Consider the following 406,830-nt stretch of genomic DNA (forward strand, 5'->3'; position numbering starts at 1 on the left):
GAAAAAGAGAGAGAAAATAGAGAGAAAGAGAGCGGGCCAGCGAACGAGAGCGCGAACGAGAGCGCGACCGAGCGCAAACGAGCGAGAGCGCGACCGAGCGCAAACGATGCGAGCGCGACCGAGCGCAAACGAGCGAGCGCGACCGAGCGCAACGAGCGAGCGCAACCGAGCGAGCACGAACGAGCGCAAACGAGCGCAAACGAGCGCAAACGAGCGAGAGAGAAAGAGAAAATAAGAAAGAGAAAGAGAGAGAGGAGAGAGGAGAAGAGGGAGAGAGAGGAGAGAGGAGAAGGAGGGAGAGAGAGGAGAGAGGAGAAGGAGGGGAGAGAGAGGAGAGAGGAGAAGGAGGGAGAGAGAGGAGAGAGGAGAAGGAGGGAGAGAGAGGAGAGAGGAGAAGGAGGGAGAGAGAGGAGAGAGGAGAAGGAGGGAGAGAGAGGAGAGAGGAGAAGGAGGGAGAGAGAGGAGAGAGGAGAAGGAGAGAGAGAGAGGAGAGAGGAGAAGGAGGGGGAGAGAGGAGAAGGAGAGAGAGAGGAGAGAGGAGAAGGAGAGAGAGAGGAGAGAGGAGAAGGAGAGAGGAGAAGGAGAGAGGAGAAGGAGAGAGAGAGAGAGGAGAAGGAGAGAGAGAGAGAGAGGAGAAGGAGAGAGAGAGAGAGAGGAGAAGGAGAGAGAGAGAGGAGAAGGAGAGAGAGAGAGAGGAGAAGGGAGAGAGAGAGAGGAGAAGGAGAGAGAGAGAGGAGAAGGAGAGAGAGAGAGGAGAAGGAGAGAGAGAGAGGAGAAGGAGAGAGAGAGGAGAGAAGGAGAGAAGAAGAGAAGAGGAGAAGAGAAGAAGAGAAGAGGAGAGAGAAAGGAGAAGAAGAAGAGGGAGGGAGAGAGGAGAAGAAGAGGAGGGGAGGAGAGAGAGGGGAAGAAGAGGAGAAGAAGAGGAGGGAGAGGGAGAAGAGGAGGGAGAGGAGAGAAAGGTGGCAGTCGGGGGAGAGAGAGAGAGAGAAAAAGAGAGAAAAAAAAAAGAGAAATAAAAAGAGAAAAAAAAGAGAAAAAAAAGAAAGAGAAAGGAATAAAGAGAAAGAGGAGGAAGAGGAAGAAGGAGGAAGAGGGGGGAAGAGGGAGAGGGAGGAGGGAGAGGGAGGAGGGAGGAGAAGAAGAGGAGGGAGAGAGAGCGGCGGCGGTCGGGGGAGAGAGAGAGCGGCGGCGGCGGTCAGGGGGAGAGAGAGAGAGCGGCGGTCGGGGGGAGAGAGAGAGAGCGGCAGCGGTCGGGGGGAGAGAGAGAGAGAGAGAGCGGCGGCGGTCGGGGGGAGAGAGAGCAGCGGCGGCAGTCGGGGGGAGAGAGAGAGACAGCGGCGGCGGCAGTCGGGGGGAGAGAGAGAGAGAGCGGCGGCGGTCGGGGGGAGGGAGAGAGAGCGGCGGCAGTCGGGGGGGAGAGAGAGAGAGCGGCGGCAGTCGGGGGGAGAGAGAGAGAGCGGCGGCAGTCGGGGGGAGAGAGAGAGAGAGAGCGGCGGCGGCGGTCGGGGGAGAGAGAGAGAGAGAGAGCGGCGGCGGCCGGGGGGAGAGAGAGAGAGAGCGGCGGCGGTCGGGGGGAGAGAGAGAGAGAGCGGCGGCGGTCGGGGGGAGAGAGAGAGAGAGCGGCGGCGGTCGGGGGGAGAGAGAGAGAGAGAGCGGCGGCGGTCGGGGGGAGAGAGAGAGAGCGGCGGCAGTCGGGGGGAGATAGAGTGCGGCGGCGGTCGGGGGGAGAGAGAGAGAGAGAGCGGCGGCGGTCGGGGGGAGAGAGAAAGAGAGCGGCGGCGGCGGTCGGGGGGGAGAGAGAGAGAGCGGCGGAAGTCCACAGGGATGGGAGATGGAGGTGGCGGAGGTCCACTGGGATGGGAGATGGAGGAGGTCCACGGGATGGAAATGGAGGTACAGGACGTCTGAAGAGATGGGAAATGGATGTGCCGGAGTTTGACGAGATGAAGATGGATATGCCCGAGTTCCAGAGGATGCAGGTCCAGGAGCGGGAGGTGGAAATCCAGGAGAAGGAGATGAAGGTCCAGGGGTGGGTGTCCAGGTCCCGGGGGGGGGGGGGTCACGTTATCCTTGGGGCGCCATATTACTGGACAATATTGCAGGGTTTTTAGGTCGAAAAAAATAATTGTATGGTGAACTTTTTCAAAACAGCCACAAGATGGCAGGAATGGACCGTATGACCGGGAAATATATTTTAACGCCTACGAATAAACTGGTTTCAGGGTTATGGTTATAGTCAATTAAAAGTGCCAGAATACACTAAACAGAAAAACATTAATCAATTAGAAGAAACTTACACGAGACGACATCTTGAGACGACTTACGTTGGTGTCCAAATGTGGCATTAAGGGTCTGCAGAAGTGGATGTGGCATTTATTAAGGGTCTGCAGAAGAAACTGTAAAGTAGTACAGGGTAAAAATGTGTTATCCCAAACTAAGGGCTCACCTTCTTGCGCTCCTGGATGTTATTGACGTTGTCCGAGATGCTGGCAGAAGCCGATCTGATCCTTCCGGCCGTGGCGATGAGCGAGGCCCCAAAAGGTGAAGGGGGCCAGGGCCAGGCCGGCGATGGCCGTGATCCCGGCAACTTTGGCCTTCTGGTGGAAGGTGGCCAGGTGGCCGGCCAGGGCGTGGAGCTTCACCACGTGCTGCCAGAGGACCTCGGCGCGCCCGGTGAGTACCTTGTTGAAGACAGGCAGGCCTCGCTTCACCTTGTTGGCCAAAGTGGCAAAGGACCTGTGGGGAGGGGGGAGATGTCAGTTCCAACTTCCCTGGAAAACAGACAGATAGACGGCCTCCTGGCACGCCTAGATTTTTCGTCTGACGACAACTCGGCCCACTCTGGATGACAAAATGGGGAAAAAAAGTGCCATCTATCACATATAAACCGAAAGCCTTTTAATGACCGACTGTCTGGTAAACGTCCCAGACAAGACCAGCAGGCCCTTTCGATTAAAAATTGACTGAACATATGCCAATTACCGACTCTAATCTTGCCTTGGCTGGCTCCAAAATGGAAAAAAAATAACATCTTGTACATTTAAGTTTCAATTACTCACGTTTCCCTGTATTCCACCACTCCATCAAACTGTCCGTATCCTGTGAAGAAGAAAGGAAGGAAGGCCAAAAGTGAGACAAGACGGAAGGAGGCGGCGACTGAGAGGGCGGCGCTAGAGAGCGCGAGACAGAGGGCGCTAGAGAGCGCGAGACAGAGGGCGCTAGAGGGCGCGAGACAGAGGGCGCTAGAGAGCGCTAGAGGGCGCTAGAGAGCGCGAGAGGGCGCTAGAGAGCGCGAGAGAGCGCGAGAGGGCGCTAGAGAGCGCGAGAGGGCGCTAGAGAGCGCTAGAGGGCGCTAGAGGGCGCTAGAGGGAGACAGAGGGCGCTAGAGGGAGACAGAGGGCGCTAGAGGGCGCGAGACAGAGGGCGCTAGAGAGCGCGAGACAGAGGGCGCTAGAGAGCGCGAGACAGAGGGCGCTAGAGAGCGCGAGACAGAGGGCGCTAGAGAGCGCGAGACAGAGGGCGCTAGAGGGCGCGAGACAGAGGGCGCTAGAGGGCGCGAGACAGAGGGCGCTAGAGGGCGCGAGACAGAGGGCGCTAGAGGGCGCGAGACAGAGGGCTAGAGAGCGCTAGAGAGCGCGATGAGGGCGCTAGAGGGCGCTAGAGAGCGCGAGACAGAGGGCGCTAGAGAGCGCGAGACAGAGGGCGCTAGAGAGCGCGAGACAGAGGGCGCTAGAGAGCGCGAGACAGAGGGCGCTAGAGAGCGCGAGACAGAGGGCGCTAGAGAGCGCGAGACAGAGGGCGCGAGACAGAGGGCGCTAGAGGGCGCGAGACAGAGGGCGCTAGACAGAGGGCGAACGAGCGCTAGACAGAGGGCGCTAGACAGAGGGCGCTAGACAGAGGGCGCTAGACAGAGGCGAACGAGCGCGAGACAGAGGGCAAACGAGCGCGAGACAGAGGGCAAACGAGCGCGAGACAGAGGGCAAACGAGCGCGAGACAGAGGGCAAACGGAGCGCGAGACAGAGGGCAACGAGCGCGAGACAGAGGGCGAACGAGCGCGGGACAGAGGGCGAACGAGCGCGGGACAGAGGGCGAACGAGCGCGGGACAGAGGGCGAACGAGCGCGGGACAGAGGGGCGAACGAGCGCGTGAAGAGGGCGAACGAGCGCGAGAAGAGGGCGAACGAGCGCGAGAAGAGGGCGAACGAGCGCGAGAAGAGGGCGAACGAGCGAGCGCAAGAGGGCGAACGAGCGAGCGCAAGAGGGCGAACGAGCGAGCGCAAGAGGGCGAACGAGCGAGCGCAAGAGGGCGAACGAGCGAGCGCAAGAGGGCGAACGAGCGAGCGCAAGAGGGCGAACGAGCGAGCGCAAGAGGGCGAACGAGCGAGCGCAAGAGGGCGAACGAGCGAGCGCAAGAGGGCGAACGAGCGAGCGCAAGAGGGCGAACGAGCGCGAGAAGAGGGCGAACGAGCGCGAGAAGAGGGCGAACGAGCGCGAGAAGAGGGCGAACGAGCGCGAGAAGAGGGCGAACGAGCGCGAGAAGAGGGCGAACGAGCGCGAGAAGAGGGCGAACGAGCGCGAGAAGAGGGCGAACGAGCGCGAGAAGAGGGCGAACGAGCGCGAGAAGAGGGCGAACGAGCGCGAGAAGAGGGCGAACGAGCGCGAGAAGAGGGCGAACGAGCGCGAGAAGAGGGCGAACGAGCGCGAGAAGAGGGCGAACGAGCGCGAGAAGAGGGCGAACGAGCGAGAGAAGAGGGCGAACGAGCGAGCGCAAGAGGGCGAACGAGCGAGCGCAAGAGGGCGAACGAGCGAGCGCAAGAGGGCGAACGAGCGCGAGAAGAGGGCGAACGAGCGAGCGCAAGAGGGCGAACGAGCGAGCGCAAGAGGGCGAACCAGCGAGCGCAAGAGGGCGAACGAGCGAGCGCAAGAGGGCGAACGAGCGAGCGCAAACGAGCGCGAGAAGAGGGCGAACAAGCGCGAGAAGAGGGCGAACGGGCGAGCGCAAGAGGGCGAACGAGCGAGCGCAAACGAGCGCGAGAAGAGGGCGAACAAGCGCGAGAAGAGGGCGAACAAGCGCGAGAAGAGGGCGAACGGGCGAGCGCAAGAGGGCGGACGAGCGAGCGCAAGAGGGCGAACGAGCGAGCGCAAACGAGCGCGAGAAGAGGGCGAACGAGTGCGAGAAGAGGGCGAACGAGCGCGAGAAGAGGGCGAACGAGCGCGAGAACAGGGCGAACGAGCGCGAACAAACGAGTGCGAGAGAGAAAAAGAGAGAAAAAACAGAGAGAGAGAGCGAGAGAGCGCGAGCGAGCGAAGAGAAATAAACAGAGAGAGAGCGAGAGAGCGCGAGCGAGAGAGCGCGACCGAGAGAGCGCGAGCGAGAGAGCGCGAGCGAGAGAGCGCGAGCGATAGAGCGCAGAGAAAGGAAGAGAAAGGAAGAGAAAGGAAGAGAAAGGAAGAGAAAGGAAGAGAAAGGAAGAGAAAGGAAGAGAAAGGAAGAGAAGGGAAGAGAAAGGAGGAAGAAGAGGAGGAAGAAGAGGAGGAAGAAGAGGAAGAAGAGGAAGAGGAAGAAGAGGAAGAAGAGGAAGAGGAGGAAGAAGAGGAGGAAGAAGAGGAGGAAGAAGAGGAGGAAGAAGAAGAGGAAGAAGAGGAGGAAGAAGAGGAAGAGAAGGAAGAGGAGGAGGAAGAGGAGGAGGAAGAAGAGGAAGAAGAGGAGGAAGAGGAGGAGGAAGAGGAAGAAGAGGAGGGAGAGGGAGGGGAAGAGGAGGGAGAGGGAGGGGAAGAGGAGGGAGAGGGGGGTGTAGAGGGAAGAGGTGGAGGTCGGGGGGAGGAGAAAGGGGGCGGTCGGGGGGAGGAGAAAGGGGGCGGTCGGGGGGAGGAGAAGGGAGGCGGTCGGGGGGAGGAGAAGATATTGACGTTGTCCGAGATGCTGGCGGAAGCCGATCTGATCCCTCCGGCCGTGGCGATGAGCGATGCCCCAAAGGTGAAGGGCGCCAGGGCCAGGCCGGCGATGGCCGTCACGCCGGCTACTTTGGCCTTCTGGTGGAAGGTGGCCAGCTGGCCGGCCAGGGCGTGGAACTTCACCACGTGCTGCCAGAGGACTTCGGCGCCCCCGGTGAATACCTTGTTGAAGACAGGCAGGCCTCGGTTCACCTTGTTGGCCAAAGTGGCAAAGGACCTGTGGGGAGGGGGGAGATGTCGGTTCCAACTTACCTGGAAAACAGACGGATAGACGGCCTCCTGACACGCCTACCGGGAATCGTCCTGCTCTTTAGATTCTTCGTTTGACGACAACTCGTCCCACTCTGGATGACAAAATGGGGAAAAAGTGCCATCTATCACATATAAACCAAAAGCCTTTTGATGACCGACTGTGTGTGTGTGTGTGTGTGTGTGTGGGGGGGGGGGGGTCACCTCTTTTTGCAGCCCCATATCATTGGACAATATTGCAGGGTTTTTGGGTCGGAAAAAAAAATAATTGCAGGGTGCACTTTTTCCAAACGGACACAAGATGGCAGCAAGAGATCATATTACTGGGAAGTAATTTTCAAATCAAAGAGGATGGCTGAGTTTTTGGTCGGGAAAATAATTGTATGGTGAACTTTTTCAAAACAGCCACAAGATGGCAGGAAGAGACCATATTAATGGGAAATATTTTTTAAATCAAAGCGTATGGGAGGCATCTCTATTACGAGGAATATATATTACTTATCGTTGGCAAGTGGTCGTGCGTTATCCCATTGTGAGGACATTTGTGTGCATCATTTTCAGAATATTTTGAAGGGAATATGAAAGCAAACAGCCCATCGATGGTGAAAATCAGGTTGGAAGCGGGATAACGGCCAACCCGGTCGGCCGGGGAAAAGGAAGATACAAAAATGCAGAACAAAATTAGAATTATGTTTAGTGTAAGGTTAGGTGAAACTTATTTTCCAAGTTTATTTAAAAAATGTTTTGAAACGAGCGTGTCAATGTGGGTTGGGGTCCATCTCTCTCCCCCTTCAAAAATCTGGACTACTATAAAACATTTTAATAACATATAACCACTAGTTTTGTGTTACTTTGTCAATAGATGGATTAGAATACAACATTTTTCCAATCCAATATCCTGTTGTTGTTTTTTCCCAGAGGGTGGGAAAGAATTAACGTCCAGCCCTCTTCGAAATCTGTACAATTTTACTACTACTATGAAGACCCGAATAATAGTAGGCACTGGAATAATAGTCGGGAGTGGAAAATTCCAAATGAATTCATAATAGTAGGCACCGGAATACTATTACTACCACTACTAATATTCATTATTTTTGGAATTTTCCACTGCCTACTATTATTCGGGGTCTTCATAGTAAACACATTTTGGTAATATTGAACTACTATTGTTGTGTTACTTTGAAAATATATGTCGGATTAGAAGAAATAAAACGTTTTTTCCAATCCAATATCCTGTCTTTTGTTTTTCAGAGGGTGGGAATAAATTACCCCCTCATTTCTCTGTCCGTACATCTCTCTCTCTTCCCCCTTCGAAATCTGTATAATTTTAGCACTACTATTAAACACATTTTAGTAATATTAACCCACTAGACCAGTGTTACTTTGTTAATAGATGGCAGATTAGAGGAACGAACAAATGAACTTTTTTTAATAGTCGCCATTTTGAACAAAAGCCTCACGTCCGGAATGCTAACATTTAAATCGGCAAATTCGACGTCTATCACACCTACCAAAAATAGTTACAGGTTAAAATGCTACTAAAGCCGAAAGAACGTCCCACTAAACGCAATAAAGAGAGAGAAATCAATTGCAAGGAGATAATTACCATACTTCAAAGCCAAACGCCGACTAGACATGGACGCCATGTAGGCAATACAGTAACTACTACTACGCGCATGACTAGGGCAACATTGCAACTGCGGCGCATGTACAACAGAGATACAAATAGCCAACTTTAGAGTTATTATGATAAAATGTACTCACGTTCTTTTACGGACGAACAAAGTCCAAATTCTTCCGACAAACATTTGGAGCTCGCTAACATCGTGCTGCTTGCGAGGTCACATGGCGAAAAAGGAAATGACGTCATTGCGTCCCTTCAAAATGGAGACTTCCGTTTCACAAAATAAAATACTTTTATGCAGTTATTTAATTTCTCGCGAGATTTTATACAGGTTAACAGTTGTATAAACAAGTATAATATTATATTAATTTATAAGGATTTTTTTTAAGCTTGCGTGTCTTTTAATGAACCCGATTTAGTACTTAGGCCTTGAGATTTCTCCCATATATATCTATATATCTAATCTATATCTATATCTATATCTATATCTATATCTATATCTATATCTATATCTATATCTATATCTATATCTATATATATATATATATATATATATATATATATATATATATATATATATATATATATATATATATATATATATACATAGATCTATAGATCTATAGATCTATATATATATAGATATAGATGATAATATATATATATATATATATATATATATATATATATATATATATATATATATATATATATATATATATATATATATATATATATATATATATATATATATATATATATATATAGATATATATATATATATATATATATATATATATATATATATATATATATATATATATATATATATATATATATATATATATATATATATATATATATATATATATATATATATATATCTATATATCTATATATCTATATATCTATATCTATATATCTATATATCTATATATCTATATATCTATATATCTATATATCTATATATCTATATATCTATATATCTATATATATATATCTATATATATATATATATATATATATATATATATATATATATATATATATATCTATATATATATATATATATATATCTATATATATATATATATATATATATATATATATATATATATATATATATATATATATATATATATATATATATATATATATATATATATATATATATTTATTTATTTATTTATTTATTTATTAACAATCACTTTAGAATACATTTAGCACTTGATTTAAAATGTCCAAACCTTCCTTCCGGAACTGGAATGATTAAATGACTTGCCATTTTTTCGCCACCCCATCAGCCAACCATATTATATTTTGATTCTCTGGCTATTATTCAATCTTCTTTTTTTTAAACAAGGGGGAATAGCTGATGTTAATGTTATTATTAAGTTTTTACCTTAGTTGAAATGGTGTGGTTTTGCAAAGTATGAAAAAGTACAGCACAATGAAAGTAAGTTTATTAGTATTTGTCTCAGACCTCCCTCACCAAAGGTCACATGTTTCAAATTAGAAGGCCCAATCATCGGCCCGTCCCATTTTCCAGAACTTGTTACCCCTGTGGCCTTCTCAGAAATCCTCCTTTGGCAAAGTCCAGCTCTCTGACACCAACTTCTCCAAACTAACGGGACAGTGACGATGGTGTGAGCAACGGATGAGCGTGGCGACTAGATTAGCTCCACCTTGGCTTTTTCTGATGACATAAAGAAGATTTGATAAAAAACACAGGTAACGGGTTCTGGACATGGTGTTGCGGCGCACACGCACCTGAGTTGATGAAAGGCGCGAGTGTGACTTTGGCCTTGGCCGTCCAGTTAGTGGCGCTGGACGCAAAGGAGCCCGATGACGAGGACGGCGCGGTCTGCTCCGAGTTGGCCTTCTTGCTGCTGTCGTTGCTAGCCGTTATGCCCCAGTCTGCCGCACAGTTAGTTCCCGTGAGGTTGGCGCTCCACGGCTCGCCCACATCAAAGTTACTGCTCTACATCCTCCAAGTCTTAAATATATTATAACAGTTCATTTCAATGTTATTCAAATTTAATAATACAGCACGATAAAAAGCAGTTTTGTGTCAATTCAACAAAAGCCGATGCCTTTGAGACAAAACTATTTTCGGTTCACATTAGAGAGATAAAAACACAATGACTTAGTAAATCTCGGGATACAGCGGGAACATAATCTAAAAAAATATATTTTGTTTCCATTTCAAATGAAAAACATGATTAAAAGAAATTTTCCATTACTAAGAAAAAAAAAGCTCAAATAAACATTGCTTTAGATCTATAAAAACGGACTATTTAGGGCTTTTGATCCAGTTCTTTTAATCGAATTTAAGATATATATAAATATATAAATATTAGATCTAAAATGGTCCAGCCCACAGGAAATGGAGTTGACGTTAATGCGGCTCGTGAACCAACCCGTGTTTGACACCCCTGCCCGATCCCAAGGGTGTCCAAATGTTTCAGAAAAAGGTCCAGATTTTGTAAGATGGAAATGTGTGATTCAGAGCAGCATTCTTTGAAACATTAACATTACATACAAACCAAGTATTCTATTATAAATATTTATTGCAGGCAGAACGGGAATAAGGAATAAACAGGTTAGGGAAATGAATGAATAGATTAATTGCAAATGGCAGACTGGATTTAAAATGATTTTTTTTAACAAAATCCCATACCACAATAAGTTTTTTGATAAAAAAAAAAAAAGATTCAACTAAGGAATAAACAAATACCTTGCCAACGCTAATGTGAAAGGTGATACTAGAATCTCGACTGCAGTATGTAGTCCAGGTCTGGCTCAAGAACAGTCGTTTTGAACGTCAAAGAGTCCTGTTCCTCCTTGTCCCTGTTTAACATTCACCACGAGCGAGCGAGCGGGAATCCTCAATGGGACAAGTTGCCAGATGGGACCATACACACAATGTGTCTCCTTGATTTCACCATTTTTAGAGTCAGAGTTTAGAGTGTCTAAACTGACTTTCCTGGAACAGGGTGACTATTAATTTTCTCCCGTCTCCCGTAATCCCCAAGCTTCAACCATGCGTATTGGCGAGGGATTCTTGCTTCTGCTTCTAGAGACGGTTGTAACTTGCAATCCTGTTCAATGGGACTCCAGTCTCCACACACACTTCTCATATTCACGCTATGGGGGTTCACCTTAGGTCAGACACTCTTGGTCCTCGCAGTTTTATAGACATATTCTGTCGGTTTACCTCACCAGAGACTAGTATTTGTTAGGTTTTATTTTTCTTCCGCTGTTTCCTTGGACGCGACACACACACACACTCACACACACACACACACATTCATACCCCAACATGAATGTTTGCTCACCAGAACAAGAATGTCTCCGCCGTCTGGTCAGTTGCTAACCCTTGGCTCCCCAGCCGCAGAAAAGATTTGGTTTCCGTGGCCACGGTCCGTCCAGAGGTCGACTCCGCGTCGGGCGATCGTCAGGTTGTGACTGTTACTCAAAGGAGCATTTAATGTCAAGTTAATTCAACATTTTATGATAGCGTCAGAAAGCATGTTCTGTTGCGGGGAAGAAGCAGCGCTGTCTTCTCCAAATTCCTTCCAAATCTTTTGAATGCTCCGCTCCCCCATTTATTCAGAAAGAATAGGTGTGTCCATTACAGAGAATTAATGTGTGTGTGTGTGTGTGTGTGTGTGTGTGTGTGTGCGTGCGTGCGTGCGTGCGTGCGTGCGTGCGTGCAAAGCCTCCATCTGAAGAACACAATTCTCCCGTCGCAGTCCGGCAAGCACGACTACTCTTCTATCTGACCGGGGGAGATCTCACCATCCCATAACAATGATGGAATGGTCTGGAGCGTGGCCTCTTCTCCCGGCACTATGGTCCACTGCTCACAACTGCTCCCACGTGCATGACAGTGGAGGCACGGCTGAGCCGTTCGTTGGTGCTCTCTGGAGGGGCGGGATCTCAGAAGAGACAAAACTGGGATTGACATCCAGACGCCATTCGGGGAGGGGCGGGGTTTTTTCTTCCAATCCGGGCGCGCGTGTGCCTGCGTCCGTCGTGCACCCGCGCGTCCTCCGCAACTCGCTTCGGTTGCCGCGCGGAAGGGAAGGGGAGGAGAGGCTGCCAAGTTGTTCCGACGGAGTGGCGACGACGTTTGGCGGAGGGATGCTACGAGTCCGCGCACATTGACACTTGTTTCCCCCCCCCCCCCCCCCCCCCCCCCGCGCGCGCGCACTGCAGTATCCCGAGGGGCAAGCTGGATGGGATTTCTGTTCAACCGGCTCCTCTCTTTTACCCGGTCTAGCCGAGGGCCCAGGAGCCTGGCCGGGTCGAGACGGGGGAAGGGAGACCAATCGTCCGTCCATCATCGACGCCTTTGGCCGTTTGATTGACGGGACGACGCGCTCCCAGCTCTCCCTTTGTACCGCCGACTGATTACCCAGGACCGAGACCCCGAGGAGGAGGAAGAAGAGGAGGAGTACGAGGAGGATTGGGGAAAATTAACCCGCAGCGCACGCACGTAATTCTCTGAATTCTCTCGACGGCCTCCTCAAGCTGCTCATCGATGACGGTAAGAATTACTTGATGGCATATGACTGATGGATGGAGGATGCGCGTGCGCGAGAAAGCTGCTTTTGATCCTCTGGCTGCAGTAATGGGATTACACTTTGCCGTCCCCCCACGGCGCGTACACGTTGGCAATGATACTAGTCCATGCAGTGAGAGCGTACGCCCTCCTCCCATCATGCAGGAATGTGCACTGATACTTGATCGGCCGCGCGCGCCTGTTTCTGCCTCATCTATTATACATCAGGCGAGCATGAGAAGGGATGGAGGGATGGATGGAGGCAGGGAGGGAGGGAGGGAGGGAGGGAGGGAGGAAGGAAGGCGAAATGGCGTGCTCACGTCTGCCTAGGGTTTGGCGCTATGAGGGTGGGCACAGGGAATATCATCTGCTCACTCCCAGAGTGTTTTGCAGAGGAAAACAGGTGAGATCCGTTGGCAAATGTAGAGAGAAAAGCCTCCTTTCTTCATCAGTCCTTCCTTCAGACTTCCCTGCCTCCGTAAGGACAATTACTTGCCTCAGTCCCTCCCTCCCTCCCTCGACTCTTTCCTCCCTCCCTCCCTCCCTCCCTCCCTCCCTCCCTCCCTCCTGGGTGTCTGTCCCCACCCTCACCGCAGGGAGCTATCACTCTCACCGGATGTTGACTTGTTTCTTCTTCGTTTTGCTGTTTTGGTTACCAGTTAGCAAGGAAAGATGCCGCAAATAAGCAGAAAAAAGGACATTTGGCTGACGTTTTATTTTTTCGGAGAGATGCGTCAATCCAAGTTGGCCCCAAGTGGTGAACGACCACCCAAAGGCAAATTCCTGTGAAGGTGGCCACGCCCACCCAGAACACACGAAGGCCGCGGTACGATGGGGGCATCGACCCCGCTCGTGTGAGCCGGCGGCACCGTGTGAGCCAGGCTTAGCAAACGAACAAACCTTTTATGTTTTGTTTTTTTCGCAAGAACCCTCCATCTCCCGCTGGAGCGGTCGCACAGGGTGGTGGAAGCTCGCAGATTGCAGATGGGATATTGGGATCGGCGGGTCTGGTGTTTCTCCATCACCGATAGCCCCCACGCCACATTTCTTCCTCTGTGGCCAAAGCTTTTCATGGCATGGCTCACTCGGGCGGGCGCTCCTCCATTTGGCGAAGCTTTGGGCCGTTGCTTCGTCGACTTCCGATTCCAATGGTGCCTTCAAAACCTCCCTCATCTCCGTGTGCTAACTCGCCATTTGGCATTGGCGACTTTAGGGATGTGCTTAAGGTCGGAGCTCTCTCTTCCGTTGACCATTACAAATGGGTTTACTTAAATTCCGCGTCTGTCTTTGAAGTTCCTCATTTGAGACTTCACGGGGCAGGTCTGCCGCAAGGTTGCAGTGTTTGCTCAGACAAAGGAGGGAGCGTTGCCGTTCCTAATGATTTGCCCTCGTGGTGTAGCTAAATCCTGAGAGGCGCTCGAGCACGCCCACGCTATCACGTGCACACTTGGAATATTGAGGTCAGTTTTCTATTAAAGGAGCAGATGACTAATCCACGTTTTAGTGGGAGAATAAAATAATCCTCCTTTTGTCTCTTCATGTCCTTCTAATGTGCCATGTGTGCATGCGCAAACGGGCGTCTGCCCGTCACGCAGCACGTGGCACAGTTGGCAAATCTCCTGGATGTGGAGTTGGGCAGAAATTGCCAAATTCAAATGTCAAACAAAAGCTGCATCATGTGGAAAATTGGCCCTAATGATCAGAAAGGGCACGTTCTCCGGGCTTTGGGGTGATCATTGCCCTCGCCCACCAATTCTCTACTTAACCTTTGTCAATCCTACTTTTAGGCGTTGAACAGGTCACACGCTACCACTAAACCTTGGATGGCCTGGAGATAAAACCTCTGCTGCGTGGGTCGCCGTGGTGAACCTGAAATGCAGAGATCGTTCGGCGGGTTCCTCTCGTGTCTGCTCCATTTGAACTTGGCAGCCAAACGCAGGTGAAAATGGGTTCAATGAAGAAGCATTTGGGTGAGCATCCGGGCCCCAGGCGCCCGCCCGCCCGCCTTTATCTTGCGCAGTGTCGCCCGGGTGTTAAGACTGAAAAAGAAACATGACCGCGATGCTAATTGGAATCGACACTGTTGTCACAACGATTAACCACTTGAGTCTAAAACAAGTCTCCGGAGCTTGGCGTTGACATACGCGCAGACCCGTCAACCTCCGCCCGCTCCTCCGGCAGATAGCGGCCACAGAAAGGGCGCCCCGGCGGAAGGTGTGCTGTTTTTTTTTTTTTTTTTTTTTTATGCCTTCACTTGGCCTCGTAACCAGCGTCAAACCGCAATGAAGTGCCCTTTTCGGCACCCATTTACGTGCGTTACACCGGGTCCAGATGTCGTCCCTCGCTAACATGTGCGTCGGCTCCGCTCGAGCGCGAGCCCATAACACCTGCGAGGATCTCACGAGGCGCCGACGTACGTGCGCTCGCAGCTGCCGTCCGGAAACGTGCAGTCGCACGCGACACATAGTGGATGGAAAGTCGGGTGCGTGCGTCTATGTCATTCTCCATTAGAAACGGCCACGAACAAACCAAAGGCGGAAATGAAATGGGGGAGGGGGGGTGGCTTTGGGTTTGTTGGTCTGAGGGGTAGCGGGGTTGATGCCCGTAGAGAGTTTTAGAGCACCAGCCCTCCTCCCCCTGGCCACATCCTGCCAACATCAAAGCTGCCATTTCACGCACACAGCAAGACTGGGTGCCAATCAGGTTACCATGGCAGCCCTTTATGCAAATTCCTTCCTTTGCGTCAACGTTTGAAGCAGTCCATGGATTCCACTTTGGTGGCGTTATCTGGACATGTCTCATGTGCTCTCATCCGCCGCGTTGGACTCCGCGCGTGTTCATACGTGGATGCTTTCCCGTCCCAATGTTGTGAGCTGAGAAAAAAGCCAGCACTTCAATTGTGATGTAATTGTTTTTTTTTCCACCTCGGTGAAAAGAAATGGTCCAGATTGATCTTTACGACATGTCTTGGCTCCGTCTTCTTTGTATAGATCTTTTCCATTTCTGAGATTAAAACGATATCTTTGAATGTAATATTCACTGGCATCATTTTCTTCCAGTTTTTTTTGCACCTAACTCAGGAAGAAATCAGGTCAGGGTATTTTTTTTCGCTCTCACAGAGAAGAGCTGAGGCAGAGGCACTGCGGTCCCAGTGCCGGCTCACTCTCTCCTCAGCCATCTGCCGCCCCGCCTCCCGTGGCGCAACGAGTTCCCAGACGAGCCGCCCGTGTAATGGCGCGAGAAAGGGCGGGCGCCGACACGCGCCCGTTTAACCAGTAGAGCGCCAGAGGTTTGGGGCGCTTCAACTTTGCATGACGTAAAGATCGGCGCCAACGCGACAAAACACGGGTGCTTCCGATGGCGCGTGACACGCTTCAAACCCCACTCCCGGAGTCAGCCTTCCATGGGAAGAAAAGAGTGGAAAACCACCATATCATAGACGGACATTCAGAAGCCGTTGACACCTAACACTCGACAGAAAAGGAACCTTTGAGGGTTCCCACCGAAACGTTCTCCGTCGGAAAGGGGGCCGCAATATCGGCTGGAAAAGTGGGCCTCGGGCGGGCTGGGCATTTGGGGAGGGCACTGGGGGCAATCCAAGCGCTTTTGGAAGATAGGGTGCCGGATCTCGGCTCCCGCGTCAAGTGGGAGGGCAGCGAGGCGCTATGGCGTCACTCGGCTCCGGGATTGGCCAGCCAAGGATTTTCAAAGTTGACATTGAAAGGAAAACAATCAGATGCGGGCCGCTCTATGAAATAGAAGGAGTTGGCACGCAGTGGCTTTGTTCGGCCCAAACTCTCTCGGGGCATTCACGATCGCAGGGTAGAGTTGAGCGTCACGACTACGGGGGGAATGGGAGACAGCCACGACGTGAAGGCGTTTCAACGGGCTGCTGGCCATGGGAACGCACGCCGGGTTATTTTGTACCCCGCTTGGGTTTCCACACAGGCCATCTTTCATCTCCATTTGCTTTTGTGAGCCGTGAAAGCGTGCGTGTACTCAGCGCGCCGGGTCCACACGTGTGTACGCCGCGTCTATAAATAATCTTTGTCTCCGGGAAGAGCAGATGACTTTGCTACTGGAACTTCTCTGTTGGCCTTTCTGCCTGGCGCAGGTACACGTGCGGGCGTGCCTACGCGGGGAACGTTGCTGTATCATCTCTTTGGTTTTTGCCACCGAGCTCTCGTGTCGCCGCGCCGTCACAGATACGTCCCCGCCAGAGTGACGGGGACGTTTGGCATCCACGCACGTACACCCGGGCTTGTCCGTCCGTCCGCCACTCACCCGAGACTAAATGATTGACGCTTTTGTTCTTTGTCTGTTCTTCTTTTACATGCAGCTTCTTCATTTCATCTCATGAGTATTGGACACGTCCCGCGGGCCAATGGGGAACGGCCGGCCCAGCCGATCGGGAGGCGGTGCGGTCCTTAGCTCCGCCTCGGCGTCAGAAGCCACTCCAACGGCCTCTTCAGGTACTAAAAAAAATCCAATTTGATTTTACACTAAAGTAAAGTTCGGGGAACGGGCAAATACAGGAAAGCGGTGGCGTTCGGTAGCTCCGACAAGGTTCGGAACCTCAAAATCTGCGGCGGTTTGTGTGACGTCGGCTTGAATTGCGTTATTTGTTGACTTGATCTGACTTGGTATGGCGTCGTTTGTAGACCATGTGCCTTTCTTTGTGCTTCCCCGCGTGCAGGGGCGTGAGAATGGGGGTCCCGCAGTGGGCGTCGCTGCTCCTAGCGGCGGCAGCGGCGTGCTCGCTGCTCTCGGCCACCGGGTCGCCCATGTTGTGTCCCAAACGCTGCACGTGTCAGAACCTGTTGCCGTCCTACACGGTCCTGTGCGCCAAGACGGGCCTGCTCTTCGTGCCGCCCAACATCGACAGGCAGACGGCCGAGCTACGCCTCATGGACAACTTCATCACCACGCTGAGGCAGCGAGACTTTGCCAACATGTCTAGTCTGGTGAGGGTCGCCTCGCGTCGGTGCGCTCGTCGCCGTCCGTATTTGGCTCGTCCACCTCGCCGTTTTTGCCACTGCCAGTGGCGGGGAGACGGCTGTTAACGGATTGGTGCGGGGATCGGGCAGTGAACGTATTGTTGTCGCGGCGGCAGATCCACCTGACACTGAGCCGGAACACCATCAGTCAGATCCGGCCGTTGGCCTTCGCCGACCTACAGGACCTGCACGCGCTCCACCTGGACGCCAACCGTCTGACCACGTTGGACGACAGCCACTTTCAGGGCCTGGTCAACCTACGCCACCTCATCCTGGCCAACAACCAGCTGCACCGGATTTCCCAGGGAGCTTTTCAGGTGAGCCCTGGCCAGAAACGGAGCAGCCCAAAAAGTCTTGGGCCACCGTGACAAACTCGGAGCGTGCAATCATGATCATCCCACGGCTCTATCGGTTGAAATGATAGGCATTTAGCAATGATCTCGGGCTAGCAAAGCAAGTTTTGGCCGCGGGCCGTCTCCGGGCAGGACTTCCTGGAGACCCTGGAGGACCTGGACCTGAGCTACAACAACCTGGCCGAGGTCCCGTGGGAGACGGTCTCCCTGCTGGTGAGCGTCAACACGCTCAGCCTGGACCACAATCTGATCGAGAGCGTCCCCGAGGGAATCTTCTCCAATCTGCACAAGCTGGCCAGGTGACGGTCGCCGCGCCGTGCCGTGTCGTGTCTCGTCCTGCCCCGCCCCGCCCCGCCCCGCCACCTCCGGTCAGCTCAATTTTCCGTCTGTTGGCTTTGCTCAGGCTGGACATGACGTCCAACAAACTGAAGAAGATCCCGCCCGACCCACTCTTCCTGCGTATCCCGGTGTACGCCAAAATGAAGGGCTCGCCGCTGAGCGCCTTGGTTCTGAGCTTCGGTGGCAACCCGCTGCACTGCAACTGCGAGCTGGTGTGGTTGCGTCGGCTCACGCGCGAGGATGACCTGGAGACCTGCGCCTCCCCGAGGGACCTCGCCGGGAAGTACTTCTGGACCATCCGAGAGGTGGCTCTGCCGTTGACCGCACACCCGTGCAGTTTGTTTCAAAGACGCCCCTTTTGTCCTTTGTGGAAATTGCCGTCCACGGCCCACAAGGGCACACTATTCCGCCGTGGGGCGCGGGGGTGAGCACACTATTCCACTGCGGATCGCAGTTGGTGCTGGTTTTCATTCCGGGCCGTAAAGAGGACACCTTTTTCGCCAATCTGGTGTCCTACAAGTGCAATCAGTGGATTGCAGTCAGGTGCTCCTTGTTTTCTGCAGGAATCCCATGGGGCAAAGTGTCTGTGCTGCATCCCTTGGAAGCAAAACCTGCACCCGCAGCGGGCCTCGAGGACCGCTTTGCCCATTCCTGGCTTAGGGGCTAACCCCTGAAGTTTGCCGTTAGAGGCGATGCCGTTTGCACTTTTGCTTTTGAGGAAGTGGGAAGAAGCCAGGAGGGTCACAGACCTCCTTCCGGTCTCCTTCCGGTCTCCTTCCGGTCTCCTTCCGGTCTCCTTCCGGTCTCCTTTCAGCGCCCTTAAGCAACCCAGTCAATCCCCCGGGAATGTCATCTCATCTTGCACGAAATCTCTCTGCTCCAACAGGAGGAGTTTGTGTGCGAGCCGCCCATGATCACCCGTCACACCTCCAAGATGTTCGTGACGGAGGGCCAGGAGGTGAGCCTGCGCTGTAAATCGGTGGGGGATCCTGAACCGTCCACCCACTGGGTCGGCCCCGACGGGAAGCTGATGGGCAACACCTCGCGCACCGCCTGCTACGAAAACGGCTCACTGGATATCCGAAAAGCCTCCGTGAAGGTCCGTCCCAAAAGCCCGCCCGCCGGCCGGCTCCTCCTGGGCCAGACCCTCAAAAGCCCATCCCTACCCCCTTCCTCCCTCCCTCCTTACTGCACCCCCCACAGGATTCGGGCAAATTCACCTGCATCGCCTCCAACGCGGCCGGCGAGGCCACGGCGTCGGTGGAGCTGGCAGTCAACCCCGCCCCGCGTCCGGAACCCGGACGGGAGCGGGCCGAGCCGGGACCCTCGGACGTGCCCACCTCCATTCAGTCCAATGCCGGGGGGGGTCAGCGGCGGGTCAGCGTATCCCAACTGACGGCCAGCGGCGCGCTGGTCACGTGGCCCGCGCAGAACCACGTCCCCGGCGTGCGCGCCTACCAGATCCAGTACAACAGCTCCGCCGACGACTTCCTCATATACAGGTGATCCCGTGGGGTCCGGACACGTCAATGGGTGGGGCGCCAGGCCGGGCGGGGGCGGCCAGTCGGTATGAGGTGGAGGGCCGGCAAATAAGTGCCGAGCGGATGCTTATTCGTCGTCGGCTTGGCCGTAGAATAAGGCCGCGTGGAAAGCCCCACCCTATCGGTTTGGCGGCGGACAGCCCAGGGTTTTGCGGCGAAGCGGCCGGCTGAGATGGCTCTGCCTTCTGCCGGCAGGATGATCCCGGCCGTTCGCAAGTACTTCCTCCTGGGCGACCTGGCCTCGTCGCGCGACTACGACCTGTGCGTCCTGGCGGTCTACGACGACGGGCTCACCGCCTTGACGGGAACCAAGATGCTGGGATGCGTGGCCTTCACCACCGAACCGGAATACGGAAGATGCCACTCCATCCGAGACCAGGTACGGCGGGAGGGGCGGCGTGGCCGTCCCCTTTGCTCCTTTGGCCACTTGTGCCTTGCGTCCTTTCGTCCCCCGTCGTGCGTTTGCAGGGTTGCGGTTAAAAGGACATCCGTATGCCGGCTTGCACTTCTGGGGTTAGTAGGCAATTTGGAGTGTTGGGCCAGCCTAGCCTGCACGCGTGTTTACAAGCGGATAGGAAAGCGGAGTACCCGTACAAAAAAAAAACGGGTAGCAAGGTAGGGCTGCCAAAAACCTGAGGGGCGCCGTGCTGGATTTCCGTGTAGACCGCCTCCAGCCAGAGTGCTTTCCGGGGGACTCGCGGGCTCCACTCCAGTTTGTTTGGATGGCGAGTGTGGTCGACGTCCTGAAAATGTCAGCCAGTCCTGTAATTGTCCCGCGGGTGATGTCATGATACTGACGGCTGTGGTTGGTTCCAGTTTTTGGGCGGGACCATGATCCTGATTCTGGGCGGCATCATCGTGGCGTCCGTTTTGGTCTTCATCTTCATCCTGCTGATGAAATATAAGCTGCACAGCAACCAGCACGGCAAAGACAACCAGCACCACCACCACGAGGACGACGCCGCCGCCGCCGCCGCCGCCGCCCGACACGCCCACGTCTGCTCACAGACCAACGGGGGCGGAACCAATAACCCGCCACCCGCGGGACAAGGTGACGAGGCGCGGCTACAGCCCGACCGGGCCGTCTGATTTCCATTCGTACGGAAGCCATTTTGAGCCGTGGTCAACGATGAGGAGGCCCCATGGGGCGCCCCGAAATCAAACTCCCCTCTCGTCGTCCGGCAGGCGCTGGCAAAAGTCGGCGGACGTCGTCTACGGCGGACGGTGCGTCCGCCGGCGCCCGCGGAACCGGCGTGAATCTGGACGGCGCCCGCCACGGCCAGGGTGCCGGCTCCGGCTCGCAGTAACAAAGAGAAGCAAGGGTGGAGGCGAGGCCACGATCCGTGCCCACTAGCTCCCCGAAGCAGACATTCTTTTCCTTTTCATTTGAGGCTGGCCCCCGGCCGAAGCAGAGAAAGGCCATGGCCACTGCGCCGGTCAGTTTTACGCACCGTCCGCAACACTCTGAGTGGTTGGGTTTGAACTCCTATTGTATATTTGGCGCTTTCTGTCAGATCCTTCCTATCTTCTGTGGGATTGTTTTTTTGGGGTCAATCTTGTCGGCATCGTTTTCGGGGTCAATCTTGTCGGCATCGTTTTCGGGGTCAATCTTGTCGGCATCGTTTTCGGGCTCAATCTTGTCGGCAATGTTTTCAGGTGAAATACCGTATTTTCTGGCATACGAGGCGGATTTGTAACTCCGAAAACGATGACCGAGTCAAGGGGACGGCTTGTATATGCACAAAGTAGACTTGACATGCCCGAAAGTGCCAGGCGACAAAGACCATTCCCCATAACGCAATACACAGCGGCCCATGCGGTCATTCATTTCAAAATGGAGAAGAGATAAACCGATAAAGAAATAAAGCGTATCTTGTATAAAACTTCACTTACTCGTGACTGCCATCGCCGGCTCAGAGCGCCGCCGCCATCTTACCTTATTAGCGGATACTGGGATCAACTTCTCTCTTGTACTGCTCACGTAAGTTCCTTTTCCAATTGGTCCACGTGCGGGCAACAGCCTTTCGTCGTGTGCGATCCAGCAGAGCATCCTTTCCATTGGTACAGCGTGTCGTGGTTGATCTTCAACCTACACAGGGGACACCAGATGGAAATTAGCCCTGCGCTACAATCTTACATATTGACATACAACACGACATGTTCATTAACATGAATATAAATATGTTTATGACTATGTGTTTTCCCTTATTAAATACATTTTAAAAAATCCAACTCAAAGTGTATCCATCACGTGTGAGGATTTTCCCTTCAAAGTAGCAATACATTTGGACTCTCAATTGAAACCATGAATACGGGGCTGAAAATGAGGAGTCGGTCGGGCATCTTACGCCTGAGAAATCTCAAAATTCAACCATTTTGAGGCTAAGGTTTACCCGCAGAGGCGGTCAATATGTTGGAACATAGGCTATTTGTCCCTTTTTCTCTCTCATCTTGACGTGCATTTTTTTCCAGTTCAAGTTGGAACGAGGGATGCCTTTGAAATGACACGAGACACTAGATTCATATGTATTCATCCGGTTTTGGGGAAATTCAGTTTGTAGCAGTAGCAAGCACAGACACAGGAGAATACAATGTAGACCTAGAATAAAAGTAGAACCACACACCGGAAGCCCACTTTGACTTTGGATTCCACACTATTTATTCTGTTGCATGATTTTGGTCCAGTCTTGGCTGAATATTCAGCACACATTTCACCGATTTGGAACACTCAGGAAAACACTCGACTGGCGGTACGGATGGAGTCAACGTTTTCACCAGCGGGCGACACTGCCCCCTGCGGCCGAGCCGAGTCCAAGACACGCACCGATCCGTGCCCTCAACTCGCCGGAGCAATTTGAACTATTGGAACACTTCTATTGACCTTGAGCTTGGCCCCGGGTCCCGAGCGGGCCCCGGCGGCGTGCCGCGGGCCGAGGAGTCGGCGCAAGCCGTTCCTGATCTCTGCGGTGCGGACCCCGTAGATGACGGGGTTGGCGGCGGCCGGGACCAGGATGTAGAGGAGCCCCATGGCGCTGTTGGCGTCGGTGGAGATGGCCAGGCCCAGATTGTGCGACAGGAAGCTGACGCTGCCCACCAGGTAGAAGACCATCATCACCATGAGATGAGTCCCGCAGGTGTGAAAGGCCTTGCGCCGCTCGTCTCCGGGGGCCGACGCCCGCACCGCTGCGCCCAGGATCTGAGCGCAAGGATGGGTAGCGTGTATGGCGCCTTTTTGCCGCCGCACGACGCGCACATTCGCCCGTCGAAAGCCGCCTCATAACGTGCACTTCCGCCCGATGCGCTACGGCCAGCGACAAACGCGACGCCCACAAGCCAATTGGAATTATAGCCATGGCCGAGCCAAAAGCGGCATTTCCCCTCTGCCGGTTGGAAACGGGCGCAAATATGGCGACCGGGGCCAAGGCAACTTGGGGCTTTTTGAAGGGTGCGGCGTAGCGTAGCCTGGCGCTGCAGCGTAGCGTGGCCTGGTGGCGCCGCCTGGCGCCGCCTGGCGCCGCCCGCATGTCGGGCGCTTCCAAAGACCGTGCGGGAGGAGGAAAGAATAAAAGCCTTACCTTCAAGTAGGTGAAGACGATGAGTGGGATGTCCACGCCCACAAAGCAGGCGATGACGGCCACGCCGGCGGCGGCGCTGGGCCGCGTGTCCCCGCAGGCCAGGCTGACCAGCGCCATGTGGTCGCAGTAGCAGTGAAGGATGACGCGGGAGGCGCAGAAAGGCAGCGAGCCGGCCAGGCCCACCAGCGTGCCCATGACGCAGCCGCTCCGGGCCGCCGTGAAGAGGGCCAGCGCCAGCAGCGTCCGGCGGCTCGCCAGACGTTCGTAGCGCAGCGGGCGACAGACGGCGGCGTAGCGGTCCAGCGCCATGGCCAGCAGCAGGGTGGACTCCACCGAGGACAGGAAGTGGGTGGCGAACATCTGCGCCAGGCAGCCGGCCAGCGACACGCCGTTGCTCTCGGCCAGCAGGCCCGCCAGCGCGCCGGGGATGACGGCGGCCGTGGACAGGATGTCCACCAGGCACAGGGCGCAGATCAGCAGGTACCTGGGAAGGGGCCACAGGCTGCCTTGACCGCCGGCCGTTGGGAAAACGCCTGCGTCGGCGTGCGCCTCTTCCGCCGCCGTGGCAGAGTGGATCGACATATTTGTCTCCGACCGTCACAAACGCGCGCCCGCTCAAACTCACATGGGACTGTGGAGACGTTCCACGCTGACGATGACGTACGCCAGGAGCGCGTTGGCCAGCAGCGCCGACGCCCAGGCCGCGGCCAGAGGGGGCGCTAGAATCCATCGCCGCCCGGCCAGCGCGGGGAACCCCCGGAACACAAAGTCCGTGTGCGACCAGTTGCCGTGACACATGGTCGGACAATTTGGCAGGAATCGGGGTCGCGTCCCTTCGTTCCGTTTTCCGCGGGGGAGGTCCCGCCGAAGAAATGGCGCCTCAAATGAAGCCCTGAAGAAAAACAAAAGCGTGAAATGGACAAAGACTCGGCGGATGCGTCTCTGGATTTCGGCTGCTACTCGGACGGGGGAGCCCAAATGCGCAGCGTGGCGGCGGGCCGTTTTGACGACTCGCACCGCCAGCGGCTGAATTCAGGGTATTTGGTGAGCCTTGTCCAAAACCCGGGACGGCTCGATTGGGAATGGCAACGCACCGGGGGTGGCCAACTCCGGTCCTGGAGAGCCGATATCCGCTCTCTGGTCACTTTTCCATATGTCGCCTCCACCGACACAGCTGAATGGAATCAAGAGTTGATCAGTGGATGCAGGTGTGCTAGAGGGGGGAAGGGAGGGAGGGAGGGAGGGAGGAAGAGAGAGAGAGGGAGATAATGGAAAAGAGAGCGGAAGGCGGCTCTGGAGAAGCCCACTTGGCCACCCCCGGAATGGATGCAAGCGGTTTTCTCGGTAGAATTGGGAAAAAGCCGAAGCAACTTGATGCCGGCGCTTGAAAAACGCATGGGCTTTTTGGTAGGGAACGACGCTCGCTAGTCTATCCCGCCCTAACTCGTCCACGCGTACCCGTCGTGGCCCCGCGTGGGGTCTTATAGGCCGCGCCAAACGTCCCGCGAGGTGGGGCGGGCATCCGACGCGGCCAAATTAAACTCGGGGGGGTCTCGGCTATCTCGGAACGGAAATTTTCCTAACGAGAGACTTTGGCGCCGCGCGCTCGTTAGCTCAAGATAATTAGCCCGACGTGCCACCTTCCGCCGAGAAGTCTTGGACGACTCGTTAGCGATCCGATTCTATCGGGGTGGCGCTAATTGCTTGGCTAACGAGCCAACGACGGCAACCGGTCCGACCCGAGCACCTGTGGCCACACGTACAGTTGTGGTCAAAAGTTGACATACCCTTGTGAACGACATAATGTCACGAGTTTCCAATTCTTTCTACAATTCATAGTTTTCTCTGATTGAGTGATTGGAAAAGATAATTCTTTGTCACATGATTCATGAAGTTTGCTTCTTTTATGACCCGATTATGGGTGAACCGAAAAAGGGATCCGATTTTGATCCCTTTTTGGCTTCACCCGTAACGTCGGACGGCTCGCCATCTTTGCCTCCCGCTTTTCACATTTGACCCTGGCCATACGTACGCTTTTCTTCCGCAGGCGCCGTCTTCTTCCTTGGCTCTCGTCGCCGCCCCGTGAGGGTCCCCTGCCGGGCCGAGGGGCTCTGGTGCAGAAGCGGCCTCCGGCCATTGTTTCGGGCCTTGGGGTCCAAGTGCGCCTTCCGCTGTGACAGTTAGCTCATCCAATTGTTTTCTGAAAAAGCCCAAAGAGACACGCAGTGTACCATTGCAAGTTTAAAGGCGGGAAAGAGTTGGCGGGACTCTCTGGCAAACTTGGCTTCGCCTAACCCAGGGCTCTCCAATTGGATGGGATCCTCCAGGGCCCGACCGTCCAGTCTGTTTTCCAAATCTGGCTCCTTTAGCACGGCTGAATGATCATCTCATCTGCAAACTGTCCAGGCGGGAGCTTGATCAAGATCCCCACGATTTGATCGAGTTGTGTCGGCAGAGGGAGACTGGATAGGGACCGAAGCCCCCACCCCACCCCGGGACCGGAGTTGGAGACCCTCGGCCTAACCTAACCTGCGCACGGATGCGTGGTCCCATTTCTCTGACCCGGCTGAGGGGCGGTGGCAAAACCCCACCGTGAAAGAGGTGACCAGGCCGCCGATGGGCTCTCCGAGCGACCACAAACGCTCGTCTGGCCGCTAACGAGCGAGCGGACAATGTTTGTCCCGCCGGCCTTCCCCTGAGAAGAACGAGGCCAAACAACAGGAGCGGCCCGGGGGAGCCACGGTCTTGTTGGCCTCTTGGCAGTCGGCCGTAGGGGATGCAGAAAGAGCCACGGCGCCGACGGGGCGCCGACGGGGCGCCGACGGGGCGCCGGCGGGACACCGGCCCTCGCCGCTGCTGTGGCAACCGCTTTGTTTAAGAAAGCAGGTCCCGTTGGGCGCGGATGCAAAAATGAATACAGCCACCTTAGGAGCGCTCTAACCCAATCCCATCTGCCCGCCTCACTCTTCCGGCACGCCCGAATCCAATCGTCAATCGATCGCCACGCGGCCCACAATTCCCATCCTGACCATTGGATTCGGCGCGTCGGCGGAGGGAGACGTGGAGAAAAAAAAAAGACTGGATGGATGGAAGCGGCGGTCGAACCTTAGCCGACGCCGTCCGCTGGCCAAGAGGAACCCATTTGTCTTTGCGCCGGGAACGCGACAAAATGCAGCGGGGTATGGAAACGCCCCTTTTATTGAGTAGGACTTCATTTGTTTTTCTTGTGGACGGCCAGCGAGTCGTGAAGCTCCGACACGCACTTGTCGAAGCGCTCGGCGGCCAGCGTCCCGTTGCGGTCGAAGAAGGCGGCCACCGACGAGGTGGCCTGGCTCTCGCGCCACGTCTTCAGCGCGCCGTCTCCGAAGGCCACTCGCAGCGTGTACTGGTCGTCGAACCTGCCGGGGTAGGGGAGGGACGCCGTTGGCCGTGCCCCGGGGAGGGACGCCGTCGGCCATGGCGGGCGGCGAGGGAGGCCGACGGACGCACGCTTACCGCTTCAGCGAGGACGAAAGCTGCCACACGTGATCGGGATCCATGCCGGCCGGGTCCTTCTGCAGCGCCACCAGGAAGATGTTCTTCTCCATGTACGAGGTGTACAGCGTCAGGAAGCCCATCATGACAAAGTACGTGGCGCCCGCCGTCAAGGAAGGCTAACCGTTGGCGGAAAGGTCGGGCGGCGTGGGCCCGCCCGACGGCCCGCTCAAAAAAGCGGCTCGCCGGACGGGCCGAGGTGGCCAAAGTCCCCAAATAAAGAGAGCCCGAAGCCGCCGCCTGCCCGCCCGACCGACCTTCGGGGCAAGGCCCGGCGACGGGCGCATTTTCCGGGCCCGCGGGGTACAAGGATATGAGATGACGCAGCAGGCCAGCACGGGCCTGGACTCGGGGAAAGGGTGCAGGTAGTCCCACACCAGCGCCACCATGGCAAAGACGCACGACACGGTGCAGATGAGCAGACGGCCATCCATCAGAGCAAAGTTCTCCACGTAGCCGTACTTCTCCAGCAGCACCTGCGGCCAAAGCGCCCGGGTCAGCGCCCGGGTCAGCGCCCGGGTCAGCGCCGTCGGCCCACTGCCGGTGGATTCCTACCTGCTTGGCAGCATCGTCCAGGGAGTTCTTGACAGCCGCCCCGTCCCATTTGTCGATCTTCACCGGCTTCTCGTCGATTCGCCACTGAAACGCAGTTGTGATACTATTTAAATAGGGTCGGATGGGGGGGGGGGGGGTTCTCAAACGTAAACAGGGAAAAACAAAACTAGGTTTTCTGCATGTGACGAGAACTTTTAAATGAAAGGAGCCGTAAATTACTGATTGAGACTAAGTTAGCAAGGCGTTAGCAAGGAGTTAGCTCAGCTTGCCGACTGGCCAGCTTGCCGACTGGCCGGCTTGGCGACTGGCTGGCTGGCGGTCGCTTGGCCGTTTGAACGACACAACTTTGCAAGGAAAGAGCAGAAAGGTCGGCGACACATCCTACTTTTTCCAAGAGGCCACTCTTTCCGCTGCGTGAGGTCGCCATTTTGGGCTGCTGATACTGCTACTATTGCTGCTGCAGCTACTGCTGCTGCTGCTGCTACTGCTACTTCTTCTTCTTCGCCTCCACTGGCAGGGCCTCAGACCAAACGGTGAAACGCACCACCTCCCCCTGGCGGCGGCGAGCGCGAACCCGGCGCTTTCGTCGGCGAGTTTAGCAAGGACGACGCTACGAGAACTGTATTTTTTGTAGCTTCCTGTGGGACACACTGTGACAGGAGGTTCGAGTACCATAAAAGAGGAAAATGACTGAAATCTTGTCATACGACTACTTTTTTTCTTCCAATTTTGGTGTTGGCTTATCATTCTTTGTGAGCCTGAGACAGTCATTAAACAAAACATTTTGTTTTATTGCCATATTGTTGACGGTGATAGCGGACTGCACTCCTATTTACGCGCTTTTTTCCGCTATTGCTCTCCCGGTGCATGAGACTCCACTGAGCCATTGATACATTTTGTTGAGCTGGAACACATGGAAAAAGTTCAACGGCCGCATTTAATGATTGCGGCCACGGACGGGCAAAATGACACGGCCCCGGCCGGCGTCGTCGTCATGGTTTCAACGTTTGTCCGAAATGGAACCATCTGACAAAATGGCCCACGTCCTCTTTGGAGTAAAAGTCCATTAAAGCTGCCCAGTGTGGGGGGGAAGAAGCCCTTGGTCACAGTGAGCCCACGCACCACCTGGGCTAACGCCACCGTAGAGAAGTCGGGGCTCCGTGGCGCCATCCTTTGGAAAAGTGGTCCCGGGCGCCCGGCCTAGCGCCGCCGGTCGATGCGGCGCGAGCGTCGGAGGTCCGGCCGTCGGCAGGAGCGCAGGAAGTACTTGACGGTGGCGGCGGGGGGGCCCTCGTTGCGCTCAAGCGGTCTCTGCGCGGGATCCCGTCTCTGCGCCACCGGCCCGGGCGGACTCTTCCCCGCCGGGCCACGCAGACGTGAGCCGGACCGGCCGGCGTACGGGGAGAAGGAGTGTCCCCGTCCCAGCAGGGCCCCCAGGCCGGGCCCCGGCTGGGTTCGCGAAGAGGCGGCAAAAGTCAAGTCGCCGGCGTAGCGGGCGGCCGGCACGCGCATCTTGGGGCGAGGGGAGTCGGGCAGCTCAAAGATCAGCTTCCTCTTGTTGGAGGGCGGCACGGCGGGGGAGGTGGCGGAGGCGGCCGCCGCCTCCCCCGCCTTGCCGGGCGGGGAGACCTCCCTTGGATCCTTGACGGGGCTGGTCAGCGTCCCCTTGGAGGCCACCTCCAGGCTCCGTCGGTCCAGCTGGATCTGGCGCCAGCGGCGCAGCGCGGCGGGGCCGGCCTCGTAGCTGGTGGGCCGGTGAAGACGCCAGCTCAGGTTGCGGGGCGTGGACTTGACCAGCGCCGGCTCCAGCAGCCGCCCGTCCGCCATCCGCTTGGGCGGCGTGCGGGGCGAGCACACGATGGGCTTGAAATGGTTAAGCTCCTCCGAGATGCTGTCGTTGCTCTCCGGGCTGACCGAGCGCTCGGCGCAGGCGGCGGCGCCGCCGCCGCCGCCGCCGCCGCCACCGCCGGGAGCCGAGGACGAGCGGCTGTTCTCCGAGGACAGGAGGATCCCGGCCGCCGAGGCCGAGCGGCTGTTCTCCGAAGACAGGAGGATCCCGGCCGCCGAGCCCGCCTGCGGGGAGCGCCGCGAGCCCGTCACCCCGGAGGTGGCTAGTGGGAGGCCCAGTGGAGGCCCACGTAAGGCGTCCGGCAGGGCCTGGGCCTTCTTGCGTCCTCTGTGATCGCCGGCCTCCGTGCAGCTGCGACTCCTCCGCCCGGCGCTGGAAGACAAAAAGACCGCCACGGCAGAGCGGACGTTAGCGGACGTTAGCGGAGGTTAGCGCACGGCCAACCCGCCGCGACGGCCTACCTGCCGACGGTGGCCGACGTCCGGCTCCTCCTCACAAAGGCGGAAAACCTCCCGAGGCGCGGCCACGCCGGCTCCTCGTTCTCCGAGTCGGACGGGACGCCCTGGAGCAGGGAAAAGCCGCGCGTGGGTGGCCGGGCTCCCGCGTCCGCCTGGAAAAGAACCCGCTCAAGTGTTTTAACGGCATCTTCCAAGTAGATAAAAGCCCAACGTCCCTTTTGGAAAGGACAGTCTGCGCTCTTGAAGCCAAACTATTCCACAAGAGCCTCCGTTCCCCGGCGAGTTTAACAGAGGAGGTTTCTTTCGAAACAAGCGCTACTCGACTGCGATGGAGCGAAAATGCTTTAAAGAGAGCGGATGAGAACCAACGGCCCGAAAACCCGCAGCCGCCGGCGCCACAGTCCGTTGAGCAACAACCGAGTGTTCCAAGTTGAGTTAGATTTATTGAATTAAAAAAGGGACAATAGCAGTCGGACTGAAAAAGCAAACGCCAGTAGGAACTTACCAATTCTTCCACACTCTTCTCCTGTTTGCGGGCGCTTCTTCTCCGCATGTCGTCCCGCTCCTGCTTTGGCCAAAGGGGAAAGAGTTTTGGCTTTTCCCATTGGTCGTTAGGTGAAAGGGATAAGCAAAAGCAAAAGGCCAGGCTCCCCTTTTCTCCGGGGCTCACCTTGTGCTTGACGTTGGGAGCCGCGGACAGCGACTCCTCGCCGCACTCGGGGAAGACACTTGGGCACGCCAACAATTCTGATCCGGGCAAAGCAGACACACACGAAGAGCCTTTTTTTTTATTTATTTATTTTTGCTCACACTTTTGTATCAATTTCTTTTCAGAGGAGGGAACTCTTGTGGTCCAGGGGTCAAATGCCATCCTGGGTTAGAGTGAGCCAATATTTGGAGTGCTGCCAGGGCTAAGCAGACCAGCACTTATTTGGCCATGGGAAACTATAACCGTCGTAAAATGAACGAGTCCATTGAAGTATCTCTGATTGGAAAGGTAAAAGTGCCTAAAAGAGCAAATGAGTCACTAAGGCCACCACGGGGCGTTTGAATGGTGAGTTCCCTACTCCTCCTCCTCAGCAGAACGTCGAGACACTTTTGCTGCCGACAAGTGGCAAGATGGCGGAGAAGCCCGAAAGCGGGAGGGTGCAGAGTCCTGTCATACGACACTCACCTGACCCACGGGCACCGTCGGGGTCGGGGTCCATCGCCGCAACCACCACCACCGCCGCCGCCGCCGTTGAAGTCGCCGTTGTCGTCGTAGTCGTTGTAGCCGCCGCCTGGGATTGGGATTCGCCGACCGCGTCCCGCTCGGCCTCTCGGTTGCGGGAAGTGGAGACGAACGACTCGCGGGCGTCGTGTTGTAAGGTCGCCGCGCTCCCGAGAGCTAGCGCGGAGCGGGAGACTTTGGCCGCCGACGCCTTTTCGGAGATTCGGCGAGTCTTGGCCGCGGCCGCCATCTTCCCTCCTGACTGCTAGCTCATGTTGAAAACAAGCCAGCCCCGCCTCGTCCCGCCCCGCAACAACAAAAACAGAACGAGACTTTCAAAATAAAAGCCCGTGGCCGTCATGTATCATTGACGTTCGCATTGGATAGCTCGCCGCAGCAGGGTTAGGGTTAAAATCTGCTTCCGGGCAACACTACGTTGAGGAAGCACGTCCAAGTTTCGAAAAAATGGAGAGTTTTTCATGACATTTCCAAGCATTTCTTCCCTTCCGTGTCCTTGGCAGCAGCAGTGCGCTTTTCGTCGGCTTTTTCCGTCGAGACGAGAAGAGAGAAGACGGCGGCGACCGTAGACCAACCCTAAGTCGATCTCCGACGGACGGTGCCGACGAGAGCGTATCAGTCACGGACGCGGCCATCTTGCGTGGGTAACCTTCTCTGGCGGGACGTAAGGCGAGTGCTTTCCTACTTGACGTTGCTCTGCGCTTGTCCGACGTGACTATTTTTGGCCGTGCTCTCAGCAGACATGCGTGCGGTGACGGTGGAGGTGGTGCGCCTCGGCCTGCTGCCCTACGGCCAGGCGCTGCGGATCCAGCGGACGTACGCCGAGCGCTGTCGGTCAGGGGACGGGGCCGGGGGCGGGGGCGGCGCCGGCTCCGCCTCCCATACGCTGCTGCTGTGCCAGCACCCACCCGTCTACACCACGGGCCTCCGGCAGAAGGGGCAGCCGCCATCGGGGCTGGAGCGCCTGCGGGACCTGGGGGCGGAGGTCCACGCCGCGGACCGAGGAGGCTTGATCACCTTCCACGGGCCCGGGCAGTTAGTGTGCTACCCCGTCCTGCACCTGGCTTCCTTCAAGAAGGTACGCAAAGCTCAAGGCGGCGGGACCACGGCGGGACGGGCCGCCAACCGGCCCTTACCGCAGACTTCGAGCTTTCTCGTTGTCGCGCAGAGCATCCGCTGGTACGTGTCGCAGCTGGAGCGGACCGTGGTGGCGGCGTGCGCCGGCTTGGGCGTGGAGGCTTCTGCCTCCACTCACACGGGCGTTTGGGTGGGAGACAACAAGATTTGCGCCATCGGTAGGATCATGTGGGCCTGCCAATAGGCCGACCAGCGCCGGAACAGTACTTTCCCCTTTTCCGAATCTCCAGACTCTGGAACCGGCCTTTCCCCTCTGTTTTCAGGGCTCCGTTGCTCCGGCTACGTGACGTGGCACGGTCTGGCGCTGAACTGCAACACGGAGCTGGCGTGGTTCGACCACATCGTGCCTTGCGGCCTGGAAGGCAAGGGCGTGACCTCGCTCAGCGCCGAGCTGCGGCGGGACGTGGGCGTGGACGAGGCCACCTCGCACCTGCTGGACGCCTTTGCCCGCCACTTTGACTGCCGGCTGACCGGCGATAACTGACGCCAGCTCTTGGAAGACGGAAACGGACGACGCCCGTTCCCGTCGATGGCGGACGTGCCCGCAAGGCGCTTCCTCTCCCGTCTGCTGTGGTCGCCGAACGGACTCGGGCGAGTCACGTTTGTCTGCCCTCGTCGTCCAGAGACTCGTCGAGTCTGTCAATAAAGTAGAAGTTAGGGCTCATTGGGTTGAGTGACAGAGAGACAGAAGGTGGGCACGTGTCTGGCCAAAGGGGTAACATCTCAGACGGCCTACAAAACCGGGGCCTTGCATAGAACTAAACTCTCAAAGGGTCATGTTGCGGGCAGAGGCGGCGTCCGGGGCTATTGCGTTTGAATTGTGTGTGTGCCCGCAAGGCAAATATTTGGCTCTGCTGAGGGATATTTCTGATATTTGAAATAAAAAGCAATTCGTGGAAGGTACGTTGACATCTTTTTCCTGACCTCCCTCAACGTGTAGTTAGTTAGTGGTCCGAGAGCCGTTTAGTCCCAAACGGCATGAAGCGCTTCGTCCAGCAGAGGTCAGCAACGCAACATCCCCGACGTGTTGCCCCCACCCCCGTCCCACTTCCCCACCGCCCCCCTTCGCGCCCCCACCCCTCTCTACTCGGCGGTGGCCCGGGTAGTCGGATGCGGCCGGCCCCCTCCGAGGAAAAGAAAGGATGGCGGAAGGACCGGCGGACTGTTTGGAGTCTTCAGACAGCGAACCGGAGCAGGAACCGGGCACGCCGCAAAAACTCATCCGAAAAGTCTCCACCTCGGGTCAGATTCGCAGCAAGGTGAGCGATCCGCGAGACGTGCGAACCGACCGGCTCGCTTCTCACGCTACTTGAACGACTCGCAACTCGACGGGTCGTGTGTGTAGGCGCGAGCGAGTGAGCGAGCGAGCGCGCGCGCGCGCACGCACGCACGCACGCACACGCGCGCGTGCGCCTCGTTCGACGTCAGGCGAGGAGCAAATATAACACGTCGTGTTGGCGTTCCGATCCGAGTGCACTCCCTCTTTTCCTCACGTAGCCAACAAGGCTTGCTGGAAATGGCGGATGGTCCGTGGGACGCGAGCGACGACGTGCAAAGTGAACGCGATCGCTCGATGGGATCGCAACTGCGGCTGTTCTGACTTCCGACGTGCGCGACGAGAACTTGTCAGATGTTAGCATACGGGACAGTCAGAGAGCCTTCCTTCCCAACTCGTTTGAATGAGTTGGGAGCAGTCCAATCAAAAGCCACGAGTCAATGTCATTTCCGGACCCCGCGAGAAGCCAAATGTTGAGTCGGGGGCGGCGGGCGACGGACGTTCCGTCGACCGACTCAACTTTTCCTATGCCCTTTGCCGTCTTGCGTCGGTAGTCTGCTGGCTGCCCTGCCTAGCTTAGCTTAGCTTAGCCTAGCATAGCCTAGCCTGGCCTAGGTTAGCCTCAGCTAGCTGACGACTCTAATCGCTCAAGCCAACATTGCTTTAAGTTGGACTCAGCTCACACTACTTACAATGGGGTCAATGACCGACATTGGCTGGTTACAGCTCCAGATGAGCCAGCTTTGGGTCATACAACTTGATAGCCAGCACATCCTCCCTCCCAAGTAAAAGCACACTGCCAACCACCACACAGCACACAGATGAAAGTGTGGGAATAAACTAGATTTAGGCCCAAGCTGCATTCAGACAGACATTTGACGCCTGCCGTGTCCAAGCGAGGGCTAGCTAGCGGGCTGACCGCTGCCCACTTTTTAATGGGGCCTCAGCAAAATAATATCTGTTGCTGACTATGACCCACACAAATAAGCTTCAATGCATTCACCTGCATTCTGTCACAATTTATCGTTTTCACCATTTAGTTTAACCTGAATAAACTTTTAGATATATATAATAATAATAATAATAATAATAATTATATTGTGATAAATGAGCCTATATTGTCATTGACTTTTTTTCCGCCAAACCTACTTTAGTAGCGTATCGGTGTACACAATCTTTTTCAATTTATTCGGAGTGTTAATTGTGTAAGATCGGGCAATGGTACCAGGGGAGAAGACGTAGTGGAGTCGTCTTTCGTAGCGTGGAGGTCCATTGCCAAGTGAAGGTAGAAGATGTGTGGTGGTGCTCTTTGCTCTGTGGTCCTTGAACCTGTGGTCAAGTTCAATGAACAGAAAGAAAACAAATTACAATTCAGCAACATGATCAAGCTGTTAAATAGCTTGCCGGTGACTGATGAGCCACACCTGCCATAGCCTAGCCCCTCCCACTAGGGGCCGGCCGGACCTGTGATTTGCTGACAGGAGCAAGCACCCACCTGTCTGCTCCTGGGCCTGCATGCCTGAAAGCCCCCGCCGGCCGGGTCACTCGCTTGCATTTGCTCCTTTTGCTCCTTTTGCTCCTTTTGCTCCTTTTGCTCCTTTTGCTCCTTTTGCTCCTTTTGCTCCTTTTGCTCCTTTTGCTTGTTTTTGTTCAGACGGTGTTGAAGGAAGGAGACCTGATGAAGCAGACCAGTTCTTTCCAGCGATGGAAGAGGAGATACTTCAAACTCAGGGGCCGCACGCTGTACTACGCACAGACCGCCAAGGTGAGCGCCGGCCGGCGCCCCACGGGACCCCGGCGCCCTCTCATTTGCGCCCCTTTCCCCAGTCCGTCATCTTCGACGAAGTGGACTTGACGGACGCCAGCGTGGCCGAGTCCAGCACCAAGAACGTCAACAACAGCTTCACGGTGAGACTGGCCCCAAAACGGGGCCGGGCCGAGAGCGCCGTCGGGGCGCCGTCAGGGCGCCGTCAGAGCGGGAAAAGGTCCTCCGGGGAGAAGGCCCGTCCAAAGCCCGGCCCTGACGTTAGCTTTGTGAGCGCGTAGGTGATCACCCCGTGCCGGCGTCTCATCTTGTGCGCCGACAACCGCAAGGAGATGGAGGAGTGGATCTTGGCCCTGCGCAGCGTTCAGAACCGTCAGAACTACGAGGTGACAAAGTCCCATACAATAGGGGACGGCCAAACCAGTTGATAATGGGAAGGGAGCATGGCGGGGGCCAAAAGTCTTCTCCGTCCATGGCTTTCTCGTGCGTTGCAGGCCACGCAGTACAGCGTGGAGCACTTCAGCGGGATGCACAACTGGTACGCGTGCTCGCACGCGCGCCCCACTTACTGCAACGTGTGCCGGGAGGCTTTGTCGGGGGTCACCTCGCACGGACTCTCCTGCGAAGGTCTGGCGCCCGTGTCCGTCCGTCCGTCCGTCCTCTCGACCTCCGTGTGGCTCAGTCCTCCGGCCCGCGTCTGTGTCTAGTGTGTAAATTCAAGGCTCACAAGCGCTGCGCCGTTCGAGCCACCAACAACTGCAAATGGACCACGCTGGCCTCCATCGGCAAGGACATCATCGAGGATGAGGACGGGGTGAATGTCGCCACCGGGCGCCGCCAACGTCCGCCTCCCCGCCCGCTCCCCCGCTCACCCTCTTGACGTCCGTTCTTCAGGTGTGGATGCCTCACCAATGGCTGGAGGGGAACCTGCCCGTGTCGGCCAAGTGCTCCGCCTGCGACAAGACGTGCGGCAGCGTCTTGCGGCTGCAGGACTGCCGCTGTCTGTGGTGTAAAGCCATGGTGAGGAAAGAGCAGAGGGAGGGGGGGAGGGAGGGAGGGGAGGGAGGGAGGGAGCGAGGAAGGGAGGGCTTGGGACTGAGGCAAAGGCTCTTCTGCTAACCCCGCCTACCGCCCTTCAGGTTCACTGGGCTTGTCGGGAGCAGCTGTCCGCCAAGTGCCCGCTGGGCCAGTGCAAAGTGTCGGTAATCCCGCCCACGGCGCTCAACAGCATCGACTCTGACGGTGAGGAGGAGGGTTAGGTCTCGCCGCCGCTGCCGCCGCCGCCGCCGGGACATTCCTCGGGCTGAATCTGCGTCCGTCAGGCTTCTGGAAGGCGTCGTGTCCTCCGTCCTGCACCAGTCCCCTGCTGGTCTTTGTCAACTCCAAGAGCGGCGACAATCAGGGCGTCAAGTTTCTGCGGCGCTTCAAGCAGCTGCTCAACCCCGCCCAGGTTTTCGACCTGATGAACGGAGGACCCCACCTGGGGTGAGACTCTGAAATGGCCCCGCGTTTGGGGCCCCGCGTTTGGGGCCCGGCTCCCTAAACCCCGGCTCTCTCCGGCCAGGCTCCGTCTCTTTCAAAAGTTCGACACCTTCCGCATTCTGGTGTGCGGGGGGGACGGCAGCGTGGGATGGGTCCTGTCCGAGATCGACGCGCTGACGCTTCACAAACAGGTGGGCCATACCCGCCCGCCCGCTTTGTCCGTGCGGCGACCGCGCGGCAGCCCGACGGACTGGCCGGCTTTTGCCTTCAGTGTCAGCTGGGGGTCCTGCCCCTGGGGACCGGCAACGACCTGGCCCGCGTCCTGGGCTGGGGCTCGGCCTGCGACGACGACGCTCAGCTGCCTCAGATTCTGGAGAAACTGGAGCGGGCCAGCACCAAGATGTTGGACAGGTCAGCCCGCCGAGGGAGGGGCGCTTTTTGCGCCCGGCCGGCGTGCGAGCGTGCGTGCGTGCGTGTGAGCCAGCCGCGTCCGCAGGTGGAGCATCATGGTGTACGAGAGCAAGTGTCCGCGGCGGCGCTGGGCTTCCGACTGCGCCGAAGACTTGGAGGTGAGCCAGCGCTCTTTTCTCTTCTCGGGCTTCTCCCAGCGTCCCCCTGCATGTCCCCCCCTCCCCCCTTTCGGCAGGTGCGTCAGATCCTCACCTACGAAGATTCGGTGGCCGTTCACCTAACGGAGATCCTCACGTCGGACCAGCACTCGGTGGTCATCTCCTCCGCCAAGTAGGGCCGCGTCTCCGTCTTTTCCGTCTTTTCCGTCTTTTCCGGCCGTGCGCTCTGAACCAGAGCCGTCGTCCCGCCGCAGGGTCCTGTGCGAGACGGTCAAGGACTTTGTGGCGCGGGTGGGCAGGGCCTACGAGAAGAACGCCGAGCCTACCCAACAATCGGACGTGATGGCCAAAAAGGTAGGCCGCGTGGGGGGCGGGGAGTCTCGTCGGCCGTCCCTGACCCGCCGCCTGCACGGGCGCAGTGCGGCCTCCTGAAGGAGAAGTTGGACATGCTCCTGCGGACCCTGACCGAGGAGTCGGAGGCGTCGTCCCCCCTGCCGGCCGAGGAGGACGGGGGCCCCCTGGCCTTCGTGCTGCCCCTGTTGTGCACGGCCCCCGACCCGCCCGTCTTCAAACCTCGCGAGCAGCTCATGCTTCGAGCCAACAGCCTGAAAAAGGTCATCCGGCAGATCATCGAGCACGCCGAGAAAGGTGGGCGTCCGAGCCGGGGGCCGGTCCTGGCTTCGCCGCCGCCGCCGTCGCCTCTGTTGCCTCCGCCTCCGCCGACATTCTCCTTCTGCTCCCGGCAGCCGTGGACGAACAGAACGCTCAGACGGCGGCCGTCTTTTCTGTGGGGCCGGCGGACGAGGACAAGACGGCGGACGGCAGACGCAGCGCCACTCTCGGTGAGTGGCGGACGGCCCTTTTCTGCCGCCGCACAAGGCCGGAAGCGGCGCACGGCCTATCAACCGATGGCATTGGCTGAGTGGCGGGCGGGCGGCCTCCAATGAGTGCGCTTTGTTTGCAGGCAACGAGACAGGCGTTAGCAAAAGCGCTGGCGGCGGCGGCTTACCTCTAAGCAACTCTGCGCCGCTGGTGGGAAGCGTGGCCCCCTCGGCGAGCGGAAACGCCCCGTATCCGTCCACGGGTCCGAGTGGCGCCACGTCGCCGGCCGTCGCCCGACCGCTCCCGGAGTCCCAGACTTTTGCGGGACGCGAGCCGCAGATCAGGTGAGCGCCACGGCCGCCGGCGAGGGGAGGGCCCGGGGCCGGCGGCCACCCAGCGCCGTCTCCGTCTGCTCGCAGCACGCGCTACACGGAGAAGTGCGTGATGAACAACTACTTTGGCATCGGTCTGGACGCCAAGATTTCTTTGGACTTCAACAACAAGCGGGACGAGCACCCGGAGAAGTGCCGGTACGTGGCCGGTAGGCCGCCCGCCCGCCCGCCCGCCCGCCGCTCTCCCGCCCGCCGCTCTCCCGCCCGCCGACTTGTCGCCGAGCACCGGCTGCCGTGCACCGCGCAGGAGTCGCACCAAGAACATGATGTGGTACGGCGTTCTGGGAACCAAAGAGTTGCTGCACAGGACCTACAAGAACCTGGAGCAGCGAGTTCTGCTGGAGGTGAGAAGCCCCAGTCACTCACCCACTCACTCACTCACCCACTCACCCACTCACCCACCCCCCGGGTTTTCGGCACCTGACCTTCCTTCCGTACGCGGCGCAGTGCGACGGGCGACCCATCCCGCTCCCCAGCCTGCAGGGCATCGCCGTCTTGAACATCCCCAGTTACGCCGGAGGAACCAACTTTTGGGGCGGGACCAAAGAAGACGACGTGAGAAGCCGTCCGTCCCCGCCGGCGACCTTTGGCGACCTCCGGCTCCATCTGCCGTCTCTCTCTCTGTCTCTCGCCATCCGGCTGGCTTTCTTTCCTTCCGGCAGACTTTCGCCGCCCCGTCTTTCGACGACAAAATTCTGGAAGTGGTGGCCGTGTTCGGCAGCATGCAGATGGCCGTGTCGCGGGTCATCAACCTGCAACACCACCGCATCGCCCAGGTAGCCGCGGTGGGGGGAGCGGGCAGGCCGGGGGCGTCGCCGTCTGACCCCACCCTCCTGGCGCCGACCGGCAGTGCCGCACGGTGAAGATCGCCATCCTGGGGGACGAGGGCGTGCCGGTCCAGGTGGACGGCGAGGCCTGGATTCAACCTCCGGGCTACATCAAGATTCTCCACAAGAACCGCAGCCAGACGCTGACCAGGGACCGCGTGAGTGGTCTTTGCTCTGGTCCGGCCCCGCCGCTCGGTGTCCCAGCCTCTTTTCGCCTGCCGGGCAGGCCTTCGAGAGCACGCTCAAGTCGTGGGAGGACAAACAAAAGTGCGAATTCTCTCCGGCCTGGGCGGCCCAGACCCTAAGCCATCACCAGATGGTCTCCGAGGAAGAGGCGGCGCCGGTGCGGGACTTTGCGCGGGCCGCCGGGCTCCTGATCGGCAGGTGAGCCGCCGGCCGGCGAGCTCTGGATCCGAGCCGCTAACCCTCTGGGCTCCCACGTGGGTGGGCGCCTTTCTAGCATTTGCCAGCTGGCCCGCAGTCACCGCGGCGTGGAACAAGAGTTGGCTCACGCCGTCAATGCCAGCTCCAAGTCCCTGGAGCCGCTCTACGCGGCGGGGGTAGGAAACTGCCGCCCGCCGCCGCCGCCGCCACGGCCGTATCCAGACAACGCGGATGACGGGCTTTTGGCCACTCGGGCGTTGAGCTGCGGCACGGTGGCCCTGGCGGCTAAGGACGTCAAAGCCTTGCTGAGCGAGACGGAGCTCCTCCTGGCGGGGAAAATGGCCACGGTGAGGGGGGGGGGGCGGCCCGGGTCCCGCTTTCCACAGGCTGACTGGGCGGCGTCTATTTGTCAGGTCTTGGACGCGGGACAACAGGAGCAGCTCAATTGCGCGCTGAGCGCCGTCCGCCAGCGCCTGAGCGCCCTGGCCGACGCTCCCCGCTGGAACGCCGCCTTCAAGCCGGCCGAGCAGCAGGTGGGCAAAATGGGATGGGTCCGACGGCTTGTCAGTCCGCCTACCTGACGCCAAAGTGGCTCACTCGCACGCAGGAAGCCAAAGCCGGACGCAGTGGGGGTGGGGGCGGCGGCGGTGGTGGCGGTGGCAAATTTCGCCTGGTCCCCAAGTTTAAAAAGGACAAAAACAACAAAGTGAAAGAGAGTCGTGGCTGGCTGGCTCTGCCCGGTAAGCTTCCCTCGTCTTTTGGTTCCCGGACACACTGGACACTGTGCGCTCTCTCAGTCCAACAGTGGGGCACGGACGAGGTGGGGGCCTGGCTGGACTTCCTGTGCCTGTCCGAGTACAAAGACGTCTTTGGCCGACACGACGTGAGAGGCAGCGAACTGCTGCACCTGGAGAGGCGGGACCTCAAGGTGAGGGGCCCTTGTGACGGAGCCAAGTGATCACTAAGCCTTCCTTTCTTCCTTCCTTTCTTCATTCCTTCTTTCCTTCATTCCTTCCTTTGCGACCTCAGGACCTCGGCGTCAACAAAGTGGGCCACGTCAAGCGGATCCTTCAGGGCATCCGCGAGCTCAGCCGAAACAGCAGCGCCAGCGAGGCCTGAGCCTGGCCTGAACCTGGCTTTAACGGGTCAACGGGCTTTAACCTCAACGGCCATTTTGTATCCCCGGGGAGCGGGAAAACCCCGAGCCACCTTCTTCGGTACGGCGGTGGCGCTCCCCCCCCCCCCCCCCCCGCTCCCCCCAAAAAAAGTACCCGGGAAACGCTTTGTGTGATTAAAATCTCTTTGTTACCTTTCCATATTGCCCGCGTCAAAGTGAGCAAAAGACATTTGGTCCAAAGGCGCCCCCTGTTTTGTCCCGCCGCCGCGCGCGCAAACGGCACCTCCTCCGCCTTGGGTCCGGGTGCGCCACGTGGTCCCGGGGGGAGCCCACAGAGTTTTGGAAAAGGGGAAAGGGTGCGTGGGCGCGTGGGCGGGCCCACGCGTCAGGATCTGAAGACGTGGACGGCCCTGATGACAAACTGCCGGCAGATGGGGCACTCGTTCATGCGTTTGCCGCACTTGGTGCAGGTGACCATGTGACCGCACTCCAGCAGCACGCAGTCCACGGCGGCGTCCATGCAGATGCGACACAGGTTGTCGGTCCCGCCTCCTCCTCCGTCGTCGCCCCCGCGTTCCTCTGGAGGGAGACGGACGGACGGACGGAGAGCTTGAAGCCGGAGCGGGTCTGTGGACCAGTGGCCCGTCCGGCTAGAGAAAAAATAGAGAGCCACCTTGGACGGCGCGGCGGTCGCGGTAGAGGCGCAGGGCCCTCTCGGTCAGCTCCTTCTTTTCGCAGCAACCTTTGTAGTTGACAAAGTTGCGGGCCAGAATTTCCTTCAGCTGCCGCACGCTCAGCTCCTCCACGCCGTCCTCGCCGCTCAAGTCGGACAGCGACGCCCTGCGGCCCACGGCGTCCTGGTCCTGAAAAAAAAAACAAAAAAAAACATGGAGACGTTTCTCGGAGGGAGCGGGACATTGGAATGGCGTACGAGAGACAAGTGGAGGCGGGCGCTTCCGTAACGCCCTACCCGATCTGGCTCGGCCACGTCTGGCTCGGGGGGGCTTTGGGGAGCGTCGCCTCCGGAGGTCCGATCGGGGAAGTCCGCGTCTGGTCCAAATGTCCGGTCGGGGAGGTCCGCGTCGGGGACGACGGCCGCCCACTGGGTCGGCTCGGGCCGGCGCTCGGGCGATTCGGACGGAGACGTTTGCTGGCTCAGGATCAGTTCTACCAGCTCCTCCTGCCGAGTGGCGGCGGGAAGTCACCAAAGGCAAAAGGACAGCGTGAGTCCAAAAAAAAAAAAAGAGTCCATTCAAGGACACACGGCCCATTCTGGTCCGGGTCTGACCTTTTCGCGGCATAGGTGCGTGGCCACGCGGTGCAGGTGCAGGTAGTCGCGCAGCTCCTTGACTTTCAGCTTCATCAGCTCGGCCCGTTGCAGCAGGTTGCCGTGGAAGCGGCGACAGGTGTGACACAGGCGGGGCCGGGGCTCCCGGCGGGCCGAGCAGCCGTTGCAGTAGTTCTCCTTGCAGTCGGCGCACACGCGCTTGACCCCGCCCGGCCAACGGAGGAACGTTAGCGCCATCCAACCGCCGTGAGCCCCTAGCCGTCACCCCCTCCCTTACCTCGGCGGCGGGCGCCTCCAAGTGTCGCCCGCAAGCTCTGCAGGCCGTCCGTCGCTCGGGGGGCGCAGTCGGGCGTTGGCCAAAGGCCGAGTTGGCGTAGGAACGAGGCCGGGTGGGATCCGAGCCCTCCGCCGGCTGCAGGCACAGCCAGTGGCAGCACGACGCCCACATTTCCCAAGGTGCGGGTGATTCCGGGCACCGCGCCGCCGCGGCTCCTGACAAACGAAGGGAAGAAGACAAACATTATTCGAGTGGTCTTCCGGGTCCGCGTCGGGGCAAACATAACACGGGCCCGCTCCGACAAACCCGTCCGACCGGTCGCGAGAGCCGCGGCGAATCCACCGCCGACGCGTTTTTCTCGTTGGGCCCGACCAGTGACAAATGGGCGGCGATGGCGCGCTCGCTCGGATGAGCCCGAGGGTCATTTTGGAGCGGGTGGAGGGCCAGTACGTAGGGCCACAGCCATCGCCAATGTTATTGGACTTGTTCACCTTCCCCGCAGACGGAGGGCGCAAAAGTGGAGATGGCGCAAAGAAACCGATATCGTCGTCATTGTCGTCGTCGTCGTCACTCGCCCTTCTCCGTCGCTAACGCCACCTTCGTCGGCCGAGTGGAACGCGAGGCAAGACGGCCAACTTGGCGACCAACTTGGCCGCCTCGTCTCGGCGACTTTTCAACTTGCTCTCGCCTCGTCTCATCTCGTCCTCCCAACTTTGCACTTACGCCCGACAGACTTTGCCGTCGAAGCTCTCGAGCCCAGACACACGGCAGTCAACGTGTCGACGGCAACGACATGGGACGGCCGCGACTCTCAAGCTTTTCTCTCTTCCGCGACTTTGATCCCAAACGGAGGACTTTGACCCGCCGCCGAAGCTAAGCTAACGAAGCTAGCGCCCGCCGTGACGTCGCCGCCTTTGAGTAGCAGAGTGAGCGGAAAGTTTCAAAGACGCCTCCGGCGGGCGACGAACAGAACGCGAGTCTCGAAGACGCCAAAAGAAGAGGCAAAGCCGGTGCTTCTCGCTCACCTGTTGCTTCTCCCTCGGCCGCCTGCCCGGCTTGCCTGGAAGGCGGGTTCGACTGTTGGCCAGCCGGCCAGACGGGCGAGAGGGGAGGCGTGGCGTAGGGAGAGAGATGGCCGCCCCGCCCCAGTCATGTCGTCATCGTCATCAGGTAGTCGGCAGACGTCACGGGGCTGGCTGGGCTGGCAGGTGATCCGGCGGCGGCAGTTGGACGCGAGACGTAGTCAACGCCCCCAAAACAACAGCAAAATGGATCACTTTCAATCGGATTCATAGATGGATCTCTCTCGGTGGGGGTGTTGAGGAATGATTTGAACAAATGGAAAAACACACCCCCGGTAATTAAACAAATAAAAAATAAAATAAAAAATAAAAGATTGTCAAATGAAGAAACCAAAATCCAGAACGTTACGCACGAGCCGGCGGGCAAAAATCAAAAGGGGATTGGAGGCCAATCGCAATGTTGGAGGATTCCGTTTATTGCCATCTTTGTCACCGAGAAGGGGGAAAAAAATACATTTAAAAGAGCCGTTTTATTTATTTTGTACAGTAAGAAAGTGTCTGCCACATCCTGAACACACGAGACAAAAAAAAAAAAAAACCTGAACAATGAGAGAGCCCGCCCAGCCGGTCCACAAGAGTACGTTGAGGCGAAAGGGTCCGGTCCGCTCCGCTTGCGGGCGGACGGACCGCCCCGACGCGCCCCGCCGGGCTGTGGACCAGGAGCGGAAAGCGAAAGAGTGAGTGGCTGGGGCAAAGGGAGGGAGTCAAAAGCAGATGCTGGCTTTGGGCGACAATTTGGACTTTCTTCTGGTGGTCCACACTGACACAACCAAAGCTTTTCTTTTTCCGCTCTCCCGGCGTGCGTCCGCTCGCTCGCCCGACGCAAACGCCTCACTGCTGCAATGGAAGGAAGACAAGGGCACGTCAACAACTGGGGCCAATGACTTTGTGCTCGCTTTAGCCAATGGCCAACGTTAAACCAGTCGGCGGCCAAATTGTGGCTCCGGGGTAACTGCCCCGCCCACTGCCCGCGCCTCAAGCTAATGACCCGCTTAAGCGCATCCGGCGGTCCGGCCCCAAAAACGCCCCGGGGTACATCCAACTCCCGCCCGAGCCGCCTCAGTCTCGGACTTTTCCCCCGACAAATCACCTCCTCTCGTGGCTTGGCGCCGCCAAAGATGGCGGAGTTGGGGTTGGCCACCTGGTTGAGGGGGTCCGACACGGTGCGGGGCTTCAGCTGAAGACGCGGCCGCTGAGCGCGCTCCTCTGAAAGACAAACGGCCACAAAGAGTTCCGGCCGGCCGGCCCGCCGTCAGGCCGCGCTCACGTACCGTCGGAGGGTTCCCTGAAGTCGGCGGCGGGTCCCCCGCGAGGCGGTCCGTCTCTGAAGCGGCCCATCCCGCCGCCGCCACCGCCGGGGCCTCCTCGGCGCTCGCCCCCGCGGCCGCCTCGACTCCGGCCTCCCGAGTAGTCGTCGTCCCTGAAGCCTGAGAAGGAGAGGCGGTTGAGCCGGACGCCGGAAACTCGGCTTTCGGGACAGACGGGCTCTCGGAGCGAGTGGGAGACGGTGGCGACGACGCGTTTCGACGAGAGGGTGTGTGTGTGGGACGGGGGGATGCTAATGGACGCGCGTCAGGGTTTGCGGGAGCTCCGAGGGCGCAGGGGCTCGCACCTCCGTCGCCAAAGTCGTCGCGTCCTCCTCGGGGACCGCCTCCTCGGGGCGCACCTCGAGCGTCGTCTTTGGGGAAGCCGAAGCCGCTGCCCCCGCCTCGCGTCTGTTTGCGTCCCTCGGCGATGTCCACCCGAAGCGTCCTGCCCTCTCCGTCTACCATCTGCGGGGTCAAAAAGACAGTCAAGTGGGGTCGTGTCATGATGGGAGGCGGGGGGGGTTCTGGAAAGTTAGGTCACGACAAGATGGGAGGGAGAAAGAGCGAGCAACTGACGATGCCATCGTAGCCCAAAGCCTCCTGCAGCGATTCCAGATCCTCAAACTCCACGTAACAGAAACCTGAGGCGGGGACAACGGCGGGGTCAGCAAAGGACGGACGGAGGCTCAAACCCACCGCTCGTCCACCCCACCCGCCCGTCACCTTTGAACTTGTCGGTCTCTTTGTCGCGCACCAGTCGGACGCTGCGCACTCGGAGGCCTTTGAAGAGTCGGTCCAGGTCGCCCTGGACAGTCGCGGGTGGCAGGTTGCCCACGTAGGCGGTGTAGGGCGGCTCCGTGGGAAGCTCCTTGCCGCGCCGCCCGCCGGGGGCTCCGCCGCGGGGCCTGAGCGGAGGACAAAGGCACCTTAATGACAAGTACCTTTTGGAAAACTCGTCCGTACGAGACCAAGATAGTTGTCGACGTGCCTTCTCTTTGGCTCCAATGCCAAAAGAGTTGATTTTGAGAGCAACGCCAGTTCCTTCCTCTGGCGTAAATACCGACGACACCCCTAACACTAACGGCAGATTGACTGGACGAACATTGAAGAGGACACTTTGGCATGATTTGGAAGATAAAATCGCGGAGGGACAAATCCCAGCCACTTCAACGAGGAGGAGAGTCACTCCGAGTGAAGAACTGGCTGACGGGGCCCCCCTCATTCGACAATTCGTAAATCAAGAAAGCAGGACAAGACCGTCGCTCGCCTCGATTGCCAGGCATGCGTCGCGATGCCGCATCCAGCCATTTCCATCAAGTGGCCAAGACGACAACAAAAATATCATTAAAAAAAAAACCCTCGACGCAGTTCGGACGAAGCTAACAGGGCGAAGGTGCAATAATGTGAGCGCGCATACGAGTAAATTGCCGGGGCGTGGGAGCGAGCCTCCGTGGCAAGTCTGGACGGCCCGTGGGGCGGCCCGTGGGGCGGCCCGTGCAACGCCAAAGCCCCCGCCATGCGTGCGGTACCAATGCGGAACCTTCGCGGACGCTGGACGCTCGCCGCATGGCTACATGGTGCAGCGTCAGTCAGGCGGCGAGCCCGTTAGCATGCTAACACCTTAGCCAGGATAGCCAGCGAGCTAGCTAGCTAGACGAGTACAGACAGCCTGAGCAGCCAGAAGCCAGCAGCAGCGACCTCCCTCGAGCCGGCGCGGCGTCCACGGTCGTCGTAGGGCCAGCAGCCGCCGAAAGGGAACGCTCGAACGCCACCACTCACCCTTTGTTGCCGAAGCTGCTGTAGGCCCGTTCCCGATCGTCGTAGTCGTGGTTCGCCATTGCTGCTGCTGCGTGTGGGAGGGGGGCGGAGGGCTGGCTGGCTGGTTGGCTGGCTGGCTGGCTGGCTGGCTCGCTCGCTCACTCGCTCGCTCGCTCGGGGCGGGGCTGCCGACGGGTCCTTAGCGTCACGGCGGACACTTGCCTTTAGGTGCCCGCGGCGCGCCTGATCGCAAAACTTCCCGGCTGTCGTCGGCCCTTCTAGTTTGGGAAAATACCATAGACTAGTGTTTGAGGACACTCAAGCCACTAAAGTCGAACTTCAATTGGGACAAGGCCCCTCCGCTCTGCTCATCTCGATGATTTATTTCTCTTTTTGTTTCTTGCTGGCATTCATGGTGAAAGTTGTAAATCACATTATACTTGTATGATGACAATAAAATCATTCAATTCAACCTTTGGTTGGTCGTTCGTTGCCAAAGAGAAGGATTTTCATCATGTGAACGTTTTTTTTCTTGTTGTCTTTTTGAACCATCGAGCAAAAGGGTTGCCGGTGTCTTTCCTGTTAAACCGGTCGAATGAACCTGGCCTTCCTGCCAATGTTTACAATGCGAGGTTCTTCCAGGTCCGGTCGTCACGTGCCGCCGGTAGCATAACATAAGCGTAAATCTTCCCGAAGGCTCGGCCCTTTCTGCCCGGCCGACCAATCGGGAAACGGCAGAGGATGCGACTCGACCCGGGTGGGAGGGGGCGGACGGCGGGGGCGGATGGCGGGGGCGGTCCGACATTTGACAGCCGCCGCCTCCGACCCGAACCGTCACAACGGCGTGGCGCGAGTGAGGGGAAACTTGGGAATCGGCCCCAGCGGCGCTCCCGAAGAACGCCGCCGGAGCTCTCTCGCGGGTAACTATCGGCGCCGTTCCTCTTCGTTGGCGGCCTTACATCTCCGGTGGCCCGCAGAGGTCCAGCCCTCCCCGGCCATGCTCGTGTCTAGGCAAAAAGAACCTTAACCCCGAGCGAAGGTTAAAAGGCTCCAACTGGTTTTGACTTCTAAATCAAGTCGGTGGCCGCGTTGGCGTCGCCAGACGTCCGATTGCCAGACGTCCGATTGCCAGACGTCCGATTGCCAGACGTCCGATTGCCAGACTTTCTTAGACCAAAAACCTTTTTCCCCTGGCCTGGCGTGGCCAGGACGGGCTTGACTACGGCTTGGCTACTCTGAGTAAGTTGAACGTGCGCTTTCAGGGAGGTGAAGATGCCAGGCGACCAGGAATTGAATACCCTGATCAACGTGGAAAGCAAGCAGGACGCCGGCGGCTACGGGAGCCTCGCCGCGGTAATTCTTAACGTCGGCCGGCCGGCCCGGCTTTTGGCGGAAATCGTCCGCTGGACAGGCTAAAAAGGCGAGGACAAAAAAAAAAAAACCACTTAATTTTGCTCCGTTTGTTTGTGTCCCAGGACGGCGCCGTGCTCCCACGGGACAAAAACACCTTCGCCGACGGATCGACTCGCGTCGGTGAGTCCCGAGAGACGTTAGCGTCAATATTGACTTAACAAACAGGCGCGACTGGATCCGTGTTTGACGAGACGACGACTTGCCGTGAGAGAGCCAGCTAGCGGGCCAAAGGTCCCAAATGTTCCGCCGCCGAGCGCGCTCCACTTGCTGCCACGCCGCCAGAGCCCGGGGGCGCTCCGATTTGCCAGGCTCGCCTTTAATTCCAGTCCGGATGGAAGGAGCGGCGGGCGCCGGGCGCCGAATGCCGAGCGCTCACCCACGCCGCTCACCGGGCGCCTTGACTTTCTGTCCAGATTTCGTCCTGGCGTGGGAGGAGCCTCACAACCCCGACGCGGAGCAGAGCAAGACGCTCAACTCGGGTCACGTCAAATGGAGAGAGAGCTTCCTGGACAGACTGCGACGCTCGGGTCTCCTGATGGAGCAGGTGAAGCGGGCACAGAGCGGGCACAGAGCGGCCACAGAGCAGTTGCCGTGGCGCCCTGGAGCCGGTTGGCCGGCCAGCCAGCCAGTCACTCACCCCCGTGAGCTTCTTTTGCGGCCAGAGGGACTTGGTCCAGCCCAAGACCAGGATCCGATTCGTCCTCCTCAGCGCCCCCTGGAGCGTCCTCTGCTACTACGCCGAGGAAATCAGCCTGCGCGTCCCCCTGCAGGTGAGGCCCGGATTCGCTCGCCGCCCGCCGGCCATGTTCTCACGGAGCTCCCGGCGCAGGTGGTCAACACTTCCTACGTGGTCAACTGGTCGGACGACTTGCTTCGGAAGCTGTCGCTGCCCAACCCGTTCAAGAAGGACGTCCCCAATCCGCCGCCCGATTTCTACACCTGCCAGTTCAGGAACAACAAACTGGAAAGGTTCGGAGTCACGGCCGGCGCCAGAGTAGTGGCTCTGCGAGCCGGCCGTCCGGGGGTTGAAGGTTCCATTCCCCGCCCTGGTCACCTTGTCTAAGGAAGGCTCAGCCCTTACCCTTGAGCAAGTGTGGCAGCGCTCGGAGCTTTGAAGCCTGCCGTACGGCTCAAAGTCCGTTTGCTTCTTTTAGGTTTCTGGGTAGCAGAGACCGAGAAAGGTTCTTCAAGACCACCCAACGGCACCAAGTGGTGAGCTGTTGCGCTTCAATTTGTTGCCGTTGTTTTTTTCTGGCTGTTTTGTCCGTGAGCATTTTTCCAGACGCTCAGCCCGGTCGGGCCGGGCGGCCCCCCGCTCTCTCCGTCCCGCCAGCTCTACGAGATCTTGGCCCGGACTCCTTACGGCTCGGTGCGCAAAGGCCAGGTGGGAATCGACCGTCTGCTGAACGAGCGGGTCTTTGCCTCGGCGTACCCGCTGCACGAGGTCCGTTTCCGCCGGGAGGGGCCAAAGGTCGCTAGGCGGCTCGTCCGCCAGCTCCGTCGCCCTGTGAGAGTGGAGTTGTTGTTGTTGTTATTGTTTTTCTGCCGTTTTTTTGCCCTCTCCCCTCCACAGGGTGGATTCAAGCTACCCAAAAGCCAGCAGCCGGCACAGTCCCTGGGCCTCAGGCAGATCCTGTACGGCCACTGGGCCCAGTGGGCCTGTTGGGCTCGGTACCAACCCCTGGACCACATCAGGGAATACTTTGGAGAGAAGATAGCCCTTTACTTTGCCTGGTTGGGTAATTTGGGGGGGGGGGGTCACGTGATTTGCGGGATCGTCCGGACGATGCGCCGACTCAGCGCTCTTCCGTTCCGTGGGCCCTCAGGCTTCTACACGGGCTGGTTGGTGCCGGCCTCCCTCGTCGGGACGTTGGTCTTCTTGAGCGGTTTTTGGCTGATGATCACGGACGTCCCAGCGTGCGTGGTGCTGGTCTTGGTGCTGGTGCTGGTCTTGGTGCTGGTCTTGGTGCTGGTCTTGGTGTCGGTGGTGGCGGTGGCAGCGCTCCGGCCACAATATCCGCTCATCGTGCGTACCCCCGTAGGAAAGAGTTGTGCGAGAGCGGCGACGCCTTTGTCATGTGTCCAATCTGCAACATCTGCTCCTACTGGAACTACTCCAGCATCTGCGTCACCTTCAAGGTCTCGTCTCCCGTCTCCCGTCTCGTCCCTTCCGAGCGGGTCAGGCGGGTCAGCTTTTTGTGGGCCCACCTGTCGCTCCTCTGTTGGCAGGCGGGACTTCTTTTTGACAACGCCGGCACAGTCTTCCTCAGCATCTTCATGTCCTTGTGGGCCGTGACCTTTCTGGAATACTGGAAGAGAACGTGTTCGTCTCTCTCCCACCGCTGGGATTGCACCGATTTCCAGGACATAGAGGTACCCGCGCTGGTTGTGGGAGGGGGGGGTGTCGTATGGCGCGGATGGCCGACCCGTGGACGGACCCGTGAACGGACCCGTGAACAGACCCGGGGCACGTCCCGCGTGGCCCAATGCCTGGCCGTTGTTTGGCAGGAGAGGCCGCGACCCGAGTTCACGGCCATGGCGCCCATGACGGTGAGGAACCCGCTGACGGGCGCCGAGGAGCCCTATTTCCCCAAGAAAACGCGATTGAACCGAGTGCTGACCGGATGCATGATCATCGTCACCATGGTGAGGGCGGCTCCCCCCGATCCCCGGGGGTCTGGCTGAACTTGGCCCCCCCCTTTGCAGGTGGTGGTGGTGCTCATGTTCCTCATCGCCATCATCCTGTATCGCTCCATCTTGAGCATCATCATCTCCAAGTCCAACCTCAGCTTCTTCATTTTCTCCGTGAGCGCACGGAACCGCCGGCGGGGGAGGGTGGGGCGTGGGCCACCTAGGGTCAACCCGGGGCCCACCCCGACCCCCTCCCGAGCCCCTCCCGGACCGACCGGACGTCCGCTTTCAGGCCGCCCGGATCGCCAGTCTGACGGGATCCGTCCTCAACCTGCTGGTCATCCTCATCCTGTCCCGCGTTTACATCTCCCTGGCCCACATCCTCACCAGATGGGGTCAGTGGACAGGGGTGGTGAGACAGGGGTGGCGAGACAGGGGTGGCGAGACAGGCTCTAAACTGTGTCCGTCTGCCCCCGAGCCGCTTTGACCGCGACACCCCCTGACCCCGCCCGTCCGTGTCTTTGTGTGCCTTTGCCAGAGATGCATCGCACGCAGACCAAATACGAAGACATGTTCATCCTGAAGGTCTTTGTCTTCCAGTTTGTCAACTTTTACTCGTCTCCGGTCTACATCGCCTTCTTCAAAGGCAGGTGAGCCAGGAGGGGGGGGGGGGGGGGGGACGTCCTTCCCGTTCAGAACGCCGCCGACAAAGTACTTTTGCCGACGGCCTTTCCAGATTCGTGGGCTACCCGGGCAAGTACGTCACGCTGTTCGGAGTACGAAACGAAGACGTGAGCTAGCGCCGGCTAAAACCGTGGCTCCCCGGCTAAAACCGCGCCTCACGCGGCGTGTGTGCTTTCCCGCGCCGTGCTTTCTTTGCGAGCGCAGTGCGGCGCCGGCGGCTGCCTCATCGAGTTGGCGCAGGAGCTTCTGGTCATCATGGTGGGGAAGCAGCTCATCAACAACATCCAGGAGTTTGTCTGCCCGTAAGCTAGCGGCGGCGGGGGCCGGGACTGGCATCCCGCACGCCCAAGACCTTGCGCTCCGTTTGGCAGGAAGTTGCGCTCGTGGTGGCAGAGGAGGAAGAGGAGCGGCAAGGTCAAAGAGGCCCAGGAGCCGGGCGCAGCGCAGATCCTTTGCCCCTGGGAGGTGGACTACCAGCTCCTGGTCTGCGAGGGGCTCTTCAGCGAATACCTAGAGATGGGTGGGGGGCGGGTCGCTCGCCATCTAGCGTGAGGTGACGCCGGCGACCAGCTGAACTGGCCTCTCCTCCATTTCAGTCATCCAGTTTGGTTTCATCACCATCTTTGTGGCGGCGTGTCCTCTGGCGCCGCTCTTTGCGCTCATCAACAACTGGGTGGAAATCCGCCTGGACGCGCAAAAGTTTGTCACCGAGTACCGCCGGCCGGTGGTGGAGCGGGCGCAGGACATTGGCATCTGGTTGGACATCCTGCAGTTCATGGCGTACACCGCCGTCCTGGGCAACGTGAGGACGGAGCGGCGAGGCGTCCGTACGGCCGCCCGTCGGCGGCCCGTCGGCGGCCCGTCGGCGGCCCGTCGGCGGCCCGTCGGCGGCCCGCTTCAGGCCGTGCTTTTGGCCCCGCAGGCCTTCCTGATCGCCTTCACCTCGTCCTTCCTGCCGCGCCTCTACTACCGCTACACCCGGAACGCCGACCTGGGCGGCTTCATCAACTTCACCCTGGCCACGGCGCCCTGGAATCACAGTGCGGAACGCCGCTCCACCTGCCGGTACGGTGAAAGCCGCCGCCGCCGCCGCCGGCAGCCGGTTCCCTCGATCCGATCCGGGCCGGTGACTTTGCGCTTTGGACGGGAAGCCATTGTTTTGGGGGGGGGGGAAATGCACAAATGTTTCTCTGGAGGCCGGGCGGGCCGCTTCCTTCCTGACGTTTGTGGCCGGTGTTCAGGTACCGCGGACTCAGGGACCAAAACGGAGATTATCTGCCCGAGTATTTCCACCTGCTGGCTATACGACTCAGCTTCGTCATCATCTTTGAGGTGAGCCGGCGGGATGCCGGGAGGGGCGGGGCTGCGCCAATCCGAATCAAGTCACGAAAGCTTGGTGGCAAATTCCAATCAATCTGCCGTCTCTCTCTCTCTCTCTCTCTCTTGCCAGCACGTGGTCTTCTTCATCGGGCGGCTGATCGACATGATGGTCCCCGACATCCCCGAGGAGGTGGAGCTCAAGATGAAGAGGGAGCACTACATGGCCAAGGAAGCTCTGGCCGAGAACCAGGTAGGGCGGCGGGAGGTAGTGGGACGGGGGCGGGGGCGGCGGCGGCGCTCAAGCGCCCTTTGGTCACACCCCCACGCAGGCACTGGGGAGAGCCGTGATTCCCGTGGAGAGCGGCGACGGCTCGAGCGAACCTCGACGGCGCAACACTAGATGCCCGGCATCGGACGTCGCCGCCGCCGGGACCGCCGCCGGGACCGCCGCCACCGCCACAATCTCGGAGGACGTGCCGTCAGAGAGCTGTTGAGGACGTCCGCCAGGACGTGGAGGAGCGCCAGAATCCTTCCAATCTTTCTTGCGGGCCAGGCCTCCCTTTTGTGATGGGCCGCTTTTGACAGGCCGTCCATCATCCCAGGCCAGACGGCTTGCTTACGGCTTGCTTCCGGCTTGCTTACGGCTTGCTTCCGGCCTGGACGCCCGTCCTGTGAACCTTGGCCAAAATCAGTGGCCAGGAACTTCTCCCTCCCTCCCTCCCAAAAGGTGGGGAGCCATTAAGAAGACGCGCCTGGCTTTGGCTGGACTATTTTCTTCATGTCATCATCATCATCACCATCATCATCACAGCAACAGCATCAAAGGGTTACATAAATTGAGGTGAAAAGTACAATCTCCAGGGGTGATTCTTTTTTTTTTCGAGCGTCCGGAAGGGTCGCCGTGAGTTAGGCCTAACACAGCTGGCATCTTCTACCAGACCTCGCAGCGCCTCCCGCTGTTCATGGGGCTTCCGGCGGGGCAGCCAAAGTGGCGGCTGAACTCGGCCGAGTTGCTGAGCGTGCCCACCACGCGGTAGCGGGGCGGGCTGTGCGAGTCGGTCACCAGGCCCTCGTGGGCGCTCTCCGGGGTTTGCACCGAACACCACACCTGAAAGGGGGGGGGGGGGGGGGTGCGCCGGGGGCGTTAAACCACGGCGGAGTCAAAGAGAGAGAGAGGCTTATTGTGATCCTTCACCTGAGCAAAACCCACAAAGAAGAGCTGCTGGTTGGTCAGGTTGACGGCGGGAAGTCGCTTCTCCTCTCCGTTCTTGCGGATCCACATCTGATACGCCTGAAAGACAATGTTGAAAAATACACGCTTGCGTCTGGCCAAAAGTCTCCGTGCCGTTGCGCCGATACCACTTTTAAGCTCCCGATAAGCCCTCCATTTCTTTGCCATCCCAGACACCATTTAACCCAGTCTGCCCCCCCCCCCCATTATTGGAAACATACTAGGAGGAAGTAGCAGTGTGGCATTATATCGAAAATACGCCGTATTTGTCCCTCTCCCCAAAAAAGATGCCCGAATCCATGGTACATGTGCAAATGACAAGAAAATGCAAGGTGACAAAGACTAAACCAAATTCAAGAGTCAAAAATCAAGCCTATCTTGAGGGGGGACGACTGACTTACCTGTCTGTATCTGCCATTGCCAGCTCAGGGAGCCGCCATTTTGCCTAGAAATCAGAAACTAGGATGCACTTCCTGGTTGTGCCGCTTAGGTCACTTCCTTTTTGGAGGTGTCCAAGTGCAGGCAGGCAGGCAGGCCACAGCCTTGGGCAATGTGCAAGCCGGCAGACGGGCCTTTGAATCGAACAAGTGTCTGAAAGATGGCACCTGCCGTGACTTTTCGGACCACTTTCCATTCAAAGTAACATATTTGTACTCCCTATTCAAAGCATGAGTATGGAGGTGAAAATGAAGGGCGTCTTACACCAAACAATTTGTCCAATTCAACCATTGAAGGCCATTTGAAGGGTTCATGGGTGGGAAAACAGGCTAAACTATTCCGTTTTGCCCCCCCCCCCCCAGCTAAAGCACAGTAAAACCTGGCGGCCCACCCCTCGCGACTTTCTCTTAGCTTTCCCCCGGATGAGGAGGCGGGTATCGGCGCAAGGCTAATTGTGCGGCGGCGGCGGCGGCGTGAGCCAACGACAATGGGACTGACGTTGTAGGCGGCCTTGAGGCCCCCGTTGTCGGCGATGTTCTCCCCGAGCGTCTGCTTGCCGTTGACGCGCTCCGAGTTGACGGCGTAGCCGTCGTACTGCTCCACCATGCACTCGGTCCTCCGACGGAAGGCGTCCACCGACGATTTGCGCCACCAGGGCTTCAGGTTGCCCTCCTTGTCGTACTCGCGCCCTGCGGACCACCGGCCGTCGGCGGGCGGGCGGGCGGGTCGGAGGGGGGAGGGCTCGGGGGCTCACCTTGGTCGTCGAAGGCGTGCGTCAGCTCGTGACCCATCACCACCCCGATGCCCCCGAAGTTCAGCGCCCTGGAGCACGCGGACGTTGAGAGAAGGCTCCTGGCCCAATGGCGGACCCACGGAGGACGCTTCGACTTATTGGAGCCAATTGACGCTCAAATGACGGCCCCGTGAACCCCCCCCCCCGGCACTCGCCCAATGAGTAGGCGAAACGTCCTCCACCCCCCGCGGCGGGGAACTGACTTGGGGTGGTCCCGGGCGTAGAACGGCGCTTGGAGAATTCCGGCCGGGAAAACGATGCCGTTCTTGGTGGGCATGTAGTAGGCGTTGACGGTGGGCGGGGTCATGCTCCACCTGTGAAAGTTGCATCTTAATTGTGGACTCCGCTACGTGCAAAGAGCGCGGGCGGACGCCGTCGGGGTTCTGACTGGTCCTTGTTGGGCGTTTTCCGCAGCTGGTCGGCCATGACTCGAGAAGAGAAGTTGTAGAAGTTCAACATGTTCTGGAAGAAACTTTCTTCGGAGACCTCGTACTGAAAGCAAAGCGGGACGGGTCACCACCGCCGGAAGGAAGCGCTCGGCGGCGAGTCGCTCCTTGGCGAGTCGCTCCTTGGCCGGCTCACCCCGTCGTAGACGTCGTCCAGTTCTTTGGGGTCCAGGATGAAATCGGGGAAGCCGATCATGTCGTAAATGGAATCGGCCTGACCGGGCCGGCCGTCAGTCACCACCGGTCATTGGGTGGGTGGGTAGGTGGAGCCGGAAAGACGGCGGCGGCGGCGGCGGCGACTGACCTTTTCTTTGGCCGCCCGCCTGGTGTCGTCGTCCATCCAGTCGAGTCGCTCCAGAGCTCGCTTGAACGCCGCCCGGATCTCGCCGATCATCTCCTCCGCCTGAGAAATAGCCCGAGCGATGGAAGCGTGGCGGGCTCCTTCCCGGACCCCTCCTTCCCGGACCCCCTCCTTCCCGGACCCCCTCCTTTCCCGGGCGCACTCACCACGTCTTTGCTGTGTTTGTCGAAAGTGGCCTTGACGAAGAGCGCCCCCAGCGCAAAGCCCAGCGTGTCGTCCGTGTTGCCGATGCAGGTCTGCCAGCGTGGCGTGCACGACTGGCGCACGTTACAAAGGAGCCACGCCCACCGGCAGGAGCGCAAGTGAGACGCCTTGCGTTGGTCACGGTCCGGGCGGTGGGGCGCGCGTACCTTCTTGGTGCCGTAGAGACTTTCCAAGAGTTTGTCTTGCGCGTTCTCAAAGCGTTGATCCAGGCTGGCCACGTTCTTCAAGACTAGCTTCCATATCATGTAGTTGTTCAACAAGCTACAAACATACGCAGGGCAGAGAAGGAAGGCAGGGAAGGCCTTCTTACAACTTGTAGCTCCCAAAACCAGGGGCGTGGGGGGGGGGGGGGTTCTTCCCCAGATTCCCACCTGCTTTCCGTCCCGTTGATGAGTTGGGAGACCTGTTGCAGGTATTCCTTGGCGTAGAGCACCACGGCCTCGCTGTCGTTCAGCTCCAACGGCGACAGGCACGACGACAGCAAGTCCAGCCAATCCACGGCCGGCGCCAGCGTCTGGGAACAAAGCCGGGGTGGGCCCGGGGGAACCCACGGGGGCGCCCACGGGGGCGCCCACGGCGGCGCCCACGGCGCCACCCACGGCGCCTCGGGCTCCGCCTTTTGCGAGGACGGGCAGACGGGCTCCCTCCCATTTTCACCTGAAGCTCGGCCACGGTGACCTTGTGGTAGATCTTCTCCTCGTCCCGCCGTTGGTCCAGCGGCACGGTGATGTTGGCCAGTTGCGTCTCGAAATCCATCAGCTGCTGCATCTGGACCCGCGTGGAGGCCGGCGAGCCCCCCAAGAGGCCGCCCAGCTCCACCATGTAGTCCAGGTAGGCCAGCAGAACCTGCGGCCGCCGGCCTACGGGTCAACGCGCCGCCGACCGACCTCGGCCCGGGAGGCGCTCACCTTCTCGTTGGCCGTCTTGTTGAGGTAATAGTCCCGGGAAGGCAGGAAGAGCCCCGATTGGTCCACCTGTGGCCCGGGGAGCCAAAAGCCCAAGTCAGGCAGCCCCCGACGGTGAGGGCTCCGACCGCCGCTGGGACGGACCTGGATGACGTTGCTGTTGGAGTTCTTGGGGTCGGTGCCCACGCCCACGCTGAAGAAAGGCTGCGCTCGGTACGGCCCCGACACCGCCTTCAAAACTTCCATAAAGTTGTCTTTGTCCCAGGGCCCCGTCAGGTTCCAGCCCCCGACCTGCAGGCGGATCTTGACTTGAGAGAGCAGATGGAGGGAGGAAGGGATGGAGGGAGGGAGGGAGGGAGGGATGGAGGGAGGGAGGGAGGTAGGAAGGGATGGAGGGATGGAGGGAGGGATGGAAGGAGGGAGGCAGACTGGGACACAAGGACGCACCTTGGCAATGAGGTCAACCAGGGGCTGGGCTCCCAGCTCTTGGATCTTCTGCGTGTTGAGGCAGGACAGGTAGTATGACTGGGTCTTCTTCTCCGCCTCGCTGCTTCCGTTGAAGGTGGCGTTCTCTGAAAGGAGGAGCCACATTTTCCCCCTCCGGAGGAGACCCCAGTCGACCACTTTTCCAGGATTTTGGCCCGCCCGCCCCCATTTTCCACCGCCCGGGAGCCACTCACTCACTCACTCACTCACTCACTCACCCAGCAGGTGCTTGAGGAGCGCTTGGTTCTCCTCCCAGATGCTGTTGAAGGTGGACCAGCGCGAGCGACCGTCCGGCAGCGGGTTCTTGCGCGTCCAGCCCCCGCAGGCAAACTGGTAGAAGTCGCGGCAGGGGTCGGCGGCGCGGTCCATGGCCTCGGCCGTCCGGCTGGCCACCTTGACGCAGGCCTCGGACAGGCACAGCTGCTCGCCGCCCCCGCCCGCTGCCCGGCACAGTCTCCTTTCAGCCACTTGGGTCTGGGGCGGAGCCGCGCTCGACGGTCGGTCGGACGCTGACCCGGACGGAAGGCGATGGCCAGGGTCAGCAGGCAGGCCGTCAGGGCCAGCAGCGTCAGGAAGAGCAGGCCGGCCAGCAGAAGCTCCGTCCCGCTCCTCGGACCCGCTCGCTCCCTCTTCCCGAAGCCCACCTGTGGGGGTGGGGGGGGGGGGCTGTTTAGCACCCGTGACACGCCCGTGACACGCCCGTGACACGCCCGTGGCCGCGAGACTCACCTCCATCCCGTCGGGGGAGGCGGATGCCTCGGCGGCGGCGTCCGACGTGTCGTCCTCTTCCAGGGTGGCTCGCTTGTAGCTCGACATCTGCGCAATTCAAGCACGGATGGGTGACGGGCGAGCGTCCCGACACAGGAAGTGGGAGCGCGCGGGAAGCGGAAAGCTCTCTCGCGATCCCGAGCCATCGGAACGGCATACGAGGTGGCCGCGACGCACACCCGAGTTGACGGCCGCGAGCTGCGGCCCGCGTGATCTGGCCCCTCCCACGAACTCCCCCAAGAAAACATTGACCAGACAGAGAGAGAGAAGATGCCTCCGTTAACATGCTAGCTAAAGGTCGACTGCCGGGGGAAGTGACGTCACGGCTCTACACCCCAGTGGGGCGCCGGTTGCCAGGGTGACGGCCCGCTGACGTCACTCCGAGTGCTCGTTGGGCTGTGACGTCACGCGACGGGCAAAACCCCGCGTCGCTTGCGCGCGTGTGTGTGTGTGTGTGTGTGTGTGTGTGTGTGTGTGTGTTTGTGCGTGCTCCGTGCGTGCTCCCGCCTACTCACGGTGTTGCGGAGGTCCTGCAGCGCGACGCTCATCCTGGATTCCCCAAAAGGGAGCGCTACCGTCGGCTGCAGCGCCGCTCCATCTCTAGGAGGGGGTCTGTCCTCGCCTAGGTCCTCCTATCTTGTCCCTGTCCGGGTGCTACTTGTCAGCGGCGGCACTGCAACGCACCGCACGAGCCGAGTCGATCCGAACTGATCCGAGTCGATCCGAACCGAGCCGACCCGAACCGAACCGAGCCGAACCGAACCGAGCCGAGCCGAACCGAAACGAGCCGAACCGAAACGAGCCGAGCCTGCCTCCTCTTCCTCTGGCAAACAAACGCACCCCGGCGAACGGACGGGCTGGCTGGCTGACGTCATCGCTCGATTCGCCCCACAAGCCCCGCCCACTTCTCTCTCTCTCTCTTTCTCTCTCTGATGAAGACGAACCTTTTTCAATACGAAATAGATAGGTCTCTTCGTTCAAGCAAGCCATCCTGCACTGAGCGAGCTGACCGGCAAAGTTGAAGGAGCGGGGGGAGGGGGGGGGGGGGGGGTAGTGCTGTAACGAGGAGCAGCAGCTGACGCCAATCCACTGATTGCACTCGCATGACACTTCGCATTGTGGAAAGCTTACCTGTCTGTCTACACGTTGAAAGGCTTTTCCACGTGCAGCAACGCACTCCTAACAGAACAAGCACATTTAAATGTTTAATGTAACTTTATACAAAACTGAATTGTAATTTTTTTGACTTTTTTTTTTACCTTTTGGCTGTATGTAGAGGTATCCCCGTACTACCGAATAGTATCTAGCAGTATAGAAGTATCGGTGTAATTTAGTTTGGCTCCAAGTTGTCGAGTAGTCGTTTTGTTAAGGTTTCCAAAGGAACTGGTCGCCCCCACCCCTGAGCCCTCCCCTCTTCTCCGCTCCCCTCCCATCCTGTAGGCCCAGAGAGGAAGCGGTTCCCCGCCCATCAATTAGGCCCACATGACAGACTAGCGGCCCAAGGGTGTCAAAGTCGGGTTGCTTGGCGGGCCGCATGCACATCGACACAATGGATTGAAAATATTGCAACGATTGGTTTTAAAAAGGGGACAAACCGGGAAATGGAGTGTACATACTCATTTGAATTAAAGGGGACAAACCGGGAAATGGAGTGTACATACCCATTTGAATTAGATCCTAAAACAGAGAGTCGGCACTCACCGTTGTCTTTTCCGGGCCGCAGAAAATGAGGCGGCGGCGGGCCAGATTTGGCCCCCGGGCCGCCACTTTGATTCCCGTGGACTAACTGCCCCCGCACGCAGCCAACGGGTGAATATCTGGAAATACGGCAGACTTGGGAAAACAAACGCCAGAGGGAGCTAGTCGCTCGCGCCTCCCCATGAAATAAAAGGCCTCGAAAAGGTGGTAAAAGTCAGCGGAGGACACGTCGGAACACGTGTGCGTTAACGTCGGTAAACGCCGTCCGAGGGGTCGAAGGACGTCGGAAGCGCCGGCCCGCCGGGGGACCATTTCCGGGCGCCGTGGCTGGCTAAATGGGCCACACAAAGAAGGGCGCGCGGCTCAGAGGTCAGACGGCGGGTCAAGGGGCGAGTGGCAAAGATCAATGACAAGCACTATCAATGGGATGCAGCCTTCCAGATGAGCTTAGAGCCCCGCCCCCATTTGACAAATTCAAGAAACAATACAACCAAAGCCGTGCTCCGTGTGTGTGCGTGTCTTCTATTCTTTTGTACCGTAGGCCGGATAAAACGGGTCGTCACGTATGTGTGGCGTCCAGCGTGGAGCGTTTAGGAAGGACCCAAATGCAGGGAAGCAATCAAGGACGTGGAAGTGGAGTGCTCCAACACAAAACTGAATAAGTAAGGGCGTTTCTACAGAAAACTCTTGAAATCAACTAAGAAAAGGAGGAAGCCGGCAGAGCAACGTAGAACTTGACGTGTCAAGCAGACTGTCCCACGCACAAACACTGGCCAAAGCCAGGCTCGGCTTTAATTAGACAGACGGGAGTTGATTGCTAAATACACACACCTGATCGCAGGAGGGAAGGGAAACCAGGAGGGACACAATAAGGTCAATTACAATCCGCGGCCTCGGGTGGAACGGGAGACATTTTTGGAAGCCCACCGTTTGCGCCCGGGTAATGGCCACCTCCACGTGTACGTGTGTTAGAGCGCCATTGGTAAGAGCAGACAGAGCCCCCACTGAGTCTTGGCAAAGGTTTTATTGAAAGCGTGAAGGCAGAGCGGCACGAGAAGCCCGAAGAAGGAAGGGCGGCTCGGGCCACAGCGGCTCAGCAGGAGGTGAAGGTTTTCCAGAAGAAGTTTTTGCAACCCGCTTTCCTGTCGCGAGCCCCCGCTCGGGACCGCCGCTGCCGGGCTTCCTCCACCCCGTCCGACTCCGGCTCCCCCTCCTCCTCCGTCGCCTCCGCCGCCGTCATCGTCGCCTCCGCCGCCACCTCCTCCCGCCAACGCAGAAGGTCGTCCAGCAGGACCTCCGGCAGGACCTCCGGCAGGGACGGGCCCGGGAGATCCTACGGGGAGAGGCGGTCCGCCAGGGGTCATCCACGACCGAGCCCAAAACCCCGGAGGCGGGCCCCCCGACACGGCACGGAGACGCGTACCTGGCGGTGCGAGGGCGGCGTTCGGACGCCTCCCGTCCCGGCGGGCCATCGGCGGAGGGCGGCCGGGGAGACGCAGGAGGCCAGCAGGAGCGCCGTCAGGCAGCGCCAAGCCATCTTCATCGTCGTCATCCTCTTCTTCTTCAGCGTGCGCCGGCGTCAGTGCTTGTGAACGCCGGGCGGGGCGCCTCTCTTATAGGGCCCCGCTGACGTGGGCGTGATGCGCGGCCCCCCGCCGAGCCTTTAGTTCAATGAGCCGTCTTCTCCACGCGCCGTGTTTGGCTTCCCCTTGATTTGGCCGGACCGGAGATTGGACGGCCGGCTTTCCGCGCGCTTCGCGTGGCGTCCGCTCCGCCTGGCGTCCGCTCCGCGTGAAGCGGGAGAGGCCCGGCGACGTGCCTTTCCGCCTCAAATGGACGGCGCGTCCACCCAGAGGGACGCTCGGCGGGAGGACGGATGAGCGGATGCTCGGCGTTTGTCAGAGGGCGGCCAGCCGGGAGAGCGTGGCCCGGGCTCCCCCGTTGACATTTCCCAGAATGCCGCTTAGTTCGGGCCGCCGGACACATTGACCTCCGGCCAGGCGTTTGACGGCTCGCCGCGTGGTGCCGTTGGCGCCCGGCGTCAAAGGGCCATGGGGGGGATGCCACAAAAGCCCTAAAAAACAAGAAAAAACAAAAGGTGTTCTTTGTAAGGCAAAAAAGCAAAAAAAGGTATTTTCTGTGCCAAAGTGATTCCAGAATGGGCCTCCTGGCGGTGGCTTTTCCTTCCAAAGGCCACACCTACTTTTTCACCAATCTCTTTTCTTTCAATCAGTTGATTGCAGTCAGCTGCTCTTTCTGTCAACACACCTTTTTCCTTCCAAATGAAAAAAGACCTTGTCTTGTATGGCATTTTTTTTAAAAGACCATTTCCTTTAAAAATGAGCCCGTGTAGAAAAAGGGCGAGTTAAGGCTACAATTGGCTCGACTAACGTCTTAACCGGCGGCCACGCGTAGACTTACTTTTGCGCCCGAGTCAACATTTGCCCTGTTTGGCGTCCATTAAAGCCTCATTAGGGAAAGTCACGCACACACATCAGCTAATGGGTCAACATTTGAGCTGCCACGGGAGGGAGAGGGAAAAAAAAACAAAAGCCAAAAAACAACCATTTTCCAGCTGTCTAATTGCAGAAGACACGCAGGCGGACACGGGCCAAGTGGAATGTTTCTCTTTAATGACAAGCGTGAGCACACAAAGAGCAGAGGAAGCGCGCGCCCCTCTTAACAGGAAGTGAAGCCTTTCCAGTAGAAGTTCTTGCATCCGGCCTTGCGCTCACGCGGGGGCAGGTTGTTGGGGGTCTCCGCCGAGCGCTCCAGATCCGCCCCGGCCCAGGCGGGACGCCCGTCCGACGCCAACGCGCCGGCCAGGAAATCCTCCAGCGCCCGTTCGCGCCACTCCTGAAAGTCAGGGTGTGGCCAGTGCCCGTATTGGAGAGAAGGGCTCCGAGGTTCTCACCTGCGATGGCGGCCCGCCCAGCGACGAGGGCTCCGGCCGCGCCTCCGGCCGGGGATCCGGCTGGGCCGCCCGCCGTGGGTCGGCCGCGGCGCGGGAGGAAAAGGCCGGGCCGCATAGCAGCGACGCCAGGGCCAAGGCCAGCAGGGACGAGCGCATGGCCGCTGCTCCGAAAAGGGAGAAGGACGTTCGCACGGTTAGCCTCGGGGAAAAACGTCTCGGCCCGGTCCGGACGTGGACCGGCCGTAAACTAACGAGTCCACGAAGACCGGCCGAATGATAAGATCGATCTGGAAATGGCAAATGACCAACCCTTTCCCCATCCAAAAATAAAGAGGCGGCCGACGCGGAAGTTTGGAAGGGGACGGAGCGCAAAAGGCAAAATGAACCAAAGCTAAGACAGAGAAAAAGAGGCAAGGCGCGTACCAGACGATGGCGAGGGAGGGGCTTTCCGTTGGAGTTTGCGACGACGGCGAGGCTTCCTTTGGCGTTTGCGGACGGCTGAGGTGACGCTCTTCCGATGGCGATTGCGGTCGGCGACGTCGACGGCGGCCTTTTGTAGGCCGCGCCGCGCCCCCTCCCCTGGACGGACGCACGGAGACGGCGGAATGCGGGCCGCCAAAATCCATTAGCCCCCCGAGGGAAAACAAACAGCGGTGGATTAGCAAACTTCATTAGCAATTTTCCATTAAGACGCCGGCACGTCGGCACGCCAGATCGCCCACGCCGCATTTGGCCGGCCCCCAAGCCCTTTGCCGCCGAGTGCACTTAGTGAGTTGGAGCGGGTTCAAGTGGCGCCCCAATAATCCACTGCCAGAGCCCAGAGTGCCCTTTGCCAGACGGTGGCCTCTAAAAAGGTGGAAGAGCAAAAAAAAAAAAATGGCAGCTCACCTGCATTTCTCCCGTCCCGACTGGATCCGACTGGATCCCGGGTCTGATCCGTTTGGAGCGCCACTCGATCCCGGAAGCGTCAGGTGGACGTGTTCTCCACCGGTTGTCTTTTTTTGTTCGTCGATAGCAGGGGTGGCCAAAGTATTCTGCCGTGGATGCAACTTTTCCTGGATGGCTTTCCAGCAGGCTGAGTGCAATCAGCCCATTGGCGTCAGGTGCTTCTCGTTGGGCCACAAGCGTGGGATCGGTCGAGCCGTCAGCGTGGCTCGGCTCGGAAGCCACAGCCACAGCGGCCGGCCGGGACCGGCTAGCCCATTTCAACCTTTCACCTTTAGCCTCTTTTTACTTTCTTTTACAATTTATCCCAACAACACACACACACACACACACACACTGGGAGGAAGCGCTACGTCGGGGGGCAAAAAGCACGCCCGCGCGTCAATTAGCATTTAACGAGCCACGTCTTTACGACAGCGCGCTCGGTGTTTTGAAGGGGGGGGAAACAAAGCACTCGGTGACTCATTTCATCTCGTCCCCCGCTCGCCGGCTAATGAAGGAGCGCCTGGGTCGCCACGGCGACAAAGGCACGCGGCGCCGTCGCCAAGGAGCCGCCCGAGGCCGGGCGTGACCGCCGGCCGACGGCACGCCGCTGCGACGGTGGCCTTTCCGTCACGTCCGGAGAAGGGCGGTCCGGGCCCGGACTCCCGCGGCGCCGCCACCGTTGGGTCCGGCGTGGCCCGGGCGCCCAAAGGAAAGGAAGACACTTGTGCTGGCGCTAATCTTGTATTGGTCGAGTGCTACGGTACAACAATTCCAAGCTCCATTTGTACACGCCGTCAAATGTTTACTACACAAAGAGAGGAGACGCTGCGTCCTAGCGGCTAAACGCAGAGGCGCAGCTTACGTGGCTATGGCTCCACCTAGTGTCGAGAGTGACAAGTGGAAGAGAGAGAAGGCCGCGCCCAAGCTTCTGCCACGGGTCGCTCCATGGTCCTCGTTCGTCATCCAAAGCGGCCGTCGGCTGACATTTTTTTTTTTTTTAGCGGCGTGGGCCGCCGAGGACTTTTTTCCGTACGGGGTGACGTCGTGGAGCTTTACCCCGGCGCGGGTGGTACGGCATCCAAACAACGGCGGTGGCGGCGGCGGTTGTCGTCCTCACGCCGCCGGTTTGCGTCCGCTCCGAGCGGCGCCTCCCCGGGGAACCGCGTGGGGTCGGCGTTCACAGTCGTTTGGCGCAAACTCTGCAACGGCCGATCAAGTCGTCCGGGGGGTCGCCGCCGCTTTCGGTCCGGGGCCTGGGTTTGCTGAAAAGGGGGAGGCGGGCTTTGAGAGGAGCGCCGTCGGGGCCCCCGGATCCCCGGGACCGCCCGTCGGCCGGCACCCCGGATCCCCGGGACCGCCCGTCGGCCGGCACCCGGGCCCTACCTGAACATTTGAAGCGGGTCCAGCGCCGCCAGCCAGTACGAGTACGAGTCGGTGTAAAAGTTGCACGTCCCTCTGCCGTGACACTCGATGAAGGGAATCTTGCGGAAGTTCTCCAGGCAGGATCCCGGCGACGACAGGGGCTGACCCGAACCCTCCGCCCCCACTCCGGTTTCCTGAAGGCCCCGTTAAGTGGCCATTTCAAGCGCCCGGCCCCAAAGTGGGCCACGGGAGGGTCCACCTTCGACCCTGCGCCAGCTCACCATCACGAAGGAGAATCCGGACCACAGGGGATCCCATCCCGAGGGGCACTCGGGAATCCAGCGCGTCTGACTGTGAACCGTCATCACGTTGGCCGGGGACTCGCACACCTTGCACCTGAGGGAAGGGGACACGGCGGCTCACGGGTGGGCTTGTGACGTTGCGTGACCGGGGCCGGCGTCACCCTACCGACTGATGTAATCCTTCAGGCGCGGTCCCGAAATGAAGGGCGTGTCGCCGTGGCCCCGCTGGTCGGTGGATAGCCAATAGGAGTAGTCGTTGCGGGCGGCGTAACGGCAGGTGTTGTGCGTGTTACAGAAGAGGAAGGGCATGGTGCTGAAGCGAGGGAGGCAGCTGCCCAGGGCTCCTGGAGACAAAAGGAGGGAGGAGAGACCCCGTGTTCCGTGGCCCACAGCGCGGCGGGGCGCCCGCGCCGGGGGCGGCACGACGCCTACCCAAATCCTGCCCGTGAGCCCGGTTGTTGCCGTTGATGAAGAGCAGGGAGAAGCCGCCGTAGACCTCCACCGACCCCCGGGGGCACTCGGGCACCGCCACGCTCTGGCTGTGTCGGGTGAAGAGAAAGCCGTCCTTCTCGCCGGCCTTGGAGCAGGAGCCGGCCGGACCCGGCGCCCCCTTGGCGCCCCTGGCGCCCCGTAGCCCCGTGAGACCTACGGGGCGCGAAAATGTGCCAAGTGAGAGGTTTCCGGTCAGAAGGCGTCCTCGCCCTTTCTCACCTTTGACTCCCGGGTCCCCCCTGTCCCCGGCGTCCCCTTTGGGTCCCGGCAAGCCGGGCAGGGGCGTCGGGCCGGGGCCCCCGCGTTCTCCTTTGGGACCTGGCCGGCACACACACGAAGGAAGGGACGGGTTGCCGACACGGCTCCCTTTTTCGTGGACCCGCACGGCCAAAGGACCCTAACCTGGAGCGCCGCCGGTCCCCGGCGTTCCGGCGGGCCCCGCTTGTCCCGGCACGCCCCGATTTCCGGGTGAGCCCGGGTCTCCCGGTAAAAGCGCCACCTCCCCGGACACGTCTTTCCCCCTGGGACCTGGAAGGGTGGCATTTGGCCTCTGAGTCAGTGTCGTCACCCCGGGCAGAAGTCAATCTTACCCCGCCTCCCCGTCGGTCCCGCCAGTCCGGGAAAGCCGGCGATCCCCGCCGGACCGTCGTCGCCCTTTGTGCCTGGAAAGAAGGAAAAAGGGGGGGAAAAGGGTGGGGCGAAATTGGAGGCGGCAAAGGAAAAACTAATCAAGAGGATGGTCGCTCTCTGACCGACAGGTCCGGGGGCCCCGATGTATCCCATGGGGCCTTTGAGAGGCGGCGCTCCGGGCGCTCCCGCTACGCCCTGGGACGACACATTTGCTCGGTTGGCTGGTTCCCAGCAAGAAGACCACGGCCTTTTCTACCAGGTGACGCCACTACTGACCGGACTGCCCGGCGGGCCCGGGTCGCCGCGGCAACCGGGGCTGCCGGCGTTACCCGAAGCTCCTTTGGATCCTTTCTCTCCTTTGGGACCGGGCGTCGGAGGCCCGGGGGGCCCCGGACAACCGGGTTGACCTGCGGGCAGAGGTCATTTGAAAGAGTGGGCCGGACGCGTCCGAAAGGGCCGGGGCTTCACCCCGGGGCTTCACCTCTGGGACCCCCTTCTCCCGGCAGTCCCTTTGCGCCGTTGTCTCCCCGGGCGCAGGCTCCCCGGTCGCCACGGAGACCGGCGGGTCCGGGGGCGCCGGGCGGACCGGGACAGCCGGCATTTCCCGGAGGGCCGGGAGGCCCCGGATGAGCGCAAGTCCCGGGAGGTCCTTTTTCTCCCACGCAGCCTGAGGACAAACATTTGATTCTTCTTCTTCTTCTTCTTGTTTGTGAGGCATCTCAAACTCACCCGCTGAGCCTTTTTCCCCCTCGGCACCCCTGGCTCCGATCCCGACTTCTGCGGAGAGAAGAGAGCCCGGGTCAGGTGGGAGCGTGAGCCAATGCGACCAGTGGACATGGAAAGCGCCGCTTCCACCAAGGGCAATCTTTGCAAAAACGCTCCCCCGGGTCGGTGCCCTCACCTCCCATGGCCCCTTTCTCTCCGGGGGGTCCGGGTATGCCGTCCTGACCCTGGTTTCCCCTGGGGCCCGACGGGCCCGGGTCTCCGGGGCTCCCCTTGTTACCTGTTGAAGAGAGCCATCGGTGGCGTTGTGGTTTTCTTTTTTGGGGTAAAAAGGCGCCGGATGATGGCACCTGTGAGACCGCCGGCTCCCGGAGGTCCCCTGAGCCCGGGAGGTCCGTGGCAAGCTTTCTCGCCGGGAGAACCGGGGGGCCCTGACGCAGAGAGCAAACGTTGGCCCCCGGTCACCAAAGGGCGATCGGAAGAACGAATCCAGAGAGAGAGAGAGAGAGAGACCTCTGCAACCGGGGGGTCCGGCATTTCCTTTAGGGCCACGGAGACCGGCGGCGCCCGGAGGACCGAAATCTCCCGGGTCGCCCGGAAAGCCCTCGGCACCGGCGGGCCCCGCACAAGCTGGCTCCCCCTGGAGAGAGAGCGTGGCAACATACGGGACAAGAAGTAGGCTTTTGCTTCTTCCCCCATTTGTGGATTGGATGGAAAAAAATCACTGACCTTTTCTCCCAAATCTCCTTTGAGTCCAGCTCCGGGTAGACTGGCCTGTCCCTTTGCGCCTTTCGCTCCGTCCACCCCATCCTTTCCATTGGATCCGGCTTCTCCGCGGGCTCCCGCCGAACCTTTTTGGCCTCTGGAACCTGGAGAGGAGGGCCAGCGTGTCTCGGCAAAGAGCCAGCGTGCCGTGCACAAAATGGAGGAGCGGGGCGTGGCGTGGAGACTGACCGGGTTTTCCCATGTCCCCCGTTTCGCCGGGGGCCCCGCAGGGACCGGGAGGACCCGGCTCTCCGTCACTACCCGCTTCTCCGGGGGGTCCTGAGGAAGGAAGGAAGAAAGACAAATGTTTTTGGGGTGATCTTTCATATTGAAAGTAAGCGCTTTTTGGACACGCCAGTTAGTGTTGGCCACCTCAGCAAAGCCAGAAAAAAAAAAAAAACACCTTGTACTCCAGCTCTTCCCGGTCGGCCATCGGTGGCGTCCGGACCCGGACCTCCCGGGGCACCTGAACTGCCTTTGGCGCCCGTCCGACCCACCAGTCCTGCGGATGTGAAGGGAGCAGTGGAAAATCCGTCACCCGTGCGGAATGGCGGAATGTCCCGACCAAAGGGAGACTTATACCGGGTTCCCCGGGATCTCCCGGGTCTCCCAACATCTCCACGGTGGCTCGCGTCCCCTTGGGTCCCGTCTCTCCCCGTTCTCCCGGAGGTCCGGGCGCTCCCCGTGTCCCGGCGCCACCGGCGACGCCTTCCCGGCCTGTGAGAGCCAGTCGCTGGCCGTCAGCGGACGGGAGACGGACCGAGCCGTTGGCGGTGGCGGCGGCGGCGTTACCGTCGGGCCCGGGGCTCCCGGGCTCTCCCGGGTTGCCGAGGCCGCCCGCAATCCCGCCGGGTCCCGGTGGTCCGGCGTCGCCCCCGATTCCTGACACGGATAGGTCACGGGTGCGATTGAAATGTCGGGGAAATGTCCTTCGAGTCAGTCCCCGTGCTTCCGATTGGATGGCCGAGAAGGGGCGAGCGGCTCCTCACCTGGATTTCCCGGCGTACCGTCGGCGCCGGCCCGTCCCTTCGGACCAGGGCTCCCCCGTAGACCGGGAGGGCCGTCAAAAGCCGGGACCCCCTCGGGTCCCCGCGGCCCGAGGGCTCCCGTTCCGGGCGGGCCGGGATCTCCTTTCTCGCCCTTTGGACCCCGCTCACCTGTAAAAGGGACAAGCGTCAGCCTCCGGGGATGTCCGAGAGATTTGGGCAAAAGGCGGCTTTTGGACCCGTGAAGCCAAGGACTCCGGTGGGCCCCGGCCCTCCGGGGGGTCCGGGCTCTCCCAGGAAGCAGGGTCCGACGGGGCCGGGTGGTCCGGGAATCCCATCCGGACCCTTGGAACCTGAAAGAGATGCGGGTCAAGAGGCAGGAGAATTTGGGCAAAGGGAAGGCGCCCCGGCTTGAATGTGTACCTCTCAGACCCGGTGCTCCATCTTGTCCTTTGTCTCCTGGAATTCCCAGGTTTCCCGGCTCGCCCGGCGAACCGGGCGAGCCCACGGGGCCGTCTTCTCCCCGTGGCCCCGATTGGCCCTGCCGGCCCGGAAGACCAAAGCCGGCGTCCCCCTGTTTCCACAGGATGGGTGGAGTCAGTGCGGGATTGTTCCGGCGTGTGGCGCCGCCCGGCAGGTCACCTTGAGGCCGGGTCTCCCGGGAGGTCCCGACGGTCCGGAACGCCCCTTGCTCCCATAAGTGGGCACGCCGGGTGCTCCCGGTAGACCTTTGAATCCTGAGACGCAGAGCAGAAGGTGGCATTTATTTTTTTTGCCGAGAAAGGGGAATGGGCACCTTGCGAAGGTTCACCTTTGAGTCCCGGAAAGCCCGGGGGACCGGGTACGCTCAATCCGTCTTGTCCCCTTTCTCCCTTGGGCCCGGCCAATCCTACGTTTCCGGGAGGGCCCGTCACCCCTGAGTTCAACGGAAGAAAAGACGGGGGGTTTAGGGGTCCATTTTTTCTCCTTTTTCCCTAAATTTTTCCTCCTTTTTTCCTCCTTTTTTCTTGCATTTTTCCTGCATTTTTCCTGCGTTTTCCTCCATTTTTCCTCCTTTTTTCCTGCGTTTTCCTCCATTTTTCCTCCATCTCTCCTCCATTTTCCCTCCTTTTTTCCTGCGTTTTTCCTCCATTTTTCCTCCATCTTTCCTCCATTTCCCTCCATCTTTCCACCATTTTTCCACCATTTTCCACCATTTTTCCTCCATCTCTCCTCCATCTCTCCTCCATTTTCCCTCCATTTTCCCTCCATTTTCCCTCGGCACCAAAATCCAACTCCGGCGGCCTCACCTTCCACTCCGGGATTCCCAGAAGAACCCTTGTCTCCTTTCTGTCCGGGATCTCCCGGAACGGTCCCGATATCACCGGGGGTACCTCTTTCGCCTGAGAAGGAGGGAGGGAGTGGCCTTTTAGGTTGCGCCCCGACTTTGCCAAGGCAAGGCCCACGAGCCTCACCCGGTTTACCGGGCCGTCCCGGCCGCCCCACGAGTCCCACGTCTCCCGGCGGTCCCGGCGGTCCGGGAGCCCCGAAGGCCGTGGGGCCCGGCGGTCCCTTTTGTCCGCTCGGTCCCCCGACGCCGGCGACTCCGTTGGGACCCCGTTGTCCCTTGGGTCCTTCGGGTCCCTGCGGATAAACAGAGCTAGGGTGTGTTGCAGCTACGCCATTGGTGATTTTGTGGCCCTTGGTAAGCCTTACCCATTTGGAGTGTGACTTTTTTTTTTTTTTTTAAAAGCGTAATTTTGTCAGAGAAACCTAAGGCGACACTCACGGGGTTTCCCTCGGGTCCAGGGGCGCCGGTGGGTCCGGGGATTCCGGAAAGTCCTTCTGGACCCCGGAGACCCGGAGGCCCCGGCGTTCCCCGATCCCCGGCTCCGCCCTTCTCCCCGACCCTGGTCATGAGGCCGGGCTCCCCCGTTTGGCCGGGACGCCCCGGCGGTCCCGGGACGCCGAAGAGCCCCTGCGGAGTCAAAGGACATTATTTTGGCCCCCCTCCCTCCCGAAGGAACGAACGAAGGAACGAGCGGGCGACTCGTCGGAAAGGAGCTGGCGGACCTGCGGACCGGGGTATCCGGCAATTCCTATGGGTCCCCTTTGGCCTTTGGACCCCGGAGGGCCGGATGCACCTGGAGAGCAAAGGGCAAAAAGTCAAGGTCTTCCCAGTCGGTGTTGATTTGGCTCTCTAGCGCTACGTTGCCCGGCGACTGCAAGTCCTCCCTCAGCCAACGTAGCACCGGCCCGCAACCCCAAGAGGACGGGCTTTTTCACCTGTGGGCCCATCCGCGCCCACTTGTCCCGGTGGACCCGGGGGTCCGGGGGGGCCGGCCACTACGGGACAGGCCAAACACACGTCCCCCTTCTCTCCTGGCGACCAAACAATGGGCGACCGTTACGGACGGCGCGGGACGGAAGGAGTTGCCCCACGCCGTCCGTCCTTGGCTCCCCACCCACCTTCCGGGCCTTCCCGTCCGGCGCTCCCCGGCGCTCCGGCGAGGCCTTTCCGACCCCTCTCGCCCGGCGCTCCCGCTCGGTCTGGCCGGAAGTCTGAAGGGGCGGGCGAGGCGAGGCGTTTACAATCTTAACTTGGAAAGGATACCGTGACCTCGCCTCGGTTAGATTTGTTTTTGGTAGACGGGCTTTTGGGTTTTAAAGCAGGCCAATAGCTCCCCCTAGTGAAAAGGGGAGCCGGCCACCCGGCCGCCCCTCCTCGGTTGAAAGTGAGTAAGTCCCGACCTGGAATTCCAGCTTCTCCCGCTTGTCCCCGCGCTCCGGGAAGGCCCGGGACCCCGTCGGGTCCCGGGGGCCCGAAGCGGACGGGCCCGGGCTCCCCTCGCTCTCCTTTGGGTCCGGCAAAGCCCGGCGGTCCGGGGGGGCCGGGCGCGCCGACGGACCCTTCACCTGGAGAGAAAACAAATGGCGTGCCGGGTCTGCTAGCACTAGCGCTAGTGGCAGTGACGGCGGCTTAGTACCCGGCTCGCCCCACAGTCCGGGAAATCCCACGAGTCCTGTTTCGGGAAAGAAGCAAAAGATGGAATGTGTGTGACTGGCGTGAGACGGTCGGGCTCGACGGTACCTGGCTCTCCGGAGACTCCCGGAAGGCCGGGCTCCCCCGGAGCCCCCGTCGGGCCCTTGATGGAGGCGTGCTTGAAGAATATCTGGGCCAGAAAAGCTTAGTCAGAGAGAGAGCTTTGTCCCGGCTCTTTTCACAAATGCAGGAGTGCACCCGACGGCCATCTATCTCACCTGGCCGGGAAGACCTGGAGGTCCCCGCTCGCCTTTCTCGCCCTCAACACAAAAGCGCAAATGTCCTCCACCGCGCCGAATGATACGCGGGGCGGCGTTTTACCTGTCCTCCGTCGATCCCCGGGGGTCCCAAGAAGCCGGGGGGCCCCGCTTGGCCCTGGAAAGGGAGATCATCTGGCAGGTTATTTTGGCCACCCGGCGGGCGTTTTTTCCGTGGTCTACTCACCGGTTGACCCAGTTCCCCGACGAGGCCGTCCTTTCCCGCCTTTCCCTGAAAAGAAGTCGGGCGGCGGGCGAGCGGTTTAGCGCCGGGGCGCCAAACACGGGCGGGGCGCAAGGTTGCTTACCGGTGAGCCCGGCTCCCCCGGTCGTCCGGCCTCTCCTTTGACTCCCGACCTTCCCGCCGGACCCTGCGGAGATGTCCAGAGGTGTGGGGCCGGCCAGGGACGGGGGACAGAGGGCGGGAGGCACCCGGCGAGCCACTCACCTCAGCTCCCGGGCAACCCTTGGTTCCCACGTCGCCCGGTTCGCCCTGAACGTCGACGGCGGGACAGACGCGCGCTTGCATGAATGCGTTGTGACACAGAGCGGACGGAAGGAAGGAGAGCGGACCTTGAGTTCTTGGGGGCCTTCGGCGTACAGTTTGATGCCTTTCTGTCCCGGGATTCCGGCGGGGCCCCTTTCTCCCTGGACGGACGGACGACATAGAAGCTTGACTCTGGGCAGAGGGGAGAAAAGCGCGAGCGGGCTCACCTTAAAGCCTTGCGGACCGGGACTGACCGGACTGGGACCCTCTTGACCCTGAGGAGCGAGAGCACGCGGGATGAGGACGCCATCGTAGTCCGGGCCGCCTCGGCCAACCCACCTTTTCTCCCGGCGAACCCGGCCGACCCGGACGTCCCTGGGGGGAGGGGGGGGGGGGACGAGAAAAATAAGTCAGTGTCGGTCGGCTGGCGACGGTCTGGGGAAGGGGACGGGGGCGCACCGAAAGTCCGGGCGCTCCCGACGGGCCCTCCGCGCCCGGCGGACCCGGCTGGCCGGCGGCGCCCTGCCCAAGAAAAAGCAGAGGTCGGTGGACGCCAGTGGACGCCAGTGGACGCCAGTGGACGCTAGTGGGCGCCTGCGACCACAGCGTGCGTCCTCCTGCCACACTGCGCTGGCTCAAAAGGTGGGACGACGCTTGAATGGCTTCGCCGGAGACAGGGCAAATGAGTAGCACCGCCCCCTCCTCGCTGCAAAGTGTGCCGGATGGCTGGCGACCGACCACAGAGACAGAAGAGTGGAGCTTTTCACTCACCCGGTCTCCGTCCGTCCCCGGCGATCCCGGAGCGCCCTTGACGGCCGCCGAAGCGGGGAAGAACGCCGGGTCTCCCTGAAAGACGGCCGGTCGGGAATTCCCACGAGAGCGGTCAAAAGCGTGCTCTGCGCCGAGGGACGGACGGATCTCAAACCTTTTCTCCGCGCGTTCCCGGCCGACCCCGCGGGCCCGGCGATCCCGGAATTCTGGAGGAGGCCGGAAAGCCGTCTTGACCCTGGGAGGAGGGAGCGTGACCACGCCGTCCATACCGGAGATGGCGGCGGCGTGGCTACGCGGCGGCGTGGCTACGTGGCGGCGTTTACCTGCGTCCCGTTGCAGCCGGGGAGTCCCCACCCGCCCGCCGCTCCGTCTTCGCCCGGAAGTCCCTGACGGGAGGCGCAGAGCGTGCCGTGAGCGTGAGCGTGGCGTGAGCCGTCTCCAACCCGGGCGATCCCGCCACCGACAAACTTACCGGAAGGCCCGGAGGGCCGGGAAATCCGGCGGGGCCCGGAAGACCCTGAAGGCGTCACAACAAGGTCAGCGCTTGGGGATTTCTGACTGACGGTCAGGGGCGTCCAAACCTTTTTTGCCAATTCATTTGACATTTTTGGGAATTCATTTTATGTTTTTTTTTTTTTTTTTTGAAAAAAGTCGTGAAAATGGCAAGCCGCTTGGGACACCCCCGATGTGAGCCTTTTCCTCTGTCTGGCCGCTTACCCGAGAACCTTTGACTCCCGAGCGTCCCGCCGACCCCATCCGACCCTGCGGAGAGCACGTGCTCGCTATTGGTCGCCGCCGCCGCCGCCGCCGGGAGCGCGAGGCCCGGACGCCGAGAGCGACAAAGACTGACCTGAGCCCCCCGGGGTCCCGCGCCGCCCTCGTCGCCGGGGTAACCCACCAGTCCGGGAAGGCCGTAGAAGCCCGGGTAGCCGCTCTCCCCCTGAGCACACGGGAGGATGGGGGCCGTGAGGGAGCCGGCGGACGCCCGTCCGCCCGCCTGGACTCCCCTTTTTTTCAACTTTCTTGTTTTTGACAATATTAGCTTTTGGACTCCATTGAAGGTCAGAGAAGGAATCACGTCATGGCTCGGGAAGGAATTCAATTGTTTGAGTGTGGTTTGGCCTTTTTTTTGTTTGTTTTCTCGGGTGTCCTTTCAGAACATTTGGCCCACTTGCGCTGTGTTGCGACGAGCCGGCAGGCGGAAGGTGCCCGGGACCCAAATGCGGGGAAGCCGGACGCCCGTGGACCGGTGGAACGCTCTCGCCGAAGTTGGCGCTTTCAAAACTAACGAGGATTTTTTGAAATGAAAAAGACGGGTGAAGGAACCCGGCACTTGGCCTGGAAGAGGTGGCCCCCGGCCTGGAAAAGGTGGCCCCCGGCCTGGGAAAGGTGGCCCCCGGCCTGGGAAAGGTGGCACTCGGCAGACAAGCAAAGCAGAACATTCTGACGCACACAAACACACACAGTTGAAATTAAACAGACAGGGGCTGATTAGCAATCAGCGGCAGCTGGTCACGAGAGGGAGGGAGGGAGGGAGTGAGTGAGGGATAGGGAGGGAGGGAGGGATAGGGAGGGAGGGAGGGAGGGATAGGGAGGGAGGGAGGGAGGGAGGGATAGGGAGGGAGGTTGAGCTGGGAGACAGCACTTGCTGAAAGCAAACACAGCCACAAAGACACACTCACCTTCTGTCCTTTGACGCCATGACTGTGACACGGCCACTTTGCGCTGGACTCGCATGCCTGCACACAAAACAAAACAAAAAAAGAGAGATGTCAAGCCATCCATTCCTGTTTTTATTTGATTTATTTTTTTGATTCTGTGACTTTAGGTTAGACGACAGAGGTCAAATGCACCAAGGACAGACTTTGACTTTTTGTCCAATCCGAAAAACCCAACATGTCCAAAATGCCCCCCGACCCCCATCCCCCAGCCTCGACACCCCCTCCCCGTCTTTCTAATCTACGGGAGACATTTCTAACCCAAACAAAATCTAATCCGGGCCCGACGAGGGTCTTATCTGGCCGCCGGCGGGGGGGGGCGGCGGCGACGGCGCTCTTATCTGTAGAGCGGCGTCACGTCGCCCCGGGCGCGTTGGCGCACGTTGGCGGCCAGAGTCCGCCTTTGATGCTCAATCTGTCTCCAACGCCGCACCCAAACAAAGAGCGGGCCTTTGCCGGCGTTCAATCCCGCCAGTCATTGGCCGGCGAGCGGCGCGCCCGCCCGGTGCCGGCCTTTTTCCACCTCATTCGTCTTCCATTAAGACGCCCTCTTGCCGTGCCGTAATGGTCAAAAGTATGGCCTACGGCGCCCAGGCCGAGAGTCCAGAGAAAAATTGGACTCCGGAAAATAGCTTTGCGGGCATTTTGAGTCAAAAGCGGAGGTTAGAAAGGCCATGGCTTTTACGTTTCAATCAAAAGTGCTCTATGAGACCAAAAGGTCCAAGCGCCAAAGTGGCCTTTGGACCCATTGGAGCGTTCGGAGGGACCCGACCGGCGCGTCAGCTCACCCACCGCGTCGGCGCCTCCGAGCAGCAGCAGCATCAGCAGCGCCAGCATGAGGACCAAGCCGCACGTCATCCTCGCACCGCCGCCGTTCGCCTCCTCAGTCCGGCCGGACACGGAGCGCGGCGGCCAGGGCGGCCCGCCGCTCTCGCCCGAGGGGGGCGGGCCCGGGCGGGCCCGGGCGGGCCCATGTGGGGGACCGCCGCCGGGGGCCCCAAACTTTCAAATTAAAAGCAGAGTGCCAAAGTGCCATTGAAACTATTCAAGCATTGAGTGGGGAAAATGATCAAGTGGCATGGTGACTGGATTTTTCACCGTAATCTCTGCGGATGAAAGCGGTCACGCTGGCACGATATGAGCATTTCAATGTCCTGTCGTCAGAGGGGGACATTTTTCACACCACGTTACACTTTCTTGGACTAATACCAGCCATATTTAAGGAAGAGGAACCCCTTGGATGTGACAATTGGGATTCTCTCCAACTCCAAAGAGCCACTCTTATTTTGAAAGGCGGCCACGGCGCGCCCCGGAAGCGCCGGTCCGCGCGACTGCGGGCCGTGCCGCCGCCGCCGCGCCGCGTCGCCCCTCTCTCTTGGGCCACGTGAGGAGTGACAGACGGGACAGACGCCGCCTCCCTCCCTCTCGTGCTAGCAGCAGCCAGCGCCGCGGTCGCCAGACGCAACAGTCGGCCAGCGCACCTGCCCAGGTAAGGCCGCGCACCCGCCCGTCAATCTGCTTGGACGTGTCGGACCGGGCACCGGAACTGTGGAACCACCGGAGGTCACTTGTCACGGCCGTGGCGGGGGAGAGCCACGAGCGGTTCCGGGGCCGCAGACGGCCACGAGAGAGGGCGCCGTCCGTCTCTTGCACTCCTGCCTTTTGCTCAAAGCGCGCGTCACGCCAACCGGCCGTTTCCACGTCCGTCTCGCGGCCCCTTTTTTTGGGTCCGGCCGGCGCAGCCGCCGCGTGGGGGATCCCGTCCGGAAGGGGCGTGGCTTCTGACCCCTAGACGAGCGGGCTCCGCTCCACCCGCGGAATCGACATGAGACTGAGGTACGAAGGCTCCCGTCGAAGCCACCCGCTCGGGCGTCTCCCACGTCTGGCGTCTACCTCTTGTCTCTGTCTCCTTGACTTTGTGACCCCCCCCACCCCCTACCCCCATCCCGCCGTGACTCCTCACATGACTCCTTTGTCCACCTGTGTCCTCAGGGGCCTCTTGATGCTTCTAGCCAGCACGGCCGTTCTTGGGGTAAGTGAGCTAACCTTTTGACTGTGAGAGCGACCGATCGATCCCCTAAAGTGGACGGGAAGTCATTTGAATTTGAAAGGAAGTGATCTGAATGGGCAAAAAGCAACGGGAGGCGACCCGACCGATCGGGAATGATCGGCAGGTGACCTCAAAATGGACAAAACGTGAGCTTCAAGTGGCCCAAAGCCAACGGGGAGCGAGCAACCAAAAACAGCAAGCTAGTGAGCGCCCCCCAAAAATATGCCCGTTTTTTTCTTAAAGACGCTCCCCGTCTTTGGCGCCGCTCAGCGTGCCATTCCTTTTGAGCCACGTACGGCTTCTCGCCGGGTGCATTTTGATAAGATGGCAGAGATAAGATCTGTCGCAGAGGGTCTGTGGTGGCGGCGGCGGCGGCATTGGCGTTGGCATTCCTGCCCGGCGATAGAAACGCTCCACTGCTAACCGGGGTTGACACAAGGCGGCAGGAATGCGGCCGGCAAAACAAACAGCCGGCGGGCGACACGCCATGAGATGGCGGGAAGCCGAGCGTTATGACTGGGCTCTCTGGCTCCAAGTCGCCGGGTGGCCCCCGCCCGTTCAATCCGCCCACCAGATGTCGCCAAAGAAGGCCGTGACTAAGGTGTCTCCCTTCTGAACCCCCACTGTCTGCAGGGCGACGACGCGGACGTGTGCGGCGGGCGAGACTGCGCCACCTGTCGATGCTTTCCGGACAAAGGAGGGAGGGTGAGACACGCCGTCCTCATTCCGTCGGGGCCGGGGGGGGGCGGGGTTTGGTCGCGTCTTGCCCGGAGGAAGTCGGCAAGAGCCAGAAAAGCCACTGACCGTTAGCCGCAAAAGGCCAACGTTGAGCCCGGGGCCCGGGGGGCCGGGGTCGAGGCGGAGGTCGGGAGAGCCCGGACCCCGGCTTTCTCACGGTCGGCCCCGTGGGCCACGTGGGCGTGGCCCCATTGTCCAATTGTTGCAATAAGGGAAGGCGTGTTGGTACAGCCGGGGGCCGAGGACGGGGGGACGGGAGGGGGGGGTCCACTGGCCGCCAAAGCCTCTGTCTCGCCGATTTCACCCCTCAATACTGCCGCACAAAAGTGGAGAAAGCAAAAACTAACAGAGATCAGACCTGTCACATGTCATCAAACTCGCCCGCTAGTCGGGAAAGCGGGAGGCGGGAAGGGGGTGCATGAGGTGGGGGTGTGTGTGTGGGGGGGGGGGGGGTTGACTTTTTCCACTCTAACTAGCTTGGGTCAATGTGGTCAATGTCAAGGCAATTTGCTTTAGGGGGATTCAAAACTAACCTGGCCCGGCACAAATGGCAGAAGCCCCACGGGGAGGGGGTCAGTGGAACTTTTCACCACGCTTGCTTTCCCCAGGGCTACCCGGGAATCCTCGGGCAGCAGGGTCCCCAGGGACCCCCGGGCTTCCCGGGCCCCGGGGGACTCCCGGGAGAGAAAGGCCAGCGAGGAGACCAAGGCCCAGACGGACATCCGGGAGCCAAGGGAGACACGGTGAATAAGCCAATAGGACGCCGCTTGCCGAGAGCGGCCGGAGGGGGGATTCACGCCACGGCTTTGCTTCTCTTTCCTCGGCTTTCAGGGAGTGGTCGGCGTTCCCGGATTTCCCGGTCTGGAAGGGCTTCCGGTAAGAGGCGCGCGGATCCGGGGGGCCTCCTTTGGCTGGACGCTCAAATCTGACTTTTACCACTTCAGGGCCATCCGGGCGCAGGCGGCGAACCCGGTCCGCCGGGCCCCGACGGATGTAACGGGACCCGAGGGAAGCCGGGGAACCCCGGCACGCCCGGGCAGCCGGGCGTCGGCGGAGAAGCGGTGAGCGACCGGACCTTCCGGCTCCGACGCCGAGGTGGGCCCGGCCTGACGGAGCCACTCGTGTCTGGGCTTAGGGTTTCCGGGGAGCCAAGGGATTTCCGGGAGAGCCCACCTTCTTCTTCCTGGACTATCCAGGAGTCCCCGTGAGTAGCCGCCGGGTCACGCCGGGGTTTGACATCCGAGATGGGCGCTCGGCGACGTTGACATTGTGGTCTCGTAGGGCCGGGCCGGCCCCGGGGGACTTCCCGGTCTGACGGTGAGCCCTGCCTTCGTCCCCCTGACCTTGACCCCCTCCCGCCTGACGCCCCACTTGTCCGTACGCAGGGTGGACCGGGGCCCAGGGGCTCCGGCGGAGTTGCGGGTCCCGCCGGTCCCGACGGAGTCAATGTGAGCCGGTGCATCAGACTGGGGCTAAGCCCGATGAGACTGTGACCCACTCTGTGCCTGTTTGCAGGGTCTTTCCGGCCCGCCGGGTCCCAGAGGTCTACCCGTAAGTCGCCGCCACGGAGAGCCAAGAGACCCGAGCGCATTTCCAATACCTTACTAAAACTAGCATACTAGTATATTTGAGGTCCTTGTCGTCGGCACCGGCCAGATCCGTCCGTCCTTCTTTTTGGCTTTCAGGGTGAACGAGGCCGATCGGTGCGGGGCCCCAAAGGAGACGAGGTGGCGCTCTGGACTTTGCGCCGGCCGCTGCCTTTGGCCACCCGCGGAGGGCCCTTCATTTTTGCGCATTTTTGCAGGGAGAGCAAGGCCTGCGGGGCCCCCCGGGACCCTTCGAGCTGGTGGACCCCCCAGAGGACTTGTACGTCAAAGGAGAGCAGGTGAGTGCGCCCGGCGGCGGCCGCCGCCTCCGACGGGGCCCGGGCCCTCCTCGTTAGCCACGCTGTCTCTTGTCCCCCGTCAGGGCGCCGACGGGCCGAAAGGGGCGTGCGGAGCGCCGGGTCTGCCGGTGAGTAACGCCGTGGCAAAATTTTCCCCGACTGAGCTCGATTCCAAATGGGCCGACTTTCAGGGTCTGGATGCACTTCCTGGCACGGAGGGGGAGAAAGGGATGGTGGGCCCTCCGGGACTTAGGGTGAGTTGTCCTTGGATGTCCTTGGATGTCCTTGGATGTCCTTGGATGTCCTTGGACGTCCTTGGATGTCCTTGGATGTCCTTGGATGTCCTTGGACGTCCTTGGATGGCCTTGGACGTCCTTGGATGTCCTTGGATGTCCTTGGATGTCCTTGGATGTCCTTGGATGTCCTTGGATGTCCTTGGATGTCCTTGGATGTCCTTGGATGTCCTTGGATGTCCTTGGACGTCCTTGGATGTCCTTGGATGTCCTTGGACGTCCTTGGACGTCCTTGGACGTCCAAGGATGTCCTTGGACATCCTTGGACGTCCTTGGATGTCCCAGGAAGACCGTGCCGTGGCGCGACACACCGGTGGTGACTCTGACTGTGCGCTCCCCAGGGACTCCCGGGACGTCCCGGGCCATCGGGTCACAAAGGAGCCAAGGTCAGCCGCCTTGCGTGGTGCCCCTCGCGTTCGGGGGGATTCCAAAACCATGGTCCGACTTTCGCCGAGTGCCGGTCTGTCTGTTTCAGGGCCACGTGGGCGTTTCCGGTCTCCCGGGTCTGATCGGACAAGAGGGGCCAAAGGTCAGCTCTCAATTCCCGCGTGATCCGCCGGGAAACGGGCCCGGCGCTTGACAGCGCCGGTATCCTTTGGGCTTTTCCAGGGCGTGACGGGAGAGCCCGGTCTCAAAGGTCTCCCTCGGGAAATTGTCCTCGGCCATCCGGGTAGGCGTGGCATTTGCGGCCATCCGTCCGCCCGCCCAGCGCAAAGCTTTTTTGACCACGTCTGCTTTGGCGCTCCAGGCCACGTGGGCCGTCCGGGCCCCCCCGGGGCCGCGGGCCCGCCGGGAGACCGCGGCGCCGCGGGAGCGCCGGGGCCCCGCGGATTCCCCGGCAGATCTGTGCCAGGTGCGTCATTCCGTCCTTGGGGAGCCTGGCCGCCGACTGAGCCCCGTCCGTCCTCCCCCCGCTGATTTTAGGAGCCCCCGGTGGAGTGGGAGCCGCGGGGAGCCCGGGAAGCAGAGGAGACAAAGGAGATCCGGGGCGGCTTTTCGACGACCTAGCCCCGCCCGGGGAAAGCGGAAGGCCGGGAAGCCCAGGAGCCACGGGACAAAAAGGACAACCGGGAAGCCCCGGTAAGACGGCATTTCTTTTAAGGAAGGGAACATTCTTTTTTTTTTGCACCGTGTTTTGTATCAAGGTTATAACTGCCTCGCCGGCGTGGCGGGAGAACCCGGAGAGGCCGGACAACGGGGACTTTCGGGGCCCCCCGGAATTCCCGGCTTTAAAGGTCAGCGGGCTCAGCTTTTCCCATCCCACGTCGACGGCCGTGACAAAAAAGGACGCCTATTCCGCCAGGTCGCCCGGGAGAATGCTCCTGCGGCCCCGCCGCGGTGGCGAGGGGGCCCCCGGGCTCGGCGGGGGACCCCGGACGGCCGGGCTACCCGGGCTCCCCCGGAGCTCGAGGACCCAGAGGGGAAAGGGGCTTGGCGGGAGACGCCGGAGCGCCGGGACCACCGGTAAGGGCCGGCAAAGGTCCGGAAGTGGAAGGGCCGGCGGCAGATGCCACAAAGGATTCTCTGGAGTCCTTCCGACCAAATTAACTTGGCTCGCAGGGTCTGGGCGGCTTCCCCGGTTTCAAAGGCTTCAAGGGTCACAAAGGAGACTTTGTTGTGGTGGAAATGAAAGGCAAGTCGAGCCACCGCCGGCCGGGTCGGGCTCCATTTTTGGCCACTTGCGACCGAGAAATTAAGCGCAAACGCCCATTTTCGAGCAAAAGTCTTGAAATGCCTGCTAGCCTTTGTTGGTCTCGTCCACCCTTTTCAGGCCACAAGGGCGAAAGAGGCCAGCCGGGTGTTGCGGGGACACAAGGTTTGGCTGGGACAAGAGGACAGGACGGACTCCCGGGACTTCCCGGAAACCCCGGCCTTCAGGTCCTCGCCAAACACCGCACGGAAGGAAACAACAAAAAAAAAAAACATTTCCATGCCTACTTACCTTTTCTCTTCTTGCTTCCAGGGAGACGCTTACTCCGGTGCTCCGGGGGACCGAGGCCTCCCGGGTCCCGCCGGCCCGGCGGGACTGACCGGGCCCACCGGCCCCCGGGGATCCGGTGTCGTGGGTGCAATTGGAAAGCGGGGGGAGGCGGGCGCCCCCGGCCCTCCGGGATTCCCCGGCTTCCCCGGCCCCAAAGGTGTTCGGGGTAAAGATCCGTCTGGTCATTGGGAAAAAATGGCAAGCTCGCCAACGTTAGACTGACCACTTACCCGCCGCCGCCGCCGCCGCCGTCCGTAGGCCAAACACTTCCTTGCGCGGCCAGAAACCCGGGAGCCCCGGGACAGAAGGGGGAGGCCGGAGACACAGGTTGACGCAGAAAGGCCGCGGCTGGATATGGACGTGTCCTCCGGCCGCTCATTCCATTTGCCCGTCCCCCGTTTTAGGTCCGGCGGGACATCCCGGCGCTCCCGGTTTCCACGGTTTTACGGGACCCGACGGAGGCAAAGGAGAAAAGGGCCGGTCTGGACTTCCGGGTGGGCCCGGGCCGGCAGGTACCCACGGTCCCGGCCGCCGGACTTTTGATCGGTCGCGGTGACCCACCTGACATCCTGGTCCTCGTCCTTGTGCTCCGCCAGGACCAGCGGGTTATGTTGGCCATCCGGGAGGTGAAGGAGCGGAAGGATTCAGTTTTGCCGGAGAAGCAGGTACCGCCGTCCTGCCCGAGGAGACATTGTTAAGAAATGCACAATGACAGAAGGCCGCCGATGCCCGAGACAGACCACAAACTCTCATGAGCGCCCCCCGGCTCTCTGTTTGCCTCCCTGCCGCAGGATCTCCGGGAGCGCCCGGCGTTCCTGGACTGAGAGGGCCTGGGGGAGAGTCTTCCCTGGGGACCCGGGGGCCCCTTGGCTTTCCGGGGCCGGCGGGCTCTCGGGGAGCCAAAGGGGTGCCGGGCGCCGCCGGCCGGCAAGGTCTCCCAGGTGAGCGCCCCATCCAAAATGGCCCGGCCGTGATTCGGCCATTGGCGGCGCACCCCGTGCGTGCACAGAGCCGTCGAGAGAAAGCCGGGCCGAGGGCGTGGCCTCCCGCGAGTACGCGGAGCGTCTGTCGTCTTCTTCTCACACCGCCTCTTTTGTCTCAGGGGTCCCGGGTCTCGCGGGGATCCCGGGACCAAAAGGCCACAGAGGCCAGGACGGCGCACCGGGCCCCGTGGGGCCGTCCGGCCCCCTCCATAATCGGTGCCAGAGAGGTGAAGCCGGTCCCTCGGGCCCTCCCGGTCCGCGAGGGACCGTCGGCTCCTCGGGTAAATCGCTTTTTGTCTTTCTTTCAGCGGGCTGAAGTCGGGTTCGTTTAGTGGACTTGCGACTCATTTCCGCTCAAACTTCTTCCGCAGGGTGCGCGGGGGAGAAGGGGGATCCCGGCCAAGCGGGATGGCCGGGTTACGGCCCCCGCGGCCCCGTGGGCAAAGCGGGCTCGCCCGGAATTCCCGGTCGTCCGGGGCTCCCGGGCTCCGCAGGTCCCGGCGGAGACCCCGGATTGGCAGGGAGGGGTGGCCAAAGAGGTTGGCGAGCCCCTTTAAGGCCCTTTAAGGCCCTTGCTCACCCCAGTTGATGCACGTAACATCGTGGTCTCTCTCCATCAGGTCCGACGGGACCTCTGGGTCGGAAGGGTGTCCAAGGGGTCCCTGGTTGGATGGGCTTCCCGGGTTACCCCGGAAGGAAAGGGGAGAGCGGACTCGACGGTCAAGATGGCGGCCCGGGATGTGAGGGTCCTAAAGGAGAAACGGGTAGCGACATCACTCCCACGCAATCCTCGTGGCTCGGCCAGCTTCACCGTGGCGTACAAACACCATCCCGTCTCCCGCTCCTGTCCGTCCCCCCCAGGTTGCAAAGGGTATCCGGGAGCTCCCGGAGACACGCTGGGGGTCCCCGTTAAAGGCGCCGGAGGACGAGTGGGTGCCCCCGGGGTCAACGGTTTCCCCGGCGCAAGAGGTGGGAGCCAAGTCGGGCACTTGGGGGGGCGGGGAGGACGGCGCTGCTTTTGTGGGCGGCCCGCCGGACGGACCATTCCTTTCTTTCCTTCTCACCAGGAAGTAAAGGAAGACCGGGGTTTGCGGGCAAGCCCGGCTACCCGGGTGCGGACGTGCCTCCGGGCGTCCGGGGCGCAGCGGGTCCGCCCGGCTCTCCGGGCCACGGCGGACTTCCCGGAGGACCCGGACGTCCCGGACCTTCCGGTTTCCTGGGCTTCCCCGGGGAGGCGGGAGAGCCGGTAAGTGCGCTCCGTTTTCCGTGAAGCGGCTCCTTCCGGGGCGTGGGTGCTCGCGGGCCTTTTGTCCGAACTCCAATCCATAGTTCCGGCCGATGGAGTCGTCCCCCGTCAAAAAAATCTTGATGCGCAGCCTGCATTATTTCTGCTGCAGCAAATCCAGCCACCTAATAAGCGCTGGACTTGAAGGGCTGCCAAAGGGGTCCCCAAAGAGCGCTTTTCATTCCAACTGAACATTATGGCCAGTGTAATCACTGGATTCAAGTCAGGTGCTACTTCATTTAGAAGACACCTCATTGGTTCATCTGTGGCCAACGGAGGGGTTTGGAACAAAGAGCGGGACCCACTGCGGCCCCCCTGCGGGCCACTGCGGCCCACTGCGGCCCTCTGCGGCCCTCTGCGGAATGGCCTCGACGGCCCCGCGCCAGAGAGAAGGGATGGGTGCAAATGTCCGGCCTTTGCCGCCGGCTCTGTGCCCCTTAGCCATAAGCCCACACTATTTGGATCATCGGCCAAGTCTGAGGAAGGAGGACTAAAAAACGGACGTGTCTAGAAAAGTCTGATCTTGTCGTCCAGGGTGACCCGGGACGGCCCGGCAGCTCGGGCGAACGCGGTCGGCAAGGACGTCCCGGCTCCAAAGGTACCGTGGGTCCGGCCGGCGCCTCGGCACGTCATCACGATTTTGCTGGCGCGGAGCAGGTGATCGGGGAGAGTCTACGTGGCGATCCGGATTAGCTGGGGACAAGGGACCTCCGGGAGCCCCCGGGCCTCTGGGTGAGGCTCTATCGCCAGAGCAGGCGTGGCCAAGTCCGGTCCCGGAGAGCCTCCGGGATCCGCTCTGTCTGACATTACTCCCCCCTCCCCTCCTCTAGCACAGCTGAATCAAATGATCATGTCATTAGCAAGCTGTCCACATGCTTGATTGCCATTCCCACGATTTGATTCAGGTGTGTGTGTGTTGGTGGAGGGAGACGTGGGGGATTTTTTTTATTTATTTATTTTTTTTTTTAAAAGACTGGATGACGGGGGCCCTCCAGGTCCGGACTTGGCCAGCCCTGTCCAACAGCATCAGCGTCTCAATCTACTCCAATTTTGAAATGCGCTTTTGCTCGTCAGGTCCTCCCGGACCTCCGGGACATCCCGGACCGGCGGGCTTCGCGGGAGAGTCGGGACAGAGAGGCTCTAAGGGAGATCCGGGCCAACCCGGACAGCCGGGACCGCCAGGTACGGGCGCCCAACCCCCAAAACCCCAAAAGTCTGGGTTGACTTTCTAAAATGACCCGAGGAACTCAGATGTCCGAGCTAACATCTGGTATCGTAGGTGTGGATGGGCCCCCGGGCGGCGGGGGTCGCCCGGGGGTTCCGGGTCTTCCCGGCGATGCGGGTGCCGACGGTCCGCCCGGACCGCCGGGCATGTTGGGACTGCGAGGTGAGAGGTCAAATGAACCGAGCCTCTTTTGGCCGGAAGGATTTGAAAGCGTGACCTCTCCATCGTCCCGCCGGAGCTCATGGCCAACTCTTTCGAACAGGTCCTCCCGGACCACTGGGACTTCACGGCCTCGACGGACTCAAAGGGGTCAAAGGAGACACGGGCACCAGGGGTAAGAATGTCCGTCGTCTGGGTACAAACCACCGACGGACAACAAACGCATCATCTGTCGTCTGGCCAGGTCTCAACGTTCCGGGTTCTCGGGGTTCGCGAGGCCTTCCCGGAGACAAAGGCTCTCCCGGTCCTCCGGGTCTCGCCGGTTCTTCGCCGCCCGGACCTCCGGGGCCCGGGGGCCCCTCGGGAGCCGCAGGTCTGCGGTCGCCCTCTTTTCATTTCCGCGCCCGTCTCCGCGACGAGACAAAAGAGCGAGATCGCTCTCGTCTCGGTGTAACCCTCCAGGGCCACGGGGAGCGCTCGGTCCTTCGGGAGAACCCGGACCGGACTGCCAAAGTCCTCCGCCGGGGATTTTGGGAGATCCCGGTGAGCCCGGGCCGGATGGGGAGACAGGTAGGGCGAGGCCCGTCCGGGCCGTTCCCGGCTCGGGCCAATGCCTTTTTTTCTTTCTCCGAGGTCTCCCCGGCGACCGGGGTGAGTCGGGTCCCGTCCTTCCCGTACCCGGCGACGACGGGGACGACGGAGACGACGGTTGCGCCGGCCTCAAGGGAGAAAGGGGACTCGCCGGCCCGCCGGGACAAATGGGCGCCGCTGGAACTCCGGGGTGCAGAGGTGAGCCTATAGCATTGCTAGTCCCGGCCGGACTCCGGCCTCCGCGCTCTTCACATCCCGACAATCTCGGCGAGCAGGCCAGCGGGGCTCTCTGGGACTGATGGGGGTACCCGGAAATCCGGGACCCAGAGGTTTCCCGGGACGGGACGGACCTCTCGGCCCAAAGGGGCCCGCCGGTCCGCCGGGTCCCAAGGGAGAGTCGGGCAGGGTATTTCCTTGCCACGCCTATCCTTCCTCCCCGCCGGGCCCGCCGGGAGCCCCCGGGCCTCCGGGTCTTCCGGGTAGTGCCGGTTTTCCAGGAGACGACGGTCTCCTGGGACTCAAAGGTAAGACGCCAGCCGGTGACACGCCGCACGGCAAAAAGCCAGGCGGCGTGACGCCCAGAACAACGCCGCAGGTACCAAGGGAGAGGCCGGGTGTCCGGGACCACCGGGCCCCGGCGGGCCGCCGGGTGCCGACGGCGAGCCGGGTCGGAGCGGTCCGGAGGGGGAGAGCGGCCAGGCGGGAGACAGAGGTGACGTTTGCCGCCGTCCCTTTTGGAGAGGGCGGTGACGAGCCCGCTGGCCGCCGCCCACAGGTGACCCCGGCGGGATCGGGGATCGCGGACCCCCCGGACCGTCCGGGCCGGTCGACGCGGGCTTCCTGACGGTCATCCACAGCCAGTCCAAAGACGTCCCGTCGTGTCCGCCGGGGATGGGACTGCTGTGGCTGGGATACAGTCTCTTGTACCTGGAAGGCCAGGAGAAGGCCCACACCCAGGACTTGGGTAAAAAAAGAAAAAGGGCCGCTTACCTGGCAAATGACGGCGCCGTCAGGGCCGCTTACCTGGCAAATGACGGCGCCGTCATTCGCCGTTCCTCCTCCTTTCGCTGGATTTCAGGGCAGGCGGGCTCTTGCGTGCGCATCTTCTCCACCATGCCGTTCGCCTCCTGCAACGCGGGAATGTGCTCGTACGCCGGGCGCAACGACAAATCCTACTGGCTGGCGGCGGCCGCCGGCGTGCCCGCCCTGCCGGTGGGCGGGGAGGCCATCCGCGAGCACATCAGCCGCTGCGCCGTCTGCCAGGCGCCCTCGGCCCCCGTGGCGCTGCACAGCCAATCGGCCGTCCGCCCCGAGTGTCCCCCCGACTGGGCCAGCCTGTGGACCGGCTACTCTTTCCTGATGGTGGGTCCTACGAAGGAAGGAAGGAAGGAAGGGTTTTTTTTTGTCATTTGCCGACCAAGGTACTCGGCTCACCCGTCTCTGACGCGTCTCCGTCTGGTCGGCAGCACACGGGCTCGGGCGACGAGGGCGGAGGGCAGTCGCTGACGTCGCCGGGGAGCTGCCTGGCGTATTTCCGGCCCCAGCCCTTCGTGGAGTGCCAGGGCCCCCGGGGCACGTGCCACTACTTTGCCAACATCTACAGCTTCTGGCTCAGCTCTCCGGCCGCCGCCGAGGCCGGCCGGCGCGGGGCCGCCGCCGTGGGCCGCTGCAACGTCTGCGTCAAAGCGCCGCCCCCGGCGTGACCCGCCCCCGCCGGTCGTCCGGACTCCAGCCCCGTGCCTTTGGGCCTCTTATCCGCTGGACAAAAAGGGCAGAGGGGGAGCCCTTTTCCCCCTTGGGAAGGATCCCCTTTGACGTCAGAGGCGGCGTTACGCCATTGGCCCATCATTTCTGACCTATGATCTTTTAAATTCTCAGATTCAGCCATGAATAAAATACAAAGACTTTTGGAATGATTCTTTTGTGGCTTTTGCCCGTTTTGCCCGTTTTGCCCGTTTAGCCATTGGCCGTCCGTGGTCGACTTTGCTCCACCGCCATTCGTCCCTCCCTGAATAGAAGGAATTGGACATCTCGTCTGGTCCAATGAGTTCACACTAACTAAGAGAATTTGGCTCACCTTAGCTAACGCTAGTTTTCCCATTTGAAAATGCTACCGCCCGGTGGCATTTTTCACTCGGGAAGTCGCAGGAACACCAGCGTCAACAAATAAGGCGGAAGGCTGAAATGCAGAAAACTTTTTTTTTTATTATTTTGGAGAGAAAAGACAACGGCGGGCCATTTTGCCAGCGCCAGCCAGACTAGACCCGCCCGCCCGTTCCGCTACGAATGGCCGTCCCGGCGGTCACCGGTAGGCGGGATAAAGGGCGCAGGCGCCATCCGGTGGCCGCCCCGCCCCGCCTCTGGGGCCGGCATGAGGGAACGTGTGGCGTCCCCTCGGAAAGTCGGCCGGCGCGGCCGGCCGCCGGTATTCGGCCCCCGCCGCCTCCAGAGGGAAGCGGGCCCGGGGCGGGGGCCCGTAGTCGGGGTGGGCGTGGGGCGCCTCTGCCGGCTTGCACGGGTAGCTCGGGGTCCGGCCGAGTAGGGCGCACTCCGCCGGGCGCGGGTCCTTGCAGGGAGGGGCCCCCTCGTCCTCCGCCCCCCCGGCCCAGGCGCGCCGCCGCTGGACGCGGGCCGCCGGCAATACGACGGGGGGCGCAGCGCTCCGCCCCCCGCCGGTGGCGGCGGCGGCGCGCGAGCTGGCGTCGATGAGCAGGTTTCGGCTGATGGGGCCGGGGTTGGCGATCTGGCCCTCGCACACCGAGGTGGCGCCCGCTCCCGCCCGGGCCCGGCACAGTCGGTTTATCTGGTGGACGATGGCGCTCAGGTCGTCGGCCCGCCGCCGCCGGGGCGCGGCCATGGACAGCGGGATGGTGGAGGTAGAAACCGTCACGTTGGGGGGCGCCTCAGAGTCTGGGACCTCGCGGGGGGGCCCGTACGCCGTCGTTGCCGTCGCCGCCGCCGAGGAGGAGGAAAGCGGCCGGGGGATGCGGTGCGGCTCGCCGGGGAGTGGCGTCTCCTCCGCTTTGACGCCGTGAGCAAAGCCCGGCGGGGGTCCTTGATATTGTCGTGGCGGGTCGCGGGCCAGCCGGTGGTAGGCCGCGTACGGATCCATGGCGGGAGAGCGACGCCCTCTCCGGAGGGGCCGAGGGGGGGGCGGACCAATTGGGAAGGAAAGTCAATCAGGGCCTTCACATCTCACCGATGCGGCCGGCAAGGACGGGCCCGGAACCAGGGCGACATTTCAGGACGGGGGCGGTCCGCTCCTGGCCTGGCACAAAATGGATGGTCATTTCCAACAAAATGTATGTAAGAATTGAATGGTGTAACAAAACAGCCAAGTTGTGTGTGAGGGGGACACAGAGCGTGTGAGGTGAGCTCACGTGTCAGGCCAAACAGTCTTTGGAGTCACTTGGCCCCGCCCGGCACACGCGCATTTTCATAATAATGATGAGGCAAAACTTAGCATGTAGCACGGAGCTACTTGGGGTTAAGTTGACTTCTTTCTGATTCTTCCCTCGATCCCCCTCTTTCTCTGCCCACTGCCACTTTTGCTCGACTTTTCAATTGGAACTTTTGGAATCGCTGTCCTATTTCCTCTTGACTGCGCAACGGGAGAAATAGGAGGGGGAAAAAGACCTGGTCCTCGGCCCTGGCGCTAGTATAATGCTAGCCACCTGCTCGGGAAGGTGGCAGCGTTCGTGCAAATAGTCGACAACTTACGATTTTGGTCTTGGAGAAGATGGGAACGTTCAGGACATGGTCGTTTGGTGGAGGAGCCACGACCACCACGACGCCGACGAGGCGATTTTGGACGTTTTCGCTGCTGGCTGCTAAAGACTAGCTGCGCGGCCGGCCAAGTTGCGGCTTGGACTGCGCACGCGCCCTGACAGGACCGCTCCGACAGCAAAGATAGCGAGACGCCCGCGGAGAGTGCCTGAGCAAAAATCAACACGGCCTGGCGTTTTATTGTTTTGCACCTAAATAAAACCTGGGGTATAAAAAAGAACAAAAACAAATGATCACTAATCCTTACGATAAACCTTTACAAGAAAGTAGCAGAAAGTAGTAGTGTTTGATGAGCGAGCGAGCGCCTCGAACAAATTGAAGCATTGGACATATGAAGGAAAACATAGCCTTGGATTTGGATAACTTTATTCATCCCGCATTTGGGAAATTTCATTGTGGCAGTAGCAAAAGGGTGTTAGACAGAACAACAAAGCAAAAGCACAAAGTACAAAGTACATGGGAACATCCCTTCAGACTCGGCATTTATTTATCAGGGCTGGGCAAACTAAAAAAATTGAAAAAAAGACAAGAGTGCTTTGCTTTCAACCTGGAAAGAGCAAAGCGTTCAACAATACTAAATGTCCGGCGAGTGTAATCAGTGGATTGGCGTCAGCTGCTTCTTGCAGCCCAACCCCCGCTCCTTCATCCCGGTTCATTTGAATTGGTTTGCCATCGGGTCGGCCGCTTCCGTGGACCTCGCCGTCTCTCCGGGCGGTCCAAGGAACTTTGAGTCTCAGACCATGCCGCTCCAGGTGAGCGAGGAGTACATCACGCCGCCGCCGCCGCCGTCGTCGCGCGGCGAGCACAGGAGGACCGTCTTCTTGACGTTGGAGCCCAGTCGGGAGATGGCCAGCAGGTCCGAGAGCGCCACGTCCTGGTCGGCGCGCAGGCAAACGGCGATGAAGTGCGCGTGGAAACGCAACGGGTCGCCTGCAAACCACCGGCGGCGACGTCGTCGTCGTTCATCTTTCCGTGGTCACACGTGTATTTTTCGCCGAACGTACCGGGATAGACCAGGAAATCGCCGCCAAACTTCCCAGCCGAGGTCAAGTAGAAGCCCCGCCTCCTCAGGTCGGCAAACACCCGGAAGCGGGCGTCATCGCCGGGGGGCACGGGCGCGTCGGGCCCACGCGGGTCGGGCCCCGCCCTGGCCGTGCTCAGCTGGACCGCCAGCGCCGAACGCGGGAAGTCAAAGTGGCGCTCCACGGCCTCCAGTCGGCGACGGAGCTCCGCCTCCGAATCTGCGAGAGAATGAGGCGGCGGAGTGGAGATAAGGCGCGGGCGTAAAAGGTCGCCACGGGCGGGGCTCACCTCCGTTGCCCTCGGCGGAGAACGAGCCGAGCACGGCCCGCTTCCTCTCTTGCAGCGCCAGAACTCGCTGGCACTCGTAGCTCCGTTGCATGGAGTCCCGAAACAGCGCCACCTGCGCGTCCCTCGCCTCCTCCTAAACGCACGTCAATCTTTACAACTCGGTAAATCTCCGTTGAGCAAGCGACTCCGTATGATCCCTTTTATTCCCGATTAAAATAGTTATCGGGCGAGTACGGACACGGGGGGCAGAGGTCAATGGCGGGAGGGTGCTCCGGGAGGTCCCCAGGAGTCGCTCCTCCTCAGGCAGCAGCAAGAGGGGGCGGCCCAGACGCAGGTTCTGCCGGGGAGTCCGCGGCAGCGACCCCAGGAGCGCCCCCACCAGGCCGAGGGAGCGCGCCGCCTCCACGTCCTGCGTGCGCCACACGAGTGGGGCGGAGTCGCAGCGACTGACGCTCACCTGCCGGGCGGGGGACTCCGCCCCTTGGCCAGACATCCCGCCTACGGAAAGACGAGTGGACAATAAGAATGAAGCGCGGCCGTGCGTTCCGTTCACCAGCTGGACATTGTCACTTCCGGTAGATTGACGTTCATCGCCGAATGATGGCGTGACGGGAAGATGAATGTAGTCTAGTTACATTTTCTATGGGCGCCACCGTGAATAAATAGGGTCACCACAAATAAAAAATACCCTTTCTTCCTAATAGATAGCTTTGGCTTTATGAATTTCAGCGTGGATTTTCACGTTTTCCATGAAAATAAAAGCAGAACAAGTCGCAAAGAAGTAAAAATCGCGATAATCGAGGGAAGACGGGAAAAAAAGCCTCGTGTGCCTGCATTGCCCGAATTGTTCACGTTTTAATGAGGGGGGTTGGGAAAAAAAATAGGTTTTCATCATTTTTAAAAGCTTTTCGCTATTCAATTTACAATGGGGCGTTTTTGTCAAGGCAATCGGGAACATTAAGAGGCAGATTGAAAGAGAGCCTTCTGAACAACATTAGTCAAACGTAGGGAATAAGACTCACTCACTTGTCGTCGTCTTCAAATCATAACACACGTGTGCGCTGCCTCACTTTGACTCACCCCAAAATGGCCAATTTCCTTGTTTCGGAATTCAAGACGACACGTTTGCACGTTCGCTCAAAAAGAGAGAGGCTTAAAAGACGGCTCAAACTGGATTTATCCTCAAGTGTAGTTTCGTGAGCATGACTGCAGTTAGCCGTCGCTGCCTTAAAACGTCACTGCGAGCCGCAGCCGAGTGCTCCAATCAGAGACGTGCCGGCGCGAGCGCACCGTCCTATGCGGCAGGGCCGGCGGCCATGTTGGATGGGGCTACCCGGAGATTTGTGTGAAATCAAATGACGGAGTTCTTTCATGGGCTTGATTTTTTTCCTTTTATTAACCGCTTCCCTCCAAAACATTTTCGTCCAGGTCGCCCGCAGTCAATTAGACGTCTTTTCAATATGCTTTACAAGAATACTTTCTGTGGGCCGGCGCCGCGTAATGCACGTTGGACGATGGAGCCGGTCCCGCTTTCCGCTTTATTGTGGCGGCGCATTTGACGGAGATTTACAGAGGTCAGCCTCGGCTCAAATCCCAGCAAACTTTGTCTTTAGGACCCGGCCTTTCGGAGGTCAAAGGGCGTGCAGCTCCAAGTGTTTGAGTTCTTCCAGCAGCTGCGCCTCCTTCTGCATTTTGTCCAGCTGCAAAGGCAAACGGGAAAAAAAAAATCAAGGCACGTTCCGGGGTCTTTCCCCACGGGCGTGGGCGGCGCACCGCCCCACCTGGTTCTTCTGCAGAACTTTCCCCGCCGCTCGTTGCTCCTTCAGCTCCTCGATGGCCTTCAACTTCTGCGGGGGCCGGAAGTCACGTCACAAACCTTCGACGGTGGGCCGCGCCTCGGTCACCTCAAACGACCTTCTTGACGTTCTTCATCTTCCTGTCCGCGTCGTCCGTGTCGCCGGCACTCTCCGACGGACGGGCTTCGGGGGCGGGGTGCGGGGGAGGCTCCGCCTCGGGCTGGCGCTCCTGCCGGAGACGCCGCGCCGTCAAAAGGGCAGGCGAGCCGACTCGTCGTCATGCGGATGCCGACGTCTTTGCGTGCGGCCATCCCACGAGCTCGTGCCTGCGTCCTCACCTGTTTGGCGGCTTTTCGGGCCTCGCGTTTCTTCTGATTCTTCAGCGCCGCCTTGGACGGAGTCTTGTCGGGCCCCCGCGCGTTCTGAGGCGCCTCCTCCTCGTGCTGCCGCAAACGTCCGACGGGAAGGTGAAAATCCGGCGAGCGAGCCGGCGATCGGAGCGCCCGCCGAGCCGTCCACCGGCGAGAATACGAGATGGCGCTAGGGGGCGCTGCGGTTTTGCCCAAAGCGGGCAAATGCATGGGATTTTCTAAAAAGGACTTTTGGGGAGGGCTTCGCTCACCAGCTTGGAAGTGGGCGCCGCCGGCAGGTGCCTGAGGGCGGGGGGCCTGTAGGCCAGGGCGGGGGCGGGGGCCGGCTCGCCGCCGGGCCGCGCGCCCACCACGGCCCGCTCCGGGAAGATCCCTTCGGGGAAGGGCTGCCAGCGGACCTCCCACAGCTCGGCGCCCTGGGGCGTCGGGCGCTCGTGCGCCACGCCGCCCGCGTAGTGGCGCACCTGGAAGCCGTTGCCCACGCGCAGGCGCGGCGAGCACGTGGCCGTCAGAAAGTGCTCGCCGTCCGGGCACCAGGAAAAGTGGGTGGCGTTCTCCGCTTGCGCTTTAGACACCTGGCGAGCGGGCAGGGTTTAACGCCCTATTATGTAGGAGAGAGGGTGGGCGTAGGGCGGCCCACCTGTTTGTACTTCTTGGCGTCCCAAACTTCAATGTGTCCGCGGAGATTCCCGAAGCCCGCCAGGACCATGACGTTCCCCCTGGGACTGGAGCGAGCGGTCAAGACCGGAGGCGGCGGCGGAGGCGGCGGCGGAGGCAACTCTTCGGCGGAGAAGGCAACTCTGACGCCGGCCGGCCACGGTGCCTCCCTCACCTATAGTAGACAGAGTTGCGCGGTCCCGTCCCAAAGTCGAAGACGGCGTCGCACTTGAGGTCGAAGACGGTGGCCTTGGCCGGCATGAAGCCGTAGACCACGCAGAATTGGGTGGAGTTGGGACTCCACGCCACGTCGTAGATAGGGCCGTTCTTGGCTGGACGGGCCCACCGTGACAAACGGGGCTTTTAAATGCCCTTCAATGGGAGTCATTTGCCGGCGCTTTTCCTCACCCAGCTGCACGTGCGCCGTCTCTCCGTTCACGTGGAGGAAGTGGAGCGTCTGCTCGCCGTAGTAGGACGCGCCGCTCTTGTCCACCTCCATGCTGGCCGTCACCAGCACGCCCGAGGCTGGGGGGGGGGGAGGGGGTGGAGAGTTGGCCGGCGGGAGAGAAAGAGAAGGCCCGACACGGGGCGGGAGGTCTACCTTTCTTGTTCCACAGCATGCCCACGTGGTCGGCCTTGTAGAAGCTCTTGGTGGCTAGCGCGCTATCCAGGCGCGGGTACTGGTAGAGGCGAACGAAGGATGGCGCCCCTTTGCTGCCCGGGACGTACACGCACACCTGCCGTGAGGGGAAGACGGGTAGGAATGGCGCTTTTTTTGTTCTTGTTGTGGACCAGGGGCGCCGTACCTTGCCTGGATAACTTCCCGGCGAGAGCTCAAAGTCGGAGACCTTGTCCATGTGAAGCTTGTTGGCGATGACGCCTGCGATGACACAAAGCAGCGTGGACGTTGACTAATCTCCCTGGCCGGGCGCAAAGGTCGGGAGGGCACGCGTGCACGCGCCGTCGGGGATCCCACCAAAGTTGTTGTCCTCGAAAAAGTGCAGCTCGTTGCTGACCATCCTGACGGCCATTTTCTCATCCGCCGACCAGCCGGGACACCTGCGTCACCCATCCGTTCAGGCTCCGGCCACCGCCGCCACCGCCGCCACCGCCGCCACCGCCTCCGCCACCGCCTCCACCGCCGCCCATCGTCACTCACCAGGCCTCCACTTTCTTTTGGTAAAAAGCTTTGAGGGGTCCGGCGCTAGGCAGCTCCCACAGTCCGAGGTTGGCCTCTCCTCGCTCGGCGTCGGCGCTCTCTGAACGCGCCCATCAAATCAGCGTCCCGTCGGGGTGGGGGGGTCGGGCCCGATCGGAGGCGCTCACTTGTGTACGGCTGCCAGGTGACCAGGACGTTGTTCAGGGGGGAGAATTCCAGCCGGGCGGTCTTGGGGAGTTCCAAGGCGGCCACCGGCGAGCCGTCCGCCGTCCGTGTCACTCGCACGCTGCGGGGAGGGGGGGGGGGGGTGTCAATGTTTTTTTTCATTTCCAGCTGAGACGGCAAGGGAACGGAACGGGCATCCCGGCGAGAGCACGCGACCAACACTGACCATTTGCCGTTGCACCAGGCCAGGAGCGAGCCATCGCGGCTGAACGTCAGGGAGCGGCAGGTGCCCGGGTCCCTGGGGGTAAAGGGGGGGAGATTGGGGTTTAACACACACTTACTGAAAAAAACAATAAACAAAACTTTTCCCTTTGACACCCAACGACCAAAAACTCAAGAAAAAGCGGACGTCACCTGGGAAATGCGGCATGCTCCCGGTAGGCGGGGGGACCCTCCAACAGCCACGTTCCATCCGACCCTCTGACTGAAAGCAACACAAGCGCATGCGTGTTGATACAAATGGAAGGCAAGTGGAAAAATGCCAGAAAATCCACATGCCCGATGGATTTCCACTCCTTTGCTATCTGTAGTATTCAAAGCCGTCGGCTTTGAAACATGGAATAGGCTTTATTGGTGTCACCCTACCAAAAGAGTCAACTTGGAAAAAAAGACGTGCTTTTTGAAGTCACGACGACGGCAACTTTGTGATGACCAGCCATAACAAAAACAATGATACATCACTCAATATTTCATTGAAAACATTTAATTGACGTCGTGCGGAAAATACTATCGAGGATTTTTATGGCCTTAGGTGGAGTCAGGTGAACATTTTGGGAAGGTGTCCACTTGCCGGGACACAAAACACCACATGCCCGATTGGTTTGCGGGCTTCCTCGGCGGCCGCACATTCCGTCGACAATTGACGTGTCAAGCACGTGTCAACTTTAAATGGGACTCGTGCAAGGGGAGCGACAAAGACCTCAAATGACGGACGCCGTTCGCACGTGAGAAACGAGCCGGGTGGGAAAAGAACAGACGACATACCTGCTACGAGCGGGACAGGCGGCGCCATGTTTCAACCACCGGAAGCAGAACGAGTCCAAACCGGAAAAGCGTACGGGGGTGGAGTCTTGCACACTGCCACGTCAGCGTGGAGTTCGACTTGAAGTGGACGCCTGTCATTTTCTGGACGCTGGGATAAATCTTCCCAAATCGAACCTTTTGTTCGAGTCGATTTACCCAAGCGTTCTTTGTTTTTTTTTCCGACCTGTTCCGTGATTTGTTTTGCTCGAAGGAGGACCGCTGCCAGGAAGTCCTTTTCTGTGAGAAAAAATAAAAGTATCACTCCTCTGTTGCGAGGTGCACAAATGAAGCATTTGGTTAGCGTGTGGTCAAACACACTGTCTCCCATGATATTTCAACGTATCCAATCAAATATGTCACTTTTCTTTCGAACAGGGATGAGAAAAATTAATAAAGGGTTTTATTTTGAAAGCTAAGGTGGGACGTAACCGTTGGAGGCCGCTAGCTTGAAGAGGAGAAGTGGGCGCGCCTTCCTCTATTTGAGGACGTCGACAAATCCCAATCGCTCCTGAAGCCAACTTTCCGTCGCGCCGTCGTCAGGCAACGAGGGACCGAGTCGAGACGGAAGGAGAGTCGTTTGGTCAGCTAGGAGCAGCGGCAGCAGCAAACGGAACGAAGAAGGGGAAAAAAAGCCAGCGAGATGGTCGCCAAGCAGAGAATCAGGATGGCCAACGAGAAGCACAGCAAGAACATCACGCAGAGGGGAAACGTGGCCAAGTCCACGGTGAGTCGTCCGTCAAAAGTCCGTCATCGTGGCACCTTCCACTCTTGGAGTACACTCATAAAAATGGAGTCCATTTGTTTTTCAAACTGTACAATTGTTCTTATTGTTGTTGGTGTTGTTGTTGCTGCTGCTACTGTTGCTGTTTTCTGGCTTTATAACCAACTAGTACAATGTTAACCCTTTGAGGGACAGCTACATTATAAACTTGGGACTATTTATACGAGGGAGCCGGGTTTCTCCTTAAAAAAAGACATTTTCAGACCTAAATGATGAGCAATTACTATGGTGTTAATGAGTAACCCCTATTTGCATAGCAGTGTTATTAAATGAATACAATGTTGATTGGTGAAATCAAAATGAAGATAAATAGAATTAAACACTGGTTACAGCCTTAAGCGGAGGAATTCTTATGATTTGTGTTTTTTTTCTTTTACGATAGTATGTGACTTAAAGTATGCCATTGATGACGACACGTGTCCAATCGAGTTAAACTGGCTAGAGCAGCTGTGAGCGCTGACGTTTGGTTATCATTATTATTATTATTTTGAGTGGCTCATTCTCACCAAGGGTGCTGGAGCCAGTCCCAGCTAAACTGCAGGCGGGCACTTTAGATTTGTCACTAATGGGCACCGCTTGCGTGTTTTTTGTTTTGTTTTTTTTTGCCTGTGCCTTTCCAGAGGAACCTGACTGACGACAAGGGCGTCGGACCGTGGCTGCTGGCCCTTTTCCTCTTTGTGGTCTGCGGATCAGGTACGTACCAAATTAGAAAGACAATCGGACCAATCGGGGCCCCTCCCGGTCAAAATGAAGCGGATGAAGGCGGTCTCGGGCTATCCCCGACCTCCATCCAGATCTGACTCGTAGTGGGAATAACACGGGGCCGACCACGTGCGCCCATTGGCAGGTGGGTGGCCACTTGCCAATCGGCGAGGGGACCTTGGCCCCATGTAAAAGGAAAAAAAAATGTCAACGTGCCCCGTGTCGCCACAAGCAAACAAAGCTTGATGCCACAATTTCCCTTGAGCAAATATAATAACGGGTAGAAGCACCCAATGGAGAAAATGAGTCGGCAAGTATAGAAAATGATTTGAAAATGTACGCACGTGTTTGTTTGTTTGTTTGTTTGGCAGCCATCTTCCAGATCATCCAGAGCATCAGAATGGGCATGTAACGGGCACCTCACGGCCCAGCCCCCCCCCCCCCCCCCCTCGCAACCACATTCCCCACTTTGACCCCACGCCACGGTGCGCCGCGCCCACGTTCCCGACTGGATTCGGCGAGCCGCTTTGCCCGACGTGTCCTTGTCGCTCTTGTCGGCCCCGGCCCCGCCCCCTCCCCCGTCCTACGGGGGTCAAAGTGCGTCCCGTGACCAAAACCACAGAGACTATGAATAAAGTTTGTTATGAGGGCCCAATACGTCCCAACGTGTCCCAATTTGTACTAGTTTGTCTGGGCCATAAAAGTTTGGCTGGGGGGGGGCTGCTTATGACCAATGACGCGAGTGGAATGACTTTGTTCTTCTGTCATGAGCGCCGTCGACTATTTGGAAAACCGCCCGACAACCGTCAAGTCCAGTGGGCAAATATGGCCGAGTGCGCCGCCTGGTGTTTGCTGGTAGGCGGGCCCCCTTCCCACTTTTCCGAGCCGGACGGACAAAAAGCCGCCACGGCAACCCACCCATCCACGGGCGCCCCCAACTCTTTTTCTGCGCGCTCGTCCATCATTTCTAATGAAAGTTTGCCGCAAAAGATTCCCACGGCGCCCGGTTTCCGGAGCGACCCGATGGCGGCGGCCGGCGTCCGTGGTGGCTGGGAAAAGTAGACTGGCGCTGACGGCGGCGACAATGGCGGAGCAAACTTTACCCATCCGACGTCTCCCGGTGACAGACAAAGGGGGGGGGGGGTGAGTCCTTTTCCCAACGATTTCATGAAACGGGTTGTCCCATCCAGATGGCGAGCTGGCGGCATGGCGTTCCCGGGAAAGTCGTCACCTGTGGCGCTCCATGGCAGGGAAAACAAGTTCTTCAAGACCTGTGGAAAACTCTTTTGGCCCTTTTCCGTGAGAAAGTAAATACATCATCTATTTTACATCATTTATTTTCAAAATAAGACCTAAAAAGGTCCTTCTTTGGGTGGAAGCTCTCCCGGCTAAGCCCGAGCGCTAGCTTTTTCACCTCTAGATTCTGCTCTGCTCTTCTGAGCCCATTGGCAATTTCACCCACGACGGCCGCAAAATACCGGCTGGCGGCGCTCACGCGGCGGCGGCGGCGTCGTCGTCGTCGCTCAGCCGGACGCTCCAGGACTCGGCGGCGTGGGGGCTCTGGCGCCGGGGGTCGCGGCAGGTGTAAACGCCCTGGTTGTATTCGTTGGCCACGATTCGGAGGTGGCGACCTCTCAAGGCGATGTGGCCCGGGACTGACGCGCCGATACGCTCGCCGTCTTTGTACCAGCTGTGTGTGGCGGGACAAAAAAGAACAAGTCAGCCCGTACGTCGGCGGACGACGTGTCTTCGTACATTTCCCGGGGATGGAGTGCTTTAAGGGTCATTGACCTGGCACGGGGCGTGGACGACAGGTTCCGGCCGCCGCAGCGAAAGGCCACCACTTTCCCCCGAGGGACCACCTTCACCTTCACGTTGGGGGGCGGCGCCGGCGTCACGTCGGCATCCGGCGGCTCTGAAAGGGAAGCGTGTGGGCCAAAGTGGCAGAGGCGGGGAGGGACGGCGGCCAAACGCGTAGCCTCGAGCGGGGCGGGGGCTCACCGTCGCACGAGCGGCAGCGGCGCGGGCACTTCTTCTTCATGAGGCGCCGGCGACGGCGGCACCAGCCCGAGGCGGCCCAGGCGCCGCAGGCGCGCTCCTTGTCTTCGCAGCCTGAGGTTCCAAGGAGATTTTTTTGGCTAAACCCCATCTCACAAAGCGGCTAAAAAGTAAGACTGGACGCGGGCTAGAGCCGGCCAGCGACTCACCGTAGAGCGCCCGGATGGCGCGGACGTCGTCCGGCCCCACGTCCCTCTGGCCCGTGAAGGTGGCGTTGGGGTGCATGAGGGCGCGCGGGTCGGCCGAGTGCCACAGGCCCAGGGCGTGGCCGATCTCGTGCGCCGCCACCTGCACCAGGTCGTTCAGCCACGCGCCTAAAAAAAGAAAAAAGGGAAAAAAAGACACAGCTCAGGTGACAAATAGCGAGCGAGCGGAAGAAAGGGACTGGGAATGAGAGCGGGAAGGACGTCGTCGTACCTCGTCTCCAGCTGAATCGGGACCTCCCGACGATCCAAAACTCATTCTTGTCCAAGTGGATCTCACCGCGCGGCGGGAGGAAGGCGTGGCCCAACTCGCCGTTGGCGCCGTCGAAACACGGGTGCAGAGGCGACCGCCAGCAGTCCGAGTGGTTGGACCCGTAGAAACCTACGCGCAGAGGGCGCAAATCCACGTGGAACACGGACGGGAATCTCTCCGGACGGGGCCGGCCGCTTACCCACGCTGATGTCGGCGGGGCGCCGGCGGACTTCGGTGAAGCTGAGCGGGGAGACGTCGCTCCATTTGGAGAAGGCCGAGCGCAGGGCCTTCCTGGTGGCGTCGGCGCTCAGCGTGGGGGGAAACGACTCCAACCTGCCCGCCCAGGCCACCGGGTCGGTCGGGGACCGACGGGGACGGACGGCGCCGGCCGACGCCGCGGCCTGCCTTACCTGTAGGTGATGTTTCGATGCGCCCACTTGTATCCCAGCGGGTTGACGGTGTAGCGTTTGCTCAGGTGGCGGTTCCAAGCGCCCCCGAACTGCAGGCCGTGGCCAAAAGAATCAAAAAGACAATGGTCAACGAGGCCAAAGACCAAAGTTGCCAGCCACCTTCCACCTGACTGCAATCCACCGATTGCAGTCAGGTGCCTCTTGTTTTCTGCAGAAATCGCTGTGGAGCAGATGCATGGCTTGCCACGAAAGCCCTCTCTTTTTAGAGAGAGACGGCGCTAGACGTCCCAGTTTCAAAAGAAAAGGTGGACCCACCTGCGACGTCACGGCGACGAGAAGTAGCGGAATGGCCAACGGGAAGGCCAACGGGGGCTCCATGTCGTCACTGCCTCCAAAAGTCCAGTCTCCCACTGAAGAAAAGTGGCCGTGGCGGCGAGCGCCGTGTGTCAGAGGAGGCGGGGTCCGTGGGCGGGGCCAGTGGGCGGGGCCAGGTAGGCCGTGGGGACGTGAGCAAAGCGATTGCGCAAGAGCGCTCCAAACAATGTCGTCATTCACCTGTCATTCACTCACCCCCCCTTGGCCTTGCTTGGGGGAGGGGGGCCGAGGAAGGAATCTGCGGGCCCCCCGCCCCACCCCACCTATTCAAGTAATCAAGTTTTCAGGCCACGTCGAAAAGAGCAAAAGTCGAGCCAAAGCAAACGACGTGTCTTGTTTTTTTCGAGGCTCGCCGCTGGTGGAAGAGTCGAGCGCCTTTGAGACTTTTCTCACCGGCCGCCGCGGTGGGCGGCTCTTTTCATCGCGCACCGACAGGTGGCGATCGTCTGCCTCCTCGGTGAGGTGATGGGTTGGACAGTCACAACGCCTTTTTTTCTCGCTCATTCAAAAGACATTGAGGGTGTGCCCCGCCCACCTCTGGCCCGGAGACGGCTGGGATTGGCTCCAGCACCCCACACCACCCTAAGGAGGATAAAGTGGTTGACAGAATCAGATGAAAAGAAAGACGTTTATAGTAGTCCTGTTTGGAAATCCTCATTGTATTTTCTATTTCAACATGACTTTTGGTTGTTTTCTATTTCAACATGAATCCAGACACCATTCTAAATCCAAATTGCTGACACTTTTAGGAAGGGAAAATAACGTTTTCTCCAACAAAAGTTCACTTGAACAAAATTCAACAACTTTGGGAACTAAAAAGAGGATCTGTAGCAGTTGATTTCACACTTTGGGACTCCCATAGGAGGGAGACGGGGAGATAGGGGAGGAGAGCCTCTCTGGCCGGGGAAACAAAGGATGGGACTCCAAATTTCGGGTGGCAGTCGAGGCCCAGGCACGCTCCGGAACTCAGCCGTTGCTCCCCCCCGCCTCACGCCCGTCGGCTGCCGCCACCGCCGCCACGTCGAGGCCTACTAGAGAGCGGACCGGACGGTGAGGGCGGACGCCCCCGGCTGAAAGGTGGACGCCTCACCTCCCGACACGTAGTATCGCTTTGGCGAGAATCCCTTGTGCGCGCGGGAGTCCAGGGCGTGGCGGATGAAGCCGCGCTCCAGCAGGCGGGCGGCGTAGCGGCGGGCCTCCGCCCGCTTGCCGGCGCCCGCCACGTTGCGTCGGAGCCAGCGCACCGCCTCGCCACCCGTGAAGGCGTCGGGGATGACCACCTTCAGCCAGGTCCGCCGCCGGAGGGCCAGGCCCGAATGGCCTCGCAGCATGGCCGCCGCCACCGTGGCCATGTCGCCGTCCACGCCGGGGCGCTCGTCCTCACCTGCGCGACCGCGTAACCCCCGAAGGCGTTTCAGCCATTTTTGGGACAAAAAAGGGCCCGGCTTTCAAAACTTACCGTAAGGAGGGAGGAGCTTCCCCGCCACGCCGGCCGTGTGCCACACCCAGGAGGCGGGGTCGATGGGCCGCACCGGTTCGCCTGCGGGCGAGAGGGAGAGAGACGGGGGCGCTCGACTCGGCGGCCGGCCCTTACCCACCCTCGGGCAAGGCGAAGACGCTCAGGGGCGTCCGGCGCCGAGACTCGGCCGGCGACGACCAATCGTCGCTGCCGTCTGACGGGTCAGATAGCCACCCGTACGTCAACGGACCGGCGTCGCCGAGACCAGCGGCGTTACTCACCCGAAGACGCGCTGGCGGACGTGGCCTCGCCGGGGATCGGACCTTTGCCTCCGCTCATCTCCAGAAAGGTCCCAAAAGGGCGGGGAGACGCCGTCCGAGCCCGGCTACGATGGCAGAGTCACCGAAAGCCCGGCGTCCTCCGCGAGGGGGATGTCTCGGACCGCCCTCGTCGGCCGTTGGCGAGGTCACGTGACGTGGGGGTCGGCCAACGTAAACAACTTTACTGGAGCGGAAGATCCGGCCGGCCGGTTGCCCGGGGCCACGGCGGAGAGAGAGCCCGCCTTCCTTTCGGGGCCGGCCACTCGCGTGTCGGGTCGGCCGGCCGGCCGGGAAGGCGGAAAAGTGCCTCCGGGGCCTCCGCGGAAGAGGCGCGAGGGGGCCGCACGCCGACGACGCTTTCTGTACTTTAATCATTTATATGTGTAGTAGACGTATTGGTAAAGATGAATGCTTTCCGTCCGGGGCCCGTGGGGGGAAAAAAAAGCCAAGATTGTGCAGAGGCGTGCGGCCATCTCTTTATTGTTTATTTACAAACAAGGACAAACTGCCGGGGGCGTGTCTCACACTCGAGAAGGGTACAGCATCTGCGCACAGAAAATAGAAAGCAGGGTCAGGAACACAACATTCAACTGGATAGCAAAGCAATTATGGAGGCAAACAATCCAGTCTTTTAGGGCCACGGGCAAAGATTGACAAGGCATTTTCTTCAAACTAACAGTGTAGCTTTTTGCCACTTTGGACGGGCCCGCACGGCTCCTCGACGGTGAAAGAAAACGCTAAGACGCGTACCACTCGGATGCGATGTCCGATGGCTTTGGGGGGCAGGTTGCTGGTGAACTTGGCCCGGACCATGCCGCTGTTGCCGTGGGCGCGCGTCACTTTGCCCCAGATCACGCGCGTCTTGTTGGGCTTGCCGCCCGGCGTCACCGTGTTCCTGGAGGAAAAGCAAGCAAACGATGAGGAGCCGCCGGCCAGCGTGCTTCCCGTCAGCAAGACGCCACCGCACGCACTTCTTGGCCTTGTAGACGTAAGCGCATCGCTTGCCCAGGTAGAAGTCCACCTCGCCGCGGCTGTAGCACCCTTCCAGCTTGAGCAGGGCCGTGTGCTCGCGCTGGTTGCGCAGGCCACGCTTGTAGCCCGTAAAGATGGCCTTGCTCCACAGTCTAATCATTAAAAAAAAAAATACAATAGTATCAACAACTCTTTTACAGACAGTTTAACTCCAGCTAGAGCGGGCAGGAGCTTTCCCTCCGTCATCAAGTTCACTCTTTGTATTTGGCAAATCAAGAGTAATCACAACAGTGAGATGTGATGGTAATTGTGGCATCCAAGGGAAAGCTCCTGGGCGCAAATGGAACCGCTGGGCAATTCATTCACTCCAAAATATGTAAAGTAAAACGTTTACTTCAGAAACAATCAAGCAAGAACTCACCTTCCAGGCATCTTCACTTTTCAAGACAGCTTTCCTGCACACAGAGCCGAGAAAAGGAAACGGTCAGTGAGACGTCAGTTCATTGATTTCATTGTGAATCGTAAAATAGAACACCTAACCCTAACCCGTTCATACACCACTCGCATAGTTTTCAAGTTGACGCTTACTAAACAAACTGGACGAATGGATGAGCGTGCCGCCGTACTGTGTATGTGCGGTGACAGCTCCGAGCTCCTCGCCAGCTACAAAAGTGCCCTATTGGAATGACTTGGTGGTATTTACTGATGAATAAACTCAGCTAAATTGCGGGGCGCGCCCGGGCTGGGAAGGCGAGAGTCACAGCCGACTACTTGCTTTTGAATCGGTGACGCCGACGGACGAGGGGAGTTAGCCCGAGCTAGCCCAAGCTAGCATTAGCGACCGGAATCCGACATCTATCTCAGCCATCAAAAGGTTCTCAAAGACGCGAGTACGCACAGGATGGGGAAATGTCGCCGCGACTCAACTCAAACGGATATTGTCCGAAAAGAGCCGACATTTTGGAAGACTTTTCAACATTTACGATGTCGCTTTAGCCATCTTACCTGAACTACTGTTGCGAATATGGCAAAAAGACCTGGCGAAAAGCATGCTGGGAACATGTTGGAAAGGCAGGCGGCCGCGGCCCGCCTGATCAAATTACGCATAGTGTGATGTCGTGTTTCAAATGTATCGATTCAACCATGAACAGTTCAGAACACTGGTTTAAAGCAATTATAACTACTTTTTCTATATGGACTATGATTTTATTTTTGTCAGGGGAAATTAATATTGTTCCCGATTTGAATTCGAATCATCACACAACTGATCGACCTACATTTTTGAATCACTAAAGAATTCAACGTAAATCCTAAACATGTACACAAACTGCATTCATATTTAGGTGTAGTGTTTGAAAAGGCACTTTTAAAAAGCTGGCTATAGTGGATTATAAATCGGACTGCTGTATTTTTGATATTTGATTGTATATGGAGCCCTTGTTCAGTTCAAATACAATAATCCTAAACTCTCAACAATTAATATTAACCGTTCTACCTATGGAGGGAGATGATTTGTTTTGACTCATCAATTGGTAGAGACGCCCAGACCAAAATCCAAGACAAGAATCATCTTTCAGTCATTTATATATATATATATTACATATTATTTATTTGAGACAGACAGCTTGGTTTTCATGTTTTTGTTTTTACAGCAAATGTCAAAGAAGTGAAAACGTGTCAAACACTTTTAGACAAACTTGGAAGGCAAAAGGAAAAAAAAAAAGAGGAATTTTCGTCCAGGTCCGACCGACCCTCGCTACGGGAACCAAAACACTCAAGCGAGGAGAACGCTCTCTCGATCTATATATACACACACACTACTACACATTTTGTATTTACACAATACTTTTGTACACGAGTAGGCAGCGACCATCCGGCCATGCAACGGGAGGCAACGGGTCACATCATGTAAAAGGGAACCGAAGCCTTTTCCAAAAAATCCTAGATGGTATTTGCCGGCGTAAACTGTGGCGGCGCCATTGACAAAAACAATACACATGTGGCCCTTGAAGAGACTTACAAAAAGCCTTTAGTTCCTCTTCCAAAGTCAACAAGATGAAATGAAAGCCAAAAAAAAAAAAGTGCAACAACAAGACACAAAAATGTGACGTAAAACAACATCATTAAAAAAAAAGATAACAAATCCGCATCTTTAGCTTAGCACCCGCCGCTAGTGCTCTTTCCGCCCAATCACAAAAGTCCAAATACTTTTTTTTCCTCCTGTAAATTTCATGGCGCATGGATAGGTATCGTCGGCAAAACACCGGCGTGGGGGCCGAGGCTTAGAATCCACGCCGACCGCTCCCGACGGACGGGGGGCGGGGTCACCGTCGGCCCGGACGCCAAATCGAGGTCGACGCGGGTACCGAGCCCTTCACGGGGCGCCGCTGGCGACGGCGTGTCGGGGCGGGGCCAAGTCCAGCAGCGCGCCGACGGTGGCGGCCACCTGCGAGAGCCCTTGCTCCTCCAGGATGTGGAGCGGCAGGCACAAGTCGCTCTGGACACACACGCAAAAGGGAGGACGGCCACGACAAACAAAACAAAAACAAAAAACATAAACAACGCAACGATGGGTCAACACAAGGGAAATGAAGCCACGCAAAAAGGACAAACGGGGGTGAAGAGGATTGACCACGTGGAGGCTCGCTCACGTTTCCAAGGCATGGGCCGAGGCGTCCAAAGAAGGGACTAGATCATTTTCCCTCAATTAACTCTGACTTTATTCATTTGACTGAGCGTGGCCTGCCTCCCACGTGGTCATTTTTAGGAGAGCGAGAGCTTTCCCAGCAAACGAGCGCGTGAGGGGAAAAGGTCGGAAAACGCAAGCAGAAGATGAAAGAAAGACAAGAGAAAGGCGTTAGCGGCAAAGAGTCGGTCGGAGGAGAGCCGCGGGGCCGCCCGCGCTTTACCTGAGCCACGCCCATCCTCCGACACGCCTCCAGGAAGTTCTCCACGTTCCTCCGACATTTAGCCATGGTCAGTTTGGGCTGAGGATAGATGGGACCGACGTTGGAGCTAACGGGAGCTAACGGGAGCTAACGGGAGCCGGATGCCACTCACCACGGCGGGGGAAGGCACGTGTATGCTGGGTACCGATCGTGGCCGCACGTGATTGGCCAGGTGACACAAGACCACGCCGTCCGTCAGCGCCGCCCCGAGGTCGGCCGGCAGCGACACCTTCAGGCGGCTCTCGATGTTCTGCCGCCACAAAGCCGCCGGGCGCTCGGGCAAACGGTTGACGGCCGACCGCGCCGCCCCGCCCCGCCCCCAAAAACATCTGGGCCGCTCACCTTCCTGAGCCGCTCCACCAGCACGCCGTCGTGTCCCGAGGCGGACGACGTGGCTTCCGCCCCTTGCTGTTGCTGCTGCTGAGGCAAAGTTTGCCCGTCCCCTGAACGACAACATTTACAGTTAGCTTTAAGGTGGCATAAAGGTGGATAACCTCATTCGCGACTCGACTTCTGTTTTTAAGAAAGCATCACGGGCCGGTCATACGCTGCTCGCCTCACCCCTTTTCTTCTCTTCTCGTTGGCCCAGGCGGTACAGGAAGCTCTCCGGACGCAGGCCGCCGCCACCGCGGGAGGGAACGCCGCCGTCTATGGGATGGCCGCGGGCGGGGTCAGCGGCGAGGTCGCCGCGAGCGAGCCGCACACTCGTCTTACCGCTGGGCGACGGTCCGCCTCGTTCTTCTCCCTGACGTGACCCGGCGAGTTCACGTTAGCCACGGCCGGGAGCCGCGGCGCTTCCGGCTCGGTCGGGGCGGAGGCGGCCTTACCACCAAGAGGGCCGAGTCGTCGGTGTGGGTGGAGCGTCGAGAGGGATACGTGGTCTAGGCGCGCAAGAGGAAGAGAGCAGACCGCAACGTGAGAGGGGCGGAAGCCGGACGGACGGACGGACGGAAGCGGGACGGCGAGTCTACCTCGCTGTCCGGGCTCTGGAGGAAAACAAGAGAGAGAGAGAGATAAGCCACACCCAGCCATAAGATGCCCGTCTTTCATAGCATGACAGTGGTTCAGAATTCATTCCGGCCAAGTACCTTGAGGTCCCTCTGTGGGGGGCGGGGCTTGTGCCTCTCCTCGTCGTACCTGAGGGCAGCCATCTGCGCCTCTCGCCTCATCCGCTCCACGCCGCCGCCTCTCTAAGTCACACGTGCCCGGCGTCAGGCGGACGCCGGCTCGCCCGGGCGCGTCGGCCCACGTCCTTACCTGAAGCTGGCTGCCGTGGGGGGCCGCGGCGGCGTCCGCCGCCACGCTCCTGACAGAAAAGGGAAACAATTCCCCCGCCGGCTCCAGCCCAGTCCGGCACGTGTGGCGTGCACTTACCTGCCGGCTCTGGGTTGTCTGCAGTCGTCGGTTCTAGGTGAATTGCTTTTGCCTGGAGAACCCTGAGTTGGGGGAGAAAAAAAAACAAGCGTGAACTTTTGGGTGCAAGAAAATGGCCGAAAGGTGCATCATTTGAAATGGATATCCTTTCCAAGTCCGACTGTTTTCCCACCGCGGCTGAATGTGGGTGAACAGCAAAGACAAAGTATGAAAAGGTAGGCGTACCGTGTTACCGATGCGTCTTTCGATGTAGGCCATGAACTGCGAGCTGAGGCTGGCTCGCTCGCCCCCTCCCGCCACGGGGCTCCTCCCCTCCGCCGCCGCCGCCGCCACCGCCGCCGTGGTGGTGGTGGAGGCGCTCCCCCCCGCGCCCTCCTCGTCCTCGCCGTCGATGAAGTCCATCTGCTCCGGCTGGTCTGCGCGCGCCGTCAAAAAGAGGGTCACGGAGCGCCGCCGCCCGAGGCGCGCTGGGGGTGGTGGGGTGGCCGCGCTCACGTGTCCCGTTGGCCAACGGCGGCGCTCCCGTCCCGCCGCGCCTCCACTGGATGTCGGTGGCTCGAGCGGCAACGTCCGACAACTCCTTTCAAAGCGGACGAGGTGCAAAAAGAGAGCAGAAACGGAGTGAGAAATCTAGCCGGCCGTACCGCCGAGTTCTTCCCTTCTCTAATGCTAAGCCCGGGAAGTCGCGTTGGGCCCCGGGGGGTGACCGGGAAAGGGCGTCTCACCTCGTTCACCGACCAGCGTTTGTCCCCGCTGTCCACGCTGTTGAAGCCGGAATCCAGCGCTCCGTAGGGCCGCCCGGGGTACAGCTCGTCGGCGCTGCTGCTAGTGCGCAAACACAGAGTCAAGTGGCCTAATGGTCTTTGGCCCAATGAGCCCGTCCGTCGCCGGAGGATTTCAGACCAGGATGCAAAGTTCAGAGGTGGCCTGTCCAATTCCGGGAGGTCGGAAGTGGTCTTGCTGGCCTCCGTGTTGAGGTACTTGAAGATGTGAACTTTGCCCTTGATGCAAATCTGCGGCACACAAAGACGTGGTGGACCGGACGGCGCTTTCCGTCTCATCGGCGACGACGCCACCAGGCGTCTATTGACCGCACCCGCCGCTCCGACGGGCTCAAGCCGGCCCGCCGGCCGGACGGGATTCTGAATACCTGAGCGGGCGGCGTGTGTAGAGGGTTGTTGTCCAGGACCATGGTGTGCAGCTGCGACAGGCGCGTGTAGCACAGCGGGATGGACGTCACCTTGTTGCACGAAAAGTCCAGACGCACCAGGGGCAACTCGGCCAGCTCTGATTCAAAGTAGGCGAGCGGAAGAACAAAAGTCATGGTCGGAATTTTCCCATGGCTTTCAAAGTGCTCCCTCCCTCCCGCCAATTGGGGAAAAAGTCAATCGCACAGCGTTTCCCATCGGACATTGACGGCCCGATTGTGGGTCACCATCACGTTCATTTTTGGGACATTAACGGAGCACTCCGTCTTGATGTGGGAGCACTCGCAGAAAGAATTAGAAATGAGCAGTGCTCATGTGCGCGCACCTGGAGGGAGGCTGACCAGGTGGTTCCTCCTGATGTTCAGGTCTCTCAGCGCCTCCAGCCGGCCCACTTGAGAAGGCAGCGACCTGATCTCGTTGCAGCTGACGTCCTACGGCGGGCGGCGGCGGGGGAAAGAAGCAAGCGGCGCTCACTTTAGGGAGTCCGCGTCGCGCCAGATCGCCCGACACCCACCAGCTCCGTCAGGTGTCGCAGCTGTCCCACTTCCTGCGGCAGCGCCACCAGCTTGTTGTTGCCCGCGATGAGAACCTTCAGGGGGAGACTGCACAGCACCACCGGCAGCGCCGAAAGCTGGTTGCGACTGCCGTGCCAGACAAACGGACGTAAAGGCCGGGTGCGCCGCTTGAAATAACACTCGGTGTGACACCAAGAGAAGGACGGGGTGGAAAAGAGTCCGGCTCAAAGCGTGTGGGTGCGTGCGTGGCCCTTACCTGAGGTTCAGGTAGGTGAGGGCCTGCAGGTTGATCATGTGATCGGGCAAAGAGCGCAAACAATTCTGGTAGACGTTCAAACTCTCCAGAGAGACCAGGAGGCACACCTCGGGCGGAAGATCCGACAGGCGGTTCCGAGACAAATCTGACGCCGCCGGGACACAACATTGGCATTCTAGTCAATTAGCGACCTTCGTCTCCATCCATCCATCCATCGCGTGACGTTCCGATCGACCGGAAGATGGAAATCTTGTGACTACGCCTGAGAGTATATTGTTGTTGTTGTGGTTTTTTTCAGCGGGGAATGAGCCCCACAAGTCGCAAAATACCAACAGTGAGCAACTCACAAATGCCCTAAAACCATCAGGAAACTCTCCAAAATGTAGAGGAAGTAAGCCCGAAATGCCCCAACAAGTGACACCAGATCAACGGGAAGTGACCTGGGAGTACCCCCACGTTAACAAACCATCCAAAATATCCTCATTACCTGCCATTGCATTGGCAAACATGAAAAGAAAATCACCTCAAACAGACCCCCCCCCCCCCCCCCCGCCCCCCCATAAAAGGAAGCGACGCCAAAGCTAGAGGAAGTGTGGTTATTTTTGAAGAAATTAACTTTTTCTAATAGCTTTTATGATGTGTTTGGGGACCGTGCAACAAGGGATAGCCAGGTTGGCAATAGTTGAGAATGCCCTACGAGTTTGTAGCACGCGAGTAAGAAGTCGCTGAAATGAGCATGACGATGCGAAGGCTAACACGTTAGCACAAGCAAAAGTTGACCAAATGCGCGTACGGCTCATAAAGTTGTTTTAAGCTCGGTTTCGCGAACAAGGCAGCGGTAAATGGCCGCTTTGTGACTTGGGGAATGGGAGTACAAAAAAAAAAGCTGTCCGGCCGGCCGGCCGCACTTATTTGCGGCGGCCAAAGCAACAAGTTGTTGTCAGTCGTTAGGCTCCTCCGCGGCGCGGCGGCAGATTGGGAAAGCAAGACGGGCGCAAGCGAGGCGACGAGCGCGACGTTCCGAGAGGGGGGAAAACTCACCGGCCCGGGTAGTGTCGGTCAGGTCGTGGTTGGCGGCGCCGCGGGGGAATTCCTTGAGTTTCCTGCCGCTGAGGTTGAGGCAGCCGGTGGCCGAGGCTTCGTCCAAAGCCCGCTCCAGCGAGCGGTTCCACGGCACCGGGCCCGCCGCCGCCGAGGCCAGTCCGTTGTTACCGGCGACGAGGACGCTTCCCACGCCGGAACCGCCGCCGCCGGGGCCGCCGGGGCCGCCAGCAACGCCGCTTCCCGCCGCCAAGCCTAGTCCGGTGTTGTCCGCAGAGCCCAACAACACCGACGCCGCCATTACACTCCCCTGTTTGCTTGCTCGCTCGCTCGCCGCGCTAATGCTATTGCTAACTCTCCCACCCAAAACTTTGGTGTTGCGTGTTTGCGCATGCGCACAATAGCACACGATGCCGACGCTGCTCAAAGTATTGCAAGTGCAGTGGTGTGCCGTCAGGGCCTTTTCTCTGCTGGCCTAAGAAATATCTCAATCCCTGATTTATGTTCGATTTGATATTTTGTCCACCGATACAATACCGATGATCCATAATTCCAAATTGTCTGTTAGCTTCCCCCTGGTTGCACTGCTTCCAGATGTGTGATTTCATAATGAAGCATTGAACCAATCACATTTCTGCCATTAATGCCCAAAAATACACGTATTTGAGAAAGACCTTTTAATGCCTTTTAATACTTTTTAATCGAGCGGCTCCCGAGCCGTCACCACCAGGTGAAAGTCAGCGTGTGGAAAAAGCCGTAGCTTCGAGCCAGGAAGTTCTTCTCCACGCGAGGTTGGATGCGGACCACGTAGCCCCGACTGCAAATGTCCCTCTGAACGCAGTCCAGCAAGTCGGCGGCGCCGGGCTCGACGTTCCACGGTCCGAACCTCACCACCGACTCCTTGTTGGCCCGCAGGCCGCCGGCGGCGGCGTCATAGTTGGCCAGGTCCTCGTCGGTCCTCAGGACGCAGATCACCACCGTAGAGTGGCGGGAAGCCACCGCCTCGGCGCGACCCATGCGGATGAGAACCTGGAACCCAGACGCCAAACCTGGCTGAGACCACGCAACTGTACAAAGCCGTGTGTTCTTGCTAAGTCCAAGCAGAATACGGACCTCGATGTTCTCCTTGTAGTGGGGAACCCTGGCCAGGAACTGCTGCCTGCCCACCAGCTCGCCAAACATCTCGGGACTTTCCTCCAAACGCTTGACCAGCGCCTGGACGTTGTAGAAGGCGGCTTCCTTGTGAACCTAAGACCGCACGTTGACGTGTAATAAGTGGTCGGATTGGGGAGGAGGGGCGTATTTTTTTTCCTTTTTTTGGAGGGCATATTTTCTTTCATTTCATTTTTTTTGTTTTATCCCTAGAGGTACCTGCCGGACGTCGCCGACGGGCAGGCGTCCGGACCTGAGGAACTCCAGGATGGCCCCAAAGTGCCGCCCGTCGCGGTCCAGGAAGTAACGCCCTTGCCCATCCCTGGGAAGCGCGGGGGGTCCGGCGAACCACTCGGCCAGCTTGGACTCCGGGTACTTGGTCAGCGTCCCCACGCTGGTGCAGAATATTTGGCCCCCCACGTTCAAGTCGAGCACGCCCGGGTGCTGCAGGTGGGGGAAACGGTCAAAACGTCAGGTTTTTGTGCGGATTGTTGCATTCATACATTCCACATTTCACCTTTTGTGGCGTGTCAATGAAAACCTGGGGCCCTCTACTACCGCCTAAGACTGCCCTCTAGTGGCCAAATGGTTATTTTTAGGCACCCCCAAAATCCCTGCGCATTTTCACGCACGCAAGCTTTCTACTGACTTGCACCACACCAAATGATCATTCCGTAACTCAAGTTTATCCTCAGGGAACAAGCAAAATGGGGTCACGAGAATCAATGGACATCGGCCCATACTACATACATTGACAGCAAGTTTCAAGACGCACGGTTCGCATTGAGGTGCAACGACAACGATAGAATCACATCGTTAGCGTGTCAAACGCAAGAATGGGATAAAGTTTGACAGGGGGAATCGCCAAGGAATTAAATGACAAGAGTTCCAATCGGTAGTCTTACTGGAGACGCGCTTTCCCAATGATCCTCCCCAACTTTGAGGTCGACTTGGCTCATGTTTCCTCGTCGTCGCGGTTGATGAGGCAGGTGAGTCGAAGAGAAGAGGCGGGGCCAAACCCGGACGTGCCTAGATGGCGCTTTTAAGGGAGGCTGGGCGTCTCAGAGCGGCCATCTTGCGTAGGATGTAATGTCACGTGACTTTATATCGGCCACTTAAACGCGGGGAAGCAGGATTGCCGAGCAATATGACTTACGCGGGTGATGTCGACGAAAGCTGATGAGTTGGGGAGCAGGCAGTCCCCCCCCCCCAAATACGGCCAACCAGTGACAACACCCATTCTCATACCCCGAGTGCACAGAAGAGATCTATTCTTGCAAGTTCATTTATTTTTTTAAATATCCAAGTGCAGTCAAAATTGTGAGCACGGATTGGGAAATGTATCCAAAGACCAGCGGATAAAATTCAGTTTCCGTTCGCGAGCAACGTCGGTGGAAAAACAAGGCGGTCGGGTCGCTTTGGTAGCTTTTATTTTTTTTGTGGAAAAGGGGGTGTGGGTCTAGACGGTGGGCACGGGGGTGGTGCCCTGGGGCGCATCGGGCTTGGCGCCCTTCTGCTCCGAGACGGGCGTGGTGGGCAGGGGCTCGTCTTTGGGCTCCACGATGCTGACGTGGTCGGGCAGGGGCTTCTTGGGACCGATCTTGCCGCTGGGGTCCCAGGGGAGCATGATCTTCACCTTGATGCCCAGGACACCCTGGCGCAGCAGGACGTGGCGCACGGCCGTGTCCACGTAGTAGTTGACCGGGTCGCCGCTGTGGATCATCAGGCCGTCCACGAACTTCATGGACTTGGCCCTCTGGCCCCTCAGCTTGCCCGACACCACCACCTCGCAGCCCTTGGCGCCGCTCTCCATGATGAAGCGCAGAACGCCGTAGCACGCCCTGGGGAAAGAAAAGACAACCGTTTCAAGAGCCAGCCGACGCCCCAGCTGCTCATCGGATCACTTTATTGGTCCCGTATCGGGGAAACGTGGTTGACGTCTCCCTCCCTTTCCGCCGGCGCTCCCTCTCAGACAAATGCCTCAATGTCTTCAGAGCAAAGAAGCGGGCGCCGCCGGCAGAAACGCAAAACGCGATCCGCCGCCGGCGCCGTTTCCCATCCGACTCGTCATCGTATCTTCATGGAGGGTCGCCGACGAAAAGCCTTCGTCCACCGGCCCGTTTTGCGGTCAGACGACCGAGCGACGACTCGCCGACTTGAATTTTAAAAAGAGGGCGGGGGTATTTCTCACCTTCGCACGGCCAAGCCTCCCAGCAGCTTGTAGCGCAGAGATTCGGCTTGAGCGATGGCGCACAGGCCGCGGGTCGCCACCTTCTCGGCGTACAGCTGATTGGAAGGAGAAGAAAAGACGTCAAGGCGCTCCATCGGGCAAACGTTCCGGCGACGGGGTGCCGCGCCCCGCCACTCACCTCCACGGTGTCCACGGGGAAGCCGAACCTCTTCTGGACCACGGCTGTCAGCTCGCGGATGCGGCGGCCTTTCTCGCCCAAAACGTTTTGCGTCCTGCGGAGCACGACGTCACTCGCATGGCGGAAAAGCACTTTTTGCCCGCCGAGAAATTAAAAGCGGGTGGTTATGCCCCGGGAATTTTGGGGGAGTAGCGAGGCTTTTCAAGGCGGCTATTCGCGACGGCATTATTCGATTCCCTCTCAGACAAATGCCTCAGCTCGTCAGCGGGTGAAGAAGTCCGCGGTGCCGGGCAGAGGCCGAAAGGATAGGCAGAACGCCAACCCAGACGGCCGCCCGACAGCAGACGCCGGTCCCGGTCCGACTCGTCATCGAATCATCACAGAGGGGCGATCGTGATAACGATCGATATCGTAGGCTGACTTTGTCCGCCGTTTGGATCATCTGAACTTGCATGCCCTCAAAACGACACTAGAATGAACTAGGATTGAACTGAAATTCGCCAAATGAGCGACGGTCTCTGTTAGTTGGAATATTGCACCACCTAGTGGCTGTTTCAAAAGCAAGTGGCACATGAAAAATGAACTTTTCAAACGTACATTGGCGCCCAAAATATGATTTTTTCAACGGGTTGTTTGGCTGAAGTTATACCTTCCGAACTTTTCGCTCACCTGGTGGCGAGGATGATGATCTCGGTCCTGCTCGGGGTGACACGCACCTCCACGCCCGAGTAGCCATCCTCGGCCAGTTCACGAGTCAGAAACTCGTTCAGCTCGGCCTTGAAAATTCCGTCAGAGACGAACTGGGGACACAAGTTGGCAAGTTTGGCATCGAGTTGGAGTGGATTGTTAATGACAGGCCTCCAATCAGGTGGCTCTTTCATGTGTATCACCAGTGAACGTCCAAAGTCTTTAGCACGGCACGAGTGCAATGAGTCTACCCATAGCATTTGGAACTAGTCACGAATGACTATGTCGCTAGCATTATTTGAACGTAAACTGAAGCGGCCAAATAGTATCGCTAACGTACACCACAACTCTTGTGCTCACATTACAAATAGCTGCCTTCGAGTGGCTTCTTTTGTCTGTCTTCCGGGCCAAGTAAAGTACAACAAAATGAGACGGTCGTCCTTCGGCTAAGTCGCCACTAGCACCGACGACGCCATGTTAGCTAGCGAGCCGCGCTACGCCGGCTGTTAACATCCCGTGCCATCCAGCTTTAGCGGACAGGGTCGAGACCAAGACACCCCACGGGGGACAAGGGGACGCTCGCCACTATCATCTCGTGTGCTTATTTACCAAAAAAAATAATGTTCCCAATAAGAATAACGAAAAATGACACTCGCCTTCCTCTTCTTGGAGATCTGCACAGCCATGTTTTCGCAGGCCGTAGACAGGAAAGGACGACAGAGCGATGCGGAAGTTTATTTGTACAAGTTATGGCCTTTTCCGGTGACGTCAATCAATGACTTTTTCTCCCTTCTTTTGTATTCCACTGCGGAATGATTGTTATATCGAGAATGTGCCGACAATATGCAACGCATTAGGAAATGCACTATAAAAAAAATAACGATATATTAGTTTAAGGGAATAACGGCGAACATGAAAATACAGCTAAGAGAACAAAGTCAATCATAATAAAGTAAACAAACCGCTCACTTTTGCTCCTTTTTTCAGTTTGCCCAGCCCTGTTAAATAAATGCCCAGTCTTTTGGGATATGACCTTTTCCTTCATATGTCCGATGCTTCAATTTCTTGCTCTCATTTTTTTTATAAATAGGTCCAAAAAAGTCTTGAACTGGCTCTGACAGTTTACAGCAGGCTGGGGCGGTTTTGCGAAGCCTTTCGGTCTTGCATGCAATCGCAGCTTTTCCTTTTCAAAGTTCACTCAACGGGGGTTGATTTCGGTGTGGAAGGAGGGTGGGGGTGGGTAGCTTTTGGTTCCAGTCATCCAGCACTCACCGAACGACCGGCAAAGTTGAAGGAGCGGGGGTTGTGCTGTAACGAGGAGCACCTGATGCCAATCCACTGATTGCACTCGCAGGACACTTAGTATTGCGCAAAGATTTCCTCTTTAGAAATTGAAACCATAGCACTAACTTTTGCTCTTTTTTTAAGGTTTCCCCAGCCCTGTTAAATAAATGACTAACGTAATTTCACAACTGTAAGGCTCACTTACAAGTATTAAATCTTCTCCCAAATAGACAGGGCACTTTATAATCCAGTGTGCTTTATATATGGACCAAAACTAAAATTGTTATCACAATAAAAGAAAATGAATCAGTCGATAAGTTACACCAAGGTTGTCAGACTCGGGTTGCTTCGGGGGTCAACTTGATTTCACATATTTGTTTGTTTTTATAAATGGATTAAAAGAACTGTATTAAAATCCCTGAATATTCATTTTTATGGATCTAAAACAATGTTTATTTTAGCATTTTTAAATATATGATCTTTGAATCAAAAGCACAGAAACTGCTCTGCCACCACATCACCCACAATGCAATGCATTTGAACTTTTTGACAGAAATGGATGCCCAATTCATCTGGACTAGAAGTCCCGGGGCTGAATGGCCAGCCACCTAAGACCAGTTATTTATTTGAGTAAAAAGTAAAAACCCAAATCAATAGAAAGTGACCTGTGAGTGGCCTAAAATGGCATGAAAAAAACGGCCTGAAATGGGTTCAAATTGACACAAAATACCATTTAAAGGCTGATTTTTGACCGTCCAATCCTCACATGCAACGGATTGGACGCCAAATGGCGTCAATGTGAAGCGACCACTCGCGCGACGCGACAAAGATGAGTGAGACAGCCCTGCTTTGGATGTTTTGTCGCCACCCTGTGGCTTGTGTATTGAATGGCAAAGGCGGGCACATTTCCCCCTTTGCTTTCCCCGAGTCCCAGCAGGGGCGCTTCTTTTACACTTGAATCCAATATGCCGAGTTCCAGCAGAGGGCACTCCCTAGCGGCCTAGCCCCAAGCCCCGGCCTCCCAGCCTCCCTCCCGGCCTCCCGGCCTCCCTCCCTCCCTCCCTCTCTCCCTCCCTCTCTCTCTCCCTCCCTCCCTCCCTCTATCTTCCTCACTTGACTCAGATGGTCGAATCCCAGACGACTCGGGCGGGCGCCGCCGGATAGGGCGGCGGGCGTTTGGCCCTCCCCCAGGGCGTGGCGGATTGCCCGTCTTCGGCCCGCCGCCGACTTTGAATCTCGCGGCACAAGACCCGTTTCTTCTCCATGGTCTCCATCATGGTGACGTCGCCACACATCTACCCAGAGAAAAAAAATAACAATCATTTGGCAAAGTGGCACCGTCAATCGGATTTTTCGTCTCGGGGCCAAAGGGTCAGGCTCCGACCGAGGCGGGGCGGGGCCGGGGTTACCTGGCCCGAGGCGGGTCGCTCTGGCGGGGCGGCCGACGCCCCCGGCGTGGACGCCGAGCGCCCCAATTGCCGCAAACATTTGCTTTCTGCTCACAGACAAAAAGAAAAGCGCAAAGCGCATGCACCACGCTCAGTGACCGGGCCAGACGGAGGAGACCGGGGGGCGGGCGGGCGGGCGGGCGCCGGAACCAGCCCACCGCTCAAATGTTCTCTTACCTGGAGTGTCGCGGGGCCGGTTCCTGCATTCTTTGTCCGGGGACGCGGCCCCCGCCAGACGGCCGGCCACCGAGGCCTCGTAAGGGGGCGGCCTCTTGCCGCCGCAGGGCGTGGGCGAGCGGGCCACGGGCGAGGGGCATGCCGAGCGGCTGCGCGGGTACGCCGAGGCCGAGCGGGCGGCCGGACGCAGGGGCGGCGCCGACGAGCGGCCCGAGGGGGGCGCCGAGGAGCGGCCCGAGGGGGGCGCCGAGGAGCGGCCCGAGGGGGGCGCCGAGGAGCGGCCCGAGGGCGGCGCCGAGGAGCGGCCCGAGGGCGGGCGCTCCTCCCGCTCGCCCGCCTTCTTCCCCGCCATGCTCAGCTGAGCCACGTCCACCGGCGTCAACGGGGACTCGTCCGAATTGGGCGAGCGCTGGGGCGGCGCCGGCGGGAAGACCAGCAGCGGCGGGCGGGGCGTCAGCAGGTTGGGGAAGGGCTGCGGGACGCGCCGCTCGGGGAACTGCATCTCCTCGTACACCGACTCGTTCTGCTCCTCCGGGGGGGGGGCCTTGGCCGCCATTTCGATGTAGACCGACTCGGGGTCGTCGTCCGAGCCGTCCTCCGAGTCCGGACGCTCCGCCTCGTCCCCCGCCGCCCACGTCCCGCGTGACCGGCTCAGTTGCGTGTTGGGGTCGCGCTTGGGCTTGGGCGGGGGCGTCCTCTTCCACTCGTCGCCGGACGTCCCTGTGGGGAAGAAAAAAAAAAGAGAGAAAAAAATAGTACCGGGACCAGCACCGTTGACTATACCGGGGACCAGAGATCCGCCGCTAGACCCGGACGGGATGGGAAAGGAGCGGCTAGCCCGGGCCTAGGCGGCTCCCGTTTGCAGTCTGGAGCGGAGCGCGACGGACGTCTACCTTGCTGGGGCTCCTGACTTTGAGCGGGAAGCGCCTCGGAGCTGCCGCTGAGTTTGGTGGCGGGATCCCGCCGGGGTTTGGGCGGCGGACGCTTGTGCTCCTCGTCGCCCACCGAGCTGAGGGAGCGAGAGCGGACGCCCATGGCCCGGCCGGGAAGGCCGCCGGGAAGGCCGCCGGGAAGGCCGCCGGGAAGGCCGCCGGGAAGGCCGCCGGGAAAAGATTTGACGCACGCCGTCCCCTCCTCCCGTTGTTCCTCCTCCGTCTCCTCCGTCTCCTCCGTCTCCCCCGTCGTCTCCTCCGTTTGGGTCCTGGAGCCACAAAGAGCCAAAGTCCGCGGCGGGCCGGGCGGGGGGTGGAGCGGCCGCCGATCGGGCGGGACCCACCCGGGGACGTCCCGGCCTCGACGGCTGTTGCGCGCTTTGTCTTGTCGGGCGTTGGCGCGTCGGCGGAGGCGGTCGCTCTCCCTGGAAATGTCCCAGGCGTTCTGGATGACCAGCCGGTCGTACGCCCGCAGGCCGCCGTCCTCCACGTACTGGAAGAAGCGGCGCAAGGCGGAGGCCTCGGCCCGGCACGTCATCCCGCCGCCGTCGTGGTCGGCTTCTCAGTACTCTTGCGGAGAAATGAAAAAGGACAATGCTCAATGCAACGGACGTTAGCGCTCCGTGGCATCTGCTGACATGGACTTTGTGACACTTTCAGGGGATTTGGGAGGGTGGTTATGGATGGGCAGGTGACTGGCGTTTGGGCCTGTCTTTTTCAGGTATTTCCACGTGGCCCTTCTATCACTTCCTTTGCGGGTGAGCCGTGTTGACGCGTGCCTTAGCTTTTGTCCACCATCGGCCTTTCTTGGAGACGCCGGCGATGGGGGCGGGGAGCCGAGCGAACGTGGCCGACGACCAAGGCGTCCTCCGCCTTCTCTCCTTCCTTCCTTCCGCTCCTCGGCCCGTTAGCTCGTCCGTCGGCGGGAACCAAAAATGGAAGGGAAGTCATCGGGCGGTAGCCTAGCAACAGCGGCATCTCTCGGTGGAGGGAGCGTGACGTCACGCCGCGTTTCTGGAAGCCCGCTCGTCATCTGGCCTTAAAAATCTTTGTGCTGACAAAGCACGACGTATAGTCAAAGAGAGGTTAAGAGAAGAAATGCTTACCGATAGACAGAGTCATTGCCACGTCTCCCCTGGGGTCCGTCCGATCCGCTCCCGTCCTTGGCCACGCGTTCTCTTGCTGCGGTCGGTCGGCCTTGCGTGCTATCTTCCTTCCTTTCTTTCCTCTTTTCCTTCCGGTCTCGCTGGCACGCTGGCACGCTCGAGCGAGCCACAGGCAGACGGGCAGGCAGACGGGCAGGCGGGCAAGCAAGCAAGCAAGCAAACAAGCAAGCGAGAGGCAGGGCGGACGTTAATTGGCTGAGGCGCGCTCCCGACACCGGCCAGTCGCCCGCCCGCCCCGGGGAGGAAGAAGACTGAAACCACGGCAACCTGACGGCATGGTCCGTCATTTGACTCCTCCCTCCCCGCTTCCACGAGGGAGGGTGGGAGGGAGGGAGGGGCAAATGGAAGCCAGCTGGATGCGGTTTGATGGATGGCTTGCTTTTCTGCCACCTTTTATCCATTGCTCCTCCTCCTCCAACGAGTCCATCACTATTAGTGTCTCTTTTTGTCCGTAGGCATAAATACATTAGTCTATTCAAAAAGGCTACGATAAGTGACCAGGAAATGTCCTTCAATCAACAGGAAGAGAGCCGAAAATATCAGCACGTCTACCAAAAATGACCAAAATGTACAAGAAGCGACCAAAAAGAAAAAAAGGAAAGTACCTGGAAATGGATAGCAAACCATCCCAAGTGCACGGGAAGTCAATGAATTGGACATCTGGCAAAAAGAATTAAGGGCTGCTCGGGGGTGGGTGGCCTCTACTTTATTGGAAGGGACACACACGTACACACGCGTGGGGTTATAGGCACGTCAGGGGATACGGCAATATTAGCGAGGAGCGTCCACTCTTCGCCAATTTGGATACAAATGTCGGAGGAAAAAAATAGCACGCCACTTAAAGTAAGGGCCCGGCGCCGATAGTAGATTCGGGACTCGGTCCCTCCCGAGGCCACCCCAACGTGGGCCCGCCTTCCCACCTTCCCGCCCATCTGACGGACGGACGGACGAGGAGCCCTGCGCCAGAAGGGAACGCAATGGCGCACGCGGCGACAGACGTCCAAAGTCAAACGGGTGACGCCCTTTCCGTCCATTCCGCCCTATCTGTCGTGGAGCGCCGTGGCCCCCGCCGCCGTCGCCTCTTCGTCCTCCTCGTCTTTGGCGCCGATCAGACGCTGGCGGGCAAAGTCTTCGAAGATGATGTCGTCCTCGTCGCCCTCGCTACGGGGCGGGGAAATGACAAAAATGACAAAAATTCAACCCGGGGCTAACCGGGTGCTCTTTCGGGGTTATTTTAAAGTCAGAGTGACCACGGAGACCTTTTGGAAAGGGTCGACGATAGCGACTTGAGTTGTTTGACACGTCAAAAAGACACTTACTTGGCGTCAAAGTGGATCAGGTTGGTGTCGTGGCCGTCTTGGCCGGAGGCTGCCGGACGCCACAAGAAATGACTCACATCTAGTGGCGGCTAACGGGAGCCAACGACGCCCTCTCACCTTGCGGTCCGGGTATAGCTTCTTCCCGAGGTTTGGGGTGCATGAGCGTGAAGGGAAGCTCCAGAGACACGTCGCTGGCAAAAACAAGTCAACTCGCGTTATCTTTTCATTGATTTGGGGGAAAAATCAAAAGATATTTTCCACCATGCGATGATTTGATATATAGAGAAAAGTTGCTTTTGCCATCAGAAGAGAAGCAATTGCTAAATGTCTACATTTCACTATGATATGACCTAGAAAAACGCAAGTATGGGCGGATGGGATTGACTTGGGATTTGGACAAGAGGAAAGATGCTATCTTACCTGGGGGCCAGGTCTCCCAGGAGTCTGCGGGACACACACACACAAAAAAACCCACCCATCCATTAACGTTGACAGATGAAAGGAAAAGGGGGTGGGGCTAAAGACAGGCGGATTGGAACTGACCCGCCGCGAGACACCAGCAGCTTGACTTTGACTTTGTAGGACACCACGATGCCCAGCATCTCCTTGTCGGCGCCCTCGCGCAACCTAAAAAATAAAACGAAAACAAAAAAACATCAATTCATTGGTCGGTCAGCTTCATCTTCATCAGAAAGAGCTGTCGTCCATTTTAACGAGGGAAGGAAATTGTGCCGTCAAGCACTCACTGCGTGCTGGAAGCCAAGTTGGTGTCTTCGTGCTTCAACTTGCCGTCCAGCGCCAGGCCTCGCTTCTCCCGGTTGTTGGACAGGAAGGGCGTCAAGGTGAACACCTTGCAGAAGGTGGAGCTGGAAGCCACCACGTCGCTGAGGACCAAAGATGGGGGAAAAAAGGGGTGGGCCAAAGGGACTGACTTTAACACCCCACGGGGAACACGGGAGATTTCAAAATGGATTTGGATCCATGGTATATTTCAAGTGCCGCCTCACTCGGACTCCTGGCTGGCCACCGGACACTTGTACTGCGCCGTGTTGAATAGGCAGATGTCGGCGTACTGTCGCACTGCGCGCATGGTGGACGGGACGGGGTAAGGCGGGGCGGAGCCAAGTCGGAGGTCAGTGGGCGGGGCCACCAGCGGGCGGGGACCGAGAGCACGCTCCTACCGGACACCTTCATCTTCTTCACCGTCTTGTTGGTGTTGTTGGTGACGTGGACGTTGACGCTGATGGCTTCGCCGTGGTAATAAAGCTGGAAAGAAAGAAAAAGGGGAAAAAAAGGGGCAAAAAGAAGAAGAAGAAGACAATAAGAGGAGCAAGAACAACGCAGACTTTGCTTGCTTCCTCTCGTCACCTGCTTGTCCAGCGAGGCCTCCAAGTGGAGAGCCTTGTCGGACATGAGGAAGTGGCGGGTGGTCTCGCCGCTGGGCTGGGGACCGCCTTTCTCCGGGGCCAGCTGAACCTTCCGGATCACCAGACGCACCGAGTTCCTGCAAAGAGCCCCCGTCGGGGCCCGGGAGCCATATCGATCGGGGAAAGCTCCCGGACCGACCGCCGGCTAATGCGCGCGGCCTCGGCTAATGCGAGCCGTCGTTCCTACGGCTCATTTCTTCCGGCCGCTAATGCTCCCGGCGGGGAGCTTTCACCTCTTGTGGATCTTTTCGTCGGCGCTGTCGCCGCAAAACGCCTTGACCTCAAAGTCCACGCCGCAGGCCTGAAGGGGAGGGGGGGTGAGGGGGGGCTTAACGTAAAAAAGAAAGTGTCCTGGCCCCGACCCACATGGGTCCGGCCGGCCGACCTTTCCCGTGTCCTCGGGGCCCGGCTGCAGCGTGACGGAACACGGCAGGTTGAGCGGGATCTGAAAAGGAGCAGAAAGGCTCGTTCCGTTTTGCTCGGTCCGGTCCGGTTCGGTCCTCCGGGCTTCCGGCCACGTACCTGGAAGGTGAAGGGGTAGGCGCGCTCCCCCAGTTTCTTGATGAGCCGCTCCTGCAGACGGGTCAGGGGCGGCGGCGGCGGAGGAGAAGGAGCCGGCTCCGTCGGGGGGAAGACCTGCGCGTTGGCCACAAACAGATCTTTGCGGAAGGTCAGGCCCAGCACGTCCAGATCTTCCCGGCCGTAGCGGAAGGCGCAGGTCAGCGTCACAAACACTGCCACCCACCGAGCCACAAAGTCAGAGAGAGATGGGCCGAGGCACCAGAGAGCACAGAGACCAGAGAGAAAGGCCAGTGGCCAAAAGGCACCAGAGAGCGGGGAGAGAATCCCCCCGCCCCGTCCACCCACCTTTTCTCTCCTTCAGGTAGTCCGGCTGGATCAGGATGACGCCGTCTGCCGGGGAAGACAAAAAGAAAAGAAGCGGGAGGAAAAGGAGACCTTCTGGCTGCCCCGCGTGGCGTCCGGGGCGGGGGCGGCATCCCCGCTCTCACCCACGGGCTCCACGGCGTCCACGTGGTCCACAAAGTCCCGCTTGCCCAGGTAGACCGTCAGCTGCGACCACGGACAGCAGACGGGGAGACCGGAGCCATGGGACCCAAAAGAGAGTCGACGGACGGCGACGGCGGCGGGGGAAAACAAATACTCACCTTCCCGTTGGGGCTGGCTTTTTTGAAAACTCTGAAAAGCAAAGCCACGGGATTAGCATCCGGGGAAACGGGGGGGGGGGGGGCCTTACACAACACACACACGCACGCACGCACACACACACACACAATTTACCCCCCCCCCCCCCCCCCCCACCCAGCCCTTTTCCATTTCCTGTCCGTCGGCTGTGGCCAACGTCCGTCTGGCGCGCGCCTCGGGACTTTGACTTTGTCGTCTTTTTGGGCGGTCGCCACGGTAACCGACCCCGGCCGAGCGGAAAGGGGTTTTTCGGCGAAGGGGGCGGGGGAGTGTCGAGATAATACATATACCTGGTTTCTCTGTCCGCCATCGCTGGCTGTTTGGCTGGATGTCTCGTTCGCTGGCTCGCTCGTTCGGTCAGGATGAAGAGGAGGAGGAGGAGGAGGAGGAGGGGGAGGAGGGGACCCCGTCACCGTGGAAACTGACGGCAGGAAGTCTTCTCTCGGCCCACGTGATGGGAGGAACGTCCGCCCAGGCGTCACGGGGAGAATTTCAAAAACGTCACCCCGTCCGCACGGTACGAGGCGTGGGAAAGCCACGCCTCGTACCGTGCCGACGGGGTGACGGAATGCCTCCATTTTGACAAAGACACACATGTTGACACTTGTTATTTTGGGCCATTCAATGCCATTTCTCTTTGGACACGTAGCGGATGGTGTTGGAAATGGGGTCATTGTCTGGCCTGGGAAGACCAACTTGTGGAGAAGCACTATACAATTTCGTCATACGCTGCTGAGGGTATGATGACTACTAGGCTTTTTTTTTTTAATATCCAAAGGGACGCCACAGCCGAGTTGTATTATTTACCACTTTTATTTGAAAAACCATTGTCATACCAAACATGAAAACAGACCCTCCCTTTTAGAACTTTGCACACGCCATCTTAAAAGTTTTTAAAAGCTTCCAAAAAAGTAAATACAAAAAAAAAAGACAGGGTTACCGCAGAGTTTGCTAAAAAAAAAAAAGCGTGCAAACGTGCGTCCGTCAGATGTCGCTCCAGAGGACGGCCCGCCCCCTTTTGTCCACGCTGGCCGCGTATTCTCCGGAGGTGGACCAGCAGACGGCGCTGATGGAGGCGCTGACAAAAAAAAAAAAAGAATAATAATAAAGCAGACTAAATTAGAAATCCCAAGACATAAGGGGTGTGCGACCCACGTGAGCGCGGCTCGGCCACGTTACCTGTGCTCGTGGCCCAGGCGAGCCTCCAGCGCGCCGGCCGAGACGTTCCAGACGTAGACGGCGCCGTCCGCCGATCCCGCCGCCACGTAGCGAGCGTCGGGGCTGTGGAGACGCACGCGGCGGCCACGGCGCTGGATGGCAGAAAGTGGCAAGGGACCCGGTGCGGCGCCCCGACCTCACCTGACGGCCACTTTGGCGCTGTCGCTGGTGCACTTGAAGCCCTCGGCCCTGAGAAAAGAAGACGGGAGGGCGGGGCAAACGCTCAGCCGGCGCCGCGTCAACGTCCCAGCGAGAGAGGGGCGGGCGGGCGGGCGTTTTTGGCCGACCTGAAGGCGGCGCTGTGCTCGCTCCATCGCCGGAGGTCCAGCAGCCGCAGGACGTCGTCGCGGCAACAGCTGAGAAGGTGCCGTCCGTCGGCGCTCAGGTCCAGAGACGTGACTTTGCCCCCGGCGGACACGCGGTGGACGCAGCCGGACAGCCTGGAAGGCAAATCCTTGGTCTACGGCACCCCCGTGCCGCCGAGGTGGGCGCCGTCCTACCTGCTGTCCCAGAAGCGGATGTAGTGGTCAAAATGTCCGCTGATGGCCACGTTCTCCAGGCAAACCGCGTCGCTGCAGCAAGACGCCACTTGTGCCAGGTGGACACCTGAGGAATGGGGGGGGGGGGGGGGGCTTAGTTCGGAGGTCCACGGCCATTTCCCGCGACGGCCCAGCGCCACCTACACGCGGCTCTTTGGGGGTCCCACATTCGGAGGCTCCCGTCGGCGCTGGCCGTCAGGACCTGGTGGCGACTGAAACGGGCCGCCGTCACCTTCCGGCCGTGGCCCGTCAGGGTCAGCTGAGCCGCGGGGAGACCGGAGGCCGTCAATTTGGTCCGTGGGGAAAGGAAGGAACGGTCCAAGCGTTACCTTGGCCACGGGGCGGTCCAAACGCCACAGCAACGCCGACTTGTCGTACGAGCCGGCCAGAATCCAGTGACCCTGAGGTCAGAGGTCAGACCACCGGGCTTCCCGCAAAAGCCCGCCCGCCCGCCGGCCGGCCGGCCGGCGTCGGTCGCTCACCGCCGGGTCGAACTGGACGCAGGTCAGGCCCTCCGTGCTCCCGTCCAGCGTGCTCCGGTGCCTGAGGGCGCCTGAGCAAAGTCATGGGCCCACGGAATGAGGCCAATGGTGTGACGTGGCCACGTGGCAGTCCGGAGTCTCGGAGAGTACCTGCTCGGACCTCCCAAATTTTCACCACCCGGTCCGTCCCGCCGCTGGCCAGCAGGGCGGAGCTGGAGCAGAAAGCCGCCGTGTTGACGCCCTGCTCGTGAGCCTCCTGTCCAAAACGGGAGGGTGCGGTCGTCAGCGCCTCTTGTGGTTAGCGGCGGCGGCGTTGCCCGGTCTGACCAGGACGTGAAGGGCCCGGCCGGGAAGTCGGGCGGCCGTGGGGATCCTTAGAGGACGCGCCGTCTCCTCCTCCCCCTCCTCCTCCTCGTCGGCCCAAGCGCGCGAGGACGGGCCCCGCCTCCTCCTGTCGCCATAATCAAATCCCGAGAGAGTTGGCTTGGCTGGCGCCAGTAGAAGAGGATCGAAATGGATGGAAAAGAGAAAAGAAAAAGGACTTGCCACTCACTCAAAGAATTCTCGAAAGGAAGCCAAAATGTTGGGAGAACTTTCCGGAGCCGAAACGGACCTGAGAAACAAGCGCGCATTTATTCACTCAGTCCCCAAATGGGCTTCCTCCCGAAGCCCCCACCATCCCATCCACGTCGCCGTGGACTCGTCGTCTGCCGACGGCGCCGGACATCCCAGCGGGGAGGGGCTTATACCTGGAGAGGCGCCCCGGACTCTTTTCGCGTGTTCTTTTCTTCAAATCGGAGCAGGTCCGCCGGGGGAAGCTGACGGAGCTGCAACAGCCACAAACCGGGAGGACATGGCGGTGGTTGGGTGGTTAAAAATGGACGTTTTGGGTGGGCGTCATTTGGCCCCCCACGTTTTGAACCACCCACGGGGACATATTTCTGACAATAAGACTTGAACCTTGGAAATTAAAGATCAAATGCCACAAAGAGGTTGTATTTTTTTTTTTGGCAACTGACCTCTCTACGTTGACCTGGGACGTAGTGGCGGTGTGCAGGTCCTTCAGCAGGTGGACGTCTTGAACCCTGAAGGCACAAAAAGAAGAAAATTGCACGCGGATGGTAGAAGCCCTGAAAAGTCGGCGTGACGTGCGCCCGTCGGCAGGACCTGGCACGCCTGTCGTTTCGCCGGTTGAGGCGCGCGGCGGCGTGGCGCTTGAGCGAGACCAGGTCGTCCAGCAGGTGGCCGCCCCGGACCTCCTCCTGGCGCAGGAGGCGCTCGGCCAGCCGCCGGCGCTCCATCAGGGCGTCGTAGAGGCCCTTGAGGCGCCCGTTCTCCGAGGCCTGCCGCTCGGCCCCCAGCCGCAGTTGGCGGCGGGCGTCGCGCGCCTCCGCCCGCCGTCGCTCCTCGCGCGCCAGCCGCTGCCGCTGCGTCTCCAGGGCCTTCTCGCGGCTTTCCAAGTGCCGCTGCTTCTCCACCGCCTGGTAGGCCAGCTGCGACCACATACGGAAAAAATACAATCCCATACAAAGTTTTTCTTTTCCCAAATCAAAACAAGATGCAATATTTCTAGTTCAATTCCAACCACATTTTCACCTCTGCGGCGTTCCTCTGGAGCCGCACGCCGTACAAGGGGGGCGGTGCCGGAGAGTCGGAGCGCCGTCCCGCGTTGGCCAGGATGGCGTCGGCCACGCGGCTTCGCTCCAGCAGCCGCGAGTCTGAAGCACCACGCGCAAACACTCAAATGATGTCTTTTTTTTTTTGTTAAAAAGCCGTCGGGGCGCGGAAATAATCGGCAGCAACCTGTTCCGCCGGATCCGCCGGAATGCGCTAGATTGGAATCGGAAAACATGGAGGGAGCGCAGATAGCGTGGCCGCCAGAATAACGTGTACAATTTGCTAGCCAGACGCCCGGCATAAAACACTGGAGAACATTTTCCGGAAAAGAAAAGTAGGAATTCACTGGCGTTAACACCGTCCATGGAAAACAACCTGAACCTAAACCAGCTAGTAGTTAAGACTTGGGTTAGAATGACACCGCATTGACTTTGGCGAGAGCATTGCCCCTACCAACATGGACGCCCTGGGGCCATTTTGCCAGGGTCCCATTAAAGCCCTCCGCTGGCTTTTGCCTTCAATTCTGAGAGTTAATCACGACTAGACGACCCCACTGTCAACGGAATTGCTGTGTAACTGCCGCCAACTCATCATTTTTTCTCTTTTCCTGTGGCCGAGCCACTTTTACTGTCGTTATCGGCCCGACACTATAGCTACTTTTTCCTGTTTTTGGTTTGGTTTTTCTACAAACAAGACAACCCCCCACCCCGCGTCCTGGTAAATTTGACTCCGTTTTATTTAGCTAGAACAGGAATTTCTTACAGGCGTGGACGAGTTCTCGAAAGTTGTGGTGTTGTTCTCGGTCTCGGCGCTGCAGCTGACAGACGACGTGAGCCTTCCACACATTCTTGGTTTCGGACTCCTTCATAACTGCCGCCGTCCGGGCAAGGGGAGGTCGTGAGGTCGGGCGGTCGGGCAGCCGGCTTCCCTTGACCCGCGCCGGACGAGCCCACTTCTCCACTTCTCCACTTCTCTGAGGGGGGGAGGGCCGTGCGTGTGGTTGGCTTTCAATTTGTTTTGGGTCCCCCCCCCCCCTCTTTTTTTGCGACTTTCGGCCAATCAACGCACACTTCTGCTTTTCAAGGCGGAAAACACACTCGAATGGGAACGTCAACGAGTGCCCTCTTCACGTGTAATCGGAATTATGGGAAATACCACTTGTATTAGAGTTATTAACATGGACAGCCCAGTTTCTCGAGATGAAACTAACCCTTTGACCAAATAGAGGCCAACAGACAAGGGGGTTGTTTGTGAGAAAGTTAGTTTTGAAGAAGGAAGTTCGTGTCTGCAGTTTGTTGTTATGGCAACAACAGAACACGTTGCTCTTGCTCTCGAGGTAAGTCCCATCTTTCCCAGAGCACATGAAGGCAACACAAATCTCTCCACCATATTAGATGTGTCAAATGAACGATGGGCAAGTGACGTCGGCACGCGTCGTTATGCCGTCATGGCATTCCAGCGCGAGTCGCGGAGGAGCCCAGAGGAGATTCCTGAACGGACGGAGGAACATGAGGTCAGTCCGACTCCACTTTATTGATTTATTATTGGTGATGAATAGAATGGTGGAGATGTAGTTAGTGATGGATGAATTGATGATTGCTGAGTGTTTGCTTATTTCTTCATTAACGGTGAGACACTTTGGTCCTGATTCAATTTTTGTTTTTGTTATCTTTTTTTTCCATTTTTTTTTTACGTTTACTCCCATCTTGAATGTGTTTAGGTCGGCTCGTCTGCTGCTGCTGCTGCTGCGTTTGCTGCCGTCGCTGGGCCCGGCGCCCGTGGCGACGGAGACGGCCACCGAGACGACCCGACTGACGGGGGTCTTCGGAAGTTTCGTCTCTCCCCGCTTCCCGGCGCCGTACCCCGACGAGACGCGAAGGCGCTGGGAGCTGGCCGTTCCCGTGGGTTTCCGGGTCGGCCTCTACTTCAGCCATTTCCACCTGGAGTCCTGCGACGGCTGCCAGTGCGACCACGTCAAGGTGAGAGAGCCCTGGCCACCACCCGAGGGCTCCCGCGTGCCATCCCCGAGATGCACACGGCCCCACTTTGACCGCAGGTGGAGGCCGGGGACGGCTCCAAGGACGGCTCCGGGGGCGTGGCCCTCCTGGGCCTGTTCTGCGGGGGCGGCGGGCGAGAAGCGGAGTCGGAGAGCGCGCCGGGCGCCGAGGCCCTGCTGTCTCCCGCCGACACGCTCAGCGTCACCTTCTCCTCCGACTTCTCCAACCCGGAAGACTTTGGCGGTTTCGTGGCGCACTACCACGCCGTGGGTGGGTGACGGGCGTTCTCATGGGACGATGGCGCCGACCGGGGATTGACGCCGGTGGTCCCCAGACGTGGACGAGTGCGCGGACGGGGACGAGGAGGAGGACGCCGCCTGCGACCACCTGTGCCACAACTACGTCGGCGGCTTCTACTGCTCCTGTCGCCGCGGTTACCTTCTGCACGCCGACAACCGCACGTGCAAAGGTCAGTGGACGTGGGAAACGGCGCGCTCAGCTCCTCCAAATAATGCCACTTAAAGCCGTCCGTCCGTCCGTCCGTCCGTCCGTCCGTGGAATTTCTAAACACCGAGGCCACCTCTCTGACCCGAGATTGGACAAATATGCGGCTGAACTCTGCTTGACCGATAGCCGCTAAACATTTCCAGCCGAGTGCGGCGGGCGGACCTTCAGCCAGCGGGAGGGCTGGCTGAGCAGCCCCCACTTCCCTCGGCCGTACCCCAAGAGCTCCCATTGCTCCTACTTGATCCGGGTGGCGGAGGGGCTCAGGCTCCGCCTCCGCTTCGATCCCGCCTTCGACGTGGAGGACCACCCGGAGGCCGCCTGTCCCTACGACTACGTCAAGGTGGGGCCAAAGGAAGATTGCTCCTCCGGAGGCGGGCGCAGGCTCGGGAGGCCCCCCATTTCCCAGCCGGCGCCATTTTGCCTTCCAGATTGAGACGGCCAGCGGAGAGCTGGGTCCCTTTTGCGGGCGTGGCTCGCCCGGCCTCGTCTCCGTCGACGCCAACGCCGTGGTGGTGGTGTTTCACAGCGACCACTGGGGAAACGGAAACACGGGATGGAGGCTGACCTACACCTCGGAAGGTCACCCGCCGGCCGCACCCGACCTGAGGTCTGGCGAGCGGCGCGTGGGGACACCCGGTCCGCTTTCTTTTCCAGAGGCCTCCCACGCAGCGGCGGTGGACTGCGGCGCCCCGAGCGCCGTGGACGGCGCCCGGGCCACCTTCGCCGGCCGCGACAACTCCACCCGATTGGGAGCGGTGGTCCGCTACGTCTGCGACGACGCCCGCCGACAGACGGGCCCCGAAGACGGTAAGCGCCCACGCGCGCGGCGTCCGGCGGGACCTGACGTGCCCGCCCCGGTCAGGCGAGTACCGCTGCGGTCCCGACGGGCTGTGGGTCCACTTGACGGCGGGGACGAGGCTTCCTTCCTGCGAGCCCGGTAAGCGTGGAGCCGGCCGGGGGCCCGTCGGTCTTTGGGGTTAACGCGCGGCGCCCTCCCTCTCCGCCAGCGTGCGGGCGGCCGTCCCAACCCCTGGCCGCTCGCGGCAAACGCGTGGTGGGCGGGCGGGCGGCCCAGGCCGGCAACTTTCCCTGGCAGGTCCTGCTCAGCGTGGAGGACTCGGGCCGCGTTCCCCCGGAGCGCCGCTTCGGCTCGGGGGCTCTGCTCTCGGACGCCTGGGTCCTGAGCGCCGCTCACGTCCTGAGCGCCCGCCGGCGGGGCGCCGTGGCCGTCCCCGTGGATCCCCGCCACGTCAAGGTGAGGGCTTGAAAAGGGCAAATTGGAGCAAAACATCAGGAACGGCGGCCACTTTTGGCTAGCGTCCTGTGCTAGCAAAACAACTCATTGGGACTGGCTTGTTTGGAGGCCTTTTAGTAGGTGAGGTCAAGCAAGACCTCTCATTTCTGTGACCTTTGGCTAAAGCCGCCGCCGCCGACGATCGGGTAGCATTTTAAGGCTTGGTCCGTCAGGTGCTGGCGGGCGCGCTGGACCGACGGACGGAGGGGGGCCTTAGCGCCGCCCGGGTGCTGCTCCATCCCAACTTTCGGCCCGCCGACTTTGACAACGACATCGCCTTGGTGCGGCTGGCCGTCAAGGTGGAGTTGGGTGCGGCGGTGCGCCCCATCTGCCTCCCGTCTCCGCAGGTAGGGCAAACGACGGCGGTGCCACGGCGCCCTTGTCTGCCGGCGCCCTTGTCTGACGGCGCCCTTGTCCGGCAGGGCGACGACCCGGCGGCCCCGCCCGACACCCTGGGCGCGGTGGCCGGCTGGGGCGCGGCGGGCCCCGAGGGCGCCCCCGACCTGCTGCGCTTCGCCCGGCTGCCGGTGGTGGCGCAGGACGAGTGCCGCGGCAGCTACGCGGCCGGCGGCTACAACGTGACGGACAACATGTTTTGCGCCGGCTTCCGGCAAGGCGGGAGCGACACTTGCCCCGGCGACAGCGGCGGCGCCTTTGCCGTGGCCGATCCCGCCACGGGCCGCTGGGCGGCGCTGGGGCTGGTCTCCTGGGCGGGGCCCGAGGAGTGCGGCGCCCGCCGCGTCTACGGCGTATACACGCGCGTGGACAGATACTTGGACTGGATACGCCGCTGTCAAAAGGCGGATTGATGGCTGGGTCAAGAAAAGATCTCATTTCCCATCATCGGCACACAATTTGACTCCTTTTTTTTCTATCCATTGATATATATCTTTTTCTAATCTGGAACGAGATTTTCGTCCTATAGTTTGAAATAAACACCCGGTTTTATGGGATTATATCCAATCAAAAGCCTCTATTGTCATCATACACAGCTGTGCATAATGAACTCGGCCTTTACTTGAATGAAAAAAATATATATATATGTATACTATGTTGTTTTTTTGCGATAAAAAGCCTTACTATACTATGTCGTTTTTTGAAGTAAAAAGCCTTACTATACTAGAACGTCTTTTTGCGATAAAAAGCCTTACTATACTATGTCGTTTTTGAAGTAAAAAGCCTTACTATACTATGTCGTATTTTGAAGTAAAAAGCCTTACTATACTATGTCGTCTTTTTGAATAAAAAAGCCTTACTATACTATGTCGTTTTTTGAATCTAAGAGCCTTACTATACTATGTCGTCTTTTTTAATAAAAAAGCCTTACTATACTATGTCGTTTTTTGAATCTAAAAGCCTTACTATACTATGTCGTTTTTTTGCGATAAAAAGCCTTACTATACTATGTCGTTTTTTGAAGTAAAAAGCCTTACTATACTATGTCGTTTTTTTGCGAAAAAAAAGCCTTACTATACTATGTCGTTTTTTCAAAGAAAAAAGCCTTACTATACTATGTCGTTTTTTGAAGTAAAAAGCCTTACTATACTATGTCGTTTTTCAAAGAAAAAAGCCTTACTATACTATGTCGTTTTTTTTGAAGAAAAATCCTTACTATACTATGTCATTTTTTTGAATAAAAAAGCCTTACTATACTATGTCGTCTTTTGAATCTAAAAGCCTTACTTTACTATGTCGCGTTTTGAAGAAAGAGAGCATTTTTTTCAGAAGGAAATATTCTCTTCATTTGAAATGAAAAGAAATGCCCATTTTTTTGCTTCATAGTTTAATGTTACGAAAAATGAAGAGATTTGGGGGGAAATGTACAATGACGGGGAAAAAGTGGTTGGCCGGCACCCATTCCAAGCACCCGCGTGCGTCCCCTTACCATGACAGCTCTTACGGCCGGCCGTTGTCGGCGGAAAGGCCACTTTTGACTCTTGGCCAGGGTCCCGTCCGTACTTGGGTGGGCGGCCGCCAACGCCGCCAACCCTGGCTCACTCGACGGGGCAGAGGACGAGGGGCGAGGACGACCGCCGCTGTCGTCGTTGTCTTCGACCGGCGGCGGGGAGACGGTCGTCCGCGGGAGAGGGCGGGCTCGGGGCACGCCCACTCTCCCGGTCCACGCCGCGGCTGGCTCCTTTCCTGCCGACGGACACATTGGAAGCGTGGAAGCCGGCCCAGATTGGAGCGCCAAAGGCTCTCTCTCTCCCCCTCTAACCTGAGACGGTGTCCGTAACGTGCCAGGAAGCGTCTGCAGACGGCCAGCGGCGGCGGCTGGGGGAGCAAATGTTGGCACGCCCCTTCTGCAAAAGGGAAATGACGGACCCATATAAAGTGCCATCTAGCCGAGAGGGCGGCGTCTGAGGAGGAAGCCGCCCACTCACCCGCGGACGGGACGGTCCCGGCGGCATCCTCGCCGACGTCGTCCGGGAGGAAGAAGGCGGCGCCCGCCGTCCATCGATTGGCCTCCGCCGCCCTCCGTGACGTTTCATCCGACTGGATCATTTGGCAAAACCAAAGAAGAATTGCCCAAATGTTCAAACGTGGATGAGAATAGAAAAGAAGCCATTTTTCCTTCTGCCCCGCCCACGCCCCCCCAGGCTCACCTGGGACTGCCGCTCTGCCTCCCGATCTGACTCCCCCCCTTCCCCAAGAACACGGTCCAGACGGCGCGGGAGGAAGTCTTCGTCCTCGTCATCCTGGCTCTCGGCGGGACTGGGCAACGCCACCAGGGGACTGTTTTCCAACCAGCGATTGGGCAACGGAGTCATTTCCGTCGGGACGAAGGTGGAGACGGCGGGCTGGCCATTCTGAGAGCGCCAAAGAAAATGGGCCCAATTTAGCCGGAGAGGGCTTTCTCTCCCCGTTTGGACGACAGACGGCGACCCCTACCAGTTTGCGGAACCAGGCCGGCATCTTGCCGTTGGTGCGCACGGAGGGCGCTTCCTCCCAGGGCCGAGCGCCGGGGTCCCGCCCGGCCCGAGAGACGGGCCCCGACGGCGTCCGCTGAGCCGGCTTCAACACAAAGGTTTCCCGCCTACGACAAGGAAAAAGAAAAGAGTCAGACGGAGCCGCCGCACTCCCCACGGTTAAGGGTGTAATCGAGTGGGCGCTCGCCTGATGAGGGCGCTCTTCTCGCCGGGCCGCTCCTCGTCGACGTCGTCGGAGGGTTCCAGTCGCCACACCGCCACGCATCTGGGGACACGGCGTCCGGCGTTAGGGACGGCCGGCCCGCCGGGGTGTTCGCCCTCGGGCTGTCGGGCACTCACCCGTCTCCCGAGGCGCTGGCCAGGAAGCGGGCGTCCACGCTAAAGCTCAAGCAGCTCACCGGCTCTGACGGCCACGGGAGGAAGGAGAGAAAAAAGAAAGGTATACGGGCGTGGCCACCGAGGGAAGCCAACCTCGGACCCCGGCCGTTTCCCGGGCAAAACATCACCCGAGTGTCCCGTCAGGGTGGCCAGGCGCTCTCCGGAGCGCAAGTCCAAAATGTAGACCTTCTTGTCGGAGCAGCCCACGGCCAGCAGCCAACCGGAGGGATCCACGGCCACCTGCGGCGTGCGGAAAAGGAAGGGGCGCGCCCGCCCACCCGTTGCTCGCAACACAGAGGGCACAAAGGGCCACGAGGGGCGGGGCCCACCTTGAGCGGCGCTCCTTCCAGGCCCCGCAAACATTTGCTCAGCTTCCCCGTCATGGCATGGTACAACCTGAATACAAATGAGGTAAGACGTGAGAAAGGCCCCCAAAGAAGGACGAAACAACAACGCCGTGGTGCCATCACGCTGGCTCCTCGCAAAAGGTCACCCAGACGGGGTCGCAGACCGGCCTCTTCCTCACCGGACCGTTCGGTCCTGACAGGCGATGGCCACGCGCGTCCCGGGCGCCACCAGGTCCATGTGGTGCAGCGCCGTCTTCTCCACCAGGTGGTGCGTCCGCTCCAAAGACAGGGCCCGCCCATTCTGAGGACACCCAGAAAGAGGCGTGGACGGCGCCCGGGAGGAAAAGCGCGCCGGGCGGTGCGCCGTGGGCTCACGGCCGTTTACCCGTCGACACGTGTAGAAGTAGATGCTTTTGTCGGCCCCGCAGCTCACCAGGCGGAGGCGCGTGCCGCCCCCTGCCAAGGCAGGCCTACCATCAATTTACGCTTCCTCGGCGCCACGGGCCGGCGCCACGTCACCCACCCACAAACTTGACGCCCAGCACGGCCGCCGAGTGGTCACTCAGGGTCTGCTCCGGCCGGTAGTCGTCGGCGTCGGCGCGGAAGACGCGGACCAGGCGGTCCCTGCCGGCGCTGGCCAGCAGACGGCCTCCTGAACCGGCACCCCGCCCGGCCAAATCCTGATCAACGGTGGCTCTGGCGGCCGAGCGGGAAAGGCCCAAGGCCCTTACCCGTCCACGCCGGCGAGAAATCCACAGCCAAAATCTCAGAGTCGTGAGCCTCCATTTTGACCGGCCGCTCCGGGGATTCCCAGTCGTAGATCCTGCGCGGCAGGGGGGGGAACCAAAGCCGCGGTTCAGGTGGTCCGAAAAGTGGCGACGGGGGCCGCCTCACCGCAGCGTTCCGCGACGGTCTCCGGTGGCCAGCCGGCGTCCGTCGGGACTCAAGGCCAGGACCCGGAGCTCCGTCCGGCAGCCGTCCTCCCCGGAGAAAGTCCTCAGGAGGTCCTGAAGGCCAAAAGAGCAAGAAGCGTTGACAATAAGGACGGAGGGAGACGGCGGGGAGACGGCAGCGAGCCTCACCTCGCCGCAGAGTTCGGGCCGCCACTGCCTGACGGTGCCGTCCGACGAGCACGTGAGGAAGGAGGACGACGGCGACGGACACACCTGCCGGGACGGGCGTTAACCCTCTCTGCCGCCAGCACCAGGTCCCATTGGCCTGGGACAACATCCTCCAGCCCGCAAGCGGCACGAGCGGCGCCACCCATCGTTCCGACCGATGGTCCCGACGAGTACCTGAAGGCTCCAGACGGAGGCGCCGTGGTAGACGGCCGAGTGGACGGCGACGGCCACCCGGGGACGGCTCACGTCCCAAACGTAAAGGCTGCGGTCCGAGAACACGCAGGTCAGGTGGCGGAGGGCGGGGTCAAAGCTCAGCGCCACCGCGTCGGGATACGGGCCGCGCCTCTCGCCGTCGGGAGGCCTGGGGGAAAAAAAAAAGAGTAAGATATCCACTTGCAAAACAAGTCCCCGGGCAAACATTTAGGCCACATACCCGCCGGGCGAGGCTCCGAGGCGGGGCGGGCGGGGCAAGGTGGCCACGTAGCGCAGGTCCACGGGCTCAAAGACGCGCACCACACCGTCGGAGCAGCCGCAGAAGACGTAGTCGGCGCCGGCGGCCACGCTGCACGCGCACGCGGCCTGTCGCCGCCCAGACCCAGCACAGAGCGTTTTGAAAGGACAAAGGTCCCAACCCTTCAAAGCGGGACCAACACAAATCCACAGGGCAAAGGGCAAAATGGCCGCCCGGGCCGCCTGACCTCCAGCGACACCCAGGCTTCCAGGCGGCGCTCGGCGTCAAAGCGACACAGCAGGCCCGACTCGGTGACGGCGTAGGTGAAGGGCGCGGACGGGCCGCGGCCGCAGGCCACTCCCACCAAGACGGCTTCCTGCCGCTCGCCCAGCAGGGCCGGGCGACCCATCAGGGGCACCGTGCCGTTGACCTGCTCAGAGACGGACGGACGTAAGGACGGATGGACGGATGGACGGATGCGGCCAGGAAAGCAGAATGGGGGACGTACCTGCCGCTCCCTGGAGGCGTCCAGGTACCAGAATTTGACGTGGCGCTTCCCGGCGGTGACAAAGTAGCCGCCGTCCTCGGAGAAGGAGACGGCAGACACGCCGCTGGACACCTTGTTGGACGCCAGGACGGAGCCCTTCTGCTCGCAACCGCAGTGGGCTCATTGGCTTAGAACGTCGACGGCGGGCTAGCGAGCGAGCGAGCGAGCGAGTCTACTTTTGCCGGAAGAGAGAGCCTTTGCCACTGACCTTCCAGTCCCAGACGCACACCGTCATGTCGTACGCCGAGCCCACCGAGACCACGTAGGCGCCGTCGGGGGAGAAGGCCACGCAGGAAACGGCGCACTTGTGCTTCTGGACGCTGGCCGTTTCCACGCCGCCGTCCGACGGCCACACGCGCACGCGTGGCAGGTGACCGCTCTGAAGCGCAGAACCAGCCGGTGTCGGCGAGAGGCTCTGACGCCATATTCGGCGGGTGGGCGGGCGGGCGACGGCGGTTTTCGGCTACCTCTCCCGTGACCAGATGTTTTCCGTCGCCGGAGAAGGCCAGAGCGCTGAAAGCTTTGCTGGGAGAAAAAAGGAAATAGTTGTGAGCGGGGGGCCAAAACAAAACGGACCACTTGAGCGGACGCACCGGGACGCGTTGACCACGTGACGCTGCGTCTTGAGCTGCGGATGGAGCAGGACCACCACGCACCTGGGGCACGAACGCACGCAGACGAGGAAGTGGGGCCGGCCGGGTGGGAAGCCAAGCCAAGGTTATGCTACTCTCGGGAGGGAGGTCCACTTACCCCGCAAGGTAGGCCACTAGGCCAGAGTTGGGGTCCGACGCCAAGGCGCTGCTGCTGCTCGTGCTCACGCCCAAAACCTTTTCCAGTGCCACCTGAAATGGACAGCAACGCTAACCTAACCCGGTGTACCACGTCTTTGACACAATCTAAGCCTTGTCATGAAGCTAATGGCAATGGATAGCTCGCCGGCTGCCAGATTCGTCTTCAGCCAACCCGTCCAAAAAAAAAAAACGGACTCAAATGTCACGAGAAACATCAACGTGTAACGACACTACTTGATTGCTCCATTGCCCCGTCGTCGCCGCGCCTGAATAATGTCGAATGTCAGTAAAGGCGACGGGCGGAAATGTTTCCCGTAGCTTTCTTTCAACGGACAGCCAGCTAGGCGTATTAGCGCGAAAGCTAATGCTAGGCTAGGCAACAAACAAGCGCCGCACTCACCCGACGTTTGGACGTTTTGCGTGAGCCCTGCCGGCTTTTCGCTGCCGCCGCCGCCGCCACCGCAAAGTCACTCTTGACGACGCGGAAAGAACCGGCGGCGTCCTCCCTCTTCACCATGTTGCCGTTTTGGGCTTTGTCGACGGCGGGCCACTTTTCAAGCATGTCTGGCGTAAACACTTTTGAAATTTCGCGGCCCTCGCAGAGCATTTCTATCCACCAATCATCGACGAGCCTATCAACCCTATCACAACAGATGCAGAGGAACACCCATTTCATACTGCCAATCAAATAGTAGTCGCTGTCCTCCAATCAACAGAAAGTAGGTGGGCCCAAAGCGTCCGTGCATTTTCCCACGCAATCAATCAAGTTTTTCCCAAAGACGGCTGTATCTTTTTATTGGAATCAGCTGCTTTGTCAGAAAAGGAGTAAAAGTTGCTCCCAATGCTTTTCAAAAGTTAAAGCAAAAAAGTCAAAGCTCTCAAATATTTGACTTTAAAATAAAACGGCTACTCTACTGGCTGTTCTCACTCACTTAGTGGCAAGCAACTACATTGAGGTGGCGACAGAGCCATCGGGTTGCTATGGCCACCATTTTAGGGTCGATCCCGGCCCCTAGTCCTAGTCCCGGTCCCTCGTCCTAGTCCCGGTCCCCCTCCTCCTCATCGTCGTCTTGGTCTTCTCCGATGACGCCGCGGAGATAAGAGCGTTTGAAATCCTGGAAAGTGATGTCGTCACACTCGCTCCCCTTGGCTGAAGACACAAACAAACGCGCAACATGTCATGGCAGCAACGGGCCCGATGAGGTGGGCGACGACGCGGCGGGAAGATGAGCCGATTAAAACGGTCGCTGGAGCTCCGGCTTCTAGGCCGCCCGCCCGGCTTTGGAGGCCGGGAGATTTACAAAAAAGCCCGCTCAGCGTTTCCAAAGACTTGACACCTACGTTACGTACCTAATTCCATTAAAGCGGCGCCTCGCTCACCCGCTGGCCCTCCAGGGTGCATCAGTTTGAAGGGGAGCTCCACGCGCACTTCGCTGCGGGCACAGCACAACAAACTGGCGTTAGACTCTGCCCATCCACCGACAGAGTCCATTCAAAGGCCCGGGGCCCGTCCGGGTGGCTTCCTGCCCATTTTCGGGCCTATCCGCGTCACTTCAAATCCAAACGCGGCTAGTTTACCTGGATCCCAGAGGCCTGGGCGGGGGAGAAAAACAAAAACAAAGTCAGGAGCGGTGGGTGGACGACGGGGCGTCTTTTTCCGTGAGCTCACCCGGCGGCCGTCATCTTCAAGAGCATCCTGTAAGACACCAGCATGCCCTGAAGCTCCTTCAGCACCTCCGGCTTGACCCTGAAGGCGGAACAATGAAAAGGTCAATGTCAGAGGCCATGCAGAGTCCATGCAGAGCCCCCCCCCCCCCCCCCCCCCTCCAACGTACACGCTGGAGGAGGCCAGGTTGGTGTCTTGGTGCTTGAGGTGGCCGTCCAGGGCCAGGCCCCGTCGCTCCTTGTTGGGCTCCAGGCGCGGGTACAGGGCGTACGACTTGATCCAGCTGGAGCCCGGCGCCGCGCCGTCGCTGCTTGTCAATTGCGTTGGAAAAAGGAAAAATGACAAAGTCACTCAAAGAAGAGCGCCTACAGTAAAGGTGCAATCTGGAAATGTTAAGACAACACTAATCATTGTTTTCTTTTTTTTTGTTTTTTTTGCATACTGACTAAGATGCAAAGCAATCACCATCAAGTGGGATTCCCTCACCCGCTTTCCTCTCGGGCCACCGTCTTGACGTATTTGTCGTCCGAGTAGAGGATGACGTTGGTGACCTGCTCCACTGACCGCCATAAAGATAGGTGGAGAGGGACTGAGCGACAAGCGGGGAGGGCGGGGAGGCGGGGGACCGGGGAAGTGTGGAATGGGGGACACCCGGGGAGGCGGGGGACCGGGGAAGTGTGGAATGGGGGACACCCGGGGAGGCGGGGGACCGGGGAAGTGTGGAATGGGGGACACCCGGGGAGGCGGGGGACCGGGGAAGTGTGGAATGGGGGACACCCGGGGAGGCGGGGGACCGGGGAAGTGTGGAATGGGGGACACCCGGGGAGGCGGGGGACCGGGGAAGTGTGGAATGGGGGACACCCGGGGAGGCGTGAGGAGGCCGCCTGCCCGCCGACGCTACCTGACAGGCTGATGTCCTTCACGGTCCGGTTGGAGGAGTTGGTCATGGCCACGTCGGCGCAGACCGGCTCGCCGTGGTAGAAGGTCTGAAGAAGAGCACAGGCCAAAGCTGAAAGCCGGACCCCGCATCAAATGGAAGGTGGACTATCGTCCGTCAGTCCTTCCATCCGTCCATCCGTCCGTCCTCTCCGACCACGGACCTCTTTGGCCAGACGCAGTTTGACGGCCAGCGGTCGGTCCGACAGGAGGAAGTGGAAGGTGGTCTCGGCCGTCGGCGACGCCTCCACGTCTCGGGCGGGAGCGCGCTGGATCTTGCGAATGGCCAGCTCCACGCAACTCCTGCGCCGGCCAACCACAAGAGCAAAGCAAATGATGGCCCGCCCGCGCTTTCCTATTTGGGACCACGTTCTTCTCCAATTGGTTTAGACCGGCCGGCCGGCGGGCGCCGTCACTGGCTTAAAGCTACCTTTTTTCTTCCAGTTTCCTTGCTTTTTGTCGCTCACCGTTTGTCAGCGGCGGCGTGCTGTGGCACGGCGTCCGCGCAGAAGGCCTTGACCTGGAACTCCACGGCGCATTTCTGCTGGCAAACAAAGGTGGTCGGTCGGCGCGGGGTCCGCCGGGACGGGGTCCGCCGGGACGGGGTCCGCCGCCCTCCCCACAGGCTCCACCTTTCCCACGTCCGACGGCGCCGGCTGCATCGTGACCGAGTTGGGCAGGTTGTCCGGGAGCTGCGGAGAGAAATGGCGCGCTGGAGGCGGGGGCCCAAACGCCACGCGGGTCACATTCCACCAAACCGGGAGGCACCTCCAGGAAGAAGGGGAAGGCGTGGGGCCCCAGTTTGGCCAGCAGCTTCTCCCGGATGGGGCCGCCCACGCGCGGCGGCGACCCGTCCACCGGCGGCGGATACACTTGGCGGCTCAGCGCAAAGAGGTCCCGCTGGAGGGCCACGCCCATCACGTCGTCGTCGCGCCGCCCGTAGCGAAAGGTGCACGACAGCGTGACGTAGACTGAAAGGAGAGCGCGGGGAACGGGAGGGACGGCTGGCGTTTATCGGTCCGAGCCGTGGACGTGGCTCGCCGCGACACGCGTCCCTCGGCTAGACCGGACGGCGCACTTTTACCGGGAGGGAAACATTTGCTTTGTCTGAAAGTGTGAAAGTGTTGCGTGCGCACTGGAAGTTATGGCCTGAGACCAGCTGCCGACATTTGCTTCAATGGGACTGGACCGCTTGGCTCAACTGTCAACGATATGGGTCTAGCGACAGCAGGTGACCTTCAACTGACCTCTTTTGTCTCGCAGCTGCAAAGGGTCCACCACAATCACCCCGTCTGAGTGGGAGGGAGGGAGGGAGGGAGGAGGCAAGGGCATGTGAGTGGGCACCAAAAGCCAAAAAGCCGCGTGGCCCACTCACCGACGGGATCCACGTGGTCGCCGTGGTCCACAAAGTCCCTGTTGGCCATGTAGATGGCCACCTGGGCGGGGGCAAAAAGAGTGCGGCGGGCGGATGGGCAAAACAGAGAGGGCGGCAGTCCTTCAAAATGGAGCTTACCGACTTGTCCCGAGAGACTTTCTTGAAAACCACCAGTTTGGGACTCATTCTGAGGAGGATGGATGGTCGTCCGTCTTCTTCCAATGTCCAAAAGCGCGGAAGGGCCCGTCCGGGCCGTCTGGCTTTATAGCGCACGGCGGGGATAAGCCGCTTACGGCCGCGCCTCACCTTCTCGCTCGCTGACGCGGTGAAAGGACACCGGGAAGGACGCAAGGACAGAAGTGGGACGTCTTTATTGAACATTGAGCCAACGTGACGGCCAAAGGATTCATCTTATGTACACGTGGTTTAAAAAAAAAAGGGAGGGGAGGAGGGGGGGGGGGGGGACAACAAGAAGAAGAAGAAAAGAACATAAAAGCAGATGACGGCGTCAGACGTCGGACCAGAGGACGGCCTTGCCGCCCTTCTCCACGCTGCCGACGTACGCGCCCGAGGGCGACCAAGACACGGCGTTGATGGGGGAGCTGCACAGATCAAAAAACAAAACAAGCCACCGTGGCATTTGACCTCAGCGGCTTTCATCCCCCAGGAGCATTTTCAGAGGCGGGGCCCTCAACTGACTTGTGATTGCCCTCCAGCGTTCTGTCCAAATTCCCCGTCAGAACATTCCAAACGTACAAAGTTCCGTCGGCCGAGCCGCCCGCCACGTAACTTCCGTCGGGGCTAAAAAAAAAAGAAAGAAAAGAATTCCGAGTTAAGCCGGCCTGCGCCAAAGCCAGGGCCGGACATCATTTCGGCCGTCAGAGAGCCGATTGACGCGCCGCCGGTCTTTTTGCCACTGGCCGGCTCTTGGAAATGCCACTTTTTCCCCCACCTGAAGGCCACTCGGGTCCAGTCGGCGCCGCACTTGAAGCCGCGAGCGCTGGAGGACGACCAGAGACATACGGACGGTGCGGGTCAGTCGTTTGGCCGACGGCTGGCTGTGGCGGCGGCGGCCCACCTGAGGGTCTGTCTGACGGCGTTGGCGCGGAGGTCCACGATCTTGAGCAGGTCGTCCCTGGAGCAGGCCAGGAGCTCGGTGCGTTCGTGGTTGAGGTCCAGACAGGTCACCCGACCCAGAAGCTCCAGCTCCAGCACCCCGCTCTCCGCCCTGCCGGTGAGAACGCCGTTTACAATGGCTCCGGCTTTTTTCCGGGAGGCGACTTTTGCTTGCGGCTACGACTAAACACCGACCTGATGTCCCAGAATCGGATCTTCTTGTCAAAATGGCCGCTCATGACGCACTGCTCGGTGCAGGCGATGTCGTTGCAGCTGGAGCCCGTGAAGACCGTTTTCATGCCTGAAAAGGGGTGGTGTCGTGTCGGGGGGGTCAGGTGGGGGGGCCGGGTGGCGCCGGGCCACCCGGCAACCTACAGACTTTGCTGCGGAGGTCCCACAGTTTCAGGGTGCGGTCGTAGCTCCCCGACACGATGCGGGCGTTGTCCAGGAGGAAGCGGGCCGCCAGGACCTTGCCGCTGTGGCCCGTCAGCGTGTGCTGCCAAGAAAGATCCCGCCCCCAAATAAAAAGCTTTGCCATTGGCTGGCCACCAGTCACGCACCCACCCTCAGCCTGTAGTCCTCCAAAGTCCAGATCCGACTGGCAAAGTCGTTGGAGGCGGCCAACAGGTAGGAACCCTGCAACCACAGCGCCAAAACCTTTGTCTTTGGGAGCGGCGGCGGCAACCGCCACCGCCGCCACCACTCACGGCGCCGTCAAAGTCGATGCTGGTGATTCCGGCGTTGCTGCCCGTCAGCGCTCCTTTGGCCTCGCAGCGACCTGTCGGCGAGCACAAGACGGCGTCAGCGCCGTCCATTTTCACGGCGGGCGCCAGTGGGTGGGGAAAAAAAGCCAAGGTCTCAGATTGAAAACTGGATATCACGGGCCCCGCCCCTCCCGGCCCCACGCTCGGGGGATCTCCGGCCGGCTGTCGGAAGCCGCCGTCCGGGGAGACCCGCTGGCGGGCTCCCCGCGGGACGTGGCTTCCCGTGGGATTTTTGCGGCACGCCGGGCCCGTCGCGCGCGCCGGGAGCGCTTGCCGGAGCGCCCGGCGGGCCGGCCGCGGCGAGCGGGCGGGCGGGAGGCGGTCGGCGGGGCCTCAGACCTTTTACTTCTCATCACGGACCCGGAGGGCAAGGGCTCAGGGGCGGACGCCGGCCGGGACGGGACCTACCCGAGACCAGCTCCCACAGCTTGACCCGGCGGTCGGTTCCCCCCGTGGCCAGGAGACGTGAGCTCGGCCCAAAGCGCACCGCGTTGACCTCGCCGTCGTGCGCCTCCTGGACGGACAAAGGAGACCAGGGGCTGAAGAGGAGCCAAGAGAAGTTGAGCTCTCCTCTCCCGTCCTGTACCGCGGGTGCCCAACCCCCACCCAAATCTCGTTTAACGAGAGCCAGGTGAAAGCAATTGCACACAGAGGAAAAGGGACCGAGAATATATCCAGCGCAAAGTCAACGCATTTTGGTGGACTTTTGATTTTCCGCAACCGGGGAACCGCCACAGAAAAATGCCCCCCGCCCCCGTGCGGCGTACTCACGAACACGTGCAGCGCCGCCGACGGGACCCGGACGTCGGCGGGGGCTCCCGAAGGCGCCTCGTGGTTTTCCGGAGACGTTCCCGGAGAGTGGGCGCCTCGCCGCCTGCCGGAGGGGGGGGGTGTTAGGGTTATCTCCCTTTGGCTTGGCCAACGGCGGCAGACGGCACCACACGCACCCAAAGATGTTGGAGATGGAGTCCAGCAGACCGCCGGGTGGCGCCTGGGAGATTTTCTTACTGCGAAGCAAAGCCCCGGAGCATTACAAGCGAGTGGGCGGGGCTCCGGGTCACCGTTCCCGCCCGGCGCGGGCCTCGCGCCCACCTGGGTGTCCTGCCGGGCGGCGCGTTCCGCGGCATCTCCCCGCCGGCCTCCTCGGCCAGAACTTGGATGTCGTCGTCCCTGAGGGAGGAGAAGAATGAGAGGTGAGCGGGCGAGCGGGCGCCCGTCCCATCGGCGGAGAGAATTTGCTCACGGGTCGACGACGGGAAGCGGCTCTTTGGCGGCGTCGGCCAGCTCCTTCTGCAGCTTGGCCTGTCGACGTCTGGAAGGGGGGCGGATGGCGGTTGGGGTCGGTGAACCCCCGCGGTGAACCTCCGCGGTGAACCCCCGCCGACCCATCCCGTCCGTCGGTCCGTCCATCTACCTGCTGTCCTTCTCGTTCTCCGCGTTGAGGCGGTTGGCTTCCTGGGCCTTCTCGGCCATCCAGCGCGAGACCAGCTCCTGGTTGTCCTCCGTGGTCTTGCGCAGTTTTTCCTCCAGGGCGCCGAAGGTGATCTGCAGGGCGTCGTACTCGTCCTTCAGCGTCTGATTGGCCCGTTCCAGGTCCTGGGGGCCAGGTGTCCGGATGAGGAAAAGGACCACGGCGGGGGAGAAGGTGTGCCCACCTGCAGACGGCTGCGGAGGTCTCGGCACTCCCCCCCCAGGTCGGCAGTCTGCCGCTGGTACTCGAGCATCCTGGAAGAGGCCGGGCAGATGAGTTGCTGGCTGGCCCGCCGGGCGTCGTCGCCCACCCTTCCCCGTGACTGACTTGGCCTCATTGTTCTGGATCTCCTTATCCTTCTCTTGGATCAGGTGGTTGAGGTCGATCACCGTCTGGGCCAGCTGCGCGTACACACACACACACACACACAAACAAGCTTTGGTCAACGGCACGAGATTTAAGCCCCATTTAAGCCATTGACAACGACGGGCGTCCCTTCCAAAAGTAGAAAGTGGTCTGAAATAGCGGCCCATTTGGCCCATGAGGTAAGGCCCTCCACTTTGCACGGAGTCTAACCCGAAAGGCCAAGCCGGGCGACAACAGACGGCCGGCCCATCGGTCAGGCCCCGCCCCCCGCGTACCTCTCCTCGTCTCTTGTGCAGCTCGGTGAGCTCCTCCTGGTGGCGAATCCTCATGTCGGCCATCTCCTGCTGAGGCACCGTGGCGGGCCCGCCGTCCGTCCCCGCCCTGCCGTTGAAAAGCCGCTCGGTGGAGAACACGGAGGCACGGAGGTGGCGCCCCCCCCCCCTCTGGCTGGCGGACTCACGTGGCTTCGTGGCCCCGAGCACCGTCATGGTAGCGTTCGGACAAGACGGCTCGCAGGTCCGACTTCTCCAGCAGACGATTGTCTGAAAGGGGGCAGATTGGTTTGGGCCGAGTGTCCGGCCGGCTTCGGGCCCGTCGGCCGCCGCGCACTCACACTGGTGGATGAGTTCCTCGAAGCCGTGGCGCTGCAGACGATCCCGGAGCCTGAGTTGCTCGCAGACGTGCCTCTTCCACGTGCGGGCGCCTCGTCCGTGCGCCATGACGGCCCGGGATGGACGATCCCGTCGGAAATCCTCCCCCCCGTGTCACTGAAGTCTGAAGCAGACTGTTGCACCGTACGCAGATTCAGTTTCCAAACAACAGTTGTCCTCCCAAATATGGCTGGCAAAGACAACAACAACAACAACAACAACAAGAAAAAACGATTTCGAAATGAAGGTTTTCTTCCCTCACAAAAATAGATATCTCACAGGTCTCAGGAGAAGAAGGTTATCGGGCAAGAGTCATGAAAATTGAACTTCATCTCGATACTGATAGAGTAATGATAAGCGCACAGGACGCGTATCGCCATAAAAGGGATGGCAACAATGTATTTACCTTTGTTCCCAATGGAGGATAGATAGGCTTGTAGCTTCCTTCCCATTGTCAGTCACGTGGTGTGTGCTGAGGGCGCCACAACATTGAGGCGTTCGCGTGAACCATTTGACTTTTAAACAACGATCGTATGTCTCTTTTGCGAGCGTTCCGGTGCATACCAAAGAAACACGACGATGCGGAGAAATGTCAAGAAGCGTAGGGAGAGAGAGCTTTGGAGCCAGGAAAGGCTCGCGCGGAGAATCGTGACTCAACATGTTAGCAATGCTAAAGTAGCCGCGAAGACCGAGGCTTAACTGATGTTACGAGCAGGTCACGGACGCCATTTGGTTCTTACCTGCTTGTTAAAGGGACTTGTCACGCTCGTTTCTGTGTCCCGTTAACGTCGTTTCTCGTGTCGACTCAGCCGACATCACTTTTCTCCCTGGTCTCCATTTTGACTGTGGAGCGCGCTACTTCTGGGCCGTCGCGTGCCAATGACGTCACCGCATGGACCCGTTAAGTTGTTTACACGCGAGCCGTGCCTGCCATTGACGACGCTAGACGGGAAAATGTTTTTTTCCCCCAGAATGTGGCGAACGTTGTTTCATCGGGAAACAAGAGGACGTAAAAATGCGGCCGGCCCTATTTCGTTTGTTGAGCTCCCGGCCACCGGGTGGCGCGTGTGTGTTTCTTAACCAAGCGGAAGCGGAAATAAAGTCGATTTGAAGCTGGGATATCGCGCTGCCGTTGTTGTCAGTTTTCTTTTGTCAGGTCGTCCGTGTCCCGTTTGAACGCCTGCCTGCCTGCCTGCCCGCCCGCCTGCCCGACCGACCGGCCGGATGGCGGCCGCGGGCTCGACGCCAAATGTTGGCGATGTGGAAGAAGACGCCTCGCAGCTGCTCTTCCCAAAAGGTGCCCAAGTTACACACGTCGCCAGGAAATGTCTCCATTAGTCTAGCCGCGACCTATTCGCGGAAAGCAAACCGTTTCCAAGTCGATACATAAAGGAGTCCAATGAATAGCGGTACCGTGGCAAGTGTCACCCGTTGCAATAGTTTTGACGTCTACCCCCGTTGTCAGAATTTGAGAATTCGGAGACGCTGCTGAACTCTGAAGTGCGAATGCTGCTGGAGCACCGCAAGCAGCAGAACGAGAGCGCCGAAGACGAGCAGGAGCTCTCCGAGGTCTTCATGAAGACCCTCAACTACACCGTGCGCTTCAGCCGCTTCAAGAACCGGGAGACCATCACGGCCGTCCGCAGGTCAGACGCCGTTTTTCAGGGACCATGTGGGATTGGATGGGCCGTCGGCCAATGGCAATGACGACATCCACGTTCCATTTCGCCGTCCGATCCAATTGAAGTGGGAGGCGTGGCGGGGCAAGGACAAACCTTCCTCCTCCGCCGCCACCACCACCCTCGCGCTTCAAATCCGGATGAAGCGACGCCTTGACTTTGAGTTTACTTTGTGATGCCGAGAGGCGCTCACTGATTGTCCGTCTGCGTCCAGTCTCCTCCTACAGAAAAAGCTGCACAAGTTTGAGCTGGCCAGCCTGGCCAACCTGTGTCCCGAAGCGGCCGAGGAAGCCAAGGCCCTCATCCCCAGGTCGGTCGCCGGCCGGCGTCGAGGCCAATGCCTCCCCGATGCCGCCCCCCCCACACTCACCGACTCTTTTCCGTTTCAAGTTTGGAGGGCCGCTTCGAAGACGAGGAGTTGCAGCAGATTCTGGACGACATCCAGACCAAGAGAAGTTTCCAGTATTGACACAAGAGACTTTCCCACTCATTTCCTGTCCAATGCTGACCGTTTTGCTAGTAAACTTTCATTGAAAAAAAAAAAAAACAATGAGGTTTTATTTTTTGGGGGTTTCAGTTGGGTGTATAACTGAGCATTGGAAGAAAAAAAAGTGTTTTGTGTTAAAAATCAAAGCATCCATTGTAACTAAGCCTTTAACCCAGTCAGGAGGAAACCAATGGACGGTGCACATCACGTGCATGCTTTATTTTGTTAGTAAATAGAACATCTGCACGCTAAAAATGAACGGGGGGGGAGGGGGGGGAACAATAAAAATGGGCCTTTTCACAGGTAGCCCTCTTTCTTGAACTGCTCGTGGAGGGCTTCGCGGTACTGGTCGAAGCCGCCGTCCATGCGCCAAACTCGCCCGCCCTCGCACACCCACAGCTCTTTGCACACCATCCGGATGAGGCGCTCGTCGTGGGACACCAGGATCACGCCGCCCTGATGCACAGCGAGTTCCATCGGCCGGGTTACAATTGAAAATGCTCAAGGTGGTGCCCACCCATCAAGACCGACGATGGCTAAGCCACCAGGAGGGGGAGGGGGCCCATCGGAAGCCCCGACCCTAAGCCGTCTGGCGTCCCCCGGACGTCAGACGCTCGACGGGAGCCACTGACTTTGAACTTGTTGAGGGCGTGGGCCAGGGCCTCGATGGTCTCCATGTCCAGGTGGTTGGTGGGCTCGTCCAGGATGTAGAAGTTGGGACTGAAAGAAAGGGGGTTGGGGGGGGGGGGGGGTCAGGGCAAGGCGGGGCAAGTGGCTACTTCGGCCATACCTGGCCATGGTCATCTGGGCAAAGGCCACGCGGCTCTTCTGGCCCCCCGACAGGCTGGCCACGGGCCTGGTGGCCAGCTCCCCCGTGATGCCGTAACCCCCCAGCTGGTGGCGGTATTCCTCCTCCGTCCGACCTGCCGCGGGGGGGGGAGTGGCCAGAGAGCGGTCAGTACGGCCCGGCCCCCCCATCGCAAGAAGCCTCATTGGCAGCTGGACCTACCGGGGAACTTGTTGAGGAGCAGCTCCACCGAGCAGACGTTGAGGTCCAACTGGTCCACGTGGTGCTGGCTGAAATAGCCGATCTTCAGGTTTCTGCAATATCAACAACGGTCCCTTTGGTCATCCGTTTGGGGGGTGGGTCCAAATTTTCAACCTTTTCACCTGGGATCACCCTCTCACCTGTGCGCTTGGCGGATTCCGCCGACGGGCGTCAGCTCGCCCATGAGCAACTTGAGGACCGTGCTCTTGCCGGCGCCGTTCTGACCCACCTGCGTGTTGGCCCAGATGGATTAGATCGACGGAGGGAGGGAGGGAGGGACGGACGGACCGGCGTACCATGCAGACGCGAGACTCCAGGTCGGCCGACAGGTTGAGTCCAGAGAAGAGGCGGTGCTCGGGCGTGTAGTAGAACTCTACCTCGTCCAACTGCAGGATGGGGGGAGACAGCTTCTCAAAGTTGTCCGGGAACCTGAAATCAAAAGGGTTCCCACGCCGTCCGTCATTGAGCACACTTGAAAATTGCCTCATCGCCATCCATCACAAGGATCCGGACGGGAAGGTCGGCCCCGCCTGATCCGTGGTCAAATGGCGGCGGCGGCTCTACCTTAAAGCCACCTCGGCTTCCTTGTCGATGGGCTTGAGTTCGGGCCTGGAAAAGCGGAAAGCGAGGCGTCACGCGCTTTGGGTCGACGGCAACCCGTCCAGCGCTCGCCGCCACTTACAGTTTTTCCAGCACTTTCAGTTTGCTCTGCACTTGGGCCGCTCGGTTGGCGTTGTAGCGAAAGCGGTCGATGAACACCTGAAACGGACGGACGCATTGGCTTTGGCGTATTTGCTTTGGCGTATTGGCCTCGTCCGCCGCCACCGCCGCCACCGCCGCCACCGTCTCCCGAGTCACACCTGGATATGTTGTCTGTACTGCAGCTGCGCCTCGTACTCCCGCTGTTGGTTCTTGAGTCGATCATCTTTGGTCTTGACAAAGTTCTCGTAGTCGCCCCGGTAAGTGTCCAACCTGTGCGAGTGCAGGTGCACAATGTCCGTCACCACCGCGTTCAGGAAGTTGCGGTCGTGCGACACCACCAAGATGGTGGATTGCCACGTCTGGGGGAAGGAAAAGAAGAAAAAAAAAAACGCGTCAATTCCGGCCCACCCTCGCCGGCCTCCGGAGGCGACGGTGGATAAAACCTGCAGGTAGTTCTCCAGCCACAGGATGGCGCTGACGTCCAACATGTTCGTAGGCTCTGCAAACAAGTGGCTGCGTAAAAGGCCGATCGATGGGTTGCGGTCGACGGCGGCGGCGGCCAAGCAGTTAAGCGCACAAAAAGTAGGCCTCTTTTCTCTCTGGCTGTCGGTGCAACACCAGCACGCGCATACACACTTGTCCAAAGGCAACTACTAGATGTCGTGACTAGTTTGATGCAAAACTTTTGGGGTTTTTTGTTTTTAAGTGGGGTCTTTCCGTTCCACGACGCCAAAAAGGCTGCGGTTCAGAGCCGAGGTCACGTGACTCACCGTCCAGGAGCAGCAGGTCGGGCCTGAGGACGAGGGAGGGCACAACGGTCACGTGAGGCCGACGGCCAAAGCGCGTCAAAGAAGCGGGCCTTTGGGCGGGCACTCACCGGGCGAAGAGCGCTCGTGCCAACGCTAACCTCATTCTCCAGCCGCCGGAAAACTCTCTACGCGAGCACACGACATTAAGGATGGATCTGGATGTGTTGGCTATCAATATATTGTGGGCCGCTTCAACTCACTTGGTGGGCTGCTGCTGCATTTTGGGGGAAAATCCCAGACCGGCCAGGATAATGGAAGCTCTGACGGGACAACAAAACGCACGTCAATCCCACTGGGTGGGCGAGGCTCGAGGCGAGGCTCGGGGGCGAGGCTCGGGGGCGAGGCTCAGGGGCGAGGCTCAGGGGCGAGGCTCGGGCTCCGCGCCGCTTACCGCGCGGGGGCTTTGTCGGCCTCCATCTCTTCCAGTCGGCCATAAATTTCCGACAGGCGCACGACGCTCTCCCCGCCGTCCGCTCTGAAATGGAGTGGCCCGAGAAGATCAACGGCGATTTGACACGTGCACGGCCACCCGTCCAATGGGTGAAAGGCAACGGCGGTCCGATCCGTCCGGCCACCCGTCGGCACTCACGTCCCGTTGGCCACGCGGGCGTTGAGGCGGGCTTCTTCTCGGAGCAGGCCCTCCCGCAGCGTGTCGCTCTCCAGGACGCTCTGGAGCGCCAGCGTGTCGTCGCCCGCCACTTCCTGCTCCACGTGGAGGATGGAGATGTGCGGCGGGACGCGAAGGCTGCGGCCGGCCAACATCTTCAGCAGCGTGGTCTTGCCCAAGCCGTTGCGCCCGATCAGACCGTAGCGTCGCCCGGCCGCCAGGGACAGCTCGGCGCCCTGGAGGAGACACCTGAGGCGCGCACGCCCCGCGCCCCCCCCCACCCCCGATAGTTAAATAAGCGAGTCCCTTTAACGGCGCCGACGAGGAATAAAAATGGCCCGGGCCTCACCTCTCCCCGAAAGACACGTCAAAGTTCTCGATGCGGATGTCGTAGCTGCGGTTTTGCTCGGCGCGCCCTTCTTTTTTACTGCTGGCCTGACTGGCCGACGCCTCCTCCAGGACACTGCGGGCAAAGGCGCCGCCGCCGCCGCCGCTTAGCGTGGCGGCGGCCAAATGGCACGAGACGGAGGATCGAAGACGTACAGCGGGCCGGGCGTCTTCTGCGCGTCCTTCTCGTTGCGCCGCTCGTTCTTGGCCTTCAGCTTGGCTTCGGCCTTCTCCAGTTTCTTGGCGTCCACCATCTGAAAGAGGCGTAAGCTGCAGTTCATCTCCTCCAATTGAACCGCCATTGTCATTGGCCAGGTAGCTACCGTGTTCTGGGCGCGCTTCATCATCCAGATGCCCTGGACGTCGTCATTGGCCGAAGCTAGAGAGAAGATTTGGAGGCGTCAGCTTGGCCCCGCCCTCAAACCAAAGAGTGCCGGCGCCGCTCACCGGGCTCCACGGACATCTGGGAAAGCTGCACGGGCGTGTCCAGCAGCAGCTGACGCTGGGACGACGGACAGCGGCTCCTGAAGGCAAGGGCAGAGGCGGGCCATTTAGAGTGGCTGCGCCCAGATGGAAAGCGGCGCCCGAGCGCAACCTGGCAGTCTCACAGTCTCAGCGTGTTGAACATGCGCAGACAGATGTGTCGGACGTCGTCCTCGTTTTTGCTGTCGGCCGACACCTCCTGCAAGACGCCGCCCACGGCCTCGAACACCTCCTCGCCATCCTCAAACTCGGCCCCGCAGCCGTCCAACACGCCTGAGCGGAAAAAGGCGGCTTCGATGAGTCAAGAAAATAGGAATAAACGCAGAAATAAGTGTGGCCGGGCCTAGGTTTGGAGATGGGAATTTGTGCCGACCGAGCCGAACTCCTCGGTGGACATTGTTTGATGGCTAATCTACTGAAACGGGGAGTTTGGCACGGCACTATCTCTGTGGTCGTTGTTTTCCCTTTCCAATTTGCCCCTGTGAAGTAGCAAAATACACAATGTCCAGCGAATAAATGACTGAGCTATTGCTAACACACGAGTCCAATCACGCTGCTATGCTGTCACATAAATGTCAAGTGAAAGCCTCTTTTAACACAAGTTAAATGACATCTTGTGGTTTGACAAAATCATTTTTTTAAAAAACGCCATTTCACTTTCTGCGTTTGAAATTCCGCTTGTCTTGGTTTTTTTCTCTGGAAAAAAAGAAGAAGAAGCAGAAGAAGAACCGGCTGGCTGGTCGGCCGGTCGCCCGGGTGGGTGGAGCCGAGTAGCCGGCAAGGGAGCACCAAACTCGGCCGTGGCCGTCAGCCATGCCGGCTAGCTTGTAGGCTAACAGGCAGACTCGGTTCAGACAGCCAACCCGATAGACAGCCGACCGGCCGACCGGCTCGACACGCTGTTCTGGCCCGGAGAAAAGCAGCGACGACATCCCTGACTTGAAGCGACCGGGCACCCGGAGTACCACGACCGCAATTTGGGGCTCTCACCTGTAATATAGTCGTACAATTCCGAGTCGATGTCAGGAAACTCGCTCCTCAGGATCTCCACGTACGTTGCCGCCATGATAGTCAGACGCCGCGACCGTACCCGGACCGCCCAGCGCACTGTGCGCATGCGTTATAGCGGCGCGTGGACTTGTGGGAAAAGTAGTCTTTCCAAGTCCAAAAAATGTCTCAAGGTTCCATTGGACGCCTAGCACTGTCGAAGGCATAAAATGGCTGAAATACGATGAAAGAAAATCAACTTTAGATACAACCGTGTGTAGTCAAGGCTTTCTTATTATCACAATGTAACGTGTGGCATGGTTAGTTCATCGGACTGGGATGTGGGCAGATCCCAGTGTTGTTTGACTGATCACTACATATAGTATAGTATAGTAGTGGGTTCGAATCCACTCACAGGTCTAAAAAAAAAGAGGGAATTGAGTAGAATAGGGAGGGAAAGGAGGTTGAGTTTTGAGGATGAGTGTGGCTTGATATTTTAAGATGATTCTATACACTCTCTTTATTTGAGAGCTGTGAGGGGATTTCAAAACCACTCCTGATTTGAACTTCAAGTTCCGACCTGATGTCTTTGCCACTAGACCACGGTGACATCTGAAAAGTAGAAATTGGAAGTTCTGTTTTCTCCTTTCAAAGAGTGGATTTGAAGCCACTCCCCATGTGAACTTCACCATCAAAGCTCATCTTCTCCTTGTTTGTCAGCGTGCCAAATCAACCGGGAGTTGAATTTGGGCAGGCGGCTTTATTTAAAAAAAACAAACAAACCAAAAATAATAATAATAATAATAATAACACAATGACCATGTATAGATAGTAACGTCTCTGTGGTCCATCCCCTTAAAAGTGCCGGTTAGCGTCTGGCGGGTTTGGGCACGATGAAGACTTTGACGGGCTCACTGAAGGGGATGGTTCCCTCGGCGCCGCCCTCCGGTGACGGGAGGCCGTCGGGGCCGTCGGGCACGTCGGAGCCGTCGCTCCACGCCGTCTTGGAGTCGCCGGCGAAGGAGGAGGAGCCGTAAGCCAGCAGGAGGCGCACTTCTACCTGACAGGGCTCTGCGTACGAGAGAGACGGACGTCTAAGTTACTAATTGAGCCGGAAATGTGCCCAAATCCTGGCAGAGATACTCCCAAAGCGTACAGGAAATGGCATTTTCAATTGACAGACAAAATAGGCCGAGGGTAGGGGGGGAAAAAAAAAAGTTGTCAATCATCTCACCCGTCCAGGCGCCGTGCGACAAGTAGATCTGGGTGATGAGTCGGTGGCGCTGCGGTCCCGGTTGCCGGAAGTCACCGGGCTTGGGCTGGATCACGTGACTCTGGCCGTCGGGGTAAACCACCTGCAAAAAAAGCACCCCCGTTTCTTTTGGGAGATCGGGAAGACCGGGAAAACCGGGAAGACCGGGAAGGCCGGGAAGACCGGGAAGGCCGGGAAGGCCGGGAAGGCCGGGCGGCTCCACCTCACCTCCACTTTGACGCTATTGTGGGGGTCGCGGACGTGCTCCAGCGTGGCGTCCACGTCCAGCGCCAGCACCAGGCCCGAAGTGAACTTGAGCGGGTTGTCCGACTCTCCCGTGGGTTCGATGATGTTGGCCATGGCTCGGTGGAGCTGAAGCGCGCAGAGATATGGCGTCCGGACATAAACAAAATGGGATTTGGGGGAAATTTGAAAGGCTGGCCGGCAGACTGGACCGGCCGACACTTTTTGTCTGCTCGACATGACTTACCTGAGGCGGGAGCGCCAGCTGCGGCAGAGCGCTCTGCCTCAGGGCCGTCTGGAGGATCCGGACCAGCTCGGGGGGTTTGCGGGCCGCCGGTCGGCGAGCCGCCTCCGCCAGCCGCTCTGCAAAAGCGTCCCGCAGGTGAGGGAGCTCGGCCGCAAACATTCTGCCCGAGGAGTTGGGAGGAGGAGGAGGAGTGAGGAGCAGGGTGGACGGCAGTGGAAGAAAGAAAAAAGGTTACCTGTGGAAAGAGTCCAGCTCCTGCAGGAACTTTTCACAAGCGCCGAGGAGATGATCCTCCCTGCATGAAACACACACGTGAGCACATGTGAGCCGTCCATCTTTTGATTCCCCCCCTCCCTCCCTCCCTCCCGCCACTGACCCGCCAGTGGCGCGAGCGGCGAGGACCAGGTTGAGCGCCCGCGCCTGCAGGCGTACGTGATGGATGACAGCCAGCTGTCTGCTCTGGAGCCCGCTGTACATGAACTCCAATTTGTAGCTCTCCTCTAGAACCTGCCGCCGACACAAGCACACGCGCACGCAGAGACGGATGGATGGCGGGCGCTCGGCCAGAGTCCAGAGACGGACGGGGTCCGAGCCACCCACCTGCCCGGCGGCCGCCGCCGCCGTCACGTTCTGCCTGGGGCAGAGGGGCACCGCCGTCTTCCACAGCTTCTCCTGCAGCGCCTGAGAGACGAGAGAGAAGAGAAATGGTCACCCATTGGAAAAAAAAAGATGAAATCCGGATTCGTTTTTTTTTTTTTTCTTTTTCGTTGGGCACCTTGATGAGGAGAAGCTGGCAGCGCAGGTAGGTGGCGCAGAAGTCGGCGGCTCCGGCCAGCTCCGTCTGCAGCCGGCCCAGTCTCTCCAAGTCCCTGAGGCGTCGGCACGGGAGGCCCGGTTGGTTCTTTTGGCCGGCGGGCGGGGAAGGTGCGCCGGTTTCCACGTACCGGATGGTGAAGACCAAAAGTTCCCGGGCCCCGGGGGCCTCCAGATTCTGGACGGCGACCACCCGCTCTAGACTTTGCCGCAGGAAGAGGCGAGCCGACTCCACGCCCTGACAGTCGGCCCGCTCCAGACCGTGGAGCTGCTTCCTCCCCGGCAACTGAAAGAGGCACCTCACGTCAGCCAAACGACTAGAAAGAAAAGGAAAGGCCACGGGCGCGTGTCGTCGCCGCCGCCCCCGCCGGTTGTACCGACCCGGAGAGGCGGCACCAGGTGCGAGAGGCTGTCCCTGAGGTAGGCGTAGTGTCGGAAGGTGTGGTCCGAGAAGAGCGCCGGCATGGTGGGACACCACTGGGCCGCGTTGAACACCAGCACCAGGACGGCGATGTCTGACGCCCGGCGAGCGCGGTCAGGGAGAAGTGGCTTTGAAAAAAAAATCCCATCCCAAAAAAATCGGCAACGTGGGAGGAGGATACAGGCCGGGTCGTCCATGTCGGGTTCCGGCGTGTCAAAGTAAGGGTGCGTGCTGAGGAGCTCCGGGACCAGAGGCAACACCAGCATGGGGTGGCGCCCGCCCAAAAACTTCAGGCACCTTGGGCAAAGAGAAGAGCATTTTGAAAAAAGGAAAGGAAATGCTCCCGGGATCCACTCCGTCTGGACCGGCTCTCACTTCCAGACAGAGTTGCGATCGGCCGGATACTTGTTGAGATTCTTCAGCAGCTCCAGCAGGGCCAGCTGGACGCACTCCTTGGTGGACACGTTGGCGTAGCACAGCAGTTCGTGCAAAGCTTCTCGGATGTCGCGAGACGAGTCCTGAGCGAACCCCGTCCAGTGTCAGGCGAGCAAAGGCCAGATTACGAGACGGAGACGGCGCCGTCCCACCTCCAACACGGCCAGCACCGTGTCCAGCTGGTCTTCGCGCAGCGTAATGTGAGTGGAGATCTGTCGCAGCACGTGGATGGACTGCAGGCGCACCTCCTCGATCTCGTCGTTGAACATGTCCACCAGGAAGTCCAGGCACTTGTCGGCAAAGGCCGGCGACGAGCCGGCCAGCCGGCACACCGCCTCCACCGCCGCGATGCGGACCTCTGGGGTAACAGAAAAAAAAAAAAAAAACGTATACATCTATATTCCGATGTTTGTATTTTTGGCCGAGGCGGGACCTACCGAACATCTCGTCCTCCAGGCCGTGGACGAAGGCTCCGCAGGCCCCCGAGGCGATCAGGTTGACCGTGTTGGTGTCCACCTTCTCCTTGGGGGCGTCGTCGGCCCACTTCCTGCCGCTGGAGAACTCGCCCGAGGCAAAGAGTTCCTTGGCGCGCTCGTGGGCCGTGCGCTTCCTCTGAAAACAAAGGGCCGAAAGCCGCGTGGCACTTTTTTCCCCCCGTTTTTGGCCAGCTACAAATCGTTCCCGTTGGACTCAAAGGACGCCACGCCGAGCGTTTTGGAGCCATCTGCCCCCCGACCGCACGCGGCACGAGGCCGTTGGGACCACCGCGATACCGTCGGCGGAGGAGTCGCAACGTTGGGCTCACCCGCAGATCCGACATCAGCTTCTTGTCCAGAGTCTGCTCCAGGAAGTGAGGACTGACGTGGGACATGGAGCCCTGAATACAAGTTTCACAGCATAATCATTGATATGAAGTTTTGGGTTTTTTTTTTTTTTTCCAAAGAAATGCGCTCTCAGCCTACCAGCGTTTTGGCGGCTTGCACGCGAACCATCCACGAGCCGTCGCCGACCATGTGGCTGATCTTCCCGAAGGCGTCGTCCGCCAGGCGGATCTCCTCGTTGGACGACGGGATGGGCACGATGCTGGGAACGCGCCCTTTGAGTGCTCGGTAAAGACGGAGGCGGAGCCACAAAAAATAAAAAGAAAAAAACAACCCGGCACCCACCTCTCTGGGTAGAGGACGCTGAGCACCCAAACCATCTGAACGGCGGCCGAGCGAACTTGCTCGTAGTCGTCGGCCAGCAGCCGGCAGGCCTGCGCTTGGGCGGGCGGGCATCTGGGTCAGCTCAGCCGCGGGGTGGCGGGGCGGCGGGGCCACGGGCCGTCTCACCTGCTCGTAAATGCCCTGCTGGATCTTCAGGCCCCTCTCGTGAAGCTGCAGCTGGAGGAAGCAAGTTAGTCCGAGAAGGAAAAAAAGTCGCCTCCGTGCTCGCTGGCTGGCTCACCATGGCTTTGAGGGCGGCGGCCCGCACTCTGGGGTCGCGGTCGGCAAAATAGTCGCTGATGACGCTCGGCACGTCTCCTGAAAATAAAGGAGACCGTGGCTTTCCTACTCGGAGCCGCGGCGCGCCCACTCACCGGCCACCTCGCCCGCTTTAACCCCGTCGGCAGTGGCGGCGACGCCCCCTAGGCGTCCCAGCAGCTGCAGGCACTTGTTCCTGACGCCAAAGGAGGCGTCCGACAGGTGGCGGCGGCCCACGTCGGCCAGCCGCCGGGCCACGGCCGCGGCGGGGATCCGCGCCCCCACCGTCAGCAGCGTGTCCAGCAGCTGCGCCAAAACCTGATGAGACTCTGACAAATGGATGCAAGGTGACAAAAGGATGGACGTAAGCCAAGTGACAACATTGGGAGAGGAAAAAAAAGTCATGAAAAGCAAAGCGTGAGGAGGAAGGACTCACTCTCGTTGTGGACGACGGCCAGCAGGTCCTCCACGATGCAGTCGGGAGCGAAGCCCTCGGTGGTGGCCAGCACGCCCATCAGCGAGGCCATCTTCAGCCGCACCGACTTGTCCTTTTCCTGCGCCGGGCCACCGCCACACATTGGGGTGAAATGAGGTGAGCCAGCCGCCGACAACTCACGGAAGGAAGGGAGGGCGAAAAAGAACAAAAGGCCACCTTATAGTAATGCTCCAGGAGGATCCGCACCACGCCTTCCACGCTCTCGGCCTCCACGGGCTTGCGGGCAAACTGCAGCAGCAGGTGCAAGGCGTCGGTGCCGTTGGCCGCCTTGCACAGATCCACGTGCAGCGCCGCCGACTTGCTGGGCTTGCACAGGCGAAGCTTCTTGGACGGGGCATCCTCGGCGGGGACCTGCCCGGCGAACGGGCGGCGGACGTCACGCCGTGATTCTCGGGACTGGGGCCAAAGTGGCCCCAAATGAGCCAGACAGAAACGCCCCGAGCCGAGATGGACTGACTCCTCGTCTTTGACACTTGACGACGCGAGACGTCCGATTCATTTGAACTGGATGGGGCGCTAGCTAAAGAGGCTACATTTGTACCATTGAATTGCAGCCCCTTTAAAACGAGATATGGAGTGTCGATACAAGAAATGTCCGTTGACCGCTATAAAGTAGTTCCACCACAGCTGTGTACTTACATATACTACAGCCAAAAGGAAGGGTACTGCGGCGGCGGAGGCGACTGACCCAAAGGCCTTTGTAAACAAAACGGAGCGAAAGCCCATACGGCTGAACTTTCGATTAACAATGCCAAATGTCCACGGCTGAACTTTCGATTAACAATGCCAAATGTCCCGTTGGAGTTGTTAGCTTAGCCGGTTAGTCATATGTAACACCAAGGCGAAATACCTTCTCCACTTGTGTATTTACTGTCCAAAGCGCCGGTGTTAGCAACAAGACTTAGCCGACGGCGGCTAACTTAGCGAGCGGCTCGGTATAAGGCTTCCCTCTCAAATGTCGCAAAGTCACAAAATAAGTGGTTTGTCTCAAAGTTCGTCCTACCTGAACCACCCTGGAGAATTCCTCGTACACTCGCTTTTTCAGGTGCGCCGCCATGTCGTCGCCAAACAATCGTTGGCTTGCCTTAGCTTCTTATTCGACTTGAGCCGAATTTAGCTTGGCTAGCATAGAGCAAGCCCGAGTTTGTCCCTGTGACATTTCCGTAGACAAGAAAGGCGTGACGCACTCGACGGAAATACACAGAAAGAAGAAGAAAAAAACAACCTTCAAAATAAACCAACAAGAAAGGCGTAACGCAATCGACGGAAATACACAGAAAGAAGAAAAAAACAACCTTCAAAATAAACGAACTAGAAAAGTGTCGGTTGGGGGGGGGTTGACGCAAGCGCACTGGCCACTGCTCGGAAGAAACTTGCACCTGACAGGTAGCTTCTTCGGTCGGCTTCACTCGGAAAATATTCCACGTCGGGTAAACTCATCTATTGTTGTCTCTCTCCCACTCCATCGGGCAGGTGAGCGTTGACTATCGAGTGCGCTAGCTTACGGCTAGCAATGAGCTGGCTAGGTAGCAGTTAGCTAGTAAAGACCGTGTCATCGAAATGATCTTTTTACAGTGTATTTCATAATGACGACGATAGAACTACGCACGTCCATACGACCCATTTTGGTTCCTTGACTGCGGTTATTTGTTAGTTTATTGTCGAGATATGTTTAGACGTCTTGTGGTGGTAATTTTTCAATCCCTCTGTACTGTGCCTTTAAAAAAACAAAAAACAACAACAACATATTTTCTCTTACCTTCTTTCACAGGCAGCAAAGCCAATCCGAGAGCCATGGCGAGCTCCTGGCCGGGGGAGGTCGACGACTACAAGGCCAGATCGTCCGGCCGGCGGAGCCTGGCGGGCTCCAGGCCCAGGTTCTCCTACACCGAAGTGAAAATGCTGCTGGAAGAAGTCAAGAGGAACCGCTACATCTTGCTGCGTGAGTCCACCCCGACCGGACTTCCTTCCCTCCGGCCCTGCCCCGACGCCGTCCTTTTGACCTTCAGGAAAGTTTAACCACGGCGTGTCGGCGGAGGCCAAGAAGCAGAAGTGGGCGGAGATTACCGATCAGATCAACGGTCTGGGACAGAACCACCGAGAGGTACGGAGGTCGACTGGTGGGGGCCGCTCTAACAGAAGAGCCCTTTCTGCCACACTTTCCAGGATGGTATCCCCCCCCCCCCCCCCCTTCTGGCACCTCACTTGGGCTTTTTTTTTGCGCCTCAGGTGCGGCAAATCATGAAGAAGTGGGCGGACCTCAAGTGCGACGGCAAGCGGCGCATGGCCCTCCTCCTGTGCGCCCCCGCCGGCTCGGCGGGCCGCAGGAAGAGGAAGTCGCTGGACTCGGTGGAGAAGATGGTCCACGGGATCCTGCTCATGAGTCCCACGGCAGGTGAGCCCAGCCACGTTCCAAAGGTTCTCGCAGACACGTTGTGGCTCCGGACGCTTTGGACCAAAGTCGCTTTCTCTCGAGAGGAAAAAGTGTTTGAAAAAGCCCCCAAATGTGGCATCCACCGCGAGCCACGGAAGGAAGGAAGGAAGGAAATGGAAGCTAGATGAACCTCGATCTGAAAAGCGCCTTGGTTTTGGCAGACGCGCCGGGCGAGGCGGACCAGTGGGAGCCGGAAGCCACCCCATTGGCAAAGCCAAATCGAGAGCCGGGCGCCCCGGAGAGCAAAAGCACGGCCGGCTACTCTTACCGGGACGCCCGCGACGGCTCGCTGCTGGGAGGACTCAACCTGGACTTTTCTCCTCTTTCCTCGCCGGACAAGGAAATGAGCGGTGAGCCAGGTTTGGGGGGGGTGGGCGACGGCGGGAAGTCAACCGGCCGCTCTTTTCCTTCCACTTTGGCCTTTTTCGCAGGAGACCCCTTCCACTCTTCGGAGGAGGACGCAGGTAAAAAAAGAAAAGCCAGAATCGCTCGACGTCTCTTAACCGCAAAGCGCTCGCCGTGTTTCAGGGCCCCCGTCGGAGCGTGACGACAAGTCGGTGGCGGCGCGCCCCGAGGGCGGCGAGTACGAAGAAGAAGACGACGACGAGGAGGAGGACTCTTCCTCCTCCCTCTCCCGCGGGCCGTCGCCACTGCCGTCGTCGGGCGGCCTGGCCCAGCTGGCGCGCCGCAGCGTGCGGCAGCAGCGCGCCGGGCGCCACCTGCTGGCATCCGTCTCGCGCTCGCTGGGCACGCTGGGGCGCTCGCTGCGGGCGCTGGCCGACGGCCAGCGGGACTTTGTGCGCCAGTCGCTGACGCTGCAGCGAGAGACGCTGGGCGTGCTGAAAGGCTTCTCGGCCGCCGCCCTGACGGCGCTGAGGGACGGGGCCGAGCGCCGCCGGACGCTCGCCAGGGACTCGGACGCCCCGCCCGCCGACCCGCTTTAAAAAGGAACCACCGGGGAGCGGCGACGGCCTCCAAACGGGTGGGAACTGCTTTTACCATTGACGGAAGACATCGGGAATCCAGTGACAAAAGGCGAGCGGGCCGCCCCTGCGACCGCTGCATTTTATTGCGCGTCAGCACGGCGGCGGCGACGGACGTGGCCGTCGTCGTCGTCGTCTTGGTGCAAGGGACCGGCCTCACGAGTACATGGTCAGTTGGAGCCACTGGGGGAGGGAGAAAGAAAAAAGTCAGAATCATTGAAGCGGGCCGAGAGACGTGGTCGGTCCCGGAGCCGACTCACCTCTTGGATGTCCAGGCTGATGGAGCCGCTGTTGCCTTTGTCCAGCGTCTTGAAGGCATCTAATCGCAGAGACAGAGAGAGAGAAAAGGTCAAGTCCATTGGACGTGTGGTCGATACAATGGAAGGACCCAAATATCTCTCAGTCCAGTCCCTCCTGCGCAAGCATACTTTGAACTTGAGGGCACCATGAGCGAGCGGCGGCACCAAGCCATCATGTACATGTCATGCGAATACTCCAATAAAAGCCTTTACCCTCAAAATGTCTTCTTGTATAACTTTAAATGAGTGGGGAAAAGAATGGGCCGCTAAATGGCAAAAAAGATAGTGGCTTTAAAAGCCGCATCTTGTCCGAGGGTCAGAGTTGAAGAGAAAGTCTATCGTTTCATCAAAAGTCTTTCTCTAATGCTCTTTCAATCTTAATGGGATGAAATGGACTCACTGCACATGGCGTCCAGCCGCACCAGGCAGCCCACAAAGTTGTCAAAGTCCATGTCGCCGTGCTCGTCGCTGTAGCGCCGGATGATCATCTTGTACAGTTCGTCCTTGAGGGGGAAACCTGCCGGGAAGGAAGGAAGGAAGGAAGGATAAAGAGCAGCTGGAAGGAGCACCCCGGGTGGGCGGGGCCTACCCGCGTCCTGGAAGGCGGGCCCCAACTCTCGGGCGCAGATGACGCCCGAGCCGTCCTTGTCGTGGGCCTCGTAGACTTTCTGCCACTTCTTGATGTTCTTCCACATGTGCTTGAACTCGTGGAAGCCCAGCTTGCCCGTGCTGTCGCTCTGACGGCCCACCCGGTTAAAGAAAGAGAAGAAAATCCCTCTGAAAATAGGTCCGTCCAGGACCCGACTTGGCCATTGGCCCTTGTCCCCGTGCGCCAGACAGAGGATACGTCCATGACGGCCACCATGCTTCGGCACGACTCGATGCTGAAGCCGTCCGTCTTCAAATCTTCATCTGAAGGCAAAAGGCCGGCCGGGTTAGTTGGGGGGGGGGGGGGGGGGGTGAGATTTGGTTCGTGGTCGCCGGGGGCGTTTGGCCACACTCACGCTTGGCCAGCACTTGGTTGAGGGTGTTCATCAACTCTTTGGGGCTCAATTCCATGTCCTGAACACAGGCAGAAATGGACATTTTTTTCCACACATACATTTTGCAGTCCGACAAACAAAATGCCGTGGGCTTGGCGCCGTGGGCTTGGCGCCGCCGGGCCACATTCTTGCGCGACGGGAAAAAGCGGAAGAACGAGTCGGCAGGCACGGGCGTGGCCCAAACCCGACCCGCCGGCAAAAAAAAATCAAATCAAATGGGCCCAGGCTCCAAATGTGCTCGTTTTAACGAGAACCAGCCGCGGGTGGCTTTTGGCAAGGCAAGGTACAAGCGTGGCACGAGGGAGGCACTCACATCTCCGGCCAGCTTCTTGAAAGCCCTGCGGAAGGCCTTCTCCTCATCGTTCTCGTGAGCTTCCTCGAAGGCCAGAGGTCGGCGGGGCGGAGGCTGAAAGCGCACGCACACACACACACACACACACACACACACACACACACGGCATATCCGTTGAGCCGCTGGCCGTACTCTGCCATGCCGAGAGAGCCGGAAAAAAAAGACTCACCGGAGCCGACGGGATGAAGATGGCCGGGTCGATGTTGCTGGGGGGCGGGGGGACGGGGACAAACGTGAGCCTCCGTGGGTGGGCCTGGAGCAACGCGGCGTCAACTCACCTGACCACGTTCAAGATGCCGCCGATAAAGTGTTTGGCGAAATTCATCTCCTAAAAAGAAGGGGAAAAAAGAAGCATGGTTACGTTAGACAGACTTTTTGGTCCCAAAACTATTTTTCAACCATGGCTTTTTGTTCAGATATCCCAGTCCGAATGGATTGGAAATGTGCGGATGACATAGTCACCCGTCCAAAGGCCTCCTCTCAAATGACTCGGAATCGTCGGGAAGAAAAAGGGGCCTCAAAACATGAAAAGTGAGCGAACGTCTGGCTAGCAACGCTCGCTTCAACTTTGACGGCGCCGTCAAAGTTGAAGCGATGTTTTGGAGAGCAGCCTGGGCCAGAGGGCCAGAGGGCCAGGGGGCCAGGAGACACTTGGACCAATACGACGGTCACGGTCAAGGGTCAAGGGGGCATTCCGAAAGGCAAACAAGACCACGGGGACCCGTCGCCGACGGCGTGACGTGACGACGCCCAACTTTGTGCGATCGACGACGAAGAGAAGGAAAAGAAAAGGGTCGGCGCCCGTGCAATCATAAATAAATAAAAAAGTTCTTACTGAGCAAGTCCGTCCGTCCGTCCGTCCGTAGAAGACGAGAAGAAAACCTTCTGTGCGTAAGTCCAAACGACGCGGCGAAGCGGTTCCGGAAGACACAAAGTTGTGTTTGAGTGTCCACGCCCAAAAGCACCGAAGCGCATCGCGCCACGCCGCGCCCGTGGTTGCCAGGCTCAGGTGGGCGGGGGTTGCCAGATTGGCCAAAGAGCGTCAGTCAACCAGAAAGGGGGGAGCGTGCACAGGGGCGGCCACATTCACATCGTCATTTGGGTTCAAGAGTTTCCTTTGGATTTTGGATGGAAGCAAATTCACAACTCTGGCATCAATTGGATCAAAAATCAGAATTTTATTATTAACATGGCGCAGTTTGCATATGAAACAGCTAAATTAAAGCCAGTAGTAGAAAACATTTGTGTGTGTTTTTTTTAATGATGCGACGCTCGTAATCACCTTTCTTGGCCGCTAGAAGGCGCTAGAAACGCAACATCTCTTTTCCTTTTCGCATCAAAGTCAAGAAGACTTCAACACATCCGAATTGCAGGCCTTCCCTGCCGTCGACGGCCCTGGACGTCCAAAAAGTCCACCGGTCCGTCCGTGGACACAGACGCTCATTGTTCAAATGTACATAATGACAAGCCAGGCCTCGCTTTCTCACCAGCCCCCCCGGAGGGTGTGACCAGGCGGTCCGACCAACCTCCACCTGGAAGGGGGCGACGTCGCGCCCTCCGGCAGCGTGAAAGGGGGTCCCCGGGGGGGGAACGCCGGACGGAATCTCTCCGAGGGGAAGGGGGATCCTCCGGGTGCGGCGGCGGCGGCAACGGGCGCCGGGAAGCGCCGAGGAGAGAGCTTCGCCGTCGCGCTCGGGGACGCCAGTGGGGGCTGTGGAGGCGGGGAGCCCAGTCGGGGGAATGGCGGCGGAGGCGGGGAGCCCAGTCGGGGGAATGGCGGCGGCGGCGGCGGGTGGGGCTCGGTCGGCGCACCGCTCGTAGATTGGAGGGCTGCGTGGAGGGAAAAACCAAAAACAAAAGAAAAGGAGATGAATTGGAAGGAAGGTTGGGGAACTGCTATCATCTATTCAATCCCCCAAAAATATGTGAAGCACATAGAGGAAGGAAATGGGCTACCTGAAGCGTTGCCCACCAACTCCGGCGGGACGGCCAAAGCCGCCAACGGCGAAAAAGGAAGCGGACCTGTCGGCACCTGCTGCACAAAACACAAAGAAGCGCTTTAAAGGACCACAAAAAAAAAAAGGACGGCGAGCACAAACGCAATGACATTTGGAAAAAAACAACAACTTTTCTTTTAAAAAAAAAAAAGGGAAAGAGGCCGAGGCCTCCATTTTGTGAATCCTCAAATTGGGTCCTCTTGGGTCCGCACTAGCCGCCATCCATGGAATGCTTTGGCCAGAGGAAGAACTTTTTTTTTTTTAAACGCGCCAACCCAGACCAGAGTTCACGGCGTGAAGGAACGACTCCATCGACGTTGGTGGGTGTCCAATCCGTGGGAAATGGGAGCTTTCCATTTGGTGACAAGGGATAGGGGCTTTGAAAGGGGAAGAAGTCACGCCCCCGGCGCTCCAAATGGACGACGACCAGCGTTTGTTGGCCCCTCCCGGACAGAGCAAAGGAACGGGACGCTCGCCTATTGCCGTCGGGGATTTCCTTTACGCTGGCTTTCTTCTTGGCGGGTCAAGGGATTGGACATCCACGGCGTTGGGCAAATGAAGGGTCCTGCTTTTCAAAGTCCGCCAGCCTTGTTTGTTTTGGGAAAACAATGAAAGAAACATCCAACACATGTTTAAATCGCTTTTTAAAGTCCCTTTCAGGACCTCTGAATGGAAATGTGGCAGGAAACAAGGCCAATGGGCCCGCCCCCGCCGTCCAAAGCCTCCGGACGTGTATCGCCGTCAACGGCAGACAAATGAAGCCGATACGGCCGCCGGGACGTCGATCCGACTTCTCGCGTCTGTTGCCGCCTGAGGGGAATATATTATGGGAGACCAGCCCAAGCTCCCCCACCCCCCCAACAAGCGCTGGAGAAAAGACGGCCGTCTGTCCGTGCGTGCGTACGTCCATCCCGCTGTCCCTTTCCGCAGGAGCTAGTCTCTTTGAAAATGGGACAGCACGGCGGATACGTGGGCGGGTAGCGAGCGGATCCCAAAGTTCCAAACGGCAAGCGGGCATTCTTCCTTTGTGCTGCCGTGTACGAGTATACTCTGACCTCTGAAACTTTCACTGTCAATTTCAATTGGGAACATTGATTTGGTACCACCGCCCTGCCTGTCCGATCCAAGGAATTAAACATCCATTTCATGGAAAAGACCACCTTTATCACGTCATTATTATTATTTCCTTTAACTAACATTCAATTCAAAATCCCTTTTCCATTGTTATCTATTCTATTTCTTTAAATGTAAAAAAAGGGAGTATTTTTTTTTGGTCAATTTTCTTGATTTCATACTTTCAAAAATAAGTGACAAAAGAATATTGTCCAATTTCTGGGTGCCAATAATAACTTTAGGTGGAAAACACCACTTGGACTTTTAGGGCCGGGCCAAGTCAAGCGGTGGGCCCACGTCCGGGCCCCCAGCCACCCGTTTGACACCAACGGTCAAATCTTGCATTTGTGGAAATGCCACCCCTCCCCCCTTCCGTATAGAAATGACACTTGTGCCGTTTTCTAGGGGGTGCTTGCTTAGGTGAGCCAGCCCTTGGAGTCAGTGTTCCTAGAGGAGGCCAATCAAGCAATCAATCAAGCAAGCAAGAGTGGCCGCTCGCTGCCTTCTCCAAATTGACGCACGGCACTGACACTCGGAGCGCAATAGGAAGGCTCACGTTAGCGCGCGGGCAGGGCAAGACGGAGGGGGTTCCGGCTCTTACCGGCCTGCTGTGGTCCCGTCGCAGCCACCGTGGTCCCGTTAATCCCGCTTCCGGTTCCTGGTCTTTGATGGCGCGCCACCACGCTTTGACTTTGTTGCTTCCAGGCAGCGGGGCACGCAACAACCCCAAACCCCCCAAACGGCCTTTTTTTTTTTTTTTTTTTTTTTTACATTGACATGGGAGGCTAACCCGGTTACAGTTGGTCGCAGATCTGTGCGACTTGGCTTTTAGTTAGCGTGCTAAACGCCGCTTTACGGCCCCCCCGACAGACAAAGACGGGTTGGACGAGTCGGCCGCACTCGTCAAAGCGTTGGCTCAGGAAAAAGACCTTTTAGAAAAAGCCAACGGCGGTGGGCTCCCCGCTCGAGCCGACAAAACACGCCGACGTGGCTACGTTGACTAAGCTGCCAAACGTTTTGGCTGCGACTCCCTTTGCCCCAATGGAAAATCGGCGGTCACCGTCGCACTCGCTCAGGTGGGCGTGAGAGTACAGCCAACTGGGATACTTGTGTGGAAGAGCCGTCGCTACATTTCATCACAGAGAGGACATGGCCACAATCTCAAGTCACGTGGGCCGGCACTTTTTGCCACCGAGATGGAAAATAGGGTCCGGATTTACGCAATCTTACCGCTGGCTTTGCTTTGCGGGGGGCTCCTTTCGCTCAACTGGGACTTTCCACGCGGTCCCGCCGTAGAGGTGTCCTCCGGCGGGTCGCCGACGGGGCCGTCCTGCGGGACCTCCGATACGGGTTGGGTTTTTTTTGGGGGGCCACCTCCGCTATTTCCGCGTTGCCGCCCAAAAGACGGGAGGAAGGCGGCGAGATCCTTAGTAGAAGGTCAATTATCAAATGTGTGGGGCTTTGGCGCCACTCTGGGCTTCTCCGTGTTTTGGAGTGTGGGGATCCGTGCGCGTTTTACCTGTCGGAGTCCGGGACAAAAGATGGCCGGCTCGAGTGCCTACAATCGAAATGACATTTTGATTGTCCAAAAGGTGGCGAGCGAGCGAGCATGCCCTTTTGCCGCAGGTTATCCTCAAAAGCTTTCCACGGTAACTGAGCGACGACCCACGCCATTGGCAGGGTTTCCCAAAGTTAAAAAAAAAACCTCAATAGACGGTTTGCTTTGTTAACAACTCACTAAAGTTCGCTCTAAAAAAATGGACAAGTGTCCACGGCTTCCGACGCAAAGACGATTGATTCTTGGCCATATCGCCACCCCACGGACTCCTTTTTTTTGGTTTCAGTAGTCATCGAGACGTTTGACGGCATCCGACATTTGTCAAATTCCTCTCATGAAAGAATGATTGACATGAGCGCCAGAGCTCGCGAGAGAAACGACATTTTATTTCCCCCAACACGTCACGAGCTTGGGCAGCGAGAGAAAAGACGGCCGCAAAAGACATTGACGTTACCTGAATGGGAGTCTGGCCGCTCCCCGTCGTTTCCGAGAGGCCGTTTTCGATCGTGGCGGTGATTTCCGGCAGTGCAGACGTCACCTCCTCGTTCTCCTCCTCCTCTGGGTGCAGTCTGTTGAGCTCCAGACTTTTTTTCCACTCTGCGCCACGGCAAAGCAGGCACGTGAGAATGGAAAATAAAATGGAAAAACCAATCCAACTTGACTTTCTACCTTCTTTGAGCGTGTCGGGGTCCAGCATTCCGCCTTCCCGGTAGCTTTCCAGTTCGTCGGCTTTGACCTGGTCCCAGGGGATGTAAGTGACGCCTTGGTCCACGTCCCAAAACTTCTTGTGGGTGCGCTTCAAGCCTTTGTTAAAAGCCCACGCCACCTGGCAGAAATGGCACCCAAAAAAATGAAACTTTTCCACGGTCCAATTGACCGTCGAGCGTCCGAGAAAGAGGCTAACTGGCAAGTCGCCTAAGCCGAGCGTACCTTGACGGGCTTGCCGTTGACTTTAAAGGAGCCGCGACTGAGCTTGTTGAGGGCCGTGTAGGCGTCCAATCTGTGGACCATGGCGGCGTAGGCGCAACCCCTCGGAGGGATCATCTGAATGAGGCAACATCAAGCTTTTTAGCCACGGCTTGGGTCGGGGAGCCCGTTCCCTTTTCTTGTGGGGAAAAAAATGGAAGCGCTTACGTTGACGGACTGGATCTGACCAAACTCCTCCAGGAGGGACACCACGTCTGACTCTTGGGTTTTCTTGTCCAGCTGACCCAGCCACAGCGTAGTGGTGCACACTAAAAACAAAAAAGAAACACCACCACCAGCACCACGTAGCGGTATGGTGTCAAATGAGCTGCTAATACCCCCCCTTTTGGGCCATGCCGTCCGTCACAGTCATATAAAATGAGGCCCGCCCACCGCAAAGCATCTTGCTCTTGAAGGTGGGCAGGCCCTTTTGCCGCCGCTCCCTGTCTCGCTGGCGCTCTTCCACGGTGCGCAGGGGCGGGGAGCGGCGGCGCCTGTCGGCCGAGCGCGATCCGGAGCCCCAGGCCCTTCGGGAGCGCGACGGCGCCGGCGGGGATCTTCTCCGGGGAGATCTGGGTTGAGAAAGGTGGGCAAAAAAAAAAAGCTCTCATTAGCTACAAACAAAGCACTGGCGAGGAAGCAATGGGCTCTTCTCACCTAGAGCGAGATCTGGTTCTCCCGCCGTAGACTCTGGGTCTCCGCGAGGACGTATCCTCCGCCGGCTGGGCCTATCGGAGGGCAAAAATCAACGGAGCCCCATTTTGCCAAACATTGCCCCCGGTTTTCCGGCAGGCTTACACGTCGTGACGCAGACTCCCCTCTGTAATGGTACGGGCCGGGAAAGGAGGGACGCTCGCCAAAGTCGGCCACGCGCTGGGGAACAATGGGAACATTTTTAGGATTTATTTTTTATTGATTTAGTCCAAAGTCCTCAATGCACAAATTGAGATTGGACAAACGCATTGTTCAAGTACACAGGGAAAAAAACAAGACTAATTACAGCCCAAAAAAAGGGGGGGGGGGGGCAATACCTCGAAGGCGCCCGTGTCGTGTCCGTGTGCCGCTGCCAGTGGAGGAAGAGCGAGCGTGTCGTGCATCTGTCCGATGGCCACGCCGCTGGAAGCACAACAATTTCATTGGCCTCAGCCATTTTCTCCTTTGAATCGCTCGCCTGGGTGTCAGAATAGGCTCACTCACAAAGAGCCCGCCGCCGCCGCCGCCGGGTTGGGCGCGGTCACTTCCCCGCCGGGTTCGTCGCCGTAATCATAGTGGCCCGCTAGTCTCTGGGGAAATCCGGCGGGCGCCTGCCGAGAAACGCGTCATTGCCACAATTGCTTCCCCAAAAAGGAAGACCGGCGTACCTCCGCCGGGGCGCTCCAGTCTTCATTGGCGGCGGGGAGGGGGGGCACGTTCCCCGGGGCGGCGTCCAGCCCGTCGGTGGCGCCCGCCGCCCGAATCTTCTCCGCTTGCTGCCAATTTTCAAGCATTCTTTGGATCTACGGGGAAGAATACCAAACGGGCATCCACTTTGAATGCACGAATTTCTACTCTCGCCACTAAAACGGCACTACCAGACTCACCTCGTGACCGTGCGGGGACTGGAAGAGCTGGGCCACGGCGGCCAAAGCGTCCGAATCGGACATCTGAGACAGAGGTGGGGCCGCGGGTGGCTCCGCCAAAAACGGAGCTTGCGGCTCCGCCGAATACGGAGCTTGCGGCTCTGTGGGAACTGTTTGCGAGGGGGGCAAAATGGGGTACGATGTTAGCATCCGGGCGCCGTCGCGAGCCCATCGGTGGCGGTTTTAAGCTAGTGCAAGCGTTATTCAATTTTGGGCCGCCACCGTCAGCAATAGAATGCGTTTTGGAGAGTTTGACATTTGTTGACAATAAAGGAAACAATTCGATAAAAGATGACAATGAAAACCACCGTGTTTCCGCGTCGTTGTTTTTTTTCTCCACTCACCCGAGGGTTGTCGAGTCTGCAGGGCTTCATTTGCCATGTCCATCAGAGGCTGAATGATGTCCATGTCAAACACGGCATTCTTCTGCCACAGGTTCAACACCCGGACAATTTTGATCTGAACGAGAGAAGACGAGAGATTGAGTCCAGCGTTCGGTGCATTCCGGGCCAGGCGACGGGCCGCTACCTTGTCGTCTTCCGGGCAGAGTAAAAGGTTGCGAAAGGTCTCGGAAAAGTTTTTCAAGAAGCGCGGCCCGAACACATCCTTTTCTACTCCGAACTGGTGACGCGACTGACGCACGATGGAGTCCACCACGTACAAGCCCGGCACTTTCAGCTCCGGTTTACACTGGCGAAAAGAACATTCCGAAAATAAATAAATAAACCTGGTCCACGCGACAACTGCCTCATTTTTAGGAGCGCCGGCCGGGGGCCAAATGAACGCATCGTGACAGGACACGTACCCGCTTGATAAACTTTTCGACGATCTGGACGACGTGTTTGTAGAGCTGTTGGAGATGACACAAAAACAAAAATGGCCGACATCCGTCTCCATGACCGCTATCGTTTTCGATCGTACCTTGATGGCTTTGATGGCAAACTTGGTGACGGCCATCATCTTGGCTCGAGATATCGGAGGCTGCATGTCGATCATGGAGAAGAGCTGATGAAGGAAAGCAAAGCTCAGAGGGAAATCCCGAGCAAAGCTCACATCGCGGCGATAGCGCTTCTCCATTGACACGCAAATACGCACGCGCTAACTTGATTCGCTTAAATGGCAACTAGATGCTTACGACATTAAAGGTGTAAAGTCCAGGTGTTCATGCTAAACGAGACAACTCCCGTTTAAATGCATTCTTGCTTATATTATCGTTTACCTTAAGAGCGCCACTACAAACTAAAACTGCGGCACATTAGAAAAAGTAACATTCAAGTGTTCGACGGAATTTCGTAAAGTCGTTTAAAACGAGCCCAAAATGCCATTAGCGCAGTAAAAAAAAAGGTACGTATAAAAAGGGCGGCTACGTTCAAAGAAAACTGTCAAAAGAATGATAACTTCAAGCGCGGCCTGTGTTGATTGAGAAGCTAGCAACCTCGTTTAGCATCGCAGGCTAAAGACCGTATTCGACGGGCTGACAAACACAAGAGTGTTAGTCGTTTTATATCATATTGTATCGTCAATTTTAAGCAACGCTGCACATTGGAACATCTACATTTAACTTGAAACCAACCCCCTTTGATATTTTTACGACGTTACATATGCAGTTGAAGCATTGGCCTTCGCCAGCTGCCCTTGCGGACACAAACAAACTTTACCTCCGTATTGAAGGCGCTGACCGCTTCCATTCTTCTTTATTATGGGGACACAAACCGACCGATAATTTACTCACTCGTAAGCAAAAGTAAAACGAGTGTGTTTCCCCCTCGAAAATGACATCATTTAGCTCCGTTTGCCCGCGTGATAAGCGCTAACAAGTGATCGACGTCACGGCGAGTCATCCGACCTCTTTCTTCATAGTACATTAGTAGTTGGCAACAAGGCACTCAAGGCGACACGCGCCCCCGTCAGGCGGGAGGTTGCATTGCGACGGGTTGAGAACCGGCTTAAATTGACGGTGATAGATGTACCAGAGGTTTTTTTGTCCGGTCGAATCTTGCTTTCTCACCCTTACCTTGATCGCTGCCACCCCTCCCAGAAAAATGAATTGGCCGTCAATGGCAACCCAGTTCAAAACTAGATATGCGAGCCACCAATTTGTCTTTAAAGGAGCAGATTTTCAATGAAATACAAAATCGGTGTTGGGAAGAAAAGAGAGAGGCGACCAGGTCCCGCCTACTTGGAGTCGAGGACAACTTTGCGTAAGGAAAACATGACTGGTCGGCTCCGTCCAAACATTGGCAAGGACGGCTCCAAAATTAGACGGCCATGGAGAACTCCAGCGTCGCTGGCTGGGAATACTATTATGGCTACGTGGACCCCGTGGTGGTGGATGCCAGCAAACTGAAATATCACAAATGTAAGTCCCGTGGCTTGACTTTTCATTCTCCCCTTTATAGACGGCCCCTTTCAGATTCCGTGGTGATCATCTTTTGGATCACTCTGGCGGCCTTCGTGGGGATGCTCTTCTTCATCCTCAATCTCATGTCGAGCGGCGGTGGCGGCGGTGCCGGCGGTGGCCGCTCGTCTTGGTGAGTGACATTATTGCAATTTAGGGGGAGATGAGATGTCCTCTACACTATTGCACATTTATGGATTTTTAGGTGACTTATTTTGATTGGAGTGAGTTAAACGCAGGTGACCCATTCGTTTCATTGATTGCAGGAGACGCAGCCAAAGGAGAAGTCAGAGGAGGCACACTTCGTCCACTTTAATATGAGCGTTGCTCCGTCGTCATGACACAAATAAAAATCAAGTTCCTCCGCTGTAAAAATGCTACTCTTCACACGTGGGGCTCACGCCTCGGCGGAGGCGGCGGCCAGAATGTCCCGACACACGGCTCGGAGGGCCGACGGGCCACCGTTGCGCTCGCTGGCCGCCACCCTGGCCACGTGCGACAGGAAGAGTTGGGGCGGGGAGGCGGCGCTCCACGCTTCGTGGATGTACATGGACAGCAGTGAAAGAGCCGCGTCTAAAATAAACACAAGTGGGGTGGGGGTTAAAAGGAGGCCGGGAGGCGCAGTACCTCCTTGATTGTACTCACCGCACGTGGACGCGTCTCCCGACCGGCAAGCGGAGAGGAGCGCCTCGGGGAGAGGCCCTCCCCTCTCCAGCGAGCGCGTCATGACGCGGGTGAAGCGACGAAAGGTCACCCCCCGGGGCGGGCGGCAGGCCAGGCCGTAGAGCCGCAGCAAGTCCGCCCCGGTTCGGGGCCGCTCCCGGCGGAGCGCGTCCGTCAACTCTCCGCGCTCCTCCAACCAACGCAGGAAAGTCCCGACGCGGTCCCGGCGGTACGCCGCGCCCAGCAGCCACTCCAGGGAGAGCTCGGCGAGGAGGCGGCCCGTGTCCGCCGCCAACGGGGCGGGAGCGCCGACCGCGTCCAACTCTGGGCGCCAGTGCGCAAAAATGTCCAGGAGGAGGGGCGGGCCCTCAGTCAGGAGGAGGCCACGACGACCCTCCTCCTCCTCCTCCTTCTCCTTCTCCTCCTCATCGTCCTCCTCCTCCTCCTTGACTCGCGCAAGTTTTCCCCCGGGCGCGCCGGCTCGGCCCCGCGCTCGCTCCTTGGCCCGGCCTCCTGGATTCCGGCCGAGAGAGAGACCGATGAAAGAGCGAAGCGGATAGTCCGTGGAGCGCCTCGGACTCACCGGACAATTCCTCCGCTCCGTGCTTTTCAGCCACGGCTCGTATCCGGGCCGGGAGGCCCGCCCGGCCGGAGGCGGAGCTCCAGCAGCTCAGCAGGGCCAGGACGTGGGCGGACGACAACGGGACGACCGCCGCCGTCGTCTGGCCGGCGCCCCGTCGCGCGTCGGCTCGGTGCTGGAGTACGGAGGCCAGGAGGCGGAGAAACTCCAGCGGGCGGGAGGCCTCGGCACCGGACCTGAAGGACGGAAGATGGTGGGTCGCCCGCCGCCCCAAATAAAGGAGCCCAATCTTAATTACCCCAAGCGGCGGATGACGCTCAGAGCCGCGCAGAAGAATTCGTTGAGCAGCGTGAGCGGGAGACATTTGCGCGATTCGGGAGGGCCGCCTGCCAGCTTGGCCTTCTTCCCCAGGTTTGTGAACCACAGCGCTTGGAGAAGATCCACCAGGAGGCCCAGCAAGTGTGGCCCGAGGTCCCTGACAGAAAAAAAAAAAGGACAACAATGCCAGTACTGAAGCCTATTTGGATTGATGCCAACGGCCGGGAAAGCCTTTGCTCACCTTTTTTCAAGCGTGTGCATCATCCAAGTGAGAAGGCCGCAGCTCTTGCAAAGGTCGTACGCCGCTTTGGTCACGCTGGCCGCTCGACGGAGCACCCTGATGATTTGCTCCTGCCAGAGGAAAAAAACAGCCTCGTTGCTCGATGTTTTGCATGGCGCTTGTGCCACCTTTTTTTATTGTGTGCGTGTGGATACCTGGGTGTGGAGGTCGCACAAGGGCCCACTGGCAAACGCCAGGAGGATGTGGAAAACGCCCTGCTGCTGACAGACTTGGTAGGAGTCGCCGTCGCTGACTCCTCTCTCCAGCACGTTCAGGATCCACTCTCGTTCCGACTTGTGCTGCGGGGACCCCCCGCCCCCAAAAAACGGGCAGACGTTAAGGCTGGCGGGCTCGCCGGGGTCCGACGCGGGCGGGCGCTCGGCTTTTGCACCTTGAGGTCAAAGCTGTAGAAGAGCTTGAAGAACTCGGGAACCCTCTTCATGTCCAAATTCTGATGGGACAGCAGGAAGTGGTTGATAACGGCGTACATGTGGTCCCCTGTGGGGGAGAAGGCGCAAAATTCAAGCCAGGTCGCTCCATTTAACGGGGGAGCGCCGTAGAAGGCATTTTTTTGTTTCTGTCCACGTTCAAAGGCCGACCCACCGGGTTTGAGCATTTCCAGAGACACTTTGCCGATGTACGTGGTCAGCAGGAAAGGGAGACGCTGATTGGGCCGCCGGACTCCCTTCCTCACCGCCTCCAGGAGGTACAGCAGCTGCCACGGGAGCGCAAAACGCCTCCACACTTTATGTGGGACGACGGGGAGGTCCGGCCGTCCGCCGCTCTGCCGTGGTTTGGACCTACCTGCTTCCTCTCTTTGAAACGGGCCGCCTCCAGGTGGCGGCAGAAGCAGGCCAGCACGTGGTAGGCCGCCGCCCTGGCCGAGGCGTCGTAGCTGCTCAGGGCCGCCACGCTCAGGGCCAACGCCTGCGACGACACGAACTTGGAGCAGTTCACCGTCGACTCTGCCGGCCGGGGGGGGGGGGACATTGCCGTCAGTGGAGAAAAGGGGCGGAGTGGGGGAGACCCAGACGCCGCCAAAAAGGCCTCACCCGGTCGGAGGACGGCGGCAAACAGAGAAAGGAGGAAGGCCGGGTCGTAAAGTTGGCCCGGGTCCCCCAGGGCCTCGTCGGAGAACAGCGACGCTCCGGCGGCCTGTTTGGGAAACCACACGGGGCGGGGGAAAAAAAAAAAAAAAAAAGCTAATTTGCGGCGTCATATGGCTCATCTTTCACATCCGCTACGTTTTACGTATAAATGTCAAAATGTAGGTATTGTATTTCTAAGAAGAAGAAGAAGAAGAAAAGGCCACCTTGGGGATAATCTTGCGATGCTGAGGATAGCGCGCCACGGTCCGAAGCATCTTGTCGCCGTTCAACAGGGCCAGCAGGTCGTCGGGGCTGCTCTGCTTCCAGAGGGAAGAACCCAAGCTCTTCCTGGTCTTGTGCTGATCCACGGCCGCCGGGCCCCACGCCAGGGACCTGCCGTTCCAAGAGAAAAAAAAAACCATCCGGCATCCCGGAAATCCTCCGTTTGGCCGCTCGGTCTCCGTCGACTCACTGGAAACGGAGAAGGCTGACTTTGTTGTTCTCGTATTCCCGGAGGAGCAGGAGCAGGCTCTGATCTGGGAGGGAGGGAGGAGACCACTGGGTCAGCTGCCAGAGGCAAGGAGATCTCTGGCACTTTTCGCCACTCTTCGCCACTCACCCGCGTGGCTCAGCGTGGCGCCGTAAGCTCCCAAGAGGACCAGGAAATGGTTGGCGTGGCACACGGTCGGGCATTTCCGCACCAGTCGGAGCAGCAGACGCACCAGGGCTTCTGGGAAAGGAAACAACAAAGACGTCAAAGATGCTTCTCCATCCTTTTCCCCTCCGTTGGCGCACCTTTGGCCAGCTGGTGCTGTTCCTCCAGCATGGTGGGCAAGAAGGAGGAGTGGGCCAGGGTCATGGCGTGGATGCCGCTCAGGGGGATCAGGCCGGCGGGGGCGGGGGCTCCCGCCGGGTACGTGGCGTCCAAAAGGCCGCCCAGCGTGTCCAGGAAACACTCGTCTCGGTAGCGGTACCTGCGCCGAGGGGAAAGCGTCCGCAACGGGGGTTGGCGCCGGCCGGACCTTTTGCCAAAAAAAGGCCGGCGCGAGCCTCGCTCACCTGAGTCCGTTTTTGACGAAAGAGTTCCAGTCGGCGGCGTCGACGTCGTCCCCGGACGTCTGCGCGGGGGAAAAAAAGGGGGGGGCACGCCTTGAAAGAGGAGCCCGGGGCAAACGGCGCCGACGGCGGGCTCCACCCACCACCAGTCTCTGCAGCCTCTCCAGGACGGCGCGGCTGGCGGCGGCGTCGTCGGGGTGACGGGCCATAGGGCGCTTGAGGGCGGAGGCCGTCAGCCTCCTCCGCCACGCCGCTTCCTCTGGCGGACGGCCGGCGAGCTTCTCCGCCACCACGTCGGCCACTTGCCACCTGAGAAAGAGCCACGTCGTCGTCATCGTCCAATCTCCGGAGCAGCAAAACGCCAAGGCACACCAGAATTTGTTTTTTTTTTTTCAAGGGCACCCGTGAAAAGAGCCCGCCTTCTGAAGGACGTCCGGCAGGCGCTCCGTCAAGTCGGCCATTTCTCGGTCGCCGGCGGAATGGCGCAGCAGAAGAGCCAGCGTTTCCAGCGCCGTCTGGTCTTCCGCCGCCCGGTCTTCCGCCGCCCGGTCTTCCGCCGCCCGGTCTTCCGCGTCCGCGTCACCCAGGCAAGAGGCCATCAGCCGGCCCATGAAATTCTCCTTCAGGACCTCCGCCACCTCCTCTCGCACTGCAAACGTTGGCGGCAAGAGTCACGGGCGTCCGTCCCGTCCGACCACAAAGGGCCGGCCGGGCCTCACCGTCTCGGGGCACGGCGGGATGGTCTTCCCCGGCCGCCAGCAGGTACGCCCGGACCAGCGGGAGGTAGACGTGGGCGTCCCGGCCCATCCGTTGCCCGTTCCCGGGGACCAGGCACCAGGTCTGGAAGCGCAGGCGTTGGGCGGGGCAGGCGCTCACCAGCGGCCCGGCCACGGCCAGGGAGCCCCGCGGGGGTTGGCGCAGGCAGCCCTCCAGCACCTGGCCGTCCAGCAGACGGGCGCACCACGGCTCGGCGTCCAGCGTCCGGAGGAGGAGGGCCTCGGGCGCCGGGTCGGAGCAGGACAGCAGCAGGGCGCCCAGGCCGTCCAGGACGGCCTTGGACGGGACCGTTCCGCCGTCGTCGTCGCCCGTGCCTGTCGCCGGAGGGAAGTCAGGTTTGCTCAGCCAGCCACGTGTGGATCCGTTTAAAAAGGCGTCACGGCGACGGGCTTACCGCCGCCGCCATCGTCGTGGTCATCCCGCCGGCGGGACAGAATCTCCATGGCGGCCTGGCCGTAGACGGTGAGCTGGCCCGAGGCGCCCACGAGCCTCTCCCGCGGCAACGCGGTCAACGCCGACGCCGCGTCTCGGCCCGGGGAGCGCAGGCACAGGAGGGCGCGCAGGGCCGCGCTGCGTCGGACGGGGACCGGCGTCTCCGACAGCTCGGCGTCGAAGGCTCTCGCCGCCGCCCGGGCGTAAGGGGCCAAAAGCCCGGCGCGACCCGCCCGACGCAGGGCCGGGGCGCAGGTCTCCAAAAGCTCGGTGATGTCGTCGTCGAGCCGGGCGCTCGGGGAGTGCGGCGGCTCCGAAGCCAGGTACCGCTGCTCCAGGCACGGGTGCTTGAAAATCCAGTCCAGCGCCGACAGCAGCGTCTGAGAGGAGCAGCGGAAATGGTTTCGGACCTCAACGTCTCACGGGAAACCTCATTTCCGGCTCACCTCTTCTCTGTCGGCGGCCCGCGCGGCGCACGATCGGTTGGCGTCCAGGAAGAGGTCGGATCCGTCGGATCCGTCGGGGCCATTCTCCTTTTGGGGATCGGGGGGCGCCGGCGAGTCTCTGAGCTTGACCACCAAATCTCGCAGGATCCCCATCAGGGACTTCAAGACGTCCGAGGCCGTGTTTTGGGAAGAAAACTGGGTGGAAGAAAATAGCATGAGCGACGTGGGGGGGGACAAAATCACCCACGAAATGCAGCCACAGTGCTACAAAACCAACATCGTGTGCTAATGAGGTCAGAAATGCGCTGGTGGTGGCCATAACTCAGAGAAAAAGTGGGGGATTATTATTATTATTAGCAGAAGAGATGATGACATTTCATGAGCCGCGTTTGTCAGTTTGCCACGCCGGGAAAAAGTCCACTCACCGTGGCAAAATTGTCCAGCGTCCATTGGACGTAGAGCAATAGCTGCTTGACGCAGAGCAGGAGTTCGGCCGCCGACGAGGAGGCCGCCGCCGCCTCCACTTTGGCCGCAAAGTCGTCCCGCCAGACGCCCGTCAGCCCGTCCCGGTGGGCGGCTTTCAACAGGGCGCCCAAGGACGTCTTTGCCGCTTTCTCCGCCGGGCGTCCACACCGTGGGAACTGTCCAGGGATAGGACGGCGCCGTCAACTTTGGGAAGCGGGCGCGGCGGCGAAAAGAGCCACCGACCAGCGGCTCCCCACTCCCGGGCGGCAGCCACGTCCAGTAGTAGCGGTGAAGGCGCGCCACCGACGGGTGGACGGCAGCGGGCGACGGCGAGGAGGACGCCAGCTCTCTGTCCGACTGCAGCAGGGCGAGGCAGAGCGGCAGCGGGTCGCGCTGGCCGTGCAGGACGTCGCACAGGACGCCCGACACGTACTCTGACGGCGCTCCTGGACGATAGCGTGACGATTGGGGCTTTTGTGGAATGAAGTCCGGGACAGACTTAAGGTTGGAGTTGAAAATCAAATCTGACCTTTGTCTGCAAGAAGATTGTTGCGGGCCTCCAGAGCGGCCGGCACGGCCACGCTGAAAGGGAACATCTGGAGCAGGAGCTCCTGGCTAAGCGGCGGCTCCGACTCATCGCCGCCGTCTTGGCCGCCGTCTTGGCTGCCCCCCGCCACGACCTCCGGCCCGTCCAAAGCATCTGACGGACAGCGCAAAAAAGGAGGTTTTTTTTTTTTTTTAGCTTCACCGGGCGCCGGCGACGTAGGAACTCATTTTACCGTCCAGATGGGAGACGACGGCCGGGACGGCCCGCGGGACGGCCCGTGGGTAGGCCCGTGAGTAGGCAGCCTCCTGCACCCAGCCGGCCACTCGATCCATGTAGACGTGCGACTGGCACGCGGCTTTGGTCAGGACCTGCCCATCATCAAGTGAAATTGGTCAGGCGGAGGAGGCGGCGTGGACGACGACGCGTACGCTGGGCTGACTTGTTCCAAAAAGTGGATGACTGTCTCTCGCTGGTCGGCGTCCACGCGGTCCAAATGGTCCAACCAGATTTGGAGTTCTGCCCAAGTGTAGTCAAAGGCGCCTCTGTCCTTTAACACCTGAAAGGGGGGGGGGGGTGCATTTTAGAGCTGGGCTAAGCCCTGCAAATTTTCGAGAGGGCCCTAATTTTCCAGATAAGCAAAAGAGTTCCTGACTTTGATCACCAGCATCCCGGTGGAAGCCTTCAGTCGCTCGTCGCGGCTCCCGGCAAACATCTTGAGGAGCAGGTAGAGGACCGACTTTTCTTTGGCCCTCGGAGCTTCCTGCGGAAAGACGCGCATGGGTTCCGACCGGGACGGCAGACGGCCAAGGCGGGCGGACGGACGGACGGATCGGGGCGGCAAACGGTTCCTTCCCACCTGAAGACGAACGCAGGAGAACTTGCTGGCGGGAAGTTCCAAGGCCAATTGTAACATCTGATGGTGAACGACCAAAGACACGTCCCCGCCGGCCTCCGACACCACCCCTTGGGAAAGCGGACCGTCTCTACGGGAAACATTTCAAAGTAAAAAGCTTTGCGTACCTTTGAGGAGTTTGCCAAAGTCAAATTTGCACTGAGACACCAAGTGCGGCACCACTTGTTGGTAGAAGCGAATGACCCGGAGGATGGCCACTTTCAGCAGGACCGCCTCGGGGCTCTCGCCGCCTTTCCGGAAACGGAGCAACAAAAAGCCGATTGAGAAAACCTCCGAAAGGGACCACCCGTCGTCGCCAAAGGCCCGCTTTTTGCACCAGCCACCGTTACCTAATAGAGTGGATTGGCCCTCTTGACGTTGGGCGTTCTTTGCGCCCTTCTCTCCTTCCATTTTCTCCTTTTTGCTGAGCAACTGCCACAAGGACACGATGAGGGTCATATCCGGCAAGATCTAGCGACAAAAAGGCCATTTCAATTTCAAAAAAAGAAAGAATGACAGAGAGAGAGAGAGCGAGCAAGATGAGGTCGGCTAGCATTTGGCAAACCTTGCTCAGCATCTCTCTGTACTGCTGCAGCAGGTCGGCCAGCTGCTCCGGCGCGTACGCGTCCGAGCGCCACTTGGACAGGAAGCTGACGTTGTTCAGGGCTTTCTTCAGGATCAAGCTCAAGGCGCCGAAGGTCGTCAGCTGCACGCTCGTGTTGGCAAACTGCGGCGCCGTTGTCAGTCAAAAGGAGCCCGGCACGCTTAGGCCATTGCTTACCTTGAGGCCCTGCGTGAAGAAGGCCTTGTTGCAGACGGGCGGCAGCGAGATGACGGCCATGGCGGCCAGCAGGCGGGGCGCGGGAAGCGCCTCCTTCTTTTGGAAGAGGACGTCCATCTCCGGCTGAGCTTCGTAGATCTGAAAGAGGGGGAAAAAAAGCCACGCCGCCATCATTTTGCAGTCATTTTTTGCAGTCACGAATTACATTTCCACACTTGTAAACCGGCTTCTTCTTTTTTTTTGTACCTTCTTGAGCAGGTGGACGTTGTCCCGCCAAGCGTTCTTCAGGCGGGGCGAGTAGGAGCAGCTGCTCTCCTTGAAGTAGCGCGCCAGCAGGTCGGGGCTGGCTCGGAGGGTGCCCACCAGCAGCGCGCCCACCAGCGAGTCTTCCGCCACTTGCCTCAGGCGCACCAGGAATTGGAGGAGCACGATGTTGCCCGCCCTTAAAAGGCAAAGAGCCCGTTGGTTGGTTGTACACCCACCGCCGCCATCGCCGTCATGGCCGCCCCACCTGCCGGCCGTGCCCAAGCTGGCGTCGTGGAAGCTGATGCCGTGCTTGCGGGAGCAGCACACGTCCATCAGGAAGGCGTGCGCCATCTCCCGCACCGCCGTCAGACTCCAGTCTTTCTCCGCCACCTTCCCGACAAGGGACGCACACGACTCCCGAGTCAAGGCGGGACGGGGCTTTTTCCTCTTTGGGCGGCGCGCTCGCAACTCACGCTGTGGTGGTGGTCGTCGCCCCGCGCCACGTCGGCGATGCCCCTCCACTTGTAGAGCGAGGCGATGTTGGCCAACACCGCGGCGGTAAAAAAACGCACTTTCTGCGTTTTGCTGATGGCCTTGTTGAACAACACCTGCCACCAACGGAGAGAATTTTTGCTATTTCGGGCGCTCTCCTTTCATTTCGGGGCGGGCTCGCCCTGGCCACGGGCCCTCGAAACCGCAAGGAGAAGGCGGACGTACCCTGGACTTGAGCGTAGACAAGATGAGATTGACCAGCGACATCCTGTCCTCCTTCAGCCCCGTGGCCAGAATCTCGGGCAGAAGTTCTGCGGCGACACACGAGACGACAGACGTGCTCCGCCCATTCCACTTCTCCCAACTTACCTTTTATTTCCAGGACGTGGCCGACGGTGTTGTTGTCCCCGGACACCAAAAAGGACAGCGCGAACTGGATGAAGGCCACGCGGACATCGTCTTTCCCCTGGCCAGAGCGAGGACGACAAGAAGGTGAGCGGACGGCGACAAAAGGTCACGCGGACTCTTTCGTACACTTCCTACGTGAATGGATTTTTAGGGCTGCAAATGAAGGGCGCCCTCCAGTGGCCCAAGCGTGCACTCACCGTCCTATCTCTGGCCCTCGCCAGCCTAGAAACGGATTTATTGACGTGAACGTGAGCCAGCACCTCCCGGGCGGCTTCGGGGCCTTGCGACGTGGAGGCGGACAGCAGGTTCAGGCACTGGCGGACCAGCCTATTGGACGACAATCGGTGTTTGGCGCCGGGCCGTGGGGGGCGGGGCCCAGCGGGCTTCAATCGCAATTGACGGCGTTACAAAGACACCTTTATGGTCACCATACCTACCTGTAATTTTCCGAATGAAAGCAGCTTTGGAGCAGCTTCGTGTGGCCGGAGAGGATCTTTTTGACGATGGTGTTGCCCACCGCGCTGAAGTGGGATAGGTCGCTGGCGGTCCTCAAGAGAATGGCCTCCAGACTGGCAAAAATCAGCACCACCTGCACAGACAAATTCAAATACTCGGCTATTTGGGGGAGGGGTGGGGGAGCGCCCTCTATACTTGTGGGCTGCCATTGGCGGCCTAACCCGAATGATCCATTTTGAGGGGGGCGGGACCAAGGCTCAACATTTTAGTTGATGATACCCTGCTCTTTTGGTGGCAATTTGAGGCAGAGAAAGAAGAGCATTCATTTGAAAAATACAACTACATAAATTTAAAAAAAAACGTCAATATTTTTTGGAGTAGAATTCAAAATAAATAGGAACCTCGTTCAAAATAAATGAGTTAAAAAAATACAATTCTCCCTGTTATTTTGGACATTCTAGTTATGTTTTGACCTTACTTTTGACTCAACTGAATTTCCCCAATTGAAAGTTTTCCAAGTCAGTGTATATTGTACGACCACTACACATTAGAGTAGAAGATGAAGAAGGAACCTACCTCTTGGTCCGTTTGCTTTTCTCCTGTGAGCAAGTGGAAGATTTCGGCACATTCCATGGAGATTTTAACGTAACCTTCCACCACGTCGTACAGCTCTGGGGACGGAAGCTTCTTGGCTAACGCCACGAAAGTCCCAAGCGCTGTCACAAATAGATAGAAGAAAAAGAAAAACATGACTTTGTCTGCCCTCGTCAACTGTTGTTTGGAGCTTACCTTTGAAGGCAGAAGTGGGCTCCCTGAGCAGGCTTTTCAAATGTGTCCCGTTCATTTCGCTGGTCATTTTGGCCTTCTTGGCCTCCACGCCGGGCTTCGACGCCTCCTCGTTAACGCGCCTTTTAACCATTTTTCAAAGTGAAAAGGCAGCTAAATAACCGAATACAAGACGTGTAGTATTAAAATGGCATTTCGCGCGTGTTTTCCCCTCCACGTTGTGATGTAAACAGCAGTAGTGTGTCCGACTGAATGGTGGTCGGCTAGGAAACATACGCTCGTCGCACAAAAGTTCCGCTTCCACCGACCCTTTTTCAACTGGTTCCACATTGATGCTCTAACCTTGACGTTTTTTTTAAATTCCATTTATATATGCACGGCTAGTTTTGTCGTTTGTTCAACTCTCGTTGGTCTAACGGATTGGACGTCTTTCGACGTGAATAGCACGGGAAAAGTCGCCTCAAGTTCATCCAATTGTTTATGTGTGCCCCATCAATGTCAGCTTCGGCTCTCTTCCGATTGGCCGCCTCGCCGAGGGACGCCCCTCCTCCCCATCCCGTGGCTCCTCCCCCCGCACCCTTTGCCGGCGGTCGTGCGTGGAATCTTCACGCGCGGGGCACGGCAAGACCGATTTTTGGGGTGTCCTTGCGGACGCCGATGGACGTCGATGGACGTCAGGTACGTGCACGTACGTCGCGGCTGTGCACGACGGAAGTGCGGCACGGAGAAATAACAAATCACCTGCGCGCGGCTGTAGTTGAAGGATGAAAATGCGTCGTTTAAGTCATTGAAGACAAAAAAAAACAATCTGGGGTGCATGTTTTTTTTTGCATGGTGGAGATATGCCGTGACGTCAATGCTAAATAATGGCATAAAGGAGCTCGCTTGTTTTGCTGGCATGAAATTGGCTTTTTTTTTTTTTGCAGAGTCATTGAAGGTCTATCCGTCCGTGTCCGGGGTGCCGATCACGATATAATCGAGAGTGCCTCCCCAATGGGAGCTTGGTTTGGCTAACAAATGTCCAAATGTGTTAGCTCGTTGAAAAACATGGAAGTCGTGGATGTTTCTTGTGGACCTGACATCACGTGACCCCGAGCGACCCTGTCCAAAAATGGCAGCCTTTTAAGTCCCATTAGAATTCAGTTCAACTCGATCTTAGAGGAATGTTTTAGTGCATCACATTGGCTGCCAATGACATTTGGACTGCTCGTTGGGAATTTGCAGCTCCTGTTCATTAGAGGGGGGGGGGGACTTCTTTTGAGGGTTCCATTTCACAACACTTTTTTTTTGTAACGCAATAAGGCTCTATTCTATTCACCTTCTGTTGAGTTTGGCTCTCAACGCCTTCATTTTGGGGCCTTGCCAATCACTTGATGCCTTTTCATGTTATTACACATTTGTTGTAATCGGGTGAATTTCACTTGTTGGTTAAGATGGTCCCATTTTGGCAAAAGTAAATGCTTGTTTTTCTTTGCTGCTAATAGTTGGCTGTACTACAATAGCGGCACGCAAAATGGCCGCTGTAGGAATCCATGGAGTGGGCCCATGTAGGCATTGTGTATTTGTGCACGGCGGTGGCCAGCCATTATGTCCCTTGAGCATCACCACGCACTCAGGAATGTTAGACGGCGTTTGACCCCTCCGACGTCTCGCGAGCCGCTCGCTCGTCACTTTGCAAAAAGACAAAGTTGATTTTCTTTCGGTTCATGAGTATTTTGGGGGATTGGGACACTTTTTCCATTTTTTTTGGACTGTGCAGAGAGATGACCAAATCCAAGTCAGTTGAGCGAATGGCCACGCAAGACGTGCCTTTCATATTTTCTCCAGCTTGGCCCATACGTCGTGCCTCACTCCCAAAAATGGGGGGCTCACCCCTTTCTTGGGGAGGGGGGGGGGGGGTTGTTTACAGTGTCAATACGATGGCGTGAGCTGGGCAATTAGACGGCAGACCAAGGAGGGAGAGAGGGGGGGAGGGAGGGAGGCCGACGGGGCGATGCGCATTCCTTCCCAGGCGGAGGGGGGCGGGGGGACTCTTTCCATAAGCCCCTCCCAGCCTCCCTTCCCCGCATGCAAACTGCTCAAAGTCAAGGCGAAATCTCCTGGGGTGCGTTGGGGTGTTGCTTTAAAAAAAAAAGAAAAAAAAGAAATGCCAGCATTGTGTTGCTCCTAAGCCCCTCCCCCTCCCGCCGTGCTCGTCTGGTGTCCTCATAGTCATGGAAATGTCTTGAGCGCCTTGCGCTTTCTTTCAGTGGCTTCCACGGTGCCGGGCGTCCAATCGGGTGGCGGCTCCTGCCGTCAATCAAAAAGCACTTTTTCACCAGTTCAACATTTAAAGGGATGAACACGTTCCCTGCCATCTTCCCACGTCAACCCAATTGGACGTCTAGCGCCGTCCGTGGCGTACCATGAGTAAACGGCAATGAGTAAGCCTCACCCCAGGACACGTTGGCCACGGATGGGACGGCAGCGGAGGCTGGCGGATTGGCCATCTGGCGGCGGGGGTATTATTGACCGAAATGGGAGATTTGCGGGGAGAAATGGCGGAAAGAGAGGCGTGGCCTTTGCCAACTGTTGCACGCTCCCTCAAGACTATTTGGAGTAAAGAGATGGAGATAGATGAGGTGGCCATTTTTGGCTCATCCTTTGTCCTCGGCTCAATGTCGGACCCAATAAGCCACTTCAAAAGAACATTCGTCCGTCCGTCCTCGGACATCCGGCGTTCGACGCTACGGTCGGCGAGAGGTGATGAGCGAGCAAAATAAAGGGAGAGGGAGGGTGTCACAAAAAGGGGAAAGAGAGAGAAGAAAAATACGGGGTCAGCAGTAGTTTACAAAAGCCCCCCCCCCTCTACACTAGGCGGCCCCCAGCTCAGGAAGCCGCTGTCAAAGCCATGGCCCGTGGGCCACGTCCGACCGGCTGCACTATTTCCAGTGGCCGACCAAACTCCATCACAAAACAAAAGACATTGACATCATTTTGTAGGGCACAAAATAGTCATGGTTTCGCTGCCTTTTTATTCCCAGCCAATCGGAGGCGGCGCGACATACCTGTCTTCGGTGATGATGGATTTTTGGGGGCGCACTTGGATTCCACAGATGAGCCACGTGACGGAGACGTGGTCCGCCAGGTAATCCAAAGCGCCTTCCTTCCGTCTGACAAAAGAGTTCAAATAAGTTACTTCTGACTTCATTTAACCTCGCCTGTACCAAGATGGCCGCCCGCAGGCCACCCGAGCCGGCGTCGGGCTGGCAATGCAATGCAATGCGTTCCGAGGACAGAATACGGCCGCTTGTCTTTCAGCGGCTGAACCATGGGAAACGCCGAGAGCCGGCACGGCGCCGTCCCGGCCGGCTACCTGTCGCGGAAGCGCGTCTCTCGCTCTCTGCGCCTCCCCGAGCGCGGAGCGCGGCGGCGCGCCTCGTCGGGGAAAGCCGAGCGCGGGAACTCGGAGGCCAGCACGCGTTCCAGCAGCACTCCCAGCATCCCGCGCTCCAGCAGCACCCCCAGCGTCCCGCGCTCGCTGGCCCCCAACTCCCCGCGGCCCCTCCGCCGCGCCCACCCTCCGGGCTCGGCTTCCGGCCCGCGGGGGGAGGAGCCGGCCGGCGCCGACTCCTTGGACGAGGAGCCGGGGAGCCACGGCGAGGGGGAGGGCGCCGCCTACGGCGCCTTCACGCTGCCCTGCCGACGCTCGCGCTGCCTCTCGGAGGGCCGGCGCCGACCCGTGGGCCTGCGGGGCAGGAGGGCGCGCACCATCCAGGTCAGCTCCTCCTCTTTTTACCATTGGAAGCAAAATGGGAAGCGCTCCTTCATTTTCGGGAAGAATCGCGCTGGGGCGGGCGCTTTCTTTTCTCCAACTTTGGAGAAAATGCGGCCCAAGATGAGTTTCCTCTGGCGTACGAGCGCCATCACATTAACAGTCCGTCCGAGGAAAGCTCGCCGGGCAGGCCGGTTGGCGCTCGTCCCAGCCTTTTGTCATGCTAAGATGGTGCGCTCCGCCGGGCCGGACCCCCCCGCGGAGCCCCGCTTGGGCGCCACGGGATTGGTTGACATCCGTGGTCGCCACGGTTCCCCGCGGGGGCCGCCGTGCACGCCTGGCCCGAGACGTCCCGTCCGTCGCGCCGGGCTAAAAGTACTCTTTTTGCACCGAGAGTACGTCACCGGTGGGCTGTGATCGCAGGACATTGCCGGCGGCGGCGAGGACGCGGACGGGGCGACGGAAGAGGAGGAGGCCGAGCCTCGGCGTCACGGGGTCACGTCCACCTCCTCCTCGTCGGCGGGCGAGGACGACGGCGCCTGCCGCCGCGGCGTCTACGAGAACTTCCTCCGGGAGGAGGCGGCCGTGGACGGGGAGATCCGCCGGGACCACCACCACGACTACGAGAACCTCCGGCGAGAGCTGGAGATGATCTCCCGCCGGACGGAGAAGCGCAGCTGGGATACGCCGCCTCCCACCGCCGCCCCCGCCTCGCGGGGCACGGTGCGCAAGGCGGGCCGCCTGGCCGTCAAGAACTTCTTGGTCCGCAAGAAGAACAAGAAGGTGGAGTCGGCCGCCAGACGCAAGTGGAAGAGCTACTGGGTGTCCCTCAAAGGCGAGACTTCCTAATGGTGGAGCGCCAAGGTGAACGGGGGCCATTTTTAAAGGAATGTGTCTCTTTCCTCCCACCTCAGGTTGCACTCTCTACTTGTACGAGACGGACGGCGGCTCGGGCATGGACGCGGGCAGCGTGCCCAAGCGCGCCGTCTGGGCCGAGAACGCCATGGCGCAGGCCCTTCCCGAGCATCCCAAGAAAGACTTTGTCTTCTGCCTCAGCAACTCGCTGGGAGACGCCTTCCTCTTCCAGGTCGGGACCACGGCGTGGCGTCCCAACAGAGGCGTGGGCGCCCACGTGTATTTCCCACGGCTTTTCCCACGGCTTTCCCACGGCTTTTCCCATCCGTCTCCACGCAGACGTGCAGCCAGACGGAGTTGGAGAACTGGATCACGGCCCTCCACTCGGCATGCGCCGCCGCCACGGCGGCCCGCCATCACTGGCGCGAGGACACGCCGCGCCTGCTGCGCGCCGAGATCAAGAAGCTGGAGCGCAGGATCGACGTGGACCAGAAGATGAAGAAGATGGGCGAGATGCAGCTGGCCGCCGTCGCCGACGGCAAGAAGAGGAAGACCATTCTGGATCAGGTAGGTCGGGGCGGTGCCGGCGCCCGAGGAGGGGGCGGGGCCTCCCCTCTGAGCCGCCCGGCCTCCGCCCTTTGAGCAGATCTTCCTGTGGGAGCAGAACCTGGAGCGCTTCCACGTGGAGCTGTTCCGCTTGCGCTGTTACCTGGCCAGCCTGCAGGGCGGCGAGCTTCCCAACCCCAAGCGCCTGCTGGCCTTCGCCTCGCGCCCCACCAAGCTGGCCATGGGACGCCTGGGGATCTTCTCCGTCTCGTCCTTCCACGCGCTGGTGAGGTGGGCGTGGGGGGGCCCCCCCGACCGGAGCACCGGGCTGAACCCTCGTCATTGTGGCCAGGTGGCGGCTCGCGTGGAGAGTGGCGGCGGCGGCGGCGGCGGCGGCAGGCGGCGGGCGCACGTGGCATCGGCGGCGGCGTGGCGTTCCTACAGCAAGCGCAAGAGCCGCTTCTCGTCGCTTTGGGGTCTGGACGGGGCGTCCAAAAAGAAGGGCGGAGTCCACGGGGGCGGGGCTCGCCCCAGCATCCAGCAGGTCTTCTTCTTGGTTTGGGCCATTACAAGGTCCCCGGACCGGGATGCTAATGTGGCATTTTGCAGGTTTTCGCCGACGGGGGGGACGAGCTCGCCGGAAAGAGCAGCGAGGGGATCCCCGCCCGGGGCCAGCCAGTAAGGAGAGATAGTGGTGGCGTGGACATAGGCCCCGCCCCTTCAGGCTTCTCCCTCCCCCGGCAGCCCGAGGATGGCGACGGGAGAAGGAGCGGTGAGAGGTGGGCGCCCGAGCGGCCCGGCCCGGCCCCCTCCTGGGTCTGTTTGCCCGACGACCGGCCCGTGCTGACCGGCGTCCGACCCGGAGAGTCGGCGCTGTGCCTGCTGGAGAGTGTGTGCAAGGTGGGAATCCCCGATGAATCCCCGATGAATCCCCGATGAATCCCCGATGAATCCCCGATGAATCCCCGATGAATCCTCCTCAATTGATGTTGGAAGGATGGGGGAAAAAAAATGCTTTTTTTTTTTTTTTGGGTGGTGGTAGGCTCACGAGCTGGATCCCACCAAACACTACCTCCGACTGAAATTTCTGATCGACGACAGAGTGCAGTTCTACATTCCCAAACCGGAAGAGGACGTCTGCGACCTGGTAGGCGCTCCGGGCTTTCCGGCCCTAGATTCTTGACTCGTTTATCCGTGGGTGAGAAGGAAAAAAAAAAGAGTCCCTTTCTCTCCGTTGGTGTCCTGGCACGGCAGCTTTACAAAGAAGTGGAGCTGTGCCCCAAAATAAGCCAAGTGCTCCAGTTTGAGCGGGACCAATCCTGCGTGATCGGCTACGGTGAGTGAGAAAGCTCCACGCCGCACGTGCCGCCGACGTGGGCGCTATCTTTTGTCTTGAGGGCTCTCGGTGATCCGCCTCCAGGTTTCTCCATCTCGGTGGTGGAGGAGGACGGAGTGCAGCAGCTTTACGTCACCGAGGTGCGGGCGGGCGGACTGGCCTTCGCCAAAGGTCTGTCTGTCCGCCCCAAGCCAAAAAAGGGGGCCGCGTGCGGCGGGTGGGCCGGAAAATAAGCCCGGGCGTCCCCGGCGGGGCAGGTGTGAACGCCGGCGACGAGATCCTGGAGCTGAACGGGAAGGAGGCCCGCGGCCTGGATTTCCCCCAGCTGAAGGCGGCCTTCTCGCGGCCCTCGCTGACGTTGAGGGTGAGCGCGCTGCCCCCGCTGGAGCGCCGCCAGCTGTGCTTCCTGCCGCCGCGGCGCGCCCAGGACCACCTCTGCACGGACATCTTCTCCCAGAGCCAGGGTCGGTCACGCCGGTCGGTCACGCCGGTCGGTCACGCCGGTCGGCAGACGCGCCATCCGGAGATTTCAAGTGGGCGCCTTCCGTCCATTTCAGAGGAGATCCTGGACGACGGCGTGGGCCTCCTGCTGGAAAGTTCAGACGACGGCTCGGACGACGACTCCGACGTCTCGGAACCGTCGGACCGTTGCGGACAGGTTAGAAAAATGCCGTGGGCGCCTTGACTATTTTTTTTCCCGGTTCTGGTTCTTGCTTCCAAATTGAGGGAAAGTCATCCGTGAGCGGAATGGACACAAAGTAAAAAGAGGTACTGAAGGAGGAGAGGCATCCAATGCCCACGTTTGAGAGCCGTCCATTTGGAGCGGGCCGGATTGGACGTCCGGATCCGGAGATAGCACTTTCCGCGCATCTCTCTCTCCCAAAGTGGCTATTGGCCCAGGCCTTCCTTCCCGCCCCCGTTGGGAGGCCCCTCCCACTCCTCATCCTCCTCCTCTCCCTTCTGACTCGCCGCCTGCGTCTTCCTCGCGCGGAGCCGAGCGAAGCGGATCGCCTTGGATTGGATTGGCTTGGGTCCGATTGGCTTGGGTCCAGGTCCATCCAGGTCCGTTCAGGTCCGTCCAGGTCCGTCCAGGTCCGTCCAGGTCCGGTCCCGCCATGTCCTCCCTGAAGTGGAGCGGGCCCAGGAAGCGCTCGTGCGACTCGCTCTTTGACATGCTTCATCTGGTGAGCGCGCTTCTCGTCTTTCTCGCCGTTTCTGCGGCCGTCGCCGAGGCGACCGGAGAGCGCCGCCGCCGCCTCCGTCCACTTCATCCTCGAATTGCTCCCCCCCTCCCCCCAAATCTGTTTTTTTTTTCTGGAAGTGTAAGAGAAAAGGCTAAACGCCAACTTTTCGATTTAAAAGTGCAAAAGTGAAAAGAAGAGCACATCCGCCCGGCATATCCAAAGTCGTCCGGGAGCCCCGACTCTAAGCCCGTGGGCGATGCCCGCCCCACGGTTTTTCGTGGCGAATTGAAACGACTTGACGTCCAGTCAACGTCTGACCCATTTGAAGCGGAAAAGATGGCCGCGGGCGAACAGGCGACGGCTGAATAATAGATGGCGCCGTCCACGTCGATGGAATCATCTCCATTGAGAAATGAGTCAAAGCGTTTGACCCCACCAAGACGGCCGTCGAATCCATTTCACGCGGGAGGTCGGGGACGGATGCACTTCCAGTGGATTGGACGTGCTGTGCCGTCCACGGCAGTTAGTGACGACTTCCTCTGTGAATTGTTTTGCCTTGACTTTGCCCCTGCCAAGATGGCTGCATTTTGTTGGTTTGTTTTTTTCTCCTGCTCTGGTGTTTTGCTCCTACGGACGGCGCCGCGATGGCCTCCTCTATTTCAGCTGACATCCAAATCATCGGTGTGAGAGGGGGGTCGCTATAGAAACGGGCCGGCAATACCCCCCAGACCCCCCTCCCCATGTCATTTGGGGACCCGGCGTGACGCCGCCGCCGACAGCTGACTTTCCCAAAGCCGTTCCGTCCAAAGCGGAACGCGTCCTCCTTATTCCGTGCCGGCGACGCTAGTTTTGGGGCTTTCGATCCGGTCGCTAACGTGTTACCAGTTCGCCAAGGGATTTATTGTTGCTTTATGGCCGTGAGCAGTTTGTTATTTTGTTTCTTTTTCAGAATACGGAACAAGTGGCGTCTTTCTGCCGCAGCCTCCACGACGCCAAGCCGGCGGAGCGCGCCTCTTCGTTGTCGTCGTCGTCTTCGCCTTCCAGCCCCGACTGGGCCTTCCCCCCCGCGCTGCGCCAGCTGTCGGACGCCGACAAGCTGCGCAAGGTCATCGGCGAGCTGGTGGAGACGGAGCGCATCTACGTCAAAGTCAGTAGCCTTTCCTAAAAGTTGTACTTTTTTTTTTGTTTTATTGCTGGTCTCACGCACAATGAATGTCTTTGTTTTCCAGGACCTGAACTGCCTGATTGGACGTTATTTAAGTCCGCTGCAGAAAGAGAGCTTTCTCACGCAGGACGAGGTCAGCAACGCGCTCACCTGCCCACTCGCTCGCTCGATCGCTCGCTCGATCGCTCGTTCCTTCGTTCGTTTGTTCGTTTGTTCGTTCACCCACTCACTCACTCACTCCCGCGCACGGCCTTGAAGCCAGTCCAAGCGGCTGGCTTATGTAACGGTGGTGGTGGCGGCGGTGGCGGCGGTGGGCTTTTGCGCCAGGACGAGAGGGCCCCGCCATCCGGAAAGCACGAGAGGACGGCGTGTTTCCACACTCGCCGCGCGTGCTACTCGGACGGACACTGCGCCATCTGTCGCGCTCGCTCTTGAGCGGAAAAACTCTCCAAGTAACAATTGGCGTTTAAAGGCGGCGTAAGTGACTGGCGGCCATCTTGCGTCAGAGGGGGATTGGCTTCAACAGTTTGTCTCATAGCAACGTGTCCACGAGTCAAGTCATGGAAGTATAGAATAGGGACGTCTGGCGACTTTGACGAGTTCCAAAAAAAAAAAACAACGACAAAAAATCCAATGAATTGAAGTATTTCCATCAAGCTGTCTTTCTGGTGCGGTTCCAGCTGGACGTTCTCTTTGGGAACCTTCCCGAGATGGTGGACTTCCAGGTGGAGTTCCTCAAGACTCTGGAGGACGGCACCCGGCTGGTTCCCGACCTGGAAAAGCTGGAGAGAGTGGACCAGTTTAAAGTAAGTCCAAATCCACTGTAAATGAAGCACGTGGCCTGACGTGTGCGTTGGCCGCCTTCTCAGAAGATCCTCTTCTCCCTGGGCGGCTCCTTCCTCTACTACGCCGACCGCTTCAAGATCTACAGCGCCTTCTGCGCCGGCCACACCAAAGTCCCCAAGGTCCTGGTCAAAGGTGAGCCCCACCCACGTTTGGTGGTAAAGCGCGGCGTGGACGTAGCCAGCGTCAGGTGGTCAACGGTCGTCCTTTTTCCGGCGGGGGGGGGGGGGGGGGGGGCGCAGCCAAAAGCGACCCCGACTTCAAGGCCTTCCTGGACCAGCGCAACCCCAAGCGTCAGCATTCGTCCACGCTGGAGTCCTACCTCATCAAGCCCATCCAGAGGGTGCTCAAGTACCCGCTGCTGCTCAGGGAGCTCTACTCGCTCACTGACCCGGACAGCGAGGAGCACTACCACCTGGACGGTGAGAACTGGCGGCAGAGTCTTTGGCTTTGGGAGAGAGGGACCCAGATTCCAGTCTCCGTCTTTGTTTCCAGTCGCCACCAAGGCCATGAACAAAGTGGCCAGCCACATTAACGAGATGCAGAAAATCCACGAAGAGTTTGGCGCCGTCTTCGACCAGCTCATGGCCGAGCAGGGCGGGGACAAAAAGGAGGTAGGTACGCACCGTCGTCGTCGTCGTCCGCTTTCTCAATCCACCTTCCTTCCTTCCTTTCAACGCCCCCATTTCCAGGTGGGCGACTTGTCCATGGGCGACCTGCTTCTCCACGTCAGCGTTTCCTGGATCAACCCGCCCGCTTCCTTGGGAAAATGGAAAAAGGAGCCCCAAGTGGCCGCTTTCGGTACCTCAGTCTGCTTCCGTCCTTTGCTTAGTGACATCTGCGGGCGGGCGGGCGCTTCCTTTCTCTCTCTCTCTGTCTCTCTCTCTTTTGTAGTCTTCAAAACGGCTCTGGTGCTGGTCTGCAAGGACGGCTGCAAACAGAAAAAGAAAATGGTGAGTGACGAGAACGCACATTGAAAATGATGAGGGGATCATCTATTCTTTGCCATTTATGTACTATTGATCTATTTTGACTTTGAGGGCGGCTCCCACCGGACGTCGGCGTCTTCCGAGGACAACGCCCCCTTCCGCTATCGTCACATGATTCCCACCGACTCCCTGCAAGTCGGGCCGCTGCCCGACGCGGGTCGGTTACCGCCGACGTGGCGCCCACCCGACCGGCTACCAAAAGACGGACGTTTTTTTTCCCCCTCAGACGGCGAAGGCGCCTCGGCCTGCGAGATCGTCCACGCCAAGTCGGAATCGGAAGGCCGTCCGGAGATTGCCTTTCAGCTGTGTTGTAGGTGGGGAGCAATTGAGAAGTGGCTTTTATTTAGTGGGGCGGCAAATAATGACAAAGGGCCGCCCCATTCGGGCCTCGGCCCCGGAATCCATGTTTGATCGATTGGTTTGCTCAGTTGCCCGGAAAGCAGGAAAGACTTTGTGAAGACGCTCCAGAGCGCCGTCCGCGAGAAGCAGCGGCGGCGGCTGCTCAAGACGGAGAGTCTGCCGCTCAGCCAGCGCTACGTGCCCTTCGGCGGCAAGCGGCTGTGCGCCCTCAAGGGGGCTCGCCCCATCATCAACCGGGCGGGTGAGCCCACCAGCCCAAAAACAAAACAAAAAAACAAAAACAATACAGAGTAACAAAAGCCACCCACGGCCCCAAACGCCATTTTCCTCCTCCCGTTTCAGCCTCGGCGCCGAGCCGGACCCTGGGTCGGAGGAAGCTGGTCCGCAACCGCCTCACCATCGACACCGACGTGGTCCTGGACGGCGAGCCCGACCCGCCGTCTCCCCCGGAAGGGGAGGCCGGCGACCCGCCACCGGACACGGACCGCTGGCTGGAGGAGCAGTTTGACCTGCGGGGCTACGAGGACCCCCAGGAGACGGATATCCAGCCGGGGGCCTCGCTGGCCGCCCTTTCCCTGGACGGCGGGGAGGACGTGGGCGGCGGGGAGGACGTGGGCGGCGTGTGGGTGCGGCGAGAAGGGGCGGGAGCGTCCTCGCCCGACTAAAGCGTGGGCGCCGATCCCACTCCTGTCTTTCTTCGGTTGCTCCGGTGTCCTCCCACATCCCAAAAAGATGCATGCTAGGCTAACTGTATGCTAACTTGCCCCTATCTACGAGTGGAAGATATTTTGTTTGCCAGCTCTGGTTACCAGAGTCGACTAACGGTTTTTTTTCTTTGTATTTTTAACATTTTTAATCTAATCCTGTTTGACTTGAATGTTCCGGTCCTTTTTTTTTTGTTTACGGTGAAACTTTATTAATTCATATTTGAAGTCTTTCAGTCATTTCTCTTTGTTTTTTTTTTCTTAACTCCTTGATTACAATTATGGACCGAGTACTCAAATTGAAAAAAATAGAAACAATGATCCTTCTTATTCAATTTGTATATTGTAAAAAAAATAGTTTTTCTGTCATTTAGTTTTTTTTAATCTACCCCAGAGGTTCCAATGGCAGTATTTAATTTTTTTAAATATATAATCCGTCTCTATTTTTAGATTTTTTTTTTTAATTTAGGGTTCTTCCATTTTTGTTGTATTTTTCAATTTATATCCAATTTTAAAAAGATGTAATTTATTACAATGGGAGCATAAGTGGAACATAAAATGAATGAATGTAATGCGAGTGACTATACATAGTATTTTTGATACAGACATTCAGGCACCAAGGAGTTAAAAAAAAAAGAAATGCTTCTTGACTGGATTACGTAATCAATGTTTTTTCTTGTTATTTATTGATTTTGTAAAAGGTATTCGTCAGCCAACGAGAGTCCAAATTTGCTGCTTTTTGCTCCAAATGTGAACCACTGACGATTCTGATTGGGAGTCATTGTGCTCCCCATTTTTATGCCTGTACATAGAAAATGGCTTGATATGATAATAAAGTGTTTTTCTAAGGCTCCACAGACCGTTGGGAAGGCCTCGATTGTCCAGGTGGGAAACAAACACGGAAGATGCAACTATTTGGGCAAACAATTTCGGGAAGGAAAAAAAACAAACAACAACAACAGGGAACGTTAGCCAGGGGCTCCACTGGACGTTTTACACCCCTCTAGTGGTCTTTTATGGCATCGCGCTCAACGAGTATAACTAAATCTGAAGAAAAAAAAAGAAGTACGTACTACTTGCTACGACTTGATGGACTTTTAAAAAACGAAATACTACTTACTATTGATCAGGTCAAATCCGGTCCTGGTTAGCCTCCGTCATCCAGTCTGTTTTCCAAAGTATTTCCTTTGTCTAGCACAGCTGAATGAAATGATCCACTCATCAGCGAGCTGTCCACCAGCTTCATTGCGTTCAGGTGCGCTAGACGAGGGGAAATAGGAAAGACACAAAACACTTACGATACATGCTCATTTTTTAAAGCCAAACAGCTATCATATACATGGTATTTTAAAAAAAAAAAAAAAATATATATATATATATATATATATATATATATATATATATATATAAAAATACATGTACGTATATATAAATATATATATTTTTTCTAGGGGGAGCTGAATCTATCTCCTATCCTAAGGGTGGGCAAACAATTCCACTGCGGATACCAGGGTGCTTTCATTCACGCGTCAACTCATTGGCTGTCACGGAACCGCCAGTCAGGTTTTGAGGCACGGACGAGTGGTTAGCACATCGGCCTCACAGTTCCGGGATCCCCGGGTTCGATCCCAGGTTGGGAGAATGAGCAAACGGAAGCTCCGACATGACGTGACCTACGACCGATTGTCGACGACGGGGCCGCCTTTCACGCGTCGCTGTAAATTCCCGAAAACCGGACGGGCGACATTGCCGCCGTTCCCGCCCGGCGCGCCGCCGTTCCCGCCCGGCGCGCCGCCGAGCCGACGGAACGCGCGGGGGAGGCCACGGCGGGCCGGCGGGCCGTCATTGGTGCGGCGACATCCAACCATGAAGGCCAAGTTGGAGATGACGGCGGCGGCGGTGGGATTCCTTGGCCTGGTGGGCCTGGTGACGTCCGCCGCCGCGCCCATGTGGCGCGTGTCGGCCTTCATCGGCGCCAACCTGATCGTGATGGAGGTGCTGTGGGAGGGCCTGTGGATGAACTGCTACAACCAGGCCGAGGTGAGGATGCAGTGCAAGCTCTACGACTCCATGCTGATCCTGCCGCGCGAGCTCAAGGCGGCCCGCGGCCTGATGGTGGTGGCCGCCGTGGTGGCCGCGCTGGCCCTGCTCCTGGCCGCCCTCTCCACCCGCGCCGCCACCTGCTGCCGGGCACCGGTGGGTACGAGGGAAGGGCTGAGCTGGGTTCCAACCCGGGACCTCGGGACTCATTTTTGAATTGAATTATATTTTTTTTTTTCGGGACGCAGGAGCACGCCAGAGCCAAGAACGCCACGTTGGCCTCGGCCGCCGCCTTGTACCTGCTGTCCTGCCTGCTGGCGCTGGTGCCCGTCTGCTGGGTGGCGCACGGCGTCATCCGGGAATTCTACAGTCCCCTGGTGGTGGAGTCGCGGAAGCGGGAGCTGGGGGCCTCCATCTTCGTGGGCTGGGCCGCCTGCGGCCTCCTGCTGGTCGCCGCCGTGCTGCTGCTGGTCAGCTGCCGTAGGCGGACCCACCCGGAGCCGCGGGGGTCTTACTTGAAGGATGGCGACGGGCTCGGCGGCGGCGGCGGCGGCTTTAGCGACAAGGACGGCGACGGGTCGGACGACAAAGACGGCTACGGGTCGGGTGGCGGGTTCAGCCGGACGTCCTCCAGTTTTTACAAGTATCACGAATACGTCTGAGCCGGACGGCCAGAAGGGAGGCGCCCAGATTCCCTGCGGGAGAGCCGCGCTCTATCCGGCCCGACGTAGCGCCCGGCCGGCTGTATTCTTTGGGTGGCTTGCCAATGCAAACTTTGAAATGTATCCAAACGTCAGCGGGCCGCCATTGGAGGCTTAAAGTTATCCGTGGATGGTTTTGACCACCACTGTGGATTGCACTCATGTAAATACACGCTGTAAATTTGTCTTGTTTTGCTATCATATTGTATTTTTGGGCCTCCTTTCACTGTCAAAAAGAATCCAAATGTGCTTTGGGAGCCACTTGTCAATCAATGGACTTGCTGTTTGTAGCACGCGCGCTCCTTGCATTTATAATAAAAGTCCACATGACAACATCCACGGCTATATTTTGTAGGCCTAAAAAATGGACACATTTATTTCTTGCACGATGACTGTGAATTAAAGCTTGTTTTGCCAATGTTTTGGACACTCCCACTTTCACAGATTCCTTGGGCGGTTTCGCCGAGAATCAAAGCACTTCTAAAAGTAGACGAGGAGGCGTGGCCCGCCAGCCATTGATTGGACGTCCACGTCGGCTTTCGACTTTGGCCAAACCGGACGGACCCGTTTGTCATTCTTGCGTCTGTATCTTGCGCTCTACCCGTGGCGCTCCTCAAACGCAAGCGGGGAGTCTGTGCGAGATGGCCTCCTACACGGCCTACAGCGGCTACGGCAGGCCGCCGCAGTCCTACGGCGCCTCCTACTACGGCGACAAGCAGCCCAACACGGCCGGCTACACGGGAGGTTACACGGGGGGCTACACGGGGGGATACACGGCGGCGCCCTACTCCGACGACTACAAGGCGGAGGTGAGCATATCGAATGGAGAATAACGGAGTTATTTCCCGTTTCGGCCCACCTTCAAAAACAACTGAAAAAGAAATGAATCCGAGAAAAGGCAGGTTTTTGACCGACGGGGCTTTTCGGGAAGCTCGACGGGACGCCAAAAAGTCGTCGACGGCACTCCACGTCCGATTGGCTGAACCGGGAAGTGAGATACAGATAAGAAATTGAAATTAGACTTTGTGTTGATGTTGACTTATTTTCAGTTGGAATCTGACCATCTGGGCGTCCTCATTTGGCCTAACGTGCTACTACTAGAAAAGTAACAATTCATAGAGATGACGTCATGCTGAGGGGGAAAAAAAACAGACGTCACTGATTTCAAAATAAATGAGAATGTGGACGCAGTGACTGAGAAACCCATACTTTTGGATGAGAGGGAATTTTTCAAATGACTAACTTGACGATGTAATATTATTTTGAATCGGTGCCACTTTTAGTCCAATTTTGTCTTCCCGGAGTGGAATCTGCGTAGTATTCCTCATCACGGTACGCCACGACTGGCGTCTTTGGCCGGCGTAAGAGCGCAAAAGACGGCGCAGTCCGTCTCTGGCCGGCCTCAACCTTCTCCCCCCTTCCAGGACTCGGTGTACGAGGAGAAGAAGAAGATAGAGATGCGCAAACGCAAGTACGCCTACTGCTGCGAGGTGGTGGCCCTGATCATCGGCTTCGTGGGGCTGATCGGCGTGGCGGCCGTGACCGGCCTGCCCATGTGGCGGGTGACGGCCTTCATCGAGGAGAACATCATCGTCATGGAGACCCGCTGGGAGGGCCTGTGGATGAACTGCTACCGGCAGGCCAACATCCGCATGCAGTGCAAGGTGTACGACTCGCTGCTCTTCCTGCCGCCCGACCTGCAGGCGGCCCGGGGGCTGATGTGCGCCTCGGTGGCCGTCACCGTCTTCGCCCTGATCACGGCGGCCGTGGGCATGAAGTGCACCAAGGCGGTGGACCACCGCGCCCGCACCAAGCACATCGTGCTGGTGGCCGGCGGCGCCCTCTTCCTGCTGGCCTGCGTCACCACGCTGATCCCGGTGTCGTGGACGGGCCACCGGATCATCCAGGAGTTCTACAACCCGCTGCTGATCGACGCCCAGCGCCGGGAGCTGGGCGAGGCGCTCTACATCGGCTGGGTCACCTCGGCGCTGCTCTTTGCCGCCGGCTGCATCCTGCTGTGCCGCCACGCCCCCAAGACGCGGACGCCGGAGGAGAGGATGATCTACAACCCCGGCTCCTACGCCTACCGGCCCGGCTCGGCGTACGGCGTGCCGCCGCCGCCGCCGCCGCCGCCGCAGTCCGCCGGCTACGGTTACCAGCCCGCCTACTCCATGCCGCCACCGGGGTCGGTGGCCTACACGCCGGTCCAGTACTAGGGCGGAGGTGGCCGGGGCCTACGGAGAAGGGACCGGCCCGCGGCACGGGCCAGAAGCAAAAGCCCATGGGGCGTGCCGTGCCTTTCAAGTACGGATGAACGACTTGTGAATCCCACTTGAAATGGATTAGACGTCTGGTGGTGTCAATTGACGGCCTGTTGTGTATTGCCTCCGTAGGTTGAGGGTTTGACCAACCAATTGTACATATTAAGTTGTGCTTGTTATATATTGTCCAATACGGAGCTCAATAAACGTTACCCCAAAAGAAAGGCCTCTGCTGACTTTGTTTTCCGAGATTCGGCCCACCAGGTGTCTCTTATCTCGTTTGTTGTCGTCCTCCTCCACGGCAAGGCGGTTGGACCGGTCCGACCGGAACATCGGCTGCCACGAGTCCGCCCACGGGGGTAAACTGCTGTCGAGTGAGCTCACCGTTTCCTACTTGGCAATTTGTAAACAACAAGTTCACCAATCAAATCAAATCAACTCCGCAAAAGACACTACAGTGCGTCAAAGGGAGAATTGGGCACTATTCTGCTATTGCCGCCATGTTCCTCGGCAAAACGATTCACAAATTTGTCACAAGTAGAACTCTAGTACTTTTTCTAAAAAAAAAAAAAAAGACGTACTAACTTCCGTAAACAAGGAGCTCGCCTGACGTCATCACGTGCTGCGTTTACTTGCAGTCGGAAATTAGAGATGAGCCCTCGTCATTGTCCCCCTTTTTTTGTGCTTTTTTTCATCGCTGCCAGTCTGTCTTTGTTTATCAGATTACATGCACATTCATTTATTGGTCGTGGGGGTGCTGGAGTCAATCCCAGCCAAGTAATTGCATGCCAGCCAATCACAGGGCATCATGAGACCAGTAACCCATCACTCTTAGGACAATTTAGTGTACAATGAGCGTAGCGTGCATGGTTTTTCGGAGGTGGGAGGAAAGCGGAGTACCCGGACGGGCGTGGGTTAGGAACCCGCCGTGGATGGCGTGTGCGCCCAAACCCACGTTGCCAATCTAACCATAAACCTAACCCCGAGACTCTCGAAAGCGGGACGGGACCTCGACGGGACGTCGGCTCCCGGTAACCCGGCACCTTTGTTTCAACAGACTTCCCGGTCCGACCGGGTGGAAAGGTGAGAAGCGCGAGCAAACAGAGACACGGCTGGCCCGAGGGTGGGGAGTCGGGTTGCCTGGCGACAGGTCTCCAAATCCCCAAACTCCTCCCCGTCGACAGGGAGAACGGAGGCGGTGGCGGCGGCGGCCTTCCCGAAAAGGGTACTCCATTGTCAGATCGTCAGGATGTCCGAGCCGTCGCTGGAGCTGCCGGCCTTTTTCCTGAGCCTGTTGGGGCTGATGGGGGCGGCGGCCAGCACCGGCATGCCCATGTGGCGGGTGACGGCCTTTGTGGGCGAGAACATCATCGTCTTCGAGACCCGCTACGAGGGCCTGTGGATGAACTGCTTCAAGCAGGCCGAGATCCGCATGCAGTGCAAGGTGTACGACTCGCTGCTGGCCCTGCCGCCCGACCTGCAGGCGGCCCGGGGGCTGACCTGCGCCTCCCTGGCGCTGGCCGGCCTGGGCCTGCTGGCCAGCCTGGCGGGCCTGCGCTGCACGTCCTGCGTGGGCGGCGGCGGTGGCGGCGGCGGCGGGGGGGACGAGGCCCGTTTCAAGAGGCTGACGCTGGTGGGCTCCGGGGTGGCCATCCTCCTGGCCTGCCTGTGCCTCCTGGTGCCCGTGTCCTGGACGGCCCACGTCATCATCAGCGACTTCTACAACCCGCTGCTGATCGACGCCCAGCGGCGGGAGCTGGGCGAGGCGCTCTACATCGGCTGGGTGTCGTCCGCCTTGCTCTTTGTCGGCGGGTGCCTCTTCACCTGCTGCAACCTGGCCCGGGACGAGGACAAGGCCGGGAGAGGCGGGGGCAACGACGGCTACGTCTACTCCCGCAACTCGGAGTACCTGACGTACCCGCCGTCGGCGGTTCTTCCGCCGCAAGCCTTCCAACCTCAGCGGCTGGTGACGCTCCCCCAAATGGCTCCCGAGCCGCTCCTGTCCAGGCAGCCTTCGGCCAGCTACAGCTACCACTCCGGATATCCGTCCGGACACGCGTCTGGACACGCGTCCGGACATCCGTCCGAATATCCGTCCAGGTACCCGTCCAGGTACCCGTCCGTGCGCAGCGGGGTGGCGTACCTCTGAACGGCGTTTCCTTCGGCTGCTCCCATCTGGAGTCGGGGCGCCGACGAAGGGGTGTTTTCCGCTTCCGTCCATTTCCGGCAAAGCGTCTTGAATTGTGGCTTGTCTCGACTTTGTATCTCCTCGGCTCATTTCAATGGTCTGTATACATTTTTAGGAAAATAAATATACATTTATACTCCAGAGTGTATTCAATGTAGAATTTTGTGCGTGAGTGACTTTTGGTAAAGATGTGGTTAGTTGAGCTGCTGCTGCTTGCTAAAGGTGTGTCAATGTGTGTGTGTGTGTGTGTGTGTGTGTGTTTTAAGTGAGCGCCTATGGTGACGTGACAGCCATTTGCAAGTTGTCAGTAAGTACAGATGACATTGCAAGATGACACAATCTGGCAATTGGATCTGTTCACCTTGCTCTCACAACGTTATATGGGTACACGCTTGGGTCATAGGAGAGTAAAGGCCATTAGAAAAAAAGCTATAGAGCAATGATTGTCTTTTGGACAGTTCAAACATCTTGGAATGCGCCGCCGCCAAACTCTCGTGACCTCCAAAAGGAGCCAAGCTCCAACTTCACTGGAATGTGGTAGAAGTACCAGTATTTAGTGGGCCAAAACCCTAAACACAAAACAAGCCCACCCTCATCTTCATCCGCCAGAGCCAACCAGGCGCCGGCAAGCGTTTGTCCCACAACAAGCTCTGCCCGAGCTAAAAGCGGAGCCGGCGGGCGGCGGTGAGGCAGCCAACATCCGCATGCAGTGCAAGGTATACGACATGCATTACCAATATTTACCGCCAGGGACCCCCAGAGTACAAAATAGAAGTAGACTGGTATACATCGAACTTTTTTTTTCCCCAAGTAAATCCTCTCCTAAATGAAAATGAATACAACCTATTAACCATTTAACAAATAATATCATATGAATAATATTTAGAACAGATCGTAAGAATATGACAGAAACATGGTGACTTACAATTGGAATGAACTTTGAAGGACTTTTTGATTTTTAATTTAATTTCCCATATTTAGTTGTGTTTTCTAATGATTTATGTATATATTTTTTTACGTAAATCTGGGCATCGGCGTCTTGGGAATCGGTTTTCCAAAGAAAACAAATCAAGTTGGGAAGACCAAATAGGATAGTGTGTTGATTTGGAACCCCCAATTTCGAACCAGTTTGAGAAGGAAGAGGAGGATGAAGAAGAGGATGAGGAGGAGCCGCGGCCAAGATTAGAATTTTGGCCGCACGGGCCAAGATTTAATCAGGGTTCCTCGGTGTTCCCGAGCAAAGACGTTGTCGAGGTCGACCGCGAGCAGATTTCAAATTAATCTCCACCGCGTATCCGTGTTTGCGGATCAGCCGACTCGCCCGTGTCCTCAATCGGGCGTCCGACTAAGGCCCCCGGGCTGTCGGCTCGCCGGAAACACCCCCCTTTCGCAGTAAAGGCCCGACGGCGGCCCGACGGCGGCCCTCTGGAGCGCTGGGCTCGGGGCTTCCTGTTTAGCGGTGGTAGGGTTAGGCCACAACTTTCCTAATCCGGCCTGGTGCCTTTTATTTTGAAGTTGTGCAGCGGAGGGTCCGTTTGCCGTCCCCCATCCTCCCAAAGCTCTCTAACCCTCCCTCTCTCCATCCCTCCAACTCCAAAGCCTCCAACATCCTCCAACATCTTCCCTCGCTCCCTCCCGAACTCCAACATCCTCTCTTCACATTTCCAATTGGAGCGCACGCCGGGAAAAGCGCGACCAAAGACGCCGAAAAGATGCTGGGAGCGCAGTGAAGATGGAGAGCCCATTCTAGAGGGGATTTTCGAGGCCCATTTTGGAGTCGGGCATCCGGCCCTCCTCCCCTCCCCTCCCTCACCCCCTTGACCCGCCATGAGCCAGACGGCGGGCCACGCGGCTCAAGGGCCAGCCAGCCGGGGGCCGGGAGCGGGCCTTCCCGTCAGCGTTACCGTCAGCGTTACCGTCAGCGTGAACTTGAGCGGAGGCCAGAAAAAGTGATCTCCATGCTGGAGAAGACAGGACGAGAGGACCATGGCCAAGGAGAAAGGGAACGGCCTGCTCTTGTCTCTGCTCTACTTGACGGCAGAGTTCTGGCTCACTTGGCAGCAGGTCCTCCGGATCGGTGAGTCCGCCCCGCGACCACTTTTTTTTGTTTCAAACGCAAACTTTTGAGGAGTGAGCGAGTGCCTCCAACCAAATCAAGCATTGGACATATGAAAGAAGACGTAGTGTCCCATAAGACTAGGCATTTATTTAACCGGGTTGGGCAAAAATAAAAAAAAAAGGAGCAAAAGTGAGTGATTTGTGTTCGAATTTCTAAAGAGAAAAACTTTCCCCAATACTAAGTGTCCTGCGAGTGCAATCAGTGGATTGGCATCAGCTGCTCCTCGTTACAGGCCACTGAGCTCTCTTTGTCGGGCCCATTTTTTTTGGGGGGGGGGACCCCGGTGGCTAAGGAACCCGGCGGCTAACCGGCTAGCCGGCTCGCTCGCTACGTGATAGCAAACGGGCGTCAGTGTTTGTTTTGGGGAATTTGTTAGCGGGGAAATGGGTTTGAATTGCAACAGATCCGTCCAATGTGGCCCGCCTGACCTGCCCTTCCCCGACTTTGCGCGCGGAGGAGATTAGCGTGGCTCGTTTGAGGATTTCTCCTCATTACGGGAAGCCGCGTGGAACAGAAGGAAGCGAGGAAGGTTCGGCAGATGTTAATTGGAAGCGGCCATATGGGCCAGATTAGCGGCGGATGACACAGATGAGGTCACCCAGACGGCCGACGGCCGCCCGTCCACGATTGAGGGCGATTAAGCGGGCCGCCCGGGTGACCCCCGCAACGCCGCCCTGCTGGCCGAGGCGGGAAGTGAAGGAGGCAGCGCTAAACTCATTGAGGTTTTTTTTGCCGCCGGTTTTGCAGGCGGCATTTTCGAGACCCTGGAGAGCGAGCCCATCAGCGTGGAGGAGCTGGCCTTCAAGTTTGCCGTGGGCAACATCAACCGGAACCGCACGCTGATGCCCAACACCACCTTGACCTACGACATCCAGCGAGTCAACCTCTTTGACAGCTTCGAGGCGTCCAGAAGAGGTACGGAGGAGCGCCCGTCCAGCGGGTTGGCGTCCTCCCTTTGCCTCCCCCTGATGGCGCCTTTTCTCCGAGGGCAGCCTGCGACCAGCTGGCGCTGGGCGTGGGCGCCGTGTTCGGCCCGTCGCACAGTTCGTCGGTGAGCGCCGTCCAGTCCATCTGCAACGCCCTGGAGGTGCCGCACATCCAGACGCGCTGGAAGCACCCGTCGGTGGACAACCGGGACAGCTTCTACATCAACCTCCACCCCGAATACGCCTCCATAAGTCGGGCCGTGCTGGACATTGTGCAGTACTACAAGTGGAAGACGGTCACCGTGGTCTACGAGGATGCCACGGGTAAACAAAAAACACATTGAAAGTGCAACAATTTGTTGAAATGGCATTTTTGTTATTGTTTTTTGTCAAAGGACTGATTCGCTTGCAAGAGCTGATCAAAGCGCCGTCCCGCTACAGCATCAAAATCAAGATCCGCCAGCTGCCGGTGGGAAGTCGCGACGCCAGGCCGCTGCTCAAAGAGATGAAGAAGGGGAAGGAGTTTTACGTCATTTTCGACTGCTCCTACCAGACCTCCGCCCACGTCCTCAAGCAGGTAGCGTAGCATTGGCCGAGACTGCCTCCGCCGGACTCCCAAAATCAATCTCCGCGCCGACTCTGGGCAGATCCTGTCCATGGGGATGATGACGGAATACTACCACTTTTTCTTTACCACTTTGGTAAGCGGGAGGGCCCGCGCTCACGCCTCCTTACTTTCTTCCGTCCCGGCTGATTTCTACGTGTGGGCCGGCAGGACTTGTTCGCGCTGGACCTGGAGCCCTACCGCTACAGCGGCGTCAACATGACGGGTTTCCGCCTGCTCAACGTGGACGAGCCCAGAGTGGCGGCGGTGGTGGAGAAGTGGGCCGCCGAACGCTCGCAATCCCCCTCCAAGGCCGAGACGGGAACCATGGAGGGCGTCATGACGGTAGGTCAAAGAAAGCGGGTGGAACCGGGTGGAACCGGGCCATCCGGGCCATCCGGGTGAGCAGGGCGAGCGCCTCTCCGCAGACGGAAGCCTCCCTGATGTACGACGCGGTGTACATGGTGGCGGCGGCCTCGCAGCGCGCCGCCCAGATGGCCGTCAGCTCGCTGCAGTGCCACCGACACAAGCCGTGGCGCTTCGGGGCGCGCTTCATCAACATGCTCAAAGACGTGAGTCACGACGCCGGCTAGCCCCACGACGCCGGCTAGCCCCACGACGCCGGCTAGCCCCACGACGCCCGGCTAGCCCCACGACGCCCGGCTAGCCCGACTCGGAGGTTAACGGGCCAGGGCTTCCTCCCGCAGGCGCAGTGGAACGGCTTGACGGGACAAATCGTCATCAACAAGACGGACGGCCTGCGCAAAGATTTTGACCTGGACGTGATCAGCCTGAAGGAGGACACCTTGGAGAAGGTGCTCCGGGACTTTTTGGACCTTCTCCTCCTTTGAGGAGGGGGGAGGACGGCCTTTTACAAAAGCTTCTTTCTTTCTTTCTTCCCGCCAGATCATCGCCGGCAACAACCGGCTGAATAAAGTCTGGAAAAAGGTGTGCGTGGGACGGGTCGGGCTCCGAGGAGTTCCCACCGCTGACCGCCGGGCTGCCTCTTCTCAGATCGGCGTGTGGAACTCCCAGACGGGCCTGAATTTAAGCGAGAGCAACAAGGACATGGGCACCAACGTGACCGATTCCATGGCCAACAGGACCCTGATCGTCACCACCATCCTGGTGAGTGACGCGACCGCCGCCAGGGGCACGACATTTGCGGCTTTTACCTTTCACCCCCCAGGAGAACCCCTACGTGATGTACAAAAAGTCGGACAAGCCGCTGTACGGCAACGACCGCTTCGAGGGCTACTGCCTGGACCTCCTGAAGGAGCTGTCCAACATCCTGGGCTTCTCCTACGAGGTCAAGCTGGTGTCGGACGGCAAGTACGGCGCCCAGAACGACAAGGGCGAGTGGAACGGCATGGTTCGCGAGCTCATTGACCACGTGAGTAGCAAAGGCTCAGAGACCACCGCCGGCACCACCGCCCGCACCCCAGCGTGACGCGAGCTCCGGGACAGGTGGCCGACCTGGCGGTGGCGCCCCTCACCATCACCTACGTGAGGGAGAAGGTGATTGACTTCTCCAAGCCCTTCATGACGCTGGGCATCAGCATCCTCTACCACAAGCCCAACGGCACCAACCCGGGGGTCTTCTCCTTCCTCAACCCGCTGTCCCCCGACATCTGGATGTACGTTCTCCTGGCCTGCCTGGGGGTCAGCTGCGTGCTCTTTGTCATCGCCAGGTATCCTTGTCCACGTGCTCCATTTCCTCTGTCTTTCGTTGTCGAGTGGCTCTTTCCTTCCACGCAGGTTCACGCCGTACGAGTGGTACAACCCTCACCCCTGCAACCCCGACTCGGACGTGGTGGAGAACAACTTTACGCTGATCAACAGCGTGTGGTTTGGCGTGGGGGCGCTCATGCAGCAAGGTAGGTCACGCCAGGCCGACGGCATCCGACGCAGGGCGGCATCTGACGGACGGCCGCGTGGGACTGGGGTGGGGGGCAGGTTCCGAGCTGATGCCCAAGGCGCTCTCCACGAGGATCGTGGGCGGGATCTGGTGGTTCTTCACGCTGATCATCATCTCGTCGTACACGGCCAACTTGGCCGCCTTCCTGACGGTGGAGAGGATGGACTCGCCCATCGACTCGGCCGACGACTTGGCCAAGCAGACCAAGATCGAGTACGGCGCCGTGAGGGACGGCTCCACCATGACCTTTTTCAAGGTGAGCCCGGTGGTGGTGGTGGGGCGGAGTGCCCCACCGAGTCGACTCATCCCATCCCCTCCCTCCCTCCCTCCCTCCCTCCGTCCCACAGAAATCCAAGATCTCCACCTACGAGAAGATGTGGGCCTTCATGAGCAGCCGCAAGAACACGGCCTTGGTGAAGAACAACCGCGAGGGCATCCAGAGGGTCCTGACCACCGACTACGCCCTCCTCATGGAGTCCACCAGCATCGAGTACATCAGCCAGCGCAACTGCAACCTCACGCAGATCGGGGGGCTGATCGACTCCAAGGGCTACGGCGTGGGGACCCCCATAGGTAAGGCCGGGTACTCCAAGGGCTACGGCGTGGGGACCCCCATAGGTAAGGCCGGGGACTCCAAATATACAATGACGTGGGCTCCACCCCGGCTTGTGCCGCAGGTTCCCCTTACCGGGACAAGGTGACCATCGCCATCTTGCAGCTTCAGGAGGAAGGCAAGCTCCACATGATGAAAGAAAAATGGTGGCGGGGCAACGGCTGCCCCGAAGAGGACAGCAAGGAGGCCAGCGCCCTGGGCGTGGAGAACATCGGCGGCATCTTCATCGTGCTGGCCGCCGGCCTGGTCCTCTCCGTCTTCGTGGCCATCGGAGAGTTTGTCTACAAATCCCGCAAGAACTTGGACATCGAGGAGGTGAGCGTGGGCCAGTGCGAGTGGCACAACAAGTACTGAGAAACGTGGAAGGAAGGCCACGCTTTGTCCTTTCCACTGGAAATAGGACAGACGGCTAGCGTGCTAGCGTGCTAGCTCTCCAGGCTAATGATGCTTTACCATCAGGGCCTTTGCAAACTTTCATTTGGGTGTCCATTTGCCAGTCAGGACAACATCCTTTTGCTTTTCTTTGGACGGCATATCAGACGGGCCATGCCAAGGCTTGCAAACATTGTGGAATTACCCGTCGGTATCGTTGTCGCGTTTGTTGTGTTCATGAAGTTCGGGTCTTCTTTTTAACTATGTCACAAAGGAAGCTAAAAGCTCTTGTTCTCATATCCTTGTATCCCTTTGTGTCCGTCCATTGAACCCCCCTCCCCTCACCGTCATTTTATAGCATGCTTCTTCTTGTTGGACTTTTCAGGGCCGAGCCACATTGCTATTTGGCACATGTCAACGGCGGCTAAACTCGGGTTTAAGGGACTCATTGATCAGACAACCAGATTTTTATAATAAACTGTCATCATAATTGGAGGCCATCTTTATGGCGTGCGCATTTGAGCCGCGGCCGCCTGACTTTGGCGGGAAGTGCCCTCAGATTAGCTGGCGCCGTCCGGTGTTTTTGGCCCAAGGGCCGTTCGGTCGGCCCTCCTCGCTCGACCTAATCCCGTCAATAGAATAGCAGCCCCCGAAATGAAGTTGGCGGCGCCTGGCGGGGATCGGCTTACGGCCACGATTACGCTCGCGTGGCTCAAAGGTCGGGGACCTGGGGCAGGGGGCGGGGCCTTCCGTGATAATCAACCGGGTCACCCCCTACCATACGCTAAGACTTTTTTTTTCCATCTTTCCCCCCTTTTTTGTTCATGGACAGATATGAATTAAAATTTAAACCCGTTCATTAAAATGTTTACCAACTTTTTCTTCACTAAAAATTGTACTACTAAATAGCGATATACATATTGTTTTTTTTTCTAATTTTGAAAATAAATACATTTCAATAAAAGTGTTTCCCATTATTATTATGATGATTTTTGTTTTGTATGACGTCCTCCCTATCAAAATCCACGCCATGGGGTAATAGGCTCAAGTTCTCTGGAAAATGGGAAAATCAACCAAAAGCGGGCCAAACAAGTACTACGGCCATTATATTCTTTATGCCAAGGACAATTTGAGCCAGTGGGACATTGGTTGGTTGGTGGGTTCGGCAGCTGCGAGGTGGAGGGCCTCCCGCCCTCCCGTTCGCCCTCCCGTTCGCCCTCCCGTTCGTTGGCCCGCTAATCCGCGGCGGCCTCATTCACGGCAGATTAAAAACCTGCTCCCGTTTATGATTAAGACCGCAGGGTTAGAAGATTAAAGAGCGGGCGAACAAAATGAAAGCACTTTAAGCCCAATCTCGGAATTCATCAGCATCTCTCCTGCGCCCCTGCGAGCCCCCGCCCCCTCCCCACAGGCACGCAAAAGCCCCTCCCCCGGACGGATAGCTAACCCGCCATTCATTGATAAAAGCTCCTCACTTTTCCTCATGACATCTTCCAATTACGCCAGCGATTATTGCTCCGATAAAGATGGCGGCCGGGATTAGCAAACAGGCGGATTAGGAACAAATTAAAACATCTGCACTTTTGTCTCCGGCACCCCCGTTGTTGACTTTACAGACATTCCAAGTGACAACTATACTTTGGTGGGAATGATTATGGGGATTTTAAGAAAACATTTCAATGCATTCAGTATATAGTTGTTAAATGGAAATTAAAAATGAAATTGACATGCAACTCGGGCAATAACGGATCAGAAATTGGATTTTTACTGCCACCTAACGGTCTTAAGGTTCTACTACAGATTTTATTTTTTTGTGGGGAATGAGCATATATTTAAGAGTAGTATTCTGTAGAAAAATGATCTTTATTAAAAAAGGGAAGCATTTGAAGAGCAACCGTAATTTTGCATTTGCATTGAATAGCATCTCATATCGCAATCGTTTATTTAGTACTAGCTAGCATGAGTTTGTGTTAGCGTTTGTAGTATTCTCATTTCAATCCAGTTAGTGACTTGCATATTTGTTAAGAAACACATAATAGAACACTGTATAGTCCACGGTTTGGGAATGAGAAGGACGTCCACCCACCCTCTTTTCAGTCCGGCTCCACGTGGACGGCGTCCCGGCGGGCCTCGGGCGACGGCGGCGGCGGCGACGGGGAGAAACGGTCCGGGCCACTTTGCCTCTGGCCATCCCAGGCCAGCCGGCGCAGTCCGCCGATGCTCCGTCGCGTTTCCGCCAGGTCGTGCTGCAGTTGCGTGCGCTCCTCCAGAAGCTTCTCCCTTTGGCTTTTCTGATGCCGGTGGAAGAAGAAAAAAAACTCATCAGTGGCCGTCCACTCACAACTTTTCACGTCACAGCCGTTCAGTCCCGCCAAGCACGCAGACACTTGGCCAAGATGGCCGCCCCGAAGGGGCCCAACTACCGCCCTCACATTTAAAATGGGGTCAACTCTGTAGCGAACTTACCAAGGTGGCGATCTCGCGGTCCAGGTGGTGGATGCCGTCCATCTTCCTCTTCCGGCAGCGCTGAGCCGCCGCCCGGTTTTTGCTGCGCCGCCGGACGTCGTGGACCAGATCCAGCTGCTCGGGGGTCATGGGGTCGCGTTTGACCAGCTGCTGGAAGGCGCTGCGGCTCAGCGTGGAAATGTGCTCCACCGGGAAGGGCAGCGCCACCTGGCCGGAGACATTTGCACGTTGCCACGTGGGGGTGGGGGGGGGCGAAAAAAGGGCAGGTGGCGAAAAAAACCCACCTCGGCCGCTCTCTGACGGGTGGCTTCGGAATCGCCGTCCGTGTCGCCGTCCGCGTCGCCGTCCGTGTCGCCCGAGTTGAGCGAAGACGTGCTCTTCTCCGACGGGGACGGCGCCCGGCCGCCAGACTGGGGCTCCTCGCCCACGTGGCCGTCCACGTCCAGCTCCCTGAGGAAGGGACAGTCGGCCGGATTGGAGCTCAGGTCCAGATGGCGCAGCCAAGCAAAGTCCGAGGGGCCGTTCTCCGGGTCCGGCGGGGCGGCGCTCCCGGCCGGAGAAGACTCCGACCAGAATCCCCGGGCCAGGTGCTCGGCCACCTCGCGCTCCTCCCGACTCCTCCTCCGGCGGAGGAGGAATCCCTGGGATCCGTCGGCGCCGGGCCCCGGCACAGACGGCTCCCGGACGTCCGGACGCGGGCCGGGGACCCGCTCGCCGTCCGACGGAGACCACGCCGGGCGCGCCGAGGAAGAGGCGGGGAGCCCGCCGTCGCCGGCCGGATGCGCCCCACTCGGGGGGAACGCGGGCGACGGCTGCGGCCCGGGGGACCGGGCCCGGGGGTCCCGCCCGCGGGACGCGGGCTCGGCCTCCCCCGCGGACAACTTGGGGAGGAGGAAATGGAAACACGCCGACTCCAGGTCGGCAAATCCCAAGAGTTTAGCGCAGCTTTGAATGTGGTGGATGTTTTCTTTGGTGAAGAGCAACTTGGACGTGTAGGCGAACTGCAGCAAAGGTTCGAAGCCCCGCGCCGTCACCTGGGGACCACGCCACACAAATTCTTTCTTGCCGGGACGGAACGGACGGAACCCACCTCCTGCGGCAAGGCCAAGACGGCGTCACGTTTGGAGGCGGCGCTGGCGGCGCTGGCGGCGCTGGCGGCGCTGGCGGCGGCGCGGAAGTACTCGCTGCAGGACGCCAAGACGGCGGCGTGGGCCCGGAAGCTGCGGCCCTCCGCCACCACGGTCAGGTCGCAGAGGAAGTCCCGTCGCCGCTGCTCGTCCAGACACCGCAGGACGTGGGCGCTGTGCACCGCCGACTGGAAGGTGAAGCCGGAGACGCGGCGTCCTTCCGGCGCCATGCTTCAGCTTCACTCTGGGCCTGCGGGGCGGCCATGAGTCAACTCCGTCATATGTGATGGTAAACACCAGATAGATTATTGACATTTGTAAAAGAGGCCGTTGACAAATAATATAGTTCTTAATGTCCTTGCGTTTGATGGCAATGTTGCCCCTGACAACATGGCCGCCCCGAGGCCATTTTCCACTGACTTTTCATGCTTTTGCCATGAATTGACATCTTCCCACGACATACATACATCGCTGTCAGGGGGGTAAACAATGTGTTGTCAATAACTCAAAAGAGTTTGAGAACAGTAATTGAGTCATTTAAGTGATGTTAGTGGTCCCATCCAACTTGAAACACAACTGGGCTTTTGTTTCGGTCAATTCCGAACGTCACAAGTCTTTACAAGTGAATTAACCGTTCGATTTTGTGACGGTCACGAGTCCAAATATCAAGCTAGTCGATGTTTTCTTCGCACTTGTAAGCTAGTCGAAACAAGTTGAAAACGCTGACTCATGATTGGCCAACTTGACGGAATACACGGGGGGGGGGCGAGGGGGGTCAAAATGCCTGACGGAAAGCTTAGTTAGTTGCACTTTTCTCTGCAAATAATTGATATCAAACTTCTGAATGTTTTCAAGAAGGTTGGACAGAGTAAAAAAACGACATAGGCAGTTTTGAGGCGAGGTCGGCGTCTTCAAATAACGCGAGCAACATCTTAAAGTTGTCATCACTAAACTACGTTGAAAGAAGTGTAGTCGGCTCGGAATAATTGGTTTCAAAAAATAAAAGTAGAATTGGCACTGACCTGGCGTGTCAGCTTGTTATCGGTAGCATTTGTGTGCTTTCAGTCGAGACGAAAGTGCTCATCCGGAATCACAGTCAGCAAAAACACAAGCAGCAGCAGCAGCCGCCGCCGAGAGGCCACTTGCGCATGCGCGGAAAACAAACACCACTTTGTGATAGTAGTATAATACATTGACAGCAATAGGTTTCCGCTATTAACAGCCGTAGTGAGTAGTAATCGTGCATAGCCACACGAGGGCACCGTTTCCCCAGATCGAACTTGATTTTTTGATTCAGAGTGGTCCTGCTGTAACTGGAATGCTCAAACTAGTCTTTTTGACCTGCCATTTCTTTTGAATAACTATTCTTGAAGTGTTATACATCTTCTATGATTTTTGTTCTTATTTCGAATCCTGAATTTGAGCAGATTTGGACAAAAGCAGGTCAGACAAATGTATTTTTATGTCCATTTTGATCTTTATTTTCCCCATAGCAATCTACAAAAACGGCAGGCGTCGTCCTCAAGTGGAGCATCCGGATGGGCACAACGGCGACACAGAGCGTATGGCCCGATACGAGGCCCGCTACTTTATTTCATTCAACCTTTATCCAAAATAGACACACATTTGTATAAAATTGCAGTTCCGCCGTGGACTGGAGGGACCCGTTGGCGCACGTTCCCAACGGCGAGAAAGCAGCGGCTGTAAAAATGTCAGCGGTAAAGTCCTCCTTTATGGAAAGGCGGCCCGACGTGGGCCAAAAGTTGGGCGCGCTTAGCCGATCCTCTCGTAGAACAGGAGGTAGGCTTGGCTGCTCTGCACTCGGCTCTCGGTCACCGGCTGCACGCTGGTGTCGCTGATGTGGAACCAGGAGCCCCGCGGCGCCTCTCCTGGACGGAAGACGGGTTTGACACGACGCTCGGCTCGACTCGACCCGTCGGCCGTCTCCTTACCGTCCGGCCCTTTGGATTTGGAGCACTGGGGTCGCACTTTGACGAAAGCCGTGTAGTGACCCGAGCGCATGGTCCCGCTGTGCTCCACGATGCCGTACAGGCCGTAGAGAATCCGCCGCTCGCCTTCCGCCACGTTCTGCGAGGACGGGAAGCGACATCCGTCTGGCTTTTGGCACTCGTCGGTCATGTTTCAACGAGGCCCTCCATCCGGTGGTACGCACCTTACTCTTGAGTGCGCAAAAGGGGGCCAGGTCCAGAAGCAGGGGGAAGGGCACGTGCCGGTTGACCTTGGAGATCCCGTAACCGTTCTGGAAGAGACAAAAAAAAAAAAAAAGGGATTGGACGGCGAGCTCCTGGACAGACGGTGGCCTTTTTTTCAGTCCAAAGGGATTCAAACTAGGATTGTATTGTATTTTTTGTTGTTTTTGACCTGCTGAAACCTCTTGAGGTGTAGCGTGAGCACCGGCGGAGGCGACGAGATCAGCATTTGCTTGGACGCCTCCGTGTAGACGTTCTTTTTGGCTCCTAGAGGAGAAAGATCCAAAGAGAAAGGCCATTTCCGACGGGGACTATTTTTTCCGTTCCCGTTTGGTGGGCTCACCCGCCGCCGTTGACGGCGCCGCGGCCTTGTTCCTGCCGGCCAGGCGTCGCGTGCAGTTGACGCAGAGCAGGCTGTTGTTGTCGCTGAGGAGCTCCTCCTCGGTGAAGTGGAAGAGGCACGACTCTACCGAGCACTCCTGCTTGTCCGGGGACGGGCGGCGGGCCAGCGTCTGGAAGGCCAGCTCGGGGTCCTGGTTGACCACCCGGTACTCCTTTCCCCGCTCCTCCGGCTCCTCCCGCTCCTTTGGCTCCTCCCTCCGCTCCGGCTCCTCCTCCCCCTCGCTCTCCTCCGTGTCCGAGTAGTCTGCCGCCGCCGCCGCCTCGTCGTTCAAGCTGATTTTTCCCAGGCGCTCGGCCAGAGAGAACTCAAAGTCGTCGTCGTCGTCGTCCACAAGGTTGGAGGCCGAGTCCAGGGGCGAATCGGCGCCGCTCTCCGAGGCGCCGCGGCCGACGGGGGGCGGCGGCGACGGCGACGACAGGCTCCCCAGGCTCGCTCGGCTTTCCAGCTTGTGCTGCCGTTTTTGATGCTGCCGAAAGAGAGAGGGGAAAAAAAAAAAAAAGACTTTTTGGGTTTGGGACCCTGGCAAATGTTCTGGCGTTAAACAGCGGCAGGGAAAACTTTGGACACCCCCGACCATTCTGTTATTGTCAACTTCCAATGGGAAATGTTTTGATGTTACTTTCTGCTTCGGGCATAGCAAGACCGCACAATGGATGGAAAATGTAAGAAGAAAAAAAAAAAAGCCATTTTAGGGTGACATGGTCGGTGGAGGAGGCGCCCAATGGTTGTCATACCGCTGTACGTTCTAACCCTGCGTGTCAAATGGATGTTTTGCAAGCGAGTCATTATTTACAGATTGCTCCAAAAAGGCCTGCTGATCATGAAAATGAAAGGGCGTATCATTTTCCTGAGCAAGAAATACACAAAGGGAGTTAGTACGGTGAAAAGCGGGGCGTTAGTTGACGGAGGGCCAACGCTGGCGGCGCGCCGGCTTACTTACCTTGGCCTGTTTCTTGGCCTGCTTCTTGGCTTTTTTCTGCTGGTACTTGCTGCCGGCGGCAGCGTCCTCGCTTTCGCCTTCTCGCCCGTCCTCGCTGGCTTTGCTCGGGGGCTTCTTTCTGTACGCCTGTATGGGCGGGGGAGACATTTTCTGAGTTGAGAAACTGAAGAAAAGTAACGTGTCGAGTAACCGCAACCCCCCGATCTTCAACCCTAATCACCTGGACCGGCAAAGGCGGGCTCACCTGATCGGAGACCGGGAGGGAAAGATCCAGGAACATCTCGGTGACCACGGATACCTGTCGGAGCAAATGGGCTCAGCGTTTGTTGAATTGGGTCGAGTCCACGCCAGGCCACGCCGGGCCACGCCAGGCCACAAATCTCCATTCACTCACGGTTTTACAGCGCTGACACATGATGGTGCTGGTGATCTCCCCGCCGAAGACCCGGTCCACAAAATTCTTGGGCAGGCCGTTTTTTTCATACTCTGCGCTCCAAAAGGAGGGGGGGGGGGGGTACAATTTGTGAATACAAGAGTAGACGGTACATTTTCAAGGAGGACGTCCCTCCCGATGACGATTGCCAGCTGCCGTTGACGGACATTTCTGGCCATCGACGACAGCTGGAGAATAAACCATTGAAATTTTCTTTTTCAACGTTGGGACGCACCTTTGACGACGGACTTGAGCTGCTCTTCGTCTTTGTGTTTTCCCGATCGCTTCAGGGCCTCCGCGATGGCGCTGCTCACCCTCTGGGACACAAATGGGCTCCAGTTGGCTTGGCTAGGAGGGAGGGAGGGAGGGAAGAAGGGAGGGAAGGAAGGAGGGAGGCACCTACTTTGCTTTCCTCCGCCCTCATGCCGTCCAACAGGTAGCGCAGCAGCTCCTGGCTGTCTTGCTGCTGATATCCTTTAAACCTGGCGGCCCTGCACCACAAAAAGACAAAAAGAGGACGGCAGAGAGAAAGCGTCAAAGTGGCGTCCCGCCGCCGCCGCCACCGATCTCGCATCTGTACTCACTTGGTACAAACTTGCGTAAAGAGCTCCTGCGGCCTCACCACCTCCTTCTTGGACTCTTGGATTTCGTTGAGGAGCTGATTCATGGCCACCGTCAGCGAGCCGGGGCGATCCAGTTCCGCCACGATGCTTTTCTGCCGGAGCGCCAATTTGAGAAAAGGGGAAAGGTCGGGCCGCCGCCGCCGCCGGCGCCGCGGGTGGCTGACGTACCAGTTTGGAGGAGGAGGCGGGTTTGACGCTGAGGCTGCTCTGCTCTTGGATCACTTTGCCCAGCGTCTGTCTCAGCAGTTGCGTCTGCGAAAGGTTCTGCCGGGCGGGAGAGAGAGAGGGAGGGAGAAAGGCTAACGCCTCCGTTCGGCCCTTAGAACGTCTGCTGGTCCAACCTCTCACCTGGATGACGGCGTTGAAGAAACACGTGTTGCCCAGGTTGCAGAGCCCCCGGATGGGAACGCCCGGGTCGTCCTCGGCCTTGGAGGCGGACTCTTTCCTGGCGGCGGCGGCGGGCCTCCTCTCGCGGCTGCGGCTCCTGGGGCTCTCCTCGTCTTGGTCGTCCTTGGTCTTGAAGGAGACGCTCTTGGGCCGCGCCTCCGCCGCGCCGTCTTCCCGGAGAAGACAGCCAAAGTCAGGAAAACTCGGAAGGTGGGGCTTTGCTCCGACGTTCTTACTTTTGGGACCACCGCCACCGGCATCCGGCTGCCTGCTCTTTTTTATGCCGCTGACCAGCTGGGCCAGCTGACTGGTGGCGGAGTAGCGCACCTCGTCGTCGCACTCGTAGCACCTGGCGGAGTAGGATGGGTGTCAAAATGGCGATCCCGATTCCAGCGCCAAACGGAGCCGGCCCATTGCCGAAATGCACTCACCAAACACTCCAGCTGTCCAAACTGATCACCAGGCAATGCAAATCGGACCGCGGCGTTTCGTAGTGCTTGATGGCGTGCTGGTTCTTGGAGCTTCGGCCGCATCCCTTTCAAAAAAAAAAAAATATATATATATATATAAATGTCATCATACGCTGAAAAGGCCTATTTTTTGGGGTGGAAAAGAAGAAACGTTTACTCTGTGGCCACATTTCATGCACATCCAGACTTCGGCCACCGAATCCTTCTCGTCCTCAGAGTCGGGAGATGGTTTTCCGCTTATGTTCCCCTTAATTTCTTCATTTTTACAGTCCTGGCAACGCGTCCAATCCAACATGCCCGAGATCTTCTTGAGAAGAGTCTGGTCCGTGCCTTTCCTAATGTGCCTGCAAGCTGGACCTTTGACGAGTTCAAATACATTATATACATTATTATTATCATTTATTTAAACAGCTTTTTTTAAGTAGTTGACCAATTAGTGACTTTGTTGAAAATGTGTGCATGCTTACCGGTCATTTCAAATTCATCATCCTCTCTGGAACTCCTCACCTTCGCTTTTTTCTTCCCCATGTTCCCCTATTCTCTGCTATTACAGACGGAAATCACACATGACGTGTTTCTGTTGTAATATTGCTTAAAAACAAGCCAATTACGTCAAGTTCAAAGTCGAATACGAGCACGAAATATCAAAACGTGACCGAAGTGCCCGCTTGAGAAGACATACTTGCCACGGACCACGTCACGCGTTCTCTTTCGTTTGGTGTACTTTTTCTTCCCGCTCGACGACAACATGAATCCAGACATGTTAGCCAATGTTACACCGAATTAGCCCCGGGGAGCACATCCGCACGCATGAAAATGATATATAGCGGATAAACATGCCACTTGAAACGGATAGGGAACCGGAGGTCAAATATAACCGGGTCAACTCTTCACATTCACTTCCGGACAGTTGCATGTTAGCCGTTAGCATGCGAAACTAAGACACACATATCTCGTACATATACTCGCTAAAGCGGTTGTTTGCAATTATTACTGCGGAGACGTAGTGTTATTCACTGTCCGTATAACATAGTACCTAGTAGGAACTTTTTTTGTCTGGCGTTTGTGCGTCGCCTAAAAGGTTCCCCGGGATAGCGTGTCCGTCCGTCGCTAGCATGTTTGGCTAGTGCTTGTCCATTTTAAATTGATAGGACGGTGGTGGCGCTGGGGCAGTCTAATGCTCTTGAGCGAATTTTATCCACGACCCAATTTATCACAAACATTAATAGCGACTTTGAATTGGTGAATTGCGTCGGCTAAATAATTCCGGGGAGGAACACGCTACCCGTTTCAACGTGGACGCGTCGGAGGAAACTCTCTATAAAGTCCATTAAAAATGAGAAGGCAACCATGACAGCGTTTCTCCAATGGAGGCTTCTTTGAGCATGTCCGTGTTCCGAGAACGCGCAGAAGCTCAGCTTGCAGAGCTGGACCTTCTGGCCAGCATGTTCCCCACGGAACTGGAGATAGTGGACCAGCTGGCCCTGGCCGAGTTGCGGAATCAGGTCGAAGTCGAGGCCGAAGGCCAGACCTCCTCCTCCTCCTCCTCCTCATCGGCCGAACAACTTCCTTCCTCCAGACCTCACTTCGTCATCAACTTGAGACTGGACGATGACAGGAGAGCCGCTGAAGGGGTAGAAACACCCTTTAAACGACCATTTTACCTGTCATGAATGAATAAATGAGTCATAATAACTACATCTTGTTGCCAGATTGATTTCATTCTCTCCTGCACGTATCCTCCTGACTATCCCGGCGTGCTTCCGGAGTTAACTGTAAGGTAAGAATTGAATGCCAGGCCTCCCATTTTCAAGGGATGAGACGCCCGGTGCCGTCAGTGACAGCCAAACGCCAATAAGTTGATAGTCTTCGACGGTTCACGGCCAGAGGAAGAACATTTTTTTCACCGCCATTGACGGGAGTTGTCGTCCGATCCCTTGGAAGTGCCAGCCTCGGGCAGATGATTATAAATGGAGCGTGGCAGTAAAAGAAGCAACTCTCGGTATCCATCAGGTGCGGCCAGCTGACGCGAGCCCAGAGGCCACGCCTCCACTCGGACCTCCGCGCCCACCTGGCCCGGGCCTGCCCGGGAGAGCCATGCGTGCTGCCGGCGGTGGAGTGGCTCCGAGACAACTTGGGCGATCTGGTCCGGGCCTCGTCGGCGGCGGCGGTGGCGGCGGTGGCGGCGGCGCCCCCCGGAGACAATGACCATGACGGCGAGGAGGCCTTTGCGCGCCTCTGGATCTACAGCCACCACATTTACAACGCCAGCAAGCGGAAGAACATCTTGGAGTGGGCCCAAGAGCTGCGACTGTCCGGCTTCAGCATGCCGGGGAAGCCCGGCGTGGTTTGCGTGGAAGGCGCCCGAGACGACTGCGAGGACTTCTGGGCAAGGTCATACGTAGATTCCATCAATGAACGATGAGTGTCTGAATGTTTGCTGATTTATGAACCTCCCTCTCCCTTTTCCTTAGAGTGAAATGTCTCACCTGGAAGCGGATCACCGTTCGCCACCGAGAAGACGTTTCCCTCCGCCGCGGCTCGGACGCCGACTCCTTTCGCAAATTCGACGCTTTCCGAGAAGCGCTTTTCGACGGGGGCCGAGGAAAGCGTGGCGACTTGGGCTCGCTTTACCGCTTCTTGCAAGAGAAAGACTGCCACCACGTCTTCCAGGCCTATTTCGGCTTGGAGGGACAGCGGTAAGGCCAAAACCCGCCGGGCAGCGGGCAAAATGGACCCAACACCCCTCAAAGCCATTGAAAAATGATCATGGGTGTCTCTTGGCCGTGAATGATTAAAATGTTAATTTTATATATTCGTGCGGTATTTTTCTGATACTTTCTGTATATTTCTAAAAGGTCAATTCAGGCATCAGAGAGAGGGTTAAACGTATCTCAGACGACGGTTCGTCGTCCAACACCGTTTTAGTCACGTTTAGAGGAAGTTCTTGTTTTGACCACCAGACGGCAGTATGGACAAGCTCATCGTTGGGAATAGTACTATATATAGCGCACGGCTAACGAAAACTTCCTCTTTTGTGGGTCAGACTAAGGTGAAAACACCACGCTTTTCACAAGAATGGGCGTCATCCACTTGTACTAGGAATTGGTGTTATTGACCCGAGAGGCGTGCGTGTGTGTGTGTGTGCGTGCACGCCTCCACTTGTTTTGCAGATCGTTAACAACTGGGATCAATAACAACATCTTGGTGGTTGAATGATCAACTCATGCTTTCTTGTTATCGTGAGCCAAGCTCTCTTCGGGGGCGCATTTGTTTTCTCCAACATTCTTCGATATTTATACTTCATTAGGTGGAGATCATTTCAAAAAAGAGGGGGAAAAAATCCGTCTGCCGGCGTCGTTTGCCTTTCAAGACGGATTGCTTTCCATCAAACAGATGCGGCGCTCCGCCACAGCTGTGCTTTGATTGGACGAGCCTGCCGCTCTTGCCGCCGTTCCCACTTTAATGAAGTCTCTGGCGGATTGCGCTCCAAACAGATGGCGCCGTATTTATTGCCACAGGTAGCGAGCGGGCGGCGGCGGGCCTCCGATGACAGCCTTTCCCTTCTCGCGTGCCCAGCGCCGCGGGGGTGCTTGTTTTTAATTACACCCTCCAAATACAAGGCGGGATGAATCAAAGGGGCGACGCCACGACGCGTCGGCTCCCCCGACAGATTATTCATTGAGAAGGAGTTGATTTTTAGGGCGCATACGGGTCACTTCCCCATGACTTTGGGGCCTCTCCTTTTAAATAGGCCCATCCAAAAAGGATTTAAAGCAGCGATTGAGCTAATGGGCGCCGTCCGCCCGTGGCGTCGACCTTGAGCTAACGTTTGCCTTTCCGGCTGTGAGGGAGATCATTTTAGGGCTGGCTTCCTCTTGACTTTGGGACATTTCCCGCTGTTATTAGGCCAAGACCATTTCAAGCAGGCGGGGGACACCCATTGGGCTAATGGCGGCCATCCGCCGGCGCCGCTGCCGACCTTCAGCTAACGCTGAGAAGGAGTTCATTTTAGGGCACTGGCGGGTCACTTCCTGTTGACTTTGTGGTTTCAAGCAGAAGGCCCGCCTCTCGTGACAGAAGCGCCGTCGGTGGTGCAGAAAGAGGAAGCATTAAGCGTCAAATGCATGCTGACGATGGACTTTTTTTCCCCCCCTGAAGCGCATGTGGAGCGAGAAGAAGGTTTACGCCACCCGATGCATATCCAATTAGCTCCTAAACCTTAGCCGTTATCTTCATTTTGGGGCTTCAATAACGAAAGCGCCCCGGCTGGTTTATTCGACCGGGGGCGGCGGCGTAGATAACGTTACTCAGCCGGAAAGCCAAACATTAGCTCAAGGTCAAACGCCGCCGGCTCATGGCCGCCATGGGCCCCGCCCATCCGTCCGTGCGTCCTTCCGAAGAAAAAAACTGTCCCCAGCCGTCCGCCAAAAGACGCAAAGCAAGTTGACTTGAAATCCATATTTTAATCCAGACTTTGTCTTTTTTTTTTTTTGCCCGTCTATTTGATTTACAGCGGCATCGTTAAGAAAAGGAGGAATATTGGATCATAGTCAGCGGAGAAGCAAACATCTCACACTGAAAGCCCCTTCAAACGCAAATGACTTGGAGCAAATTTCAAAGTTGGGGGGCTCTTTTTTTTCTGTCTTTTCTTCAATTTTTTTACAAAATGAGTTCTGGATAGCATGAAGAAGAAGAAGAAGTTTTTGTGGTTGTCCATGTGACGTTTGATTGGCCAAAGCGTTTGCAGCAAACTCAAAGGCCATAACGGTGAACCTTTTGTCCATTTTCACGTGAAACCAAATTCAACAAAAAAGCGCGGCAGACAACGACATGGGTCAGAACGGCTAGGATATCTGGATTATACCGCCGTTAGATTATAATACATGTCATCTATGCTCATAAATAGCTCTTTCGGGCCAAAAAGGAACCCAAAGACTTTTTGGGGGTGAAAGAGTCACTTGCGTAGTCTTTTGGGGAGAATAAAAGGTGACTTTCCTCTGGCCAATTTGTGCTTTACAAAGAAATTGCCGCGGAATGGCCCTTGTGCTTTTACATTTTGCCTTTTCGGGGGGGGTGGGATGGCGCCAAGAAAAAAAATAAAGACCTAAAAAAAACTCCAAGTGGACTTGCGGAAAAACAAAGATGGACGCCCCTCCAACTTGAAGGCCCACGCCAGTCAATCCAGAAAAAAGAAGAAGCCTGGAAATGACAGTGGTGTTGTCCCAAAGTAGAAAAGCCAAAGTCAAATAAAGTATTCCTTCTTCTCCTCGGCGTGCATGTGGTCGCCCTCCGCGTTGATGATGGCCGTGTCGGCGTCCGGGGCGTCCTCGGACCCCTTGGCCTCGTGCGTCAGGTACGCGCCTAAACAAAGGAAAAGAAAAGAGCGCTAGGTGCCCGTAACCCGGCTGTCATTTAAAACCCAATAGAAAGAGGTACGTATAGGGCCATTGTCATTGGCCAACTCACCTTTATGTCTGGCCAGGTAGCGTCCCAGAAGGATGATCAAACACAAGGTGACAAAGACCACCACGGCCACCACGCCGCCGATCACAGCCTGGTCCGGCCCCCGCCGCCCCACGGCGTTGGGGTCTGAGAGCACCTCAAAACAAACAAAGCAGAGTCATGCGGGGCCCTGACAAAATACGTCAGGGCTCGTGGGAATATCACACGGGTCAAACGGCGGGCGGACGCCGTCTGGCCACGGTGGCTTGACGCCATCCCACAGACGTCGCTAACAGCAGTCGTGGGCGTCTTTTCCGGTGAGCGCGCCGGTCCGCAAATAAGGCCATTTTCCGGCTTAGTTAGCTCGGGAGTAAAATCAAAATGACTTATCTCTTCGCTCTCTCTCTCTCTCTCTCTCTCTCTCTCTTTTTGGCGCAAACCGGAGCTACAATTGCGACTATAGGCCATTGACTCGTAACCCCATTTCTGTCTCCGCCTCGTTGCCGTTGGCTCTTTATTTGGCCGTCGTCACTCATTTAACCACCCGGTTCATTTGCATCTCCTCCCATTGACAAAAGACGCGGGAATTTGGGCCGACCGTAGACGAAGAGCGGGTAGTCGGCCACGCCGGCGCCCAGGTGGTTGCTGGCCTCGCAGCGGTAGGTGCCGTTGTCCGTCTTGTTGAGCGCGGTGAAGGTCAGCTCGCGGCCCTCCACGATCAGCCGTTCGGCGTCGGGGAGCTCGCCGCCGTCCTTGCTCCACGCCACCGGCTCGGGTCTGCCAAAAAAAGGCATTGAGCGTCGTGGGCCCGCCGCCCTCCCGCCACCCGTCGCCCAACTCACACGGGGTTCCCCCTGGAGACGCACTCCAGTTTGAAGTAGTGGCCCTCCTGCGGAACGCCGGCCAAAGGGACGATCTGGACGTCGGGCGCATCTGCGAAAGGGCGCCCGTCAGTGGGCCGTGGGTGGCACCGGGCCCCGCCCCCTTTTTTTGTGACTCACAGTGGACCTCCAGGACCTCGGTGGTGGCGTAGGGCTCGGCCAGCGACACGTGTTCGGCCAGGCAGGTGTATGCGGCGCCGTCGTCGGCGCGGTCCACCCGCAGGCGCAGGCTGCTGCTGGCCGTCCACGATTTCCCCGAGGGGCTGACCTCGGTGGTGCCTTCAAAGAGGACTTTGTCACTTTTTTAAAACAAATGGCATTATGTGTGTGTGCGTGTGTGCGCGTGTCCAAGCCCACCCACCTTGGACCTCCAGGCCGTTGCGGAACCAGCGTATGCGGGCGGCCGGTTTGCCCCCCGCCGAGGCGCAGGCCAGGGCCACCGCCTGGCCCTCCAGGGCGGGCGAGGCCGGGCCGGTGATGACGGGGCGGCGAGGCACCCCCAGGACGGCCAGGAAGGCCTTGGTGGTCCTGACGGGCATGGTGAAGAGCGAGCAGGTGTACTGGCCCTCGTCGGACAGGCCCACGTCGTTGATGCGGATGCTCAGCTCCTGCCGCGACGCTCGCAGCAGTTCGATGCGGTTGTCCCGCAGGGCTGCACCCCACCCCCCAAACAAAAACAAAACACACCATTCTTTTTAGAAAGGAGCTTATTTCTGCTTCTTTGATCATTTCGACGGGACGGGTTGAGACGGGGCTATTTGACACGTGGCCTAACTTTTTGACAAAAGGGTTGTGTGTACTGGGGGTGGGAGGGTGTCACATTTTCATTCCAACTTGTAAAAAGCAAAAGTTTCCACAATACTGTGTGTCCTGCGAGTGCAATCAGTGGATTGGCGTCAGCTGCTTCTTGCGGCCCAACCCCCGGCCGGGGCCGCTTCGAGTTTGTCAGTCAGCTCGCTCTCTGCGGGATGGGCTCCAACAGAAAGCTGCCTACCCCCACCCTTCACCCACAACCCCCGTTGATTCAATTTTGTCACCTATATATGTGCCCGTACCTGGCAAAAACCAGTGCAAAACTTCTTTTTTTTTAAACCTATTTCAAACATTGGCCATCAAAGTGCAAACTTTTGACCATTGAAGAACAAGCAAGCGCCTTGGAGAAAATGAAGCTTTGGAAAGGAAAAGGTCATATCCCCTAAGACAAGGCATTTAATTAACAGGGCTGGGCAAACTAAAATAAAGGGCCAGTGTGAGTGCTTTGGTTCCAACTTGTAAAAAGGAAAGCATTCCACATTGGTTTCAACCTGGGCACAGCTAATCTTTCCACAATACTAGTGTTGGACGAGTGCAATCAGTGGATTGACGTCAGCTGCTGGTGGTTTGAGCAGGCGGCCCAACCCCAGTTGAACTTCAACTGTCTTTCTTAGAGCGGTTTGGATCAAAACTCTGCACCAGCAAGGGCTTTGAGGACCGCCCACTTTGCCCACTTTGCCTAGCCCTGTTCTTGGACTTATTCGTCACTTCCTGCCCCACTTGTAGTTTCCAGCCGACTTCCTGTACACTTCCAGGGGGCATTCCCCCTTTCCCCCCGCGCTATCTTACCTTTCTTGTCGCCGAAAAAGAGCGTCTGCTGTGCCGGGTTGGACCACTGGAGGGAAGTGTTGTCGTTGAACTCCACCCGGCAGGTCATGTTGGCGGCCGAGCCCTCCAACGCCGTCACGTTCTGAGTTATGGGGAACTGAGCGTGGGCACCTGTTGGGAGAACCAGAGCGCACAAGAAGGCGCGGTCAGGACCCGGAACGGGCGGCCGGAAGGACGTCGCGGTCGGAGCAACGCCACGGAGGGAGTGCTAATGACGCCCGCGGGCCACGTCCGGACCGAGCCGCTACGCCGGCCTCATTAGTGGGGAGAGCTCCTCCCCCCGGCACCTTCCTCGACCCCGATTCGGGCTGGCCATCCGGGTATGGACGTGAGCTGCAAACTTAATGTTTCCATTCTTTTTCCTTCCCAAAGGACGACACGCCGTTTGTTTGTCGAGGCCTCGGCGCGAGAAAGCGGAAGGATAAAAAGGCGCCGAGGTCACCGCCGCGAATAGATTTGACCAGGGACCATCCGTGCCCCCGCCCCCGAGGGATGTGGTTGGTATCGGCGCCCCGGGCCAAATGGTGTCAAGAATGCGCGGCGGCGGAACCAAAGGCTGTCTGGCCTCCCGTGACAGCCCACACGCAAATAAGCTGGAAGGAAAATGCCGCCTTGGCTAGGGATGTGCTCGGCCTTGCCGTGCCTTGGCGTATTTTGACGTGCCGCTGGATTTTGGGGATCCCTCTGATACCTGGCAAACGTATCAGCCCCAAAATGACTCCCGAGTGCCCGGACCTGATGGAAGGGGAGCGCGTATGTTAACGCCCGCCTCTGGAGGAAGCGCGGCACGTGCGCTTTACGGTTAGCTTTGGCTTGTGCCACATAAATCACCCAGGAAGAGGGAAGGAAGGAAGGAAGGAAATGGAGGCTATAACTCACCTCTGGGTTTGCTTTTTGTCCCTTCCACTGAGAGCGTGAAGAGCGGAGGGGTTATAGGGAGGGGGGGGGGGGTTGGGGGGGGGGTGTTGGGCAAGCAAAGCCCCCCCCAAAAAAAGAACAGCAGGTTAGATAGCAACCACACTCTGATCATCGCCGGTCGGGTGCAAAGATACATTTCTACAGTACGCGGACAATCGGAAAAAAAAGGAGTGAATGAAAGGAAAACCAAATAGACAGACCCCCCCAGTCAGCCCAAAATCAACGGGAAGTGACCGGCTCCAATGCTTCGAATCATCAGTAGCACTTTTGTTGCCGACAGGAAGTGAGCGGCTCATTCCGACGTCTCTCGGCCCGACAAAAGTTGCCGACGTCTCGGAAAAAACAAGCAAATGAGCGCACTTAACGCCAGAGGCGGGCGGGGTCCCCCAAGAGCCGCCGTCCGTGTCGGCTCAGCAGATGAAAGCAGAGCGGCCTCCTCCGCAAACGCCGCAAACGGCGCGTCAGCTTTTCTGAGGCCCCGCCGCTAATACAGGTGCGCCGTTTCCACGGAGACGCTCGAGGAGGGGGGGGGGGGCATCGTTGGGTATTGTGGATCCATCCCAAAGAAATCCACCGAAAACAAATAATACGAAAGGCTGTTCTGGTCCCGCCTGTTTTCATTTGCTCCGTTTCCACTGAAGGACGTTTCCCGGGGGTGTGCGCTCTATGAACAACGTACAAAAGGGTCAAATAGAAAAGAAAGTACAATTTCCCGTATCTGGAGGCACAAAGTGACCTCAATTGGGCCTTTGTGGAGGTGGCGTCCTCACCTGGGGCTCTAACCTAGTCTTTTTCTGTCACAGAAAGACACACAATGGCGGCGCGCGCGGGCCGTCATTCCGTGTCAAAAACAGAAAAGACGCCACATTAGGAGTGGCGCAAGATGACGGACGCCTATAAAAGCGGAAGATTTGCAAAATCCATTTCACGCTTTCATTCATTGCTCCGTCAAATTGACGCCGGCCCAGCGTCCCCATTCAAATTGACGGGACTTCCGGCTTTCGCTAAATCAACAGAGAGTGACCCGCAAATGCCCGGAAACAAACGGGAAATGAGCCGGAGATGAGCCCAAAGTGAAGAGAAAAGGATCTCAAGATATGCCAATTGAAGCCAGAAAATGAAAGAATGGAATGACACATTGAACACAAAGCCAAAATTTCCCCCCGTCGTCCATTTTGTGCCTTTGGAAGCCTTGTCGTGGCGCTGCGCCTCATCATATTGATTCCGACTTTGTTTACATGTGAGGCTAACGCGATATCTCCTCAGCGCAGACATGAAAATGACACGAAAATGATCTCCCCGAATCCCCCGGCCCACTCGTAAACTAATCTGCCGAGGTCATGAAAAATTGGCCCCGGAAGTCCAGGTCCAAACTCACTCGGAACTGACAACGTTCTATGGCGACCCAAAGAATACCGATGAAACGCATTTCCCCCCGAGTAGACGTCCCATCCGTCTGAAGCGGGAGGTCGGCGGCCCAACCACTTTGGAGGCATTTACGTGTGCTTTGTTTGGAGTCACTGCATGGCTAGCGCTTGGAACGGAGTCGTCACTTTCACTAACCTAAAACCAAGTCGGACAAAAGTGGGCCAACATTTCCCGGGAAGTCAATTGGCTCACCTCCTTCATTCACTGACACGTGCATGGACGTGCATGTGCGCGTGGAGGGGCGGCGGCTACCACTGCGTGCGTGCGTGCGTGCATATGTCTGCGTGTGGGACACCGACGAGAAGGTACGTCATTTACGTGGGGTGGCTTTGTGGGGACACTTTTTGTAAACGTTCACACTGCATGATGCGACAACTTGCTCCAATGAAACAACACACACAGCAGGTAGAAGAAGACTGGCTGGATGGATGGAGGTGACTGCAGCAGCAGCAAGGAAGCAGGCAGTCACAACAAAACAAGGCGCAAACTTGCCGCTGCGGTGTTTCACGCGCGTCCGTCCGACCATCGCGAGGGGGGCCCGCCCGGGGGGGACCGTCCGTGGCTGAGGCCACGCCCCGGCGCCGTCGCAGCGTCCGTCACTCACCTCCAAAGATGCCCAAGCCGGAGAGGAGGAAGAGGAGGTGCCGCCGGAGCATCATGGTCGCCGCCACTCGAGTCTTGTCGTCAAGGGGTGGGGGAGAGCCCCGAGGGGTGGGCCTGGGGGGGAAGGGGGGCCGGCTCACTTATCCGGACGCTTGGCTCGCATGAGAGGAGGCGGAGGAAGTCGCGCGGAAAAGCAGAAGGGAGACGCCGGTCCTCTACGTGCCGCAGGACGACGCCGACTGGCGCTCGGCGGCGTGCGCCGTCCCGCAGACCCCGCTCGACGCCGCTCCGCGCACATGCCCATTGGAGGGCGGCGGGAGAGATAGCCCCGCCTACTCGGCTGCAAAATAGGCGATAGGATGACGCGCTCCCAGACGTTTGATGGGGGGGGGCGGGGCGATTTGAAATGTCCCAAAGTCAGCTGGGATAGGCTCCGGCACCCCCCGCGACCCTCGGGAGGATAAGTGGTGAGCAAAATGATTGAATTTAATCAAATAGCCGCTTCCCAATCTCAATGTAATTTACGGCTATAGATAAATGCGTCAGACGACTTTGAGTTAATATCTTTTTTTTTTTTCGAATCCGATAGCAGCATTTTAATGGCGTTCCTTCTGATTGGAATATTGGCGCAAACGCTAAATGTTTATCCTCTTATTTTTTATAAGACTTTTGAGACTGGCGTTGTTTTATTTCTGGCCTTGTCGGCGCCAACTCTTTCAGCAAAGTGAGATTTGCACCAATTGGCCGCTTGTTTGTTTGCGTGGCTTTTTTCACCCACCGACAAACGGACAAACGGACAAACGAACGGACCAATGGACGGACATCCGGCATCTCCACTTTAAGCGCCCCGGTCGGGCCTGGGCTTTTTAGAGCGCCTAATGAGGCCGACTCTGGGCTAAAAGACGGCGGCCGTAAATGAGCGGCGGGAATAAAAAGGAAGGCGAGCCGCGGTCGGCGGCGGCGCCACCACTTTACCCGCCACTTCCATTAGCCGCCTTTTTCGTTTAGCATCACAAGCGCATGGAATGAAGCGTTTTTTTTTTTGTTTTTCGCGAAATTTTGCGCGAAATTGCGCCGGCGAGTTGACGGCGCAGCAGCCATTCATTATTCACGCGCCGATTAAAATTTGATCAAGGAAAGATGATGAGTAAGGTGCGCGCAATTAAGGGCCCGGCCAGCATCAAAGCCAACTAACATGCATGTAAATAAGTCATGGCGTGTAAAGGAAAAGCTTTCCGGCGTTTTGCCGCGACCAATCGAAGCGGCCCGCAAACTAATGTTTGCGTCTGCAATTTTATGCAATTCATTGCGTTCACTTAACGTTTTTCCAACAGATTTACTTTGAGGCTTTCTAATAGATTATTTTTGAAAACTCCATCTTTATAAATCATTTGTTTTTGTCATTTTTTTTCTCTTCCCATTATGAGGTGAAAGGTTCAATCCCTTTCTGATTTCCAACGAGAGCTTCTACAAATTGAGTGTGAGCCATCGCTCGTTAGTCTCGATGCGTCTCGCCATGGGCCGGCGACACGCAGCCGTCGTTAAGAGCGCGAGTGGCGGCGGCGGCGGCGGCGACGCACGCCAGCGCGGCTTTTCATCATGGGTGTAAGCGGCGCCTAATGTCTCTCATCTTAGACGGCGACCGGTCGCTGGGCGCCCGTCGCCGACTCATCCACCCTTGAAATTGAAGAGTAGAAGTGAACTTATCACCTCTCATTAGCATCATCCGCCGGCGTTAACCTTTCCACTTAGGTGGCCCAAACGGCGGTAACGGCGGAAACGGCGACTTCTCTTTCGCATGAATTATGAGCGCTAATATTTCAGCGCGCCGATCCCATTTAATCCCCCGGGGACGGACGGCGCCCGGACGGTGTCTCGGCGCCGACCTTGACGTACGTCTCCATTTGGAGTCGGTGGCGCGCGACCTTCAAATCAAGGCCCCCAAAAGTTGGACGCCATTTTGGGTCAAAACGTAAAAGTCCAGCCAAATGTTTTCCACTTGAAAAAGATACTGCATACCGTTGGCCAGTTTAGGAAGGAAATGCAATGACGTTGGAAGGTGTTTTGTTACACCACAAAAGCCCCGAAGAAAGGTCATGAAAGTGGAGGTGTGCAAAAGCAAATGGACTTTGAGCGTCCCCTGGCAAAGGTGTTGTTATCTGGCAGCGCGCGTGACAACTATTGACGTAACCTTCGGGGGCAGACGTCCCTCCCGTCTGCCTTTTTCTACTCCAAACAGATGGTTCTGGGCAAAGACGCACTGGTCGCCGCTCCCAATCTCGCATTTGGACGACAAGGACGAACGGCGCGTTTCCTTCATTTGGGGAAGAGATTCGCCGGACGCGGCCGCAAGGTTAATGGCGCCTTCTGCCGCTAAAACCACATCCCCATAAGTCATCGGGCGCCGTTGCTGGTGGAAGATGAGCTTTTGCTTGTGAGGGTGGCGGGGGTGCTGGAGCCCATCCCGGCCTACTGACAACCCCAAACAGGTTGCCAGCCAATGGCGGGTAGAATTTGGGGCATCAAATTGGTTTAGGGTTAGCAAGCACTCTGGCCTATTTTGTCTTTTTTTCATTTATTTTCCAGTTTTAATAAAAATGAGGAAAAGATGAAATATTTAAATATGTTAATTATCGGATGCTTGGTAAGTTTCTCAATCTGCTTCCAAAATGTAGCTGTTACCGGACAAAAATAAATCCATATCTGTCATAGGTTGAGATTTAGGCAAAGTGGATTGAGCATACGAGGAAGCTCGGCAGGCGTGACAGTCGCATTCGGCTATGTTCGATTCAAGTCGGCTTTTTCCGGCGGTAAACACGAGCCGAGCACCTCTTGTGATAGGACGACGACAATAACACACTTTTGGCGCACTTCCAGTTGTCGCCTGCGCCACCAAAAGTTAGCCACTACGCGCAAAGCTGCTCTTTGTTCCCACACGGTGACAGAAGGAAGGAGCGGGGCTCGGTGTTCGATTGCTTCGCTCTCACGACGGACACCATGGCGGAACACGGGGATAATGTTACCATTCCTGAGTTCCACACCCTCCTCCAAATGGACCCGTACCTCAAACCCTACACGAAGGACTTGAACCGGAGGTAAATATTCGCCGAATGGTGCTTATAAGGGGAAAAAAGAAGGATGAATACGTACGTGCCGACTATAACGCGCTAAGGTCAATGCCTTGCTCAACCATGTATACCTTTGGACCCCTTAAGCACACAAACACAAGCTAAAAAGCAAAGTTTGTAGTGCGTTCAAGTTCCCCAGTGCTTGCGTGTGACCTTTTATTGACACTGTGACACCTATTCGCTATTTTCGAGCTCAAACGGCGACATTTTCTAAATGTATCACTTATTGTGTGTCTAGCAAAGAGAACGCGAGAGATAAAAAAAACGCAAATTCGCGCTATTTTGACTGTTTGGAGGTCTGAGCATGCGTAGACATGTTAACCCAGACAGGTGTCGTCATCGACTGTTAAAAGAAGTCGCTGTGACGTCATCTAACAGCGCCCTGCTGTTTGTCCTTCACGTTCGTAGTCAAACCTAAGAGTTATGTGACAGATAGTATGCTTTTCAATGTATATGATTGCTTATATTGAATGATTTATACCCCCTTTTGAGTTAGTTTAGGAGAGTTGTTAAATGAAAAGTTGTTTAAATAATATGGTCGGAGGGATTTATCCAAGTGGTGCGTATAGATGACATTTGACATCTACACATGATTTGCGAAATGTATTTGAACCTTTTATCTTAAAAAAAAAAAAACTTTTTTTGCACCATACCAAAAATATGTCTCAATAGCCGTTCCGACGACATTATCCAATGTGAAGCGATTCTTGACTGCGTTTAAAGCAAGCGGCCTTTGGGTGAAGCAAGGTGTTGTTTTTATGAGCTGTTGTCGATGTGACCTTAGTCGCTCGGACGTTCTCTCTTCTTGTTATGCAACATGAGTACAGGGCCAGTCCAGCTGTTTTGGAACCTGTCCACTTGATGTAGTGTACTGCAGAGGCAAGTCGTGAGTGTGCGCATTCCATAACCCGTACGCAACCTTGACCTGCTGAGTCTTTAATGCAGGGGTGTCAAAGCGGCGGCCCGGGAATTGGATCCGGATCTCTTTTCTGCGGCCCGGGAAAGTAAATCGCTTGCATTGACTTTTTTTTCGCGCTGAAATGAAATTAAATACAAAAATATATATAATAATAATAATAATAATAATAATAATAATAATAATAATAATATAACAAAAATAGACTAATATAGTAAAAGTCAAAAAGTCATTCTTTCGTGTGACTTTCCAGTTTTGCGGTTGGACTGGAAATCACTGGCTTTCTTTGAACGATTTTTTGTTATTGCCCTAGCAGCCACTGAAGAAAGGCGGCTCTGTCGGCCCATGGTCGGGTCGCCCAAGGGCGTCGCAGGCGGCCGCTGCAAAGCTTGGCACGGACGCTACGGGGAGGGAAGCAAGTGCACTTAACTCAGCTGGCTCAGAGAGGCTTTCTGTACGGGGAGAGGGGGGGGGGGCTGATATGGACACCAGCTGGCCGCAAGAAACTAAGTGAGATAAATTACAAAGTAGTCAGCGTATCCTTGCAGAAAAGGTGAAAAGACACAAGTTCTGGACAGACCTAGGCTTACAGTGGCATTGCACCCATCGTAGGGCCGTAAAATCATGTCAGCGGACTCGAAAACGCCGCCTTGAGCGACAAAATATGTATTTGAGGCATTGACGGAACATTGCAATTGGATGACGTGTGGCGTTTTTGCAGGTATGAGCTGTTCCAGAAGCGGCTCTTGGAGCTGGAGGAGGCGGAGGGCGGTTTGGAGCGCTTCACCCGCAGCTACCGGGACTTTGGCGTGCAGCGCCGGCCCGACAACGCACTCTTCTTCAAGGAATGGGTCCCGGCGGCGGAGGCCCTCTTCCTCACTGGCGATTTCAGTAAGTGCCAGTTCCCGCTCAAAATGGATGGGATCTTTAAACGCCCGGGCCGTCTTTCCGCTTCCTTCCTGCGGGCGGGATGGGCAAATGTGGAAAATATCGAGCCGGCCAGACGTGGGCGGGGAGCGTCTTCTTTGGGCTAAGGCGGGAGTGCATCTTTAATATTTTACAAGCCTCCGTCTTATTTCATCACTCCTAATTGACGAGCGTCTGCAAAAGTCCTTTTCGCGCACCCACTTTGAAAGTCAGTCTTTAAGTTGACGTTCAGAAATGCGCCTAGGGCGCCGTGGCTTCCTGGCGTTTCTTTTGGGGTCATTGACGGCTCACTTTCGGTCGGCTCACCCAAAATCAAAGTCTCTGTTGGATTTATTGACGGTAGCGTGTGCGGCATTTCAAATGGTACATATTGCGCTACGTTGGAATACAACAGTCTGTATTGACAGTGGAATTGAAAGTGCACAGATGGAAAAACAATGATTCCTGTTTGTGTGTTTGCTGGTTAGATGGCTGGGATAAATTCTCCCACCCGTACAGCAAGAAGGATTTTGGCAAGTGGGAGCTTCTTGTCCCGCCCAAGCGTGACGGCTCCCCCGCCGTGGAGCACGGCAGTAAGCTCAAGGTAGGTTCAGGCGCGGCTCAGGTGGCGCCGCTCAGGTGGCGCGCAGGAGTCGGCGGAATTAGAGCGAGTCGGCGGGGAAGGCGCTGCTCTCCAATGGATTCTTTTCTCTGTGTGTGTGACTGTTTTTGCCTACTAAAACATCTCAACGTCATACATTCAAAGTTCCAAGGTTACCAGGGTTCAAAAAGAAATAAAGATGGCTCACGTGGTCATATATTTTGGATGATATCACCCTGAAAGATTGAATGTTTTTTAAATGGTATCTACCAGGTGGTGGTTCACACCAAGACCGGCGAGCGACTGTACCGCATCTCGCCGTGGGCAAAATACGTGAGCCAGGAGGAGAAGGCGGTGGTTTACGACTGGGTTCACTGGGACCCCCCGCGTCCTTACGTGGTAAGCCGACCGACGGTCCCTTGCGAGCCTATATCTTCTCTTTTATCGACCCATGGAGGTGGTCCTTCGATCCTAATTGACTTGAATGTTGCTGGGCAGCACGTGCACCCACGGCCCACGAAAGCCACGCAGCTGAGGATCTACGAGGCCCACGTGGGCATCGCCTCGCCCGAGCCCAAGGTGGCGTCGTACGACAACTTTACCTACAACGTGCTGCCTCGCATTAAAGACTTGGGTCAGTGAGAGAAAAGAACATTTACAGCTCCAAAATGGAAGATCCAATCACTCTGCTGTGAAATGGATGGGCAATGTGTGCGCCCCCCCCGGCAGGTTACAACTGTATTCAAATGATGGCCGTCATGGAGCACGCCTACTACGCCAGCTTCGGCTACCAAGTCACCAGCTTCTTTGCCGCTTCCAGGTACGGAAATTTGCATCCAAACGGCGGTAGTACGTAAGTTCTACCTCTAGCTACAAAATGTCAGGTTACAAAAGGAGCGCCCCGAAATACCTTCTTTTGTGGCCTCCTTTACTTCCCATTGGATCCTCCCACCACAACAACAAATGTCTCTTGACCGCCGTCTGTCGGCACGGGGGGGGGGGTCTTTATTTAAAATGATTGGGGCGGATGATGTGACCTGTGGTTTCCCAGGGAGGGGCACCCTCTCCTGGGGACCCCCCCTCCCCACCCCATGGCTTTGGGGCGTCCCATCAAGGTGAGCGTGCCTGACCCTCGCTGCTAATCTCTCTGTAAACACATTTCCAGTTAATCCAGAGAGCGGGACTCTCTGATAAAGCACCGCTCGTCGGAGTCTTTATCTTCTGTAAGAGACCCCTCCGCCCGCCGTCCTCCTTCCCCCGCCTCGCCATCGCGGCTTAAGCCCCACCCCACCCTCCGAGTGGAAGCGATGGTGTCATTTCACCCATGATTGATCTGGCGCTGTCATTTAAAAGCTCAGCGCTGGAATAGCGGCGAGCGGCAAACGGCGGCAGACGGCGGCAAAGGGATCCGTAGCCTCGAGGACGGCTGGACGGACTCTCAATGAGGATTAGGGATGTCCCCGTAGCAGATTTTTCAATCCAGTCCCATTTGGTGGATTTGTCCATACCGAGCAAATGTAATAAACTGGGTAAAATAGTACATTTATTCTACTGCTTTTAGGGCGCAGGTGCAGAAAATGAATGGATTTGAATGCCTTTATTGTCATCATACAAGTTCAATGACATTGAAAGAAATAGTCCTAAAAAGGTTGAGAAAAAAATCTTCCATTTTCAATCCATCAACACTCTTCCTGTGCATTTCCCTCCTCAGTCGCTACGGCACCCCCGAGGAGCTGAAGCGCCTGATCGACACGGCGCACTCGATGGGCGTGTCCGTGCTGCTGGACGTGGTGCACAGCCACGCCTCCAAGAACACGGAAGACGGCCTGAACAAGTTTGACGGCACCGACTCGTGCTTCTTCCACGCGCCCCCCCGGGGGGAACACGCCCTGTGGGACAGCCGCCTCTTCGACTACTCCAGGTGAGACCCCTTAAGGGTCGGGGCTTCGGCCGCGCCTCCAGGCAGTTTGGGATTTTTGCGGGTTACATTTTGAATGATGGGATGGATGTTGGAGGGAGGGAGGGAGGGAGGGAGGTTTCGCCCTAGCAATATGACTCCATTAGCGCTTGTTGATTCTATTAACGCCGGCCTAAGCGCGTTTGCCGGCGCATTAACGCCGCAGACGGAGCCAGCACTTCATTCGCCCGCTTATCTGTTTGCCGCCCGCCCGGTCATCGGGTTTCCTGTGATGAATGCTAACCACCTGGTCTATTTACGACGGCGGGGCAGGTGCGAGCCTCCACCCGGCCTGCCGTCACCTATATCACTTTGAGCGTGTCATGTCAGGGTTATGCCAGAATAGCCTCCAATTTTTTTATGTCCAATGGTCCTTGTCCCCTTCCGACACGCAGCTGGGAAGTCCTCCGTTTCCTGCTGTCCAACTTGCGCTGGTGGATGGAGGAGTACAAGTTTGACGGATTCCGCTTCGACGGCGTCACCTCCATGCTGTACCACCACCACGGGATCGGTAAGACGCCGCCGGCGGCCTCCCGCGACGTGAGCCCCGCCCGCCAACCGTCAACGCCGTCACGCCCTCCGCCCCCTCAGCCGCGGCTTTCTCGGGCGACTACAGCGAGTACTTTGGCCTCCAGGTGGACGAAGACTCGCTGGTCTACCTGATGCTGGCCAATCACGTCCTGCACACGCTCTACCCCGACTGCGTCACCGTGGCCGAGGTAAGGCCGCCCGCCGGCCGGCTTCCCGGCTTCCCCTTCTTGGTTTTGGGCTCACGCTAGACGTCCAATGACCTTTCTTCGCTGCCGCTTCCCGATGGCAGGACGTGTCGGGCATGCCCGCCCTCTGCAGGGCGGTGGAAGAAGGCGGGCTGGGTTTCGATTACCGTCTGGCCATGGCCATTCCCGATAAGTGGATTCAGGTAAGCCCATTTGCTCTTCTTTCAAATCATTGGCCTTTGACTTGGGACGCCGTCATGGACAGCGGGCGGAGCTTTTGTTCCTTCCTTTCTTTTTCTCTTGGCTTATTAATGCGACGGCGGGCAGTTCTTTTTCTCATGTTTAATCCGGGCCGAACGAAGGAGAAGCTCATTATTTATCCCCTCAAAGAAAAGAGTGGCGGCAGAAGCGACACGCCATTGTCGACGCCGGGAGGGGAAAAGAAAAAAAAAAAAAAACGTTTGACCCGCTCATTGACAGCGACCTTGCCGTTGGGCGGATAATTGGCGGCGAGGTTCCCCCGTGTGCGTACGGCGCCTTCTCTCCTCCTTTTTCCATTTTCCAGCCGCCGGGAACGGCCGGGCGCTTTTACGCCAAGGTCGCCGTCGGCGGGCGGATCTTTCCGCACGTGCGGGGAGAATTTCAATAGACTCGCTGGGTGGCGCCCATTCAGTTGGGAGGATTTTCATGTGGCTTTTTACGACCTTTCCTCTTCATTTGGGGGGCCTTTGGGCGTCACCCCCTGTTGGTTTTGACCCAGAAATCAGCAGGAAGGAAGTGAGTCCAAATGAACAGGAGTCACCAGTGGGGTGGGGGCGGGGGGTATTTTCAAATGAAAAGGGGGAAAATATTTGGACCAATTTCAAAAGGGAAACAAGGAAAATCCATTTTTCAGTTGCGTCCCAGCCCCACCATGGCTTTTAAAGCTTGAAAACAATGTCTTTTTTTTTTATTGTCTCTCCGCAGTGGGCCATTAAGTACTTGAGCGGCGGTACTTTGGGCTGCAGAGGCGAGCTGGAGGGTCCTTCAGCCGCCGCCACCACCACTGACAAACTCGTAGAGAGCGTCCGTGCGCAAATGCAATATTTCGAATTTGCCATTGATGGCACGAGCTTTCCAAACCATTTGAAAGTGGCCAAATGAGCCATTTTGTAGCATTTCCCAAGTCAGGGTGACTTTGTCATTGGGAAATGTTGCCGGCCAAGGTGCCTTCCATCTGCGCATGAAAGCCCCGGATGGCAAACGGGACGGAAAGTAGCCGGCGGCCTTTTGGGAGCCAGCCATTCCCACGGCAAAGCACTAACGAGAGGAGGCGGAGACGGACGCCGTCCGACCACTTAAGCCTTGGCCTTCCCTCCGGCCACACGGGCGATCTAATTGGAGCACTAGCGGCGCGGAACCAATGGTATTCTGTGGACGACCTCGGAGTGGGCCCCATTTCTCTTTCTGCCCCTTTATTTTAATTGAATGGAAACACACATCCTTTTTTTTCCCTTCGGTCGTTGACGGCGGAAGCGCTCTCAATTAGACGGCGGCGCTCTTCCAAAATGGCCTGTTTATGCCCCCATCTGCTTTTGACCTCTGCGTGCGTGCCGGAGGGTGGGCGTATATCGACGCCGGCCGAACCCTCCCGGGACGGTCCGATCGGGTCCGTGCGGGAAGCCCCATCGTTAATAATAGGCCCCCCCATTTGTGTGATTCATGTTGGACAAATAACCATCGTTTAGGCTGGATCTTTTCGGTGACGCTAGCCAAAAGTGGCATTATTGATCACAAAGACGTCCGATCAAACGGGCCCCCGATCCCTTTTTGATGGGACGTCGATGAAAGGAATCAACCGGTTTTGACCTGATTTCAGATCCTGAAAGAGTTGAAGGACGAGGAGTGGGACGTGGGCAACATCGTCCACACGCTGACCAACCGCCGCTACGGGGAAAAGAGCATCGCCTACGCCGAGAGTCACGACCAGGTGGGTGGGGAAACCCGAGGGCGCCGCCCGCCGCCGTGCAAAGGGACATAGGTGGACGGCGTCCCCGGACCGGTCTCGGCAGGCGCTGGTGGGCGATAAGACGTTGGCCTTCTGGCTGATGGACCGAGAGATGTACACCAACATGAGCACGGCGGATCCCGTCACCCCCGTCATCGATCGCGGCGTGCAATTGCACAAGATGATCCGCCTCCTCACGCACGCCTTGGGTGGCGAAGCTTACCTCAACTTCATGGGTGAGTCATCATCTGTTTTTTTGCCGGCGCAAACCCTAACCCTAACCCAAAAACATGCACGCACGCTAGGCTAACTGTAGGCTAACTGGTCCCTAGCTACGAGGGTTTGGTCGTCACTTCCTTCGTTAACTTGGACCAAAGGTATCGGACGCTGTCGCCCTCGCCGCTCGTCCCACTGGAAAGAAATGAGACGCCCCACGCCTTCCGTGGCCGCTAACGCCGATTATTCCGTCGACGTCTCGGGCTTCCCGCGGCCAATCGTTTCCGTGGCCCTGTGGAACGGCGCGCGCTTGTTTTTCATCCGGCGGCCAGCGTGGGTTCATTCATCTCCGGCCGGCGGGCGCCGTCGGACTATTTTGCCAAGATCCCGTGGGGGGGGGACGACGACTTTGATGTCTTGACGGTGTTTTTCTTTGACTGTGGCGGGAGGCAAACTTGAATCAATGACAAATCCCAGCGTCATATCTCCAAATAGGCTTTTTGGCCGCTCCAATGCCGTCAGGAAGCGGCTGGCAGATTAGCGCCGCGCTATTTGATGGCTATTTGATGGCTATTTTACGGCGCGCTTCCAATCCGTAGGTGGGCCCCGGCGCCCCGCCGCTAAAGACATGAAAGATTAATTAAAGATGTCGCGCGTTGACCTTGTTCTCCCCGCACGCCCGCGGGGTCCAGCCGGTGCCGGGCTCGGCGTTTTAGCGCCCCGCGCCGGCAGGATGCATCTTTTCCTACAAAATGTCGTCGATATTAATTTGTCATTTTCCCCCCGACTGCTTTAAAGATATTTCTGCCGTTGCTAAGCGTCCCCCGCCCGTCCGCTGGAGCATGGAGATCTCCATGGGTAAAGAGCCCCGCCCTCTGACCCCGTGACCTCTGCCGCACGGATTCCAAATCAACTCGATTCCGTTTTGCGAAAAAATCAAACGTTAATTGACTTGACATTAAAAGAAAAAAGATGTTTTTAACCTTTTTATCCCGAAGCCTTTGCAAGGTACGGCAAATCGGGAGTGATGATGGCAGGCGGCTAACGACTTTGACCTTTTGAGGCATTTTTTTTCCCTGGCCATAATCAAGCGTCGGCGACGTAACGCCGGCATCCCGCTTTTCAAAGGCGTTCCTGGTTCCGTTAAAAGAGCGTTTGGCTCCAAGGGATTTTACAGGCGCCGCTAGCACTTAGCGTAGCCATGGTGGCTAGCGCTAGCCGTCCAATGGGTTTCAAGTGGGAAGGCAGGATGTCAGCAAACGGTTGTCTTTTTGTGGTGGCGGTATTCTGAACATGTCCCTGGCTAGTGCAACTTTTCCTTGTTGATTTTCCGTGGGTAATTCCAAGGGGCCTTGATCGATTTCTTTTCTTTTTCTCTGGAACGGCCCCCCCCGTCCCTCTTCCGGACCCAAAATGCCTCGCGCAGTAAACACATTGATCGCGGCGATGGCAGCGCTAATTACCGAGGGAGGGAGGGTGGAGCGTCGGCGTCTGACGCGCGTCCGCCTTTGAGCGCTAACGAGACAGCCACCCGACGACACCAAGCCTCGTCATGACGTCACGGCGCCCTAATTGTTCTTGTGCGTGCTAGCGTGATCGATCAACTTTCAAGTACAAATTCAAGCCATGATTTCAATTTGTAAATGGGTTATATTGTTATATATTATATTGATATTGTTGCCCGTGAGCGCAGGGAACGAGTTTGGTCACCCGGAGTGGCTGGATTTCCCCCGGGAGGGCAACGGGCAGAGCTACCACTACGCCCGGCGGCAGTTCCACCTGGCGGACGCCGCGGACCTGCGCTACCGTCAGCTTCACGCCTTCGACCGCGACATGAACCGAGCGGAGGACAAGTACGGCTGGCTGGCGGCGCCGCCGGTAAGGAAGCGTAACGCGTAGGGAGGGCGCCACGGATGGCTGGCTGGCTGGCTGGCTGGCTTACTGACTGACAGCGCGCTTGCCCCGCCCCTAACCCACCCGCAGGCCTTCATAAGCGCCAAACACCAGGACGACAAAGTCATCGTCTTTGACCGGGCCAACGTGGTCTTTGTCTTCAACTTCCACCCCAACAAAAGCTTCAGGGACTACAAGGTCGCCGTGGAGGCCCCCGGAAAGTATCCTTTGCCAAAATTCAGCCCCAAGATGGCCGTGTTGAAGCCATTTGGGCCCTCCGAGCGTGATATTTTCTGTGTGCGTTTGAAGAATCCGTCAAAGTGGAACGCATTCCAGAGTGGAGCGCACTCCAAGCCTGGCAAAAAAAAAAAAGAAAAGTCCTTTCGGATGACATTCAAGCCGCCAATTGCTTTTAGACGGGCTGATAAGTGCGTGGCGGCGGTGGCATCTTCATGCCGTCATCTCTCTCCAATCGTCCTTCACGTGAAAGACGGACAAATTCCGACTGGATGTTTTTTTCCCTTCCTTAACGCCCGCCCGCCCGCCAGGTACAAAATCCAGCTGGATTCCGACGAGGCGCAGTACGGAGGCCACGGACGGCTGGACCACCACACCGACTTCTTCACAGAGGCGGAGCCTTTCAACGGGCGCTCCCATTCCATGCGGGTATGTACGGCCACGTGGGGGCGGGGTTTGTAAAAGAAATGTTAAAAAATTAGGTTTTCTTCTTTCCCCGCAGGTGTACATCCCATGCAGGAGCGCCATTATGCTGGCCAACGAGGAGATCAATTACTGTTATTAGACCACGCCCCCCCCCCCCCCCCCTCCATTCAGACGTCTGGTATCGTCAATGACGGCCAAAGAGGTCATGTGGAAAATAGGGCACATCCTTACCAGATGACCAAGGAAATCCTTGCCTTATGTGGAAGTAGCACCTTGTCAGTATTATTCATTTAATACCAATTAATTTGCACACAATAAATATTTTGAGGAGAAAATCTTGTGAGCTCCATTTTTGCAGAGCGGACGGAATAAGATGGAAAAAGTTCACCAGGCTAGGTAAGTGTGCTGTATTAGAAATGCTCCCGCTGAAGATAAAAAGGCCTTTTGCTTTACGCAGGATCACTAAAAATTGGCTGGCGCGGGGGTGTTTGCTGGAGGGAGGGAGGGAGGGAGGGAGGGAGGGAGGGAGGGAGGGAGGGAGGGAAGGAGGGAGGGAGGGAAGGAAGGAGGCAGCACCTTTTGCCATTATTATGCAGCGTGGCAGCTTTCGTGTGTTTCTCACAACAAAGTGCTGCCTTACTGTTATCGTGATACTTTTGTTCATTGCTGTCACTGTTTTGCACTCCCTTATGTACAAGAATGGAGCCCAGAGTGCTCCGACATGTACACAAAGTAAGTGATTTTCCCCAAAACCGAGAAAAAAATGCCTAAAATGATTGTACCATTTCCCCCAAATTAACAGGGTTTTTAAATGTGAACTGACTTTGTTACAGAATCCAAACTTTACAGGAAGTGATGCCCCAAACTCGGTGAAACCCCACGGAAGATCTCAAAGAAAGATGAACTGACCCTTGAATGCCTGAGACTTTCGTTTGTGTAAGTACAAATCACATTTCTAACGATGGGTAAATGTAGTATATTTTGGTCTTGAAAAGGTTATCAAAATGTATTACTTCAGCACCCTCTAACCAGCAGAGTCCAATCAGTGATCAAACTGGGCGTCTTACTGCAAAAGCTTTATTCAAAACAAAACTATAAAAAAGAAAAATGAGCGGTACTGCCCTCTTTTGGTAAAATGTCGAAAGTGCAGGCCCATAGCAAACGGCATTACAATGTGTAATAGAGGTTATATTGAAGAAGGTGCGTGTGAAGAATAAAAACATACGAATTGATGCCGGTCTCCCCATTTTCGCTAATTTAGAATTATCACCTAAAAAAGGCCAAAATGTGAAGACATATATCTATTAATTTCACTGACCTACGCCGCAGCTTGGAAATGTCGAATTGGGCTTTTATTGATACGTTACGAACGGATTTGACAAATGACGAAAGTGCAGGAACGAAACACGAGACGGTTTTGCCTGAACGTCAGCATGAGGGCTAACGGTACGCTAGCCGCTTTGAAACGATTTAAATCAACCAAAACGCCACCGGAACGTCCCCGAGACTGTTGCTGTCAGTAGCCCATAATGCAAGTTCACTAACAAATTAGTTGCTGTCACATGAACGACACGTTGTATGTTTTTTTGTAGGTTTCGTCGAATGTCTACTGGATTGGTGATTAAAGTAACTTTCGCAGGTGGGCTCTGCTTCTTAAAGAGGGCGCCAACAAAACTTTCTTCTCCTTCTCACTGTCAAAATAAGACCAAAATCTTCTTGGTTTGTCTAATGTCAAAAGTAAGGTAAGTAGTTTCAAGTAAGACAAAAGTCCAACAATAGCAATTTTGTGTATTAGGTTGTAATAACAAAACATGACGCTAGCTGGCTAGCTAGCTAGGCACTAGTTATCGTAAGGATGAATACAAATGAGCCCGACTTTGTACAAACTTGTTGAAAACTCCTAATTACTGAAATGTTGAGTCAGTATATGATATTCTATTTCAAAAGTATCGATCCTAATGTATTCGGTTTGCGGCCTGTCCGGGGGTGAAGTATATATTTTTTTTTTTGTATGTATACATATGATAAATGTAAATTGAGGTCTTGACTCGTTGGCTGCCATTGACTGCGCTAGCCATGTCCAATTCCATTGGAAGGTCTATCGCGGTCAGTGGTCGCCACCATATACAAATCAAGTCGTGTGACCCTTTGTTTTTTTTTAAGGAAGTAGGCTGACTCGACTCTTGTCTTTGGACAGGCGAGAAGGCAGCAGCAGCAGCTAGCCGGCAGGCGCAATGATCCGGGCGTCCCTGAGGCGCCTGTGCCGCGTCAAGGAGGTGGACCCCAACGACGAGGACACGCGGCTGTCGCGCTGCCTCAACACCTGCGACCTGGTGGTGCTGGGCGTGGGCAGCACGCTGGGCGCCGGCGTCTACGTGGTGGCCGGCAGCGTGGCCAAGGCCGACTCGGGCCCGGCCATCGTGCTGTCCTTCCTCATCGCCGCCGTGGCCTCCATCCTGGCCGGCCTGTGCTACGCCGAGTTCGGCGCCCGGGCGCCCAAGACCGGCTCCGCCTACCTGTACACCTACGTGACGGCCGGAGAGTTGCTGGCCTTTGTCACGGGCTGGAGTCTCCTCATCTCCTATTCCATCGGTAATTTTGTCTTCTTTAGCTTACAAAAAGCAACGACGACCCTATTTCGACTTGACCGTATTTTCCGGACCATAAGTCGCATCCTTTTATACCGTTGGCCGGGCTTGCGATGTGCTCAAGTGCAACTTTTATATGATTTGTTGATTTTCCTTTTTTGTAGGCTATCCAATCCATTTGAAATGTAGCATCATTTTGGAGAAGTATGGACTCGTTAGGAAAGTGTTTTTGCTTTGGCCCCAAATTTTTGCGCGCAGGTACGTCAAGCGTGGCCAAAACGTGGAGCACCACCTTCGACATGCTCATCGGAGGCCCAATCCGGAAGTGGAGCGTGGACAACGTCCCCATGAACTCCCACTCGCTGGCAGAATACCCGGACTTTTTTTCCGTCGCGCTCGTGGTCATCTTAACGGGTGGGTCCGTTTCGGCGGGATCGTCGCCGGCCGTCTGCCATTGAGCGCGCCGGCCGGCCGGCCGGCCGGCCGATCCGTTGTTGGAGCTGTCGTTCATGGACTGATATTTGCAGGCCTGCTTTGCCTGGGAGTCAAGGAGTCGGCGCTGGTGGGCAAAGTGTTCACCAGCATCAACATGGCCGTTCTGATTTTCGTCATGGTGGGCGGGGTGCTGAAGGGCGACCGCAAAAACTGGAGCGTCAACCCCGACGAGGTCCTCGCCGCCGCCAAGTGAGCCAAAACGTACACGTGATGACGTCTTTGCCATGTTGTCATCCCGTTGAAATACGTGGGGTAGCAGAGAAAAATCCCCCTCATCCGATGAGTCTTTTCTTTTAGTTCCACGGCTCAATTGTATCTCAAGAAAGGTCTGGGTGCGGGGGGCTTCATGCCTTTCGGCTGGACGGGGGTCTTCTCGGGGGCCGCCACCTGCTTCTACGCCTTCATTGGCTTCGAATGTATTGCCACTTCAGGTCAGTTTGAATCCATTGTCATCAGATTTTCACACACTTGGTCAGATGACTAAAAAAAAGGCACCCATTTTCAGGGAGTTTGCCTTATTGCCATTGTGGCTGTCTTTGATAATAGTAAGTTTGATTAGGTGATAATAGTAAGTTTGATTAGGATGATTATTTTTTTTTGGCAACAGGCGAGGAGGTGAAGAACCCGCAGAAGGCCATCCCGGTGAGCATCGTGAGCTCGCTGCTCATCTGCCTGCTCATGTACCTGGGCGTGTCGGGCTCCCTGACCGCCCTCATGCCCTACTACCTGCTGGACGAGCGCAGCCCGCTGCCCGTGGCCTTTGACCACGTGGGCTGGCCCGTGGCCACCGACGCCGTGGCCGCCGGTTCCCTCTGCGCCCTCTCCACCAGGTCCCGGTGTCGTCCGGATGGTTGCCACGTGGCCGCCTTTTCTTTGGCGATGCCTTTTTTTTTGTTTTTGTTTTTGTTAATGTCCTGTCCCGTCGTGTCCCCCACAGCTTGCTGGGGGCCATGTTCCCCATGCCCAGAGTGGTGTGGGCCATGGCGGAAGACGGCCTGCTCTTCGGTTTCTTGAGAAACGTCAACGAGCGCACCAAGACGCCGCTGGTGGCCACCGTCTTGTCGGGCTTCATCGCAGGTGAGGCCAAGCGAGGCGAGAGCGGACAGAACCGAGCGACATTTTAAGGATGGCTTGCTCCGCCCCCTCCCCCCGCCCCGCCTGCAGCCACCATGGCCCTGCTCTTCAACCTGAAAGTTCTGGTGGATCTCATGTCCATCGGCGCTCTGCTGGCCTACACGGTGGTGGCCGCCTGCGTGGTGGTGCTCAGGTAGTCCCTTTTGCAAATGCACCATTAATATCCGCCTCCCGGTAAAACGCCGTCCGCCCCAGGTACAAGCCGGACAGGATCGCCAGCTACGAGGTGAGCGGCGGTGGGGCGGAGGAGGCCGACACCGAGGGGGACGTCGGCGTGCGCAAAAAGAACAGTTTGAGCGCCACCGTGCGCTGGCTGCTTCTCCGACCCGACAAGGAGCCCACTCCTCGCTCCGGCTTCGCCGTGGTGATCTGCACCGCCATCCTCGGTGAGTGGCGGCTCCGCCGTCCCCACCGCAAGCGCCACGGCGGCGTGCTTGATGGCGAATGTGGCCGGCAGTGGCGTTGGCGCTCCTCTTTAGCGTGGTGGCCGTGACCGTCAAGCACGCGGCGTGGACTCCCGCCTTTTTGTCGGGCGTGGCGGCGGTCAGCGTGGTGGTCACGGCGGTGGTGTGGAGGCAACCGCAGAACAAGACCAAGCTCAGCTTCAAGGTAAGGGCGGCCACGTTGTTGTAGTCCACGCGCTGAGCTTTAAACCACTCCCCTAAACCCCCCGCAGGTCCCTCTGGTGCCCTTCATGCCTCTGGTGAGCATGATGATCAACACCTACCTGATGATCCAGCTCCTGACAGGACCGTACCTGCATTACGCCACCTGCATGTGTATCGGTGCGTATGACATATTCATATTTTTCAATTCAACCTAGAGTCTCAGAGAGTGTGTATATTGTGTTATTCCTTACCTTTTTGGACAATCATATCAGTATAATAATGCAATGGATAATAGTGATATTGGGACAAATTGTTGTGTGTGTCCTACGTGATTGCTGTTGAGCCCATTCGCTCGTTAGGCACCTTGCGGCCGATTGGTGGTACTACAACGCCACATGCGATGGCCTCCTCAATGGAACGCTCAAATCGCCCAAAATGGTCAAATGTCAATTAGTAGAACGGTTTCATCACATTTTGGCAGATGAATGGTGATAATCCCTGTGATAATCCCTATTTTTCCGTCATTTTGTCATTTGTTTTTGGCAGGTCTGCTGATCTACCTGAGCTACGGCTTCCGTCACAGCGTGCAAGGGAAGCTGGACAAGCTTAACGGGTGCCAACTGGACGGGCGGGGAGACCAAATCTGAGTCCCACTCAAAAAGAAGCAAACCCGCAGGCGGACGCAGGCGTCTTATCCTTTTGAACTCGAGTTTGTCACTCGTCGGCGTCCGTTCCTTTTGAAGCGGCACCAGAAATTTCCTCCGTGCCAGCGCAAATGGATTGGACGCCTGCCGCCTTCGATAATAGCGGCCACTTTGGGGGGAGGTTTGCGCATCAGTTGTACCGTTTGAAGTAAGGACCTCATTTCATTTTGTATTTCTTATTTCGTGTTTGTCTCATTTGTCCATTTTGTACTTTTTCTATCTATACTTTTTTTTTATTTGTCATTTTAATCAACTTTCTCAATTACAGTACTTTAAAAAAGTTCCATGAAATTTCAAATCAATAAAAGTGAAGTACGCTCTAGTGACGGGCCCCAACTTTGAGATCCGATTTTCCAAATTCTACATCCCAAGGCCAGGGACTTTTCTGAAATACCGCCTGTGAACACCAGAGGACGCACGTGAACAAGTGGGCGTTGCTCATCAGCCCTCCTCTTCCTCCTCTTCCTCCCGACGCTTGAAATGCTTTTTTTTCTTTTCGCGGGATGCTTTGGCCAGCCAGCGAGCGCATCTTCATCACGATTGGGAGCGATTATGCCGATGGTCTTCCACTTGCTGGGTGAGAACATCCTTTTTATTCATATTTCCATATCTGCTCTAATGATGCAAGGGAGGAATGTTGCAGGTGAGGCGGATGAGCGTCCTACTACATTTTACGGCATGGTGGTATAAAATGGGTGCTTTAATAGGCTGAAAAGTGGCTCGAGTTTACTTTGTTGGTTTTGGGCCACTCAAAGCTTTGTATTTGCAAAGATTTTTCTTCATCTGCCGAGTGACGAGAAGGCGGAGCAATTAGGAGATACCAAGAAGGGATGCCTCCATTTGCATCCTCAATATTTCACGAGGCTTACGTCGAGCGTGCCAACCATTCACTCCATCGATGTCGTTATTTTTTGTTTGATGCAGAATCCACGACGACTTGAAGCCTTTCGGGCGGCCCGAGCGTCTCTTTTGAGGGGAGCACCAGATAGACGCTCCATTTCAGCAGGTAGGCTTTCCGACACTTACGGAGGGGGAGGGGCGGCGGAGGCGGCGGATCATTAATTTCCCGCGCCCCCCGGGTGTCGTGAAGGCGTCGCGTTGGGACCGTTATCTTTTCCAAAATGACACTGAATGCAAACACGGCTCAAAATGGTTTTCGGCCACGGACATTGAACACGACCTCGGGCTCTCTTGGTTTTCGTTCCTCACGGTGGGAAAAAGAAGGGGACTTTTAACAAAATCACCAAAAAATCCACCTGTTGTCTTTGTCTGCCCCCCGCAGGTCCGGAGGGCGCACGGCGCATATTTTGAATGTAAACATCTGCCCCGTGGCATTCGTTGACCTGACGGCGTCCCGATGGAAAGGAACGAGGAGGCGGCCATGCGCGATCCGGCTCCGCCCTCGCGCAACGACAACGCGCCCTCCGACGGGAACGCCAACGACGTCCCGGCGAGCGGCGCTCCGTCGCGGCCGCTCGTCCGGGGGACGGACTCGCCGTGCGACGACCCCGAGCTGGCCGAGTTCGAGATGCTGGAGTGCCAGGAGCTGGAGGCCTACGTGGCCGAGGACTTTGTGGGGCTGAGGGAGCGCGCCGGGGACGCCGAGGATCCGCCTCCGACCGCCCGAAACTCCGGGCCGTCCCAGCCGGATCTCAACTCCAATGCCGCCGGGGACGGGCCGTCGGCCACGCGGGAGCGAAACCGGATCAACGAGCGCAAGAGCCGAGCGGCGAGGGACGGCGTCCCGAACGGCGTCCCGAACGGCGCCCCGAACGGCGTCCCGAACGGGGTCCCGGTATCCCGAGGCGGGAGCCCCGGAAAAGCCAAATCCATCCAAGTGAAGAAACGAGGCTCCTTTGATCAGTCCCCGAGAAAAAAGAACAACTCTGTGGAGAGGAGCTTGAAGCAGCTCTCCTCGGAGTACACGGCCAAAAAGCAGCTCTCCTTTGACGCCTCTCGAGCTTCCAGTGTGGAACGCCGGAAGCCCTGGGTGAACTCTGGCCGACCTCCCGTCTCTCCGGCCAAGGTCCCGGGCCTCCGGGCGGCCGTGGGCAAGCCGGGCCCGGCCTGCAGCGGGATCCCCAAACCCGTGGCTCCCCTGCAAAAAGAGGGCGACGTGGGAAGATGTTCTCCTCCTCCCCCTCTCCCGAAGAACAAAAACATCCATCCGAAAATCATCACCTCCGTCCGCAAGAACCCTCAACGGGGTGACGTGCATCCACCCGGACACGATGAAGGAAGTCGGGAGGTAGGACCGACCGTCTTTTAAAATGCAAATAAATCCACCTAGAGTTGTGCTTTTGAAGCGGGTTCCGATGAATTCTTTTTCATTCTTTTGGTTGGCAGCGGCCGTCCAGGGGAAGCAGGCCTCAGCTGGGCCTGGGCGCCGTCACCAGACAACCCGCCGCCGGAGTCCGACTTGAAGCGGCCCCCGCTCGCAAGTCGTCGCCGGGAGCTCCCGGGGTGCCGGGGCAAGCTTCGGGTGAGAAAATCTGGCGTCGCTTGTGGGTTTGAGGTCATTTAGGCGCAGTTAGGGCTCCCTTCCCGTTGACCTGGGGTCACTTACTGATGATTTTGGCTGACTTCCTCACTCATTCATTCTCTGTTTCAGGGCCACCCGGTCCAGGGAGTTCTCCCGGGAAGCCGCCGGCCAAGTGGGGCCAGAGCGGTCTGCGGCCCCCGGGCTTCTCCGCCAAAAGCGCGGCCTTCGTGAGGAGCTTGTCGTCCATGTCCGGCGAGAGTTACGCTTGCCGCGGCCCTCAGTGTGAGTCCCTCCGTCCATCTGTCCATCCGTCCATGTCCGAATTGGCGGAGGTAGTGCGGATTTTTTAAACGTCGGCGCTAAATGTTTTGTCACCCGGTGACCATAGTGATGCGTAGCAGAAACGGCAGTTATGTCGCCCCCTGTGGGTCAATTGCAGATTGCTTGCGGTTTATGTCTTGGTTAATAATTGAACATTTTTTCGAGCTCATGAATCCTTGCAAATGGAATGAATAATGAATGTCTTTGTTCTGTCGCCAGTGTAAAAAAAAAAAGAGGATGATGTCAAATTGGTAATCTGGTGGATGACTTTTTGATTTCTCTCCCGTGGCAGCTTTGCGAAGAGAGAGCGCCAAGGAGTCCCAAACCGCCTCGGCCCTCAAGTCGTCCCCCCTGAAAAGTGCAGTGGTTTCGCCCAAGCCTCAATCCCCCGGTGAGTGCCTCATCATTTCATGACGCTGTTCTCTTCCCGCGCAGTTGCCATGGCTACCGACTCCGGTAGCAACCATCCTGACTCCGGGGCGTTTTTGTTTTTTTCCTAGCCGCCGCCGCCGCCGTTGCCGTTGCCGGGCGCTCCCAGGAAGCGGACCGGGCCCTGATCAAGCTGTTGAGGGAGCGCTGCGAGCAGCAGGCCCGCCGGCTAAGAGGCCTGCAGGCGCAGCTGGCCCGGGCCTGGCTCTGTTCCGACGTCTTCTCCGTCGCCACGCAGCACTTTTGCCGCCAGGTAAGCCAGGCGGACGGTCGCTCGGACGCGTGTACGTTTTTGTGGGGTGGCCGGGGTGAACAGCGAGAAAAAAGATGGGAAGTAGCTTGCTTGAAGTGTCTGAGGAGTGACACGCTTGGATAGGATAGCTTTAGAAAGGAGGCGCTGAAAACCGGCCCCCGCAAAACAGCCAGTGTCTCCAGTGTGGTAGGAGGTGAGAGGGTTAAAAGAAAAAAAACTAGGCCCGGCCCGGGCCCACCCCGCCCAGCCCCGCCCAGCCTTTGTTCCAGATGCTCGCAATAGATGAGGTGAGGCTTTCCCCCCTCCTGCGCTCCCTCCCACCACTTTCCTCCTCTCCTCCTCTCGCGCATCACCTCCCTCCCACATCCTAGCCGGCCAACGGATGCTGCAGTCGGCACGGGGCGTCGGCGCTCTTGTCCCGGAGGCGCGCTGAACGTCAAAGGGTGGGCCTTTTTCTTCTCTTTAGCGAATTCGAACCGGTTTGACAGTCCGCTTCGCCACCCCGCCAGAGCGTCATCGCGTAGATGCTCCCGTCGCGCCGGTAAGGGAGGAAACGCCGGCTGGTGATTTCTGCCGCGGTGGTGTGGGGGCTTCGCTGAAAAGTCAGCTCACAAGTAGGAGATGATAAACCAGGCCAGGCATGTATCTGGATACCAGGCAAAAGTATGGATAGTCAGACGTCCGCTTTGGAAAAAATACATTTTTGCCCTTGGGGATTTAGAAGCTAGCCTTCAGCAAGTCAGCTGAAATTTGAGGAGGAAAGGCTAGTGTGTACCCTTGGCCAGCTCAAAATTGACGATTGACTAGTCATAAAAGCCTCTTCTTCATTCATTGCCTTGTTTTAATGGAGGAATCCTATCTTTTCCCACCCTTGTGTTGCAGAGCGAAAGCGCGGCCGCGAGGGAGGAGGAACTGGCCAGCGAGCTCGCCCGGATCAGGGATGAAGTGGGTAAGTGGATCAAAAAGGGACCACGTCGTCACCGGCCCTCAAAATGACCGTCGACGGACAATCCATTTGAGGTGGGCGGCACGGGAACAAATGCCTTACCTCAAATGGATTGGCCATGGCGTAGGCCAGGCGTCCGCCGCGAGCACTTGACCACGTGAGCGCCTGTTAGCTTTCAGCGTGTCCCACTGGGAGCAGCTGCAGCGGGAGAAGGAGGCGGCGGAGCGCCGTTTCCGGGCGGAACTCGGGGCTCTGCGGGCCCAACAGCGCCTCCAGCTGGGGGCGCTGGAGGAGCGGCTGAGGGCCCGCCACGCCGCCGAGGCCCGCGACCTCCGGGCCCTCCAGCGGGAGCGACTCCACGACCTCAGGGTGCAGCAGCGTCAACAGGTGGACATTTGGGGACGTTTTTAATTTCAAAACGTAAGAGTATTCCCGGTCAATCAAAGAATGCTCCTCCCTCTCGCCACCGCCAGATGGACGAGATGAAGGAGAAGCAGGAGGCGTCGCTGGGCCAGATGGAGGCGACCCATCACGACACGCTGGCCACGTTGCGGGAGGAGCACGCCCGCACCGTCAAAAGTAGGTGGCTTTGCTCCGCCCCTCGGCGGCGGGGCCCGCCTCCGACGCTAACCCGCGTCGATTGTCAGATTTGACGATGGCTCACCAGCAGCAGAGGAAGTCTCTGGAGGAGGAGTTTGAGAAGATCCGCCTTTCCTTGCAGGTGAGGAGATGTGGGGGGCGGTGGGGGGGGTCGCCATGTTTTGCTCCCTCCCTCTTGGAACGGGTGACCTGACGCTGACGGATGTCCGTCCATTTCCCGCTCCAGGATCAGGTGGACACGCTGACCTTCCAGAACCGAAGCCTTCGAGACCGAGCGGAACGTTTCGAGCAGGCTCTGCGCAAGAGCACGGACGAGCAGATAGTGGTGAGTGGTTGGTGAGCCCCCTACCAGCCCACCGACCAGCCGTCGACCAGCCCACCGACCGACGCTACGCCCTCTGCAGGACGCGCTGGCGCCGTACAAACACATCGAGGAGGACCTGAAGAGCCTGAAGGAGGTCCTGGAGATGAAGAACCAGCAGATCCACCTGCAGGATCTCAAGATCACCGAGTTGGAGCAAATAGTAGGATTTGAATTTTCCGTCCCGTATACCAGTGGGCGGCTCTACGTGCTACGGGAAGAATTTCAAGTTGCGCCCGCCGCCTTCTCGTGTCTTTGAGCAGGCCCAAAAGAACGTTCAACTGGAGGAGCGAGTGCAGCTCTTGCAGCAGCAGAACGAGGACCTCAATGAGCGCATCCACAAGAACTTGGCCGTGTCCAGGTGACCGTCACACTTTTGGGGGAATTTTTATGTCTTCCGGCGTGTAATTCCATGTTAATTTGTTGCAGGCAACTCTCGGAGGAAAACGCCAACCTTCACGTGCACGTGGAGAAGGAGAGCACGGAGAAGAAACGTCTGAGTCGCACCAACGAGGAGCTCCTCTGGCGCCTGCAGACGGGCGAGCTCAGCCCCCGCATGTCGCCCGGCGGCTCGCCGAGCGGCTCGCCCGTCCACCAGGCGTCCGACTCTCCCGCCCGCCGCCCGCACTCCTGCCACCAGTGAGCCGGCCGGCGCCCTGGCTTCTGGGGGCGGAGGTTCTCTCCTCGCCGTCAAGATTTTGCCCACCAGCCACCACCACCACCACCACCTCTCGCCAGGACCAAAAAGCAAACCGGTTACCTCCTCTTTTTTAAAAACTGGACAGACATTTTGGACCTCGGGCCGGCAATGGCCGCCAGTGACTGATCCGTCTTTGTTGGAGAAATAAGCCAGTGGTGACTTCCTTTTTATTGTCAAGAAAAACACGGAACCCCCGGGTCACTTCCCATCCAGGAAGCCCCGCAGCAAGTCGATGGGCAGCGGGAAGACCACGGTGGAGTTGTTCTCGCCGGCGATGGCGGCCAGCGTCTGCAGGTAGCGCAGCTGCATGGCCGAGGGCGCCTCGCCCATGACCAGGGCCGCCTCCTTCAGGGCCCGCGACGCCTTCATCTCGCCCTCCGCCGCGATCATCTGCCGGACGGAGTCGGTCGGCGCCGGCGCTTCCCCCTTTTGGCGGCACTCACCTTGGCGCGGGCCTCCCGTCCCGCCTCGGCCTCGGCCGCCATGGCCCGCTGCATCTGCTGAGGCAGCTTGATGTCCTTGATCTCCACGCGCTCCACCTTGATGCCCCAGGCGTCCGTGGCCTCGTCCAACGTTTGCTAACGGGGGGGAAGAACGAAGTCTGACCCCCGGCCCCAAAAGAAGGTCTCGTCTGACCCCCGGCCCCCCCCCACCTGCATGTCCAACGAGATGCCCTCTCGGTCGGCCAGCAGGTCGGCCAGGTTCTTGGTCCCCAGCGCGTTCCTCAGCGTGGTCTGGGCCAGCAGGCGCGTGGACGAGTGCGCGTCGCTCACGTTGGCCACCGAGGAGATGGGGCAGCGGATGCGGAAGTACACCACGCCGTCCACGCACGCCGTCACCGAGTCCTTGGTCAGGACCTGCGCGTGGACGCCGGCCGGATGTGCTGTCAACGGCGAGGCCGCGGCCGTCTCATACCTCTTGTGGCGGGATGTCAAAGGACACCGTCCTCAGGTCCACTTTGACAAAGTCGTCCGTGCAAGGGATGACGAAGAAAAGTCCTGGAGAGGAGAAAGACAGAGACGTTGAAGAGACGTTGAAGAGACGGTGAAAAAAAAGCCATGTTCCCGGTTCCATCCGTCTCACCCGGTCCTTTGGCCTTCCTGTCGATGATCCGACCCAGCCTGAAGATGACGGCGCGCTCGTATTCCTGAACTATCTGTATGGAGGGGCGGAGCAAATACATTTTATTGTCCTACAGATCCACTCTCTCTCTCATGCTTCTACAGTCAAACTTAGTCGCATTTTGGGAATTGTGTTTGCATCACGCCGCTTACACGGCTAACGTTGGAATGTATGCTAGGGATAAAGTGGTTGCGGAAGCCTGATTGGTCGCAAATCCATTTCCGATAGATATGAGGATAGACGGGGGAAGGCGGCGCCGGAGTCGGCCATGACCAAGGATGCAGTGCGCCGTGAGTATTTCCTAAGTTCTGGTGGGCTATTGGCTACTGGTCCGCGCGTCCGTCGTACCTTGACGCACATGAAGATGGTCAGCGGGAAGGTGACGCCGATGAAGAGCAGGGAAATGACCACCAAGATCCATCCGAAGCAGCCCAGTTTGCCCGAGCTCTTGTCTACCTCAGCCAGAATAATAAGATGACTCGGCGTAATCACGGCCAATAGCGGGAGGACCAAAGGTCACCTTGCGCCTCGTCCGCCGAGGTGATCTCCAGCTTTCCTTGCGTCGCCATGTCGTCCGTGCCGCGCTAATCGCTGGTCTGTGGGGCCTTACCTGAGGGGGCGGGGCCCCATAGGACACCGGGGACGCTTTAGCTGCTTAGTCACCGGGTCAGTCATGAATAATCCACGCCGCGGCTGGCTGACGTAAACCGACACTGGCCTGCCTCTCCCTTCGTCACCTTATAAAATGCCCGTAGATAGTAAGGCAGGTTTTCCATTTCAAAACTAAGTAGACAACCTAAGTCAAAAAAGACAACGAATCCACTTTCACCGTCGTCACGGTTTATTTGGCCATTTTCATTTGACAATCTTAAAAGATGTCGAAAATATTTCACAGCACAAAAGAGTCGGGGTGACTTTGGCGAGGTAGCTCCGTCGCGTACGGAGGAATAACAAGTTGAAGCCAGCAAAGAGCCATGGATGGGCTCCACTTCAGGCCCCCGCTTCAGGCCTCCGCCTCAGGCCCCCGCTTCAGGCCCCCGCCGCCTCCATCATCCACTTGCGCGTGAACTCGTAAGCCCAGAAGAGGGCGCCGTTGGCGGGAAAGGTGCGGATCATGGTGGTGCTCAGGCCCGAGTAAAGCGCCCCCACGCCTGCGAGAAGCCCAGCCTGAGAATCCCGCGGCGGCTCACGAGCGGCCCGGGCGGTCCGCCTACCCTCGTTGCGTAGCACGCCCAGGAAGGTCTTGACGAAGCCCTCCTGCCTCCCCACCAAGGAGTGCACCTGGATCCTGGACTTGACGCAGTCGATGGGGTAGATGGCCAGCCACAGGCAAGCGCCGGCTACACCGCCGCTCAGCATCAGCGCCGGCGTTCCTGCCAATGGCGGAGGTTGGCTCCGGAAACAGACTTTTGGGACTTATGGGCACTCTGGCCGGACGACCTACCGATGCCTTCCTTGTCCGTCCCCATGTGACGGGCGAAGGCGGAGCGGCTGAGTTCGTAAGCTCCGAAGAAGCAGAAGTAACCCGGGAACTCCCGGACCAGGGAGGACGTCAGCCCTTGGTAGAAACCCAGCGGCCCGTCTCTCTCCAGCACCGACTTGACCACCGTCCACACCCTTCCTTCCCGCCCGACCGAGACGGGCGTTTGTGAGCGGGAGGACGGGCGCGGCCTGCCTGTCGACGGCTGTCGACGACCGACCACGCACCCACCTCTGCTGTCCCCGCGCCATCTTGCCCGACGCCTCCATCTCCAGCATGGCCTGCAGGCGGCACTTGACCAGCTCGGTGGGGCACAGCACCAGAGACGAGAAGAAGGAGGCCAGAGATCCGGCCGTGGCTTTCTGCACGTCGCTGCTCCGTCGGAGATTAAAACGGAATGGGCATTGCGGTGGTATCCGACCGACGTCCCCCAAGTCCCCCTACCTGAGTTCTCGGCCGGCGTCCACGTGGGCCAGCCGGCGGATGGCATCCTGGCAGAATCCGTAGCCCAGAAAGAGCACAGAGTTCTCGCCGATGTTGGCCAGCAGCGCCGGGGCGGTGCCCTTGTACAGGCCGCGCAGGCCCACCCGCTTCCAGGTGAAGGCCAGGCAGTGGGCGGGGCCCCGGTACATGCCGGGGAAGGTCTGCATCTTCACCTTGACCGTGTCCAGCGGCTGCCCGCTCAGCACGCACGCCGTGCCGCCTGTGGAGAAAAAAAACCTTGAAATTGTGGATGAGATTTGAGATACAGGTTGGATTTGGGTGTAAAATGATGACCATAAAACTCACCAAAAAAGCCATTTTGAGATTGAGGTGGCACATTTAAAATTAAGCTTCAAATTGCTTTCAGTGTAAGATTTAGATTCAACTTGAAGTGTGAGATTCAAATCATCAATCATTTACTTAGAAGTTGCCAACTATTGCTGTCACTGACGTCTTATGTTGCATGGAAGTATTTTTTAACTCAAAATATTGCAAAATGGACACCAAATTCCCATGTTATTTGCCCAGGAACTTACCTGCTGCTCCCGCCGTGAAGTCAATGATGGCTTGCACCATGGGATGGAGGGCCATGTTTGCCTTCACGTGGACCGCCGAGCTGGGCTAAGGCGAGCGACGAGAGATCTTATCGCTCCTTATCTCTCCAGCGTCAGCTACCTGGGAGAAAAGAACATTTCCACTGGGCCACTCCTTAGCTAGTAAAAGTAAGTGCTCCTTCAAAATCAACTGCCAAAGCCTTTTTTTCCGCCAAGACGTGTGCGGGCATGCCCGAGGAGACAGGCGCCTTTCGGGGCACATCCGACAGACGGGTCAGCCAAAACGCTATTTGGGACGACACGGGACGTCTTGGTGCGTCATTTTGTGCCAATAAACCAGTGTTTTTCGAATGAAATGTGTATAATAACAGTTTTTCCATTTGAAGAATCCACACGAGAGATGGTGGCTTTGGTTGTCATAGTGGTGAAAAGCCACCAGAGAGCAGCAGACTGCTTCACGGTGACTCCATTTTTTTCTCTCTCTTTCACGTTTCATAAATCATCTGACTCGTTTTCCCTTGTCCAATCGGTATAAATTGATCCACGCTTAACACAGTTGGAACTGGGCAGTTGCAAGGTTTACCACTAGGGGGTAGGAGCGTGCTTTATGTTCCTTGGGTCAACCTGAAAGTCTTGCTCGAACGCCCCCTGCTTTATTTTGATAGAGGCCGGGAAAGTTTGCAGTGGCCCCAGTTGAAAGGTTTATTTTGATTTGAGTTTGCACCGGACTTTTTCCTTCCCTCTTTGAAATGGATCACCGGGAGAGCAATGGCTTGTTGTCGTTTTTGCCTTTTTCTTTTTTGTTTTGTTTTTGCGAGCAACCTTTGGGTGCCCTCTTGTGTTGACTGGGCCAAAAGAATGAAAAGAGGTCGCCCCTCCTCCCCCGACGAGGTAGCTGGCGCTGATTGGCGCGCGTCAGGTGTTCATCAGCGATGGGCGTGTCCTTTGGCGTCGACGCCACTTCCAGTAAAAGTGCTCACACGCTGGACGGACGCTCACATTCAACAGGCGGCAGCGCTTGTCCCCTTCCCCCCGGTCGAACCCCGTCCCAAAAGCTCATTTGAATCGTTCGGGGATGTGAAAAGCTCATGTAAGTCGACGTGCACTTTTTTTTCTTTCTTTTACTTTCTCCTTGGACTGGAGACGTCCCGGCTCGGCGATGGCGGAACAACAACAACAACAACAAGAAGAAGCACACTCGGTGGACGTGGACCCGGACTTCGAGCCGCTGGCCCGACCCCGCTCGTGCACCTGGCCTCTTCCCCGACCGGAGTTGTCGGTCCACCCGGGCGACTCGGACGCGTCGGTCAAGCGGGAGCCCGCCGGTCGCGACTTTCTCAGCAACCTGGGCCTTCTGGAGGAGAACGAGGACTTTGAGTTCCAGTGTCAAGAGGCGTGCGTCCATCAGCCGCATCCTCAGCATCCTCCTCCTCCTCCTCCTCATCATCATCATCAACAACATCATCATCATCATCCTCATCATCTCACCGGTCCACCAATCCAGCAGCAGCAACAAGTGGCTCTGATCTCTACGCCGGGCGCCGGCTCGTCCTCACCCGGGGCCGTCGCCTCCGCCGTCGCCTCCGCCGTCTCCTCCAGCGGCGTCGCGGCTCAGAGGAAGGGCAGCTCGTCACGGAGGAACGCCTGGGGGAACATGTCGTACGCCGACCTGATCACCAAAGCCATCGAGAGCTCTCCGGAGAACAGACTGACGCTGTCGCAGATCTACGACTGGATGGTGAAGAGCGTGCCTTACTTTAAGGACAAGGGGGACAGCAACAGTTCGGCTGGATGGAAGGTAGGACCCTCGACTTTTTGCTTTGGAGGGACGCGACGGGCCAACTTTGGACGCCGCTCCATGGGTCGCGGGATTGAGCCGGGGCCCTTTGAAAAACTTCTCCACAACTTTGCCGTGAACTTTAGTCTGGCGACCGTATTTAGCGACGACTGCATTGGATGAGAAGAAAGGTGGCGCAGATGGGGCCTTCACGCACTGGAAAGTCGGTCATTGAGGAAATCTGGGGGACTGACTGGGTGGCTTTCTTTTTGAAAAAGTCAAGTCCGGCTAACGGCCACGCCGACACGTGATTCCGGGCTAATTGCCGCAAAGTCAATAAAGCCCGGATGAAAAGGAAGCCGTCCGTCACGGGATGGCAAGGCCGGTAGGGGGGGGGGGGGGGGGGGGGGGGGGGTCGGGGAGGCCCGGCCGGGGTGGCCTTTGGCCGCGTCCCCCGTGTACGCGGCGCACTCCCGACCCGGCCGGCCGGCATTCCTGGCCGGGCCGGGGGTAAACAAGCCCCCCCCCCCCCTCCTCTTCCCTCCCACGCCTCCAAACAAAGTGCGGAGAAACACGGCGTTCCGAGCGGGTTCGGCGACCGAGCGGCCCCCGGTCGTCGGCACGCCCCCCCGCCGACTGGGCCGGGACGAAAGCGAGCGATTGGGTCACGTGACCCCGCTGTCAATTGTGACTCGGCGGGCCGAGCGGGGCCAACCACGCACGCCACGTGGTTTGGCTTCCCGCCTTATTGTGAACGGGGGCAGCTAGCTTTGGGACGGCGCTTGTGTTTGACGGCGGTTGAGGCTGAAAAGCAGCCAATTGGTTGCTCGCTTTGGGCAAAAGAGTCTTGAATGTGGCTTCCTTTTACGTGCGCAATCCACTCTGGAGGCGGGGTTTATGCTCTTCCACTTTCCTATGTTGGCAAATGGAGCATTTCCCCATAAAAGCATGGCCTTTATTGGGGGAAAAAAGGACATGAAGACAAAGAGAGCAACGGTGGCTAAGACGGTTTCTGGCGCCTGTTTGGTTGTTGTTGTTTTATTTGTCAAGAAAAGGAGTGTGCGTGCGTGCGTGCGTGCGTTGTGGCTCAGCAAAGTCCAATGGAGTAAAATTCCCTGTGAAGTCATAGTCTGACTTTAAACTCTTGATTAGATTAGCCAAATATGCCGTCTAGAGAAAAACACGTAGGAAAGGAAAGCAGAAGTAATGGTGGTGGTGGTGGTGGTGGAGGGGGACAGACAGGAAAGCTCCATGTGTTGGAATGTCGGGCCGGGTGTCTGCCCGCCGTGGCGTGGCGTGGCGTCTGTGCGTTTGCCAGCAGTAGGGCTTTAATTACCAGGGCCAAGTAATGTGCTAGCTAGCTAACTGACTGTCTGGATTCCTCCCATGGTCCCTCCCGTGGTCCCTCCCGTGGTCCCTCCCGCCGTCCCCTCCCGCCGTCCCCTCCCGCCGTCCCCTCCCGCCGTCCCCTCCCGCCGTCCCCTCCCCGCCACAACGCTAACACAGTGGCTCACAGTTCCGCTGACTAACCAGTGGCACCAGACTTTGGCCCGCGGCTCCCCGATTCCAGTAAAGCTCCTCTTATGCAACTCGGAGCTAACAAGTGGCAAACAGTCTGCTTGGCTGGGCTTTTCCCGGGTTGGGGGGGGGGGGGGGGTGTCATCGGCTGGCTACCCCGCAGGAAGAAAAAAAATCCCAAATACTTGCTGGACCTGACACAGACAAAAAAAAGTGACCCTCACAACTAATCGATGACTAAAGGCGGTGTGTGTGTCATTTGTCAACTTAAGTCATATAAAGGGATCAAATGTGGCTTCCACTTCTGTCCGTGTGTGCGTGTGTGCGTGCCCACGTATTCCCCATCGGTGGGTTCAGATGGGCACACACACACACACACACACACACTGGCGACTTCACTTGAGTAACGCGAGTCCGTTTTGGGCAGACTTATTAGTCGAAACTTTTCAATCCCCCGCCTTTCAGCGCCGTCCGTATCGGCCACGGCCAGCTCTTCCTGCGGCGGGAAGTGGAAGATAAGCCAGGTGTCCGCCCCCCCCCGGTATAACAGGTCACTTCCTGTTCACTTGGGAGCAATTTAAGACAGGCTCATTGGCAAAAATAACAAATATGAATGGTGAAAAACTGAAAGACTATGTTCACTTTTCACTCATTATTTTGTAATGTCCTGAAGTATTATTTGGAGTATCCACATAGTCTAGTAAGGCTTTTTTTCCACACAAAAAACCACATGTTGGTGACAACGGCGCTAAACTCGTGTCAACGCCGCATAAAAGTGGGCGGGAAATGGGTGCCGTGGTAAAGGCACAAAGGAAATGGCATGCGTCCAAGGGTGGAATCTTTTTTCTCTCTCTCTCTCTCTCTCTCTCTCTCTCTCTCTCTCTTTCTCTCTTTCGGTCTTTGGATTCTCACGTGCCGTACACGAGGGCCGAGAAAGTAAAAGAAAAGGCGTCCGTTGTTAAAATAGCGCCACGCGTGGCCTCGGGATGGAGCGAGCGCACAAGCGGCCCACTGTTCCAACGCTTCCCCAAAGACGTAGCAAAAGTCACTCTTTAAAAATAGAATGTCCAAAAAAAAAATGTTAAAAAGAAAGAAAGGATGAAGTCACAAGCTGCAAGCTAATTTTTGCTCCCTTGGAAGAAAAAAAAACGAAAAAGACAGAAAGAAGGAAAGGCTGTCATTTGTCTGTCTGGACTTGCTGGGAGACAATATGCGTGCTGCATTCATGCGGACTTCAAAATTGGACCAATTGGAAAAAATGGAAACAATGGAAAAAATGCCCAAGACTTATGGCCACTACCTGTTCATATTGGCTGACTTTTGCTACTTTGTGGATCTTATCCTCTTAGTTTAAGGGTACTTATAGATTTTGGGCTAATACATTTGTTCATTGACGTCCAGTGTCGTCCATTGTAAACAATGGCAAGTCTATCCTGGTCAACGCCGGCCATTTTGGCTCTAGCGCCAACCAGTCACTTAGTCAATGTCAGTCGCTCGCTCGCTCGCTCCGGGCATTTTCCAAATGCCAGGAAGTGATCACGTGACGGCGCGCAGGCACAGGAAGCGGAGTCAACTTCCTGCCTGACGGGAAGGGGCGGCTTGCCAACGTGGCCGCCGAGGTTTCCGTGGCGACCGGCAAAAAGAAAAATTCTTTTAGTCAAATGCGTCTTCTACGTGGACTGAAAATAATAGAGGCACTGTTAACCCGACGAGCTCCACCTAGTGTTGAAGTAGAGAAGCGCTACAGAATGTCAGCTTCTTTGGCGGCTCGGATTCCACCATATTTTCATCTTTTGCCAGTCAGAGAGCGGTGGACGGACACCCCCGAGCTGGAGGAAAGAGCGTGCCTTGAAAAGTAGTGGGTGGGGTGGGGGGGGGTGTCCTTGGCGGCACGGCACGTTGCTGCCAAACCTTGGCTTTTGGAAAGGAATGCCGATTGTGTCTCTACTCTTTCCCAACAGATAGATAGCAAGACGTAGCAACGTAGGAACGTACGCACGCGCACGCACGCACGCACGCACGCACGCGATTACCATTGAACTTTGCACACCGTGATTAGCCGGAATGTCCAGATTCCTCAAACTGGGTCGGATGTTGACCAGTCACAAGACTCTGGCGCTGTGGCTTTTGACAATTCAGCAGCCGGAAGAAACAAAGAAAGGGTCACTTTTACGGTAGATGCGGGTCACTTCTTGTTGATTTTGACCGACTTTCGGGCCTCATTACCAGTTTCTCTTATTACTCAGTTTCTATGACGTCGGTTGCATTTTAAAACCCCCCAAAAAATGTTGTTGCCGAACGGATCCCTTTTGAAGGCTGAGAATGAGTCAAAGTGGCGACAAAGTCTACTGGGGGTTTTGCAGCTTTTGTGGTTTTTGGTGCAGCGTGGGGATTTTCCCGCTCGCCCGCCAACCAGCTGACATTTGAAAGGAGGGAAAGCGACTGGCCTCTGAGCGCCGACCGACCATTTTGCTTTTTCAAAGGCAAAATGATTGTATCTTTGTTGTTGTTGTTATCGTTGTTTTAATGGAGTGGAAAATGTTAGTGGGGTGACAAGAGGGTGGCGTTTGTTTCCCTTGTGGCGCGCTTTGCTGGCCAGACCTTTGGCCAATATTGCTCATTTGTTTGCAGTGCTTTACTTCCGCCCCACTTACCGCCGGCACAAAAATACTTGTCGCCCAGCAACCGTACTGCACAACACCATTAAGAAAAAGAGTGAAAAGCCAAAGGAATAAAGGCGCCCCCCCCCCCCCCCCCCCCCCTCCGCCCCCTCCCGCTTCAGACAGATCGGACGTCCGTTTTTAGTAAAAACCGGGCCAGATTGGCTACTTTTCATTCTTTGCTGTTTGTGGAGTGTACTGCGGACGACATAGTATAGTAAGGCTTTTTTATTCAAAAAACGACATAGTATAGTAAGGCTTTTTTATTCAAAAAACGACATAGTATAGTAAGGCTTTTTTATTCAAAAAACGACATAGTATAGTAAGGCTTTTTTATTCAAAAAACGACATAGTATAGTAAGGCTTTTTACTTCAAAAAACGACATAGTATAGTAAGGCTTTTTTATTCAAAAAACGACATAGTATAGTAAGGCTTTTTTATTCAAAAAACGACATAGTATAGTAAGGCTTTTTTATTCAAAAAACGACATAGTATAGTAAGGCTTTTTTATTCAAAAAACGACATAGTATAGTAAGGCTTTTTACTTCAAAAAACGACATAGTATAGTAAGGCTTTTTTATTCAAAAAACGACATAGTATAGTAAGGCTTTTTTATTCAAAAAACGACATAGTATAGTAAGGCTTTTTTATTCAAAAAACGACATAGTATAGTAAGGCTTTTTACTTCAAAAAACGACATAGTATAGTAAGGCTTTTTTATTCAAAAAACGACATAGTATAGTAAGGCTTTTTTATTCAAAAAACGACATAGTATAGTAAGGCTTTTTTATTCAAAAAACGACATAGTATAGTAAGGCTTTTTTATTCAAAAAACGACATAGTATAGTAAGGCTTTTTTATTCAAAAAACGACATAGTATAGTAAGGCTTTTTACTTCAAAAAACGACATAGTATAGTAAGGCTTTTTTATTCAAAAAACGACATAGTATAGTAAGGCTTTTTTATTCAAAAAACGACATAGTATAGTAAGGCTTTTTTATTCAAAAAACGACATAGTATAGTAAGGCTTTTTACTTCAAAAAACGACATAGTATAGTAAGGCTTTTTTATTCAAAAAACGACATAGTATAGTAAGGCTTTTTTATTCAAAAAACGACATAGTATAGTAAGGCTTTTTTATTCAAAAAACGACATAGTATAGTAAGGCTTTTTTATTCAAAAAACGACATAGTATAGTAAGGCTTTTTACTTCGAAAAACGACATAGTATAGTAAGGCTTTTTTATTCAAAAAACGACATAGTATAGTAAGGCTTTTTTATTCAAAAAACGACATAGTATAGTAAGGCTTTTTTATTCAAAAAACGACATAGTATAGTAAGGCTTTTTTATTCAAAAAACGACATAGTATAGTAAGGCTTTTTTATTCAAAAAACGACATAGTATAGTAAGGCTTTTTACTTCAAAAAACGACATAGTATAGTAAGGCTTTTTTATTCAAAAAACGACATAGTATAGTAAGGCTTTTTTATTCAAAAAACGACATAGTATAGTAAGGCTTTTTTATTCAAAAAACGACATAGTATAGTAAGGCTTTTTTATTCAAAAAACGACATAGTATAGTAAGGCTTTTTTATTCAAAAAACGACATAGTATAGTAAGGCTTTTTACTTCAAAAAACGACATAGTATAGTAAGGCTTTTTTATTCAAAAAACGACATAGTATAGTAAGGCTTTTTTATTCAAAAAACGACATAGTATAGTAAGGCTTTTTTATTCAAAAAACGACATAGTATAGTAAGGCTTTTTACTTCAAAAAACGACATAGTATAGTAAGGCTTTTTTATTCAAAAAACGACATAGTATAGTAAGGCTTTTTTATTCAAAAAACGACATAGTATAGTAAGGCTTTTTTATTCAAAAAACGACATAGTATAGTAAGGCTTTTTTATTCAAAAAACGACATAGTATAGTAAGGCTTTTTACTTCGAAAAACGACATAGTATAGTAAGGCTTTTTTATTCAAAAAACGACATAGTATAGTAAGGCTTTTTTATTCAAAAAACGACATAGTATAGTAAGGCTTTTTTATTCAAAAAACGACATAGTATAGTAAGGCTTTTTTATTCAAAAAACGACATAGTATAGTAAGGCTTTTTTATTCAAAAAACGACATAGTATAGTAAGGCTTTTTACTTCAAAAAACGACATAGTATAGTAAGGCTTTTTTATTCAAAAAACGACATAGTATAGTAAGGCTTTTTTATTCAAAAAACGACATAGTATAGTAAGGCTTTTTTATTCAAAAAACGACATAGTATAGTAAGGCTTTTTACTTCAAAAAACGACATAGTATAGTAAGGCTTTTTTATTCAAAAAATGACTGATTGATTTTTCTTGGAATCATTCAGAACTCCATCCGCCACAACCTGTCGCTGCACAGCCGCTTTGTGCGCGTCCAGAACGAGGGCACGGGCAAGAGCTCGTGGTGGATGCTCAACCCCGAGGGCGGCAAGAGCGGCAAGTCGCCCCGTCGCCGGGCCGCCTCCATGGACAACAACAACGGCAAGTTCGCCAAGAGCCGAGGACGCGCTGCCAAGAAAAAGGTATGTGTTAACGCTTGATTTGAAATGTCTCGCCAGCTAGCCCGCCGCCGTACCTTTCCTTTCCGTAGCTGTGGCTCGATTTGTCTCTCTCTGCTCCCCCAGCTGTCGCTGCAAGGCGGCCCCGAGGGTGGCAACGGTGGCAATGGCGTCGGCGCCGCCGCCGCCGACAGCCCGGCGGGCTCCTACGCCAAGTGGCCCGGCAGCCCCGGCCACGAGGAGCCCGACGCCTGGAACGCCTTCCGTCCCCGCGCCAGTTCCAACGCCAGCACGCTCAGCGGGCGCCTGTCGCCCTTCGTGGCCGAGGACGAGCTGGGCGAGGCCCAGGCCGAGGCGCACCTGGGCTACCCCAAGATGGCCGGCGCCCTGCCCAGCCTCTCGGAGATGGCCGGCTCCCTGGGACGCGGCTCCGAGTGCGCCGTGGAGAACCTCCTGGACAGCTTCAACCTGCTGTCGCCCGCCAGCTCCCAGGCGGGCGGGGGCGGGGCCAACCCCGCTTCCTCGCCCTCCCCCATGATGTCGGCCGGCCCCGGCGGGTACCCCTCGTACGGCTCCCCCGCCGTGGCCACGGCGTCGCAGCCTCAGCCCGAGTACCGCGAGTGCGCGTACGGGCAGTTGGGGATTGACGGCATGTCGCCCGTGCGGGGCCTGGCGGAGGCCGAGGCCCCCTTTGCGTACGGCCGGGGCCCGCCCGGCCTCCTCAAGGAGCTGCTCACGTCCGACGCCGAACGGCACGGGGACCTCCCGCCCTCGGCGGGTACGGCCGCCACCGGGTCCCGGCCTTACGCCGCCGCCCGGCGCGTGTCCGAACTGGCGGCGGGGGGTGACCCGCGGCCCCGGCCCTCGCCACTCAACGGCCGCCTGCTGGCGTCTCTGGGCGGAGGGATGGCGGCGCGTCCGCCCTGCGCCAAGAACCCGGCGCAGCTGCCCTACGGCCACCTGTGCCCGCCGGGCGTCTTCTGCCCGCTCAACACCAACGGCTACGGGCGGGCGAGCACGGCGGGCATGGCGGTGGCGCCGCCCCCCCACCTGGAGAAACTGCCCAGCGACCTGGACGACATGTCCATCGAGAAGTTTGAGTTTGACATGGACACGGTCCTCCACGAGACGCTGATGGACGGCGACGCGCTGGACTTCAACTTTGAGCCCGTGGCCAGCCATCCGGGCTTCACCCGCGGGGTGAAGACCACCACGCACAGCTGGGTGTCCGGCTAGGGAGTGGCCGGGCCGATGGTGAAACGTTTCCGCGCCCCCGACATTGCGGACGGTGGCTGACCTTTGGAATGTTTGGTCCCCGCAGATGACCCCGGCGCCAAAATTGCCTCCGTCCGTGGTCACGTCGGGTCGCCGGCGGTGGGACGAATGGTGGGCAGAGGTCCGGTCGGAGGCCACCGGACCGCGGCGGAGCTAAAAGCCCATCCGTGGCCATCCGTTCGAGCGGTGGTGGCCTTCCATTCCGCCTTTCCAGTACCACAGACTGCCGCAACAAATGCATAGACACCACGATCATCGGCATTTATATCTTTTTTTTTTTGAATGGCGTTCGACCTACCTTTGCCGAGAGGCGTACGAATGTAGACGTTTTTGTCCGTCGTCCCATCGGGTCTGGTTGTGGTAGTGTTGCTCCGACATGGAGGAGAGTTGGAACCGGCGGTGTTCTTTACCGCACTACCAAATAGATTGGACGTCTATTCCCGTTAATGGCTGAACTGAGTGCCGACCAAATTCAAAGTAAAAAGTGCATTAGACAGCAGTCAAAATTGGGCTAAAATGATATGTACTACTTAAAACATCAAATTTCATGTCCTAGTTGGCCTTATGGCATACTACTGTGAAAACACCTCATGTTAAGCAGGATTGGTCCTGGTCACTACTCACGTGGGAGACCCACCAACCCATTGCCAGCCAATAAATACCAGCTGCTGTAACTTATGTTGCCAGGGAGCTTACAATAGTTTCAGTTTAAAAAAAAAATGGTCATGCATTTTGGGCCCGAAAAAAAATCACCACAAAAGGTAGCCGAGCCGGGATGCGAACCCACGCAGGCGCAGAGGTCCATGCGTCCAGGGGCGACGCTCTAAGCAGTTAGGCCACGACCCTCCAATAGAAGGAGTGTGAATGATGGATCCCACTGCTTCTCACAGGCTAAGCGAGCAATTGAGCTAATTGGCAACATAAGTGTAAGTTACAGCAGCTGGTAGTTATTGGCTGGCAATGGGTTGGTGGGACTCCCATGGGAATAGTGACCAGGACCAATCCTGCTTAAAATGAGACATTTTCAGGGTAGTATGCCATAAGGCCAACTAGGACATGTGATTTGATGTTTTAAGTAGTACCTATCATTTTAGCAAAAGCAAACTTTTACCTGTAGTATGCCTTTTCTTTTGAAGCAAACAGCATTTCTTAACCTGAAAAGGTAGAAAAAGTAAACATGACACACAAAAACTTGAAGTGCAAATTTGAGAATGCTTTCTCCCCCCCCCAAAAAATGACATAGTATAGTAAGGCTTTTTTTTTTTTTTTTGCCCTTGATCGGACGCTTGTTAGTGCCTGTACAGAACTTCAGATTGTATAATAACGCGACATGGTATATGTTTACTAAACTGTAGTACAGATTACATTTATATATATATATATATATATTTCCTGATCTAAATTATTGTGTTTAATAGAGAGAGAGCAGCACAGAACCTTTCAATGGAACCACAGCGGCCTATTCCTGCGTCCTTGAACTTTGTTTTTGTGGTTTTAAGTGAAGATATAGCCGGCCGGGGACGGGGGGAAAAAAAAATCAAGCTAAATTCAGGATTGCTGCATGATTTAAAACAGATTTTTTTTCTATAGCGGAGCCGCAAATGGAGCGCCGTTTGTCGCCTTTCTGAGACGCTCCGGGCTTCACAATCATTTGGGATTGAGCCGTGTACATCATGTATATATAGAAAAATATATTTGTGGAGCTGTCTGGGGTCGCAAATCAACTGGAAATGAACGCACACAAAAATGATATCTGGATATTTTCAAGTGATTCAATCTATGCATTGTTTTCATCTGGCTATTGCTTTTTTTGCTTTTCTTGTTCGGAGCCCTTTTGTCGCCTTTCAATCAAATTGCTCGACTAAATTTGTGTGGCTCGCTTCATGTTTTGAGCTCAGATAAAATGGACGGAGAAAAAGAAGAAGAAAAAAAACCTCAGAAATTGGACGTCTATCGCCGTCAATGGCAGCCCATTTCTTTTGAGCTTTGTCATCTGTTCGGGTGATCTCCCCAAAAAAGTTCATTGTTAATCGTAGGGTACTTACAGGTCACTTCCTGTTGACTTTGGGTCACTTCCTATACACCGCCCATGGATTGGAGTAAAGCGTCAGGTGACTTGATTGGAGCCAAGCTTTGGGCTCGAGGGTCACTTCCGTCCGGTGGCTTTCGGGGAGATTTGCGGCTTGACTTCCTGTCAGATTGGGAAAGGGTCGGTCGGGGTTAGAGTCCAGCAACGCTATGCTTTTGTAAAGTGACCACGTTATCTTGTTATTTCTTGTACTTAGCTGCTACTTAGCTAAGCTAATATTGACATTTCACCAGGCCGTTTTGTCAGCGGACGCATTGAGAAGAAAATAAAAAAACAATGCACTTTTCCACACCTTTTGTAAGAAAACGGCAAAAGACGAACGAGAGTGCGCAAATATTTGAAAATCTGTTACATTGAACTTATCCGTGGTGTATCAAACAGAGACTTGTGTGCCGTCATTGGCCATCCATATTATTCTATGTATTTTCATCATCAATAAATGTACTTGTGTGTACTGGGTCTCCGTCTGGCCTTTTTTGTAATCTACCGTTCATTTATGTTTGACATTTTCTTTGGATTTTTGGGGGACCTTTTTCTGGTAGCCTGACAGTGGCAACGCACCCCCCATCCCCTTTAACAAGCAGCCAGTTGCCATTCCCACTGCAAGCAGAATTATTCCACAGCGGGCCCCCCTTTTAAATGTCATGAATGAAAATGGTTCTATTTTCCCTAAATAATAAAAAATACATTGACTGTGACGAGAAATAAACTTTTTTTTTTTAATACTCCTACCTATTTTTATTTATTTTTTGATGTGAAATGGACTCAGTGGACGAGCGGCCAAATCAGGTGAATCATACACAATAGTCATTTTGTGTTTATTAAGATGACACGCACACAGAAGATGCGAGGTGTCTCGCGGGGGGGTGCCGTAAAGACAAATAAGCCCCCCAGAGACAAGGCAGTCCGCCGCCTCACGTGTATTGCTATTATCTTATCTTGAGCTCTTATTAGGTCTTATTTTGGAATGATTATTGTCAATGATGGTCTTCTTTTGTCAGTTTTTGAATTGAATGCATTTACGGTTCAATGTCAATTTGGGATTTTTTTTTTTTTTTTGGTTGCCGTTTCTTTTTTTGTCTGGGCACTCAAATGCCTATTCATGTTTGGCTGGCGTGGCAACCGGTGGCAACCGGTGGCCAGTGTGGCCGGCAAAGGCTCCAAAGTCTGGCCGTGCGTCACTCGTGCACTTATTCAAAAGCTCCGTTTCGTTCCGTGTCGTAACGCCACTGTTTACTCTCCACGGCCTTATTCTTTTTGTTTTTTTTCTCTCGAAAGGGAACATCTGGGTTACTCCAGCGAGTGAGCGAGCGAGAGAGAAAGAGAGAGGGAGACATTTAAAAAAAAAAGGACACCTCCTCCTACGACGACAACAACAACAAAAAACACGAGTCGACGCCATCAGCCGTCAAAAACACGCCTCCGCTTTATTTCTTGGGGGTTTCCCAGCCGCCACGGCGTGATGGGTGGAAAGATGGCACTCCTTCCCCATCCCAATTTTTTTTTTCTCCAATGAAGTGCCACAGGTTTTCATCCAAATTTTTGGGACGAACTGATTTGAATTTTTGGTTGTTGCTAGTGCTAATTTTCACGTGGCAGAATTGTCCAGCGGCGTCATCCTTCCGGACGCCGCCGCCGCCAGCCGATAAAAATGGGCGCAAAAAACCCACACGTGAATGGAATTCATTAAAAAGGCCCGTCTTCTCTTTTTTTCTTTTTCTTTCGCTCGTCTAGACCGGCCGACGCGAGTCAAGAGGGGGCGGGGTTATAATACGCGCCACTAAAAGCGGGGATGAGGGAAAAAAAGTCACTTGTTTTAAGAAAAATCCTGACATCAAATGTTCACTGCTTTAGCCACGTTGGAGCGTCCAATGGTCCCTTTCAAAGCAATTTAGAGAGGTTGGACGTCGATGGCTACGTCGACCCTTTTTCACCCCCCCAAAATGGCGTGTACTTTGGTGTGGTGCGGCAGGCCATTGAATAAGGAGGCGCCGCCGGCCGGCTCCTTCTCTGGCTCTCTCTATCGAGCCAACCGAGAGGGGGCTAATTCGGGGACGGGCCGGGGAACGGCGCCGGCCAATTAGGGAGCCGTCTTAATTGGCGGCGGCCGGTGGGCGGGCACGCGCCCGCGTCCCACTGGTTAAGGCGGCCTAGCGCCTTCCGAGAAAGCCGCCCGCCCGACGCTCGCTCCAAGCCATTACGGCCTTCTTCTCTCGTTAAGCGTACCTGACGGGGACACTAGTCTCTCTCTTTAAAAAAAATAACTAAATAATACTGGCAGCTTTGGTGTCTTTTTTGGACGGCAGATACAAGCGTGTCCTTTTGACATTCTCTTTTGGCTGTTATCGTTGAACAACTGTTGGAAGATCATTTGAGCTTTTCCAGGAATAGCTTGTTTTGATGTCCATTTATTTGAGAGCTATTCCCATTTTTGCCACAAAAACAATTCTGTATTGGATTTGGAGTGGCTTTCTGGACATTTTGGGGCATTCTGGGCTCACGTCCTATGGATTTGGGGGCATTTGGAGGTTTTAGCTAATCCACTGCCACTTCTCCCAGTATGAAGAAACAGGACGGCTGCCGTTGTCAATGGCTGGCCTTGTTCCAAATCATTGGAAAATAGGACTGGGCGGTCATTTGGGGGAAAAAAAAAGCCGGTGGTGAGACAACCCCTTTGCAACTGGGGAGCCATTTTCGAACACAAAGTGAGCCAGAGAAGGAAAAAAGAAAAGCCAGTGGACTACGGGGAGAAGCAAAGTTACGCAATCCGAGGCGCGACGCTTAAGCGGGTTAGCGCGTGACATCTGTCAAGTAATTGGGCCACATTAAGCCTGCCTCATTATCTCATCATCATCATCGTCGTGGCGGCGGCCGGAGTCCGGCGGGACGCGCGGACCCGCCTCCGGGGAGAGAACGCCTGGTCGTCTCCGTGGCGACAGAGAGGTTGTTGTTGTTCTCTTTTAACGACGGTGTTCTACGGGGTTCGATTTCTATACCCCCCACCCCGCCCCACGGACAAAACAAAAAAACACGGGGAAATTGAAAAAACACATTGTCAAAGACGGCGACCACCCGGCTGACACTCCCCAATCACCCCTCGAACCGTCAATCGTCGGCGAAATGCTACGCCACGCTACGGGGGAGAGCGGGCCAGATGTTTTGTTTTCTGTCGCAGCTGGCGGATTGGCGTCCGATTCCGGGAGAGACCCCGGGCCGCCGATTGTTTGGCCAGCTGACGCCCGTGACTCCAATTAGAATGTTCCCTCAACGCATCCTTAACCCCTTCCCTCCCAGGAATTCATATAACTGAGTCACATTGGTGGCGTCTATCGGGTCGGACCATTTGAGCAATCCATGAATCTTTGGGATAATTACTTACACTCATCGGATAACAAACATATCTTTAGCTGCTAAATCAAAGCTATTAGTAGCCCTTAAACCATTTTAGTGGATGGGCGGACCTGGAAAATATGTTTATGCACACCAATAAGATTTCATTTGACCATTGACGGAAGAATGCTAAAGTTTATCTTTAGACAAAAACGGATACAGCCTTATTTTCCTTTTTCTATAATACGACCATCCACAAATATATTTTCATCTGAATATAGCACAACAACCAAACATTTTCTTCAAGAATTCCCATTTCATGACCCTGTGACCTTAACTATCGGCGCATTTAGCATTGACAATGTGGCTAAAGTAAATAGGACCACTATACATCAAGTGTAACTGCTTTCGTGACCAATGACGACTACGGCTAGCCTCGTGCTAGGCGCCGAACAACACGTAGTTTAGCAATAGCATTGCTAGCATTGAGATTGAAAGTTGCCTCGCTTACCTTGCGCTGCTTCAACAAGTGTCGACTAGATGACCACAGACTTTTTTCGTCGACGTAAACACACATGACTTTTTCCTGAAAAGTAAAGTCCTCGTTAGGCATCGATATAAATGAGGTTATAGCTGTTTTATAGGATATATTATGCATTGTATTTCGTACCGGAAGCTTGTGTGCGGCCATGATACACTAATGATGTCACGTTCACGGTGCTCCGATATCAATATGACTTCAAACACGGAACTTTCAAAACAATCAATTTTGCGTGTTTTTCATTTTGTTCTAGTTTTGACTTTTCGAAAGATTTGGCAGCAGCCTTTCCCCCCACAATTGAGCAGTTTGGTGATTTCCCCCTTAGTTTTTACAGGGAAGGATGCCATTCCTCCCACTCGAAACGGATTTGTCCGTCGACGACAGCCACGGCGTAAACGCGTCTCAGGTGTTACACTTATTGTGGTCGGCGCCGTGGAAGTCCCGGACGGGAAAACAGGCCCGAGCCAAATGCGCCGGACGTGTCCGGACAGGACGGCGCACTTTCCCAAAGGAGGAACGTTCCGGGGTGGGGGCCGTCGTCGGTTGTCTGCCGAGGGACTCCCAAAGCTCGTCGAGTGGAGGAGGCGCTTCCATTCCAGCCAGAGTTTCATTTAGGAAATAACAATCATCCTTCATTCATTTACTCAATCTCATTTTGCCTTTTCAACCATAACACCAAAATGCATTGTGGGAAGACAGAAGTATCGTAGTAAAATAAGCAGAGAGCATTTGATCGAAAAATACTACCATTAGGAAGGGGAAATGCCTAAATGAGGAAAAAGTCATCTAAAGAATACCGAATAAATAGCAAAAAGAACGTGGAAATAATGATTATAAAAAATGTATATCATAGCTAAAATTAAATAGGAATATATAACTAAGAACTGAATTAAAAAAAATAGTAGTAACAATAGGAGTTTGTACATGATGTTAATTTAACAAATAGAACATTGAGTCAAAAAAAAAAGATTCAAGAACAAATGCAAATACATTCTATTTGGGAGAAATCCGAAATGAAAGAGAGAGACGAATCTTTGGCGTCCAATCGGTCGACTCCGAGGGCGATTGGAGAAAAACAGAACGAAACCAAGCCAAAACGGCGACAGCTCGGTTTCGCTGACTCACGTTTGGCGGTCGCCCACAAACGGAAAGTTGTGCTGGCGTTTCCACGGTGACGGGCATTTTAGGGACGCGCCACAACTGAGTCGTGTCGGAGACAAACGGTGGAGTGGTCGCCGCAAACAAAGTCGACTTTTCTGGACTTGATCTCTTTCTGATGGAGATTAGAGAGACACGTCTTCATAAAATGACACTAGAAATCATGAATGGCATTGATTACTCAAGGCCAAAGCAGTCTCAGTGGAGTGTTGACCTGGAAAAGACGGACGGGGCCCATCCCAGGAACTCGTGCCGGCACCCCACCGGCCGGCCGGGCCTGGGTTTGTTGGGACAGCTGTTCTAGCCCACGAACCAACTGGGCTCCTTTTGGACCCATCCACATCGATTTGACTCATTCACTAATTGGATTTTGCAAAAAGCGCAAAAGCCAGGGCACGCCGATCGAGAGTTCACGTTCCCGCTGCTGTTGTTTTTTATGTTTTTTTTTAGCCGCGAAGAGGTTGCGCAGCGTCTGCCGACGGAGACAAAAGAAAGGGAGCGGTTGCCGGTAAACCTGGGATTAAAACGGTAATTATTGCCAGAAGGCTGTTCTTGACCTCCGCGTGCTAGCGAGAGCGTACGCACGCACGCCGGCCGGCGCCTTAGCTAGCGCGCAGGCGTGCTCTTCACGTGTTCAATGAGGTGAAGGGCTAGCGGGGCAAAGGCGATAAGAGCGCTTGGTTACTCAGTAACTGACACACACGCACACACTTGCAATAACAGAGTCCTGACACACACACACACACACACAATTACAGCGGTCCCCTCCCTCCCTCCCTCATTCACATGTAGTACAAACACACAGATACAGCTAAGAAAACAAAACAACACACAATTGTGACTCCCAACGACACCCACTAAAGTACACACCTGTAAACAAGCTCTATTCAAAGAAGCAGCTGCACAATGACAAAAACACACGCTACCGTGCAATGAACGGGGAACGACACACATCACAATAGCAACTCACGCACATTTTCAATGACAATTTTTATGTGTTTTCTTTGAGGCTTTTGTACATCGGTCAAAGGTCAATTCAAGCTTTAAGAGGCTTAAATGTGTCCCAAAACTAGTAGTTGATATACTTTATCTAATGGCGTCTCCCATTGTATGTTAGCCTGAAGCTAAATGTTAGCTCGTGCTTGAGTGCACATTGTGAGTCATTTTGTCGACGCAATAATTGTTGATGAGGCTGCTGGTTTTATTTGTTTTCAGGGAGGGCGGCGGCGGCGGCGATGGCGGCAGGGGTGGGGGCGTGTCGCAATGGACGGCACGCGGGATGACTCACGCGCTCGTTAGCCGTCACGTTCTGGTTCCCCACTGAGGTCCAAACGACGTCACCCTACGAGCGTTTGTCCAAAAGGCGGCAAGTGGCGGCTCGCCAAACAACAACAATTCGCCGTGGGAGGCGGGGCTGGGGCCAAGTTTGGGTGGGAGGAGCCAAAGCAACGTCGCTGGCCTTTTAAGAGTACGTTGGCCAAGATCTCACTTGATGTCTCAGTACATAGAAAAATGTAGGTAGGATTCAAATTTGACAAAAGTAGGCTTTCCCATTTTTGTATTTGTCATGATTTGTTCTGTTTATTTTATTGGCCATCATCCTTTTTCTATATAAAAAATACCTTCATTTTCCCTTCCTTTATGTCATTCAACTGCCAGCTTTTCCCAATATGGGAAGTTTGGGGAAACGAACATAGAGGAAAAGGTCTTACTTCCTGGAGGATAAACGCGGCTTCTTCACTCACATCCCGTCCCGTAGAAGGAGAAGGTCACGACAAAAGGGCCCGGACTTGGTCGGGGGACCTGGGGAGAAGGCGCTCGGGGTCCCGGTAGCCGCCGCCGGGGCCGCTCAGCGCCGCGCGCACCTCGCCGTAGGCCCGGCACACCAGCTCCGTGGACTGGGAGAAGATCTCTTGCCTGTCGGAGGAGAAACAATGGCAGAGTCAGGGTAGCCAGGGTAGGCTGGGCAAGGCGCTCAAGGTCAAGGCAAAACAATAATCAGGCAAACAAAGAATGTAACAGCTACCCCAAGGGTCCATTTTCACATTTGTCCATCTATTGGCCAAGAAAGGGCAAACATAACAGTGAGATTGGCTAATGATGGTCCCATGGGGTCCACCCGCCGGCCCCCAGTTGCTAGCTAGCTCAAATGGAAACCATGACGTACGTTAACGTGGACCAAATATGCGGGGGAAGATCAACTTGTCCCCAGTTGATTCCAACGAATGATAGAATATTTCCCCGGAGAGGAGAGCCGTCCTTTTGCGCCCCTCCGACGGCCCTCCGGCTAAAAGCCCGTCATGGGCGTTATTTGCGCGTCCGCCGGCCGGGCCGCCAGCGACCCTTGGCCGCGGAGAACATTTCGGGGAAACGTGGCCATTGCCGCCGCCGCCGCTGCCGGTGAGAAATGGACCAGAAGCTAATGAATGGCGTCCTGGCCATTAAACCCCCGGGTGTCCATTAATAGAGAACATTAACCCGTGGAACAAAATGCTCCCGCCGCCCCCGCCGCTTCCCGGTAAACGTGACTCACGGATGCGGCTAAAAGCGCACGTCCGCCGAGAGGCGGGGGCGGAGGCGGGGGCCGCGTGCCGGGGAGGGGGCCCTTTACTTACTTGATGGCGGCGCTCAGCAGGAAGTTGAGTTGAGGCATGGACAGGCTGTCGGGCGACGACAGGTAGCGGTCGAACTGGGCCTGTCGGGGAGCAGACATCGCAAAGATTTAGCTTGACAAGCCCCGTGCTTCCAGTTTGTTTGAGGGTTCTGTTGTGGTCTTTGAGTGACTTTGAGGCATTTGGACATCCCATGGCGTTTGTAGCTTTGGCTGGAATTGCGCACGAGATGTGAAAGGCACTCACCATGGCCGTCTTGACGGAAGAGTCGTCCATGCCGGGCAGGAGGGACAAAGAACCCTGAACAAATGGAAATAGGTAGTAACATGTCATTTCTCAACTTCTGCCAAATCGGAGCATTCTCACCAGTCGTTTATTTCAAAAAATATCAAATCAGATTTTGCTTTGTGCTATTGTATTCCTCTCATACTACGTATCGAGTAGTAGTGCCAGGGGGAACCGGACACCTTTTTTAAAATATATATTTGGGTGTATTTTAGTGGTTTGGATGAAATTTAGAAGTAACGATTGACCCGTCCCCACAGAGAGAAAATGACAGAGCGGAAACGTGTCGCAGACGCTCAAAGCCGGAGGGCGCGGCACGCCGTTTTGGGGTCGGGCCACCCGGGGAGACCGTGACGGCGGCGGCGCATCCATCCATCCCTCCCTCCCTCCCGCCTTGACCCGCGCCCACGTCTGGCGGAGCCTTCCACGCCCGGAGGGAAAGCAAAGTATACAAGACGAATGTGGGCCGAGCCGATGGTCGCCGGGGCGACCGCGGCGTCCACAACAACACTGGCTCACGTTGGCAACGCCCAATTCTCCACCGTCGCCCCCTTTTCTAGGTTTTGCCGACTATAAATGGCCTCCCAGAATACACCATATAAAGACAGATAGAAGTGGCACTGGAGTAGAAGGACATTTGTCAGTAGTGTTAACGTAGTCAAATGGAGAATGACCTGATCGATTGGTTTTTGATAAGTATAGCCTTAAAGAAAAAATGAAAGTCCCAGTCAAACTATGCTGCGGTTCCCCGGCGATTGGCAGATCAAAAGAAAAAGAGAAACCTGCTGGGCGCCGTGCTGCTGAACGCAGTTGTAGATGTAGCCCAGGCCGGCCCGGGTCAGCACGTACGACGCCTGCTCGTTGATCAGCGTGTCCAGGTGAGCCTCGATCTGCGGAGACGGAGCAGAAGCCGGGCCATTTTTCACCGCCGTTCAGATTTTCGTCTTTCTTTTTTGCAGGTCATTTTTTTTTTGTGGAGGGGAAACTAACTCCCACCTGGAACTCCAGCATCTCCAACCTCTTGTCGGTGAACTCAAACAGCGCCAGCGTGGTCTTCATCACGTACAGCGAGTTGACCATGTAGGCGGCCATGTCGGCCGTGCCCAGGTTGCTGGCCGACACCGTGCACAGTTGGAGGAGGGGGTCCAGGACGCAAGACAGTACCTGAGAAGAGCCTGACGTCAGGTGGGACAGGGGGGGGGGGGGGGGTGTACAGCCGGGGCAGACCGGGCCAGAGCGCACCTGGGCAAAGTCGGCCCGTCGGGCGTCCGCCGCCACCGACGAGTCGTGAGAGGCCAGGATCTCCCGGAGGAGGGACAGGGTCTGGCTCAGGGAGGCGGTGGGGCCCAAATCGGGGGGAGGCAGCTCCACCTGAGTTGACAAAACAAAAGAATAAGAAGGCCTGACTTGCATGGACTTGTCAAGTTGCTCAAGTCCGTCCTTTGTCTTTCTCTACCTTGCCCATGAGTCTGCTGGCGTGCAGGCTGAGGCTGTTGAAGAACATCTTCTTGCTCAGCACGTGCATCTCCTCCATGGTCATCAGCAGCGAGGCCACGCCGGTTCCCACGATGGAACTACGCCAGGAGGCTCGCCATAAGAATCAATCCAAGGAAAAAAAAAAACGGAGATACCCACCTTATGGTGCAGTGGTAGAACTGGAGCAGGTTGGACAGCTTGTAAAGCAGTACGGCGCCCGGCTCCGACACCATCACCTGTTCGATGCGGACCTGCAAGGTGGACAGTGACGTTGGCGCCCGCCCGCTCGCCCGCCATTGCCATCGGAGGCCCACTCACTTTTAGAGGGCGGCACACGCCTTCCGTAATGTGTCCCAGGACTTCTCGTGTGTCGTCCTCCACGCCTGGGGGTGGAAAAAGAGGCCATTTAAAAAAAAAAAAAAGATGTAATCCCGCAAATAATTAAAAGCATTGGAGGCATGTCGAGCCTACCTGGGACCGACACTTGCTTGAGCAGCGCCTCCAGGTGCTCCTTCTCGGAGGCGGTGGCTTGGTGGAGCCAGGCCAGCATGTCTCCCACGTACCTACAAACGGAAGAACAATCCGTCAAAATCATCCAAATGACATTGAAGGACACTTAGGAATAGTGGCCTTTCAAAATGTCACCCGGAAACGCTGCCAGTGTCTTTTGCCGTTTCCTATTATAGACTATTTCTTTGGATGCGGCGGTGTTGAAAGAGCCAACGGCCCAACCGGCGGGAGCTCTTTCCAAGCCACCGGGAAGAAAACGAGCGGCAATCATGTTTCAAAATGCGCAGCGTATTGCCCGTTACGTAAGTATGGCCAAGACGACAACACGGCGGGAGCGCAATGGCTTAGCGTGCGTGCGCGTGTGTGTGCGTCGTGTGCTTTGGAGGCGGCGGGAAACAAGACGTTGTTCCCGGAAGGGCCGATGCCTCCGACCGACTAACTAAAGGCCAGCGCTCGCTCATTCGGAGAAAATCACCCGGCGGGCCGCCGGGGTCCCGCCGGATAAACGCCGCCGCCCCGAGTCACTTGCCCACCAACCAACCTTGGAGAAAAGTGAAAAAAAAACCAGACGGACAGCTGCTCTTTTTGGGAAAAGCAACAAAATCACGATTCATGCATTCATTTCAACAACAAAAAAATATTTTTTTTTCTTTGTTTGGACGTCATCCCCTTCATTTTTATCAATAGAATTACCTCATGGGGTCGTGCGAGTGCATCTCGATGGGCCTGGGGGTCCCGCCCGGTCCCCCGCGCGTCAGGGCGTCGATGAAGCCACGCACCACGGCGTTCCGGCGCGACGTCCCGAACTCGTCCAGGGTGTACCTGCTCGGAAAAGGGAGACCAATAAACAAATCTTCTCCCAGTTCAAACAGATTGGCCGTGTCCGTAATTAGGGTTCCTTGATTGATTGCAATGGCATTCAACTTCAAATCGTTATTGTCCGGAACGTGATCCATCATTATTGGCAATTTGAATTATTATCATTAAAATAGGACATTTTTCCAAGGAATGATTTTATCCTATCACTATATCTTAGGACCGCATATTTTATCTTAACGCTATAACGTAGGATCGCACAGTTCCGTCGGTAATGTCGTTTTCCCACAACCTTTTTATTTTTGGTTGTCGTCACATTTGGACGATATCACCTTCTTATTCTTTCTTGTTGACTTAATGTGTGGTATATTTACGTGTGGGAAGCGGCTGTGTTTTCCCACACGGGAGGTCGCCGGTGAAAGTAACGGGGCGCCGTTTCCACCAGACTTTTGTCAGACTAAACAGCAGATAGCGCTATCGGGGACAGGCCTACCCTGACCTGACTTGGAGAGAAAAGCGGGCCAGCTCTGCTTCCACTAAGCCAGCGGGAATGTTGCCCGTCAAACAAAACACGCGCACACACACACACACGCGAGCGTGAGAAATGTTGCTCCGGCCGTGAATGACACACCGAGTAGACTTCCGAGGCACGAGATGGCCTAATGGCCATGGGAGGACATTTTGTGCATTTCTCTGTATTCATTCAAGAACAAATGGAATATAGTTTGCGTTTTGACTTGGATTTCCTAGCGTTATTATTAGAGTCAAAGCCGCCGTGCCCTTCAGAAACGTAGCAAAAAGAAAAAAAATATGAAATGTGATAGCCCATGTTTTCTCCACCTTTGAGTGGCACGAATTAAAACCGAAGTTGAGTGAATTCCGTCCAAAAAAAAATTATAAATGAATACATTTCGAGGCTGGCGCGACACTTCCCCCTGGCGTTCATTTTGGAGAATTGCAAGAGAACTTCGTTGCTTTCCTTACTTGTAAAGGATAGGGCGCTCTTGGAGGGCTTCCATGGCTTGGGTCAACGTGGGGGTGACGTCACACGTCTCCTGGGTAAGACTTCGGCATTCGTCTGAGGATTTTAGAGGGGAAACAATTTGCACCATCACCATTTGCCATACGGCCGCCGGGTATTGGAAGAAATTCATCACTTTGAAGCGGGAGGCTTACTTACTCTGAGCCCAGCGGTAGAGTTGCTCGTAAGCCGCCTCCTGCAACACGGCCATCTGCTCCATGATCTCCAGCCTGCGTGAACAATATGTGTGAAGCGCCATCCCGCCGCCAACGTCAACAGACTTGTGGCCAGCTCTCCCGGGGCGGCCATGTTGCTTCGGGGCCTTTTCAACGGCAGCCAATCAAATCAATCAAGGGTGTCGTCTACTACCCGGCAGTTTGCTGTTTGGTCCGCAGCAGTACTTTGACGTCTTCGTGAATTTGCTTCACTCGATGAAGTGCTTTGAAAAAGTCCTGTGTGGAAAAAAAAAAAATATATATATATAAAAGACATACAGATAACGACGGCAGCGAGACGTGAAATGGAGCGCGGGTACCTCCGTCACGGCTCCGTCTCCGGCGCCCCGGAGCGTGCTCGTCTCCTCCTTGGTCAACTGAAACTTGGCCAGGAAGGCCTGAGCGACTTGGGCGCGAACTTCCAAACGGTGGCTGAAATGGAAATTAGCACATTCAATTCCGCCCGCCCAGCGGGTGGCGCTAAACTAAAACCAGCTTCAAGGCTTCCGAAAATAGGAGAGGGCACCACAAAGGGGGGGGGATTAAATAGAGGGAGGGGTGGATTATTGGAAGCTGTCGGGCTGCGATAGGGCGATGGTCGCCACGGCAACAAGCCCGTCTCACACCGGGAAGTCGTGTCTGGACAACGGCTTTTCAAATAGGACCAAATCCCAGAAAAGAAATACTTCTTCCACTTCTACTATCTATTGAAAGACTCATTCCTACGTACGTTTTGAGGAAGTGGAAACGGATTGACATGGTAGGGCCAGGAAGGTTTTGGCGTGTGCCTGTGGGAATTGGCACCCCATGTCGAGGTCGCTGGCTCGCCGCTTTAGACAAGAGGGCCCAAAATGTCCTGCTAGCATGAGGAATGGGCCGGGATTTCAAAGTAGGGATAGCAACTTCTTGCCATGCAGAAATGATCCATACTTGACACGGGTAGCCAATTCGGGGGAACAAGTACGTCAAATGCATCATTAAAAGTCAATGTTATTGTTTTCAGTTTTCTTGTGCCTTCCTCTCCTCAGAAGTAACCCAAAAAAATAATGAAGAAACCTAGAAAATTATTGTTGTTTTTTTTTTAAGTTGAATTTGCTTCGATTTGTAGTCATTTATCATGGGTGGGTACTCACTTTTCTCCTTGAAGCTTGTTGGTTTTCACAATCAAGTCTTGAGTCTGCTCTTTGGCGGCCTGAAATGGTCCAGGATGAGAGACAATCAATGAAAGGATAAGGCAAATGGCTCAAATCGGCAAGAAGAAGCGTCCGCACCTTCAACCTGCCGGTCATCTCTGCGCAGCACGCGCTCATGGCTTGGACGTCCTCATTGACGTTCTCCAGTTCCTGCGGTGGGGAAAAAAAGGGGGGGGGGGGGTTAAATCAGACGGCACAAACACAGCACGGGAATGTCAGCGTGCGTCCATTACGTCGATGACGTCCTTAAATATGCGCGCAAAGTCCTCGTTGATGGCCAGGCTCCGCCGCTCGATGTCGCCGCGCAGGTTCCTCCGCGTCCGCAGGCTGTTCTCGGAGAAGAACTCCGACAGGGCCGTCAGGGCCTCCAGCATCTCCTGTGGAGTTTATTTAACATCGACAAATCAACGACGACAGTGGTCACGGGTTAGACTTGTAATGTTGTTTAAAAACAATATCCCAGTTTGATAAAAGGTATCTACAGTTACACGCAAAAAAACAAATAAATAAATAAAAGGCAAGAAATGCAAAACCCAGAAAATTGCAATAAAAAAGTCCCCGAAAACCGAGAAATTAGTGCCAGCCATTTTAATGTACGTATATTATAAATAAACAGGTGTGTTCGATGTATCTTGATTTGCCACATTTTGTAGATTATACAAACAGAATATAAACATGAATATATGTACTACATGAATATAAAACACTGTGCATTCTTGTCGTGATATATTTGTTCAATAATGACAGTTGGGCATTAGTGAAATATTATAACGAAGACGAAGAGATGACGAATTAGCCACAGCTAGCTCGTTTAGCAACCTAGCCGGACTCGGAAAAATACCTTGTCATTGTCAAGGCGCGTCTCTAGAATTTTATTCAGCTTCCTCGACAGTGGGTTGTTAGGCTGAGATGTCCCGTTTGTGCTTTGTGTCAGAGATGAAGAAAAAGAAGTAGAGGAAGAAGAGCTATCGGTCGCCATTTCTACTTTAGCGTCCGCCATTGCTAGCTTCTTCCTACTCCACGTCAACTGCGTTTGTTGTGGTCCGTCCGGGTTTGACTTCCGGTTAAACTGTGAGCAAAGCAAAACAGTTCTGCTTCTCAATCATTGAAGTTTACATCTTTGAAACTAAGCATAATCATTTCGAAATAGATTAACAATCGAGAGTTATACAATGGATTAGAATTTTTAATCAGCAATTTCCCACATGCTGAGTAAACTTGATGGTAGTACTAATAATTTTATTGTATAACACGGTGATGTAACAGAGGGGTAATCCACATTTTTATGTATGTATAGTTAAAGAAGTATTAATAATATGTTGCCATGGTTGCATTAATTAATTTTGATTTACATGAACATCGTTGCGTGTTTATAGTGTTACATAATGCCATGATGTAACTGAGAGGTAATCTCTTTTTAATTTTTCATAGCAGAAAATAAATATCCTGAGCAACAACAAAGTGAATAATCATAAAAACACGTTGAAACGCGATCATATTTATGGAGATAATTTAAACCGTTTTGCCTTTAAGTATGATGAATAAAAATTCAAGCGTGAAAATACAGCCGATATTTCCAATTCACTTAAACTGGTAGGACGGCTTGTGAATTGAAAAACGGCAAGAGTGTATGCATAAATCGTAATGAATCACAGAAAATGACAGGAAATCAACCCGCGTGCTCACACGAAGGAGAATTTCAAAGGAGAAAAGAGCAAAACACGGATTTGACAGCATGAGTAAAATTGTTCCGAGGTGTCCCTGAACGCCACGCGGGGCGTTCACGTCCGGCTCTGGCGTCGGCCCTGCCCCTGGGTTGGGATTGTCGTGATTGATGGTCATTTCACCTCCCTAGAGGCGACCAGACGAAGCTCGTCTGCTCTTCGAGGGCGATTTTTTTCCCCCGTCACTCTTGCGCTATCTTTTCCGTGCGCGACTTCCTTCGCCCCGATCGCCTTTCTTATTTAATCGTCGTCGGTGGGACCGATGAAGACTAACTGAAAATCTCAGCGTCTCACCGAAGGATTGTCTTTTTTTCCCCCTTCTTTTTTTTCCGGAGTGGGGGGCGGCGATTTTGGAAAAGTTTTCAGCGGCGGCCGCTCGTCGAGTCGACCGACGGACGCCGACTCGAGGCGCACTTTATTCCGGCGCTCTCCCGACATGTAAGCCCGTTTTGCCGTCTTTCCTGATCTTCATTTGATATTGTTTATTAACATTCCGACGGTGTGAGCACTGCGATAAGTCAGCGATGAATCAATTCTTCCACGCGGGGGGCTCACGCGGGGGGCTGGCTGGGCCGGCTGGGCTGACTGGGGTGGTCTCTGGCGTGGGTGGGTGACAAACAACCACTTTATGCGCTGTGAAACTGGATTGCATTTGATTTATTGATGGATTTACGACGGACTAATGAAGTTTCTTCCAGTGACGTGAGCGATGTTTTTTTTAATTATTACCAATGGATTAGCGCTTTATTACCACAAGCGTCAATATTTGTAAAAACAAATCGAAGCGCAGAAGTGCTCACAGAATAGACTTATTACTGTTCATAAATTAAGTAAGCGGAGAAGCCAATAACTAATGAGGGTGATGTTGTTTTGCTGGGAATGATCCCACTCAAAATGTATTGTATTGTTCGAGTTGGTTTGGTATACTGACCAATGACTAGTAATCTAAGCGACGACCAGGGACGTAACCCACTAGTTGCGGATGAAGCAGTCACGTGTGATGGCTAGATGGACAAATGAATTTGAATGTATTAATGATTGAACCCTTTTGATGCCTTTTGTGGAAATGTACGTTGCGCCAACTTGGCCAACTTGGCCAACTGATGGAATGTGGTGTTTTGACAGGGCCCGTCCGTCGGCCAGGAGGTGAAGACGTCCCTCTGTCCGACTCCCTCGACTTTCTCGGACCGTCCGACGCTCCTCCCCGGGCGGGCATCATGACGTCCAGTCTGACGTGCGTGGGCGCGGCGTGGGCGCTGCTGTCCCTGGCGTGCGCGGCGGCCTCCTGCGTGGGCTTCTTCATGCCCTACTGGCTGCTGGGCTCCCAGATGGACAAGCCGGTGTCCTTCGGGACCTTCCGCCGGTGCTCGTACCCGGTGCGCGACGAGGAGCGGCGGGCCACCGTCATGCTGGAGCAGTGCGGCCGCTACGCCTCCTTCCACGCCATCCCCAGCCTGGAGTGGCGCATCTGCACGGTGGTGACCGGCGTGGGCTGCGGCCTCCTCCTGCTGGTGGCGCTCACCGCCCTCATGGGATGCTGCGTCTCCGAGCTCATCTCGCGGACCGTCGGTCGCGTGGCCGGGGGACTCCAGTTTGTCGGAGGTGAGTGGGGAAAAACGCCACTTCCTCGCGAGTCCCAATTAGGAGGCCGTGGAATGACCAGAACAAACTGCCAAATGACCGGCGTGCGACAGGTCGCGCTGCCACATCCCTCGGTCGTATTCTGGCGCTGGCCGCTGTTGTTTTTCTCCCGAACGCCGGTCCGTGTGGTAGCGAGCGTCAGGTTCGCCGCCGTCTGCGGCCAGAAAGCCAAACGTGTCTTTTTTTGGCCGCGGCGGCACACACACACGGACGGACGGATACGGGGGCGCTGTTTGTTGACATGGGTCGAGCGGGACCGCCGGCTCCCGGGGGCCCCTCTGTGGAAGTCTGGCTTTTGCGGCCCGCTTTTAGTACCTCCCCTCCCATTAACTGGGCGACGCTCGCCGGAATTCCGCGGTCGGCCGCCGCCGCTGGGAAAAGTGACAGCGTGACAGCTCGTGGGCAGATTTGAGGCTGGACAAAAGGAGCGGGCGGGTCTGGTTTCCTGTGGCCGAGATGAATCCGCATTCCAACGTTTGCTGGCTGCGCTCGGTGGCCGCCGTTGACGGACGTCCGTCCGATGAAAAGGGCGAGGAATTGGGCGTTGAATTTTTCAATGACTGGGTGAACAGAAATTGAGGCAGGCGGGAAATCGGAGGCCATGACTGCCCTTTTTTCTGCAACGCTTTTGCTCCAAAATGTCTTGTGTGTGACTAATCCAACCGCCAGGGACGGATTAAAAAGAAGAAGAAAAAAGGAAGGAAGATTCCTGACTTGGATTAGTAGTTGGTAGGGATTGAGATGGCCATCGGGGGTCTGGCTTCGTCTTTTCTGGTGAAACACATCCGATTAAAACCCTACACTTCAAAAATCAATAGCAAAATGACACTTTGGAATAATCTTCTCGTGGATTTTGGGTCACTTCCTCATCGCTTCTGTCCATTTTGGTGGCATGGCCGAATCTGTTTTAGCTGACTTCCTGGACCATTTGCTTTGTCGGTTGGGTATACGTATTTGTATTTGTGCCAGCTTGGTACATTTTGGATCATTTCCTAGTCCTTGGCGAGCGCTTCCAGCTGGCCGGGAAGGAAACAGGACAAGGAAAGCAAAGGATACGGCGTGCCAAAGACCCCTTGGCGCCGGCCCTCGGCGCCCGGGGCCCTTTGGCGGCGGCGCTTGGACGGCGCTCCATCTGGCTGGCGCTTTCAGCCACCAATCTTTCTTGTTGTGGCATCGAGGGGGAAAGCGTGGCCGCATTTCATTCATTCATTTTGAATTGAATTCTGAGTCGCGGGGGGTGCTGGAGCCTATCCCAGCGGAGCACACCATGACCATATGAAGCCTGCAACCCTCACCGCTGCGTGCGTGCGCTGAGGAATGCTGGGAATTTCTGCTGCATATCTGGGTCGCTGAACACACACACATGGACATTTGGCACTATTTCAAGTGAATGGACAAAGTTCCAAAGTTGTTTATCGTAACACACAAACTACGTTTTGGCAAAATTGTAAACACAGAAAGGACAAATTGTTAAAACAAAATACAGAAAATGACATTGATAATGAATCAATAGATCTCCAAATGGGTTCCTTATGTTGACATGTGTCAAAGATGATGGATTTCTATTTGTTTCTAATTGAGGGAATTTGGTTATGTGGGAGCGCAAAATGGGCCGTCTCTATTTAGACCAAAAGATTCTTTTTTTTTCCCGGTTGGCCCGCTTACGACGAGTGACGGGAGCTTTGCTTTTTATCTAACTATTTATTTATGTATTTGTTCCCCCATCCATGAAGCGGCATCAAAGAGGAACGCCCGCCCGCCCGCCAGCCGCCATAATAAGCGCCGCCACGCCAAACCCCCGTCTATCTCGTTAGCGCCGAGCGACAATCCTCGCCGGCTTTTGGCACTATTTTTATTATGACAAGGCAGAGTCCCGATTTTTGGGAAGTCCGAATTTGGATTTCTTGTCAGAATGTGGACAGATTCAAGTCAACGTTGGGTCCATTTTTGTACCGAAAGATGACAGTTGGCATTATTGTCCAAGCAGAGCCACACGTCACAACATGGCTTTGCCACCAGCGTGTGATTTTTAGCAGTCGGTGGCAAAAACAAAGAAGGGAACGTTCAAACATTGCAGGCTGGCCAATGACAGAGCAACGGTACTCACCACCACGGACAATTTACACTGCTAAATTAGCCCAGCATGTGTATTTTTGGGGAGGTGGGAGTACCCAATTTATCAAGGGCAATTCTGGCCGTTCCATCCATCTATTGAGCATTCCGTTAAATGGATTGGTGGCCTGGGAATGCCCCCCCCCCCTTCCCTTTTCTCGCCTTCCCGCTAAAGTGAAGGTCACCCCGTCCCACGCTTGGCGGCTCCCGCCAGCGCTTTCCCCTCCCCCTTCCCGCCGCCACGCTAGAAAAAGCCAGAAACGCGACGGGACTCGATTCTCAACGAGATCGGCGGGAGGGCGGGGCTTAATCTCCACCACGTTTCAGCTGTCAAAAAAGCTGAAATTGAAAGAATAATAATAATAATAAGAGAAATTCATGCTATGATTCGTAGGAAATGATCCATGAATAGAGAATATTGACGCTTTTCCCCTTTTCAAAAGGAACATTTTAAATGCGTTGACACGCACCATACGTCGACAAAGTGGAAGCAAACAACTCGGCGCCAACAAATAGGAAATATCATGCCATGATTTTTCATCTGATACTTGGTGGAAACAAGGGCGAGAAAAGAAAAAGGAGGCATATTGTCACGTAAGGTGGGAAAGGGGAGCCGATAACGGCGGCGTGCTATCATATCATATCTCCCCAGTGATGGCTGGTGTGGTGGGGAATGAAAAGGGCGTCATGCTCCGATACGTGGGAAGAAGATTGAAAGCAAATAGCGGGGGGGGGGGGCTGTTCTTTTGGCCGCCGCCACCGCCACCGCCATTGAAATTCACGCCGCCTTTTGTTCCGCTTTCTATCAACGCGCTATTTCATTTCTATAGAGCGGAATTTTTTCATTTCTATGGAGCGGAATTTCAACTCCTTGGCGGCCGTCCACACTTTTTAATCCGTGGAAAAAACCAAAAAGGCCAGATTAAAAGGAGGAAAAGTGCCCCCATTAGAAGACCGTGCCAACCTCTAAAAACATAACGTTTAATGCAAAAAACTAAAGAAGGACAAACGCGACAAATGGCCATTGGGCATGGAATTGCGAGCTGGTGGCCATCTTGGGTGGGTCAAGCGGCCTTTGGGAAAGGAAATGAGCAATTATTTCTCTACTTTTATGGGCATCAGTGCAACACTAGTTCAAAATGTCTTGTTTTCTTTTTGTACCCAAAGTAAAACTACTTTAAAAAGGCTCAAGATCAAAGAAGACCCCCCGCCCGCCCCCAACTCCATGACTATATAACCAAGCGCGTCTCCTTTCCAAATTTCTACTTTGAGGCCAGCGTCAAAAAAAATGAAAGCCGCCGGAGAATTGGCTGGAAATCCTCTGGCAACCCACCCCCACACACACACACACACACGTTCTCCCGTTACGTAACATCATCAGACGGGGTTTTGATTGAAATTGGCTGCCGTAACGAGCCCACGAGCAGCCTGATCACAATGAATATTTAACAAGATGGCGGCGCCTTCAGAAACTGGGCAAAACATTTGTTCTTGCTCGCTACAATGGCTTCACTGTGTGTGTGTGTGTGTGTGTGTGCGGGAGAGAGGCTTTTTTTTATTCTTGCATCCAAAAATCAACATGGCCTTCCATTTGGAGAGTTGGGACAAAAACGTTTTTGTTCGTCGGGACGACAAATGACGAGCGTCACGTGAACATTATAAAAAAACACGTTTACCTTGAAAGTGGGTGACCCGTCGGGATGGGTCGCCCCGGGGATAACCGCTTGCCCTTTCCCGCTTTTGCAGGTCTGCTGATCGGCTCGGGCTGCGCGCTTTACCCGCTGGGCTGGGACAGCGAGGAAGTGCAGCAGACGTGCGGCAACGCCTCGGACCAGTTTCAACTGGGTGAGACCACGCCCACCTCACCTGCAAACGCCAAATAAGTCATTGTTAACATTTGGGACTAGCATCCAAAATGGCGGCGGCGGCGGCGGCGTTTATTTGATTTGATTTTTTTTTTCTTCAGGTTCCTGCCAGATGGGATGGGCCTACTACTGCACGGGCGCCGGGGCGGCCGGCGCCATGTTGCTCTGCACCTGCTTGTCGTGCTTTGCCGGCAAGAAGCAGAAGCGCTACCCCTACTGACGTGCCCAAAGCTAGCCGACTAGCATGGGCTAGGGAGCTAGGACCAAGCGCAAAGGCGCTTTGGTAATGCAACACTTTGGAGTGCACGTGGAGTGTTTTGAGACGTCCACATTTTAGAGCACGGTTTGGCCATGACTGCTAGTTCATTATTTATCCTCTTAATTGGCCCTTTTAATCATCTATTATAAATGTATTCATCTGTATAGAAACGGCGGCCCACGCTGACGGGGGAAAAAAAACACCTCCCAGAGTCTCAAAGTTATGAAATTGTGGGCAATATTGCGAGAGGAACGTCATTTATTATCTGCCATTCCTCCTATTTGATAGGACTTTGTACAAAGCAGTATTATGGGAGCCACAAACACAGATAAAAACGGTCCCAAAATGATCCAAGTTGGACTATTACGATTTTATCTTTTATTATAAGATGAATGAATGAGTGGACCAACTTCTTACGCTTTATTTAACCACGTCTGTGTCCTTTTGTGAAGTGATACAAATAGTAATAACCACTCCAAAATGCAATAACAAAAAAAAAGTATCCTATACGTACGTATATATGTTGTGTACCATATGTATTTTCCTTCATAATGGCACGCTTTGTGGTGTTTTTGTATTGGCTCTCCTTTTGGATGTTTTTATAAATAAACGTTGACGGAAAACTGGACATTGTTGAAGAGATTTTTTTTTTCCCACGACCTCTCGGGGGCCGGACCGCGGGAAACTCTGCCCCCTTCGCCATCCTTTTTTTTTTTTTTTTTTTAACAAGGCCTATCCCGGTCGGGGTCGCGGGGTGACGGAGCCCGTCCCCAGCTGACCTCGGGCCAAAAAGGGACCGGTCGCCAATCAGTCAGCACTCGCACCGGGGGAATCGAACCCACTCAAGTCAGCAAAATAAAGCACTTGCATTGCGATTGGACGATTTTCATTCTATTCATTAAAAAAAAGAATTATTTGTTGTGGCTCCTGTAAAAAAAAAGCCTGTTTATTCCCCTGCTGTCGCGCTTGTGTGAAAACAGGAAGAAAATGAAGGTGGGGGTGTCGGCCAGCCCACCGTGTTCAACACCTGCTCATTTATTTCCGCCTGCCGTGTTGACGGATATTCTCTAGCTCCGTTCTTTTGTGGCTCCCGGTCTTTGCGAGATCATCTTTGCCATCTTTGCCCTCCAGAGCACGGCAACATATTGAATTATTTATAGACGTGCTATTTGCGGCCGGCCGGACGCCACGAGGCCTCTTGGGACTGGTCGTCAAGCGACACTTGTTGACTGGAAAACGGCGACGGACGGATCTTTCAATTTGGATGCGGCCAGCGGCTTCTCTGAAGTGTGGGGATAAGGAGCTTGGCCCGGTTACGCCCGCCCACCTACTGCTTTCCCAACGGCCCGAAGAGTCAACAGGGAACAAGCGGTCTTTCCCCAAAACACGAGCAATTCGTAAGACTAGCTAACCTCAACAAGTCGACCTAACTCATTTACTGCCATTGATGGGATTGAGGTCCAATCCATTTTGCCTCGGGGGCTCGTTCATTCAAAATCATAATTCTGGGAATGAAGGTGGGTAAATATAACGCCATTCGTGTCAGTGGTGAAATATAATGTATTCGTATTCTTTTAAAACAAAGGAAGAAGAAAGTATCGCCCGAACAGGGACTTGAACCCTGGACCCTCAGATTAAAAGTCTGATGCTCTACCGACTGAGCTATCCGGGCTCTGACATCCCGCCGGCGAAGAGTATTTATAAAACAAATAATCACAAACCCGTAGATTATGGTAAGATTTTTTTGGGGCGATACTATTACTTATTTTTACAAACATTAACGCTTAGAAACAACCACGACTACACTAATCTTGCGTACTTTCAATCTTTACGGAGCTGTCTCACTACAGGGCTGGACACGCTAAATTGTTATTAATGACGAATGATTGACGTATTCATTAGCTTGATCGATTTGATAGCAAATATGCCTGCTTGTTACAATCGCGCATTTAAAAACAAAAATCACAAACGACGGACTACGTATACTATATGTAAATGTAATGCTCATATGCCGTCTTGTGGAGAAGCGGGGAACTTCACAATCTACGTCATCCTATCACGAAAGTAGCCAGCAGCACATTCAGTGACGAAAAGCCAACGTTTCTTGCCTAAATAACACAAAACACGTTTGTTCCACAAATATTGAACTCTTTTTACTCCGCTCCTCGGACTCCCGAGCACAAAGACATTAGTAAGGGTGGTCTTTCGGTCGAGATTTATACTAGTCACGTTGGTAAGTGGCATTTACGCACGCAGGAATGACAATTTAACGCCCCAAATGGATGTAAAACGTGCACATAAAACTGTCAAACACCAAAGCGTAAATAAACATTTTAGCAAGGCGATAGTATTACAAACAGGTGCCTTACCTTCAGAAATGAGCGCAAAATATAAGGCAGGATGGCGCCAGCACGTGGAAAGAAAGGGAATCGACGTCAGCAGTCGAGGGAGAAAATGCAATTAACACAAGATGAAGCACACCTGGGGGCACAGTTATAGGAGGCCACCAGTTGACCAAGTTATGGAGGAGCTACATTAGTGTCTATAACTATCATTCACTCAAAAAGAAAAATAAAGTCAAGACTACAAAAATGCTCTTGATGACTTTTCTGTCTTTGAAAAAAATGTTTTTTCCAGTTTGAAGCACCTTTGCACTTTTACCTCATTAGCGGGGACAAAATGAACGTTCCTCCACTTCAAATTGGATTGAATGCCCACTTCATTTCACGGGAAAAGCCCGAAAAGAGTCAGGCAGCACTGAAAGAGTTACCAAAAAACTATGCGAAGACGCTGTTTGCTTTTGTCCAAACGGCCGCCGTGGAACATCTGGTGCCGTATCTTCCCTGGGGGAGGTCATAAACAAAGCATCTTTTACATATACAAGCCTTATCTCATCATTCCGACCTTCCCCTCCCCCTAACGCCAAGACGCATTCTCTCCGCACTTTGCTGGAATTCTTGGGCGCGTCGAGCGGCGACGCGGGGCTATCTCGCTTCCGCGCGGGGGGGGGTCGTGTTTTGCCCGACAAGGCCTTTGGGTTAAATATGGTGAAGCCCCCCGGCTCCCGCTGCGACGTGACCAGGAAATGCCTGCTATTGGGCATGTGAGATAGCGCCACCGCCATGGCAACAACTGGCCCGTTTGTTATTATCCCATTTTCTTTCAGCTCCAGATAGCGGTTCCCGTATGTGGCGTTTGCCCATAGCGTGCCCATTTGTCGAAGGATCTGGCCGTTGAGTTTTTGCTTGATTTCAATGTAACTCTGCTGATGTGGGATGTAACAATGTAATTTTGTGAAAAAAGAAGCGGATTGGCTGCTAATCCATTTGAAGCGGAAGGGATGGCAGCCAATGGACATTGTGCCATGGACAATGGAAGCCTGAGAAGGCCGCAGACGCAGCAAAAAGACCAGACGCCATGTCAGGAAGTGGGCCGGTTGCTAAATGAGAAGCAGCGCCGGGCTAATAAGCGCAAGGTATGAGAAGCAGGTCACAGGTCACGCGTTACTACACGGTTCCTCCCCCGCCTCCCCCTCCTTCCCCTCACTCACTCCCGACTGAAAAATGTGAGCAGGCTGGGAGCACATTAGCGTTAGCATCAGTATCAGGGCTGGGAACTTCCCCATAGCGTGCAATTTGCCACACAAGGCTCACCATTTTCACACAAAGTGAGGATTCGCGGCTTAGGAAATCAATATGCGATCCAACTGGCAAAAGGAGAAAAAAAGACAATAAACATGGGCTATAAGATGGGTATAAACACAAAATGCATGTATTTATGGATGATATGACTCAAGTTTCTATGAGTAAACATAACATTGAGGCACGCCATTGGTTTGTTTTGACAACAGCATTTTGCCCTCCGAAGCCCCGCCCTCCAAAACAGAACCTTCTCCAAAGAACTTCCCCATGGAGCAAAATTGGTGTAGCCGTTCCAAATGGCCATGTGCGTGCACCTTGGCCATGTTCAAGAATAGCCGAAATGGCCAATGACGCCAGGCCAGCAACGTCTCAAATAAAGTGTGAGTGGCGTGTGTGTGCTTTGACTGAAATGTTGCACAAAACTTCCGCACAGGAAGTTGGCACTCCCCGAGGCCCGCGCCAGACGGCCACTTCCTCAGTGTCCGGCTGCGCCCATCCACATAAAAGTTCAAAGCGATTGGACGTGTATAAAATGTTCAATGATTTGGAAAAAAACAAAAGAACAAATAAGACACCTCCTCTCACTTTATTTTTTTAAATGGACATTAAAGTGAGCCACCACAAAAGATATTAGTAAAAAAGTACTACTGCAAACTAAAACTAGCCAGTGTAAACAGAAGAGGCGCAGCACCATATTAGCATGGCTATTTTTTTTTGCTATAATGTCAAAAGATCTCCTCATAGTTGGACTTTTAGGACGGCTGTAAGTAGGCTAGCACTATATAATTCACACTCAATTTACTAAGTTTGATAACGGCGTGTTGCTACTTTCAATGGGATTATTCAAGTGCCAGTGGGAGGCTTTACCAAAAGATAATCAACGTTGGATGGGAACATCTGCCAGTGCGTTAAAACAAACAAAACAAACATAAAAGATCCAACGTGGCCAAGGTGCAGCTTCCCGCCAATGACCCCCCGTCCATTTGAGCTGGTCAAAGTTTTGGAGTTAAATCCCGCTCCAGCCAGATCCAAGCTCGATTCCACGGAGCCCCGGGTCACACGGACGACTCGTCCCGCGACGCCCGGCCCTCGGGCTCGGCGTCCCCGCGGCGCAGCGGGACGGCGGCTCCGGAGCGCGGCGTTTCGGATGACTTGGCGTCCCAGGGGCGGGCGGGCGTCCCCGCCGCGGACCTCCGCCTCATGGAGTTCTGGAAGGTCTCGGAGGTGAAGTAGTAGACCATGGGGTCCAGGCAGCAGTTGGAGACGGCCAGGCACAGCGCCACGGGGTAGACGGCGCGCACCACCCACTCGGCCGGGCACCCCCGCAGGGTCGTGGTGCGCACCAGCGAGTAGAAGACCAGGTTGACGTTGTAAGGCACGAAACAGAAGCAGAAGATGCCCAGGTGCACGGCGATCATGCGCAAGACCTTGGCCCGCTCGGGCGCGCCCACGGCGTGGCCGGGGCGCCGCAGGGTGCGCAGCACCCGCAGCGAGCAGCCCACGTTGAGCAGCAGCGGGATGACGAAGCCCACCGTCTCTATGAAGATGACCACCTTGGACAGGTGCGACTTCCACTGCTTGGCCGAGAAGTTCTCGAAGCAGAAGGTGGTGGCGGCGACGCCGGCGGTGGCGGCTGCGTCGTCGTCCCCCCGCCGGCGCTGGTGCGAGGTGGTGTCCAACAGGAAACCCGTGGGCAGGCTGACCGACAGCACCAGCGCCCAGACGGCGGCGCACAGCAGCCGGGCGTGGCGGCGGGTGCGCAGCGCCCGCGAGCGCAGCGGGTGCACGATGGCCAGGAAGCGGTCCACGCTGATGCAGGTCAGGAAGAGGATGCTGCCGTACATGTTGGTGTAGAAGAGCGACACGGAAAGCTGGCACAGCACGCGGCCGAAGGGCCAACTGCCGTTGACAAAGTAGAAGACGCGCAGCGGCAGCGTGAAGACGAAGAGCAGGTCCGACGCCGCCAGGTTCATCATGTAGGTGGTGGTCTCGTTGCGCAGCTTCAGCGAGCAGGCCAGCACGTACACGGCCACCGCGTTGGTGATCAGGCCCACCACGAAGACGGCGCTGAACACCGTGGCGTACAGCGGGTACTTGAAGCCGTCGTTTTTGCCGCAGCTCCCGTTGCCCGCCGCCGCCGTCGTCGCCTCGCTGCCGTTCCACATTGGGATTGGAGTGGCCGGGGGGTCGTCTCACTTCTCCGAGAGCCACCTGTCCGGGGCTGGTTTATTCCGCACCCGGCGCGGGGGCATCTCCCGAGGGAGGGGCGAGTCCCCTGGCCCTGGACGCTTTGGCCCACGTGGACTCCAGAAGAAGAATTGACCGTTGGGGCGCCCTCTTCTTAGCCTTTCAAGCGCCGGCCTGAACTCTCCCGGGCCTGGAAGAAGCTCCGAGCCGCAAGTGACCTTTGGCCCAAAAGCATCTGGAAAACATCACAGCCATGTCTCGAGGACCCAAGCAACGATGAGCGGCTGGCCAAACCGAGGCCGGGCCCGGTGCCTCTGGGTCGGAGAGTGACCCGATTAGGGGGCCGGCGGGACGATGGCCTGGGAAAAAGTGGCCGTCGGGCCGCACTCACTCGTCGGCCGGAACTGTGGCGGCGGTCGGCTACTTGTTTGTGGCGCGCTCTGGCTCTCCCCTTCTTTTTGTAGTGGGTCGGGGCTGGAGGCGCTTCCCCGGCCGGGCCCCTCCCCCTCTCCCTTTGTCCGCGCCCACCCACAGCCAGAACAAATGGAGCACGTGGACACGGCCCAGCCGCTAAGATGGCTAGTAGTAGTAGTAGTTTTTTTCCCCAAATGAAACTTTTAAACTAAAACAAAGAGGGTGTTTTGATCGTTTGATATTTATGGATGCAACCTTGTAGTCAACGGCAGCCACGCTCAATATGTCATCATCTTTAATAAAGTCCATGATATCACAGTGCAAAGTGCAAAACAAGTGTCAGTATACAGTAAGATTTGCAACTCCCATGCCATGCTACAGTATTTACAAACAATTGCCTGGTGGTTAAAAAGGATATTTTCCCCCCCCGTGGCAATCAACAATGTCCTAAAGTCACGGACGGCCAAAGACATCCAATCCGTTTGAAAGAGGAAGGGCCGGCAACCGTAGCGTGAAAGAATAAGTGGCCGTCTAGAGCCGGCCTTCCCGTAAACCATCTTTGGCGCTAGCCGGACGCTCGCCGTGGGTGGGCGGGCTACGGATGACACGTAGCGTGGCCGACTCCACGGAGACGCAGAACCACCTTCTTGGATCGGGGACCGTCTGACTTTGGGTCTAGGACGGGGGCGTCAGTTCCGGAAGGCCCCGTGACGGCTGGCTTTGCTGATAAAGTTCTTGAGCAGCTCGTGGTCCATCTCACGGAAGGCTTGGGTCTGGGTGACCGAGGTCAGGTGGTTGACGCAGTACTTGAAGCAGAATTCTTCCAGGTCCTGAAAAAGACGCAGCCGGTGATTTCCTCCCTCCGCCGGCAGCCGTGGCTGCCACACAAAAACATTTGGAGAGCCATCTCATTTGGAGACATCCCCAAAAGCACCTTCCGGGGACAATAATTAGCATGGCTGTCGGCAAAATCGCCAGAGGTTCCATTAAAAAAAAAAAAAAAAACGACTCATCGAGCATCCACCGCTATCTTACCCACGCGTCGTACTTGACGGCGGCCGAGAGCAAGGTGACGGCGTTCTCCTCGCAGATTCCCCGCTTGATGGTCTCCTGGCACAGCCTCTTGAGTCTCCTCTCTCGGTAAAAGGTGGCCAAGTCCAGCAGGCCCACGGCGTCCTCGGGCGGCAGGTTGATGGAATCCGTGTACAGGTACTCCAGGAAGGCTCGGTAGACCAGGAAGGGGAACTGTTGGATTTCGATGGTGTCCTCGTCCGTTTCGTTCAGCAGCGTGCGGAAATGTTCGCACCTGACGGACAATCCTCTTGAAATGTTTTGCCGTATTCAACAATGCTAGTCATTGTGTGCTTTTTACCTTATCTTCAGCAGGGCTTTGTGCACGTGAATGGACTTGCCGTCCACCAGGAACTTCAGGTCGGAGATCTCCGGGCTGTCAAACTCCTTTTTCAGCGACTGGGCCACGGTCAGGTGGTCGTCGCCGTCTGCGGCGGCGTCCGAGAGTCGGGCCCGGTCAAGACCCGGTCAGGACCCCGTCAGGACCCCGTCAGGACCCGGTCGAGACCCCGTCAGGGGACTCACCCACGGCCAGGAGACGCCACGTGACGGCGGGCGTGGCGAAGCAGGCAAAGACGTCGTCGGTGCAGTTGAAGTGCGTGACGTGGGGGTTGCTGACCACCTGGCCGCGACACTGGCCCCACATCAGCACCTGGCCGCTCTGCGTCTTGGCGGCCGACGTGTGGCTGGTGTGGCACGCCGCCACCTCCACGATCCTGCAACCCAGCCGGGTCATTCCTCTACATTTTTCCCATCAATAATGAGCGGCAAGCAACAAACACTATATGGTGTTTTTTTCGAGAATTGATAGCCAATTGAAAGTTGGAGTATGGTGACCGCACTAGCGATGAAAGCCTAGGCTAGGGAAAAGTGGGCGGTCCTCGAGGCCTGTGCTGTTGCAGCTTTTGTGGTCCGAGCGCTCCAAGAAAGAGAGTTGAAAGCCAGCAGCGGGGGTTGGGCCGCCTGCTCAAATCACCAGCAGCTGACGCCAATCCACTGATTGCACTTGTGTCACACTAGTATTGTGGAAAGCTTTCCACTTTAGAAGTTGAAACCAAAGCCAATGAAGACAAAGGGAAGGAAACAAGTACTATTCATGGATCAACACTTGCAAGATTTCACTTCTCCCTCCCTATTCAAATGTCACAAGACGGCAACACATCCGAGCCAATCACAAATGAGTGTACCTCTCTTTGTCCGTGCTGATGAGCGTGGCCAGAGAGTAATTGTTCTTACTGCCCGTGCCCAGCTGACCGTACGAGTTGGCCCCCCACGTGTAAATGTAGCCGTCGTCCGTCAGGGCTAGCGTGTGGGCGTAGCCGCAGGCCACCTGGAAGGCCACAAGGGGGCAAGAAGTGGGTTTTTTGCGCGCCGGCCGACGACGTCACGAGCCGCCGCCGCCGCCGCTTACCTGGACGACCTTGACTCCCTGGAGAGCCGCGACCCTGCACGGGGTCTGCTGGTTGCCGGTGTTGCCCAAACCCAGCTGGCCGTTGCAATTGTAGCCCCAACCGTAGATCTGAAAAGGGAGGGACGGTTCAACTTTTTGAGGTGAAATTCCGGAGCCGAATTGGCTCAGCGTTACCTCTCCGTTGTCCAACACGGCCATGGAGCAGAGCTGTCCGCAGGCGATGTTGACCACCACTTTGCTCTGCAGGCAACTGCTGACCCGGCGAGGCGTGGGCTGGTTGGCGGTGGAGCCCGAGCCCACCTGGCCCGAGTTGTTGTAGCCCCACGCGTAAACCTGCGGGTCCAAGTGCATGCTCCACGGAAATGCTCCACGTCGGGAGGGCCGAGTCCGTACCTCTCCTTCCGCGGTGAGCGCGATGGTGTGGTGAGAACCGCAGGCCACTTCGCTGATCCTCTTGTTCTGCAGGTTGGTGGAGACCAGGGCGGGGATCAACCCGTGGATGGTGGTCCCGTTGCCCAGCTGACTGTAGCCGTTGTGGCCCCACGCGTACACTTCGCCATCTGGCTCAACGGGGAGGAGTGGCGCCGTGAGTGACCCACCTCATTTGCCTTCCGTAGCGAGCACTTAGCTCACCCGAAGTGGCCACGACCACGTGCGGTCCGGTCCCGTAGCTGAGGGAAACGATCTTCTTCCCGCAGAGTAAATCGATCCTGCGCGGCTCGATGGTGCTCTGAAGGTCACCCAAGCCTAAGCAGCTGCTGCTGTTGGTGCCCAGCGCAAACACCTGATGTGGTATCAAAAAAATGGTGTTAGTAAGAAGATTTTGGAGCAAGCTCATTTGGCAGTTTCATTACAAAAGTGTTACAGGTGACAGAAAATAAGTCAGATGTGCCCCAAACTCAACCGAGAGTTGGACGGAAATGCACCACGGGGGTGATTAAGCTTCTCAAATGAGGTTTTCCCCGCGCTTTGGGCAAAGGAGCAAGAAGGAGCCGCTCTCTTTCAGCTCGGTCTAGAATTAGGAGCCGGCGGCTAAAGATAGCGCCCTTCCGTGCGCTTAGCTCCGCCCCCGCTCTGAAATCCGCGGACTGAGCGGCGTTACCTCGTCGTTGACGGTGACATAGAGGGCCTCGTTGGCGCCGCTTCCGAAAACGCAAGCCTGCCGGATGAGACAGAGTTCCTCAGGCGGGAGGAGGGCAAACATTGGCCATTTCCCCACGTCCAGCATGCCACTCGCTCACTTGGTTGATGCACAAAAAGAGAGGAAAGAAAAAGTTAGCCACGAAAGACAAACTTCATCCAAAGTGTACTAGTACGCTGCAAAGTTTGTTTCACTAATGTATACATGTAAATCAAATCCATTTCAACTGTCAAGGATGGCCTTGAGTGATCATGTTTGCCATTGACGCTGATAGACGTCAAATCCAGGTTGATAGGGATATTCCTTTGCGCAAGTATCAATAAACAATTATTTGTTTTGGATTCAGAAATGTATTGCCATGGGTTAAATTTAATTTTGCACTCCTAAATAGTAATGGATGGTTCATGTGACAATGAAGTTAGGTGGCATCCAAAATGCTATAGAATATTTTTCCGAGTATCGATATCGACTTGAACATTTTCATACCGTAACGAAAGTAGTCGTAGTTACTACTGTTTAGAACACTTTGCATTTTGGCCCTCCCTATGGTGGGTTTGGGAAAGCACAATACTTTTTTTTAAATCATATTGAAAATAAATTATATTAAGAGGTAGAAGTCAAAAGGAAATTGGAGGCGTCAAGAAAACAGAACTTGTTTTTCTTTAAAAGTAAAATGGCTGGTTCACTGTGAGCTTTCCAAGTGGCATTAGCCCGTTGGCTCGTAATGCTAAGCTAAAAACAACGCCGAACCAAGCACATTATTGTCGGGTGTGTTTTTTTTCTTTAGCGCTACAGTTACCTGGCTCGTTGACTAGCAGAATGACGATATAGTTGATCAGAGACGCCGATTATAAATGTACATAAAATGGTCCCAGTTAACTGCACTTTTGGCAGTTCAAGAAGACGTCAGATTAGCTTCGTCAGATCCTTCCGGCATCATGAGGGTGCGTTTAGAAGCATTTCGTAATTTGCCATGAGATAGTCGGCCGTAAAAAGCGAAGAGTAATTTAAGGGGGAAACCCCTATAGAAATACGACATGCGACTAGCGACACGTTGACATCTTAAGACTCAATTTTGATACATTTGCGTGGCGCATTACTTCCGTCATCACGGCGGTGTGTTCGAAGACGTCAAGGGGTTTATAAAACCCAGAAAAGACCCTTAACAAATCCTACCCTTTCTAGCACAATAGTTTTTGAGTCAAAAATATAGTAATTATAGAGTGACAATTACCTAAACAAGCAAGAGGAATTTAGGAAATCCGCTATAATACAATTGAATGATTTCAATGTTTCTGCATTGCCTTGATGGAAACGTAGACCTCCCCAACATGTCTGCCACGCACGCATACCAGTTAACTCATTGGATGCCAATGAGTTTAATAATGACATATGTTCACATTAGTTTAGTTGACGTCAAATCCTTTTGAACTGGGAGTGTGATTGTGTCAACTCATTGGCTGCCGCTGATGGTGATACAAGCGTAGCTCATAACACCAAAAAAAAAAATCATTTATAAATGAGTTATTACTCGTGGAAACATTCTCTTTTGGCTGTCTACTGTCCCACATTAAATGGATTGGACGTCTCCCGACGTCAATGACAGCCATTCTAGTGCAATTCATTTGAAAGGCAAATTGAAGCAAATATAGTGAGCGCTTTCCAAATGTCGGTTTCGTTTATTGTGCACCTGGCTGGGATTCCCGTTGACGTCAAAGGGTTTTTTCCCAGCCCGCTTTTTACAGTCACTCTATTACTAATTCTTGTCACAGGGGACCGATCGACAGGACAACAAAAAGATCCTCCGAGTGAAGCTCATTCGTTCGAGCTTTGGGCTATTGGCGCTATTAAAACCGAGTAAAGGCTTCAATTTACTTTCTATATAAATTGGAGCTTCGCCATGATTTGCTGTAGCGCGCATGCGCACACATTCGGACCGTAAGCGATGGCGAAATTCCTGCTTTTTATGCGAGGAGGACTAGCCCGGGGAACAAAGTTATTTCGATAAAATTGTCCACGAGGTGAGCCTTTTTGCCGTTGAGTTATCTTCCGGCTTCACTCGGAAGCCATTTAAGTCGAATGAACACAAAAGGAGGGGAGAGAAGGAAGCTTGCAAGCGTTAACTATTAGCCGCCTAGCACCAGGAAGCTAACGTTAGCACGTCCCATTTTTCTCGCTTCTTTTTTTCGTTTGTTTTTGTTTTGTCACGGCGAGCTAACACTCGGGGACTTGTTGTTTTATCTTCAAGGTGTTGTGCGGGGTTGCACCGAGGGGGAAGCTGCTTTTCTTTGCACCTTGCTGACGTGGACGGCTGAAGAAAAGGAAAAAAAAGGGTCGAATTTGGAGTTTGGTGCATCTGTGGTCTTCCAGGACCGTCGGACCGAGTGAGTAACGAGCTCTTCGTATTTCTCTCATAGTGTCAAATAATATTACTCCTCGTTTGGAAGTCAAATAACGTTGGATAACACGGATGCCACCTGTCAGTCATAATGATGACACCTGTAGCTAGAATAAACTGAAAATGAACCTACAATAGCTAAAGTCGTTGACTGTAGGAAAGCAAATTGGTGTATGGTCAAACATGGCGATGAAATGACTAGTTTAGACAGTAAAAACCAATCGGCCACCTGATTGACAGCGTTAGACGCCCATTTGAAGTGGGCGGGGAGGACTGGCAGCAAATGTACGGGTGCCACACTTCATATACATTGAAAATCGACGAGTGATAACTCAGAAACTTTCAAATTGAAGAATTTGCCCCTTGTAGACAGAGATATTTTTATTGAAAAAAAATTGACAGGTGCCTTTTTTTGCCTGATAAAGCACGACACAGGGTTATGTGAACCAGTGCTGTGCCATATGTCCATCTACCGAATATTGGCAAAATGATATCAAACTTTCTACTCCATGAATATGTTTCCGATTGCAAATGTCACCATTAATGTCACCAACCGGCCTTGCAAAATCCCTATTTATACATTTGTCTTGCCTTGCCCCTGTGAATAATGCATGACAGACAATTGAAATAACACACCCAAACTGCATTTTTTTCCAAAGAGTAATACATTCTTTATTAATGTTTATATACTTAATATTCATCCTTCTTAAGTCAAACCCACCAGTCACATATAATTGAGCACCAATATGTATGCCACTGTATAGTTTTAGCTCGGAGAACTACTTGATTCCTTTCAAAATTGTGGGAGGGCATACATTGACATTGTTTCATTTTTCACCGAATAATCAAAATGTATTACATTGTAATGAAAGCGGCCTCTATCGTGCTAGCATATATTTTTGGCTAATGTACAGGGGTCGTATTGATTCTTTTTGGGTTTTTTTTGGCCCGTTGTGTAACGCCAGCTCACGGCCAAAGCGTGCGTCCGTCGGCCCGCCCGCTTAGTTCATTGACCGTCTCACTGCAAACGCCACCGTGTTGTTTCAGCTTAGGGATGGGTGGGTGGGTGGGTGTTTTGGGTGTTTCGGCGGCGTGGCGGCCAGGGCAGGAGAGGAGACAAGAGGGGAGGGGCTAAAGCCAACAGATAAGCCAGATCACGGGCAGCTTTAGCAGCGCAGGCGTACTGAGCGCTAATTAGCTTCAAGGACACGTCATCCGGATCTCTCTCTCGCCGCCTGCCGTCCTTTCCCGGAGAGGCCGGCTTATTTGTGACCACAGACCGCGTTTCGTTCGCCCGTGCTGACTTATTTTTGGGCCCCGCCAATCTAGGGAGTCTAGGAGTGTTAGTTAGCCCTCTCTTTCTCTCGAAAATCGCTCTTTCGTCTACCGTTGCAATAATGGAGATGGAAATGAGCCGATTGGAAGTGAAGAAAGGCTTTAAGTCCAAATTATTGTAATGTGCTTTGAGTTATGTCGTGTAATATATTGAAAGGACGGAGCAAAAGGAAAAGCGCCATTGAGTGCTACAGTGAGTTCAATCCAAAAGGTCCGTTTTTTGGTTTGTTGGCGTTGGCCGCCATTGACCATGCGTCACCATGATTGTCCCTTTTTGGTAAACAAGTACTTAGAAGGGGCCATATGGTGACAGCTAGGGCATTGTTTCACAAATTGGACCTGTTTTGTGGTAGGAGAACCTTCAGTGGTGGTGTGAATGAGGGAGACATGGCAGAGCACACGCCGCCCCTGGAGCCCGGACAACTTCTCGGCCCCGAACTCCCCATCCTGGCGTCGCCCACGCCCCCGGCACTGGTCAACGGGGAGGGTCCCCAGCAGGTACGTTCCATTCCACCCGCTTTTGTCATTTCCTGCGTACGAGCGATCAAGTACGCGAGATGAGTCGGTTGTGGGAATTTCTGCTTTCCCCCTCCGTGGACATTTGAACCCTGGACCGACCGGGCACTCGAAACGTTGGTTTTGGCGGGCGTGTTGTTCAGAGTCTGAAAATGAAAACTTGCAGTGCTAATTCTCCTAGCATGTGAATTTGAATGAAGAGTAGGCGTGTGATCTATCTTTCTATCATCCAAGTGGGGTATCGGAAGAGTGCTCTCTAATCAGATAAGAGCTGCTTAATGTGTCATCATCTAAGTGGCCAAAGCTGATAAAAACACGCCAGTGAGTCAGTCGCAACCTCTCGAGATGTCTCAACTGGAATTGGACGTAAAAAGACGCACGCACGCACGCAGCGCTAGGTGTTGTGTCGTCAATGCTTGGAGCTATTTTTATGGCACTTTTATTCCAGTGGGCCATTTTTGAAATTATTTTTTTAATCCATCTGTCACTACGAGTGCAGTTTGTTTGCGTTTGAAGTCTTTCAAAGCTAAATGATTTGAATTTTAATGTAGAAATCGAAAGGCTGTGGTTGTGAGCGCAACAACGCGAGTATTTATAGTATCTATAGAAAATGGTTATTTTTTGAGAGCGACCTGACTCCCTGCGTTTGTTTTTGTGCCGTGTCTTTGAAACGTGGCATCCGCCAGAGCACAGCTGTGGCGGTCCCGCGGCTGGCGCCCCGCCGCTATTTTTTTCCGTGTTTTCTTCCGTCTTGTCCCATTTGACCAGATAAGACCGGCTAATATTAGCCACGGTCCACGTGTGGCCCTCCTGTCATTTTCCACTGTGGAAAAAAAACGGAAAAAAAACATGACAAAAACGTCACCGCCGCCGCGTGAGCTCACGGAATCCGGTTGCCGTGTCGCCGGTGAAAAATAAGGTCGCCCGATGACCCGCGCGCGTGCTCGCCGTTTTACGCCCAGCGAGAAAGGGGAATAAAAGCCGGGCTCTTACCTTCCCGCTTGACGTCATGGGCGCGCCTCCCGTTTGGTTGCGTTTGGGCTGCTGCGTGACTGCTCAAGTGCATTCAAATGGGTTTTTTTTCCCTCTTCTCTCTTTATCCGGCGTGGCGCAATAACAGGTCTGCGTTTGTCTTGACGTACACGCCGCCGCCGTCACCCGGCTGACTTCTGTCAATGTTTCAGTCAGACTTTACAACCCGCTAAAGCGACGGCCTTGGGATGAATGAGTCATTAGAAAAAAAGAACCCATTCACAAGTCACGTGATTTTGAATAGACTAAGCTTATTGGCATACAAAAACTGCTTTTTGAAATTTTAGTGGTGCAATGCTGGTTCCCACCCGTAGTGGGCGCTAGCCCCGTGAAATTTCCCATTCTTTTGAAATCTCACGCTTGGTCTTAAACTGTAATGACGGGGAGTATGGAATGGGGCCGTCAAATCTCCATGAATTTGCCTAGCGCCACATCTTAATTGATTGAAATTTTAAAAATTGGCTCAACCAAAATTGCCTTTTTCCCATAAAAGCTGGTTTTGCCGTCGAGTCTGATTGTTTTTCCACGGGCTGGCCTGTCAATAGTCGCGTAGCAACAAAGCTAAAGATGCGCCAAAGTGGAAAAGTCGGCGTGCGGCCGCGGCCCGTCGGAGAGATTTGCTTGGGCGCGGCCGTGACCATGACAATCATTGGCGGCGGCTGACCTTTTACTTTGACCAGCGGCCGGGGCGCTTTCTTACCGCCTCCCGCGTGGAGAGCGGCCCGTTGGGCGTTCACGCTCCACCGACCGGCGGCGTTGTCGTGAGTCAGAGCCCCGCCCCCTCTCGAGCCTCCGTTGTGGGCTCATTACCTGAGATGATGACTTTTCCGGGATGGCTTTGTTTACAGCGCGCTTCCGTCCATTAACCGCAAAAGGGGGGGGGGGGGCTTCTTTGCGTCTAAAGTGGCAAGAGATGAAGCCGTCGTACGACATCTAGCTAACGGTGCGTTTATGGTTAGGGCACTTGACTGCTTTTTCAACAATTTTATGCTTCCGGCCTCTTTTGGTTAGATGGACACATGAATATTGCTACTGTCGGGCTTGTGCGGGCGACGAGGGTGACGGACGCGTGGCCCCAAGCGCGCGAAAGCCGTATCCTCCTGCGTCCAGCTCAATGTAAAAGTGCCCTCTATTTATTTATTTGACTTGAAATGCATGAAAAAAAAGCAATGCCCGAATGAAAAGCCAGACGAGCGAGCGACAGTCAGTAGAAGCTTTTTAATTTATTCATATGAACGTCAGCGTGGTTATCCTGGGACCACCTGACCGTGATGCGCCCGCTCCCTTTGACTCAATTAGACCTCCCTCAGCCTGCCTCCCGCCCCGCCCCTCCCCTTTTCCCAGCGCCGCTCCCCGCCGCTCCTCGCCACCGCGTGGGCGCGTTTGAAGCGACGAGAGACGGCGGCGGAGCGCGTGAATGGGAAGCGGCGTCGGCGATGGAGGCGGCGGCGGCAGCGGCGATGATGCCCGAACGGCACGACGACCTCGGCCACACTGGCGGCCGCGTGCTCGGGGAATGTCGCTTCTATGACAACGTCTTCCGTAAGAGCGAGGTAAAAAAAAAAAGGCGGCCACTTTGCGACAATGGCCACCCCGGCCGGGACGTTTTAGGACACTTTAAAAAAAGGATTTATGTTGTGCTTGGGAAAAGAAGGGTTGTGTTTTTGTGCTGCTTGAGTAACCGGGGACTCATCCATGCCAGAGTTAGACTTTTTGGATGGGATAACTGCTCATCTTTTGTTGTTGAGTTCTTTTTATTTATAGGTCATGTATGCCTTATTTTTTTCTCTCTTTCACAGTAATGGCAAAAAACTCATTGAGCAAATTTGAGCATCTTGATCCTTTAAAACAAGTGATTCTAACTCGGATATTTTAAAATAATGTGGACAAACCTATTATGAATGTTGCATAGTACAAAACTGAAACTTTGATTTTTTTCTTTTTGAAACACAATACCCTTGTAGCATTGGATTTTGCTGCTACAAATGAACTCCGTGAGCGCCCAATTTCCATTTGGACCAGGGACACTTACCTTTTAATGACTGTTGACGTCCGCCCTTTTGGATGTCGTCAATGTCCGTCGTGTTTGCTCCCAAACAAACACGTCACACAAATGAGTCTTTTAACTACGGCCGTAAAAAGCTCATCGTGGCTGTGGATTTGAACTTTGGTTGACCTTTTTAAGCGACTGATGAGTGCTGTTTGCCATGTGCTATTTTGAGCATGTTTTTGAAAGTCAAACAAAAAGAGCATTTATCTTTTGCTAAATGTCCATTTTTTTTGGTATGTCTTGTAGGTCATCCTGGTGCAAGTCAACCCGGGGGAAGCCTTCACTATTCGACGAGAGGATGGTCAGTTTCAGTGTATCACAGGTCAGTAAGTTTACTCGCTAACGTACTCGTTTATTACCCGTTTTTTTTGTTCTCCACGCAAATGACTCAAGATGAGCGCAAAATCCCGTGTGGTCACGCTAGTTTGGAATAACAAAAGAATGGGTGATGCGAAATGACGTGTCCCACCAAACAAACTACCCTCACCCATTACCCACGCGGCTCATCGTGACGTGGCCTATTAGGACTCGAGCACAGGCTTTTGGACTGAAGAGGTTCCACGTAGCCTGCCGTAGACGGCCGCTCCGTCACCGGGTGCGTTTGTTGGTTGGTTCGCTCGCTCGCTCTCCCGCTCTCCTGCGCTGTGACGCCAGTAGAAAGATGACTCACCGCTTGCGTCGCAGAAAGGCACAAGGAGAGCCAGCGTCGGCCGGGCGGGCGGGCGGGCGGCCGGGCCGAGCCGCCAACCGCCGCTGAAAGTACAGCCGTATTGTTGCCGGCGCCACGGCGTGCAATTGACTGATTTGTGGCTTAATCTCACCCGCTGTGCAAAGTTGGCTGGGATAGGCTCCAGCACCCCCTGCTACGAATGAAAGAAGCTCCATATTTTAGATGTTTGTATGATAGTGTCTTAGCGTTAGCTTCCCATGACAGCTAGCATCTTGTTTTCATACTGGCACTGTTTGGGTTAGTTGGGGTTCATTTTTTGACCGAAGGTTTACAATAGTCCTGGTAAAACTGGCGTAAACTCTGCAGCTTGTTCTCAGTCTGCTCTTATTTGTTTTGGAGATTTTTCTTTGAAGGAGCACAATTAGAAAGGAAGCCTCTTGTGAAGCCGCCATTCTAAAGTGACTTGTTGTCGTACTTGCGGGTCGGTGGGTGGGTTTTCAGGGTCGCCGCCATTTTCCGGGAAAGCACGGCGGCCACGTCTCCCCTTGGCCTTTAGTCACGCACATCTTTCACGTCATTGTACTGGCAAACACGCCATTAGCCGCGTAAGTCTCCTCGTTTGAGTCCCGTGACTCATTCTCCCGGAGTGCCGTCGATCCGCGGGGGGGCCACAAAGGGCAGAAAGGGTGGACCCCAGCCGCCGACAGAGTCTTGTCCGCCGTCGTCTTTGGGTGGGCTGCTAAAGCACCAGCCCGGTTCTCGTTGACGGCGTTGTGCCGCCGTCTGGCGCTCTCTAATGCGCACCAGCATGAAGGTTACCGTTAACGTCATTGGCCCCCGCCAGACTCTGGAAAATGAGCGTCTTGCCTTTTTTTTTTTTTTTTGGATGCAGTTGACTACCAGTGTGTACCTGCCTGCCCGCTGATGGAACTTAAATATTCACATGGCATGAAAACCATTGGATGCATTCTATTTAGGTTGATAGTTCAATTATACTTTACAATGTCATTTTGGAGCAACTTTTCAATGGGGACGATGAGCTAATTGCATGTAGCAACGAGCTGTTGGTGTGTGTCAGCAGGCCATAGTGTTTTTTTCTTCTTCTGTTTAGTTTATCAACCTGAATGGCAGCCAATGAGCTGTGCTAGGTGGGAGGTACTTTTGCATGGGTGACGCACAACGTGCACAGATCCAATAGATATAGGAGCGCATCTCTCCCTCCCTCCCTCCCTCCCTCCTTCCGTTCCTTCCCCCTAAATCAACTGGAACATCGGCTTTGCTGACGCGGCTGTAGAGTGCAAAAATGATTAAAAAAAAACCAGGACACGCTATCAGTCCTCCTCCACTAAAGTGCAGAGCAACACCAAACTGAGAGGAGACGAGTAACCATTTGACCCGCCCAAGTCATCTTTGGCTTGAGGCTCCATTGGGGACCGTCCTTAATGAAATGCCGGCAGCATCATTTCCCTGCGAGATTAGGCTCGCTCCTTCCCCCAGTCCCAACCCTTTGGACTGGGCAAGATGGCGCTCCTTGAATAAATACTCCCTTTTAGTACTACTATATGAAAAGGGTTAGGCCAAAGACGACTGACCGCGAATATCGTAATGCGAGCCATTACAAATCCACAAAGTATAATATAATTTGTCCTGTGATTTATATTCTGGGATGTAGGCTCATTTGAATGAATACTAATGAAATAGATTTTAAAACTAACAGTGTCTTTGTGACTTGTGTTTGTTGATTTTTCTTGATTTTCTTCTGTCTTTTGTCAAGGTCCTGCTCAGGTTCCCATGATGTCTCCAAACGGTTCAGTGCCTCCAATCTACGTGCCTCCTGGATACATTTCCCAGGTAAGCCGGCTCCAGTTAGAAGGTAGAAAACGAGGTTTTGAAAAAAGCTTCGTTGTTAAGAAAACGGGTCCGTTTTTCCAAATCCTCATTTTTTGTTGAGGCCAACTTTTGATCTTTTTCTTCATTTTGGAGTCAGAAAGAACTTTTGGCCGGAAGGCGGGCGGGTCGACGTGACCCACCCGTGTCTTTTTCTCTCTCTCACTCACTCACTCACTTCAGATCATCGAAGAAAACGGCGTGCGGCGCGTGCTGGTGTTGCCTCAGCAACCCGAGTTCCACCCGGGCGGCCACTCTCCCCTGCACCACGCGCCGCCGCCCCCCCACGCCCACCTGCCGGCCTTCATCCCGCACCCGGCCATGATGGCCCCGCCCCCTCCGCCGCCTCCGCCCGCTCACCTCTACACGGGCATGGCGGGCGGCGTGGGCGACATGAGCTCGCAGTACATCTCCCAGTATCACCCGGCTCACATTTACTCAGAGCAGGGTGAGTTGGCGGCGGAAAAAAGGTCTGTGTTCGGGGGTCGGCCGGCCCTTCATCTCTCTTTCTCTTTGGCACTCAGTCTCTGCAGATTCGCACCCCCAGCACGGACGCCCGTCGTTTGTCCACCGGGACGACCGAACCAGCAAAACCTACGAGCGCCTCCAGAAGAAACTCAAGGACCGGCAGACCGGCGGTGGCGGTAGCGGTGGAGGAGGAGGGCCCGCCAAGGACAGCCCCCCGCCGTCGCCGCAAAAGACGCGCGGAAGCCCCGCCGCCGCCGCCCCCCCCGACCTCGTCAACGGTGTGGTCGAGCAGCGGGCCCATCGAGGCAAAAACGGAGAGGCGGCAGGTACGTCGACATCATTTCGAAGTTCCCGTTTTGAGGATTTTTGATCAACCAAAGAGAACACTTGATTTGATCCATTTTTTTGATCCCCTCCCCGTTTAGAATTGGACGCCGCGTCGCGAGCCCTGCAAGCGGCGCTGAGCGCCATCGCCAAACCTTCGGTGAGTTCCATCGCCGCCTCTCCTGCTTTTTGGCGCTCAATTAGCATCTTTTCATTTGGACCATTTTACACCAAAAACGTCTCGTAACGCCGAATAGACGTGTGCACAAAATGTACTGAAAAATTCCCACGGCCCAAAACGATGAGGAAGGGACTGAAAAGGAACCAAGAGAGATGGCATTTCTAGCGGGGCTCCTATTTCTCCAACGTTCAAAGCACCTTTGACGCGCGTGCTCGCCGCAGGTGTCGGACATCCGGGCCCGGGTGGCGGAAGCCAGCTGGAGTGCGCCCGCCACTGAGGAGGACGGCGGTGGCGAAGGCGGTGTCCCCGTGGGGACTTTGAGCTACGAGCTGTCAGTCTCGTTTAGCGGCAAGGACGGCAAATACAAGAGCGTGTACTGGTGAGTGAAGAGCGTGCGTCTCAATTGGGGGGGGGGGGGGTCCCGAGCTCCGTTGACGGACGATTCCTTCGGTTGCAGCGGCGAGGAACTCGGCGCCACTTTGGAGAACCTTCGACCGGCCACAGACTATCACGTCAGGTAAGCTTTGGCGTGGGTCTCTGAGAAATTCCTGGGCTGAGGTTCCCGTCTCCCTCTTAAAGGGTCCAGGCCACACGAGGCCGTTTACAGGGAAGCCCATCGGAGGCCGCCAGCTTCAGCACGCTGAGCTGCGAGCCCGAAGTGCCCAACGTGCCCAAAAAGACCAGCGGGACCAAGAACTCGCTTGTCCTCCAGTGGAAGGTAGCCACTAGACAACCTTATCCGCACCGCAGAGTGACGCAATTTCGGCTTTGGTCAAAATGTGGTGCGACGTAACGTCTGCTCTTGTTGGTCTTCAGGCACCGTGTGACAACGGCTCCAAGGTCCACAGCTACATTCTTCAATGGGATGAGGTAAGGCTGTCATTTCACACACTCTTGCTGGTTCCATTTTAAAAATTAGAAATGCCATTGAAGCCATTGAATTCAAATGGTGACTTTTCAGGGAAAGGGCGCCGGCGTCTTTGAGCAGTGCTACTACGGCCCCCTCAAGCAGTACCGAGTCAGCAAGCTGTCGCCGGCCTCCAGATATTCCTTCCGCCTGGCCGCCAAGAACGACGTGGGCGTCAGGTACTCGGAGACAAAGACGGACGCCAAGTATGGCGGGCCGTCGTCACCCAGGGTCTCCTGTGTCCAGCGACTTCAGCGACCCGGTGGAGCTGTTCACTTCGTGCAGCGTGCCGTCGCCACCTCTGCCCCCGGAGCTGGAAAAGGCCGGCGTGGACCGATTGGCTCTCAAGTGGCAGCGGCCCGCCGCATCGCCCAAGGAGGACGACGTTGGCTACGTCCTGGAAATGGACGAGGAGGGCTCGGTATTTAAAAAATTGATCCATGTTGCGAGAATCACTTGAAATGTCCTTCTTTGATGGCCAGCCCGCTCCGGTTTTGAAGGAAGCGCCAACCGTTTTGATCTAAACGGACGTGACTTTTCCAGCTGGTCGACACGGCGTCTCCCGTCGGACTAACCGGCGTTTGTCCCCCGCAGGGTTACGGCTTCCAGCCCAGCTACAACGGCGAAGAGCTCTCCTTCACCGTCCAGAACCTCCACCGGAGCACCAAGTACAGGTTTCGAGTAAGGGCCACCATTTTCATCTTTGTGGGCCTCCCAGTCAGGGACCTGGCTTCAAATGTGTCTGCTTGTTTTTTTTTTTGACACTTTGACTCCCCGTTTTGGCGTGTAGGTGGCGGCGTACAACTCTGAGGGCAAGAGCAACCCCAGCTCGGTGGTGGAGTTTGTCACCGACCCGGATCGACCCGGCTGCCCGTCCAGGCCCGTCGCTAAGGGAAAAGTCCTGCCCACCAGCTTCAAGTTGGCCTGGGGTAGGCCAAAACTCTCTTTTTATATGTATATCGAAATCTATTTAATAACGACTGTGTTTTTCTTTCAGATCCTCCGAGAGAAAACGGCGGCGCGCAGGTCACCAAGTACGTGTTGGAGTTGTCGGAGGCTTCGAGCGGTAAGTCATCCCAAAGCGGCCACGCCATTGGGAATGCGGCCGGCCTCATTCCGGTGCGCGCAGGTTCGCCGTGGGAGCAGGTCTACTCGGGGGCGGCCCTGGAGCACGTGTGCGACGCCCTCCGGCCCGGCCGCGCTTACCAAGCCAGAGTGTACTGCGTCAGCCAGGGAGGGAACAGCCCGGTGAGTCATTGCCTTTTTTTTTTTTGAAGCCTTTCATTCCAACCTTTTACGTGAGGTGGCGCTGGCTGGCTGGCTGGCCGGCCGCTTACATTTTCAGTCTCTTGTCACAATTACCATTGCTGCTAGCGCCGCAATCCATACGTTGATTGTGCGTGACAAAAGGGGGTTTCCCGTGGGAAGGAGAAAAAAAACAAACAAACTTTGTGGTCTTCTTCACTTTAGCTGTCGGAAAGCCTGCAGGTCCAGACTCCGGCGGTGCCCCCCGGAGCCTGCCAACCCCCGCGAGCGGTGGGCAAAGCCAAAGCCCGGGAAGTGCAACTGCGTTGGGGTGAGTCCTTTTCTCGGCACGCTTTCATTGCTGGCTCGTGGTGCTGTGCCATTATGGAGAGGAGAGTTTAATATTAAGCTAGGCCAAGATATGATCTCAATTTCCAATGAAGCTTTCAATTTGGACTGTTGCAAATTCGGTTGGCCAAAGAATGCAGCCATATTAATGACAGACGTGATTTTCTATTGTTTTGGCAATGTAGAAATATCGTCCTGTATCCCGTGGCATGTGTTTTATTCGTGGTTGTCCAATTTTGCAGGTGCGCCTCAGGTGGACGGCGGCAGCCCGGTGACCTGCTACAGCGTGGAGCTGAGCGTCCCGCGCTCCGACGAGAGCCGCGAGGTCTACCAGGGGCCCGACTTGGACTGTTGCGTGGCCGGCCTGTCGCCCGGCAGGACCTACGGCTTCCGGCTCAAGGCGGGAAACAAGGCCGGGGTGAGACAAAGAGAGAGAGAGAGAGAGAGAGAGAGAGAGACCGCCGACTCATCCTTCATCTTTTATGAACGTCTGTCCCCCCCCCCCCCCCCGTTTAGTTTGGCCCCTTCTCGGAGCGCTGCGACGTCACCACGGGACCCGGGGCCCCCGAGCCGTGTCGGGCGCCTTGCGTCACCTGCAAGTCGCCCACCTGCGCGGTGGTGAGCTGGGAGGTGAGAGCGCCACAAAAATGCCCGTCTCGTCCGTCCCCGCCATTTGAGCCGGTCAGACAGTCACGGAGCGGCGTTTCAGGCGCCGCCGTGCAACGGTGCCCCGGTGACGGACTTTCGTCTGGAGTGGGGCGCCGCCGAGGGATGCCTGCAAGTGTGTTACAGCGGTCCGGCGCTGGCCCACGAGATGAAGGGCCTGCTGCCCGCCACCAACTACTTCTGCAGGGTGCAGGTGGGTCACGCCCACCATACCGGACGGAGACCATTTCATTTCAAATTCCGTCCCCGTCCCCCCCCCCGGCAGGCCGTGAACTCGGCGGGCACGGGTCTCTTCAGCGAGGCCGTCCTGTGCCAGACCCCCTGCTCGGTCCCGGCCGCCGTGGCCAACGTCTGGGCCATGAAAGAGTCGGAGCTGCTCCGCTTCGGGGTTCCTCGCCAAGATGATGATGACGACGAGGAGGAGGACGACGAGGAAGAGGAGGAGGAGGAAGAGGATGAAGAAGGCACCCGGCAGAGGCGGCGTCCGCCCCTCTACTCGCCGTCCACCTGCGCCGGCCTCTGCTGGGACCCACCCTGCGACCACGGCTCGGAGATCACGTCCTACCTGATCGACCTGGGCGAGCGACAGGAGTCGGTCCCGGCGGTCCCGGCGAGCCCGGCCGTCCCGGCGGGCCGCCACGTGCTGTGCCGGCTGCAGCCCGACACCGGCTACAGGATCCGCGTCCAGGCCCTGAACAGCTTGGGGGCGGGGCCTTTCAGTCCCCCGTATAAGCTGAAGACCAAGCCCCTGCCCCCGGCGCCGCCCCGCCTGGAGTGCGCCGCCTTCAGCCACCACACCCTGCGGCTCAAGTGGGGGGAGGGGCCGGCCAGAAGCGACGCCCTCCACTACCGGTTGCAGATGGAGGACAGGAGCGGCAGGTAGGCCGGGACGGGAACATGAAAAAGTCCAATGGCGCCATGATTTTTTTTTTTTTATGTCGTTGCGTTTTGGCAGATTCACGTCCTTGTACGAAGGAACGTGCCAGAGCCACAAAGTGCAGAGGCTCAACGAGTCTACCTCGTACGCCTTCCGCGTCCAGGCCTCCAACGAGGCGGGGGCCGGGCCCTTTTCCGCCGTTTACACTTTTGCCACCCCGCGCTCCCCGCCGGCGCCCCTCAAAGGTAAGCGTCCATTTGCAATGCGCTGTCCATCTTACCCAATGAGGGTATACGTGTGTTTTTTCAGCCCCCAAAGTGGAGCGAACGGACGAAGGCTCTTGCGAGGTGAGCTGGGAGGCGCTGTCGCCCATGAAGGGCGACCCCATCGTCTACACGCTGCAAATGATGACGGGAAACGCCGACTTTAAGCAGGTGGGTTGGCCGGAAGGTGGCTGTCGTAGACGCTGCCCCGAGTGAGTGAGTGAGTGAGTGACGTGGTGTCGTCCCGTTGGCAGGCCTACAAAGGTCCCGGCACGTGTTTCACGGCGGCGCACCTGCACGCCAACAGCGACTACCGCTTCCGCGTGTGCGCCGTGCGCCAGTGCCAGGACGCCACCGAGCTGAGCGGGCCCTTCAGCCCCGCCTTCACGTTGGCCGTCCCCAGGGGGGGCGGCGAGGCCCCGACGGCCAGGAGCGGCGCCAACGCCGCCGTCCCTTCCTGGTCCGCTTCCTGCTCCCCGTCCGGCCGGCGCGGCCTGACGGACGAGCAGTGCGCCTTCTTGCTGCTGATGGCCTTTGCCGTCATCGCCATCCTCATCGCTTTTGTCATCCAGTACTTTGTCATCAAATGAGCAGCGATGGAGATGGCCAGCTGGTTTCCTCCCCAAAAAAAATTCAGGGATATCGGGGGACATTTCTCTTCCAAATTGCTCCGTACCATCATTTCCTCTCCAAAGTTCAAACAAAAACAAGGTCGCCGTTTTTTTTTTTTTAAAGCTAGAATCATGTTTTTTTTTTTTTTTTTTCGGTACCAAAATGCTTTAGCTCTCACAGGATTCCTTTTTTTATTTTTCATCTTAAATAGTTTTTTTTTCTAACTTCAAAATGTCTTGTTTTAGCTCTTTGACGCCGCTGGCAACGCTAGACGTCCAGTCACGCTCACGGTGCGGCGTCCATTCCTTCCATCCTTCAACTGCGATCACGACCGGACGCGGATTGGCTGCCAAGCGTCCCACTTGAGTCGGATTGGACGTCTAGCCCTGTCAATGGCAGAGCAAGAGGTAACCAACACACACACACACATTGGAGGAATACATAGTAAATATGAAGAAGATTTGAAAATTCTGATAGAAATGTGAAATTCCTTTTTTCAATTTCTCTTCCTCCGAAAAATTTTAAATGTTTCTTTTTAATATTCCATATTTTCTTATTCCTTTTTAAAAAATGTGCTATATCCTCTCTTCTCTTTTTATTGAAGATGATTTTTTCCATTTTTTTGGTACTTTTTCAATTCTTTTCATTTTTCTTTCTTTGGGAAATCTCTTGAGATTTTTCATTCATTTCTCTATTCTTAGCTGCTAGAATTATTTTTATGTGCTTATGTATTTCTCCAATGTATATTTGTTCAATGGGAATTGTGAAGCCGAAAGCTCAGCCCAATATGCCCACATTTTTGGGGTCTCCAACTTTATTTATACTTTTTTTTGGGTTACTTTGCACACTGAGGACCACATGAAGGAAGTTTTATTTCATTTTTTTTTTTTTACAAAGTCCCCTCCCAAACTAAAGTCAGGCAATCCATATTCCATCCAGTCAGTTAATGTATCACTTTTTGTTTTTGTTTGATCACGTGAGGAATGTTTAAAAAATGCAACAACAAAAAAAAAGTGAGCGAAAAAAATACCCTATTTTTGTAATAACTGCGAGATGGAAAAAAAATAGTCGTTTTAAAGTGGAAAATAGAAGGCAAACTACCAAGTGGCTCTATTTTTTACTCTGACGACGATGATCATACTGTAGCTGCTCTGGGAAGGAAAAAAAGAAGCTTTTTTTTGTTTAGTTATTTCTTGATATTGCCCTTTGCTATTTTTGTTTTTGCACCTTACTCGTGAAAGAAAGAAGAAAAAAAAATCTCCATCGCCGTCCCGGTCCGCTTTTCTTACGCCATAAATACGTCATCGGCGGCGGCGGCGAAATGAAAAGTGGCCTGATTGGCCGCCGCCGCCGCCGCCGCTATTGACGGAGATGGACGTCCAAGTCATTTTGACAGGAAGAGGACAATGTAGACGGTCAAAACATTCCTTTTAGTATCAAAAAATGACGTCGTACTTGGAAATTTGGTGTAAAATAACTTGCTTCTGTTGGTTTAACCAAATTAAATGAGTTTTAAAGTAACTTGTAGAGGGGGAAAAAAAAGCTATCTGTCAATTGGGCGATTGGAATGAATGAATTGGACGTCTATCCTATACGTCGTTACCTGAGAATAATTGTCATTTCAAGTTGTTTTTCTGACTTTTTTTTCCCTCCGTCAAGAAACGTCGCCGTCGTTTGTACGTGTTTGGTAGGAATCTTTTGCTTTGCAATTTTGGCTTGTCCAGGGTTACATGTCAATTATATACATATATCTATTTTTTTATATTAATTGTACGTGAAAGGTCGAGAGAGAAAAACGTGATCGGTCACCGTTCCATTGGTGTACTTCCTCCTTCAAATGAAAATACCGCAAAGCGAAATCTAAATGAAATTGGACAATTGAAGGAGTGCTGTGCCATAACAAAAAACATGGCCCAACGACGACACTTGCTTGTTCGTGATAAAACGCTTGCCGCAATGTGCACTGGAGCCAGCGGGTGGCGCCCACTTTGCGCTAACTTCCCCAGGCTTTAGTTGTTCCACTAATTGACCTCAAGGTGGCTGTATCGTTGGCGCATTGGCTCCTCCCACCAACTGTACGTCAGCGATGCGATTGAAATTCAATTATATGATGCGAATTTCATAAAAAGCTTTCTTCAAATTCAATAACTTGATAAAAATGTTGTGGCTTGAGATTGGAGCAAAAAACGACTGTGCTGTCTTTTCATACTGAAAAGTTTTAGGTTGCAGCACTACTTGATGCTTTTAACATTTGTTCAAGTTGAACCCTCAGAGCTTATTATTGGAATTATGAATGATGTCCCAGATTTGGCACAGCACTAATGAGGACTTGAAAATGAAAGTCGTACATTTGGAAAAAGCTGACCTGACTGTAGCAAATGGATTGTGCCATTTATGGACAAAAAAGGCTATTATGCATAAAAAAAGGACCATTTTGAGGTGATTTTAATCTTTGCAATGATGTATACCTCCTCGTACACGCCATACATTCCAAAAATGACAAATGTGTTGATGATATACATGCGTACTTCTGGCCAAACATATCACTTTCCAAATGTCCATTTTGGGGGGGGGTGTCATGTCATCATAGAAATGTATTTAAAGTCTATATGTATAGCCATGGTATGTATCTACGACAAGAAAAAAAGAATCCATGCACAATAAAAGATTTATCATTCTTAAAAGGCTTCCTTTGTTTTCCTCAGTGATGACCATATTAAAACTTAAAACATGTTTTTTCCTTTTAAAAATCTGATCTTTTTCCTTTGTTTTTACAGAATCTCAGAAGAGAAAATATTTTTTTGTATATTGTAACTATGTTATTCCTAATGCTTGTTTTTTAGTGTTTTAAATGCAAATTCAGGCCTCAAAATCTTGGTCCCTGTTGGATGTCCACGATGGTGGTTCCATATGCCGTCCCTCCGTCCCTCTGTCCATCCGTCCCTCCGTCCATCCATCCATCCATCCATCCACGTTATGGGTAAAGTGATGGTGATGAGCGCAGCAAGTCCCTCCCACGCTGGTCTGCTCGCCGGTTGGTCCTTTTCCTCCCGCTTTGATCATCGAATTAGGTGCGAGAAGACGTGCTCCGCCCCCGACGACGAACGGACGGCCAGACTTTGAGCCGTGGCGTCCGCATCGACGCCAGTCGCCGTCCTCCCTTCAGTCCGACAGGTAAAGTGGCTTCCGTCATCATCATTTCATCTCTTTTTTTTTTTTCGATCACTTTTTTCATCCCTTGTTTGGGAAATTTCATTGTGACAGTGTTTTACTGGTCTTCTACATTCCTTTTTATTTTTGAACCCCATGTAGCCTCATTTCAAAACTCTTGTTTGTTTTTGATGCCTGTAACGAATGCTGATTTTCATCTGACCTCAATTGACGTGGGACAGGATGGCGTGGAGCGCGAGGCCTAGCCAGACTCCCTGGTGGCAGACACCCCGGTCAGAGGCCCCGACGACGACGCCGACTTCCTCGACCTGGCCGAGCTCCCCGACCTCCCCGACCTGGCCGAGCTCCACCTCGCTGTTCCCGGCCTCCACGCTGATCCCGGTCACGGTCCTGTGCGGGGCCATCTGCCTGCTGGGCGTGGCGGGCAACGCGGCCACCATGCTGATCATCGGGCGCTCCAGGGACATGAAGACCACCACCAACCTGTACCTGTCCAGCATGGCGGCGTCGGACCTGCTGATCTTCCTGTGCCTGCCCTTCGACCTGCACCGCCTGTGGCGCTACGTGCGCTGGCCCTTCGGCCGCGCCGTCTGCCTGCTCTACCACTACGTCTTCGAGGGCTGCACCTCGGCCACCATCTTGCACATCGCCGCCCTGAGCGTGGAGCGCTACCTGGCCGTGCGTTTCCCGCTGCGGGCCAAGGCGCTGCTGAGCCGCCGCCGGGCGCACTATGTGGCCGCCGCCCTGTGGGCCTTCGCCCTGGCCTCGGCGGCGCCCGCCCTCTTCCTGGTGGGCGTGGAGTCGGGCCAGTGCAAGCACACGGACGCCGCCGTGCGTTCGGGGAGCCTGCACGTCATGCTGTGGGTGTCCACCGGCTACTTCCTGTGCCCCGTCCTCTGCCTGCTGGTGCTCTACGGCTCGGTGGGGCTGCGGCTTTGGCGCGGGGGCCCCGGTCCCGGACGGGCCCCTGCCCCCCGCCGCCGCCGCGCTCACCGCCAGACCGTCAAGATATTGGGTGAGTGAGCCGATTGACTTCAATTTGGGTGCGGTGCTAATGCTAGCTGGGACTTGTTATTGCCATAGTGACCGTCCTTTCTTTTGTGCGTCTCTTTGGCCAAAGTGGTGGTGGTCCTGGCCTTCGTCATCTGCTGGCTCCCGTACCACGTGGGACGCAACCTGTTTGCGCAGGCCGACGGCTACGACCGAGCCGTGCTCAGCCAAAAGTTCAACATGGCCTCCATGGTGCTGTGCTACCTGAGCGCCTCCATCAACCCGGTGGTCTACAACCTGATGTCGCGCAAGTACCGCGCCGCCGCCAGGCGTCTCTTCCTGCGCCGCTGGGGCCCCGCCTCCGCCGCCGACGACGAGGCCCGGGGTCCCCGGCGGATCAGCGCCGTCAGCGCCACGGTGACGGAGAGGGTCCGCCTGGACCCGCTCCGCCGCTGAGCTCCTCTCAAGTAGGTGACCACGGCTTAGATGTTTTGACTATAAATGTATGTTCATTTTTGGATATCTGGCAAGTTCTTTGTGGTGAAACGATTGAACCCTTCGGTGCCCGATTTGTACGTCCGTCAACAACGACAAAAAAACCGACGATGGACGTCCAATCCGTTTTGAGATTGAAGGCCGTAGACTTTGACTGTTAAGCACCCATTTGATTGGGCCCATCCGTCTCTGGCCGCCCAAATGTACGCGCGGCGTCAACAAATGTATCCGTCACCTTTAGTTGTAATCTTATGTATGGCTCGTTTCTAATCACGGACACATTTCCTAGATAATTCATTTTCTCAAGCGGGCCATCCATTGGTGTTAGCATAAAGGATGCGTGTTTATAGGCCAGGGCTTTTGTTACGGGGCTGTCTCCACGCCCACGCCCACGCCCACGTCCACGCCCACGCCCATGGGCCAGGTGAGATCAGCTGGCACATGGGCCCGGACGGCCACTTAACGCCAGCGGCTGATGACATTACGTGGTGCGTCCGCTTCCCAATCCGTATCAGCATATTCAAAGTAATGGGCTCCTGAGTGCGCTTTAATCGTGTCAGAGAGCCGCAATCTGGGCCCCTCCCCTTTTGGATGGACCATTTCAAAAGCGTCTCCGTCCATCGTAGAAACAAATTGTTCCTAACCTTAAATGGAAAGAACATTGATGCCAAAATATAGACAAAAGGATGAGGGTAAACAAAGGGGGGGGACGGAGGGCACAGGGTTAGAAATTGGGAAAACAATCCAAAATTAAATGTCAAAAAGAATTGGCAGTTATAGTTTGACTACTTGATTCCTTTTAAAAGTTGATATCCACGGGTACGCTCTTGTTGACATTTCGTGCATTTCTATGTTAAACATGTTAAATGTTATTTAAATGTTGAGGTCAATGTGTATATGTTGAAATAGTTTGTTTGTAAATGCCGGACTAAATGTTGACATGAAAAGTGAAATCTCAATAAATGGAAACATCCAAATGCATCATGGAATATTGACAATTTGCCTTTTAAAGACAGGCATGATAGGACGTTTATCACCCTAAAAGAGGTCAATGTTGACACAAACCTATTTTAACTTTAGATGGATTTTGGACAAAAAGTCATGTGCGCTTTAGTTTGTTTTATTTTGAAAGCAGGGGCTGCTTTTTCGGCCCTGGCATCATCATCATCCTCATCTCCTCCTCTTCTTCCTCCTCCTCCTCTTCCAACCTTCTTGAGCATGTGAGCGAATATAAACACAGTCCGCCTCACTCACTCTTCAAAACACATTTTCAAGTTGAGGGAGGTCCACAAATGAGGAGAAAGCAACATTAACAAGAATCAAGTCAACATTGGCCGGCCATGATGGAGGTAAGCACTCATTTTCTCCTCTTTTGCTATTTTTCTCATGACATTCTCTCTATGTACTCCATGTAAAAAAAAAAGTGTCAACACAATATCATTGAAGTGAAATGGGAGGATTCGTTCGGTGCCACACCTCCCACTTCAAAAGAATTGGACATCTCACTCTGTCAATGGTGGCCAAAGAATGAGGTGCTTTTTCAACAGGAAAATGATGTGTCACCACACTATGGGGACCCTAAAAATGAGTGGAACCCTTAAGGTACATTGGAGCTCAAATAGATGGTTATCCAGCCAAGTTCTATTTTCCCAAAAGTCTTGCACACCATTTACCTCACGGCCGACGTGTTTTCTTTGGACGTTATCGGTCTGCGTGGGACCGGCTGGCCACAGATAGCCCGGCTGGAGAGGGAGGATAAGGAGGGCCGGCCAACCCTCCTTATCTGGCTAACCCACCGCCGCCGCCACCGCCGGTCACTGCTTACCCAGATCCGGATGGTCTAAGAGTTGAATCAGAGAACGTGAAGCGTTGGGTGTAGGAATGGCAAATCCAAAAGTATGTGGTGTTTGTCACAAAGGTCCATGGGACTCCATACCTAAACGTTGTAGACTGAAGGAAAAAGTGCCATCACCGGGGGCCAATTTGGATCTCGTGGCCGTCACAATCCAGTGCTGTTCTCAAGGAGAAGGAGCCTCCTCACCTCGTGGGAAAAGTTTGCCGCTCACGAGATAAGGCCCCAGGGCCCCATACAGTCCACCCCCTTCCCCGTCCCCGTCCCCACGTCTCCTTATCGTGTCCAGTTTCCTGCCACGGTGCACAAAGACTACGATTGTCTTTTCATTTTCCGACCATTGGGACGGATTGAACGGCGGCGGCTGCTCTTTATGTAAAGAATATTAAGAGAGAGTGAAGGGACGCCACGGCGGGCTTTCGGCACCCCCGTCCTACGTACAACGGGCACCTTTGGCCACGCTTTCCTTCCGTCGACAATCTTCATCCTATAATGGCCTCTTAGCATTTTCCAGATGTGCTTTGGCCGGCCCACGCGGGGGCTTTTTCCCAGGCCCCCCGCAAATTCCCACTAGAGAGCCCCGTATACACGCATGGCTAAATATGGCTCCACGTTGGAAAATCGCCGGCGTGAGAAAGACAACATAAGCCCTTTTCCGTGACCAAACGTCGGAATTTCGGACAGACGGCAAAGCGTTAAAAGGCCAGCCGGGTTTTTTCCGGGCGGTGGTTCAGGGCGTCGACGGCCGACGCTCTGATCTCATGTGTTTTTTGGCCCACGGCGCTTAGCTCATACGAGTGGGGGGGAAAAACATGACTTGGGTCAGCAAAGTGCCACATTTAACATTGTACACTTTTCTTTTGAGCTCGACGAGGAGTCTCCGTCCAAGCCGTCCGTGGCCGAGCTGGCGGGGAGGTTCAGAGGTCACATCCGGCCCGCGATGCCCGCCGTACAGGACGAGGTGAGGCACACTAACGCATGACACACATTCGCCACCAGAGGGTGCTCATCCTCCGCACCACTGAAGAGAAAGGAAGAGATTGTCGGAACTAAAGCATTAACACAACATTTGGGCTTTTAAGCATGCATGGTTGGTGTTTGTTTTCCAGGTCAAGTCTATCGGCTCAAGTCCCATCAAAATCCGGACCAAGAGCTCGTCCATCATTGAGAGACTGCAGGTATGACTGTGGGTTCTTTTCTTGTTGTGTCTTTTTTGTGTTTGTTTTGTTAACGAGTTGAGGTTGAGGATGGATTGGGTTTGGACGGATTAACGGGTGACTAATGGGATGAGGGCCAACGGGGTTTCCAGCGAGCCTGCAAATTGGCACCATTGTTCGTCACACACGTTGCTCCTCCGTCACAGCGGCCATGGGACAAAAGGGCTGCCGATTCTCCCTCTTTTTCTTTTCACCTGTGCAGGTAGGACGAGGCACGTAGTGGTACGCTTTGGTCTTTAGGCACGAGTAACTCATTCAGATGTCAAAGAATGATTTAAAAAAAGACAGGCAAAGCGCAGCTAACTAACAACATGGGCGTTTTCTTGATCCTCTCGGCAGGCCAACCTCGCTCTGTCTCCCAGCACTTTGTTGCCGTCGCCCAAGGGTGGCGAGTCGGAGCGCCGAGGTGACTCTCCCCCACCCGCCGCCACCGCCGTCGTCGTCACGAGCCCGCCGGGCCATGGCCCCGGGCCCTCGGTCAGAGAGGAGGAGGAGGAGGAGGAGCGAGAGGAGGACCCCGTGGGCTTCGACGGCAGCCCCGAAGGCGCCCCGCTGCCCAGCTTCCACAAGGTGAGGTCCCAAATGTCCCAATTTTGTGATCAATATAGAACTATGAGTACAATGTTCATAAAAAACAACAACATTAGAATGAGTCAAAGCAGAAATGCACGCATTTGTACTGAACTCATTGCCCAATAGATATCGTGTTCATTTAAAGCTGCTCATGTTTGACTACCATTGACGTCCCATCCATTTTGGCTATTTCCAGAGCGGTTGGGTGGGCGGGCGGCGCCCGTAGCGTGTTAGCTCAGCGGGCGTCGCGCGCCACCCCCTGATTAGCCGCAGTTAGGCGCCACATTCGACCCGTAATCCCATTAGCCTCACTTCAGGGGGGGGGGGGGGGGGGGTTTGGGGAAGGACTCATGGCAAGACTTGAGGCTAAAACAGGGTTGGGCAAACTTTTGGGCCCGGGGGTAATTGTCCTAATAAGGATGTTTGCTGACAATTTGTTCAAAGTATAATCAGCTGGTTATAAAAAAATCTCTTCCTTCTTTCCCCCTACGTGTGGCAGACGCGAGTACGGCTGTCGTTCAAGAGGCGACCTCCGACGAGACGGCACAGGCGCTCGGCGGGGGACTCTCCGTCGCCGTCGCTCGAAGGCCACGCGGCGTCTTGGCCCCGAGCCGACGGGGACGCCGTTTCCAAACTGGATGTCGGAGAAGACGAGGTGAATGAAGAGGATGAGGAGGAAGAGCCCACTGCGACTTCCCCGGGGGAGGTGAAGGATGAGGAGGGGGAGGAGGAGGATGAGGAGGGGGAGGAGGAGGATGAGGAGGGGACTAGGCAGACGGACGGAAGAGAGGCCGACGCTGCCTGCTGATTGCCTAGCGAAAACACGTTTGAATCGAGAGACAATTTACTTGCTTTGGCGTCCTCTAGCAGTCATATTAAGGTAGGACAAAAACACTGGACAACTCGGCTACAACCCAAAAAAATCTCTCCTAGAGATCGAAGATGTTCGGAGAAAATCATTCGTAATCCGCACCCACAATTTAGCTGTACAGTTTGCTGTCAAAAATAGTATGGTCTATTTTTTAAAAATATATTTTTCAAAAACATGCTATCGTTATCTACATCAGTATTGAAGAGCCAAAATTAATGTTGGTGCAACATTACACGAGTAAACTACGGGAACAAAAAAAAAATATATAGGTCAAGCAATACTATTTATTGTTGGTTCTCCAACTTGACGTTTATGCTGATGGAAGGTGACTACGTTTTTTCTTAACTTTATAAACCGTTCACTTAGCAAACGGGAACAGTGAAAATGTCCGAAGAAAAAGGGGTTGGGGGGAACTTTATTTCACCTTTGTTTCTTCTTTTGAGTTCAATGAAAGGAGCACAACAACACCTTTCGCTTCCGGGAAGTTGACCAATTAGGCGCAGGTGACGTTATGGTCGCGGAAACCTGTTGTGTTTTTCACCTGTCTGTCATTTCTCATTTGGACTCGCCACTCGCCAACTATATTTTCTCGTGTGGGTCAGAAAGCTATCTTTACGTGCCCGTTCCGTAGTCGGAACCGAACCCAGTCCAGTTTCGCCACTTTACTTTTCAACTTTCGGTTGGGTTTCTACGAAGGAAAAGTGCCTCAACGACGCATTTCCGGTCTGGAACGTTGTTGTTTTTCAAAATGAGTTTTGAGTTGCAGGACTTGAAGAAGAATGCTAACGAACCGGTGAGTCGTTTATCCTTTTTTTTTTCCAAAAGTAAACACCTCTCAATTGATATTTGTCAAGAAGGCGTGGTATTAAGAAATGTCTCCTTAGTGGTCGGTTACACAAATATTTTAAAGCAACTAGTTGTCAACAATTTTCATCATAACGCTAACAAGAGTCATGGTAGCAGGCTAACCATTTTCCTTATTTTTATACTTATTAAATGAATAAGTAAACATTTCCTTGAAAATTTCGTTTTTTTTCTTTTTTATTCAAAGAAAAATTGAATTTCATTTCCATTTTGTTCTTAAATGTGAAAGAATGTTGACTGTATCGTATTCATCCCCAACATTTGAGAGAGCTAAGAAAAAGTATATTTCAAATAAAAGTATTACTTAAATGTGTTCTGTTTTTCCCTCTTTGTTTTGAATTCGAGGATCTATCGGTTAGAAATAAGACAACTCTTGGTCTTTGTTTTTTCCTTATCTGTCATTTTGGAAACTATTTGACTTGTTTTGACAGGCAACGGACGTCAACGGCGGCGGTGGCGGCGGACGTCACGACACGCCGGATAGCTGGCTCCTTCCTGGCGCTCAGGTGAGCTGGACACAGGAGATTGTCACACTTATACAGGAAGTGCTCCTCCATGCTAAGTATGGCATCCATTGCACATATTTAAGTAAAGACTTGTTTGTATGGTGTGGCTTTGTTTTTTTCTTCTTCACATGATTCATCACGCTGGCCAAAAGTCACATCCTCTTTCCGAAAGGGTGGAGCTTTCCAAGGAAGTACTAATGCGCGTGTATTTTTATCTTTGTTTTTTTTAGACAAATGGTCACCACGGCGAGAACATGTCTTCTGGACCTATTTCTGACGAGGTAGGTGCACTATTCCATATACAAGTGCCCCAACATCCGAGAAATTTGAGATACCTCCCGGTTCGTTTGAAATGGATTGGACGGCAAGCAGTGAAACATGTTTCTCTTTTCTTTCTTTCATTAGGAGAGCTGCGTCCACAGGCAATTGTGCCGGGGGAAGTACGGCAAAGCCAAAGTGTGGATGGTGCCGCCGTTGATGGCCTTTGTGGCCGTCGTGCTCGTCTTGATCTCGCTGGCGTTGTGTGCGGGTAAAGCCGTGCACCTTTAAACAAAAGGAAGCAGAAAAAGCCAAACTTTTGTCAAAACGATTGGCATCCGGCAGGGTTGTACGCGGACCCGGACGACACCTTCGAGTCCTCCACCTTTGTGGCGGCCCGCCGCTTCAACGGGAGCTTGGGCCTGCTCTTCCACGACACGCCGCCCGCCAATTCCTCCCCGGGAGAGCTCGCCGGCCACCTGCAAAGAAAGGTCAGACTCATTCATTAGATTGAAACGTGCGATCGTGCGTACTTACTTACTTTCTTTTCCATCTTACCTTTCACAGCTATCTAGTGTGTACACGTCATCTCCTGCCTTGGGACGCTACTTTTCCCAAGTGGAGATCTTGGCTCTACGGTAAGCGTGGCCGCCACCTTTTGCCTTTTTCCTCCAAAATCATAACTCCACCTCTCTTGCCAGGAACGGGTCGTCCATCGCCGAGTACCAACTGACCTTTGCGCTTCCCGAGGAGCAGGATGAGCCGCTGGACAAGTTCACGCTGAGCCGGGAGATGGTCTACAACGTGCTCAGACAGTCCCTCCACGAGCAGAAACTCCTGCCCGGCCAAAACCAGTCCGCTCTATACATGGAACCCGCTTCCCTGGAGCTTTCGTGACCCGCGTGGGTCGGCGCTTGCTCGCCGCCGCTTTCCTTGAAAGCTGCCGGTCCACTCGACATTAGCTTTGGGCGGGGGTTGTGTAGAACAGGGGTGCTGGGAATCCTGAAGAGGAAAGGATGCTCTTTCAGTAGACAGGCTTTAAAATATTTCCAATACTAGAAATGATCACTTTTTGAACAACTAAAGAAAAGAAAATTGACTTACTGGGCATGCTCAACTTTTGTTTGAAGAAAAAAAAAAGTCTTACTATACTATACGCTTTTTTAACCTAACTTAACTTTGTCATTATTGTAAAATCTTGACTATACACGGCTGTCTCTATTTAAGGGAAAAAGGATTTCCAACTGGGATTTGAACCACAACTGCTTGCATGGCAGTCGGGTGACCAAACCACCAGACCATAAAGTAGCCATCCTTTATGTTATCATTATTGGAAAGTCTTCATGACACATGGCGCAGAGGTTTGTTCGCCGGACTCTAATGTGGACAGACAGGGTTCAAATCCTGCCGTCTGACTGATCACTACATTATTTAGTTCAGTATATTTTTTTCATTCAAATAAATACTTAGGTCATTATATACAGCTATGTATGATGACAATAAAGGCTTTCATTTCAAACTATTATATTAAAAAAGTCGAGGGGGAAAAAAGTCGAGGGCGTTCCCGGAATTGACGTCACACTGAAGAGCCGGAAGTGAATCGGACAGGAAAAGACCATGGAAGAAAACCACATTTCGTTGACCTGTTTGTTTTGTTTGTAAACGTCTTTTCAGCGTTTTAATCGCATGATCTGGACGTCCTCATTTGGGTCAGCTTCAACCAAAACACGTTTGTTAAAGGACGCGAACACAAGTTCACCAAGAAGTTGTTGTTTTTGACGTTGGCCGATTTTTGTGTACTCGACGCATGCCGCCGGAAAGGTAAGAAATGCTCCCGTTTTCCACATTGCAAGCTTCTCTTCTAAAGATATAGTTTGACTTGCAGTCATAATATCTCCGAATCCAATTGCGTTTAGTGTTTTTTTTTTTTAGTCGCTTCAAAGATCGCGCACAAGGACAGAAAAGAAGACGGCTCAATGATGACTTTTCCAATTCGAAATTCCTTTAGAGATCATTTGTCTTAAAACCAAAATCCAAATTGTGGAAAGACACTCCCTCCAGTAATATTGGGGATATCTGGCCACTTGATTTATTTATTTTTGGTAATGACCATGTAGTTTCTTAAAAAAGACATAGTATTGTAAGGCTTATATTTTTTAATAGAAAATTGTTCATTCATCTCCCATTTAGGCAGCAACATTTTCCCTTAGTTGTTTCTGTGTATTTGTAGTCAAGATCTTCCAATGATGATCAAGGAAAGTGTAGCCAAATTGTAGCGCAGAGGTTAACACACTCGACTCCCGTGTGTGGGACCTGGGTTCGGTTCCCGGTCGGGACACCTTTTCACTTGGTTGTTTCTGTGTATTTGCAGGCAAGACACTCAAATGACGACCAAGGAAAAGTGTAGCCACTTGGTGGCGCAGAGGTTTGTTCACCGGACTCCCGTCTGGGAGACCCGGGTTCGCTTCCCGCTGTCGTCGTTTGGTTGATCGCCACAACACCATGTAGGTGAGTAAATGGAAGATGGAAAGAAAAGAAAAACTTTTTAATTTTTATTAAACACTTAGTCATACTTTTCAGCAAAAGGTTATATTCCGAACTGCCTTCGGCAGTTCGGAAGACACTTGATGGACCTGTCTGTGCGAAAGGCGTTCTCGGGTCGGCCTTCGGCCGACCCTCGACCGCTTGCTTGGTCAGTGAACCGCCGACACCGGGAAGCGAACTCACGTTCTCTCGGTGCAAAGGCGATTGTGCAACCCACAACACCAACTCGTGCCCCACTTATACAAGGGTGTTGAAACGTTTTATCCCAGGAAATGGGGTGAAACACTTAGTCATTTTTTCGACAAAATGCTTCATCCACCACTAAATACTTATATACTTATACTTTTAAACACTTAAGCATTAGAACTTATTTTTTTAACTGAATAATATTTGGAAAATCTTTGCAGGTACTTGGATTTGAACCCAGGACCTCAGAGGCGGGAGACTGATGACTTAGCCACCAGGCCACCACCCTTTGAGAGAAGGTAGTAGTACTTTTAGTACTTTTATCCCATTCATTTACGAAACATTTTATCTAAGGAAATGGGGTGAAACACTTAGTCATTTTTTTAGACTAAATGCTTCATTCACCACTCAATACTTATTCAGTTAAACACTTAGGCAGTAGTACTTATTCTTTTAACTGAATAATATTGGGAAAATCTTTGCCTGCACTGGGATTTGAACCCAGGACCACAGAGGTGGGAGGCTGATGACTTAACCACTGGACCACCACCCTGTGAGAGAAGTCTGTAGCAGAAACATAGTCATAGTATACATTTGTTGTTTTATTGCTGGGTCCTCGTTGGTCGCATACACTTTCTTATTTTTTTTACAATGTATGGTACATTAAAACATGTATTAACATACATCTCTACATCACATTCTTTTCAGTCTTCATGGTGACGTTGTTCTGCCAGTCACCCTCATCCTGACATGAGCGTGTCAGCCTTCGCTCACAGGGGTGCTGGAGACTCCTGGATGAAGGTGCAATCCAGGGGGCGCCGGTCAGTAGCAGTCTGTCAACAAACAAGAAGAAAAGGCGTGAACATTTGCTCCATGCTGCCACTTACATTCAACAAATATCTTGGACGCACATGAACCTTGTGAGGATGAGCCAGAAGCCAACATTCATTCATTATGTATATAATAAAGTCAAATATATTATTGCTCAAATGCCTCACAGTGGTTTTTGTATTTTTAAAGAAAACAGCCTTACTATACATTGTCATTTTTAACAAATAAAACCCTTACTATACTATGTCGTTTTTTGAAGTAAAAAGCCTTACTATACTATGTCGTTTTTTCGAAAAAAAAGCCTTACTATACTATGTCGTTTTTTCGAGAAAAAAAAAGCCTTATTATACTCTGTCGTTTTTTCGAAGAAAAAAGCCTTTCTATACTATGTCGTTTTTTGTAGTTAAAAGCCTTACTATACTATGTCGTTTTTTTGCGAAAAAAAAGCCTTACTATACTATGACGTTTTTTCGAGAAAAAAAAAGCCTTACTATACTATGTCGTTTTTTGAAGTAAAAAGCCTTACTATACTATGTCGTTTTTTCGAAAAAAAAAGCCTTACTATACTATGTCGTTTTTTCGAGAAAAAAAAAGCCTTACTATACTATGTCGTTTTTTGTAGTTAAAAGCCTTACTATACTATGTCGTTTTTTTGCGAAAAAAAAGCCTTACTATACTATGTCGTTTTTTTGCGAAAAAAAGCCTTACTATACTATGTCGTTTTTTGCGATAAAAAGCCTTACTATACTATGTCGATTTTTTGCGAAAAAAAAGCCTTACTATACTATGTCGTTTTTTTGCGAAAAAAAAAGCCTTACTATACTATGTCGTTTTTTGCGATAAAAAGCCTTACTATACTATGTCGTTTTTTTGCGAAAAAAAGCCTTACTATACTATGTCGTTTTTTGCGATAAAAAGCCTTACTATACTATGTCGATTTTTTGCGAAAAAAAGCCTTACTATACTATGTCGTTTTTTTGCGAAAAAAAAAGCCTTACTATACTATGTCGTTTTTTGCGATAAAAAGCCTTACTATACTATGTCGTTTTTTTTGCGAAAAAAAGCCTTACTATATACTATGTCGTTGTTTTGCAAAAAAAAAACCTTACTATACTATGTCGTTTTTCGAAGTAAAAAGCCTTACTATACCATGTCGTTTTTTTGCGATAAAAAGCCTTACTATACTATGTCGTTTTTTTGCGATAAAAAGCCTTACTATACTATGTCGTTTTTTGAAGTAAAAAGCCTGACTATACTATGTCGTTTTTTCGAAAAAAAAAAGCCTTACTATACTATGTCGATTTTTCGAAAAAAAAAGCCTTACTATACTATGTCGTTTTTTTGAATAAAAAAGCCTTACTATACTATGTCGTTTTTGAAGAGAAAAAGCCTTACTATACTATGTCGTTTTTTTTGCGATAAAAAGCCTTACTATACTATGTCGTTTTTTTGCGATAAAAAGCCTTACTATACTATGTCGTTTTTTTGCGATAAAAAGCCTTACTATACTATGTCGTTTTTTTGCGATAAAAAGCCTTACTATACTATGTCGTTTTTTGAAGTAAAAAGCCTTACTATACTATGTCGTTTTTTCGAAAAAAAAAGCCTTACTATACTATGTCGTTTTTTCGAAAAAAAAGCCTTACTATACTATGTCGTTTTTTTGAATAAAAAAGCCTTACTATACTATGTCGTTTTTGAAGAGAAAAAGCCTTACTATACTATGTCGTTTTTTGAAGTAAAAAGCCTTACTATACTATGTCGTTTTTTGAAGTAAAAAGCCTTACTATACTATGTCGTTTTTTTGCGAAAAAAAAGCCTTACTATACCATGTCGTTTTTTTGCGATAAAAAGCCTTACTATACTATGTCGTTTTTTGAATAAAAAAGCCTTACTATACTATGTCGTTTTTTGAATAAAAAAGCCTTACTATACTATGTCGTTTTTTCGAAAAAAAAAAGCCTTACTATACTATGTCGTTTTTTCGGAAAAAAAGCCTTACTATACTATGTCGTTTTTTTGAATAAAAAAGCCTTACTATACTATGTCGTTTTTGAAGAGAAAAAGCCTTACTATACTATGTCGTTTTTTTTGCGATAAAAAGCCTTACTATACTATGTCGTTTTTTTGCGATAAAAAGCCTTACTATACTATGTCGTTTTTTTGCGATAAAAAGCCTTACTATACTATGTCGTTTTTTTGCGATAAAAAGCCTTACTATACTATGTCGTTTTTTGAAGTAAAAAGCCTTACTATACTATGTCGTTTTTTCGAAGAAAAAAGCCTTACTATACTATGTCGTTTTTTCGAAGAAAAAAGCCTTACTATACTATGTCGTTTTTTTGAATAAAAAAGCCTTACTATACTATGTCGTTTTTTGAAGTAAAAAGCCTTACTATACTATGTCGTTTTTTGAAGTAAAAAGCCTTACTATACTATGTCGTTTTTTGAAGTAAAAAGCCTTACTATACTATGTCGTTTTTTGAAGTAAAAAGGCCTTACTATACTATGTCGTTTTTTGAAGTAAAAAGGCCTTACTATACTATGTCGTTTTTTGAATAAAAAAGCCTTACTATACTATGTCGTTTTTTTAATCTAAAAGCCTTACTATACTATGTCGTTTTTTGAAGTAAAAAGCCTTACTATACTATGTCGTTTTTTGAAGTAAAAAGCCTTACTATACTATGTCGTTTTTTGAAGTAAAAAGCCTTACTATACTATGTCGTTTTTTTGAAGTAAAAAGCCTTACTATACTATGTCGTTTTTTGAAGTAAAAAGGCCTTACTATACTATGTCGTTTTTTGAAGTAAAAAGCCTTACTATACTATGTCGTTTTTTCGAAAAAAAAGCCTTACTATACTATGTCGTTTTTTCGAAAAAAAAAGCCTTACTATACTATGTCGTTTTTTTGAATAAAAAAGCCTTACTATACTATGTCGTTTTTGAAGAGAAAAAGCCTTACTATACTATGTCGTTTTTTGAAGTAAAAAGACTTACTATACTATGTCGTCTTTTGAATCTAAAAGCCTTAAATGAAAAAAAAAAATGAAAATCAGACATAGGCATTGTCGTCGTCATTGACTTGATTTGTGTTGTCGTCGCGGTAATTTAAAATAAAAAGTCTTACTATAATTATTATTAAGGCAAGGCGAAGCCTTGGAACCGCCTACTTTTTCATTCCAATAGCAACAGAGTGTAATTGCACATTCACTCGCTAGACGGCAGTGGCGCGTTCACTCTCTGCGTTTTTTTTCACAAGGATAGTGGAATCTTATTTACGAGTTTACTTGGAACTGTAGACAAAAATTAGACTATCGCCAATCGCGGGAGAGTTAAGGGGGCGAAAAACGCTTATTTCATCGTTTTAGCGGAGCAGAAAACAATTTAGAAGCACTGCATTAATATGAAAAGAAACAAAGAGAAAGCATGGCAATACTTACCGGAAGGCCGGAAGAAAGGATGGGAACTAAGGAAAGTGACGTCGGCATAGAAAACAGGTGGACAGTAACCCGCGAGGCAGCTGATTGGATGACCCATCACAATGACAAGTGTGGGAGGAAATCAAAAACACATTCTAGGAAAGTCGGTTTTGTTTTGTAGTATATAAGGTAGATCAGATCATCATATTATTTACTGTGATTAAAAATCCAAATTGAAAAGTGGCCCTCTTAAAGTTATTGTCATAGTTAAACATTTTTAAAAATGACAACAAAGTTCAGGCTTTTAGGTAGTAACCATGTGCTTTTATTACCTGTGCATATTTATTACAAATTAAGCAATTGATGTATTTGGTGAGACAAGTATATCACAAAGAGCAATTGAGTGGAATTCTATTTAGATCACAGGTGCAAACCACATGCCCTAAAAAAAAAGAAGCATATTTGAATCTACTCATATATTAACAAGGTAAGGTTTGGCACACGATTCAGTCTCATTGACTTCCGTAGACGTCATAAATGAAATGGACGTGTATCTCCGTCAATCATATCCAATGAATTAAAAGATGACATGTCCTTACATATTCAAATAAATACACAAAAAATTACAAAGGCCGATGAGGAGAAAAAGCACATCAATTAAACAAAATAAAGTGTAAAAATAAAAAATAAAGAAGAAATAAATAAGCTTTTCCTCTGTCCGCTTCCTCATTTTCTAAATCCCCCAAAAGCAAAAAAAGTGACCAAAAAAATGCTTGTTGTGCTGCTTAAAATGCAATAAATATTATTCTTCTACTACGGCTTAGAAAAGCACGTCGGGGTCTAATTTATGTACACGATAATACACATTTGGCTATGTACACTAAGTACAAGGTGGCAGACATCTTGTTATTTCTGCTATGGCAAAAAAAAAAAAAAGCGACGTGAAGCGACGTGAAGCGACTGGAGAGGCGGCGCCCACCCAAAAGAAAACCCAATACGACGTCAGATTTTGACGGAATGGAGTTGGAGGCGAGCGACGGTTTAACTGGTTCGCCGCCATCCGTATTGTCAAATGACATTTTTACATAAAATAGTCCGGTTTATGGCAATGTTTGTTCTACAATTTGGTCAAAGGTCAATGTCACAGAGGTCAGAAAAGTCCTCACACCACGTCAGAATTCCCTTTCCTACAATAATAGCGTCGATTCTTGGCAGAATTTGCCTTTTCTTTTGAGTGCGAGCGCCGCACGTCTCCAAACCGACGAGGACTATTTACAGAAATGAAGCGGATGTGGCCGCTCAAATACTCCAGGCTACTCGACGCACGCACCTTGTTTTATCCGTGCGCGCGGCCCTTTAAGTGGGCCCTTAATAGGCCGCGGTTGGGTCTACTGCAGGTAGCGGTACACCTTGAAACAGTGGTTACCCGAGTCGGCCACCGCCACGTGGCCGTCGGAGGTGAGGGCCAGTCCCTGGGGGCCGTACAGGGGGTCCGCCGTGGTGTTGATGTAAGACAGGAAGGAGCCCGAGCTGTCAAACACCTGAGAGAGCCAAAGATGGGCCAAAGTTTGGCAAACACTCAAAAGAGGCGCTATTTTCTTTTCTCGTTTGAGCTCAAAGCATCACGGTGCTAGCTGGATAGCCAGACACGAGCCTCCGTGCTGCTTGCCGTGTCTGTCACCGATAGAAATTGGAATCTTTCTCTAACCTGTATCCGACTGTTTCCCCAGTCGGCCACGATGATGTTCCCGTTGGAGTCGACGGCCACTCCGGTGGGGGCGTTGAACTGACCGTTGCCCTCCCCGTGCGAGCCGAACTTGAAGAGAAATTCGCCGTCGGCGTTGTACACCTGAGTGGGGGCGGAGACGACGGAAAACGGTCGTCGGGAGACGCCAGGAAGGAACCAGGCGGGACGCCGCAGAAAAGGAAGGTACCTTGACCGAGTGGTTGTGGAAGTCGGTCACGATGATTTCGTTTTTGCCGTTGACGGCCACAAAATGAGGACCTGAGAGAACGGAAAGGACGGTGGTTGATTTCCAGGACCGGGCAAGTGGCCGGCCGGCTCAAATGGACTCACTGAAAACTGGGCCCGATTTGGTCAGCTTTTGCTCCAGGGCCACATTTGCGCCACTTTTCTCTAAGAGGAAAGTAGACGGAAGAAGAAAAAAGTCAGACATGATGACGCTAACACCAAATCAACAACTGTATTCAAAATGAAGTGTATAAACATTGTATGTTTTTGACTTTTGTACGTGGTCGTTTGAAGGAGGGCTACCTGCAAAATGTCGATCGGAAGTCCCCTTGGCTCCGAACTTGGTGACCAGCTTGCCGTTGGCCTGAAAGATGAAAACGCAACAGGCCTTGTTGTCCACCGTGATGATGTGTCCGTTCTTGTCCACGGCCACGCCTTTCGGACCCATCAGACGACCCGCTCCGATTTTGCTCTGCCATAAAAAATTTAAAAAAAAAAACACATACTCGTTATCTTCGGATGGCCATAATATAGATCGATCATTTTAAGCGCCCTCTCGTGGCCTCACCTTGAACTTTCCGTCCGAGGAGAAAATGCTGATCCAGCGGTTGTCGTAGTCGGCCACCACGATGTCGCCGTTCACGTCCACCGTCACCCCCGTGGGGCGCTGCAGCTGGCCGGGGGAGCGGCCCCGGACCCCGAACCTCATCTTGAACTGCCCGTCGTTGGAGAAGACCTGAAGGAGGGCGCGGGAGTTAGGGAGGAGCGTCCCAAGTGGACCTGGACCGGCGCTTGGAGGGGCTTTTGTGGAGTAGGGCGCCACCTGGATGCACTGGTTGTTGCTGTCGGCCACCACCACGCGGCCGTTGTTGGAGGCCGAGATGCCCTGCAGGTTGGTAAACTCGCCTTTGTCGCGACCTCGTGTCCCTGTCCCGCACAAAAACAAATGTCGGATTTTTAAAAACATTTTTCTTGGTTGACTATTCATAGTATTTCAGGAAGTATTCTGTATTTCAATTGGAACGGATCAAGGTCATTTTTTTATTGGTATTTTTAAAATTAAGTCAAATTTTGATCAGCTTTTTTTTAAATTAATGAAATTGATCTTAATTTTTTTCATTTTTTTACCATTGTAATACAATCATTCAAGTCACTGGCGTTGATACTGACCCACTCTGTAGATGAGCTCGTCCTCGATGGGATTCTCCTTCTTCTTGGTGGTGCTGTACATGCTGGAGGGCCTCCGGACGGCCTTTTGACGGACGTGGCCGCCCCCGCCGCCGCCGCCGGGCGACTTGACCCGCCTCTTGACGTCGTCGGGCGACTGCAGCACGTCGCAGGGCTTGACGGCGCGCAGGCGGAAGGGGCTGCCGCGCACGTGCTGCCCGTAGAGCATGAGCGAGAAGACAAACTCTCCCTCGGCCCGGGCCGTGTAGGCCACCTCGTAGGTGCCGTTCTTGTTGTCGGCCACCTCGGGGCGGGCCGCCTCCGCCCCCTGGGCCGAGACCATGCGGGCGCGCAGGCAGGCGTTGCCCGTGCGCACCAGCTCGCCGTCCTTGTCCTTGCTGGTGACGGTGACGGCGGTGGGCTGGCCCACCAGGGCGTGGCGCAGGCCCTCGCCGGTGGCCACGCTGGTGTGGCCCACCGCCCCCGTGGTGATCAGCACGCCCAGGTTCTGGATGGAGCGCCTCAAGCCGTCCGTCTCCACCTGACGTTAATGACACAAAAAAAAAAAGGAGATGCATTTGCTCATTTGGAATTCCTCTTATTAAGCGACGGCTTTCTGCCCTCTGGCGGACAAACACTGGTATTACAGCTCAAAGTTTTGGAATGACCCCCACCTGACACTCCAGGTGTCCGTTCTCCTGAGGCTGGTCGGGGAAAGCCTGTCGCGCCAGGGCGCCCACCCTCTCGCCCATCTGCTTCTGGACCAGCAGGACCTCGGCGGCGCTGCCGTGGCTGAGCGCCTGCTCGGTGAAGTCGCAGCTGCTCTGGATGTTCTCTTTGCCCCTGAGCAGCGAGCTGAGCTGGGCCTGCAGCACCTTCTGCTTGGCGGCGCACATGTTCTCCACCTCGGCCACCAGGGCCTCCTTGCGCTGGCGCAGGGCTTTCTCCAGCTCCTCGAAGGTGGCCTGGATCTCCGTCACCGCCCCCTCCTTGCGCTCCGTCAGCTGTTTGGAGATCTCCGTCACCAGATCCACGGCCGCCGTCAACTGAGGGAGTCTGAAAAGGCAAAAAAAAAAAAAATGCCTGTTCATGACAGCCCGCCGTAAAACGTCTCCAAACTGAAGCTGTCGCACTCAGAAGAAAACTTTGTTTTTTACAAAAATATCTGCATTTTTTAAAAGCATTTTTAACCTAAAAACAAAGTATGGTCCAAAAGAAAAGGAGGAAACTGCGTGACGTCAGAGGCGGCGGGTGGCCATTTTGTGCCCACCTGTTGCGAACGGTGTCCAGCTGGTTCTTGAGCGCCGACTTGTGCTGCTCCAGGACGTCCCTGAGCGGCACGGTCACGTGCTCCCTGTGCTCGCCTTCCGTGCACTCCAGACACATGGCCGTCTCACACGACTCGCAGTAGAACTCCATCACCTGCGGGGGGCGCACAAGAGCAATCGATGAACTACTCTCCTCTCCTCATTACGTTTAATGGCCGACTCACCTTTCCCTCGTGGTTGGGACACGAGAGGGGCTGACAAGCGGCGGCGGCGCTGGCCGTCTCCAGCACGTTACGGGCTTCGGGTCGGCTGCACTCGGGCTCTCGCTGCAGCACCTCCATCAGGTTGGTGATGAAGAAGTTGTTCTGCAGGGCCGCCACGCCCCTCTCGGGCAGGATGGACGTCTGGCGGCACACGGGACACGACAGCGTCAGGGACTGCGGCGGGATGTAGTTCTGGAGACATCTGCCCACGGGAGAATTTGAAAAAGACCGGGCGAGCGGGCGGGTTTAGCTCAGATTTCAGCAAAATGACAAGATTTTAATACCTTAATACCCCCCCCCCCGAAAATCCCTAAAGCCTGAATTGAAACCTTACTTTCATGGCATAAATCGTTGGAAACGTGGCCCTAATCATTTGAACAGCAAGCTTTTTTTTTCTCAAAATGGCGGACTATTGTTTTTGTTTTGCATTGTCTTCCATGATTTGTTTTTGTCAAGCGATTAAATTGTCAATGGCGGAAAATGAGTGAAATTCTATGAAAACATGGTGTCACTGATATTCATCATATGGAATTGTCCATTTTGCACCCATTTTCCCCCATTTTTGTTGTACCTTTCGCAGAAGGTGTGCAGACAGGGCAGCACTTTGGGGTTGTGGTAGCGATCCAGGCAGATGCTGCACACCAGAAACTGCTTGTCGATCTGCCGCACCACCGGACTGCTACCGCCGCTCTCGCGCTTGGCCATGGAGCCCGCCGCCGCCGCCGCTGACCAACTTCCAGCCGACAAATGCCTCACCTGCGCAACATTCGTGCAAAAGTACATTTAGAAAAAAGGTGACCCTAAAACACGAAAGTAAATATGTTGTACGTTTCGATCACAGCATTGTAACATTTGCTTCCGCAATCAGGTGACGACTGACGATAATAGAAATGTTTCCGAGGATGAGCGAGCGTGATTTCCAAAGTCATTAGATAAACAGGCCGCATTCCAAGAAGTTCACGTGAAGAACGGCTCTTCCTCAAAAGACACAAAGCTAGCGTTAGCACGGCCCGTTCTGCTTTTTAGCCATTTTGACTCGATCCGGCCACAAAATGAGCTTTTGTGTGGCAAAAGACGACGACGACGACGACGCGCACGACAATGTTTAAATATAGAGCGCCGCTGGGGGATGCGTTTCCACCAGCTGTGTGCCGAGATTAATGACGTGGCAGCAAAAACGCCTCTCGTCGCGTTATGCCTCATATTTTACAGTGAGGTTAATGTCAAAGTTGAGCAGTATTCAATTTGAAAACCAGGAAGGGGGAGGGGAGAAAGGCCGCCATGTGACGTAACGTGATGTAAAAAGGGCATCCCAAAAAGTGGCTGACTTCAACCACGGGCGCGTGCGTCCTTTTCATCGCTCGGCGTCAGACTAAAGCCCACAAATGCGCCACTCAGCGTTTCGGGCGGCGTTGAGACAACAAAGACAGAGTCCAATCGTCCCGTGACCTCTCACAGGATTTTTGCTCATTTCAGTTAGCGCTGGAAAGAACTGCTTCCATTGAGGGACATTCAAATTCCTCTAAATGCTCTTTTTGGGCAAATATTCTCATGTGTTTGGGATTTTTTTGAAATCAAAGTTTTTCATCAAAAAGGGAAAGAACAAAGGAAATGTTTGTATCTTATATTATACCAAATATTTTTGCCTCTTTAATATCAGAATTTGAGAAAAGAATCAATATCATCTCTATTCTTCATTTGAATTTGATATATTTATGGGCCCGCACCAAATAAGGCGGCGGACCACACAAAGGCCCCAGCCCCATTACTTTGACACCAATGCACTCGAACTCGGAACCACTGATGCCAAGTAGTCCTTCGGGCTTGCACGGATGCCAAAGGCCAATAATCGGTATCGGAACCATCGCTTTCATCCTAAATGAGCCCCCCCCCCCCCCCCCCAAAAAAGCTCCCCGTTTTGACATAAGCGAAAAAAGCTGACTCACCAGCGGCACGTGCCCCGCGTCCCCCCCCCAGACTGCAGCAAAGGGGCACACCTGCTTCTAAATGCCCCTTTACACCCCCTCCCCGAAAACGGGAAGCCTTGGACGCAGCCCGTTATTCCGAGTCGGACGGACCGCTAGCCGGAAAACGGCAACAACAAAAAAAAGAAGCGAGCAATGGGAGTATGCGGAGGAGTACTCACGTGAAATCACGCCGGCGGGACGAGCACAAACGGAGGATTGAGGCCGAGAACGAGACCAAGACCGAGGCGTCAGCATTGCGGACCCACCGGGAGAACCACCGCCATTGTAGCACTCTGTCCAATAGTCCAAAACCGTGCACGGAAAGCCAGGAGGGGAAAGGAAAGGAAGGCGAGGCAAAGGAAAGCAAAGGGAAAGGAAGGAAGGAAGGGCACGGTCTGTCGGGGAGGAGACGACGGGCGGGGCCTCTTTGCCGCATTGGTCCAAATCACGGTGGGCGGGGCTACAGTGGGCCAGACGGGAAAGGGAGGGAGGGAGCGAAGGAGGGAGGGAGGGGCTAGGCCAGCGGTACAGACAGTCAGAGTGCTGGTGATGATGCAACAATAACAAAAAAAGGGGAAGGGAGAGGGGGGTGGGGGGCTAAAAAGAGGAAAGGGGGTTCTTGCTGAAGACTCCACCTTAAAAGGACAAAGGAGGGAGGTTAGCTCGTTCTAGCTCAGAGATTATAAAGAGGCAAAAACAAATTAAAATCAAGGTTCCAATAGAGACCATTCCGATGGGGGGAGGGAGGGAGGGAGGAGGCTTGAGCCAGCTATCCCTGCCTCGTTGCCACGGAGACTGCCTCCGCAGCGCCAACATGGCCGCCGTAGATGACGTGAAGGTGACTCCTACCGAGCCGTACGACTCGGACTCACTGGGGATTTCATGAGCCAAAATGGCGGATGATGTTTAGCTTTAGGGGATTTTTCACTGCGTTTCTACCTAGTTTTCTTGTTGCATCCCACAAAAGACCATCAGGGATGAATACAGGGTCATTGTGCCCTGCCTGCAATTGGTTGGATGTGCCCCGTAGTGGGCTTCAGCACCCTTTTGCCAAGGGAAGCGGGCCAGAAAAATGAATGAGTTGCACTAGCCAAAGGATGGGGGGAAATATGACTATTTAAGTCAAACTGGGGTATAAATGGTGTTTTAATTGATCTGAAACCAAAAACAATGAGGATCCGGTAAGGAAAATAGAGAACAAAATAAGCACCTGTTAATGTAACATGTCAACAGTTTTGAGGCCCTAAAAAAAGACAAGCTGTTGGCAGTGACAGTGGGGGAAAAATAAATAAAAGTATCAAATCCCAACGTACTATACTAGGCTTCTTATGGTTCCATTTGTAAGCTTGCAGGTGTTTGTCTGTTGAAACGTCAACACAAGGAGGCCTGAATTGACAGACCGTCTTTGTAACACTGACCCAGTTAAGCCCCCACAATGCCCCCCACCTAAAAGGAAAACAAAACAAAGGCACAATTGTTGGTGAGCCACAACTCATCTGACGACGTCACTGGGGAACAAAAACAAATAAAACAATAACGGTAAGCGTAAGGCTCTTCCGCCATGCGATACCATTCCCTATATTGATTATCGTGGCATAGAAATGATTGGAAGTGTGCAACATTACGAATAAAAATAAAATATAATTTGAACAGTGCCACCTTTTAAAAAGGACACATTGAGTGCCCTGTTCTAGATCTTTCTGTGTTTTTTGACTAACCTTTCCCGCCTCATTAACCTTCCAGCAACATACTTAACCATTCTTTATGCCAACATATTTTCTCATTTCTCAGTTTTTTTTCACATCAACACCTTCGACAACGTCCACTTACGCTTCTCATCAAGTACTTCACCATGGATCCATTTTTTCACCTTCTCTGTTTTGGCCTTTAAGTCATAATCGTGATCTCCGCAAGACCGTTACGGAGGGTATATTTAAATATTTTCTTATATTTTGGATTTTTAATGACATGGCATTTAATTTAGGAAAAAAAGGGGGGGGGGGTCCTTATTTTTTTTAATTTAAAAAAAAAAGTAAACATTAAGTTCCATTCTATCATTTCAGATTTCCAAAAATATTTAGCCATTTTAAAAGAATGTACATTTTGGGTGACTGAACAGAAAGTGATGAGGAATGCCCCCCAAGGAAGAGCAAGTGACTTCAAATCAACAGGACAGGACTTGCCATAAAAATGCCCTCCGATCAAAAGCAGCAATACCGACCGAGCGGATGAGAACCCTTGGCTCCGAGATTGTTTTTGAATTGGCCAAGGGCCTCACACGTCGGTCCCCACAACCCTGGGGGCCTTTTCCTTGCCGGTCTGCGGCCTTCCGAAATCGCCCAGGCGCTTCCAAAAGCCAAAAAAAAATCCGCCCGACTCGGACTGGGCCGGCGAACCCGGCGAACTCTGGACTTCTCCGTTCTCCCGGCGGTTCCGCCACTGGTCTCGACCGTCCCCGTCGCTCTCGGCGGGCGGAGGGTGTACTTTTTGAGGTAGGTCGGCAAAGTCGGCCACCGGTCGGGACGGCCGCGTGCTCTCCGGGCCGCCGTCCGCGGCAGCCAGATGGAAAAGCCGCCGCGGGCATTCGTCTTCTCCCTGGCATTCCTCTTTCTTCTGGACTTTGACGGGTAGCGTGTGCCTGCGTGGAATGTTGCGCTTGGAGGGCGGCGGCGGCGGCGAGTTGAGCAGGAATTGGACCAGGTCCTCGTTGGAGGGGTCTCCGGGGTAACGGTCCGTCTCCAGGTCCAAAGTCCTGTGGCGGGTGGGAGGGCTGGACGTTTGGGGCGATATGGGCTTTTGCTCAGAGAACTCCACGCTGCCTCGGTTACTCTGGTAGAGCAAGACCTTCTTGGAGACTTCGCGCAGTTTCTGAGCCTCTTCCTCGGGGAGACGGTCCTCGTCCACGGAGACCGGTGGACTCTGGGCACCGTTGTCGAGCTCTTCTCGGTTGTCCGTTTCCGGGGCCACGTCCGCGATACCGCCCGTCTGTGGGCCAGGCGTCCCGGTGAGTTCCCCCGCCGAATTCCATCCTTTCTTGGCGGCGTTCTTCAAGGATTCCAGCCGTTTGGCCTCGGGGGCGTCCGGCCCGGAGCTCATCTCGGAGAGGCTACCGGACTGGGGACACCCGGGTTGGGGGCTCCCGTGAGCGGAGGCGGGTCGAGCGGACCTCCTCCTCTGGAGCCGATGGGTCAGGAAGCCCTGCAGGACGGACTCCAAGGCGATGCCCTCCATTTCTTTGTCTCTGACGGAGCAGGTGGCCGTGGATCGGCGCTTGGCCACGCTCTGCAGACGGTTTCGGTGACGGCGCTTGACCTCCGCCACCTCCCGGGCCGTGTTCTCCTATGGGGGAAAAATAAATAAATAAAAAAAACCTTGTCAGGTCGCCTTTAAAATTCTTTCCTCCGACACGTCGCGGCACGACCAGGCACGACCAGGCACGACCAGGCACGGCTCTGACCTGCATGGCTCGCAGGAATCTTTCGCAAAAGGAGTCAAAGACGCAGCAAGATTCTTCCAGGCTGAACTTGCCGGGGTCCTCGCAAAAGTACTGCGCCACCGCGTCGCCGGTGGCCCGGAGTTCCCGGAGGTCGGCTTCCACCCGGTCCAAGCAGGCCCGGGCGTCCTAAACCGGGAGCGGCGGGGAGCTTTAGCTCAGCCGGAAAAAAGCCGCGCCTACTTGGAGTGGCCCGGGTCACCTTGAGGAAATCCTCCATCTGAGCCTTCAGGTCTTCCTGCTGGGACGTGTTGGCCGCGGCGTCGCTCACTTTTTGGACTTGTCGATCAAACTCTGCTTCGATTTCGCTTTGGTTGATTCTGAAAGAAAAAACAAAAGTGGAAATGAGCTATTAGCGTTGATGGTTTAGGCCCAAGAGCTGCTCGCCATTTCTGTCCGGGGAGTCTTGCGCTTACCTTGCAGCGGCTTTAATGTGCGCCAGTTCTTTGGGGAAGCCGAGAAGCGACGGGTCGGCGTTCCGGGCTTGCTGCGGAAGTACAACAAAGTCTCTTGGTTTTTTTTCCCAGAACCCCAAAAGGAAGGAAAGCAATGGTTCCCGTTTGGCACACTTACCATCACCACGTAGTGCATGAGATTCATCCCGGGTTTGTTGGCTTTGGTGTCCACCAACTTGAGCAGGGAGGCCATCCGGAAGCCCACGGCGCTTCCCGCGTAGCCGCCCTGCCGACCAGAAAAAGACACGGCTAACGTGCCGCCCGGACGAGCCTCGCCCGCCCACAACTATTTTCTACCATTGAATCACTCACTCACAGCATTCATGTAATTTCCGGTCTTGAGAACCAATCGGATGACAGCGTGCAGACTGTCACAATCCAAAAGTTCTGAACAACACAAGCGGGAAGAGTTAGCTCGGCGCAAAGTACAGCGCCACCTCTACTTACAAACATCTCAGGATATAAAAGAATTGGAATTTACAAAAGACAAAACCTTATTCTTTCTTGGTTAAGGGCCCCAAAAAAGTGAACCCTGAATGCACTTTGGACATTTTTAAAGGTTTTAAATGAAAATATGAAAGCACTTCTGAAACAAATCCCAAGTCCAGCTACCGCTATTTGTTGGTAGAATAAAAAACAAGGGTACCATTTCCCGCAGCTTTCAAAGTGGCGATAAAGTCTCTCATCTCGGCCATGAAAGGGAAAAACTCTTCCTTGAGGACCAAGCTACTCAGACGCTTTTCGTACCTGCAAAAAAAAAAGAACAGAGAATAGGAATTGAAATCCAACCCGGAAGGAAGGTTCCAAAGGAAAAGCCTAGAGTTCTCACTGGGGGATCTGAACCAGCATCAGCATAAAGAGGTCCGCATCCGGGAGGGCCGATTGGTCGCCGTCAAATTTGAGGAGATCCTTGAGCTGACAAAATGAAAAGACAATGAGTGAGTGGTGACAATTTAGCGTCCAGCGTGTTTTAACTAAGATGTTGAAAATGGTCTTCCCAAATATGTTGTGTAGAACATCAACGCGTGTGCCATGAAGATTTAACAACACGGTAAAAAATACCTCCCCGTCATCTGGCAGCAGTTTTGCCAACTCTCGAAGTTTCCCAGGAGGGAAAGCCAGGGCGTTTCCATCTTGGATTTCCTTAATCAGATCGCTCACCGGCCTGTGGATAGATCAAGATCACGTCAGACTAGTTATCAAGGAATCTTGTACCGAATTTTCTGCAATATAAAAGTATAAATATTGACCAGTGCGCTTTAGATATGATCAATATTAGTTCATCCTTAGCACAGCTCTATCGAGTGGACGTCTAACACAATCCCCGATTACTACTACTAGTCATCCCTACATTATCGCAGTTAAGGACAAAAGCAACAAGACAACACAAAACTTCATTTGAAGTTGAGACAAAATAGTGCATAAGTATGGACTTAAGCGGAATTTTGGTTCACATCACCCAGTGCATAAAAACAAATTGAAAGGGGAGCACGTGGAAACGAGACGGGGCATGCCGGAACGCCAGCGCTGGCGTGACTGCTATTGTCACGCCAACGTCAGCGACCAATCGACCGACCGACTGAGTGACTCACCGCTTGAACTGCTTGAGGAAAATGCCAATGTTCATGCTCCTCTTGGCGTTCAGGACGCTCACCTGGCCAAAGAAAGGACAAATCAAGAAAAACATTGGATGAAAATGTACTCAGTTAAAGCACCCTCGCGAGCGTTGGGAAATGGGTTTGCTTTTACTGGTTTGAACATTTTCTAAGGAAATTCTAAACATTTTTCTTGATTTAATGTTGGTCTAATGGACTTTGCGTGTTAATGTAATACTAAAAGTGCTGATTTGATTTGAGATAATATCCACGGTTTGGCCAATGAGGGCAGAGTAGGACTGTAAAGTGTGTGTGTCCACAAGAACAACAACAACTTCTACTACTTGAGGCCTTTGGAATGTTTTTTTTTTTTTTTCATCCTTAACTGTACACAAGATAAATGTGTCCTATGACAGCAGCACAAAGCAAACCTTGGGCAAACAAGCAAGCAGGCAGGCAGGCAACGTGTGAAGCAAGATGACGTGTGTTTACCATTATTATGTCCGGTGTTGCACCTTCATTTTTATTTTTTTACAGCCTTAGATAATTCCTAGCTCCATTTTATATAACATTTGACGCAGACAGATGAAGTTCTTTGGACCTCTATCGATAGCCGTGTGTTGTCATTTTGAGCTACTTACAGGTCACTTTCTGTCAATTTTGGATTTTTGTTTGTCTATTTGTGATGATTTGAGGGCATTTACAGGTAACTTCCAATTGGTTTGGGACTACAGAGATCCCTCCATTATTGCGTCTTCACTACTTTGAGATATTGTTTTTCTGTTATGAATTATGATTTTTTTTTTCCGGTTTCCCTCACTCACCGGTTGTCCAAAGGCGGCGGCGGCCAGGGGTCTCCCGGCGAGGGCGGCGGCCTCCCGGTTGCGCCGGCGGCTGAACAGCTCCTCCATGCGCTCGGTGTCCAACTGGTATTGGCCGTCCGTCCCGTCCTCCGTCCAAACGTTGCGCTTGCCCACCACCGAGTGCTTGGGGAGGGTCTCCCAGTTGAAGTTACGCATCCTGGCGCACCGGGGGTCCGTCCTCGATTCGCCGGGGACGGGAGGCGGCGGTGGCGGAAGGGGTGGGGGAGGTGGTGGAGGGGGTGGTGGAGGGGGCGGTAATGGCGGCGGGAGAGCAGGAGGAGGCGGGGGCTCACCGGACTCCATTGGAATGTTTTCAACTTGGTGGCAGAGTCATGATCCAATGATTATTATTTTTTTTCTCACGGGAATTGCTCCAAACGACGCTGCGGGTGGCGTTTCTGTTCAGCGGAAAGGGTAAAAAAAAAAGGGAGGGGAAAGGTCACCGTGGCGTTAATGACTCATAAACGAGCAGAAAACATTAGATGGGAGCACTAGAATATTCTGGAAGGATTTAGTGGGAGGACTTTTCATAAACATTTCAACATTCCTGACAAGGAATGCGCATTTTTGGACTTCCACATTGATTTTTCTTTTCCAAGCTATGTTTGACCGATAGCCATGGATTACCCCTATTTTTATTACTATCGTAATAACGATTCATTGAAATACCTTGACAAGGTCCGCGGGAGTGCTGGAGCCAATCCCAGCCATGTTGGCCCCTTAATTTTAGATTTTAAGTGGGCGCAGGAGTGGATAAATAATATTAAACATAATGGGACAGTCATTATAAATTGACGTTAAAAATAGGAAGTAAAATTTGATTGATGGGAAAATGGCCACTGGAATAACTTTTAATCACAAGAAGAGTCACGTGCTTATCAAATGGATAAAGACAGCGTTAGTGGGCGTGGCATTGCTTTTTTAAATGAAATCATGAGAGCTTTGTGAAAGTCCCAATCAATAGTTCACCCTTTTAACCTTTAAACCTTTCTTTGATTTGCTCCTTTTTTTTGTTTCAAGCCCTGGTGCAAAGTAACAACCGAGAAATACCAAAAAAACTCAAATACTCGTCCTCAATCTAAACAAGAAATAAAAGTAATTGAGCTAAAAGTGGGAAAATGCTAAAATTAAATAAGTTTTAAAAAGAAAATGACAAAAAAAGCAATACAAACAGATTTGAAAATATATATATATATTTTTTTTCTTATTGAAATTGTTTACTCAACTTTACTTGAATTATCACAAATGTTGAATTATTTTTGAGTGTATTTACCTGTACTTTTACTATACCGTTGGATGGCTAAACTTAACTAAAGAAAATTGGAAAATAGGACTTAAGGTACGACATACAGATAATAAATGAAAATAAAAATTGCACTTTTTTAACCTTAGACAGGACATATTAGTGAACATTTTGGGATGCATATTTGCCTCAACTAAATTCCACCATCAAGTCGTTAAGGTAAGGAGTACTGCCTAGTATTTACCGTGTGTTTTAGCAACAGAATGCGGGTGTTAGGTGGGTGGGGCCAAAGTGGGGGAACTTCTATCTTCGATAGGTGATAACGTACGTCAAGCATGTAGCGAGCGCTAACAACGTGACTAAAAGCCAATACATCACGGGAGGTCACGGAAATGACTCGACAAGCTCATAAAGTTTTCGAAAGGGGGAAAAAAAGGGCAACTCACCTATTTCTTTTACGTCTTCCAACGACGACGTTTTCCTGCCTTTGCCCTTTTTCATTCCATTGCGGCTTCTCTCGTGCCGAAACTTGAACAAGAGTGTCGCAACTTTGCTTTGCTGCCTGGAGACGAGGAAGAGGAGGAGGAGGAGGAAGAATAGGAGGGGGAGGAGGAGGAGACAGACACACCCATCCGGCCCAGGATCAGTGCCGGAACCTCCTCGCCGGATTTATGGAGCGATCACAACGTGATGACTTGGCTTCAAAAGATAGAAGAGACATTGATTATACTTTTAAAGACACAGTTACTCCAAAAAAGTGCACATGGACGGGGCGATAGACGTCCAGTCCAATCGGAATGGAGAGGACGCTTGACAAATGGAATCGAGGAACCGACACGTTTCCAAAAAGGACTCTTGGGGGGGTCAATCCAAAACATCCATCAGACTTTTATTTGCGGGTGCACCACAACATCGGAAACGGCGTGAAAATACAACGCGCTTACAATGATCAAACGGTACGGTCCAAAGAAACATGGCTACTTCGACGCGCGGGTGTCCAAACTTTAAGGGGCGGGTAAAAAAAAAAAAAAAAAACATGGGCTTTTGAAGTATCCAAACAATGACGGCGACAGACGGCTAATCCATGACGAAAAAAAAATTAATAATATTTCCGACATTGATTTCAACATCTTGAATTAAAGCAGATGCATTGTATAAGTGCCTAGCGCCATTTAGTGTTCGGGCCCAACTCAAGGTTTTTTTTTGAATGGTATTTTCCAAATGTTCCCCGCGCCTTTAGTTTGGACACCCTTGCTGGTCACACATTGTCCTGAAAACGGAACCAGATGGCATTTTACGGGCTGAATTGGTGAGGAATTCATTGTCAACAGCCCAACGGAACGCTCCCGGCCGGTGTGTTGGCCGGGCACCCCAAAAGTTTTAAGATTGCACGCTATTGATTGATTGACACTGCTATACATACCGACCGCTATATACATTTTCTCTCCAAATTATAAAAAAATTTCTAACATAAGATGTCATAAATCAGGAGTGTCAAAATCAGTTTGCTTGGCGAGGCGCATTCATGCCGACTAGATCACTTTTTTTTTTATACATTTTAGATCATTTTCATATTGATTTTGGGGTACAGGGTCCAGGTTGCCGGTTTGGGGTCATTTTAAAGGTCCCTTATTAAGTCATTAGCCGCCCGCCATTGAAGGAAAGGGATCGTAAGAAAGAATAGGAAATCAAAATGAAAGCATTTCATGACGTACGTGCGGCATGAATGAGCGCCGTCAAGCGGAACGATGGGATCGGATTCCCCTCGCGGGCCGTCCGTTCGAGACCCCACCCCCCCCTCAAATAAGCCGAGATAAATCTGCTGACACGTTAAGACGCTGGTGATCTCGCAAAATGGAGTCATTCCCATTCAAGTTGATTGGCGTCATAGAAAAGACCATACGCTTCACAAACCTTTGCACTCCACTCCCTCAAAAAATATGAAACCCAAAGAAAAGTCCCCAACGGCCACCCCCACTAGAAAGGTCTGTACTTTGATATACTTTGAAATGAAGGGACTATCTGCGGAGGCTAACTGAGAAAATAAAAAGTATAAATAAAACTTGACCGCCAGTTTTGCTAATTTCTGCCACGTTAGTATTTTTTTTTTTTTTTTAACGGCGGCGTGCGTCTACTTCCCGTCACTGTTCCTCCAGCCAGGAGGGCTTGTCGGAGCCGGGCGGCTTTAGCTTGACGTTGAACTGCACCAGAGTTTGTTCCAGCTGCTGCTGGTTGCCGGCAAAGTAGGCCGAGATGGCGTTGTGGAAGAGCAGCAGTTGCTTGTGCATCACTTTCACCTGCCCCACACACACACACAACACGCAAACAACTGTCACAAAAAGTCCTGACAGACTTAAACCCCATTGAGAACTTGTGGACAATGCTCAAGAGACGTGTCCATGTCATCAAATTGAACTTTAACTGCACCAATTCTGGTCAAAGATTCAACAAGGAGCTTGACGAAAAGTCGTCACGTGTTTTGATTGCACCCACCTTGTTCTCCTCCAAAAACTTGAGCTTGATGGTGACGTCGCTGCGCAGCCGCTCGTACTTGTCCCGGTGGACTTGGTAGTCGTGTTGGGCCATTTCCATGCGGACCACGGCGGCGCCGTCCCTGGGGCCTAAACTCAGCTCCTCCAGGTCCGAGCGGTAGGCGTCAAACTCCAACCTGAGCGCAGGACAGAGAGGTGGGTGGCTGGCTGGCTGGCTGGCTGTCCCGGAGGCCCCATCCGCCCCATCCGCCCCATCCTACCTGGCGTTCTCATAGTGCTTGATGGTCACGAGGGTGTCCTCCATGGTTTTGTTGACCAGGGTGTCGATGCTGGACACAAAGAAGTTGATGGCGCCCAGCAAGGACTCGCCGTTCTTGCACAGCAGCTTTTGAGTTTCCGCGTTGTAGCCAAATTCGTCCTGAGAAGAAGAGGCGTCAAGCCGGACTGGGTAAATTCGTCTCGTCAACTGCGATACCTGGAGCTCGGGCGACTTCTGGCTGAGGTCCGTGAAGGTGTCTCCCAGGGCCTGCTGAGTCTGCACCATGCTCTGGAAGTGGCCGGTGAGGGCGGTGGCCAGCCGCAGGATGTTCTCGTACTTGCTCTTGGTGTCTATCAGAAGGTCGATCTGGGCCTCCAGTTCCAGGTCCACCGTCCTGGAGCCTCGCCCGAAGCGCTCCGAGAACATCTGCTTGGTGCACTGATTCAAATAAAATGACAACAATTGGACTCTTCATTTTATCTTCCTTAAAACATGGCCCAAACTCAATATTGGGAGGGGGGAGGTGCTCAAATAAATCCACCCATTGTCATTAACTGGACATATAAAATGACGTCTTCAAATGGATTTCAAAACAATAACATGCAATAACTACAGCAAAAATTGCTGATATACATTTCATTCATTTTGCATCTTATTACCTTGTAAGTGTTGATCCCCCATTTCTTCACACTGTCCAGCTTTTCCACCGCCACGCCCCGGGATACTTCCTCACTGGCGTTGCAGGTGTTGTGGTTGGACGAGCCTGGGAAGAAAAAAAAAGGAAATAGTGCCTGTTAAAAAAAGTGCTGACGGGGGTGCTTCAGCGTGGTACACCAGGGAGGGAGAGTGAGGTGTTGTTAATGAGATGAAGCCGCCATACCTGAGAGCGGCGGCGGTGGCGACGCTCGGCCGGCTCTGGCGGCGGCGGCGGATTGGCTGCTCGGCAGGCTGGCGGCTCGGGATTTCATGCGGATGTCTGCCATGGGCGTGCGTGGGTGAGGAACGCGGGTGAGAAGAGAGATGTGGGGGCGAGGGAACGCGATACGTCAACACGTGGCGGGCGGGCAGGCAGGGTTTTTTTTTCATGCAGGCCAGAAATGAAGAATGAAACTCCAGATGAAATGGAAACAGCGAGAATCCCGTTCCGTTGGGCCCAAACCCAAATTCTAGTAAGACAATATAAGTATGCCTAGGAATATAGAAGATTTCCTTTTTGGAGAAATCAGGAGATGTTGATGCAGGATATTTGATGTATTTTTTTTAAATCTATATTTTCAGGATTTTCCAGTCATCCGGAACTATTACAAAAAGGCCAAATATAACATAACGTGAGGATTAAGGCCTATGCGTCCCTGCCAGCTGTAAACATGCGAGTAAGAGGGCATCCAAGTAGAATTTTTTTTTGGACTTAAGTCCCCAAAAGAGGGAAAAGTTGAGAAGTGAAAGGCAGGCGGGCAGGCACCTGGTGCAGGGGCCCGTCTTCTGTCCAAATAGTCAGGGTTGAAACGAATGGCGGGGTCTACGAGATACGCCTAGAGGTCAACAAAAGTATGCTGACGCTAAATCTCCGTTAGCATTTCTATTGTCGTGGCCGTTCTCCTCCGCTGTGACCGAAGGCTATTTCAAAAGTCATTGTCTGTCACCAACTAAGCAGTTTACCAGTCGCAAACGGTACCTTTGATGGTGCTGGTAGGAATGATGCCCCCCGCTGGACCGCCGTAGCCTCCCGACACGATGCTGGTTTCGTTGAGGTTTGGACCCGATACCATCACCTGCTGCAAATCCTGATACAAAAGCAACAGTTCATCGTTTGGAAAAGTCACCTTTCACTGCCGCTAACAAGGATGGACGTCAATGAATTAGCTAGCCAATCCTCCAAATTCTAACAAAGTTATTCCTAAAACCTGGAATAATTAAGTAGGACTGTGAAGAAAATATTGTAGGAGAGCTTTAGCACTTTACACCCAGACGTTGTATTTAAAATATATATAATACTTTTAAAATGGAGTAAAAAAAAAAAAACAATGTGTCAGACATTCATAAACATGTTAAGTAATAAACAAAGCCCGCCTGCTAAACAAAGAAATCGTGTATTGGTTTTAATGTCATTATTAATTCTTGTTGAACTATAACTTGGTTTACAAAATGCCCCAACATAGGACTTTTGAGCAGTTACTTCATTGGTTTTTGGTCTTTCAATTTGAAATAGTTCCAATCATCAGATAGGCCTGCCTTAAACGATGTTACGATTATTTCCACCTGATATTTTTCATGACTAAAATACATGATTTTTGAATGGATGCGACATTTTAATCACGTTTGTTGGTGGTCAATTCAACTCTAAACTAAACTCGTAAGTCAAAGCAGCATTGCAGAATGAGAAGCCAGGGGCAATGCGGAGGAATAGGAGTTACAAAACAAATAAATGTCAAAAGATAGATGGCAAAATTGGACCTGTTCCAGACTGTCATCTTCTGGCTGCGTCCCAGTGTCTCCATTGCTGTTAATGGGAATCTCCATGGTAGCAGCTTTGCTCATGATACCTTCTGCCATGATGTCAAATCTGGGAGGAAAAATAGCGTCGAGCAAAGAAACAAGCAAAATATACCATATTAGTTGAAGAGAAGCGAGCTTCGTTAGCTAGCTAACATGGACGTTAACGGTGTTCCTACCGCAGCTGATGAAGATTCTGGCTTGGTGACAGCTAGCTTCGCCCTTTGCCTGCTTTGGCAAAAATAAATGAATACAAAGTCAAACAAATGGAATGAAATGGCGCACAAGCAGAGAGAAAAGGCGCCTATTTGTCTATTGGAAAGAGAAAAAGGCGATATCCATGACGGCTGTTTACATGAGCTGCCTCGTTCTATACAACTCATCCAGAAAATCCCTGCATCCAGCCAGGCAGCGGCATTAACGTCTCTTCACAATAAATGTAAAGGTGTATGGTGAAGTTGCAAAAATCTCAATTGTATCGCTTTAAATCATATTATAGTTTTAAATTATTTGTTATTTAAGTAAATTTATTCGTTAAAACGCATTGAATGTTTTCTAGATGCACATGCCAAGAGGCTTAGATTTATTTTGAAAGAGAATCCCTTTTCGCCATCACCGTTGTCCACGTCGTGCTGTGCTGACGTCAAGTGTCACTGAATTGTAGTACACCTTGTTTTGCTCAAGGAGTCACTGTTTCTTCATTTTAAAACGCACCCGTAGCGTGGCAACCGAAATAGCAACAGATTTTTTTTAACCCTTAACAGGACACTCAGTTAACTTGTTGGGGGTAGCAGATATTTTTTTATAATCACTGGCCCCATAAAATGTTAAATAAATATAAACATAAAACAATTTTATAGAGATATTGGCAATTAAGTAAATGCAGGATATTTTTGAATCTAACTTCAACCATGGAGTTTTTTTTAAATATAATTAAAGATGAATTGGACATATTTCTGTTCACCTATTCTTTACCTAATTGAATTTCTTTCTTTAGTCCCCAAAATGAATGAATAGATGATTACCTTGTCACCGAGTAGCTATTTTTGATGATTATTATCATTAGTGTCCCACTTGTCTTGCTGATTGCACTTCCCTAAAAGAAACACATTTTCCATGTGTAAAAAAAAAAAAAAAAGTGCCTCATTTGTTCGAATCATGGAAACCAAAAAGCCTTTTTGAGCTCTACCCCGGCTACCTTACTCCCTGGAGCCCAAAGAACTTACTTAATGTATGGGTGTTGTTTTAAACAAAATGTAAAATTATCCATCACGCTTTCCCCGTGTGCAAGAGTGAGGTCAGAGGTCGCTGCTGTCTGGATTTTGAAGACTTCTCCACTTGACTGCTTCTTGTTAGCTGCAAAAACCACATACACTGTATATGAAAAATGAACAAAAACACGCACGCACGCACACACACACACACACACAATATCCAATATATATATGTTCTTTTTGCTTGGAAGCAGCTCATGCGGCGAGCGCCCGCCCAGAGGTGAAATGTAAGAAAGAAGGCAGAGTGAGTGAGGCAGGGGGAGAAGGAAAAAAAAGAAAGTAGGAATGAATGGAAGATCTCAAAAGAAAGAGCGATTATAGCATTGTGAGCGTCAATCTTGCTTGGTGTAACCTCTGACAAAACTCAAAGCCACTTGCTGTTCACATTTCTTAACCGTGTAAGTGAGTCCAATTCTCAAAGTGTAGGTGTCAAACTAAAGGCACGGGGCCAAACGGCGTTACTTTTCGAATGTCTCACATGCGTCTGTCTTATTTTTCATGCTAAAAGAAGCTCTCTGAAACAACATTGCTCAGCGATTAGAGCCATTTAACCGGGATTAATAATATGCCATTTCTTTTTCTTCCACCACGAATAATAATAATAATAATATGAGTGGATGACATATTTATTGATATAGGCTGGCCGTTATGCTAGTTCAGGTTTGACACCTCTGCCAAAAAGGAAGAAGAAAAGCAATGTTGCCAAACATTCTGACGGCAGCCTCTTTCTTTTCTTTCTTTTTTTTTCCTTTTTTTCCCTTTTTTTTTCTTTTTTCACCGTTCCACTTGGAATAATTGAAAAGGTATGTTTTGACTTTGCATCTTGCCCAAGTTACTGCCTTCACATCCCCCCCAGCGTACCTTTGACCTCCGGATTATTCACGGCCCATAAACAGTCCACTTTTGTTTTGCTTTGCCAGGACGCCAGTCGGAATCCTGAAAAAAAAGGAAAAAAAATGTGTGGACGTTAATTCTCTCTTTTTTGTTCGTTTCCGCCTAAAATGAACGGTCGTGCTAGCTAGTGAAAGAAATTCATGACATTTGTCATTTGTTCATCCATTTTCTGAAACCCAAGGAGACAAACAACCCGGAGAAAACCCACGCAAGCCAGTGGAGAACATGCCGAGGGAAGACCCACCTGGGATCAAACCCTCGACCCCAGAACGGCCAGCCCGAGGCGCTAACGTTGACATTTTGGCTGAATGAATATCTGAAGGTGAACGTTAAAGCCAGAAATGCTGGTGGTTTGAATTAATTTGAAATGAAAATCAATTGAGCTTTAAAGGTCAGTTCCACAAGTGGCTCAGTATACAAATTAGAACACAGGTATCAAACTCAAAGCTCGGGGGCCACATTGACCCCGCCCAGGGGCGGAACTAATTTGGACGGAGCAAAGATTGTCATCGATCGGGCTTAGACCAAGACATTTTAATATTGCAAAACATAATTATTGATCTTGGCATCATGTACCTATTTTGTCTGTTCTTGATTTTATTGTTGTTTGTTGATAAAAATGACAAAAAAGTGCCCCCCAAAAAAAGGCAACTTCCACTCCAGCGAGACTTATTTTCCCCTTTCATTGTACATTCTTTAGCTAGCACGACTATACTCAGGTGCGTCTACGCTCTGGACAAATTGACGTTGAAAATGTTGCCATTTGTCATGCGAGGTAGACTTTGAAGTCGAAAAACCAAGCATATAAAAGAGAAGGAAAACTTTTTGAAGCCAATGCCACGCGCTAACAAACGTCCAAGTCTCGCTCTGAAAATGATTCACGCTTCCCCACGACCCAAAAAAAAAAAAAATGTACAAACGCAATTCAAGAAGATTTAACTAACCGTTGTTGACACATATTCATCACTCAAGTGTAGAGAATTCTACGAGTCCGACATTTATTAGACAAAATATTTGGCAGTGAGAGAGTCTGCAGCCCAGAGCCCATCCAACTATGTCCAAACAACGCATCCAACTTGTCCCAGTGCCCTCCCTCCCTCCCTCCCTCCCTCCCTCCTGGTCTGCCAAGAGGACTTTTGACTATTTACTCGAGAGCCCTCAAATGACGGCGAGATATATATACGCACGCACGCTGTCGTCATATTGCCACATGAAAAAAAAAGCAGGCAAACAAGGCCTGACAATTATTTAGTAAATATGTCAGCGGGAAGATTTTCCCAGCCTGGCTAAAGTGGCCATGACTCACTTAAGTACACAGTTTGATGCTTTTGCTGAAACGTAAAGTCACTCGTGTGAAGATGAACGCAAACGTATACAAAAAGAATAAAAAGAAGCAACGGCTAAGGACCTCCCACTAGGCTCAAAGAGCTCAAAATTGTTGAGACTGTTGAGTGTAATGAAACAAAATGGCGCCCTTCAAGCGCTTCTTGACAACAGTGACCCGCGTGGAGAGTCATTTTCTTACGTGGAATGGAGTACCATACGTACGTATATATTCTGAAACTTCCGGATGGGAAATTATCCAATCATACTCAAAGTTTCCCAGTGGAACATTGCGCTCTCCAACAAACTTTTAGCTTTTGTTGTTCGGATAGCATCGCTACAGTTGTTTGCTAACTGGTCACTTTAGCTTGAACCTAAAAGATACTTTTTGTTCAAATACGCCTCAACGAACGTCACGAATAGAATATAATTAAACTGGGGGACTGTTATCAATACCTTGTGGCCGAGTCGCTAGGCGGACTTTGATTCGGAGAATGGTTGTTTTTGTAGTTTGACCCGGCCGGGCGACACGAGTTGCCAAAGAACGCTAGTCGAGCGCTCGGACGCCAGTTTCGGTCGGCTCGGTCATTTAAAACGGCTGGCCGCAATAATTATTTGCATTCCTCGGTGGACATTCTTGTACATTGACTCCTCCCACAATCTGGAAGAAACATCAACTTGAAATATTCCATATGACCATCTACTCTTGTTCCTAATGACAGTAATTACAGTACATGCCAAATAAAGTGTTTTTTTTCGTGAGTAGGAGTGGACTTGAAGATTGATTTTTTTTTCCTTATATTAGTGGAAACGAGTGGCAAAATAGTTACATTGCTGTTGGCCGTCTAGGCTTTTCATTTGAATTTTTTCTAACGAGCAACTGTGGTTGCCGTGGTAACAGCGTTCCTCTTCTCCACAGCAGTGTGAATTTAGGGGCAATTTTTGGACGGTAGTTCCAGTTCCCATTCAGCGGGCCCGTAGGCCACGTTGAATAGAACGAAGGCGACCTATCGCGGCCTCAAACGCAGCAGCGCCGCTGAATTCGTGCAAGGTCGGCCGACAAATATTTTACGACAAGTTGAAAATTTCAATTTGGATTTGCGCTTTCACTGGGACTTGTGACATTTGTGACATTTCCAACGCTCATCTCGGAGTGCATTAATGTTGTCAGCGTTCTGCAAGTGATTCATAATTGCCTTTTTCTTGGAGTGGAAAAATGTCTTTGGCTAGTTGAGTTTCCCATCAGATAATGAATTGGGGGGGGGGGGGTGTCTAAGAGCGCCCATTTTCCCAAAATAGTGCGATTCATATGCTTTTTATGAGCCTTTAATCCTTCAAAGGTTGTTTTTAATGAAGTCCGTCCGTCCATCCGTCAAAGTCCCACTTGAATTTTCACCCAAATTCAGCCTGTATTTACCTTCAAAATAAAATAAAAAAAGCCCTGGCTGTTTTTCAATTTCATTTATTTACAAGGTTGTTTCTTAAATGAATTATTTTTTTAAAGAAAATAGACGCACGTTAGCGCAGAGTGAATATTTTAAAGGTTAGAAAACGCTATTAGGTCTTTGTTTAAATTCATTGATTAATCCTAATGAAGGCAGGAAATGAGGAGGCGAGTATTACCACACGGCTACGCACTGTTAGTAACCTGGCTAACAAGTCATTAATTGTCTTAAAAGTGCTTCCCAGATGCGTCCAACATTGAGCAGACCCTCCACGCTTTTCTTCCCATTTTTACAAGGCACAATAACATTCCCACTTTGTTCAAAGTCGCTCGTAAATCTCGGAAAATATCGGCAAACCACCCCTTTACAGACTTAGCAGCCACATGCTAACGCTAGCTAGCGAGGGCTTTAGAAAAGTAGCAAAGTAGCCATTTGCAGTACATTGGCTTAATGCTAAAGACGCTAGGAAATGTGAATACTACAACGTTTGTTTCCTAACAAAAGTCCGCTTAAGCTTGTTTGTTGTTGTTAAGTGGATTCATTTCTTTTTTTTTTTTTTTTAGAAGTCAAGCTAGGAGACGATCAAAGGGATTCCCATAAGACACAAATGTGCATTCTTTTATGTAAAAAGTGGTTGAAAGAAATATAAGCAGGTATGTTTACTCCCACAGGAAACTATACTGCAGTTTAAAGTATGAGTTAGATTAGCAGAATTCTTTATGCATACTACATATATATATAAATACTTTTTCTCCTAAAACGGAGAGATTTATTCTCTCGGGGCGCACAAAATGATGCAGCGGACCAGATTTGGCCCCCGGGCCGCCACTTTGATACCCGTGATCTATGCTGATATTGAATTATCGCCGCGCCACACTCGTCGTCGTTTTGGAAATAACCACCGGCGATGAACTGAGGAGACTGAAGGCAAAAGTTAGCGACTTTCAACCCGGTTTCATCAGTGCCTTCATGAAGAATTGATGTTGGAATTTTTGGAGTTACTATTTTGGGCTCACCATGCCATGTCAACACACAAAAATGTCAACAAAAACTAAATAGTTGCACTCAAACATTAAATCACAATGTTTTGTGTCAACCACAAAAAAGCTACACTTAAGAAAAGGGGGAATGTATTGTTTTGCAAGATTATTTCCCATCTTTCCTCAAATTATGAGTAGATTACCCAACATTTTCTGTAAAACAATCTCTATTTACTCCAAATATTGGTTTAAAGACCTTGTGTAATATGGCTTTGATGACGTTTGATCTGGGATTTTTTTCCTCGCAAGAAACAAACATGAAAGGCCATTTTTTTTTGCTCTTTATGCCGGTGAGGCGGCCATATTTTTGGAGGTATAATTGAGCAGTAACAGCTCTGGTTCGAAGCGTTTGCACTGAATGCGCCACCCTTATCAAATCTGCTTTTTTGGAAACTACTTTTCATAAGAAGTAATTGGATGTTTGTGCTCACTAGCCGTCTTCATATTTTCTGTAAATAAGAAGGCAAAGCTAAGAAACACGAGCCAACATGAGGTGAAAACACATCCTGAAAGAAACCTGTAAACAACACAACTCCTTGCAAATGGATCAAAACTAAATCGGTCCAAAACAAAGATGGCGTCCATGTACAAGATTTACACCTTCAACCTATTGTTGTCTTGCTTTGAAGAGATTGTGTCGGCATGTGGGTCACGCTTGAAGCGCTAGCAGCGAGCTGAGGATTTTGCTTTCTAGTGGTGCCAAAAAGATGTCAGGGCAGTAAAGAGCCCCCCCGACTCATCCCTCCCTCGGTACGTTTCTGGCGGACGGACCTCCCACCTTCCTTCCTTCCTTCCCTCTTGGTGTGATATTGAATCCAGCGGGTCGAGGAGGACACGGGCCAAATTGAGGTGAGTCACCCAACTCTCCGTCTTTTTACAAGCTAGAGAAAACTCGCTAAGGTTGTGCGGGCCGTGTTCTTAATAATTAAAGCTCACGTAGTTCAGTTTTGGCCCAAAAAGTTCACTATTGGCGTCCAATCATTGGGCGATATAAATTAGAATGGATTGGACGCCTAGGGCCGTCAATGGCGCTGAAAAATGAGCATCCACGGGACCATCAGGCTATTTTACAGGTCACTTCTGCTCAATTTTGGAATTTATCTAATTCATTTCTTGTTATTTTTTTAAAGGTTCCTTTTTTCGGGCAAGACACTTCGATTGACGACCTTTGACACGAACACCCACGTTTGTTTACCTCAGCGCGCAAACACAAAAGTGTTTTATTGCACGACATAAAAAGTCGTCCGACGTTTGCTTCGTCCATGTTTGATGACATCATCGGCGCGCGACCAGATGACATAAAAGTGCAGAGTCTGCATTTGCACGTTCACTTTTTAACTTGAAACGTCAAGTTTGGAACTTTTTAGCCCACAACATTGCGGGGAGAGCGGAGAAAGCCAATTCCGCGTCTTTCCCTCGGGGAGGAAAAAAAAAAAAAACATAAGAAAAAAGGGGAGGCCGACCGACTTTGGATGGAAAATACTTTGGCCTCAAAGTAGCACATGCTTCCATTTGCTGGATGAAGTGTTTTTTGCGCCGCATGAAAAATACGGAGACTTTCTCTCATTAAGCCACCGGCCGTCTCGTCAAAATTTACGGCTGGTAATGGCGCCGCCTTTTTATCCTTTATGGGAAACCATTAAGGCCCAAACGCCGACCAGAACGTCATTGATGTCCTCGTCCCTCGGCGGGATCGTTGGGAAGAAGAAAAAAAAATGGCCTTTGTTCACGCCACGACTTACTTGGCGTTAATGTAAGGAATAAAAAAGCCACGCACGCTTATTGTGTAAAGCCCACGGCCGGCCCGCGCGCTTTGATTGGGACGGCAATAAAGCGTCAAAGTAGCCCACATCAAGACGGGGAAGCGAGAATTATGACGGGGAGGGGGGTCCGCTGCGGAATTTGGATTGAATTACGTGTGCCTAAAAAGCATTTGAACCAGTTATTTTGGATTAATTAGGGACAAGAAAAGCAAAAAATAGCAATATCGTCCCGTCTGAATTTAATAGAAAGGCCTGTAATCTTGACAGCCATACACGTCCAATTCATCAAAAAAAAAACAACTGCAAATGCACTCATTAATTCGATTTTTTTCTCCCCCCGATCTTGCCTCTTTCCTAATTTAGCCCAAAAATAGGCCTCAAATAGCAAAACTTCCCCTTTTGAAAAGTCTTTTCAACGCCAGTTGTCGCATTTCAACGTCAACAATTTCACATCCAAAAGTGGTCTGCATCAAATTGGAAAATAGAAGATTGACGAGTCCAAAAGTAAGAGTTACAAGGCAAGAATTTCCGTTTGAGATCATGTCCAACGTAGCCTTGGGTGTTTGCTTGAAAAATGAAACCCAAATCCTTCCCATCTAAAACACGCCATGGCAACTTTGAAAAGAAGCTAAGAGAGGGTGAAGGAAATCAGATCTCGGGCACTCATTTCTTTTGGAAACGACTTAGAAAAAAAAGCGACTTTTGCCTACCCCGGTGAGTCACTCCATCGTTAAGCGAAAGGAGAAGACGGGCAAACCCGAGATGGAAAAAAAATGATAAAAGGGGCAGTGGGAAGTTTGAAAAGGAGCCAGATTGAGAAACGCTGGCACATGATATTCACTAGCTTCCGAGGAAGGCTCACTCCACAGGACGGCTTTTATTCATAAAGAGGGAACCCATGTGATACATTTAAGAGCGTACGAATCATCGAGTGCCAATGGGGCACAGCACCGCGCCATCCCATTCCAAAATCAAGTCATGTCAATCTGCTCGCGCTCAAGTAAAGCCATAGTTTTTGGAGCATATCCACGTAGGTTTGACCATGTTTTATTGATTTGTTGGGGCGGGGGGATGGAATTCCAGAATCGGCAAACGCGTGACTTCTTTCTACCTTTCGACGCTACAAGCAAACACTTCTCCTGCTAGCATAAAACGTGGGACTAAACGGCAAAATAGAGTCACTAGCACTAGAAATACAAGGAAAAAGTAAACCACATCTTATATAAAACATAGTAAAAGTGACTTACCTGTGGCTGCCATGTCTCGCCGGGGGCTCATCTTACAAACAATTACAAAGTAGACCGCGTTGGAAACACTTCCTGGTTGTACGGATCACGTGACTTCTTTTTTTTTGAAGTCACCTACATACAGGCAACACACTTAAGGAATGTACAATCAGCAATCAATGTACACAATAAATAGAAAACCAAATGATTATATTTTGCATTATTTTTTACTGGTGTTTGGCAAAAAAAGGTGATCAAAGACAGAACCTTGAGGTAGACCACAAAAGACTTCAACTGCGATGATACATCACTTCCTCCAAACCACGTTGAAGCCTTCAAATGGACCAAAAGCGCTTTTTATTTTTGATGTAGCCATCATGTTTTGGGAACATGATTTTCTGCGGCTCTAGAAACATTTTTCCACTTGAAAATGAAAGGCCTCTCCGGATAATACTTGACGCTAATGACGGCCTTTCTCTCTGTTTTTTGTGCGGCTATTAGGACTCGGTCACTGAGGAGACGTTTGGGTTACTAACAATAAGCGCTCCGTTAGCCTCCGCCGACGTTTCCTGACGATGGAAGGACTTTTGGAGACGCATCACTGATTTGTCTGAAAATAAATGGATTACAAAATGACAATGATTGCTTTAAAAGAAAATCAGGAAATGTAATATACATCTATACTTTTTATCTGACTTTGATCCTAAGACAGAAAGTCGTGATTTATTTTCTCGGGCCACACAAAATGATGTGGCGGGCCACATTTGGCCCCCAAGCCGCCACTTGTGCACCGAGTCTAGCGACGAGCGAATGGCGTGGCGCGCGGCGGGAATCCTTTGGTAACAATGGCGTGGAAATAAAAGCAAAAGAAGCGCACATTTAGCAGTGGCAGATTTAAGAGGTGCGAAAGAGCGACAAAAAACAACAAACGCACAAACAGAAAGCAGCGGGGCCGCTAATGGGATCCAGCCGGGGGAGGGGGGGGGGCGCCTTAGTGACAAGCCTCCAATGAGATTTGGCCGTGGTTTTTGCAGGGAAAAACACTCTCCTCCTGTCCTTGGGCCCGCCATCCATCCAGCCAGAATGTGCCGTCCCTCCCTCCCTCCCTCGCCTGGTAGGGTTGCGGTTGGTCTTGACGCTGGCTGGGCTGGGCCCAAATGAGAAGCAGACCCCCTTTTGGCCCCAGCCAGCGTTGCCTATTTCTCCCTGTGGCTTTTTTTGTCTTTTCAAAGAGGAAAAAAAACAACGCTGTCTCTCCAAAAATAGACGTGGGCTTTGCGTGCCAATGACTTTTCAAACCTTTTTCTTCTTTTTTTCCCCCTTCTTCTTCTTCTAGTCACGCAAAGGCGAGGAAGACTTGTGAGAGACAATGGAGGGGGAGGGGGGCGGGATTGTTCTCGGACTTCTCGCCGGAGCCCGACCGTCCGCTTAAAGGCAAGTTCCGTGCAGAGTGGAGGTACGGAGGCTTTACGGGTGATCCCGGTTTGAAAAGAAATTTCAATCCGGGGCTCTGGACTCATTTCCAGTGGACTTGAGCTTTGACTTAGACGAGATGAGCTCCGTCCAGTCCGAGCCGGTTCTACGGAGGTAGCGACAGGTGGGACGGCAACGGGCTAAATCCAAGACGCCAACAAAATAAAGTTGAACATTTTTTTAGGGGGAACAGTGGAGAGCATTTTCTTGCAAGGGCAAATTGTCGTAAGGCGGGCAATGTGATTTTGGCATAGGACTGGTCCTGGTAGGCTTGTTTTTTTTGTTTTTTTGTACAGATCCGTGTTCCCAACGTGAATGGTAATTGGAGGCCCCGCTAAATGGCAGCATCACACACATTAAGGTAGTTAAGGATAATCGCTTAGGTTCACGGGGGTGCTTACCAGCTGACGTACGGGGATCCCACGTGACCCGGGATGGGCGGGTGGCCGGCCTCCTGGTACCCGGTCGTCGTCGGCGGCAGTCGTCGTTGGCGGCGTGGGTCGGTCTTCCGCGGCAAACAAGCCGCTTTTAACTCCTTTTGAAGCGTGGCCTATTTGTGCTCCAGAGAGGCACAAAGCGCTTGTGCAGAAGCCATGTTAAAACCATTATGCACCCCCCCCCCTCCTCCTCCAACCCCCCCAGTCCTTTCAGTCTTTTTAGTCATTATGTCTTTAAGGCCACAAAAAAAAAAAAACATCAAATAAAAATACAAGCGAATCCACGACTTCTAAGGAGAACTTGTGGAAAATGTGGACCAGGGAGGGGGGAGACTTAATGACAGGTGCCGGTGCTAAAAGCCACGTTTACGGGGGGCGCCGTGTCAATGAAACCTTGGACATTTTACAACAAAGTATCGACAGAAGAATGGAGTTGAGGCCACTGCGTCTTCCCTTCAAAATATTCCCAAAATGATGGACACCAATGTCCTCACCATAGGATAACGCACAAGTAGTATGTATACTGCTCTCGTCTTAGCGATGGCTCCGCCATTTGAAATTTAGCAAAAGGCCCTTAACTGGCAATAATTCATGGCCATGTACTTTTGGTGGCGAGCACGCCTCATTAGCATTTTAAAAGAGGAAGTTTGACCGCATTTTTGGGGGAGACGGGAAGCCGTTTAGGGCGCACGCGGTGGTGACAGCCCTGACGGCTCAATAGAGCGTTGATGGAAAAAACATGGACGCTTCCTCGCACGTGAAGGGAGCGGCCTCGCCTCCCGTCCCCTCCCGTCCCGCCTTCCTCGGCGCTCGGCAAATAACAGATCTCTTTTGGTTTATGGCGAGCCTTTAATTTCAGCCCGACTCGCCTTTTTTTTTTTTGCTGGGATCGGCGTGGCGTAAATAGTGAGCCCCCATCTTTTTTGGGGGGAAACGCGCGCGCTGGCCTCCTCATTACCGTGACAGCGAGACCAAGCGTATCATCAGCGGATCGTCCGCCTTCCTTTTTTTTCCATTCGGGGGGAGAAAAAACATTGGCGTATGCGTGCGTGCGCTGCCTGACAATAATGTTGGCTTTTAAATGACACATGGTCATCTAGGTGGACCACCGGATAAACATTTGACTTCATTAACGCTTTTGCCAAACGCCGACAAAAAAACCCCCAACGATATAATTGTCAAAGTTTTTTTTTTTAATCAGGCACTTGAGCTCAAAACATTCGTCCATAAATGAATGAGATGAGAAAGGTAGAAAAAAAAACAACAACCAAGTCCGAAGCTACCTTGTAAAAGGCGTGGATACGTATTAGAGTTCACGCGCTGACTGACGTTCATTTGCCCGACGCTCTTCTGCATAATAATTTACACGAAACCTCCCGAGCTTTGTGAGGCCTGCCAAAACAATAAATAATAAAACACTGCAGAAAACCAAGCGAGATGTTCACAACGCGCTCAAGAATCAAACAGCTGATCTCAAAGTAGCAAAAATGGGGCTTCTTCTTGGTTTTCTTGGTCCTTCGGCAGCCTTTTAACACATTATTCAAATGTCTTGGAGGCACGTTTGTCGTGAATTATGGCCAAAAACGGGAGGAATAGACGTTTTTTTTTTTTTTGTTTAGCTAGGAAGCGGCGCTATCTGTTTGCAAAAACTCCCTTTCCTAAAATAAATCCGCAGGAAGCGCTTAAGGTCGCTGGGCCGTGATTAATGACCACACCTGAAGGACGCATTCCGCTCGCGTTTAAACGCTCAGAGCCAGCTTTTTGCCGAAAATCCCACGCGTCATTAGCAAAGACGTCGCCCTCAAAATATATTTACAACGATCTGCAACGACGTCCGAAAAAAAAACAAAAGTTACAGTACGACCGAGGATACAGTACAAGCTACAAATATACACATGTAAGCCCCTCCCCCCTCTTTTCAGACTTGAATGCCACGTTAAAGTATAAAAATATAAACAATGCTTTTTTTGGGGGGGGATACCGACCATCCCATAAACAGTCCTTTCTTCTGTACAAATCAAAACGGAAAATTCGGGTCCAAACTGACCTGGCTCTCCGTGGGTTTCGGGTTCAAATCCTCAGTTCGGCTTGGTCCACGTGCTCCAGGTGGCGCTCCGTGGCGCTGATGACGGACGCCGACGGACCCTGCGAGACGCTGAACGGCGTGACGGCGGGAGAGCGCGCCGCCAGCGGCGACAGCGACGGGGAGAAGCTGGGGGACATGGCCGCCGAGCACACCGAGCCCTCGCCGCTCAGGGGGGACCTTCGGAAGGTGGACAGGTGGGCGGGGAAGGTCCTCGCCGCCACCGGCTTGGGCGGCACCGTCTTGGCGCCGGGGTGCGCCACGGAGGTGATGAGCGGAGGCGGGTCGATCCTGGACTCGGCTTTGCATTTGCCGTGGAAGGAGCGGCGGGGGTGCGGGGGCGCCGTCTCGTCCTTCAGCCGGGCGATCTCCGTGAAGACGCTGGCCAGCGGTTGGAACTGCGGGCACCAGTTCAGCAGGTAGTCCCAGTTGTAGCTGCCCCGCAGTTCCTCGTCGCTGGCCACGATGGCGCTCAGGGAGCCGTCGGCGGGCGGCTTGCCGTCCTCGGGGAAGGCGTAGTGCTTCTGGTGCTGGTGCTGGGAGAGGCTCAGGCTCCGCCCCACGTAGCCCACGTAGCCCACGTCATCTCGGTAGATGGGCGCCTGCCCGGCCAGCGGGGCGCCGCCCATTTTCTTCCCTTTGAACCAGTCGACGGAAGGCTCGCAGGACACGTCCGAGAGCCGGTCGGCGTCCTGCTGGATGCCGGAGTCGGGCCCGCGGGCCGAGATGCGCTCCTGCACGGAGGACGACACGCTGGACACGCGGGGGTACTCGTTTATCATCCGGATCTCGTCGTCCTCGGCCGCCTCGGCCTCCGCCGAGCCGCGCCCGCTGGAGTGCGAGGGGTCCAGGGAGCCCCCGCGGGCGTAAGGGCCTCCGTCGCCGCCGTCGCCGCCGCCGCCGCCCCCCCTGACTCCGCCCCCGCTCTTCTCGGAGGAATACCCGGGGAGCGTTTGGTGGTAGATGATCTCGTCGGCGGCTATCTTGCTCTCCTGGAACTTGTGCAAGACGGTGGCGTCGGTCCTGCCGTGTCTTTTCCGCTGGCGGCGCCGCCGCCGCCTCAGCTTGACCAAGAAGAGCGCCACGCCGATCAGGCACAGGATGACCACGGCGCCCAGGGAGGCGGCCACCACGCTCACCAGCAGCAAGCTGGCGTCCGAGGCCAGTCCGAAGGTGGTGTGGCCCACGTCCACGCTCACCCTGACCGCCGCCGTGCGGGAATTTTCCAGGGGGCTGTGGGCCGTCAGGTCCAGCGTCAGCAGGCGCGCCTCACGCTTGGAGCGCCCGCCGTGTCGCCCCCCGCGGGCGTCCATCTTCAGGGAGATGGCGCCGCTGGATTGGTTGAGCTCAAAGTAGGGCGAAGACCCGGACAGCGAGTAGAGGACCACGCCGTCCAGGCCCCCGTCTTCGTCGTGGGCTCGCACCCGGCCGATGACCTGACCCCTCTGGGCGTCCTCGGGCACCTGGAAGCGGTACTCCGGGGAGGTGAAAACCGGATCGTACTCGTCCTCCCCCGAGACGTAAACCTGCACGGCGACGGTGGCCGAGTAGTTGCCGGCGTCCACGGCCGCCACCGTCAAGTTGAAGGAGTCCACTTTCTCAAAGTCGAAGGTGGCGCGAGTCCGCACTTCTCCGGAGGTCCGGTTGACCGAGAAGGCCCGCTTTGCGTCCTCCAGCAGGAAGTAGCTCAACTTTCCAAAGCGTCCCCGGTCGCGGTCCGTGGCGTGCAGCGTGGTCACCAAGGCGTCCTCGGGCCCATTCTCCCCGACGCTGGCGCTCACCCGGCCCAGCGGGAAAAAGGGCCGGTGGTCGTTGACGTCCTTCACGTCCAGGCGGACGGCGGCCAAGGCGTACTTCCCCGAGCCGTCCGTGGCTTGGACCACGACGGAGTGGGCCAGGTCCCTCTCGCCGTTGAGTGGCCGCTGTAGCCGGAGGGCCCCGGTCTGCCGGTCCACCCGGAAGAGGTCGGTCTCGTCCCCCGAGCTGATGGAATAGCGCACCTCGCCGTTGGGGGGCGAGTCGGGATCGACGGCAGAGAGGTGAAGGACTTGGGTCCCGGCGGCGGCGCTCTCGCTCAGCACCACGCCGTACTCCTCCCGCCCGAAAGCCGGGGGGTTGTCGTTGACGTCCTCCACGGCGACGGAGACTCGGACGGCGGAGCTGCGTTGGGGCGTCCCGCGATCCGACACCACCACGGTCAGGTTGTAAGCGGAGACGCTCTCGTAATCCAAGTCCCCCACCAGGATCAGGCCGCCCACCGTCTGGAAGCCTCGGCCTTCCACGAAGCGCACGCTGCTCTCCATCTGGAAGACGTTGCCGACGTCGCCGCCGGCGATGGCAAAGTGGAAGGCGGAGTTGTCCCGCGACAGGTCGCCGTCCGTGGCCTCCAAGGTCAGGAGCGTGGCGCCGGGGAGCTGGTCCTCGGAAACGCTGGCCGCGTATTCCGACCGGTGGAAGACCGGGGCGTTGTCGTTGAGGTCGGACACTTGGACTTGGACGGTGGCCACGGAGGACAGCGACGGAGTCCCTTGGTCTCGGGCCTCCACCACCACCAGGATGGACGGCTTTTCCAGACGGAACTCGGTTTTGTGATTGACGAACAGCTTGCCTGCCGGGAAACGGAAAGCCGTTGAAATGTCGGCGAGGGAAACCACCATTGTTCCGAGGACCCTTACCGTTGTTGGGGTCGACGGAGAAGGAGCCGCCGCTGGACCACCGGACACTGTAGATAATCTTTCCGTTGTCCCCGGAGTCCGAGTCGGTGGCGCTCACGGCCAGGAGAGCGCTGCCTTCCGCCAGGTGCTCCGACACCGTCACCTGTCGGATAGCCAGGCAAATGTTTAGCCAAATATCAGCCGGATCGCACATTTGCAACCGTACCCGGTACGAGTCCTGGGTGAAGACCGGCGCGTTGTCATTGACGTCTTCCACCACAACGGTCAGATTGGCTTCGGTCTGATGCTTGGAGTCGGACGAGCGGACGGTCAAAGTGTACCGCGTCCTCTCTTCGTAGTCCAGGGCGCCGGTGAGAGCCACGGCGCCGCCGCCGTAGCGCTGGATGGCGAACATCCCTTCGCCGTGGGCGTCCAGGTGGAGCGTGTAGGAGAGCGCCGGGCCCGAATCCACGTCGTTTCCGGTCACTTGACCGATGACGCTGCCGATCAACGTGTCTTGACAACCAGAGACGACAACAAAAGTTTAGCGACGACGTATGCTAAGTCCAAATCCTTCAGATCACAGATCATCACGACATGTGGGCCGCTCTTTAAAGTCGCTAGCCCAAGCCTTCGTCCTTCCGTCCCTGCTTATTAGCCTCTGGAAGGAGCATTTTGCGTCCCGGGAACACTTTGATCGGTTGGTTTTTGAAGCTAGCGCCAACTGGATTTGACCAAAAAGGAGGACCCGTTGGCAGTGGGTCAAAGGGTCTCTGACCAGGACCGGAACCACCACACTACCGGTGAACCTCCAGGTCAAGATTGTCCCACTGGTGTACGTGGAGATGGCTTAAAGTCAACACGTCCTTTATTGAACTTGACGTGCGTGTGCGGCCAAAAGTTCCTTAAGAATAGTCTTCAGAAAATAGATTACAGTGGCGTAATTATAGCTGCCGCCCGCCGCGTACAAAAATATTCTTGCTTTCCCAAATAAATAAGAAATGAAACTCTTGGGTCTGATCTAAAACACAAAACTAGCTTTGTGGATCACTCTCGCTGAATTCAGAACTGTAAAAGTGGGCCCACTCACCTTCGGGTATTCGGATCTCCAGCGGCAGAGGAATGGTGGGACTGTTGTCGTTCTGGTCCACCACGATCACCGTCAGGGTGGCGGAGCCGGCCAATCGCGGGCTCCCGCGGTCCGTCGCCGTGACTACCAGCCTGAAAAAAACAACAGAGCTACCTCCAAAACCTGTACTTGGCAGAAAAAGACTTTGACTGACTTTGTCTGTGTCCAGATCTCCCTGTCCATGATGGCCGAGGTGCTCACGCTGCCCGTCAGCGGGTCCATCTTGAACAACCCGCTCATGGAGGACGAGCGGATGGAGTAGGTCACCTGGCCATTTTGACCTTGGTCCAGGTCCTCGGCCGCCACCTGCCAGAACATTTGGTTAAGCTGTAGAAATGGACGGCGGGCCGCGACGCAAAAACGGACCGCCAAGCGAGAGTGTCTGTTTGGGGCGCACCTGGATGAGTGGGAAATCCCGACCCTGCGCCTCTCGGACGTAGGCCACGTAGTTCTGGAGCTGGAAGCGAGGCAAATTGTCATTGACGTCCTGCAGGATCAAGTTGACGGCCGTGTAGGAGCTGGAGGACGCCGTCTCGGCTTTCACCACCAGGCGCAGTTTGGGGCTCTCCTCGTAGTCCAGACCTTCGGACTTCTGCACCCATATTTCCCCTGGGAAAACGATAATAGAGTTAGACAGAGTAGACAATGTTCATCGCTAGACTCCTACCGGTAAGGGTGTTGATTCCAAAAGATTGCAATGGGTTTCCACTGAAGAGACTGTAAGTCACTCCATTTTGAGAGCCGTCTGGGTAATGGGCCTGGGCCTGGGTCACCATGGTGCCTGTAACACAAAATGTGTCTTAAGTTGAGCTACTGGTACACATTGGTCTTATTTGGGGACCCGAAGCCTCGTTTCCCCCCACCTTTGGCGGCATTCTCCTGCAGGCTGACGTCCCTCGCCGCCCGGGAGAAGCGAATCCCCCCGTAGGCCTGCTCCTTGACGTAAATGACCACCACGCCCAAGGAGGAGCGAGCCGGGTTGCCCTGATCCGTGGCCTGGACGATCAAAGTCCTCTGGCTCTGCGTCAAGGTCTCCGGCTTCTCGGTGGCCTGGATGGCCCCCGTCAACGAGTTGATGGCGAATCCCCGGACCGCCGGGTTTGCGAAGCGGTAGAAGACGGAACCGTTGGCGCCAAAGTCCTTGTCCTCCGCCCGCATGGTGGCCAGCACCCTCTGCTTGGACACGTCGCCGGCGGAAACGTCGAGGACCAGCGGGTCCCGGACGAAGAAGGGGGCGTTGTCGTTGACGTCCCCGACGTGGACCGTGACCCGGACGGTGGCGTTGCGGGGGTCGGAGGGCGACGCGTCCGCGGCGCACACGTCCAAGACGTAAGAGGCGGTCCGCTCTCTGTCCAGGGGCGCCGCCGTGATGATGCGGCCCGTCTTCTGGTCCACGACGAAGGTGCTTCGGGCGCCCCGGATCAGGAAGTACGTCACCTCCCCGTTGGCGCCCAGGTCCAGATCCGTGGCCTTCACGTCCAGGACCAGGGAGCCCACCGGCACGTCTTCGGACACGTCCGCCGTGTAGCTGCCGCTGGTAAAGACGGGGCTGTGGTCGTTGGCGTCCGTGACCGTCACCTCCACCGTGGCCGTGGCGCTCCGGGGCGGGCGCCCCCCGTCCCGGGCCGTCACCGTCAGCGTGTAGCCGCCCGTGGTTTCCCGGTCCAGGGGCCCGGCGGTGGACAGATGGCCGGACTCTCTGTCCAAGTGGAAATGGCCGGCCGGGTCGCCGTCTGCAAGGTCAACCGGGCTCGTGACCTCAGGTTTGGGGCGGCGACGGCGGCGGCGAGAGACAACTTTTTACCCGTAATTTCGTAGAAAATCTTCCCGGCGTCTCCGGCGTCGCCATCGGTGGCCCTCAGCGTGAAAAGGAGGCGAGGCTCCGAGTTCTCCGGCACCTCCAGGCCGTAATGGCGTCGTCCGAAAACGGGGGCGTTGTCGTTCTCGTCCGACACCCGGATCCTCACCGTCGCTTTGGAGTAGTTTGGGGGTAGACCGCCGTCTTTGGCGTACACTGGGGGGAAAAAAAAGATTTGTTGTTTTGTAGGAATGTGTAGTACCCAGAGAAAACCTACGCAAGCCCGGGGAAAACATGTAAATTCCACACAGCGAGGACCGCCCTGGGCTCGAACCCAGTACCCCAGAACTGTGGGTCGGTCAGACGTGTTAACCAGAATAAGTAAACAAAGCATTTTGCGTGATTGACATCAGCGGTCAGGCTCTGGTGACCGGGCTAAAAAGGCAAATACTACATGGGTGCGAGAGGAGCCTTATGTAAGAATAATGAGGCGGTGGTTATCTAATGACGGCAAAGTGTTTTTGTTCCGTCTAGCGGCGGCTGATTTGCCGGCCGCCTTTGATCACCGACTCCTTAAAGCAGACAGACGACGTATTCTGCTCTTTTCCTCCCCCGCAAAATCCCAAAGAGTTTCCAGGTGTCTTCACGACACGTCTGTGGGACACCTTACATGAAAATAAAGAAAAGCAAACTCCCCAACGACGGAGCACTTTTCAAACACGCTCCACTTTCACGGCCTACTTTGAGGAGGCGCTTCTTCCGTGGTGGTTTTTGCCGGCCGGCGTACCTGTCAGCGAGTAGTTCTCTCGCTCTTCGCGGTCCAGCGGACGAGTGGCCGTGACGACGCCGGAGGCGGGGTCGACGCTGAAAGCCTCCTCCGAGACCCCCTCGTACGTCACTTTGCCGTTGGAACCTGGCGGGGAAAAGTTACGGCTCATTAGGGGCTTTAAACTCAAAGAAAAGTCGACAAAAACAGTGCCACCTACTGGTCTGGAGTAAAAACAATTTTTCCTTTTTTTTCTTTTTTTAAAACGCGGAGTAAACGATAAGGCTCGTGGGATAATTTTTTTTGCGTTTGAACCCGCCCATTACCGTTGCGTTCTCTCTCCAGGTATCTGGCTCGCACGTTTTGCGGCGCGTACGATGGAAAACTGGCATTGTTTACTGCATTTGGAGCCAAAGTTTACAAAGCTTTTTGTTTGATTTTCTGGCAAAGTCATGCGGGGAGGAAAGAAAAGCCCCCGTCCGTCTCCAAAGCGCTCATTTACAAAGAAGAAAAAAAAGAGCAAAGAAACAGCACAAAAGAATGTTTGTTGGAGTGGCGCTATGCAATTGTGAGGACGCCATGCTTTCAGCATCTAAGCCACTTGTCATCGTACTATAATTCATATTCTGGGATGCTTTGTGAGATGCGGTTAACAACTAAAGTCTTTTGCTCTTTGTTTTTTTACATGTTTTTAAAATCTGGATTGATTTAACAGTAATCCCTCGAATATCACAGTCAATGTCGAACAAACATGTCCGCGGTAATTGAAAAATCGCAAAGCAGGTTCACCTCATTAGAGCTTTTTTTTTCCTAGTAGCAAACGTATCCGTTATTTTATTTTGAAGTGATTGCAAGTTTAGTTTGTCATAAAATGGGACGAAAGAGCGAAACTTGGGGTCACCTTGGTCCAGGTCAAAGGCCGACACTGTCAAGACGCTGGTTCCCGCCGGCCGGTTCTCGGCGATTTGGGCCCGGTAGACGCTCTCTTGGAACCGTGGCGCCTCGTCGTTGACGTCCACCACGTAGATGCGCAAGAGCTGGCTGGCGGAGAGGCGGGGGGTGCCGTGGTCCTCGGCCACCACGGTCAAGTTGAAGACTTCCTGCTCTTCGCGGTCCAGACCTTTCAAGATGGACAGAGCACCTGCGGGACACAGAAAAACAGGAGTTTTACATTTCTGGGACATTCTACACTTAGACATCCTGTTTCTGAATTGACAATGAATAGAAATGGAAATCAACTCTAGGCCAAGTTTGCAATAGTCGTCTCTTTTTCATCAGAGGTTTCAAGTCGCTTCCAGGGGCCAATCGGAGCGGCCCGCCACCTCAAGAGGGCCGCCCGCACCCATTTACGAGATTTTCCAGGCGGCCGGCCTCGGAGAAAGAAGCCGTAAAGGCGCGGGACGCCGTGCCGTCTTGGCGTCTAAGCTTTTATTTATTTGTATTTATTTCTTGCTTTCCGCCGAGCCCTCTCGCATTGATACCTTTTCAATTTCACGGCTGAAATTGCCCCGCCAAAGAGTGGAGCTGTTTTGGATGCTGGCTGGCTGGCTGGCGCCCGCACTTTTGCCCTCCGGCTCTTAATCTGCTCCCAGTTAGCGCTTTGAACGTTTCTGTCGGCCTCGTAACACATGTGAAAGGTATCAAAAAAAACATTTTAAAAAGAAGAATCAAATGTGGGAAATGGGGGAATTATATTGGGGGTGTTTTCAACTTTTTAAGCCCAAATGAATGCGGCTTTGTGGCTTTTGCCGGCCCGCAAACGCTCATTTTTGCGCTTCCTGACCTGAAAGCACCCCAAAATGACAGCAAAGTATGAAGCAACTTTGAGTGAGTTGACTTTTTTGGAAACTCAATTCAACTCAATTTGACACCCCTGAGTCAATCCAATGACATATTTTTTTAGAATAGCCCTCCAAAAGTCTCCACTCCAACAGAGAGAGGGGGGGACAAAAAATGCACCGGAAAAAAAGGTGACTCAAGAATTGCAAAGGCCTTTCCACTTTTGGCAAAAAGTTTTCTCCTTCCTTCTTACCGACCCATCAAGGGAAGCGGCTCGGGGGCGCAAAAGGGCGGCGGGAGACGGCCGCCTTTCTTTTGGACGTTCAAAGGTGAGCGGAGAGATATACGGCCTGCGGGGGAATTGGGGAATTTCAAAGGGGCTCTTTCAATGCTTCAAAAAGGAGCCCGTGAAATGACGCCAACAGGTGGACAAACCGTCGGGCGGATGGACGCGTGCGGGTCGCTGGAATGGAATTCGCAGCAGGTGGGGGAAATACAAATAAAAGATAGCGAGGAAGGAAAGGAGGAAGGGATCTTTTCGGTATTTTTACGGGTGAGGAAGGTCGGAACTCCAAATTTGACCATTTTTAAAAGAAACTAATGAAAACTTTGACTTTTTGAATGAATAGATCCGCTTCCTTTTTTGGTCGGAACTCCAACTTTGACCATTTTTAAAAGAAACGAATGGAACTTTGACTTTTTGAATGAATAGATCCGCTTCCTTTTTTGAACGCTAACGGTGACAAAGTTGCCTCATATTTCATGGACGACCCCACGGGGACTCACCGGTGTCGGAGTCCAGGGCGAAGGTCCCGTCCGTGTTCCCCCGGGCCATCCGATAGGTCACCCGGCCGTTCTCCCCCTCGTCGCCGTCGCCGGCCACCACGTAGAGGGCCACCGAGCCCGGGGGGCGGTCCTCCGTCACGCTGGCCGCCGCCGGCGAGGCGAACGCCGGCGCGTTGTCGTTTTCGTCCGTCACGTAGATCCTGGCCGTGACCGACGCCCTCCGCCTGGCGCCGGGCTCCGGCGCCGAGTCGGTGGCCGCCACCACCAGGGTCAGGACGGGCCGCTCCTCGTGGTCCAGCTCCCCCTCCAGCGTCAGGACCCCCGTGGCCGGGTCCAGCGACAACAGTCCGGGCGCCGGCGGGAACTGGCGCTCCAGCGAGTAGGTCAGTTGGCCGTTGGGGCCGCCGGCGTGGTCCCCGTCGGTCGCCCGGAATACGAAGAGCCGGCTCCCCGGCGGGGCGCTCTCCGAGACCACCACGGAGACGGGGTCCTCGGGAAACTGGGGCGCGTGGTCGTTGCTGTCGTCCACGTCCACGTCCAAGTGGACCAGCGTGCTGACGGGCGGCTCCCGGGAGAAGTCGTCCACGCGGACGCTCAGCGCGTAGCGCGCCTGCCGCTCGTAGTCCAGCGGGCCGGCCAGGTACACGTCCCCGGTGGAGCGGTCCACCGCCAGGGTCCCGTCCCGGTCCGTGCCGCCCACCACCGTGTAGCTGGCCCTCCCCTCGCCCCGGCGGACGGAGCCCAGCAGCGAACCCGGCTCCGCCTCCTCCGGCGAGTTCAAGGACACGGACGCCGTCTTCTCCCCGCGGGACGGCCCGCCGGTGCCGAGGACCTGCCGTCGAAAAAGCGGGAGAGGGCTCGTTAACCGATGAGCCGGGAGCCGAGAGCCCGGGTTCCGGGGACGCGTCGGCCCACCTGGACGGCGAGGGAGCGGGAGGCGCTGCGGGGCGGCTCTCCACGGTCGCTGGCCGTCACCGTCAAGGCGTACTCGGCGCGCTCCGACTGGATGAGCGCCGACGACGAGCGTAGCTGGCCCGTGTTGGGGTTCAGGAAGAAGCGCTCGGCCCGGGGACCTGGAAGAAAAGGCTCACTTGACACTTTGTCCGGGCCCAGAGGCAGCAAAGCACCCCAAGTAGCAACCGGCCATTTTTAAACGTACCCGACAGAGAGTAAATGACGGTGCCGTTCTCGCCCTGGTCGGGGTCTTTGGCTTGCACCGTGCCAAGCAGCTCCCCAGCGGACCGACCCTCCGCCACCTGTCCGTCCGACACGCACAAATCCGTTTTCAAAACCCGGAATTTGCCGGAATAACGAGTCCTCTGGCCGCGGCCGTCACCTGGAAGAGCAGCTTTTGGCCCGCCCGGCCGTGGACGAACGCCGGCGCGTTGTCGTTGTCGTCCAGCACGCTGACGAAGACGGTACCGGTGGCGCTGCGCGCCGGCGAGCCCCCGTCCTGGACCACCACGGTCAGCTGATAAGTGGACTGGCACTCCCGGTCCAAAGCCGCTCCGGTGCTCAACTCGCCTGGAAGCAGATGGGTCGTTGGCTTTTGTGCGGGTGCCCCGGTTTCCCCTCCCCGCATCCCGACAACCAGTCACCTGTCTGCGGGTGAATCCGGAAGTTCCGATCCGAGCGCAGCAGGCGGAAGGTCAAGCGCCCGTTGGCGCCGGCGTCTCGGTCGGTGGCCGGCACGCGGCCGAAGCCCGTCCCGGCCGGCGCGTTCTCCACGACGGCGGCGAAGATGCGCTCCCGTGCCAGCCGGGGGGCGTTGTCGTTCTCGTCCGTCAGCGAGATCCTGACGGTGGCGCTGCCGCTCTTTTGGGGCCCCCCGCCGTCCTCGTCCCCGGCGCCGGCCAGCACGGTCAGCAGGTACATGTCCTTCAGCTCTCGGTCCAGGGCGCTCTTGACGAAGAGCCAGCCGCTGTCGGGCGCCACGCCGAAGGCCGCCGCGTCGCCGTCCGCTCGCAGGCCGTAGGAAAGGGCGCCCGCCGTCTCCCCGTCCAGGGCTCGCACCCGCAGGAAGCGGGTGCCGACGGGCGTGCCCTCCTTCAGCTCCACCCTGTAGCTCAGGGTATCGAACACGGGCCCCTGCTGGTTCTCCGCTTGGACGTGGACCACCAGCGTGAAGGTGGCGCTGAGCCGAGGCTGGCCGCCGTCTCGGGCGATCACCCGCAGATCGTGGCGCGGCGCGCTCTCGTAGTCCAAAGCCGTCAGCAGTCGGATCTCGCCGCCGTGGCGCTCCACGCCGAAAGCCTGACGGGCGCCGCCGGGGGCGGACAGCTCGAAGGAGACTCGCCCGTTGTCGCCCGAGTCGCCGTCCTCGGCCCGGACGCGGTACACCACCGCGCCCGCCTCCGTCCGCTCCGGGAGCATCAGGGACTCCGAGGACGAGGGGAGGAAGACGGGGGCGTTGTCGTTGACGTCCTCCACCGCCACGCGCACCCGGGTCCGGCCGAACGCCGGCGGGTTCCCGGCGCGGACTTGCACTTCCAGGTCCAGGGTGGCTTGGGCTTCGTGGTCCAGGGAGAGGCGGGTTCGCAGCACCCCCGTGTCCGGGTCCACCGTGAAGTAGCCCGTGGGGTCCCCGGAGCTGATGGCGTAAACCAGGTCTCCGGGGGGGCCTGGACCAGGAGACATACAAAAAAAAACAGAAGTTACCATCGACCAGGCAAAAACAATAAACCATGAATAAATCTGTGATGTGGTGAAACCGTGCTATCCGAGGGATGACTGCATTTAGCGAACCCGGACCGTACCTGTCTGGGTCTTGGCCAGGACGGCGCCCACCACGGTCCCCTGCAGAACGTCCTCGGAAACTGCAAAGTGGTACTGCGCCCGCTGGAAGACGGGTGGCGCCACCGCGCCCGCCGCCACGCTGATGTTGACCTGGGCGTTGGCCGGGGCGCTCAGACCGCCGCCGTCCCGGGCCGAGACGGTCAACTGGATGACCGAGTCGGCCCGGCCGTGGACGGGCCGAGACAGCGAGATCACGCCTGCCGTCCCACAAATGGATGGCTCAACATAAGTCGGGAAGGAGTCGCCGTCTCCGCCCACCTGTGTCTTTGTTGAGCGTGAAGTAAGGCGAGGAGCCCCCGGGCAGGGTCTGGTAGGTCACCCTGCCGTTGTCTCCGGCGTCGGCGTCGTGGGCCCACACGCGCACCACGGACGTGCCGGGGGCGCTCTGCGAGCCCAGGCTGACGGCGTAGCTCAGCGGGTAGAAGGCGGGTCTGTTATCGTTGACGTCCAGCACGTCCACCTTCACCTGGGCCGACGCGCTCAGCCCGCCCTGCCCAAAAAAAGTACTTCTCGTCAAACCTTCCGGACCGCGTACGATGCGGCCTTTTTTATTGGGGCAGGTGGCAGAGAGCAGGGAGGGCGCCGTTCAAGCTGACAAAACATTGGCGCGCCTGACACTCGAATGGCTTTAACACGCCGCTGGCGCTTCGTGTTGTCTTAAGAATTTTGGGACAGAAAGCCACGGATTTTTTTTTTTGTGGCGCTCACTCACCCCGTCCACGGCGGTAACGGTCAAGTCGTAGGAGGCGTGGCCTGCGTCGCGGTCCAGCGGGGCGTCGGTGCAGATGAGCCCGGTCTCTTTGTCGACGGTGAAGTGGGAGGCACCGCCGCCGTCGACGCTCGGGTTAGAGCTCAGCGAGTAGCTGATGGAGCCAAAAGAGCCGCCGTCCGCGTCCCTGGCCAGCACCTGAGGACAAAAATGTGGGTCCGTGATTATAAGTGTGGCCTACGAAAAATAAACAGAAATGGCTTGAGTGGGCGGGCCAGAAAGGCGCTTTGGGAAAGCCGCTTGCTCCGGTCGGTCGGTGGTCAAGATGATATCCTGGCATCACTTCTGACGCCACAAGGACGGAAGGACGGGAGGACGGACCTCCTGCCGGATACGCTAAATTGAGCAAAGAGCCGAAGATGGCACGCGCTTGCCCGATTGGAAAATGTGCCCGGGAAATGGATCAAGTGTCTTCTTTTCTGTCCACTTCCATTTTTGTCCACTATACATAGCGTGACTACAAGAAGGGGGGGAAAAAAGTCATGGTTGGATGTACGCATGTTGGCTTTTGGACTTTGGCATTTAGTCCATGACTTTTTCATCTGGGAATGCTTAATAACTTTTTTTGTGTGTGGATGCTTTTGCTGCTCCACACCAATCAATGATTGGAGCCAAATGCCAAAAAAGGCGCAGAAAAAAAAAAAAGCTCTGCAACCTATCGCGTGAGAGACACTCATTCATTCAAAGAACACTCTTATTGGGGGGGGGGGGGACTGTTTGGTTTAAACACCCCCCGCCCCCCAAAAAAGACCTTCTTTAGTCTACAGAGTCACGCTCATTTAAAGTCTTTCTAATTAGGGAAGGAAAAGAGTCCACGTTGGGATCGCGGCGTCCTCGCGTGACTTGGCGGGGGAACTTAAAAAAAAAAAAAAAAAAAAACGAAAAATCAACTCCAGATTGTCCGAGTCTGGTCCAGATGTCCGTTAAAATGACGTGCGCTTCAACAAGTGGCGAAACGTCGTGAAAAATGTCCGCCAAAGGCGCCAACTCAATTTAAGGGAACGTTCCATCCACTGATAATTCAAGCCACTTCATCTTTGGATTTTTACTCTTCAACAGACAATGACAACAAAAAAAAAACATTCTAAAAGTCTATGACAAATAATAGAGATTTCTGTGATTCCATAAGCCCCACCCCCTTTACCAAGGGCCCCCCTAGACCCCGCCTCCATATTGACTTTAGCCAAATGTTCCATTTCAAGTGGAAAAAAAAGAAGGAGGAGGAGGAGGATTAAGGCTCACCCGGTCGGATAAGAGCGGCGGATCTCAAGCGAGCAAAGTTCAGCTCTTCGCGTGGCCAATTCCCGAAAACAACCTTTCCGCCAGGTGGCAAAACAAAGAACGTCAAAGCTCCGGCACCCTCGCGAGGCCTAGCGAGAGCGCCCCCGTCGTCGGAAGCTCGGCGAGAGCCGGCCCATCCAACGAGGACCACGGTTGAAGAGAAAATAAGTCGGTTGGGTTGGATTGTAAAAACACCTGTCTCCATTTTGGGGGACGCATCGCCAGGAAATGTCCAAAACAGGCCGTCCCGAGGCCGTCCCGAGGTCAGGCGCCCGTGTCAGACAGCCGGCCTCGCGCCGGCCTTTCCGAGCCGATCCCAGAAGGCTCCTTTGGAGATTTGGAATCCAGCCTCGGCCAAACTTTGCACTTTTTAATGAGAAGACTGGAACCCCCCAAAGGACACTCAAATGGAGCAAGTCAATTGGATGTCTATCCTTTGGCCTGTCCGACAGGTCTTTCTAGGGTACACAAAGGTCACTTACAGTACATTTTTTGCATCATTTTGAGGGGCTTTTTGTTGGTTTGTCACTGCCTACTGATTTTTGGGGCATTTCTAGGTCACTTCATGTTGGTTTTGGGCATTTCAAAGTTCCCTGTGATTTAATTCCTTGTGTTTAATGAAAATTCTCATGAATGACGTGGCGTAGGAACGTGAGGCGGAACAATGGGCGGAAGCGCCTAGCGTGGGGGACCCCTAACCGAGTATTTCTTCCCGTTCCGAGTCAGCGTTCTTTCAAAGAGTTCCGCCACTTGACGGACATCGACAGCGCGTTCCCCATCAAACGGCGTTCCGTGGGCCGCGCCGACGGCGCCGACGGCGCCAACGACCGAGAGATTTACGGCCATTTTGATGTTTACGGCCGCGTTCTAATTGCTAAGAGACGGACGGCCTGGGAAAAATCAAAAACAAAAATAAAAAAGTCAACAAAAACTCTGCCCGCCCTGGCTGACGTTTTGCCCGCAAAAAAAAGTCCGAACGGAACCGTGTTCTATTTTTGTCGCCGTCCAAGCATGAGAACGTTGCACAATCAAACAAATGGCAATAAATGATGGGAAGAGCGTGCCATCAATCAAAACGTTTTTTTCTTTAAAATCTAGTATAAACCTTCAAAATGATGAATTTAACTCTTAACTAAACTACTTTGTATTAGTAGTAGAGCTGCTGGGCTGAAGCAATATTTTCCCAAAGAAAAGGGAGTGTTGACAAGAGCCGAGAGCTCGCGAGCCACAAAATGCAAACATTTGAAAAGAGGGGACGCAGCGTCGCCGTCAAGTCATTTCAAAACATTGAAAGGACAATCCGTGGACACATCCCCACTTTCTGCTCATCTTCAGCAACCCCTAAAACGATATTTATTTATCTTTTGGTCAAATATTTGGCTGATGGGAAAACGCCGGTTGATCTCGTACACGTTTTGCGTGATTGATTTCAAACAAGACGGCGTCCGAGTATACACCAGGTCGTCGTCTCGTCTCGCCAACGCACGCCCGTAAAAAAGATGTCCGCCAAAGACTGTCTCCCTACCGGTCATTTTGTTTTTTTCATTTTGACTCCAAACACGACTGGTAACATTTTTCATGCTCACTCATCACTCATCTGTTTAAAAATGATTGGTGAACATGTTTGTGAGAAAATGGCGTTCTCACAATACACCAATTGATAATTTGGGTAAGCACCTGCAGCATATTTTTATGAGCTTTAGCGGCAGGCAGCAAATCCTTTTCCATAATCGCCTCCAAGTAAGTACCAGTCAACTTGGGAGGTCCCGTGTCAAAACGCACCCCCCCCCCCCCCTCCCCTTTAACCCACTCCCACAACGCTCGCTACCGGCTAAGCTAAGGCAGAAGAGAAAGCCCATTTTGCTACAAGGCCAAAGAACCAATGGGAAACTTCTAGTTGAAAAAAATCGCATTCTGTACACTATGAATGGACTAGAAAATGTTCGCCGGGCCGCCAGGGGGCCCTAGCGGTGCCATTTTGGGCCCGTGTGCCACACTTTAAAGAGCGTGCGCTTTAGTGGGACTTTTGGGCTTGGCTCCCTTTGATAAGCGGCGTGTTTGGACAGCTTGAAGAGATTCCGATGCTAATCAAGTACGTTCCCTGCCCCGTTTGTCCCGCTTTTTCGTTTTTTTTCTTTTTTTTTTTTTTTCCCTCACTGGCCATTTAAATCCTCATATGGTCTTTATTCCAGTGGCTGAAGCCAGCACCTGTTTGCTGAAAAATGGGGCCCAGACACTTTGGCGCTGCGCTCCGCTCCGCTCCCATCCCGATACAAAGCAGTCGAGGCGGACGTCACGCTCGGCGGGAGAGGGAGGTGGCCCAGCACATAGCGCCTGGGGAACCAAAAACCTTGACCTTGGCTCTTTGCTTTCTTTGATGACACTGCCGCCGTCGCTTATTGGGGGGGTTGATAAGTCTTGCTCTGGTTGTCTTTTGGGTGTATTCCTGCAAAAAGGCCTGCAGCGACCAGTCAACAATGTTTTCCTTCCCTTTAACGGATGACAAATGGATATGGTGAAAACAAGACCTGAATGAATGCTACACCTGCAAATGCTAAATCAAAAATTGCGCTGCTACATTTATCAATGTCTATTATTATCTTGTCCATTTGCGCCTTAAAACCACAACGTGAAGCTTTCCTTGGGGACCCCTCGTTTTTCCATTATTTTTAAACACTTTTCATAGGCAAGATGAGCGGTGGGTCATGGGGAAAAAAAATGAAAAATGAAAATGGCGTAATAGAGGCGCTGCTGAAGAATGGCAATGAGGGCTAATGAAGGATTAACGCTGGCTTTGGGGAGAGAAAGTCCATATTGTTTTGCAAAGAAAAACATATTGTAATCATGAAGAAAAAAAATGAAGAAAGAAAGGCGGTACTGTGGATTACCACGGACCAGTCATGGGATGGCAGAAAATGCAGCGGCAGTGGGAGTATGACTTAAGCGCATTTGATGGCTTGGCCGTTCCCGCCCGGGTCACGTGACGCACGCTAAAGTAGCTCGGGGGATTAGTGGCCCTTTTTTTCGGAGGACAATATGGAAAATCCACGCAAAAGCTACAAAACCAGATTCCCTCAAACTCATTGGGATTTACAGTAGAAAGATGATTGGACGGGTGACAAAATCAATCAAGTCGGGCATGAAATGGTTAAATCTTCCTGAACTAAGTCTTTTTTTTTTTTTTTGCTTGTATATGGCTAAGAGAAGAGCATGGAAATTTGATGTAAGATGAATAAATAATGGGCAAAGAGAAGAGCTTCTCACATCCCCAAAAGGAAAAAAAAACTCACATTTGAACATTTTGCTTAAATATTTGATGAATACATTTTCAAGATGGCGCCGTTCAAGCGGAAGCCTGTGGCAGTAGCTCTGCACCAAGGGTGTCAGACTCTTATGTTTTTCATGTTTTACAGCTCTTCTATCTTTTTTTAAATGACATTTTAATATTTCCTAAAGCATTCTTTTTTACTTTACTTTGTACTTTATACTTTTTACTTTAATGTTTTTACAACTTTCCTTGTTCTGTTAGCCTGGCATTTTTCGGCCACTTCTTTTTTGTTCGGGGGACCAGCCAGCCATGCCTACGCTGTCACACACATGGAACTATCTGTCACAATACGCAGCAGAAGGAGCAACACCTCGGTACCGCCGGAGGTCTGGAGCTGGACAAAAGTGCTGGGAGAAGAGGCAACGCTTCTGACCAACCATTCCATCGTGGGATGGGATGGAAGAGTTGTAGGCCCCTAACAGCGACGGAGTCGAGATTTTCTGCCCTGCTGCTGTTTTCTTCAGCTTCAGACTACTGAGTAACTGTGCAAATAAGCTTGCAAGAGCGTATTCTCCACCTTGGTCACAGTCTGCAGCAGTTCCCCATCTCGTGGAAGACTTCCTGTGTGTGGTTCCAGTTTTTGCCCAATTTACAAGGTCGTTTTTGAGTCCGATTCAGCTACCGCAACCAAATTGGCGCTGTTTAAGCAGCAGCCGGCGGCCACGGTAGCTTTGTCCACTCTTGTTCGTTTTGTGTTTTGCGGCTTTTATGTTTTAATGATTTGATGATTCCATTTACTTTGATTTGCTTTGTACTTTGTGCTTTTTGCTTTGCTGTTCTGTGGGGTTCCAGTTTTTGTCCAACTCTACAATGTCTTTTTGAGTCCGATTCAGTTACCGCAACCAAATGGCGCTGTTTAAGCGGCAGCCGGCGGCCACGGTAGCTTTGTCCACTCTTGTTCGTTTTGTGTTTTGCGGCTTTTATGTTTTAATGATTTGATGATTTTAATGATTGATGCTGTTTATTCTGTCTAATCACCCTCTTGCTACCTGCCACAATGTAATTTCCCGAATACGGGATGAATAAAGTTATCCAATCCAATCCAATCCAATCCAAATATGATTCCTTTAACTCGTCAATGGAGTATAATATTTGAAGAAATATTTTCATTCAAGATCATTTGCTTGTTTTTTTTAAATAAAAAAAGGAGCTTTTATTGTTATTATTATTATTATTACTATTATTATTGTATCATCGTCATCATGGCCATCTTTGCTCCTTCCTACTGCACGTAGACAAATAAATTGGCTCCATTTCCTTCCTATTGGCTCATTCACCCCCTGCCGTCAAAACGGTGCCTTCAATGGCAAAAAAAAAAAAATCAACAAACCAACAAGTCGTTTAAAATGATTAGGAAATGATCCAAAAGTGACAAGAAAAAGTGACACAAAATGGTGGCCTGACAGCTATTGAGAATGACAAATCAACAAAAAGTGTCTGTCACGACGCCATCCGTGACGTCAAGCAAGTCAACTTTTTGCTGCCAAAAATAAAAGCCATCTCGGCTGGCCAAATACCGTGGAAGGATAGCGTCTTTCGAGGGGACGCCGGGCCACCCCGGCGACGGCTTGGCAGGCCGGCACGGCACGGACAAATTAGCCTGCCTAATTTGCCTGGGACAAAAGCCCGGGACCACTCGCATTCCACAAGAATGACCGGGGCCCAGGCCGAGGTCCACCCGTTCCCACGTCGACCGCCCGCGCTAAGCCACGGACGACAGTTGCGAAAACACGGGTGCGGGAGGGCGGCGGCGGCGGCTTTACCCTCACAGTTGCTCCCCCCTAAAAACAAACAAAGAGCCCCGATTTGAAATTGTGTGGAGATGACGGATCGGCGAGCGGCGGCTGGAGCGGCCCTCCAATTAGCTCGCGGAGCGGAGATTAGCTCGGGGAATTGGCCCCGACCCTCCATCCCATCCAAGTCGGTCGGCGTGGTTGGCCGCCGCACCGACAGACGGGACCAGACGGGACGGACGTCCGATCGTGCTACGAATGTAAATGACTCGCTCGCTCGCTCGCTGGTGGACGCCCAAGCTGTCGGGCGGACGAGCGCGCTTTCACTCACTGCCAACCCTCCCACGTCAAACAGATTGGACACCTAGCAGCCAACAATTACAAAAAATAATAAAATTAAATCCTCCTTCTTGGTCTGGCCAGGATGAGCTCGTTTTTACTACTGAATCACTGAACTATTGTTTGGATCAGACTAATATAGATGTTTTTTTTCCTGCTTCATTTTTTTTAGGGCGCAATGCAATCAAGGGCTAGAAAAATGTCTGTCATTTCCCACACGGTCCGCATCGGGCGAGTCGACGGAACGTATCGCCAGATGGCAATTGACTCCAGCTTTTTGGAAGCCATAACAATAGTCTAACGAGAAAAAGCAAATAATCATGTGAAAATTTGGATCCATTGTGATAAGAAAGCGGCCCAGAGAAAATGTTGACTTTCCCACCGGCTCTGTTTTTAGCAACATCATTTCCAAAAGACACAAATGCCAGTGGAATATTCCCCATACCAAAAAAGAAAAAAAAGTGGATTCCCGTGGATTAGCGACAAGTGTCGGAAGACAAATGAAGACCGAGACAACATAGTCCCCAGACCCAGGCAATCTTGGACAAATATTGTCGGGCGGTCTGGCCAGAGGCCGGCGCACTTCTGGACTAAGTCAGCGTGACACGGCCGTGCCACATTCAAACAAACTAAAGAAGCCAGCTGGCCGCCGCCGCCACCGCCGCCGTTTTGGCGCGAAACAAAGAGCACCATGTCGCATTTTGCACCCTCTCGGAAGAGATTAGCCACGGCAAGAAGGTCTGCTCTTGGCAAGCGTTTGGGGCGCAATCTGCTGGGGAGGGCGCAAGAGTTCGCCCCTTTGCAACATGGCTAAAAAAAATTGAAAGCAAACAAGTTCGGCCGAAGCAAGAAAAGCAGCAAAATCTGGTGAGAACCCAAAGTGAGCCTCGGTTGAAAACAATGGCGACCGGTGGGTGCGCCGCGCGCTCGGGGGTGACGGGGAGCGGCCCGGGGGCTCGGAGCAGCCATAACAAGCGCCTTTGGATGGCCAGATGAGAAGCAGCTGGAGTCTGATTTCAATTTGACACGATCCGAACGTACAAACGGACGGAAATTGAAGAGGAAAGGAAAGGATCGGAAAGAGGATTTGGACTGGGATCAAGTCGCGCTCTTCCAAATCGACACCTTTTCTCCTTTAAGTGGATACGCTGATAAACTAATTGTGGGGGGAGGCTGCGTGCATCTTGGCCAGGGGAAGAAGGAGTCACAGCGCAGACGCTAACGGCGAGACGACCCAAAGAGCCGTCATATCCGCCGCGCTTTGAGGAGCGAAAGCCGGGATCAAAGCTAATATGAAGGGCTCTTCTTCCAAAAAGCCGGCGCGCCGTCCACGCCAAAGTCCGCCTCCGGGGATTACGGACGGCAGGAAATGAAAGGTGTCCACGTAAAGGCGCTCAAAATGAAAAGAGACAAGAAAAAGATGCATTTCTTGCCTGGTGGGGGACAAACTCATTCATGCTTGTAGCATTACATCAAGTAGCTAGCTAGCTCAATCACATAGCCAGCTAGCTATCTAGCTACGTGATCAAGGTAGCTAGCATAATCACATAGCTAGCGAGCTAGCTACCTCAAACGCATGCTGCCAACCACTTTAGCCGCTTTTTCTTTTGACCTCCCTTCATTTTGACTATATATCAATCTTTTAGGACTCTTATTGACGTGTGCGCTGTACAGCGACGCTTTAAATGTCATTGCACAATAAAGCCATTCACTATGGTGACTCCTGATCTTATTTCTCCATCAAAATCCACTGTGGCGCATTTCCAGGAAACGGGAGCACAACCTTCAAAATACGGGTTGGTTTCACCCGGACAAAAATAGTCTGTGTGAGTTTGGACCGGTACTCGGACTCTCGGCTACTATTTAGAGAGAATCCCTTTTAGGAAGACACCTGGGAACGCTTTTGGATGCTGCAAATGTGGCCGTGCGACCCGCCGCTCCTTTTGGCACAAAGCCAGCTTTTTGTTTGGCTTCTTCTTTTTTTCTTTCTTTCCATTGGCCGACAAGGTTACACACGGCCGTTGTTTTTGCGCGTCACACCGGCGAGCTGATGGATTGCTCGTGTGGCGCTGGTGGGAGATTGCTACCAGATGAAAAGCTACAAAAACTACCACTTCAAGTCTTTTTTTAGAAGGAGGGGGGCCGATTCCAAAGTGGGTTTCGCGGCCAGCGTCAAAATCATTTGAATACTTTAGTTTTTCTTGAAATCCCTGGCCCGGGGGACAGATCTGACCGTTGTCCCTACTAGAAAGCCAACGTGTTCATCTTCACGTGCCGTATCGGCTGTGAATTTATGGTGCGGGCCGGACCACGGCGTCGCCGGACGTAAATCCGGCGTGAAATGGCGGCGGCGGCGGGCTCTCAGCCGCGTCCCTTTTTTTCATTTGTCATCGGGGGTCTTTGGGGTGGACGTTAAAGGGCGCTGGCCAGCCAAGAAAAGCGCTTTTGCGCGCACGCCACGCTCGGCCTGCAAAGTGACAAATCAAAATAATTGCGCGGGACGCGACTAACGCGCCACAGATGTTGTTTTAGGAGTAGCAGCGAGAAAAAATAGGGAGAAAAAAAAGAGGCGCTTCCTCTGATCCCTCCAAAACGGACCATTTGGGGCGCTTGGCTCAATATTTTGCCTGCGAGGAAAAGCTGCGAACACGAGACGCCGTTTAACGCTTTGGGCCTCCTCTGTGGAAGTGGGTTGGACGTCCGGTGCTGTCAATGGCAAACAATTACTTTAAACGAAATGTCTACTTAACTCAGTGTACCAAACGGCTTCTTATATTCAACAATATGACATACACACCTCTAAAATTGCAGTTTGTCGCGTACTTTTCCCCAAAGTAAACAAACGGTCCCGTTTTTGTGCGCGGCGTCAACCGCTCCCGACGTCTTGTCAATCACGGAGCGCAAGGTTTTTGTTTTGCGGGGCCTCCCGCGAGCCAGACGGAAAGTGCGGCGCCCGTCCTCCCTCCCCCCCCTTAAACCCCCATTTTGGATGAGAGTGGCGCCTCTGAGGTTAGCCTGGAGACACCAGCGCCATCAGGAGCCTATTTTCGTTCGGTTTTGCTACTTTTTTTTTCTCCCCCCCCCCCCCCCCTCCCCTCCTTTTCCTTGTCCGCCCGCCGTTTCCCCATCGGAGCCAACGTCCTCCTGGCTTTCCCCCCTTTACCGCCGTCATCTTCGACTCGCGCGTTGATGACAGGCCGCGTTTGAGCCACATCCACACCGAAGGAAGACGGATGCCATCGGGCTTCCTTTCAGGGGGAAAAAAATGGCTTCGACCGTACGCGCGGCAAAAATAAGCAACGGAGGAGCCCTTTCTTTGATTTTGGAAGGAAAAAAAACGGCGTATCTGTTGACCTGAAGGGCCCCAAGTTGACCTACTTTGAACTAAAATGGCCACCATCAGACAGAGTATTTTGCGGCTCGAGTCTTGTCGTCTTAAACCGGGACGGGGCGGTCACACTTATTTTTGTCAATGTGACCAATCCTTAATGGACAGACCGGCGCCCAATCCAAAAGGGAGAAAAAATAGGGTCCATTTGAAAAGGAAGCCTTTTTGGCACTGATAGCCGCTCCCCTCTTTGGCTAATCTGCCTTATCTCGCCGGCGGAAGTCCCCGGCGCCGAACCCCAACACGCATTTTGGCGCAGGATCTGACCCGTCCCTCGCCCGCATTTCTCGAGGCCGATGGAATTTGTCCAAATGACGCCACGACACCCACCGGGACGGAAAAAAAATCCTCCAAACGTCCATTCGCCAGACGACAAAAAGAGCGGAAGCGACGACCCGCGGAGCGACTTTGCACGTAAGCGGGGCCTATTTACACTTTTATTTTTGGCAGAAACTAAGGGAGGCCCAAAAAAAAAGAGAGAAAAGAATTCAAGAAAGAGCTCCTTTGAAAAGCAAGCGACCATTCATCTGACGCCACTCTCGTTAACGTGGTTTCCGGAAGGACAAAACCAGGAATGCATTCATGCGTTAGCGCAGGTTGCTGAGGGGAGCCGACTGGTGAATAACTCGGATTTCAAAATGGCCATGACAGATGGGGTGACGGCAAAGGAGGAGCCGGAAAGCGCCTTGTTTATCTGTCCGCTAACACGCTGGTGGCGTCTGCTCAACGTTAGCTGTCAAAGCGCCGCCGCCTTTTCTATTGTCTTCTCTTAAAAAGGGGCTTTCGGAGTCACACTTTTCTTCCGTTCTAATGCGTCATGGACACTTTTGGTTGGTATTTAAATCCACTAGAAATGGATTGAAGAATCCACTGCGTTGTACGCTAACGCCGCCCTCCGCTGGCCCGCTTTGATGCCACATGGCGCGTCTCCAGCGAGGCGGCCGCACGGGAGCGTCGCCTAATTACAGCTTGGGGTTCCCACAAGGATGCCTCGTATATAAAGCTAACGAGGAGCCCAGCTAATTAGCCCGCGTGCCTCCGCCGGCCGTCTTTAGCTCAGATGCCATTGGTCGGCTCGTCTCGCCGTGGGACGGACACCTTTGGACGCCGACCAATGAGACGCCGGGATCGTTAGGAGGACAGCCGGACCACCGGGGGCGCCGAGGCCTCGCCCTCAGACTGGGAGGATGCCGAGAAAAATGTAAAAGTAGAGCATCTCCCGGGCCGCAAATCAAGCGTCTCCGAGCGGTTTGTCGTGTGTCTTCCTCGTCACGAGAGGCCCAAAACGTCGGCCCAAAAAAGATTCCCCACATAGCTGTCGGTACCAAAATATGGGAGGTTATGAGAAACAGAAAGATGTATATATATATATATATATATATATATATATATATATATATATATATATATATATATATATATATATATATATATATATATATAGTTTTGAAAAGATGGCGGAACTGACAGGTTGCTAGCAAAACTTATGGTGATGCCGCTAATGGAACCATGACGGGTCGAAACAAGGTCACGGGGTCGTAAGTGCGGAGTCATAGAACGTAGTAAGAAGGGAGTAAAAAATCGAAAAGTTAAATTTGAAGAAGGCAGGATTTGAGCTCAGAATTTTATAGGGCAAGCCATGGCGTGCATTGACGGTACTGCGCCAATCCGTTTTGACTGGGAGGGGCTTCTGGCTGCCATTCATGAATGATTGATTGAAGGAAAGCTGCCTGGTAGCATCCAATTTGTCAAACGGGCTGGACGTCAATGAAAAAATGTTTATTCCCGAATTGAATCCCAATGATCAACATGAAGAAGTCGTAATGCCGAACGCGTCGATCCCGGGATGGACGTTGTCATTTGGAATTTGCCCACCTCAAAGACACATTGTCCACACATGCGTCGACAAAATGCGTCTCCGAGGCGCGATAAATGCGCCTCGGTGGAGGTCTGCTTGATATATACGGGCGACAATCTATTAACCCCACAGCTGTTTCCCATGAATCAGATAAAAGATGAACATTTCCAAACATTAGCTCTCATCCTTTTGGCGCCTGGCCTGGTCGGGACGGGCCGGGACGGGCCACCTTCCCCCCCGTTTCTCATCGGCCCAAATGGTTTCAATTAGCCTCGTCCAAATACAACGAGGCGCTAGCTTAGCATTTCAACGGGCGGTCGCCGCAGAATTGCATTTTTTTTTTTCAAAACGGAGGGGGTGCTTGAGGTCGCTGGCAGACGTCGGCCTCGCATTCTTGGTGAACGGTCGCCATTTTGCGTGCCCAGATCATTTTCCGGGCGTTTGCTTGGGATATTTCCAGGCGTGTTGGGGGGCCCCGACGCTTTTCTGGGAAGGGAGGCGGGCCTCGGATGCAAAAGACGGGAGGCGGGCCTTGGCCCTTGTCGCCATACGTTGGAATTCCAGTCCCGACGCACGCTAACCCTAATTTGTAGCCCCGTTTGGGTTTGTCAGCCACTTTGGCCAGAGTGGTGGCAAAGTGTAATTACAGGACATACTTGAAACGAGTCCATCATTTGGCAATCAAGGCTGCCTCTACAAAATGCCATGCAACAATTTGCACTTTAGGATATCATTTGCCTTCCAAAGAGAAAAACAAGCTAGCATCAGGAAGAAGGAAGACTATTTGACTTTCACCGACAACTACTATAGTTATTACTGTATTTGGACTCAACAATTATGGTTATTACCATGTGAAAAAATGGATTAAAGAATGACAATGATTGATTTAAAAGGGGGGAAATCCGGAAACTTAATATACATCAATATCTATCATTTGAATTTGATCTTAAAACAGAGAGTGGGCACTCACGATTGACTTTCCCGGGCCGCACAAAATGATGCGGCGGGCCAGATTTGGCCCCCGGGCCTCCACTTTGACACCGTTACTCTAAACGGCAAATGCATCCAATTTTCCTCTTTTCCACTCGGAGAAGACGAGGAGGTCAAGTGGTCCCTCCCTGGCAAGACCTCAGCCGGCATCTGGCGTCCCCGATGGCCAGCTGGGGCCTCCACGGATGACTTATTCCACATTTGTCCACTAGGACCAGCAGATGAGGCTCCTCCGTCGGTGCCCGACATCCTCGGCCAACAGAAGGTCTGGCGGCTGGTCGCCGGTGGAACCGGCGCCAAGTCAATAATGGCGTCGGGGGTCGATGACGGGGCGCGCACCTGCAGTCTGAACCTCCTTCCTCCCCTTTTTTTATCAAAAGGGATCATCTAGGGCGGGGGCCGGGGACCCCGGAGGCAAAGACGCCGTCAAATCCCCGAGGTGACGCCTTCACCTGGCGTGGTGACGGCGCCGCAGGAAACCGGAGGAAACGGGACGAGACGGGACGAGACGGGACGGACGTGGGAAAGGAAGCGGAGAGATAATGAGAGCGTCCCACCCGGAGGTCCAGAAAGGGACAGCTGAGAGCAGCTGTTTGACTCGGTCAAAATCGTTAGCGCGCGCCGACTTTGGCGTCTCAGAAAGGAACGTTGAAACACTTGAAATATCATTGCTTCTCCGGAGCGCTTATCCTGGCCCTCAAGTGGTCGCCAGCCAATCGCAAGGAGACAAACAACCGGTCGCCCGAGAGAGCGACAATTGAGTAAATAGCTACAATACGATACAATACAACTTTTTGGTCACCTAGAGAAAAGCCATGCAAGCCACACAGTGAGGACCCACCCGGGATCAAACCCTCGACCCGGAGCCGTGAGGCCGACACGCCAACCACTTTACCAACGAACCACCGGAACATTTTTTTTTTTTATCCATGAGAAAATTTGTTTGTAGGATTTTGATGCATTTTCTATACTTTTAATTCATTATATTTATCGGACGTAATGACTAATGATTTTTTTTGTTGCTTTTTTCCAAACCCGGCGGGCCTCCCGGCCGGCGGGCAGAAATAGAAGTTCGTCGGCGCGGCTTTCTCGCGTGAGGTCCCCCTAATTATAAATCAGAGCCACCGCAAGGATGACGGGAGACGGGAACAAACTGACATTGATTATAGAAATTGGAGCGGCGGCCGCGCAAGGAATCTTTGGAAAATGTCTCTTTTGGAACAAACCCAGCTGGCGGCGGCGCTCAAAATCTCCGCAAAAGCCGCACCGAAACCTCCTTCCTCCGCGTTTCCTTCCACGTTAAATTTAAAAAAAAAAAGAGTAACTTTTTTTTTAAGTCTAAGATCGAACCCTCGACCCCAGAACTGTCAGCCCAACGCTCTCTAAGCGCTAAACGAATGAAGTGAGTCTACACTCCAATTCCCATCAAAGAGATGAAAACCTCTTGAAATCCTTTAAAAGTGCCACAAAAGCGAAGAGAGCGAATTTACCGTAGTTACACGGCAACAGTGATGTCACCTCATCCCTTTCAACGCACAGAAAATAGGGACGGACAAAAAAAAACGGGATTGGCCACAACACTCCAGCTCATCTCAGAAAGACGCTCAAATTTCCTTTGAACGGGATATAAAAAAATCGGAAAACCCACTGGCACAAAAGGGCCACCTCCCCCCGGCGCTTAAATACGGCGAGGAGGCTGCAAAGTGTTTACCAAATGTAACCAGCAAAAATCTCCTCAACACTTGTAAAATACCCCCCAGAAACCCAGAAGTGGCACAAATTCAAACCGTGGTTGCCGTCAAAAACAATTTAAAAAGGGGTCCTACCTCCAAGACGCAGGTCCCCGGAGCGGCGTCCTCGGCCACAGAGACGTTGTAGAAGCGGCGCTCGAAGACGGGCCGGTTGTCGTTGCTGTCCCGGATCAGCACGCGCACCACGGCGGTGGAAGACAGCGGCGGCCTCCCCCCGTCCGTGGCCACCACCGTCACGCCGGGGTCGGCCTTCTTCTCGTAATCCAGCCGGGCCCGGGTGCTGACGATGCCCGTGGCGGCGTCGATGGCGAACCAGTGGGCGAAGGGGTCCTCGGGCGGGATGGCGTAGGACACCTGTCCGTTGGGGCCCCGGTCCCTGTCCCGGGCCGTCACCTGCAGCACGAAGGTGCCCGGGAAGACGCCCTCCGGGACGGGCTGGCGGTACTCGGCGCGGTCGAAGAGCGGCGGGTTGTCGTTGACGTCCGTCACCTCCACGGTGAAGGAGGACTCGGCCCGCAGGGGCGGCGTGCCCGAGTCGGTGGCCGTCACCCGCAGCCGGTAGCGGTCCCTCTCCTCGCGGTCCAGGACCCGGTCCACGCACACCAGGTAGACCACGCCGTCCTTGGTGGTCAGGCCGAACTTGCCGTCGCCGCCCTCCAGCGACACGTTGACGTTGGCGTACTCGCCGTAGTCCGGGTCCGTCACCGAGATGCGGGCCACGTACTGGCCCGGCCGGGCGTCCTCCGACACGCGGGGCGAGCCGTCGTCGCTCAGGAAGATGATGCTCATGGTGGGCCGGTTGTCGTTGTAGTCGCGGACGTGCACCGTCACGAAGGCGTCGCTGGACTCGGGGTGGGCGCCCTTGTCCTGGGCCCGCACCACCAGCTCGTGGACCCGCCGCTCCTCAAAGTCCAGGGGCTTGTTGAGCGACACCGCGCCCGTGGACGGGTCCACCGCAAAGTAGCCGTCCGGGTCGCTCTGCCGCCGGTTGATCTGGTAGCCGACCAGGCCGGCGTCGCCCAGGTCGGCGTCGGTGGCAAACACCCGCAGGATCTGGCTGCCCGGCCGCAGGTTCTCCGAGATGACGGCGTGGTAGCGGCTCTGGTTGAACACCGGAGCGTTGTCGTTGATGTCCAGGACGGTCACGTCCAGGGTCACGCCGTCGCGCCGCTGCGGCGAGCCGCCGTCGAAGGCCTCGATGGTCAGCGTGTAGCTCGAGCGCTCCTCCCGGTCCAGCGCGCCGTTGACCACCAGGTCCAGGTACAGGACCCGGTCTGCGCCCCTCCGGGTCTCCAGGGCGAAGGCCCCTCCCACGTTTCCGTCCCGGATCAGGTAGCCCTGCGTGGCGAAGAGGCCGGCGTCGGCGTCCGTGGCCGGGTCCAGGGGGAACCTGGTGCCCACGGCCGTCTGCTCGGGGATGGCCAGGGCGGCCCGGGGCCGGGGGAAGGCCGGCCCGTGGTCGTTGATGTCGTTGACCCGGACGTTGACCTCCACCGTCACGCCGGTCACGGTGACGGCGATGAAGTTGTAGCGCTCGCGCAGCTCGCGGTCCAGGACCCGGGCCGTCTTGATGATGCCCGTGCTCTCGTCGATGTCCAGGTCGGCGCCCACGCCCGTGCCCTCGTGGTCGGAGATGAAGAAGAGGGCCGCCGTCACGCCGGGGGGCAGCCCCGCCCCGATGTCGCCCACCACCGTCCCGGCCGGTTGCTCCTCGTCCAGCTGGAGGTCCAGGGCGGCCCGGACCGCGGGGGCCCAGAGGAGCGCCGCGAGCGCCAGGAGCGCCAACAGGGTCGGGACGCTCTCGGCCCGGCGGCCCCGCCCTCGCCGCAAACTCTTCATTCTGTATACTTCTTCTTAAGCCTGCGGACGCACAAAAAAAGGCAGACATGAGGATATGCCTGTGTATTTCGAGGCCATGTTTGTACAGGACCGGGTTTCCTAATACTTCTGCGAACACACCACTGTTCGGGTTTTAACCCCACCAGACGTAGACCCCAAACCCAAAGTTATTGCACTCAAACGGACACCTAGCTTATCTAAAATTCTCCCGTCACCCTGAAAAGCGGGTGTTCCGCAGGCCAGGGCCCAGAAGCAGTAAGTCAAGACATTGACAGAAAAAGCAGTCTGGTCTCCTTGGCAGCCACTCTGGCTTCATTTAATGAAAAAGTCAGCCGCTCACCATAGCAGCAATAAGAGGCCCTCCAGTCAAGCCGGGCCCAATTTAGGGGAGGGGGTTCCCCTTCTAAAGGTTTTAAAGGCCACCGGTTAGATTCATCGGCAGTCGCCGACGGGGGCTCGGCGGCCGTCTCCACTGGGAGGGGACACTTTTTTTTTTTCCATTTTAAGGATTAAGAAGGACTATACTGCGCTATACTTGATTGAAAAAAGGACAGTACAAGTTAGCATAGTAGTTGTAGCAATCAGAATTATAATTTGGTAAACACAATTGAATGTAAGCCTATCAAAATCCAAATGATCATTTTCATACGCTGTTTTGATACCACGTTGTCTTTATTTTATCAGCAAAATTGGATGTTATAAAGGAAACGACTGGGCCCCAAACGTTGGCTTTCGAGTCACGAGTGTTCATCAAAATTCCACCAAATGTCAGAATGATCCCACGATGAACTATTTGGAGTCCTCCAAATAGTTTAGAACATTTTTTTTCTCTCAATCCGCCCGCCGGTCCTGGCGTCGAGCAAATCCAGGTCTGTGGCTTCGGCCGCCATCTTTTCCCCATTTTAAGCTGGAATCTTTCTGGGAGCCCATTTGGGCGCCAATGGCCGCCGGGCGTCTGCCCGATCCATTAGCCGACAGAGAGAGAGAGAGAAAAAGCGAGTGAGCCAGCCAGGGCCGCTTTACTTCAATGGCGGGCGGCCTTCTCGTCAAGAGCTCGGCCTCGGAAACGTCTCCTTTTGTCAAAGGAGCGGGAAAAAAAAGGCCGGGGTCGCCGGAACGTAAATCACGAAAAGCGCTGGTAGGAGATTTCAAACTCCTGCTTTGAGACGAAATCCGCGCTACACCGCACTTCATTGAAGAAAGAAAAGGGGGGAAAATGCATCAATACCTTGTGTCAAGATAAATTGGACGTCCGGCGCCGTCAATGGCAGCCAGCGACTCCAACACCCCCCTGAGATGGTTTTCTTGTCCATTACACAAGGAACTTTCTCCAGAAGGGGATCTTTTTCCCACATGGTGACCTTTTCATCTGCGTCAGGTGACTCCCATGTGGTGACCTTTGACCCCCGGCGTGCCCCACGTCCAAACGATCCCCCAAAGTGGCACCTGGCCCCGTAACGCGATCCCCACGCCGGAGAGGACAAATACATCTGCATTTTTAAAACTATGAAAAAAAATAAAATCCAAATTCTTGGAAATGGACACAACTTGACATTGAAAACATTACAAGCTTTGGTTTTTCTCTCCACAAAAATCTGAAAATGTTTCGCCGCTTGGCATCTGCGCCACGCGTTCCCCGGCGACGCGTCGCCACGGCAACGTCCGTCAGAGCCGCCGGCGACTTGATGGGACGCCATTCCGGGGCACTTTTTGGCAAATGGGGCGTGCTGACAGTCAGCAGTTTTTGTGACATTACAAAATTAGTCATACTTTGCTCGCTTTCATTAAGATTGCTCATTGGGAAATTTATAGCTTGGTGGGAAACGACTCGCTTTTTTATGTGGAAGAAGAAGAAAAAAAATAATCAAACAAGCAGCGACGGCAAGAGACGTCCGTCCCACGACGACGGATAAATGTCTTCTTTTCCCCCCCGCCGATGATGCGTGAAGACGGACGGCGCGCCAAGTCAGCGGAACGCGCTTTTTGGATAGCATCAGTTAGCCAAGCCGGGGGTGCTGGCCCACCGTCGCAATTGCTCCGCCGCAATGAAAACACTCCAGACGGGAAAACCGCAAAGGGATCGGCTTACTGGCGGCGCACCATCACACAGCGGCTATTTATGCTCTTTCACATTGCCGCTAGCCCAGAACCGTGATTAGCTGGTTAGCTAGCTTGCTGGCTTGCTGGCTCCCATCCCTGGGCTCCATTAACCCCGATAAAAAAGCCAGGCTTTGAGAAGTGAACCCGCCCGAGAGCTGAACTTTGAGGTCATCAACCCGTGCTAACAATGCCTGCACCCAGTTCAACAACCTTGAAACTATTCTACAGCAACATCCCTCCATTTGTGTTCCGTATCGCTTATCCTCACAAGGGTCACGGGGGGTACTGGAGCCTATCCCACTGGAATTGCAAAGAGACTGAGGACAACCCATCGTAAATAGCGTTAGGCTATTTAGAGTGGTCAAGCAGCTAGCCTAGCATGCATGTTTTGGGGATGTGGGAGGACACTGGAGTACCCGGAGAAAAGCCACGCAAGCTGGTGCAAAATCCACCTGGGATGGCCAGACTTTTTCTAGCAAAACAAAGAAAAAGGGTGAGTTAAAGTGTGTCAAGGCAGTCCCATGGTGATGTCTTGAAAAATAATGTGCCTCAGCAGGGGTGCGCACTTGCTTCCTTTTCTTTTGTTTTCTTTTGCGTTGCGTCTTTTACCGCAGGTGATTTGACATCATTTTGTTCATTTCTTTGCAAACTTTCAATAGAAAGAGCCCCAATGACTCATGCATAACTCAAAAGTTATTTTTGGGCGGCAACAAACGACACTCAAATTAGGGGAAGCGCCCAATTTCAACCATTGGGGCAAAAATGTTTGCACTTTTATTTACGAGTGTCCAGAAGATAATCTTCCAATACTTTTGTAGTCACCTATTCGAGGCCACGCCTCCGTTTTAGTCTAAAAGCGGGGCCCTGGGTTCTAGCCCCACCCTCCCCAAAATGCACGCACGCCCCTCCTTGCCACTATTTACTAACGTTTTTATTTCCATGGGGAGTTAACAACAAAACCCCAAAAAAGAGCCAAAGATGAGGTCAGGCCAGCCAGACGTTTGACAAAACCCACCATAAAAAAAAAAACTCCAGCGCGGGATTAAAATAATGACACGCTAATCTTTTTTAGAAGGCCGAGTCAGCGCCACCCAGAAGCGCTCAAAGTGGTTAAGTTGAAAATAAAACAACTTTGAAATCATCCCTGCACGCTTGCTGGAATTTTTGGATGGCGAGGTTTTTATGTTATTTTTGCTCTCCGTCTGTAAACAAGTTTTTTTTTGTTTTTGTCTTTGTGTTTATCCATTGTTTTTTTCCTTTATTTTCATGCTTGCCATTGACGGCACAAGATGTCCAATCTATTTTGAGTGGGGGGGCCCAATTCATCTTTTAGTATCCTAAGAAGGTTGGTGGCGGGGGTGCTAGAGCCAATCCCAACCAACCACCGGCACTTTAATGATAAAGTTAAGTTTTAAAATTGTCATTAGGTTTATTATTTTTAACTTGAAAAATAGTTTGTAATTGAAGTGACATCATAGTAGTATTCTATTTTTTTGTATCACATTGTTTACCATGCTTATTCATTAAAAAAATCGATTCATTCATTCAACCATTCCGCTTATCGTCACGAGTGTCACCAGGGTGCTGGAGCCTATCCCAGGCGACTAGTAGAACAGTAGCCATCTTTTTTTTTTTTTAAAGGAAATGATTTTCAGATTTTTTCAGTAAAGTAGTGAGCACTCCCCTCAAAGTTTTGATCTCGGCAAACCCCTCCCACTCCAAACGGATTGGGCGTCTTACAGCCGTGTGTTTGAAACTTTTCTCGCACGAATTGTCAAAATGAGCTAATGACCTCAAACAGTGAGTTAACTCGTCAAGCTTTGACTCCAACAAAAGCAGATCTGCTGAATTTGCATTATAATATCATCATTTGGGGAATTTGGGAGTCAAATAAAGGAGGATTCCTTCAGATGAAAGAGCAAAAATATGGATTTTTTTTCTTTCTTAGTTTCATTCATCATGAGTTTTAGTAAAGTGAGGCTGTGTGTTGACACCCAAACTGTGTACACACACGTGTACGTCGTTACTACTAAATACACAACTTTTGAAGTGACTGGCTAGCTTTGACGGCGACCGACGTCCGCTACCTCGGAACGGCGAGGGACGGCGTCCCATGAACCAGCGTTCCTCGCGTGGAGCGGACGTCGGCCGCCGTCCATGGCAAAGAGCATTGAAAGAAAGACTTACATTCGTGAGCGTCTCACTTGACGTCTTGAAGTGTTCCGCCGGGCCAAAAAAAAAAGTCTTTCCTTCTCAGCGCTTCCCGGTCCAAGCGAGCGTGGCATCCATCTTCGGGGCATCCACCGGTGCCATTCCTTGGGCCGTCAATCGGCAACTTGTAGAAAAAGTTCCTTCCCGGCTGGGATCGCGCGTCCGCCGTGCTGCGTCGGGGCGGCCGTGCGGAGAAAATACAGTCTTCGCTTGCAACACTGGACTCCGGCCGTCCTCTCTCTCTTTCTCTCTCCCCCAAACGTAATGTATTCAACACATGACTGGAGTGCGGCTTGGCAGCCTACACCTCCTCCTCCTCCTCCTCCTTAGCCTCCTCTCATCAGCCACGAAGAGGTGGGGAAGAGGAGGGGGGGGGGGTGCCTCCAAGACTGAGCTCTGCTGCCACCATGCTCTGGAAAATGGAACTAGCATCGGAGAAAAAAAAAAACACAAAATTGGAATCATCCAGCTTATTATACATAGTTGTTACATTGTTTTACATACTTTTATTAGAGTACAGTCAAAGATGAAAATGCTTGAGGCTATCCCAGCTGACTGCGGGCCAGAGGCCAGCCAATGGCAAGGTGCAATGAGACAAACAAGCCATCGCTCGTAGCTAGGGGTCATTTAGATTTTACAATCAGTTTACTATGCATGTTTTTGGAATGCGGGAGGAAAGCGGAGTACCCGGAAGAAACCCACGCAGGCCTGAGGAGAGAACACGCAAACCCCACACCGATGGCCGTGACCTGGATTTGAACCCAGGATCCCAGAGCTGTGAGGCCAACGTGCTAACCACTCAAAACAGAAAAAAGTTTGATAAAATGTATTCTAGAAAGGCCACGTGCAGGCTTTTATGAATATTTTGCCTCCCGTCATCTCGCGTTTGTTTGTGCAAATTGAGAGATGGCCCAGATATCTGCCTTTTTAATCATTTTAATATCCGAGACCAATCTGGATTGCATTTGCAAAGACGAGGTCTTCAGTTTTGTTTATGTTTTGGCCACGCCTCCTCATAATTCATCAGTGGATTAGGCTCGGCGTTCCAGTCGGAAGTCGCCAGACGGGACGATGGATGATCGAATATCCTGCAAATTGGCGGCGTTCAGTCCCCATCCTTTCCACGCCGTCCGTCATCGCTTTTTAAAAAGCGGCGACCGGTCGGAAATGAGCATTAATGGGAAGAAAGTTGCTCCAAAGTGATACTCAATTGACGACACTATTGGATTGGGCGTCTACTAGTCATAAACCAAGCATGAAAACACTTTTTGTGGCCCCTACCAAGACGGCTCCCGGGCGGCCATCTTGGTAGGGGCAACGCTCCCATCAAAACAAAGCATTGACATTGAAATGTGAAATGATCAACGTCAAAACTTGCGATGTTCCCCTGGCTGCCATTGAAGGAATGAGGTGTCAAATCCATTTCAAGTGGGAGGGAGGGTGAAGGAAAGTTCATTTTATTTAAAGAAAATGTTTGTCAGCCACGCGATTGGACGCCTAGTATCGTCAAAAGTTTGTTTCCGAGATCATAAAGAGCCAAAAACAACTCTCTTATCAGACACTTCCTCCATAACATCCAAATTTGTGATATCCTGACCGAAACAAACACATAAACGAGGGAATAAATCATCACCGGGGATGGATATTACTGCAAAAACAATCAAACGCCAAGTTGAGTGATGACAAAAGAGGAAATGAACGATGCGAGCTGCTTCGTTGTCACTTTAAGAACAAATCGCACCGACATCGACGCCTTTTTCATGCACATCCGCCATATTTGCATGCTCACCTGCTGAACGAAATCCATCAGATCCATTAAATGTCGATTTTGCAGAAAGTTTTCCGTCCCCGGGTGAATGTTTGATAGCAGGCATTTCTGCAGAGCAAAACACCAAACACGAGCGCCTCGGAATCTTGATTAACTCAACGAGAACCACCTGTACTCATGACGCATTCATGGACACAGGGGAAAAAGCGTTTATTCTATACCTGTGTCTGGCAAAACATACTTCGAAAAGGCTCGTCATTCTTCGGGAAACTTTCGTGTCTGGGGCGAGACGCGTGAAATTCACGGAGCGATGAAATAGATCGATGAAAAGGGAAAATTCAAGTTACGAACGGGTTGATTTTGTAAGTAGAGGTACCACTGTCTCCCCCAGTAGGTTCGGTCCGTCATGTGTGGAGTTTCTTTGGGTAGTCTAGTGTCATTCTATACCCCCAAAACATAAATGCTAGGCTAAATATATGCTAAATTGTTAGTTTGGATTCATTTCTGTTGAAATTAATTCTGCTCAAGGCCCCTCCAATAACACTACAATAACGTTTATCTTTTATATTTTACTCATTGCATTTTTCGGTCACAAACTGTTTCCAGGTGAAATCAATCCCCATTATGAGACCCAATAGCACTATAAAGTTGTTGTTTTTTGTTTTTCAAATGTATATTGAACCCATCGCCCACTTTTGATGCTACAAGACCACCCATTTTTTTCGGGGTGACGCGGACGAATGATGAGAAAATTCCAGACTACTCCCACCCCGATTCAGGTATGCGGGAGGACGGTCCCAAGTGACGCTTGATTAGCTCCCGCTATTGTGGCAAAGTGTGCGAAACCAACGCCGCCAATGGCGTTCTTTTTCCCAAACCATGGCCTCGAACAATTTCTTTGTGGCGGCCGGGCATTCCACGGCGCGCCTCTCAATGCGGGGCATTCCTTGGCCTTTTTCGGGGGGTCGCACAAAGCCTTCCCGGGGAGCCCACTCCGTCCCGACGGTTCAGACATTCCTGACAACGTCTGAGGAATTTGCTTCCGCGGTGAGAACGGCGCCGTGATTGATGGCGCCTTGGCCAAAGAGCGCCCAGTGGAAAACAGACGGCCCGGGAGGTCGCAAAGTGTCGCTCTCGTCGGTCTGGGGCCGAGAACCGTGAACTTATCGACTCGATCGGGGCGAGTCCGCTGGATTTGGTTGTTAAAAATTCCGATTCGATCGAATAAAGTCAGTCTAAAGAGAGCCTTAAACGACGTTGGTGGGAACACCTGGACGGACGCAGGTGGCAAAGAAAACCCGACGTGGAGACACGGATGAACTGAACTCATCCACAAGTCATTTTTTTCACTCCCCGGCGAGATTTTCTTTGGCGGACGGCAACGTTTTGATTTCCTCTGCAACAGGAAAGGTCCACGCCCTTCCATCGCCGCTTATTTACGGCGTCCGAGAGCGAAAGGGACGGGCGCCGCTCGCTCGGAACCGGCGCTCAGACAAAAGAAAATCTAAGTCAACATTTGCGCCGGGCTCCTCGACGAGGCCCAGATGGGGGAAGCGGGACGCCGTCCAACGCTAAGTGTCCAAAAAGGCGGAAAAATTCACAAACTCCAGCCGTGCCTCTCGGAAACTTTCCGCTTTTTTTTTTCAACGGGCGCCGGATGATGCCGTTGACGGGAGGCGTTAATCGCTACGGCTTGGCCGTCCGCCAATGTCCGTGGTGGCCAATGACTTAAACGCTTTGTCCAGTCTTTGCTATCCTCCATCTTGGAAGTCAACGGGGCGGGGGAATTGGATTGGACGTCTAGCACCGTCAATGGCATTGGAAGATGAGTCTCCGCTGCCGCTTGAAGTGAGTTGGACATCAATAATAAGTTTCATAATGAGTTCACATTGCGTCAATTCAAAATAACCAATAACAAATGAATCAGTGCAAATATCTAGTTTGGCGCCGCCCCGGTGGCAAAAAATAAAAGTGTTTAATTGTGTACGTACGAGTACAGTATGGCAGTATTGCTTCATTTTACAAAGTGGAATAAATCCCAAATTGCGGGAGGACCTCACATCGACGTGTCAGGACCGTCCATCACGTGCACGTGCCACACGCGCGCCACCTATTTTCAGCCAGCCGCCCTCTTCTCGTCTCAAAATGGCCGCCGAGGCCGCGGCTAAATGAACCAGCCGGCCGCGTCATCGGAACAATGGCCGGGGCGTGCGGATTCATTGACAAACTTCTCTTTTTACGCGCTGTGAGCCAAGTCCGGAGGAGTCTGGCCCGGGAACTGACGGCTCCGATAATATAGCGCCGCCATCAAAGCGCGGTGGGCGGGAGGAACCGGAGGAGGACGCCGGCCTCTCTTTTGAGACAGAACAGAACATGCGAGTGAGACAATGATTGGACGCCTGATCTAACGGCGCCTTGGCAGCCGGCGACTTTTGGTCTTGGCAGGTCCGCTCTGACCAGAAAAATCTTCTCTGGCCGCCCAAGCCGCACAAAAAGAGACTTTCAAGAGGCGCCATTAGAATTTCCACCCGCGGCGAATATGCCACCCTCGCCGAAGGATATATTTTATAAAAAGAGAGGACGCGGCTTTAGTGGTTCTTTTGCGGATTTGCCCAGTTTTCCCGTCTCCGAGTGGGAGATTGTTTTCCCACATAGGAGGAGTGCGGCTTATCAAAGCGATGAGCTCACCGAAAGGCGCTCGTGAGACGGCGAGGGATCGTTTACTGAACGGGATTACGTTCAGTTGTCAAAACAATGACACACAGGCCCAACAAAACGGAAATTACACTGGTACCTCTACTTACGAAATTAGCTTAATGTCGTAACCTGAATTTTTGTGAGTAGTGGTATTTTACATGCAAAGTAGAGGTACTACTTTTGTGCAATGAATTTCGTTAGTAGGGGCACCTCTATACCTGAGACGTCCGCCAATTTTGGGGCGGACGATTGGTCGTTTCCCTTCGAAATTTGTCGGATGTATCGTGCGGGGCTGCACGGCACGTTCCCGTCGGTCCCGGAGAGATGAGCGAAAGGCCAAAATGTTGTTCTTATTTTTCCCTCTTCCAACAACAACAAGAGGATCTCTGGAAGAGCGCCCGGCGACGTCGGAAGCGCCGCCCGGTGGTGTGGCCCGGTGGCGCGGCCCGGTGGCGCGACCCGGCCCTGACCCCCTTCTTTCTCCTCCTCCTCCTCCTCCTCCTCGTATGAATGGGATGCTCTCGCGCCGTGAATCAAAGCCAGGCCTTCTGTTTTTGTTGGCTTTGCGCGCACGGTTTCCTCCGACTCCTCGTGGCGTCTCGGCGGGGGGAGGAAGGGAAAGGGAGGCCCGTCAGGAACATCGGCCTCGCCGTGATGCCCAAAAGCCCACCCTGTTGTTTGTCTGCAACCATTCTGTCCCGAGTCTTCACTGAAATACGGACAAACTGACTTTTGATGGCCCGTGGCCAGTTGGCTTCGGGGCGGCCATGTTGGTAGGGGCGAGAGTACTGGCAAAGTCAAAGCATTGACATTAGAATCAAGTCAGGTGGCGGCCATCTTGGTAGGGGCAACATTCCATGCAAAGTCAAAGCCTTGACGTTAAAACCAATTCAAGAATTTTTATTTCTACGCCACATTTTTGAAGTCTGGCCGGCCCAAACGTGGCAGAAGCCAACGCGCCTTTTAATATCCCCGCGGCGGCGGCGCCGCCGAATCTGGGCGCATACCAAATGAGAAAAGTTCCTTCCGGAAAACCGCCAGAACATCTGCCTTACGTGATAGGACGTCGGTGTCTCACCGCCGCCGCCGCTGGAGGGGGCGGAGCCGCGGCAGACCGCCCCCAGATGTCGCAGATAGCGTCTGGCCAGGACGCCGTTTGATCCCGGGCCCCGACGGAAGCTCGGCGAGCCTCTCGGAGGAACCCGCGGTGCGCCAAAAGTGTCTTCAGATGCGGGGGGGGGATGAAGTGCGGTGGTGGGGAGGGGCGGCTCCTCTCCTGGAAGCCGTCCGTCCAATTCCCAGCCAGACCGAGCTGGGCCGCGAACATTGTAATAGAAGCACTAAACACTTCAGCGTGATATACAAGCTAACCTCGCGACTTACATGGGGGCGCCCAAAATAAAGGCTCGTCGACCATATGTGCGCGAGATGAAGATTCCTAACGCCGGGTCGTCTTTTGTGCGCCCGCCTACGACTTGGACAGCTAGGATATTTTCAGAAGAGGAGGCCAGAGTGTTGAAAATAAACACGGCGCTTGCGGTGCACAAAATGCATATTTAGTAGTTTGGTAAAGGCACACTCCTCCCTAGATCGGTAGCTAGCGTGTTAGCTTCCACTGTAGCAACAAGAAGCTAGCGTGTTAGCCTGC

The 406,830-nt window shown here is 55.1% G+C and overlaps 66 protein-coding genes, 2 long non-coding RNA genes and 1 other non-coding gene across 135 annotated transcripts; 25 read left to right on the forward strand and 44 right to left on the reverse strand.

Moving 5' to 3' along the window:
• Positions 1 to 9,274: 9,274 nt before the first annotated feature.
• LOC144200145 (uncharacterized) lies at positions 9,275 to 12,013 on the reverse strand. The gene is made up of 3 exons (XR_013327053.1): positions 11,167 to 12,013; positions 9,599 to 9,745; positions 9,275 to 9,524 (listed from the first exon to the last, which is right to left on the reverse strand). It is a non-coding gene; the product is annotated as an uncharacterized LOC144200145 (long non-coding RNA).
• LOC144200137 (leucine-rich repeat and fibronectin type III domain-containing protein 1-like protein) lies at positions 12,011 to 21,857 on the forward strand. Its single transcript, XM_077722078.1, has 11 exons — positions 12,011 to 12,380; positions 16,735 to 16,867; positions 17,092 to 17,359; positions 17,509 to 17,709; positions 17,878 to 18,044; positions 18,149 to 18,389; positions 18,971 to 19,183; positions 19,288 to 19,586; positions 19,821 to 20,004; positions 20,442 to 20,676; positions 20,811 to 21,857. The coding sequence occupies exons 3-11, from the start codon at positions 17,102 to 17,104 to the stop codon at positions 20,930 to 20,932; spliced, it is 1,920 nt and encodes a 639-aa protein (XP_077578204.1). The 5' UTR covers positions 12,011 to 12,380; positions 16,735 to 16,867; positions 17,092 to 17,101; the 3' UTR covers positions 20,933 to 21,857.
• Positions 21,858 to 22,312: 455 nt separating this feature from the next.
• LOC144200140 (olfactory receptor 52D1-like) lies at positions 22,313 to 24,413 on the reverse strand. Its single transcript, XM_077722083.1, has 4 exons — positions 24,295 to 24,413; positions 23,826 to 24,092; positions 23,201 to 23,684; positions 22,313 to 22,821 (listed from the first exon to the last, which is right to left on the reverse strand). Exons 2-4 carry the CDS (start codon positions 23,996 to 23,998, stop codon positions 22,462 to 22,464), a joined length of 1,017 nt encoding a protein of 338 aa, XP_077578209.1. The 5' UTR covers positions 23,999 to 24,092; positions 24,295 to 24,413; the 3' UTR covers positions 22,313 to 22,461.
• A 1,967-nt stretch (positions 24,414 to 26,380) lies between these two features.
• spcs2 (signal peptidase complex subunit 2) lies at positions 26,381 to 27,840 on the reverse strand. The gene is made up of 5 exons (XM_077722089.1): positions 27,675 to 27,840; positions 27,290 to 27,373; positions 27,050 to 27,210; positions 26,696 to 26,830; positions 26,381 to 26,598 (listed from the first exon to the last, which is right to left on the reverse strand). Exons 1-5 carry the CDS (start codon positions 27,714 to 27,716, stop codon positions 26,412 to 26,414), a joined length of 609 nt encoding a protein of 202 aa, XP_077578215.1. The 5' UTR covers positions 27,717 to 27,840; the 3' UTR covers positions 26,381 to 26,411.
• A 219-nt stretch (positions 27,841 to 28,059) lies between these two features.
• Positions 28,060 to 31,933, reverse strand: rnf169 (ring finger protein 169). 3 transcript variants are annotated; one of them, XM_077722081.1, is made up of 5 exons: positions 30,771 to 31,933; positions 30,267 to 30,343; positions 30,102 to 30,161; positions 29,600 to 29,748; positions 28,060 to 29,510 (listed from the first exon to the last, which is right to left on the reverse strand). In XM_077722081.1, exons 1-5 carry the CDS (start codon positions 31,054 to 31,056, stop codon positions 28,490 to 28,492), a joined length of 1,593 nt encoding a protein of 530 aa, XP_077578207.1. In that variant the 5' UTR covers positions 31,057 to 31,933; the 3' UTR covers positions 28,060 to 28,489. The 3 variants fall into 3 exon arrangements, with proteins under 3 accessions (XP_077578207.1, XP_077578206.1, XP_077578205.1); XM_077722080.1 differs by having other exon boundaries at positions 30,102 to 30,164; XM_077722079.1 differs by having other exon boundaries at positions 30,102 to 30,191.
• Positions 30,680 to 32,870, forward strand: lipt2 (lipoyl(octanoyl) transferase 2). 3 transcript variants are annotated; one of them, XM_077722088.1, is made up of 4 exons: positions 30,680 to 31,464; positions 31,562 to 31,902; positions 31,993 to 32,119; positions 32,225 to 32,870. In XM_077722088.1, exons 2-4 carry the CDS (start codon positions 31,567 to 31,569, stop codon positions 32,443 to 32,445), a joined length of 684 nt encoding a protein of 227 aa, XP_077578214.1. In that variant the 5' UTR covers positions 30,680 to 31,464; positions 31,562 to 31,566; the 3' UTR covers positions 32,446 to 32,870. The 3 variants fall into 3 exon arrangements, with proteins under 3 accessions (XP_077578214.1, XP_077578213.1, XP_077578212.1); XM_077722087.1 differs by having other exon boundaries at positions 30,681 to 31,464; positions 31,565 to 31,902; XM_077722086.1 differs by having other exon boundaries at positions 30,684 to 31,493; positions 31,565 to 31,902.
• Positions 32,871 to 33,034: 164 nt separating this feature from the next.
• On the forward strand, positions 33,035 to 40,622 carry dgkd (diacylglycerol kinase delta). The gene is made up of 28 exons (XM_077722071.1): positions 33,035 to 33,220; positions 34,892 to 35,002; positions 35,065 to 35,145; positions 35,284 to 35,388; positions 35,497 to 35,629; positions 35,710 to 35,816; positions 35,897 to 36,022; positions 36,142 to 36,244; positions 36,325 to 36,487; positions 36,567 to 36,675; positions 36,756 to 36,895; positions 36,981 to 37,053; positions 37,131 to 37,225; positions 37,308 to 37,407; positions 37,473 to 37,701; positions 37,800 to 37,895; positions 38,018 to 38,219; positions 38,295 to 38,405; positions 38,515 to 38,611; positions 38,715 to 38,822; positions 38,930 to 39,043; positions 39,118 to 39,252; positions 39,321 to 39,478; positions 39,555 to 39,825; positions 39,892 to 40,011; positions 40,086 to 40,218; positions 40,276 to 40,406; positions 40,508 to 40,622. The coding sequence occupies exons 1-28, from the start codon at positions 33,104 to 33,106 to the stop codon at positions 40,595 to 40,597; spliced, it is 3,558 nt and encodes a 1,185-aa protein (XP_077578197.1). The 5' UTR covers positions 33,035 to 33,103; the 3' UTR covers positions 40,598 to 40,622.
• Positions 40,623 to 40,760: 138 nt separating this feature from the next.
• Positions 40,761 to 43,333, reverse strand: rffl (ring finger and FYVE-like domain containing E3 ubiquitin protein ligase). Its single transcript, XM_077722084.1, has 6 exons — positions 43,186 to 43,333; positions 42,161 to 42,375; positions 41,884 to 42,081; positions 41,566 to 41,775; positions 41,269 to 41,458; positions 40,761 to 41,174 (listed from the first exon to the last, which is right to left on the reverse strand). Exons 2-6 carry the CDS (start codon positions 42,329 to 42,331, stop codon positions 40,981 to 40,983), a joined length of 963 nt encoding a protein of 320 aa, XP_077578210.1. The 5' UTR covers positions 42,332 to 42,375; positions 43,186 to 43,333; the 3' UTR covers positions 40,761 to 40,980.
• Positions 43,334 to 43,637: 304 nt separating this feature from the next.
• On the reverse strand, positions 43,638 to 46,500 carry eif4h (eukaryotic translation initiation factor 4h). Its single transcript, XM_077722085.1, has 7 exons — positions 46,329 to 46,500; positions 45,273 to 45,454; positions 45,126 to 45,190; positions 44,855 to 45,014; positions 44,514 to 44,669; positions 44,333 to 44,448; positions 43,638 to 44,079 (listed from the first exon to the last, which is right to left on the reverse strand). The coding sequence occupies exons 1-7, from the start codon at positions 46,385 to 46,387 to the stop codon at positions 44,074 to 44,076; spliced, it is 744 nt and encodes a 247-aa protein (XP_077578211.1). The 5' UTR covers positions 46,388 to 46,500; the 3' UTR covers positions 43,638 to 44,073.
• A 533-nt stretch (positions 46,501 to 47,033) lies between these two features.
• ano7 (anoctamin 7) lies at positions 47,034 to 52,986 on the forward strand. Of its 4 annotated transcripts, none has more exons than XM_077722073.1 (24): positions 47,034 to 47,227; positions 47,570 to 47,660; positions 47,783 to 47,840; positions 48,134 to 48,264; positions 48,383 to 48,490; positions 48,550 to 48,689; positions 48,875 to 48,932; positions 49,054 to 49,227; positions 49,294 to 49,459; positions 49,547 to 49,637; positions 49,763 to 49,859; positions 49,950 to 50,093; positions 50,229 to 50,366; positions 50,427 to 50,525; positions 50,644 to 50,746; positions 50,890 to 51,001; positions 51,088 to 51,142; positions 51,240 to 51,337; positions 51,407 to 51,555; positions 51,632 to 51,837; positions 51,958 to 52,100; positions 52,277 to 52,367; positions 52,486 to 52,605; positions 52,685 to 52,986. In XM_077722073.1, the coding sequence occupies exons 1-24, from the start codon at positions 47,049 to 47,051 to the stop codon at positions 52,847 to 52,849; spliced, it is 2,916 nt and encodes a 971-aa protein (XP_077578199.1). In that variant the 5' UTR covers positions 47,034 to 47,048; the 3' UTR covers positions 52,850 to 52,986. The 4 variants fall into 4 exon arrangements, with proteins under 4 accessions (XP_077578199.1, XP_077578200.1, XP_077578201.1 ...); XM_077722074.1 differs by having other exon boundaries at positions 49,054 to 49,164; XM_077722075.1 differs by having other exon boundaries at positions 49,054 to 49,104.
• Positions 52,987 to 53,112: 126 nt separating this feature from the next.
• On the reverse strand, positions 53,113 to 59,342 carry ece2b (endothelin converting enzyme 2b). Of its 2 annotated transcripts, XM_077722077.1 has the most exons (20): positions 59,247 to 59,342; positions 59,119 to 59,166; positions 57,949 to 58,035; positions 57,734 to 57,863; positions 57,438 to 57,659; positions 57,181 to 57,305; positions 56,878 to 57,024; positions 56,737 to 56,802; positions 56,486 to 56,674; positions 56,200 to 56,342; positions 55,975 to 56,089; positions 55,771 to 55,881; positions 55,568 to 55,666; positions 55,400 to 55,477; positions 55,206 to 55,309; positions 55,021 to 55,131; positions 54,779 to 54,846; positions 54,523 to 54,713; positions 53,551 to 53,646; positions 53,113 to 53,463 (listed from the first exon to the last, which is right to left on the reverse strand). In XM_077722077.1, the coding sequence occupies exons 3-20, from the start codon at positions 58,033 to 58,035 to the stop codon at positions 53,287 to 53,289; spliced, it is 2,259 nt and encodes a 752-aa protein (XP_077578203.1). In that variant the 5' UTR covers positions 59,119 to 59,166; positions 59,247 to 59,342; the 3' UTR covers positions 53,113 to 53,286. The 2 variants fall into 2 exon arrangements, with proteins under 2 accessions (XP_077578203.1, XP_077578202.1); XM_077722076.1 differs by lacking the exons at positions 59,119 to 59,166; positions 59,247 to 59,342 and adding an exon at positions 58,503 to 58,822.
• Positions 59,343 to 60,545: 1,203 nt separating this feature from the next.
• On the reverse strand, positions 60,546 to 61,864 carry LOC144200981 (somatostatin-1-like). The gene is made up of 2 exons (XM_077723392.1): positions 61,109 to 61,864; positions 60,546 to 61,018 (listed from the first exon to the last, which is right to left on the reverse strand). Exons 1-2 carry the CDS (start codon positions 61,235 to 61,237, stop codon positions 60,779 to 60,781), a joined length of 369 nt encoding a protein of 122 aa, XP_077579518.1. The 5' UTR covers positions 61,238 to 61,864; the 3' UTR covers positions 60,546 to 60,778.
• A 433-nt stretch (positions 61,865 to 62,297) lies between these two features.
• On the reverse strand, positions 62,298 to 63,467 carry LOC144200982 (somatostatin-2-like). The gene is made up of 3 exons (XM_077723393.1): positions 63,023 to 63,467; positions 62,600 to 62,760; positions 62,298 to 62,541 (listed from the first exon to the last, which is right to left on the reverse strand). Exons 2-3 carry the CDS (start codon positions 62,753 to 62,755, stop codon positions 62,365 to 62,367), a joined length of 333 nt encoding a protein of 110 aa, XP_077579519.1. The 5' UTR covers positions 62,756 to 62,760; positions 63,023 to 63,467; the 3' UTR covers positions 62,298 to 62,364.
• A 790-nt stretch (positions 63,468 to 64,257) lies between these two features.
• Positions 64,258 to 76,002, reverse strand: LOC144200978 (uncharacterized). The gene is made up of 51 exons (XM_077723386.1): positions 75,837 to 76,002; positions 75,009 to 75,065; positions 74,177 to 74,266; positions 74,044 to 74,088; positions 73,799 to 73,843; positions 73,650 to 73,712; positions 73,481 to 73,561; positions 73,327 to 73,401; positions 73,015 to 73,077; positions 72,895 to 72,930; positions 72,783 to 72,830; positions 72,642 to 72,716; positions 72,517 to 72,561; positions 72,377 to 72,439; positions 72,256 to 72,300; positions 72,133 to 72,186; positions 72,030 to 72,071; positions 71,860 to 71,941; positions 71,756 to 71,791; positions 71,520 to 71,684; positions 71,238 to 71,330; positions 71,055 to 71,150; positions 70,842 to 70,912; positions 70,558 to 70,746; positions 70,244 to 70,412; positions 70,079 to 70,171; positions 69,601 to 69,705; positions 69,432 to 69,526; positions 69,213 to 69,363; positions 69,029 to 69,142; positions 68,793 to 68,960; positions 68,596 to 68,685; positions 68,386 to 68,520; positions 68,207 to 68,305; positions 67,993 to 68,082; positions 67,768 to 67,907; positions 67,552 to 67,678; positions 67,389 to 67,469; positions 67,217 to 67,318; positions 67,045 to 67,092; positions 66,797 to 66,982; positions 66,592 to 66,722; positions 66,438 to 66,510; positions 66,276 to 66,347; positions 66,088 to 66,213; positions 65,905 to 66,003; positions 65,626 to 65,838; positions 65,360 to 65,537; positions 65,173 to 65,287; positions 64,913 to 65,085; positions 64,258 to 64,791 (listed from the first exon to the last, which is right to left on the reverse strand). The coding sequence occupies exons 1-51, from the start codon at positions 75,900 to 75,902 to the stop codon at positions 64,707 to 64,709; spliced, it is 4,983 nt and encodes a 1,660-aa protein (XP_077579512.1). The 5' UTR covers positions 75,903 to 76,002; the 3' UTR covers positions 64,258 to 64,706.
• Positions 76,003 to 76,400: 398 nt separating this feature from the next.
• Positions 76,401 to 88,150, forward strand: col4a4 (collagen, type IV, alpha 4). 2 transcript variants are annotated; one of them, XM_077723389.1, is made up of 46 exons: positions 76,401 to 76,880; positions 77,037 to 77,076; positions 77,728 to 77,799; positions 78,441 to 78,575; positions 78,664 to 78,708; positions 78,777 to 78,893; positions 78,968 to 79,036; positions 79,114 to 79,149; positions 79,218 to 79,280; positions 79,348 to 79,383; positions 79,518 to 79,559; positions 79,637 to 79,717; positions 79,801 to 79,845; positions 79,909 to 79,971; positions 80,352 to 80,396; positions 80,486 to 80,539; positions 80,620 to 80,680; positions 80,759 to 80,863; positions 80,935 to 81,090; positions 81,156 to 81,245; positions 81,314 to 81,474; positions 81,571 to 81,643; positions 81,782 to 81,888; positions 81,974 to 82,148; positions 82,250 to 82,318; positions 82,396 to 82,503; positions 82,588 to 82,656; positions 82,783 to 82,932; positions 83,094 to 83,255; positions 83,346 to 83,513; positions 83,595 to 83,738; positions 83,836 to 83,943; positions 84,042 to 84,220; positions 84,794 to 84,857; positions 84,917 to 84,991; positions 85,334 to 85,441; positions 85,539 to 85,646; positions 85,747 to 85,818; positions 85,888 to 86,016; positions 86,106 to 86,213; positions 86,277 to 86,432; positions 86,510 to 86,758; positions 86,830 to 86,946; positions 87,010 to 87,198; positions 87,313 to 87,596; positions 87,701 to 88,150. In XM_077723389.1, exons 1-46 carry the CDS (start codon positions 76,870 to 76,872, stop codon positions 87,935 to 87,937), a joined length of 4,935 nt encoding a protein of 1,644 aa, XP_077579515.1. In that variant the 5' UTR covers positions 76,401 to 76,869; the 3' UTR covers positions 87,938 to 88,150. The 2 variants fall into 2 exon arrangements, with proteins under 2 accessions (XP_077579515.1, XP_077579514.1); XM_077723388.1 differs by having other exon boundaries at positions 76,402 to 76,880; positions 81,974 to 82,157.
• A 269-nt stretch (positions 88,151 to 88,419) lies between these two features.
• LOC144200980 (uncharacterized) lies at positions 88,420 to 90,178 on the reverse strand. 2 transcript variants are annotated; one of them, XM_077723391.1, is made up of 2 exons: positions 89,955 to 90,178; positions 88,420 to 89,497 (listed from the first exon to the last, which is right to left on the reverse strand). In XM_077723391.1, the coding sequence occupies exon 2, from the start codon at positions 89,344 to 89,346 to the stop codon at positions 88,537 to 88,539; it is 810 nt and encodes a 269-aa protein (XP_077579517.1). In that variant the 5' UTR covers positions 89,347 to 89,497; positions 89,955 to 90,178; the 3' UTR covers positions 88,420 to 88,536. The 2 variants fall into 2 exon arrangements, with proteins under 2 accessions (XP_077579517.1, XP_077579516.1); XM_077723390.1 differs by having other exon boundaries at positions 88,420 to 89,502; positions 89,955 to 90,176.
• A 311-nt stretch (positions 90,179 to 90,489) lies between these two features.
• Positions 90,490 to 92,595, reverse strand: tsen34 (TSEN34 tRNA splicing endonuclease subunit). 5 transcript variants are annotated; one of them, XM_077722661.1, is made up of 5 exons: positions 92,358 to 92,595; positions 91,570 to 91,829; positions 91,332 to 91,464; positions 91,025 to 91,261; positions 90,490 to 90,894 (listed from the first exon to the last, which is right to left on the reverse strand). In XM_077722661.1, exons 2-5 carry the CDS (start codon positions 91,822 to 91,824, stop codon positions 90,563 to 90,565), a joined length of 957 nt encoding a protein of 318 aa, XP_077578787.1. In that variant the 5' UTR covers positions 91,825 to 91,829; positions 92,358 to 92,595; the 3' UTR covers positions 90,490 to 90,562. The 5 variants fall into 5 exon arrangements, with proteins under 5 accessions (XP_077578787.1, XP_077578785.1, XP_077578784.1 ...); XM_077722659.1 differs by having other exon boundaries at positions 92,354 to 92,595; XM_077722658.1 differs by having other exon boundaries at positions 92,412 to 92,594.
• Positions 92,596 to 92,708: 113 nt separating this feature from the next.
• eif2a (eukaryotic translation initiation factor 2A) lies at positions 92,709 to 96,779 on the reverse strand. Its single transcript, XM_077722702.1, has 16 exons — positions 96,524 to 96,779; positions 95,894 to 95,963; positions 95,706 to 95,777; positions 95,482 to 95,600; positions 95,315 to 95,414; positions 95,132 to 95,214; positions 94,962 to 95,035; positions 94,757 to 94,892; positions 94,564 to 94,680; positions 94,331 to 94,487; positions 94,139 to 94,223; positions 93,750 to 94,073; positions 93,466 to 93,570; positions 93,246 to 93,356; positions 93,113 to 93,178; positions 92,709 to 93,031 (listed from the first exon to the last, which is right to left on the reverse strand). Exons 1-16 carry the CDS (start codon positions 96,549 to 96,551, stop codon positions 92,963 to 92,965), a joined length of 1,716 nt encoding a protein of 571 aa, XP_077578828.1. The 5' UTR covers positions 96,552 to 96,779; the 3' UTR covers positions 92,709 to 92,962.
• A 202-nt stretch (positions 96,780 to 96,981) lies between these two features.
• Positions 96,982 to 98,700, forward strand: serp1 (stress-associated endoplasmic reticulum protein 1). Its single transcript, XM_077722704.1, has 3 exons — positions 96,982 to 97,286; positions 97,964 to 98,036; positions 98,417 to 98,700. Exons 1-3 carry the CDS (start codon positions 97,203 to 97,205, stop codon positions 98,455 to 98,457), a joined length of 198 nt encoding a protein of 65 aa, XP_077578830.1. The 5' UTR covers positions 96,982 to 97,202; the 3' UTR covers positions 98,458 to 98,700.
• Positions 98,701 to 99,363: 663 nt separating this feature from the next.
• mmp23bb (matrix metallopeptidase 23bb) lies at positions 99,364 to 101,868 on the reverse strand. The gene is made up of 8 exons (XM_077722703.1): positions 101,285 to 101,868; positions 100,970 to 101,058; positions 100,759 to 100,892; positions 100,521 to 100,688; positions 100,253 to 100,417; positions 100,047 to 100,157; positions 99,837 to 99,960; positions 99,364 to 99,735 (listed from the first exon to the last, which is right to left on the reverse strand). Exons 1-8 carry the CDS (start codon positions 101,345 to 101,347, stop codon positions 99,537 to 99,539), a joined length of 1,053 nt encoding a protein of 350 aa, XP_077578829.1. The 5' UTR covers positions 101,348 to 101,868; the 3' UTR covers positions 99,364 to 99,536.
• A 368-nt stretch (positions 101,869 to 102,236) lies between these two features.
• LOC144200427 (putative segment polarity protein dishevelled homolog DVL1P1) lies at positions 102,237 to 103,575 on the reverse strand. 2 transcript variants are annotated; one of them, XM_077722578.1, is made up of 5 exons: positions 103,085 to 103,575; positions 102,943 to 103,017; positions 102,804 to 102,884; positions 102,435 to 102,728; positions 102,237 to 102,372 (listed from the first exon to the last, which is right to left on the reverse strand). In XM_077722578.1, the coding sequence occupies exons 1-5, from the start codon at positions 103,140 to 103,142 to the stop codon at positions 102,311 to 102,313; spliced, it is 570 nt and encodes a 189-aa protein (XP_077578704.1). In that variant the 5' UTR covers positions 103,143 to 103,575; the 3' UTR covers positions 102,237 to 102,310. The 2 variants fall into 2 exon arrangements, with proteins under 2 accessions (XP_077578704.1, XP_077578703.1); XM_077722577.1 differs by having other exon boundaries at positions 102,237 to 102,375; positions 103,085 to 103,498.
• rpl35a (ribosomal protein L35a) lies at positions 103,575 to 105,204 on the reverse strand. Of its 2 annotated transcripts, none has more exons than XM_077722579.1 (5): positions 105,101 to 105,204; positions 104,517 to 104,550; positions 104,095 to 104,247; positions 103,874 to 104,018; positions 103,575 to 103,668 (listed from the first exon to the last, which is right to left on the reverse strand). In XM_077722579.1, exons 2-5 carry the CDS (start codon positions 104,525 to 104,527, stop codon positions 103,645 to 103,647), a joined length of 333 nt encoding a protein of 110 aa, XP_077578705.1. In that variant the 5' UTR covers positions 104,528 to 104,550; positions 105,101 to 105,204; the 3' UTR covers positions 103,575 to 103,644. The 2 variants fall into 2 exon arrangements, with proteins under 2 accessions (XP_077578705.1, XP_077578706.1); XM_077722580.1 differs by lacking the exon at positions 105,101 to 105,204 and adding an exon at positions 104,684 to 104,801.
• Positions 105,205 to 105,661: 457 nt separating this feature from the next.
• lrch3 (leucine-rich repeats and calponin homology (CH) domain containing 3) lies at positions 105,662 to 111,855 on the reverse strand. 3 transcript variants are annotated; one of them, XR_013327110.1, is made up of 21 exons: positions 111,438 to 111,855; positions 110,397 to 110,541; positions 110,140 to 110,266; positions 109,951 to 110,056; positions 109,568 to 109,704; positions 109,321 to 109,430; positions 109,143 to 109,242; positions 108,913 to 108,997; positions 108,643 to 108,833; positions 108,418 to 108,479; positions 108,301 to 108,349; positions 108,132 to 108,233; positions 108,015 to 108,029; positions 107,871 to 107,924; positions 107,758 to 107,788; positions 107,605 to 107,691; positions 107,386 to 107,486; positions 107,156 to 107,293; positions 107,005 to 107,082; positions 106,747 to 106,873; positions 105,662 to 106,592 (listed from the first exon to the last, which is right to left on the reverse strand). XR_013327110.1 is itself a non-coding variant. In XM_077722573.1 (20 exons), exons 1-20 carry the CDS (start codon positions 111,736 to 111,738, stop codon positions 106,470 to 106,472), a joined length of 2,142 nt encoding a protein of 713 aa, XP_077578699.1. In that variant the 5' UTR covers positions 111,739 to 111,855; the 3' UTR covers positions 105,662 to 106,469. The 3 variants fall into 3 exon arrangements, 2 of the variants coding, with proteins under 2 accessions (XP_077578699.1, XP_077578700.1); XM_077722573.1 differs by lacking the exon at positions 106,747 to 106,873; XM_077722574.1 differs by lacking the exon at positions 106,747 to 106,873 and having other exon boundaries at positions 109,143 to 109,239; positions 111,438 to 111,854.
• Positions 111,856 to 112,109: 254 nt separating this feature from the next.
• kctd14 (potassium channel tetramerization domain containing 14) lies at positions 112,110 to 113,661 on the reverse strand. The gene is made up of 4 exons (XM_077722575.1): positions 113,495 to 113,661; positions 112,809 to 113,033; positions 112,551 to 112,685; positions 112,110 to 112,466 (listed from the first exon to the last, which is right to left on the reverse strand). Exons 1-4 carry the CDS (start codon positions 113,546 to 113,548, stop codon positions 112,158 to 112,160), a joined length of 723 nt encoding a protein of 240 aa, XP_077578701.1. The 5' UTR covers positions 113,549 to 113,661; the 3' UTR covers positions 112,110 to 112,157.
• A 341-nt stretch (positions 113,662 to 114,002) lies between these two features.
• Positions 114,003 to 116,469, reverse strand: rps3 (ribosomal protein S3). Its single transcript, XM_077723097.1, has 5 exons — positions 116,302 to 116,469; positions 115,628 to 115,758; positions 114,959 to 115,052; positions 114,781 to 114,875; positions 114,003 to 114,430 (listed from the first exon to the last, which is right to left on the reverse strand). The coding sequence occupies exons 1-5, from the start codon at positions 116,329 to 116,331 to the stop codon at positions 114,049 to 114,051; spliced, it is 732 nt and encodes a 243-aa protein (XP_077579223.1). The 5' UTR covers positions 116,332 to 116,469; the 3' UTR covers positions 114,003 to 114,048.
• Positions 116,470 to 118,029: 1,560 nt separating this feature from the next.
• LOC144200417 (neuronal tyrosine-phosphorylated phosphoinositide-3-kinase adapter 2-like) lies at positions 118,030 to 120,747 on the reverse strand. Of its 3 annotated transcripts, none has more exons than XM_077722564.1 (6): positions 120,593 to 120,746; positions 119,831 to 120,056; positions 119,448 to 119,755; positions 118,555 to 119,274; positions 118,339 to 118,424; positions 118,030 to 118,224 (listed from the first exon to the last, which is right to left on the reverse strand). In XM_077722564.1, exons 2-6 carry the CDS (start codon positions 120,022 to 120,024, stop codon positions 118,048 to 118,050), a joined length of 1,485 nt encoding a protein of 494 aa, XP_077578690.1. In that variant the 5' UTR covers positions 120,025 to 120,056; positions 120,593 to 120,746; the 3' UTR covers positions 118,030 to 118,047. The 3 variants fall into 3 exon arrangements, with proteins under 3 accessions (XP_077578690.1, XP_077578689.1, XP_077578688.1); XM_077722563.1 differs by having other exon boundaries at positions 118,555 to 118,757; positions 118,806 to 119,274; positions 119,448 to 120,056; XM_077722562.1 differs by having other exon boundaries at positions 119,448 to 120,054; positions 120,593 to 120,747.
• Positions 120,748 to 121,343: 596 nt separating this feature from the next.
• Positions 121,344 to 125,031, reverse strand: LOC144200418 (beta-arrestin-1-like). Its single transcript, XM_077722565.1, has 16 exons — positions 124,892 to 125,031; positions 124,565 to 124,595; positions 124,409 to 124,469; positions 124,266 to 124,310; positions 123,921 to 124,132; positions 123,784 to 123,843; positions 123,632 to 123,699; positions 123,340 to 123,475; positions 123,153 to 123,237; positions 122,979 to 123,051; positions 122,718 to 122,855; positions 122,515 to 122,598; positions 122,392 to 122,415; positions 122,089 to 122,162; positions 121,972 to 122,020; positions 121,344 to 121,813 (listed from the first exon to the last, which is right to left on the reverse strand). The coding sequence occupies exons 1-16, from the start codon at positions 124,909 to 124,911 to the stop codon at positions 121,693 to 121,695; spliced, it is 1,281 nt and encodes a 426-aa protein (XP_077578691.1). The 5' UTR covers positions 124,912 to 125,031; the 3' UTR covers positions 121,344 to 121,692.
• Positions 125,032 to 125,397: 366 nt separating this feature from the next.
• atg16l2 (ATG16 autophagy related 16-like 2 (S. cerevisiae)) lies at positions 125,398 to 129,417 on the reverse strand. The gene is made up of 16 exons (XM_077722977.1): positions 129,220 to 129,417; positions 128,437 to 128,558; positions 128,008 to 128,333; positions 127,860 to 127,925; positions 127,590 to 127,667; positions 127,394 to 127,453; positions 127,168 to 127,291; positions 126,991 to 127,096; positions 126,841 to 126,911; positions 126,688 to 126,759; positions 126,503 to 126,617; positions 126,320 to 126,425; positions 126,107 to 126,259; positions 125,961 to 126,008; positions 125,781 to 125,882; positions 125,398 to 125,679 (listed from the first exon to the last, which is right to left on the reverse strand). The coding sequence occupies exons 1-16, from the start codon at positions 129,323 to 129,325 to the stop codon at positions 125,586 to 125,588; spliced, it is 1,749 nt and encodes a 582-aa protein (XP_077579103.1). The 5' UTR covers positions 129,326 to 129,417; the 3' UTR covers positions 125,398 to 125,585.
• A 48-nt stretch (positions 129,418 to 129,465) lies between these two features.
• Positions 129,466 to 133,278, forward strand: LOC144200708 (mannan-binding lectin serine protease 1-like). The gene is made up of 11 exons (XM_077722982.1): positions 129,466 to 129,793; positions 129,852 to 129,970; positions 130,178 to 130,436; positions 130,514 to 130,724; positions 130,789 to 130,923; positions 131,105 to 131,301; positions 131,390 to 131,768; positions 131,824 to 131,898; positions 131,969 to 132,216; positions 132,429 to 132,602; positions 132,678 to 133,278. The coding sequence occupies exons 1-11, from the start codon at positions 129,758 to 129,760 to the stop codon at positions 133,062 to 133,064; spliced, it is 2,220 nt and encodes a 739-aa protein (XP_077579108.1). The 5' UTR covers positions 129,466 to 129,757; the 3' UTR covers positions 133,065 to 133,278.
• On the reverse strand, positions 130,509 to 139,496 carry LOC144200701 (mitogen-activated protein kinase-binding protein 1-like). Of its 2 annotated transcripts, XR_013327177.1 has the most exons (25): positions 139,221 to 139,496; positions 138,780 to 138,871; positions 138,623 to 138,685; positions 138,497 to 138,554; positions 138,238 to 138,408; positions 137,991 to 138,128; positions 137,730 to 137,912; positions 137,465 to 137,610; positions 137,206 to 137,392; positions 136,993 to 137,076; positions 136,805 to 136,917; positions 136,642 to 136,733; positions 136,434 to 136,562; positions 136,296 to 136,366; positions 136,090 to 136,211; positions 135,893 to 135,959; positions 135,692 to 135,803; positions 135,525 to 135,588; positions 135,373 to 135,450; positions 135,148 to 135,292; positions 134,862 to 135,065; positions 134,640 to 134,751; positions 134,474 to 134,558; positions 134,141 to 134,397; positions 130,509 to 133,045 (listed from the first exon to the last, which is right to left on the reverse strand). XR_013327177.1 is itself a non-coding variant. In XM_077722972.1 (24 exons), exons 1-24 carry the CDS (start codon positions 139,494 to 139,496, stop codon positions 134,250 to 134,252), a joined length of 2,940 nt encoding a protein of 979 aa, XP_077579098.1. In that variant the 3' UTR covers positions 134,027 to 134,249. The 2 variants fall into 2 exon arrangements, 1 of the variants encoding a protein (XP_077579098.1); XM_077722972.1 differs by lacking the exon at positions 130,509 to 133,045 and having other exon boundaries at positions 134,027 to 134,397.
• A 102-nt stretch (positions 139,497 to 139,598) lies between these two features.
• Positions 139,599 to 143,124, reverse strand: LOC144200706 (S-arrestin-like). Of its 2 annotated transcripts, none has more exons than XM_077722978.1 (14): positions 142,936 to 143,124; positions 142,798 to 142,858; positions 142,670 to 142,714; positions 142,191 to 142,393; positions 142,055 to 142,114; positions 141,890 to 141,963; positions 141,587 to 141,725; positions 141,388 to 141,472; positions 140,973 to 141,045; positions 140,656 to 140,793; positions 140,490 to 140,567; positions 140,399 to 140,413; positions 140,171 to 140,253; positions 139,599 to 139,970 (listed from the first exon to the last, which is right to left on the reverse strand). In XM_077722978.1, the coding sequence occupies exons 1-14, from the start codon at positions 142,981 to 142,983 to the stop codon at positions 139,858 to 139,860; spliced, it is 1,215 nt and encodes a 404-aa protein (XP_077579104.1). In that variant the 5' UTR covers positions 142,984 to 143,124; the 3' UTR covers positions 139,599 to 139,857. The 2 variants fall into 2 exon arrangements, with proteins under 2 accessions (XP_077579104.1, XP_077579105.1); XM_077722979.1 differs by having other exon boundaries at positions 140,201 to 140,253; positions 142,936 to 143,121.
• A 25-nt stretch (positions 143,125 to 143,149) lies between these two features.
• Positions 143,150 to 148,910, reverse strand: LOC144200703 (autophagy-related protein 16-1-like). Of its 2 annotated transcripts, none has more exons than XM_077722976.1 (20): positions 148,578 to 148,910; positions 147,128 to 147,354; positions 146,975 to 147,056; positions 146,790 to 146,895; positions 146,476 to 146,549; positions 146,333 to 146,402; positions 146,092 to 146,273; positions 145,921 to 145,989; positions 145,770 to 145,847; positions 145,625 to 145,684; positions 145,449 to 145,551; positions 145,086 to 145,191; positions 144,621 to 144,691; positions 144,478 to 144,549; positions 144,289 to 144,409; positions 144,109 to 144,214; positions 143,876 to 144,025; positions 143,750 to 143,797; positions 143,497 to 143,598; positions 143,150 to 143,399 (listed from the first exon to the last, which is right to left on the reverse strand). In XM_077722976.1, exons 2-20 carry the CDS (start codon positions 147,231 to 147,233, stop codon positions 143,306 to 143,308), a joined length of 1,800 nt encoding a protein of 599 aa, XP_077579102.1. In that variant the 5' UTR covers positions 147,234 to 147,354; positions 148,578 to 148,910; the 3' UTR covers positions 143,150 to 143,305. The 2 variants fall into 2 exon arrangements, with proteins under 2 accessions (XP_077579102.1, XP_077579101.1); XM_077722975.1 differs by lacking the exon at positions 148,578 to 148,910 and adding an exon at positions 147,905 to 148,295.
• Positions 147,652 to 149,548, forward strand: polr2d (RNA polymerase II subunit D). Its single transcript, XM_077722980.1, has 4 exons — positions 147,652 to 148,461; positions 148,630 to 148,810; positions 149,058 to 149,153; positions 149,234 to 149,548. Exons 1-4 carry the CDS (start codon positions 148,389 to 148,391, stop codon positions 149,310 to 149,312), a joined length of 429 nt encoding a protein of 142 aa, XP_077579106.1. The 5' UTR covers positions 147,652 to 148,388; the 3' UTR covers positions 149,313 to 149,548.
• Positions 149,522 to 154,475, reverse strand: abcf3 (ATP-binding cassette, sub-family F (GCN20), member 3). Of its 2 annotated transcripts, XM_077722973.1 has the most exons (21): positions 154,357 to 154,475; positions 153,492 to 153,639; positions 153,331 to 153,407; positions 153,207 to 153,262; positions 153,040 to 153,137; positions 152,846 to 152,959; positions 152,479 to 152,745; positions 152,281 to 152,364; positions 152,090 to 152,149; positions 151,958 to 152,014; positions 151,851 to 151,873; positions 151,524 to 151,579; positions 151,239 to 151,439; positions 151,061 to 151,137; positions 150,943 to 150,987; positions 150,675 to 150,807; positions 150,519 to 150,607; positions 150,340 to 150,431; positions 150,121 to 150,253; positions 149,963 to 150,050; positions 149,522 to 149,786 (listed from the first exon to the last, which is right to left on the reverse strand). In XM_077722973.1, exons 1-21 carry the CDS (start codon positions 154,430 to 154,432, stop codon positions 149,628 to 149,630), a joined length of 2,133 nt encoding a protein of 710 aa, XP_077579099.1. In that variant the 5' UTR covers positions 154,433 to 154,475; the 3' UTR covers positions 149,522 to 149,627. The 2 variants fall into 2 exon arrangements, with proteins under 2 accessions (XP_077579099.1, XP_077579100.1); XM_077722974.1 differs by lacking the exon at positions 154,357 to 154,475 and having other exon boundaries at positions 153,479 to 153,628.
• A 562-nt stretch (positions 154,476 to 155,037) lies between these two features.
• ints4 (integrator complex subunit 4) lies at positions 155,038 to 160,941 on the reverse strand. Its single transcript, XM_077722465.1, has 23 exons — positions 160,727 to 160,941; positions 159,880 to 160,074; positions 159,664 to 159,781; positions 159,344 to 159,556; positions 159,211 to 159,287; positions 159,096 to 159,146; positions 158,931 to 159,019; positions 158,727 to 158,847; positions 158,570 to 158,641; positions 158,202 to 158,376; positions 157,917 to 158,122; positions 157,705 to 157,847; positions 157,511 to 157,626; positions 157,290 to 157,423; positions 157,040 to 157,194; positions 156,871 to 156,964; positions 156,696 to 156,776; positions 156,472 to 156,602; positions 156,331 to 156,390; positions 156,096 to 156,255; positions 155,834 to 155,977; positions 155,588 to 155,708; positions 155,038 to 155,424 (listed from the first exon to the last, which is right to left on the reverse strand). The coding sequence occupies exons 1-23, from the start codon at positions 160,778 to 160,780 to the stop codon at positions 155,222 to 155,224; spliced, it is 2,913 nt and encodes a 970-aa protein (XP_077578591.1). The 5' UTR covers positions 160,781 to 160,941; the 3' UTR covers positions 155,038 to 155,221.
• Positions 160,942 to 161,057: 116 nt separating this feature from the next.
• Positions 161,058 to 163,660, forward strand: LOC144200368 (uncharacterized). Of its 4 annotated transcripts, XM_077722470.1 has the most exons (7): positions 161,058 to 161,196; positions 161,495 to 161,665; positions 161,733 to 161,827; positions 161,953 to 162,118; positions 162,319 to 162,507; positions 162,589 to 162,621; positions 162,686 to 163,660. In XM_077722470.1, exons 2-7 carry the CDS (start codon positions 161,518 to 161,520, stop codon positions 163,099 to 163,101), a joined length of 1,047 nt encoding a protein of 348 aa, XP_077578596.1. In that variant the 5' UTR covers positions 161,058 to 161,196; positions 161,495 to 161,517; the 3' UTR covers positions 163,102 to 163,660. The 4 variants fall into 4 exon arrangements, with proteins under 4 accessions (XP_077578596.1, XP_077578593.1, XP_077578594.1 ...); XM_077722467.1 differs by having other exon boundaries at positions 162,319 to 162,621; XM_077722468.1 differs by having other exon boundaries at positions 161,058 to 161,109; positions 162,319 to 162,621.
• LOC144200370 (calpain small subunit 1-like) lies at positions 163,179 to 165,832 on the reverse strand. Its single transcript, XM_077722471.1, has 10 exons — positions 165,670 to 165,832; positions 165,113 to 165,162; positions 165,004 to 165,040; positions 164,796 to 164,888; positions 164,444 to 164,501; positions 164,287 to 164,351; positions 164,029 to 164,176; positions 163,840 to 163,956; positions 163,401 to 163,459; positions 163,179 to 163,323 (listed from the first exon to the last, which is right to left on the reverse strand). Exons 2-10 carry the CDS (start codon positions 165,157 to 165,159, stop codon positions 163,297 to 163,299), a joined length of 651 nt encoding a protein of 216 aa, XP_077578597.1. The 5' UTR covers positions 165,160 to 165,162; positions 165,670 to 165,832; the 3' UTR covers positions 163,179 to 163,296.
• Positions 165,833 to 165,992: 160 nt separating this feature from the next.
• On the reverse strand, positions 165,993 to 173,974 carry LOC144200293 (SR-related and CTD-associated factor 8-like). Of its 6 annotated transcripts, none has more exons than XM_077722357.1 (19): positions 173,746 to 173,974; positions 173,009 to 173,092; positions 172,893 to 172,937; positions 172,616 to 172,777; positions 172,432 to 172,546; positions 172,049 to 172,197; positions 171,830 to 171,964; positions 171,666 to 171,772; positions 171,500 to 171,584; positions 171,267 to 171,341; positions 171,126 to 171,196; positions 170,862 to 171,040; positions 170,637 to 170,737; positions 170,433 to 170,546; positions 170,172 to 170,328; positions 169,957 to 170,099; positions 166,791 to 166,866; positions 166,622 to 166,664; positions 165,993 to 166,585 (listed from the first exon to the last, which is right to left on the reverse strand). In XM_077722357.1, the coding sequence occupies exons 1-19, from the start codon at positions 173,773 to 173,775 to the stop codon at positions 166,318 to 166,320; spliced, it is 2,139 nt and encodes a 712-aa protein (XP_077578483.1). In that variant the 5' UTR covers positions 173,776 to 173,974; the 3' UTR covers positions 165,993 to 166,317. The 6 variants fall into 6 exon arrangements, with proteins under 6 accessions (XP_077578483.1, XP_077578482.1, XP_077578480.1 ...); XM_077722356.1 differs by having other exon boundaries at positions 166,791 to 166,869; XM_077722354.1 differs by having other exon boundaries at positions 165,993 to 166,579; positions 166,610 to 166,664; positions 166,791 to 166,869.
• An 808-nt stretch (positions 173,975 to 174,782) lies between these two features.
• Positions 174,783 to 185,760, reverse strand: urb1 (URB1 ribosome biogenesis homolog). The gene is made up of 40 exons (XM_077722349.1): positions 185,202 to 185,760; positions 184,989 to 185,128; positions 184,394 to 184,545; positions 184,154 to 184,283; positions 183,918 to 184,014; positions 183,774 to 183,859; positions 183,530 to 183,664; positions 183,322 to 183,446; positions 183,057 to 183,252; positions 182,811 to 182,948; positions 182,595 to 182,756; positions 182,380 to 182,500; positions 182,158 to 182,280; positions 181,994 to 182,100; positions 181,790 to 181,897; positions 181,577 to 181,693; positions 181,370 to 181,505; positions 181,120 to 181,290; positions 180,834 to 181,036; positions 180,551 to 180,766; positions 180,126 to 180,320; positions 179,642 to 180,059; positions 179,190 to 179,561; positions 178,873 to 179,119; positions 178,614 to 178,779; positions 178,474 to 178,532; positions 178,210 to 178,388; positions 178,034 to 178,144; positions 177,887 to 177,950; positions 177,639 to 177,807; positions 177,379 to 177,481; positions 177,131 to 177,291; positions 176,930 to 177,041; positions 176,718 to 176,824; positions 176,482 to 176,625; positions 176,288 to 176,397; positions 176,027 to 176,203; positions 175,732 to 175,964; positions 175,131 to 175,661; positions 174,783 to 175,058 (listed from the first exon to the last, which is right to left on the reverse strand). The coding sequence occupies exons 1-40, from the start codon at positions 185,329 to 185,331 to the stop codon at positions 174,883 to 174,885; spliced, it is 6,627 nt and encodes a 2,208-aa protein (XP_077578475.1). The 5' UTR covers positions 185,332 to 185,760; the 3' UTR covers positions 174,783 to 174,882.
• A 70-nt stretch (positions 185,761 to 185,830) lies between these two features.
• On the forward strand, positions 185,831 to 191,936 carry LOC144200292 (rho guanine nucleotide exchange factor TIAM1-like). Its single transcript, XM_077722351.1, has 13 exons — positions 185,831 to 185,876; positions 188,222 to 188,325; positions 188,499 to 188,955; positions 189,376 to 189,787; positions 189,867 to 190,039; positions 190,147 to 190,374; positions 190,454 to 190,639; positions 190,706 to 190,897; positions 190,963 to 191,031; positions 191,098 to 191,253; positions 191,396 to 191,500; positions 191,608 to 191,689; positions 191,774 to 191,936. The coding sequence occupies exons 3-13, from the start codon at positions 188,509 to 188,511 to the stop codon at positions 191,920 to 191,922; spliced, it is 2,199 nt and encodes a 732-aa protein (XP_077578477.1). The 5' UTR covers positions 185,831 to 185,876; positions 188,222 to 188,325; positions 188,499 to 188,508; the 3' UTR covers positions 191,923 to 191,936.
• A 711-nt stretch (positions 191,937 to 192,647) lies between these two features.
• On the forward strand, positions 192,648 to 197,791 carry LOC144200294 (rho guanine nucleotide exchange factor TIAM1-like). Its single transcript, XM_077722358.1, has 13 exons — positions 192,648 to 192,873; positions 193,823 to 194,020; positions 194,103 to 194,171; positions 194,719 to 194,844; positions 194,908 to 195,016; positions 195,124 to 195,303; positions 195,377 to 195,495; positions 195,574 to 195,682; positions 195,776 to 195,834; positions 195,922 to 196,027; positions 196,097 to 196,184; positions 196,299 to 196,471; positions 196,573 to 197,791. The coding sequence occupies exons 1-13, from the start codon at positions 192,805 to 192,807 to the stop codon at positions 196,893 to 196,895; spliced, it is 1,728 nt and encodes a 575-aa protein (XP_077578484.1). The 5' UTR covers positions 192,648 to 192,804; the 3' UTR covers positions 196,896 to 197,791.
• A 918-nt stretch (positions 197,792 to 198,709) lies between these two features.
• Positions 198,710 to 200,010, forward strand: LOC144200297 (claudin-4-like). 2 transcript variants are annotated; one of them, XM_077722362.1, is made up of 2 exons: positions 198,710 to 199,130; positions 199,223 to 200,010. In XM_077722362.1, exons 1-2 carry the CDS (start codon positions 198,801 to 198,803, stop codon positions 199,634 to 199,636), a joined length of 744 nt encoding a protein of 247 aa, XP_077578488.1. In that variant the 5' UTR covers positions 198,710 to 198,800; the 3' UTR covers positions 199,637 to 200,010. The 2 variants fall into 2 exon arrangements, with proteins under 2 accessions (XP_077578488.1, XP_077578489.1); XM_077722363.1 differs by having other exon boundaries at positions 198,710 to 198,974.
• A 229-nt stretch (positions 200,011 to 200,239) lies between these two features.
• LOC144200295 (claudin-8-like) lies at positions 200,240 to 202,160 on the forward strand. The gene is made up of 2 exons (XM_077722359.1): positions 200,240 to 200,484; positions 201,100 to 202,160. Exons 1-2 carry the CDS (start codon positions 200,317 to 200,319, stop codon positions 201,889 to 201,891), a joined length of 960 nt encoding a protein of 319 aa, XP_077578485.1. The 5' UTR covers positions 200,240 to 200,316; the 3' UTR covers positions 201,892 to 202,160.
• A 933-nt stretch (positions 202,161 to 203,093) lies between these two features.
• Positions 203,094 to 204,265, forward strand: LOC144200296 (claudin-4-like). The gene has a single exon (XM_077722361.1). The coding sequence runs from the start codon at positions 203,186 to 203,188 to the stop codon at positions 204,083 to 204,085; it is 900 nt and encodes a 299-aa protein (XP_077578487.1). The 5' UTR covers positions 203,094 to 203,185; the 3' UTR covers positions 204,086 to 204,265.
• A 1,330-nt stretch (positions 204,266 to 205,595) lies between these two features.
• Positions 205,596 to 211,653, forward strand: LOC144200321 (glutamate receptor ionotropic, kainate 1-like). Of its 2 annotated transcripts, XM_077722399.1 has the most exons (16): positions 205,618 to 206,201; positions 206,991 to 207,158; positions 207,236 to 207,493; positions 207,565 to 207,746; positions 207,817 to 207,870; positions 207,945 to 208,118; positions 208,202 to 208,345; positions 208,481 to 208,588; positions 208,680 to 208,721; positions 208,788 to 208,901; positions 208,963 to 209,166; positions 209,241 to 209,464; positions 209,532 to 209,650; positions 209,730 to 209,947; positions 210,039 to 210,264; positions 210,369 to 211,653. In XM_077722399.1, exons 1-16 carry the CDS (start codon positions 206,111 to 206,113, stop codon positions 210,656 to 210,658), a joined length of 2,616 nt encoding a protein of 871 aa, XP_077578525.1. In that variant the 5' UTR covers positions 205,618 to 206,110; the 3' UTR covers positions 210,659 to 211,653. The 2 variants fall into 2 exon arrangements, with proteins under 2 accessions (XP_077578524.1, XP_077578525.1); XM_077722398.1 differs by having other exon boundaries at positions 205,596 to 206,201; positions 209,241 to 209,650.
• An 867-nt stretch (positions 211,654 to 212,520) lies between these two features.
• Positions 212,521 to 215,438, reverse strand: LOC144200473 (transcription regulator protein BACH1-like). Of its 2 annotated transcripts, none has more exons than XM_077722656.1 (5): positions 215,292 to 215,438; positions 214,233 to 214,519; positions 213,427 to 214,176; positions 213,143 to 213,349; positions 212,521 to 212,967 (listed from the first exon to the last, which is right to left on the reverse strand). In XM_077722656.1, the coding sequence occupies exons 2-5, from the start codon at positions 214,497 to 214,499 to the stop codon at positions 212,770 to 212,772; spliced, it is 1,422 nt and encodes a 473-aa protein (XP_077578782.1). In that variant the 5' UTR covers positions 214,500 to 214,519; positions 215,292 to 215,438; the 3' UTR covers positions 212,521 to 212,769. The 2 variants fall into 2 exon arrangements, with proteins under 2 accessions (XP_077578782.1, XP_077578783.1); XM_077722657.1 differs by lacking the exon at positions 215,292 to 215,438 and adding an exon at positions 214,902 to 215,018.
• Positions 215,439 to 215,722: 284 nt separating this feature from the next.
• Positions 215,723 to 221,311, reverse strand: usp16 (ubiquitin specific peptidase 16). 5 transcript variants are annotated; one of them, XM_077722922.1, is made up of 19 exons: positions 221,021 to 221,311; positions 220,203 to 220,276; positions 219,893 to 220,092; positions 219,697 to 219,800; positions 219,502 to 219,614; positions 219,227 to 219,435; positions 219,047 to 219,142; positions 218,840 to 218,970; positions 218,659 to 218,746; positions 218,491 to 218,572; positions 218,217 to 218,308; positions 218,067 to 218,120; positions 217,823 to 217,948; positions 217,676 to 217,729; positions 216,823 to 217,348; positions 216,652 to 216,746; positions 216,443 to 216,529; positions 216,222 to 216,357; positions 215,723 to 216,158 (listed from the first exon to the last, which is right to left on the reverse strand). In XM_077722922.1, the coding sequence occupies exons 2-19, from the start codon at positions 220,261 to 220,263 to the stop codon at positions 216,043 to 216,045; spliced, it is 2,370 nt and encodes a 789-aa protein (XP_077579048.1). In that variant the 5' UTR covers positions 220,264 to 220,276; positions 221,021 to 221,311; the 3' UTR covers positions 215,723 to 216,042. The 5 variants fall into 5 exon arrangements, with proteins under 5 accessions (XP_077579048.1, XP_077579046.1, XP_077579047.1 ...); XM_077722920.1 differs by having other exon boundaries at positions 220,203 to 220,279; XM_077722921.1 differs by having other exon boundaries at positions 220,418 to 221,311.
• Positions 220,263 to 222,546, forward strand: rwdd2b (RWD domain containing 2B). The gene is made up of 4 exons (XM_077722925.1): positions 220,263 to 221,369; positions 221,448 to 221,515; positions 221,749 to 222,129; positions 222,210 to 222,546. Exons 1-4 carry the CDS (start codon positions 221,103 to 221,105, stop codon positions 222,436 to 222,438), a joined length of 945 nt encoding a protein of 314 aa, XP_077579051.1. The 5' UTR covers positions 220,263 to 221,102; the 3' UTR covers positions 222,439 to 222,546.
• Positions 222,547 to 224,181: 1,635 nt separating this feature from the next.
• On the reverse strand, positions 224,182 to 230,939 carry LOC144200204 (cell adhesion molecule 2-like). Of its 3 annotated transcripts, none has more exons than XM_077722188.1 (9): positions 230,653 to 230,939; positions 228,582 to 228,602; positions 227,664 to 227,813; positions 226,423 to 226,713; positions 226,182 to 226,340; positions 226,023 to 226,113; positions 225,779 to 225,957; positions 225,205 to 225,327; positions 224,182 to 225,099 (listed from the first exon to the last, which is right to left on the reverse strand). In XM_077722188.1, the coding sequence occupies exons 1-9, from the start codon at positions 230,705 to 230,707 to the stop codon at positions 224,981 to 224,983; spliced, it is 1,188 nt and encodes a 395-aa protein (XP_077578314.1). In that variant the 5' UTR covers positions 230,708 to 230,939; the 3' UTR covers positions 224,182 to 224,980. The 3 variants fall into 3 exon arrangements, with proteins under 3 accessions (XP_077578314.1, XP_077578313.1, XP_077578315.1); XM_077722187.1 differs by having other exon boundaries at positions 228,582 to 228,608; XM_077722189.1 differs by lacking the exon at positions 228,582 to 228,602.
• A 1,793-nt stretch (positions 230,940 to 232,732) lies between these two features.
• gbe1b (glucan (1,4-alpha-), branching enzyme 1b) lies at positions 232,733 to 243,969 on the forward strand. 2 transcript variants are annotated; one of them, XM_077722181.1, is made up of 17 exons: positions 232,733 to 233,004; positions 233,597 to 233,746; positions 235,417 to 235,586; positions 236,090 to 236,205; positions 236,476 to 236,601; positions 236,701 to 236,836; positions 236,932 to 237,022; positions 237,914 to 238,123; positions 238,555 to 238,670; positions 238,751 to 238,878; positions 238,980 to 239,078; positions 240,734 to 240,844; positions 240,927 to 241,098; positions 242,772 to 242,956; positions 243,062 to 243,192; positions 243,520 to 243,637; positions 243,711 to 243,969. In XM_077722181.1, exons 1-17 carry the CDS (start codon positions 232,748 to 232,750, stop codon positions 243,771 to 243,773), a joined length of 2,379 nt encoding a protein of 792 aa, XP_077578307.1. In that variant the 5' UTR covers positions 232,733 to 232,747; the 3' UTR covers positions 243,774 to 243,969. The 2 variants fall into 2 exon arrangements, with proteins under 2 accessions (XP_077578307.1, XP_077578308.1); XM_077722182.1 differs by lacking the exon at positions 232,733 to 233,004 and adding an exon at positions 233,417 to 233,461 and having other exon boundaries at positions 233,529 to 233,746; positions 243,711 to 243,908.
• A 900-nt stretch (positions 243,970 to 244,869) lies between these two features.
• LOC144200203 (high affinity cationic amino acid transporter 1-like) lies at positions 244,870 to 249,485 on the forward strand. Its single transcript, XM_077722186.1, has 12 exons — positions 244,870 to 245,376; positions 245,832 to 246,226; positions 246,481 to 246,636; positions 246,750 to 246,906; positions 247,015 to 247,148; positions 247,325 to 247,547; positions 247,655 to 247,794; positions 247,882 to 247,984; positions 248,047 to 248,237; positions 248,309 to 248,460; positions 248,528 to 248,636; positions 249,006 to 249,485. The coding sequence occupies exons 2-12, from the start codon at positions 245,869 to 245,871 to the stop codon at positions 249,104 to 249,106; spliced, it is 1,824 nt and encodes a 607-aa protein (XP_077578312.1). The 5' UTR covers positions 244,870 to 245,376; positions 245,832 to 245,868; the 3' UTR covers positions 249,107 to 249,485.
• Positions 249,486 to 249,584: 99 nt separating this feature from the next.
• Positions 249,585 to 256,454, forward strand: mtus2b (microtubule associated tumor suppressor candidate 2b). 3 transcript variants are annotated; one of them, XM_077722177.1, is made up of 15 exons: positions 249,585 to 249,740; positions 250,088 to 250,169; positions 250,446 to 251,411; positions 251,510 to 251,645; positions 251,775 to 251,927; positions 252,259 to 252,357; positions 252,467 to 252,648; positions 253,531 to 253,597; positions 253,767 to 253,981; positions 254,068 to 254,173; positions 254,242 to 254,315; positions 254,421 to 254,519; positions 254,599 to 254,718; positions 254,816 to 254,916; positions 254,985 to 256,454. In XM_077722177.1, exons 3-15 carry the CDS (start codon positions 250,521 to 250,523, stop codon positions 255,196 to 255,198), a joined length of 2,457 nt encoding a protein of 818 aa, XP_077578303.1. In that variant the 5' UTR covers positions 249,585 to 249,740; positions 250,088 to 250,169; positions 250,446 to 250,520; the 3' UTR covers positions 255,199 to 256,454. The 3 variants fall into 3 exon arrangements, with proteins under 3 accessions (XP_077578303.1, XP_077578306.1, XP_077578304.1); XM_077722180.1 differs by having other exon boundaries at positions 252,259 to 252,354; XM_077722178.1 differs by having other exon boundaries at positions 249,586 to 249,740; positions 254,819 to 254,916.
• stoml3a (stomatin (EPB72)-like 3a) lies at positions 255,401 to 257,043 on the reverse strand. Its single transcript, XM_077722194.1, has 7 exons — positions 256,898 to 257,043; positions 256,726 to 256,829; positions 256,339 to 256,411; positions 256,171 to 256,253; positions 255,909 to 256,112; positions 255,699 to 255,833; positions 255,401 to 255,645 (listed from the first exon to the last, which is right to left on the reverse strand). Exons 1-7 carry the CDS (start codon positions 256,944 to 256,946, stop codon positions 255,454 to 255,456), a joined length of 840 nt encoding a protein of 279 aa, XP_077578320.1. The 5' UTR covers positions 256,947 to 257,043; the 3' UTR covers positions 255,401 to 255,453.
• A 163-nt stretch (positions 257,044 to 257,206) lies between these two features.
• Positions 257,207 to 259,360, reverse strand: slc25a15a (solute carrier family 25 member 15a). 4 transcript variants are annotated; one of them, XM_077722193.1, is made up of 6 exons: positions 258,877 to 259,360; positions 258,302 to 258,560; positions 258,089 to 258,229; positions 257,822 to 257,994; positions 257,592 to 257,750; positions 257,207 to 257,528 (listed from the first exon to the last, which is right to left on the reverse strand). In XM_077722193.1, the coding sequence occupies exons 1-6, from the start codon at positions 258,929 to 258,931 to the stop codon at positions 257,407 to 257,409; spliced, it is 909 nt and encodes a 302-aa protein (XP_077578319.1). In that variant the 5' UTR covers positions 258,932 to 259,360; the 3' UTR covers positions 257,207 to 257,406. The 4 variants fall into 4 exon arrangements, with proteins under 4 accessions (XP_077578319.1, XP_077578317.1, XP_077578316.1 ...); XM_077722191.1 differs by having other exon boundaries at positions 257,822 to 257,998; XM_077722190.1 differs by having other exon boundaries at positions 257,822 to 258,229.
• A 231-nt stretch (positions 259,361 to 259,591) lies between these two features.
• foxo1a (forkhead box O1 a) lies at positions 259,592 to 269,272 on the forward strand. The gene is made up of 3 exons (XM_077722185.1): positions 259,592 to 260,692; positions 267,221 to 267,415; positions 267,518 to 269,272. The coding sequence occupies exons 1-3, from the start codon at positions 260,054 to 260,056 to the stop codon at positions 268,625 to 268,627; spliced, it is 1,944 nt and encodes a 647-aa protein (XP_077578311.1). The 5' UTR covers positions 259,592 to 260,053; the 3' UTR covers positions 268,628 to 269,272.
• Positions 269,273 to 276,759: 7,487 nt separating this feature from the next.
• On the reverse strand, positions 276,760 to 293,985 carry cog6 (component of oligomeric golgi complex 6). 2 transcript variants are annotated; one of them, XM_077722184.1, is made up of 21 exons: positions 293,883 to 293,985; positions 291,066 to 291,255; positions 284,754 to 284,981; positions 284,146 to 284,289; positions 283,991 to 284,062; positions 283,853 to 283,911; positions 283,040 to 283,151; positions 282,874 to 282,956; positions 282,664 to 282,734; positions 282,468 to 282,561; positions 281,361 to 281,489; positions 280,629 to 280,720; positions 280,476 to 280,540; positions 280,317 to 280,408; positions 280,138 to 280,255; positions 279,924 to 280,052; positions 279,678 to 279,845; positions 279,464 to 279,571; positions 278,643 to 278,696; positions 278,400 to 278,479; positions 276,760 to 277,701 (listed from the first exon to the last, which is right to left on the reverse strand). In XM_077722184.1, exons 3-21 carry the CDS (start codon positions 284,910 to 284,912, stop codon positions 277,554 to 277,556), a joined length of 1,977 nt encoding a protein of 658 aa, XP_077578310.1. In that variant the 5' UTR covers positions 284,913 to 284,981; positions 291,066 to 291,255; positions 293,883 to 293,985; the 3' UTR covers positions 276,760 to 277,553. The 2 variants fall into 2 exon arrangements, with proteins under 2 accessions (XP_077578310.1, XP_077578309.1); XM_077722183.1 differs by lacking the exon at positions 293,883 to 293,985 and having other exon boundaries at positions 277,529 to 277,701; positions 291,066 to 291,320.
• Positions 285,652 to 292,141, forward strand: LOC144200208 (LHFPL tetraspan subfamily member 6 protein). The gene is made up of 4 exons (XM_077722195.1): positions 285,652 to 286,074; positions 286,762 to 287,238; positions 291,136 to 291,234; positions 291,356 to 292,141. The coding sequence occupies exons 2-4, from the start codon at positions 286,854 to 286,856 to the stop codon at positions 291,472 to 291,474; spliced, it is 603 nt and encodes a 200-aa protein (XP_077578321.1). The 5' UTR covers positions 285,652 to 286,074; positions 286,762 to 286,853; the 3' UTR covers positions 291,475 to 292,141.
• On the reverse strand, positions 293,113 to 293,185 carry trnak-uuu (transfer RNA lysine (anticodon UUU)). Its single transcript has one exon. It is a non-coding gene; the product is annotated as a tRNA-Lys (tRNA).
• A 1,736-nt stretch (positions 293,986 to 295,721) lies between the features above and the next one.
• lpar6a (lysophosphatidic acid receptor 6a) lies at positions 295,722 to 297,786 on the reverse strand. Its single transcript, XM_077722674.1, has one exon. It carries the CDS (start codon positions 297,317 to 297,319, stop codon positions 296,210 to 296,212), a length of 1,110 nt encoding a protein of 369 aa, XP_077578800.1. The 5' UTR covers positions 297,320 to 297,786; the 3' UTR covers positions 295,722 to 296,209.
• Positions 297,787 to 298,033: 247 nt separating this feature from the next.
• Positions 298,034 to 302,465, reverse strand: rcbtb2 (regulator of chromosome condensation (RCC1) and BTB (POZ) domain containing protein 2). Of its 2 annotated transcripts, none has more exons than XM_077722673.1 (11): positions 302,178 to 302,465; positions 301,340 to 301,477; positions 300,871 to 301,021; positions 300,631 to 300,797; positions 300,412 to 300,570; positions 300,238 to 300,345; positions 300,014 to 300,156; positions 299,352 to 299,542; positions 299,128 to 299,254; positions 298,791 to 299,061; positions 298,034 to 298,585 (listed from the first exon to the last, which is right to left on the reverse strand). In XM_077722673.1, the coding sequence occupies exons 2-11, from the start codon at positions 301,463 to 301,465 to the stop codon at positions 298,445 to 298,447; spliced, it is 1,584 nt and encodes a 527-aa protein (XP_077578799.1). In that variant the 5' UTR covers positions 301,466 to 301,477; positions 302,178 to 302,465; the 3' UTR covers positions 298,034 to 298,444. The 2 variants fall into 2 exon arrangements, with proteins under 2 accessions (XP_077578799.1, XP_077578798.1); XM_077722672.1 differs by having other exon boundaries at positions 298,034 to 298,633.
• Positions 302,466 to 303,170: 705 nt separating this feature from the next.
• fndc3a (fibronectin type III domain containing 3A) lies at positions 303,171 to 319,082 on the forward strand. Of its 2 annotated transcripts, XM_077722463.1 has the most exons (26): positions 303,171 to 303,399; positions 303,627 to 303,762; positions 305,465 to 305,609; positions 308,956 to 309,031; positions 311,154 to 311,230; positions 311,450 to 311,714; positions 311,791 to 312,060; positions 312,160 to 312,218; positions 312,461 to 312,618; positions 312,697 to 312,756; positions 312,819 to 312,957; positions 313,056 to 313,109; positions 313,201 to 313,325; positions 313,393 to 313,567; positions 313,741 to 313,827; positions 313,937 to 314,075; positions 314,144 to 314,212; positions 314,276 to 314,394; positions 314,617 to 314,722; positions 314,982 to 315,157; positions 315,256 to 315,369; positions 315,449 to 315,598; positions 315,671 to 316,284; positions 316,361 to 316,527; positions 316,592 to 316,716; positions 316,800 to 319,082. In XM_077722463.1, the coding sequence occupies exons 3-26, from the start codon at positions 305,499 to 305,501 to the stop codon at positions 317,133 to 317,135; spliced, it is 3,771 nt and encodes a 1,256-aa protein (XP_077578589.1). In that variant the 5' UTR covers positions 303,171 to 303,399; positions 303,627 to 303,762; positions 305,465 to 305,498; the 3' UTR covers positions 317,136 to 319,082. The 2 variants fall into 2 exon arrangements, with proteins under 2 accessions (XP_077578589.1, XP_077578588.1); XM_077722462.1 differs by lacking the exons at positions 303,171 to 303,399; positions 303,627 to 303,762; positions 305,465 to 305,609 and adding an exon at positions 308,084 to 308,212.
• A 1,468-nt stretch (positions 319,083 to 320,550) lies between these two features.
• mlnr (motilin receptor) lies at positions 320,551 to 322,666 on the forward strand. The gene is made up of 2 exons (XM_077722828.1): positions 320,551 to 321,343; positions 321,449 to 322,666. Exons 1-2 carry the CDS (start codon positions 320,551 to 320,553, stop codon positions 321,772 to 321,774), a joined length of 1,119 nt encoding a protein of 372 aa, XP_077578954.1. The 3' UTR covers positions 321,775 to 322,666.
• A 356-nt stretch (positions 322,667 to 323,022) lies between these two features.
• LOC144200561 (capZ-interacting protein) lies at positions 323,023 to 326,501 on the forward strand. 2 transcript variants are annotated; one of them, XM_077722787.1, is made up of 5 exons: positions 323,023 to 323,162; positions 324,531 to 324,626; positions 324,775 to 324,843; positions 325,222 to 325,452; positions 325,955 to 326,501. In XM_077722787.1, the coding sequence occupies exons 1-5, from the start codon at positions 323,154 to 323,156 to the stop codon at positions 326,261 to 326,263; spliced, it is 714 nt and encodes a 237-aa protein (XP_077578913.1). In that variant the 5' UTR covers positions 323,023 to 323,153; the 3' UTR covers positions 326,264 to 326,501. The 2 variants fall into 2 exon arrangements, with proteins under 2 accessions (XP_077578913.1, XP_077578914.1); XM_077722788.1 differs by lacking the exons at positions 323,023 to 323,162; positions 324,531 to 324,626; positions 324,775 to 324,843 and adding an exon at positions 324,923 to 325,084.
• On the forward strand, positions 326,289 to 331,756 carry c15h3orf52 (chromosome 15 C3orf52 homolog). 9 transcript variants are annotated; one of them, XM_077722797.1, is made up of 11 exons: positions 326,289 to 327,119; positions 327,622 to 327,696; positions 327,927 to 327,977; positions 328,102 to 328,225; positions 328,300 to 328,445; positions 328,522 to 328,592; positions 328,656 to 329,775; positions 330,326 to 330,698; positions 330,906 to 330,983; positions 331,190 to 331,237; positions 331,393 to 331,756. In XM_077722797.1, exons 1-7 carry the CDS (start codon positions 327,075 to 327,077, stop codon positions 328,849 to 328,851), a joined length of 708 nt encoding a protein of 235 aa, XP_077578923.1. In that variant the 5' UTR covers positions 326,289 to 327,074; the 3' UTR covers positions 328,852 to 329,775; positions 330,326 to 330,698; positions 330,906 to 330,983; positions 331,190 to 331,237; positions 331,393 to 331,756. The 9 variants fall into 9 exon arrangements, with proteins under 9 accessions (XP_077578923.1, XP_077578921.1, XP_077578920.1 ...); XM_077722795.1 differs by having other exon boundaries at positions 330,326 to 330,983; positions 331,190 to 331,246; XM_077722794.1 differs by having other exon boundaries at positions 330,326 to 330,983.
• Positions 330,494 to 335,036, reverse strand: LOC144200563 (uncharacterized). Its single transcript, XR_013327143.1, has 2 exons — positions 334,956 to 335,036; positions 330,494 to 331,517 (listed from the first exon to the last, which is right to left on the reverse strand). It is a non-coding gene; the product is annotated as an uncharacterized LOC144200563 (long non-coding RNA).
• A 200-nt stretch (positions 335,037 to 335,236) lies between these two features.
• Positions 335,237 to 341,988, reverse strand: LOC144200642 (tripartite motif-containing protein 3-like). 2 transcript variants are annotated; one of them, XM_077722886.1, is made up of 13 exons: positions 341,751 to 341,988; positions 340,176 to 340,360; positions 339,566 to 339,806; positions 339,344 to 339,495; positions 338,748 to 339,129; positions 338,077 to 338,614; positions 337,730 to 337,833; positions 337,475 to 337,642; positions 337,210 to 337,378; positions 337,012 to 337,071; positions 336,869 to 336,939; positions 336,643 to 336,783; positions 335,237 to 336,475 (listed from the first exon to the last, which is right to left on the reverse strand). In XM_077722886.1, exons 2-13 carry the CDS (start codon positions 340,307 to 340,309, stop codon positions 336,323 to 336,325), a joined length of 2,313 nt encoding a protein of 770 aa, XP_077579012.1. In that variant the 5' UTR covers positions 340,310 to 340,360; positions 341,751 to 341,988; the 3' UTR covers positions 335,237 to 336,322. The 2 variants fall into 2 exon arrangements, with proteins under 2 accessions (XP_077579012.1, XP_077579013.1); XM_077722887.1 differs by lacking the exon at positions 341,751 to 341,988 and having other exon boundaries at positions 339,566 to 339,745; positions 340,176 to 340,324.
• A 1,853-nt stretch (positions 341,989 to 343,841) lies between these two features.
• LOC144200399 (inverted formin-2-like) lies at positions 343,842 to 349,940 on the reverse strand. Of its 2 annotated transcripts, XM_077722531.1 has the most exons (12): positions 349,667 to 349,940; positions 347,939 to 348,375; positions 347,112 to 347,173; positions 346,582 to 346,684; positions 346,349 to 346,434; positions 346,166 to 346,266; positions 345,836 to 345,906; positions 345,638 to 345,745; positions 345,481 to 345,551; positions 345,267 to 345,384; positions 345,029 to 345,193; positions 343,842 to 344,910 (listed from the first exon to the last, which is right to left on the reverse strand). In XM_077722531.1, the coding sequence occupies exons 2-12, from the start codon at positions 348,278 to 348,280 to the stop codon at positions 343,846 to 343,848; spliced, it is 2,292 nt and encodes a 763-aa protein (XP_077578657.1). In that variant the 5' UTR covers positions 348,281 to 348,375; positions 349,667 to 349,940; the 3' UTR covers positions 343,842 to 343,845. The 2 variants fall into 2 exon arrangements, with proteins under 2 accessions (XP_077578657.1, XP_077578658.1); XM_077722532.1 differs by lacking the exon at positions 349,667 to 349,940 and having other exon boundaries at positions 347,939 to 348,388.
• A 143-nt stretch (positions 349,941 to 350,083) lies between these two features.
• Positions 350,084 to 363,533, reverse strand: LOC144200400 (arfaptin-2-like). Of its 5 annotated transcripts, XM_077722533.1 has the most exons (14): positions 363,451 to 363,533; positions 356,600 to 356,674; positions 355,691 to 355,820; positions 355,490 to 355,560; positions 354,644 to 354,695; positions 354,426 to 354,534; positions 353,647 to 353,755; positions 353,434 to 353,490; positions 352,852 to 352,947; positions 352,631 to 352,734; positions 352,188 to 352,409; positions 351,973 to 352,130; positions 351,714 to 351,888; positions 350,084 to 351,517 (listed from the first exon to the last, which is right to left on the reverse strand). In XM_077722533.1, the coding sequence occupies exons 6-14, from the start codon at positions 354,522 to 354,524 to the stop codon at positions 351,362 to 351,364; spliced, it is 1,176 nt and encodes a 391-aa protein (XP_077578659.1). In that variant the 5' UTR covers positions 354,525 to 354,534; positions 354,644 to 354,695; positions 355,490 to 355,560; positions 355,691 to 355,820; positions 356,600 to 356,674; positions 363,451 to 363,533; the 3' UTR covers positions 350,084 to 351,361. The 5 variants fall into 5 exon arrangements, with proteins under 5 accessions (XP_077578659.1, XP_077578660.1, XP_077578662.1 ...); XM_077722534.1 differs by lacking the exons at positions 355,490 to 355,560; positions 355,691 to 355,820; positions 356,600 to 356,674; positions 363,451 to 363,533 and adding an exon at positions 354,820 to 355,012; XM_077722536.1 differs by lacking the exons at positions 352,852 to 352,947; positions 355,490 to 355,560; positions 355,691 to 355,820; positions 356,600 to 356,674; positions 363,451 to 363,533 and having other exon boundaries at positions 354,644 to 355,005.
• A 3,070-nt stretch (positions 363,534 to 366,603) lies between these two features.
• LOC144200792 (protocadherin-16-like) lies at positions 366,604 to 402,939 on the reverse strand. 2 transcript variants are annotated; one of them, XM_077723105.1, is made up of 23 exons: positions 402,707 to 402,939; positions 402,507 to 402,593; positions 400,694 to 401,142; positions 394,643 to 396,427; positions 379,843 to 380,037; positions 379,389 to 379,620; positions 379,091 to 379,327; positions 377,933 to 378,955; positions 377,671 to 377,858; positions 377,494 to 377,590; positions 377,250 to 377,407; positions 376,335 to 377,166; positions 374,671 to 374,910; positions 373,791 to 373,916; positions 373,010 to 373,219; positions 372,069 to 372,938; positions 371,873 to 371,986; positions 371,603 to 371,814; positions 371,360 to 371,511; positions 371,167 to 371,297; positions 370,303 to 370,592; positions 370,098 to 370,239; positions 366,604 to 370,030 (listed from the first exon to the last, which is right to left on the reverse strand). In XM_077723105.1, the coding sequence occupies exons 4-23, from the start codon at positions 396,404 to 396,406 to the stop codon at positions 367,410 to 367,412; spliced, it is 9,834 nt and encodes a 3,277-aa protein (XP_077579231.1). In that variant the 5' UTR covers positions 396,407 to 396,427; positions 400,694 to 401,142; positions 402,507 to 402,593; positions 402,707 to 402,939; the 3' UTR covers positions 366,604 to 367,409. The 2 variants fall into 2 exon arrangements, with proteins under 2 accessions (XP_077579231.1, XP_077579230.1); XM_077723104.1 differs by lacking the exon at positions 402,707 to 402,939 and having other exon boundaries at positions 402,507 to 402,654.
• Positions 402,940 to 406,830: the final 3,891 nt, after the last annotated feature.

The sequence above is a fragment of the Stigmatopora nigra genome, chromosome 8 (genome assembly GCF_051989575.1).
Source record: "Stigmatopora nigra isolate UIUO_SnigA chromosome 8, RoL_Snig_1.1, whole genome shotgun sequence".
In the NCBI taxonomy this organism is placed as follows: domain Eukaryota; kingdom Metazoa; phylum Chordata; class Actinopteri; order Syngnathiformes; family Syngnathidae; genus Stigmatopora; species Stigmatopora nigra.

Bases quoted from the DNA above. Each gene is read 5' to 3' on its own strand.
- slc25a15a (XM_077722190.1), bottom strand. From the start codon at position 258,931: ATGGCCCTCCATCCCATGGTGCAAGCCATCATTGACTTCACGGCGGGA. The intron at 258,230-258,301 runs GTAGGGGGACTT...CCGACGGAGCAG, and splicing joins GACGCCGGCCGAGAACTCAG to CGACGTGCAGAAAGCCACGG. The intron at 257,751-257,821 runs GTAGGTCGTCCG...CGCCATTGGCAG, and splicing joins GACGGACAAGGAAGGCATCG to GAACGCCGGCGCTGATGCTG.
- serp1 (XM_077722704.1), top strand. From the start codon at position 97,203: ATGGTCGCCAAGCAGAGAATCAGGATGGCCAACGAGAAGCACAGCAAG. The intron at 97,287-97,963 runs GTGAGTCGTCCG...GTGCCTTTCCAG, and splicing joins GAAACGTGGCCAAGTCCACG to AGGAACCTGACTGACGACAA. The intron at 98,037-98,416 runs GTACGTACCAAA...TTTGTTTGGCAG, and splicing joins CTTTGTGGTCTGCGGATCAG to CCATCTTCCAGATCATCCAG.
- dgkd (XM_077722071.1), top strand. From the start codon at position 33,104: ATGGCGGAAGGACCGGCGGACTGTTTGGAGTCTTCAGACAGCGAACCG. The intron at 37,054-37,130 runs GTGAGCCAGCGC...CCCTTTCGGCAG, and splicing joins ACTGCGCCGAAGACTTGGAG to GTGCGTCAGATCCTCACCTA. The intron at 39,044-39,117 runs GTAGCCGCGGTG...GCCGACCGGCAG, and splicing joins AACACCACCGCATCGCCCAG to TGCCGCACGGTGAAGATCGC.
- LOC144200296 (XM_077722361.1), top strand. From the start codon at position 203,186: ATGTCCGAGCCGTCGCTGGAGCTGCCGGCCTTTTTCCTGAGCCTGTTG.
- LOC144200980 (XM_077723391.1), bottom strand. From the start codon at position 89,346: ATGGATCCGTACGCGGCCTACCACCGGCTGGCCCGCGACCCGCCACGA.
- LOC144200321 (XM_077722398.1), top strand. From the start codon at position 206,111: ATGGCCAAGGAGAAAGGGAACGGCCTGCTCTTGTCTCTGCTCTACTTG. The intron at 207,494-207,564 runs GTAAACAAAAAA...TTTTTGTCAAAG, and splicing joins GGTCTACGAGGATGCCACGG to GACTGATTCGCTTGCAAGAG. The intron at 208,589-208,679 runs GTGCTCCGGGAC...TCTTCCCGCCAG, and splicing joins AGGAGGACACCTTGGAGAAG to ATCATCGCCGGCAACAACCG.
- lpar6a (XM_077722674.1), bottom strand. From the start codon at position 297,319: ATGTGGAACGGCAGCGAGGCGACGACGGCGGCGGCGGGCAACGGGAGC.
- LOC144200417 (XM_077722562.1), bottom strand. From the start codon at position 120,024: ATGACGTGCCGGGCCGAGGCCTCCGCCTTGCGCCGCTTCTTCCAGTAC. The intron at 118,425-118,554 runs GTAAGAGAACAT...GTCTGTGAGCAG, and splicing joins CCGGCCCCGCGACACTCCAG to AAAGCAAATGTTTGCGGCAA. The intron at 118,225-118,338 runs GTAACCCCGGCC...TTCTCTGGGTAG, and splicing joins AGCGACCCGCCTCGGGCCAG to ATGTGTGGCGACGTCACCAT.
- rpl35a (XM_077722579.1), bottom strand. The intron at 104,019-104,094 runs GTGCGTGCGGTG...CTTTTCCTCCAG, and splicing joins TACGTCTACAAGGCCAAGAA to GAACACGGTGACGCCGGGCG. The intron at 103,669-103,873 runs GTACGCGTCTTA...TTCTGTGCGCAG, and splicing joins TCGGACATCGCATCCGAGTG to ATGCTGTACCCTTCTCGAGT.
- LOC144200978 (XM_077723386.1), bottom strand. From the start codon at position 75,902: ATGACGTGCGGCTTGGTCCTCATGCTGGCGCTGCTGATGCTGCTGCTG. The intron at 68,083-68,206 runs GTGTTTTTTTTT...TTCCTTCCTCAG, and splicing joins GGGAAGAGCTGGAGTACAAG to GACCCCCCGGAGAAGCGGGT. The intron at 65,086-65,172 runs GTGAGCTGGCGC...CGGGGCCTTCAG, and splicing joins CCGGATTCTCCTTCGTGATG to GAAACCGGAGTGGGGGCGGA.
- LOC144200561 (XM_077722787.1), top strand. The intron at 324,627-324,774 runs GTGAGGCACACT...TTTGTTTTCCAG, and splicing joins TGCCCGCCGTACAGGACGAG to GTCAAGTCTATCGGCTCAAG. The intron at 324,844-325,221 runs GTATGACTGTGG...TCCTCTCGGCAG, and splicing joins CCATCATTGAGAGACTGCAG to GCCAACCTCGCTCTGTCTCC.
- urb1 (XM_077722349.1), bottom strand. From the start codon at position 185,331: ATGGTTAAAAGGCGCGTTAACGAGGAGGCGTCGAAGCCCGGCGTGGAG. The intron at 183,860-183,917 runs GTAAGTTGGGAG...GTGTCGCCGCAG, and splicing joins CCACGTCCTGGAAATAAAAG to AACTTCTGCCCGAGATTCTG. The intron at 176,626-176,717 runs GTGCAAAAGCCG...GGGTCCCCGCAG, and splicing joins TCTACAGCTTTGACCTCAAG to CACAAGTCGGAACGAGAGTG.
- LOC144200792 (XM_077723105.1), bottom strand. From the start codon at position 396,406: ATGAAGAGTTTGCGGCGAGGGCGGGGCCGCCGGGCCGAGAGCGTCCCG. The intron at 377,167-377,249 runs GTGGGCCGACGC...TTTCGACGGCAG, and splicing joins CCCGCTCCCTCGCCGTCCAG to GTCCTCGGCACCGGCGGGCC. The intron at 370,593-371,166 runs GTGAGTGGGCCC...CTGGTTGTCAAG, and splicing joins GGAGATCCGAATACCCGAAG to ACACGTTGATCGGCAGCGTC.
- cog6 (XM_077722184.1), bottom strand. From the start codon at position 284,912: ATGGCGGACGCTAAAGTAGAAATGGCGACCGATAGCTCTTCTTCCTCT. The intron at 284,290-284,753 runs GTATTTTTCCGA...TAAACTCCACAG, and splicing joins CGCGCCTTGACAATGACAAG to GAGATGCTGGAGGCCCTGAC. The intron at 282,735-282,873 runs GTAGTAGACGAC...TTGTTCACGCAG, and splicing joins ACCAAACAGCAAACTGCCGG to GCTGGAGATCATGGAGCAGA.
- rffl (XM_077722084.1), bottom strand. From the start codon at position 42,331: ATGTGGGCGTCGTGCTGCCACTGGCTGTGCCTGCAGCCGGCGGAGGGC. The intron at 41,776-41,883 runs GTCAGACCCGGA...GCCACTCGGCAG, and splicing joins CGCACCTATGCCGCGAAAAG to GAGGAGCTGGTAGAACTGAT. The intron at 41,175-41,268 runs GTGGCTCTCTAT...GTCTCCCTCCAG, and splicing joins CGACCGCCGCGCCGTCCAAG to AGGAACGCGGGGGCGACGAC.
- LOC144200708 (XM_077722982.1), top strand. From the start codon at position 129,758: ATGGCAACAACAGAACACGTTGCTCTTGCTCTCGAG. The intron at 129,794-129,851 runs GTAAGTCCCATC...CCACCATATTAG, and splicing joins ACGTTGCTCTTGCTCTCGAG to ATGTGTCAAATGAACGATGG. The intron at 130,437-130,513 runs GTGAGAGAGCCC...CTTTGACCGCAG, and splicing joins GCCAGTGCGACCACGTCAAG to GTGGAGGCCGGGGACGGCTC.
- LOC144200292 (XM_077722351.1), top strand. From the start codon at position 188,509: ATGGGAAACGCCGAGAGCCGGCACGGCGCCGTCCCGGCCGGCTACCTG. The intron at 190,375-190,453 runs GTAGGTCGGGGC...CCCTTTGAGCAG, and splicing joins GGAAGACCATTCTGGATCAG to ATCTTCCTGTGGGAGCAGAA. The intron at 191,501-191,607 runs GTAGGCGCTCCG...CTGGCACGGCAG, and splicing joins AAGAGGACGTCTGCGACCTG to CTTTACAAAGAAGTGGAGCT.
- LOC144200294 (XM_077722358.1), top strand. From the start codon at position 192,805: ATGTCCTCCCTGAAGTGGAGCGGGCCCAGGAAGCGCTCGTGCGACTCG. The intron at 195,496-195,573 runs GTAGGTACGCAC...CCCCATTTCCAG, and splicing joins AGGGCGGGGACAAAAAGGAG to GTGGGCGACTTGTCCATGGG. The intron at 196,472-196,572 runs GTGAGCCCACCA...CTCCCGTTTCAG, and splicing joins CCCCATCATCAACCGGGCGG to CCTCGGCGCCGAGCCGGACC.
- mtus2b (XM_077722177.1), top strand. From the start codon at position 250,521: ATGGAAAGGAACGAGGAGGCGGCCATGCGCGATCCGGCTCCGCCCTCG. The intron at 251,928-252,258 runs GTGAGTCCCTCC...CTCCCGTGGCAG, and splicing joins CGCTTGCCGCGGCCCTCAGT to CTTTGCGAAGAGAGAGCGCC. The intron at 252,649-253,530 runs GTAAGCCAGGCG...CTTGTGTTGCAG, and splicing joins CGCAGCACTTTTGCCGCCAG to AGCGAAAGCGCGGCCGCGAG.
- rnf169 (XM_077722079.1), bottom strand. From the start codon at position 31,056: ATGGCGGCCGCGGCCAAGACTCGCCGAATCTCCGAAAAGGCGTCGGCG. The intron at 30,192-30,266 runs GTGAGCCCCGGA...CAATGGGAAAAG, and splicing joins CTCCCAACGTCAAGCACAAG to CCAAAACTCTTTCCCCTTTG. The intron at 29,749-30,101 runs GTAAGTTCCTAC...GTTCTTTTCCAG, and splicing joins AGAAGAGTGTGGAAGAATTG to GCGGACGCGGGAGCCCGGCC.
- mmp23bb (XM_077722703.1), bottom strand. From the start codon at position 101,347: ATGGAGCCCCCGTTGGCCTTCCCGTTGGCCATTCCGCTACTTCTCGTC. The intron at 101,059-101,284 runs GTGGGTCCACCT...CACGGCCTGCAG, and splicing joins TCGTCGCCGTGACGTCGCAG to TTCGGGGGCGCTTGGAACCG. The intron at 100,158-100,252 runs GTGAGTCGCTGG...TTGGAACCTCAG, and splicing joins CGCCATCCGGGCGCTCTACG to GCTGCGAAGACAAGGAGCGC.
- LOC144200703 (XM_077722976.1), bottom strand. From the start codon at position 147,233: ATGGCGCACGGACGAGGCGCCCGCACGTGGAAGAGGCACGTCTGCGAG. The intron at 144,215-144,288 runs GTAGGTTGCCGG...ACCCCTTTTCAG, and splicing joins GGACCTCCGCAGCAAAGTCT to GCATGAAAACGGTCTTCACG. The intron at 144,026-144,108 runs GTCGGTGTTTAG...TCTCACCGGCAG, and splicing joins ATCCGATTCTGGGACATCAG to GGCGGAGAGCGGGGTGCTGG.
- LOC144200706 (XM_077722978.1), bottom strand. From the start codon at position 142,983: ATGAGTCCCAAACTGGTGGTTTTCAAGAAAGTCTCTCGGGACAAGTCG. The intron at 142,115-142,190 runs GTGCCTCCCGGT...TTCTCTCCGCAG, and splicing joins CCTTCCCCTTCTTCCTGGAG to CTCCCGGACAACCTGCCCAA. The intron at 140,794-140,972 runs GTGAGGGAATCC...ATTGACAAGCAG, and splicing joins GTGGCCCGAGAGGAAAGCGG to CGACGGCGCGGCGCCGGGCT.
- LOC144200427 (XM_077722577.1), bottom strand. From the start codon at position 103,142: ATGAGCGGAGGCAAAGGTCCGATCCCCGGCGAGGCCACGTCCGCCAGC. The intron at 103,018-103,084 runs GTGAGTAACGCC...CTGACCCGTCAG, and splicing joins GTCCGCCAGCGCGTCTTCGG to ACGGCAGCGACGATTGGTCG. The intron at 102,376-102,434 runs GTGAGGCGTCCA...TCCGCTCTCTAG, and splicing joins GCGATACTACGTGTCGGGAG to TAGGCCTCGACGTGGCGGCG.
- foxo1a (XM_077722185.1), top strand. From the start codon at position 260,054: ATGGCGGAACAACAACAACAACAACAAGAAGAAGCACACTCGGTGGAC. The intron at 260,693-267,220 runs GTAGGACCCTCG...GGAATCATTCAG, and splicing joins ACAGTTCGGCTGGATGGAAG to AACTCCATCCGCCACAACCT. The intron at 267,416-267,517 runs GTATGTGTTAAC...CTGCTCCCCCAG, and splicing joins GACGCGCTGCCAAGAAAAAG to CTGTCGCTGCAAGGCGGCCC.
- LOC144200137 (XM_077722078.1), top strand. From the start codon at position 17,102: ATGGGGGTCCCGCAGTGGGCGTCGCTGCTCCTAGCGGCGGCAGCGGCG. The intron at 17,710-17,877 runs GTGAGCCCTGGC...GTCTCCGGGCAG, and splicing joins TTTCCCAGGGAGCTTTTCAG to GACTTCCTGGAGACCCTGGA. The intron at 20,005-20,441 runs GTACGGCGGGAG...GGTTGGTTCCAG, and splicing joins GCCACTCCATCCGAGACCAG to TTTTTGGGCGGGACCATGAT.
- atg16l2 (XM_077722977.1), bottom strand. From the start codon at position 129,325: ATGAAGGAGTCCGAAACCAAGAATGTGTGGAAGGCTCACGTCGTCTGT. The intron at 127,668-127,859 runs GTCAGTTGCCAA...TGGCTGTTGCAG, and splicing joins TCCCAGGTCAACGTAGAGAG to CTCCGTCAGCTTCCCCCGGC. The intron at 127,454-127,589 runs GTATAAGCCCCT...CTTGTTTCTCAG, and splicing joins AGTCCGGGGCGCCTCTCCAG to GTCCGTTTCGGCTCCGGAAA.
- abcf3 (XM_077722973.1), bottom strand. From the start codon at position 154,432: ATGGCGGCAACGTACGTGGAGATCCTGAGGAGCGAGTTTCCTGACATC. The intron at 153,640-154,356 runs GTGAGAGCCCCA...TTTTCCGCTCAG, and splicing joins ATTGTACGACTATATTACAG to GCGTGTTGGACGGCTGCGGG. The intron at 151,440-151,523 runs GTTTTATCCACC...TCCTTCCCCCAG, and splicing joins GGCTGGAGAACTACCTGCAG to ACGTGGCAATCCACCATCTT.
- stoml3a (XM_077722194.1), bottom strand. From the start codon at position 256,946: ATGGCGACGCAAGGAAAGCTGGAGATCACCTCGGCGGACGAGGCGCAA. The intron at 256,254-256,338 runs GTGAGACGGATG...TCTCCTCTCCAG, and splicing joins CAGGAAGGCCAAAGGACCGG to GACTTTTCTTCGTCATCCCT. The intron at 255,646-255,698 runs GTGAGTGCCGCC...TCCGTCCGGCAG, and splicing joins GACGGGAGGCCCGCGCCAAG to ATGATCGCGGCGGAGGGCGA.
- LOC144200418 (XM_077722565.1), bottom strand. From the start codon at position 124,911: ATGGCGGACAGAGAAACCAG. The intron at 124,311-124,408 runs GTGAGAGCGGGG...CTTCCCCGGCAG, and splicing joins GGACGCCGTGGAGCCCGTGG to ACGGCGTCATCCTGATCCAG. The intron at 123,700-123,783 runs GTCGGCCGGCCG...CCTCCCCTTCAG, and splicing joins GCCCCGAGGACACGGGAAAG to GCCTGCGGCGTGGACTTTGA.
- tsen34 (XM_077722661.1), bottom strand. From the start codon at position 91,824: ATGTCTGGCCAAGGGGCGGAGTCCCCCGCCCGGCAGGTGAGCGTCAGT. The intron at 91,465-91,569 runs GTCCGTACTCGC...ACGTGCGTTTAG, and splicing joins CATTGACCTCTGCCCCCCGT to GAGGAGGCGAGGGACGCGCA. The intron at 91,262-91,331 runs GTGAGCCCCGCC...ATTCTCTCGCAG, and splicing joins CTCCGCCGAGGGCAACGGAG to ATTCGGAGGCGGAGCTCCGT.
- ano7 (XM_077722072.1), top strand. From the start codon at position 47,049: ATGCGACTCGACCCGGGTGGGAGGGGGCGGACGGCGGGGGCGGATGGC. The intron at 48,265-48,382 runs GTGAAGCGGGCA...TTTTGCGGCCAG, and splicing joins CGGGTCTCCTGATGGAGCAG to AGGGACTTGGTCCAGCCCAA. The intron at 51,338-51,406 runs GTAAGCTAGCGG...TCCGTTTGGCAG, and splicing joins ATCCAGGAGTTTGTCTGCCC to GAAGTTGCGCTCGTGGTGGC.
- LOC144200399 (XM_077722531.1), bottom strand. From the start codon at position 348,280: ATGGAGTCCGGTGAGCCCCCGCCTCCTCCTGCTCTCCCGCCGCCATTA. The intron at 347,174-347,938 runs GTGAGTGAGGGA...TTCTTTGGCCAG, and splicing joins CCGCCGCCTTTGGACAACCG to GTGAGCGTCCTGAACGCCAA. The intron at 345,552-345,637 runs GTAAGTGTGCCA...GTACTTCCGCAG, and splicing joins TCATGCACTACGTGGTGATG to CAAGCCCGGAACGCCGACCC.
- LOC144200701 (XM_077722972.1), bottom strand. From the start codon at position 139,496: ATGAAATGGGTGTTCCTCTGCATCTGTTGTGATAGGGTTGATAGGCTC. The intron at 138,129-138,237 runs GTCAGTGGCAAA...GGTTGCGAGCAG, and splicing joins TGTGCGTCTGGGACTGGAAG to AAGGGCTCCGTCCTGGCGTC. The intron at 135,293-135,372 runs GCGAGCGCCCAC...TCCTTGTCGTAG, and splicing joins GAGAAGAGCGCCCTCATCAG to GCGGGAAACCTTTGTGTTGA.
- LOC144200473 (XM_077722656.1), bottom strand. From the start codon at position 214,499: ATGGCGCCGGAAGGACGCCGCGTCTCCGGCTTCACCTTCCAGTCGGCG. The intron at 214,177-214,232 runs GTGGGTTCCGTC...CGTGGTCCCCAG, and splicing joins TCTTGGCCTTGCCGCAGGAG to GTGACGGCGCGGGGCTTCGA. The intron at 212,968-213,142 runs GTAAGTTCGCTA...CACCGGCATCAG, and splicing joins ACCGCGAGATCGCCACCTTG to AAAAGCCAAAGGGAGAAGCT.
- rwdd2b (XM_077722925.1), top strand. From the start codon at position 221,103: ATGGAGGCTTCTTTGAGCATGTCCGTGTTCCGAGAACGCGCAGAAGCT. The intron at 221,370-221,447 runs GTAGAAACACCC...TCTTGTTGCCAG, and splicing joins ACAGGAGAGCCGCTGAAGGG to ATTGATTTCATTCTCTCCTG. The intron at 222,130-222,209 runs GTCATACGTAGA...CCTTTTCCTTAG, and splicing joins TGCGAGGACTTCTGGGCAAG to AGTGAAATGTCTCACCTGGA.
- LOC144200400 (XM_077722533.1), bottom strand. From the start codon at position 354,524: ATGGCAGAAGGTATCATGAGCAAAGCTGCTACCATGGAGATTCCCATT. The intron at 352,948-353,433 runs GTGCCTGCCCGC...CGCCCATGGCAG, and splicing joins AAGACGGGCCCCTGCACCAG to ACATCCGCATGAAATCCCGA. The intron at 351,518-351,713 runs GTGGGTGCAATC...TGTGTGGGGCAG, and splicing joins AGTTTTTGGAGGAGAACAAG to GTGAAAGTGATGCACAAGCA.
- lrch3 (XM_077722573.1), bottom strand. From the start codon at position 111,738: ATGGCGGCGTCGGTGTTGTTGGGCTCTGCGGACAACACCGGACTAGGC. The intron at 107,789-107,870 runs GTAAGGCCGCCT...GGGTCACGTCAG, and splicing joins ACGACTCGGCCCTCTTGGTG to GGAGAAGAACGAGGCGGACC. The intron at 107,692-107,757 runs GTAAGACGAGTG...GCCATCCCATAG, and splicing joins AGGCGGACCGTCGCCCAGCG to ACGGCGGCGTTCCCTCCCGC.
- c15h3orf52 (XM_077722789.1), top strand. From the start codon at position 327,075: ATGAGTTTTGAGTTGCAGGACTTGAAGAAGAATGCTAACGAACCG. The intron at 327,697-327,926 runs GTGAGCTGGACA...TGTTTTTTTTAG, and splicing joins GGCTCCTTCCTGGCGCTCAG to ACAAATGGTCACCACGGCGA. The intron at 328,446-328,521 runs GTCAGACTCATT...TACCTTTCACAG, and splicing joins CCGGCCACCTGCAAAGAAAG to CTATCTAGTGTGTACACGTC.
- col4a4 (XM_077723388.1), top strand. The intron at 79,384-79,517 runs GTAAGTCGCCGC...TTTGGCTTTCAG, and splicing joins CGGGTCCCAGAGGTCTACCC to GGTGAACGAGGCCGATCGGT. The intron at 87,199-87,312 runs GTAAAAAAAGAA...GCTGGATTTCAG, and splicing joins GGCCCACACCCAGGACTTGG to GGCAGGCGGGCTCTTGCGTG.
- LOC144200140 (XM_077722083.1), bottom strand. From the start codon at position 23,998: ATGTGTCACGGCAACTGGTCGCACACGGACTTTGTGTTCCGGGGGTTC. The intron at 23,685-23,825 runs GTGAGTTTGAGC...GCCCCTTCCCAG, and splicing joins GAACGTCTCCACAGTCCCAT to GTACCTGCTGATCTGCGCCC. The intron at 22,822-23,200 runs GTAAGGCTTTTA...CCTTGCGCTCAG, and splicing joins TCGTCTTCACCTACTTGAAG to ATCCTGGGCGCAGCGGTGCG.
- spcs2 (XM_077722089.1), bottom strand. From the start codon at position 27,716: ATGGCGACCTCACGCAGCGGAAAGAGTGGCCTCTTGGAAAAA. The intron at 27,374-27,674 runs GTAGGATGTGTC...ACTGCGTTTCAG, and splicing joins AGAGTGGCCTCTTGGAAAAA to TGGCGAATCGACGAGAAGCC. The intron at 27,211-27,289 runs GTAGGAATCCAC...CTTTGGCCGCAG, and splicing joins TGGACGATGCTGCCAAGCAG to GTGCTGCTGGAGAAGTACGG.
- LOC144200370 (XM_077722471.1), bottom strand. From the start codon at position 165,159: ATGAATTTCGCCAAACACTTTATCGGCGGCATCTTGAACGTGGTCAG. The intron at 164,502-164,795 runs GTGAGTGCCTCC...GCCTGTGTTCAG, and splicing joins TCAAGAAGCTGGCCGGAGAT to GACATGGAATTGAGCCCCAA. The intron at 164,352-164,443 runs GTGAGTGTGGCC...TTTTGCCTTCAG, and splicing joins CAACCAAGTGCTGGCCAAGC to ATGAAGATTTGAAGACGGAC.
- LOC144200204 (XM_077722187.1), bottom strand. From the start codon at position 230,707: ATGATGCTCCGGCGGCACCTCCTCTTCCTCCTCTCCGGCTTGGGCATC. The intron at 226,341-226,422 runs GTGGGTGGGCTT...TCCTCTTTGAAG, and splicing joins CAACGGCCTGGAGGTCCAAG to GCACCACCGAGGTCAGCCCC. The intron at 226,114-226,181 runs GTGAGTCACAAA...GCCCTTTCGCAG, and splicing joins CGAGGTCCTGGAGGTCCACT to ATGCGCCCGACGTCCAGATC.
- eif2a (XM_077722702.1), bottom strand. From the start codon at position 96,551: ATGGCGCCGCCTGTCCCGCTCGTAGCAG. The intron at 95,964-96,523 runs GTATGTCGTCTG...TGTTGCTTTCAG, and splicing joins GCCTGTCCCGCTCGTAGCAG to TCAGAGGGTCGGATGGAACG. The intron at 93,571-93,749 runs GTGAGCGAAGCC...CGTTTGCGGCAG, and splicing joins CGGCGCCCACTTCCAAGCTG to CACGAGGAGGAGGCGCCTCA.
- LOC144200981 (XM_077723392.1), bottom strand. From the start codon at position 61,237: ATGACGACGATGAAGATGGCTTGGCGCTGCCTGACGGCGCTCCTGCTG. The intron at 61,019-61,108 runs GTACGCGTCTCC...CTCTCCCCGTAG, and splicing joins CGCCGCCCTCGCACCGCCAG to GATCTCCCGGGCCCGTCCCT.
- LOC144200297 (XM_077722362.1), top strand. From the start codon at position 198,801: ATGAAGGCCAAGTTGGAGATGACGGCGGCGGCGGTGGGATTCCTTGGC. The intron at 199,131-199,222 runs GTGGGTACGAGG...TTCGGGACGCAG, and splicing joins CCACCTGCTGCCGGGCACCG to GAGCACGCCAGAGCCAAGAA.
- ints4 (XM_077722465.1), bottom strand. From the start codon at position 160,780: ATGGCGGCGCACCTGAAAAAGCGAGTGTACGAGGAATTCTCCAGGGTG. The intron at 159,288-159,343 runs GTGAGTGGGCGC...CTTTATTTTCAG, and splicing joins TAAAGCGGGCGAGGTGGCCG to GAGACGTGCCGAGCGTCATC. The intron at 157,627-157,704 runs GTGAGAGCCGGT...TCTTTGCCCAAG, and splicing joins GATCGCAACTCTGTCTGGAA to GTGCCTGAAGTTTTTGGGCG.
- usp16 (XM_077722922.1), bottom strand. From the start codon at position 220,263: ATGGGGAAGAAAAAAGCGAAGGTGAGGAGTTCCAGAGAGGATGATGAA. The intron at 218,971-219,046 runs GTACGTCAGCCA...GCGCTCCGGCAG, and splicing joins CCGCCTCCTCCTCCAAACTG to AAAAGCATCGTGGCGGAACT. The intron at 217,949-218,066 runs GTGAGCCCGCCT...CCGCCCATACAG, and splicing joins CCCTCCCGGTCTCCGATCAG to GCGTACAGAAAGAAGCCCCC.
- LOC144200982 (XM_077723393.1), bottom strand. From the start codon at position 62,755: ATGCGCTCGTCCCTGCTGGCCTTGGCCCTGGCGTCGCTGCTATGCGGC. The intron at 62,542-62,599 runs GTGAGAACCTCG...CCTGACTTTCAG, and splicing joins TGGGCGGGCCGCCATCGCAG to GAGTGGCGCGAACGGGCGCT.
- LOC144200295 (XM_077722359.1), top strand. From the start codon at position 200,317: ATGGCCTCCTACACGGCCTACAGCGGCTACGGCAGGCCGCCGCAGTCC. The intron at 200,485-201,099 runs GTGAGCATATCG...CCCCCCTTCCAG, and splicing joins CCGACGACTACAAGGCGGAG to GACTCGGTGTACGAGGAGAA.
- rps3 (XM_077723097.1), bottom strand. From the start codon at position 116,331: ATGGCTGTGCAGATCTCCAAGAAGAGGAAG. The intron at 115,053-115,627 runs GTGAGCGAAAAG...CGTGCTCCGCAG, and splicing joins ATCATCATCCTCGCCACCAG to GACGCAAAACGTTTTGGGCG. The intron at 114,431-114,780 runs GTGAGAAATACC...TTCTTTCCCCAG, and splicing joins GGAGGCTTGGCCGTGCGAAG to GGCGTGCTACGGCGTTCTGC.
- gbe1b (XM_077722181.1), top strand. From the start codon at position 232,748: ATGAAAGTGGAGGTGTGCAAAAGCAAATGGACTTTGAGCGTCCCCTGG. The intron at 236,837-236,931 runs GTCAGTGAGAGA...CCCCCCCGGCAG, and splicing joins GCCTCGCATTAAAGACTTGG to GTTACAACTGTATTCAAATG. The intron at 237,023-237,913 runs GTACGGAAATTT...TTCCCTCCTCAG, and splicing joins AGCTTCTTTGCCGCTTCCAG to TCGCTACGGCACCCCCGAGG.
- eif4h (XM_077722085.1), bottom strand. From the start codon at position 46,387: ATGGCGAACCACGACTACGACGATCGGGAACGGGCCTACAGCAGCTTC. The intron at 45,455-46,328 runs GTGAGTGGTGGC...TCCTCCGCTCAG, and splicing joins AGCAGCTTCGGCAACAAAGG to GCCCCGCGGCGGAGCCCCCG. The intron at 44,449-44,513 runs GTACGTGAGCGC...TTTGTCTTTCAG, and splicing joins CTTCAGGGAACCCTCCGACG to AGGAGCGCGCTCAGCGGCCG.
- LOC144200203 (XM_077722186.1), top strand. From the start codon at position 245,869: ATGATCCGGGCGTCCCTGAGGCGCCTGTGCCGCGTCAAGGAGGTGGAC. The intron at 247,548-247,654 runs GTCCCGGTGTCG...TGTCCCCCACAG, and splicing joins CTCTGCGCCCTCTCCACCAG to CTTGCTGGGGGCCATGTTCC. The intron at 248,637-249,005 runs GTGCGTATGACA...TGTTTTTGGCAG, and splicing joins CGCCACCTGCATGTGTATCG to GTCTGCTGATCTACCTGAGC.
- LOC144200368 (XM_077722467.1), top strand. From the start codon at position 161,518: ATGGCGAGCTCCTGGCCGGGGGAGGTCGACGACTACAAGGCCAGATCG. The intron at 161,666-161,732 runs GTGAGTCCACCC...TTTGACCTTCAG, and splicing joins GAACCGCTACATCTTGCTGC to GAAAGTTTAACCACGGCGTG. The intron at 161,828-161,952 runs GTACGGAGGTCG...TTTGCGCCTCAG, and splicing joins TGGGACAGAACCACCGAGAG to GTGCGGCAAATCATGAAGAA.
- LOC144200293 (XM_077722352.1), bottom strand. From the start codon at position 173,775: ATGGAAGCGGTCAGCGCCTTCAATACGGAG. The intron at 171,585-171,665 runs GTGAGTGAGCCT...TTGTGCTTCCAG, and splicing joins GCGGCGGCGGCGGGCTCTTT to CGGCGTGGCCATCGGACAGA. The intron at 171,041-171,125 runs GTGAGAAGAGCC...TTCTCAACCCAG, and splicing joins AGAACCAGATCTCGCTCTAG to ATCTCCCCGGAGAAGATCCC.
- fndc3a (XM_077722462.1), top strand. From the start codon at position 308,096: ATGGAGGCGGCGGCGGCAGCGGCGATGATGCCCGAACGGCACGACGAC. The intron at 312,757-312,818 runs GTAAGCTTTGGC...TCCCTCTTAAAG, and splicing joins GCCACAGACTATCACGTCAG to GGTCCAGGCCACACGAGGCC. The intron at 313,110-313,200 runs GTAAGGCTGTCA...GTGACTTTTCAG, and splicing joins ACATTCTTCAATGGGATGAG to GGAAAGGGCGCCGGCGTCTT.
- lipt2 (XM_077722088.1), top strand. From the start codon at position 31,567: ATGCGTGCGGTGACGGTGGAGGTGGTGCGCCTCGGCCTGCTGCCCTAC. The intron at 31,903-31,992 runs GTACGCAAAGCT...GTTGTCGCGCAG, and splicing joins ACCTGGCTTCCTTCAAGAAG to AGCATCCGCTGGTACGTGTC. The intron at 32,120-32,224 runs GTAGGATCATGT...CTCTGTTTTCAG, and splicing joins CAACAAGATTTGCGCCATCG to GGCTCCGTTGCTCCGGCTAC.
- kctd14 (XM_077722575.1), bottom strand. From the start codon at position 113,548: ATGAGCCAAGTCGACCTCAAAGTTGGGGAGGATCATTGGGAAAGCGCG. The intron at 112,686-112,808 runs GTACCTCTAGGG...GTGCGGTCTTAG, and splicing joins CCGTCGGCGACGTCCGGCAG to GTTCACAAGGAAGCCGCCTT. The intron at 112,467-112,550 runs GTCCGTATTCTG...TCTGGGTTCCAG, and splicing joins ACTACAAGGAGAACATCGAG to GTTCTCATCCGCATGGGTCG.
- mlnr (XM_077722828.1), top strand. From the start codon at position 320,551: ATGGCGTGGAGCGCGAGGCCTAGCCAGACTCCCTGGTGGCAGACACCC. The intron at 321,344-321,448 runs GTGAGTGAGCCG...CTTTGGCCAAAG, and splicing joins CCAGACCGTCAAGATATTGG to TGGTGGTGGTCCTGGCCTTC.
- LOC144200642 (XM_077722886.1), bottom strand. From the start codon at position 340,309: ATGGCCAAGCGCGAGAGCGGCGGTAGCAGTCCGGTGGTGCGGCAGATC. The intron at 339,130-339,343 runs GTGGGCACAAAA...TTGCCTTTTCAG, and splicing joins CTGGACACCGTTCGCAACAG to ACTCCCTCAGTTGACGGCGG. The intron at 336,940-337,011 runs GTGAGTCCATTT...CCGTTCTCTCAG, and splicing joins CAAATCGGGCCCAGTTTTCA to GTCCTCATTTTGTGGCCGTC.
- rcbtb2 (XM_077722672.1), bottom strand. From the start codon at position 301,465: ATGCTGGACGTGGGGAAATGGCCAATGTTTGCCCTCCTCCCGCCTGAG. The intron at 300,346-300,411 runs GTAACGCTGAGC...CTCCCTTTTCAG, and splicing joins CCGTGTTGGACAACGGAGAG to ATCTACGGTTGGGGCTACAA. The intron at 298,634-298,790 runs GTAAGATAGCGG...TTTGTGTGGCAG, and splicing joins CCGTCAAGTACGACGCGTGG to CCACGGCTGCCGGCGGAGGG.
- LOC144200208 (XM_077722195.1), top strand. From the start codon at position 286,854: ATGACGTCCAGTCTGACGTGCGTGGGCGCGGCGTGGGCGCTGCTGTCC. The intron at 287,239-291,135 runs GTGAGTGGGGAA...CCGCTTTTGCAG, and splicing joins GGGACTCCAGTTTGTCGGAG to GTCTGCTGATCGGCTCGGGC. The intron at 291,235-291,355 runs GTGAGACCACGC...TTTTTTCTTCAG, and splicing joins CTCGGACCAGTTTCAACTGG to GTTCCTGCCAGATGGGATGG.
- ece2b (XM_077722076.1), bottom strand. From the start codon at position 58,535: ATGAGCGTCGCGCTGCAGGACCTCCGCAACACC. The intron at 57,306-57,437 runs GTGAGTGAGTGA...TCCTCCTTTCAG, and splicing joins GCTCCTCAAGCACCTGCTGG to AGAACGCCACCTTCAACGGA. The intron at 56,803-56,877 runs GTCCGTCCCAGC...CCCGGGCCACAG, and splicing joins CCAACAGCAACGTCATCCAG to GTGGACCAATCGGGGCTCTT.
- polr2d (XM_077722980.1), top strand. From the start codon at position 148,389: ATGGCGGCCGCGGGCTCGACGCCAAATGTTGGCGATGTGGAAGAAGAC. The intron at 148,811-149,057 runs GTCAGACGCCGT...GTCTGCGTCCAG, and splicing joins ACCATCACGGCCGTCCGCAG to TCTCCTCCTACAGAAAAAGC. The intron at 149,154-149,233 runs GTCGGTCGCCGG...TTCCGTTTCAAG, and splicing joins GCCAAGGCCCTCATCCCCAG to TTTGGAGGGCCGCTTCGAAG.